This window comes from Rhinoraja longicauda, chromosome 3 (assembly GCF_053455715.1).
Source record: "Rhinoraja longicauda isolate Sanriku21f chromosome 3, sRhiLon1.1, whole genome shotgun sequence".
NCBI lineage: Eukaryota > Metazoa > Chordata > Chondrichthyes > Rajiformes > Arhynchobatidae > Rhinoraja > Rhinoraja longicauda.
The window spans coordinates 70,106,219-70,602,513 of NC_135955.1; the positions used below are offsets into that span (position 1 = coordinate 70,106,219).

General features: G+C 42.5%; 3 protein-coding genes, 1 long non-coding RNA gene and 2 pseudogenes across 16 annotated transcripts; 4 read left to right on the forward strand and 2 right to left on the reverse strand.

Annotated features, from left to right (window-relative positions):
• Window positions 1–22,690: 22,690 nt before the first annotated feature.
• epb41l4a (erythrocyte membrane protein band 4.1 like 4A) lies at window positions 22,691–161,693 on the forward strand. Of its 4 annotated transcripts, none has more exons than XM_078396358.1 (25): window positions 22,691–22,903; window positions 23,359–23,779; window positions 23,904–23,948; window positions 71,022–71,126; window positions 73,186–73,237; window positions 88,305–88,383; window positions 95,548–95,645; window positions 99,865–99,985; window positions 102,525–102,612; window positions 104,666–104,754; window positions 104,842–104,905; window positions 113,750–113,841; window positions 121,484–121,567; window positions 123,612–123,733; window positions 131,625–131,715; window positions 133,016–133,096; window positions 135,076–135,189; window positions 139,583–139,633; window positions 141,001–141,078; window positions 141,873–141,992; window positions 142,685–142,732; window positions 151,514–151,582; window positions 156,315–156,425; window positions 160,193–160,280; window positions 161,028–161,693. In XM_078396358.1, exons 4-25 carry the CDS (start codon window positions 71,076–71,078, stop codon window positions 161,154–161,156), a joined length of 1,920 nt encoding a protein of 639 aa, XP_078252484.1. In that variant the 5' UTR covers window positions 22,691–22,903; window positions 23,359–23,779; window positions 23,904–23,948; window positions 71,022–71,075; the 3' UTR covers window positions 161,157–161,693. The 4 variants fall into 4 exon arrangements, with proteins under 4 accessions (XP_078252484.1, XP_078252481.1, XP_078252482.1 ...); XM_078396355.1 differs by lacking the exon at window positions 23,904–23,948 and adding an exon at window positions 26,709–26,753; XM_078396356.1 differs by lacking the exon at window positions 23,904–23,948.
• Window positions 161,694–182,141: 20,448 nt separating this feature from the next.
• LOC144592078 (uncharacterized) lies at window positions 182,142–201,382 on the forward strand. Of its 2 annotated transcripts, none has more exons than XR_013547065.1 (4): window positions 182,142–182,494; window positions 182,883–182,953; window positions 195,227–195,307; window positions 199,221–201,382. It is a non-coding gene; the product is annotated as an uncharacterized LOC144592078 (long non-coding RNA). The 2 variants fall into 2 exon arrangements; XR_013547064.1 differs by having other exon boundaries at window positions 182,149–182,494; window positions 195,227–195,316.
• Window positions 201,383–217,992: 16,610 nt separating this feature from the next.
• stard4 (StAR related lipid transfer domain containing 4) lies at window positions 217,993–247,927 on the forward strand. Of its 8 annotated transcripts, none has more exons than XM_078396360.1 (6): window positions 217,993–218,490; window positions 224,144–224,258; window positions 226,055–226,104; window positions 229,878–230,004; window positions 242,336–242,453; window positions 245,028–247,927. In XM_078396360.1, the coding sequence occupies exons 2-6, from the start codon at window positions 224,148–224,150 to the stop codon at window positions 245,252–245,254; spliced, it is 633 nt and encodes a 210-aa protein (XP_078252486.1). In that variant the 5' UTR covers window positions 217,993–218,490; window positions 224,144–224,147; the 3' UTR covers window positions 245,255–247,927. The 8 variants fall into 8 exon arrangements, with proteins under 8 accessions (XP_078252486.1, XP_078252488.1, XP_078252487.1 ...); XM_078396362.1 differs by having other exon boundaries at window positions 242,339–242,453; XM_078396361.1 differs by having other exon boundaries at window positions 217,993–218,133.
• On the reverse strand, window positions 247,831–318,724 carry LOC144592079 (calcium/calmodulin-dependent protein kinase type IV-like; annotated as a pseudogene). The gene is made up of 11 exons (XR_013547066.1): window positions 318,281–318,724; window positions 310,964–311,042; window positions 303,292–303,354; window positions 300,068–300,150; window positions 281,611–281,683; window positions 280,265–280,355; window positions 278,556–278,630; window positions 265,110–265,185; window positions 257,689–257,815; window positions 256,030–256,182; window positions 247,831–249,121 (listed from the first exon to the last, which is right to left on the reverse strand). The product of XR_013547066.1 is annotated as a calcium/calmodulin-dependent protein kinase type IV-like (transcript).
• Window positions 318,725–322,574: 3,850 nt separating this feature from the next.
• Window positions 322,575–420,292, reverse strand: wdr36 (WD repeat domain 36). The gene is made up of 23 exons (XM_078397027.1): window positions 420,040–420,292; window positions 407,588–407,615; window positions 404,632–404,732; window positions 403,081–403,198; window positions 402,358–402,490; window positions 400,623–400,677; window positions 393,847–393,979; window positions 384,350–384,525; window positions 383,257–383,377; window positions 382,951–383,016; window positions 371,376–371,459; window positions 370,911–371,065; window positions 361,410–361,524; window positions 360,057–360,222; window positions 356,066–356,174; window positions 352,566–352,645; window positions 352,193–352,300; window positions 337,074–337,168; window positions 336,661–336,806; window positions 333,480–333,599; window positions 332,848–332,929; window positions 324,838–325,025; window positions 322,575–323,056 (listed from the first exon to the last, which is right to left on the reverse strand). Exons 1-23 carry the CDS (start codon window positions 420,187–420,189, stop codon window positions 322,907–322,909), a joined length of 2,679 nt encoding a protein of 892 aa, XP_078253153.1. The 5' UTR covers window positions 420,190–420,292; the 3' UTR covers window positions 322,575–322,906.
• Window positions 420,293–473,208: 52,916 nt separating this feature from the next.
• LOC144592261 (uncharacterized) lies at window positions 473,209–475,726 on the forward strand (annotated as a pseudogene).
• Window positions 475,727–496,295: the final 20,569 nt, after the last annotated feature.

Here is a 496,295-nt window from a genome sequence, read left to right on the forward strand (position 1 = left end):
GTTAGCGCTCCGTAACCCAGCGGTGCTGCCTCAGGAGAGACCCGACATCCCCTGTGAGCTGAGGAGGAGAAGAGGGTGCCGTGCTGGAATTCAGCGCCGAGTCGGGAGGAGACGTTACAGACCAGTGCTCCCATCCATCGTTATGGGAAATGTAAGATCTCTCCCCAACAAGATGGACGAGTTGGCGGCGTTGACCCGGCACCAGAGGGAATATTGGGAGTGCAGCATCATGCTGCTTACAGAGAGATCTGGCTGACCACGTTAACTCCGGACACGAACGCCTCAATGGACGGTTTTCACCCGAGGCTGGTGGACAGAACAGTGGAGAGTGGTAAGAGAAAAGGAGGAAGGCTGGCTGTGTTTGTAAATGATAGATGGTGTAACCCTGGGCACATCACTGCTAAAGAGCAGCTCTGCTGCAGGGACATCGAGCTGTTAGCTGTTAGCATGAGGCCTTACTATCTACCAAGGAAATTCTCACATGTTGTTGTGATAGCAACATATATTCCCCCCTCTGCTAATGGCGACACGGCCTGTGATGTACTGCACTCAGCTGTGAGCAGGTTGCAAATACAGCACCCACATGCCCTCTTTCTAATCTCCAGGGACTTCAACCATGAACCCCCATCATCCACTCTGCCCACGTTCACCCAGTACGTCACCTGCCGCACCAGAGACAACAAAATACTGGACCTTTTTTTATGCCAACACCAAGGAAGCATATAACTCAGCACCCCTCCCCCCCCCCCCAGAGAGATCTGACCACAACATGATCCATCTCCAGCCTGTGTACACACCTCTCGTGCACAGGCAACCAGCGGTGACCCGCACAGTTAGAGGATGGTCTGAGGAGACGGAGGAGGCTCTGAGAGACAGTTTCGAAACAAGTGTGTGGAGGGAACTCTGTGATCCCCATGGGGAGGACATTGACGGTCTAACCCAGTACATCATGGACTATATTTACATCTGTGTGAACTTCTGTGTACCCACCAGGACTGTACGGTGTTTCTCCAACAACAAACCCTGGGTCAACCCTGACATAAAGGATCTCCTTAAGGAGAAAAAGAGGGCCTTTAAGTCGGGAAATAAGGTGGAGCTGAAGGCTGTGCAAAAGGAGCTGAGAAGGAAAATCAGAGAGGGGAAGAACAGCTACAGGAAGCAGATGGAGAACCAGCTGCAGAGGAACAACATCAGTGGAGTCTGGAGAGGCCTCAAAATCATCTCTGGGTACAAGGAACCAGACTCCCGGGCCGTGGGGGACCAGAGGTGGGTGAATGATCTGAACCTTTTCTTCAACAGGTTCGATCAGTCACCTACCCCTTCCCTGGTCCAGTCACCCCAGCTGCAGCCCCCCTTGTCTGCACGTCCAGTACGCTGCCCCACCTCCCCTTCAACAGCACTTGGGTCACAGTCACTGCACACTGCTTCTGCTTCTCTTGCCCCAACCCCACCACCCCCACCACCCCCACCTCCTCCCCCCACACCCACTTCTCCTCTCATACTCCCAGCCCCTGTGCTCCAATCTGTCTTTCTCCACAGACCAGGTGAGAAATGCGCTCAGGAAGATCAATGCAAGGAATGCGGCTGGTCCGGACGGCATCAGCTCGAGGCTCCTCAAGTCCTGTGCAGACCAGCTGTGCGGATAGTGGAGCATGTCTTCAATCTGAGCCTGAAACTGGGGAGAGTTCCACAGCTGTGGAAAACATCCTGCGTGGTACCAGTACCAAAGACGCAGCACCCGAAGGAACTCAACAGCTACAGGTAAGTGGCACTGACATCACACCTGATGAAGACACTGGAGCGCCTGGTCCTCACCCATCTCCGCCCCCTGGTGAGACCATCAATGGATCCGCTGCAGTTCGCCTACCAGACTCGCATCGGGGAGCAGACTTTATCTGCTAAGGAGACTCAGGTCCTTTGGAGTGCAGGGGGCACTACTAAGGACCTTCTACAACACGGTGGTTGCATCGGCCATTGTCTATGGAGTGGTCTGCTGGAGCAGCAGCATCTCAGCGGTGGAAAGGAAGAGACTCGACAAGCTGGTCAGGAAGGCCAGCTCTGTCCTGGGTTGCCCCCTTGACTCAGTGCAGGCGGTGGGAGAGAGGAGGATGATGGCAAAGCTAACATCGCTGCTGGACAACGACTCCCACCCCATGCAGGGCACTGCCACTGGACTGAGTAGCTCCTTCAGTGACAGACTCCTTCACCCCTAGTGCGTGAAGGAGAGATATAGGAGGTCCTTCAGTCCCGTTGCTGTGAGGCTGCACAACCAGCACTGCTCCCAGCAGATGAGTCAACGATAACAGCTAAGAACACACGGAAAACTGATGACAATTTATGTATCTTCTATTTATAATGAATGATCTCTTGCTCTCTTGCTATCCACTTTGCTGCTGTAACACTGTAAATTTCCCCGGTGTGGGACGAATAAAGGAATATATAATAATTATTATTATAGGTTCAAGCTGAAGGGGAAAAGATTTAATAGGAATCCAAGGGGTAACTTTTTCACACAAAGGGTGGTGGGTGTATGGAACAAGCTGCCAGAGGAGGTAGTTGAGGCTGGGACTATCCCATCGTTTAAGAAACAGTTAGACAGGTACATGGATATGACAGGTTTGGAGGGATATGGACCAAGCGCAGGCAAGTGGGATGAGTGTAGCTGGGACATTGTTGGCTGGTGTGGGCAGGTTGCGTCGAAGGGCCTGTTTCCGCACTATGACTCTATGACTCTATGATCCAAATGCCCCAAATCTAAAACCCTTCCACTTGCACCATCTGTCCCGAAATGTTATTGTACTACCCTTACTACAAGATACCTTATAACTATTGTTGTCTTGACCTTTCTCCTCACTCCTTGTACAGCTGTGCCATTTGTGGTATTGTGGCCATGACTTTGACTGCACTCTCCAGGATAAACCTTTTATCTATCAATATTCAGAGCTGAGAACTGACTAGAGACCTGATTGACCTGAACTTCTGTATTTGGCACTCACTCGGTTGCTCCCTGCCTGCACTGGCTCTCTTGAGCTGCAGAGTGAAACTTGCTATTTATGAAACACTTGGCCTCACAAATGGGCCACACTCATGTCATTTTTCACTCCAGCTCCAAAACTTGATAATGCATTTTAATAATAATAATGCATTTTATTTATATAGCGCTTTTCATATACTCAAAGACGCTTTACAGAGATTTAGAGAACATAGGGAAATGAATAAATAGATAAATAAGTAAATATGTAAACGAACAGAGAAAGGAGACAGAAGGTGAGGTGACCTTCAGTGGTTGAAGGCAGTACTGAACAGGTGAGACTTCAGCGATGTTTTGAATGTGGTGAGTGTGGAGGAGTCTCTAACGGTTTGGGGTAGTGAGTTCCATAGGGTGGGAGCAGCGATCGAGAAAGCCCTGTCCCCCCAGGATCTGAGTTTGGTCCGGATGTGGGGGGATAGGAGATTGGCAGCAGCAGAGCGGAGGGTGCAGGTGGGAGTGTGCCTGTGGAGGAGGTCGGTCAGGTAGGATGGGGCCAGGTTATGGAGTGCTTTGTAAGTTATGAGGAGGATTTTGTACTGGATTCTCTGGGGGATGGGGAGCCAGTGGAGTTTGTAAAGGACGGGGGTGATATGGTTGATAATACTTCCTGATAATACTTCCTGCATCTTTGCCAGTTCTGGGCATAGGGAGTATCATGAGATTCCCTCACAACACTTGATGTATATTCCCATGCGTCTAAGATGGTCCGCTATGTCTCCATTTATTAAATTAGGTTGCGAAGCAGATAAAAGTATCAGTACAACACCACTTCTTCTCACTGTACCAAATTTTCTCTACTAATCAAAATCCTGTAATTTTTATTTCTCTGTAGAAGTGGTACTGCGTGGCGACTATCCATGTCATTTTGCCTTTGAGGCAGAGAACTCTGAATGCAGCCCTGCGTAGGATTTTTCCGAGATCTTCGGTTTCCTCCCACATTCCAAAAATGTACAGGTTTGTAGGTTAATTGGCTTGGTGAATAAAAAATGTAAAAATTGTCCCTAGGGTGTGTTGGATGGTGTTAGTGTACGACGATCGCTGGTCATAAGGTCATAAGGAACAGGAGTAGACTTAGGCCATTCGGCCCATCAATCATGGTTGATCTACTTCACCCTCCTAACCGTATTCTCCTGCCTTTTTCCCATAACCTCTGACATCTGTCGGTTCGCACTCGGTGGGCTGAGGGGCTTGTTTCCGCAATGTATCCCTAAACTAAACTAAATTAAACAGACTTAATAGCACATTCACACAGAGTTTTGGACTTTAGGGAAATGAAGGATTATGGGGATCAGACAGGAAAGTAGAATTGAGGCCAAAGATCAGATTAGTTACATTGAATTGCCAAACAGGCTCAAGGGATTGTATGGCTGCTCCTACTCCCATTTCTTAATTTCTTCTGTTCTTAAATGATTTATTTATGCCTTAGGTGCAAGATCTGATCATAATCTTGGAGGTGCAGTCTAACCAATGCAGTATATAGTTTCATTATTTCAGCTTTTCATTGTCGGAGCATGATAAATTTAATGATTCTGTTTGTGATGTTGATTACAATTTTTCAGTGACTGGACATGTTAAATCTTGAGTCTCTTTTCTTTTGAGCTCCTCCCAGCTCTGCCCCAGCTAGTTTCAAGCTATTATGTCAAAGTCAAAGTCAGCTGCGGTGAGTTCTATCTGCTGTTGGACTCATAGTTATTGCTAACTTAGAGAAGTTAAAGTTCGAAGTATATTAATTTTGGATCTCTGCCAAGCATATAAATTTGAGAGATTTTCACTGGGCAAATAAGTAGTGCAAAGGAAAATTGAGGTGAAGTCTGAATACAATGCGTTTAGTATTTCATTCAGGAGCTGGAGGAAATTCAGGGTGAGCAGTATTTGATCTCAGACAGGTGCTCAAGTATCAAAGAGGTTGTCAAAGGATTATCTGAGATGTTAAAGAAGTAGAGCTCGTTTCATTAGCGTACACGTTCAAGCAGATTCTTGCATGTTCATCATACTGCTGAGATACAGCAAGTGGAAGAGAAAATGGAGACATTGAATATAGACCCTTGGGGAACGCGGGAGGTGAAAGTATAACAAGGGGAAGAACGTTTCTGGCTGTGTACAGAAAGTAGGAGTGGAATCTTACATTATCATAAAGCTAAACTATGAAAGAGTGGCATTAAAAGGATTGTATTGAATGTTGTGTGTGATTATATTGAATGCTGTGTGCAATTTGTGGACATTGTGGATATCCCACATGACGATTGAACCTATTTCGATGCTTTAAGGGAATTGCTTTAAAAAAGACCAAAGAGATTAAAATACGCATTTTGAGAAAAAATGATTATTAACTTAATGATGTATTTGAGGACCTTAGAAAAATAGTTGTTCTTGGTTGACGTGAACAGGGAGCCTTGGGTGTTCCTGAATGGTTATTTTTAAATATGTACCAGGGAAGTGGTTGGTGCCAATGGAGAGGAAACTATTGATTATACCCATTCATACCGAGGCCAGGGAGCACAAAAGAGAATCAAGAGAATCAAATGAACAAGATTTTGGGCTTATTGGTAAGGTGATCTAGAAATTTGCAATGATCGAGAAAGAAAGACGATAGACTACACAGACACCAAATCAAAGGAAGAGGAATGATGGATTGAGAGAGTGTTGGAAACAGGTTTAGTGTTGAATAATATTAATAAGAATTTTGTTTTTGTGAAGAGAGGATACTTAGCTTGCAGTCAATTATAATATTACAGTTGGAAACAGCCATGTCCAACCCTCGGTTGTTCTTGAAGAGAGGGATGAAATTAATTGTAGGCTGAAGTTTGTGCTGGAATCCAAAGGTAATGGTGTCAGTTTTACAACATTTAGTAATGAAAACTTCACCTCTTTCAAGTCAGAAATGTCAAGTGATGAAATGGTGAGATAGAGCTGGTTATGATCAGTATATGCATGGAAGCCATCCCAATGTTTCCTGATACAGTCACCTTAATGTAAAAGGAAAATAAAATGAACTAAAGATAAATTCTTAAGGATCTCCTTTAGTTAGGTGTGAGTTATCTTTTTTGACATCTCTAACTCATCTTGGACAATAGACAATAGGTGCAGGAGTAGGCCATTCGGCACCTGATGGCTGATCATGCACAATCAGTACCCCGTTCCTGCCTTCTCCCCATATCCCCTGACTCCGCTATCATTAAGAGCTCTATCTAACTCTCTCTTGAAAGCATCCAGAGAATTGGCCTCCACTGTCTTCTGAGGCAGAGAATTCCACAGCTTCACAACTCTGAGTGAAAAAGTTCTTCCTCATCTCCTTTCTAAATGCCCTACCCCTTATTCTTAAACTGATTTTTAAATCCATTGGGCATGCTAAATATATATAGTATTTAAAATTTCTAATTGGTATGATTCTTCTATTTCCTATGGAACTTTTCTCAATTTTTATTTATTTTCTTTGCTTACTTTGTACTGCAGGCCAGCTCAACCGGTGAAGTGGATTTACTTATTATACCAAGGCACCTATTTCTGATAACTAAATTCACCTCATATTTTGTCTGGTCAGTTCTTTGGGAGCATTTTGAATTTTGCACACTATAATTACCTCCATTATTGAGGGTTAACAATATTTCTGACATTCTTATTACTTTAGCATTTCCAATTGCCTTAACAAGCTCAAGCTCGGTCATCATGTTACAAATGCTCCTGGCATTCATGCAGATGCATCTGATGTAGTTAAGGTAATCCTTCTTAACATTCCATTCTTAATTGATCTTTATGCTTCAGATGCCAAGTCTAATTTCCTTTCAATTTGGTGTTCTTTGTTTGCTGTCACCAATCTATCCCACACCCAAAAGCAGGTGATTTAGAGGGAGCCTCATTTTACATGCACTTGCATTCCAGCAGGAACACTGGCTATTCTTCCGGATCTGAGGACATTTTGGCCTATCGAAGCTTTCCTAGTGTGATCATTCCAATGATTGAGCATGTAAGTTCAGACTTGCATGGATCAACTATCCAGTGCTTTAAATTCTGTACCCAACAGGGCATTCTTATATCAAACTCTTGATTCAATAGCTAATCCTAAATAAAGATTTGGCATTTTGACTTGCAAGGAATTTCTCATTAAATAAAAAGACAGGTTGAGTCCCAATGAGTCAAAAGAACATCTTCTGACTCTAGGGCTACCAAACTCAGGAAAATCCCAGAATTTAATCATTTTCTGGCCATGAGCTAATCCCTGATGAAAGAGGCAATAGACATCACATCAAACCTTGCAACCTCCAAGTTAGGGAAGAGGTAACACACCAAGATCCCATAATTGAATACAATACAGTATCTGAAATTGTTCATTTGAGCCACTTAGGTGAAGACTTGGCAAAAGAAGACACCAAGTGCTGTTTCTGACATCATGTCCATTTATTGCCCGACCCACTGATTTCTTCCAGTGCTTTGTTTTATTGCTTTTGAATGGAATCACTGCTAGTCAAATTGTACATCACGATGTACGTTAGAAATTCATATCTGTGTGGAAGATGAAAGTAAAGCAAAGGAGCAAGGGCAGTAGAAAGTCACTGTTTAAGTGGATGGACTTGTGTCATTACAATATCAAAATAATGCTAAACAGGATTAAATAAATAGGATGTGCAGGGTAAAAAACTGCAGATTCTGGTTTAAATCGAAGATAGACACAAAATGTTGGAGTAACTCAACGGGTCATGCAGCATCTCAGGAGAGAATGAATGGCTGACATTTTGGGTCGAGACCCTTCTTCAGACTCAATGGGTGACGTTTCGGGTTGAGACCCTTCTGAAATAAATCATTAATTTCAGTTTCTGATAATTTTCATAGTTGAACATAGCAACTAGATTATAACTAGGTTCTGAACATATTTGCAACTAATAAATATATATATATATATGACTCACTGTTATAACCTGTGTTTTGCATGCTTTTTAATGAAATTTAGAATATATGCTATATAACCCTTTCAAAAGCATATGAATAGGTCTTTGTACTGACTGCTGTTAAAGTCCAAGCGTCACATTATTCAGAGTTAGATGTTCACCAGCATATAATTTAAGCATGGAATGTTGAAATTATTAACTAGTGTTTTATAGCAGTGGTTCCACCTTTAGAAAGTTTTGTTATTGAGTATAGCCAATGATGTCACTGGTGTAGTGAAAGAGGTAAAATGCTTTTAGATGGTTGCTAGGGTTTGTGTTTCAATAAACACCTGAAAGCATTGGGGTATAAAAGCAGAGTTCGGCGCTTAACAAGTTAAGATGTTGCAGTGTGATTGTGAAGCCTGCAGCTTTGTCAGGATTTTGTGCCGAGGGCTAAGGCATTTAGAAGTAAAATATACTTTGCCATAGACACCAGGAGATTTAACAAAATATGTTACATACAGAGAAAAGATGCTGGAGTAGTTAGGATTGGGAAGGTCAGAGAGTCCAGAGGTTGTATTGGGTTTTGTCTAAAAGGTCAAGGTAATCATAAAGTAAGGTGTAATAAATTCTAACATAAAATTTCATTGCAAGCAATTTTTATTACAATCATTTTTAATAAATATTTAAAGATTTTGTTTTTCATCAATTTCATTTTAAATAACAATTTCCACACATTTTTAAGCCCATTAGGGAAGATATTGCAGATTAAATCTATTCATGAAACTGGATCACACTTTTATTTGGATGAATGTCACTCATCAATACCTTGTTCAAATTGCAGCTGCAAATTAGCATTTAAGCAGAATTTATTGATGATTTGCAATTAAATTGTCTGTTTGGAATTGAATTTCTTGTTTCTTAATGGATGTGAAAAGGCAGCTGTGAAATTATGTGATTTGAACCTCCATGGCATAAATCACCTCCTTCCTCTCTGCCTTCTTTTCCATTTTAGACGCACCACAGCTTTTTCCCAGGATGGTATACTGAACTGAAATGCAAATGAAATTTATAAAGAGGCAAAAGATTAGCGTAACTTTTAATTATTTTGATGTTATCGAATTAACATTACATTTCTTTCAGCATACAGGGGTGTTGTGCTATGTCTGACGAGACCAACGCCAAAACAGATGCTTCTTCAGAGGTCAGGTGAATGCACCAGGAAACCAAAGTTGATGCCAGAACATATGAGTTAGAGCATTAGATCAACATTTTGAATGGTGGCACATCGTGCAATTCTCATTTTCATGTGAAATAAATTGATGATAAGTTTAGGAATTTCACAGTTGTTACTTTGAAAGTGAAGCACGAATAGTAGAAACAGTTAAAAACTATATACTGTATAAAATATAAAATAAATTGGTTTTTTTTGTGATCAGGTATATAAAAATTCTGAAAAAAATCAACCTAATATATTCTCTGACATTTTAACCTTTGCCACAACTCTGATATTGAAACAAATTAAATATATTTCCCTGCTCTGGAGGCACTTTAAACACAAAACATGCCAGCATGATAAATAAACTGATGACAAAAACATAAGAAAACATCAAGATGAAATCAGAGGACACCTCTGCCTTCTAAATATAATTAAAGGCTTGAAATCCAGTTTAATCATGTAGCATATGAAAAATATGATTTGTTTCCAACTTACTTCCAGGGATTTTGTTTTGCTTTTACACTGCATGAGAAAGTCATGGGTCAAGTTCCACTCCAGGGACTTAAGCACATAAATTGGATGGCCACTTCAGTGTATTGCTGAGAGAGTAATGATTTGTTGAAGATGCCATTTATCAGCCGAGATGTTAAACAGAAGGCTAGTTTATCCATTGAGACATACATAAAAGATCCCAGGGCATAATTTGAGAGAAATAGGAATACTTCCAGTATTGTAGCCAACAAATTTCTTTCAAAACAGATAAATTGTGAATGAATCAAATTTGCCTTTGGTGCTTTGCTGCATTAGATTTGGTTACTATGTCAATAAAATAACAGTGACTACATTTCAGATCTTTTAATGAATGGTGAAATATTTGAGATGTTTTCTGGGACTAAAAGGAACTATATAAATGGTAACTCTTTATTTTCTATCTAATATCAGGACTGGATGTCACAGAGCAAAATGTCAATAGGCTTTCTGATTTATAGCATACAATTGGAACAAAATCCACCTTATCCATGCCCACCAAGTTAGCATTCTAAGCTGGTCCTATTTGCCTGAATTTGGCCCATATCCTTTCAGAATTTGTAGGAAGGAACTGCAGATGCTGGTTTACACGGAAGATGGACACAAAATGCTGGAGTAACTCAGCGGGACAGGCAGCATCTCTGGAGAGAAGGAATGGGTGATGTTTCGGGTTGAGACTGTTCTTCAGACGTCTGCGTTACTCCAGCATTTTGTGTCTATCTTCCCTTTCAACCATTCCTGTTCATATATCTGCCCAAATGTCTTTGAAAAGTCTTAATTGTACCCGATTCTATAGCTTCCTCTTGCAGTTCCTTCCAGCTGCAGACTATCCTCTGAGTGAAAAGCTTGCCCCTACATCCCTCATAAATCTCTCCCCTCTCAATTTAAGCTTATATCTAATTTTAGAATCCTCTCGCTATCCAATAACTTTTACCACGCCTCTCATGATCGCGTACACCTCAATAAGGACATCCCTCGGTCTCCTACGATCTAAAAACAAGACTGTCCATACTCTCATGCCAGCAAGCCCACATAACATCCTGGTGAATCTCTTCTGCAGCCTTTCCAAAATTATAACTTTGTTCCTCCAACTGGATGACCAGAACTGCACACAGTACTCCAAGGGTGGTCTCACCAATGACTTGTACAGCTGTATCATGATGTCCCAACCTTTGCATCAACACCCTTTCCAATGAAGGCAAGCTTGCCAAACACTTTCTTCAATACATTGTCCACCTGACTCGCCACTTTATTGGATCCATGCACCTGTATTCCCCGATCTCTCTTCAACACCCTCCAGGGCTCTACTAATGTGTATGCTGCCCTTTCAAGTATACCAGAGGTCTTCTTAGGCCCCCTCGGTCATGGCTGAACATGGATGATGCATCCTAGGTGGCTGCTTGCTCTACACCTCGGCTAGAGCAGCGTCGCTTGTGGCCGAAGAGACCAATGCGGGAGTAACAGTCTCTATCACAAAGGTCACATTGTGTGGTCTCTGGTTTGTTGAAGTTGCTGCGCTCCTTCCTGCATGCCCACTTTTCTGCCGCTGCATTCATCAGTTTCTCTTCCCCCGTTTTGAGATGTTGGTTCAGGGTACCTCTCCACCTCGTACATCAGCTGCAAGGCTCTCCCAGGACTCCACATCAATGTCAAGCGCCTTCAAATCTCTCTTGCAGGCATCCTTGTAATGTAGCTGGGGGCGGCCGATGGTTCTCCTCCCAGATGTTAGCTCTCCATAAAGGATGTCTTTTGGAATATGGCCATCCTCCATGCGGTGGACATGGCCCAGCCACCACAGCCTGCGCTGCCTGAGTAGAGTGTACATACTCGGAAGGCCAGCACGAGACAGAATCTCGGCGTTGGACACTCTGTCTTGCCAGGATATGCCCAGGATACAGCAGATGCTTCTAAGGTGGAAGGTGTTGAGTCTTCTCTCCAGTCTGGCATATGTAGTCCATGTCTCACTGCCATACAGCAGCGTGCTGTTGACACAGGCGTTGTAGACTGCTATCTTTGTCTTCACAGTCAGCTTTGAATTGGTCCACACTCGAGTTGTGAGGCGAGCGAGAGTTGTAGCTGCCTTCCCGATCCTCTTGTCAATCTCTGTGTCCAAGGAGAGGTTGTCGGTGATGATGGAGCCGAGGTACGTGAACTGATGGACGGCATCGGGTTTGTAGTTGTCGATGGTGATGACAGGCGGTGCCTCTGTATCCTGTCCCAGGACGTTCGTCTTCTTCAGGCTGATGGTCAGCCCAAAGTCCTTGCAAGCCCAATAGAAGCGGTCCATCAGTGACTGTAGTTCCTGCTGGGTGTGGGACACAACTGCTGTGTCATCGGCGAACAACATGTCTCTGATGAGAGCTTCACGTACTTTTGTCTTGGCTCTGAGGCAGGTTAGATTGAAGAGCCTGCCGTCTGATCTAGTACGCAGGTAGATCCCCTCTGTTGCGGTGCCGAAGGCATGTTTCAGGAGCAGAGCAAAGAAAATCCCAAAGAGTGTGGGAGCGAGGACGCAGCCTTGTTTGACGTCACTGCGGATGTCGAAGGGCTCAGAGAAACTGCCATTGAACTGCACTGTCCCCTTCGTGTTGATGTGGAAGGATTCTATCATGCTCTGCAGTTTTGGTGGGCAGCTGATCCTTCGGAGAGCCATGAATAGGCCATCTCTGCTGACGAAGTCGAACGCCTTGGTGAGGTCAATGAAAGCAATATACAGGGGCATCCGCTGTTCTCTGCACTTCTCCTGGAGCTGGCGAAGGGAGAAGACCATGTCTACTGTTGACCTTCCAGCTCGGAAACCGCACTGTGACTCTGGGTAGACACGTTCTGCCAGTTTCTGCAGGCGGATCAAGATGACCTGAGCAAAGACCTTGGCGACGATTATGAGGAGGGAGGTGCCTCCGTAGTTGTTGCAGTTGCTTCTCTCGCCCTTGTTCTTGTAGAGGGAAATGATCGTGGCATCCCTCATGTCCTGCGGTACAGCTCCTTCTTGCCAGTACTGGCAGAGGACTTCATGCAAAGGAAGCAGTAAGGTAGTCTTGCAGTGCTTGATCAGGTCAGGGGGAATCCCGTCGCTGCTTGGGGCCTTGCCTGAGGCCAGGCTGTCAATGGCCTTGCTGAGCTCTTCTACCGTCGGCTCTCCATCTAACTCATCCATGGTCGGCTAGCACTCAATGGCGTCAAGGGCTGAGGAGGACACAGTGTTCTCTCTCGAGTAGAGGTCGGAGTAGTGTTCCACCCATCTCTCCATCTGCTGCCATTTGTCTGTGATTACTTCTCCAGTGGAGGATTTGAGGGGGGCTGACTTGCTCTGGACTGGTCCTAGTGCCTTCTTAATGCCATTGTACATTCCCCTGATGTTCCCTGTTATGGCGGCCATCTGGATGTCCTCACTAAGCTGTGTCCAGTACTCATTGGTGCAATGCCTGGCAGTCTGCTGAGCCTTGCTCCTGGCAGCCCTGAGGATCTATAGGTTCTTCTCGTTGGCTGACCGCTTGTACTCTGCTAGGGCGGCGCGCTTAGCTTCGATGACGGGAGTCATCTCAGTCGACTTGTCCTCAAACCAGTCGTGTGTCTTTGAGATCTTCTTCCCAAAGCCAGCCAAGGCTGTGCGGTGCATGGTGTCCCACAGTTTCCCACTTCTCTGTTGCAGAGTCTCCAGGACGCGAGGTGCCAAGTTTTCTCTCAAAAGCCTCTGAAAACTGTTGCACGAGGTCTGGATGGGGCATCGTGCTGACATCGATGCGGGGTTTCCCCTGCTTCTTGGTACAGTAGAACCTCTTTGGTTGCAGCCTGATCTTGCAACACACCAAGGAGTGGTCTGTGTCGCAGTCCGTACTGTGGTAGGAGCGTGTGTGGAGAACGTTCTTGAGGGCGGCACGTCTTACTAGGGTCAGATCCAGTTGATGCCAGTGCTTCGAGCATGGGTGCCTCCAGGAAACCTTGTGCTGGAGCTTTATCTGGAAGTACGAGTTGGCAATGCACAGCTCATGGTAAGTGCACAGCTCGAGCAGTCGCTGTCCGTTCTCATTCATTTTGCCCACACCAAACTGCCCAAGGCAGGAAGACCATGATTCGTGGTCTGCACCCACTCTAGCGTTGAAGTCGCCGAAGAGAACAAGTTCTTCCTTGCTGGGGATGCTGCTGATGATGGATGGGAGGTTCTCGTAGAACTCGTCCTTTGTGTCTGATGTGGAGGACAGTGTCGGGGCATACACGCTGACAAGGGTGACTGGGCCTGCGGTGGTATTGAGGTGGAGAGTCAAGAGTCTCAAGTATACCAGAGGTATAACATCTATAAATATAGGTGTTGGAATGGGCATGTATTCCATGCACTGGTTCAATGGTATTTCATGATTTTCTTATAATGCATAACAGTAACAGACAGCAATTATCAAAAGTTCAGGAAAGTTGCCTCAAACATAGGGGAGATTAGCCTACAACAAATTATATTTCAAAATTTGCAATGCCTTGTTGCTTGCCTCTTGTAAACATTGAACAGAAAAAGGACTTAAAAGACATCCAACTTTTGAAAAACATTGAATGGTTGGGAGTTTGCCAGAACAAAGGTTTCCAAGATCAGTAAACCCATTTAAAGATTTGATTTGAAATGTGTTTATATTATTATGGCATAAACCTGGTGAACATAGATACATGGGTTATTTCATTTTACAAGGCTTTGATTAATTTCAATGAGAGAGATAAAGGTTTTTGTTACATATACACGTTGGGAGAATAAAACATTTTCTTTCAGAACTGACTCAGTTGTACAACTGAGAGATCTCACTTCAGAAGCAGTATCACCAAGCAGAAATTTGGCAAAAGGTCCCTAGTTTTCACCCCAACATGTTTTAGCCTCTATAGAGAAAAAACAATGACACTTTAGAATTAGCAGGATCATTTTCAGCGCTATGTATGTTTTGCAGATACAAAATAGAGTCGCTTCAGCTCGAATGGATGTTTAAATAAATCCCAGCCTTAATGATGAAATTCATTATCCCTTTAAAGCAAACATAATTAGTTGTTAGTCTTTATCATTGTGCCAGGCAAGTGGCATAGTACATGAATTAACCTAAATTCAGAGCAAGTCAAATCATGGAACCAATTTCTGATTGTGACATCTATACTGTAACAGAAGTTGACAGCTTGAGATTTTAATTTATGTTCAAGGTATTACAAAATTTCTCTGAAACCTTGCAGGTGATTTTCTTCTGGAAACGACTGAAATGACAATTCTCCAGTATTTACAAACAAGTGCAGACTTTCTTTAAATTACTGGCAATATATTTTCATTTTGGGTTTTGCTTCATTTCTGCTTTAAAAATGAGTCTTTTGGCTTTTCACCCCCAATTTATGATGGTCAGGTCAATTCAAAACATATCCTGCAAACAAATGGGATTTCTCAGAATTTCATTTGCACAATATCTATATTTTGAAAGTCATGTGATGCACACTTCATATACAGTGCATTCAGAAAGTATTCAGACCCCTTCACTTTTTCCACATTTTACCTTATTTTAAAATGGATTTAAAAAAAAAATCATCAACCTACACACAATACCCCATAATAAAAAAGCGAAAACAGGTGTTTGAAATTTTTTGCAAAGTAATTCAAAAGAAATAACTGAAATATCACATTTACATAAGTATTCAGACCCTTTACTCAGTACTTTGTTGAGGCACCTTTGGCAGCAATTACAGCCTCAAGTCTTCTTAGGGTGCTTAGTGTCATTGTTCTGTTGGAAGGTGAACCTCTGCCCCAGTCTGAGATCCAGAAAGCTCTGGAGCAGGTTTTCATCAAGGATCTCTCTGTACTTTGCTCCGTTCATCTTTCCCTCGATCCTGACTAGTCTCCCAGTTCCTGCCGCTGAAAAACATTTCCACAACATGATGCTGCCACCACCATGCTTCACCGTATTTATGGTATTGGCCAGGTGATGAGCGGTGCCTGGTTTCCTCCAGACGTGACACTTGGCATCAGGCCAAAGAGTTCAATCTTGGTTTCATCCGACCTGAGAATCTTGTTTCTCATGGTCTGAGAGTCCTTTAGGTGCCTTTTGACAAACTCCAAGCAGGCTGTCATGTGCCTTTTACTGAGGAGTGGCTTCCGTCTGGCCACTCTACCATAAAGGCCTGATTGGTGGAGTGCTGCAGATATTGTTGTCCTTCTGGAAGGTTCTCCCATCTTCACAGAGGAACTCTGGAGCTCTGTCAGAGTGACCATCGGGTTCTTGGTCACCTCCCTGACCAAGGCCAATCTCCCCCGAGCTCAGTTTGACCAGGCGACCAGTTCTATGAAGAGTCCTAGTGGTTCCAAAGTTCTTCCACTTGAGAATGACGGAGGCCACTGTGCTTTTCGGGACCTGCAATACTGCAGAAATTGTTTTATACCCTTCCCCAGATCTGTGTCTCAACACAATCCTGTCTTAGAGGTCTACCGACAATTCCTTCGCCTTCCTGGCTTGGTTTTTGCTTTGACATGCACTGTCAATTGTGGGACCTTATATAAACAGGTGTGTGCCTTTCCAAATCAAGTCCAATCAATTTAATTTACCACTGGTGGACTCCAATCAAGTTGTAGAAACATCTCAAGAATAATCAATGGAAACAGGATGGACCTAAGCTCAATTTTGAGTGTCATAGCAAAGAGTCTGAATACTTATGTAAATGTGATATTTCAGTTATTTCTTTTTAATTACTTTGCAAAAATTTCTACACACCTGTTTTTGCTTCTTCATTCTGGGGTATTGTGTGTAGATTGATAATAATAATAATAATAATTCATTTATTTTATATAGCGTCTTATCGCATGCTCAAAGCGCTTTACAAATACAATTAACATAGAAACAAACAGACAAACTATCCTGACGGAAAAGCGGCGAATACTCAACGCCAGCGTCCTCTCACGTCAGGGTCCGGCAGTAGACATTAAAAAGCACAAGACACACAGATATAATTTTTTACACAAAACAGCCATCACAGTGATTGCTCTAGGCATACCCTCACTGTGATGGAAGGCAAAGTCTTATCTCCTCCTCATTCTTCTCCCGTGGTGCCATGAGGTGATCGAGGCTCCCAACTTTTTGAAGCCCCCACCGGGCGATGGAAAGTCCCAGGGCCGAGCCGAGCAGGCCGATGAAAGTCCTGAGCCCCCACCGGGCGATGGAAAGTCCCAGGGCCGAGCCGAGCAGGCAGATGAAAGTCCTGAGCCTCCACCGGGCGATGGAAAGTGCTGCGGCCGAGCCACGCAGGGCAATGAAGGGCCTGCGAGCGGGTCGATCGTACCTCGCACTTCGGGGCGGTCGAAGCTGCTACGGCTGGAGCTCCGAAAGCCGGTCGCCAGCCAGGGACCTGCGAACTCCCGATGTTGCGGTCTGCAGGGCCCACGGCCGAAGCCTCCGAGATGGTAAGTCCAGGCCCTGCGACCGGAGTCTTTGAGGTCGATCCCAGCTGGAGGCCGCCGACTCCACGATGTTAGGCCGTAGCGCAAACGGTTCTTTGGGCTGAACTTTTACTTTCCATTGTTTATAATTGGAAAAATTCAAGCTTTAAATATATTAGAAATGGACTCAGGCTGTGCCTCAAAACCAGCTGTGGCCCTAGTTGAGCTGTTCCAGTACAGATAAAATATTGGCACCTGCCCAACAAATTGAAAGATTCCCTGATCATCGTGTCTCCACAAAAAGGATGCAGAGCAGAACAGTTACTGGCGGCAGTCACCACACCACATACTCATTCTTTGGCAAAATAATGGGCAAGATCTTTAAGAGTGCTAACATGTAACACTTACCAATAACCAATGTTAAATTTGGGCTCCATTAGTAACAGCTGTCTCCAGACATCATTATATCCTTGCAACAAAGAAAGATAAAAGAGCCATATTCCAGAGCAAAAAAAAAAAAAACTACTGGAGGAAGCATCTTTGGAGGCAAAAGGATGGCCGGATGTTTCAGGTCGGGACCAAGAGTGTATACTAGTATTCTACACTAATCCTGCGCAGTGCAAGATGAACTACAGGTTTGGAGATTTGGTCTATATGCTTAGCTGAGATGCCAAAGGTGAAAAGATACCATTCCCGGGATTATGACAGTGTGCCTAAGTCAGAAGCCTGCTGAATCCTGCTGAAACATAACCATGTATCTACACTTTCAGTCCTGAAGCAGGGTCTTGACCTAAAACATTGACCATCCCTTTTACTCCATTAATAAAGCTTGATCCATTGACCTGCTCCAGCAGTCTCTTTTTTAGTTCAGATTCCAGCATCTAGTCTCCTTTGTCCTCAGCCACATTCAAAAGAATGGTTGAGAATGACTGGCTCCATTTTATGATCCACCAGTCAATGGCAAATGTCATCTTCCTGACTATACACTGATTCTCCAGATTCTTGAACAGATTCTTCCCCTCTGTGATCAGAGTCTTGAAAGATTCTCTCCAACGCTAAGACTGAATTTGAAATCTTCCCATCTACCTCGTTGCAGCCCTTGCACTTTTTTTGTTCTTCACTTTCTCTGTAGTTGTATTCTGTACTCTGTTCATTTTCTCTCTCGCACTGCCTAATGTACTTGTGTTTAGTAGTATAAGAAAATAACTGCAGATGCTGGTACAAATCGATTTATTCACAAAATGCTGGAGTAACTCAGCAGGTCAGGCAGCATCTCGGGAGAGAAGGAATGGGTGACGTTTCGGGTCGAGACCCTTCTTCAGACTGATGTCGGGGGTGGGACAAAGGAAGGATATAGGTGGAGACAGGAAGATAGAGGGAGCTCTGGGAAGGAGGAGGGGAAGGGAGGGACAGAGGAGCTATCTGAAGTTGGAGAAGTCGACGTTCATACCACCGGGCTGCAAACTGCCCAGGCGAAATATGAGGTGCTGCTCCTCCAATTGTAGTAATTGCCTGGATAGAATGTAAAACAAAGCTTTTCACTGTATCTCGGTACTTATGACAATATTAAACCAATATCAATGTCGATTAACGCAGGATTTGTCTGAATATGACAGCAAGAATGCTACCAAACATTTTTGGTAAAGTTGACATTAATGGGAAAATCGCCAATGGCAGGGTTGTACGTAAAACAAAGAAAGATAGATAGCCTTGCTTTTTGTTCAGTTCATTTCAGTTTAGTTTATTGTCACGTGGACCGAGGTACAGTGAAAAGCTTTTGTTGCGTACTATCCAGTCAGCAGATCGAGCCATTTACAATTACAATCGAGCCATTTACAGCATATAGATACATGATAAGGGAATAATGTTTAGTGCAAGGTAAACCGAGCAATATCCGATCAAGGATAGTCCAAGGGTCATCATAGATGTAGATAGTAGTTCAGCACTGCTCTCTGGTTGTGGTAGGATAATTGTATTGGAATCACTGTCAATCCTGGGGCTTTGTTGCAGGAGTTTCTCAGATGTTTGTCTTAATCCAATTATCTTCTGCTGAACTTCCCTCTAGCACAAAAACTTGTGATGCTCTCTGATATTATCTTATTCTGATATCCCCAAGCCTTTCAATCATCTATAAATTAGGGGTGTAATTGAGTTCTCTCTAAGTGGTTAGAAGGGTGCAGTTCCAAAAACTCATCACCATCCAGGACAAAATAGATCTCTTGATAGATCCCCTATCCATTAAATTTTCATTTCCTCCGCTATTGCTACATTATGGAAACAATGTGTTCAAGCTAGACGACTTGACAATACTTCCAACACCTGCAAACTCTACCATTCAAGAAGGACAGAGATTTTAGGTACTTATGTATACCACTAACCTCAGATTCTTACTGGATCCTGATTTGCTCATTCTAAATCATGGATCTCAGTACTCAACAACCCTATAGGAATACCTTAATCGGGAGTCAAGCAGCAGTTCAAGAAAGAGTCCCACAACTATTTTATCAATGCCAATTCGGATGAGCAATACATACTGCACTTGCCAGCCTTGCCCAGATCTCAAACATCGAAGACAAATTGGTAAACAATTCAAAAGTCACGAATTACATTCCTGCTGAATATCTGCCAGCGAGTCGTCATCTCCAACTGAAGAAACGTTAATTGCCTTCCTTGACATTCAGCACATGATTGGTGAATCTTACCCATCCCCATTGACCAGCGTGCAACCAGCCAGCACATAAATACTGGGGCTACGAAAACTGGCTGGAGGCTGGAAATTCTGTAAGGAGTAACTCTGGTCTTTTGACTTCCCATTTCATTTCCATCTTTATACAAGTCAAGAATTTAAGAGAATATTTGTCCCTTGACTGGATAATTGAAACTCCAAGACCCTTGCAACAGCACGAGAAATTTGACACTCTCCAGGACAAAGCAACCTGCTTAATTGCCACCATCTCCCATTACCTTAAGTGTTATTTCCTTCCTTTGCAGCCCACCATGTTTGCAGTTTATAATATTTACAAGCCACCTTGCAGTAACTCACCAGGCTTCAACAACACTTCACAAATCCATGACTTGCCACCAACAAGAGACAAGGGTAACAGATTATGGGTCTACTACCTCCTCTAAATTCCCTCACAAGTCACACACAAAGTTTTAAGGCCAGTGCAATTATCCTTGTGAATGTATAAATAACATTATAAAATAAATTAAATGGGATAAATTATTTTTAAATTGCTGTCTTAGAAGGCAGCTGTGTGAAACAATAATATGAGAAAAGATTTATAAGTAGTTCTACTTCATAAATTACATTTTATAACATTACTTAGGGTTTTACTGAAGTAAATCGTCTGGTATAACTCGATGACACCTTTCTCTATGCTCCACACTAGCTTGCACTTATCGTACATCATTTAATAGAATCATGGAAATTTATGGCACAGAAAGAGGCCATTTGCCCCATTAACTCTGCAATTTCTTGCAGTCTTGGGCAGAACAATAGCGAAACCAAGTTGTGATGCATCCGGATAGGATGCTTTCTATGGTGCATCTATAGGAGTTGATAAGAATCATTTAAGGTTTCTGAGGAAATAGAGGCATTGGTGTGCTTTTTTGGCTGTAGCACCATTGTGTTTGGACCAGGATAGATTGCTGCTAACATTTACACCTAGGAACTTGATGCTCTTAACTGTCTCCACTTCAGCACCATTGATGCACACTGTCAATTTAACTAATTGAGTCTTTGATGTAGAATAAACAATTCAGTTTATTGAGATGTTTTTGTGTTTCAATTGTTTCAGGTCTCATTGTTTCAAATCCAGTCTTGGGTGAGCTATAATTCCTTCCAGATAAGCACCAAAGTCATCATCACCCTTCAGTCACAATATATCTTCATTGTGGATTCCATTATCGCCCCCTTTGGATGAACCAGACCATTTGTAATGTTGTCACACTTTTCTAAGTCAGCATCATATTGCCTGTATCTCAAAGATGATATATTTCTTCTTATTCAGCTCTGCCCATTTGATGCTGAAACCCTAATTTGTAATATTTTCTCCTGAGACATGATAATCCCTAAGATCTCTTGGTCAGCCTCTCATTGCTCCTCTACAAACCATCCAAGCCTTTGCTGCTTGCAAATTAGACCAAGTTCTAATTTGCAGACTTAAGTGGGATTCAAGTGACACAACAGCTCATCAATTAAAATAATTTATTCTATTGGTTGCATCCCTCCATGGTCTTGTCCTTACTTTCTGCAACTTTCACTAACCCTATAATTGTACATCGCTCTCTACCCTACCAAATCTGGCCAGTTATGCAATTTCCAGTCTCTGTCATATGGCTGGTGATTGTGTACTCAAGTGCCCAAGTCACTGGATTTCCCACTGGTCCTCACTGGCCCTCCGTAGATTCTTCATGTCTCCAAAACATTGAAAGCCTTCCTTAGATTTTAACTTAATAAACTCACCTAAAATGCTCCTTGAATTATGTGTGAGTGCAGAATGAATACTCATGTAACTTGTTTTTGAATGGTAAAACTGTCATATATATGTTTTTGGTATCAGTTGTTGCCACCAATAAAATGTTCACAGGTGTAATATTCTCTCCACCTTCCCCATGGGATTTCAAACACGTAATACACTTCTTGTGTGTTTTATTTCTCATGATAATCATCAGAGTTTTGAGGCAGCTTTTTGGGGGTACAGTGAATATCTCTCTCCTCCCTGATAAACTATCAATGCGAATCAGGCTAGTTTCCCATCAGTACATCAGCATTTAAGGGATATTTAGATAGATACATGGATAGGAAAAATTTAGAGAGATGTGGGTCACACGCAGGCAAATGAGACCAACTTAGATGGGGCATCATGGCGTGGACGAGTTAGCCGGAAGGGCCTGTTCCCGCTCTGTATTACTCTATGACTACATCACCTTGAGAGTGTTGCTGTTTAAGAAGCACCAGTTCCTACCTGCAGTAAGTGCTTTTCCATTTTTGATTTGCTTCCCATGTCTTGCTTTCCTCCTTCAAATGTTAACATATGTACTTATATATAATACTCATCAATATTAATGAAGCAAAACTGGCCATTGAAGAGCCAGCTGCAACAGTAGCTTTTAGTCACTTGTTCTTCAGCTGTCAACATTTTCGAAGCAGTTGGTTATTTTTGTTACTTTTCTTGGTTGAAAAGAACGAAGGACACAAAGTCTAAACGTTAAGAAAATAGCGTCTCACACCAATCAGAAAATAATTAATGTTCGTTGAGGGGGAACCGTGAAGATTGCAAGCTGCACGTCAGAAGCACATAACCTTAAATGGCCAACTATTCTTTGTGATTGTTTTGTAGTTGTTACATCTGCAAAATTTGCTGTCATGTCCGCCAACAGTGTCTTTTGCGTGCAACATATAAAACTATTCTAGTGGAAGTGATTGATTACTGTTGATAAGCAGTACGCTTTGTCTGACACAGACTGCAAACTCCAGGCTGCAGAGCGGTGCTGGGGAGCGCGCTCGCGCTGGCAGGCTGGTGCCGGGATCGCGCTCCGCTGCTGCGGGTGAAGGGTGAAGGGTGGCGGCATCTCCTCGGTTACCGGGGCAGCGCCGGGGTCAGGCCCAGTGCGGGGCTGGGCGGGGCGGGGGCGGGGATGGGGCGGGCAGCCCAGCGCCAGAGGCGAAGCGAGGGGAGGAGGCAGTGATCTTGCACAGCCAGCTGAAGGAGGGGACCCAGTGCAGCTCCTGAAACATGTGGAAAGTGGGAGAAAGCGCCAGGGAAACGTAGTTCGGCCGCCCGGCTCCAGCACCAGTGCGGGCGGGTGGGTGTTGGCTGCCTGGGCGTCAGTCAGCCCCCGGGAGGTTGCCGGCTTGTGCCTGAGGGAGGTGGAAGGTGAGCTCCTGTGGGCCGGTGCTGAGCTGACGGGCAGAAACAGGCGAGACATTCCCCGCCGTTCACCATCTGTTGTCTCAGGGACAGCGACGGTCGCAGGGCAAGTTAACGTCCCATAATAATGGTGTTTAAAAACAAGATCGGCGATTTTAAATAGCGCGTTAGCCACTGAAATTTGTGGTTGCTGTGTTTACAAACGTGTTTGCTTTTTTTTTAACGAGCGCATATTAAATTTCCCCCTTGCTGTTGTGAAGAGGGGCGTCTGCGGATCGTTACCCAGTCGTAAATCCAGACAATCGAACCATTTATATAAAACGATCAATACGTAAGCACCTAGGAAAGGATCGTGATTTGTTTTTGGTCCTTGTAATTTTCACGAAGTCCCTTTCGAGTACTCTTCTTGCGCTGTGTAAACTGTGGAAATGTTTAATTAAAAGCTGCTTTTGTTCTTTCAGATCATCGTTCCACTTCCAAGAACCAGCTCGCCGAACTTATCAGTTGCCGGGCTTACTTTCACAGCATTCATTTTAAAGGATACGACAGTCCGTATTGTATTGCGGGTTTTTTTCATCCGAAGAGAGAAAATATATGCTGCACCTGACGTTTCATGTTACCAGTTGGTACATTTTGTCTCGTTGAGATATGAGAAAGCGGCACCGTGTCATTGTATCCGTCTCGATGCGTCCTTAACTGGACATTCAAATCGATTTTTAAAAAATCACGGATAATTAGTGGACTTTATCAGGATTTGTCCCCACTTCTGGTTTCAATGCAGCAATGGGTTGTTTCTGCACTACACAGGAAGAATTTTATTGCGAAGTATTACTTTTAGATGAGACCAAGCTTACTCTAACCACTCAACAACAAGGAATAAAAGTAAGTTGATCGCAATAGTCTTCAAGGCACGTGCCGATTTACTCTGGAAGCTTAATTAATTAATTTAGTTAAATTTTTTCATAATGTGATGTTAGTTACAATATTCATGCTCATTTTATTATAGATCCAGGAATATGGTAGAAAATGATTAACGGTCTTTTTATGTGTTGTAAGTATATTAAAAGACTTTTGCACGGTTGTTGCATTTTGTGAACGAGGATATAAACTTGGAGTTATCTTGCCTCTACCACGCAGGGAATGTATGTTTATGAATGAAATATTTATTTACTCATGACAATGTTGATACAAAGAACCTGAAACCAACGAATGATTTGTTGGCCATTAATCTTGATTAGTGAGAAGAATGGCCCCGACTCGAAACTCACCTATCCTTTTTCTCCAGAGATGCTGCTTGATTCGCTGAGTTACTCCAGTACTTTATGTCTATCTTAGGTATAAATCAGCATCTCTAGTTCCGTTCTACACAACCTTAACACTGTGTCTGCGGCCATACAGTAAATCGTTTTACCTATTGCTCCTATACATATAATTTCAACAATGTTTTGTAGGCAGTGACATCCCAATGTTAAAGTGATTATTTCTAACAATGTAGCAAGAGGGTGACTGCTATATTTAACTGAATTGATTAACCAACACAATCCATGTATTCAAATTACTCCCAAGCTGATGTCAGGTTCGTAGTTCCAGGATTTTGACGCAACATTCGTGGAAGAATGGCAAAGTATTTCAGGATGTTATGTTTCATGGAGAAAAATATGTCTGAAATTTCTAGGTGCAAGGTTCATTGTCCTTCCAGGTGATAGAGGTTGAATTGTTGTGATGTGCTCCAGAAAGAAAGCCTTGGTTTTACATCTTGTCCACAGTATGGTTTAGTAGTAGTGTACAGAGTAAACGCCGATGGAGTGCCAATATTGCAAGTTGCATTTTCCCGGAAGCTATTGAGCTCTTTTCATGTTTTTGGAGTAGAATGTGTTTGGAGAATATTGTTAGAGATGATCATGGATAAGTCTCGATGTTATCCAGATCTTACTGCACGCAAATGTGGACAATTCCATTGTTGGAAAACCTGTAATGGAATCTGTCTAATTTGGCTAATCATCGTGGAACACCCCTACTTCTGACCAAGGTTGTCAATGAAATGCTGAAGATGCTTGTCCAGGGATTGAGATGGCATCCAACAACCAAAAGCAGCTTCCTTTGAAGAAAGTATGATTGGGAATTTTCTCATTGATTATTGTGGACTTTGATTTCATTTGACATACGCCAGGAACTAATTTTGAAAACATTTCAGGGCAATAAAAAGGAAATGATATGAAAATGCCCATCAATTCTAATCACTGTGAAGATGGTGTTCTTTTCACCTTCTATGGTTATTTGCATGCTTGGACCATGTTGTGCTGTTCCTAATTTTGCATTGCTGCGTTCTGCGACAATAATATTGTTTGTATATTACATTGTATGTATTATGTTAAAGACTGAAAGTGCATCTTAAATTTGGTATAAGTTCACTTGACAATTAAGTTGTTTAAAAATAAAGTTAGTTAGTTTGGGAATGTCAATTATATTGATATGGCATGTAGTTAGTGTGTTGCCTGGTTGAACATGGAAAATCGTGCAATATTTTTAAGACAAGGAAACATTTAATTTATGGTGGCAATTTTAGATTAAACAACATATATTTTGAGAAACTAAAATAGGTATAAATTACTGTTGCCAATATTATCATACCATGCTTCATGGATGGTATCAAAGAGTAATTTTATGTTTGTAAGGGGATTTGCTCAGCTAGACCATGGACCAAGTAATGGACCAATGGACCAATACAGGGTTGTGTATTTACAAACATAGATACATAGAAACATATAAAAATAGGTGCAGGAGGAGGCCATTTGGCCCTTTGAGCCAGCACCACCATTCATTGTGATCATGGCTGATCATCCACAATCAGTAACCCGTGCCTGCCTTCTCCCCATATCTCTTGATTCCGCTAGCCCCATGAGCTCTATCTAATTCTCTATCTAACAGAGTTTGAATACTCACAACTCAAGGTTCAAGGACAGTTGCTTCCCAGCTGTTATCAGGCAACTGAACTGGCCTCTCACCAGCTAGAGTGTGGTCCTGATTTCCCATCTATCTCATTGGAGACCTTTGAACTATCTTTAATTGGACTTTATCGGACTTCAGTGTTATACCTTTGCACTAAATGTTGTACCCTTTATCCTTTATCTGTGAACTGTGGATGAGTGGATTATATTTATGTATGTCTTTTCTTTGGATAGCACACAAACAAGAGCTTTTCACTGTACCTTGGTACACATGACAATAATAAAGTAAACTAATTTAGTTCTTTAATTAGTATTTTTGTCAAATAAGTTTCCATTCTTGAGGATAAATTTCTTGAATTTAGCCTTAAATTCCTCTCTATTTGTTGAACAGATGAACGATTGTATTCTAAGAATTTGCTGTGAGTGTAATTAATGTGTCTAGGCACAATGTGGTTGCAAATTTACATCCTATTATGCAATGACTGAATTCATCATGAGGATGGGTTTTATGCACTATGTGCAGTATAGATAATGCAGATCCATATGAAAAGATTAATTTTTATTCTACCCAGTTCAAATGTCATAGAATTTGCAAACCATTGTAATAGCTCATTACTGTTCAAAAGAAAACTATGCTAACTATTGTTTTAACATGATCCCAATGCTGTTTTATCTCATTCAATCATTTCAATACATCTTGGATCCATTTATGTTCCCAGTAGATGTAATGGTCTGAATCTTTATATTAGTGGATCTCCTGAGCGGGTGGTTATAGTAAGGCAGAGAAATATTGTCACATCAAAGCTGGAATTTGGTTAGTACTCTGCGGTATGCATTGTTTAACATGGTTCAATGTTTTACAGGCTCTCACTGACAGACAGTTCTATTGGAGAATCAAGGCCATGGAGGTGAAGTACTTTTAAATTCAGTGAAGCAGGAGTTACCCATTGGGAATGTGGGAGATCGAATTACCCCAACAAATTTTTCATTCAGATTCTTTGTATGCACTGGATTTAAAGAGATCCTGGTGGCATTTCATTAGACAAATAATTGCATAAATACAGGGATTTACACAGCTGTAAGGTGAGAATGGAACAAACATAATAAGAATGTATATAGCTCTAGCCAAGAATTAAAATGGCAGTGAAATATATATCGGTGTCTGACAGAGAAACTAACAAAAAGGGCATTATATAATTCTCAGTTGTTGATGTTAAGATGAAAGAACAGCTGATGTTAGGTGAAGCTTGCAGAAAGAGAGTGGTTAGGCATTTAATAGACAATTGCTCCACTGTTTCAAAGGGAGGTACAATCTCAAGTATTATCATTCAGGAAAGTGCAGTTTTACAGTAATCTGGTTCTGCTGATGACTAAGTTTCAGTCTGTTTTCTATTTGACTTCTATTTCATTGAGACATCAGGGTGATTTCCATTGGCATGGAATGTTATTTTTTTTCTCCAAAATTTGTGTTGTCTCATAAAATAAAACTCTGGCATTGGATATACTGAGAGAATTAGTTGCATCTTCTGAGGATTGATTGTTCATTGGTGTCAGTTCACCAATCATTGCAACATTTCTGCTGTTGCTGACTATGGAGGTGAAATAATGGTGCTTACAGCAGAGGTCAAAATGTTTTCCTGAAAGCATTACTGAGAAATTAATAGAGAGTAGAGACCATATTTCAAATGTATGTTCTCCTTAAAACTCGGACTTACCGAAGATTTTATAGATTTAAAATCATGAAGAGTTTTAAATGTTTTTCTTTATTTACCCAACGTCCAGTAACTAAACTCTCTGGTAGTATAATTTGCCATATATCCAGTGGGATGTAAGGAAATATATTTCCACATCTGTTTAGGATTTGAAATGCATTACTTTATGAGGCAAGAGATTAATACCCTATAGAAGTTAATAGGTGGGAACCGAAATCAACCCCCCCCCCCCCCCCCCCCGTTAATTATTTACTACCATCTGATGGTCGCTGTAGAATATTTATATTCTGCACTATGAGGCAATACATTCCAAAGGGGATTGGTTCAATTGTGCTTTATTGTCACGTGTGAAGTACAAACGCACAGTGAAATTCTTGTCTTGCAAACAGTCCAGTAGCTTGGTATGTGCATATGGAAAGGGAATGATAAAAACAGAAATTTGAAAGGCTAAAAAAAGTTAGTGAAACTTAAGAATAAAACAATCAAAACAAGTGCTTTTTGTAATCGTTGTTGATATCAATGAGGAAAGCAAACTGATTTATATTTCTTGGCGACTGTTTCACCAAACATTTGTGCTCTGTCCGCTCAGGCCTGCTGGTCCTCTCGGCTAATCGTTTTAATTCTCATTCCTGTTCCCATACCCGACCTTTGTCATTGGCCTCCTCTATTGCCAAAGTGACATCACAGTAAACTAGTGGAACAGCACCCCTTATTCCATTTGGATAGTTTATAACCCAATGGTATGAATATTGAATTCTCTAATTTCAAGGAATACCTCCTTCTCTGTTCCTTGCCATTTCCACCCCAGCGTTCACACGTTCATCCTACCACCCCAATCACCCTGTCCTTTCCACTCCTTCATATGCTTCAATCCATTCCTGTCCCAAATTTCCCTTTTTAACCTTCTTTCCCCCCCTGACCTTTTCATTGCATATCCATCCCCCCTCCCGCTTTGCATTTCACCCCTCCTCTTTCCTTATTTGCCATCCATTTATTTCCTTTTCAACCTCTGGCATTTATCATATCCACCCATCTGCTTATCACCTCCCCCCTCACCTGTATCCACCAATCACTTGCCAGGCTTTATCCCGCTCCCTCCTCTCTTTCCAGCTTTCTCCTCGCTCCTCCACTCAGACTGGAGAAGCAACCCAATCTGAAACATTGTCTGTCTATTCCCCCATGGATGTTGCCAGACCGACTGAGTTTCTCCAGCACTTTGTTTTAGGTTCATATGCCATATCTGAGCTAAATCTCTCTTAACAATTTTCCGTTACAAACATTTTGGAAAAGTATAGTCTGAGTGTCTTTTATTTATTTTGTCAAAACTCTTAATTGTATGATTTACATTGACAAATTAGTTTCTGACATGTAATTTAGTTTGCTGGTCTTGTGATTTAGTGGTCTATTTGTATTATCACAATTGGTGACCTTAGCACACTGACAATGAGGGAAAGGTCAAAATACTAAATAAGTACGCTGTTCCAATTTGCAGAGGAGATGGATCGTTAAAAACAAAGGAAATGTGTGTAAAATGGATATTGGTATAACTGTTAGAAAGGAAATTGTATTTAACCTTAAAGCAGATAAACCAGAGGGACAATGTGATGTACAACTGAGAATAATGAGGGAAGAAAAGGAAGGAATTAAGTTGGATTACCAGTTCAGGGAATGAGATGAACACGCAGAAATAACTGCTAAAATTATTGGAAGTATAAACTTGGTTGAAATATATAATAGATAATCTATTGAAACTATCCCCATTGCAGTTGCAGATTAGCTTCCATTAATTCTACAGGCATAATAAATAGCAATGTGTCAGGCCATTTTGTTTGCATATTTTCCCATTTGGCACAGCATGTTATTATTTTTTATTCTTTCGTTCAATTTCATTATCTTAATTTATTAAAAACATGATGTTTTACTATCTGTCATGATAGCCCAGGTTATCTGGGTTGGCTATTTGGGTTGAAGTGAAATATGGGATAAAGATGGATAATTCCACAACATATTTCAAAACATTCTACAAGTTAATGTTGAGTTATTGTTACTCATGTACTTTAGAATAAAACAAAGTTCTATCGATTCAGGATCAGTTCCTGTGGATTGGAGGGTAGCTAATGTTATCCCACTTTTCAAGAAAGGAGCGACAGAGAAAACGGGGAATTATAGACCAGTTAGCCTGGCATCGGTGGTGGGGAAGATGCTGGCGTCAATTATTAAAGAAGTAATAATGGCGCATTTGGATAGCAGTAAAAGGATTGGTCCAAGTCAGCATGGATTTATGATGGGGAAATCCTGCTTGACTAATCTTCTAGAATTTTTTGAGGATGTGACAAGTAAAATGGATGAAGGAGGCCTAGTGGATGTAGTGTATCTGGACTTTCAGAAAGCCTTTGATAAGGTCCCACACAGGAGATTAGGGGGCAAAATTAGAGCACATGGTATTGGGGGTAGGGTATTGACATGGACAGAGAATTGGTTGGCAGATAGGAAACAAAGAGTAGGAATAAACGGGTCCCTGTCAGAATGGCAGGTAGTGGCGAGTGGAGTGCCGCAAGGCTCGGTGCTGGAGCCGCAACTATTTACAATATATATTAATGATTCAGCTGATGGAATTAAAAGGAACATTAGCAAATTTGCAGATGACACAAAGCTGGGTGGCAGTGTGAACTGCAAAGAGGATGTTAGGAAGTTGCAGGGTGACTTGGACAGGCTGAGTGAGTGGGCAGATGCATGGCAGATGCAGTATAATGAGGATAAATGTGAGGTTATCCATTTTGGCGGCAAGAACAAGGAGGCAGATTATTTCAATGGTGTCAGATTAGGAAAAAGGGAAGTGCAACGAGACCTGGGTGTCCTTGTACACGTGTCACAGAAAGTAAACATGCAGGTGCAGCAGGCAGTGAAGAAAGCTAATGGCATGTTGGCCTTTATAACAAGAGGATTTGAGTGTAGGAGTAAAGAGATCCTTCTGCAGTTGTACAGGGCCCTGGTGAGACCACATCTGGAGTATTGTGTTCAGTTTTGGTCTCCTAATTTGGCGGAAGGACATCCTTGCTATTGAGGCAGTGCAGCGTAGGTTCACGAGGTTAATCCCTAGGATGGCGGGACTGTCATATGTGGAAAGACTGGGCTTGGATTCACTGGAATTTAGAAGGATGAGAGGGCATCTTCTCGAAACATATAAAATTATAAAAGGACTGGACAAGCTAGATGCAGGAAAAATGTTCCCAATGTTGGGGGAGTCCAGAACCAGGGGCCACAGTCTAAGAATAAAGGGGAGGCCATTTAAAACTCAGATGAGAAATAACCTTTTCACCGAGAGAATTGTGAATTTGTGGAATTCTCTGCCACAGAAGGCAGTAGAGGCCAATTCACTGGATTAATTTAAAAGAGAGTTAGAGCTCTAGGGGCTAGTGGAATCCAGGGATACGGGGAGAAGGCAGGCACAGGTTACTGATTGTGGACGATCACAATGAATGACGGTGCTGGCTCGAAGGGCCAAATGCACCTATTTTCTGTGTTTCTATGAAAAAGCTTTCTTACCACTTGATATTTGATTGTGCAATAAGTAATTAATTGGTATGAATTTAACATTCTAATTTGAAATGTGGCTTAGTTTGTGTGATTTAAATATTGAAAGTAGAATGGGTCAGCTTCGTTTTTGTATTACTTGCTGTAATCTAGTTGTTTTATGCTTAGGAAGTTGGTGATAGCAGTCCATTTAATTACATGTGGCATCTCAGATGAATTTGCTTGTCTTATCCAATTTGCTCAATATCCATAAACCAGGTTTCTGCCCTGGACCTTCTCCACTGTCAGAGTGAGGCCAAATGCAAATTGGAGGAACAGCACCTCATATTTTGCTTGGGCAGTTTACAACTCAGCGGTATGAATATTGATTTCACTAACTTCAAGTAACCTTTGCTTTCCCTCTTTCTTCATCCCTTCTCACCCCAGTACTCTGACTAGTTTCTGACAGTACTGATTAATTTTACTGTTTGTATGCCTTGTATCACCATTCCCTCATCCAACAATGAACCATTCTACATTTATTTGATCATTGTCTGCTTCGATCTGTTCTTTTTGCACCTTACATGTTCTTTGTACCCTTCCATATCTTGTTTCCATCTCCCCTGACTAGGTCAGAAGATGGGTCTCGACCAGAAATATCACCCATTTGTTCTCTCCAGAGATGCTGCCTGTCCTACTCCAGCAATTTCACAAGTTCATGTTAATAGGATTAGAATTAGGCCATTTGGCCAATCGAGTCTACTCTGCCATTCAATCATGGCTGATCTCTGGCTTCTAATCACATTTACCTGCCTTCTCCCCATAACCTTGAGGTAGGGGTGGTGGAAAGAATTCTAGTAACATTCTAAGCCTTGAAACCAATCAGTTTTATTTTCATAGTAGTAATGAGGAACAGTATTCAGCATCCCAGCTAATTTCAAATGTAGTGAAACCAATGTAAGTTGAGCTTTCTTTTGTGCACAGAATTTGTTGCACAGACTGACATTATAATCCAGTGATCTTTGTTTTATTCCCCTTCCCACATGTAAAACAAACATTTCTGACATTCAATTTAATTCTATGCTAACATAACATGCATTTCTATTATACTATTAATGATAGGTATAATATTATGATAAATATCTTCAGACTTTAAACAAACAGCGCGGAAACAGGCCCTTTGGCCCAGCGATCACTCTGTACACTGACACTATCATAGACACTGGGGACAATTTACAATTTTACCAAAGCCAATTAACCTACAAACCTGTACGTCTTTGGAGTGTGGGAGGAAACGAGCACACGGAGAAAACCAATTTGAACAGGGAGAATGCACAAACTCCGTATATCGTAACACATTTTCTTTTGATACGTCTGTCTTCACCGGGTGGCGCCGTCAGCGATGGCAGCTTCGCCAACGGTCTGCCTTTTCATCTTTTTTTGTTATTTTTAGTGTGTTTTCAAAGTTTGTGTTAATGTTCTCTGGTTTGTTTCATGTGGGTGGTGGGGGGGGGGTTTGGGGGAAACTTTTTTTCAATCTCTTACCTTACCGGAAATGCGATTGTTTTCCGGATCGTATTTCTGGTCGCTCTGTGGCCTAACATCATGGAGCTGGCGGCCTTGTTCGGGACTGACTTTGAGCCCCACAGTGGGGACGTGGACTTACCATCGGAGCCTGCGATCCCTTGCCTGGGATCGACACTTCACCATCGAGGAGCTCGCAGTCTCGGAAAGCTCCGAGCCGCAGAAGGGTTCGATTAGCCCTGACCCAGGGTCAGATTGCCCGCTCGGAGGAGCTGAGATTCCCCCCCACCCTGATGCAGGAGCTCGATCGCCCCGACACGGAGGGCCCAACCGCCGGCTACGGGAGTCAAGATCGTCCCGTCAAGGGAAGGTAAGAGGCCCCTGACCGCGGGAGAACAAAGAAGGGAAGAAGATTGAACTTTTTTTCGCCTTCCATCACTGTGAGGAATGTGGAGGAGTCGCTGTGGTGGATGTTCATGTTAAAATGGATTTTGTGTGTTCTGTTGCTTTTTATTGGTAAGACTGTATGGCAAATGACATTCTTCGTAAAACATACTTGGCTAATAAAGTATGATTATGATGATTATGGTTCAGTAAAATGTTGCTGCTGGACATCTCTAGTGGTAATGATGGTCTTTAGTGGTGGTTCTCTATTTTCAGAACTTCTTTCTTCAACATGGTAGTCGATTTAGAAGACTGGTTCTAAATTTATTTTGGCTTGCTTTTCTTATCCTGTTCTAAGATCCAAGCATTTTACAAAGTTTAGGGCTAATGCTTAAAGAACTCATTTATTTCAAAGTTGCTTGTTTCAAGGATTTGAATATGATACTTTTTGTTGCTGTAATTTTTCTGCAGTTAAATTATTTGATACAACTGTTTTGGATTAGGTAATCATTGAAAATTTGCTAGATGACATTAGAATTTCAGACTATGGCTTCAGACAATGATGTGTGTATATCCGATGGTAGACACAAAATGCTGGAGTAACTCAGCGGGTCAGGCAGCATCTCTGGAGAGAAGGAATGGGTGACGTTTCGGGTCGAGACCCTTCTTCAGACTGATGTCGGGAGAGGGCGGGACAAAGATAGGATGCAGTAGGAGACAGTAAGAGAGTGGGAGAACTGGGAAGGGGGAGAGGAAAGAGAGGGACAGAGGAACTATCTGAAGTTGGAGAAATCAATGTTCATACCGCTCGGGTGTAAACTGCCCAAGTGAAATATGAGATGCTGTTCCTCCAATTTGTGCTGGGCCTCACTGTGACAATGGAGGAGGCCCAGGACAGAAAGGTCAGATTGGGAGTGGGAGAGGGAGTTGAAGTGCTGAGCCACCGGGAGCTCAGGTTGGTTAAGGCAGACTGAGCGAAGGTGTTGAGCGAAAAGATCGCCGAACCTGCGTTTGGTCTCGCCGATATAGAGAAGTTGACTTCTGGAACAGTGGATACAATGGATGAGGTTGGAGGAGGTGCAGGTGGAAAGACTGTTTGGGTCCCTGGATGGAGTCAAGGGGGGAGGTAAAGGGACAGGTGTTGCATCTCCTGCGGTTGCAGGGGAAAGTACCTGGGGAGGGGGTGGTTTGGATGGGAAGGAACGAGTGGACCAGGGAGTTATGGAGGGAACGGTCACTGCGGAAAGCAAAAAGGGGTGGAGATGGGAAGATTTGGCCAGTAGTGGGATCCCGTTGGAGGTGACGGAAATGTTGGAGGATAATTTGGTGTATACGACAGGTGATGGGGTGGAAGGTGAGGACAGTGGGGACTCTATCCTTGTTACGAATGGGGAGAGGGGGAGCAAGAACGGCGCTGCTGGGATATAGAGGAGACCGTAGTGAGAGCCTCATCTATAATGGAAGCGGGGAGCCCTCGTTTCCTAAAGAACGAAGACATCTCTGATGCCCGAGTATGAAACGACTCATCCTGGACGCAGATACAATAGACAATAGACAATAGGTGCAGGAGTAGGCCATTCAGCCCTTCGAGCCAGCACCGCCATTCAATGCGATCATGGCTGATCACTCTCAATCAGTACCCCGTTCCTGCCTTCTCCCCATACCCCCTCACTCCGCTATCCTTAAGAGCTCTATCCAGCTCTCTCTTGAAAGCATCCAACGAACTGGCCTCCACTGCCTTCTGAGGCAGAGAATTCCACACCTTCACCACTCTCTGACTGAAAAAGTTCTTCCTCATCTCCGTTCCAAATGGCCTACCCCTTATTCTTAAACTGTGGCCCCTTGTTCTGGACTCCCCCAACATTGGGAACATGTTTCCTGCCTCTAATGTGTCCAATCCCCTAATTATCTTATATGTTTCAATAAGATCCCCCCTCATCCTTCTAAATTCCAGTGTATACAAGCCCAATCGCTCCAGCCTTTCAACATACGACAGTCCCGCCATTCCGGGAATTAACCTAGTGAACCTACGCTGCACGCCCTCCATAGCAAGAATATCCTTCCTCAAATTTGGAGACCAAAACTGCACACAGTACTCCAGGTGCGGTCTCACCAGGGCCCGGTACAACTGTAGAAGGACCTCTTTGCTCCTATACCCAACTCCTCTTGTTATGAAGGCCAACATTCCATTGGCTTTCTTCACTGCCTGCTGTACCTGCATGCTTCCTTTCATTGACTGATGCACTAGGACACCCAGATCTCGTTGAACTCCCCCTCCTCCTAACTTGACACCATTCAGATAGAGTTTTTACAGGAAATAGGGTGGGAAGAAATGTAGTCAAGATAGCTGTGGGAGTCGGTAGGTTTGTAGTAGATGTCGGTCACTAGTCTGTCTCCTGTGATGGAGATGGTGAAATCCATAAACGGTAGGGAGATGTCGGAGATGGTCCAAGTATATTTAAGAGCAGGATACAAATTGGTGGTGAAATTTATGAAGTTAGTGAGTTCTGCATGGGTACAAGAGGTAGCACCAATGCAGTCGTCAATGTAATCCGATATATCCGATAATCCTTATAGAGGTTCATCTATATGTGAAATGTTAAACCACTTTTTTTAGTATAATTCTTCATTTGATTTGCGAATTTTAGAATCCATCATTCTTCATGCCACTGAGAATTGCCACCAGTTTAATGTCTACAATATTTGTATGGAGTGTATCAGTTTTAATTTATGCTTCATTTGTTTAGGAAATCACTTAAAATTGTAATAACTTACAAACGTTGCTCCCATGCAACAGAGTATAAATCAATCCATCTAATGGTATACATTTTATCAATCCATTTATTACTCCAGTTAATATTGTTTTGTGGACTATCAGAGGCCAGAGTGATTTGAATTTTGTTAACATCCATTACTGGTGCAACAAAGAAATGTCTTTACAGATTTAATTAGAAAGTGATTTGCCTAGCAAGTGGTCTTGATGTTAATACTAAGGCGACTTCCAAAACATGAAATAGGATGGAATTGCACAGTGAAAGCCAGATGTCAACTGAGTATGTGAGAGTTTGGTTTTTAAACTCAGTTATACAAATTAATTTTAACATCAATTTTCTGTACATAAGAATACCCAACCAAATCATCCAGGCCTTTCACTATTCAGTAAGTTTCAATGAGGTCCCCCCTCATCCTTCTAAACTCCAGCGAGTAGAGGCCCAATGCCTTCAAACACCCGTCATATGTTAACCCACTCATTCCTGAGATCATTCTCTTAAACCTCCTCTGGACCCTCTCCAGCGCCAGCACATCCTTCATGGTCAGCTCCAGTCATCTGACAGACTACGAATAGTTTAATTGTATAAGGTATATTTGAAGAACTGACACTCTTAACCCTGACCGCTTCATGAACTGAGCTACCAATTGCAAAAAAATAAGATTTTATTCAGAAAGGACATTGAAGAGTTAAATTACTATAATAAATGTTGTTCAAACTTGCCTCTGTTTCATGGTCAGTTTTCAACCTCAGGAAATCCTTGCAACATTGTAAAGTTTGAAACCAAGTTAAAACAATAATTTAAGAAGCATTTTAAATTCTCCTGAGAACATTAAATGCACATGTAAGTATTGGTCTACATTCGACTATTCTAGTTTAGTTTAGCTTTAGTTTGTTTCCCAAATTAAGCAGGGTGTGTGTACCCACTCCAAAAATCCCATACATTCACCTGGTCTCAATCCCCCAATTCTAGAGGATTGGAAGTCCCACCTATACTACCTGAATTTTCAATTCATAGAATCATGCAGCACAGTAGGATACCATACATGCTTGTTTTCAAAATTATGTAAAGGTCCCTATTTTATAAGGCGATAAGAATTAGGCCATTCAGCCCATCACGTCTACTCCCCGATTCAACCATGGCTGATGTACTCCCCCTCCTAACCCCATTCTCCTGCCTTCTCCCCATAACCCCTGACACTCGTAGTCAAATATCCATTGATTTGGCCTCCACAGCCTTCTGTGGCAAAGAATTCCACAGATTCACCACCCTCTGACTCCTCCTCCCCCCCCCCCCCCCCATATAATCAGTCTGATGAAGGTCCCGACCCAAAGTGTCTCCTATCCATGATCCCCAGAGGTGCTACATGACCCGCTGAGTTATTCCGGTGCTTTTGTCTTTTTGTTAGACTTGTTCCTATGTCTTTTTTTTTTGCTGTTTCTCCCTGGTCTGCAATTCTCTTATTTTCAATTGGCTTTTTGAGTTATTTTCTTCAGGCCTCTGCAACAAATGATTTGAAATTGTAGCAACTCATTCCATTTTTAAAGAAAACTCCTTTGGTTGTAATTAATTTTCTATCCTTTTATTTATTGACTTTCTCATCTCTTTCTCTACTCTGAAAAAAGCCACGTCTCCAGCATTTTCTGTTTTTATGTCAATATTATTGTGCTTTGTTGTGATATTGTAAATAAAATGTAGTTTGAATTCACTGAACTGAAACGTAGAATTTTTTTAGAACTGCTGATATCCATTAGTAAGTAGTTCAACAATGATGAAAGCATAAGTCAATATATATGAACTCTTGATCAATGCAAAATGCACAAAACAAAACCATACTGTTGCAAAATATTTAGTCAGTAACTTGATATCACATAAAACAAGTGTATTTACAATTCCAGAATTTGTTTTTGTGGTATCAAATGCTGCTTCATCTAGTAAGAGGAAATAACATAGAAAGATAGGGATTTGGAATGTAATATGAGCACAATCCCAAATAGAACAAATACTTTATTTGTTTTGTGAATTTAAGAATTAAAGACATTAGATTGTTATCTTACTGGATGTTCATTTATCTTTCGTCTTGAGGCAGGTAATTTTCAGGTTTTGTGGATAAGTGATATTAGTTATGGGACAGACGCACATAAGTTCTACCTTTGTTTCACCAACAACATTTTGTTTTTTTATTCTAAATTTCTATTACTTTAAAAAAATAATAGTTGCAGGAGTAGGCACCTATTCCTGCTTCCTTCGAGCCAGCACCGCAATTCAATGTGATCATGGCTGAACATTCACAATCAGTACTCCGTTCCTGCCCTCTCCCCATACCCCCTGACTCTGCTATCATTAAGAGCTCTATCTAACTCTCTCTTGAAAGCATCCAGAGAATTGGCCTCCACTGCCTTCTGAGGCAGAAAATTCCACTGATTTACAACTCTCTGAGTGAAAATGTTTTTCCTCATCTCTGTTCTAAATGGCCTACCCCTTATTCTTAAACAGTGGCCCCCTGGTTCTGGACTCCCCCAACATTGGGAACATGTTTCCTGCCTCTAGTGTGTCCAATCCCTTAATAATCTTATATGTTTCAATAAGATCCCCTCTCATCCTTCTAAATTCCACTGTATACAAGCTTAGTCGCGCCAGTCTTTCAACATATGACAGTCCCGCCATTCTGGGAATTAACCTAGTGAACCTATGCTGCCCTCCCTCAATAACAAGAATGTCCTTCCTCAAATTTGGAGACCAAAACTGCACACAGAAGGAATGGGTGACGTTTCGGGTTGAGGCTTCTTCAGACGTTCCGACTTGAAATATCACCCATTCCTTCTCTCCAGAGATGCTGCCTGCCCTGCTGAGTTACTCCAGCATTTTGTGTCTGTCGGTGTAAACCACCATCTGCAGTTCCTTCCTACTCAGCTAACTTAATCTCTCCTGTATGACAGATCTCTTGCTTTATAAATGCAAGCATGTCTGTCATTTAACAGTGAATTGCCACATTTGCTTAATTCATTTAAAGATTTGACAGTACAATGGCTACATTGCAAGCAATATGTCCTTCAAAGATATTTTATTTGACGTGGAAGTTGATGTAATTTAATTCATCCTCCAAGCCAATCGCAGGTCTTTGGAAAGCACAACAAGATGAATAGAGCAAACTTTATATATGAGATTTTAAAAAAAGTTTAACATGGACGTCAATGCATTCTGCATTTAATGGAAATTGCAGCAGAGTGTATAACCATGCAGTTGTAAAGACAAGAACAAATGAGAATAATATACAGTATATTGCAGACGAATTAGATTTTGTTAGATTTAGATTTTTTTTTAGATTTAGAGATACAGCGCAGAAACAGGCTCTTCGGCCCACCGGGTCTGCGCCGCCCAGCGATCCCCGCACACGAACATTATCCTACACCCACTAGGGACAATTTTTACATTTGCCCAGCCAATTAACCTACATACCTGTACGTCTTAGAAGAATACTGCAAGAGACTGTGAGGGATGAAGTAGAAAAATTCTTTCAGTGTTAAATGTCAAAAGGAGAAATATTGTGAAGGCTTTAAAAGTTACCAGTTGTCTGCCTAAAAATTCCAAGTTACACTTGGAATAATTTCACATATACTTCTGGTAATTTGGAAAGGATTATTCATCAAGAGAATATAAATCAGTGGTTGACAACACAATGAGCAAAGAACAATGCTATCTTCATAACTAAAGATTTCAGATTGCACCTAAACCAGATAACAATGACAAAATATACATTACGGTAGGAATCAAGGATAATATAAGAGGCAGATACTAGTCTCTCGAGCCGCCCCGCTAGCCAGACCTTCTGTCGCCATTAGTTTCATTTAGTTCGGGATTACAGAGAGGAAATGGGCCCTTAGGCCCACCGGGTCCACATCACCCATACACTAGTTTCATCCTACACACTATGAACACGTTACAGAAGCCAACTAACCTACAACCTGCACGTCTTTGGAATGTGAGAGGAAACCGGAGCACCTGGAGAAAACCCACGCAGTAATATGGGGAACGTACAAACTCAGTACAGACAGCACCCAGTGGTCAGGATCGAACCCTGGTCTTTGGTGCTTTTTGCTGGGCCACATGGCTTCCTTGGCTGCTTCTAGGCTGTGCCTGCCACTGATACCTCCACCGCCGTCCCTTAGCTGCACTCCGGCCACCCGCGGGCCACAACCATTGACTGCTGAATTTCGCCTCTCCTCCACCAGTAGTCCAGGGCTGGCAACTCATCTGGATTCCAGGCTCAAGTCTAAAGAAGGATCTTGACCTGAAACATTACCTATCGCTGTTTTCCAGAGATGCTGCCTGACCTGTACTTCTATCTGGTCTCCTCTCAGTGTCTGATGCTCCAGAGAAAACAATCCCAGTTTGTCCAACCTTGTAGCTAAAGTCTATAATCCAGGCAGCATTCTGGTAAGCCACTTCTGCACCCTCTCCAAAGCCCTTACATTTTTTTCTGTAATGGGCTGACCAGAAATGCATATAATATAAGGCAATCTGTCCACATATTATGATTTGCATAGTTGAATGCTAAAGCATTAGAAACAAGATTTGACAACTTGATGCTTTTTGGCAGAAGAGAATACTGATTTAAAAGGAAAAATAGAAAGATGCCTGAATTGAGAGGATGGGAAATAATTTAATAGTCAAAAAGTTAACAATTCAAGGGCATATATTTTTCAGAAAATTGAGCTATTACAAAAGAAGGTTGTGTAATGATATGTGTTAGGTGCTGTGAATGTGAATGAGTTGCATGGTGACTGGAGTAGTAGATGGAAAAGGTCTTCATTTAGCGCAAGCAGGAGGAGGTTCTTTCCTGGGAGAAACTCGGTAGAATTTCTCTTAACTGAAAGTATATTCAATTTTTATATAGAACACAAAGTACTGGAATAATTCGGCAGGTAAGGAGGCATCTCTGGAGGACATGGATAGGCGACTTTTCAGGTCGGGATTCTTCTTTAAGCACCGAAGAACAAAAATAACAAGTGATGGAATATCATTTCAGTAGTTGGAGTTGCATTGAATTGCATAATTCATGTATCTCCCAGTATCCACCTCCCCTCACATCCGGAATCTTGGAATCATCTTTGATCAAACCCTCTCCTTCGACAAACACATCAAACACATCACAAAGACAGCCTTCTTCCACCTCAAAAACATTGCCCGTCTCCGTCCATCCCTCTCCTTCACAGCTGCAGAAACCCTCATCCACGCCTTCATCACCTCCCGTCTGGACTACTGCAACAGCCTCCTCTATGGCTCACCCTCAAAAATCATCAGTAAACTTCAATACATTCAAAACTCCGCTGCCCGTCTACTCACCCACTCCCCGATCCGTGACCATATCACCCCTGTCCTTTACAAACTCCACTGGCTCCCCATCCCCCAGAGAATCCAATACAAAATCCTCCTCATGACCTACAAAGCCCTCCATAACCTGGCCCCATCCTACCTGACTGACCTCCTCCACAGGCACATTCCCACCTGCACCCTCCGCTCTGCTGCTACCAATCTCCTGTCCCCCCCCATCCGGACCAAACTCAGATCCTGGGGGGACAGGGCTTTCTCCATCGCTGCTCCCACCCTATGGAACTCACTACCCCAAACCGTCAGAGACACCTCACTCACCACATTCAAAACATCACTGAAGTCTCACCTCTTCAGCACTGCCTTCAACCACTGAAGGTCACCTCACCTTCTGTCTCCTTTCTCTGTTCGTTTACTTATTTATCTATTTATTCACTTCTCTATGTTCTAGAAATCCCTGTAAAGCGTCTTTGAGTGTTTGAAAAGCGCTATATAAATGTAATGCATTATTATTATTATTATTATTATTATAACCCCAAGACAAGACACTTCTGAATAAAGGAATTTGCATGGGTAGTCTAAACACCAGGCACTCAAAATTAGTGTTATGGGGGCTGATTTGCTGGGAGTACAAATGTCCCCAATTATTGATTGATGGATCAAAATTCCTGTTACCAGGTTTTGATGTGATAAATGGCAATTACAGCTCTCCTTGATCTCTGTCGCAATGAAGATATCTGATGCCTAATTTGATGTAGGCCAATTAACATCACCCCTTTTTTTAAGCATGCATTTTAGAATGCCTTATTGTCATGTCAGTTCACAAACCATATTTCTTAAGCAGCCTCCTACTGTAAGCCAGTTCTCATAAGATGACTGTACTTATTCATGTAGTGGTGCTTTTAATTTCAAAACTGACTACCTTTTGTAATTTAGATTTTGAAAATGTTTATGAAGATTGGTTGTCATTTCTATGAATGGCTACAATATTTTATAATTTAACTGACAGCTTTGCACTAACATCATGGATATGTGGGAGAGAAATGAAGTTGATTCTATGAGAAGAAGAGCACAACAAACTACTTTGATGAGCTGCTTCATTAAAAAAAATCCAGATTTGCACAATGGATGCACTTGACTATCTGTCAGTATCAGTTATGGCTTGTCCTGCAAAACAATAAATGCAAAATCAAGTAGATTTTGCTGAATGTTTTGGGCTTTAGCAGAACTGCATTTTCTGCAATTTTCTCATTTGTCAATTTTTGGGTTTACAAACTTAATCTTGGATAGATGTGTCATTTTTGAAACAAGAAAATAAAGATGTATTTTCATGCAGCCTGCTTTTGGGACTTTTAAATAGGATGATTGTTTCTTGCTTCCCTGTTTTCAATGTTCCCAGCTTGTACATTTTGTTCTCACGCCTCAGTGTAAAAGTTAACTGATCAGTTATTATTAAACAGCAGTAACCAAAGAGACCAGAGTTAAGTTCCCTTAACCCTTCCTCCTTTTAAATTAGAACCATTAAATGTTGAAAATTACTAATTAGACTCACTGGATTCCATTTCGAAGTTTCCTGCAGTTGGTATTTGAAATAACCTAGAGTTTTGTCGGTTTGTTTAATTTGTTTGTTCTTTGTACTGACCTTAGAATTTCAGAATGTGCAGAATAAACATTGATCACCCAGCTCCCCACAACGTAGCTGGGTAGGCATACTTTGCATGCCTTTGCTGGCTCCTTGTTAATAATTTACTATGATGAGGTATCTTTTCAAACAATGGAATCTCAATTTCTTCCTTAACAATAAAATATAAAGTGACATTATATTTTTCCTCCCAAAAGGATGATGAGATGTTAAAATCTGAGTTCATTATTTGTGTCCTACTGTATTTTTGTAAACATTTCATCGTATTGAAATATAATGTGTGTTTAGTCATACTGGTTAGAAAAAGCAAATGACAAGTAGAGGTACAAACAAAACATCCTTTGTTGAAGATAATTAGCAAGCATGGCTGGTTTAACAATGAGTCGAGTCATACCACATGGTGCACACAGTTCTTAAGCATACACTAATCATAATGTATGTTCAAAAAAAGACAAAGTACTGGAGTAACTCAGCGGGTCAGGTAGCATCTCTGGGGATCATGGATAGATGACATTTCGTGTCTGGACCCTTCTTCAGACTGATTGTGGTGGGGGGTGGAGTGGAGAGAGCTGGAAGGAGGAGGGGGCAGGACAAAGCATGGGGTGATGGGTGGATAAGGATGAGGTGGGGGGGGGGGGGGAGGGGGTGAGGTTGGGGGGTTGATAAACTGATGGTTGGACAAAGGCCAGAGGTGAAAAGACAAAAAGGCTGAGATAAAAATAGAAGAGGTGTGAATTGTGAAGCCATTGAAAGGAATATAAGTGGAGGGGGGAAGGACAGAACTTGTAAATTGTCCCGAGCATGTAAGATACTGCCCGTGTACGGGAGTGATTGCTGGTCGGCACGGACTCAGTGGGCCAAAGGGCCTGTTTCCACATTGTATCTCTAAACTGCCAAATTAAAAAGATAAATAATGTACCTCAGTGATGTGCATATTTATCTTTTAACAATTGGATTATATTCTACTGCATTTATTCAATAATACATTTAAGGACTCCTACCCCAATAAAATCAAATCATTGATTGCATTGACAAAAATAGAAAGTAATTAGGATGGTGGTTTTAATGGCATGATGTTTAGAATTGAAAAAGCTCAATAATATAATGCAAATTTGGATGAAATTTGGAACAGAAATGTTTTTTTGAGAATACAGTTGAAACAAATATACTGTTCTTTGAGAAAGTCCATGCTGTTTATAATCATAACACTTTTTCAGTCAAAGGCATGTGAGGGCTGTGAAACTTGGTAAATTAGGTTTATATTGTAAAAAAATTGTAAATTGTATTTAAAAGCAAGACACAACATATGAGATCCTTTGTTTTACACTTGTAGTTTAGTGTTATCTAATATATTGATGTATGTTACACCAGCTGGAACTGTTTTTGTCTACTACACAAGTTGTGCCTGACATTTCTGTATCTCTGTATTCGCTTTTGTTTCATGTAATTAAAATTTTATATATATAAAATATTTAATGTAGTCTTAGTATTGACAAAGCATAGCATTCCAACTCATGAGGTGAGATGAGGAGTTATAAATGGAATCTCTGGGAATCCAAACTTCCTGATTGTTTTACAATTTAAAAAATAATGTTCCTCTCTTTGCAGCCTGACAGCCAATTTAATTAACATGTTAATTTCTCTTGGGCGATGGGATCTTTGGCAGTGCTGGGTCAATAGAGTCAATAGTTAGTTTATTGCAGGGTGGAATTAAATGAGGGAGAATTGGTTTAAAATGCATAGATCAATACAATTTACAGAAGAAAATCAATATTGCACATTGCATTATTTAAAATGTGAAGAGATTACTTCAGAAAGTCAGGTACACAGGTTATTTATTTTGGCACAAAGTCAATCCTCATCACAAAGTTATAGTTCAAGAATTCCAAGTTCTGAAAGTGCTGACTCAAGTTTTCAGTTTAGTGCTATTGTATACAGTACCCTCCATAATGTTTGGGACAAAGACCCATCATTTATTTATTTGCCTCTGTACTCCACAATTTGAGATTTGTAATAGAAAAAAAATCACATGTGGTTAAAGTACACATTGTCAGATTTTAACAAAGGCCATTTTTATAACTTCAAGAGAGAGCTAGATAGAGCTCTTAAGGAAGCGGAGTCAGGGGGTGTGGGGAGAAGGCAGGAACAGGGTACTGATTGAGAATGATCAGCCATGATCACATTGAATTGTGGTGCTGGCTCGAAGGGCCGAACGGCCTACTCCTGCACTTATTGTCTATACATTTTAGTTTCACCATGTAGAAATTACAGCAGTGTTTTTACATAGTCCCCCCATTTCAGGGCACCATAATGTTTGGGACACAGCAATGTCATGTAAAAGAAAGTAGTCATGTTTAGTATTTTGTTGCATATTCCTTGTATGCAATGACTGCTTGAAGTCTGCGATTCATGGACGTCACCAGTTGCTGGGTGACTTCTCTGGTGATGCTCTTGCAGCCATCGTTAGCTTATGCTTGTTTTGGGGGCTAGTCCCCTTCAGTTTTCCCTTCAGCATATAAAAGGCATGCTCAATTGGGTTCAGATCAGGTGACTGACTTGGCCACTCAAGAATTGGCCATTTTTTAGCTTTGAAAAACTCCTTTGTTGCTTTAGCAATATGTTTGGGATCATTGTCTTGCTGTAGAATGAACCGCCGGCCAATGAGTTTTGAGGCATTTGTTTGAACTTGAGCAGACCGGATGTGTATATACACTTCAGAATTAATTATGTTGCTACCATCAGCAGTTGTATCATCAATGAAGATAAGTGAGCCAGTACCTTCAGCAGCCATACATGCCAGGCCACAACACCCCCACCACCGTGTTTCACAGATGAGGTGGTATGTTTTGGATCTTGGGCAGTTTCTTCATACTTTGCTCTTGCCATCACTCTGATATAAGTTAATCTTCGTCTCATCTGTCCACAAGACCTATTTCCAGAACTGTTATTGCTCTTTTAAGTACTTCTTGGCAAACTGAAACCTGGCCATCCTATTTTTGCAGCTAACCAGTGGTTTGCATCTTGCAGTGTAGCCTCTGTATTTCTGTTCATGAAGTCTGCTGCAGATGGTGGTCATTGACAAATCCACGCCTGACTCCCGAAGAGTGTTTCTGATCTGTCGGACAGGTGTTTGAGGATTTTTCTTTATTATAGAGAGAATTCTTCTGTCATCAGCTGTGGAGGTCTTCCTTGGCCTGCTAGTCCCTTTGCGATTAGTAAGCTCGCCAGTGCTCTCTTTCTTCTGAATGATGTTCCAAACAGTTGATTTTGGTACGCCTACAGTTTGGTTGATATCTCTAACAGTTTTATTCTTATTTCTCAGTCTCATAATGCACAAATGTGGTCCTCATGTTGATAAACAGCAATGAAAGTTTCCACAGGCGATGGAAAGACTGGAGGAAAGACTAGGTGCTGAGAGCTCTCTTATCCTGCATTAAGGAGGCAATTAAAAACACCTGAGCACTTACAAATGCCTGTGAAGCCATGTGTCCCAAACATTATGGTGCCCTGAAATTGGGGGATTATGTATATACACAGCTGTGATTTCTACATGGTGAAACCAAAATGTATAAAAATGGCCTTTAATAAAATCTGACAATGTGCACTTTAACCACAGACTTTTAAAAATCAGCAGTCAGTTAACGAGACTCATTCAGTTTTGCAGCTTAAAGGACTCCATCAAATCGATAACAGGCAGTCTTGGAAGTCTATCCTGCCTAGTCAAACCGCATGTCAAAAACCTTGGCATGATATTTGACTCTGCATTAAAATTTGATAAGCAAGTCAACGCTGTGGTAAAAGCCAGCTTCTTCCAACTTCGAACCATAGCTAAAATCAAACCTTTCCTCCAATTCGACGACACAGAAAAAATCATTCACGCTTTCATTTCCTCCCGCCTAGACTACTGCAACTCCCTATACACTGGGATCAGCCAATCTTCCCTGTCCCGCCTGCAACTGGTCCAAAACGCCGCAGCGAGACTCCTGACGGGTACCCATAAAAGGGACCACATCACCCCGATTCTGGCCTCTCTCCACTGGCTCCCTGTACGGTACAGAATCAACTTCAAGCTCCTCCTATTCACGTATAAAGCCCTAAATGGACATTCCCCCCCCCCCCCTACATCAAAAATCTTCTAACCCCCCTCTCTAACTCCAGGTCCCTCAGGTTGGCCGACTTGGGGCTACTCACTATCCCGCGGTCTAGGCTTAAGCTCAGGGGTGACCGCGCTTTTGCGGTTGCAGCTCCTAGACTGTGGAACAGCATCCCTCTCCCCATCAGAACTGCCCCCTCCATCGACTCCTTTAAGTCCAGGCTCAAAACCTATTTCTACTCCCTAGCGTTTGAGGCTCATTGAGGAGGCGCTGTGAACTGTTTGCGTGCTACTGTATGTTTCATTTTTTTTCCTTAGTACCTAATCAGATGTACAGCACTTTGGTCAACGTGGGTTGTTTTTAAATGTGCTATACAAATAAAATTGACTTGACTTGACTTGACTTAAAGCAGGCACAGACTTCATGAACAGAAATACAGAGGTCTTGGCACACCTCAAAGGCTGCCTACCTCCCACACTGGACCCCTATCAGTTCGCCTACCGCCAGAACAGGAATACGGAGGATGCCATCTCCACGGCACTTCACTCCGCCCTCTCCCACCTTGACAACAGAGACACCTACGTGAGAATGCTGTTTATCGATTTCAGATCAGCATTCAACACCATCATCCCTTCCAAACTGATTGCCAAACTCAACGACCTGAGCATCAACCCCTCCCTCTGCAATTGGATATTGGACTTTCTAACCAACAGACCCCAGACTGTTAGATTAGACAACGACACCTCCTCAACCATCACCCTGAACACCGGCGTTCCACAGGGCTGTGTGCTGAGCCCTCTCCTCTACTCCCTTTTCACCTACAACTGCACACCTGTACATGGTTCTAACACCATTATTAAGTTTGCAGATGATACAACGGTGATTGGCCTCATCAGCGACAACGATGAGTCGGCCTATAGGGAGGAGGTCCAGCTACTTGCAACGTGGTGCGCTGACAACAACCTGGTCCTTAACACCAAGAAGACCAAGGAGCTCATTGTGGACTACAGAAGGACTAGGGGTGGTACGCACACCCCCATCCATATTAACGGGACGGAGGTGGAGCGTGTTTCCAGTTTCAGGTTCTTGGGTGTCAACATTTCTGATGACCTCTCTTGGACCCACAATACCTCAACACTGATCAAGAAGGCTCACCAGTGTCTCTTCTTCCTGAGGAGACTAAAGAAGGTCCATCTGTCTCCTCAGATTCTGGTGAACTTCTACCGCTGCACTATCGAGAGCATCCTTACTAACTGTATCACAGTATGGTATGGCAACTGCTCTGTCTCCGACCGGAAAGCACTGCAGAGGGTGGTGAAAACTGCCCAACGCATCACCGGTTCCTCACTCCCCTCCATTGAGTCTATCCAGAGTAGGCGATGTCTGCGAAGGGCGCGCTGCATCGTCAAGGACAGCTCTCACCCCAACCACAGATTGTTTACCCTCCTCCCATCTGGGAGGCGCTACAGGTCTCTCCGTTCCCGGACCTGCAGGTTCAGGAACAGCTTCTTTCCTGCGGTCGTTACCTTACTTAACTCTGCGCTTCGGTGATTGCTGCCAACGTTATCAACATTACAAAAAAACCTAGCTAAGGGAGGGCCAGGACTGGCACCTTGATGTTCAAGAGTACAGGTGTTACAGATGAGACAGAGGTGGGGGTAAAAGAGGTGGGGGGTTGCTTTGCTGATGAAAGAGAATGTCATGGCAGAAGTCTGATATGACATTACTGATAGTTTATCTAGTGAGGTTATATGGCTAGAGCTGAGAAATATAAAATGGATGATTGATCACATCAGTGGGAGTGTACCAGTGGCCCCCAAATAATCAACGGAAATTAGAAGAGCAAATATGAGCCGGGAGGTTGCAGGTAGCTGCAAAACTAATTGGGTTGTCATAGTAGGGGATTTTAACTTTCCCAATATAGACTGGGACTGTTGTAGTTCTAAGGGCTTAGATGAGGTGGAATTTGTCAAATGTGCTCAGGAAAGTTTCCTTAGTATGCAGAGGGCTCTTCAAGGTAGAGGGCAAAGCTTGACCTAGGAAATTGGGAAAGGCAAGTGACTGGTGTGTCGTTAGGCAAACCTTTTGGAACCAGCAACCACAGTTCTATTAGTTTTAAAATAGTTTTGTATTGGGACAGGGCTGGCCCAAAAGTTAAATTTCTGAATGGGTAAGGCCAACTTTGATGGTATTAGACAGGAATTTGTTACAATTGATTGGAGTAGGATGTTTGTGGGCAAAGGGATGTCTGGAAAATTGAATGCTTTTAAAAGAGTCATGGTGAGAGTTCAAGGTATGCATGTACCTTGAAGGGCAAGGCAGCATGGAGTAAGGAACCCTGGATGATGAAAGGCTCTGGTCCAAATGCAGACAAATGGGACTAGATTAGATGGGACAACTTGGTCAGTGTAGACGAGTTGGATAGATGGGCCTGTTTCTATGCTGTATAACTCTACGACTTTATTTGACTCAAAACATCCCAGCTGCATTTTGTACCCATTTGTGATATTAGGTCAGACAGGAACGTTGATTAAGTTGGTCATTAAACGAGAAAGAAGCATAAACACATTTCCCATTAAAAGATAATCATCTGTTTTTTTAATTAACAATATCCAAGACAAAAGGATATATTGAGTCTAATGGTGATGTTGATTTTACTTAAGTCTATACAGAATAGACAATGTCCACTGCCCTCATCAATCCTCTTGGTGACCTCTTCAGCTAAATTCTATCAGATTTGTGAGACATGATTTCACACAGACAAAGCCATGTTGAAGTCCCCAATTATTCTGAACATATCTAAATACTGATAGATCCTGTGCTTCAGAATCTCCTTCAACAACTTACCCGCCACTGTTGCCAGGCTCACGGGCCTGTAGCTACCTGACTTGTCCTTTCTATCCTTCTTAAGTAATGGTACAACATGAGCCATGCTCTAGTCTTCCAGGACAGGTACAGGGACATGCATACACCTCCTACGGTTTCAGGGTAAAAATGTCAGCAGATGAAAATGGGTGGAAGGGAAAGAATGAGTGAACCAGGGGTTCACGGACTGAGTGGTCCCTACGGAAAGCAGAAAAGGCTGGGGAAGGATAAGCTCTTGCCTGCTTGCAGAATACGTGCAGTTTGTCTGCAGTGGATATCTTGAGCTTCCAGATGCATGCCATTTCAGTTCCTCTTCCCATTCCTATGGCCACATCAACCTAAGGAATAGCCCAAACTGCAAACACCACAACTTCAACTTGCCTGGAAGCCCTGACTTATCCTTTCTAACCCGTCATTAACATCTTTTCTAAGTTGTTGAACCTGTTCAGTGTTATCGCAGTTTGGGCTATTTCAGGCTGATGTGGCAAATGACAGGATATGAGGTGCCAATTTCTAAGGCGGAAAGGGAAGATAGATTGGTTAGTTCATATATTAGGAAATGGTTAGGAGTTCCACAGTGTCTTAGCAACGTGGCTTTATATGGGAAAGGTATTCTCCATTTACCATTGTCTAGCCTAACAGAGGAGTTTAAGTGTGCTAAGGTGAGGTTAAAGTTGCAATTATTAGGAAGCAAGGATACCTTAGTTAGTATCTGATGCTAGGTGTAACTAGAGGGAGGAAGTGGAACTCAAAATTGGCAATACAAGAAGCACAAGCAGCTCTGAGGCATACAGACATTGTTGATAGTGTGCAACAAGGGAAAGGAGGCTCAGGACAGCACAGGGAAACCGGTGTGGAGTAAAACAGGTCCAACAGAGAGGAGGAAATTGGTTGTAGAACAGGTATTTCGTCAGGAGGAAGCAGTGAGATGTATAAGGGCGGTAGATGAAATGGGAAAGTGTAGAAAAGAGGAGGGACCTGTGGTGCATGGCGGCAGGTCATGTAAGTTAACTTATAAGAGCTATTTATGATGTGTTGCCATCACTACAGAACCTCAAACAATGGGTAGGTGGGGACCCGGTATGTCCCCCGTGTGCAGATGAAGCATATTTTGTTAGAATATAGGACTAGTCTTTCTTAGGGTCGGTATACTTGGCAACATAACCAGGTCTTGAAATGCATAGCTGCAGCAATTGCAGCTGCACAAGTGAATTCAGTAGGCATCAGGACTGAGAGTGTGGCGATTCATTTTGTCCATGAAGGAAAGAAAGATAGAGGAGGGAATGGGATGCCAGAGCTAACTGTTGAGCTTTCCCGAGGTGTCGTGGGCCAAATTAAACGAAACACCAGTGAAGGGAGGTGCCCACTTGATAACCCCAATGATATACTTGCATCTACATGATCAGGTTTTTTTTAATGAGCTTGTTAACATGTAGATAGCTGTTTAAATAAGTATATGGATTTGGTGATTGTCCTTAGCATAAATTGGTATATTCAGTTTAGATAGTACTTTGGCTTTGGGCTTGGTTTTCTTAGTTGAGCGCTTATTCTGGTGTGAAAGCACAAGTACTTTGTGTTTTAATAGTAATCTAGCCTCTACATGATCCCTTCCAACGGTGACACTTGAGGCTAGGAAGTGTGAGTGATCATACGCATCAGTTAATATGCTACTAATTTCTACCTTTAGTGTGAGGCTTTTGTTGATTAAGATGAAGGCTGAGAAAGATTCATTATGGTCACCCACTGTTAAGCTCAATAGTGGACTGTTCATTCTAGAGTAAACCCTCCTTGATCCAGCCCAGGAATGTAATTATCTGTGTTTTTTTTCTCACATCTAGAATAATATCGTGCCGGAATTTGCTAATTCAGTGCTTGGTATTTTTATATCATGCCCCAAGGCTTTATAAAAACATGTCTTGTTATTCTTTGATAGAATGTGTCGGTTCTTGCTGATACGGTAGAAATTGATCAAATAATACCACATATCATGAACTGAGCTTTTTCTTTCTAAAACATATCGAGTTGAATTAATACTTTACAGTTTAATACTACATCTGGAATGTACTCGACACTGAGCAAAAAACGAATTTAATATTAAGAATTTAAGAATAATTATTTTTGTCTTGGTTTTCATGGATACTTTTATTGAGGAATGACTAAGATAACTGAACATCTCCAGAAAATGTCTCCACTTCTTGCCCTGACATTACTACTTCAAGAATGTATCCTCAGCTTATGTAGAATAAATGTTAGTTATGACTTAATTAGCTCAAGCCCGAATATTGTTCGGCTCTTGATACATGTGAATATTAAGCACTTCATTGTCTATGAAAATTGCAGGTTAAACTGAATTTTATGCATTCATCAGCGACTGTTGCTGTTTCTGACATGCTGGAATTCCATTGAACTGAACGTCAGGAAGTGAGCATAGCTGATAGCCAATACTTTTAACCACCCGAGCAACTAAATACGAACTTCACCTTGTTTGTTATTATTGATTGTTTCATTGCATGCCTTGGAATCTTGTGATCTTTTTAAAGCCTAACTTAAAAGTTCCAAATAGTCTACATAAATTTGAAACTGTTTTTTATATTAATTCCTGAGTCTGCTCATGATAATTTATTCACTAACAGGATAAAAATATAACATTACGTAAACTTCCAGGCCCAAAATATTAAACCAGATAAAACAGTGTTATAAAATAAAAGAATAAATGAAATTCAGTTGCCACCTTCATGTACATCAGCAGTCAGATTAATAGCGTACCTGTATTCTTCACTAATTTATTTACTATCTTAATCATCTGTGGGACTACTTTGCATTGTCATGTTTCAAGTTGCTTTCACTTATTGATATATGAGGAGCACGTATATGAGGAGTAAGGATCAAGGCCAGAGTTGTGAAGAACTTACATCCGAGGGACTTCACTTGGATAGGAAAGGTTAAGAGGGATATGTGCCAAATGCAGGCGACTAGGACTTGCTTAGATGGGGTATCTTGGTTGGCATGGGCGAGTTGGGCCGAAGGACCTCTGCACTGTATAAGTCTGAGGATCGGTGACGTGGCTTGAGGCAGCCAATGAGGCGACTGTACTCTGTATTATGGGCGTCAGTGGCCCTGCTTCATCTGGTGGCAGTGGCACTGCAGGTCCTGTCCTGGAGGCAGTCAGCGGTGGCGTGATTTGGAAGTGAGGACTCCGGTCTGGGGGCATCAGAAATGTGGTTGGCCGTAGATAATCGTGGAAGTAGGCATGGGAAAGAGGGTCTGGATGGGGAGTATTACTTGAAATTGGCAAATTCAATGCTCATACAGTTGGATTCTAAGCAAATTATGAGATACTGTTCCTCGAGTGTATGTGTGGTCTCACTCTGACCATGGATGAGGTCAAGGATAGAAAGATAAATGTGGGAATGGGAAGGGGAGGGAGATAAAATGGTTAGCAACGGGGAGATTCAGCAGGCCTTGGCAAACAAAGCTCGTTTTTGGTGAAATGGTTGACGATTCTATGCTTGGTCTCACTGATATAAAGGAAACAGTCTACGCTTGGACTAATTAGTCAATAGTCAATAGTCGTTTATTTGTCACACATAAATGTGTAGTGAAATGAAAAATTACCCGCAGTTCAACAATAAGACCAATAAGAATAATCAATAAAAATGCAATAACACATACAATCATAAACTAACACCAAACAAAAGAAACATCCATCACAGTGAGTGTCCTCCAGTCCCTCCTCACTGTGATGGAAGACCAGAATGTCTTTTTCTCTTCCCCTGCCATCTTCTCCCGCGGTCAGGCTGTTGGAGTTGCCACGTCGGGGCGGTTGTGGCTCCCGACATTGAAGCCTCCGTCGGGCGGAGAAAATCCCGCGGCCTATTCCAGGCCGCGCCGGACGGTGAAAGGTCCGTGGCGGGCTGACCCAAGCCCCGCGATTCGGGGCGGGCGAAGCCGCTGCCGGAGCTCCTGATGTCGGCCCCCACCCAGGGGCCTGCGGGCTTCCGACGTCCACGCGGCCCTCGCCGGAGCCTCCAGAGACGGGCCGCAGCCGCTCCCGCAGCCTCCGGAGGCAGCCAGCGCCGCAGGTGGTGAGTCCGGGCTGCGGGCTCTGCGAACCAGAGCCCCAGGTGGTCCCAGGTGCATGGCCGATGGTAGGCCGCAGCGGGAACGGAGACAAAGGTCGCGTCTCCGTTCGGGAGAGAGAATTTTACAGTTCCCGTTCCCTCCTCCCCCCCCCCCTCCCCACATAACACACAAACACTACACCATATTAAACTACAATTCACAATACGAAAACAACAAAAAACACAAAAGACAGACGGACTGCAGGCAAGCCGCAGCTGCGACGGCAGCGCTGGCTCCTCTCCCCTCTCCTCAACTCCTCTTGGTACCTTTTACTCAGACTCAATGCTTTTCGCTAATTTATCAAAGAACAGGGACCAAATTAACCTTCCAGGTCTGCATGACTATGTATTTGTTAAGCTCATCAAAAGCCTCTTTTTAATTCTTTCATTTTTTAGCCCTTTGGAGTTAAAACCTACCTTTGTGAAAGCTTTATTGAATGATAAGATGCTGATATATGTTCAAAGAGTTCAATTCTTTGTCTTTAAGATATTAAAATGGATGTAATTACAGATTATACATTTTTGCTTACTGTTACGCCAACATTGATTTTTTTTTAAAAAGCCCTCAAGGATTAAGACAAAATCAACCAAGATTCAACGAAACTCAACATATTTCTGGCAACACAATAGCATGAGGGATTACAGGTCTAGGAGCGGCAGACTCTTGATGCTCCTTCTCTGAAAGTGGTATAATGTATCAAGCCCAGTGGTTAGCTACATGCTTGTAAACTGATGTCTCCAAAATAAAAAAAATGTTATTATTTTAAGATCATATAAAGTTTCAAAGAAATTGATAAAATTTTCTAATGGATGCATTTGGCACACATCTACTGTCTTTGACTCCTGTATTTTTGAACATCTGAAGAATTGCATCAGATTGAGATCTAAGCAGAATAATTTCATTGTTGCATTCATGTTCATATTAAAGAATCATTGCAACATTTATCTTTAATATCAGCAATGTCTTTTTACAATGTCAGATGTTTACTTTTGGATTAGTCTTTGAGTAAGTTAAATGGACATTTAAAAAATGAAAATAAATAAAAGAAATTACAAATTTCAAGAAACCGATTAGGTGAAAACTGTTTAAAAGCATCTGAGTTTAATGAAAAAGAAAACCAAGTTGAATAACCATGGCAAATGTATATTGAGAATGTACTCCATGAAATAAATAAATAGAACATAGAACAGCACAGGAACAGGCCATTCAGACCATGATGTTTGTGCCAAAGTAAACTAATCCCTCAACTCGCTGATTATTCATATGTCTATCTAAAAAGCCTCTTAAATGCCACTATCTTATCTGCTTCACCACCACCCCTGACAGCGCATTCCAGGCACCTACCATTCTGTGTAAATATCTGGCCCTACTCATCTCCTTTTTACTTTAAGTTTTGCCCTCTAGTATTTGATATTTCCACCCTGGGGTAAAGATTTAGTCTACCCTATGCCTTTCATAATTTTGTAAACTTCTTTTAGGTCTCCCCTTCGCCTCCGCCGCTCTGCGGGAAACAATCCAAGTTTGTTCAAACTCTACTAGAACCAATACCATCGAACCTAGGCAGCATCCTGGTAAATCTCTTCTGCACTCTCTCCAAAGACACGACATCCTTCCGGTAAAGGGGCAACTAAACTGCACACAGTACTCTAAATATGGCCTAATCAAAGTTTTATAAAGTTGTAATGTGACTTTTCGACTTGGGTTCAATGCTCTGAGTATACGCCACCTTTACTATTCTATCTGTTGCTTCTTTCAGGGAGTTATGGATCTGGACCCCAATGTCCCTCTGTACATCAATGCTTTTAAAAGACCTGCTTTTAACTGTTTTCTCCCTTATATTTGTCCTCCTAAAAAGCAAAACTTCACACTTGCCCAGATCAAACTCTCCACCATTTCTCCGCCCATATCTGCAACTGATCTAAATCCCACTGTATCTGTTGAAAGCACTCTTTACTGTCCACAACTTTACACATTTTTGTGTCTGCAGACTTACTAACCAACCCACATACATTTTTGTCCAAGTCATTTATATACATCGCAAACAATGAGTAAATTAGAAAATGGAAACAGATAGGGCAAGCAAACTATATTTTATTGTGAAGAAAAAAGGTTTAGAAAATTGCAAAACAGATTATAATTGATATTGGAGTTCAAAAGAGGATCGAATAATTAAAGTAGATCAGTAATAATCTTCTATTGTCAATCTTGCACAAGACAAGTTGGAATGGAAATTGAAATTTATAAGTTTAAGGCAGGGAAATTCAGAACATAAGATAGCTCAATTATTAGTTGAACATTTTTAGTTTTCTTTGTGAAAGGGTAATTTTAAATGTTCTTTAGTTTATGTAACGTGTACAATTCTTAACAGATTTTAAAGTCAGTCATTACATTTGATACATTTCATTGTATCATGAGGCAACAAAGATACAAGAAACCTAAGGGTATTGGATTTGTCTCATACACAACAATGACCTGAAATTGGATGCATATATTCTTTGCTTTACAAATGGGTATTTAAATCAAATAGAAAGTGACTTCCCATGTAGCCTGTACATTGAGATGTGCCATTCAGATATCTGTACAGTTGTGTGGAAAGGGGAATATTAAAGTGGATGTCCTGCATACAATATTAGAAATTAGTTTGAAGAAGGGTCCCGACCCAAAACATCTGTCCATTTCCTTTGCAGATGCTGCCTGTCCCATTGAGTTCCTTCAGCACTTTGTATTTTGTGTGAAGTATTTGTATCTGTTAAATGGTCTGCTTAGTCATTAAAATGCAATTTAAACAAAGAAGTCAGAGCATGTCATGCCCTGTGTATCTTGGCAACTGGTTAGATTTTTCAGTGAATCGTGACTAAATTGCATCTCTATGAAAAGCTGATATTGTGTAACAGATTACAAAATTGGATCAAATTTGCAGAAGCATGTTGATGATACGGCTTGAAGGCAGCTAGTCACAAAGGAAGTTATTCCAATGGGTTACTACAAGATTTCAAATTCCGACAAGCAACGTATAGCTTCAATATAATTAATACCTCTTTCTTTGTAGCATACAGAGCTTCTCTTCTGATTCACAAACCAAATTATGAGTCATAGATGAATCACTGAATAGATGCTTGTGTCAAGTTTTTGAAATATAAACCATACCAATTAAGACTCTTGGACATAACCATTTGACGACTTCCTCCTGCAGAAACTGATTTACCATTTATATTCTTTCCAGCAACTCAACTGTGAAAATAATGTCTGGAATCTTAAACTTAGTGCATTTCTAGGCAATTTGAATGACAACTGTCTAATGTTAGTTATGGCTTCTGTATTTGAAATAATACTGGGGAACTTTTAACTTTTTCTTGAATCAGATTATGAATTATTTCCAGATCTTGTAACCTTTGTTTAAGATATGGAATCAGATTTTTAAAATTAGATTATTATTAGGATGAGATTTATTTTTAGGTTTGATTTTTATTAGAATTCTCGTATTGAATAATGATGGCTTTGATTGAAATATGTTAGAAAATAAAATTAAGCAATGTAGCTCTTCAACAGTAATCAGCAAAACAACATGAACAGATAAAATTCACATGGAATTTTGAATAAAACTGCACAGTAATTGCAAATCTTGGCCAATTTTCCAAATAATTTGATTTGCAGATTTTGTCCAGTTTATTCAATTTTATAGTTGTAGTGGAAAGTTAAATAGGCAGAAAGAAAGCTTATGACATTTGAACGGGTAAAATAGATAAGGGGGTTATTAATGAGCCATACTGAAAAAGCATCCTGAAATTCTGAGAATCTTTGGTTTGTGGCTGGACTAAATCTTTCTGTACCAGGTAAGGAGATTTGGTGCATTGCAGACTGTCAAGGGAATTGTCAGAAGGGAATAAAAAATGCCAACTGCAATCCCAACTGTTGAAATTGATTCTGGTTTAAAATATAAGGTGAAATGTGCCATTTTTATAATACCTGGTTTACTTAAAATCTAACTTAATATCATAAGCACTTAAATAATTGCATTACAATACAATGCATAAAACATTACAGCTCAAAACTTGTAGTCTCAGCAGTTTACTGCACAATAAATCTGCATTTATTTGATATGGAGGTTTCAGTCAAGTATTAAACTATTTTCTGAAGTAAGTAACTTCCTTTAAGTTAATTTTTGCTTGAGGTTTCATCCACATTTTTAAGGTTCTAAATGAGACAATATTAAGACCATTAGTGTTCTGCATGAGCAGAACAAGTAATAGCCCATGGAAGATATCTGGATGTATGTGTTAAAAGAACCATCAGCATAAGACCTACATTTGTATATATTTTAGTTTGTTTTATATCTGTAAAAATCTACCAGTAAATGAATATGTATCCAAAATTTCTCTCTTTTGCTGCAATAAATTTTGTGCTTACGCTTTAAGTGCTAGGCACATATTGGATGTTATCAATTTTTTACCAAGATTTGACCATGGCAATGAAAAGAAGATGAAAGGTGAAGTAAAATTAAATCAATAGTTTTTTTCCTTGCAATATATAAATGGAAGGTGGGCTATAGCAGAGTCGTCATCTTGGAGCAGCCATTTGGAGCAGTGGTTGTGAGAGTGGCTGTTGTGCGTTGCAAGTGCTGAGGCTTTCCTTGAGAGGCATTGGTGAGAAATCTGAGCAATGGTAGGATAATATAATTAAGGTCTATTACTTTCCTCTTTAGTCTTGGTGGTTTTGAAATGGTAATCAGGCCAGTCATATTCTCCTGAATGATGTGGAGGATCAGGGAATCTTCCAGTATCCCTGGGAACCATACCTGTGGGAAGTGGGTTCATCTGCAGTTCCTGACTGACCGCATTGAGCAGCTGGAGCTGCAGTCATGCTTGCACATTTTATCATAAACTCTTCATTTGGGTTGCTGCTTGTTATGGTGCGTGGGTTCATGCTTATTAGCTCAAATGGATATGCTGCCTACCTATCCTATTCAATTAACTTTAAAATGCAAAAATAGTACTTGCTGTCCCACCAAAATCTTGAGTTTCATGCTCTGAAGCGATAGGCCTCCGTAGCATTGGATTCTATGCTATTTATTTCTCTGTATTCTTTCTAAAATTCCAAAGCTCTGAGTCAGTCCATGCCGACAATCATTATCTCTGCAATTTGCCTTGTACAAAAAAAATGTCAAGCCTACAGAATGTTAAATGTGATAAATGGTTGCAGCCTGGAAATTATAGTCTGTTAACTTCATGGGAGCTTTTCTTACTCAACGTTTTAAAGTATTTTAAAGCAATTCTTTTCCCTTTTGGAGCTCAGGATAGGGTTTAGCCTTGAATGATTCAAGTCAAGTCGAAACTAGTCACCTGCAGAATGAACTAACTATCCACAAGTTATTTGATCATTTCATTTCATTTGTATATTTACCTAGCTTTCCACATAATTTGGATTCATACACAGTGCTATCTTAACAGGATAGGCCAGCAATTCACCTTAAAAAAAGCTTGAACTCACCATATTGTGGTGGTATGAGAGTGGGGAATAGGAGTTCTTAGCCGTCGTGCACAGAAATAAAACACTCTAAATCATTTGGTGAGTTTTGCTTCAGGTTGGCGGGATTAGGACAGAGGAACAGGGTAAGGGTGCCCATTTAAACAATTAGGTGAAAATAAACTTTTTTGCATTATCAAACCCACTGTTCTCTCACTTTGAAGTGGAGGGTCTTGGGGAGATAGTCATAAAGAATATACTTGGATATGTTGGGATTCATTAGAGATTCATAGCATGGCTTTAGAAAAAATTGGCTCTCCCTAACTGGCTTGAAGGGCCAAATGGCCTCCTCCTGCACATATTTTCTATGTTTCTATGAAATATCTGATAATATTAGAATATTTCCTGGAAATCCAATTGATAAATTACACCTCAAGAAATTCAGATGTTTGATAAATTACCTAATCGATTCCATGTATTTGAACCATAACCTAGCTCCTGATAACCTGGAACATTTGCTTCCCTGCCTCTATGATAGCCAGCTGAGTAGCAAAAATTTATCAGCATTTAGTCCTTAAGTACTATGCCCTCCATAATGTTTGGGACAAAGACCCATCATTTATTTATTTGCCTCTGTACTCCACAATTTGAGATTTGTAATAGAAAAAAAATCACATGTGGTTAAAGTGCATATTGTCAGATTTTAATAAAGGCCATTTTTATACACTTTGGTTTCACCATGTAGAAATTACAGCAGTGTTTATAAATAGTCCCCCCATTTCAGGGACACAGCAATGTCATGTAAATGAAAGTAGTCATGTTTAGTATTTTGTTGCATATCCTTTGTATGCAATGATTGCTTGAAGTCTGCGATTCATGAACATCACCAGTTGCTGGGTGTCTTCTCTGGTGATGCTCTGCCAGGCCTGTATTGCAGTCATCTTTAGCCTATGCTTGTTTTGGGGGCTAGTCCCCTTCAGTTTTCTCTTCAGCATATAAAAAGCATGCTCAATTGGGTTCAGATCGGGTGATTAACTTGGCCACTCAAGAATTTACCATTTTTTAGCTTTGAAAAACTCTTTTGTTGCTTTAGCAGTATGTTTGGGATCATTATCTTGCTGTAGAATGAACCGCCGGCCAATGAGTTTTGAGGCATTTGTTTGAACTTGAGCAGATAGGATGTGTCTATACACTTCAGAATTCATTATGCTACTACCATCAGCAGTTGTATCATCAATGAAGATAAGTGAGCCAGTACCTTCAGCAGCCATACATGCCCAGGCCATAACACCCCCACCACTGTGTTTCACAGATGAGGTGGTATGCTTTGGATCATGGCAGTTCCTTCTCTCCTCCATACTTTGCTCTTGCCATCACTCTGATAGAAGTTAATCTTCGTCTCATCTGTCCACAAGACCTTTTTCCAGAACTGTGGTTGCTCTTTTAAGTACTTCTTGGCAAACTGTAACCTTGCCATCCTATTTTTGTGGCTAACCAGTTGTTTGCATCCTGCAGTGTAGCCTCTATTTTTGTTCATGAAGTCTTCTGTAGGCAGTGGTCATTGACAAATCCACACCTGACTCCTGAAGAGTGTTTCTGATCTGTCGGACAGGTGTTTGGGGATTTTTCTTTATTATAGAGAGAATTTTTCTGTCATCAGCTGTGGAGGTCTTCCTTGGCCTGCCAGTCTCTTTGCGATTAGGAAGCTTACCAGTGCTCTCTTTCTTCTTAATGATGTTCCAAACAATTGATTTTGCCAAGCCTAAGGTTTGGCTGATGTCTCTAACAGTTTTATTCTTGTTTCTCAGTCTCATAATGGCTTCTTTGACTTTCATTGGCAAAACTTTGGTCCTCATGTTGATAAACAGCAATAAAAGTTTGGAAAGGTGATGGAAAGACTGTAGGAGAGACTAGGTGCTGCAAGCTCTCTTATACCCGCATTAAGGAGGCATTTAAACACACCTGAGCAATTACAAACACCTGTGAAGCCATGTGACCCAAACATCATGGTGCCCTGAAATGGGGGGACTATGTATAAACATAGCTGTAATTTTGACATGGTGAAACCAAAATATATAAAAATACCCTTTAATAAAATCTGACAATGTGCACTTTAACCATATCTGATTTTTTCTATTACAAATCTCAAATTGTGGAGTACAGAGACAAATAAATAAATGATGGGTCTTTGTCCCAAACATTATGGAGGGCACTGTAGGTAAGCCTTGAGATGCAGAGGGTTTTAGGTTCAGAGTGCATGATTTGTACAACCCAGGTTTTGTAGGTGCAGCATTTTCCAAGAACATGTGGAGCTGAGAAGAGAAACTCGAGATTAAAAAAGCATCCATTAAAGCAATTTTAAGAATAAGGGGTAAGCCATTTAGGACTGAGATGAGGAAAAACTTGTTCACCCAGAGAGTTGTGATTCTGTGGAATTCTCTGCCACAGAAGGCAGTGGACGCCAATTTACTGGATGTTAATTCACTGGATGTTTTCAAGAGAGAGTTAGATTTAGCTCTGAGGGCTAAAGGAATCAATGGATATGGTGAAAAAGCAGGAACGGGGTACTGATTTTAGATGATCAGCCATGATCATATTGAATGGTGGTGCTGGCTCAAAGGACTGAATGGCCTATTCCTGCATTTATTTTTCTACTTTTCTATGTTTTTTAAAGCAAGAGCTTGAGTTTCCAAGAGATTGCGGAGTGAGAAAAAGAGATATGCTGGAAATGTATAAAACAAGCCAAGAAGAGGTTATTGTCATAAGTGGACCTGTTGGGCCCAAACCTCTCCAGCATTGATGCAGCACCCTCTCCTCCCCCCCCCCCCCCCCTTCCCCCTCCCCTCTCCAAAGATATCAGTGCAAAGCACAATTAGAAAATAAATTCATTGTAGTGCAAAAGGTGGTCCATTGTGTTCTTTTGGTGAGGTAAGATTAGGGTCGTGCAGGTCAATTCAAGAAACTGACAGTTGCTTTTGAAACTGGCAGTGTGGCTCTTTCGGCCTTTGTACCTACTATCAGCCTGTAGCAGTGAGAAGCGGGCATGGCCCAGATGGTGGGAATCCTTACTGGTAGATGCCACCTTCTTGAGGCAGATGCTTTCAGTGGTCGGGAGGGGGCTATGCCTGTGATGTACTGGGCTGAATCCCCACTCTGCGGCCTCTTGTATTCCTGTGCATTGACCTTCCAAGTAGCCATTAAATTAAGAGTGACAAATAGTTTCCCAAGATGCAGTGAAGCCGAGGAAGAGCATAGGAAAAAAACCTGCAGATGCTGGTTTAAATCGAAGGTAGACACAAAATGCTGGAGTAACTCAGCGGGTCAGGCAGCATCTCGGGAGAGAAGGAATGGGTGACGTTTCAGGTCGAGATCCTTCTTCAGACTGAAGAAAGGTCTCGACCCGAAATGTCACCCATTCCTTCTCTCCCGAGATGCTGCCTGACCCGCTGAGTTACTCCAGCATTTTGTGTCTACCTCCAAGGAAGAGCACGGGAGATTTAAAAATAGGAGTAGGCCATTCGGACCTTTGAGCCAGCACCACAGATTAGGTGTGGGAGATTAGGGAAACTTCAGTTATCCCTGGTGACTACACCCAGCTGCAGCTCGTGACTAACCACGTCAAGGATCTGGAGCTCGGGTTGGATGCACCCAGGATCATTCAAAGCTATACTGCGGTGGTCACACACCTAAGGTGCCAGCTACAGGTAGTTTGGTGACCATCAGGAAAGGTACAGGAAATAGATAGTGCAAGGTTCCCTGTGGCCATTCCTCTCAGTAACGGGGCTTTGCATACGGTTGAAGGGGGTTATATTTTAAATAACAGCAGCAGCAGACTCATCAAAGAGTGGCGTCAGACAGTGATAGTAATAGGAGACTCAGTTAGTGTAAGAAAATAACTACAGATGCTGGTACAAATCGAAGGTATTTATTCACAAAATGCTGGAGTAACTCAGCAGGTCAGGCAGCATCTCAGGAGAGAAGGAATGGGTGACGTTTCGGGTCGAGACCCTTCTTCAGACTCAGTAGTTAGGGAACAATCCAGGAGATTTTACGGCTGTAAATAAGACTCCAGGACGGTGTGTTGTGGCCTGGGTACTAGAGGCAAAGATGCCTCTGAGCAGCCAACGGTTGTTGTGCAGAGGTTGTTGTGTACCAACGATATAGGTAAAAGAGGGGCAAGGTCCTGCAAAGTGAATGTAGGAAATTAGGAAAGCTATGTTAAGGACTTTAAGAATAATAATTTGTAGATTAATCACCACATGTTATTGAGAGCAAGAATGGAATGATAAGCTTGGGGGGGGGGGGGGGGGGAATTAGGAGGGCAGAACAAAAGAGATGTGAAGTTGAGGGCAAGGAGTAGGTAAGGTGATTTAAACTAATTTTATTTCAATGGAAGGAGCTTAATAGGTGGACAGTTACACACCATGGATTGAGTCGTGGGACTGGGATATTGTTGCAGAGAGAAAGACAATTCAATGTTCCAGGGTACAAATGTTACAGGTGTGATATAGGTAAGAGAATGGGGGGATGGCTGCCTTTTAAAGAGGGAGAACATAATAACCGTGTTTGTAGAGGATATTCTTGGGGGATCCACCAGGGAAGCCTTGTGAGGAGAGCTCAGGAACAAGAAGGGGATGATCTCTTTGAAGGCACTGTATTATAGCCCCACAATAGTCAGTGGGAATTATCGGAGCAGATGTGCAGGGAGATCACAGGTAGACGTAAGAATAATTGAACAGTATTAGTTGGAAATTTTCACTTGTATTGACTGGTCACCAAAACAACACACAAGGTGTGGTCCCACCAAGACTCAGTATGTGCAATGGGATATTTCTGCTCCTGGTCAACATACAATCCGCCTTTTTAGCCGCCTGCTGAACTTGCACAGTGCTTTTAGCATCAGGTCCATGAGGATCTGGACTAGGTTTTTGAGACAAATTCCTGGAACGGTTTCATATGAGAAAAGGTTGGACTGGCTTGCCTTTTCTGCTGGTTTAGAGGAATGTGAGGAGATTTGATTGAAATATAAGATCCTGAAGGTCTTGACGGCATGTTTGAAAAAGGATGCTTTGTCTCGAGGGAGAATCTGGAACTAGGGGTCACTGTTTAAGAATGAAGGGGGTCATCCATTTAACACTGAGACAAGGTGAATTTTTTTCCCTCTGAGGATTGTAAATCTTTGAAGTTTCTTTTTCAAAACGTGGTGGAAGCTATCTTTGAATATTTTTAAGGCAGACATAGATATATGTTTGATAAGCAAGAATTTGATAAGACTACTTTCTGCTTTTATTTTAGATTTCCAATTATTTTATTTCTTAAGATTTCTATTTGATTTTCATGCACAGGAAGTTGATGGATGGAGGTCGCAAATAAACCTATTTGTCAATCCATTAACATCTATGATGCTTTCAAAAAATAGAAAGGCATTTCCTGTTGTCACATATCTGTTAATTGACCTTGAAAATAAAAGGCTAGTGTCTTTGGAAAATGTAGGACCATGGGGAGTCATCTAAAAATTGGAGCTAGGTTTTCAAGAGTGAAACCAGGAGAAACTTCCATGTGCAAAGGCAAGTAAAAATCTTGATTATGTTGTAACCAGTGCATGAAAATCAAATTGTAGATTTTAATAACTTTTCATTAACTTAAAGGATCTGGGCCAAATGTGGGTAAATGAAGTGGCTACTAGATCAGACATGAGCTGAAATGGTAAAACAAATTCAAAATTCTAAGTGGCCTCCTATATTCCTCTATATTTTGAAGGAAAGAATTTATCAAAAATAGTCATAAAGGATATGAATTACCTGAATTTAGGATTTATCAGAGATTCACAGCTTGGCTTTAGGATATGTTGGACTTCCCTTATTAATCAGAACGAAATGTAAGATGTGATCAGATTGTTCGGTGAAAGTCGTCCAATAGGGGTACATTTCATGAACTTCAAAAGGCATCAGAACAGAAATGCATTGTGTGGATGATAGGGATGTTGTTAAGTTGAATATGTGAACTGATTGAAATGAAATAAACATTGGCATGTTATTTGTGAGCTTGGGACAAAAGTTTGGTATCATAATGTGGAGATGAGGAACGCAGAGCCAGATCTGTCCTTTTTGTTTGCTTCGGCCACTGGACTCCGCATGGGCTTTGCAGCATTGTGTGCTAGGTTAAAGCTTTATACATTGTGTTTTTCTCCTCTGAAGACGAGCTGGAACATTCTGCGGTTTGGGCTACTGATTACTACTAGCTTTAGCAAGTTCAGCATTTTTGTGATTACGTAGCCTCAAGCAGGTGAAAGAGAGAGAGAGATAGCCTCAAGCATGTGCTTTAACCTAGCACACAATGCTGCAAAGCCCATGCGGAGTCCAGTGGCCGAAGCAAACAAAAAGGACAGATCTGGCTCTGCGTTCCTCATCTCCACAATATAATCAATATTGAAACTAATAATGTACAGAAGAGTTTAAATAGATTCATTCCTAGTAACATTTGTACCAAAAAAGTGTTAGACAATACCCATCACCACCAAGAGAGAGTATAATTATCAATGGCATTCAATGGCATTTCCATTGTTGAAGCCCATAACCTCTTGACCCTTGATCAAAAACTCGACAAGCCAAATAAATATTGTGGCTACAACAGCAGGGCAGAGGCTAGGTATCCAGTGGTAAGTGAGTCGCCTCCTGACACCCCAAAGCAGTTCTACCAAGAAAACCAGGTGGAAGAATGATTGAACACTTGTTTGTCTAGATGAGTGCAGCTCTCAGAATTCTTAAAAGGCTTGAAATCGTCTGGGAGAAATTAGCCATCTTGTTTGGGGAAAAATGTACAATTAAAGGCAAGACCCTTAACAGCAGAGGAGGTTTACCATAATGATGCCTGGCTTAGGGGGTATTGGCTACAGAGTAATGACAGAAAGGATTGTTTTCTCTGGAGCGCCAGAGGTTGCAGGGAGACCTGATAGAAGTATATAAAATTATGGGAGACATAGATAGGGTAAACAGTCAGAATTTTTTTCTCAGGATGGAAAAATCAAGTTCTAGAAGGCCATTCCTCTCAGTAACGGGGCTTTGCATACGGTGGTGCTGCACAGGACAAAGGGAGATGTTTTGTACATAGTTATCTTGGCTGTACACAGTGTGAAGTCCTTGCAGTGGTCGGCTATATCAGCCTCGATATTCGGCCACCACACATGCATGCGGGCAAGCGCCTTCATTCGCACAATTCCAATGTGTGTCTTGTGCAACATTTTCAGAATTGTCGATCGCAGTTCTGTCGGAATGATCACTCGACAGTCGCGGAGCAGAATGCCATCCTTTGAGGAGATTTCCGTTTGCGCATTCTCGAATGAGCGGAATTCCTTGTCCAGCTTGGGACTGTTCGGCCACCCCTGAGTGACAAAATGTCGTACCTTCGACAAAATGGAGTCTGTGCTCGTATAGTTGGCGACCGTCCTTGCGGAGAAGGGGAAATCGGCAGTGTGTCAATCCGTAGGAAAGCGGAGAAAGGGCAAGAAAGCGTAAAACACAGTCGACCAAATCGTAAAGACCATTTCTATTGAAGTGCTCGGTGTGTCCACGATCACCAAAAAGGCGAGAATTTCGCTGCGGGTCTCGAACGTTGATCTACAGTTCCAGGTGGACACTGGTGGACACTGGTGTGGCTGTGTCGCTAGTGGGTCAGGATACCTGGGAGAGGATCGGATCGCCGAAACTGAAACCGGCCAACATCTGCCTTTTCGGATACGGACGACAGGCCATTCCCACGAAAGGCAAATGCACTGTCGCCGTTTCCTGTAATGGTATGACACAGATGTTGCCGCTGATCGTCGTTGGCAAAGAAGGTACATCCCTGGGCGCCATCGACTGGATCCGTGCTTTCAAGCTTGACATGAACGCCTTGATCTACGATGGATCAACTATGGCATTGTCATCTACCACGGACTGCAACATGGTCAGCAAGTGCGAGAACAACCTGCTATATAGTAAACATCACACTCCCCCTTTCCAGTTTGAACGTCTCTATTCCTGAATGAGTCGCCTTGGGGTATTGTCAAAACTGTAATGCATTTTTGCTGTGTCTAGCATTGCCATTCTGAAACAAGTTCTCAGTCTTTCTGTAAGACATAATCTGTACTCCGCTTGCAGTGGTTCTGTAATGCACTGTTTTCGTAGCTACGATTTTCTTGTTATCCCCAGAGCATGCTTTCCATCTCTAGCCATTGAACCCCGCTTTTGCTTCTGAAGAGTATTATTAGTCCGTTTCCGTCTCCCCTTGGCTGCAGTTTTTCTCAGCGGTCGTCAGCATTTTGGATGCGAACGCGATTGGTTCTTCCTTGCCGTTTTGCGCCGTTTGTGAGATTACAGCTCCAAGACCGTACGGCAATGCATCGGCGGCCAGCGAGATCGGCTTCGATGGAACATAGTGGACCAAACGCGTCTTCTGGGCCAGCATCTCCTTCAACCTGGTGAATGCATGGTCACACTCTTTAGACCAGTGCCATTCGACATCCTGTTTTCGTAGGTTGTTCAATGGTGCGCACAAGGTCGAAAGTGCCGCTGTCTTGTGTTCATCAATGTCTCCAGAAACTTTTGCACTACTTCAAAATTTACTTACAGAAGAAGTAACTGAAGTTTCATATGCTGAAATCACAATGGCTTTGCAGCTGCGTTACGAAGAAAGTTGAAATTTCCTCGCAGCTCGCCTCGATTTCTACCGGATGGTGCAACAGGAAGGGCAATCTATCACCGAATTTCTTGTTGAACTTCGCACCAAGGCAAAGGCATGTGATTTTAAAGCTCAATGCTGCAAGAAGTGCCAAGACAATGCATTGCGGGATAGACTGATCATGGGCTGCAGGCACGCATTCATACAGCAGGTGATTCTCAAGGAATCGGACGCCTCATTGAAGAATGTGCTGCATTGTGCTAAAATGGCCGAGCTGCTAAGTAAAGAACTGCACAAAATGGCCGGCGATACAGCATCGAAGCTCCCTCAAGAGGTGCATACAGTTTGTCAGACTCGTCCGCAATGCCAGAAACCATTTGATCGACCCAGAGCAAATCCGGAGAATAAGGGCAGTTTCAGAAGAGCCGTTCCCCTGTGGGGGGAGGATCGAAACCCTGCTACCGGTGCGGCTCGACTGCTCATCATCACCGTGAGTGACCGTATATCGAGTCCGTTTGTTACGCCTGTAACCGAAAAAGTCATCTCTAGACAGTGTGGAGTGTGCAGTCAGATTGTGTAGTTGCAGCCATTTTAGTTGTCTTGCTGCCAGCATTGAGTTAATGGAATAAAGACTTCTGTTGTACCTTGAAGACTCGCAAAGTTTCATACAGCCATAGAACAAGAACACGAAAGAAACTTACCTGGTTGTGTCATGTACTTCTTTAAAGTTTACTGGCTTCATTGGAATGTTACTGTATAAGAAAAAAAGTGATATAAAGGTATATTTGAGTATGAGAGTCGTGGATTTGTACAAAACAAAAGGAACCCCTTCAACCCACCACATCCACAGAGATCTTTATGCCCATCTACACTAATCCTATTTGTCCACAATATGTCTCTCCTTCCATACCTTGACTGTTCATGAGCCTAAATAAATGAAGAATTGAATTGAATTGAATACTTTATTGCCACTTGTGACAAGTCACAGTGAAATTCTTTGCTTGCATACCCAAGATATGCAAATAGTCACCCTTAAAGGGGGCTTACAAAGTTACAAATTCCCCCCTAACCACCCCCCACTGCGCCAGTTCCTCGTTGCTCTTTCCCTCTCCCCACGTCAGGTCCTCCTTTGTTCCTTCCCTCAGCAGCGGTGTCCTCACTTCCACGTGACCATCCTCGTCCGCTGGTTGGCGCCATCATTGACCGCCGCACCGACCTCTTCATTAACGCTGCCTTGTCCTGTCTGGATGCCTCGGTGGCGCCGACCCAACCGCTGGCTCTGTCGACCCAGGCACCAATAGCCGTGGGCTTCGTCGACTTGTAAGGCTCTACCTCCGACTCGCAAAGCTCCAGCCTTGGCTTCTCAGCGGCACCTCCCTTTATATATAACTAGAAAAGGGTGGACCCGTTGGGCCCAAACCTCTTCTCCATTGGTCTAACACCCTCCCCTCCCCACCTCTCCCCCTTCCCCTCCCCCCCACTCCACCCTTCCCCCCTTCTCCTCCCCCCTCACCCACTCCATCCTCCTCAACCCCCCTTATCCTCCCATCACCCACTCCATCCCCCCTCAACCCCGCTTAAAACTCCCCAAAACCTCTCCTGCATTGGTCTAGCACTGTCTCCTCCCCCACTCCCCCCCCCCTTCCCCACCCTCCACTCACCCACTCCATTCCCCCTCAACCCCCCATCTCCCCCCCTCCTTCCGTCCCCCCCACCCACTCACTCACCCACTCCATTCCCCCACTCCATCTCCCCTCCCCCCTGGGTCGCTGCCGTTTGCACCATCGCAAGTCGAAATATCGTAAGTCGAAGCATCGTAAGTCGGAGAGCATCTGTATTAGATCAACAGTTCCTAACTGCATAGGCGTGGACACGTTGGGTTCCCACTGTGACGTCGAACACGGAGGAATTACAGTGGCAGGCGCCGCTGACAGGCAGGGAAAGTGGAAAAGGGATTTATTAAAGTTTAAAAAGTGATTTTTAAAGTTTAAAAAGTGAATAACTTAAAAAATATAACAACCATTTGAACCGCAGGCCAATGGTGAGTAAGGTAGGCCTAAAATTGTTGCCATATCGTGTACCGTTTTGGCTGTATTTCGGGTATAAATATATTTACGAACGAACAAATATACAAACAAATAAGATGAGAGTTATAGTAATAATAATATAGTAATATATAGAAGATGCCTCTTAAATATAATGATGTATCTGATTCCACCACCTCTGGAGCATGTTCCAGATATCAACCACTGACATTCCTTCAAATCTGGTAGTCCAGCTCAAAATCTCGTGCCGGATTAATAGTTTTGCTGCACTGAGTTAATCGAGGCAGCTATTTCACTGGACAGAAAAGCACAAAATACTTTATGGTGCAATCTTGATTAATCTCTGTGATGTCATTAGGAGGAGCTACACATTCAGATACAATTTACGAGTATTTGAACTTTACTAACTCAAACAATATTTTCAGTGATATATTTGAGCAAAATTTAATTATTATGCCTTTGTGTGCAGAAATATTCAATCCATTTTCAAAATATACAAAGCATTTGGATTAAAGACACACTTAACATTTGAACAGAATGTAAACTCACACTTCAGAGAAATATTCAGTGGAATGTTCGATTTTCAGAACGGCTGACTTTCAATTGAAGATTCTATGCCACATCTGAACACAATAATAGATCTAAAAGATCCTATGGTGTTAATTAAGTAAGAGAAAAATGTTGTTCTGGTTTCTTTCCCCAATATTTGCCAGTCAACAACAAAATAGATTTTGATACTAGATGTACAATCATATAGTTGTTTTACCATATGATTGCAAGTCCCTAAAAGCATGTTGCAACCTGTCAAATATTTTCAAAGTGTGGTCACTAATATAATGTTTCTCAGCACTACTTGTTTTCAATGTATTGTACATTTTATTAGCCAGTTGACAAAGAATATATTTTACCACATTTATATTACATTTTTACTCATAATTGTTTTGTCAATGTCACTATTTTCTCACAGTTAAAAACTCTGTAATAAAAGTGTAATGGTTTGTACATGCAGTGATTATTTTTCTGAAATGGTGCTTTTGAATTATTTTCCACAGAAATCTACTAAGGGGTCTATTGTCCTGGATTATGTCTTTCGAAACGTTAACCTAATGGAAACAGAATATTTTGGTTTGCGATATTGTGACAGAAGTCATCAAACTGTAAGTGATACGAAACGGTTAAATGGGGCCAAATGTTTGGCAAATAAGGCTGCAATCATTTACCTTAAAAAGTGTTATTTATTAGAAATAGATATTTTTTTATCTTCAGTTTTTAACTTTGTATACCAACATTTTCTTTAGCACATGACACAAGTACATGCTGGAAGATTCTAGCATCTCTACATGCTGGAAGATTCTAGCAATTCAAAAATGTTACAAATCAATCAAATAAACTATTAAAACAATAAGACATTAACAACAGAGTGGTTAATAGGGAATCAGTACTTGTCATGCAGATTGCTGGTTTTAAAAAGTTGTGCATGTCTGTAATAATGCAAATAGGATTCGGATCAATGATGAAGAAAGAACACTTTAACCATGTAACATTACAAATGAAACATTAAATCAACAATAAAAGTGCAATAAAATAATGAGTGCCTGAAAACCTGAGAGTCCTGGCACTCTTCCAGTTCTCAGCCCGAGGAGAACGTGGAACATAGAACAGTACAGCAAAGGAACAAGCTCTTTTACCTAACCATGCCAATCAGGTTGCCAAGTTAAAGCATTCTTCTTGGCCTGCTCATTATTCATATCCTTCCATATCTAATGTCTCTTAAACACCACAATCGTATCTACCTCCACCACGACTCCAGGTAGCAGGTTCCAGGCACCCACCACTCACTGTGGGGAAAAAAAAACTTGCCCCTCACATGTCCTTTAAATTTTTCCCGTCCTGCCTTAAAGCTATGCTCTCGGGTCTTTGATATTTCCATCCTGCGGAAAGATATTGTGACTATTTACCCTATCTATGATTCTTAATTTTATATATCAGGTCTCCCTCCACCGCTGATGTTCAGTGAGCTGACAAGCAGCATGCAATTATATATTCACTAGACCAAGTGGACCTGTTGGGCCCAAACCTCTCTGGCATTGGTGCAGCACCCTCTCCTCTCCCCCTCCCCTCCACCTGGTTAGGGATAAGGAAAACGAGAGATCTAGACGTTGATGTGGAGAGATAAAGAACAATGGATGAAAGATGTGCAAAAAAGTAGGAATGGAAGGATGTCACCCTTGACTGTCAAAGTTTTACGTCAAAAGATATGTTGTATTTATTTTGTTCTGCCTATGAAATGTTTTGAAGTTAAACTTTAAAAAATGTATTTATAACATCTTTAAAAAAATTATTATTTCATATTTCATTATGATTGCCTATTTGAAACATGAAAACTGATATACCAGCTGGTGCAAATTTTACTGAAAAGTGTTGCAAGGTTCAAGGCTGAATATCAGGACTATTTGGTCTCAATAGATGCAGGAATGGTATCCTGTTCTCCTGTTCTTTGCACCTCTGCCTTCCACCCATACCTCAAACCACCCACTCTTATGAATTCTTGAACAGGAATTTTGCTGCCATTTATAAAAATAGATTGCAAGGATACCATGAAGGGTAGAAGGAAATAAAATGTTAATTCTTTAACGCCCGATAAAGATATTGAATGTATTTACAAGAGAATGGTTCAAATCTAAACAAATCAGAGTATTTGATAATTCTAAAGATGTACAGATCCAACACCATTTTTTTCTTCTTCCTTGGTTCCAGCATTGCTGGATTATCCATTTTGTCGGACCAACAGAGGTCACAGCCTCTGAGAGGTGTTGAACGGTCCGCCCAGGCAGTTGGGGAACAGAGCAACTGGCCTGAAAAGTCGGCTTCAGACGTTGGCGATGGGAACGGATCTGACTGCTCCGGCTGGGCCAGAGTTCCAGAACCCTAGTCACCAGGGGCAAATTCCTCATCCAGCCTTGGCGCCATATTTTCAGGGGGACATTTGGGGGAGATTTCAAGTGCGCTCTTGTAATTTTGTCTGGTTTGAAGGAGGTGCCAGGCCACTAGTTGCTTGAAAATCAGTGGTGGACCTGTACTTGCTAAAAGGCTTTCAGGTGTTCTTGCTCTAAAACATATTTGATTTACTTCCGAATATATTACTGAAGTTGTGTAATATTCCACATAAAAGAAACTTAGTAATTTGTTCTAATATTAACCATTTATTTTAAACAGTACTGGCTGGATCCCATGAAAACACTTGCTGAACACAAGGATCTCATGAATAGTGAGTAATATTTTCAATTAACTCTCAAAACATGCATTTAATGCTTTATAGGCCCAATAAAACTAGATGGGTAGTTCAGAATGTGCAGTTTTGTGTATCATTGAGCTTCATTCAGTACACGGTTAAAGCAATGCAGATTACATTTTCTTTCACACAGATAGGTGATCTGAAATGAAAGAATTCAATGAGTTGTGAAAAATGATATCTCGTTATTCTGATATTCTGAGACTGGAAAGACTGGGTTTGTTTCCTGTAAGTCAATTTTGTTTTATAAATCCAAGCTATTCTGAGGAAAGACATTCTAGCAGGAATTTGCAGATTCCTGCTCAAGAATCTGCTCAAGCTCTAGCAGATTCCTGCTCAAGAATCTGAGGAAAGACATTCTAGCCTTAGAGGGAGTACAGGGAAGGTTCACCAGATTGATCCCTGGGATGGCAGGACTTTCATATGAAGAAAGACTGGATAGACTAGGCTTATACCCGCTGGAATTTAGAAGACTGAGGGGGGATCTTATTGAAACATATAAAATTCTTAAGGGGTTGGAGAGGCTAGATGCGGGAAGATTGTTCCCGATGTTGGGGAAGTCCAGAACCAGGGGTCACAGCTTAAGGATAAGGGGGAAGTCTTTTAGGACCGAGATGAGAAAACATTTCTTCATACAGAGAGTGGTAATTCTGTGGAATTCTCTGCCACAGAAGGTAGTTGAGGCCAGTTCATTGGCTATATTTAAGAGGGAGTTAGATGTGGCCCTTGTGGCTAAAGGGATCAGGGGGTATGGAGAGAAGGCAGGTACAGGTTACTGAGCTGGATGATCAGCCAGGATCATATTGAATGGCGGTGCAGGCTCGAAGGGCCGAATGGCCGACTCCTGCACCTATTTTCTATGGTTTCTATGTTTCTATTTTAATTATTTTGGCTTGAGTTTACAGACTTTGGCATACTATATGTAGGCCTACTCAGAATCAGTTACATCAATTTTTGCCCAAACCATTTTGGCTATCATTTGTGGGAGTAGTTAGAATCTGCTCTATCTCTACTTGTCCTTTTGATGTGACATTAAGTATTTCTGAAAGTGGACCAACTGATACTCAAACGAGAGTAACACATGTGGAGGGTTGCTGTTCTGATTGGAGTCTATGAACAAGGATCATTGCTGGGACCCCTGAGGTATGTAATATGCATCAATGACTTGGATGTGAATGTGAGAGGCATGATTAGTAACACAAAAATTGATCAGATGGAAATTTGGGCAGAGCAATGGTAGATCAAAGTTATGTATTTAATGTATAAGAAAATAACTGCAGATGCTGGTACAAATCGATTTATTCACCAAATGCTGGAGTAACTCAGCAGGTCAGGCAGCATCTCGGGAGAGAAGGAATGGGTGACGTTTCGGGTCGAGACCCTTCTTCAGACTGGTGTATTTGATCTATGTTAAACCTATGTTAAATAATGTATTTTGAAAGGTCAAATAAGAGCAGGACATAAACAGTAAACATAAACTTTAGGGCCCAAGGGAGTGTTGTTGAACGGTGACCTTCAGATACATCTCCATAAATCCATGCAAATAGCAGCAGTGGAAGATATGGTAGTGAAGAAGACATATGGGATACTTGCCTTCACTAGCCATGGCATAGAATATAAAAGCAGGGATGTTATGTTACAATTTATAAAATACTGGTTTAGTCACAGGTGAAGTATTGTGTGCAACTCTCTTAACCAAACTGCAGAAAGGATGTGATTGTGCTGGAAAGGGTGCAGACTGATCTCACCAGGATGTTGCCTTGGATTAGGGCAGTCAGTTATAAAGAGAGACTGGAAAGACTGGGTTTGTTTCCTGTGGAGCAGAGGAGGCTGCGGACTGACCCAAAGAGGCATACAAAATTGAGGGGTTAGATAGTAAGAATCTATTTTGGATGGTGGGATGTCTATGTGTGAGGTGAGAGGTAAGAGGTTTAAAGGGGATCTGTGGGTTAATTTATTCGCGCAGAGTGGTTAGAATCTGAAGGTGGTTGAGGAAGGATTGAGGCTCACGGCATTTAAAAAGCATCCAAGTCAAGTCAAGTCAAGTCAATTTATTTGTATAGCACATTTAAAAACAACCCACGTTGACCAAAGTGCTGCACATCTGACTAGGAAAAAAAGAAACATACAGTGGCAGACATCCAGACAAGTATTTGAATTGCCAAAGCATAGAAAGCTACAGAATAAATGTGGGTGAGTGGTGATTAGTAGAGATATGCACAATGGACATCACGGGCCAAAGGGCCTGTTTGTGTTCCTCATAACACTAAGACTTTAAAAAGAGATAATACTGGACATTCTCAGTAGGTCAGCCTGTGTCTTAATAAAGTATTATTAACCTGTTATTAACCTGAAACGTTGACTTTGTTTCTCTTTACACAGATACAGTCTGACTTACTGAGTGTTTATCACATTTTCTTTGCTTCATATTACCAGCATCTACATTTCTTTATTTCAACCTTTTGATACAATACAATACAATACAATATATCTTTATTGTCATTGTACAGGGGTACAACGAGATTGGGAATGCGCCTTCCATACGATGCAATAAATTAATTAGCTAATCAGTATAAATTTATACAACCCAGTGACACAAAATTAGAAACAGTTTTAAAACAGTATAAAGTTCAAGTAGGTCTGTGCCGGTTCACTGTGCGATGTGACCATCTGGCTCAGCAGGACCGGTTCATAGCAGCTATGGCCCTGGGGATGAAGCTGTTCCTGAGTCTGGAGGTGCGGGCGTAGAAGGCCTTGTAGCGTCTGCCCGATGGTAGAATTTCGAACAGACACTATAGCAGGGGTGTGAGGAGTCTTTGTGAATGCTGGTGGCTTTTCTGAGGCATCGTGTGTTGTAGATGTCCTCCAAGGCTGGTAATATAATGGTGCAGGAGGATGCAGGGTGATCTTATAGAGGTGTATAAAATTATGAGAGGAATAGATCGGGTCTCTTGCCCAGAGTAGGGGAATCGAGGACTAGAGGACATAGGTTTAAGGTGAAGGGGGAAAGATTTCATAGGAATCTGAGGGGTAACTTTTTCACACAAAGGGTGGTGGGCGTATGGAATGCACTGCCAGAGGCGGTAGTTGTGGCACGTTTAAAAAACAGACAGGTGCATGGATATGACTGGTTTGGAGGGGTGTGGGCCAAACGCAGGCAGGTGGGACTGTAGCTGGGACGTGTTGGTCGATGTGGGCAAGTTGGGCCAAAGGGCCTGTTTTTACACTGTATCTATGACTCTATGACCAGCACCTTACCCCCAGGGTAAGATCTGCAGACCCTTCTTCTATAAGTATACAGAATATCATGTTCTTATCTGCAGCTGATAAAAACTAGTTTCATTGATAATAACCATGAAACAAGCAGATGTGCATAAAAACCTACATGGTTCATTAATATCCTTAAGGGAAGGAAATCATCACACTTTCCCAGGCTGGCCTCTATGTGAGTCTTGACCACCAACATGTTTGATTCTTTGTGTAAGAAAGAACTACAGATGCTGGTTTAAATCGAAGGTAGATACAAAATGCTGGAGTAACTCAGCGGAACAGGCAGCATCTCTGGAGAGAAGGAATGGGTGACGTTTCGGGTCGAGACCATTCTTCAGACTGAGTTACTCCAGCATTTTGTGTCTATGTTTGATTCTTTATTGCCTCCTTAGTTCAGAGCAATTAGAGGTAGACAATAAATGCCTCATTGCTAGTGAGACTATGAAAATGCAGTTGACATGGCACCAATTTGTTACTTTGACAAACATTTTAAGCATTATTAAACCACACCGTTTTACTGGAGAGAAATGGGTGACGTTTCGGGTTGTGACCATTCTTCAGAAGGGTCTGAAGAAGGGTTTCATCCCGAAATGTCACCCTTTCCTTCTCTCCAGAGATGCTGCCTGTCCCGCTGAGTTACTCCAGCTTTTTGGGTCTATCTTCGGTTTAAACCAGCATCTGCAGTTCCTTCTTGCACATACTCAGTGCAATAAATCTCTCACTGGTCAGGAAGCTCTCGTAGCCTTCGCCTTCTGCGAAGACAAGCTTTCTGAACTTTCCAAAAAGTCAATTCCAATAAATCGTTCCAGCTTAGGCAGATTTCACGATGAATCACTCCAGTTCAGATAAGACCTCACATTTCGTCTCTAGTGAAGGCAAGTTCTCTGAACTTTCCGAAGGAGTGGATTCAAGCTGATCGCTTCAGCTAAGAAGGAATTTTACGCGATGTAGCGGCCAGCTTCTCGTCTATCTCAATTAGCTCCCAAGCTGCCACTTGCATAGACCGGGTCAGCGATAAGCGTAATAACTCGAACAACTAATAACAGAGATCCTCCCAGACGTTTAATAGTTAGTCTTCTTTATTTGAAGGTGCAATAAACATATTGGCATATCTCTTGTCATCAACTGGTTATTAATTGCTAGGTAAAATTCCATATCTTACCACAGTCTATGCGATCGCTACGAATTGCCAGATATAACTTCGACACAGTTTGTATTAATCTTCTAGTTAATAAAACTTACAGGCGATTACATCATGGCTGATAAATCTTTTGGCGGAGCTTCTAGCTGACCCTCTGTCAGCACCTCCCAGCTCACCCACTATGCCCGCAAGTACCCAACTGCCCGTACTCTGGCTCCGCCCAGCCCCTACGTAAGCATTGCATAAACTCTATAGTGCCCAAACTACAGCAGAATACAAGGTAGTGATATTAATAAGCAAAAATAACTAATAACTGCAAAATGGCTCCTACACTCAGTTTTACTGATGATTCTGAGCTATGCAATCTATAAGGGGGTAGTGTTATCAAGGTCACCTTCTCATGAAGGCCAGATCAATAGTCAATAGTCGCATTCACAATAGAATCAATGAGAGGATCGTAACTTACCTCATTAAGGGACTTCCTACATTTAAGAGAAGGTAAGAATGAAGTTTAAAAATCTACTATGGACTGCTATTTACACTTTAGGCTCTCATCACAAAAAGTAACAACAGGAAAAGTGGTCTCGCCACATCTATCAAAGTTAATGCTGTCAAAAGGCTGCAATGGGAACATTTCAGAACTCAGTAAAGGAGAACCAAAACACTGGAGAGTGTATTCCAGACAGGCTAGCAAGAAATACTCCAGATTGGAAGAAAAATGAAACAATTAACAATAATTTGAATGGGTCTCTTAACTGACTAAGAGGGCATAGTATTAGGGAGTAAGTAAATGTCAGAAAAATGTGACAAATATTTTGTTTGTAATTAGCTGTGGGGCTGAAGTAATGAGGAAAGATTATGGAGGGATTTTATTGATTGATTAAAGGATACATCTTGGAAACAGACCAGCTCTGCTAGGAGAAGGGGAGTATTGATAGACGGAAATTGGCTGGTTCTGTGGTCGAGGAAGAAACAGAGGGCTTTAGGACCTTCCTGGTGGGGGATGGAGGTGTGAGGTGTCTTAGACATAGGTAGGGAGGGATTGGACCAGGGGGGAATAGGATGGAGTCGAGGTATGTGGAAATTAATTCGGTGGGACATGAACAAGCAGAAACAATGGGTCTGCCAGGACAGTTCTGTTTGTGGATTTTGGGGAGAAGATAAAATTGGGTCATGTGGGGCTGGGGAACGATAAGGTTGGGATGCAGAGAGCCGGAAGTAATAAAATCAGAAATGGTGTGTGATATTAAGGTCTGGTGCTCGTTTGTGGGGTCATGGTCCAAGGATAAGTAGGAGGAGGTGTCTGAGAGTTGTCGCCTGGCCTCAGCCAGGTCAGCGCGCCAGACTACCACAGCACCTCCCTTGTCGGCGGGTTTGATTATCAAGTTGAGGTTGTTGCAGAATGAGCGGAGGGCTGTACATTCAGGGGAGGAGAGGTTAGAATAAGTCAGGGGAGTGGAGGCGGTTGATGAAAAGGTCTAAAGAAGGTAGAGGACCATCCGGGGGAGTCCAAGAAGAAGCGGTCCGGTGGAGACGGTAGAAGGGATCATCACTGGGTGGTGAGGACTCCTTCCCATCGAAAAAGTTTAATTGCTTAACTGGAAATTCAGTCAGCGAGCACATTCTGTTGGGTGAATGGGAAGGATGCAAATTGATACACAGACACGAAGAGTTTTATATTACTTTGTTTGCAGAGCAATACAGAAAACACCAGTCAGAACTAGCCTGAAAAATCATTAAATGGGAACAAAAGTATGGATTCCTAAGGAAAAAATTAAGTTGATCTGTGAATTTTTAGTCTCTATTTAAACTTTCTTTTAACAAGTTCACACAAATCCTTGTGTTGAGAATATACATGAAAAGAAATATTTTCATACTAAAGATACTTGCAAGATTAATTGCAAAAGTAGTGTATAAAGTCCTGTTTGAAACTGTAACATCTGAAACTATAATGTTTCGAACAAATCATTCTCTATGCTAGGGCAAATACTTTGAAATTAAAGGATTACTGTAACTTCACAAAAATAAATCCTTTGTTAACAGTAATTTTACACTTTTCAGTTTCGAAGTCTGAATCCAATGTACATGATGTTGGGAGACAGTCTCAATCTCCATCCAATTAAGGATTACGGAATATAAGAGCTCAGTACAGTAGCTAAATTAAAAATTAACATGTATGTTAAATATTTTCATTGTGCTTCTTCGAGCTCACATATTGTAGTCTATCTTGAATCAGAAGGGAGAGGAGCGGGAGCCCAAGAATAATACTGGTAGACAGTCTATAGTGAGTGGAATAGAGAGGCACTTCTGCGGCTGTAGACCTGAATCTGAGACAGTGTGCTGGCTCCTGTTGCCAAGTCCAACAATGTTACAAAATGGTCACAGGCATTCCGTTGGGGAGTGGGGAATAGAAGGTAAGAAGTGTACCATGGATTTAGCAAGATGGGTAACATATTAAAGAGCAGGACCTCTAAGATTGTAATCTCTTGGTCATAGGAATTGGACAATTAGATGAATGTGTTGCTATAGAGATGGTGTAGGAAGGAGTGCATTAGATTTCTAGGTCACCGGGACCATTTACAGCAGTGGGACTTAAAGAAGCTGAATCAGTTGCACCTGAATTGGAACAGATCCAAAATCCTTCTGAGGAAATTTGCTGGCATTGTTGGGGAGGGATTAAACAAATTTTGAAGGGTGAATGGGATATACCATTGATGTATGATTGGGGAGGGGGGAGGGGAAAGGTGCAGTCAAATATAGAAAGGAAACTGAGTCCATTAAGCAGAAAATATATAGTTCTTAATATGCAAAGCTAAGTTGCATCTAATTTAATGAAAGGTGTGTAAATAGCAAACCAAACAAACTGATAGTGTTCTTTGGCAAATGAGAAAATTGCTGTTGTTACAGAGATAGTAGTGAAAGAAGGTCTGAAATGTCAACTCAGTATTTTAGGGTACAATATCTTCAGGCATAGCAGGGGAGATGTAAAACGTCTTTGGCATTGCAGTGTTAACTAAGGAGAACATTACTGCAGGCTCTTTAAATTAGGCCATATGAGTAAAGCTTTGACACAGAAAGTGGGTTAACACTTTGCTAGAGGTGTACTACAGGCCTCCTAACAATTAGTAAGAGGTAGTGGAGCAGATTGGAGGTAAATCCAAGAGAGTTGTTAGAATAATAGGATATAATATGGGATTTCATCCACCGAATATTAACTGGGATCAGGTGCTTAGTGTGAAAGGCTTTGAGGGAGTAGAATTTTTAGTGTGAGTTGTGAGCCAATGTGGAGATAATCCTGTCGGAGAATCTTGCCAAATATTGGCAAACAGGTCATCATTTTGAAGAAAGGAACCCTAATGCTAAAGTCTCATAGTATATGAAATGGATAAGGATGGATTGGAAATGAAGGTGCTGAATTGCAGGAAGGGCAATTTCAATGTCAGGATAGTACCTGTCAAAAGCAGACTGGCTATGTGCAGTCAGTCTACATTCAATAATTGATGGTTATATGTGGAGTTTAGGCCTAATGTGTTCCTAAGAGGTGAGGAGCCCAGAGATGAGATACAAAATAGCATTGGTGGATAAGAATAAGGAAAATCCTGAAGTATTTTGTGTAAATTGAAGTCAATAATCCCCTCCCCCCTCCCCAACCAGGGACCTAATGGGCAATCCATGCATGTGACCAGAAGACTGAGATGAACTATTGAATAAATACCTCCCATCCATATTCATGAAGTAGGAATATTAATACTTCAAGGAGCAGGATGGTGATATTTTAAAGCACGTTACCATTAAACAATTGGAGGCATTAGATAGTTTAGCAATCTTAATGATGGATAAGGACCTGCAGATGAATGGAAGGGCCCAAGTGAGTATTGGGGAACAAAGGAACTTAGGTGTTCAAGTCAAAGGATCCTTGAAGGTGACAGCACAGGTAGATGAAGTAGTGAATAAGACATTGGGTATATTAGTTTTTGTTAGCCTTGGAATAAAATGTAATGGCAGGAATGTTATGGGATCACTTTATAAAACATTGGGTAGGCCACATCAGTGTATAGTGAGCATTTCTGACTGTCGTACTTTAGGAAGGACAAGATTACATAGAACAAATGCAGAGGAAATTCATACAGTTACAAAGAGGTATAGCACGGAATCAGACCCTTTGACTCACCAAGTCAATATTCACTATCGGCCACCTATTAACACTATTCCTATATTAATCCCACTTCATTTATACTCCCCACATCACATTCTCTCAACTCCCCTACCATTCACCTACACAGTAGGGGCAATTTTCTATGGCCAATTAACCTACCAACCTGCATGTGTGGAATGTAGGAGGAAATCCGATCACGTAGAGGAAATTCATGGTCAGAGGGAGATCGTGCAAACTCCACACACAGCATACTGGAGGGTCAGATGGAACCCAGGTCTCTGGCCTCCATCCCAGCTGCATCACCACACTGTCCACAAGCTCACATGGTTGTTGCTGGAGATGGAGTGTTTTAATTATGTGGAAAGACTGGGTAGGCTGAGTTTGTTTTCTTTGGAGTGGAGAAAACTAACTGATGGAGGTATTCAAAATTATGAGGAGCATAGTTAGGAAACATTGTTTAAAAAAAGAATGGGAAAATATATTAATTAAATCTGGAATCTTTTCTCCATAAGTCTAAACCCAGAGGGCACAGGTTTAAGTTAGGATATAGAAGGTTTAGTGGTGATCCAAGGAAGATTTATTTTACCCAGAGGGTGTTTGGAATGTGGAATACGCTGCCTGAGAGGAGATTGAAGGCAGAGATTCTCACAAAATGTAAGAAGTATCCCATTGAGCGCTTGACTCACCAAAGCACAGAAGTCTGTAGTCCAAATGCTGAAAATATGATTAATATTAGATGAATGTTTGATGGTTGGCACAGAAATGGTGCAATGAAGAGCTTGTTTCTCTGATCAATGGCTCTGTAATTAATTTATGCGCAAGTTTTAATTGCACATGGTCTCTGATTCCTGATATAACTGACACATTTTCTGAGGCATTTTTTATTTTTCCAACAGTTTTTCTTAACTTGAAGAACTTTGATCTTGATCACTTCCAGGCAATATTTTTCTGGTATGAATATCTTTGTGGCTTAATGATTCACTCAAAGATGAATTCTATAGCCTGTACATTTTTGTTGATCTTTTAATCTTTTAAGCATTTCATGCAGTGACTTTTTAATTTTAATTTCTCATTGATGTCTACTACACAATATTAATGGTTTGAACTTTCAATGTGATTGGAGTTTCTCTGTTTGGAGTTGGTGTTAAAAAATGACAGGCCTTTTTATCTAACATCCCAGATACTTCAGCAGTGCCTCTTATGAAACTGGGGTCCTTCTTTGAGGAATAATAAAAAGGTTAATATATTGGGCTTAAAGGTATTTCTGATTTCTATATTAACTTTATAATTGAATTGCACATGACGTATGAATACATTCAGCTTCCTTAAACATCAGGTTTGAACTGTATAGCAGCACCCTGCCTGCTTCTTAAAGAGGTCCTTGCATACACTGGATATTAATAAAAAATACTTTACTGAGCTGTTTCTTTAATTACATATTACCTGATTAGAAATAAATAAAATTATATGGTCCAGACTTCCAACCTACAACTTTCAGGTCATGATTTAAAACAACAATATTTATGTTGTTATGAAATCAATATTTAATATTGAACCCCATGAAAAATATTAGTGGTCTTGTTTAAACTATAACTCCATGTTTATTCGTCATGTGAAATTAATTTTCTATTTAACTGTAGGATTTGAACTGATAGCTAACGAGAATTGGGACAAATGGAAATTCACACCATTAATTTAAGGCTGACACAATATGTAGGTAAATTGCCATAGAGGACTAATTGTATATATTCTTTGTGCTGCATATTGTCAAGAACCGTTCGATAGTTGTGAAATTTCAGCATGAGTTTGGATACTTCTGCTACGTGAGAAGAATTTGAATCATTTTAGGTCACACATGGAGATCAGCTAATAAATATTAAAAACAAGCCTCAGCCAGTCTCATCATTTACAATGGGGAAATGTGGCAATCAACCAATAACAAAACTGTAAAGAGGGAAAAGATATATGTAATAGAGAGTCATAGAGAGTCATACAGTGTGGAAACAGGGCTAAGTTGCCCATGCCGACAACATCCCCATCTACATGCCTCATCTACATTAGTCCCACCTGCTCGCATTCGGCCCAAACCTATCCAAACCTATCCTACCAATGTACCTGTTTAAATGCTTAAATTTTGCGATAGTACCTGTCTCAACAACCTCATTCCATACACCCACCAACTTTGTGTAAAAAAGGTTACCGCTCAGATTCCTATTAAATCTTTCCCCCTCACCTTAAGCCTATGTCTTCTGTTTCTCAATTCCCCATCTCTGGGCAATAGACTCTGCTTTTACCCAATCTATCCCTCTCATGATTTTGTATCATTTGATTGTGTACAATGTGATGGTACTGATGAGGAGAGAGATTCAAAGAAGTTGTAAGGAAGAACTTTGAAAGTTTATGGCACATTTGCAGTCTTTATATCTCATCAAGATTATTTTAACAAAAATATGGATTTGAGTGCAGTGGAATTTAAAAACAATATCCATCAGATACATCATAAGGATTCTCATTTTCAAAATCTATATTCGTGATTGGGATTATTATTGTTTCATCAATATAGTTAGTAATATTTTTGAGTCACAGTTAAACACGGTGGAAACAGGCCCTTCAGCCTAACTTGTCCATGCCTACCTAAGCTAGTTCCATTGTCCTGTATTTGGCCATTTCCCTCTAAATATTTTCTATACATGTTCCTGTCCAAATGTTTTTTAAACAATGTAATTGTAACTGCTGCTATAACTTGAAATTTATTTTACTTCTGATGCCATACTGAGAATACTTGGCTTAACTATTTCTATTCCTCATCATGGAGTTTTTTGCATTTGATATTCTCACAAAGGTCTTTCCAATGCCTGTGTGATTTGATATTTCATTGATTCCGTGCAATCTAAATATTTTCTTTTCTTTTATCCTTGACCTTCTAAACATGTTTGTAGTGAGGGGCACCATCTTGTGGTCAATGTTGTTAACCACATTTGCTGCTCTGGTAGCAGTATTACGGTGGTTAGACACAAAACGCTGGAGTAACTCAACGGGACAGGCAGCATCTCTGGAGAGAAGGAATGGGTGACATTTCGGGTCGAGATCTTTCTTCAGACTGCGAATCAGGGGAGAGGGAGACATAGTTGTATGGAAGGGTAAGGTGTGCAAACACAGATCCAAGGGGACGATGATCAAGGAAATGTAAAATGGTACATTGTTAGCTGAGGGGAAGGTGACACAGTGAGAGAGGGAAAGCAAGGGTTAATTGAAGTTAAATAAATCAATATTCGTACCACTGGGTTGTAAGCTGCCCAAGCAAAATATGAGGTGTTGTTGCTCCAATTTGCTTTGGGCCTCACTCTGACAGTGGAGGAGGCCCAGGACAGAAAGGTCAGTATGCCATTGCCCCCTTTGATCTGTGTTTTCACACCCTACCCTTCCATATCTCTGTCTCCCTCTCCCCTGACAATCAGTTCGAAGAAGGGTCTCGACCCGAAACATCACCCATTCCTTCTCTCCAGAGATGCTACCTGTCCTGCTGAGTTACTCCAGCATTTTGTGTCTATGGTGTAATCCAGCATCCGCAGTTCCTTCCTGCACAGTATTGGTGTGGTGATTCTTCGGTCTTGTAAGGATGTATAGGGATGATCTGTTTTTTTTACATCCAGGTTCCACTAATGAGGGCATACCTATGTGTTTCTGTAATGGAATGATATATGGGGTATACTGTATAACCACATGGTATGCCAGCTGCTCAGAAAAGGACAGGAAGGCCCTTCAGAGGGTCATCACGACGGCCCAGAAGATCATCGGCTGCTCACTGCCCTCCCTGGAGCACCTGTTCAGCCTACGCTGCCTCAGTAGAGCAGGCAAAATAATAAAAGATCCATCCCACCCCGGCCACCGTCTGTTTGTTCATCTGCCCTCTGGTCGACGTTTCAGGTCGATCAAATCCCGAACAAACAGACTTAAGAACAGTTTTTACCCCAGGGCCATACGAGAACTGAACACTACCTTTGCACTAGGCAACACCGTTAAAAAATCTTGTACTTAATATAATTGTATTTATGTATTTATTTGTTTTTGCATTTATTGCATATATGTTTGTACGCACCGTCAGGATTGGCTATTTTTTAATTTCGTTGTACTCGTTGCAATGACAATAAATGAATATTATTATTATTATTATATGAAGGTTGTGCTGAGCACAAGTTTCTGGTACTCTTTCTCCATTATTTTTTCCATCATGTCATCATATCTGTTCCTCACACTGTCTTCAATCTTGTGTCTATCTTCAGTGTAAACCAGCATCTGCAGTTCCTTCCTACACATTCAATCTGTCCCAGATTTTCCATTAAAAACTTCCATAACAAAAATCTTATCAAAACGAATACCTTTCGGTTGGTTGTTCTTTGTTGAGTCTGTCAAAATATTTTTCCTTGTGCTAGAAAATGCATCATTATATGGAGCTTAGGCACATATCTCTGCCTCACCTTCCTTTCCCATTCTGAGTGTCTAGTTCTTTCACAGGTGCCACTCACTTCTAAAAAAACTGATGATCAACTCTGTTTATAATGAAACTCAATCTGTATAATCTTCCTGCACCTCCTTTTTCTTGTTCAATCTTGTCAGCCCAGTAAAACACCTATACTCCAGCACCCTTATGACTTTGCTCGTGCTGGACTAGTAAATTTTTCAGACTATTCATTGTTATTTCTGTTAATACCCGAACACGTTTTACATGTTACAGTAATATTCAGTGAATCCGGTGAGTTTAAAGGGAGAACAAAATATACAAGAACTCTGGACCTGGCACTGATGCGAACCTGCTCTCATAAATCATCAACATCTTGACCCTATCTACGGCTGCACAGCCAGCCCACTGTCCTGACCTCAGCCTTGGCTGCACTCGGGATTTCTGCCATTCATTCCAGACAAATGAGTGAATCAGATGCCAAACTATCAGGATTTCCAGATGATCAGATGCTGAATTACTGGGGTTTTACTGTTCATTAATTTTATGTGAGTCATTAAGCTGCAAAGCACGGAAACAGGCCCTTTGGTCCATCTTGACCAAGCTGGCCTTGTAGGCTAGTCCAATTTGCCTACATTTGGTCTATAACCTTAAATGCTTACTGTCTCAATGTCTTTTAAAATTCATAATTATATGTGTTTCATAGCTTTTTCTGGCAACATATTCCAGATATGGACTACCCTCTGAGGGAAAAGGTTGTCCCTGAGGTCCCTCTTAAATCTCTCTCCTCTCACCTTAAGCCTATGCCCTCAAATTTTAGAATCTTTTGCTCTGGGGAAAAAAAAGTATGAATGTTCACTTATACCATGCTCCTCATGATCTTATACACCTTAATAAGGTAATCCTTCAGCCTCCTAATCTCCAAAGAAAGATGTGCCAGTCTATAACTCAAATCCACAAGCCCAGGTAACATCCTAGTGAATCTCTTCTGCACTCTTTCCAACACTCACCAGAGCTCCACCATTTAGTACGTAAATCCTGCCCTGATTTGATACAACCTTAATACGGCCATTAATACGACCTCATTATTTTTACAGCTATCTTCCCATCTGTTCCTCGAATTCATGCTGACTATTGAGAGACCTGTAATACATTTCTGTTAAAGTGATCATGACCTTCCTATTTCTAAGTTCTATCCTCACTGGATGATCCCCCAAGAATGTTCTCTCTGAGCACAGTAATTATGTCTTCATACCTACATGAAGACCCACTCATGTAGGTGGTTCCCACTCATATATGCCAATAGTATGTATACCCTGGAATATTGAACTGCCAGTTCTGCCCTTCTCTCTGCCATGTTTATGTTAAGACTATATTATCCCAGTCTTTTGAACCAATCCAAACCCTGAGTTCATCTGCCTTATCTGTTAACACTGAAATAAATATAGTTCAAACCACAGGTATTTCCTCTCTTTACTATGCACCTGCTTGTCCTATCTGCTAATCTTGCTCTCCTTGACTATAATATTTGCCCCAGTCCTTTGCCACCTTTCAGCTCTGCGTTCTGGAACCCTGCACAGGGAGGTAACACGCCAAATTTTGGGGTTCTGATCATTTTAAGTTGAGAGAATGATTAGGTCCTGTAATGCTCATTCATAAACAGTGGTGAATGCGAATTTGTTTTTCAAGGATAAAAAAATAAAGAAAATTTAAAGAATCTGGCAAAGGTTAGGGGGAAATTAGGGTAAAATATTCATAGCTGGAAAGATGAGATAACTTGCCTTCTCTGTTATAAAACTCCATGATTTTATATCTTGGTATAATTTTAAATGCTATAATTCAATGATTTATCAATTTGTCTACACATCTGATGTGGGATTTTCCATTGAAAACTGTCTTTTACAGGAAATCTGAATATTAGTAATTGGTTAATTAAACTGTGTATGTATATCTTAAAACTGTTGATAAACTTTCAATATATAGATTGTATTTTATGTTAATGTTTCTTCTTTTATAGCCGGTCCACCCTATACATTATATTTTGGTGTAAAATTCTATGCAGAAGATCCTTGTAAACTTAAAGAAGAAATAACAAGGTAACAGAGCGTAATTATTAACTTTACTACCTAAGTCAAATATAATAGAATATTGTCTTTTCCTGGTCTGTCAGCTTTATTGAATCCTGTAAGGACAGATTGATGATATTCATATCACATTTTCCTTGCAAATAATTTCAAATGAATGGAGTGTGCAAAATAAAAATATTTAATATGTAATATTTGTGAAAGGTAGCATTTTGCAAAATAAATATGTTTTTGCTGATGGCAGAGTATTAAATAACCAATCTAATAATTAAGTGGTCTTGATCAAGCAATTCTGAGATGTAATTCAAATTCCTGCATGGCTGTCACTGAATTTTAATTGAAGTTAAACTTTTTTTGGAATATTAAAACAATCCGGTCTTAGTAAAAGGCACCATGGAATTATTGGATTCGTGTACAGATCCAACAGGTTCACCAATGTCTTTCCGGAAGGAGATCTGCTGCCTTTACCTCGGAACCCACAGAAACAGGGCTGACTTTTAAGAGTAGTCTGAAATGGCCACAAGCCACTCAGTTGTATCATACCATCTATCTTAAAACACAAAATAGATGAAACTGAATGAATCACCTGGCATTGACTTAGCAAATAAATTCAGATATGACGAAGTGAACCCAGACCAGTTAACCTTCCTAAGGCATTCTCATGAATACCGAGTGTCTAATGCGAGATTAGACGTGCTGTCCCTGGAGTAGTGTCGCCATCACCTGACACAAAATCTTATCTCTCAGTCTACCTCCCAGAATTCTCCTTCTCAATCTCTGGATCTTTGGGACAGACCCACCAAAAGTGGTAGTAGTATGTTAGAGAAGCACAAGTGAGTGGTTAGGGAGTCATGAGGGGGACAGCTGCTAGTGAGGTATTGAGTGCATTCTTGTTAATCACCCTGTGGACATCTGTCTCTGACTCCGATTTCCATGACAGCTTTGGTAGGAGTGATCAATACAGATTACGCATGGAAACAAAATCCTCTTTTCATATTGAGGGCATTTTTCAAAGCATTGTGTCTTACTGCCAACATATTAAATAAGAACAAATCTGGTACCTCAAAACTGAGCACCCATGAAGTAGCAGAAGAGGAGACCACCACATGGCTTGGCATATCCTTTCATTCTTCCATTTCAAACAATTAGGGGATCTACCCTGGTTTAGTGAGGAATGTAAAAGGACATGCTGCAACAACAGTTAAGTTATCTTAAAAAAAAAGCAATGCTAACATGTAGAAGATGTAACACAGGTCTACATGTGTGCTAAACAGCAAAATCAGCAGGCAATAGAAATTGCTATGCAATCCATATCAATAGATTGGATTGAACCTCTACAGACCTACCACATCTAGTTGTGATTGGTAGTGCACAATTAACCAACAAATGGGACAAGAAAGGGGCTCCAAGAAATATCTCAATCCTCAACAGTGGCGATGAGCAATGTGCGAATGCTAAGAACAAGGCTGAAAACTTTGCAACTATGTTTAGCTATACTTGCCCCATACATCTCCTTTAAACTTTCCTTCAGTCATTTTAAAGTTATATCCTCAAGTATTTCCATCAGAACTGCACACAATACTCCAAAAACATAATAATATAAGTATCTTATATTTGATACACTAACCCAACGAATGCAAGCATACCATATGCTTTATTTAACTCGCTCTTGTGTTGCTACTTTCAGGGAGCTGTGGACTTGGACCCCCAGATCTTGTTTCGCACCAGTGCTTTTAAGGATCCTGCCTTTAACTGTCTACTTTCCCTTTACATTTGACCTCCCAAAGTGCAACACTTCACACTTGCCAGATTAAACTCCATCTGCCATATTTCTGCCCATGTCTAAATCCTGTTGCATTTTTTGCCAGCTTTCACAATCTGCAACTCCAGCAATGTTGGTGTGATCTGCAAACTTTCTAACCAACCAATCTACATTTTTGTCCAAGTCATTTACATGCAGTATAAACAAAGTAGGTTCAAGCACTGATCCATGCAGAACTCTACTAGTCACAAACCTCCAATAGGAATAACATCCTTCCACTGCTACCCTCTGGATTCCATTGGATAACTTAGTTCCGAATCAAACTATGAAGTCCCTGTGGATCCCATGCATCTTAATTTTCTGGATCAACCTATCATGAAGAAGATTGTCAAAAGCATTTCTAGGAGGCAAGATAGAAGCCAGTCTTCAGCTAATTTATTTCATTTCTCAAAAGTAAAATAGATATGACATACGATTTAGAAATCAGGCAACAAGTACTTCAGAACAGCCAGGTTATTCCAAAATAATTACAAATACTCAACAAAGTGGAAAATTGTGCACAAAATCAGGCCCAATAATATCCAAGTAATTCATGGTCAATCAGTAACTCTCAGTCATCAGTGATGGACAGCATTGCTTATAGTATTATCAATTAGCCAACTCCATGCTTTTGGATGCCTACTTTTAGTTTCGCAGTGCATTCAGCTCCAAACCTTGGTTCAAATATGAATTAAAGAGCTGAATTCCAGAGTTGAGGTAAAAGTTATTACATTTGGCATTCAGTTGGCATCTGACTGACTCTGGTATCAAAGACTATTAGTGAAACTTATTTAGTGGGATTCTAGGGGAAAATTATTATTTGGAGTCACCCATTACGCAGAAAAAGATGCTTGTAGTTCTTGGGCATATATCTTGATAACCCCAATATGTCAGTCTGTGAGTTACTCCAGGCACTTTCCTAAGCCCAATCTAGTGGCAAACAACATCTATGCCACAGAAGGGGTAGACAATGATTGTTTCCATACAAGAGAGCCTAACAGTTATCATTGATAATTCAGTAGCATCATCAGTGACTGGCTTCCCATTGTTAACATACTGGGGGCCATCACTGACTAGAAATTCGTCTGGAACATCCTTATAAATATTGTTGAGGCAAGAGCTAATTAGATGCTGAGTAACCTGTTGTGAGTGATTCCCTGCTGACAAATCAAATCTTTTCATCCTCTGTAAGACCCAAGTCAGGGCCACAATGAAATACTGCCACTAGTTGCAACCACAACAATACATAGGAAGCATAATTGCAGTTGTGTGCCTTAAACAAAATGCAGTCATTTTTAGGAATTCTTAAACTCTAAACATCTGTCATTAATAAATTCAAGAGCAGTAATGCATGGGAACATTACCGTCTGAAGATTGAACTCCAGTTAGAGCACCATCCTGACTTGACAATAGATCAGGGTTCATTGGTCATTGCTTTGGCTAAATTATGGAACTATTGTGCCAATAAATTGTGGAACCATGGAATAGCAATCTGGAACTCGCTTCACCAGGATTACTGTGGTTCAAAAAGGTAGCTCACTGTCACCTTCTTGAGGGTAATAAAGGACGGTCAATAAATTATGGCTTTTCAGCGATGCCTGCATCTTGAGAAATGATAAATAAAAAGGGATAAATATCTGAATTTTAAATGGCTGAAGAACATTTATCCATTTTTGTCCTTTATATTTTATTTTTCTGGCAGTAAGCCATTTATGAAATCTTAAATAACTACCTAGGCTTTATGAAGAGAGTAATATTAATTTAGCTAGAGTAGTTCACTTAGCAACAAATTTATTTTAATCTCAGTTTCTATTCATCAATCTGTCAGTTAAATTTCACAGAGGTCTGCCTTACTAAGGAAGTGAATGTAACTATTTGTGACAAGAGTGGGGGTGAGGAAGAAAAGTTGAGCAGAAATATTCTTGATCTAAACATTCCCTCATGCTAGACTAAAGAAAAGTAAGTTAAGTAACATAATTTCAATATTGTTGCACCACAAAGGATTGAATGAGAAATTTGGTCCATTAACATCTATTTTTGGGGTGCTGCAACTCCCACAGTGCATGTGTCCACACATGCGAGGTGATGGTGTGGACTTGTCTGTGAGCAGTGAACATCTGGCAAGTGAACGAAGGTAGCCAGACAGCCAGATCAAGACATCTGTCAGTGTGCAATAGTGATTTACTAATAGCAGTGTTATTTGAGAACTTAGTGCCTTAGCTTTGTCTTAAACTTGCGTGACTGGAGGTACATGCAGCTGTAGGAAAGACCTGTCCATCAGCACTATTTAAAGGATTATCAATTTCAGGTTTGCTGGTTGATTCTTCAGGCTACTTCTCCATTGTATTTGGTGCTTTCTAAAGTTACACTACGTCTGAAGGGAGAGTTCAGGGAGAAGGTCTTTTTGCTTTCTTTGATCACCCTGAATCTTCCATTGAAATCGTTCAACACATAAAACTTAATCTGTGAACCAACTTGATTGTTCATTGTTGAGTTCTATAAAGTAGTTATCTTTCTCTTTGGCATTAAATGGGACATCAGTTTACATCATGGGTTCTGTCTCATCCCTTTTCTCTTTGTGCACTGAGTGATGGGATTCTTTCAGAGTTCTTTATGGCTTGCATCAAATATTGATGATTTTCCATGCTTATAGTGAAAACAAGTCTGATTTTTGTTCTTTCGGTGGCTTTGCTCTTGAGTAGATCATCATGTTAACATCATACACTTTTTTTGCTTGGGCTTCTTTCAGACTAGGATCACTACGATTCTTATTTTATATATTCAACCTCTTCATGCTAGTTTTTCCATTTTTGTTTCCTAACTCAGTATATAAATCGAGCTGGCTGCACATGATCCTAACTGGTACATCCAGCCAATAAACACGATGAACTCAGAATTTATTCCGATAAGCAAATAGACGCTTCCTACATACATTAAACTAGCATAGATTACTTGATATTACAATCAGCTCACTTTTTGAGCATGAGAGGGAGCTATCCAATTTAGCCCCCTACACATTCATTGTTTGCTTCTTTCCATGTCTGCTCCAGTGGTGGAGGTTGTGAGAGTCATCCTTTAGCCTCTGGATTTTCAACAGTGAGATTTGATTTTTTTGGTCTGAGGTGGACTGTATCCAACATTTCTTCCCTAGTTTTTATTTAGTAGTTGGCAGCTCTTGATTGGTGACCAGTGCTGGGTTCTAGTAAAGAAATTGAATCACTCCCATGTGACAGTCATGGAGATCAAACGCTGCAGCAGGTCACTGTAAATATTGCTATAGAACCATTTTGGCCTAGCCGTTCATTCCATCAAATCCATGTCAACTCTTTGAGAAGCAATCAATTCAATCTTATTTTTGCTCTCAACCTCGTAGCCACATGTGCCTTAGATGACAGAATTCCAGATCATAACCACCGTGTAAAAGTTTCCTTGCACATGTATCTGAATCTTTTGCCCAACAACTGGAATCTATATCTCTAGATGTCACACCAATCTATTTCTCCCTACTGACCCTGTCTAAACCCACCATGACCTTGCACACATTCATCAAATTCTTCCTCAATCTCCCATGCTCCCAACTTGTCCCTAATAACCTGCAGCTAAAATCTCCGTTCTGGAACTATTCTGATAAATCTTATCAAGGACCATCGCAATTTTACTCGACATAATATACCAGAGTATGATCCAATCAGAATTTTATGGTTTGACATAACCTTACTCATTTTTTCTCTTGCCTTTATTTATGAAGATAAACTAAATTGTTCCTTTTTTCAAGTAAATATGTGCATATGCACCTAGATTCCATTACTGTACACAATTTGGAACTGTGGCATTTATCCTATATAGTTTCCTCTGTTATTTCTGCCAAGATGTATGTCTTCATATTTCATTGAGCATTTGATTGCCAAATTTAATGGTCTATCCATTGCCATTTAATATCATCCTCCTTACAGTTTGCTCACATCCAAGTGTGGTGTCAACTGTAGATCTCATAATTCTATTCTATGCACCCATTCCCAAGTACAGATACAAGAAACAGATACAAAGAATTTATTAGCCAAGTATGTAAGAACATACAAAAAAACAGCAAGACACACAACTACATACAAATGAACATAAACCTCCACCACAGTGCACTGCGATGGAAGGCAATAACGTATTATCTTTTTCCTTCCTTTTCTCCCGCGGTCGGGGCAGTTGAACCGTCTGCACTCAGGGCGATCGAAGCTCCCGCAGCCGGCGATCGAAGCCCCCACGTTGGGGCGATTGAAGCTCCCGCAATCGGGGTGGTCGAAGCTCCTGCAGTTGGAGCTCCCGAAGTCGATCCCTAACCAAAGGATCACAAGCTCCATGATGTTAGGCCGCAGTGCGGACGGAGATACGATATGGAAAAAGTCGCATTTACGTCGAGGAAAGAGATTTTAAAATGTTTCCCCCCCCCCCCCCCCATAATACAAAACTAAAGATACACTAAAACATACATTTAACAACAAACTATAGACAAGAAAAGAAGAAAAGGACAAGACAGACTGTTGGCGAGTGCCGTCGTGCGATGCCACCCGGTTATATATATAATATATATATATATATATATATCTGTATTATATATCTAATGTGGCGAATATGATGCCAAGTCCATCACTTATCCACTTGCATATAATATATATCCCATATCCTTTCATTCCCTGCCTATCCCTATGCCCAACCAAAAGACTTTTAAATGCCACTAACATATCTGCTTCAACCACCACCCCAGGCGCACATTCCAGGCACTCACCACCTTCTGGGTAAAAAAACTTGCCCCACACATCTCTTTAAACCTTTATCCTCTTATCGTAAAGCTATGTCCTCTAGTATTTGATTTTTCCTTTCTAGTAAAAAGATTCTGACTGATTACCCTATCCATGCTTTTCATAATTCTATATACTCCTATCAGGTCTCCACACAGCCTCTGTCATTTCAGAAAAAAATAATCTTGGTCTGTCCAACTTCTTCCCTAGCTAATACTCCCTAATCCAGGCATCACTCTGGTAAACTCTAGTAAGATATGACCTGCCGTGTATAAAGCCACACTGATTGTTCCTTACTAACCCATTCTCTTCCAAATGGGAGCAAATCCTATCTTGAAGAATCTTCTCCAATAGTTTGAGGCTCACTTGCCTACAATTCCTGTTAGGGTTGGGACTCCATTAATTCGCCATTTGGAAATAAAAATAGTTCTAACATCCTTGTCTTTATAAAGATCAACATGGATATCTTAAAGTGAAAAGAACATTGAAATATGCATAAATAAGCCAATTTCATCAAAAAAAATAATGCACTGAATAGGACCAGCAGCATATTATTCTAAATGCTAATATCTTTTCTTATTGTAGGTACCAGTTTTTTCTACAGGTCAAACAGGATGTCCTTCAAGGTAGATTGCCATGCCCTTTAAACATTGCCGCGCAATTAGGTGCATATGCTATACAGTGTAAGTGAATTTGTCCTTTTCCAACTGCTTAATGAATTGATGAGATGTGATATATTACCTGTACTTACTGTAATTGCTACTGTTGAAATGACCAGATATGATAGTTTTTAAAAAAAACATGGAGATCCAAGTAACCGTCTGATGCTGGAGCAAAGCACAAGGTGCTGGAGTAACTCAGTGGGTCAGGTAGCATCTCTGGCGGGAACAGATAGGCGACATTTCAAGTTGGGACCTTTATTCCAATCCTCCTTTTTTTTGTGCAATTTAATTGAATCACGAGCTGACTGTTATTTTTTCATATGATGAGTTTCTACGTCCACCATTTATTTTATTTTTCTGTAACTATATAAATCGCTCTGAAAAAGTTCTTCTGGTCATTTTTCATTCTCCGGGTATTAATTTCCAGGGCCTAGAATAGCACAGTGAAAAATAATAAGTGTCATAAAGCAACAAATCAGAACATAGGGAATGAAGGAATACCTCATTGAAGTCAGTGGTATAGGCAGAAGCCATGTGTAAAAAAAACTTGGTAACTTCTGTAATAAAGAAGAACCGATATCAGTGGGCCTTAAAATATAATGATTGGGCAGGTGAGGACTGGAGAAAGGTGTGATCTTGAGACGAAAGCCTTTTCCTGTGTCAGGCCCATGTAGCCAGCATGTTCAGAGGTCAGATGGAGAGCCAGTGAGAAAATACCACTTTGCCTAGTTCGTCAAACATCCTGAAAAGAAAATGTTTTTGGGTTGTTGCAGCTACTACGGTGATGGTCCACTGCACTCCAGTTGACGGAATGATGAATTTGCTGCAATACATCAATGTATTGCAGAGAAGAGTGTGTCAAAGGTGGCTAAATAACTCCTCGATATCCCGCAACTCCGCTCTTGCTTTCCCCCCACTCCCATTTGTAACAAGGACAGAGTCCCCCTTGTCCTCGTACAGCATAAAGCACATAATCCTCTGACATTTTTGCCACCTCCAATGGGATCCCACTACTAGCCACATCTTCCCATCTCCACCACTTTCCGCAGAAACAGTTCCCTCCGCAACTTCCCGGGCGGCACGGTAGCGCAGCGGTAGAGTTGCTGCTTTACAGCAAAAATGCAGCGCCGGAGACTCAGGTTCGATCCTGACTACGGGTGCTGCACTGTAAGGAGTTTGTACGTTCTCCCCGTGACCTGCGTGGGTTTTCTCCGAGATCTTCGGTTTCCTCCCACACTCCAAAGACGTACAGGTATGTAGGTTAATTGGCTAGGTAAATGTAAAAATTGTCCCTAGTGGGTGTAGGATAGTGTTAATGTACGGGGATCGCTGGGCGGCACGGACTTGGTGGGCCGAAAAGGCCTGTTTCCGGCTGTATATATATGATATGATATGATATGATAACTCCATGGGCAACTCGTCCCTTCCCACCCAAACCACCCATCCCAGGTACTTTCCTCTGCAACTGCAGGAGATGCTCACCTGTCCCTATACGCCCCCCCCCCCTCAACTCCGTCCAAGGACCCCGACAGTTTTTCAGGTGAGGCAGAGGTTCACTTGCACATCTTCCAACCTCAGCAGAAGGGGCTAGATGTCTTGGATTGCCCTGGTAACTAGCCTGGCCTGATTCCGATTGAGAATTTGCGGTCAATTATCAAGGAGAGATTGAAAGGAAAGGATTGTACCACAAGATAGAAGCCCATCGAGGCCATAATTCAGCTGTGGTATTTCAATGAAGAGATCCTCGGAACTTGTCAGAATCTGGTAAATTTGCTTCTGGCCAAATTATGTCAAACACTTCATAAAAACCCATGGTGGACGTATAATGTACTAAAGACGTATTGGTGCAATTTGCAGAAGGATGTTAAGGTCTGAAGAAGGGCCCTAAACGGACCCCTCCACAGATGCTGCCTGACCCACTGAGTTTCTCTAGCACTTTGTGATTTCCTCACGATTCCAGCATCTGCAGATCCCAGTGACTCCATTTTAGAGTACCACTGCAAAATTTCCTCAAAGTATGGCCACTTTGAAGCAGTTCTCTCTTCAATGGGAGTTCCATGAGACCCTTGCTCCACCTCTGGGATTTCTGCTGCTCTCCTGCTCTGACCATAATTCTAACCCAAATTCTGAAGAAGAGCCCAAACTCAAAACTTTGCCTATCCATTTCCTCTAGTGAGACTGCCTGACCTGCTAAATTTAAAAATACATCATGGAAACAGACCCTTCGGTCCACTGAGTCCACGTCAACCATCAAGCACCAGTCCACATTGGTTGTATGTTATCCCACTTTTGCATCCACTCCCAACACACTGGGGGCAAAAATTGGCTTTTATGTTCTTGATGCACTCCTGATTTTTAATCTCAGTATTTTTACATATTCTGTGCCATTTTCCCCTTGCCATCAACTCCCCACTCTTTCAAATAATCATTTACCTCTACCATAACTATTATCAATAATCTATCCTCCATAACCCTCAGGTGTAGAGAATGCATCACAGTGATTATATTTGAAACTATTTATGAAAAAAGATACACACTGGAAACAATTCAGATTAACAAGGTAAATGTGAATTTAAAATTAGATGAATTGGCTCATTTTTGAAAAAGTCTTTAAAATTCTGCAAAAATGGGAAACCTCTACAACTTTTTATCTTTTCCATCCTTATACAACTGCATAGTAGATCAAGAGAGTTACGTCTCCAATTTATTATTGCACATTGAGATAGGTTTCCTTGCTGAGTGAGAAATGATTTGAATAATTGTGTGGCCTAATTAAACTTAGGAACATAAGAATAGAAGCAGAAGTTTGCCAAACTCAAGCATGCTTCCCAGTTTAGTAAGATCTTGGCTGAACTTGAGGCTCAGTCATTATGTTGGCCAGTCATATATCCTTTGATGCCCTTAATGTCCAAAAATATATTGATCACTTATTTGAATATATCCAATGACTGAATTTCCACAGGCCTTTGGGTATTCCAAAAACTTACCGCCCTCCGCATAAAGAGATTTTCTTAAACTGGGAGATGGCTTCAGTTTCAGATTCTCCAATTAGATGAAACAGCCTCTGGCACTGAACCTATTATCCCCTTTAAAACATTGTATGTGATCACCTCTCATTCTTTTAAACTTCAGTGAGTTTAGGCCAATTTTACTCGATCTCTCTTTATAGGACAAATCCCCTCATCCCAGGAATCTAGTGAAACAATGCTGCACTGACTCCAAGGCAAGTATGTAATTCCTGAGGTGTGGAGACCAATGTTGCACACAGTACTACCATAAATGTTATCCAAGCAATGCAGAATCTCAACAAAGGACTCCGTTCTCCTTCCATAAGGGCAGCAAACAATTTGTGTTCCTGATTGCTTACTGAACATGCATATTTTATTTTTGCATTCGTTGATTGGCACATCAAGATCCCTTTGTCTGTCAATATTTATTAGTTTGGAAAGTTTTCTGTTTTTCTGCTGTTCCTATCCAAATGAATAACCTCACATTTTTCTACATGACACTCCGACTACCTTCTTGCCCCTTCATTTAAACCGTATGTTTTAAAATTTGCAGACACTTGCTTCTTCCTCAGAGCTCGAGTTACCACACAACCATCAGCAATCTTGGATGTGTTACTCTGACTTATTATCAAAGTCATTACTTCAAACCTTTTATTCAACTTGCACCTAGTGCTACAGGCATTGCTGAAGATTGTCATGCTTTGCCCGTATTTTCCAATGGTCATCGGAACTTCTATCAAGCTTGTATTTGATTTGAAACTGGCTGCACAAGTCCATTTTAAGATTTGATGCTACCTAATATATTTTGTGCTGGCATTTTCAATGTATCAACCTATACATTTTTCACAGTTTATTCAAATGCAATGGAAAATTGTTACCAGAAGCAAGCCACAATTCATTCTTTTGAGCACAAGATAAGATCTTTTTCATTGTACTATTAAAAAGCAAGTTACATTTTTTTCCCATTTGGCTAAAGAATATTTTGCAGATACAGTATGTTTATAGAATAAAACTCTTGTTCATTCCCGGTGGAAAGGATAACAATTTCCATAGAATTTCTGTGTTGCCTGTTTTCCTACCCTAAATTACAGCATCGTCAAAATTAATATGATAGCATGAGCTGATAAATATTGGTGACCATAATTTACATACTTATGCTTATAAAAATGAGTCAGGCCTATTGATTGAATTATAAATATGGTGGTGATATTATGTGTTTTCTCTCTTTTCAGCTGAGCTCGGAGACTATGATCCTTTTAAGCACACAGCCAACTATGTATCTGAATACCGCTTTGTTCCGGATCAGAAGGAGGATCTCGAAGAAGCAATAGAACAGTTGCATAAAGCTTTAATGTAAGGACTTCTTGTTTTTATCAGTAAACAGAAAATGCTACCAAAAGTGTTCACTAAATTTATAATTTAAATGTGATACACCTGAAAAGAGCAAAAATAAAAATGTATATATTTTGTCATGTTCTTGAGTGGGATAGCTTATATTGATGATGCAAATAATTTAAATGATAGAAATTCATGTTCTGATAGCCAAGCTGAAATCCATAAAGCTTCTAACACACAGTTTATTCAAAAAAAGACATGTCACGGTTCATCATCTGCTCTCCATTGACATAACATAACATAACATAACAGAACTTTATTGTCATTCGGTATAAATACCGAACGAAATTTCAGCAGTCACAAAACACAGCAAAAAAAGAAAAGAACACAGGACACACGACCCCAACACAAACATCCATCATAGTGACTCCAAACACCCCCTCACTGTGATGGAAGGCAACAAAACTTCCACTCTCTTCCCCCCGCACCCACGGACAGGCAGCTCGACCCCTGCCGAGGCGACCGACACGCACAGCCCCCGCAAGGGGATGGAATTGATTGATTGCAGATCATAATGAGCATGTTCTTTGATGTTTGCATTAAATTTGGCATGGAGGTTAGATTCAGGAAAGCAGGTTCCATGAAACTAGAATCTGTCCCATCCTAAACATATGTCAGTAATAAAGTTCTGGACAACACTTAAAAAATCAATTTGCTTCAACTGACAACTTGATTTATATATTGATGAGCCTCAGACACTTATGCACGTAAACACCCAGTAAATGCTGAAGCAAATATTGCTTACAACATTCATCAAAACAAATCTATTAGATGAGTTATTGCCCATCATGTCCAAATGATGGGTAATAACTTGCCTTTCCTCTCTTTCTGGTATATTTCTGAAAACTGCAACTGGATAAGCAACACTTTTCAAATTAAGTACTTTTTTCTTCATTCTAGGGAATGAATGCCTCGGCTTTTTGGTGCAATTGGTGCTAAACCTCCCTTCTGACAGCACTATTTTTGCCTCATTTATATCTCTGTGACAACAGCCTGTGGCTGCTGTCACTGGTACATCTGCAAAGTAAATAGGATATAGGGTATATTTCCTGATGTTTAATCTGGAAGTGACCCTGCAGTGTTCTGAATAGAAAGTTTGTTGACCATAATTACTTGTAACATGATAGGTATGTCATGCATTATCAGACATGTTAATTATAATAGGTCAAACATCCATGTTTTGTGGTGCAATACTATCTTTCAACTTGCTCTATTAAAAATGATCATTTGTTCACATTTTGTACAAGTGGTAGTTTTTCCACCTGATCCAGCAAGCAAAATCACGTTTGATTAAACTGCTGTGAATGTATTAAACAGCTTTTAAGAGATTGGTACAATACAAAAAAAGTTTTTTAAAATTTACCAAGTATCAATAAAATAAGAATATGTACAATTGTCCTGTAAATGTCTACCTCATTGGAGACCCTCAGACTATGTTTGAACAGACTTTACTGGACTTTATCTTGCACAAAATGTTATTCCCTTTATCTTGTATATGTACACTGTGTGTGGATGGCTTGATTGTATTCATATATAGTCTTTCCGCTGACTAGATAGTACGCACAAAAAAAGCTTTTCATTGCACCTTGGTACATGTGAGAATAAATTAAACTAAACAAAACTTAACAAAAGAAGGGTTTCAGGAAGGAAATTGGGAAATGAGGGGGATGAGTGAAGGAGTAAGAGCTGAAAAGGCAAGAGGAATAGGAAGGGAGGGTGACTGAAAGAAGAACATGAGGATTTAAGAATGAGGAAATTAAAGGCTCGGGACATGGAAAGGAAAGGTTTAGAAGGACATGGGCCAAATGCAGGCACGTGGGACATATAGATGGGACGTTGTTTGGCATGGGCAAGTTGTGCTGAAGGGTGTGTTTCCCGCTGTATGATTCTGTGCCTTTATGATTAGATTAGGATAGGGAGGGAGAGGAAACAGGGTGAAGGAAGCATTGAAGGCAATAGTGGGAATGTTTTTTGTGCATGTGGTCAAAATTTGGTTGCCCATGGCTTGTGTATACATGTTTGTGCTAAGTTCATCCAGCAGACCTGGTTTCGAGTTACATCAGATCTCCTTACTATTGAACAATGTCCTCACTCTGTCAAGATTATTTCATAGCTGTTGTGCAATGGCCAGATCTCATGGGAACCATGAACCATGAACAGGCACATTCAATTCCTGAGTGTTCTGGAGAGGAAGCTAATTATCCTCTGCCTTGAGTAATTGATTAAGAAGATCTCTCAAACAATGTTATAAAAGTAAATAATATTATACATGATCACTTTGATGTTAGTGAACCTTACCAGCATAAATTAAGTATGAGCTTTCCTTGCATTTCAACAACTGTCGCACTTCAAATATTTTATCAGCTGTGAAGAGTTTTGTGAATTTGTGAAACCTATTTGATAAGTATCAGTCCGTTCCTTAATTAGCTGTGACAAATGGTGGTAAGAGCAGTACAGACTTAATCTATTAAATTCCCTTTTTATGATTTCTCCTTAGGGGTCAAGTTCCTGCTGAGACAGAACTCAATTATTTGCAAGTTGCCAAACTGTTAGAGATGTATGGAGTTGATCTCCATCCTGTTTTTGTAAGTGAATAATGATGTTTAATGTTTTACTTTTCCATTTACTCTTTTATCGCTGAGTTGGATTAAAAATCTTTGGTTTGAGAGGTTATATCAATCCATTCTGAACACTCAAATTTTAAACCATTACAATTAAAACACAAAGTATTTGTGCTGTAACTCCAGAATAAGCGATCAACTAAGAAAACCAAGCCCAAAACCAAAGTATTATCTAACTATCTAACTGAATATGCCAACTTATGCCAAGGACAATAAATAATTCTATACAAAAAAACAGCTGCCAACATATTAACTAGTTCTTTAAAAAAAATTAATCATATAGATGCAGGGGAGTTGGAGGTACATAGATAAGGAAGTGTAAGGTGTGAAAACAGGGCAAAGGGAATGTTGATCAAGGAAAATGTAGAATAGATCATTGTTAGTTGGGAGAAGGTAACAACAAAGCAAACAGAAATAAAATGTAGTCGGAGACAGTAGGACTGGTCAGAGAACTGGGAAGGGAGAGGAGAAGGAAAGAGAGGGAGAGCAAGTTAGAGAAATCAATGTTCTTACCGCTGGGGTGTAAGCTGCCTAAGCGAAATATGAGGTGCTGTTCCTCCAATTTGCGCTCGGTCTCACTCTGACAATGGAGAAGGCCCAGGACAGAAAAATCAATATGGGAATGGGAGGGGGTGTTACCAGTTCATGTACCTTTACAAAAGGACCCATCTGTGTCGGGATGTGTCATTGTGCTACCACCACTTTGTCAGTTAAGTTAAAGTAATACATCAATAATTTAATAAGGAATTTTAAAAAACATTTTATACCCAGAGATTAATCAAAATATTTATATTTAAGATATCAAATACCTATTTTTGGGTGTCACAGGCAAGACCAGCAATTCATATCCTTGGGAAGGTGCTGGAGAGCTGCCTTCTAGAACTAGAAACTCTCCATGCTCTGCTGAGGGTATTCCCACAGTGCTGTGAGGGAGGAATTTCCATAAATTAAACCCAGCGATGATGGCGGATGTGATATATTTATGTCAGAACTATGTGCCACTTTGCGGAGAACTTACACATGGTACTGTTTCCATGGGCCTGCTATTGTTGTTTTTCTTCATGTTTGAAGCTGAGGATTTAAGAGGCGATGTCAAGATTTATGGATGTACTGTAGTGCGCTTTATAGATGTTGCACTTTGTAGCTATGATGCCTTAGTATTAAAGGGAATAAATATTCAGGATGGTGGATGGGCCACCAGTCAAATGAGGACATTTGTCCTGGATAGTGCTAAGTCTCTTGAGTTTTCAAAGTGCTCTTATCCAGACATGTGGATAATATTTCATCATGTTCCTGACCTGTACCTTCTAGATGATGGATAGCTTTTGGAAGTCAGAAGGTGAGTCAGTATAATCATCACTGATCTTCTATCTCAATACTGTATGTCCACTCTGTTCATATACTCTTTATGCCTTTTGTGCTTTGAAAATAGTCTATCACCCTCTATTCAATCTATTCCGTGCCTTGGTCTTCACAGTCTTCTTTGGAGGAGAATTCCACATGTTCACTCCACTTTGAAATAAGAAATGTCTGCTCATCATGTCTTATGTTCAAAAGTGATTGGAGCAGAATTAGGCCATTTGGCCCATCAAGGCTACTCCGCCATTCAATCATGGCTGATCCATCTTCCAAACTCAACCCCATTCTCCTGCCTTCTCCTGAACACATGACCAGTACTAATCAAGAATCTATCTATGCCTTAAAAATATCCATTGACTTGGCCTTGAGAACATTACTCCTGGATCTCGACCTGTGCCAGAGGAAACATGCTCTCTGCATTCTGCCTTTCAAACCCTGTGAGAATTTTGTGTTTCAAGGAGATTCCTTTCATTCTTTGAAATTTTTAACTTGGACAGGTGTGGTTATATATAAATACATAAATATATAAATACTGATTACTGAAAAAGTGCATAAGTAAGAAAGTAACAGAAATAAAATATCTAACAAAAACAAAATCACAGCTAATATGAATATTTTTCAGTAACACCTGCAAATGAAATCTCTAATTGAATTTCAGGGGGAAAACCAAACTGAATATTTTTTAGGTTTAACACCAGTCGGAGTTGTTGTCTACAAGAATAAAATTCAAGTTGGAAAGTATTTCTGGTAGGTGACTTATATTGTAAATCCGTTGTTGTTTTCTTATATCCTTCCTTTTCATTTTAAGTTAAAAGACTTTCTGTTTGATAACAGGCCAAGAATTACCAAGGTGAACTTCAGAGAAACCCAGTTTGAGCTAAAGGTTCTGGGCAAAGATGTAAGTTTAACACCACAATCATTTTCACACTTCCCTTGACATCAGTCCTTAACATCTCTATAAATGTATTATTTATCGTTTAAATTAAATGTTATGCCATTGAGTAGGAACTGTTAATAATTTCTACATATATCACAGAAAGAGGCCATTTAATCTAACAAGTCCAGATCGATGTATATGGATCATCTGAGTCTCCACCTGTCATTGATCATCTAAATCCATAATCTTGGAGTCATTTCTTCCTTGTATTTTGGTTAACATCGAAAAAGCTCTCTTTTATGTCTTGAATGTGTTCAATGTGAAACCAAAATTCATGATGTAACAATGTTTATCTGCTCCCAATATAACATTTAATTTGAATAGCACAATTAGTCACTTTACCATGCTAAAAGTCAATTTTCAAAATTGATCATACAATCTCACAATAGGACATAATTCCATAGTATTTCATTCCTGGCCACAAAAACAAACAGATGTGGTAGTAGAGCCAGTAGAGATATGATATTTTGAGCTCCCTATATGCACTATTCCTGGTTCGCAACACTTGATTGGAGAATAATAATATAATAATAAACATTTATTTTATATAGCGCTTTTCCAAATGCTCAAAGACGCTTTACAAAAACAGTCAAGACATAAAAACAAACAAACGAACTGTCCTGACGGAGAAGCGGCGAACAAATAGCGCCAGCGTCCTCTCACGTCAGGGTCCGGCAGTAGACAATAAAGAATACAAGACACACAATTACAATTTTTAACACAAACAGCCATCACAGTGATTGCTCCAGGCACACCCTCACTGTGATGGAAGGCAAAGAAAAGTCTTATCTCCTCCTCATTCTTCTCCCGTGGTGCCACGAGGCGATCGAGGCTCCCGACTTTTGAAGCCCCCACCGGGCGATGGAAAGTCCCAGGGCCGAAATCATAACTCCTTTAAGTGCATATATTAGCCCATGTTTAGTCCGAGAGAGTCAAGAGTGTTTTATTATCATAGTACTCAATAGATAACACGATAAACAAACATAAAAATAGTTCAATAATTGTTTTTTAAAAAACCCAATATAGTGCAAAAAACAAAACAAAGTTCAAAGTCCCTAGTACTACCAAAGCCGTTCGTAGTTCGGAATTTATTTGGTGTTTGTAGTGGTCGTTGGGAAGTAATGAGATCGTTGCCAGGGTGGTGTGGGTCGTTGATGATGTTGGCAGCTTTTGTGAGACTGTGCCTCTTATAGATCCTTTTGATGGTGGGGAGGTTAGTACCCGTGATGGGCTGGGCAATGTTCACCACTTTTTGTAATCTTGTTTGTTCATGGACCTTCGAGTTGCCGAACCAGGCCATGATGCAACCAGTCAATAAGTTGTCTGTCATACACGTCGAAGTTCAAGAGAGCATTTGTCGACATATGGAATCGTTTCAATCTTCTCAGAAAATAGAGGCTTTGAAGGGCTTTCTTTATGATGCATCAATGTGCTGGGTCTAGGACAGATCTTCAGACATATGCCTGCCCAATTTTATTGATGCCGTTGTTCTGGCACCATTCAATCAGACAATCAATCTCCCTCCGAGACTCTGACTCTTCATTATTTGTAATTCATCCAACAACAGTGGTGATTTTAAAGATGGAGTTGGGAACTGCGTCTGGCTACAACGTCATGGGTGTGGAGTGAGTAGAACAGGCGACTGAGCACACAGCCTAGAGGCGCCCCAATGCCAATGGTTATCAAGGAGGAAGTGTTGTTGTCAATTCATATCAATTGTGTTCTGTTGATGAGAAGGTCACGGATCCAGTTGCAAAGGGATGCACAGAGACCCAGTTTCCTGAACTTGATAATATGTTTGGAGGGAATGATGGTGTTGAATGCTGAGCTGTAATCTATGCTGATGTATGTGTTTTTATTGTCCAAGTGGTCCAGTACAGTGTGGAAAGCTAACAAGATTGCATCCCCCATTTATCTTTTGTGGCTATAGTGGGTCCAGGTTCTTGCAGTAGTAGGAGTTGATATGCGCCATAACCAACTTAGTAGCTAATTGAGCAGGCAATTTTGAGGCTTATGATGAGGTGTACTCCTTCCACTGATTTTGCTTGACTGCACTATGTTCTGATCCATTTCCTCAATATTTTCAAAACCATCCTGAATGTTTCTTTTCCACTTTGAGTGAATGAGCAATTTGTTCTCAGGAGTCACTGAGGACATTGGATTTCTTCTTAGCGTATCTGGGAGAGGACTCTGATATTGATTTTCTCATCCATCCAGTGATTTTGCAGCACTAGAATGGGAAGACATAAAATTTAGCCTTTAGTCTTGTTTCAATCTTGTAGGCTTGCAGTCAACAGTCAACTAACATAGTGTCAACCAAGAATGGACCACTGCCAGATTCAGGTTAGTGAAGAAATATGTTTGTGAGTTAGGAAACAAGGATTTGGTGAGTGGGTAAGGAGAGCTATAAACAATGTGAAACATGAGACCGACAAATAACGATAAAGCCAAAAAGGGGGATTGCAGTGAATCAAGGCTGGGAATTGGAAATTAGAGAACAGGAGAGGGGATATAAGCAAGACCTAGGAAGTCAATTATCAGAAAGTAAGAAAAGATGGCAATGAAGTGAGTAATTAGTGGCCTTTGATCTACTGAATTCATTATCAGGAAGTAAATTTCAACAATGTGCATTTTTTAATAAGGTGCAGTCCGAGAGTGCCGCTCCAAGACATTTTTTGACTTTCAGCCAGAGAATTTTTGAATGGAAATTAGCTTGGGCTTCCTATCTGCCTTGTCTGAAAAATGTGGTCATGTTTGCAAACCACTGTATTTCAAATATGTTCATGCACCTAGATTTTATTCTGGATTAAAGAGACGTAGGATTGAACTTTAAATTGTGGAAATCACATATTTATTACTGTTAACAAATCTTCATACTAAATAACAAAAGTGAAATATGTAACATTTGTTGTTTTCAGTTACCTCTTAAATTTATTTTCCATTAAAATGCTACAAAATTCTTAAAGGAGATTATTGTAAAGGAGTGTTCATGATAAACGATGAGATAAAGATGCATTAAACAGCATTAAATATGAAGAATTGGCAACAGGTTTTCAATTCTTGATTATTTTAGGTTGTGGTTGACTTCCCCAGTAAGTTTTACAATTAAATATTTGCAGCAAAATCCTGTATCTACTTCCTCATTGTGAACCACAATTGTTTATTAAAGTTTGGCAAGTTCAATTTTCAACAAAATAAAATAATTTGTTCCCTGCCCAAAGACGTTGAAATGGAAAAAGGAGCTCTTATTCGGGATGAAAATGGTGAGATTTAGACATTCCCAGTCGAAAACCAGCAAGGTCATTTCAAAGGTGACTTCAGTTCCGTTGAACCGCTAAATTATGTACATTTTTGTTTTCATATGTGTTATGTGCAATAAGCTAGATGTTGTTGATACAATATTTCTGCTGGGAATCTCTGCCTGTGGTTCCCCTCCCATGCTTATCATATAAGACAATAGTTAAGCCACATTTGGAATGCAATGTGTAGTTATGGTTGTCACACTGTAAGAAAATGTGATTGCACTGGATAGATTGCAGAGGAGATTCATCAGTGCCTGGGATGTAGCCTTTCAGCTATGATGGGAGACTGGTTAAGCCCAGTTTGTTTTCCTTGAACAGAGATGGGTGAGAGAGGGTGCCAATTAGATGCACAAAAATATAAAGGCCATGAAGTAGATTGAAGGAAACCATTCCCCATTGCAGAGGTATCTAAAACCAGAAGTCATCTGTTTAACTTCAGGCATAAGAGGCTTTGAGGGCAACTGAGGAAGAACTTTTTCACCCAAAGGGTGTTAGTAATCTAAAAAGCACTGCCTGAGTGGATGGTGAAGGAATAGTGGATCAGCCAGGAGTAGTGTCAGGGGAGAGGGAGACACAGAGATAAGGAAAGGAAGGTGTGAAAATGAGACATCAAAGGAGATGTGGATCAAGGAAAATGTAGAATTTTGTTAGCTCGGAGAAGGTGACAACAAAGCATACAGAGATAAAATTTAATCAGGGGGACAGTCAGACAGGTCAGAGAACTAGAAAGGGTGAGGGATAGAGAGAGAGGGATAGCATGGGTGACTTGAAGTTAGAGAAGTCAGTATTCATACCGCTGGGGTGTAAGCTGCCCAAGCAAAATATGAGGTGCTGTTTCTCCAATTTGTGCTGGGCCTCACTCTGACAGTAGAGGAGGCCCAGGACAGAAAGGTCATTATGGGGAAATAGGAGTGGGAGTTAAAGTGTTTAGCAACCAGGAGATCAGGCAGGTTTAGGCAGACTGAGCGGAGGCGAGACCAACTGCAGGCTCAGCGATCGTTTCGCTGATCACCTCCGTAAGCTGATGTATGTGTACAATGAAATGATTGGTATTTATGAAAGCTGACCAGAACGTTTGTGCCTAGTGCTAAAGACTATGGAGGAATCCAACACCATTGTGGGATAGGGCTTTGCAGAGAGTTTGAAACCTGTTTGTTCTAGATACATTGCCAATATCATATGAACATGCAGGGATTGAAAGAATATCAATCAGGTGCAGACAGATAGGGTTAGATGAGCCAAAACATCACCTATCCATGTGCAGTTACTCCAACACCTTGTGTCCTTGGGGTTAGTTTAATTTGATATCATGGTTGGCACAAACATCATGTTCCTGTGCTGTTCTGTGTTCTCTGTTTTATCACTTATGAATCTAGCGAGGAAACAAAAAGCTGATAGACGTAAGCTTCAATTGCAGCATTATCAGCTTCTATTAGTATGGAGACTGCATCGAGAGCTCAGACTACTGTCACCTAAGGCCAGTTTGCTCTCTTGTAGGGTCTGCAAGATATTACTGGTCTTGTGAAATCGTGTTCTATGGAGAATTAATGTTTTATCCACTCTTATGCTGATAGCATTTCTGTTTCCATCTCTATGACTCTGCTGGTGCATTAATAAACAGGTTATTGGTATTACAGTGATGATAGTCACTATTTGCCTGCAATTGATGTAGAGCCATATAGCACGGAAACAGGCCCATCAGCCCAACTTGTCCCTGCTGACCACCTTGCCCCATTTAGGCTGCTGCTTTTTGGAAAAGTCCAAATTTTAAATGTCGTTATTGTACCTGCCTCAATTACATCCTCTGGCAGCTCAATCCCTCAGGTTCCTATTATATCTTTCCCTCCTCACTTTAAACCTATGCCCTCTAGTTTTTAATTCCACTACCCTGGGAAAAAACTATGTTCATTCACTCTATCTATTCCTTTCATGATTTTATACACCACTCTAAGATCACCCCTTAGCTTTCTGCACGCAAAGGAATAAAGTCCCAGCCTGCCCAATCTCTCCCTAGAGCTTATGCCCTCGAGTGCTGGCAACATTCTCGTAAATCTTCTATTATCCTAGAAATTTTGTTATTTTCATTTTGCACCAAGTATTTCAAACCCAGTACTTCCTTGTTATTATGACACATTAGCACAACTAACCACAACTGTATTACAAAGGTTTTTTATTGAAATCCCAGAATTTATTAATTAGGGAAAATAATGTGTGCACTATTAACTTAGAAAGTGGCATGCTGGGAAAGCGTAAACCTAGCCCTAGATGAGGAAAAAAAGCTGTATTGTTCCTCATGTTTCTCCTGTCAGACAAAAATGTTAATTCAAAGCTCTGATTTATAGTACAGAGCTCAAATGTATCCTGGGGCCACCGACTCCATTGCATTGTTCTTTGACTTTGAATAGTAAACGCAGCCATTTGACTGGAAAGATAAAACAACGTTAATTAATTTTATCTTGAACTCATAAAACATCACAAGACAGATAACGACCTAGTTATGAAGCCACTGTGTGTGAATGGGTGATCAATCAATCTGCTAATAGTATTCAACATAGAAAACCTAGAGCCATTTTGGGTTATTTTTGGGATAGGCTTTCAGTGAACTTTGCTTTTCATGCATTTGATAAACCAGAGAGACCTGGGGATAAAAAACGTATCAATCAAATACATTGTTGTGGGAATGTGTTTATTATATTTTATAATTCTGAAATACTTCAGAGAACATGTAACATTATGCAATAATTTCACAGGAGAAATAATAAAGTAAGTCCAAACAGAAAGGATGAATGTTCAAAGCAAATTCTTTATCAGTTTAAAAAAAATCATTTTACCCAGTAAAATGACTAACATATGATGAGTTAAAAAACCCCATTTATGAATATCTGAATGATTGTCTGTGAGAATTACATTTGTCTTGCATGTGCAAAGTCTTTGTAATGACCCTGGCAAAAACTGCCTTCTATCTAGCAGCATGATTACCCAGACCCATTTCAGTATAGCACTGGAGCAAAACATTAATTGTACCAAATTAGTTTTTATTCAAAGTTGGCAGAATACAACTACTTATGTTGTGTTGGAACAGCTCTGGGCTTAAAGGCCAAATTCAGAACTACATATTCTCAACATGAATGGCAGCAATCTGGATTAGCTGGCAATAAGGCGTTTTTGCTCTGCTGCTGGGAGGAGCTCGGGTACTGTCATTCTGAGAGGGCTGCACATTTTTGGTTGATGCATTGGAATAGTTTTGTTTGAATGTAAGATGCAGTCGTGCATCACAGGCAGCACAGTCCTGCATCGTATACCTGTGCAGTACGGTTGTCAGAGGTTATGGGGGAAGGAATGAAATGGGGTTAGGAGGGAGAGATAGTTCAGCCATGATTGAATGGCGGAATAAACTTGATGGGCCGAATGCCCTAATTCTAGTCCTATTCCTTATGACCTAATGATCAGTACACTGACATGAAACTTTGTGGAATTGATTCTTGCTCCTTGGGGATTACGGCTGGCATAGAATGCCTCTTCCTAATGTCACCTCAGCAGAATGTGGGTAATTCTTTTGTACCAGAACATTCCTTCTTCTTTCGAAATTGTCTACCAGGATGTAACGATTATTTATGTTCATTCTGTTTTCATTTTTATGTACCTTGCTGCCAATTCTTTTCAAATCAGTTAAAATGACTTTGGTTTCAGATGATCTTTAATAATCACGTGTGCAGTATAGATTTACTGACAAGTGCTTACCCCATAACCTCTGGGAAAACTAAATGCCAGAAATGTGGAGTGCAATTCAAAACTAGGCACGAGTGGCATTGTGATGAATAGGTGCAGTTAACCAATTCACTACAAACTTAGTGCATCTAATTAAGAGCAGAAGAACTTCTTGGCTATTTTGAAGTAAAATAAAGATAGCTGAAAACATACAGTGAATCTATAATCATCAGAAACTATAACATTTAAGTATTTTGGTAGAAATTTGTGCGCCTTGAAGCATGACCAAATTTGAAGGCTTAAGGTTAAATTTTGTCCTTAAACTAAGTCCAGAAAAACAAAGTTATGGAAAGTCCAAAGGAAGATCTTGACACAAACATCCACTGACCACTTCCCTCCACAAATGCTGCCATACATTGAGTTCCTCCAGGTACATTGGCCCCCAAAAATTAAGTCTCATCCTTGTCTTTTTTATTTGTTATTCCCTTTTTCAATCCCGAAAATTACATTGTATTTGATTTTTCGTGATTTACTTAATTCTTTGTGATGTGGGGATGGTCTGTGTGCCCAACATTTATTGCCCATCCCCAATGCCCTTGAAATGATAGCTACCCTTTTGAGCTACTGCAGGAGCATTGTTTGTAGGTAGTTCCAGGATTTAGACAAAGCACCACAAAGGAATGGTGATATTTACGTAAAATAAGCAAAACCAGATTCTGTTTATCCTTCAGTGTTTTGGATATAAAATCTCAACAAAACTGGAGAATGAAGAAGGGTTCCAACCCGAAGCGGGGCCTTGAGTCTAAAGAAGAGTCCCAACTCTAAACGTTACCTATTCATGTCCTCCAGAGTTGCTGGCTGGCCCACTTGTAATTGTAATTGTAATTAATTTATTAGCCAAGTATGTAAAAACATACAAATAATTTTATTTGCCATACAGTCATACCAAAAATGCAACAAAACACACAACTACATAAAAATTAACATAAACATCCACCACAGCGCACTGTGATGGAAGGCAATAATGTATTATCTCTTTCCTCCTTTTCTCCCGCAGTCAGGGCAGTCCAACCATCCGCAGTCGGGGCGATCGAAGCCCCCACATCAGGGCATTCGAAGCTCCCGTGATTGAGGCGGTCGTAGCTCCTGCGGTTGGAGCTCCCGAAGTCGATCATTGACAGGGATCGCAAGCTCTACGATGTTGTCCGCAGGCTCCCGCGGTTGGAGCTCCCGAAGTTGATCCCCAGCAAGGGGACCGCCGGCTCCACAATGTTAGGCCGCAGTGCGGACGGAGATACGATACAGAATACGATATTGTCGAGGAAAGAGATTTTAAAAAGTTTACCCCACCCCCTACATGCACTAAAACATACATTTAACAACAGACTAAAAACAACAAAAGAAGAAAAGGATGAGACAGACTGTTGGCGAGGCTGCCATCGTATAGGCGCCACCTGGTGGTAGTGCAGCACTTGTTACTGCAGCACTTTGGGTCTTTGAATAAGAGATGAATAGTCTTTGCCTATGATTCATAAAGAAGGGAAGCGAAGAAAATGTCAGCAACGTAAGAGAAAAAATAAGGATCAGATAATTTGTGATGTTCTTTGAGGAATGCATGATCAGAATCGTTGTCTACATAAGATGGGAGAAAGAAACGTACAAGAAAGGACTTAAAAGTTTTCCATTGGGAGTCACTTTAACAGTGGGGATCTGCTTATCTCTCATTACCATATGTATGATACATATGAAACATCACAAATCTGAATTTCACTTTATAATTTTTTTCTATTTGTAGTGCTCTGAAACGTCATACTTCTTTGAGGTACCCAATAAAGCAGCCTGTAAGCATCTATGGAAGTGTTGTGTTGAATATCATACATTTTTCAGGTATGTATCATTATATTCCATTGCTCCTGATCTGAAATGCACATGTCTTAATTTCTGTGAGAAAATGTATGTAGTGACCAAGTGTTACAACATTGGCATTAGCTAATTTGTGTTCAGATTATAATTGATGAAAAGTAACAAAAAGAAAATGTACACTGTAAATTCATGCAAGTTAATGCAAGGGGTCTCATTTTGCAAAATGTTAAAATGGACATTATACACCGATCAGCCAAAACATTATGACCACTGACAGGCGAAATGAATAACATTGATTATCTTGTTACAATGGCACTTGTCAAGGTGTGGGATATATTAGACAGCAAGTGAATAGTCAGTTCTTGAAGTTGATGTGTTGGATGCAGGAGAAATGGGCAGGAGTAAAGACCTGAGCAACTTTGACAAGGGCCAAATTGTTATGGCCAGACGACTGGATCAGAGCATCTCTGAAACAGTAAGGCTTGTGGGGTGCTCCCGCTCAGCAGTGGTGAGTACCTACCGACAGTGGTCCGAGGAGGAACAAACCACAAACCGGCGACAGGGTGTTGGATGCCCAAGGTTCATCGATGCGCGAGGACAATGAAGGATATCCCCTCTGGTCCGAACCGACTGGGAAGACGACAAGCCGGTGGAGGGAGTGTGATGCTCTGGGCAACGTTCTGTTGGGAAACCCTGGGTCCGGCCATTCATGTGGACGTCAATTTGGCACATGTCACCTACCTAACCATCGTCGCAGACCAGGTACCCCCCTTCATGGCAATGGTATTCGATGATGGCAGTGGCCTCTTTCAGCAGGATAATGCGCCCTGCCACACTGCACACATTTTTCGGGAATGGTTTGAGGAACATGATGAAGTGTTCACGGTGTTGCCCTGGCGTCCAAATTCTCCAGATCTCAATCTGATTGAGCAAATGTGGGATGTGCTGGATCGACAAGTCCAATCTACGGTGGCTCCACCTTGCAACTCACAGGACTTGAAGGATCTGCTGCTAATGTTTTGGTGCCAAATACCACATGACACCTTCAGGGGTCTTGTAGAGTCCATGCCTCGGTGGGTCGGCGCTGTTTTGGCGGCACATGGAGGACCAACAGCATATTAGGCAGGTGGTCATAATGTTTTGACTGATCGGTGTACTTTCTGGTGGCCGTGTACTGTCCAAAGACTCTGGATAACTTTTCATGGTTGAAAGTAGACTTAAAGATTTACACAGTATCCCCTCCAGTATTTTGTGATTTGGAAAATATCTATGCACAATTGTTTTTTATGGAGTTTCTGTTGTACACAAAATGGTCCTAATAGGGCAAAGAATGGCTAACACTAACTGCACTAATTGTAGTTGTAGTTTTAGTTGTTTCTTCTTCTTTCCTGCACTCTTTTAACCTTTTATATATTGATTTTTTTTTTAGATTTAACTTTTATTACTATGTCATTTTTCAGAATTTATATACTTTTGGGAGATATTTCCGGGAAACACTCTACGTAGTACAAAAGATCATCCACCCTTCATTCAAGAAAAATGTTGTAGTTCGGGTGCCAGACCATTTGCTTTATTATAGACTATCGGTTAAGATGCAAGATTCTATTAGGAAAACAGGGGGTAAAGGTATTACATTTTGTAGTTGGAATGTCAAGGGTGTTAATGAACCAATTAAAAGAGGTAAAGTACTTTCACATTTAAAATCTATTGATGCAGATATAATGTTCCTTCAGGAAACTCATCTAAAAAATGTAGCACATAATAGACTGAAAGGTAAATGGATTGATAAAGTATTTCACTCATCGTTTCCCTTTAAATCAAGAGGTGTTGCCATTTTAATTCGTAAGGGTATACCATTTATACATACTTCCTCTATAGTCGACACTGAAGGTAGATATGTTATATTAGTGGGAGAACTATATTCTACAAAATTGATATTGGTGAATGTCTATGCACCAAATTTTGATAATCCGTTATTTTTTTTAAAAATATTTAATACCATTCCAGAATTTGGACAATATAACTTGATAATTGGAGGAGATTTAAATTGTACATTAGATCCTTATTTGGATAGATCTTCAACTCAAAGGAAAACAAAATCCAAGTCGTGTGAATTATTAAACTCTTATATAAATAGTGCAAATATAAAAGATGTTTGGAGGATTGATAATCCTTCAGGCCGAGAGTATTCATTTTATTCACCAGTGCATAAAACTTATTCAAGAATTGACTATTTCTTGGTGGACTCCAAACTTATTCCTTATACGTATAATTCAAAATATCATAATATTATTATATCCGATCATGCCCCTTTAACATTTAGGGTAAAACTCCAAGGAGTAACGGGGAAACAGACTAATTGGAGATTTAATCCGCAAATCTTAAATGAAAAAGCATGTTATGACTATCTTAAATCGCAATTTGAAACTTTTTTTTACGCAAATGACCTTCCTGAAACACCTGCGTCTCTGCTTTGGGAAACATTTAAAGCGTTTGTGAGAGGATGTATTATTGCTTTTCAAGCGTCTCAAAATAAGAAGAAGCGGACTGAACAACATGACCTAGAAAGTCAGATAAAACAGTTAGACATAACAAATGCCATCGCTCCCTCTATTGAAATACATAATAAAATTGCAGCTCTCAAATATAAGTTAAATTATATTCTCTCAGCTCATATTTTAAGGCTTTTTCAATATACTAAACAAAAACATTTTGAATTTGGAGATAAACCACAGAAATTGCTAGCACGTCAACTCCGTAAATTAAAAGATGATTCTACAATTCATAAAATTAGATCAGAAAATGGAGATTTGCTTAAATTACCTAAGGATATTAATCAGAGATTTTTGCAATTTTATCAATCATTATATTCATCAAAAATAACAGATAGTTCTGCGCAGATGCAAAACTTTTTGCAGGAATGTAACCTTCCTGGTTTGAATGTGAGTGATAGAAATTTACTGGGCGCAGAAATAACTATGAAAGACGTTGAAGAGACTATTAAATCCATGAAAAATGGGAAGACTCCTGGCCCTGATGGCTTAAATAATGAATTTTATAAAAAATTCAGTGATTTGATCTCTCCACGTTTGCAAACTGTACATAGTCACGCCTTTGAACAACAGAGATTACCACAAACTCTGACTGAATCAACAATAATCCTTATTCCTAAAAAAGATAAGGATTCTGAAGACCCTGGTTCGTATAGGGCGATAGCTCTTTTAAATACTGATCAGAAGATATTAGCTAAAATCTTAGCTCAGAGATTAAGTCTAGTTATAGATAAATTGATACACCCCGATCAATCAGGCTTTATAGCCAAACGATATTCATTTTTCAACTTGAGATGCTTGTTCAATATAATTTATTCAAATAGACTATTAAATGAAGATTTAGCAATCATTTCGCTAGATGCTGAAAAAGCATTTGACCAAGTAGAATGGCCCTACCTTTTCTCAGTGATGGAAAAATTTCAACTAGGTGAAAATTTTTGTTCATGGGTGAAACTTTTATATACATCCCCAACAGCTAGAATATTAACTAATCAATGCTGTCATCTAAATTTCATTTATCTAGGGGTTGTAGACAAGGATGTCCACTATCACCGCTTCTATTTGCCCTTATTATAGAACCACTTGCTGAGAGTATTAGATCAAATTCAGATATTCATGGCTATAACACTAAACATACAACCAATAAAATTTCTTTATATGCGGATGATGTATTAATATATATTACAAAGCCAGAAATTAGCATTCCGAATTTATTAAATCTCATAACTCAATTTGGTTCATTTTCAGGTTATAGAATTAACTGGTACAAAAGTGAAATTATGCCAATAATGGAGCATAATCCGGCCATACTTCAACAATTTCCTTTTAAAATTGCCTATGAAAAGTTTAAATATCTTGGAATTTACGTGACTAGGAAATATACTTCTTTATTTAAATTAAATTTTCCTCCTTTACTCACTAAATTACACAGAAATATCCAATTTTGGAAAACACTTCCTATATCATTAGTTGGTCGTAGTAATGCTATAAAGATGATCTTTCTTCCACAGCTACTATATTTATTTCAAGCAATTCCGATCTATCTTCCAAAAAAGTTTTTTTTTTAAATTGATTCAATTGTTACTAATTTTATTTGGGACTATAAGACTCATAGAATAAATAAAAGACATCTATGTAAGTCTAAAATTAATGGAGGAATTGCTTTACCTAATTTTTTATTTTATTATTGGGCGGTTAATATTAAAAATATAACCTGCTGGTTGGATGATTCTGATCAACAACCGGATTGGTTAAAGATGGAGAAAGAGGATTGTTTACCATTTGATATTGGTGCGATCCTCTTAGCTCCAATAAATTTAAATAAAAAAACATATGGAGGTAATCCCATTATACATAGTGTTATCCGTACCTGGAAACAATTAAAGCTTACGTTAAAATTGAGTAAATTATCTGTTTTCCTTCCTATTGCGAATAATCCTTCTTTTAAACCGTCTGTCTTAGATAGAGGCTTTGCTCAATGGAAAAGTTATGGAATTAAAAGGGTGGGAGATCTTTATCATAAGGGAACTTTTCTTTCTTTTCAGGATTTACAGCAGAAGTACGGATTACATGTTAATAATTATTTTAGATATTTACAACTTAGAGATTATGTAAAATCACACATGCAAGAATATAAGTTTAGAGGTCCAGAAACACTTGATGTATGCCTGAATCGACATTATAATTCAAATAAATTAATATCCTTTATTTACAATACTCTCCTTGACACTGACATTCCGTCATCAGAATCTTATAGACGAGCATGGGAGGACGAATTGAATCAATTTATAAGGCAAGATATATGGGATGAAAGTTTACAACATATACATCAATGTTCATTGAATACTAGACATTCCTTAATACAATTTAAAATAATACATAGATTACATTATTCGAAGACGAAATTAAATAGGATTTTTCCTAGTATCTCTCCTATTTGTGATAAATGTCAATTTCAAGAAGCTAATTTAACTCATATTTTCGTAACTTGTATAAAAATGCAAAACTTCTGGTTGGAGATTTTTTAAATAGTTTCTAAAGTTATTAATAAAAAATTAGATATGGATCCAAAATTAATTATATTAGGATTATCAGAATATACTACAAATTTTACAGCAAGTCAGGTACATTTTCTTGATTACAGTCTAATAACTGCGAAAAAATTAATACTTAAATTTTGGAAAAAAACAACAACCCCCACAATTAAAATGTGGACTACGGAAATGACAGAGACCCTGCATTTGGAAAAAATAAGGTTTGCCTTAATCGACAAACCTGAGTTATTTTTTAAAATATGGTCTCCATTTATTGAATTTTTAGAAAAGTAAATGGGTTTGGCACAGGACTAAAATAAAAAATTTATATTAAAAGTTGAAACTTGAGTTAGGGGTTGGATGTACAACTGTGGTTATTGTCTCCCGGATCTACTCCCTTTAATTTTTATTGTTAGATCTTTTTTTTTTTTAACCCTCTTATTCTCTCTCCCCAAGTTTATAGTTTTTTTTAATTTTTACTTTCTCTCTTCAAAAATTTAAAAATTGAAGCTATGTAAGAACTTTGTAACAAATGTGTTTTTTAATTTCTATTTGTACATATGCTTTTCAAAAAAAAAAAAAAAAAAAAAAAAGAATGGCACTGTGACAAGGAAATCCAAAATGATCAAAGATCAAGTTTTGCTGGACTTTCTTAGCACACACATGTATATGGGCAGCACTCACACTCATATAGACAGTTCATGCTTCCTTAAGCCACTCGCTCATTGTCCCTACCCCAATCCCGTCTCTCTTTCAATTTCCTCGGCACCTAATCCGTCCTCACGCAGGCATATTTTCTCCCTCACTGTTCCATCCCCCTTCGTTCCCCAAAGATCATGGCCATTGATGACATTTAATGTCCATGAAATTATTTGCTTGGCCATTTCATGCAGTTAAAAGCCAAAAGTAAAAGTCATGGTGCAACTGAAGTGTTGCAAACACCCCATACAGAGTATTAATGAGTTAATTGACGTTTTCATGAGAATTCAGTGATACCATAGTGAACGTTACATGAAGGGTAATCCTTCATAGTTATCCTCTATAAATATGCTCTATTTTGTTTTCTTTCAATATATTCCTATTTTTCTTTATTGATTGAATTTAAAGTCCCTATCTGCCATGATCATATTTGAACACAAGTCTGTGGATTGGCAGTACATGCCGCTGAATTAATGGTCCATAATTTCTCCAATAAACACAATTAATGGCCGTATAGACTTCCTGTGTCACCTGATAAGGGCTCTACAAAAGAATGTTGGCACTTGGTGTTCGCTAGTTCAAGAGTAATCTAGATTCTCTAAATGCAGGCGACGGTGGTTATGGGGAGAAGGCAGGAGAATGGGGTTAGGAGGGAGAGATAAATCAGCCATGATTGAATGGCGGAGTAGCCGAATGGCCCATTTCATAAGTCATATGATCGTATGACCTATGAAATGCTCTTAATGTGACAAATTGGAATAGGAATAATTCCTTTTCCTGCAATCAGAATGAGGGGTACATGTACAGAATGAAGTGTACATGTAGTGTATCTGGACTTTCAGAAAGCCTTTGATAAGGTCCCACGAAGGAGATTAGTGCACAAAATTAGAGCACATGGTATTGGGGGTAGGGTATTGACATGAATAGAGAATTGGTTGGCAGACAGGAAACAAAGAGTAGTAATAAATGGGTCCCTATCAGAATGGGAGGCAGTGGCGAGTGGAGTGCTGCAAGGCTCGATGCTGGGGCCGCAACTATATACAATATATATTAATGATTTAGATGATGGTATTAAAAGTAACACCAGCAAATTTGCAGATGACACAAAGCTGGGTGGCAGTGTGAACTGCGAAGAGGATGCTAGGAGGTTGCAGAAAGACTTGGACATGTTAAGTGAGTGGGCAGATGCATGGCAGATGCAGTATAATGTAGATAAATGTGAGGTTATCCACTGGCGGCAAGAACAAGGAGACAGATTATTATCTCAATGGTGTCAGATTAGGAAAAAGGGAAGTGCAACGAGACCTGGGTGTCCTTGTACACCAGTCACTGAAAGTAAACATGCAGGTTCAGCAGGCAATGAAGAAAGCTAATGGCACATTGGCCTTCATAACGAGAGGATTTTAGTACAATTGAGGGCGTTAAGAGGTCCTTCTGCAGTTATATAGGGCCCTGGTGAGACTACATCTGGAGTATTGTGTGCAGTTTTGGTCTCCTAATTTGAAGAAGGACATCCTTGCTATTGAGGCAGTGCAGCGTAGGTTCACGAGGTTAATCCCCGGCATGGCGGACTACATATGAGGAAAGTTTGGAAAGACTGGGCTTGTATTTACTGAAATTTAGGATGAGAGGGGATCTTATAGAAACATATATATTTGCAATGACAAGGGTCTTAACCCCAAAGAATTCTAGATAGTGACTGTTTAAGATTGCAAAATTGCTGTTCATTGTCAAGTCTGAACTTGACCTTGCTTCATGACTTTTCAAGGTGTGCAGCACATGCAAAATATTCATTTCAGACATCACCTCACAATGTAGTATTGACATTATATGTCATCTGCTAATGTCTTAATCATATATTCTTCCAATTTATTTAATTAGATTGCCTGAAACTGATGAGTATTCAAATTCCATGTCCCGAAAACTTAGCAAGTTGGGATCTCTAGGGTACAGACACCGATACAGGTAATTATATTTTACTGAATAATTGTTTTTGCTTAAGGAAAGAAAAGTTCTTCAGAGAAATCCCTTCATTGAATCAATCTTTGTTTTTATTTTTAAATGATGCTTTGGTGGATGTTAATGATTGTGGGGTTTTTTCCTGACTGTAATGTATGTTTTATTATATATATATATTATATAAATTTTGAAATAATTAAATACAGAACGTTATTGTTCCTAAACTATTTTTCCTCATTCATAATTAATCAATTCATTTCTTTTTGAAGAAATGTGTAAGAAGGAACTGCAGGTACTGGTTTAAAGCGAAAATTGACACAAAAAGCTGAAGTAACTCAGCGGGACAGGCAGCATCTCTGGAGAGAAGGAATGGGTGATGTTTCGGGTCGAGTCTGAAGAAGGGTCTCAACCCGAAATGTCACCCATTCCTTCTCTCCAGAGATGCTGCCTGTCCCGCTGAGTTACTCCAGCTTTTTGTGTCTATCTTCTTTTTAAAGAATACTGATTCTGGTAATGGAATTGTAGGTCTTGCTATTTGATCTCATGCTGTTGAATATACATAGAATTCTTCTGCCTTCACTTTAGAGAAGTTGTAGTTTCATAATCCTTTATTATATATTCCTAAACTTTAATAACATGTCTCGAAAATTATATTTTTATGGAGTAGAGCAATCTCATTGGGCCTGAAGAAGTCGCAACTTAAATCAATACCCCTCTGAATTTTAAAACCACAATAGTAATTATAATAGATCCCCTTTACATCGTCAAAGGGAATTATGTGATATCATTAAATATTTTATAGTAACTGATTTTTGGGATTTATTTGTTTTATTTTTAAGTGAAATTATTTTGTCAACATTTTTTTCAGTCCCAAAACAGAGATCCAAACTATTTTTGATAATCGCACAATCTCTGCCTCAGATAATTTGAATCATTAAGGATGCTGTGTTTGTACTGGTAGAGTTATCTTTTTTCCATATTTTTTACATTGTTTAAATAATCTTTCATTGACCCAACAGGGTGAAAATGATTGTGCTTGTCAATATCATTACAAAATATTTGAAACCAGTGAAGAGAGAATTTGCAATATTTAGTTATCTTTCAATTTAACATTTGTATTACAATTTTAGTTGGGGATTTGAGGTAGGTTTAAAAAGATTGAGGTGCAATGCTGCAGCACCTCACTTTGAGGTTGGTTACAGTTCACCAATTCTTCTAAGAGACCTTCAGACCAGTACTTGCTAGCATAAGTAATTGTTGTGCAGTTATTCCCCACATATTCTTACCTGGGGTAAAGGGCCTACCTTGCTTGCTCAAAACATGACAAGTAAGATGAGTGGTGGCATGGACTCAAAGGGTGGGCTGAAGAAATGCCATTCCTGGAACGTCCCTAAACTCTTGATAACCTTAAAAGGTACTGGTCGATTAAATATTCCAGTTAGCCAAATGTTACCCAAGGCTCTCTGTAAATTCAGTAATCAATCAATTATCATGCCTGTCTATTATATCAATATATCTGCCTTCACCAGTATTCTGACATGCAGCAGTAAATAACTTTTAAAATTAGTCTATGAAATATTTTTCATACCAGTATTGTTTTCAACCTGGGGGTTCCCTCAGTGCTGCAACATGTGCTGCTGCTGCAAGTAAGAATTTAATTGTTCCATTTGGGGTTATATAGCAATAAAACACTCTTGCCTCTCTTGAGTAATGCACAAGTTTGGCACTGAATTTACTGCTATACCAGTTGATTACAAAAGACTAGAATTGTGCAGAGTAATTTATTGGACCATTACTAGAATTAGACTTCTTCGTTGATTTCAGTCCAACATGCATATATTGACATGTTGGGGAAGTGATGTTTCATGTTAGCGAATAAAAGTGAGTAATCCACGTTAGTTCATAGTATGAATACATATGGACATTCTAACATTTTGTAAAAAAATATTTATCTATAATAAATAGTCCAATGTACAAATATAATAATTTCACATGCTCATATATGCAGACATGTGAAAAAATTAAAATAAAATAATTTGTTTTTGAGCAGCGGTAAGACTGCATTTCAACTAAACAGAGACCAGTCCATTGAGCTTCCACGCCCTGATCAGAATGTGCAGAGAACCCGCAGTAAAACGTACCCGAAGAGGATGCTTCACTCTCAGCAACCAGGTAGGCAATGAACCACATCTTGGACACACTAGGTGCTTATGGTAATAAGCTTGGGATGGTTTAAATTATCTTGATCTTTCCCTGTGATGTGATTAAAAAATATATATATGCCAGTATATCAAGTGTCATTTAAATAAAAATTATAGTCATGTTAAATTTTGAAGAACCAACATCGTATAAGATAGCATGATTCTTTAAATGAGCTACTAGCATACAGAGTATCACAATAGGTGCATGTAAGTTTAGTTCTATTTCATTTTATATAACAATGCAAATTTTAAATTGTTTCTGCATACCCAACTGAGAAACAGACACTTATCAAAATCAAAACAGACACTTATCAAATTCTGAAATGTTCAACCATGAAATGTTAAGAGAATATGAAAGTACATTGCCAAGCATTTCAATGTTGATAAACTGTTAATTTGAAAAACATTTTAATGGCAATTCAAATTCTGATAGGTTTTTGTTCCTCAGTTGGGTATGCAGAAACAATTTTCAAAAATTTGCATTGTTATGTAAAATGAAGTTGAACTAAACTTACATGCACCTTGTGCCATACTCTGCATGCTACCAGCCATTTTAAAAATCTTGCTACCTTATATGACGTTGTTTCCTCAAAATTTAATGAACATTATATTTTATATGGATATAGCTGACTTGATAATTTAAAGCTTTTTTATGCTGAAGGCCGATCCAAAGAATGATTAAATGGGAATTTTAATCCCAGCAGAGATGAAGGAATGCTATAATATATGGATGCTATAATCACTGGATGTTTTCAAGAGAGAGTTAGATTTTGCTCTTAGGGCTAAATGAATCAAGGGATATGGGGAAAAAGCAGGAACAGCATACTGATTTTAGATGATCAGCCATGATCATATTGAATGACGGTACTGGCTCGAAGGGCCGAATGGCCTACTTCTGCACCTATTTTTGTATGTTTCTATATTCAAGAGGAACTCCATGTGGACTCCATGTCCTTGCTAACCTTTTTCTGTTGGTAATAGGGTTGTGGATATGGGAGATGTTATCAAAGAAGCTTCAGTGAAGTGCTGAAGTGCACTCTAGATGATAAACATTGCAGACACCATCAGTGATTGGTAATGGACCAGGTGCCTGTCAAGCAAGTAACATTATCCTGGTGGGTTCCAACTGTGGTTAGAGCTGCACTCATCTAGGCACCTGGAAACTATTCCATCACATTCATTCCATCAATCCATCATGATTTGTATCTTGCAGAAATGATTTGAGTCAGGAGATTAATTATGTGTGGCAGATTCATCTTGTAGCTTTTTATGTGACTGGGTCACTTAGCTTTCTGGTCAGTGGTGCCCAGAATGATAGTGACCATGATGATTTGTAATAATAGTGTCCTTGAAACACAAGTGGAGATGGTAGCCTCTTTATTGTTGGAGATAGGGATTTTCCAACAAATATAATGTGCCTGAACATTGTCCTGGTTTGGCATTGTGTGCAGATTTGAACTGCTGCATTATTTGAAGAGTTATGCAAATTGAATAGAATACTGTGTAAACATCTCTCGTAACCTTATACTGCACAGAACGTTATTGATGGAACAGGTACAGATTTTTTTGCCTTGGTTCCTGCTTGGACCATGAAGTTCAGAGTTTTTGTCCATAGCCCAGACCATCACACAAACTAACCTCCCTTTCATTGGCTCCATTTTTACTTCATGCTGCCTCTTCAAGGCCACCAGCATAATCAAGCACGAGTCTCACCCTGGCCACTCTGTCTTCTCCCCTCTCCCATTAGGCACGAGGTGTGAAAATGCACACCTCCAGATTCAGGGACAGTTTCTCCCCAGCTGTTATCAGGCAACTGATCCTATCAACAACTAGCAAGTGGTTCTGAGCTGCTATCTATCTCACTGGAGATCCTCGGACTATCTTTATTCAGACTTTTCTGGACTTTATCTTGCTCTAAACGTTATTCCCTTTATCATGTATCAGTACACTATGGATGGCTCAATTATAATCACGTGTAGTCTTTCCACTGAGTGGTTAGCACGCACCAAAAGCTTATCACTGTGCTTCGGTACATGTGACAATAAACTAAACTAAACCAAATGTTTGGATGATGGCCGCAATGAAGTCTCGCGCACATGGGCCTGACAAAAACGAAACTGATCATCAGTCTGAAGAAGGGTCTCGACCCGAAACATCACCCATTCCTTCTCTCCTGAGATGCTGCCTGACCAGCTGAGTTACTCCAGCATTTTGTGATACCTTCCTGCTGATTGAGAATTGATTGATGGTCCAACTATTGGCTGGATCAGATCATCTAAGGCCTTGTGGAAAATGATGAGAGCTATGTGTCCGCCCTGTTGTCATACAATAATTTCAGGTAAACTTTGTATGGCGGAGCGAATAGGTTGTAGAGAAACAGTCACAGGGAGAACATACAAACTCCACCCAGATAGCACCCGTAGTCAAGATCGAACCCGGGTCTCTGGAGCTGTAAGGCAGCAACTCTACCGCTCATATGTGCCGCCCATAACAGCTTTAATTATTGTAAAATGTTGATAGCCTCATGATAATTCTGATATCCACAAACATCATATATTCATTGCAGTTATAATTCATTTTGAATACTTTATTTTTAAATTTGTCCCCCATAAAATATTACCTAGCTGTCATCGCTGTGCAACATTTGTTCAGAGCACATATTAGTAATCTGCTCTTTCTACAATTACAACAGCTATTTGGAAATATCTACAGGTAGCTTTTCCCTCTACTGTGAAGAAACTGCCGCTGTTTCATGTTTGATATGAATAGCATGACATAGCAAATACTGGCAATGCCTTGTGTGAAAATGTCTGGGAATAAACCTACACCTTTACACTCTGTGAAGCAGTAAATTTGAATTAATTACTGGAAATAATTCAGTTTGAATATTTATTCCATGATTGCATGGGCTAGGTCATTTATTGAGGATTTCTGCCTCAGATCAGTGCCTTTTTCCCTATCTAATGAGATTTTCCTCTGTTGTAACTTAATCAATATAATTCTGCTATTTTTTTATGTTGTCAGTAGTTTTACTCTAATTTCCATTCAACCAAATGAAACTCTTGATTGCAGGTCTACATTTCTGTGCCACTTCACATCATTAAATCTCATTATTCTGCAGAAACCCCTACTAAAATTACTAAAATATGGTGTATGTTTTTGTTTTACTTTTATGCTGAAAAGATGAAGCCATTGCAAATGTTGCACAAAATATAAGCCAGAATAAAATGTTGGACATGTAATGAATTGAGATGTCCTGATAGTTTTAAAACAGAAAACACTGGAAACATTCAGCATGAATTTTGCATTCAGCAAAACTCCCCGTGACCGCGTGGGTTTTCTCTGAGATGTTCGGTTTCCTCCCACACTCCAAAGACGTACAGGTATGTACAGGTATTGGCTTGGTACAAGTGTAAATTGTCCCCAGTGTGTAGTAGGGTAGTGTTAATGTGCGGGGATCACTGGTCGGTCGGTGCGGGCTCGGTGGGCCGAAGGGCCTGTTTCTGCGCTGTATCTCTAAACTAAACTAAACTAATGCCACTTCCCCATTTCACATCAGTGGTATCGAAGTTACCAGAGCTAACTAATTTCCATTCAACTTAATTATAGTTATATAAACTTGAAACTCAGCAAATGAAATGCTTTGACACAACTTTAAGTAAGTGACTCAACTGTGTGTGAAAGTTTGAATATTCGGAAGAATGGTAGCATTGGAGGACAGCAATAAACAGCAAGGACATAAATAAGCTGACAGAATGAGCAATAAATGGGAGCTGAAGTTTAATACTGCGGAGTGTGAAGTGATTCATTTTGGCATGAAGAATGAAGAGTGCCAATATAGTTCTGAAAGTTATGAAGGAGCCTGGGAATATATGTGCATAAATCACTGGAAGTGAAAATATACTTTGATGGGGTCATTCACCTTAGAGTAAAGAGGTTTGGAATGAGATTTAGTAGAGAAATATTCCCATTGGTGAACTAGTGGACATAGATTTAATGAGATGGTGAAAAGAAACAGGACAATTGTGAAAAATAGATTTTTATTTTACTGACAGAGTGATTGTGATTTCTACTTTTCCTGTAAATCAGGGGTTTCCAAACTGAATTCAAAGAATCTTAAAGTGTGCAGTTCAAAAATGGGCCCTTTTATCCATGTCAACCAAGATATACCTATCTATCCTAATCCCATCTACCCACATTAGGCTCATATCTCAGCTTAAACCTAGGTTCAGACTTGGCTTCGCTGGGAAAAAAGGTTCTGACCATCTATCCTATCTATGCACCAAGGTAGACTCAAAATGCTGGAGTAACTTAACGGGTCAGGCAGCATCTCTGGAGAGAAGGAATGGGTGACACTTCGGGTCGAGACCCTTCTTCAGAGTCCCGCTGAGTTACTCCAGAATTTTGTGTCCACCTTCGATTTAAAGCAGCATCTGCAGTTCTTTCCTACACTATCTATGCACCTCATCATTTTGCAAACTTTTATAAAGTCACTCCTCAGGTTCTTCCAGTGAGAATAAACCCAGCCTATCCAATTGTTCTTCATAACTACAGCCCTCCATTCCAGGCATACTGGTGAAGATAGATAGAAAATGCTGGAGTATCTCAGCGGGACAGGCAGCATCTCTGGATAGAAGGAATGGGTGATGTTTCAGGTCAAGACGTCATCCATTCCTTCTATCCAGAGATGCTGCCTGTGCAACTGAGTTACTGCAGCATTTTCTGTCTATCTTCGGTGTAAACCAGCATCTGCAGTTCCTTTCTACACCATTCTTCTGTACTTCAAGAAGCACATCTGTGCCCTCCTTCCTCGCAACATGGACCCACTGCAGTTCGCGTACCGTCCGAACAGGTCCACGGATGATGCGGTCTCCCAGGTTCTGCACACCGCTCTCTCTCATCTGGACAGCCAGGGGGGCTATGTGAGGATGCTGTTCATTGACTTTAGTTCAGCATTCAACACAATAGTCCCCAGCAGACTGGTTGAGAAGCTGCTGGAACTGGGGCTTAGTACCCCTCTGTGTGCCTGGGTCCTGGACTTTCTCACTGCCAGGCCCCAAGTGGTCAGGATGGGGGAACACACATCTAGCTCCCTCACCCTGAACATAGGATTACCCCAGGGTTGCGTCCTTAGCCCCCTACTGTACTCCCTGTACACACATGACTGTGGGGCCAGGTTCAGCTCAAACTCCATCATCAAGTTTGCTGATGACACTGTGGTGGTGGGCCGGACCTCCAAAAACGATGAGAAGGCCTACCGGGAGGAGGTGGCTGATCTGGCACTCTGGTGTCAGGACAATAGCCTCCTCTTGAATGTCACAAAAACGAAGGAGCTGATTGTGGACTTTAGAAGGGCTAAACATCCAAGGACGTACACGCCACTGGAGATAAATGGGTCTACTGTGGATAGGGTGAGCAATTTTAAATACTTGGGAGTCCGCATCACAGAGGATCTGACATGGGCAACGCACATTGCCGCACTGGTGGGTAAGGCAAAGCAGCGCCTTTACCACCTTAGACAGCTGAGGAAATTCAGAGTGTCTCTGAGGATCCTTCATTGCTTCTACTCTGGGGCTGTAGAGAGCATCCTGTCCGGCAACATTACAGTCTGGTTTTGGAACAGCTCTGCCCAGGACAGGATGGCTCTGCAGAGAGTAGTGCGTTCGGCAGAAGGCACCATGGGAACTACACTCGTCCCCCTGCAGGACCTATACATCAGGAGGTGCAGATCCAGAGCAAGCAAGATTATGAGGGACCCCTGCCACCCCAGTAACGGACGTTTCCAGATGCTACGGTCAGGCAAACGCCTCCGCTGTCACGCTGTGAAAACGGAGAGGATGAGACGGAGTTTCTTCCCACAGGCCATCAGGACTGTCAACTTTTATAACTCCAGAGACTAAATTTCTGTCTACGCTATAGTAAGTTATTAACGTTATTTATATGCTGTAACTGTAATTCTTTTTTGTGCACAATCGCAGGCATTGCCACTTTCATTTCACTGCACATCGTGTATGTGTATGTGACAAATAAACTTGACTTGACTTGACATTCTGGTGAATCTCTTCTGCACTTCCTCTATTGCTTCCCATAGTTTGATGCCTAGAACTGTATACAATATTAAGTGGGGTCTGACCAATGTTTTGAACAACTTAAACATTCCTTCTCAACTTTATACTCAGCACTTTGTGTCTATCTTCGGTTTATACTCAATGACTCACCCTATGAATGCAAGCATACCATATGCCTTTATCAGTCCTTATATGCCTTTACCTGTTATGCCAGTTTTAGGGAGCTACTAGACCAAGTGGACCCATTGGGCCCAAATCTCTCCTGCATTGGTGCAGCACCCTCTCCTCCCCCCACCCCTCTCCCACCCTTCCCCCCTCCCCTCCTCCTCCCTCCCCTCCTCCCCCTCCCCTCCCCCCCTCCTCCCTCCCATGATACATTGAAAGATGTGCATCTACCTGATTTATTCCTCTCATGATATACACCTTTATAAGATCACCCCTCATCCTCATGTGCCCCAAGGAATAGAGACCCAGCCTACTCAACCTCTCCCTCTCGCTCAGACCCTCTAGTCCTGGCCACATCCTCGTAACTCTTCTCTGAACCCTTTCTAGCTTGACAATATCTTTCCAATAACATGGTGCCCAGAACTTAATACAATACTCTAAATGCGGGTCTCACCAACGTCTTAAACAACTGCAACATGACCTCATGCAACATGTTGGGAGGTGGCACTGAGCTTCGATGGAGAATGTATAATTGAGAACTTCAGATTATGCACAAAAACAATGAGATTAATTCATAGAAATGGAGCTGTGCTTACACTCCTGGCTAAGGTATGTTCAAATGGGTGTCTTAACAAAGGGAATGGGTCTGATTCTACGAAACAAATCGCAAGTATTTAAATCCACAATGGGGATAAACTGAATTTACTTTGCCAACAGCAGCAAATGATGGGCATTGCTCACATCTCAGAAACTACAGGCAGTCAACTAACTTAACATTTTGGTGATTGTTCACATAAACTAGGTTTTTTAAATTGTTTTAATGTTCATATTAATTTCTTGAGGTCATTTAGGATTATTTTTGGAACAAAGGAAATAATCCAAAGAATAGTTGGTTTCCTGTGCTTATTAAATTGGGAGTCCAGCAAAGAGGAAAGGATAATTCTCTTCAGATTGTAGCCTCAGCCAAAACCTATATCATGAGAAAGAAAAAAGAAGTTCCCACTTGGCCTTCTCTCTTTTTAGGAACTGGGGGCTTTTGTGCCACCTTCTGGGGTCTGCTGCTAGAAGGCATACAGGAGGGGAATCCATGAGGATGTGTGCATTGCCTCTGTTCCCATTTGCAGTCAATAGCTGGGAGGTGAATATCCTGGGTGGGATAGTGATGTGGTGGTGAGATTGGCAACTCAAATTTCTTGTCATTTTCCTTCACAATTCTTGTCTGATTTTAAACATAATCATCAAGTGGAATTCCTCCAAAATATTTTTTTGATTGACAAGATGAATGAATTTTGTTTTTCCCAGTTAGAGTCATGGTGGACAAATGTTTGAGATGTTATGCCTTAATTTCCATTTGGGGAGAACATAAGGGCATATTAGCCAGGGGATGTAGTCATGATATTTTTCAGGTGGGTTAAGGTTTGGTGGAAAATAGGATGAATTTATACAATAATTTGTTGCTTTTTTTGTTTTCTCATCCCTTTTAACTTTATGTGAGAACATTTGCTTAACAAACCAAATATATTGACAATAAATTAATTGCCTATCTAATAAGTTCATGGTCAGTTGTATTCTTTATTTATCAGTTAACATCTGTATAATCCTTATTTGCGACTTCAATTGTTATCATAGGACCAAACAGTATTAGTCACAGTGTTATGAAAACAGATCAAGTGGAATATGATGGTCCCACCAAAATTATCGCACCGTCACCAGTGAAAAGGTAAAGTTATATTATCTTTACCTATGTTAGAATGTTAGAAACATTAGTAACGTAACATTTATTTCAAAACACCAGTGTTAGAACATCAGAATTGTAATTTCTGATTTGAATTGAAACTCTTATGACTGGGAATCAGAGGAGAGGCTTACCTTCCATATCTCCAGTCTCTCTCTCCCCTGACTGTCTGAAGAAGGGTCTCAACCTGAAACATCACAAATTCCTTCTCTTCAGAGATGCTGCCTGTCCTGCTGAATTACTCCAGCATTTTGTGTCTATCTTTGCTACATAATTTATTACTTAATGATAAATAGTATTAAATGTTGCATATAAAATATAATAGAAATATAGGTAGAATCTCTCACTTATTTGACATTGGTCAAATTATTTCCTTCTCTCTGATCTGCTTCAGGTAAATATTTCTAGACTTCCCATATACAATATTATCAGATTGATGAAAGTACAATGAAATATGTAAAATTGTTGAGAAATACAGTAAAATATTTTCAAAAAATAAAACAATCTAAAAAATTAATTGGATTATTTTGGTATATCCTATAAATATTAATCTGCACCTTAATGCATTTTGATCCAATTGTAAAGACGATTCACCAAACAACTGTGTTTTAAGATGCACGTTAGAATTTACTCATGCTTGAAATTGGGAATAATAGTAGAAAAAAATCAGTTTATTCCAGATTTGCAAATAGTACCTAGCTGGCAAACCGAAGTAAATGAATAACGTCTAGAGTAAATGAATAACGGCTAGAGTAAATGAATAACGTCTAACCAAACTGAGCATCGATAAGCAGCTTATTGACAAGCAGGTACTCCTTAATAGCTCTGTCAACAAAACATTCCATCACTTTGACTGACTGAGTGGTAATTTGTCAGATTGGATTGTCCTGCTTGCTGTGAACAGAATCTATCACGGCAGCTTTCCACATTGTTGGATAAATGCCAGTGCCATAACCGTAGTGGAATAATTTGATTTGAGATAACTAGAGAGGGATGAAAGCTGTGGAAAAATGTAGAGTTTGTTTTATATGGTTTGAAGATAGGACAGAAGTGGGAAAAGTAAATGAGGCCATACATTATCAAGAAATCCAGTAGAATGAATTTCTATTGGCCATATCTCTCACAATATCTGCATGTTTGCGACAATTTCATTTCTATTCATGCAGATCACGCAACACTGCACCGCAAGGTGAAGTACTGAGGACACTGCTGTATTTTTGTGTGGAGCTCACACTTGCAGATGTGTATTTATCTTGATAGTTGAGCCTTTTTACCTTCTTCTTAGCTCCACAGTAACCAAACTGGATGGTAGTTCAACCACACAGAATAGAACCAGCGCACCATGGGAGGAAAATGGTCCCCAGAGGTAAGAAACCATTAATTATCTTTTAAACCTAAATCTATTTTCCCAGAGAGAAAACCTTCATTATCCTATTCCAACAACAACTGAAAGTGTTAAATGTTGTCCAAAGCTACATTTCTGAAAAGTTAGGTCTTTTATTTGCATTTTCTGCTTCATTGAGATCATGATTTTACTTACTCTTGGCACTGCAGCAGTGTCTGGTATACAGTCTGGTATCCAGATAAATTATTTTTTCAGAGAAAAGAAATTCCAATTCCTTTATGCATACTTTGCAAAAGAAAACATTTTATGATTTACTGAATGATCTTGAATTTGCAAAGCTATTTCAGATCCTTGCCAAATGGGTGATGATCTGTGGAAGAAACATTATATTGATCTAGAAATCTAGTCAACGTAAAAATTGTTGTTGAAGTATTCACAAAATGCTGGAGTAACTCAGCAGGTCAGGCAGCATCTCGGGAGAGAAGGAATGGGGGACGTTTCGGGTCGAGACCCTTCTTCAGACTGATGTCAGGGGGGCGGGACAAAGGAAGGATATAGGTGCAGACAGGAAGATAGAGGGAGATCTGTGGAGGAGGAGGGGAAGGGAGGGACAGAGGAGCTATCTGAAGTTGGAGAAGTCGACGTTCATACCACCGGGCTGCAAACTGCCCAGGCGAAATATGAGGTGCTGCTCCTCCAATTTCCGGCAGGCCTCACTATGGCTGTTGAAGTGACTGGGGATTGAATTGTGTTAAATCGATCTGCAGATATAATTGATGCTCTTCATTGCATGTAGCACACAATGAAATTTTCAAGCTGGTAACTTCATAAGTGTGAAACAGTGCACATATAATTCTGATGCCGCATTTGTTTGCATAATTGCAACCATGTGCAACAGTCTGGACCATGCATAGAAATTCAGGTCTTAACAGATAGAAGAAGACACTGCTAGTGCAATATCTGAAGGGCTACATTAATACCAATCTTTGCTGGGAAATCTGTTCGAGCAGAAATCAATGAGATCTTATCGAAACGTATAAGATTATTAAGGGGTTGGACACGTTAGAGGCAGGAAACATGTTCCCAATGTTGGGGGAGTCCAGAACAAGGGGCCACAGTTTAAGAAAAAGGGGTAGGCCATTTAGAACTGAGATGAGGAAAAACTTTTTCAGTCAGAGAGTTGTGAATCTGTGGAATTCTCTGCCTCAGAAGGCAGTGGAGGCCAATTCTCTGAATGCATTCAAGAGAGAACTAGATAGAGCTCTTAAGGATAGCGGAGTCAGGGGGTATGGGGAGAAGGCAAGAACGGGGTACTGATTGAGAATGATCAGCCATGATCACATTGAATGGCGATGCTGGCTCGAAGGGCCGAATGGCCTCCTCCTGCACCTATTGTCTATCTGCTGAACCGAAACAGTAGAGCGTATTTTCTGTTCGTTATTCAGGTGCAGCCTTCTATATCATTTGTGGGCAAATTGATCCTTCTGGACATCCTTTGCTCCTATGAGCTCCAGATAATCGGCAGAGAATGGCTGCCTGCTCCTATGTCTGCCTCTTCACGTTTCCAAACACTTTAATCCAAGCCATGATTAATGGCAGCTATTGGGGTTGACAATTTAACAAATTCAAGGAAGGTATCAAATAACATAAATTTACACAACTTCCAAAACTAAACAAGGTTAATTGCACAGCCACAGGAAGAATCACTAATTGCAGTGCCCATGCACAGAAAGTCTTGCATGGAAAGCAGCAGTGAATAGTTTTCTCCAATGATCCCATGGCAGATTGGTTCAGATCCCCATACCAGTGCCATTTTACTTCAGGTTTCTGTGCACAACAGCCCAAGCTTCCTTTCTTTTTCTTTCCTTTGCATATCTTGTGCAAGAATATTAGCTACGAATTTTGTCAATGTATATCTATGAAATTCCTTTGTTACAGAACTATTAAATGCAGTTTGTAATATTATCCTTAATCTAGTCATCTGGATTATTTCTTTTCAGTGGATTATATATTTCTCCAAATGAACGCAACAAATCACCTAAGTTTCCCCATCCTAAACGGCGGACTGCTTCTGGTGGGAGTGACAATGAGTCAGCTCAGCCAGGGAGACGATGGTAAGAATAATTTCCCTTGATGTAATTGATTCTGGTGCTGTTTCAACAATGCCTGTCATTCCTAAAGCATGCTTGATATGAGTTTGATATATTGTTGCTCTTAATTTGGGGGTATACTGTCTTCAAAAAAGGATTTTCCAATGATTTTCCACTTCTGATACTTGCCTTTGCAAGCAGCAGCACTAAAAAATCTAGACACTGCAATAGCAGCAAAGATGGGATATTGTTGCTTGTGAGAGTAGCAAGACAGTGACAACGGGTAAAGGAAATAGTGAACAGAGTTTGCTAAGTAAAGCATTGATGCTAGCAGGATATGAAATGGTAAATATACTGGCAAACTTGCAAGGTACCAGTGAAATGTCTGTGGAATGAGTGGAAATGTTCTTCAGGCTGAACAATATTGACGAGGATAGACACAAAGTGCAGGTATAACTCAGGCAACACAAGGTTATAAGGTCATAAGTGATAGGAATAGAATGAAACCCATTCAGCCCATCAAGTCTTCTCCGGCATTCATGGTTGATCTATCTATCCCCCCTAACTCCATTCTCCTGCCTTCTCTCCATAATTTCTGACACCTGTACTAAGAATCAATCTCTGTCTTAAAAATATCCACTGACTTGGCCTCCACAGCCTTTTGTGGCACAGATTCCACAGATTCACCACCCTCTGACTAAATAAATTTCTCCTCATCTCCTTCCTAAAAGAACGTCTGCGTTTGCTTTCTTTACTACCGATTCGACTTGCAGATTAACTTGTTGGGAATCCTGCACCAGCACTCACAAGTCCCTTTGCACCTCCAATTTCTGGATTCTCTCCCCATTTAGAAAAATAGTCTATGCCTTTATTCCTACTACCAGAATGCATGACTCCAAACTTTACAACACTATATTCCTTCTACCACTTCTCTGCCCATTCTCCCAACCAGTCCAAGTCCTTCTGCAGAGTCCCTGCTTTTTCTACACTTCCTGCCCTTCCACCTATTTTTGTATCATCCGCAAACTTGGCCACAAAGCCTTCAATTCCCTCATCCAAATCATTAATGTACTACGTGAAGAGTAGCAGCCCCAGCACCAACCCCTGCTGAACTCCACTAGTCAGTGGCAGCAAACCAGAAAATGCTGCCTTTATTGCCATTCTGTCTTCTGCCATCCAGCCAACCTGCTAACCATGCTAGTATCTGCCCTTTCAACACAGAACATAGGAAAATAGGTGCAGGAGTAGGCCATTCGGCCCTTCGAGCCAGCACCACATTCAACATGATCATGATAATCTAAAATCAGTACCCCGTTCCTGCTTTTTCCCTATATCCCTTGATTTCTTTAACCCTAAGAGTTAAATGTAACTCTCTCTTGAAAACATCAACTTTGATACCGTGGGCTCTCATCTTCCTTAGCAGCCTCACGTTTTGCACCTCATCAAAGGCTTTCTGAAAATGTAAGTAAACAACATTTACTGACTCTCCTTTGTCTGTCCTTCTACTTCTTCAAAGTATTTCAGCAAATTTGTCAAGCAAGACCTCCCCTTCACAAATCCATGCTGACTTTGGCCTATTTTATCATGAACCTCTAAAAACTCCGTAACCCCTTACAATGGACTTATAAAGTCAGACTAACCGGCCTATAGTTCCCACTATTCTGCTTTGCTCCATCTCTGGAGAAAAAGGATTGGTGATGTTCCGGGTCAAGACCCATCTTCAGACTTGACTTCTTCTTCAGTCCCGACCCAAAATGTTATCCAACTTTTTTCTCCAGCCCGCAGCTCGCTGAGTTATTCCAGAACTTCATGTCTATCTTTGGTATAAACCAGTATCTGCAGTTCCTTGTTTCTAAATATTGACAAGGACACAGACAGTGCCAAAAATATGAGTTATTTTTCAGTCTATTGTGCTCTGGATGCAGAAGACATGAGGGTATAGTGTAAATCTTGAAGGGACATAATCCTATCTCAATGGTGAGTTTTGAGAGCTATAAACTTGGCACTTACAACCAAAGAGAAATGGTTGGGGAACTCCTAGTCAGACTGAAGACACTGGTGGTGGTGCAATGTCTGGATCTTTTTAGATAGGACAATGTAGGCATTGCTGATAGTAAACAGAAAATGCTGGAAGCACTCAGCAACTGTGAAAGGAGATATAGAGTTTGCATTCCACTCCCATAGAAAGCTTGCTGGAGCCATGGCAGGCACTGTCAAAGGCCATCTATGCCATCCAAATACTAGCGGGAAGAACCATTACACAGACCTCCTCAACTGTGACACTGTCCTGGACTACTTTCCACCGTTACTTATTCAGACCAACTCTTTTTAGTTTAGTTTAGAGATACAGTGCGGAAACAGGCCTTTTCGGCCCACTGGGTCCGCGCCGACCAGCGATCCCCGCACATTAACACACTATCCTATACACTAGGGATATTATTTTTACATTTAGCAAGCTAATTAACCTACATACCTGTACGTCTTTGGAGTGTGTGAGGAAACTGAAGATCTCGGGGAAAACCCACACAGGTCATGGGGAGAATGTACAAACTCTGTACTGACAGCACCCGTAGTCGGGATCGAACCCAGGTCTCCGGTGTTACATTCGCTATAAGGCAGCAACTCTACCGCTGCGCCACCGTACCGTCCAAACTGGTCCTCTTGACCAACAGTAGTTCAAAAAGACCATATCCCAATTAAAAAAGTTAACAAGATAGATACAAAATGCTGGAGTAACTCAGCGGGACAGGCAGCATCTTTGGAGAGAAGGAATGGGTGACATTTTGGGTTGAGACCTTTCTTCAGACTGATCACCCGAAACGTCACCCATTCCTTCTCTCCAGAGATGCTGCATGTCCCGCTGAGTTACTCCAACATTTTGTGCCTATCTTCGGTTTAAACCAGCGTCTGCAGTTCCTTCCAATACAAAGTTAACAAGATCTCAGCAGTGAATGATATTCCCACCCAGTGGTGAAGAGGTTATGACCATTTCCATTAAGGCTAAAGCTCTCCTCAATTACTTCCTGCCAATGGCTGGAGCTGCTAACTGAACTGAATTGCAGTGTTGATTTTGCAGACTTGGTCATGAAACAACTCCAGGAAAAGTGCAGGGAGCAGCACCAACCATTACTCATGACATTTTTCCTACTCACTAAAGCCTGTGAATTAAATTAGGAAGGCCTGGAATACCTTCCTCAAATTACAGAAACTTGCCACCAATTTACATTTGCTACATGAGAGCATGCAAGCCATATTCCTAACCAGTGAGTCTACAAAAGAGCCAAGGTTGAAGACCAGAACGGAACAAGAACGCATTATTGTCCCAATGGTTTTCTCAATCTGCTTTGCTGCACTGTGTCACCTCATATGTTATTATTTAAAGGAAAGTCCTGCAGCTGCTGATATGAGGAGCAATGGAGGGCATATATAGGCTACATAAAACAAAACTTAGTAAATAATCTATTCTGGTCCTTCATGGACTGGGGGAACAATTCTGACTGTCATGACAGTCTCATCTCCTGTGAGAAAAACTGTGCAGATTGAAAAACAGAATTTGGTGATGAGTTTTCTTGACTTAAGAAATTACAGGTTGCAGGCATTTCATTCTGGTCATGGATCAAAAAAATTGGAGTCAATTATACCACCAATCGCAGCTGCATGATTACAGAAATTAGATACTTGTTTGTCTCATCTTAAGTACTCAAATCAGTCCTGCACATTGAAGTAGAATACTCCAGCAGATGCACTGTCACACCCTATAGTTTGGAATAGATTACTTTTAAAATGCAAATTGTTGATGATGTCTTCTGATAGTTCTATCTCTGTTATTAGACAATAGACAATAGACAATAGGTGCAGGAGTAGGCCATTCGGCCCTTCGAGCCAGCACCGCCATTCAATGTGATCATGGCTGATCATTCTCAATCAGTACCCCGTTCCTGCCTTCTCCCCATACCCCCTGACTATCCTTAAGAGCTCTATCTAGCTCTCTCTTGAATGCATTCAGAGAATTGGCCTCCACTGCCTTCTGAGGCAGAGAATTCCACAGATTCACAACTCTCTGACTGAAAAAGTTTTTCCTCATCTCCGTTCTAAATGGCCTACCCCTTATTCTTAAACTGTGGCCCCTTGTTCTGGACCCCCAACATTGGGAACATGTTTCCTGCCTCTAACGTGCCCAACCCCTTAATAATCTTATACGTTTCGATAAGATCCCCTCTCATCCTTCTAAATTTGCCTACACAAGCAGAAGCTCTGCAATGTAGGTGCCCTAGAAACTCCAAAAGCAAACACATTGCTGTATGTTGAAGCTCATTTTAAAATGAAATTGTGCAGTTCCCTTAATGATAAATCTTTGTTTGTGGCACATGCTTAATAAATAAAGACATTTTTGATTTAACTTGTTCAATCCAAACAGGAAAAGCCAAAATAATGGCGAAGATATGGATGCAAAGCAACATAGGAGAAGGTATGCTTTTTTCTAAAAATGCCGATATAGACATAATTGGTAGAAAATAAACACAAAAAAGTGATTTAATTACTTTTAAAAAATTTATTGGCTAATCTTTCTCTAAGACAAAAAAATTTGAGAAAAATATGGTAAGTGTCTTTGTGGGCTGAGTCAATTACCTGAATCATACCAGAACTCTGACTGTAATTTCTCTTTGTAAAGTAACACAAACCGCGATCATTCTTTGGAATTTAGAAGTTTAAGAAATGGTTTGATCATATTTTTCATATATTTGGAGGATCATAAAACAGATGGGCAGAAACTCTGCTGATAATGGCACCTGAAACTAATACCGTTGTCAATAAATTGGGAAAAGGCCCATAGGTAGAGAATCTGGGAAACGCTACTGCGTATACATTTTGAATTCTCCTCTGCAAATTGCAACCTATGCAAAAGGAAGGTCTGATATAATTTTTACAGGCAGTTAAAACTGGCATTCTATTTCTGAATAAAACCATAAAATGTTGGAAGCACTCAGCAGGTCAGGCAGTTATCAGAAGATGGCAGATTAAACATTTATTGCCATCAGGACAGAAAAATTGAGAAGACAAGTGAGGTTTTAGTTGCAGAGAATGGAAGGACTGGAGCGAACAGTGGAATTTATTTCAGATAGGATGTGGATTAGAGTTGTCACGGTAACAATTACTTTAAAAAATGGCAGTTCAAGTCAAGTTTATTGTCATGTACTCAAATACAGGGGGGTACAGGTCCAATGAAAATCTTGCTGGCAGCAGCAATACAGGCACATAGACTCAGACAACACATAAATTATACAAGACAGTGAAAAGAATAAGGAGACATTTGTAAAAACAAGACATTAATGCAAAACAAAATTAGAAAACAAAGGGAACTTGTTAAAGGATTGAGTTCTTCTGGTCCTCACCTTTCACCCCTCCAGCTTCCACATTCAATACATCATCCTCCAGCATTTCCGTCATGTCCAACATGATCTCACCAGTCACATCTTCCCATCTCTGTCCCTTTCTGCCTTCTGCAGAGACAGCTCCCTCCACAACTCCTTGGTTCATTCATTCCTTCCCACCCAACCACTGCCCTTCCCAGGTACTTTCTCCTGCAACATCATGAACAAGAGGTACTTTTATAGTACCACCTGTGACAGAGGAAGTGAAGTTGAACAGTAATTTCCACGATTGACTGCAAATGTTTAAATTCCAGATTTTGCTGAACGATTTACTCAATAATGGTGAATCCTTATAATCTTATTAATATTTAAAATGCAAAAGCTGAGCCATTATTCCTGCAATGTAGATTTTCACTGATAATCCAGGTAGTTACTAAAAAATAATGCTTCTTTTCTGGTATAGGTCCCGATCCCATGGAAATACCAGTGGCAGTGGCAGCGAGTCTGAAAACTCAGGCAGGGAACGTAAACGACGAAACAGGTATATTTATTGGGTAATTATGCATGTCCACTCTATGCTATTCCTTGGCAACATATAAAAGTAGAAAAAGGGTAGAGGATGGGCAAAAGCATGTAATTGAGTCTGCAACCTTAACACTAGAAATTCATCCCTGGTCTATGGTACCAAGTGTGCTGTGCAACAGTGAGAAAAATCTGTGAAGAAAAATGTATCCCTTAGATAGAGTCATAGAGTTATACAGCATGTAACAAGCCCTTTAGCCCAAGATGTGCATGCTGCCCTACATGCCTATCTGAGTTAGTCCTATTTGCCTTTGTTTGGCCCTTCTCCTTTTCAACCTTTCTTGTCCATAAATAGGATAGGAGAGTCTCCAAATCTCACTCTTGGAAAGGCTGACTCTCGTACTTTCCCCCTTACAATATATTGCAGTAGTAATAGTTTCACGCTACCTACCTTACCTAATATTTGAACTGGCAATAAAATCTTCCCGTATTCTTTTAAATATTAGGGGAGAACATTTTGTTTTGTAAACTGTTGTAGTTTGACCTTTGAAGCTCCAGGGATTATGTCAGTATATTTACACTGCATTCTCTCCAAGGCACTATCTCCTTCTTTAAAGTCTGATACATGGAATTGCATGGACTACTTACGATGTCGTCCCACCCTTCTCTTGCTTTATTATTTGTGTATAAAGATAATCAGTAGGTGGCCACATTGAATACAAAATGACAATGATTTTGTCAGATAATGATTGTTTTTGTTTGCTGCTAACTTCACATATTCTACCACTTTTCATTTTTGTTTTTACCGTTCAGATCACGTCAGGAGAATGAGATGGTGGACTCTGCTCCTCAATGGGAACAAGTGCAACGACGGCAAAAGGAAAGATCGTTAACTGACCACAACACCAGACGTTCAAAGCACAGATCACGATCGTATGTGTTCAACTACCTGTAATTTAAAAAATAATAATTTGAGGAACCCAAATTATTTGGGTTATAATTTGTAGTAATAAATGATTTATGGTTTACTTTATATTGATGCATCAAAAGTGCAACAAACTTTCCCAGCTTAAATATTTTCAAGCCACATGTTAAATAATGATAATTTTATTCTATCCAGAATAGTATGCCTTATCATTTCTCTTCAGCAAACAGAACATTTTTCATCAGTGAACTTTCACAAATTCCTGCATTGATCATCATTTTTTTTCTACATTATTGCTGATGGAATTCTAATGTGTACTACAGAATGATGCCCACTAGGAACTGAATGAATTTTATCATTTAGTATTATTCTGGACAGCAGGAAAAGTGTTCTTGGCTAGAAATAAACAGGTTGCCTACTAAATCTTAAATCTCCTTTTATGTGCTTACACTTTTCCTCATTACCTTTGAGTGCATCAGTATTTTATAACACAGCAGCAGTTAGTGTGAACCACTGCAATTATTTAAGTACTCTTAGTGTAAGATAGGCCACCGTGATCTTATATTAACTCAGGGAGAATATGTGATAGATAGAAAGAGAGAGAGACTGCACCTTGAGATGTGACGCTTTCATAGCTGTTCCCTTTTGGGATATAAATTGTATCTAAATTTTATAATTGTTTGAATGATTGCTTTTGCAGGAGGAGCCCAGATGTACAAGCAAAAGAAGAATTGTGGAAACACATTCAGTGAGTCTGAAGTTGTTTGTATTAATTAAGATGTGAATAATTTTTAGATGGATTTTCACTATCCCTTTCAGGTCGGTATACTGTAAAGAGATAAGGGGACTCATGATGTCCATAGAACATATATCCCAAAGATGAATATTTATTTTTTAATGATTTGTCTAATGTTATTCATTGGCAACATAGCACAACTTTCCAAGAGCCTTCTGGACCCCTTTTTTAAGACACCCAAAGTATGGGTATTAAATGGCATTAAATGAAAACAAAAAAACTGCAGATGCTGCAGTTCAGAAAATAACCCAGAAAATACGGGAAACACTGAGCGGGTCAGGCAACATCTATGGAACGAGAAACTAATTTTACGTGTGTTGTCTGAACCTTTGTCAGAAGTCTATCAGTACTTGACTGACTTATACCAAAAAGTCCTCATGTACTTTGCTATAGTCAGCACTGGAGATTATTGTGCGTGTTTCTCAACACATAATGAAGAATGGTCATAAACTCTATTCTTAGTTTCCACACTTCTTCCAGATAGACTTCCTGCAATACAGCTACAGGCAGAATAGTGTCTTCTTCTTATGAAATCTCTTGAGATGAGGTGATTTTGTTCCATTCCCAATCTCTAGGTTTTCAAGTGACAGTTGAAGACATGGAGAACAGTGAGATAAATGTGGGGTATGCTAATATGTGAGCGGATTTTGACATCAAGAAGGATTTGGTATTGGGTCTCTTGAAGAGTATTATGGTGGACAAGTCTCCAAGGATTGATAGGACTATCTCAGGTTATTGAGAGAAGCAAGAGAGGAGATTACTGGGGCCTTGACAATGATCATTGCAATCCCTAGCCACAGGCGAGACCCCTGAGGACTGGAGAGTAGCCAGTGTTGTTCCTTTGTTGAAGAAGGGAATTTGGGATAATCCAGGAAATTATAGGCGGTGTGCCTCTCATCAGTGGTAAGAAAACTATTGGAAAGGATCCTTAGAGATAGGATTGACTTGCATTTGGAAGAGATTGGGGTAATTAGGGATAGTCAGCATAGCTTTGTGCAGAACAGGTCATGTATTGCAAACTTGATTCAGTTTTTGAGAAGGTGACGAATGTCATTGATGAGGGTAGGGCAATGTATATTGTCTACGGACTTCATTAAGTTATTTATCAAGGTCCCTCATGTTAGGCTGATCCGGAAGGTCATGATGCATAGAATCCACGATAATGTGGTAGTTTGGATTCAGAACTGGTTTACCCAGAGAAGACAGAGAGTAATGGTGGAGGAATTTCATTTTGGCTGAAGGAATGTGATGAGTGGTGTACTACAGGGACCTCTGTTTGTAAAACGTATATAAATGTTTTGGATGCAAATGTAGATGGGTTAGTTAGTAACTTTGCAGACGAAATAAAAATTGGTGGAATTATAGACAATGAAAAAGGCTGTAAAGTGTGGCGGTCCCTGGGGGGTTAGGCCACTCCTTGGCTCATCCCCCTCGGCACAGTAATGGACTGGTCCGGGGGCGGTTCCCAACTATGGAGATAGGTAGCTGGGATTTTGGCGCGAGAGGATTGTTCAGTTTCCCGCTGAAGAGAATGATAGTAGTTTTGAATCTATTAAAAAAACCTTGTGGATCAACCTGGCTCCTTGCCTTATTCCGGGTTCGCACCCACTATACTGGTGACCCCGACATTTCATCACGCGTCGTGATGGACCAGGACGACGACCTCCTCACCGTCGCGCTGAAGCTCCCGACTCTGTGGACCGGAGAGCCTGATGTCTGGTTCCAATAGGCAGAGGCGCAGTTTGCTCTGCGGGGCGTGGCGGTGGACGAAACGAAGTACTTCTACGTCCTCAGTGCTCTCGACCAGGCGACCGTAAGGCGAATAAAACCTTACCTCCGCGCCCCCCTGGCAGCTAACAAATATGAAGGCCTCAAGGCGCTGCTCCTAAGGAGGTTTGGCCTTAACGAGTCCGAGTGCGCAACTCGGATCCTGTGCATGGAGGGCCTCGGCGACCGCCGGCCATCGGCCCTCCTGGAGGACATGCTCGCTCTTCTGGGCGGTGACGAGCCCTGTTTCTTGTTTAGACATGCCCACCTGCAGCAGCTCCCAGCTGACATCCGCCTGCAGCTTGCCAGAGATCCATTCACTGACATGCAGGTGCTGGGTGTGCGCGCCGATCATCTGTGGTCATCCCGTCAGCAGGACCTGGATGCGCTGGCCGTCCTCCCCGCGGCGTCGGTAAGCGCGCAGCAGCTCAGGCCCTCCATCGATCACGTCTCGGCTGCCCCTGGACGACCTTCGCGGCGAGCTCCGGCCACCATCGAGCACCCCGGCGCAGGCACATTGTTCCAGCACGGCCCGCCGGCAGTTCCCTCCGACGCCAGAAGAGGTCGCTGGTGGTCCGCCCAGCAAGCATCATCTCCTATACCAGCGGGCGCCAGCAGAGGGGGCTGGTGCTATTATCATCGCCGCTGGGGACCTACAGCCCGCCAATGCCTGAGAATGATCAGCCATGATCACATTGAATAGCTGAGAAGGATCAGCCATGATCACATTGAATGGCGGTGCTGGCTCTAAGGGCCGAATGGCCACCTCCTGCACCTATTGTCTAATGCCGCCCGCCCTGTTTGTTCCCGGGAAACGCAGGGGCCGGCCGTCAGTGATTCCTTCGGCGGCCGGCCAAATTCATCACGTGTTCGCCTGGGATCGCCGCACCGGGAGTCGGTTCCTCGTGGACACCGGGGCGGTGAGTGTGTTGCCTCCTTCCATCGCCAACATCCGTGCGGGCAAACACGGCCCCCTCCTCACTGCAGCGAACGGCAGCCCTATTCAAACTTACGGGGTCCTCACGCTCTCCCTCAACTTCGGCCATGGCCGCTTTACGTGAATTTTCGTCCTCGACAATGTTTCCCAGCCGCTGCTGGGCGCCGACTTCCTGCGAATGCAGTCACTCCTCGTGGATGGTGCACTGCATCATGCTGGAGCTGATCTTCCTCCGCGTGGGTGACCCGGTTGCACACCCTGAGGGACCCCTATCCTCCGTGGACACTGCTTACTTGCGCATCCTGGCGGATTTTCCCGATATCCTCGAGCCTCATTTCCGCTCCTCCGCCCCGAAGCACATCCCTACTACTGGCCCGCCCGTGCACGTCGTATCACGCCGGACAAGCTCTGTCTAGCTCGGGAGGAGTTCCGCCTGATGGATTTGATGGGCATCGTGCGTCCTTCCAATAGCTCATGGGGGTCTCCGCTCCATATGGTCCCCAAGGCGGACGGGGGCTAGCGCCCCTGTGAGGACTACCGTCGCCTGAATGATGCGACCGTCGCCGACAGATACCCAGTCCCACACATCCAGGACTTCAATGCTCACCTGGCCAGAGCAACGGTGTTCTCCAAGGTGGACCTGGTGCATGGGTACAACCAGATTCTGGTCCACCCCGACGACATCCCTGACAGCGATTATTACACCATTTGGGCTGTTCGAATTCCTACGGATGCCGTTTGGGTTAAAGAACACTGCACAAGCCTTCCAGCGCCTTCTGGATTGTGTGTGCCGTGGCCTGGACTTCGTATTTGTCTACTTGGACGACATCCTCATGGCCAGCCGCTCGCGGCAGGAGCATTGCACCCACCTCCGTCAATTGTGCCAACGCCTCAGGGACCACGGGTTGGCCATCAACTCGTCCAAGTGCCCTTTCGGGGTGACGGCCATCGACTTCCTCGGCCACCGCGTGACTCCACAAGGGGTTGTACCTCTACCAGTCAGGATGGACGCTGTCCACCGGTTCCCCCGTCCGACCACCATGAAGGGCCGCAGGAATTCGTGGGGATGGACGCATTTTATCACCGCAGCCAAAATCTTTCGCCCGCTCTTCCACCTCATGGCTGGTAAACGCAAGGAGGTTGAGTGATCCGAGGAAGCGGTGGCGGCGTTTGAGCACGCCTAGGAGGCCCTGGCTGGGGCCACGATGCTCGTCCACCCAAGAGGACGCCCCAACCACCCTGACAGTGGACGTTTCCGAGGTGGCGATCGGGGCGGTGCTGGAGCAGCTCGTTGACGGGTGCTGGCGGCCGCTCGCCTTCTTCAGCAGACCTTCTTAAGCAGCGCCCAACGGCGTTACAGCGCTTTCGACCATGAGCTCCTCGCCATGTACCTCGCTGTGCGCCACTTTCGCTACTTCCTGGAGGGGAGGCCCTTCACTGCTTTCACAGATCACAAGCCGCTTACCTTTGCATTTGCCAAGGTTTCGGATCTGTGGTCGGCGCGGCAGCGTTTCGACCACATTCACGTGGACATCGTGGGGCCGCTGCCGCCGTCTCGGGGCATGACCCACCTGTTCACCGTGGTGGACTGCTTCAAGCGGTGGCCTGATGCCATTCCACTGGCGGACACTTCGACGGCCATCTGCGCTCGGGTCTTAGCGGCGCACTGGTTTGCCCAGTTCGGGGTGCCGTTGGACATAACATTCGACCGGGGGCCTCAGTTCATGTCGGCACAGTGGTCGGCCATGAAACGCCTCCTAGGAGTGCACCTACACCACACTACGGCGTATCATCCGCAGGTGAACGGCCTGGTAGAACGCTTCCACCGCCAACTCAAGGCGGCCCGGAAGGCACGACTCACTGACCCGGACTGCGTGGACGCCCTGCCTTGGGTATTGCAGGGAATCCGCACCGCACCCAAAGAGGACTTGGTCTCCTCCTCCACCGTTGGTGTATGGGGCCCCGTTGACCAGGCCCGGGGAGTTCATCGCACCGGCCCAGGGCCAGTTGCAGCAGCCTTCGGCCGCCCTGCAACATCTTCGGCAGACGGTGGGCAAGCTGGCACCGGTGCCCACGTCCCGTCACTGTTCGTTCCTTCTGCTCTGGGGGACTGCCAGTTCGTCTTCCTGCGCAGGGATGCTCATCGGACACCTCTCCAGCAGCCGTACGAGGGTCCCTTCAGGGTCCTCGAGCATGGCTCGTCCACATTCATCCTGGACATGGAGGGTTGGCGTGAGAACGTTTCTGTTGCGTGGTTGAAGCCAGCGCATGTCGATATTGATCAGCCGGTGCTGATTGCGCGGCCCCACCCGCGGGGTTCGCACTCCGTCTCGGGTATCCCCTCCGGTGTCTGCTCCATCCCCTCCGCCTGTCGGCCGGTCGAGGAGCTGGTTGCCTCATGCACCTCCCTGTCCATTTCGTGCCTCCGGTTCTTGGGGGGGGGGGAAACCTGTGGCAGTCCCTGGGGGTTAGGCCACTCCTTGGGTCATCCCCCTCGGCACGGTAATGGACTGGTCCGGGGGTGGCTCCCAACGCCGGGGAGATAGGTAGCTGGGATTTTGGCGCGAGAGGGTTGTTCAGTCTCCCGCTGCAGTGAATGATAGTAGTTTTGAATCTATTAAAGAACCCTTGTGGAATCCACCTGGCTCCTCGACTTATTCCGGTTCACACCCACTACAATAACAAGGTCTAGATCAGTTACAGATATAGGTGAATGAATTGGTAGATGGAGTTTAATCTGGTCAAGTGTGAGGTTTTGCACTTTGGGAGGTCAAATATTAGGGAAAATAGACAATTAATGGGCTGTACTCTTAACAGCATTGATGTACAGAGGGATCTAGACGTTCAAGTCCATAACTCCTTGAAAGTGGCAACACAAGTAGATAGAATGGTAAAGAAGGCTTATGGTAATCCATGCCTTCATCATTCGAGGCATTTTAGTTAGGCTGCAATTGGCGTATCATGAGAAGTGCTGACTGCTCCATTGTAGGAAGAAAGTGGACGCTTTGGAGAGAGCACAGAAGAGAGTTATCAGGAGGCTCAGATTAGAGGGTATTAAATATGAGGAGAGGTTGGACAAACCTGACTTGTTTTCTCTGGAGGAGAGAGTGATATAAGTTTGTAAAATGATGGGACACAGTGATAGATGGTGAGAAGCTTTTTTCCTAGGGTGGAAATGTCATATAATTGCAGGCATAAATTTAAGGTTAGGGGGAGAAAGTTTAAAGCAGAAGCATGGGGCAAGTTTGTTACACAGAGAATGGTAGGCACTTGGAAGGTGCTGCCAGGGGTGGTGATGAAAACAGATACATTAATGGCATTTAAGAGGCTTTCAGATAAGTACTTGAATATGCGAGGAATGAAGAGATATGGATCAGGCAGACGGGATTAAGTCAATCTAGCATCATATCCGGAAAACATTGTTGTCCGAAGGGCCTGACCTGTGTTCCATAACAATATATAAACTTCAAATTCTTCCACAGATGGGGCAGGAGTTGCTGATACGGTGGGTGGACAGACAATTTGTGAAGTGATGCATTCCTTCTGCTGTGAAGCTGGGCTCCCGTGTGTTCTGAATCAAGGACCCGAGGTTCACGATATCATTTGAATTGCGTCTTATCTACTTCGAGTGTTCATGAACCATGGTTAGTTAGGTTGTTGCAATTCTGCAAGGAGAAATTTAGCGCGACTTGGATCTCTGTCCACCTGGTAATATCCTCTCATGATAGAGCATATGTAACACATCCTGCCCAATGGAACCAGCTGAGTGTATTTCGAGCTTCAGTGCTTGGGGATATTGATCCAATACTGGTGCTGCACAAAGGCACTATGGATATAATTACTGCCTTACAAAGCTAATGATTCAAGTTCAGCTCAGTCAGTGTACATTTTGTACCTTTTCCTCATCACCATAGAAACTTAGAAAATAGGTGCAGGAGGCCGTTTGGCCCTTCGAGTCGGCACCGCCATTCATTGTGATCATGGCTGATCATCCACAATCAGTAACCCGTGCCTGCCTTCTCCCCATACCCCTTGATTCCGCTAGCCCATAGAGCTCTATCTAACTGTCTTTTAAATTCATCCAGTGAACTGGCCTCATCTGACTTCTGTGGCAGAGAATTCCACAAATTCACAACTCTGGGTGAAAACGTTTTTTCTCATCTCAGTTTTAAATGGCCTCCCCTTTATTCTTAGACTGTGGCCCCTGCTTCTGGACTCCCCCAACATTGGGAACATTTTTCCTGTATCTAGCATGTCCAGTCCTTTTATAATTGTATATGTTTCTATAAGATCCCCTCTCATCCTTCTAAATTCCAGTGAATACAAGCCCAGTCTTTCCAATCTTTCCTCGTATGACAGTCCCACCATCCCGGGGATTAACCTTGTGAACCCACGCTGCACTGCCTCAATAGCAAGGATGTCCTTCCTCAAATTAGGAGACCAAAACTGAACACAATATTCCAAATGTGGTCTCACCAGGGCCCAGTACAACTGCAGAAGGACTTCTTTACTCCTATACTCAAATCCTCTCGTTATGAAGGCCAACATGCTATTAGTTTCCTTCACTGCGTGCTGTACCTGCATGTTTACTTTCGGTGACTGGTGTACAAGAACACCCAGGTCTCGTTGCACTTCCCTTTTTCCTAATCTGACACCATTAAGATAATAATCTGCCTCCTCGTTCTTGCCGCCAAAGTGGATAACCTAACATTTATCTACATTATACTGCATCTGCCATGCATCTGCCCACTCATTCAACCTGTCCAAGTCACCCTGCAACCTCCTAGCACCCCCTTCGCAGTTCACATTGCCACCCAGCTTTGTGTCATCTGCAAATTTGCTAGTGTTACTTTTAATTCCGTCATCTAAATCTTTAAGATATATTGTAAATAGTTGCGGCCCCAGCACTGAGCCTTGCGGCACTTCACTCGCCACTGCCTGCCATTCTGACAAGGACCCGTTTATTCCAACTCTTTGTTTCCTGTCTGCCAACCAATTCTCTATTGTGTGTTTATACTGGGTACACTTGTTTCCGTTACATCCAAAGCAGATTGGGACAGTTAATTGGCTACTCTAAATTGCTTTAGTGTATAGATAAGTGGTAGAATCTGGGGTAGCTGATGGTAAACAAAAAAATTAGGTTACACGCATAATTAATGAAGGAACAGGATTGCTCTGTGAAATGGCATAAACTTAATGGGTTGAAGGCCCCTTTCTTATGTTATATATTTGGTTTGCTTAAAGTTCAAATGTTTGACTGATTTTCTCAAAACCGCATTGGTGGTATCTTTCAGGTGCCTGTTGACAGTAGTCCAGAACTCAAAGACGTATGGGAGAGCTGAGGTCACAGTGGCCCCATAAACAATTATATCTGTTGTCAGATCTAAGATGCTATTTTCAAAAATATTTTTCCTTAATCAACCAAAGGCTATCCTATTGCATTGAAGGTAATGGTGAATTTTCATCATCAATGTTTGCTTTTACAGAGTGGAGACTCTCACGATATGGAAAACGATCCAGATTTTCCAGGGTTTCGATCTGTATCGTCAGATGGTAGTGTTGTGCAGCAGGGCAGGATGGTAATGGATATTGAGTGTCAGGCCCATCCTCTCATATGCTTCAACAAATGTATATGTGAAAATGCAAATGTCATGAGCATATTGCAGCTTAACCACAGATGTTTGCGTGATCTTTCAGATTTCCAGCGTTTGCAGGTTGTTTTTTTTTACTTTCAGGTACTTTAGTTTAGTTTATAGATACAGTGCGGAAACAGGCCCTTCAATCCACCAAGTCCGCACCGACCAGCAATCCCTGTATATTAACACTAACTTTTTGCAATGCTGAGCAATTTTTTTTTTCCCTTGCCTCATTCAAATGACTTTAGACGGGAAAACTATTTAGGGATGCGATTTAAAAAGATACGGAAAAAAGTAGAGTGTAGCAACAACTAATCTTTTTCTATACAGCTTCCGGATATTGAAGTGAAATTTCATTTGCATTATGATTATAATACCTTATTTTCTTCCCAGACGGGAGCTGGTTGATCCAAGTGGTTTAACACAAGACGAGCTGAAAGAAATACCATATACCAAAGTGGAGTGAGTTTATTTGTTTAATACACTCTAATATACTTGCTGTTCATTTCAGGTACCATATCATACAGTGCGAAGGTAGACACAAAATGCTGGAGTAACTCAGCGGGTCAGACAGCATCTCAGGAGCATCTTCCCTCTGAAGAAGGGTCTCGACCCGAAACGTCACCCATCCCTTCTCTCCTGAGATGCTGCCTGACCCGCTGAGTTACTCCAGCATTTTGTGCCTACCTTCAATTTGAACCAGCATCTGCAGTTATTGTCCTACATATTATACAGTGCCCTCCACAATGTTTGGGACAAAGACCCATCATTTATTCATTTGCCTCTGTACTCCACAATTTGAGATTTGTAACAGAAAAAATCACTTGTGGTTAAAGTGCACATTGTCAGGTTTTATTAAAGGCCATTTGTATACATTTTGGTTTCAGCATGTAGAAATTACAGCAGTGTTTATACATAGTCCCCCCATTTCAGGGCACCATAATGTTTGGGACACATGGCTTCACAAGCATTTGTAATTGCTCAGGTGTGTTTAATTGCCTCCTTAATGCAGGTACAAGAGAGCTCTCAGCACCTCGTCTTTCCTCCAGTCTTTCCAACACCTTCGGAAGCTTTTATTGCTGATTATCAACATGAGGACCAAAGTTGTGTCAATGAAAGTCAAAGAAGCCATTATGAGACTTGAGAAACAAGAATAAAACTGTTAGAGACATCAGCCAACCCTTTAGCTTACCAAAATCAACTGTTTGGAACATCATTAAGAAGAAAGAGAGCACTGGTAAGCTTACTAATCGTAAAGGGACTGGCAGGCCAAGGAAGACCTCCACAGCTGATGACAGAAGAATTCTCTCTATAATAAAGAAAATACCCAAACACCTGTCTGACAGATCAGAAACACTCTTCAGGAGTTAGGTGTGGATTTGTCAATGACCACAGTCTGCAGAATACTTCATGAACAGAAATACAGAGGCTACACTGCAAGATGCAAACCACTGGTTGGCCGCAAAAATAGGATGGCCAGGTTACAGTTTGCCAAGAAGTACTTAAAAGAGCAACCACAGTTCTGGAAAAAGGTCTTGTGGACAGATGAGACGAAGATTAACTTATATCAGAGTAGTGGCAAGAGCAAAGTATGGAGGAGAGACAGAACTGCCTAAGATCCAAAGCATACCACCTCATCTGTGAAACACGGTGGTGGGGGTGTTATGGCCTGGGCATGTATGGCTGCTGAAGGTACTGGCTCACTTATCTTCATTGATGATACAACTGCTGATGGTAGTAGCATAAATGAATTCTGAAGTGTATAGACACATCCTATCTGCTCAAGTTCAAACAAATGCCTCAAAACTCATTGGCCGGCGGTTCATTCTACAGCAAGACAATGATCCCGAACATACTGCTAAAGCAACAAAGGAGTTTTTCAAAGCTAAAAAATGTAATTTCTTGAGTGGCCAAGTCAATCATCCGATCTGAACCCAATTGAGCATGCTGTGCTGGAGAAAAACTGAAGGGAACTAGCCCCCAAAACAAGCATAAGCTAAAGATGGCTGCAATACAGGCCTGGCAGAGCATCACCAGAGAAGACACCCAGCAACTGGTGATGTCCATGAATCGCAGACTTCAAGCAAAGTATTATATGCAACAAAATACTAAACATGACTACTTTCATTTACATGACATTGCTGTGTGTCCCAAACATTATGGTGCCCTGAAATGGGGGGACTATGTATAAACACAGCTGTAATTTCTACATGGTGAAACCAAAATGGAAATAAATGGCCTTTATTAAAATCTGACAATGTGCACTTTAACCACATGTGATTTTTTTTTTTCTATTACAAATCTCAAATTGTGGAGGCAAATAAATAAATGATGGGTCTTTGTCCCAAACATTATGGAGGGCACTGTATGTCATGGATTATTTAAAAAAATCATAGTATTGCCAATAATAGAGTGAGCTCAAGTATTGAGTTTTACTCAAAATTCTACATCTGCATTTTCTTGTGCATCAGAAAATGTTAACTGATGTTTGCATTGGTCTACATATGAAGAAATGATCAAAAACATTTAATGTTTTTGCAGTCCATCTGATGGTAATGGGAAAGTAATCCTCAATTAACTGAAAGTCTCCGTTCCCGTTGCGGCCTACCAGCGGCCATGCACCTGGGACCACCTGGGGCTCTGGTTCGCAGAGCCCACGGCCCGGACTCACCACCTGCGACGCTGGCTGCCTGCGGATGCTGCAGGAGCGGCTGCGACTCGTCTCCGGAGGCTCCGGCGCGGGCCGCGTGGATGTCGGAAGCCCGCAGGCCCCTGGATGGGGGCCGACATCGGGAGCTCCAGCAGCGGCAGAGGCAGCGTGTTCGCCCGCCCCGAATCGCGGGGCTTGGGTCGGCCCGCCGCGGACCTTTCACCGTCCGGCGTGGCCTGGAATAGGCCGCGGGATTTTCACCGCCCAGCGGGGGCTTCAATGTCGGGAGCCCCGACCGCCTCGACGTGGCAACTCCAACAGCCTGACCGCGGGACAAGACGGCAGGGGAAGAGAGAAAGACATTGTGGCCTTCCATCACAGTGAGGAGGGACTGGAGGAGACTCACTGTGATGGATGTTTCTTTTTGTTTGGTGTTAGTTTGTGATTGTATGTGTTATTGCATTTTTATTGATTATTCTTATTGGTCTTATTGTTCAACTGCGGGTAATGTTTCATTTCACTACACATTTATGTGTATGTGACAAATAAACGACTATTGACTATTGACTTTATTGATACCTGAATATAATGTGGAAAAATGTTAGGTCTTCCACTTAGCAGAAAAGCAAAGCATTTTTTAAAGCAGCAAGAGATTGGATAATTTCATTGGTCAAAGGGACCAAGGTTTACTAATACACATGTAACTGAAAGCCAACATTCAAGTGCAACAATCAATTGAGAATGCAAATTTGAGAATATACGATAATTCGAATGCAAGAATAAGAGTATTATTGCAGTTATAGAGGGCCTTGATAAGATCACACCTGGAGTTTTACATACAGTTTCGGTCTCCTTATTGAAGATACTTTTCACAGAGGGAGTATCAAGTAGAATCACGATAGATCTGAAGAAGGGTCTCGACCCGAAATGTCACCCATTCCTTCTCTCCAGAGATGCTGCCTGTTCCACTTAGTTACTCCAGCATTTTGTGCCTACAGTAGGTTCACATGACTGATTTGATGATTCTGCTGAAAATGGCAGTTTTGTCATTTTAGAAGAGATTGGGAGAGTTAGGTCTGTATTCTCTAAAGGTTAAAACATTCTTAAAGGGGCTTGTCTGGTGAGATGCAGGGAGGATGCTTGCGTTGACTGAGGAATCTAGAACTAGAGTTATAGCACCAGAATAAGGAACAAGTTGTTTACTGCGAGGAAGTGCAATATCATCTTTCAAATTCTCCAGCAGGGAGGGATGCGAACATTCTTTGAGTTCATTCAAAATAGTTCAATGGTATTCTGGAAACTTGAGGAATCGAGGGAAATAGATTAGTGCAGGAAGATGACGTACAATATAGTTTGTGATCTTGCGGAATGGTGGAATAGGTGCGAAAGGCCAGATAGCCAATATGTGCTCCTTGTTTCAGAAGTAAAGTAACTAATGTGGGTGCAAGTCACCATGTGGAGTGGGAGAGGCAAAGAAAAATCACCTAAAAACAAGGGTAAATTAAAGACTGCCATTTTTTTGGATTCTCAATCACTGAGTGTGTTCAAGAAGGTGATTAATTGATCTTGAGATATTGTGGGAATCAATGGATAATGGGGTAATTAGTGCTGAGGGAGAAGATCACCCATGATGGTAATGAATGGTGGAGCAGGCATGAAGGAGCAGATAGCGTGCTCCTGCATCCAATTCTTATGTTCATGACCTCAGAGCATTCCAAACACTTGACACTGATTGAGAATGATCAGCCATGATCACATTGAATGGCGGTGCTGGCTCGAAGGCCCAAATGGCCTACTCCTGCACCTATTGTCTATTGTGTATTGTCTATTGACAAGCAAGGAACTGCTTTTGAGGAGTGGTTATTATTGTTATGTATGGAACAGGACAGCCAACCTTAGACAAGATCCCACAATCACTAATATTATAACGATTAGATCATTTGCTTTCTTATGATTGGCGGATAAATGTTGGCCAGGATACTGGAGAGAATTAATTTGCTTTCTTACATTTAATCCAAAGGTATATTTTGCAACCATTTGGGAGGACCACTGAGGCCTTAGTTTTAAGATCTCACGTCCGTCACACACTGCCTTAGTATATTGCTGGAGTTTTACGTCTCATGCTCAAGTTTGTTAAAGAGAGGTTAAAGCCAGGCACTTTTTGCTTGAGAGACAAAAGTGTGATTGATGTACTGAACCAAAGCTAATATTTGTGAGATTCATGATTTCAGGTGAAGTATCAACTTTGCCATGGAACTTATGAAATTGAATATCTAGCTCAGAGTAGGCTTACACTTACAGATTTGTCCATAGGGAGATGCACTGGAGAGCTGTTAATGTCCTCTGGGGCTATTCCTGCAAGAATCACCTCTATGAGGAAATAAATCTAAAGAAAATAGAGAAATGTTTCACATGAATCTGTTATAACAAATATATGACCAGTAATTAAACATATGCATTCTTTAGCAGAAGAATACGATCATGCATGTTTTCATTTGTGTCGATTTTCTGTTTTCTGGTAATTTAAAAATGTTCTGTCTCCAGGACTCAAGGTAACCCGGTACGAATCCGGCATTCACATTCACCTCGAAGCTTCCGACAGTACCGCCGCTCCCAGTGTTCCGATGGTGAACGATCTGTTCTGTCAGAAGTAAAGTATGTATTTTTTTAATCCATAATTGTATCTCTTGGCTCAAACAATTTTAATGCTGGGGGGGAATATTGGAAATAAACCACTTTTATTTGGCCCTATCATCTGCAGTAGAATTCAGAGCAGCCCTCCACAAAGCAACATACTTGCAGTCAACAATACTTTGTATCAGATAGAAGCAACATGCTTGTTCTAATCCTTCTCTCCAGAGATGCTGCTAGTCAAGCATTTTGTATCGACCTTCGATTTAAACGAGCATCTGCAGTTCTTTCCTACACACAATGCTTGTTCTAACTGCAGTTCCACGTCTGGTGTTTTGAATTGAGAATATTGATGATCTATCTTCCATTTGCAATGGTGAATGGTAAACTGTTGATTGTTGCAAATACAGTGCATTCAGAAAGTATTCAGACCCGTTCACCTTTTCCACATTTTGCTACAGCCTTATTTTTAAATGGATTAAAAAAATTTTTTTTAACATTAATCTACACACAATATCCTATAATAAAAAAGTGAAAACAGGTGTTTAGAAATGTTTGTAAAAGAATTAAAAAGAAATAACAGAAATATAACATTTACATAAGTATTCAGACCCTTTGCTATGACACTCAAAATTGAGCTTATGTTCATCCTGTTTCCATTGAATATCCTCGAGCTGTTTCTACAACTTGATTGGAGTCCACCAGTGGTACATTACATTGATTGGACATGATTTGGAAAGGCACACACCTGTCTATATAAGGTCCCACAGTTGACAGTGCATGTCAGAACAAAAACCAAGCCATGAAGACAAAGGAATTGTCCGTAGACTTCCGAGACAGGTCTGGGGAAGGGTATAAAACAATTTCTGCAGCTTTGCAGGTCCCAAAGAGCACAGTTGCCTCTGTCATCCTTAAATGGAAGAACTTTGGAACCACCAGGACTCTTCATAGAGCTGGCCACCTGGCCAAACAGAGCAATCGGGGGAGAAGGGCCTTGGTCAGGGAGGTGACCTAGAACCCAATGGTCACTCTGACAAAGTTCCTCTGTGAAGATGGGAGAACCTTCCAGAAGGACAACTATATCTGCAGCACTCCACCAATCAGGCCTTTATGGTGGAGTAGCCAGACAGAAGCCACTCCTCAGTAAAAGACACATGACAGGAGTTTGCCAAAAGGCACCCAAAGGACTCTCAGACCATGAGAAACAAAATTCTCTGGTCTGATGAAACCAAGATTGAACTCTTTGGCCTGAATGCCAAGCGGCACCGCTCATCACCTGGCCAATACCATACCTACAGTGAAGCATGGTGGTGGCAGCATCATGCTGTGGGGATGTTTTTCAGTGGCAGGAACTGGGAGACTAGTCAGGATTGAGGGAAAGATGAACGGAGCAAAGTACAGAGAGATCCTTGATGAAAACCTGCTCCAGAAACGCAGAAATGGCTTTGTGACAAGTCTGTGAGTGTCCTTGAGTGGCCCAGCCAGAGCCCGGACTTGAACCCGATCGAACATCTCTGGAGGGACCTGAAAATAGCTGTGCATCGACGCTCCCCGTCCAACCTGACAGCTTGAGTGGATCTGCAGAGAAGAATCGGAGAAATTACCCACATACAGGCCAAGCTTGTAGTGTCGTACCCAAGATGACTTGAGGCTGTAATCGCTGCCAAAGGTGCCAAAGCAAGGGATCTCAATAAGGGAGTAAAGGGTCTGAATACTTATGTAAATGTGACATTTCAGTTATTTATTTTTAATTACTTTGCAACAATTTCTAAACACCTGTTTTTGCTTTTTTATTATGGGGCATTGTGTGTAGATTGATGATTAAAATTTTTTTTTTAATCCATTCTAAAATAAGGCTATAACGTAGTAAAATGTGGAAAAAGTGAAGGGGTCTGAATACTTTCTGAATGCACTGTATGTCCTGGTGCAAACTGGTAGATTCTAAAGCATAGACGTTCATTACTATTTTCACCTTGAGGGCATTGTCAATGTGACTCTTCGTTTGCTGTGAGCTTGCATTTGTGGCTTCAGCAAGTGGAAGATTTCAGTAAAGTAATTTGCTGCTGAGAATCTGTCTCCAACTCCACCTTACCCTCTTTGAGTTATCTTTGTCAGGTTACTTTACAAGATGGATGTTGGGATGCAATATAGTTTACAGGTAGAAGCAAAGTCCATCAGCAGATGCCATATCACTCCCTGCAGACCTACTCCTGCTTCTAATTTGTCTGTTTGTACATTGATTGATGTGATTTGCCTATTCTGCATTCTGCAGTGGAGCCTGACTACCTAGCTCAAGTTTAGCAGGACAAAAATACATGAAATGCAAAAAACTGCTAATATTGAAAATTTGAAATAAAAACAAAAATGCGCTATATACTCAGCAAGCCAGATGGCATTTTCAGGAAGGTAAATGGAGTTAATGCTTTTCATCAGAATTTAAGGTGTTGAATTCAGGTTGGATCAGTTTTGTCAAAGATTATAAAATATTTCCCATAAATTTAATTGATTCCATTATAAAGGTACAATTCGGACAGGAACTGGAAAACGATTCAATTCCAACAGGTTTGTGTTCTGCGGCTTGTTTCGAGTGGAACCAGGAAATCTCCAGCTGGCTAAAGTTTGGTTTGAAAGTTTGGGCATTCTGTGTTGGAATTGGAATCCCATATTTGACTGCCAACAATTGTCAGTCGGCTCTATCCCAAAATTTTGTCTTTTGGAACTCGTGTGCTAGTTGGCAGAAAGCATATCTACAGAGGACATGATAAAGTTCTTGTTATTTTGCCTTTGCAATGTCATTTGATTTAATTTTCAAAGTGTACTTCTTAAAGCGGGGCTTGAGATATTTCCATTTTGAAACCCAATCTTTTCTGAATGATTGCTAAATTACTGCTAAATTATGGCTAATTTAATATTGAGTCCTTGCACATGAGGAATTGTAATTCAACTGCCCAATTTTATTTTAGCCTAATGGGTCCTAGACTCGAGACTCTTTTCCTTACTTATTTCATCTGATGATTTTGAATATAGATCCCAGTGAATACCACACAACCTTCAAAAATTATAGTCCAGAAATAATAAAGTGGATTCTAATGACATCCCTCTATTCATTTCAAGCATATTTTGAACTAACCTTTTATATCAATAAAGATAGCCGAAAGATCAATATATTCAATGTCAATATACTTATATTCCCAGAGTAATTTTCAATCCTGTTTTACAAAAAGATTGTCATATTTGTGGAATAGTTTTCTCATGTTTAGTCATCATGAATTTTAGTGGTCAGTGGGCGGCACAGTGGCGCAGCGGTAGAGTTGCTGCTTTACAGCGAATGCAGCGCCGGAGACTCAGGTTCGATCCTGACTACGGGTGCTGCACTGTAAGGAGTTTGTACGTTCTCCCCGTGACCTGCGTGGGTTTTCTCCGAGATCTTCGGTTTCCTCCCACACTCCAAAGACGTACAGGTATGTAGGTTAATTGACTGGGTAAATGTAAAAATTGTCCCTAGTGTGTGTAGGATAGTGTTAATAGTGTTAGTGTGCGGGGATCGCTGGGCGGCGCGGACTTGGTGGGCCGAAAAGGCCTGTTTCCGCACTGTATATATGAAATATGAAATGAAATGAAATGAAAAAAATTAATTACAAATGTACATGATGCCTTTATACCTATTGCATTACTGAATTTTTGGCTGAGTAAATTAAAATTTGTTTTAATTACTGATTAATAAAAATGTTAGTACTTCAAATTATGATGCCTCATATTATAATGTAGCAGATGTATCCATCTGTTTATAGCTCGAGAGCTGATCTTGTGCCACCACTGTCAGTGACCCGTGCCTCAGATGTTCAGGGCCCTCATGGATCATCTGCACCATTGAATCAAGTAAGTTTTAAACAAACCATTCATAAAGTATTTTTCGAGCCACATGATGTTCTGGGGCTTGTGTAATTATGAAGAAAATACTATCAACCCTGGAGAATGTACCATAAAGTAGACACAAAATGCTGGAGTAACTCAGCGGGTCAGGCAGCATCTCGGGAGAGAAGGAATGGGTGACGTTTCGGGTTGAGACCCTTCTTCAGACTGAATGTACCAGAAGTTGATTATCTGATTGGAAGAACAGGGTCTTACCTAATGGGTATACAAATTGAGAAATATGGCATTCTATAATTCTCCATGGAGTTAAAGAATATTAAAAAATCTATGGAAAACTTATTTGTGAAAATAAGCACATTTCCTAAACAAAATCGTAAACTTAAATATGAAGAATATGTTTATGCTTTACTAACTTATATCTGCATGAATATTTATGCACATTTTTTCCCTCCTACTAAGTAAAAGATTAATTAATAAAGAGTGGGCATTGTGAATCAAAAATTTGTAAATGAAATGATGGAACACATGAGTAAAATAGCAATTATACTTTGTTACTCTGCTTCAATTTTTATTTTTTTTGAAGTAGAACCTATTTTAAGATATGGTATGTAATCTCTTAATTTTGAAAAGATGGAATACAATTATTATCTTACAAACAACATTACTAATTTTCATTTTGGTGGTATAAAAATTGCATGTTAGTTAATAAGTAGATGAGCATGACATATAATTTTGTTATTCCTCTGTAATCAGAAGCAAAATAAATCTGAAGGATGTACAACAGAAAGAAAGGCGCAAACTCCAAGTGATAACTGGGATTCAAAATACAATGTTAAAACTTCCAGAACTATACAGACAATGAGGATAAAGAATGAGACCTGATTATCTTTAACTTGTCAGCTGAAGGAATTGTTGCGCATGTCATGATGTACCGAGGATTCCATTAGCCACCGTTGCTTTTGCCTTGAGAGAGAACTTGGTTTGAAACTGGTTTAATATAATACATCCTGTTTCTGGATTTTATACTGATCTCATATATATTAACAACTGATTTTGGGTACCTCCTTTTTTAAATATATTTTCTAAAAACAGTTATGGAAAACTTTTTTATGCTTTTTGTACTGAAATATTCATTATTGACCCTTGATACACTTGAACAATGTTAAGCATACAAATTTATTTAACATATCTAAGGTTTATCTATTGCATTCAATGCTTTCCACACAGTGCTCTCATGACATTATTCTCAATTGAATGCACCAGGTTAAAAATTGTATTTCCTCTTCTAAATGAATGATTTGTGTATTACTTGTATGTCTCAATACATCTTATTAGTATTATTTGTTTAGCATTTCTAGTCGGCAGGAAAATTTACTTAGATGTTTTGCATTCCATTCCCTAGTGTACTGTCAATAAATAAGTGAAACCATTTGTGTGATATCCTTTTTATATGGAGTATAAATTGATCATACTTTATGCTTCACCAAAATAAAAATATAATACCTGAATATTGAAGAGACCAATGTGGGAATGACAGTCTCTGTCGCAAAGATCACATTTGTGTGTGGTCTCTGGTTTGTTGAAGTTGCTGCGCTCCTTTCTGCGTGCCCGCTTTTCTGCCGCTGCATTCATCAGTTTCTCTTCCCCCGTTTTGAGATGTTGGTTTAGGGTACCTCTCCACTTCGTACGGTCAGCAGACCTCCCAACCCATCCGAATTTGGCGGAAAGTTTCCGCTTTCATATTTCATTTCCGCGATTCCGATTTCACCTTACATTTTTCTGCAAAACACATACCTCGCCGCTCGCCCTGCCTCTTACCCTGGCCTCGCCCGGCCTCGCTGCTGGCCCGGTCTCGACTCGACGCTGGCCCGGTCTCGCCTCGCCGCTGGCCCGGTCTCGCCTCGCCGCTGGCCCCTCCTCGCCGCTGGCCCGGGCTCGCCTCGCCGCTGGCCCCGAATCGTTTCACCGCTGGGCTCGCCTCGCTGCATAGCGCGAGGCCCGTTGATGTTGGGAGAGGATGGGGAGGGGGGCAGGGGAGGGAGGAGTGGGAATCGGGGGGGCAGAGGAAGGGAGGGGGGAATGGGGGTGGGACGGGAGTGGGTGTGGGAGGGGAGTGGGGGTGGATGGGAGTGGGGAGATGGGGAGGGGGGTTGAGGAAGGGAGGGGGGATTGGGGGTGGAAGGGGGGTGGGTAGGATGGGGGAGGAGGGGATGGGAGGGGGTTAAGGGGGAGTGGTGGTGGGGGGAAAGGGAAGAGGAGTGGGGGATAGGCGGGAGTGGGGGGGTCGGGAGTCAGGCGGGAGTGGGAGGGCGGGAGTCGGGGGGAAAGGGTGGAGGGGAATAGGGGGAGGGCGGGAGTCGAGGGGAAAGTGGGGAGGGGAATAGGGGAGGGGAATAGGGGGGAGTGGGGGTAGAGGGGGGAGGGGAATAGGGGGGAGTGGGGGTAGAGGGGGATGGGGTGGGGTAGTGTGGGGGACATGGACTGTTGTGATTTGCTGTTGAAGTCCACTGGAGCACGTATGTCTTCAATGAAATTATGTATGTGCATTTTTAAATGAAACTCTTTTTTCATAACTTAGTCATACATTTTGTGTAAGGAAAAAGCAAAATAGAGAAAACAAAAAAACAAATTTTCTTTGTGTTATAAAACGTATTTCTGTTCAATAACCTTTCTATAAATAGCACAATATACTCATGATAGGCCTGACTTTGTACATGTAGACAATAATAGACAATAGGTGCAGGAGGAGGCCATTCGGCCCTTCGAGCCAGCACCGCCATTCAATGTGATCATGGCTGATCATTCTCAATCAGTACCCCGTTCCTGCCTTCTCCCCATACCCCCTGACTCCGCTATCCTTAAGAGCTCTATCTAGTTCTCTCTTGAATGCATTCAGAGAATTGGCCTCCACTGCCTTCTGAGGCAGAGAATTCCACAGATTCACAACTCTCTGACTGAAAAAGTTTTTCCTCATCTCAGTTCTAAATGGCCTACCCCTTTTTCTTAAACTGTGGCCCCTTGTTCTGGACTCCCCCAACATTGGGAACATGTTTCCTGCCTCTAACGTGTCCAACCCCTTAATAATCTTATACGTTTCGATAAGATCTCCTCTCATCCTTCTAAAATTGCCTACACAAGCAGAAGCCTAGTCGCTCCAGTCTTTCAACATATGATAGTCCCTCCATTCCGGGAATTAACCTAGTAAACCTACGCTGCACGCCCTCAATAGCAAGAATATCCTTCCTCAAATTTGGAGACCAAAACTGCACACAGTACTCCAGGTGCGGTCTCACTAGGGCCCTGTACAACTGCAGAAGGACCTCTTTGCTCCTATACTCAACTCCTCTTGTTATGAAGGCCAACATTCCATCGGCTTTCTTCACTGCCTGCTGTACCTGCATGCAGAACTACAGACTGTTCAAGAACTACAGACTGTTAGAAATAATAGTCGTTTTTCACACATGAATGTAGCGCAACACGTACGCGCATTTGGCGTGCATACTTTTTTTCCTGAAAAGTTGCATTTCGCGCCATATTATGAATTTTGATGTAAAATTCCGAATTTTGGACATCAAAATTCCGAATTTGTAAAATCAAATGTTGGGCGGTCTGGGTCAGCTGCAAGAATTATAAATCTTTACCACCTCTGAATGCCCCTATGCTGAAATGTGACCCCTGGTTCTGAACTCCTCAGTCAGAGGAAACATGCTCCTTGCAACACTAAGAATTTTGTAAGTTTCATTGAGATCACTTCTCTTTTTTTTTTATTACTTGGGAATACAGACTTAGTCTATTCAATCTCTCCTCAGACAGCAAACACTTTAGTTCCACAAACCTTTCTTGTGAATCTCTGTACAACAACTATATTTTAAAAGAAAGGAGACCAAAACTACACAGTCCTCCAGGTGGGGCCTCACAAAGGCTTTACATAATTGCAGAAAGACTTATTTAACCTTGTACTCACTGTCTTGCACTTAAAACCAACATCCCATCAGCCCATTTAATTGCTTGCCATACCTGCATGTCAGCTTTCAGTGAGTTGTGTACAAAACATATGGAACCCTTTGAACATCAACATTTTGCAAACATCAACTATTATAAAAACGTGCTTTCTGGCTATATCTCTATTGTTGATCTAGATCATGTTTAGTCCAAATACCGATCTGTGATATCCCTACTAATCACAGTCTGAGAAAGATTTATTTTTCCCTTTCTTTGTTTTCTCTCTGTTAACTATTTCCCAGTTCATGTCAGTCATTGCTCTCCTACCCACCCTATTTCATGCACATTAATCTTTAACCTCATGTGTGGAACCTGTTGAAAGCCTGCTGAAAATCTAAATACATCACATTTGCTGATTTCCCCTTATCTATTATACTAATTACAACTTCAACGAACATCAATATATTAGTCAAACAATTCCCTTTTCATAAATCCGTGATAACTCTGCTGAATCTAATCTTTGTGTAGGTGTTCTGTTATGATGTCTTTAATTTAAACTTCCAGCATTTTCCCTCCAACATTGGTTAACTTAATACAGTTCCCTGTATTTTCTCTCCTTCCTATCTTCATTTGGTGTGTCATATTTGCTGCCCTCTAACCTGTGGTAACCATTCCAGAGTGCAAAGAATATTTAAAGATTATGACCACTGTATCATTGCCAGTTCTTTCAAAACTCTGGTGTTTCAGATTTCAAGAATCAGCAGTATTTTGCTTTTGTTTGGCTGAGAGAGATTTAAAAGGACACCCATTGCCATTTACTGCAGTAAAGTTCATTTTTAGTCAGACTGTAGTCAGAGGGCCTGAAGCCAGCAGTTATCACTGTTCCTGCCAGTTCCCGAAGCCTGAATGTTTTGTCGTGTTGATGCAAAAGGAAATTGTGCCGATCATTATAATGAGATAAACTGATGTTCAGGTCATTTTGGGTAAAGTACACAGCAAGAATGCAACTGGATAAGTTCCAAAAGTGGAGGACGAGAGTGAATCAAGTTAAGAACTGCTAATGTACCACAGTCAGCAAAACATTTGTAATAACAAAATATGACTATAGCTTGATTGAACATTTACCCTGTGTAAGGATAATTGATTTTTACTGCTAACTGGTACTTTGCAATGACAAATGAGATTATTAGACATGGATCATTAAAAAAATCTTTGTGACTTGTAGATTTAATTCCTTCCAGCTCTAGTACTTTAATACAAAGGAATCATTTGACGCTGGAGTTTAACTCTGCCATTCTGGCCAGGATGACTGACCAAGACTTTTTTGGATTTATTACCAAAGAATTTGCCGTTTCATCATATTTAATCAAATAATCCAATAATCCTGGATTTGTTATTGCACAGAAGCAGGCTATTCAGGTCATTGCCCATCTCCTTGTCGAATGCTACTATTTCTGGATAGCACTGCAGTTACTTTCCATTAAGCATCTATCACATTCCCTTTTGATTAAATATTTGCACCATCCTTGTAGGACATAAATTCTAAATCATAAACAAATTCCTCTTAAAAACTTTCTGCCGACATCCCTCCCACTGGCTTTACATTTCACTTTTCTTTCACTCCTCTCACCTCACCATTTAGTCTCCTTATCCTTTTGTCTCTTTTTCATAAGTTCTAGGAGCAGAATTAGGCCATTCAGCCCATCAAGTCTACTCCGCCATTCAATCATGGCTGATCTATCTTTCCCTCTCAACCCCATAACTCCTGACACCCATACTAATCAAGAATCTGTCAATCTCCACCTTAAAAATATCCATTGACTTGGCCTCCACTCATTGTTTATGATTTGGTCAATTCCACAGATTCCCCACCCTCTGACTAAAGAAACTCCTGCTTCGTCGTCGTCGTGGCTATCCCTCAAGATCGAGGCTGATGGTCTACGTTCCGTTGCTTTTATGATCTCTCAGGTGGCTTATGTGTCCAATCCTGGCTTTGAAAGTTCTTCGGCGTTCAGGACAGGTAATTCCAGAGAAAATTCAGAAATCGGAGATGCAAAGGAACTTGGGAGTGCTAGTGCAGGATTCCCAAAAAGGTCATTTATAAGGCACAGGTTGGACCGCATTTGGAATATTGTGAGCAGTTTTGGGCCCCTTATCTGAGGAAGGATGTACTGGCATTGAAGAGGATCCAAAGGAGGTTTACGAGAATGATCTCAGGAATGATTTGGTCAACATATGATGAGTGCTTGACAGCACTGGGCAGTCTATAGGTCACATATCTATGGCAATGAATTCCACAGATTCACCACCCCCTGGCTAAAAAAATTCCTCCACATCTTTCGAAAGATACGTCCTTTTATTATGACACTGTGCCCTCTGGTCCTAGACTCTCCAAATAGTGGAAACATTCTCTCCACATCCATTCTATCCAGGCCTTTCACTACTTGGTAAGTTTCAATGAGGTTCCCCCTCATTCTTCTAAACTCCAGCTCAGAGGTGTCAAACGCTCACCATCCGTTAACCCAATCATCCCCTGGAACTTCTTGTAAACCTCCTCTGGACCCTCTCCAACGCCAATACATCCCTCCTCAGATATTGGGTCCAAAGCTGTTCCCAATACTCCAAATGTGGTTTGACCAGTGCCTTGTAAAGCCCCAGCATTACATCCCTGTTTTTTAATTCTAGTCCTCTCGAAATAAATGCTAACATTGTATTTGACTTCCTTACTACTGATTCAACTTGCAGATTAACTTTTTGGGAATCCTGCACCCGCTCTCCCAAGTCCCTTTGCACCTCTGATTTCTGAATCCTCTCCCCATTTATAAAAATAGCCTACATCTTTATTCCTACTACCAAAGTGCATGAACGCACACTTTGCTATGCTGTATTCCATCTTCTTTGCCCACTCTCCCAACCTGTCCTTCTACAGACTCCCTGCTTCCTCTACAGTACCTGCCCCTCCACCTATCTTTGTATGATCCACAAATGACCACGAAGCCTTCAATTCCATCATCCAAATCATTCATATACAATGGGAAGAATTGCAGCCCCAACACCGACCCCTGTGGAACACCACTAGTCACTGCAACCAGGAAAATCCCCCTTTATTGCCAATCTTTGCCTTCTGCCATTCAGCCAACCTTCTATCCATGCTCGTATCTTTCCTCTAAATACCATAGTTTAACAGCCTCAGGTGCAGCACCTTATCAATGGTCTTCTGAAAAAACATGTAAACAACATCCGCTGACTCTCCTTTGTCTATCCTGCTATTTACTGCTTCAAAGGATTCCAACAGATTTGTCTCCTTTACAAAACCACGTTGACTTCAGCCTATTTTATCATGTGCTTCTAAGTACTCGGAAATCTTATCCTCAGGAATGAACTCTACAAACTTACCAACCACTCAAGTCAGGCTAACTGGCCTAGAGTTTCCCCTCTTCTTGAACAGCAGAGTAACATATGCAATTTTCCAATCCTCTCAGACCACTCCTGACTGGTGATTCTTGGAATCACTACTAATGCCTCCATAATTTCTAAAATTTACTCTTTCAGAACCCTGTGGTATCATCCATCTGGTTCAGGAGAATTAGCAACCTTCAGACCTTTTAGCTTACTAAGCAAGTTCTCCTTAGTAATAGCCACTCCACTAACCTCTGCCCCCTGACTCTCTTGAATTTCAAGCACATGGTAGGTGTCTTTCGCTGTGACGACTGACACAGTAAATGTATTCAATCAATCTGCCATATCTTTATCCCCCATTACTACTTCCTGAAATCAACAATCTGCTCCTTGGTCTTGATAATGTTGAGAGATAGATTGATGTTCTGGTACCATTCAACTAAATCATCAATATCCCTACTGTACTCTGACTCATTGTTTCCCATTAATTGTTCAACAATAGTGGTATTGTTAGTGAATTTAAAGATGCCATTGGAGCTGGATCTGGCTACACAACAGCAGTATAGAGAGAGTAGAGCAGGGGATTGAGCACATAGTCCTGAGGTGCCCATACACTGAGGAGGAGGAGGAGGAGGAGGAGCTGTTGCAAATCCTATCCTACCAGAGAGAGGGCAATTCTGGATTTAGTGTCCAATGAACCAGATTTAAGAAGGGACCTCAAGGTAAAGGAACCGCTTGGAGGTAGTGACCATAATATGATTAGTTTTAATCTGCAATTTGAGAGGGAGAAGGTTAAACCAGGAATGTCAGTGTAGCAGTTGAACAAAGGGGACTATGAAGGCATGAGAGAGGAGCTGGCCAAGGTCGAATGGAAAAGGATCCTAGTAAGAATGATGGTGGAACAGCAATGGCAGGAATTCCTGGGCATAATCCAGAAGATGCAGGATCATTTCATTCCAAAGGGGAAGAAAGATTCTAAGGGGAGTAAGAGGCAACCGTGGCTGACAAAGGAAGTTAGAGATGGAATAAAACCAAAAGAAAAGATGTATAAGATAGCAAAGAGTAGCAGGAAGCCAGAAGAGTGGGAAACTTTCAAAGGACAACAGAAGATAGCAAAAAGGGCAATACGGGCTGAAAAGATGAGGTACGAAGCAAAGCTGGCCAAGAATATAAAGAAGGACAGTAAAAGTTTCTTTAGGTATGTTAAGAGAAAAAGATTAGTAAAAGTAAATGTGGGTCCCTTGAAGGCAGAAACGGGTGAAATTATTATGGGTAACAAGGAAATGGCGGAAGAGTTGAACAGGTACTTCGGATCTGTCTTCACTAAGGAAGACACTACCAATCTCCCAGATGTACGTGTGGACAGAGGATCAAGGGAGACAGAGGAACTGAAAGAAATTTGCATTGGGCAAGAAATAGTATTGGGTAGACTGATGGGACTGAAGGTTGATAAATCCACAGGGCCTGATGGTCTGCATCCCAGGGTAGTTTAGTTTAGTTTAGAGATACAGCGCGGAAACAGGCCCTTCAGCCCACCGGGTCCGCGCCGACCAGCGATCCCCGCACATTAACACTATCATACACCCACTAGGGTCAATGTTTACATTTAACCAAGCCAATTAACCTAAAAAACCTGTACATCTTTGGAATGTGGGAGGAAACTGAAGATCACGGAGAAAACCCACGCAGATCACGGGGAGAACGTACAAGCTCCGTACAGACAGCACCCGTAGTCAGGATAGAACCACCTTGCCAAGGTATGCAATAGTCGCCCATGAAGGGCGCTCTCAAAGTTACAAATCCACCCCCCCCCCCCCCGTGCCAGTTCCCCTTTTGTTCTTCTCTCCCTCACGGCGGTCCCCCCATGCCAGGTCCTCCTTCGTTCCTCCCCTCAGTGGCGATGTCCTTACTTCACTTATCCGTCGGTCGGCGCCATCATCGGCCGCCACACTGGCCTCTCCACTAACGCTGCTGGGTCCACACCTGAGGTCTCTGTGGTGCCAACCCGGGCCCCTGCCACGGGCTCCATCGCCTGCTACGTCAGCCGCTCCGCCTACCCGGGCTCCGACCCGTGACGCGAGGCTCCTCCAACCGACAAGGCCCCGGCCAGCCTCCGACCAGTGCTTCTCCGCGGCCATCCGGGATGCATCATTACTGAGCCGCCTTGATAAAGGCCTCCGGCCACATTCCCAGTCCACAGCCGTAGCCTGGGGGTAAGCCTTCTGTCCACACTGCCCGGTGGGAAGCCTATCACTAGTTGTGGGAATGATATCCCCCAAATTCCAGGACTCTTAACTGAACTCATGGGACAGATAAAATGAGTCATAAAACTGCAATTATTGTATATCCTTGCAAGAGACAACAAAACCATTAAAATATGATCTACCCACCATCTGGGATGACTTATTCTGGTTGGTCATACAACTGAACACATAAATTCCCATATAATCTCTTGATAATTTCCCACAAACTTGTAATTGTTCACTTATGGATAATTACATATCTTCTTTATATTTCCTGCACTTTAAGGCAATTTAGAATAGTACAGAACACAGTAACAGCACATCAGATACTAACATTGGTGCTTGCCCTTATTCTGTACAGTCATGGAATTATAGAGCTATGTGGCATGAAAACAATGAACATGCCACTTCAGCCCAACTCATCCTAACCAAACTAATCCTTATGCTGGCCCATATCCCTAAAACCTTTCCTATCCGTGTTCCTATCCAAGTGTCTTTTTAAATGTTGTAATTGTGCCAGCCTCTATCATTCCATGTACGCACCAACATCATTGTGAAAAAAACTGCTCCTCAGGTCCCTTTTAAATGTTTTCCCTCTCATTATAAACCTACGCCCTCTTGTTTGCGGAAAAGACTGTGGCTATTCACCTCATCTATGATCCTCATGATTTTAGATTCCCAAGGTCACTCCTTAGCCTCCTACACTCCAGTGAAAAGAGATTATACGGCCTCTCCATATAACTCAATCCTTCAATAACCTCCGCGTAAATCTTTTTGCACCATTTCCATTTTAAAGACATCGTATAGCAGGGTGAACAAAACTGTCCTCAATGCCCAAATGTAACACGACATTCCAACTCCTGTACTCAATACCCTGACTGATGAAGGCAAGTGTGTTAAACACTTTCTTCACCATCCTGTCCACCTGCATTGCCACCTTCCAGGAACTACACCCTTGGGAGTCTCGCTTCTACAATACTCCCCAGTGCCTTACCATTTACTGCATGTACTACCCTAGTTTGTCTCACCAAAATGTAAAACTTCACATTTATCTGAATTAAACTCCATCTACTATTCCTCTTCCCATTGGCCCAGTTAACATAGAACCATACAGCACAAGAACAGTCTCTCTGGCCCACAATGTCTGCACCGAATATGATGCCAAGACCAACTCTTATCTGACTGCATATAACCCATATCCCTCCATTCCCTGCATATTCATATGCCTATCCAAAAGTCTCTTAAATGCCACAATCGTATCTGCCTCCAACACCATTGCCAGCAGTGCTTTCCAGGCCACCATGTTTAAAATACTTGCCCTGCACGTTTCCTTTAAACTTTGCCCTCTCACCACAAATCTATGCCTCTAGTATTTGATTTTTCCATCCTGACAAAAAGGTTTTGACAAAAAGGTTCTACCCTATCTATGCCTCTCATAATTTTAGATGATTCTATCTGGTTTCTTCGCAACCTCTGGCATTCCAGAGAAAACGATCCAAGTCTGTCCATCCTTTACCTGTAGCTAATAACCACTAATCCAGGCTTCATTCTGCTAAATCTCCTCTAGAGAGGCGAGAGGCAGGTTTTCCAAATCCTCCATATCCTTCCTGTAATGGAGCAATCAGAACTGCAAGCAATACTACAAATGCCGCCTAACCAAAGTCATAGGTTCATAAGTCATTGAATTGATTGAATAGAATAAATTTTATGTATACATTCAAGGAATTTGCCTTGGTGCTTTGCTTACAAGGATAACAATACGATATACAGTACACAATTAAAAATAAAACATTTTGATTTAAACATGTGAAGAATAAAATAAAATACCAGAGCACAAGGAGACTTTTGGCTGTTGAGTAGAGCTACTGCTCGTGGAAAAAAAGCTGTTTTTATCTCTGGCTGTGGCGGTTTTCACAGACAGTCTGGACTCGCTTTCCAGAGTGAAGTGCTTCAAAGAGTTTGTGGCCAGGGTGAAAGGGGTCAGAGATGATCTTACCCGCTCTCTTCCTGGTCCTTGCAGTATACAGTTTGTCGATGGGAGGAAGGTTGCGGCCAACAACCTTCCCAGCTGATCGAACGATGCGCTGCAGCCTCCGGATGTAATGCTTGGTGGCTGAGTCAAATCAGACCATGATGGAGAAGGTGAGGACAGACTCTATAATGGCAGTGTGGCAGATTGTATTTTCTCAGTTGCCGCAGGAAGAACATCCTCTATTAGGCCTTTCGGGAGAACCAGTCGATGTGTTATATCTGGACTTTCAGAAGGCCTTCGACAAGGTCCCACATAGGAGATTGGGGTACAAACTTAAAGCACACGCTACGCTATTGGGGGTTCAGTGTTGAGGTGGATAGAGAATTGGTTGGCGGACAGGAAGCAAAGAGTAGGAATAAACGGGTCCTTTTCGGAATGGCAGGCAGTGACTAGTGGGGTACCGCAAGGCTCAGTGCTGGGACCCCAGTTATTTACAATATATATTAATGATTTGGACGAGGGAATTGAATGCAATATCTCTAAGTTTGCGGATGACACGAAGCTGGGTGGCAGTGTTAGCTGCGAGGAGGATGCTAGGAGGCTGCAGAGTGACTTGGATAGATTAGGAGAGTGGGCAAATGCATGGCAGATGCAATATAATGTGGATAAATGTGAGGTTATCCACTTTGGCGGCAAGAACAGGAAAGCAGAGTATTACCTGAATGGTGGCCAATTAGGAAAAGGGAAGATGCAACGTGACCTGGGTGTCATGGTGCACCAGTCATTGAAAGCAAGCTTGCAGGTGCAGCAGGCAGTGAAGAAAGCGAATGGTATGTTAGCATTCATAGCAAGAGGATTTGAGTATAGGAGCAGGGAGGTTCTGCTGCAGTTGTACAGGGCCTTGGTGAGACCGCACCTGGAGTATTGTGTACAGTTTTGGTCTCCTAATCTGAGGAAAGACATTCTAGCCTTAGAGGGAGTACAGAGAAGGTTCACCAGATTGATCCCTGGGATGGCAGGACTTTCATATGAAGAAAGACTGGATAGACTAGGCTTATACTCGCTGGAATTTAGAAGACTGAGGGGGGATCTTATTGAAACATATAAAATTCTTAAGGGGTTGGAGAGGCTAGATGCGGGAAGATTGTTCCCGATGTTGGGGAAGTCCAGAACCAGGGGTCACAGCTTAAGGATAAGGGGGAAGTCTTTTAGGACCAAGATGAGAAAACATTTCTTCACACAGAGAGTGGTGAGTCTGTGGAATTCTCTGCCACAGAAGGTAGTTGAGGCCAGTTCATTGGCTATATTTAAGAGGGTGTTAGATGTGGCCCTTGTGGCTAAAGGGATCAGGGGGTATGGAGAGAAGGCAGGTACGGGTTACTGAGCTGGATGATCAGCCATGATCATATTGAATGGCGGTGCAGGCTCGAAGGGCCGAATGGCCTACTCCTGCACCTATTTTCTATGTTTCTATGCTTTTGACTGTGGAGTCAATGGTGGCCTCCCATTTTTTAAATTTTTTTAAATTTTATTTAAATTTTAACAAAACAAATACATGTATGAACTCATAGTACGCGATGGTACCTACATTATAAATTCGATTATACATTTTAAATTCGATTATACTTGTATTGTTCTGTAGTATCTCCCCACCCACAACCCCCCTCCCCCTCCACCCCCCAGTTAGAAAAAAAGAGGAAAAAGGAGAAGAAGAAAGATTTTTTTAAAAATAAAAAAATAAAAATAAAAATAAATTAATAAGTAGAGAAAGAAAGAAAGAAGAAAGAAGGAAACCTGGAGACAAGAAGGAAACACTTCCGGCTAATTTCTTATTAAATTCTTTTTAGGGGTATCAAAACAATCCTGAAATTAAATATTTCCTATTCTTAATCCTAGTTTTAAAGTGAATGGGTTCCAAAGTTTAAAAAAGAAATCATATTTATTTCTCAGATTATAAGTAGCTTTTTCTAATGGGATACAACTACGCATTTCTGTATACCATCTTGCAATTCTTATTTCATTGTGATCTTTCCAAGTGACCGCCACACATTTTTTTGCTATTGCTATTGCTATTTAAGGTCCCTGGAGATGATGGTTCCAAGGAACTTAAATGACTCCACAGATGTGACTGTGGTGTTGTTGATGGTGAGTGGGGGAGGGGGAGCTCTCCTAAAGTCTACAATCAATTCCACTGTGTTAAGAGCATTGAGGTCCAGGTTGTTGCGATGGCACCAGGATGCCAGCTGTGTCACTTCCTGCCAATAGGCAGATTCCTCCCCATCCTGGATCAGTCCAATCAGGGTTGTGTCATCCGCAAACTTGGGATAGGAGCAGAAGTAGGCCATTCAGCCCATCGAGTCTACTCAATGGCTACTAGTCATGGCTGATCTATCTTTCCCTCTCAACCACATTTTCCTGCCTTCCCCCCATAACCCTTGACACTCTTATCAATCAAGTATCTGTCAAACTTAAAAATACAAAATGACTTTGCTTCCACAGCCATCTGTGGCAATAAATTCCACAGATTCACCACCCTCTGACTGAAGAAATCCATCCTTATCTTTCTAAAGGAACGTCCTTTTATTCTGAGGCTATGCCCTCTGGTTCTAGGCTCTCCCATTAGTGGAAACATCCTCTCCTCATCCACTCTATTTCAGGCCTTCACAATTTGGTAAGTTTCAATTAGATCCCCCTCATCATTCTAAACTCCATCGAGCACAGGTCCAGTGCTGTTAAAGGCCCATCATATGTTATTCTAATCATCCCCAGGGTCAGTCTCGTAAACTTCCTCTGTATCCTCTCCAATTTCAACACATCCTTCTTCAGAAATTGGGCCCAAGTCCCATAAAGCTGCATTATAACTTCCTGACTCTTTTATTCAGGAATGACAGCAAGCCTATCAAATGCCTTCTTTATCTACTTGTGTTGCCACTTTGAGGGAGTTATGGACTTGGACCCCAAGATCTTCATCTATGCTGTTAAGGGTCATGCCATTAATTGTACATTTTCCCCTTACATTTGACCTCCCAAAGTCTAACACCTCACACTTGCTCAGCTCAATCTCCATCTGCCATTTGTCCACCCACTTCTGCAACTGATCCATATCGTGCTCTATACTTTGACCGCCTACCTCACAGTCCGCAACCACAGCAATCTTAGTGTCATCTGCAAATTACTAACCAACCCAACTTTGTTTATGTCCAAGTTATTTATATATATCAAACATCAGAACAAACATCAGAACACCCAACACAGATCCATGCAAAATTCCAATAATCACAGATCTCCAGCCTGGATATGTAAGAAAATAACTGCAGATGCTGGTACAAATCGAAGGTATTTATTTACAAAATGCTGGAGTAACTCAGCAGGGCAGGCAGCATTTCAGGAGAGAAGGAATGGGTGACGTTTCGGGTCGAGACCCTTCTTCAGACTTCGGGTCGAGACCCTTCTTTCATCTGTAATCCAGCCTGGATATTGTCCATTCACCACAACCCTTAGTCTTCTAACAGGACGACAGCAGTGAATCCAATCTTCTTGGTCACCTTTTCAAAAAACATAATCATATTCATGAAATAATTTCCCATGCATAAGCCATGCTGACTATTCATAATACCTATTATCATGTATACCTTCCATCATGCTGACTATCCCAACTAAACCCTTTCCGAATGTTTGTAGGTCTTATCGCTCAAAATCCCCTTGAATAATTTAACCAACTCCAATGCTAGTTTCATCTGTAATCCGCTGGCTTTTCATTGCAGCCTTTGTTATATCAAAACACAACATCAGCCACCCTCCAAACTTCCAACAGCTCACCCATGGTTATTAATGATTCAACAATCTCTGCCAGAGATCATGCATCATGTTCCCTAACTTCCCACAATGTCCAAGGATACATTAAACCAGATCCTGAGAATTCATCTACCATACAATGTTTTAATAATAATAATAATAATGTATTTTATTTATATAGCGCTTTTCATATACTCAAAGACGCTTTACAGAGATTTAGAGAACATAGGGAAATGAATAAATAGATAAATAAGTAAATAAATAAACGAACAGAGAAAGGAGACAGAAGGTGAGGTGACCTTCAGTGGTTGATGGCAGTACTGAACAGGTGAGACTTCAGCGATGTTTTGAATGTGGTGAGTGTGGAGGAGTCTCTAACGGTTTGGGGTAGTGAGTTCCATAGGGTGGGAGCAGCGATGGAGAAAGCCCTGTCCCCCCAGGATCTGAGTTTGGTCCGGATGTGGGGGGATAGGAGATTGGCAGCAGCAGAGCGGAGGGTGCAGGTGGGAGTGTGCCTGTGGAGGAGGTCGGTCAGGTAGGATGGGGCCAGGTTATGGAGGGCTTTGTAGGTTATGAGGAGGATTTTGTACTGGATTCTCTGGGGGATGGGGAGCCAGTGGAGTTTATAAAGGACGGGGGTGATATGGTCACGGATCGGGGTGTGGGTGAGTAGATGGGCAGCGGAGTTTTGAATGTATTGAAGTTTACTGATGATTTTTGAGGGTGCGCCATAGAGGAGGCTGTTGCAGTAGTCCAGACGGGAGGTGATGAAGGCGTAGATGAGGGTTTCTGCAGCTGTGGAGGAGAGGGATGGACGGAGACGGGCAATGTTTTTGAGGTGGAAGAAGGCTGTCTTTGTGATGTGTTTGTCGAAGGAGAGGCTTGATCAAAGATGATACCAAGATTCCGGATGTGAGGTGAGACTTCTTGCACCTAGTCTTGTGTAATGTGAACGCTCTTCAATACATTACTTCACATTCCCAAGTTCTCTAGCGTCCATGCCTTTCTCCACAGTAAATACAGATAAGAAATATTAATTTTATTTCTCGGCCATCTCCACACATAGATGATCTTGTTGATATTTATGAGGCCCTATTGTCTCCCTAGCTATTTGGTGATCATTTTCCAATGTTCTATAGATCCAGGATCAGTTCCTGTTGATTGGAGGGTAGCTAATGTTATCCCACTTTTTAAGAAAGGAGGGAGAGAGAAAACGGGAAATTATAGACCAGTTAGCCTGACATCAGTGGTGGGGAAGATGTTGGAGTCAATTATAAAAGAAGAAATGGCGGAACATTTGGACAGCAGTAACAGGATCGTTCCGAGTCAGCATGGATTTACAAAGGGGAAATCATGCTTGACTAATCTTCTGGAATTTTTTGAGGGTGTAACTAGGAAAATGGACAAGGGAGAGCCAGTGGATGTAGTATACCTGGACTTTCAGAAAGCCTTTGATAAGGTCCCACATAGGAGATTAGTGGGAAAAATTAGAGCACATGGTATTGGTGGTAGGGTACTGACATGGATAGAAAATTGGTTGGCAGATAGGTAACAAAGAGTAGGGATTAACGGGTCCCTTTCAGAATGGCAGGCAGTGACTAGTGGGGTACCGCAAGGCTAGGTGCTGGGACTACAGCTATTTACAATATACATTAAAGACTTAGATGAAGGGATTAAAAGTAACTTTAGCAAATTTGCGGATGACACAAAGCTGGGTGGCAGTGTGAACTGTGAGGAGGATGCTATAAGGATGCAGGGTGACTTGGACAGGTTGTGTGAGTGGGCAGATGCATGGCAGATGCTGTTTAATGTGGATAAATGTGAGGTTATCCACTTTGGTGGTAAGAACAGGAAGGCAGAGTATTATCTGAATGGTGTTAAGTTAGGAAATGGGGAAGTACAAAGAGATCTTGGTGTCTTTGTTCATCAGTCACTTAAAGTTAGCATGCAGCTACAGCAGGCAGTGAAGAAAGCTAATGGCTTGTTGGCCTTTATGACAAGAGGAGTTGAGTATAGGAGTAAAGAGGTCCTTCTGCAGTTGTACAGGGCCCTAGTGAGACCGCACCTGGAGTACTGTGTGCAGTTTTGCTCTCCAAATTTGAAAAAGGACATTCTTGCTATTGAGGGAGTGCAGCGTAGGTTCACTGGGTTAATTCACGGAATGGCGGGACTGTCGTATGTTGAAAGACTGGAGTGACTAGGCTTGTATACACTAGAATTTAGAAGGATGAGAGGGGATCTTATTGAAACATATAAGATTATTAAGGGATTGAACATGCTAGAGGCAGGAGACAATTTCCCAATGTTGGGGGAGTCCAGAACCAGGGGTCACAGTTTAAGAATAAGGGGTAGGCCATTTAGATCGTCGATGAGGAAAAACTTTTTCAGTCAGAGAGTTGTAAATCTGTGGAATTCTCTGCCTCAGAAGCCAATGGAAGCCAATTCTCTGGATGCTTTCAAGAGAGAGCTAGATAGAGCTCTTAACTATAGCGGAGTCAGGGGGTATGGGGAGAAGGCAGGAACGGGGTATTGATTGTGGCTCGAAGGGCCTAATGGCCTACTCCTGCACCTATTGTCTATTGTCTATTGTAAACAACCTTCCCCAATCAACTTTTGTGAGATCCTGTCTCACCATCAAAATTGTCCTTGTTCCAATTTAGAATTTCAACTTTTGGACGAGACTTATTCTTTCCTATAACTATTGAAAAACAACTAGAATTATGGGCACTGGTCCCATAATTCTAGCGCACTAACAATAGACAATAGACAATAGGTGCAGGAGTAGGCCATTCAGCCCTTCGAGCCAGCACCGCCATTCAATGCGATCATGGCTGATCACTCTCAATCACTAACATTTCCGTCACCTGCCCTGTCCTATTTCTAAAGTGGAGATCAAGTCACATTCCCGAGAGTGGAAATTCTTCCTTATCTCTGTTTTAACGTTATCCATGCTTTCTCCCACTGAACTAATTTTAGATTCACTTTCCCCTGAATCCTTGAAGCTCTTGAGTTTTAGTTCAAACTCCTACATGGGACTTACTTATTTCAACAAAGAGCCATTCCGTACCTGACAGTTCCCAGCAGAACAATCCCATCAGTTCCATTTCCCTTCTCCTGTCTTCCCCTGCAGCCTATTCTCTCTCACATATCCATAAACTCCGCTTTGATTGATTTGCCTCTTACTTATATTAAGGGGAAATTTACCACTGCAGTTGAACCTATCACCAATTCTTTGGGATAAAGCAGAGAACCAGAGATGAAGCAGAAACACACATAGTCATGAATATTTAAACTGAGCTGTAAGGCTTGAACCCATACATCTGGAGCAATGAGTTAGCGGCACTGTGTCAATGTGACACAAATGTCTTGCAAAAATCCATGCAAGCTATATCAAATGTAATACCCTAAATTATAATGAATATTATTTCAATAGCTATTGGCCCTGCATGTTAACTTTCTAGGGTATATGTACGAGTCTCCTCAAACACCTGATTACCAATATTTGCCAGTCTTCTACCTTTAAAAATATTACAGTTGTTGCTGCTCAAGCCTGAGTGGGTGTGATTCTGCAGATACTAATTTTCCTTCCTCTCCTTCTACAGGCTTGACTATTGGTTTGTCTCCCATCTGTTTCTTCAATATGTTTCATAAAAAGTCTATCACAGGACTTACCAACAGCGTGTCCTGGCATGCTCTTTGAACAGCAGTTTTGCTGCAGATTCTGTAACATTATAAGTTGTAGACAGAAATATATGTTAAACAATTTCTTCAACTAACAGTGAACTTGGAATTGGAACATAGAAACATAGAAAATAGGTGCAGGAGTAGGCCATTCTGCCCTTCGAGCCAGCACCACCATTCAATCTGATCATAGCTGATCATCCAGAATCAGTACCCTGCTCCTGCTTTCTCCCCATATCCCATGAGTCCATTAGCCCTAAGAGCCACATCCAACTTTCTCTTGAATACATCCAGTGAATTGGCCTCCATTGCCTTCTATGGCAGAGAATTCCACAGATTCACAACTCTCTGTGTGAAAAAGTTTTTCCTCATCTCAGTCCTCAATAGCCTACCCCTTATTTTTAAACTGTGATCCCTGGTTCTGGGCTCCCCCAACATCCGGAACATTTTTCCTGCATCTAGCCTGTCCAATCACTTAATAATTTTATATGTTTCCATAAGATCCCCCCTCATCCTTCTAAATTCCAGTGAATATAAGCCCAGTCAATCCATTCTTTCGTCATATGTCAGCCCTGCCATCCCAGGAAATAAACTGGTGAACCTATGCTGAATTCACCCAGAGTTGTGAATTTGTGGAATTCTCTGCCACAGAAGGCAGTAGAAGCCAATTCACTGGATGAATTTTAAGAGTTAGATAGAGCTCTAGGGGCTAGTGGAATCAAGGGATGTGGGGAGAAGGCAGGCACAGGTTAATGATTGTGGATGATCAGCCATGATCACAATGAATGGCAGTGCTGGCTCGAAGAGCCAAATGGCCTCCTCCTGCACCTATTTTCTATGTTTCTATGTCTCTAATAGCAAGAATGTCCTTTCTCAAACTAGGAGATCAAAACTGCACACAATACTCCAGATGCGATCTCACCAGGGCCCTGTACAACTGCAGAAGGACCTCCTTGCTCCTATAGTCAAATCCTCTCATTATGAAGGCCAACATGCCATTTTCTTTCTTCACCGCCTGCTGTACCTACATTTACTTGAGAATCTCGGTTCTTTCAAAGACCCAAATGTTCAAGCTTATTATTGATGGCACATTGCTCCTCGCATAAAGTGCAGTAGCTTCTTTCTCATTCGAAATTTTCAAAATCAGGTCATTTACATTTTTGGAATAATATCCAAGTGCAAGGAAGCAGGTGCAGGCAGAGAAGATTAGCTTGGACATTATGTTCAACACAGACATTGTGGGCCAAAGGGACTGCAGATGCTGGTCTGCACCGAAGATAGACACAAAATGCTGGAGTAACTCAGCAGGACAGGCAGCATCTCTGGATAGAAGGAATGGATGACGTTTCAGTCGAGACCCTTCGGACCATTGCTTCTATCCAGAGATGCTGCCAGTCGCGCAGTTACTCCAGCATTTTGTGTCTATCTGTACTGTTCTATGTACTTATCCACAAATAATTCCATTTGATTTCCATTTTTAATACTGCCCGGCAGTAGTAATTACACTTACTTTGTTGTGACAAATCAACTTCGCTTGCGTTCATTTCTAATTCGCTTGGCTGCTACAATTCAGTTATTAGTGTAAATTATTTGGTGAAGAACCCGTCGTGAAGTTTTATTCTGATGAAAATTAATGATTTGAATCGCTAAGTTTTATTTTACTTTTCCCATTGATACCCTGGGCGTTTCCATCAAATCCCGTTCTTTTTTTCCGGTATTGACCATCCGCACAATTTTACTTTGATTGTTGCATTACATTTCTAAGGAAGCAGTCTCAGCAAACGAGTGCACCAGACTTGAGACGGGAATTGCTGTATCGTTTTACAGGATGGAGATCTGAAAAGATGCCTGACTAATATGATTAAATCATAGAACGATGAAAAAAATGTTTAACAAAATTGATTATTGTAGTACGATGCCGGCGTTTTACGCGGGATTACATCATAACGACGCTAGTCTTTAGCTGGTTACGTGAATAATTACTTGGTTGGATTTAAGGAATTTCTGTCATTTTTACAACCATCGTGGATTTTGGGGTGTCTGGCTTTGTCTTTAAAACACTGTTCAGATGAAATTTCGGAGTGCATTGCAACTCTATTGTCAATACATACCATCGATCAAAGGGTATGCTGTCTCCGGACTTTTTTTTTAAGATGGAATATGTTAATTGTTCTGTTGAATGCTAAATAGTCTTGGAAGCAAATGCAGAAAAAAAATAATGAGGTACTGCATTGAGAGTGATAAAGTACAAGACACTGTAATTTATTTAAAAAATATTAGATATGGAAGATATAGAGATATCCATCTCTGGTCTCCCTTTCTCCCCCGACTCTCAGTCTGAAGAAGGGTCTCGCCACGAAACGTCACACATTCCTTCTCCCCAGAGATGCTGCCTGTCCCGCTGAGTTCCTCCAGCATTTTCTGTCTATCTTCGATATAAACCAGCATCTGCAGTTCCTTCCTACACAATTTATTTTAAGACATCTCTTAATTTGCAAAAGATCGGGAATAATGTGTCCCAGCCTGACAACAATTGCTGGAGACGTCCTGCATGTATGCAAATACATGCTGGGGTTTTTTTGTGTGTCGGTGTCTCAAATTGTGCCCCGGCACTTTATGTATCGTGGGCTCCAGGAGCCTCACGGCTCGCAGTCTGGCTGTTGCCGGGCAATGAGTCCAGACAGCGCTCCGCAACCTACCCTGGTGGAACCTCGCGCCGCCCGATTGACAGCGCGCGCCGCGCCCTTCAAGGGTAGCAACATTCCAAAATAGAACCCGAGTGACGTCGGCTGGCCAATGGAAGGCGGGGATAGGCTGGGCCGAGGAGTCAAGTTAGGTTACGCGGCGGCGATTGGCTACTTTGGGCCAGACTGAGTTGGTTGTTAATGCAGAGTAAGCAGTCTGGCTTTGCAGCAGCAGCACTACCGCCGCCGCCACCACCGACTCTCTGGATTAAAGCCAGCAACGTACAGAATTAGCTCATTGTTCAATGCACTCCAACTACGGGCACTAGGGTAGATAGTAAACCAGATTTTCTTTTTGGTAGCTTTTCAAAAAGCTGACTGTACTTCGTCTTTGGAGTTCAGTGATTATTGGATATTTGAAAAACGAAATGCTCCCTAATTGGGAGCAGCATGCAAAGCTGCATGTAGATCGAAAGAGGTGCGGGCAGAGGGGGGGCTTTGTCTGTAAGTATTGTATCGTGAAGCAATCTGTTTCGCAGTCCCGTCTTTAAAAAATAACGATATTTAAAAATAACGATGTAGTTTTTGTTGACCAGTACTGAATGGGTAGTGTGGGAGGCATTGTGCTATATAATGAATACAGACATTCTTTTGGGGTTTTTTCAGTCTTGCAGACCGATTTTGAACGGAATATTACGATTTTCTTTTAGCATCTGCACATTAAAAAAAAAAAGTGTTTTATACCGGGTAAACTATACGCTGAGTTAGTCTGAAATTAGTTTTTTGGTATTGCAGATGTTAAAGTGGTGAGGTTGACGATGTACTTGACAGCATTGATCCGTACGTTACACAATTCTAACTAAAAAAAATGATTGTTTCTTTTTTTCGATAGTTTTCTCCACCTTGGGAACTGGGGAGATTTGTCTGAGGTCCCACCTCTGCCAGAAAAGCATGCAGATAAAGGTAAGATTTGACCGTTTCTGGCAAAAAAATGTGCAGTAGGTATGTGGTTAATAAATCGAACAAAATGCTTATTTGCACAATGGTGTAAACAAATGTTTTTCCCTCGTTCGCCTCCGTGGAAAAAAAATGTATGGTTAATCATGACATCAATAAGCAGATGTTTTATTTTAATTGTCCAACCTCGTTAAGAAAGTAAATGTGAACAAAGAGCTGAAGCAAAACCTAGTTTTAATTTCTCATAGAATTTTCAGATGCCTTTCAATTCTCTTTGAAAATATACTTTTTTTCAAGAGTTTGGCCACTTTCCAAACAAACCTCTCCCATTAACTATTTTTTCAATGTATTTAGTGCCTCCATATGATTAGAGAAGTAGTATAGTTCTCGAGTATGTGAATTCCTTGTGTAGTATCTACAGTAAAATCCTGTGTGGAGCTAACTACTTGCATTTTTTTTTTTAATGTGCTGAAATATCCCATTATACTTAACAGGAGCTGTCTCAAATTGAGTTTGACACTGGGTCAACATAGGAGATATTAGGGCGGATAGCCAAAAGATTGGTCAAAGAGATAGGTTGTAATACGTGCCATGAAAGAGGCAGAGAGATTTAATAAGGGGAATTCCAGGGCTTAGTGGTTGAGCAGTGGGGACACTCCAGATGAGAATTGACTCTCATGAGTTAAATTACATAACATACACACAAGAAACAGGTCAGTTGTCCCAACTAATCTGTACTGGTGTTTTGTTTCCACAGGAAATCACCTTCTATTCTACTTTTATCTTCTCTTTGTAGCATGTATTCTCTGAAAATGTCTGTTCTTTGCTTTTATTTGCATTTGTACTTTAAAAACATGCAACCAGAATAATTTTGTTTCGATTACTTTTCCTATGTTTTTACTAATGTGATTGCAATACAAGGTTCTTTAATCCCCTGTGAATAATCAGGGAATTATATAGTATAACATTTTTAAACTTTTGACTCCAATCTGAAAGAAATAAAATATTGAAATAATTTCATTGTAACTATAATTTTTCAGTGTCCTTTCACAAATTCTGAATTCGACATGCACACTTTTTCCATCAGCTACTTCACTAATATTGCCAAAAAGCTAATGGCATTTCCCAACAAAATCAAAAGTCGTATGAATTTGCAACTTGCAACTTGGAGTAAAAAGTGCTTCATGGGAGGAAAATTACATTTAATTGAAATAATATAGGAAACCTTTTGGAAAGTGACAATCTTTTCAAGAAATGTTTTAAAGGAGGGAAGAATATGTAGGAATTGAGAAATTTGGGGAAAACAAATGGAAATTAGTCTTGATAACTGAAAAACAGCAGCCACTATAATTTTACTGGGAAAGGAAAGTATGGGATGTTTTGATTTTTGAGACTAGATGGATTTAGGATCAGAAATATTATTTGTGCTATAAGTGTTGGTGTGATGGAAGTTAATTTATAACCTGCTGACTGCCATGGGGTCAGCTTTCCTGGGGGTGGGAGGGATTGACTGCTCATTAAGAGCCATATTATGAGGAGTGTGGAACTTTTAACTTAATACACATGCATTACTGAAACTTGGCAGAGAAACTAATATGGGAGTACAACTCTGGAGAGGAGATGAAGAATTGCCAGGCAAATCTGGCAATAAGCATTGCAGCTTCACAGCTGCTTTCTTGAGTTGCACTGAAAGGCATTTGTAATGGATGTTGTATTGGCAGATTGTGGAAAACCTTCAGAAGTTTACAGAAACTGGAGTAACTTTGTAGAGTTCACAGATCACTTTCAAATTTTGGAGGTGCTCACCTGTTCATTACACTTGGCTCTCTGCAGATACATAACCACGCCATAGATATATCACAGATACATGCTGCCTAAACATTGATAGGTTTAATACAATGAACAATAGCTGGAGACTTGGGAATAGCAGTAGTGTGCTCCTCATGTACCCACAACTGCACAAAAAATAACACCGGTGAAGGCTGGACCTGCCACATTGATGATATGCCACATAGTTCCTGTGTCATAGAGCAACATGTCACAATGCCCAGTCAGGCCCTAGTAACATAGAAACATAGAAAATAGGTGCAGGAGTAGGCCATTCGGCCCTTCAAGGCCTGCACCGCCATTCAATATGATCATGGCTGATCATCCAGCTCAGTAACCTGTACATGCCTTCTCTCCATACCCCCTGATACCTTTAGCCACAAGGGCCACATCTAACTCCCTCTTAAATATAGCCAATGAACTGGCCTCAACTACCTTCTGTGGCAGAGAATTCCACAGACTCACCACTCTCTGTGTGAAGAAATGTTTTCTCATCTCGGTCCTAAAAGACTTCCCCCTTATCCTTAAGCTGTGACCCCTAGTTCTGGACTTCCCCAACATCGGGAACAATCTTTCCGCATCTAGCCTCTCCAACTCCTTAAGAATTTTATATGTTTCCATAAGATCCCCCTCAGTCTTCTAAATTCCAGCGAGTATAAGCCTAGTCTATCCAGTCTTTCTTCATATGAAAGTCCTGCCATCCCAGGGATCAATCTGGTGAACCTTCCCTCTAAGGCTAGAATGTCTTTCCTCAGATTAGGAGACCAAAACTGTACACAATACTCCAGGTGCGGTCTCACCAAGGCCCTGTACAACTGCAGCAGAACCTCCCTGCTCCTATACTCAAATCCTCTTGCTATGAATGCTAACATACCATTCGCTTTCTTCACTGCCTGCTGCACCTGCACGCTTGCTTTCAATGACTGGTGCACCATGACACCCAGGTCACGTTGCATCTCCCCTTTTCCTAATTGGCCACCATTCAGGTAATACTCTGCTTTCCTGTTCTTGCCGTCAAAGTGGATAACCTCACATTTATCCACATTATATTGCATCTGCCATGCATTTGCCCACTCTCCTAATCTATCCAAGTCACTCTGCAGCCTCCTAGCATCCTCCTCGCAGCTAACACTGCCACCCAGCTTCGTGTCATCCGCAAACTTAGAGATGTTGCATTCAATTCCCTCGTCCAAATCATTAATCTGTCAGATGGCTGCAAATAATCAAAACTGTTTGCAAGACCTAATTTTTTGCAGATGATTAATAACCGTCAGGTTAACTGCAAAGATCAACCTCTGACTCAGAATCATTCCAAGACTTTGCTGGAGAAAATATGCAAGATCGCTTGGTTAGCTGCACAAAAATACATTAGATATAGAGAATGATGATTTGCTTTCTAAGACTGACACCTTTGCCACGAAAAGGGTTTATCAGAATGAACAGGAGCTTGGTTTACTGGCTAGTGTACAGATGCAGTTGTCATTGACTGCTTGCACATGTCAATCAAGGTGCCCCTGGATCATTAAAAAATGCTTGTCAAAAGTAAGGGCTTGTGTTTCATCAATGTACACTTGTCCACAACCACAAGAACATCTTTCTGTAGCTGCGTAAACAGTATTTATTCTATGGCAATCCATTCTTCCTGATATTTCCACACCTCCAACTAGACTTACCAGCTGGCAAGAGAGGATTGAGGTACCTTTTTAAAAAAAAAAAGGAAAAGTGGCATTCAAAAGCAATTTAGTACAAGTGATGTAGGCAAAGTAGCCTTCACAGGCAAAGTAGTGTAAGTTAGATGACTGCTCGGGAGCCATCTTTCAACATGCACTAAACAGTAAAGTGAACATCTCAGAAGCCTGTTATAACATTACCCAATGTGAAAGGTTGCACAAACTCATTGCAGAACACATTGCTTCCTTGGATGCCCAGATTTCTGTCATCATCACTCACAATCATTCTGCAAAAATACCCACCATGCACAGTTTCTCAGTGTCAGTGGATGCCTCCCCATTCCACAAAAGTTAAAGACCACTTGCCAGCCTTTGCTAAATAAGAATGTGAACATATAATTTTGTGCAAGTCCAAAGAAGTGAAACGAATCAATTTTGTTACATAAACAATCTCTGCAAATATTATTGTATGATTACAAATTTTTACTATCCTCCGTTCAAGAACACAAACATTTCAAACATTTGTAGCTTTGCTCGTGATTGATGTTGCAGATATTTTTGTACATCTTTTCTCTGACTGTTGAGGACCCTTGGCCTGGGAACCACTATTACTAGATTTTAATTGCATTAAAAGAGTGTAGTATATCATTCTAAAGTTACTTGAGCTGTTGAGATTGTAATCATCGATTTATGAGAATCATGGAACAGCACTGAGGCTTTCTATCAGTGGCATTGTTATTTAACTATAAGAATCTAGCCTCACGGCTGCAACCTCAGCAGCCAACTCTTTACAAGACTGGGAGGATGCTCCCAGGGGATTGGAGAGTTCTGTGAAGATATGGAGACCTTCCAAAGCTGTGACAGAGGTTTATTCAGGATTTCTCTTCTGAATACGGTGAAGCGCAATCTCTAAATATCTGCAGTTCAGGGAAAATCCTCAAGTCTGCTCCCTTGGGAGAAAGTAGATGAAGTTTTCACTGCTCAAAGATGAAACCTTGGTGTCCTTTCTAATGTAACAGTGAGCAGCAACTCGTGAGTTCTGGTAGAGATTAATAGCTGCAGCTTGAAATGATGCTGAGTGCCGAATGTGGACCTCCAGAGGCAAAGTACAAGTAAGCCTGTATTTGAGGTTGCGAGAGGTGCCAAATGCAATGATTTTTAATAGCAGTTTCAGGAGACTGGTTGTCATGTCGGTTGTCTTTAGACCTGCCTCCTCCACGTGTTAGTTGTAAGCTGTCTTAATAGCAAGAGTAATTTTTATGGTTCATTTCATCTTGTTGGTTTTTTTGAGTGATGGAGAATATTTTTTTGACGATAAATGTGAAGGAGAGAACTGATTATTTATAAAGCTGTGGAAAATGTTGGCAAGTAGTGGAATTATTGAGAGAAAGGGGATATGTGTTTCTACAAAAAAAGTTGCAGTAAGGAGTGATGTAAGATTGCAGAGTTTGAGGGAGTTTAGAATATACTCTCAGAAGACAGATGATAATGCCATGGGTCATCTTTTCTGATGAGATCTAATCCTTTTGTGGCCCTTAATTCAGGAGTAGTTTAATTTAGAGCTACAATGCTGAACCCGGCCCATCGGCCCACCGAGTCCGTACCGACCAGCGATCCCTGCACACTTACATTATCCTACACACACTAGGGACAAATTCCAATTATACCAAGCCAATTAACCTACAAACCTGTACTTCTTTGGAGTGTGGGAGAAAACTGGAAATCCCATAGAAAACCCATGCAGGTCACGGGGAGAACGTGCAAACTCTGTGCCTTTTTCCTGTCTACACAACACATGCCATCAACTGGCTCTGTATCAATGTAGATCAGCATGATTTTCTTTTTGGGGCATGGATAGATGTTCTTGGCAAGCTTCTCCTTACAACACCAAGGTTTGCCAAATTGGGTTCCCCCATTGTCATTATACAGAATGTGAACTGAACATGCATTTTTTTTTAAATTGGACTCTAAACGATCAATAATTTCTGATAACTTTAAACTTTCAGGTTGAAAACTTTGAAGTATAAGTGCTGCATTACTATTTCCATTTCAGCATTGCTAATTTTGTCCACTTCTCTAGCTTCCTCTGGCAGCTCATTCCAGATACATATTACCTTTAGTGAAAATGTTGCCCATGAAGTCACTTGTAAATCTCCCACCTTAAGGCTATGCCCTCTGGGTGGGGGGGGGGGGGGGGGGTGATAGGCAGATGGTTGGACAAAGGCAAGAAATGAAAAGTCAGAAGGTGTAAAACAACAGGATGGTGAATTGTGAAGCTTGGGGAAGAAATGTTGCTGGATGGGGTGGCGAGAAATAGGTGCGAGTCCAGTTTGGGGAAGGGGGGCTGGTGAAGGAGCAGGATGGGTTAGGAGAAAATTGGAGAATTCAATGTTCACACCGTTGGGTTGCAAGCTACCCAAGCGGAATATAAGGGGGTTTTCCTCCAGTTTGTCTGTGACTTCGCTCTGGCAATGGAGGAGGTCCAGGACAGAATGGTCAGCATGGGAAGGGAGTTAAAATGGTTAGCAGCCGGGAGATCAAATAGGCCTTGGCAGACCAAGCACAAGTGTGCAACAAAACCTTTGCTGATTCTCCGCTTGGTCTCGCTAATGTACAGGAGGCCACATCGAGAATACCAGATGCAGTAGATGAGGTTAGTTACGGTGCATGTGAACCCATGTTTCACCTGGAAGGATTGCTGGGGTCCCTGAATGGAGGTGCAATAGGTAGGGTTGGAGGAAGTGTTGTCCAGATGACTGTAGGAGTCGATTTATTCACAAAATGCTGGAGTAACTCAGCAGGTCAGGCAGCATCTCGGGAGAGAAGGAATGGGTGACGTTTCGGGTCGAGACCCTTCTAGTCGGTGGGTTTGCAGTCAATGTCAGTCGATAGTCTGCCCCCTGTGATGGAGACAGAGATCAAGAAAGGGGAGATTGGTGTGAGAGATGGTCCAAATGAATTTGAGAGCAGTTACAGGTAAAGTTAATGAAATCAAAGAGGCCTGCGCTGGAGCAAGTGGCAGTCATCGATGTAGCAGAGAAAGAGGTTGGAGATGATGCCAGTGCATATTTGGAACAAGGACTGTTTGTTGCATCCAACAAAAAGGTAGGCATAGCTGGAGTCCATGATAGTGCCCATGGCTATACTTTTAGCTTGGAGAAGATAAGAAGTCGAAGAGAAGTTCTTGAGGATGAGGATAGATTCTGCAGGCAGAGGAGCGTTAGTAGAGAGTAATTGATGGGTCTGTGTTCAAGGAAGAACTGGAGGGGCTTGAGACCTTCCTGGTCGGGATGGAGGAGTAAAGGATCTGGATGTCCATGGTAAAGAGGAGGCAAAGGGTGGCCTAGAAATTGAAATTTGTTGAAGGGTGTGTGAGGTGTCTCTGATGTAGGTTGGATGGAACTGGTGGTGGGGGGGGGGGGGGGGGGGTGGGGATAGGATCGAATCAAGATATTTGGAGATGAGTCCTGTGGGGCAGGAGCAGGCAAAAACAATGGGTCTGTCAGGGTAATCCTGTTTGTGTCAATAGAAGTGGGCAGTGCGGAGTTGGCGCACGATAAGTTTGGAAGCCGTGAGAGGAGATCACCAGAGGTGATGAGATCAGAAACAAAGGGAGATGATGATGGCATGAGCTTCAACTGTGGGGGTCATGATGTGGTGGTCTGAGAGCTGGTGCCTGGCCTCGCCACGATAGAGGTCAGCTTGCCAGACTACAACTGCACCTCCTTTGTCAGCAGGTTTGATAATAATGTTGGAATTGTTGCTGAGTTAGCAGAGGGATGTGCATTCATAGGGGGTGAGATTGAAGTGGGTAAGAGGAATGGAGAATCAATGATTCAATGATACTTTACCAGGCAAGACAGTTGATGTTACACCGGCAGTTGGAAATAATGACATTGTTTTCCTTAGAGCAGCTTGCAGTTTAAAGGCAAAGTTGTTGAGCAGTGATGATTTGGTCCATTAAGACGTTATGCAAGGGGCCAACATCCGTTTGGGGAAAAAAAGGAACTGCAAGATCATCAGTTTCACCAGAAAAATGAATCAACTGTTTGATGCTGTTTGGGTTCAAAGGGCCAACTGGTCCCTGATATAATGGTGCTATGTGACTTGAACTTATAATCTATGCTAAAACCAAAGTGCTGGTGGGACTCATTGGGTCAGGCAGCAGCTGCAGAGGAAATGGATAAACTTCTCTTCGGGGCCTTCTTCAGTTCTTGTTTTCTCTCTCTCTCACTCATTCTCAGGCATACATCCATGCTTATGTCTGTTCCTCCCATTTTTGTTCCTTTTTGCATACCGCCCCGTAGACCCGCATTGCCCATTTTTGTCCCACTTCCATCTACTGCCCAAACCCTTCACCCACTGGATTTGTTCCCCCCATCCCGTTCCATCTTCACTTCATTTCTCCCTTAATGGTTTCCATTATCATCGTATTGACTTGTCAAATTCCAGCAGTGGTAGCCTTTGTGTCCTCATTCATCACCCTCCAAGCAGCTGTCTCCTCCATTTCCCTCCTCTCTCCCCCCCCCCCCCCCCCCCCCAATCTGGTTTCATTTTCATATTTTTTTCTCTGCTTGTCTTCTTATACCTAACACCCACCTCCCTTTATCTCCCCCCTCTCAATTCTCCTTCCTCCATTCACCTACTGGTATCTGTCTCACCCTTTCTCCTCTACTCTTTATATTAGCTATCTTCCCTCTGCACTCTCAGTCCTGATGCAGAGCCTCATGAAAGATGGGCAATCCCTCCAACACCCAGCCCCCAAGTTGCTCGATCTGCTGAGTTCCTCCAGCTGTTTGTTTTTGCTCCAGATTCCAGCATCTGCAGTTTCCTTGTCTCCCTTAAAGGACATGCCTCTTATAATCAGACTTGCATTGAAAATAAAGGTGACTGAATCTAATGGTACTTCATTAATAAAACAATAATTGATGTAAATTCAAGAAATGCTTCTTGATTTCTCATCTTGAAAATATGAAAGGCACTTTAAATACTGGCACTGCAAAGAATATCATTGTATAGACTTGGAGGATTATCCCTTAATCATGAAACATACTCGCATTTATTTTTTCTGAAATGAGAGAAGCCTATTTCTAATCTAAACCAAGATTTTTGTTTTTATTTCCAAATTGAAAGCAATGTTCACAATCTTGGCACCAGACCAGATTGAAGAGCTGCATATAAATATTATTTTCCACCTGCAGCCTGCAAACCATTACCCAGGATGCTCCTTATTGGCAGGAATCACGTCCTTTCTTGTTCATGTCCTTGTTTGACCTCAGAAGCTGACTAAATGGAGTGCTTTGAAAAAAAAAATTTGGCCGTCATTAGGAATGAGAGTGGTCCAAATAAAATACTGTGCAATTTCTTGCACAATATTATGAAGATTTGCATGGAAAATTATATCCTTTTATAGGTTTAGATTATCTAAAGAAATGGGATTTTGGTGAGATCTGAGAATCCTATTTTTACTGCACATCAAGATTTTTGCTTTTTTAAAAAAAAACTGAAAGTAAGGCACAGTAAATAATCATTTAAATATTCTTAAAAGCCAAGCTGCTAAACAGCACACTCTGAATAAAATAAAATGTAGAAAGTTGGCCTCACCTGAAAATTTGCACATTGTTGGCCCACCATACACAATCCCCATACATTTTCATTTGTGGGTCAGTCACTGTGAAATGTAATAGTTTGAGAGGTGCCATGTGCCTTTAAAGCATACCATTTAAAATCTTCATGTTCAAATCTTATTTGCATTTAGCCCTGCAACAACCTCCAGACTAAGGTCCTTTTAATTCTTCTATTAGTCCAAATATGGTCACACCAATGCTCTTTGTATCTGACGTAGTAGGTCCCCTCTTTTGAATTCCTTTCCCCTTTTCATCTAACTGGAATCGGTGCATATGTGTAATGGTGTACCTTCAGAATATCTGTAGATGCACCTCTATTTCTGCCCAGACCCTCGTTGCCTAATTATTGCACTTGATATGCTTTACATTGTCTACAATATAGGATAAGCTTCTACATGTGCGGTACCTCCCCACCATCTCTCAAATTACTCCTTGGTCACTCCTGGATGAAGTACACAGACAAGGCAAAAGCCATTGTTTCATCCCTAATTGCACATTATTCTCTGTTCCCTCACCAACATCCACCATCTCTGGCTGATCAGTATTCTACAAATCTGACACAATATTTGAACCCAGGTTAATTTTCAGTATCTGTGACTGTATCTGTCATTGAGCAAGACATTTTTGAGGAAGATGGTTAGAAATGAAAAAGCGCTGGATACATAACTTCAACAACCAACTATTTTTATACGAGTATGCTCTGTGGAGAGAAATAATCACCTCAGAGTGTCCTCTTTAACTTCAATGTATTGATTGGTACCTTAATTTCAAATTAAGTTAGTTCACAGTATTATAGCCAGTGATGTTAAATCAACCAAGGTTCAACTGCTCTAACATTCACTTACAGCTGCAGTTGTCTTTACTATGCACTCCCTATACGTCATTCAGCAAAATACTCTTTTAAGTATTTTTACTTCCTCAGGCCTAGAGGTACTGGCTGGACTGCTTTGGTAATATTACGGAATGAACTTTACTGACACGATGATGTTTTGTTCTTGTCACGAATAACCAGCATTGATTGCTTAATGATCTATGCAGATACTGATAAGGCAGCTTGATGGCTAATTTAAACAGTAAAGTTGGCTGTTTTTAATTCATTCACAGGATGTGGCTGTTGAAGGCTGCGCCAACATTTTTCTATCCTTAATTGACCCTGAATAGGAAGCTTGCCATTTCAAAGGCCAGTTTAGAGTAAACTACGTGGATGTCGTCTTTATCCCCGGTGGGAGAGTTCAGCTGAATTCTGCCCTGATGGATACAAGTAAACAGTTAGGATTTAACAACAAATTGCAAGTTTCATGATCACCACTATAGGGCCCTTAATTTCAACTGGAATTTAAACGGGGCTTCCCCTCTTCCGTTATAGATGAGGCTCTCTCTAGGGTCTCTTCTACATTCCACAGCTCCGCTCTTGCTCCCCCTCCCCCATTCGTAACAAGGACAGAATCCCCCTCGTTCTCACCTTCCACCCCACCAGCCAGCGTATCCAACAAATCATCCGCCAACATTTCCGTCACCTATAACGGGACCCCACCACTGGCCACATCTTCCCATCCCCTCCCCTTCTGCGCTCCACAGAGACCACTCCCTCCATAACTCCCTGGTCCACTCGTCTCTTCCTACCCAAACCACCCCATCTCCGGGCACTTTCCCTTGCAACTGCAGGAGATGCAACACCTGTCCCTTTACCTCCCCCCCTCAACTCCATCCAAGGACTCAAACAGTCTTTCCAGGTGAGACAGAGGTTCACCTGCACCTCCTCCAACCTCATCTATTGCATCCGCTGCTCTAGATGTCAACTTCTTTACATCGGCGAAACCAAACGCAGACTCGGCGATTGTTTCGCTTAACAGCTTCACTCAGTCCGCCTTAACCAACCTGATCTCCCAGTGGCTGAGCACTTCAACTCCCACTCCCAGTCTGACCTTTCTGTCATGGGCCTCCTCCAGTGCCATAGTGAGGCCCACTGGAAATTGGAGGAACAGCACCTCGTATTTCGCTTGGGCAGCTTGCAGCCAGTGGTATGAACATTGACTTCTCCAACTTTAGATAGTTCCTCTGTCCCTCTCTTCCCCTCCCCCTTCCCAGTTCTCCTATCTTCCTGTCTCCACCTATATCCTTCCTTTGTCCCGCCCCCCCTGACATCAGTCTGAAGAAGGGTCTCGACCCGAAACGTCACCCATTCCTTCTCTCCTGAGATGCTGCGTGACCTGCTGAGTTACTCCAGCATTTTGTGAATAAATACCGGAATTTAAAATCCGACTACTGGCGAGATTCAAACCGGGGTCTAAATACTGCGCACTGTGCAAATTCCTCGGGTGCAACATATTTTCCATATGCTAACTTAGCACTACTCCACTGAGCTGGGTAATTGATCTTATCACTGTTTGTTTGCATTTGTAGCAAATATTTTATGGAATGTCCTTTATTAGAAGTGCAGGCGCCTCCTTGCTTTTTCAGCTAAATAAGCGTCAAAGGGTATTTCCTAATGACATTTTATTTGGCATTACTATATCTTGGAACTGAGGTTGTTCCATTTGTTAATTTTTAACCACACATCGTGAGACAACCAAATATAAACAAAGTACTATAATAGTGCATTAACGAGTTAATGCGAGGTGATTTCCTCAAACATAAAAATATCTTAAGGTATTGCATTAGGCGTCACTAGGCGAACGTAAGATTTTTAAATTCATATTTTCTCCAATACAGGTATCTGATTAGAACTCTTGAAAAACAGAGAGATTGGTAACTGCATAGAAACGTGATGGTGTCATAAGACATAGATGATGGTGTCATAAGACATAATACAGACTGAAGTGTACAGTGTTTAATGGAATTCTTTCCTTGAAACAGAAGGAGTTGCATCTCCTCCAAACAATGAGTATTTCAATTTGGCTTATGACTTTTTCAATCATCTTAGGTTTGTAACATTGTTATTTCATGTTATTCTATTCTTACATCTGAATGTTTGAACCAAATAAAATCTCAATTTGAATGAAACGTTTGTAAGATCTGTGTGCTTGGGCAGTGGCTACAATTTGCATAGTGTAAATTGCATCCATGTGTTTTATCTGCTCTTTTCAGTTGTGTAAAATGTCAGTTTGCCTTTTACTACTATTTTAATACTTTAAAAAAGTCTTTTTTTTGCTCAGGCTTGGCAAAGTTTTGCAGGGTGTTGGCCATCTCAACTGGAGACTGCTGAAGAGAGATACAAGGATGGAAGTGTTCTTTTGGTAAGAAATGTAAGTGTAAACATTGAAACTATTGCAGGTAGCATTTATTGAATGCACCACTGGTCATCTCATTATTATTAATAATCAGATTAATTGTATTAAACCAATTCATTTGGCAAAAAAATTACAAGTCTTGACATTTCAGCGAACTGATTTAAATTAGTTGTGGTTAAATTCAATTTTATGAACGAAGTAATTGAATATATTAGATGGCAGCACGATGCATTATTGTACAGTTGCATGTATTTCTTGCCTGGTAGGTTAACAGTTCTGTTTATTTACTGGGTTTTAATTTAGATTTTTGGTGCTATAAAACAGTAGTTCAAATTTGTCACTAGTCAAGCACCTCTTATTTTCACTTACATTTATGGCTAAGTGTTATAATCAACATCTAAAATATGAAATAGTTTTTATCATATGCTATTTTAACTGACCAAAGGGGAACTCAATTATCAAATTTCTCTAAATGAAAGACCAAGTTATTTTGAGCTTCTTGATGACTCCACTTGCGTGACATTTCACAGATATTCTTGTGCGTGCATTTCAGTGGATCATAAGCATCATTTCAGTGTCCTCATAGAATAATACTTATTCTATTTTCTGGAACTGCATACAATACTCCAAATGCGGCCTAACCAAATTCCTATAAAGCCACATTATGACTTCTTGTCTCTTCTACACAATCCCCTGACCTATGAAAGCAAGCACATCACATGCTTCCTTTATTACCCTAAAGTTGCCACTTTCAGGGAGTTATGGATTTGAAACCAACCAGATTATGAAAGGCTTGGATAAAGTGGACGTGGAAAGGATGTATCTAACGATGGGAGAGTCTAAAACCTAATGGCACAGACTTAGAATAAAAGGATGTTCCCTCAGAATGGAGATGAGGACGAATTGCTTTAGCTAGAGGTGATGAATCTGTAGCATTCATTGCCATAGACGGCAGTGGAGGCCAAGACATTGGGTATTTTTAAAGCGGAGATTGATAAGTTCTTGATTAGCAAAGGGGAATCAAAGGTTACGGGGAGATGGCTGGAGAATGGGGTTGAAAGGGAAAAATAGATCACCCAGATTGAATGGCAGAGTAGACTCGATGGGACTAGTTGTCTAATTCGCTTCCTATGTCTTATGGACCCCTCTATACATCAATGCTGTTAAGTGCCATGCCATTAATTATATATATTTCCCCTTGCATTTGACCTTCCAAACTACAATACCTCACACTTGCTTGGGTTGAACTTCATCTGCCTTTTTCTCCACCTATTTCTGTAGCTGATCTATATCCCGCTGTACACTTTGACATCCTTTCAGTCCAAGACCCCAGCAATCTTGCATCTGCAAACTTACTAACCAACTTGTCAATGTTTTCCTCCAAATCATATATATATATATATCAATCACATCAACAACAGAGGTCCCAGCACAGACACCTGCAGACCACTGGTATCAAACCTCCATCCTAAATATTGTGCTTCCATTGAGCAGATGAATACCCTGTATATTCATTGCCAGAGGCTTTAATTTTAAAAAAATGATTGCATAAAAATTGCAATGGCATGAAGGGTTAATATTAATGCAAACCAAAGGGAACAAATTATGTAGGTTATCAAAATTAACTTCATAATTAGCATGAAGGTAAACACAAAATGCTGGAGTAACTCAGCGGGTCAGGCAGCATCTGGGGAGAGAAGGAATGGGTGATGTGTCGGGTCGAGACCTTTCTTCAAACTGATGGGCATGGAAGGAGAATTGTTGGGAAAAGCGGTAGATCGACTATTGGAACCTGTAAGTCCGGGTTGGGTCCGAACTGGGAGGTCTGGAACCGGAGCTGGAAACTATGAGGTAATAGATGGAGGCACAGGCAAGTCCCGAGAAAACAGGTGGCTGTGGTGGCGAGTCTGGGTTAAAACGTGTTCGTAGGGTTGGGGGGCAGGAGGGGGAGCAGTGAGAGAGCATGTTGCTAAACTCTGGTTAAAGAACGAAGGAGAACCTTGAGGAGAATTCGCATTGGAGCGGCAAGATATGTAGGAAAAAAAACGCAGATGCTGGTTTAAATCTGAAGATGGGTCTCAACCCGAAACGTCACCCATTCCTTCTCTCCCAAGGCATTGCCTGACCCGCTGAATTACTCCAGCATTTTGTGTCTACCTTCGATTTAAACCAGCATCTGCAGTTTTTTTCCTACATAATCAGCATAATTTGTAACCTTTTATGTGACAGAAACTTGTTTTGTTTAGGGGAGAAATTTTTGTGTATGTATATTAATGATTTTTAATTAGCATAAAGTTCACCAAAAAAACATTATTTTTACAAATAGATTTTGTATGATATTACACACTTTTAGTCATCATGTCATGATGCTAAGATACAATTTATTCATTAAAATTCTGACACTATGCCATGTGAAATATTTGCTATTGAGGGCAAAGGTTCTTCAGGTACAATTTCTTAAATAAATTGATGTTTGTTTTTCTGGCATTGAGGCACTGTACTGTACCAGTGTAACAAGCTACGGTTTCATTCCATTTGATGAATTCATTGTGTAGTGGACCATATGGGGATTTAAGTCCTTTTTGTGAGGATCTGTTCAAGAAAAAAAAAATTGCAGCTGGAAAGAACTGCACAATTCCCCTTGGATGTTAGCCAGGACTTTACCCTGCCTCTCACAACATCATTTGATTATTCAGTTGTAAGTTAGCTCCAAAACTAAAACTCCTTTTTCCTAGATTATTATTGAATTAAGTATATTTTCACCGCCCTCTTTGTACTTTTCATGCAGAATTTGCCAGAAGATTGTCAGTGGATAGTTTTTGCCAGGGAATAGAATAATTCTGTTCCATTAAGATTTCAATGGCATTTTTAGAAAAACATGAAATATTTGGAAAGCATTCCAGGAAATAGTTTCCCATTTTGTACACAGCTTTTTCCATACCCTCCAACAAATTTCTCTTTTTCACTCAACAGTGCCAAAGAGTGAAGCTCAGGTTTTCAATTTATGTCCCGGTAAAGGTTTGGACTTGCTTCTGAAAATTCTTTGATAAAGCAATAACCAAAGGTGCAAGAAGAGCAGTAAATACATTTAGAACTGTTAACTGTTTGAAACAACATGAAGATTCAGCAGTTTCAGAATTTCCCATGATCAAGAAATTACAAGTTGAGTTTTTTAATTAACATGTGGCGTTCCCTCACATTGATGTCTTTCTCCAGTGTAAGTACGAATGAGAAATATTAACTGAATACCTCGTCCATCTCCTGTGCCACCATACATAAATTAATTTGTGATCTCTAAGGATCCTATTCTCTCCCTAGTTACTCTTTTACCCTTAATATACTAGTAAAATCTCTGGATCTTCCTTTATCTTACCTGTCATGGCTGCCTTGTTTCCTCTTTGCCCTCTTGATTTTCCTCTTTTGTACTCCTTTGTCCTCTATACTCAATGGACTTGCAGCCAACTGACCCTGCACAGCACAGAGCAGGTGATTTTATCACCAAAATTTCAAGAGCTGAACCACACAGAATATAGCACACTACATCAGATTTTGTGTGAATGAATGTTTCTGCTTCTCAGCAACTGTTTGGGAATATTTGTAATCGAAAGATGGTCAATGATGGAATAGGCAGGAGGCTTGACTAGGTTAGTGCTTTTTAAAAAAACAGTTTCTTATGTTATTATGGCAGGTGAAAACAGATTTTTCATTTGTTAAGGTCTCCAAATAAAGTGTTCTCAGAGATAAGAATAGTTACTGGCACAGACCATGTATTGGATGGTTTCATTTTCAACGTTGCAATGACTGAAAGTAAAGGTTTATCTTTAATTAATGCTGTAATTGCTTTCCTTCCCAATGGATATTTTTGGTGTTGCTTAAGGAATTATGCTATACATTATGTAATGTTACATTTTCATTAAAGGGAATACTTCCGACCATCCACCAGGAAAAAAGATGGCTTCAAGATGGGGAACAGTAAAACTGAAGTCTTGCTCGTGACTCCTTCAATGGATGCAGATTTATATTTTGCTGAAAGAAGATGGAGTCCCTCTTCTTTCAATCATTTTTCTTCCATGGGTTTTGAGGTGGCACGGCTTACAAATATGTTTTTGTTCATTTTTTAATTTTTTTAGATAAAAACTAATTGAGGGGACTCTGAACCTGGCTGATTTTAAATCATGGATAATAACACAATAAACAATAGTTTTACAAAACTGGAAACACTAAACTATACAAACTGAACAACCATGCTTGCAACCAATACAGGTGGGCCTTCAGGCCTTGTCGTACCATGCAACATATTGTCTTCCATTACTACATTGGAAGTGCATAACCAAAGAGTTAACTTCACATGTCACTTTCTCAACATTAAACAATAGCATACAAAGGCTGAGAGCCCCTTACATATTATTTCAATACATTAAGCTTGTTAGTTCATAATGTATGTCCAAAATCTTCAATTGCCTATGTAACTTCATATTTTAGCTCTGTAAATTTTATGTATAGAAATACTGTAATAGTATGTAATGCATTGTTTCCTAGTGGTAACTGATAGTGGTGCTGCTACGGGATATGAGACACTGATGAATGGTGCTATTTTGGATTTTAAAACATGCTCCTTGGCAAGGTAGCTCTGATGGATTTTTATTATTTTTTTATCGTTCTGAGAGCATATTGATGCTTTTCTGATTGCTTTCAATTTTTTTGGACTCGAGTGACTGGTGGCTTTCATTTTGGATTTATTAGGCTAGGAGCAGTACCTATTGACTGAAGAGTTGAATTGCAGCAAAATGGATGCATGACAGTGCCTGAGAGAAAAAGGGGACAATTACAGCATTGCAATCTTGTCTTTTTTAAATTGCTTTCTCCCTTTCAGCACTTTAATAGTTCTAAGAAATCTTTAAAAAGCGTTTCTTTTAAATACTCAACTGCAGGTTGAGATAGTCATTTGTTGTTTTGAATGATGTTCTTAGTAGGCAAAGTCTATAAACATGATTATAATTATGAGCTGCAGTATTCTGCACATTTCAGAAAAATAAAAATAAGGTAGTTAGAAATAATGAAATGTTTGAAACAGAAAACTGGGACATATCCATAGAATATAATACACTCCTATGACAAAGTACAGTATGTGCTTTTGGAAGACCCTTTATTTGACAGAAAATGGAACGTAGAATATATTGCCAAAAATGGGAGACACAGAACCCTAATCTCTTTATTCCGGGAGGCTGATCCCTTTTGGCACAATTCAATAAATTGGAGATAGGATTTTTAATATTATCACTAAGTACCAAGTCAAACTTGGTACTATTTTGTGTTTTAGTAGAATTCTAAGGAAACATGATGATGTTAATTTTTGATACTCTTTATGCTTTTACAGGTAAGCAATTATAGATGCAAAGGGCATGTAAAAATGAATTTAATGGAAACCTTTTGACTTGGTATCAGTTATGACGTTGATCAATCCATAGATATCCAATCGATTAGATTTAACAATTGACCTGTGAAGCTGATCGAATCTAGTTGACTGCCTATCTAATTGTGGAATAAATGTTAGTGTTCTTTTGCAAATTTTATTTTTACAAAGAAGCCTGTCTTCATTTTTGATAAAGAACAAAAATAACACAAATACTCATTGTGAACAAAGGGACAAAGTAGAATGAAAAGGATGCTTGCTGTTTTGTGTTTGCTCCCTTTCAAACTATACCATATAGTACCACCAAGTATGAGATGCTGCTGTGCTAGATATGGTCTGAAAGCCCACCTTAAAAAATATTTTAATGTCTCTTTAGCTGTTCCTTCCATTCAAGCTTTCCTGCTTGTTCTGAACTAATCCAGTTTCTGACTGTTTAATGCTGATGCATGTAATCATTATTTACTGTGTTTAAACATTACGGTTGAAGTTGTGTAACTAGCAAAGTAGGCCATTAGTAGCATTTAGCATATGTACAGTTATACTTTATGATAAAAGTACATGTTTTCATGAAAATGTGATCTTCAAATGTTTTACTGTTGTACGACATATACCCAGTATATCACTATTTTGTGTTTTAGTAGAATTCAATAAATATTCATCGCAATTGAGATTACTTTACAAAGTGAATTTATTTATATTATTGTTACAAATGTGCCTTATACATCAGATAATTTCAAATTGCTTGCATAAATTAATCTTCCACAATTCTTGGGGATCAAATGCACTATACGGACAGCTAAATATTGAACGTTTGAGATTTTATATCTGATTAATACTACCAACTAATCTTTGTCATTTCCAATAGGCATGCTACCATTCAAATTCATAGTTATACAGCAAGGAAATGGGCCCAATTTATTAATGCCACCAAGGTGCCTTCCTGAGAGAATCCCATTCGACTGCATTTTTTTAGTTTAGAGATGCAGCGCGGAAACAGGCCCTTCGGCCCACCGAGTCTGCACGGATTAACGCTCCCTGCACACCTGCACTATTCTACACACTAGGGACAATTTACATTTATACCAAGCCAATTATCCTGCATTACCACGTCCTATTTGATCCATAAACCTCTAACCCTTTCCTATCCATGAATCCATCCAAATGCATTTTAAATGTATTTCTAACATCACATTCTGACAGCTCATTCCATAAACCATCACCCTCCATGTGGGGAAATCTCGCTCCTCTGGTCACCTTTAAATCTTTCCTCTCGCACCCTATTCTGACTGCGTAAGTTGCCAGAAACTGCTCAAGAATCCGTGTATTTTTATGCCTGTTTTCACTCCTTTTTCTGTTTGTTAAGACTTGCAGTACTGGGTTGCGGGGTAGGGAGGGTGGTGTTCCTAGAAAATGCCATGTCACAATCTTCAATAATATGAAGCCATTCATCTGCACACGCTTCCTAAATTGTCAGTAAAAAAAAAATTGCTTTCACAAATTCCGTGAGAGCAAAATTAAACCTGTATCTCAATTTTTGGGTAGAGATTTGTGATTTCTGTGGCAGCAAATTTCCATAATCTAAAAGGCCTTTATTCATTTTTATTCTGAGACAGTCTTGCAATGTATGGAATGGAATACGTGATTGTCACATGTGACGAGGCACTGTGAAATTCTTTGCTTGCATACTCAAGGTATGCAAATAGTTGCCACATACAAAGCGCTGACAAAGTTACAAAGTACCCCTGCCGGCTCCTCCTTTGTTCTCCCTCCTCCCGGTGGACCGCCACCTGGGTCCTCCATTGTTCTTCCCCCTTCACCCCCCTCCCCCCCACGCCCTCATCGACTGCCGACCGTGGGTCGACCTGCGAGGCTGTGAAGCCCCACCGAACGTATATGTTGCATGATCAGGTCAAACAGTTGTCTGCCAGAAAGGAGCAATCAGGTTACCATCATTTAAATACACAACATTAACAATACTTTACAATGATTATTTCTATTCGGGGATTTCTTTTATACCACATTCAAGCTTCTGCAGTTGTTTTGCACCAATGTGATAATGATCAGGCAACCCAAGATTCAGTGATTGTGAATTAGCTGTTATTCGGAAGCAATGAATGAAGGAGGATTTGGACATCTATGGTGAAAATGAGATTGGATCTTTTAAACTGAAAATATTAAAAGCTGTAGAGTTTACAGACTTATACACTTGGATACAAGAAAACTGGAGCTGGAGCAGGCAACCTGAGGCTTTAAGTTTGCCACATAATTTAACTTGATCATGGCTGTTCTGCCCTAGGCATCAATTCCTCTTCTGTGGTAATTGCACATAACCCTCAATTACCTTTGTTTCAAATGTTTATCGACCTCTTCTTTAAATATCTCCAGTGTTCAAGTTCTATAACCTTCTGGGATAGAGAATATCAGAAATTCACTCACCTTCTGCTGTGAGATGAATACACACCTCAGTTCTACCTCCTTTGTTTATAATTACACTTCCTTAGGATCTTCAGTAGATCACCCTTCATTTTCATAAAACAAAGAAATGCAGATCTAACTTTTTTCCTATTCAATGGTACTTTATTGAAACATGCACTAGGTACAGTGAAATTCCATTGTTGCATACAGTTTTGTACAAATCTTACTATACATAGACACAAATGTACTAAAGTACAAGAGTGTAAGAATAGTAGATTACACTGTGACAGTACACAAGAGTCGCCATGTTTCAGTGCCAAGTTGTGTCCTTCATGTTCAAAAATCTAATGGTTTTATCCTCGTCATAAAGAACCCTAGTTCTGGCAGCGACACTAGGTTAAGGTTGTTGGGGTCAGTCAGCCTGGCCTGGTGATGTTGTCGATGTCCTCCAATGCTGCTCTGCTGCGGCAGGCCGCATCTGATCCGCACGTTCGACCTCTGTGGGGCCTCGTTTATTCATTGCAGGTCAACCACCTCATCTCAGGAATTGACTTTATGAATTGTCTTCAGGTATTTTTGCATTCAGATGCATTTATATTCAAAATAGTTTCATCTCATGTTTCCTTTTTTATCTATAAAATTATTATTTTTTTCTCAGTTTCAGTGGTAATTTCATTCTGTTTGAAATTGTGAATTGTTTTCTTCCACTTAGAACTGTGATTTATGTAAGCGTACTGTTTTATTAACTCTGACATTACTCAATGCCAAATCATTTGGCCTATCCATCTGGCTCAAGGAAGATTCATTCCTATTTCTGACTCTTTTGTATCACCCACTGATGCCCCATGCCTTCATGTTTCTCTAAGCGGGAGCACATGTTCTGCAGACTGTGCTGCAGCTGTTATCAAAGCACTCCACAAATGTGCTCCAAAATACTTCAAGCATGTTTGCGCAGAGGTAATCACCCTAATAGATCTTTCTTTAAATTTTAAATAAAGTGATTGGGCTGCATAAAATGTCTTCTGTTTTTTGCTATTTTGCAATGAGTATTCATATACCTTTTACAACAGGGTGCTATTTCAGGGGATAAGTATAACAAGGTTCAAAGTTATATAGTTACAGCCCTGAAATTAAAAGATGTAGAGAATATAACACATATTTTTTATTGGATTGAATTAAAAAGAACAAAAGAGGAGATATTAGATGACTGCGCATTATGTAGCCACCATATATTGAAAGCCAGGTAGAGGAGCAAATTTGCATGCAAATTTCAGAAAGTGGATAAGGTGGCAAAGAAGAACTATACGATATTTCCCTTCATTAGATAGGGCTTGGAATATAAGAGTAGACAGGTTATGGTACAACTTTATAACCATTGGTTAGGTCAGAGTTGGAGACTGGGAGACTCAGTCGTCACATTTTGTTAACAACATGACTGCACTGGGGAGGATGTAGAGAAGTTTCCCCTAGATGTTGCCAGGGATTTGTTATGAGGATAGGCTGGGATAAGCTGGGTTTGCTTTCCTCGGAGTGGAGTGATCGAGGTATATAAAATTACAAAAGGCATGATTGAGTAGATGGTTATAAACCTTTTCCTATAGCAGATTTAGCTAAATCTTGAAGACATAGGAATGTCTTTTCTCTTCCCCTGCCGTCTTCTCCCGCGGTCAGGCTGTTGAAGTTGCCACGTTCCAGGCCGCGCCGGACGGTGAAAGGTCCGCAGTGGGCCGACCCAAGCCCCGCGACTCGGGGTGGGCAAAGACGCTGCTGCTGCACGTCGGGGTGGTCGGGACTCCCAACATTGAAGCCCCCGCCGGGCAGAGAAAATCCGGCGGCCTATTCCAGGCTGCACCGGACGGTGAAAGGTCCGTGGCGGGCCGACCCAAGCCCCGCGATTCGGGCGGGCGAAGACACTGCCGGAGCTCTCGATGTCGGCCCCAACGCAGGGGCCTACGAGCTTCCGATATCCACGCGGCCCATGGTCCGCGGCCGAAGAAGCCTCTGAAGGCGAGTCGCAACCGCTCCCGCAGTACCACCACAGCCTCCGAAGGCAGCCAGCTCCGCAGATGGTAAGTCCGGTCTGCGGGCTCTACGAACCAGAGCCCAGGTGGTCCCAGGTGGAGGCCGCCAGCTCCAGGTGTTTGGCCGATGGTAGGCCACAGCGTGAACGGAGAAACGACCCAGAAAACAAAGGTCGGGTCTCCGTTCGGAAGAGACAATTTTACAGTTTCCCCCCCCCACCCACACATAGTAAACAACCACAAAAAACACTACATCATATCTAAACACTACAATTAAGACAAAAAACAACAACAAACACAAAAGACAAACGGACTATAGGCAAGCCGCAGCTGCTAGGGCAGCTAATCACCTAATGATTGCTGCCTCAGGAGATCCATTACTTTAAGATCTTTATTTTTATTGTGCATGACCAGATTGAAAATAGCCTGTTCCCTGGTTGATTGCAAAATGTTGTTAGAAATTATCCCTATTCCCTCAAATAATAATCTCAAGGCTACCTTTGCCTGTTTAATTTGTCCGGTCTATAGTTGCTCTTGATTATTGCAGTATCATTTTTTAAGCCTCCATTATTTCATGATTTGTATTCCACTGTAGTTTTAGCGGGTTTATATACCACTCCTAACGATGACTTTGTTCCTTTGTTATTCCTTGCTTGCATTCAAACTGATTCTACAACTTGATCTGAGTCACGATGATAGCTTATATCTTTATTAACAGAGCAAACCCTCCTCCTTTTTCCTTTCATCCAAGATGAACAGCAAGCCAGAAACATTTATTTCAAATTATCTTGAGGAATCCAATTATTTGGCATCATTGATCAGAAGATTACTATAATCAAAGATGATTAACCGTTCTGCTGATGGCATTTTTAAGGCAAAATAGAAACAGTCACCAATCAGAGATTGAAACCAAGTGTTTTTATTGAAAAGTATCTGAACCTTAAATATTTTAAAGGCTTCTTCTTGAGCGGACTGCAAATTGAAAAGGATAGAAACATAGAAAAATAGATGCAGAAGTAGGCCATTCGCCATTCAATATGATCATGGCTGATCATCTAAAATCCTGCTTTTTCCTCATATCCCTTGATCCCAAAAACCAAGTTTGCATCAGACCATATTGTAACAGTGCAGGAGGGCAAAGACCTATAGGTTAGAGAAGGTGTGAAATGATGAATTGAAGTGGCAGGCAGCTGGAAACTCGGGGTCACTCCTGCAGATTGAGTGCGGATTATCCTCAGAATGATCAGCCAATTTGCATTTGGTTTATCTTCCATGTGGTCATGTTGCAGTTTTCTGGACTCAATATTGAATTCTCTAACTACAGGTAATTTATCCTTTCTGCCAGTATCAAAATTTGCCATTTCTGCCTGAGAACACTTGGCCCCATTTATCTTTTTTTATATTAGTATACAGGCATTCTTAGGCATGACCCACAGCCTCACTCACAACAACATATTACACAGACAAAAAAAGATAATGCGCTTGTAACTGCTACTCTAAATGTCCCCATACCCCTACTCTTTGTTCTACCCATTCATTCTGCACTTTCTGTTTATTGAAAACAAACTTGTTTTTGATCTCTTTTCCAGTTCTCATGCAAATCCTAGACCTAAAATGATAACTGTTTCTCTTTGCACAGATAATGCTTGACCTCCAGCGTATTTTCTGCTATTATTTCAGACTTCCAGCTTCTGAAGTATGTTTTATTTTCATTTATTTTTGATGCAGAGGTTATTTTTGATGCATAAGGACAATAGACAATAGGTGCAGGAGTAGGTCATTCGGCCCTTCGAGCCAGCACCACCATTCAATGTGATCATGGCTGATCATTCCCAATCAGTACACCGTTCCTGGCTTCTCCCCATACCCCCTGACTCCGCTATCCTTAAGAGCTCTATCTAGCTCTCTCTTGAAAGCACTCGGAGAATTGGCCCCCACCGCCCTCTGAGGCAGAGAATTCCACAGATTTACAACTCTCTGACTAAAAAGGTTTTTCATCTTCATTCTAAATAGCCTACCCCTTATTCTTAAACTGTGGCCCCTGGTTCTGGACTCCCCCAACATTGGGAACATGTTTCCTGCCTCTAACATGTCCAACCCCTTAATAATCTTATATGTTTCAATAAGATCCCCTCTCATCCTTCTAAATTCCAGTGTATACATAAGTAAAAGAAACAAATAATTTGGATTCATTTCCAATGGGAAAGGATTGTAACAGAGAGGTAATTAAACTTGTGGAGAAGTATGGTTAGACACCACTTGAAGAAATGTGTAGGGTACACATACCATTTAATGTGGATGACATCACACATGAAAGGATGTACTTACCAGAAAAGATTGAGTAGGTTGAACTTCTTCTCTCAAAAAGATGGTGCTAATGAATGACCCGATGATAGAGATCTTTAGGAATACAAAAGGATTTGATAGGTTAAACATAGAGAAAATATTTCCACTTGTAAAGAATTCAAAACTGGAGACCATAAGAAAATAGATACAAATAATTCTGCTTGGAAATTTGGTGGAAACTTCATCACCCAAAGAGCAGTAGGAATATTGATGCAGATTGTCCATTTTCAACACAGTAAGGTGCTTCACAGGAGAGTTACTACAATGAACTGTTGAAATGAGAGAAAACATTTCAGACAAATGGCACTTTACTTCAGACAAATTACTTTCTTCCTAGATAGTTGAAGGAAAGAAGCAGTGAATACACAGATAGTCTGAGATAAAGAAAGATGGGAGGATGTTAGAATGGTAGTTTGTTCGAGTGTGCTGGCGAACAGTCTATTTCTGTGCTGGAGTTTTTTTAATTCTTTCAAATGTATTTGTATTTCGCAATCAGAAGCCATCCCAATGTGCCTCATAACCATAGAAATGCACAAGCATAGTTACTATTGTAATATGAATTTAAATGTAAGATATACACAAAATGCTGGAGTAACTCAGCAGGAAAGGTAGCATCTATGGATAGAAAAAATAGGTGATGTTTCGGGTCGAGACCCTTCTTCAGTATCAGGGTTCCGAAAATAACCATTTTGGTTAATGTTTGTTGTCTACTTGTTGTCCAACATGTTGACAGAATTGGTTGCCCGAAGTGTCACAGAGTGCATCGTGTTGTCTTTTCCGGGGGATCGCCACGAGGAAGCTTCTGTCATGATTCCCCATTTATTAATCTTACTTATAACTATTAATTATTTATCTTATTACTCTTATTATTTGTATTTTCCTACCTTTTCTCCTTGTTCTGTATTTTTTATGCTCTGTGTAAAGCACTTTGAATTGCCATTGCTGTATGAAATGTGCTATATAAATAAACTTGTCTTGCCTTGCCTTGCCTTACTTAACATTGATCACAATGAGCTGCCACACAGAAGACTTACCAAACAAAATTTGATGCCAAACCACATGATTAATTTTGGAATCTGGTTTCATAAAGGTTTGCTGACAGTACTGTCGATTAGGCAGTTCCAGGATTTAGACCAAGCAGCAATAGCAATTGTGTGCATCTTAAATGGGAATCTGCAGGTGGTAGTGCTATCAAGCAACTGCTGTCCCTCAGAATAATTGCAGAACATTTCATTGATGGTATACACTGCAGCCACTGTATATCAATGATAGAGGGAACATGTTTAGGGTGGTTGATGGGATAGCAATCAAGCAGGCTGCTTTGTCCTGGATGGTGTTGGACTACTTAAGAGTTGAAGCGGCACTCATCCAGCCAAGTATGGACTATTCTATCACACTCCTGCAAGTGTATTTTCGATGTGAAAATGCCAGGGTTATCAGGATATGTCTTGCCACCGAGTGAAGTCCTGGTCTTATGGGAGATAATACGATATTATTTTATACATTAGACTTTGTTACGGTACTATTTTATACATTGTTACTACTTGGGCATTAGGCGCCTTTCTGTAACTAATTAAGGCGCTCTAGATAAGGTTTGCAACTACTTGGGCATTTGCGCTCTCTGTAACTAATTAAGGCGCTCTAGACATTCCTTACCCTTGACACGTGTCTGTAACTGCTCAGGCGGCGAGATTCCTTTACTTTTAGCCTTTACCTACCCCTTAGCCTTTACCTACCCCTGCCCCCTTTCAAACGATAAGTAATGGTGGAACGAGGAGAGCGGCACTCGACAAGATTCCTTTGCTTTTAGCCTTTACCTACCCCTTAGCCTTTACCTACCCCTGCTCCCTGTCAAAAGTAATGGTGGAGCGAGGAGAAGAAACATACGAGTTGGAATGAGTGGGGTGGTATGGGGTGGTACTTGGGAGTTTAATGGTGGCGGGGTAAAAGGTGAAATGTGAAGGGATACAGACATTCATCAATGAGTGGGGTGGTACGGGGTGGTACTTGGGAGTTTAATGGTGGCCAGGTAGACAGGGTGACTGCAAAAAGATGAATTACTGTAAAAAAGGAGTATGAGTAGGAGATAAGGTAACGAAGATAAGGCTGGAAGAATCCTATAAAAAGAGGCTGCCCGATGTACTAAGTGGGCAGTCAGATGGTTGACATCCTGACTGTTCCAGCCGTTGTTTGCAAATAAAGGCTTTTAACTTCTTGAAGAATTCTCCGTGTCATCTGCTTCATTTTAAACACAGGTAACCACGACAGTCTCCGACCTTTCATAACCTTGGTATTTTTGTTGCTGCTCCTGTTGAGTTTCTGCTCAACGATGCCCACTCAGATGATGATGAGCAGCTCAGCCGTGGTACTGCCATTGAATATCAAGGGTGAGTGGTTAGACTCCAACTAATGTGTTTTCCCTCTGATTCCCGTTGACCATTTTTTATTTGGGTTTCGTGTTGCCATCTTAAAGAAATGCTCTTGTGATGTCACCTTACCTTACCTTTGCAATTTGCTCAAGTCCGTGTTTGAGAGCAGTGGTGAGCAGATCATCAGTGAGCACGCGGTGCTTGATATCAATGTTGATGATTTCTTCCATCACATTGTTGATAATTAAGGGTTAACTTTGTGAAGAAACAGATTGCATGTTTCATTTTCAGGAAGAGGACACAGCTGGGCAATTATTGCACTATTGGAAAAATGCCAGTGTTTTACTGCAATGGAACTGCTTGGCTAGAAGCACTAGATTTGGAGCACAGGGCTTTAACGATACAGTTGAGATGTTGTCTGGTCCATTAGCCTTGGGTGGATCCAGTGTGCTCAGCTATATCTTACTGTCAAGTGGAGTGAATTGAATTGGCCCGAGCCTGATTTCTGTGATGGCGGACATTTCCTTCCTCCTGATGGACGAAGCCACGATCGGTCACTTACCTGGCTGAACATGGTGCAGTTGCATGAGCCTTGGCTTTAGAAACAACATGCAGTTCCTTCCTATCATTGTAGGTGGGAATATTTTTGGAAATGCTTTCTCCTGTTCATTAGTTCCCCATGAACAATTGTGGCAGAAACACAGTTTAGTACACACATGTTGCAGCTTCACTCGCTGGCAACTCATTTTTATGTATGCTCGGTGTGCCTCCAACATGCCCTCGTTTATTCATTGAACCAGAATTGATCTCCTAGTTTGATACGGACAGTGGAGTGAGATATTCATGAAATCACAAGGTTACTGATTTTGGTACACTTCTGATGATCCTCCAATGCCCAGTTTTGAGCTGCCATATTTATTCATTCTGTCCCATTTAGCACTTTGTAAGGCCACGAAAGTGCTAACAATTTGTGACATTACGAAATATTATGGAAATGTAACATCACCATTACATTAATGTTGTAACGGTGTTACAATATTAATATATATTGTATATAACTACACAGTGCATTCAGACCCCTTCACTTTTTCCACATTTTGCTACGATACAGCCTTATTTTAAAATGGATTAAATTATTTTATTTAAATCATCAATCTACACACAATATGCCAGAATGAAGAAGCGAATACATTTTTCTGGGTCTGGAAGAACAGATTGCCAACACAGCTGGTGTCCCAAGATAAATCATCAGATCGAAGCATCATGAATCACTCTTGCCACCTGTCATATTACTGGATTTTTACCATTTTTCTATGGAATGGATTTGGATATGAATTATTTTAAGGATTGCATGGTAGTGAATCTATATACTAAAACTCTTGTTTGTTTGTTTGTTCGAGAACTACAGCCAAAACAGTACATGATAGTGTGACAATTTTAGACCCACCTTACTCAGTGTCATCCCTTTGTAGCTAATAGAAGAAGTTTCATTGAAATCGTTGTTATATTTTTAAAGTTATTCACATTTTAAAGTTTAAATCTCTCTCCTAGGGAGGGAGGGAGGGGGAGGCTGGAGGATAAGGGGGATGGAGTGGGGGGGAGGGGAGTGGGAGAGGTGAGGGGGGGAGGAGGGGAGGGGGAGGAGGGAGGTAGGGGAGGGGGAGGGGGGGGAAGGGTAAGGGGGGAGTGGAAAGGAGGAGAGGGGAAACTGGAGATTTAAAAATAATTAATTCAGATAAAATCAGAGCAATTTGAGAAATTTCTAAATCCAGTTCACCGAATCAAGAGAAACATAATCCTATTTCTCATATTAGAGACTTTCAAATTGTATTTGGTAGACAGAGTCCCACAATGGACACATTAAATAGATAAATACCAAATGTTGGTACAATGAAAGAAGGATTTGCTGTGGGGAGTATCTTCAGTACACTGATTTATCAATTTACATGCTTAAAAATAACAATGCAGGAGAAATCCATCATTTGCACTCTGATTTTGATTTGTATTTCAGAATTTCCTTCACAATTATTTTCTGGTACAATTTGCATTTTTTAATTTTGAAGATTAGTATAAGGTCTGGTTTTAAATGCTAATCAGAGTTTGGCAGAGACATGAATATCCATTGCTGGTCAGGCACATCGATAACATATAATTGATAAGAATTCAAATACTGCGTCACTACTCTGCAGGACTGCTTGAAGTACTGACTTTACTGGAATGGAAGTATTATTTGGCTTTACGTTATTACTGAGGAGAATGTTCATAAGTTTTTTAGGATATTACAGGTTGACTGTGGCCAGTGGGCATCTAAAACTAATAGCACTCAGCCATTCAAAGGGAAGTAAATCTCAGATTTACATGCTTCCCCAGAGTCTGAAGCACCATGACATTTCTAAATTTGAAATTTGAAGGATGTGGTAGTTGGCATTAGAACGATATTGAGTGATGCTCTAAGGCCTATTGCTATAACCAGAAAAAGGTTAATGATCCAATGTGATCAAGATTAATAAACATCAAATTTCATTGATATCTCACTTGACAGTCTCAATGCAATTTTATAATGCAGGATGTAAGATATGGTAAATATTAAGCAGTGGTATATGGTAAATATCTGGAGTGATCCACAGAGTTATTATCTCCATAAGCTGAGCAGTTCTGATAAGAACCCTAACCTGCAGCAGATGGAAGATCTCAGTGGGCACTTGTTTTGAAATATTAGTCTTTGGCTGCTTTGCTCCTTGATTATGTGGAAATGTGACCATTGGTCCAAGTGTCCTTTAGACTAGGCACTCTTGATTCCTCATCCTTGGAACTCCTCTGTCAAGGCGTTTGCATCATTGGGCCAAAATGGTTGTATCTTCCTACTCCTACTGGAAGCCTGGCAGGTCAACGTCCAAGGCCAAAAGTTTTGCTTCATAAAAATTATAGCAACCTTTATTACTAATGCATTATATTTGTCAACAATGAATGAAGTGTACATTTTAACATATGAAACTTTGAATTTTTCTGATGATGAGTTGTGTATCAATTGAAGAACATTGACAGAACTCCATGTTTGTTATTGTTAAGGATCAGTTATAAGAAGAACAAAATGTAAAATATTGTTTCTCTGTATTGGACAACAATTTTTCTGCAAATAAACAATTGAAATGTATTTCAAAATAGAAAGGCAGGTCTGTTAGAAGAATGAAAATGATTTAGATTTTTGTTGAAGATATGAAGTGAATGTGTGTGAATCTTGTCCAATGTGGACTTTATATCTTACTAGTTAACTCATGGTTTTCAATGGAATAAAAGGATAATGATAATTAAGTCTCTCACTAATCTATTGTCTTTAAACTTGCTGTCCTATTACTGCACGAGTGCATGTGTTCGCTGAAATGGTCGCCGAGTCTATGCCTTTCACCCCACCAACCTCCACATCTAATATATTCTCTGACATTTCCATCACCTCCAACGTGATCCCACCACCAGTCACGTCTTTCCACTTTTCGCAGACACTGCTCCCTACACAATTTCTTGATTCACTCATCCCTTCTCATGCAAACAACACCTCCCCTGCAACCACAGGATACGTAACACCTGTCTCTATACTTCCTCCCTCACCTACATCCAGGGACCCCAGCAGTCCTTCCAGGTGAGACAGAGGTTCACATGCATCTCGCATAACCTAATCTACTGTATCCGGTGTTCCCATTGTGGCCTCCTGTACATCGGTGAGATCAACAGTACACTTGCGCTCAGTTTGCCAAGGTTGCTGGATATCCTAGTAGCTAACCATTTTAACTAGTCTTTCCATTCCTATGTTGACCTTTCTGACCTGGGCTTCCTCCATTGCCTGATTCAAGCCACACGTAAACAAGAGGAACAAAACCTCAAACATTGAATTCTCCAATTTTGGGTAACTACATAACCTCCTCCTCTCCCATATTTTCCTAGGGGAGGAGGGGGAGGGGAAGGGAGGGAGGGGGGAGGGGTAGAGAAGGGGAGGGGGTGGGAAGGGGTGGGAGAGAGGGAGGGGGAGGAGGGGAGGGGGGAGAGGGGAGGATGGGAGAGGGGAGGAGGGGAGAGGGGAGTGGGGGAGGAGAGGGCGCTGCACCAATGCAGGAGAGGTTTGGGCCCAACGGGTTCACTTGGTCTATTCTTAATAAACTGTTTTCCTGGTGTTAAGTATTGGACCAGCTAAGTTAATGTGAAATACTATTTGTAGTAATTGACATTGGAAAGTATTAACAAATAGGGGAAAGTGTAAGTAAGAAAGTTATAACCAAAACATTTTCAAATTAATGTCTAAAATCAGTCATCTTAACCCATTTCTCATAAGAAAACTTTAGCAAGAACAACCAATCTCCCAGAGCCTTGCCAGCAGGTTCATGTCAGTACAGATCACTGCAGGAACTGCTCATTACTTTCCTCGTCCCCTGCTATTAAAACTATTCTAAATTTACCTTCACAGCTAAGTATGTGCTTGCCAGAATTCAATGCTTACTTGCCTTGAAACCCTACCATTCACTGCAGTTTTTATGTGTTTTAATTACGGGTGAATTTAAATTAAGAATATTTACCAAAGCATGTACACCACGTGAATTTCTAATTGCGGGGCACTTTATTTTCATTATAGATAGTAGGAAGTTAAATTTGTCCACTTTAAAAAAAATCTTCTGCTTGTACTTTAGCCATTTTTAATTTGTCATGGTAACCACAGTTTGTAAGGCTTTTCATGTGACTTTAAATTAGCACACCTTGGTGGCAGAAGTTAACCTAAATAAGTCTTTGTACTTCAGTTAAAGAGAAACATAAAATAAAGGTATACTGTAGTTTAATTCAAAGGTGGATAAATATTTTTAGATTTTATATATATATAATTATTTTGTTACATATAGAAAAGGGCATGGGCTGAAGCTAGTTTTTGTATAACAGCTGCAAGTTAGATTTTGTGTGTTCATTTTAAACAGCAAGTTTTCATTAAAAATACTGGCAGGACTTTTTTTGTTGCATGAAGCCAAAAATGCTGTCACATTTTTTTTAGAATGAGAATGATCCATTTTACATAGTATGAATCTCCCAGACAGAAATTAATTATTTAATAAGTGACATTAACAGCTGTTATCCTGCTTGGGATCAAGAGTCAAGAGTGTTTTATTGTTATATGTGCCGACATGGACACCCGGACAACTGGACCCCGCCATGGGTTCCCGCGGCTCCGGCCCCGCGAAGCCGCCCGACACCAGCCTCGCCCAGGTCGCCCAGGGGGGGGGGGGTGCTGGCTGAGGGTGAAGGTGGGGGGATGGGGTCAGGAGGAGAGGTTAATCCCTGGGATGGCGGGACAGTCATATGAGGAAAGATTGGAAAGACTGGGCTTGTATTCACTGGAGTTTAGAAGGATGAGAGGGTATCTTGTAGAGACGTATAAAATTATAAAAGGATTGGGCGATACGGTGACGCAGCGGTAGAGTTGCTGCCTCACAGCGCCGGAGACCCGGGTTTGATCCTGACTACGGGTGCTATCTGTATGAAGTTTGTACGTTCTCCCCGTGACCTGCGTGGGTTTTCTCCGAGATCTTCTGTTTCCTCCCACACTCCAAAGACGTGCCCGTTTGTAGGTTAATTGGCTTGGTAAATGTAAAAATTGTCCCTAGTGTGTGTTAGTGTGCAGGGATCGCTGGTCGGCGCGGATTAGGTGGGCCGAAGGGCCTGCTTCCGCGCTGTATCTCTAAACTAAACAAAACTAAACTAAACCAAACTAAACTAAACTAGACTGGACAAGCAAGATGCAGGACAAAATTCCCAATGTTGGGGGAGTCCAGAACTAGGGGCCAAACAGTCTAAGAATAAAAGGGAGGCCATTTAAAACTGAGGTGAGAAGAAACCTTTTCACCCAGAGAGTTGTGAATTTGTGGAATCCTCTGCCACAGAAGGCAGTGGAGGTCAATTCACTGGATGAATTTAAAAGAGAGTTAGCGGAATCAAGGCATATGGGGAGAAGGCAGGCACAGGTTATAAAGTATAAAAGTATAAAGTACCTTTATTGTCATCCAAAAACATGTTTTTGGATGGAATTAGGTTACCCACAATCAACAATGAGAGACAATAAAAAGCAATAAAACACACAATCACAAAAATCAACATAAAACAAAAAAACATCCATCACAGTGTCTCCTCCAGTCACCTCCTCACTGTGAGGCCAGAATGTCTCCCAGAATAGGCCAGAATGTCTTCTCTCTTCCCTGCCGTCTTCTCTCGCGGTCAGACTGTTGAAATCGCCACACCGGGGCGGTCGGGGCTCCCGACATTGAAGCCCCCGCGGTTGAAAATCCCGCGGCCTATTCCAGGCCGCGCCGGAAGGTGAAAGGTCCACAGCGGGCCAACCTAAACCTCGCGATTCGGGGCGGACAAAGACGCTGCTGTGCCGGAGCTCCCGAAGTCGTCCCCCACCCAGGGATCTGCGAGCTTCAGATGTCCACAGGTGATTTACTCCACCACTCTGTCTATTTGAATTGGATTCATGCTTCTGTACTACATCAGGCAGCAATGGTCATTTTAGTGGCTGTCAAGGGTTTTTAACTAATCAATTCACTAATTCAAATTTTCTTGGTTCTAAGTATAAAGTTAAATGTATTTTCAATTATATTGTGGATACAGTAGAGTTCTATTGTTTGCAAATACCTAACTCCGTGGGGTTTTAAAATAAAACAAAGAGATACAGTTCATGGAGGTGAAATTAAAATTAACAGAGAAAGCAAAGAACAGTTCATTAAATCTGATCAATTGGCCTGATGCAGAGTGGATCTCTAGTGCAAATATTCAAACAGTAACATCCAAAGTTTAAAGATCACGAAGCAGCAACTCTTCAAGAAATAGTTAAACAGTCAACTGTCAACATATCCATTTGCTTTCTCTGTTAATTTTAATTTCACCTCCACGAACTGTATCTCTTTGTTTTATTTTAAAACCCCACGGAGTTAGGTATTTGCAAACAAGTCAGGAAGAGGGGATGTTCAACGAGATCTGGGTGTCCTAGTGCATCAGTCACTGAAAGGAAGCATGCAGGTACAGCAGGCAGTGAAGAAAGCCAATGGAATGTTGGCCTTCGTAACAAGAGGAGTTGAGTATAGGAGCAAAGAGGTCCTTCTACAGTTGTACCGGGCCCTGGTGAGACCGCACCTGGAGTACTGTGTGCAGTTTTGGTCTCCAAATTTGAGGAAGGATATTCTTGCTATTGAGGGCGTGCAGCGTAGGTTCACTAGGTTGATTCCCGGAATGGCGGGACTGTCGTATGTTGAAAGGCTGGAGCAATTAGGCTTGTATACACTGGAATTTAGAAGGATGAGGGGGGATCTTATTGAAACATATAAGATAATTAGGGGATTGGACACATTAGAGGCAGGAAACATGTTCCCAATGTTGGGGGAGTCCAGAACAAGGGGCCACAGTTTAAGAATAAGGGGTAGGCCATTTAGAACGGAGATGAGGAAGAACTTTTTCAGTCAGAGAGTGGTGAAGGTGTGGAATTCTCTGCCTCAGAAGGCAGTGGAGGCCAGTTCGTTGGATGCTTTCAAGAGAGAGCTGGATAGAGCTCTTAAGGATAGCGGAGTGAGGGGGTATGGGGAGAAGGCAGGAACGGGGTACTGATTGAGAGTGATCAGCCATGATCGCATTGAATGGCGGTGCTGGCTCGAAGGGCTGAATGGCCTACTCCTGCACCTATTGTCTATTGTCTATTGAACGAAAATAATTGTTTGCAAACATTTTATATAAGAAGAAATCGCAGAGTTGTGAACACTGCCCTGTCTAGCACACAAAATCTACTTACTAAAGCGGCGCCGAAATGTACCCATGACCTATTACGGGTTTTTGGGTAGAGTGGTCTACCTTGCTCCTCTATAATCTTTGCCCCTCCCCCTCCCCCTCACACTCTCTCTCTCCCCCCCCGCCCCCGCGGCAAACGGGTTCCGACCTGGCCACTGTGGGCCGACCAATCCGATGGTCGGGTGAGTTGACGTCACGGTGCCAGTCCAACCGCCCGCTCTCGAGGCGATGACGCGCTCAACGGTAACATCGGGCCCCGCCCATCTCCGGTTACGTCATGTGGCGTGCGCGCTGTCGCCCCGCCCCCCTTCGCGGGCCGCCCTCAACCGTCAGCCGGAGGCTGCGGCGGGCCCGCCCCTCCACGCCTCTGCAACACGTCGAGCCGGCAACCACACGAAGGAAGGGCAGGTGAAAGAAGCATTCGGGCAAGAGTATTGACAACGGTACCCAGCGAGGAATGTGAGTACATGCAGCACTGCCCTTTCAACAAAAATACACACGAATTAAAAACAACTGGAAGTTTTTAAAAAGTCTCGAATGGTTCAAACTGTCAGTTCTGAGAAAAGGTGCCACTCGCAGGGAAACAAGTCTGGAGAGTGTTGGCAATCCTGAGTTACGGTATCAATCCCAATTGAAGGTTTAAGTCCTCGGTCTTGGGTGAAGATCAAGATCCAGGTGAAGATTTTGGTTCCAGGATAAAGTGCCAGTCCGGCGAAACATCTGCAAAGTGCCTGCCCTGGATTAAGGTGTCAATCTTAGCGGCTGACGGTGTCTGATCAAGGTGGTTTCAGATTCTGTCAACTGAATCATCTTGAGGTAAGGATATTCTGGAAAAACTTTCAAAGAGGAGGATTGATAATGGTTTGTTTTTATTTGTTTTTGTCAATTCTAACATGACTGTTGATTTCTGCTTCATGGCTCACAGGAGTTAGGGGGGAAACATCTAGATGACCCTCTTCGAGGGCAATGGAACATTAGCAAGTGTGACAAGAAGTATCCCATTCTGTAGCTCTGTAGGAATTACAGAATCTTTCAAATATGGGGCAGGAGGTGCTGATGGGATGGATCGGTGGGTAGTTTGTTTGGTCGTGAGATTCTTCCTCCCCTATGACCATATAGATTTGCTTTGGTTTCTTCAGTTTCCTCCTAAGTCCCAAAGACATACAAGTGTCTCACAAATCTGAGAGTATTTTGAAAAAATCACCAGGCAGACTAATGTTGTCCAGGCAGTGGATGTTGTATATATGGTCATTAGCATGGTCTGTCACAAGGTCACAAATGTTAGGCGAGTCTAGAAGGGTAAATTGCATGGAGTCCATGGTGAGCTACCCAATTGGATTCAAAATTGGTTTGGAGAAAGAAGTCGAAGGGCAGTTGTGGAGGGTTGTTTTTCTGATTGGAGGCCTGTGATGAATGGGGTGCTGAAGGGGTCAGTGTTGAGTCCATTGTGGTTACAATAGACAATAGGTGCAGGAGTAGGCCATTCGGCCCTTCGAGCCAGCACCACCATTCAATGTGATCATGGCTGATCATTCTCAATCAGTACCCCGTTCCTGCCTTCTCCCCATACCCCCTGACTCCGCTATCCTTAAGAGCTCTATCTAGCTCTCTCTTGAATGCATTCAGAGAACTGGCCCCCACTGCCTTCTGAGGCAGAGAATTCCACAGATTTACAACTCTCTGACTGAAAAAGTTTTTCCTCATCGCCATTCTAAATGGCCTACCCCTTATTCTTAAACTGTGGCCCCTGGTTCTGGACTCCCCCAACATTGGGAACATGTTTCCTGCCTCTAACGTGTCCAACCCCTTAATAATCTTATATGTTTTGATAAGATCCCCGCTCATCCTTCTAAATTCCAGTGTATACAAGCCTAGTCGCTCCAGTCTTTCAACATATGACAGTCCCGCCATTAACAATTTGAATGACAATTGTTAGTAAATGTGCACATAACACCAAAGTTGGTGATATCACGGATAGTGATAAATGATGTCTGTTTATAATAGGACCTACACCAGTTGGGAAGATGTGCCAAAGAAAAGCAAATTGAATTTAACTCTGACAAGTATCAGTTTTGTGAGGTGTCAAGTGTGCGGTATGTCTAACAAGGGTTGGGCTTATTCAGTAAATGGCAGAGCCCTTGAGAGTATTGCAGAACAGAATCTGGGAATGCAGGTGCAAGGTTCCTGAAAGTGGTGATTCAGGTGGACATTGTAGTGAACAAGGCATTTGGCACATGTGCCTTCATTGGAAAGGGTATTGAGTACAAAGGTTGGGATGACTTGTTGCAGCTGTATATGTTGTTGGTGAGACCACACTTGGCTTACTGTCTGGAGTTCTAGTCGCCAGGTTACCTGAACTTAAGGGCTTGAATTATAGGGAGTTGGAGAGGCTGGGACTTTTTGTTTGGAGCCCAGGAAGCTGAGGGAGACCTTATTGAGGTGTACATTTTCACTCCGATGGTAGTCCATATCCAGGAATATAAATATGAAGATATCAAAAACTAGCACAGACAAGGTTGGCCGAAGGGCTTGTTTCTATGCTATACAGCTCTATGATTCTTTTGGTAGGTTAATTGGCCATTATGAATTTCCCCTGTGTGAGTGGAGGAATCTGGGAGGTAAAGTGAAGAGCTGGGGAGAGGGGTGGTTTGTATTCCAGCTGAACACTTTCAATGTACCAAAGTTAATGTACTGTTCTCTATTTTGAGCGACCATAGGCCTGAGATTCCCAGGTGGCTTCATGGAGGCATGTAATATCATGAGAGGTGCAATCAGAATCTTTATCTCATGGTATGTGCATCAAAAATAAGAGGGCATATGGTTACGGTGAGAGGAAGGGCATTTGAGGGGAAAGTTGTGGTGGTGGAATAAGATAAAATGACCATATTTAACAGACACTTAGAGAGGCACTTATGTTCTTTGCTTCAGTTTAGTTTATTGTCATGTGTACCGAGGCACAGTGAAAAGCTTTTGTTGCGTGCTATCCAGTCAGCAGAAATACAATACATGGTTACAATTGAGCTATTACAGTGTATAGATACATGATGCGGGAATAATGTTTAGTGCTTATTTCAGGATATGGATCTAATGGGGCAATTGAGATTACTGTAGATGGGAAAACCAGTTGGCTTGGATGTGGAGGGCTCAAGAGCCTGTTTCTGTTTTATACAGCTTGATGACTGCCAGTGGGGATGTTGCATTTTTCTTCAATGAGGCTTTGAACATTTGTTTTATACATTCAGGGGATATGAACCTCACAAGCTGATCCAGCATTTAATTACCCATCACGTGCCCTTGGGCAGATGGTGGTTAACTGTCTTCTTGATCTGCTGTGGTCCATGGGGTGTGGGTATACCTGCATTGCTGTTAAGCCAAATGTTCCAAGATTTTGACCCAGCAACTGTGAAGGAATGGCAGTACATTTCAAAGTCAGGATGGCAACTGTGAAAGAATGGCAATACATTTCCAAGTCAGGGTGGTGTATGTCGGAGGACTGCTTTGAGGCGGTGGTATTCCCATGCTTTTGCTGCATATCCTTCCAGCTTATTCTTTGGAAGGTGCTGTCTAAGAAGTCTTGGTGAGTTGCTGCTGTGCACCCTGTAGATGGTACAATACCAACCCAGCTTGTAGCGCTACTGAACCTTTCTCTTCTGGAAAGCTTTCCTCAAGTAAGAAAGACCAAAACTAGTTTATTTTACTCCTACCAAGCAATGGGCCGATTTGCACACATTCCTTATTCTAGTCTTTCCACACTCTGGGCATTTAAGCTGCTTTTAACCTTGGCCTTCATGTGTAACACTGAAGGGAATTTTAGCCTCCAAATGCAAGAGCACAAGCTTCCAAATGTACAGTAATGCTCATCCTGCCATGACATCATATGTTTGAACCTGAAATATCACCTATCCATGTTCTCCTGAGATGCTGCCTGACCCATTGAGCTACTCCAGCACTCTGTCTTCTTTTGTAAACCAGCATCTGCAGTTCCTTGTTTCTACATTACCTCATCATTGTTGTCCCAGCCAACATCACTTCATTACCTCAAGGTTCTTGTTGATTGGCTCTCAAACACCTTATTCCCAAATTCCCTTTGGGGCAACACGGCGGCACAGCAGCTGCTGCCTCTAAGCTCCAGCTACTTGGGTTCAGTCTTGACCTGCGGTGCGGACTGTGTGAAGTTTACACATTCTCCCAGTAACTGAATACTTTTCCTCCGAGTTCTCCGGTTTTCACCTACATTCCAAAGACAAGCAAGTTGGTAAGTTAATTGTCCTTTGTAAATTACTCCTCGTGTATGGGTGAGTAGTAGATTCAGGAAGATAGAAATAGGATTTGTGTAGGTTTAGTGAAAACTAGTGCTTGGTAGTCGGTTCAGATTCAGATTAAGCCTATTTGATTAATAAGATCATATGACATTGTTTTGACTACATTTATCATTTATCACGGGCCATTTTGCAGTACCACATAGAAATGTTTACTGTGCGCTTGTCCACTTTTCTCACAGTCTGCTCTCCTTGCACATGGAAAAGGCTATAACATTTCTTGGGTACATGGAGCATTTTAAAAGTGGAAAGTAGATGTTGGATGAATGCTGGTAATGTGCAACGACTCTGGAGAAACATGGGTCATATATCATTGGGAACTGGATGAAGAAGCATTGAGCTACAGTATCTTGGCCGTTCATTTTGGCTACCCTTTAACATTGAATAACTATTATTTCAATTGGAACTTCATCTCCCATATCACTTTCCAGTGCCAGTCAGTTAGTGCTCAGCCAAATTTAGAATTGGGTGGAGAATAAAATTTCTGGATAAACATTTCAATTTTGTGTCTCAGTTTGAATTACACAAGGATTTTGAACTGCTCTAGTCAGGTATCTTGTGTTATACAATATTTATAGCAATCACTGTTCTTTTGTTTAGAGTAAGTATGCACTTTCCCGAAGCTTGTTTACCCAATTTTTTTCATTGTATTATCTTTATCAGATCATGGTAGCTATTTCTGTAAAAATAGTTGCTGAAATATTTGTTAAACCATCTTAACTGTCTTTTTTAAAATAAGTTGTTTGGAATGTGTTTCCTTTTGAATTCCTGGTAAACTTCCTGTATTTTGGAAAATCACAGATTCTCATGAGAGAAACACCAGAATCTTTCCTAACTACTGAAACAATTTGGTTTAATAACAATTTCATAACTGCCACCTGTGTGCTTAATCTCTCATGATGTGATCTTTGCTTCACAAAGCACTTGTACTGGAATATTATACCTGTATATGGTAACTGGGTGATAATTTTCTTGAATAATATCAATATAATTCTGCAAATCCTGTGAGTTAAATTCAAAAAGAAAACTATTCATTTTTTCTACAAAGGAATGCCATGGGAATCCTTTATATTGCATTGACGTACATGTGAACGTAGAAATTAAGAGCAGAAGCTCCACCATTTACTGATCAGACTGAAATCTGAGCTCTGTATTCCTGCTGACTTGAGAAAACCTTTCACCCCTGTGCTAATCCAGAATTTATGTATGACTGCCTTAAAAATATTCAAAACCTTTCACCCATTTAAGGAAGAGGGTTCTAAAGATTTATGATCCTCTCAGAAGAAACAAAATGCTGTCTTAAACAAGCAACCCCTTGTTTTCAACTAGTGATCCCTCTTTGTATATTCTCGCATGAGATCAAAAATTGTCTCAATTTTTATACTGTCGAGATCCCCAGAATTTGTATGTTTCAATATAGTCTCATTTCTGATGGACACAACCCTAGCCGGTTCCATTTTTCCTCAAGGCTATTCCAAGCATCAGTCCAGTAAACTCAACGATGCCCTTTTTTCACTAAAGAATAACTTCTATTCCATTCTCGTTACAATAAACCATACCGTTCAGTTAGCTTGCTTAGGTACTTAATGCACCTACATACTAGCCTCTTCTAAATTGTGCAGGGGGAAACCAAGAACACTATTTTTCTTACCGAAATGCCACATTTTACCATGTTATGCTCCATTTGCCAGTTCTTTGCGCATGGACATAATCTACCTGTATCTCTTTGTACCCCCTCCTCATCATCTTCACAAATTCCTTCCAACCTATCTTTGTGTCATCAGCAAGTTTAGCAATCATACCTTTTGGTGTCTTTGTCCAAATTATTGATAGAAACTGCAGGAAGTCAGAGAGTCATGTGGCATGGAAAACAGGCCCTTTTGCCCATTTGGTCCACACTAACCATCATGTACTACTATTCAGCTGCTCTACTACCTGTTTCAACAAAATTGCTTGGTAATAATTGTCAACAATTATGTTCCATGAATGGAGAATTAATTTTATTTCAAGGAGAATTCATTTAGAGCATATTTTTAATCTGTAGTTCTGTCTCAAGCTCTTACTTTGGTTAATTAATGCCATCTAAGATTGAAATTAAAGAATTAACTTTCCTGGAGGAATTATTTGATGTCTATCTTTTAATATTGCAGTTTAATGGAAGTGGAAACTTTACCTAATTCACAAAAACTAGCCACAGAAGTTGAAAGTATTCTTATTAATTACTATAGCATTGGAAAGGATGAATGGAGAGTTGCAAAGAAAACAGTAAGTATCTATGACATTGTTTGTGGCATGCAGGAGTGACCTGGGAATTGTATTTGGTTGGCAGACAGAATAAATAAAATTGGTTGGCAGACAGAAAGCAAAGAGTGGGGATAAATGGGTCCCTTTCAGAATGGCAGGCAGTGACTAGTGGGGTACCGCAAGGCTCGGTGCTGGGACCGCAGCTATTTACAATATACATTAATGACTTGGATGAAGGGATTAAAAGTACCATTAGCAAATTTGCAGATGATACAAAGCAGATGATACAATAGGTAGTGTGAACTGTGAGGAAGATGCTATGAGGTTGCAGGGTGACTGGGACAGGTTGTGTGAGTGGGCGGATGCGTGGCACATGCAGTTTAATGGAAGTGGAAACTTTATTAATGCAGTTTAATGTGGATGTGTGAGGTTATCCACTTTGGTGGTAAGAATAGGAAGGCAGATTATTATCTGAATGGTGTCAAGTTAGGAAAAGGGGACGTACAACGAGATCTGGGTGTCCTAGTGCATCAGTCACTGAAAGGAAGAATGCAGGTACAGCAGGCAGTGAAGAAAGCCAATGGAATGTTGGCCTTCATAACAAGAGGAGTTGAGTATAGGAGCAAAGAGGTCCTTCTGCAGTTGTACAGGACCTAGTGAGACCGCACCTGGAGTACTGTGTGCAGTTTTGATCTCCAAATTTGAGGAAATATATTCTTGCTATTGAGGGCGTGCAGCGTAAGTTTACTAGGTTGATTCCTGGAATGGCGGGACAGTCCTATGTTGAAAGACTAGAGCGACTAGGCTTGTATGCAATGGAATTTAGAAGGATGAGAGGGGATCTTATTGAAACATATAAGATTATTAAGGGGTTGGACACGTTAGAGGCAGAAACATGTTCCCAATGTTGGGGGAGTCCAGAACCAGGGGCCACAGTTTAAGAGTAAGGGGTAGGCCATTTAGAATGGAGATGAGGAAAAACTTTTTCATCAGAGAGTTGTAAATCAAGAGAGAGCTTGATAGAGCTCTTTAGGATAGCGGAGTCGGGGTATGGGGAGAAGGCAGGAACGGGGTACTGATTGAGAATGATCAGCCATGATCACATTGAATGGTGGTGCTGGCTCAAAGGGCCGAATGGCCTACTCCTGCACCTATTGTCTAGTGTATTTAAGGGGTACTCTTGCTGGTGTTGGGATAGAAAACCACATATCCAAGTTTACCATCTTTCTTACTACTCAAGGATCAGAAATAATCAGAGTAAAGTAAACTGCAGATGTTGGAAAGTTGCAAAAAAACAATGCTGGAAACATTCAGTGTGTCATGCAGAATCCATTGAAAGAGAAACCGAGCCAGAAGTTTTGGTCAAAGCCCTTTGTCAGAACCCAACGGTCTTTGTTTGACCTGAAACATTGGGGCTGTTTCTCTTTCCACAAATGCTGCTTGACTCACCAAGTTTCTTTGCAGAATTTTCTGGTTATATTTTGGGAATAATCAATGCATATGCAGGACAGATGCACTGTAGATTTCCATATTCTTCAAGATGATTTACAATTTCTCGCTGTTTGATATTTAAAAACAAAATAGATTCAACCTAGATAATTGATAATTTAATTATGTTTGTAAAAATCCTCTACAGTTGCATGTGATAAATTAGAATGCATGATCTTGTTCTGTCTGCCTTCATTGTCTTTTTGAGTTTATAAATAGATGTTTTTTACAATTTAGCATTAAAAAATCAGCTGTGTTGGGAAAATGTTAGTATAACTGTATTTTGCACTTCCTTACACTTTATGACCTATTTAATCCTGGTTTTGCAGAATGACGTAACTGTTTGGCGGAAGCCCTCGGAGGAATTTGTGGGATTTCTGTAAGTATTAATTGAAATTTAATCTTTGGAAAGTTGGAGGAAACTGCAGCACCCTGGGAAAACCCACGTGGTCACAGAGAGAATGTACAAACTATACAGACAGCGCCCGTAGTCAGGATGGAACCTGGGTATCTGGCACTGTAAAGCAGCATCCCTACCGCTGCGCCACTGTGCTGCCCTAGAAGTACTTTGATAGTAGGTCATTGGAATTAAAGGGAATTTTAAAAAAGGGAGATAGTGATGAAAGATGATAATTTGAGAAGTATTAGCAAGGTTTGAATAGTATCAAATAGTAACAAATATTTTATCATCATTTTCACCTTTATCGACAATGGTGCAAGTGAGACATGTCGGCTGAGGAAGAGATACAATGGAAATAAGTATTCAAATAGTTATTTATTCTTTTAAACCAATTAATAGCAAAAATACCAAGGACAGGTACTCGTACAAACCATGATTTGATTAAAAAAAAAGGTAGACATATACACAAATCATTATTTTGATATAAAAATTCTGAAAAGGGAATTGGACAGAGGAGAGCTGTAGATATTGTATATATGGACTTCAGCAAAGCATTCGACAAGGTAGGCTGCTCTGGAACGTTAGATCGCATGGGAGAGATGGCTGAATGGATAGAAAATTTGCTTCATGGAAAGAAGCAGAGGGTGATGGTGGAAGGTTGCTTCTCGGACTGGAGGCCTGTGTCTAGTGGTGTGCCTCGGGGTTCGGTGCTGGGCCCGTTACTGTTTGTCATCTATATCAATTATTTGGATGAGAACATACATGGCAAGATTAGCAAGTTTGCAGATGATACAAAAGTGGGGGTTTTGCAGATAGTGAAGAGGGTTGTGAAAAATTGCAGCAGGATCTTGATTGATTGACCAGGTAGGCTGAGGGTTGATTGGTGGAACTTAATACAGAGAAATGTGAGGTGTTGCATTTTGGGAAGTTTATACAGTGAATGGTAGGGCTCTGAGGAGTGTTGTAGAGCAGAGGAATCTAGGAGTGCAGGTGCATGGATCCTTGAAGGTGGAGTCGCAGGGAGAACGGGTGGTCAATAAGGCTTTTGGCACATTGGCCTTCATCAGTCAGTATTGAGTATAGAAGTTGGGAGGCTATGTTGAAGTTGTATAAGACGTGGGTGAGGCCGCATTTAGAGTATTGTGTTCAGTTCTTGGCACCATGTTATGAGAAAGATGTTAAGCTGGAAAGGGTACAGAGAAGATTTACGAGGATGTTGCCAGGACTAGAGGATCTGAGCTATAGGGAGAGTTTGAGTAGGCTGGGACTCTATTCCTTAGAGAGCAGGAGGATGAAGAATTATCTTATCAAGGTGTATAAAATCATGAGGAATAGATCGGGTAGATGCACAGAGTCTCTTGCCCAGAGTAGGGTGAATCGAGGTCCAGAGTACATAGGTTTAAGGTGAAGGGGAAAAGATTTAATAGGAATTTGAGGGGTAACTTTTTCACACAAAGGGTGATGGGTGTATGGAACAAGTTGCCAGAGGAGGTAGTTGAGGCTGGGACTGTCCCAACATTTAAGAAACAGTTAGACAGATACATGGATAGGACAGGTTTGAGGGAATATGGAACAGACACGGGCAGGCTGGGACATGTGAGATGGTGGGGGCATGTTGGGCCGACGGTCTGTTTCCACACTGTATCACTCTATGACTGAAAATTGGGAAATGTTGTATCTCTGTTTCTTCAGTCCTTCGGTGTTCTTTCGATTTCTAAAAGATTCCATCTTTACAGTGGCAGGAAATTACAGGTCTATATAGATAGTAAGATTCAACTCCACGTTCTTCTTAACCCATTTTCTGTTGACATCTGATCCATTCTTCTGTTATCTTCAGATTAGACTATTTAATCTATATCTATATATCTATATACTAAAACTCTCGTTTGTTATCTTGTTTGTGACTAAACTTCAGCCAAAACGGTACACGATAGTGCAACAATTTTAGGCCCACCTTACTCACCGTTGTCACTTTAGTGATAATGCAAGTATTTTTATTGAAATCGGTGTTATATTTTTTAAGTTATTCACATTTTAACGTTTAAAAGGAGGGGAGGGGGAGGGGAGGAGGGAGGGGAAGGGGGGAGTGGGGGAGAAGGGTGAGAGGAGGGGGGGTTAAGGAGAGGGGAGTGGGGGGGGGGGGGGGAAGGACAGGGTGCTGCACCAATGCAGGAGAGGTTTGGGCCCAACGGATCCACTTTGTCTAGTATATTACTAAAACTCTCTCCATGTGTATGTGTGTTTGTGCACACCATAAATTTGCTGCTTCGCACAGCCAAAACGGTACACCAGAGCGCCACAATTTTTGCACCACGTTACTCACCATCATCCTGGGCATAATGTCTAACAACTCTCATTGAAATTGAAGCTACATTTTTAAAGCTACAGACATTTTAAAGTTTGCCCGTTTCCTGAAAGTCCTCAGCGTATGACGTCACAATGCTCCACGTTCGACTTCATTTGCTCCTCACTCGCCAAAACAAGATGGCCGCCGGCAGCTCAGTCGTTCCGTCTCCCCTCTCCCCTTGCACCCCCCCTCTCGCCTCGCCCGACCCCGCCCCGGCAGAGACTCACACGTCGGCAGTCAGCGTTGAACGCACGGGCACTGGTAAGTGCCTTTCGCAGCCAACGGCTCCATGGAGAGGAGTGGGCGTGGCGGCCAAGTGGGTGGAGGGGAGGGTAGGGGGAGAGTGGGGGTGGGGGGAGAGTGGGGGGAGGAGGGGGAGAGTGGGGTGGGGGTAGGAGGGGGAGAGTGGGGTGGGGGTAGGAGGGGGAGAGTGGGGGTAGGGGGTCGGGGAGAGTGGGTGTGGGGAAGGGGGTGAGGGGAAACAGTGGGGGTGGGGGGAAGGGGGGCAGTGGGTGGCAGGAGAGAGTGGAGGAGGGGGGTGGGGGTCGGGGGTCAGGGAGGGTGGGGTGGGGAGGAGGGGGTGGGGGAGGGGAAGAGTGGGGGTGGGGGGGAAGGTGATAGTGGGGGGCAGGAGAGGGTGGGGAGGAGGGGAGAGTGGGGGTGGGGAGGGGAGGGGGAACAGTGGGGGTGGGGGGAAGGGGGACAGTGGGGGGCAAGAGATAGTGGGTGTGAAGGAGGGGAGAGTGGGGGTGTGGGAGGGGAGGGAGGTGGGATCAGGGGAGGGGCAAGAGGGGTGGGGAAAGAGGGGTGGGGAGGGGGCAATGGGGGTGGAGGCAGGGCTATGGGGGTGGGGGCAGGGGAGGGATGTGGGGACAGTGGGGATGGAGTGGGTCAGTGGGGGGAGGAGGGGGGGTTAAGGGGGATTGAGTGGGGGGGGGGGGGGTTAAGGGTGCTACACCATTACAGGAGAGGCTTTGAGTCCTGGGCTCACTCAGTGACGACACCCTATCTCCCCTTCCCTGTTCCCTCTCTACGAGGAATGGGCCCAACGGGTCCACGGTCTAGTATACTCCAATAATTGGTATTTTACCTATATTTTATTAAAAATCAGCTCATCCAAATTCATACTGGGACCTTTTCATTTTTCATTTATAATTAATAGTTTATACATATGTTCAAAAGCAAGTAACAATAGTTTATTACTGAGAGAGGAGGAGTCAATGCAATTTGTGTTGAAGAGTATGAGTTTACAAGTGGAAATGGATAGATTTATTTAGAGAGCATAGAACAACTTTTTTTTAAAACAACTGATGTGGGGATTAAATGCCCACTTATTTGTAATTAGTTTGTTTGGATAGGAGAACATTAGCAGAGATTTTTAATAAGGCATGTATGTAATCCACAGCTACAAAACTCAAGGAATTGTGAAAGAGACTCCCAACAGAATAGTAGATTTCATTCGGCCTGGCCCATGTAGATTAGCCTGGGACAGCCTGATGACTTCCATGGACATTGTTGGGGAATTTGAACAGGTATGATACACTTCTTGACTTCTTTATTTTTTATTTGTTTGTCCCTTGCATTTACAAGGATTATTCCTCTGGAATCTTTTGTTGTAGTTTTTTGTCTTATGCTTTTTTAGAAATCTTGGCATAACTATCACTTTGTAGCGGTGCGCAAAATGGGCCCGGAATGAAGGCGAGGAGCCAGGCAAATTCCGTAAAGGCTTTTATTTCTAGTGGCACACTACTCTCCGCTTCAGTGAGAGACTGAAGACTGCTCTCTCACCAAAACCCCTGCTACTTATACCCGTAGCTGGGGGCCGTCCTCAGACCTGTCCATCACCGTGCCGAAGGGTTTGATTTGGGAGTGGCCTGACCCGTTGGAGCCGCCATGGGACAATAGACCATAGACAATAGGTGCAGGAGGAGGCCATTCGGCCCTTCGAGCCAGCACCGCCATTCAATGTGATCATGGCTGATCATTCTCAATCAGTACCCCGTTCCTGCCTTCTCCCCATACCCCCTGACACCGCTACCCTTAAGAGCTCTATCTAGCGCTCTCTTGAATGCATTCAGAGAATTGGCTTCCACTGCCTTCTGAGGCAGAGAATTCCACAGATTCACAACTCTCTGACTGAAAAAGTTTTTCCTCATCTCAGTTCTAAATGGCCTACCCCTTATTCAAACTGTGGCCCCTTGTTCTGGACTCCCCCAACATTGGGAACATGTTTCCTGCCTCTAAAGCGTCCAACCCCTTAATAATCTTAAACGTTTCGATAAGATCTCCTCTCATCCTTCTAAATTCCAGTGTATACAAGCCTAGTCACTCCAGTCTTTCAACATATGACAGTCCCGCCATTCCGGGAATTAACCTAGTAAACCTACGCTGCACGCCCTCAATAGCAAGAATATCCTTCCTCAAATTTGGAGACCAAAACTGCACACAGTACTCCAGGTGAGGTCTCACTATGGCCCTGTACAACAGCAGAAGGACCTCTTTGTTCCTATACTCAACTCCTCTTGTTATGAAGGCTAACATTCCATTGGCTTTCTTCACTGCCTGCTGTACCTGCATGCTTCCTTTCAGTGACTGATGCACTAGGACACCCAGATCTCGTTGTACGTCCCCTTTTCCTAACTTGACACCATTCAGATAATACTCTGCCTTCCTATTCTTACCACCAAAGTGGATAACCTCACACTTATCCACATTAAACTGCATCTGTCATGCATCTGCCATGCATCCGCCCATTCACACAACCTGTGCAAGTCACCCTGCAACCTCATAGCATCTTCCTCACAGTTCACACTACCACCCAGACTCCCCCCCCCCCCCCCCCACCAGAACCGCAGGGACGAAACGGAGCGGTGGGCGCACAAGCCGACCGGATCGCGTACGCAGGTCAGCCGACGCAGGGGCCGGCAAAGGCAGAGGTGGAGGGGGCCGAGAAGGAGGACGTCCCCATGGCCGAGGCTGGGTAACTTGCTGATCGATGTCCAGATGTGCCGGCTTTAACCGGTCGACCAACATAGTCTCCCGCCGGCCCCCTATGTCCAGCACAAAGGTGGTAGGACTGGCCCTCGTGCTGGAAACGGGCCCTCGTATGGCCTCTGGAGCGGCGTCCGGTGTGCATCACGGCGCAGGAAGACAGAGAGCCGATGGCACGTGCAGGTGGAAAGCCCCGTGCCGAGATGTCGGCACGGGCGTGAGCTTGCCTACTCACTCGCGGAGGCGCTGTAGGGTGGATGAAGGTTGCTCCTGTTGCTTGGGGGCGCCGATAGCACGAACTCACCGGGCATCATGAGCGGTGATCCGTTTGGGCCCAATGGATCCACTTTGTCTAGTATATTACTAAAACTCTCTGTATGTGTGTTTGTGCACACCATAACTTTGCTGCTTCGCACAGCCAAAACGGTACACCATAGCGCCACAACAGGTGGGCCATCGAGGATCAGAGCTCCTTTTGTTGTTAAGCCGCCGGTAGTCACCACATGGCCGCCAAACGCCGCTCGCCTTGGGGACCATGTGGAGCGGGAAAGCCCACGGGCTGTCGGAACGTCGGACGATCCCCAGGGACTCCATGGTGCGAATCTCCTTCCGGGCGATGTGGAGTCTGTCGGGCGGGAGACGGCGAGCATGGACATGGAGCGGGAGGCCGGTGGTCTGGATATTGTGGCTCATTCCGTGCTTCGGATTCGTGGTGCGGAACTGGGGAGTCAGAATACCAGGGAAGTCTGCCAGCACCTGTGCATATTGATTGTCGACTGCCGACACCGGGTCCCGAGGCGGCGCTGCTGTTACTACCGACGAACAACGGTTGGGAGATGTCCACGATGGTAAAGGGCCAGGTGAAATGGCAGGCCCCGAAGATGAGCGGGACTGTGCGAAGCCCGTAGGTCTTAATGACGCTGCCGTTCGCCACCATGAGCGTGGCCCACCGCCTACCGGAGCAGATGCCCAATGCTGCAGGGGGTAGGACACTCAGCTCCGCCCCGGTGTTGACAAGGAAGCGATTCCCGGATCGCCGATCCCAGGCGAAGAGGCAGTGAATCTGGCCGGCCGCCGCAGCGACTAATGGCAGCCGGGCCCGGTGTTTCTGGGATACGTGCAGGGCTGGCGGCACTGACGGGCTGCAGCACCCCAGCGCTGGTGGAAAAAGCACCAGCGCCCCCTGCCAGGGGTGTCCGGAGCCTGCTGGGGCGGGGCTGCAGAGGGCGAACGCGCGGCAGGCGCGAAGGGCGGTCGCCCGGGCCTTCGGGGCGCGGCCGTAACTCCATCCACGGCTCCCCCACACTCATGAACGAACTCAGGCGGCGCAGGGCTACCGGCCAGCGCATTCACGCCCCTCCGTCGTGCCATCTATAGCATGTCGGCGCTCCTGACAAGCGCTCGGGGTTCGACAAAGAGGCCTCGGCGAGCTGCGGGCGGATGTCATTCGGCAGCTGCTGCAGGAAAGTGTATTCGAACAGGATGCACGGCATTTCGTTCAGCAGCACAAGCAATTCGTTCAGCAGGGCTGACTGTCCATCCTGAGGATCCTGGCCGTGCGCTCCATTCGGGTAAGCCCGTAGGTATGGAGCAGGAGCCCCTTAAGGCCGCGGTACTTGTCATCGGCTGGGGCGCGCAGGTAAGAGACAACGCAGCCGGCAGTTTCCTGGTCAAGGACGCCGACCACATAATAATACCTGGTGGCGTCCACGGTAATGCCCCGCAGCTCGAATTGGGCTGCCGCCTGTTGAAACCAGACGTGAGGCTGTCCAGAAGGTGGGAAATTTCAATGCGACCGCGTTGAGCTGGGCCTGGTCGGCTGGTGAGGTGGGTGGCACGGTGGGCTGTGCATTGGACGGTCCGGCGAGCGTCTTGTTCGGCTCCATCATACGGTAACGGAGCGTCGAGGGTCACCAGTGTAGAGGTGCGCGAAATGGGCCCAGAATGAAGGCGAGGAGCCAGGCAAATTCTGTAAAGGCTTCTATTTCTAGCTGCACACTACTCTCCGCTTCAGTGAGAGACTGTAGATTGCTCTCGCGCCAAAACCCCTGCTACTTATACCTGTAGCTGGGGGCCGTCCTCGGGCCTGTCCATCACCGTGCCGAAGGGTTTGATGTGGGAGTGGCCTGACCCTTGGGAGCCGCCACAACATTATGAAAGCATGATGCAGTAATAATTGCCAGTTTTATTTAATTAACTTTTTAAAGATCTAGGACAAGATTCACCATTTGTTCCTTCTTGTTGATGCAGCAGTGCAGTTGTTATTCAGTTATAAGGAACTCAGTTAGGATGTTGTCATCAGAAGGGAACACTGAGCGCATAGTTAGCAGATTTAATAACCTGCACACTGTCTGGTGCAGAGATTTTTGCTGTGTCCAGGCAACACCCCAGCCAACTCCTTTCACGTTTACCCACGTGATCCTACTGCGGGGGCTGTGCGTGTCGGTCGCCTCGGTAGGGGTCGAGCTGCCTGTCCGTGGGCGTGGGGGGGAAGAGAGTGGAAGTTTTGTTGCCTTCCATCACAGTGAGAGGGTGTTTGGACTCACTGTGATGGATGTTTGTCTTGGGGTCGTGTGTCCTGTGTACTTTTTTCTTTTTTTTGTTGTGTTTTGTGACTGCTGTAATTTCGTTCGGTATTTGTACCGAATGACAGTAAAGTTATTCAAATTCAAATTCAAACCTATGATCTGTCTTGGACCAATCACATTGAAGCAACAGCCATGAAGGGACACCAACGCCTTCACATCCTCAGAAGACTGAGGAAATTCGGCATATCCCCAATGACTCTTACAAACTATAGATGCACCATAGAAAGCATGCTGTCGGGTTGCATCACAGTTTGGTTTGAGAAAAGCTCTGCCCAAGACTGCAAGAAATTGCAGAGAGTTGTGGAGTCCTAGTCCAGACTCCCCACCATCGACTCCATCTACACCTCATGCTGTTTTGGGAAAGCAGCCAACGTAATCAAATACATGTCCCACCCATTTCCCCTTCCCGTCGCTTCTGTGGGAGCGGACGGGACGGGAGAGAGGGGAAGGACGGGTGCCCAGTGGATTCTGCAGAAGATACAGAAGCTTGAAAACACACACCACGAGACTCAGCAACGGCTTCTTCCCCTCTGTTATCAGGCTTTTGAATGGTCCTTCCATAAGCTAAGGTACTGTCCGTTTCACCTCTCTCCCATGGTGGACATTGGACTTTGTCTTCGGGAACTAATGCGCTACAATGCTGAGAACTATATATAGCACTCTGTATCTTACCCTTTGCTCCACCTATTATACTTGAGTTTGTCGTGGCTGCATTTAACGTACAGTATTGTCTGATCGGGATGACAGCATGCAAACCAAAGCACTGTGCATATTACTATAATAAACCTTAATCGCATTGTGTATATTGAGACGTTCTCTTGTGTTTCCTATAGGCTCCCTTTGCTGACCTTTGCTGCCATTAGACATATTGCTATCAGTGTATATTGAAGGGTGTATCTGTGTAATAGTGTCTGTAGATTCCCCCAAATTAAATTTAGTGATTTAAAAATCAACATCGTTCCCACTTTACCACACTCCCAAAGATGTTTTGAGGCACTTTCACAATATTTTGGGGGGAGAATCTAATGCAGCTTGTACAGCTCTTCTGTGGCACATCAAAATGGCCTAAAATCCATTTCAAGATAAATGAAATGCTTTTTCATCCGGTTGACATAAATGGATGCATTCAATGCCAATATTAAGTGCTTGTGGAAAATATCACAATTCATTGCTTAAGAGCAATTATATTCTGGTTGAATTGGCTTTTAGATATTAGTAAAGACATTGCTAACTTGACAGTCATGGGATTGAGAATGCTGTCACACTGAAAGTAATGAAGAGACAAATCTCCCAATATCCTGTTCAACAGGCAGTAACTAGTGGGGTACCGCAAGGCTCGGTGCTGGGACCGCAGCTATTTACAATATACATTAATGACTTGGATGAAGGGATTAAAAGCACCATTAGCAAATTTGCCGATGATACAAAGCTGGGTGGTATTGTGAACTGTGAGGAAGATGCAATGAGGTTGCAGGGTGACTTGGACAGGTTGTGTGAGTGGGCGGATGCATGGCAGATGCAGTTTAATGTGGATAAGTGTGAGGTTATCCACTTTGGTGGTAAGAATAGGAAGGCAGAGTATTATCTGAATGGTGTCAAGTTAGGAAAAGGGGACGTACAACGGGATCTGGGTGTCCTAGTGCATCAGTCACTGAAAGGAAGCGTGCAGGCACAGCAGGCAGTGAAGAAAGCCAATGGAATGTTGGCCTTCATAACAAGAGGAGTTGAGTATAGGAGCAAAGACGTCCTTCTGCAGTTGTATAGGGCCCTAGTGAAACCGCACCTGGAGTACTGTGTGCAGTTTTGGTCTCCAAATTTGAGGAAGGATATTCTTGCTATTGAGGGCGTGCAGCATAGGTTTACTAGGTCAATTCCCAGAATGGCGGGACTGTCATATGTTGAAAGACTGGAGCGACTAGGCTTGTATACACTGGAATTTAGAAGGATGAGCGGGGATCTTATCGAAACATATAAGATTATTAAGGGGTTGGACACGTTAGAGGCAGGAAACATGTTCCCAATGTTGGGGGAGTCCAGAACAAGGGGCCACAGTTTAAGAATAAGGGGTGGGCCATTTAGAACTGAGATGACGAAAAACTTTTTCAGTCAGTGTTGTGAATCTGTGGAATTCTCTGCCTCAGAAGGCAGTGGAGGCCAATTCTCTGAATGCATTCAAGAGAGAGCTAGATAGCGGAGTCAGGGGGTATGGGGAGAAGGCAGGAACGGGGTACTGATTGAGAATGATCAGCCATGATCACATTGAATGGTGGTGCTGGCTCGAAGGGCCGAATGGCCTCCTCCTGCACCTATTGTCTATTACTCAACAGCTGTCACAACAGTGGGAGTCTTGTGAAAGCTCCTATAGATAATGGAGGAATAACAACATATAACATAAAAGACTGAAATATTTTTTCTTTGGCTTGAATCGCAATCCATGTCTAAGTATAGATTTGATATCCACTGGTATTTGGGGATGTTTCTTAAATTTTCCCTTGCAAGTTGTGACGTTTCAGTGCCCGGTGCGGCTCGGCCGCTGGACTTAACATCGCCGGCGCGGCTTGGCCGCGGGACGTTTCAGTGCCCGGTGCGGCTCGGCCGCTGGACTTAACATCGCCGGCGCGGCTCGGCCGCGGGACGTTTCAGTGCCCGGTGCGGCTCGGCCGCGGGGCCTTCCATCCCCTTGCGGGGGCTGTGCGTGTCGGTTGCCTCGGTAGGGGTCGAGCTGCCTGTCCGTGGGCGCGGGGGGGGAAGAGAGGGGAAGTTTTGTTGCCTTCCATCACAGTGAGGGGGTGTTTGGAGTCACTGTGATGGACGTTGGTGTTGGGGTCGTGTGTCCTGTGTTCTTTTCTTTTTTTGCTGTGTCTTGTGACTGCTGAAATTTCGTTCGGTATTTATACCGAATGACAATAAAGTTCTGTTATATGTTATACTCTTTCATCCTGTAAACAGAACCCTCCTTGCAATATGTTCTTTGACACTGGCAGATGTGGCTTCTGTTCCATCATAGTGATACAAGGTGTTTCGCCCAATTTGTATTTTTGACTGAGAACATATTACCAAAGCAGCCATATCTCCTTTCCTGTGCACTTGTTTTTTTTTTACTATGGATCCATGGCATCTCTAAATTGGAGAGTCCCAAAAATGGGCTTGAATAGTACTATACATCCCAGTCCCTTGCAGGACTTGATACATAATTGCAAGCAGCAACAGCCAACACATCAGGCACCACTGCATAATTCTCCATGTGGAAAACTCTGCTTGTCATAATTGTCACTAACCTATTTCAGAATTCAGAATTACCTTTATTTGTCATCCAAAAAACAAGTCTTTTGGACGAGATTTCGTCACCCACAGTCCAACGATAAGAGCAATAAAATACGCAATTATACAACCACAACCAACACAAAACAAAAAAAAAAGAAACATCCATCACAGTGAGTCTTCTCCAGTCACCTCCTCACTGTGATGGAAGGCCAGAATGTATTTTCTCTTCCCCTGCCGTCTTCTCCCGCGGTCAGGCTGTTGAATTTGCCACGTTCCAGGCCGCGCCGGACGGTGAAAGGTCCGCAGCGGGCCAACCCAAGCCCCGTGATCCGGAGCGGGCGATGACGCTGCTGCTGCACGTTGTGGCGGTCGTGGCTCCCGACATTGAAGCCCCCACCGAACAGAGAAAAATCCCACGGCCTATTCCAGGCCGCGCCGGACGGTAAAATGTCCGCGGCACGCCGACCCCTGCCCCGTGATCCGGTGCGGGCAAACACGCTGCCGCTGCCGGAGCTCCTGATGTCGGCATCCATGCGGCCCGAGCCGAAGCCTCCGAAGGCGAGTCGCAGCCGCTCCCGCAGCCTCCGAAGACAGCCGGCTCCGCAGGTGGTAAGTCCGGTCCGCGGGCTCTGCAAACCAGAGCCCAGGTGGTCCTGGGTGGAGGCCGCCAGCTCCAGGTGTTTGGCGGAAAGGAGTGGGAACAGGCCGCAGTGGGAACGGAGACACCACCCAGAAAACAAAGGTCGGGTCTCCGTTCGGAAGGGACAAATTTACAATTTTACAGTCCCCCCCCCCCCCCCCCCCCCCACACACTTAGTACACAACCACAAAAAACACGACATCACATCTACAATTAAAACAAAAATCAACAAAAAACACACAGACAAACGGACCGCAGGCAAAGCCGCAGCTGCTAGGGCAGCGCCGCCATTTTGGGTATTGGTTTTCCCTCTTATAATCCAAAACTACTTTGTGGTGCCTGCTTGATTAATGTGGACAGCTGGAACAACCATGCTAACCTTGGCAGCACCCGTCAAAGGGAGGCTTAATAATGAGAGTGACCAGCATTTGGTAAAGCTAAACCGTAGTATATAAAACCAACCTGCACTTTTAAGAGGGGAGATGCACTTTGGCTGCAGCAGATGCTAGTACTGCCATTGCATCCTATTTTTATCAGTATGCTCCATCAACCAGGAATTGTACCTGTTGTTTCTATACTTTAGCATACCCTTCACATACAGCATTTCAAAAGTTCAAAAGACTTACACATAGCCATTCAGTTGTGACTGGCCGTATCCTTGTATTTCTGTCATCCCTTGGTCAAGTTAGAGAAAGCTACACCAGTAGAGACAAGTTGAACTGTACCACACTTCCTTTTCTCATGCAGGACTTGTTGGTACATAATTGCAAGCAGCAACAGCCAACATTAGATACCACTGCACTGCACCCAGTGTTCAACATAATTGTATTTGTCACTACTGAGATTGCCAGGAACAGCATTGAAACTATAGATGATACCCTTGCACCATGTCTACCTCCTCATTTCTCCATTAACTTTCATTTTTTTAAATGTTGGTTCTGTTCATTGTGCAAACATGCACCTTGTGCTTTCCTCAGTTCCATGCCTTCAACTTTATCACAACCTGACCAGTTTTTGGTAGAAATACAAGAGGGTGAAGATGAAAATATAGTATCATTCAATTTAACATATCACCCCAGACACTGACAATGTCATTTAGAGGCTCACTTATATATGTTCTGTGTAACTTTAATCTCAGGGGAGCTGACAAGTACATTTATTGAGCTAATTTCCTGACGAGGACTTGAAGAGAATTGAGTGGAGTAGACTACAGAAGAAAACCCCGGCAGGAACGGGGTACTGATTGTGGATGATCAGCCATGATAACATTGAATGGCGGTGCTGGCTCGAAGGGCCGAATGGCCTACTCCTGCACCAATTGTCTATGTATTTATGAACTGACGTAAAGTGATTAACATATTGCCTGGCCTGCAAAAATGCCAGAGTGCACAGTCATGGAACGTGAAACTCTGCACTAACCTTGCAGAAGGTATTGATTAGAGCATGAAGCCTATTATTTTGAACATGGAAGTAGTGAGCAACTCTGGAACAGACCTGAAGAACCAACCATAACACGAAGTCTGATGGCTATGACTCAACTTGTACAACAGCATAAGCAGAATCTAACCCGGTATCTAGGTTCTGCAGTGGAACCCAGTTTATGAGCTCAGTTACCATTGTTGAAAAGGGCTCCCAGGGTGTCATCACAGTCCTAAATCTACGCGCCAACAGGTTACTGGAAATGATTGAGGTACAATCCCTGGGGAATGACAATGACTTCATAACAGGTTACTGGGAATGATTGAGGTATAATCCCAGGGGAATGACAATGACTCCATAACAGGTTACTGGGAATGATTGAGGTATAATCCTAGGCGAATGTCAATTACTCCAGAAACAATAACATCTGTTGACTACTTTCAATATGACAGATTCTCATTCCCATGACTGTCAGTTGGCAATGTCCTCCCTGTTGCCCGAAGGCTAGTTCAGCCAGCTCTTGATTGCTCTTAACAGAAGGGTGTGGTCTGAATTTGTGGCTTCTAGCCCTAGAGCTGCTGAAATCATTCTCCAAGGTCATTTACAGTCTCTTCCATTTGAATTCTGCAGTCTTCCACCGCCCAGGCTGCACAAATGGGATCACATTATGTAGGAACACTAGGATGGGCAAAGGCATGCTGAAGAATGGTGCTGAGGAAGTGCAAAAGGATATTTCAATGGCATTTAGTATTTTTTGATTTACAAATTTGGTCCCCCTTTGGCTTTTGAATTGTGATTAAAATGGGAGATCTGATAGTCAACAACAGAAGGAAACTAAAGCATGGGACTGTCAATGAATGGGAAATGGAATTATTTCATGTATCGTGGCTATGAGTAATTCCTGGTCAGATAGGGACTGACTAGCTTCTCTTCTGAACTCTTTTTCTTACTCACTTTCTCTTCCTGCTGTACAGCTCTTTCCAAAAAGACCTAGCTTTCAGCAACATGATGAAGCCCTCAGCAGACCTGTTCTGAGACATGTTCTGCTGAGTACTTCATGACTACTGTGGAATAGTACAGGCAATTATATTGTTTTCATATCAATGGTCTGCTCTATTTTGTGAGATGATAGGAAGGAAAAAATAATGAATTTAGATGGATTAAGTATACCATTTTTAAAATCTGTGGTGGAAAGGTTATTGGAGGGGATTCTTATGGACAAGATTTACCAGTATTTGAATAGGCACAGACTAATTAGAAATAGTCAGCATAGCTTTGTCCATATGAAATTGTGTCCCACAGATCTGATAGGATTTGAAGAGACCACCAAGAGGATTGATGAGAGGAGAACAATGGACGTCTCTGTGCAAGGCCTTTTCCAAGGTCTGGAAGGTTAGATCACATGGAATCCAAGGTGAGCTAGTGAGCTTGATTCAAAATTGGCTTGGAGGAAGAAGGCAAAGGGTAGTTGTGGAGAGTTGCTTTTCTGATTGTAAACCAGTGACCAATGCAGTGCTGCAGGGGTCAGTGCTGGGTTCACTGCTGTCTGTTATCTACATTAACAATTTGGATGACAATGTAGTTAACATTGTTGGTAAATTTGCAGATGGCACGAAAATTGATGGCAGAGTGGTTAGTGAAGAAGGATATCTAAGTTTACAACTGGATATAAATCAATTGACAAAGTGGGCCAAATATAGAGGACAAAATACAGAGGCATAGGCTCAAGGTGAGAGGGGAGAGATTTAAGCACCAAATGAAGCACCAATAATAGAACACTAAAACAGGTTTAGGTTTATTATTGTCACGTGTACCAAGGTACAGTGAAAAAAACTTTGTTTTGCATGCTGTCCAAACAGGTCAGATATATCTTAAGTAAATACAATCAAGTCAAACTCAAGTACAATAGATAAGGCAAAGGGTGCAGAATACAGTTCTCAGCATTGAAGCACAATCTTTGGACTTTGTCCGTTCCTAGCTTATGGAAGAACAGTTCGAAAGCGTGATAACACTTAATAGCATTGTTGTACAGAGTGATCTTGAGGTCCCAAGTGTATAGCTCCCTGAAAGTGGCCACGCAAATAGATAGAATGGTATGCTGCCGTTATCAGTCGGGGCATTGAGTATACGAGTCACGAGGTCATGTTGCAGCTTTACAGGACTTTGGTTAGGTGCATTTGGAGTATTGTGTGCAGTTCTGTCTGCCCCTTTACAGGAAGAATATGGAGGCATTGGAGAGGGTACAGAAGAGGTTTACAGAATGCTGTCTGGATTAGAAGGTATCAGCTATAAGAGATTAGACAAACTTAGACTATTTTCTCTGGAACATGAAAGGTGAAGGGGAAACCTGTTAGAAGTTTGTATAAAGCACGGCAGAGATTGGGGAGACTGCACTTTAATTTATCATCATATTCAACACAGACATCATGGGCCAAAGGGCATGTTCCTGTGTTGTATTGTTCTAAGTGGCTAAGGCATTAGTTATCCTTTCTAATGGCTCCTTGTATGACATGGTACTAAATATTGGTGGAACATTAATGTGAATGGTAGCAGTGGTGCAATTTTGTAGAGCTTTTGCTTCCAAGCACCATAGGCCCAAGTACAATCCTCAATTTGGCTGCTGTCTGTAAGTTTTTGGGTTCCCTACGACTGTGTCGGTTTCCTCCCGCATCAGAAAGATGTGTGGGTTGGTAGGTTAATAGGCTACTATAAATTGCCCTGGGGTGTAGATGAGTAATAAAAATACAAGAATGAAAATATGGATTAATGTAGGATAAAAGTAAAAGGTGGTTTGATAGTTCATATAGAGTGGGTGGGCTGAAAGGCCTGTTTCATTATGATGACTCTCTGACTGAACTAACTTGATGTTTAATTCTGCAGAAGATGTTAAGTAAATATTTTGTTGTTTATCCCATAAAATAATGAAGAAAATTATATTTAATACCCTACAAATTTATTCAGCAGGGTTGTTGTTTGATGCAATACACCACAGCAGGACAATTGTGGAATGTGGTTGCCCCAAGAGAATTCATTGACTTCTCCAACACCACAGATTACCAGGATGGGTTGCTAACTTGTGGTAAGCATATGCAGTGAGGTTTACAGTCTTTTCTCTATTCCTGGCCGAGACCACTCCCTCCGCAACTCAACCATTCCTTCCCACCCAAACCACCCCCTGCCCAGATACTTTTTCTGCAACAGTAAGAGATGTAACAACTGTCCCTATACCTTTTTCTTGCCTCCATCCAGGGACCCCAGTTATCTTTCCAGGTGAGACAGAGGTTTATGTGCACCTCACCTAACCTCATCTACTGCATCCGGTATTCCCGTTGTGGGCTACATCGGCGAAAGCAAGCTTAGACTCTCCTGGTTGCTAACCATTTTAACTCCCCTTCCCATTCCCATACTGACCTTTCTGTCCTGTGGCACCATCATTTACAGAGTGAGGCCATATGCAAACTGGAGGAACACCATCTCAAACTTTGCTTGAGTAGCTTACAACTGAACGGTATAAAGATTAAATTCTCTAATTTTAGGTGACCTCTAACAACCCCCCTACCCTTTCTCTCCCACCTATCCTCTCCTGTACCCCAACTGTATTCGCATCTACTTCTCCCCTTCCCCAACACCTACATTCCTTTCTCCAGCTTCACAATTTGCAACTCTTCAATCCTTTTGCCATCTGCCTATCAATACCCCTCCTCTCCTGTGTTCACCCATTACCTGCCCTTCTCCTTCCAACATTATTCTTCAACCCCCTCCCCCCCAATCAGCCTGAAGAAAGGTACTGACCTAAAATGTCACCTATCCCTGTTCTCTAGGGATGCTGCCTGACCCATCGTGTTACTCCATGACATTGTGTTTGTTTTTTGCATACCTTTTTTGCAATTCCTTGTTTCTACATTTCTAGTTAATTTCTGAGAGGAGTTTGGAGGCATCTGTAAAAGATAACAAAACACTGTCTTGATAATGCATTATCAAAATTCTCAAACACAAGGAATACAGTAAACCCTTGTTATTAGGGACCTCTTCGAAACAGATTTCGGTCATAACGAATGAAGCGTCCCCACAACAATCAGACACCACTGTCTCTTTAAGAACAGACTGTTCGCCACCCTGTGGGAGCCCAAGGAATTGCTTTGAACAATACGTGCAATGATGAAGGACAGTGTGCTGGAATAACTGAAGTCAGGGAGCACCTCTGGAGAGTATGGATTGGGGACATTAGGGTTGAGACCTACTGTTGGATCGTGTCTCACACCTGATCGCCACGAGGACGAAACCCGCAGCGGTGCCGGGAGATGCAGCACCAATGTTTACCTCCTCCCTGGTCTCTTTGAGGCTGGGACCACCAAAGCTGCCGCCGAGCCACACCATCACCCCACCCGCTTCCAGACCAGTCCTTCTAACCATCAGTGCCAGGCCAGGATGCCGACACCAGCCCACACTGCCACCATGGCTGCTTCCAGGCCAAACATACTGCTGCCACCACTGGCCCACACGGCTACCTTGGCCACTTCTAGGCTGTGCCTGCTGCCACCGCCACTGCTGAACCTTACCTGCACTTCAGCTGCCTGCAGGCCATAACCAATGACTCCACCAATCCTCACCACTCTCCCGGCTGTCAACTCACCTGGATTCCAAGCCCGGTTCCAGACCAAGACTCTGAACGATACGATGCGATACGATAAAACTGTTGTATTCATCTCCAGTGGGAAACTGGTCTGCCGACAGTCACAACACACAAGGTACATAAAAAACTTGAAATTAAAAGTGAAAACAAAAAGAAAATGACAAGCGACTGTTGGCAGGCTGCCGTGGGCACAGCGCCTTCACTGGAACAAATGAACAAACAAACACAGCCTTATCCCCTGGGCAGAGGATTCTAAACTATAGTGCCCCTACTCCCCCAGACCGGGTCCCCCTTTGTTCTCCCACCGTCCCTCACGGTGGTCCCCCCGCGCCGGGTCCCCATTGTCTTCCCCTCCCCCCTCACGCTCATCCACCGCGAACCCCATGCTGCCGCCACTGAGTCCCCACTGCCGCTGCCAAGGCCCCACTGCCACTGAGGCACCTGCTGCCCACTGCCGCCGAGGAACCCGAAGAAGGGTTTTGACCCGAAACGTCACCTATCCATGTTCTCCAGAGAATCTGCCTGTCCTGCTGATTTACTCCAGTACTTTGTGTCCTTTTGTGTATTAACCATTATCATACAGTTCTTTGTTTCTACTACTTGTGTAACGACACTATTACTCGCTAATCCCTTACTTTTTTTATAGCAGACACCATTACCCTTGTGGTGTCTTAAACGTTAAGAGGGTTTATTGTATTATCAACATCAAATTGATTAATTATCTTTATTGGCGATTGCTGCAGGGGTCATGATTCTTGTGTCCAGTAGGCATAGCCTTGTGCTTATGTTGCAAATTCAGAGAATTTACTGTATAATAAATTATTCCCATTAAACAGGATCTAATTAATTCTATTCAATTTAAAGCCATACATGCAGCCACGTTGTAAAGATGATTTTGTTCCATTTCTAATTTAATTTTCATAGTACATATAGTGCTGTACTGTAAAGGGTTTAATTATTTGGGGGATTTGAATTATCTAATTCTGTTAAAGAACAACCTTTTTTCTTAACCCAATACAGGAGTCAGTGTTGAATATGGGGAGAAACAAGAAAGTTTTGTTCGTGGATTTAATCACCCGTGTGGATGGTTTTGCATTCCTTTGAAGAGTGACCCCGACCACAGCCTCTTGACTGGTTTTATTCAGACTGACTTAAGAGGAATGTTGCCACAAACATTAGTGAACACTGCAATGGGAAATACATTAGTCAATTTCTATAATGACCTACGGAATGCTTTAAAAACTTAAGTCAGAGTTAAAATAATAACCACAGATGACCCATTTTAAAAGATACTTATCTTGTAACTCCTTAATATGTTGCTATTCCATTCTATTGTGTTAGAGCTCAGGTTGGCATTAAGTGTAACACTTGTAGGCAGTGGCCAGGCTTATTGTATATCCTCTTTTGATGTAAGTTTAGTAAGTTTTAAGTTTAAATACAATATGACAACTTCAAAGTAAAGCTATCAGTAACAATCAGCTAATGGATTTTAATTTTAATCTTGATGTACAGCCTTATAATTCCATAATCAATCCATCCTGAGGTTTGTGTTCAAATAATGAACTATAGTGGTTTTAATAAATCAGAAAGATGGGTTTATATTCAAGTTGATGACAGAATGCTCAAACTGTATCTCTTGAAAATGTGCATTAAAATGGCACTAATTTCATTTGGTGCCGTGGGAGAAAGACATTTTTGTGAATGGACAATGTTTTGAAAATTGATGTATGAACAACATAATTCCTGTGCCTTTAGTTCAGATGCACATAAAAACTGTGCACAATTTCAAGAATTGTATATAAAGCATGGACTTACCTGGTTACTATCCCTTAATGGCTTTAAGCTTTTATATCAGATTCAATTGTTCATTATTGGAGAGGATACCGAAGGAAAAGATTGCATCGCTTGCAGACCTCACCTCCCTCAAATACTTAGCCAGAAAAATACCTCATCTGCAAAATGCTGAGAAATGCAGTCCATTGCTGCATCAATGTTGATTTTTTTTTTTTAATGCTTGGCAGTCTCTGCATCAGCAGTAAAGGTAACATCGGCCTCTTTAAAGGAATGCATGAATGGACCTTGTTCGGGATAGTTAGGGCCATAAAAGCTATTTTAAAATGTTTCGGTTTCACACACCAGTGGTGTAATGGTGAGATCAAATCTGTGTTATATTGCTGAGTATCTTCCTTGCCATCTGTAGGACATGTCAGTGTAGTAGGCAATTGAATTAATCTGTGATTAGTGTAATGCATTAAACATATGTATCGTGTGAATGAATTTCCAAGCCTGATATAATTTTCAACAGCTCATGCAGTTTGGAGCAGCAGAAATACTTTAAACTATTGTGCAATAGATTTTGCCAGATTACCCTAGGTTATCTTTGAGGAAGCAGTTGGATAATAATTGTCTTTGATCAACTCTCTCGGTCCAAGTGTCTTTTAAATGTTGCGAAAGCAAGCACCATTTTGCCCAGTGTTGCTTACTACAAAGTCTCAGCTACCTCCATGTGAGAAAAAGTGAGAAGCTCTGTGTGGAAAAAGTTGCCTCTCTGAAAAGAGTTACCATTAAATTTCCACTCTCACCTTAAACCTATGTCTTCTGGTTCTTGATTTCCCCTAATTTGGGCAAAAGAGCTTGTGCATTCACCTTATCTATTCCCCTCATGTTTTAAATGACTTCTATAAGATCATCCCTCAATTCAAGGAATAAAGTCCTAGGCTGGAAGTTTACAGATTTCTTTCTTCCCATATTTGTGATTTTGGAATTTTATATGCAAATATTTTGTATAGTGGGTACTTCAGTATGGAATATCTTTTGTGGCCTTTTCTATTTCCAGGTTAGGGTGAATTGGAAGGAAAATTGCAATGCCTGAAAACAGGTAAAGAACAAAAGGCTGATAAATTTCAAAAATAGAAGACAGACTCTGCATCTCTGTGCTTGTTTTCATAGCAGAAATTATTGACCATATTTGTCAACCATAATGTAAATACACTGGCCTAGAAATTCTTCTGTGTGACAATGTTTTTGTGCTCTGGCCAATAGAATTTAATCAATAACCCAAATCTGAAAACATAAGTGGTTCACAACTCTGTAGTCCTTGTAGGATGGTAATTTGCTTCTAGGTCCATCATGGCTTTACATATGCAGGCTAACATTTATTGGCTCCACATTTGAAAGATTTAAATGGAAAATGTTGTATGAGATATTTGATTGTATAACTAGCTTTCTGATATGCTATCTATTTTATTCCATGGGACAATCCACAGTCTAGTATGTGCTTTCTATATGAACTTTTTGTACTGACTTTTTCCACAAGTACATGCCCTTCCCTATCAAAAGAGCCATCATCTCCTTTATACCTAAATACCACCTCCCGCTTTTCTTGCAAGTCTTTTCCTCATCTTATCTTTATCAAGTTATCTTTGTCGTAACTGTTTCAATCCTTCCAATCTGGTTTCTTCCCCTACCAAAGAAAGCTAAAATAGTTCCAATCAAAGGCAAAAGTGATGGTATGCACTTTCCAACTTTTTTCAATGAACTCAATACATCCACAATACTTAAAAAAAACGATTCGACTGAACCAGCAAGTTGCCTACCAGTTTTCGTCTTGAATGTCTTGCTTGGTACTGTTCTGTAATGCTATGACAAACTATGACTTGCTCTTTGAGATAGCTGCAACATTTATTTAAGTAAATGTTCATTTAATGTCTGGATACATAGTATATTTAATTATTTTAATGCTTGAATGAAGGTTTCTGATTATCAGTATGAATACAATGTAACTCCATTTGAATTAAATATAAAAACAGTATGATTAGTTAACTGCTTTTATTGACATGGTAGTTTAAAAAAAAAGTTCCATTACATTGTTCCACATAACGTGCAATGGTGTTCCAAAAATACTAATAAAGATCATTTGCAGAAGAATTTATGACATTTCCAGTTGCAACAAATTTTATCAACACATTTGCCAGTAATACATTACAAAATGTTGAACATTTAAGAACACTTTAGAATATTAACAATCATATTTAGGCAAACCCATTAAAATAAATAACAACGTTTTAAAAAATAAATGTTAAAATGCATTTTGCTGTGTTCATTGTTTCAAATGTTCTTAAGCTATATTTGATCATTTATAGCCTGTGGAAGTAACATTTAAAGCAATGAGAAAATGGCATTGCCCATATTAACATTACAGTTTTTATGGCTAAACTTATTTTACTGAAGTGATTTAGGATATGGAGTATTCTCTAACTAGATATGAACAGGGCAAAAACATGAATCTAAACTACAAGACAAATGAATGGATTTTAAATCTTATTAATAAAAGTACAGAAAACATCATAGAACTGAATCCGAAAAACATTTATATACTCACTTCAACTCGAGTTTATATGTTAATAACTAAACAGACAAATTAGGCTCAACCTTTAACGCTAACATTGACTGAAATACTGCCGAGAGCCTGCGTAATACAACCATCCTCCATTTTTAACATTCTGCATTGTCCAAGCCATTCAGGATTCTGCTGTTGTTTTAATGAATAAGCTGCATGCAAGGAAATGTAGTGGAACTTTCAATATTATGAACTTGCACATCAGTATGCGGCCACAATTAACCAACATAAAATTAAGCCACATTATTAGCTTCATGCACAGCATAAATTTCAAATTAGCAGTGTAGAAGAGTTGGGTTTCATGTTGTTCACAATACATTTCCTGTGATGAATTTTGCATTACCACCAACCAACTTTTTTAGCGCTGGCTTCATGTAACATTTCTTATGTGATATAGACCTTTTGCTCAACTTCACCAATACTCATTTCACTGGAATCAGTTTTGTCAAATTCATTATCATTGACAGCACTGAGCCCAGCAGAACTAGTTACTGCACCAGTTCCAACATCACTAATAGTAGTTAAATCACCAGGAGTTATATCAGTTTTACTCCTATTTTTTTTTTTTATTACCTTTAATTTCTTCTTGCGAACTTTGCTTGCTTTCACTTTGTTCTGTTTCACTCTGCTGGGTAGATGTATTACCGCTTCTGGCACTGCTATCCTGAGCGTTGATTCCAAGGCGACTGGATGCCACTACTGCTTTTACTACACCCTGTTGAGTGCAAAACCAAACACAATTTCTGAGTTACTGCAAGGGAGCAGCTTGAACTTGTAAATTACAGAGTATGAGAATGTTATTGAACAATTAAAATAATTGATATTGACATTTCAAGGCAACCAGTTAGAGGGATTCATTCCCTCTGGAAGAAAAACTGAACATTTCTAACTTGCAATCATATCATACTTTTAACATGTTTTCCAAATCATAGCCAAAAGCAATGTAACAAATTACCAATCTTGATTTTGAGTGAATACCTGCCAGAAATGCCTTCTTTTGCACATTTCAGTGCGTATGTATGGGGCAGGGAAACTTACCTCGGCAAGGCCACCAGCCTAATCAAGGATGAGTCTCACTGTCTGCACTCCCTCTTCTATCAGGCAAGAGGTACAGAAGTGTGAAAACATACACCTCCAGATTCAAGGACAGATTCTTCCCAGCTGTTATCAGGCAACAGAACCATCATATCACTAACTAGTGAGCAGTCCTGACCTCCCATCTACCTCATTGGAAATCCTCAGACTATCTTTAATTGGATTTTACTCAACGGGTAGTTAAGACTTTATGAGTAGATGCAAAGCCTCTACAGCACTCTCCAGAGGCCTACCATTCATTCTGTAGGTCCTGCCCATGTTAGTCTTCCCAAAATGCTGCTCACATTTCTATATTAAATTCCATCATCCATTCCTCGGCCCTCCTGCCCAACTGATCAAGATTGAATCAGTTGAAATGTTAAATTGGGATAAGGCCAACTTTGAAGGTATGAGAGAGGGACTCGCTCAGGTAGATTGAATTAGGCTGTTTGAAGGAAAAGAAACATTAGGAAAGTAGGATGTTTTTAAATTTGTACTGACAAGAGCTCTGAACATGCACGTACGTCCCTGTTAGAGTGAAGGGCAAGACAGGCAAACAAGGAAGTTTGGATGATGAGGGAAATTGAAGCTTTGGTCAAGAATAGGGAGGAGGCAAGGGACAGGTGTAGGCAGCTGGGATCAAGTGTATCCCTGGAGTAGTTTTGGGAACTAAGGAGCAAACTTAAAAAGGAAATCAGAAGAACAAAAAGGGGACAGGCGATAGTTCTGACAGAAAGGATAATCCCAAGAGATTTTATGTACATAAAGGGTAACTGGAGAGAGAGTGGGATCTCTCAGGAATCAAAACAGACAACTCTTTGGAGCCACAGGAGATGGGCAAGGTCCTCAATGAGTATATCTGTTTTTACTGTGGACAATAGACAATAGGTGCAGGAGGAGGCCATTCGGCCCTTCGAGCCAGCACCGCCATTCAATGTGATCATGGCAGATCATTCTCAATCAGTACCCCGTTCCTGCCTTCTCCCCATACCCCCTGACTCCGCTATCTTTAAGAGCTCTATCCAGCTCTCTCTTGAATGCATTCAGAGAATTGGCCTCCACTGCCTTCTGAGGCAGAGAATTCCACAGATTCACAACTCTCTGACTGAAAAAGTTTTTCCTCATCTCAGTTCTAAATGGCCTACCCCTTATTCTTAAACTGTGGCCCCTTGTTCTGGACTCCCCCAACATTGGGAACATGTTTCCTGCCTCTAACGTGTCCAACCCCTTAATAATCTTATACGTTATCTTATACGTTTCGATGGAGAAAGCCAAGAGGACTGAGGAATGATTCAGATGAGAATGTACACGGCATGATTAGCGTTTGCAGATGATACAAAAGTGGGTGGTATTGCAGATAGTGAATATGGTTGTCAAAAATTGCAACAGGATCTTAATTGGTTGACCAGGTGTGCTGAGGAATGGTTGATGGAATTTAATACAGAGAAATGTGAGGTGTTGCATTTTGGAAAGTCTACCATGGACAGGACCTATACAGTGCATGGTAGCGATCTGGGAAGTGTTGTAAAGCAGAGGGATCTAGGAATGCAGGTACATAGTTCCTCGAAAGTGGCATCACAGGTAGATGGGTTGGTCAAAAAGGCTTTTGGTACATTGGCCTTCATCAGTCAGCGTATTGAGTATAGAAGTTGCAAGGTCATGTTGCAGTTACGTAAGACATTGGTGAGGACGCATTTAGAATATTGTGTTCAGTTCTAGGCACCATGTTATAGGAAAGATGTTAAGTTAGAAAGTGCAGAGAAGATTTACAAAGATATCAGGGCTCGAGGGTCTGAGCTATAGGGAGAGGTTGAGCAAGCTGGGACTATCCCCTGGAGCGCAGGAGGACAAGGGGTGATATTATAGAGATGTATAAAATCATGAGAAGAATAAACGGGGTAGAATCACAGAGTCTCTTGCCCAAAGTAGGGGAATCAAGAACCAGAAGGCATAGGTTTAAGGTGAAGGTGGAAAAATGTTATAGGAATCTGAGGGGTAACCTTTTCACAAAAAGGGTGGTGGGTGTATGGAACGAGCTGCCGGAGGTGGTAGTTGAGGCAGGGACTATTGCAACGATTAAGAATTAAACAGGTACATGGATAGGACAGGTTTAGAGGGATATGGGTCAAACATCGGCAAGTGGGACTGATGCAGATAGGTTGGTGGTGTGGGAAAGTTGGGCCAAAGGGCCTGTTTCCACATTCTATGACTCCAGGATCCTTCTGCAATTTTTGACAACTATCTTCTCCATTTACATTACCACCTAGCTTTGTCTCATCCAAATAATTGATATACACATCAGCCAAAACATTATGACCACTGACAGGCAAAGTGAATAACATTGATTACCTTGTTACAATGGCACCCGTCAAGGGGTGGGATATATTAGGCAGCAAGTGAACAGTCAGTTCTTGAAGTTGATGTGTTGGATGCAGGAGAAATGGTCAGGAGTAAAGACCTGAGTGACTTTGACAAGGGCCAAATTGTTATGGCCAGACGACTGGGTCAGAGCATCTCTAAAACGGCAATGCTTGTGGGGTGCTCCCGGTCAACAGTGGTAAGTACCTACCGACAGTGGTCCGAGGAGGGACAAACCACAAACCGGCGACAGGGTGTTGGGTGCCCAAGGCTCATCGATGCACGAGGGCAACGAAAGCTATCCTGTCTGATCCGTACCAACAGAAGGTCTACTGTGGCACAAGTCACAGAAAATTTTAATGGTAGTCAAGGGAAGAATGTATCACAATACACAGTGCATCGCACCCTGCTGCGTATGGGGCTGCACACGGAGGACCAACAGCATATTAGACAGGTGTCATAATGTTTTGGCTCATCAGGTCATAATGTTTTGGCTGATCGGTGTAGATGACAAACAGCAATGGGTCCAACACCAAACTCTGAGGCACATCACTAGTCACAGGACTCCAGTATGAAAAGCAACCTTCCACCATCACCCTCTGCTTCCTTCCATGAAGCCAATTTTCTATTCATTCAGCTATCTCTATGGATCCCATGCAATCTAACCTTCCAGTGCAGCCGACCATGCAGAACCTTGTTGAATGCCTTGCTGAACTCCATATGTAGAAACAAAGAAAACAGGTGCAGGGGTAGGCCCTGCGGCTCTTCGGCCATTCAATACGATTATGGCTGATCATCCAAAATCAGTACCCCGTTCCGGCTTTTTCCCCATATCCCTTGATTCTCAGCCCTAAGAGCTAAATCTACCTCTCTCGTGAAAACATCCAGTGAATTGGCCTCCACTGCCTTCTATGGCAGAGAATTCCACAGATTCACAACTCTCTGGATGAAAAGGTTTTTCCTTATCTCAGTCCTAAATGGCCTACCCCTTATTCTTAAACTGTGTCCCCTGGTTCTGGATTCCCCCAACATCGGGAACATTTTTCCTACATCTACCCTGTCCAATCCTCTAAGAATTTTATATGTTTCTATAAGATCCCCTCTCATCTTTCTAAATTCCAGCGAATACAAGCCCAGTCGACCCATTCTTTCATCATATGTCAATCCCGCCATCCCGGGAATTAACCTGGTGATCCTACGCTGCACTCCCTCCCTCCTCTAATTAGGAGACCAACATTGCACACAATACTCCAGGTGGCACACAATTCTCCAGGTGAGACCCGATACTCCAAGAGCTCCAACACATACCACTCTGTCTTAAGCTTTTTAGTCACATCATAGAAAAAAACTCAGATTTGTGAGACACTACCTTCCACATACAAAACCATGCTGACTATCCCAAATCAGCACTTGTCCTTCTGATGCACATGTATATCCTATCCTTCAGAATTCTCTCTAATAATTTTCCAACCACAGATAAGCTCACTGGCCTGTAGCTCCCATCCTTTTCCATGCTGCCCTTCTTGAATAGAGGCACAACACTTGCCACCCTCCAGTCTTCCGGCACCTCATCTGAATTTAATGACGACTATTTAATCTCAGCTAAGGCTCCTGCAATTTCCTGGGTAGACACAAAATGCTGGAGTAACTCAGCGGGTCAGGCAGCATCTCAGGAGAGAAGGAATGGATGATGTTTAGGGTCGAGACCCTTCTTCAGACTGCTTTTATTCTGAGGCTGTGCTCTCTGGTCCTAGACTCTCCCACTAGTAAAAACATCATCTCCGCATCCACTCTATACAGGCCTTTCATGATTCGGTAATTTCAATGTAGTCCCCCCTCATCCTTCCAAACTCTAGCGAGTACAGGCCCAGAGCTGTCAAATGCTTATCATACATTAACCCAATCATCCCCGGGATCATTCTCAGAAACCTCGTCTGGACCCTCTCCAATGCCAGCACATCTCTCCTCAGATAAGGGGTTCAAAACTGCTCACATACGCCAAATGCGGTCTGGCCAGGCATATAAAGCCTCAGCATTACATCCCTGTCCTCTCGAAAGAAATGCTAATATTGCATTTGCCTTCCTTACTACAGATTCAACTTGCAAATTAACCTTTTGGGAACCCTGTACCAGTACTCCAAAGTCTCTTTGCACTTACGATTTCTGAATCCACTCATTTAGAAAATAACCTATTCCTTTATTCCTACTGCCAATGTGCATGACCGCACACCTTGCTACGCTGTATTCCACCTGTCACTTCTTTGACCACTCTCCCAATCTGTCCAAGTCCTTATGCAGACTCACTGCATCCTCTACATGACCTGCCCCTCCATCTATCTTCATAACAACCGGAAACCTGTCCACAACGCCATCAATTCCATCAATTCCATCATCCAAATCATTGATAATCAACATGAAGAGTAGCGGCTCCAACACCGAGCCCTGTGGAACACCACTAGTCACTGGCACATTGGAAGGTCAAATGTGCTTACCATTGCAACCAACCCCAAATATGTTTCACCTTGAATATCTACATTCTATAAACTCATCTGACTACCCCACTTCTCAACTGCAAACACATCCATTGAGTTTTAACTAGATCTGTTCTGTTGCACTGTGCAACTTATATTGTTGCAAAACATGTTTTTATTGTGTAGACACTACATTTAAACAATTAGTTATTGCAAATGTGGCCATTGCTGATACTGTTCGACAAAGTGAGGTTAGGTCTGAAGAAGTTTTTTCATTTCTGCATGACATGACTTGGGTACAGAATATTACATTATTCAGGAACCTGGTTATTGCTTTTAATTCCCTGTGTGAAATGCTACAAAGTGATGCTGTTCATGACCGATACAGGCTAGCTTGGATGAACTTAACTAGGTTTTATAATTAGCATAGTCTTTGTAGAATTCCTGATCAGAAGTGTTGGAAGGGCAACGTGAATCATCAATCTATTACATTGGAAAATTGAGTGTATTTGGATTCCAAATGTACAATCACATGTGAATGTTCCTTGAGGGGAATTCTTATTGGGAATGTGGGAAACCCAGGGGTACATTGAAGGCATAAACCTGTAAAATTGAGTGCAAATTGCATATAAAAGCCAACATGTGCATGTTTTAACATAGCACACATTTCCAGTAAGAGTCTAGCCCATCAGGTAATTAGACCAGGTATTTTCAGGCACTATTTATCTTTGGCTGCCTCGCCAAAAGTCTGTCTGTCCTTTCTTCTTTTTGTTATTTTTAGTATGTGTTAAAAAGTAGGTTCCTTGGTTTGTTTTATGTGAGGGGTGGGGGGGGTTGGGGGAAACTTTTTTTCAATCTCACCTCGACGGAGATGCTATTTTTTCCCGTATAGTATCTCCGTCCCCACTGCGGCATAACATCGTGGAGTTGGCGGCCTTTTCTGGAGACCGACGGGCGCTCCAAGCCACAGGAGTCTGTGGGACTTTAACATCGCAGAGCTTGCGATCCCTTTGCCGGGGATCGAAGCTCCAATCGCGGGGCCTGTGGACTTTAACATCGTGAAGCCCACGGTCTCTGGTAAGAAGAGGCCGACTCAGGAGCTCCATGCCGTGGAGAGTTTCAACCGCCCCGGAGCGGGAGTTTCGATCACCCCAGCGGGGCTTCAATTGTCGGCTGCGGAGGCTTTGATCATCCCGACCGTGGATGGTTTGACTGTTCCGACCGCGGGAGAACAAAGAGGAAGAAGGTTGAACTTTATTGTCTTTCATCACAGTGAGGAATGTGGAATCCACTGTGATGGATGTTTATGTTAACTTTTATGTGGTTGTGTGCCTTTGTTGCTTTCCATTTAGTATGACTATATGGTAACTCAAATTTCACTGTACCTTAATTGGTACATGTGACAATAAACTGACCCTTGATTTAGCTAAAATATCAGATCAAGCTTACTGATGCACTCAGAACCCAGTCTCATTGCCTCACAAGGGATCTCACTCACTAGAATATTTTGCAGTTTTGAAGATAAATTCTGAAAACTGATTGCTAAAGTACATTAATATTTTTAGATTTTTTGCATATTGCAGAGATATACATGACTGGAGCAAATTTTGTTTTTGTCACATTCATTCAGAAACCTGAAATCTAAAACAGCAACAATTTACAGTTTATAACACATAACTAAAAGTCTAAATTTATTTTTTCAGAATTTATTGAATCTTACTTTTAGTTTGCGGCGAGCATTGAATTCCAGAAGTTTCCTTTGTGCATTGTTCATGTGCACAGAATTTGCAGCTTTTCCTGTTACCCATGTATGCTGTAGTCCTTGATAAGTAGTTAAACGGTCCTTAGGGTCCAAAAGGATCAACCTTCTAACCTGCAAAATAATGCTTTGCATGTAATGAAAAAAATCCTTAATGGATGCAATACAATTTTTATAGTAAATATAAAATCTGCTGAATTCATTAGCTCCATCCATCTTTCTTTGGGGACTTAAATTTCAGGAAATTCTGAAAATTTATATCTTGAAAATTTCCCTTCCCTGTTGCAGTCTGGTTGCTGTCATTTGACTTATAATGTAAAGTTATATAAGAAAATAACTGCAGATGCTGGTACAAATCGAAGGTATTTATTCACAAAATGCTGGAGTAACTCAGCAGGTCAGGCAGCATCTTGGGAGAGAAGGAATGGGCGACGTTTCGGGTCGAGACCCTTCTTCAGACTGATGTCGGGGGGCGGGACAAAGGAAGGATATAGGTGGAGACAGGAAGATAGAGAGAGATCTGGGAAGGGGGAGGGGAAGAGAGGGACAGAGGAACTATCTAAAGTTGGAGAAGTCAATGTTCATACCACTGGGCTGCAAGCTGCCCAGGCGAAATATGAGGTGCTGTTCCTCCAATTTCCGGTGGGCCTCACTATGGCACTGGAGGTGGCCCATGACAGAAAGGTCAGACTGGGAATGGGAGGGGGAGTTGAAGTGCTCGGCCACCGGCCAATCAACAATGTAAAGTTATGTTAGTGTCTGAAATGCATTCTCTGAATGCATTCAAGAGAGAGCTGGATAGAGCTCTTAAGGATAGCGGAGTCAATAGACAATAGACAATAGGTGCAGGAGTAGGCCATTCAGCCCTTCGAGCCAGCACCGCCATTCAATGCGATCATGGCTGATCACTCTCAATCAGTACCCCGTTCCTGCCTTCTCCCCATACCCCCTAACTCCGCTATCCTTAAGAGCTCTATCCAGCTCTCTCTTGAAAGCATCCAACGAACTGGCCTCCACTGCCTTCTGAGGCAGAGAATTCCACACCTTCACCACCCTCTGACTGAAAAAGTTCTTCCTCATCTCCGTTCTAAATGGCCTACCCCTTATTCTTAAACTGTGGCCCCTTGTTCTGGACTCCCCCAACATTGGGAACATGTTATCTGCTTCTAATGTGTCCAATCCCCTAATTATCTTATATGTTTCAATAAGATCCCCCCTCATCCTTCTAAATTCCAGTGTATACAAGCCCAATCGCTCCAGCCTTTCAACATACGACAGTCCCGCCATTCCGGGAATTATCCTAGTGAACCTACGCTGCACGCCCTCCATAGCAAGAATATCCTTCCTCAAATTTGGAGACCAAAACTGCACACAGTACTCTCAGGGGGGTATGGGGAGAAGGCAGGAACGGGGTACTGATTGAGAATGATCAGCCATGATCACATTGAATGGCAGTGCTGGCTCGAAGGGCCGAATGGCCTCCTCCTGCACCTATTGTCTATTGTCTATAAATCATTTTGAGAAATAATGTGTAATAATAGACGTAATAAATACATCAAGAACTGTTGTAAATTGTTTGTCATTAGTTTTCTGCAAAGATATTTTTGTTTTGGTACTTACCAGATCTTTTGCATTAAGTGAGACTTCATCCCACCAGGGGGAGACAAAGTCATAGTCACACTTAAGAATCTTCCTATACATGTATTGATCACCCCTCTCATCGTAGAAAGGTTCAAACCCACATAACCTGTCAAAAGAAGAGAGCCAGATGACTGTTCTTCTGAATATTGCAAGCCTACACTAACCAGAGGACCATGATATTTTGATGCAGTTATATTCCATCATGTGCACTTTCACCTTTTGAGAAGGTCATTTGAGTATTAATTTGGGTCAAATCCATCTACACAAGTCCCACCAGGCTACGTCTGGCCCATATCCCTCTAATTTTTTCATGTCCATGTACCTGCCCAAATGTCTTTTAAATATAATTAGAGCATAATTAGAGTAACTGTCTCAACTACCTTCTCTGTCAGTTTGGTCCATATACCCACCACCCTTCGTGTGAAAAGGTTGTCCTTCACTCTAACAGGAACATGCATGCTGTGAACTCGTCATCACAATTTTTAAAGCACTTTTCAGACATTCCTTTGTCCATAAACAACCTTCTCCAATCAACTTTAGCACATTCCTTTTCAATACCATCAAAGTTGGCCTTGCATTCATTTAGAATTTTTCCTTGTGGGCCTGCCCTGTCTATATCCATAACAATTCTAAAGTTAATAAACCAGTGATAAGTGTGAGGTGCTGCATTTTGGTAGGACAAATCAAAATAGGACGTACAGGGTAAATGGTAGGGAATTGAGGAATGCAGTGGAACAGAGGGATCTGGGAATAACTGCATTGTTCCCTGAAGGTGGAATCTCATGTGGATAGGGTGGTGAAGAAGGCGTTTGGTATGCTTGCCTTTATAAATCAGAGCATCGAATATAGAAGTTGGGATGTAATGTTGAAATTGTACAGGGCATTGGTGAGGCCGAATCTGGAGTGTGGTGTGCAGTTCTGGTCGCCAAATTATAGGAAGGATGTCGACAAAATGGAGGGGGTACAGAGGAGATTTACTAGAATGTTGCCTGGGTTTCAGCACTTAAGCTACAGAGAGAGGTTGAACAGGTTGGGTCTTTATTCTTTGGAGCGTAGAAGGTTGAGGGGGGACTTGATAGAGGTTTTTAAAATTTTAAGAGGGACGGACAGAGTTGACGTGGGTAGGCTTTTCCCTTTGAGAGTGGGGAAGATTCCAACAAGGGGACATAACTTCAGAATTAAGGGACAAAAGTTTAGGGGTAACATGAGGGGTAACTTCTTTACTCAGAGGGTGGTGGCTGTGTGGAATGAGCTTCCGGTGGAAGTGGTGGAGGCAGGCTCGATTTTATTATTTAAGAGTAAATTGGATAGGTATATGGATGGGAGGGGATTGGAGGGTTATGGTCTGAGAGCAGGTAGATGAGACTAGGTCAGAGAAAGTGATCGGCGTGGACTGGTAGTGCCGAACGGGCCTGTTTCCGTGCTGTAATTGTTATATGGTTATATGGTGATCACTGGTTCCAAAGTGCTCACCCACGGACACTTCATCAACTTGCCCTTTCCAATTCAAGCTTTGCCCCCTCGTTTACAGCACCCTCTACATATTGCCTGAGGAAACTTTCCTGAACGTAACTGACAAATTCTACCCCATCTAAATCTTGTGCACTATGATAGTCCCAATTTATACTGGGAAAGATAAAATCCCCTACCATGGCAACCTTATCATCTTGCAGCTGGTTGCAATCAATCTGCTGGCATATTTGTCCTTCTAATTCCAGTTGACTACTTGGGGGCCTAGAGTAAACTCCCAACAAAGTGATCATCCCCTTTCTATTTCTCAGCTTCCTCATATTGCCTGAGGAAACTTTCCTGAACGTAACTGACAAATTCTACCCCATCAAAATCTTGTGCACTATGATAGTCCCAATTTATACTGGGAAAGATAAAATCCCCTACCATGGCAACCTTATCATCTTGCAGCTGCTGGCATATTTGTCCTTCTAATTCCAATTGACTACTTGGGGGCCTAGAGTAAACTCCTAACAAAGAGATCATCCCCTTTCTATTTCTCAGCTCCACCCATCAGAAATGTAATCTCAGACTACTGCTGTGACATTCTCCTTAATCAATAAAGCAACTCCCCCACTTCTATTTCTCCTGTAGCACCTGGAACATTATGCTGCCAGTCCTGTCCCTCTCTTAAACAGGTTTTTGTAATAGCTGCCACGTCCCAATCACACGTACCCGTTAGACCTCAAGTATTAAAATAAATACAATTCAACCCAGCAGTCCGTCCTCACTCCCTGCCTTTTCTGTCCACTGAACCTTCTTTCATCGCCTTCCATTCCAGCTTCTCACCTGCCTCAGACCTGCATTGGATCTAGCCCCCCAGCGAATCTAATTTAAACCCATGTTTAATGTTAATGGTGGATGTTCATGTTAAAGATTTATTTGGGTGTCTTGTTGCTCTTTAATGGTATGGCTGTATGGCAAATCAAATTCCTCGTATGTTGCAAAACATACTTGGCTAATAAATTACTATTATGATTTGTGTAGCACTAGCAGTTCTGAGTTTTTAGGGAGCAGCTGTTCTATATTTACTTGACTGATGTATAATTTCTTAAACACATTTGCCGTGTGTTGCAACCAATGCATTGCCACTAGGATCAAATTCCCCAAAAGTTGCCTATTCAGCATTAGTTAAAGGATATCACAATCACAATAAAACTTTATTAGCCAAGTATGTTTTGCAACATACGAGGAACTTCATTTGCCATACAGTCATAACAATAAAAAGCAACAGGACACACAAAATACATTTTAACATGAACATCCATCACAGTGACTCCTCCACATTCCTCACTGTGATGGAAGATGAAAAAAAGTTCAATCTCTCCCTTCTTTGTCCTCCTGGTAATTTACTATATTTACAAAAAGGAGAGACAAAATAATTGTTTTCAAGAGAGTTAGATTTAGCTCGTAGAGCTAAGGGAATCAAGGGATATGGGGAAAAAGCCAGAACTGGATACTGATTTTGGATGATCAGCCATGAACATATTGATTGGCGGTGCTGGCTCGATGGGCCGAATGGCCGACTCCTGCACCTATTTTCTATGTCTCTCTGTAATTGCACAAAAAATGTGCATGCGTCTTTTTAAATGGCAAACAGATTTGAATCCTCATTTTCTAGTCCCGGTTCTATTTCTTATGTTAAGTGCTGGCCAATGTCAATTCTCAATAAGTGAGAAGAAAATGAAAAAAAATGGATGTTGAAAATCTGAAATAATAATCATAATCATACTTTATTAGCCAAGTATGTTTTGCAATATACGAGGAAATAGAACAACATTCTATGTTTTCATTTGTAAATAGCGAGCATCCCTTGACATTCACCAATATCTTTGCAAATTCCACCTGGAAACTAGCCATTTATGTACTGTGTGAGTGTACTAATACTTATGTACTATTACAAAACGGGACGGCTATATTGCGGTAGATGATCCAGCTCCTCAGTCTCCAAGCTTTTCCAGCATTCACAAAGCACAAGCCAGAAGTGTGAAGGAATACACTCCTCTAATATTAAACTAGCCATGCCAGAAATACCCAACAGTCTATTGGTGAAAAGATGAAAAATATTCTCTCTTGCAGCAAAAAATCAATTTCAACAAATTTGATCACTACAAATACACATCCTCAATCATTTAAAAATATATAAAATGGTGAAATGAACCAGTACAGATATTGACTGATCACATTATTTTCAGCCCTCGTTGCCTGTCCTAATGCTCTTACATTTTGTTTCCACCAGTGGTTGCAGTGTGGCCGATTTCCAATGATATATGCTGCAGATGAAGATTGAAGCGAACTCGTTTAGAGGAATTTCTTTAGTTGGAGGCTGGTGAATCTGTGGAATTCATTGCCACTGATGACCGTGGAGGCCATCATTGAGTATTTTTAAAGCAGTTCTTGATTAGTAAGGGTATCAAAAGTATGGGAAGAAGGTAGGTGAATGGGGTTGAAGGGGAAAGATAGATTAACTGTAATTGAAGGAGTAGACTTGATGGGCCAAATGGCCTAATTCTGCTCCTACAACATTTGAGGTAATACCTTAAGACTTGATTTTGAACTGCACTGAATTGCAGGGTAGAAATTTGGCTGACAAGGGCACTGGAAGAAAGGCAGAAGAAAGGAGGAAGCATGCTATCTGCTTGAAACAGTAAAATTGATTCTTGGAGGCACTCACTGGAGTTTATGCCTCAGCATTGTTCATAATTTGTTTTAGGATAGCTGATGTGCCTTAATATTCTCATAGCACTCTGAAATCTGATAGCCAAAGCCATGATCTTGATAGACTAAGTTTGCGTGGCTGCAAGCTGAATTTACACGAGAACAATCTGAGCTTACATGACAGTAATCTGATTAATATTAATTTCTCAAGTTTTGAAAGGGAACTGGCGACCACTTCCATGCTGGAATGTATGACTCGAGGTCCTGCAAATGTGCACGGTTGGAGCTGGACCGCAGCTCATCCTACCTGGTTCCTTGTTATTTCATGTATTTTTTGGGGTGGTCCTGGCAAAGCACCAAACACTTTCATGTAAATGCCCATGTCCTCTTCTGCACACTGCCCCATTAAAGTCTTTGTCGGTCCTCTGTAAAATAATGCATGGATGAACTTGATCTCCTGGGAGTTGGCTTCTTGGTTACATTTACCCAGATTTACCTGAGGCTCTTCATGCTTAACATAAAGGCATAATAATTATGCCTTGCCTAGTCTGTCTGTCTTTTTTTTGTTCTTTTTAGTGTATTTAAAAAGTATGTGTTAATGTTCCCTGGTTTGTTTTATGTGGGGGGTGGGCAGGAGAATCGGGGGAAACTTTTTTTCAATCTCTTACCTTGCCGGAGATGCGATTGTTTTCTGGATCGTATCTCCGGTCGCTCTGTGGCCTAACATCATAGAGCTGGCGGCCTTGCTCAGGACTGACTTTGAGCCCCACTGCGGGGCCCTGGACTTGCCATCAGAGCGTGTAATCCCTTACCTGGGATCGACGCTCCAACCGCGACATGTGGACTTCAACATTGAGGAGCTCGCAGGCTCAGGTAGAGACCGATGTCGGGAAGCTCCAAAGAAAGCAGAAAGGTCCGACTAGCCCCGACCCGGGTCCGATCGCTCGGCGTAGGGGAGCTGAGATTTCTCCCCGATGCAGGAGCTTGATCGCCCCGATGAGGAAGACCTGACCACTGGCTATGGGAGTTAAGATCATCCCGTCAACGTAAGGCTCGAGGCCTCCGACCGCTGGAGGACAAAGAAGGGAAGAGATTGAACTTTTTTTCGCCTTCCGTCACAATGAGGACTGTGGTGGATGTTTATGTTAAAATGTATTATGTGTGTTCTGTTGCTTTTTATTGGTATGACTGTTTGGCAAATGAAATTCTTCGTATGTTGCAAAACATACTTGGCTAATTAATAAAGTATGATTATGATCATGATTATGTAATTAAAAGCAGGAATAGCCACCTAGCCTCTCAAAACTATTTAGCCATTTATTAAGATGATGGATTACCTTCTCCCACCACTGCTATTTTCCTGTATCCTTAGATTCCTTAAACATCTATAAATGTATTTATCTCAATCTCCCCACAGAGCTCCAGGTTAGAGAATCCCAAACATTCACTGTCCTCATAGACCTAAATAGCCTGCTCTTTATTCCGAGACAGGAACTCTGATTCTAGGTTTCTCAGCATAAACAGCCTCCCTGTCTCCAACCGGTCAAGCCTTGAAAAACATTTTGTAAGTTTAAATGGAATCACCTCTCATTCTTCTAAAATCTAGAGAATTAAGGCTCTAGTTTAATCAATCTCACTTACTGTCGCAAATTCATTGGAACAGGAACGAGCAGCAAACCTTCATTACACTCCCTCAATGGCAAGTGTATTCTTTTTTAGGAAGGAGAGCAAAAGTGTATACAAGATTTCATCTTTATTCCTGTTATTTAAATTCTCTTGTAGTAAAGGCCAGTGTACCACTTGCCTTCTTGCTTACTTGCTGTGCTCTATTTTAGCTTTCAGCAACTTTAGACACCTTGGTGCCTTTCAACACTCACATTTCTCAATGTTTCACTAAAAAAACACATTGTTTTCCTCTTTTGTGGATCATATGTTACCCCACATTTGCCATGTTGTTATACTCTCACTTAGTTTTTTCATATCACCTCGAAGGCTCTTTAAAGCTTCTGCCCTACTCACAATCCAACCTAGTTTTGTGTCCTTAACAAACTTGGAAATTTGACATTTGGTTTGGTCAAATCATTGATATCGATTATGAATAGCAGGAGCCTAAGTATTGATGCCTCTGATGTTTCACTAATCTCAGCCTGTAAAATTGAGAGAGCCCATTTTTCCCCAACAAATTTCTGTACATTAAGTACAAACACAGGATCAGTTTCTCTAGTCTCTGCATCATTCTATTGAATGAATTGTTGGGAGTCGCAACTCTTTTCATTTGGTGCTACTGGTGAAAATTATATGCCATCCTTTCCTGCAGGAGACAGTTTAATTTAATCTTTTGTCACGTGTACTGAGGTACAATAGCTTTTGTTGTGTACAAACCAGTCAGCGGAAAGACAATACATACACAGAAACATGTTTTTAAGTATCTTGCAAAATATATGAGATATGTGCAGCATGTTGAAGCTACGAAATGCACGTGGTGATCCGCTCTCCGGTGAACCTTCACCGGCAGCTTCTGCCTCCAGTCCCCACCGCCTAAGAGCATGCTGCGGGCTGGATAAAATCTCGTGGTCCGGATGTGGCCCGCGGGCCATAGCTTGGAGATCCCTGGCTTAGGCTAATGATGCGTTAAGGAGACTGCATTGCGTAAAGCAGTTTGCAGTTACTGTAAATTGGGGTTTGATTTTGTATACACTGATCATGACCACATGTACAAAGTCTTCTTATCACAGCCACATCACAAGATTAGATATTGTTCAGCCAGAGCTGAATACACTTCGGCATCTTCATTGAGGGCAGCGAGATCGGCAACTGTGCATTGGTTTGAACCAAAGCTATTGAACCACTTGCATATTTGCAATCACATCATGTGGTTTGATTGTTTGGATTAGTTTCAATGGCATCTCCTCCCATTGTTTCTATGACCCTGATGGAAAAGGGACCTCTTTGATTCTCGCTATCTCCTCTACCAACACCACCAGGCCCTCATTGGATCATATCTATGCACATGATTAATCAAAACTTTGATTCAAAGATCTGTAAAATTTGTTAAATTAAGGAGGAGATTTAATCAAACTAAATTCTCCTTTTGTTTGATTTAGGTCCCAGAGTTCTTTATTTTCCTGAACTTCAATAGTGGATGAATTTCAGGTTATTTCCATATTCAATTAGCAGAATAAAGGAAAGAATGGAAAAACAAAAGCCCTATTACTATATTTCTGGAATCTTACAATATGTAGGCGATGACTCCCACTGACCATATGTCCACCTCTGGTCCATAGGCATTGCCTTGTAAGATTTCTGGGGCTGGGACAAAAAGAAAGAAAGGTTAGGTACTTTAAAAAAAGTCAACTACAGAGTATATCATCTTAAACTTTGCAAAAACTTTGAAAGGGTGATACAAGATTGTAAGAACACTGGCATCTCTATGTGCTCATCCAATTTTCCCAGTTTGGAAACATTATCATGTTCATTCTTTGTCATTCTGTTGGAATTGTACATTTCTCTCAGCGGCAGAAGGGAAGAGACTTGACAAGCTGGTCAGGAAGGCCAGCTCTGTCCTGGGTTGCCCCTCGACTCAGTGCAGGCGGTGGGAGAGAGGAGGATGATGGCAACATCGCTGCTGGACAACGACTCCCACCCCGTGCAGGACACTGTCACTGCACTGAGTAGCTCCTTCAGTGACAGACTCCTTCACCCCAAGTGCGTGAAGGAGAGATATAGGAGGTCCTTCCCACTGCTGTGAGACTGCACAACCAGCACTGCTCCCAGCAGACGAGTCAACAGTAACAGCTAAGGAATACAATTTATCCTTGTCTTTACTTTTATTGATAACTAGACCGTTGGGCCCGTCCTCGTAGGGTTTCCATTGTAACCTGGGGAAATCGCGTTTTTCCTTTAAAATAAATTGTGTTAAAAAAAAAAGAATCTCAATGGGGGGGGTGGTGAGGATGGGGGGTGGTGAGGATGGGGGGTGGTGAGGGGAGGGGGTGGTGAGGAGGGGGGAATGGGGTGGGGGAGGGGAAAGGGGAGAGGGAGCCACTGACACCATCCTGCCAGCGGCCATCTTCTTTCTCCTTCACTGTGGTGCCGTGCTCCTCCAGGGGAGGGGGAGTGCAATTAAAGGCGGTACAGGGAAGGGGAGACGGTGTGACCGAGGAGCCTTGCACCCAAAGCCTCTCCTGTATTGGTGTAGCACCCTCAACCCCCTACTCAATCCCCATTATCCCCCCCTCCCTACCCCCAACTGTCACATCTTCCATGCCCCCCACTTTTCCCCTTCTCCCCCACCCCACTCTCTCATCCCCCCACCACCATTCTCACTGTCCCCACCCCCACTGTCCCCCTTCCCCCCTACCCCCAATCTCTTCCCACCACCACCACCCTTCCCACCACACCCCCTCTCCTCCCCCTCCTTTCACTCTCACTGTCCCCTTCCCCCACCCACCTTTCCCCCCTTCCCACCCCCCCACTTCCCTGACCCCCTTCCCTCCCACCCCCACTCTTCCCCCCACCACAACCCCCTCCCCTGCTGTCCCCCTCCCCAGTCCCACTCTCCCTCCCACCCCTACTCTCTGCTCCTCCCAACCTCCCCCGACCCCTACACTCCCCTCTTCCCTGGCCCCCCTTCCCCCCACCACCACTCTCTCATCCCCCCACTACCACCCCCCCTGCTGTCCCCTTCCACCCCTCCCTGCTGTCCCCTTTCCCCCACCCCTCCCCCTCCCCACCCGCACTCTGCCCTCCTCTCCAGTTCCACTCTCCCTCCCACCCCCACTCTCTCCCACCCCCCATTCCCCACCACCCCCCTTTCCCCCACTCTCTCCTCTCCCCACCCCCACATTCTCTCCTCCCTTTCCCCCACTCTCCCTCTCCCCCACCCCCCTTTCTCCCACTCTCCCTCTCCCCCACCCCCCTTTCACCCACTCTCCCCCCACCCCCACATTCTCTCCTCCCCAGCCCCACTGTCACTGTACTCCACCCCCTCTCTCCTTCACCCCTCCTCACCCACCCCCCGCCTCCTCCTCTCTTTCAACCCCCCACCCCCTCTCTCTTCCCCCCACTACCAGCCCCCTCCCCGGCTGTCCGCCTCCCCAGTCCGACTCCCTCCCACCCCCACTCTCTGCTCTTCCCAACCTCCCCCTCCCCCCACTCTCCCCCTTCCCTGACCCCCACTGTCCCCCTTCCCCCAACACCACTCACCCCCCTACCACCACCCGTCCCCCCACCACCACCCCCCTCCCCTCATCCATGCTGTCCCTTTCTCCCCACACATGCTGTCCCCTTCTGCCCACCCACTCTGCCCTCCTCCCAAGTCCCACTTTCTTCCCCCACCCCCCTTTCCCCACAACCCCCCTTTCCCCCATTCTCTCCTCCCCCAGCCCCTCACTCTCCCCCACCCCCCCTTTCCCAACCACCCCCTTTTCCACCACTCTCTCCTCCCCGAGCCCCACTCTCACTCTCCTCCACCCCCGCTCCTCTCCTCCCACCACCTTCACACCCCCTCCTACTCCCACGCTCCCTCCACCAACCCCCACTCTCACTGTCCCCCTCCCGCGCTCTCCCCTCTTACCATCTTCCCCACCCCCACTGTCCCCCTTCCCCCCACCACGAACCCCTTCGACCCACACACCCTCTCTCCTCCTCCCCCTCCCCCTTTCACTAATACTGTCCTCTTCCCCCACCCACATTCCCCCTTTCCCTCCCTCCCCCACTCTTCCCTGACCCCACTGACCCCCTTCCCCCACCACCACCCCCCTCCCCCGCTGTCCCCCTCCCCAGCTTCACTCTCCCTCCCACCCCCACTCTCTACTCCTCCCACCCTCCCCACTTCCCTGACCCCCACTGTCCCCTTCCCACCCACCCCCACTCTCTCTTACCCCCACCACCAGCCCCCCTGTCCCCCTCCCTCCTCCACCCCTCCCCCGCACCTCTCCTCCCCACCCTCACCCCCCTCCTACCCGCACCCTTCCCTCCACACTCGCCCCAACCCCATTCTCACTGTCCCCCTCCCCCCACTCTCCCCTCTTCCCCACACCCATGGTCCCCTCTTCCCCACCCCCACTCAGACGCACAGCACTTGGAAAAAATATGTTTAGAAATTAAAGTTTTAAACTTTAAAATGTCTCTAACTTAAAAAATATACGACTAATTTAAATAAAAGTTGTTATAAACAGTCGCCAGGACAGTGGTGATTAAGGTGGCGCTGAAATTGTGGCGCTGGGGTTGGCCGTTTTGGCTGCAGGTCCACTTGTCTCTCAGAGAGATATACATACATACCAATATATTTATATATATCTGCATGAGTTGTGGGGGGAGGGGGGGCAGCGCGAGCTCATCTCACAGGGGCATTGTGACGTCACACGCTGAAGGCCTTCAATAAATCGGTTAGAATTTAAATGTTTTAACTTTAAAACCTCTGTAACTTAAAAAATATACGACCAAATTAAATGAAAATATCATTTCTCACCAGCCGGGAGAGTGGTGATTAAGGCGCTGTAAAAATTGTAGCGCCACGGTTTACCGTTTTGGCGTATCACATTGTGCATACATACGTACATATATACGAATTTATATATATATATATATATATATATATATATATATATATATATATATATTCACAAGATCTGAGTTTTAGTAGTATAATAATAGATGAATGATCTCTTGCTATCCACTTTGCAGCTGTATCACTGTAAATTTCCCCGGTGTGGGACGAATAAAGGAATATATTATTAATAACATCATCATGTCTTCATTACAACTGCATAAATTGAAAACTAAAGCTAACACTTTTGCTGGGCAGCGAGAAATAAATGAAGTATTTCTAGTGGCCCTAGAAAAATTGGGGAAATAAATGAAGCTTATCAGCACCACTCACATCTTATTTTATCTTAGAATTTTATTTTTTCTTTATTTGCTCATGCAGTGTGCCATCACCTGCTAAACCTAACTGCTCCAAAACAGAGTGGCTTGCTAGGCTATTTCAAAGGGCAATTATGCATCAAGTAAGAACTCAAATGGGCAATTAGAAGGGCCAAAAGGGGCCACAAACTGGCTTGTGCGAGTCAGATTAAAGAAATTCTCAAAGCTTTTTATGGTACATTAAAAACAATAGAAGGTAGGACTGCTCAAGGATAAAGGAGAGAATTTGTGCTTTGGAGACAGAGGATGTAGGAAAGCTACTAAACAAGTTCATTACATTGTTTTTCACCTCAGGGAAAGACATGGAGGGCAGCGAGATCAGCGTGGGGCATACAAATATGCAAGTGCAATTTGAAATCAAGACAGAGGAGGTGTTGAAGCACTTGACGAGCATTAAGGTGGATCATTCCCTAAGGCCTGATGGAATATATCCTAGGTTATTAAGAGAGGCAAGAGGGGAAATTGCAGGAGCCTTAGCCAAGATCTTTGCATCTTCTCTAGCCAGAGATAGAAACATAGAAACAGAGAAAATAGACAATAGGTGCAGGAGTAGGCCATTCGGCCCTTCGAGCCAGCACCGCCATTCACCGTGATCATGGCTGATCATGCACAATCAGTACCCCGTTCCTGCCTTCTCCCCATATCCCTTGACTCTGCTATCATTAAGAGCTCTATCTAACTATCTCTTGAAAGCATCCAGAGAATTGGCCTCCACTGCCTTCTGAGGCAGAGAATTCCACAGCTTCACAACTCTGAGTGAAAAGATTTTCCTCATCTCCGTTCTAAATGGCCTACCCCTTATTCTTAAACTGTAGCCCCTGGTTCGGGACTCCCCCAACATCGGGAACATGTTTCCTGCCTCTAGCGTGTCCAATCCCTACATAATCTTATATGTTTCAACTTCCTCACAGTCCACACTGCCACCCAGCTTTGTGTCATCTGCAAATTTGCTAATGTTACTTTTAATCCCTTTATCCAAGTCATTAATGTATATTGTAAATAGCTGCAGTCCCAGCACCGAGCCTTGCCCACTAGTCACTGCCTGCCATTCTGAAAGGGACCCATTTATCCCTATTCTTTGTTTCCTGTCTGCCAACCAATTTTCTATCCATGTCAGTACCCTACCCGCAATACCATGTGCTCTAATTTTGCCCACTAATCTCCTATGTGGGACTACATCCACTGGCTCTCCACTGTCCATTTTCCTAGTTACATCCTCAAAAAATTCCAGAAGATTAGTCAAGCATGATTTCCCCTTCGTAAATCCATGCTGACTCGGAACGATCCTGTTACTGCTATCCAAATGCTCCGCAATATCTTCATTTATAATTGACTCCAGCATCTTCCCCACCACCGATGTCACACTAACTGGTCTATAATTTCCTGTTTTCTCTCTCCCTCCTATCTTAAAAAGTGGGATAACATTAGGTACCCTCCAATCCACAAACATTGGAAAATGATCACCAATGCGTCCACGATTTCAAGAGCCACCTCCTTAAGTACCCTGGGATGCAGACCATCATGCCCTTGGGATTTATCATCCTTCAGTCCCATCAGTCTACCCAACACCATTTCCTTCAGTTAGATAATAGACAATAGGTTCAGGATTAGGCCATTCGGCCCTTCGAGCCAGCACCGCCATTCAATGTGATGATGGCTGATCATTCCCAATCAGTACCCCGTTCCTGCCTTCGCCCCATACCCCCTGACTGGATAGCACGCAATAAAAAAGCTTTTCACTGTACCTCGGAACACGTGACAATAAACTAAACTATTCCTGGGCTTAAGTAGACCCTTTAACCCTGAGTTCAAGGATTATTCTGATCACTTACAGACTTACAGAACTTCTTGCCAACTAACAACACGCCAATTTAAAACACAAACCTCTGGCACCTTCTATTGCTGCATGAGTATATTTGTTCTGTATAACAGATGTAATGCATGTGTAACAGTTTCAGCTATGATCTCATGAGCAGGAATAAAGTCTTCCAATTCTCTGCCTTGATCCAACAAACATCTGTTAGACAAGTTGGAAAAGCAGACAGATGCAATGAATTACACAAATCAAAATGCTGCAAAAGTTTCAAATTCAATTTATGCTGACTTTTTGTTTCCTGTTAGTCAGCAATCTTTCATCCAGGCCAATATGTCATCTCCCATATCATGACCTTTATTTCTGCAATAACTTTAACGTGACCTTTTATGAAATGCCTTGGGGAAAAGTAATCTAGTTCAATCATTTCCTCACAAAAAATTCCAAAACATTAATCAAGCATGAGCTCCTATCCAAAAACAATGTTGATTTTGCTTTATCACCATGAATTTTTCAGTGTCATGCTATGATGTCTCAAAAAATATCTCATAACGTTTTCTCTTTGACATGTCAAGTTAACCAGCTTTCTGTCTTCCTCCATTTTTGCAGGAAGCAGCTGCATTCACTATTGTCCAATCTAATGGTACTTCCCCCAATCCTATGAATATTGAAAATGAAAATTAAAGATGACAAAGGTAATGGGAAAGTTTACAGTTAATGGCAAGACACATAGCAGCATTAATATACAGAGGGAACTTGGGGTCCAAATCCATAGAACATAGAACCGTACAGCACAGGAGCGGGCCTACAATGTCCGTCTGAACATGATGCCAAGGCCAAGCCTTATTTACCTGCACTTAATCTATAATCCTCCATTCCCTACTTATCCATGTGCCTATTCAAAAGTTTCTTAAATGCCGCTATTATATCTGCCCCCACCACTGCCACCTGGCAGCACATTCCAAGTGCCCACCACCCTGTTTAAAAAAAAACTTCCCCAGTACATCTCCTTTAAACTTTGCCCTTCTCACCTCAAAGCTATGCCCGACAGTGTTTGTTTTTTTCCCATCCTACGAAAAAGGTTCTGGCTGTCTACACTATCTATGCTTCTCATTATTTTATATACTTCTATCAGTTCTCTCCTCCACCTCCAGAATTTCAAAGAAAATAATCCAAGTCTGTCTGACTTCTCCCTGAGTCATTACCCCTTAATCCAGGCATCGTTTTACCCAGATGCTGTCTGTCCCACTGAGTTACTCCAGCATTTTGTCTCTATCATTTTAGTAAACCTCCTCTGAACCCTTTCCAAAGCCATGTGGTATTGTTGCAACTAGAACTGGTTGCAATACACCAAGTGCAACCTAACCAAAATCCTATAAAGCTGCATCATGACTTCCTGATTTTTATATTCAATGCCCCAATTTATGAAGGCAAGCATACCATATTCCTTCTTTTCCACTCTCTCTACTTGTGTTGCCACCTTAGCGGAGTCATGAACTTGGACCCTATTACCCCTCTGTACATCAACACTGTTAAGGATCTTTGTATATTTTAATTGTATATTTTCCCTTTACATTCAACCTTCCAAAGTACAACACCTCACTCTTGATCCAATTAAACTCCATCTGCCATTTTTCCGGCCATTTCTGTAGCTGATCTATATCGCACCGTATAATTTGATAGCTTTCCTCACAGTTCACGACCCCAGCATTTTGGTATCATCCTACTAACCAACCGGTTACATTTCAATTCATTTTTATATATCGCAAACAAAGGTCCGAGCATAGATCCGTGCAGATCGCCATTGGTCACAGACCTCCATCTTGAATTTTGTCTTTCATCAAAACCCTCTGCTATCAGTAAGCTCTGAAAGTGGCAACACTAGTAGATAGAGTTTACTCTTCTACTTTACTGGTAGAAGACGTTTACCGGTACAATGTCTGGATTTTGGCATCAAGGTATTAGAAATAAGGAGCGATTGAACAGATTTGATTGTTTTCTCTGGAATGCTGGAGGTTGAGGAGAGACTCAACAAGGGATACTACAGCCATAACAGAAACATGCCTGAGAGAAGTGCATGGCTGGCAGCTTAATGTTCCACAGCATAGATGAAGATGGAGAGATCATGGAAGCTAAGAAACTGAAGCATTCGAATTGTGATGTCTTGGACCATATACAAATTACCAAAGAAAAGTTACTGGTGGTTTTAAAGCACATCAAGGTGGATAAATCGCCAGAGCCTGAGCAAGTACTTCCTCAAACTTTGTGAGACATTCGGGAAGAAATTGCAGAGATATTTGGCAGAATATTAGTCCAACAATAGCAATAATTTCTCCCTGCCCTTTATGTGTTAGTGGTTCTAACTTGCAGTCCAGCTCAATGATTCCATTGGTGTGAATAATTGGGATAGTCTCGCAATCCACAAGTTCCCACATACTGTAAACCAGACATATAATCTTCATTGCAAGAATTCAGATTGGCCTATTAGAGTCCTACAGCACAGCAATAGGCCCTTCGGCCTAACTTGTCCATGCCGTATAAGGTGCCCCATCTACACCCAGACCCCCTGCCGCATTTGGCGGATATTTTTTATTTATTTATTTTTTATTTATTTATTTTTTTAAATTTTATTTCGAACATGTTAAAAGACATCAATTAAAAAACAAAATAAACAAAAAAACAGAAGAAATACAAGGAATTTCATCCATTACTTAACATGTGCGAAAAGGAGTAGGAAGAAGTGTGAACTTATTTAATCCTACCCCCATTCCCTAATCAATATTTATCAAGTATCAGATATTAATACAAAAATACTCATACACCCTTATATGTTCATATAGATATACTTATTTAAATAATGATGTGTTATTATATGTAGACCCCTGGTGACTGTTAATCCCCCTCCTCACTGTACCTAGAAAAAATCATGTGTTTATATTTGTTTTTAAACTGGATCATGTTTGAACATTGTTTTAATTCCGCATTCATTCTGTTCCATAGCTTTACTCCACTGATTGATATAGAAAATCTTTTCATTGTTGTTCGAGTATTGCGAATCTTGAAATTTAATGTTCCCCTTAAATTATACCCCCCCTCTCTTTCATAAAACATTTCCTGTAAGTTACTTGGTAGCAAATTGTTTCTCACTTTGTACATGAATTGAGCTGTTTGATATTCCACAATGTCATAAAATTTGATTATTTTAGACTTTATAAATAATGAGTTGGTGTGTTCACAAAAAAAGACATTATGAATTATTCTAATGGCTCTTTTTTGCAGTATGAATAGTGGTTGTAGTGAACTTATATATGTACTTCCCCACACCTCTATACAGTAACTTAAATATGGTGAAATTAGTGAACAGAACAGAATGCGAAGTGATTTGTTATCTAAGAAATGTTTTGCTTTGGCCAGAACTGAAATGCTTCTAGATACTTTACTGTGGATATGTTTAATGTGAGATTTCCAGCAAATTTTTTCATCTATTATCACCCCAAGGAATTTAGTTTCATTTACTCTTTCTATGTTAACACCCTCTATCTGTACCTGTGCTTGATTGTTTATTTTACTGTTCCCAAATATCATAATTTTTGTTTTGCTCAAGTTTAGTGATAATTTGTTAATGTCAAACCATTTTTTAATTTTGCAAAATTCTGAGGTGATACTGTCCAAAAGTTGCTGTAAATTTTCACCAGAACCAAGAATGTTAGTGTCATCAGCAAATAGGATGAATTTCAATATTTTTGATAATTTACATATATCATTGATGTAGATGATGAAGAGTTTAGGACCCAACACTGACCCCTGGGGGACTCCACACACAATGTCCAAACATCCAGACTGATATTCTCCCATCTTCACGAATTGTTTCCTGTTCTTTAAATAACTTCTAACCCACTCTAAAGCCAACCCCCTAATCCCATATAGTTCCAATTTATTGATTAATATTTCATGATTTATTGTATCGAATGCTTTTTTTAGATCAATGAATACCCCAACAGCATATTTCTTTTTATCTATAGAATTTGTGATTTGTTCAATGAGTTCAGTTAAAGCTAGTGATGTTGACCGGTTACTTCTGAATCCATATTGACTATTAGAGAGTAAATTGTGCTTATCTATGAAATTGTCTAATCTGCTGACGAAAAGTTTTTCCAGAATTTTAGAGAACTGTGGGAGAAGAGAAACAGGTCTGTAATTTGTGAAGTGGTGTTTATCCCCAGTTTTATACAGCGGAATAACTTTAGCTATTTTCATATTATTGGGAAATTGACCGGTTTGTAATGATAAGTTAAAAATGTGTGTTAGTGGTTTAGAAATCCCATCAATTACCTTTTTTACTATTTTCATATCTGTCTCATTATAATCAGTGGATGTTTTATTCTTGCATTTATTAACAATATCTACAATCTCCATTTCTTCTACCGGTTTAAGAAACATTGTACTTGGATTCGTTTCTATAAGATTATCATTAGATGTCACCGGATCTGGGATTTTTTCTGCTAAATTAGGTCCAACACTTACAAAAAAATTATTAAATTTATTAACCACGTCATCCATGTTATTTATTGTCTTATCATTTTCTATAAAATACTGCGGGTAATTAATCTGTTTAGAGTTATTTCTAATTATGCTGTTTAATATATTCCATATACCCTTAATGTTGTGTTTATTGTTTTCTAATAGTTTATTATAATATTCTTTCTTACAATTTCTCATGATATTAGTTAACTTGTTTTTATATTTCTTATATTTATTTTCTGCTTCTATAGTTCTATGTTTAATGAATTCTCTGTATAGTGTGTTTTTCTTTTTGCAGGCATTTAGCAATCCTTTTGACATCCAATGATTATCTTTATACTTTATTTCTCTACAATATTGTTTCATTGGACAATTTTTATCATATAGTATTTGAAATATTCTTAAAAATTCATCATAAGCTTTATCAATATCATTTTCTTTATATATTAATTCCCAGTTTTGTGCAAGTAAATCATTTTTAAGTGCAACCATGGACTCTTCTGTCCTAACCCTTCGGTATTCTTGTTTATTGTCCTGCTTATTTTTTCCGTAGTTGCTGTTATAAACTGTAAAAACTGGAAGGTGGTCACTGATGTCATTTACTAATAATCCTCCTACTGTATTGTTATCTATATCATTAGTAAATATATTATCAATTAATGTAGCACAATGGGAAGTAATCCGACTGGGTCTGGTGATTTTGGGATATAGGCTGATACTGTACAATGTATTGATAAATTCCTCAGTCATTTTATGATTATTTGGATTTAGCAAATCAATATTGAAGTCGCCGCAGATAAACATAACTTTATGATTTGTTTTTGTAAAATGTTCCTCCATCCAGTCTTTAAATGTGTCTATATTAGACCCTGATGTTCTATATATACAACTTACAATTACATTTTTTTTCTTTCCCATACATATTTCTATTGTAACACATTCAAGTACATTATCTACCACAGTTGAGATTTCTTCCACCACCTTATAATTATAATTCATGTCTACATAAAGAGCAAACCACCACCATTTTTGTTTTTTCTGTTCATACAAATTAGTTCATATCCTTCAAGTTCAAAATCCATGCCCCTTACACTGTTGATCCAAGTTTCTGATATTGCAATTATGTTAAAGGGCTGTGCAAATTGATTTAAATAATCCTTGATGTCATGGAAATTAGCATACAGGCTTCTACTGTTGAAGTGGATTATTGAAATATTGTTTTTGGTTTTGAATGTGCTATTGTACTGTTCATCAGTATAATAGTGACAGTCGTTGTTAATGTTCAAGAAAAAATTGTTTTCTGGATCAATGTCATTTTCGATATCCTGTGGCTTATGATTAGTGTATAGATGAGTAGTTAACTCCAGATCATCCAGTTCAGCAATCCGTGTTAGCATGTGATTAGCTTCAGGATATGGGTGAGTTGTGTTTGTAGTCATATGCGAGTTTTGTGGTTCAGCATACCTGTTGTGGATTAGATGTCTCATGGTAGTTTTGGTGTGCTGGTACGTGGATGAATAATCAGTTTGTCATGGCGTAGAAAAGCGATATCCCCCCTCCCTCTGGCAGCTCTCAGCTTCGGCATCAGTTCTTTCCTCCTTCGTCTGACAGCGTCCGTGAAGTCCTCGTTAATGTATATTTTAGATCCTTTGAGAGACTTGGTGCGTTGTAGTATGGTTTCTCTGTCCTTATACCTTAGGAGTTTCACCATTATGGACCTCTAAACTTTCCTATCCATGTCCTTGTCTAAATGTCTTTAAAATGTTGTTATAGTACCAACCTCAACTATCTCCTCTGCAGCTCATTTCATATACCCACCACTCTTCGTGTGGAAAAAGTTGCCCTTTAGGTTCCTGTCCTATTTGTTTTTTACGATAGTCTTTCCTCAAGTCTTTGTTGCTTTTCAATTACTTTATTCAAAGAATATTTAATCACACTTAACGATCTGAAATAGTTAAACCATAAATTTTACATGACACGTTATAGTTTACCAATCCTAGTTTTAACTACTACTATTGTTTACCACTTCCATCCTAAAATATAAACACAGCAGCATTTGTTCCAATCTCAGAAATCCCCAGCTCACCAAAATCCTATGTTTCACAAACCGTGGAAGCAATATTTATTGATTTTTGGACTCCACTACTTATTCAAATCAATACTTTGCTACAATCAAATTACTACCCGACAGCTTGAATATGAAATTGGCTAAGAAAGAGGAGGGAAGAAAGCAGACGTCATGGCAGTTAGTCAAGCTGAGGAAAACATACTGTGGCTTTCTTGGAATTGATGCTGAAATAACTGATTTTCTTGAAAGACATTAACAATTTAGGCATGGGAACATTTGAATAGTTTGGAGTTAATGCTAAACTTTTAAGTGTGATGAATGAAAGATTTATCAAGATGGATTTGATGGACAAGATCAACAAGCTGTCGGAAAGGACCACCACATACCATATGAAAATTATTGCAGAGAAATGTGGTGATACTGTTTGGAAGGAGAAACAAAAAGTCAAAATACAAATGTTACAATTCTAAAGGGGGTAAAGGAAAGGAGACATCCCAGAGCAGCAGGACAGGTTAGAATGCAGTTAAAACCGTGTATAGAATACTGACCTTTATAAATAGTATCTTAAGAGAATAGAAAAACAGACATCATTTCGGTCTTCTACGAAACACTGCTTTGGTCATAACTGGAAAGTTTTGTCTAATTCCAAGGAATGCATTTTGGAAAGATGTAAAGATTTATGAGGGAACAGAAACAGTTTGTTCGAATGATACAAGGGTTTATTATGGATAGACAAAAATGCCTGCTTTGCCAGTGGGATCCATGTTTTGTCACTGAGTTTTATAGAAATATTTAAAATTAGAAAGGTTTGGTCAAGATGAAAATGTACAGCTTTCATTGTTTAAAACTCCCATCTGTAGAGGTTATACAAATGTTTCTCTGTGAACATATAGGTGGTCTATAAATTTTTACTTGCACATGGCAATGGAAATGGTAGTATAGTAACTGAGTTACTGGACTATTAGCTAGGGATCTGAACTACTGATGCACTGAACTTAAATTTCGCCATAGTAGCTGGGATTTAGCAAATTAAAAAGTAACAATAATCCTGTAATCATGACTCCCTGGATTGTCATTAAAAACCTAGCTAGCTCACCAATGTCCTTCAGGAAAGGTAATTTGTTGTCTGATCTCTATACGACGCTAAAATTACTGCCTGCTAAGTTAAGAGCTAATCAGGAATACAACATAAATGCTGCATAAATTTCTGTAAAATTGATTAAATTCTCATGTATTATAATTTGGTGTTGCAGGCCAAAAATCTTTGTTGGAGTTGAATTAATATAAATGCTTCTATTCACTGGATAGACAAAGAATTTCTCAAAATGTATATTAAATATTAAAACCTACCACAGTATCCTGGTGTCCCACAAAGAGTCTTCATGGACACCTGTCCATCAACGATTTTAGAAAGTCCAAAGTCAGCTTGAATAAAAAGTATGCATTATTCAGATGATGTTTATTGAGATATTAATAATGCACTTTCGAAATTAGTAACTTTATGAAAAATATTATTTTGAAAAATTATCAAGTAGTGGCTGCCAGTGCTTAAAACATTTGTCATTTCTACAGAGTATTTAAGATATTGCAAGCAGCCGCTGAAATGTAAAGCTGCTGACTTTAGAACATCGACAAACATCATGTTCCTTTAGGTACATCGTCAAATATTTTAATGAGAGTAGCTCTTCGAATAAGTCTTGTCTCTTAAGTAAAACATGGCACAAATTAATTGAAAAGAGCTATCAGATATTCACTATTACATCCATGATTTAAATTTAACACAACTGCAAGTCAATGGTTCAATTTTTATGAAAGCATCAATAGGAAACTGGAAAGATTTCAAAATAGCTTCAGCCCAGCACATGACCTTGAATTTTAGGCACCTCAAATTCAATCAGGCACCCTTGTTATCACCCTGCCAGTAGATTGGGGGGAGGGGGGGGGGGGGGTGGAGAGATAGTGGGGAAATTGATTGGGAGAGTGGAAGAGAGTATGTTAGACAATAGACAATAGATGCAGGAGTAGGCCATTCGGCCCTTCGAGCCAGCACCGCCATTCAATGTGAGAAAGGATGCGAGAGTGAGAGCATACTGTATATGAGCCCAGCTCAGAACTAAGTGAAATACTTTCCCCTCCATTCCTGCCCTCTGTGTGCTCACATCTCTTAATCTCTTCTACCGATTAAATCTCCCTTTCAACCCCTCTCCATCCACCATCTCTCCTCTCTCTCCCTCACATACAATCTCAGATCTGACACGGCTCATTTATTTGACACTGCTCTTCTCTTTGCGTTGCACACTTATTTTTCCTTGCAGTATCTCACCCAGAACAACTATTCTTATTGTGCAAACATTGCAATGAGTGTAACCAGGTTATTTGATAATGTACCAGATTGTTAATCACAGAGTTCCCAAAACTGATAATTAGAGTAAATAAATATATAAAATTAAATTTGCAGACATCATTGTATCAATTTATCAACATACAAAAACTCAATCTTCAGATTACAATGTAATCTACAAAAATTGACATTCTTAATCATGTTAATCATTTACTTGAACCGCACAACTGTGAATGTTCCCTTTCATTGTATAGCAAAGGAGATTGTCTTTATGCTTTGGGCTACCAAAACATTTAGTTGGTTCTATGATTATTTCCATTTGAAGTTGTTTCTTTTTCTGTAATTATTTAATCAAATTGTTTCAACTAGTGTTGATTCAGAACTACACAATCACTTCCAGTTAATGGAAATACCAATTTAAAAAAAATCCAAATGGAGGTTGTGAAGTCCTCAATTTCCTTGCCTTTTTTAAAATCTAAATTGGTTCCACTTATAGATCTGAGAAACATTTAACAATTTAAAAGTGTGATGAATATTTCACATTTTTTTGAAGGGCTATTCAAAGTGTTCCTCAAGCAAGCATTGTATTTTGCCATGTAGGTCCTTTGAAGCTTCGAAAGTAAATTATTTGCAAGTAGGAAAAGTAGCAAAACATTGTTGATATAAAAATATCTTGATGTTAAACATCATCTATAGAAGACGCATTTATAGAACACACCTATTTTTAATAATGCATTTGGAGTTCGAGAAGCGTAGAGAAGGTTTTCAGGTTTGAGATCACGATGAACAATTCCATTTTCGTGCAGATACTTGACAATAAAATTAGAACAAAAATTTAAAAACTGCAGTTGTTATGAAGTCAAGATATGAAGTCAGCTACAATTAAATTGTTTTATATTTAATCGACTAATTGACATGATGCAGAATAAATTATGTGCAATGCCTTTACATAGGTAAACAAGGATGATCAACAACATGCAATTATCATTCCAATCTACTTTTATGAAATTGTATGAAAATCTTTCCAAATATATTAATTTTATGAGAATGTTTTGCAAAAATACAAGATCACTAATATACTGTAAATACTAACTTCAGAACTACATTCTTTTAGATTCACAAAGTAGATTTAGGGATCTTTTTGGGAACAGTGGATAGTGGGTGCATGTATAGAGAAAAACTGGAATAAATTAGTTATACACCATAGAGCCACTATAAAAACAGAGTAATAATTCTCGTGAAGGTCTTTCTTCCTCTATTTGACCTGTAAAGGATTAATATTCTGACAAGAATGGGAAAATGCTCATCCTACTGTTACAATTATGGACAGCAAGACAACAGTTGATCACATTCATGATAGGTGGTGGGTATATAAAATGAGCTGTCAGAGAAAGTGGCAGAACCTTCTTTTACAAACTTTGACTTTTACAACATTTAAAAACCTTTTGGCAGATACATTGTACAAGGTTTAGAGAAATATGGGCCAAATGAAATGAGTGTTGATAGATATCTTGGTTGGCATGGATGAGTTGGGCCAAAGGGCCAGTTTCTGTTCTGTATATCTCCGTGAATCTATGAGCTCTCGATCGCCTCCCTACCCCACTACCCTCCAACTCAGCATAGCTCTGATGCTTCTCTCACCTTGAAACAGAAGGCTCAAATGCCCCCCCCCCCCTCCCCCAATTACCACAACGCAAGTACACATGTTCTGATGTCTTGACCTAAACCACTGGACAAGCCTTATTGGAATTACAATCACAGCATCCTGGTCCTGCTTCTCCAGATCATAGGCTCGGGATCATATGGGATTTTCCCCAATGGAACATGCAACTGAAGTTTGCAGCAAATGTCTAATGAACAAATAATGTGTGTCTCACTGAACCATCCACCTTTTTGGTTCACTGGAATTTCTGGGTCACATCTGCATTAGAAAGTACTTTAATTGTTATTTGAAAATTGAAATATAGTTACGAAACAATAACTCGTCAAAATCAGAATGTTCAAGATCTATGAATGTTCATGGCTTTATAGAGAATAACATGAATAACAAGAAATAAAACTTACAGCAACTGCTCCCAGAATTTGTCTGACAACATCGGCAGCATCTTTCTCACTGTAATACCCTCTATCAACAATCCTATAAAATGCAATGCTTATTATTGAAGGCAACATGTGTATTTTATGTCAGTCTGTATTCATAAAACATTAATAAATTACAAATTAAGAATGTCATTTGATTCAGGAAGCGAAGCAGTATGCACATCCCAGTCTACATTGATGGGGTCGAAGCAGAGATGTGACAAGTAGACAAACATCACCAGGAATTTGTCCTGGAACAACCACATCGAACCTATGGCCAAGAAAGCACATCAACACCTCTACTTTCTTAGAAAGATTAGGAAGTTCAGAATGCCCCAATAACCCTCACCAACTTCTATAGATGTGCAATAAAAAGCATCTAATCGGGATGCATACAGCCTGGTTTGGAAACAGCTCCATCTAAGACCACAAGAAATTGCGGAGAATTGTGAGCATGCCCAGACTATCACATAAACCAGCCCCGACATGCAGCGGCAGCGTCTTCGCCCGCCCCGAATCGCGGGGCTTGGGTCCTGCCGCGGACCTTTCACCGTCCGGCGCGGCCTAGCAACTTTAACAGCCTGACCGCGGGAGAAGACGGCAGGGGAAGAGAAAAGACATTCTGGCCTTCCATCACAGTGAGGAGGTGACTGGAGGAGACTCACTGTGATGGATGTTTCTTTTTTTTTTCTTCTTTTTTTTGTTTTGTGTTGGTTTGTGGTTGTCTGTGTAATTGCTTATTTTATTGCTCTTACTGTTGGACTGTGGGTGACGAAATCTCGTCCAAAAGACTTGTTTATTTTGGATGACAATAAAGGTAATTCTGATTCTGATGCCTTCGATTGACTCCATCTACAGCATGCTGCTTCGGCTAGGCCGCCAGCATAATCAAGGAACAGTCTCACCCAGGTCACTCCCTCTTTTGTCCCCTCCCCTCAGGCAAGAGATGCAGAAGTTTGAAAATGCATACCTCCAGATTCAGCAACGGTTTCTTCCCAGCTGTTAGCAGGTAACTGAACGGTCTTCTCACCAGCTAGAGAGTGGTCCTGACCACCAATCTACCTTATTGGAAACCTTTAACCTATCTTTAATCAGACTTTATCAGGATTTTAATGTTATATTTTTACACCAAACATTGTACCCTTTATCCTTTATCTGTGCACGGTGAACGTTTTCATTGTATTCATGTATAATCTTTTCTTTGACTGAATAGCACGCAAACAAAAGCTTTACACTGTACCTCAGTACACGTGACAATAATAAACAAAGCTAAACATAGACTTTGTATTTGGAGAATTCATAGGTTTTGGTGAAAGTCTAGGTTTCATAAACAAAGGTACCTTGAGCTTAAAGGTGGATAAAACCCCAGGATTGGATGAGATTTATCCCAAGCTGTCATGGAAGGCAAGGAAAGAGATTCTTAGGCTCTGGCTGAGATTTTTAGATCCTTACCCTGCACAAGTGAGGTATTACTTGACTGAGGATAGCTAACTAACATCAATCCCTTTGCAAGAAAGGCAGCAGGGAAAAGCCTGGTAACTATAAACCTGCGATAGACTTGGGTATAAATTTTGAGGGAGACGATTACTTGGAAAGGCAGAGAATAATCACAGACAACCAACATGGCTTTGTCAAGGGCAGATTGTGTCTGATTGAATTCTTTAAAGAGGTAACAAAGTGTATCAATGAGGGCAGGGCAGTAGATGTAATCTATATGATTTCACTCAGGCCTTTGACAAGGTCCCAGCAAATTATAATCCCTGTGAACGAGGATGTGGGAAGCATAATCAGTAGGGTCATGAATGACACAAAAATGGGTTAAGTTGGGGATAGTATGCAACGTAGTCTTAAGGTGTAATAGAGATGAAATGAGCTGGAAAATGGTACATGGAGTTTAATCCAAATAAATGTGAGGTGATGCATTTTGGGAGTACTGATGAACTCTGACATACACCATGGGTCTTGGGGAGTATTAAGGAATAGAGGGATCTTGGTGAACAAGTCCACCAATCCTTGAAGGTGGTAACACAGATAGAACATGTAGTTAGGAAGGCTTATGGAATATTGACCTTCATTAGTCAGGGCATTAAAATTGTAGGGAGGTTATGCTCCAAACCTTGGTCAGATTTAGACAATAGGTGCAGGAGTAGGTCATTCGGCCCTTTGAGCCAGCACCGCCATTCAATGTGATCATGGCTGATCATTCTCAATCAGTCCCCGTTCCTGAGCTACCTGCAGTTTTGGTTTTCATGAGCAGTGACAATAGGTGCAGCAGTAGGCCATTCGGCCCTTTGAGCCAGCACCGCCATTCAATGTGATCATGGCTGATCATTCTCAATCAGTACCCCGTTCCTACCTTCTCCTCATACCCCCTGACTCTGCTATCCTTAAGAGCTCTATCTAGCTCTCTCTTGAATGCATTCAGAGAATTGGCCTCCACTGCCTTCTGAGGCAGAGAATTCCACAGATTCACAACTCTCTGACTGAAGAGAGTTTTCCTCATCTCCGTTCTAAATGGCCTACCCCTTATTCTTAAACTATGGCCCCTGGTTCTGGACTCCCCCAACATTGGGAACATGTTTCCAGCCTCTATTGTGTCCAACCCCTTAATAATCTTATACGTTTCGATAAGATCCCCTCTCATCCTTCTAAATTCCAGTGTATACAAGCCTAGTCGCTCCAGTCTTTCAACACATGACAGTCCCGACATTCCGGGAATTAACCTAGTAAACCTACGCTGCATGCCCTCAATAGCAAGAATATCCTTCCTCAAATTTGGAGACCAAAACTGCATACAGTACTCCAGGTGCGGTCTCATTTGGGCCCTGTACAACATTCCATTGGCTTTCTTTACTGCCTGCTGTACCTGCATGCTTCCTTTCAGTGACTGATGCACTGGGACACCCAGATCTCGATGTACGTCCCCTTATCCTAACTTGACACCATTCAGATAATAATCTGCCTTCCTATTCTTACCACCAAAGTGGATAACCTCACACTTATCCACATTAAACTGCATCTGCCATGCATCCGCCCACTCACACAAACTGTCCAAGTCACCCTGCAACCTCATAGCATCTTCCTCACAGTTCACACTGCCACCCAGCTTTGTATCATCTGCAAATTTGCTAATGGTGCTTTTAATCCCATCATCCAAGTCATTGATGTATATTGTAAATAGCTGCGGTCCCAGCACCGAGCCTTGCGGTATCCCACTAGTCACTGCCTGCCATTCTGAAAGGGACCCATTTATCCCCACTCTTTGCTTTCTGTCTGTCAACCAATTTTCTAGCCATGTCAGTACCCTACCTCCAATACAATGCGCTCTAATTTTGCCCACCAATCTCCTATGTGGGACCTTGTCGAAGGCTTTCTGAAAGTCGAGGTACACCACATCCACCGGCTCTCCCCTGTCAATTTTCCTAGTTACATCCTCAAAAAATTCCTGTAGATTAGTCAAGCATGATTTCCCCTTCATAAATCCATGCTGACTCGGAACGATCCTGTTACTGCTATCCAAATGCTCCGCAATTTCGTCTTTTATAATTGACTCCAGCATCTTCCCCACCAGATGTCAAACTAACTGGTCTATAATTACCCGTTTTCTCTCTCCCTCCTTTCTTAAAAAGTGGGATAACATTAGCTACCCTCCAATCCACAGGAACTGACCCTGAATCTATAGAACATTGGAAAATGATCACCAATGTATCCACAATTTCTAGAGCCACCTCCATAAGTACCCTGGAATGCAAACCATCAGGCCCTGGGGATTTATCAGCCTTCAGTCCCATCAGTCTACCCAAAACTTTTTCCTGCCTAATGTGGATTTCCTCCAGTTCCTCCGTCACCCTAGGATCTCTGGCCACTAGAACATCTGGGAGATTGTTTGTATCCTCCTTAGTGAAGACAGATCCAAAGTACCAGTTCAACTCGTCTGCCATTTCCTTGTTCCCCATAATAAATTCCCCTGCTTCTGTCTTCAAGGGACCCACATTTGCCGTGACTATTTTTTTCCTCTTCACATACCTAAAAAAGCTTTTACTATCCTCCTTTATATTATTGGCTAGTTTACCCTCATACCTCATCTTTTCTCCCCGTATTGCCTTGTTAGTTATCTTCTGTTGCTCTTTAAAAGAGTCCCAATCCTCTGGCTTCCCACTCTTCTTTGCTATGTTATACTTTTATTTTTATGCTGTCCTTGACTTCCCTTGTCAGCCACGGGTGCCTCTTACTCCCCTTAGAATCTTTCCTCCTCTTTGGGATAAATTGATCCTGCAACTTCTGCATTATTCCCAGGAATACCTGCCATTGCTGTTCCACCGTCTTCCGTACTAGGGCCTCCTTCCAGTCAATTTCGGCCAGCTCCTGCCTCATGCCTCTGTAATCCCCTTTGCCATACTGTAATACTGACACTTCCAATTTTCTCTTCTCCCTCTCAATTTGTAGAGTAAAACTTATCATATTGTGGCCACTGCCTCCTAATGGTTATTTTACCTCGAGTCCCAGTGATTCAGGGACCAACCATTGAAGAAGGTGACCCCGAGTCAGGGGGATAGAAGAACCAATGAAGATTCATTAAGAGTGTGTAATATCTAAATACAGGTTGTGGGTTTTGGAAGTTGTGAAAATGAACTAAGAAGATGGATAACTGAAGGAATTGTGAAACTAAAGAGTTAAGTAATCTACACTTCACGCTGCCTCGACAAGGCCAATCAAGGAGTCTCACCCTGATCACTCCCTCTTCTGCCCTCTCCCATTCAGGTAAGAGGCACAGAAGTTTGAAAATGTGTACCTCCAGATTCAGGAACAATTTCTTTCCAGCTGTTATCAGGCAACTGAACCATCCTATCACAAACTAAAGAGCAGTCCTGTCCTCCCATCTGCCTCATTAGAGACCTTTGAACTATCTTTAATCAGACTTTATCTTGCATTAAACATTATTCTCTTTATCCTGTATCTCTTCACTGTGGACGGCATGATAGTAATCATGTATAGTCTTTAGCTGACTGGATAGCACACTACAAAAAAGCTTTTTAATATGCCTCAGTACACATGACAATAATAAACTAAGCCAAAACTGTGGAAGCTACAGTAGGACAAAGGTTAAGATAGATGTACAGCACAAGGAGCATCCTTTGAGCATCCTTTGACATGCAGCCATCTTAACCTTTGTCATACTGCAGCACAGAGATGCCTCGCTTTTGCAATTGATGGATAATTGCCCTTCTGTAGGCAAGTGTGAGTGAAAACCAAATGCTGTTCATTCACTATTGATTGTAAAGTCCAAGATAAGAATTTTTAAAATGTAAACTGGGTAAATTCTAAAGAGAAAAAGGAATGGTAATTGGAAAGAATTGGAGGGGAAGACTAATTCGATAGATCTTTTAAAAAGCAAGGACAAACATAAAATGCCCTGTGACATTCAGGAATATAGTTTAGTTTAGCTTATTGTCACATGTACCAACGCACAGTGAAAAGCTTTTTGTTGCGTGCTATACAGTTAGCAGTAAGACAATACGTGATTACAATCGAGCCATTTACAGAGTATAGATACATGATAAGGGATAGTGCAGGTAGAATGCAAGGTAAAGCGAGCAAAGTCCGATCAAGGATAGTCCAAGTTGTGTAGGAAAATAACTGCAGAAGCTGGTACAAATCAAAGGTATCACAAAATGCTGGAGTTACTCAGCAGGTCAACAGCATCTCTGGAGAGAAGGAATGGGTGACGTTTTGGGTCGAGACAGTTCTTCAGACTGAAGGTCACCCATTCCTTCTCTCCAGAGATGCTGCCTGACCTGCTGAGTTACTCCAGCATTTTGTGATACCAATGATAGTCCAAGAGTCACCAAAGAGGTAGATAGTAGTTCAGCACTGCTCTCTGGTTGTGGTAGTGTGGCGGCTCCCAAGGGTCGGGCCATACCACTACCGACCCCTCGGCACGGGAATGGACCAGTCCAGGGGGGCGGTCCGGTACTACATATATAAGGACAAGGTTTTGGGCGCAAATCCATTCCGGCAGACTCGACCCGTCTGATAACCGAGTAATAAACCATAACGCCCCAAAATACCCGGCTCCTTGCCTTAATTTCGGGCCTCTCTCGACGCCCCACATTGGTGACCTCGACGGTCCATTCACAGTAGGATGGACACAAGATCGAAAGCCGACCGTCCGTCCAGCTCGCAGGCCGACCAGGCCGCAGCTGTCGAGGCGGTAGCCATCAAGCTCCCGACTTTCTGGACCACCCGGGCTCGCGTTTGGTTTTACCAAGCGGAGGCCCAGTTCCAGCTGCAGGGCAACACATCGGATGACACCCGTTTCTTCCACCTGGTGGGAGCCCTTGACCAGGACACGGCCGAAGAGGTCACGGAGTTCCTCCAGGACCCACCGGCCCACGATAAGTATAAATCCCTTAAGGAGCTGCTGCTCCAAACCTACGGGCTAACCTGAATGGAGCGGGCCGAACGGGAGGATGCCCCGACAGCCCTTACGATGACGCCTCAGAGTCGGCGATTGGTGCCGTACTGGAGCAACTGACGGACGGGGGTTGGCGCCCCCTGGCCTTCTTCAGCCGGCACCTCAACAACGCCCAGAGGAAGTACAGCGCTTTTGACCGCGAGCTCCTAGCTCTGTACCTGGCCGTGCGCCACTTCCGTTATTTCCTGGAGGGCCGCCCGTTCACCGCGTACACGGACCACAAGCCGCTCACGTTCGCCCTGGTAAAGGTCTCCGACCCGTGGTCCGCCCGACAGCAGCGCCATTTGTACATCTCGGAGTTCACCACCTCCATCCGCTTCATCGAGGGTAAGGAAAACCGGGTGGCCGACGCGTTGTCTCGCCCCGCCATCAATGCCGTTTTAGAAGTGGCGCCCGGCATTGATTATTCTGCCCTGGCGGAGGCCCAGCTAACGGACGGGGAGATGCCCGCCTACCAGACTGCCATCTCTGGCCTGCGCCTTGAGGATGTCCCCCTCGGCCCCGGAGGAGCGACGATACTATGCGATGTGTCGGCAGGTCAGCCGCGCCCCATCGTTCCGGCCACGTGGCGCCGGAGGGTGTTCGACGTGGTCCAGGGGCTGGCTCATCCATCCATCCGGGCGACGACCGCACTGGTAGCTGCGCCAGCAGGTTGGCCACTGGGCCCGCACCTGCATTCCGTGCCAGACGGCAAAGATTCAACGCCACGTCCGGGCGCCACTCCAGGAGATCGGTCTACCCTGCCGGCGTTTCGACCACCTGCACGTGGACATTGTGGGCCCTCTCCCACCGTCCCGGGGCATCACACACCTCCTCACGGTGGTGGACCGCTTCACGCGGTGGCCGGAGGACATACCGCTGGCCGACACAGCCACATCTACATGCGCTCGTGCGTTGGCCGCGCACTGGATCGTTCGCTTTGGGGTGCCGGTGGTCATCTCATCGGACCGGGGGCCACAGTTCACCTCTGAGCTATGGTTGGCCATGGCCCACCTGTTGGGCGTGCGGCTGCACCACACCACGGCCTATCACCCGCAGGCAAACGGCCTGGTGGAGAGGTTCCACCGGCAGCTGAAGACAGCGCTGAAGGCGCGACTCTCCAGCCCCGACTGGATGGACGAGCTACCATGGGTCTTGCTGGGCATCCGGACTGCGCCCAAGGAGGACCTGGCTTCATCATCAGCGGAGCTCGTATACGGGTCCCCGCTCACGGTGCCCGGGGAGTTCGTGCCCTCGTTGCCGGGGCGAGAGGAACCGCCCTCATCCACCCTACAGCGCCTCCGAGAGCGAGTTGGCAAGCTCGCACCCGTGCCGACGTCCCGCCATGGGACATTCCGCTCTTACGTGCTATCGGCCCTCCGGGACTGCGCCTTTGTGTTCCTGTGCCGTGACGCCCACCGGACGCCACTCCAGAGGCTGTATGAGGGCCCATACCGGGTGCTGGAGCATGGACAGACAACCTTTGTCTTGGACATGGGGGGCCGGCCGGAGGCCGTGTCAATTGACCGCCTGAAGCTGGCCCACTTAGACATTGCCCAGCCTCGGCCACGAGGTCGCCCACCTTTGCGGGTCCCACCACCTGTCCCTCCAACTGCGCCTCCGCCGGCCCCTCTGTCGACCGATTACCGTACGCGGTCCGGTCGGGTTGTGCGACCACCAGTGCGCTTCGTGCCTCCGGTTCTGGGGGGGGTCCTGTGGCGGCTCCCAAGGGTCGGGCCATACCCTTCGGTACCGACCCCTTGACACGGGAATGGACCAGTCCAGGGGGGCGGTCCGGTACTACATATATAAGGACAAGGTTTTGGGCGCGAAGCCATTCCGGCAGACTCGACCCGTCTGATAACCGAGTAATAAACCATAATGCCCCAAAATACCCGGCTCCTTGCCTTTATCTCTCGACGCGCCACAGTAGGATCATTAATTTGCCTGATAACAGCTGAGCAGTAACTGTCCCTGAATCTGGAGGTGTGTGTTTTTTTACTTTTATACCTTTTGGCTGATGGGAGAGGGGAGAAGAAGGAGTGGCCAGGGTGCGACTCGTCCTTGATTATGCTGTTGGCCTTGCCGAGATAGTGAGGTATAAATTAAGTCAATAGAAGGAAGGTTGGTTTGTGTGATGGTCTGGGCTGCTTCCACAATTTGCTGCAATTTCCTGCGGTGTTGTTCCCAAACAAAGCTGTGATGCATCCTGATAAAATGTTTTCTATGGTGCATCTGTAGAAGTTGGTAATAGTTGTAGGGGGGCATGCCGAACTTCCTAATCCTTCTATGGAAGTAAAGGCATTGGTGTGCTTTCTTGGTCATTGCTTCATTATGGGTGGTTCAGGAGAAGTTGTTGGTGATATTGACTCCGAGGAATTTGAGGTTTTCAACCATCTCTACACCATCAATCCAAACTGGGGTATGTGTATCGTTTTGCTTCCTGAAGTCGCTCACTCTCTCCCTTGTCTTGCTGACATTGAGAGAAATGTTGTTGACTCGACACCAGGACATGAGGTTCTTGATCTCCTTCCTGTACTCTGTCTCATTATTTAATATCCGGCCCACAATGGTGATGTCGTCTGCGAATTTGAAAATTGAATTAGATTTGTACATGACTGCACAGTTGTGGGTATACAAGGAGTAAAGAAGAGGGCTGAGAACACTGAGAATATATCATTCCACAACTCTTTAATATATCAATGAGTATCCACTTTTCTCAATTTCTGTATGTATACAACCCCTTACTTAAATAAGAATTTAAAACATTGCAAATGCTGGAAGTTGAAAATAAAAGCGGAACATTTTTCAGACACTCATCAGACAGCATCCGTATGAGGAGACACAGAATTAATATTTCAGGTCACAAATGTTTCAAGGGAATCTTCCTTATAAAGGGTCTTCAATCTGAAACATTAACTCAGTTTCTCTTTTTCCATCCCCTTGCGGGGACTGTGCGGGTCGGTCGGGGACGAGCTGTCTGTCCGTGGGCGTGGGGAAGAGAGTGGAAGTTTTGTTGCCTCCATCACAGTGAGGGGGTGTTTGGAGTCACTGTGATGGACGTTTGTGTTGGGGTTATGTGTCTTGTGTTCTTTTTTGTATGTGACTGCTATGTAGTTTCGTTCGGTACGCTTCCAGTCCGAGGGGCGGACAGGTCTATGACTCGAAACCTGCCACTGAGGCTCGACCGGCGAGACTGACATCAGGCAGAGCCATAGTGGTGGGTGACTCCATTGTCAGAGGTGTGGACAGGAGATTCTGTGGCGACTGGCGACACTCGAGGAAGGTGTGTTGCCTCCCTGGTGCCAGGGTCCAAGATGTCTCAGACCGACTTAAGAACATCCTCGTGAGGGAAGGTGAACAGCTGGAAGTAGTTGTGCATGAAGGCACAAATGAGGTGGGAAAGAAGAGGAAGGAGGTTCTGCAACGTGAGTATAGAAAATGAGGAGGAGGCTGAAAAGCAGGACTTCTAGGGTGGTTATCTCTAAGTTGCTTTCAGTATCTCGTGCTAGTGAGGGTAGGAACAGGGAGATAGGGGATCTGAGATTGTGGCTGAGGAGTTAGTGCAGGGGGCAGGGATTTAGATTTCTAGATCATTGGGATCTCTTCTGGGGCAGGGGTGATCTGTACAAAAGGGAAAGGTTGCACCTTAATTGGAGGGGGGACCAACATTCTGGCAGGCAGGTTTGCTAGTGCTACATGAGTGGGTTTAAAATAAACAGTGCGGGGGTGGAGTCAACAACATGGAAGTGTATGCGTGCAGTTAACAGGAAAGAGAGTGTAGGAAAGGTCATTTAAACTAATAGGAACCAATGCAAAGAGACAGAGGGACATAAAAGGAGGACAGAAGCAAAAGGTAGAAGGGAGATAAGAAAAACATACCCGAAAGCTTTGTGCCTTAATGCAAGAAGCATTTGTAAGAAGGTGGATGAATTGAATGTGCAGTTGGCAGTTAAAGAATATGACATAGTTGGAATTACGAAGACATGGCTCCAGGGTGACCAAGGCTGGGAGCTAAACATGCAGGGGTATACGATATTCAGGAAGGATAGACAGAAAGGAAGAGGAGGTGGGGTGGTATTGCTGGTTAAAGAGATTAATGCAATAGCAAGGAGAGGCATCAGCTTGGATGCTGTAGACTCAATATGGGTAGAACTGCAAAATAGCCAAGGGCAGAAAACGCTTGTTGGTATTGTATACAGTCCACCAAGCAGCAGTAGGGAGGTTGGGGACAGCATCAAGCAGGAAATTAGGGATGCGTGTAGCAAAGATATGGCAGTTATCACGAGTGACTTTAATCTACATGTAGATCGGGCCAACCAAATTGGTAGCAGCGCTGAGGAGGAGAATTTCCTGGAATGTATACGGGATCATTTTTTAAACCAATATGTAGAAGAACCGACTAGAGGACAGGCCATCCTAAACTGGTTATGTGTAATGAAGAAGGATTAGTTCACAATCTTGTTGTGCAAAGCCCCTTGGGCAATAATGACCATTATAGGGTGGAATTCTGTATTAGGATGGAGAGTGACACGGTTAATTCAGAAACTAGGATCCTGAACTTAAAGAAGGGAGACTTTGAAGGTATGAGACAGGAATTGGCTAGGATAGACTGGCAAATTATACTTAAAGGGTTGACGGTGGAGATGCAATGGCAAAGATTTAAAGACTGCATGGATGAACTCGAAAAATTGTTCATCCCTGTCTGGCAAAAAAAAAACAGGGCAGGCAGCTCAACCGTGGCTAACAAGGGAAATCAAGGATAATATTAAATCCAAGGAAAAGGCATATAAATTGGCCAGAGGAAACAGCAAACCGGAGGACTGGGAGAAATTTAGGACTCAACAGAGGAGGACAAAGGTGTTAATTAAGAGGGGGGGAAAAAGAGCACGAAAGAAAGCTTGAGGGGAATATAAAAACTGACTCTAAAAGCTTCTTTAGATATGTAAAAAGGAAAAGATGAGTGAAGACAAATGTAGGTCCTTTACAATCAGAGACAGGTGAATTTATAATGGGAAACAAGGAAATGGCAGAACAGTTAAACAAATACTTTGGTTATGTCTTCACTAAGGAAGACACAAACAATCTCCCAGAAATACTAGGGGACCGAGGATCTAGTGGGAGGGAGGAACTGAAGGGAATCCACATTAGACAGGAAATGGTGTTAGGTAAACTGTTGGGACTGAAGGCAGATAAATCCCCAGGGCCTGATGGTCTGCATCCCAGAGTACTCCAGGAGATGCCCCTAGAAATCATGGATGCATTGGTGAACATTTTCCAATGTTCTCTCGACTCTGGATCAGTTCCAGTTGACTGAAGGGTAGCCTTCAGTAACTCAATATAACTCCACTTTTTTGAAAGGAGGGAGAGAGAAAACAGGGAATTATATACCAGTTAACCTTACATTGGTAGTGGGGAAGATGCTTGAGTCGATTGTTAAAGATGTTATAGCAGCACATTTGGAAAGCAGTGACAGGATCGGCCAAAGGCAGCATGGATTTATGAAGGGGAAATCATGGTTGGCTAATCTTCTGGAATTTTTTAAGCATGTAACAAGTAGAATGGATTAGGGAGAGCCAGTGGATGTGGTGCATCTGGACTTTCAAAAAGCCTTTGACAAGATCCAAAACAAGAGATTAGTATGCAAAATTAGAGCACATGGTATTGGGGATAGGGTATTGAACTGGTTGGCAGACAGGAAGCAAAGAGTAGGAATTAACGGGCTCTTTTCAGATTGGCAGGTAGTGACTAGTGGGGTGCCGTAAGGCTTGATGCTGGGACCCCAGTTGATTACAATATATATTAACGATTTAGATGAGGGAATTAAATGTGACATCTCCAAGTTTGCGGATGACACAAAGCTGGGTGGCAATGTGAGCTGCGATGAAAATGCTATGAGGCTGACTTGGACAGGTTGGGTGAGTGGGCAGATACATGGCAGATGCAGTATAATGTGGATAAATGTGAGGTTATCCACTTTGGTGGCGAGAACAGGAAGGCAGATTATTATCTGAATGGTGTCAGGTTTGGAGAAGGGGAGGTGCAACGAGACCTGGGTGCGCTTGTACATCAGTCACTGAATGCAAGCATGCAAGTACAGCAGGGAGTGAAGAAAGCTAACGACATGTTGACCTTCATTGCGAGAGGATTTGAGTTTAGGAGCAAGGAGGTTCTACTGCAGTTGTATAGGGCCCTGCTGAGACTGCACCTGGAATATTGTGTGCAATGTTCGTCTCCTAATTTGAGGAAGGACATTATTGCTATTGAGGGGGTGCAGCATAGGTTCACCAGGTTAATTCCCGGGATGGCAGAACTGACATATGATGAAAGAAAGGGAGGACTGGGCTTGTATTCACTGGGATTTAGATGGATGAGAGGGAATCTTATAGAAACATATAAAATTCTTGAAGGATTGGACAGGCTAGATGCAGGAAAAAAGGTCCCGATGTTGGGGGAATTCAGAACTAGGTCACAGTTTAATAATAAGGGGCATTTAGGACTGAGATGAGGAAAGCTTCCTCACCCAGAGAGTTGTGAATCTGTGGAATTCTCTGTCACAGAAGGCAGTGGAGGCCAATTCACTGGAAGTTTTCGAGAGAGTAGGATTTAGCTCTTAGGACTAAAAGAATCAAGGGTTATGGGGAAAAAGCAGGAACAGGGTACTGAATTTAAATGATCAGCCATGATCATATTGAATGATGGTGCTGACTCGAAGGGCCAAATGGCTTCCTCCTGCACCTATTTTTCCACGTTTTGCGCATATCATGCTGTTTCTATTATTGTGCAACCATCATCCTTTGTCTTACATCATCATTTAATTGCACCTGCAGTCCTTCAATAGTGTTAGATTATTTGCAGAAGTGGGATGGAGCTGGGGATGGAGTAGTTTTGATAATATAGCAACATTGCAACTCTGGACAGCTCTTAGAAATATCATAAATTACTACCCGATTGTCCTGCAGGGTAGATTATGTCTTTGTCATAAAGTGGAAGGCAGAGCACTCCAACTTTTAAAAATGCGGCGCCATGCTTCCATGTCTCTGCATCACTCTGTACTGTTCCTCTGTCTTCCAGTCCATCTCTGACATTTTCCTTTCTTCTTTCCCTTACCCACGTACCCCAAATTTTCTCAGGCTCTTCATATCTTTCAACATCCAATTCTGATAAAGTCACTGCTTTGAAACTTTAACTTTATTTTATTCTCCAGAGAAGCGGTCTCAAATTTTGATTTATTTAATTGCATAGCCATTTCTGAGATTTGATCAGGGATGAATGTTGGGCCAGGGAGATAGCATTGTCCGTGGACCTGTTATGATGGTAGACGAACTGCAGTGGGTCAAGGCTGCTTGGTAGACTGGATTTAATGCATTCCATAACTAGACTCTTAAAGCATTTCATGCATCTTCACCAAAGTATTACTCATAACCTCAAAATGTAATTGAAAAGGATCCTGAATAAATAAGCTCCATTAATTTATTGCCCCATTTTGTTACATTCACATCTAGCGACAGGTCATATGGTTTCTTCCCAGCTGTTAACAGGCAACTGAACCATCAACATCTAGAGAGTGGTCCTGAGCTACTATCTACCTCACTGGAGACCCTCGGACTGTCTTTAATTGGACTTTACTCTTGTACTAAACACTATTCCCTTTATCATGTATACTGTGAATGGCTCGACTGCAATCATGTATAGCCTTTCCACTAACTGGTTAGCACACAACAAAAGCTTTTCACTGTAGCTTATTTTTCACTGTTTCACACGTGAGAATAAACTAAGCCAAACTATTAATTTGGAAACTGTCTTGAAAAGTCATTCGTTTTTCTCGGACAACTCATTGAAATCAATTAACGTGCTCATTCTCCCTTGTTCCAGTAGCTATTAGGGTATCACCAGGTTTGCATACTTAACCAAAAATTTATTAATTGTATCTTAAATGTTCTTGCTTTCGTTTCCTTTTCAATCCTTAAATTTTGGTGAAAACTATACCTAGAGGACAAGTATACTGTTTTATTGACAATTCACCTTATAGGACATTATCTATATACTAAAACTCTGTTTGTTTGTTTGTTCCTGAACTACAGCCCAAACGGTACACGATAGCGCGGCAATTTTAGGCCCACCTTACTCACCGTCGTCCCTTTGGTGCTAATGGAAGAAGTTTAATTGAAATTGGTGTTATTTTTTTTAAGTTATTCACATTTTAAAGTTTAAATCTATCTCCTAGGGAGGGAGGGGGGAGGGAGGAAGGGGGAGAGGGAGGGAGGAAGGGGGAGAGGGAGGGAGGAGGATAAGTGGGGTTGAGGGGAATGGAGTGGAGGGGAGGGGGGAGGAAAGGGGGAGGGGGGATGAGAGGAGAGGGTGCTGCACCAATGCAGGAGAGGTTTAGACCCAACGGGTCCACTTGGTCTAGTCTATATACTAAAACTCACATTTGTTTGTTTGTTCCTGAACTACAGCCAAAACGGCGCATGATAGCGCGACGATTTTAGGCCCACCTTACTCACCATCATCCCTTTGGTGCTAATGGAAGAAATTCCATTGAAATCGGTGTTATATTTTATTATACCGGTGTTATAAGTTATTCACATCTTAAAGTTTAAATCTATCTCCTCAGGAGGGAGGGGGGAGGGAGGGAGGGGGTGAGAGAGGGAGTGGTGAGGTGGGAGGATAAGGGGGTTGGAGTGGGGGGGGAGGGGAAGGGGTAGGGGAGGGGTGGGGAGGGTGGAGTGGGGAGGAAGAGAGGGTGCTGCACCAATGCAGGAGAGGTTTGGGCCTAACGGGTCTACTTGGTCTAGTTATCTTAATACTTTGCTGGCGGAGAATGCAGAGAAACAAGCAAATTTACATATAAACTGTTAAGCTTTTTTTTTTAAACAACAGGTATCCAAAATCCTAGATCCAGGCTCTCAGCTGAAAGTTTTAATGAGGTTTGGCTTTTATAAATTATTAGACCAAGTGGACCCGTTGGGCCCATTCCTCGTAGAGGGGGGACAGGGACGGGGAGAGGGTGTGATTGAGTGAGCCCTGGACCCAAAGCCTCTCCTGTATTGTTGCACCCTCTACCCCCCACTCAATCCCCCTTATACCCCTTTCTTCCCCCCACTGACCCACTCCATCCCCCCACCCACCCCCACTTGCCCCTCCCTTGCCCCCACCCCCACTTTCCCCTCCCCCCACTTCCCCCAGCCCTGCCTCCACACCTATTTCCCCCTCCCCACCCCTATTCCCCCCTCTCCCCTACTCGCCCCCTCCTCCCTCCCCTATTCCCACTCTCCCTGCCCGCACCCCACTCTCCCCACACCCCAATCTTCCCTCCTCCCCACCCCCACTCTCCCCCACCCCCACTCTTCCCTCCTCCCCAACCCCACTCTCTTTGCCCGCACCCCACTCTCCCCCCACCCCCAATCTTCCCTTCTCCCCACCCCCACTCTCCCCCACTCTTCCCTTCTCCCCACCCCCACCCTCCTCCCCACCCCCACTCTCCTCCACCCCCACGTGTAGCACTATGGTGTGCCGTTTTGGCTGTGCGAAAGACAAAAGTTATGCTGCACACAAACACACGGACACAGAGTTTTAGTAATATACTAGACCGAGTGGGCCCTCGTAGGGTTTCCATTGTGACCTGTGGAAATCGCGTTTTTTCTTTAAAATAAATTGTTTCTTAAAAAAAAAAAAAAGAATCTCAATGGGGTGGGGGAGAGGTTGGGGGGGGGGTGGTGGAGAGGGGAGAATGGGGTGGGGAAATGGAGCCACTGACACCGTCCTGTCAGCGGCCATCTTCTTTCTCCTTCACTGTGGTGCCGTGCTCCTCCAGGGGAGGGGGAGCGCAATTAAAGGCGGTACAGGGAAGGGGAGAGGGTGTGACCGAGGAGCCCTGGACCCAAAGCCTCTCCTGTATTGGTGTAGCACCCTCAACCCTCCACTCAATCCCCCTTATTCCCCCCCTCCCTACCCCCCACTCTCCTATATTCCCTGCCCCCCACCCCCTCTCTCATCCCCCCACCACCACCCCCCCACCCCCACTCTCCCCCCCTTTCCCCACCACCCCCTCTCTCTCCCCACCCCTTTCCCCACCACCCCCTCTCTCGCTCCCCACTCTCGCTCTCCCCAACCCCCTTTCCCCACTACCCCCTCTCTCTCCTGCCCCATCCCCCGCCTCCCCCACTCTCTCCTCCCCCCACCCTCACCCCCCTCCTACCTCCACCCTTCCCTCCACCCACTCGACCCCACGTCCACTCCCCTCCGTGGAGCTGTTGGTGGCGAAAGGCGCTTACCGAGCATGCAGGGAGGAGGAGGGAGCGCCGGACTACTCGAGTCGGGCAGCGGAGGTGGAACTACTCGAGTCGGGCAGCGGAGGTGCGACTACTCGAGTCTGGCAGCGGAGGTGGGACTACTCAGGTCGGGCGGCAGAGGTGAGACTACTCGAGTCGAGCAGTGGAGGTGCGACTACTCGAGGCGGGCAGCGGAGGTGGGACTACTCAAAGCGGGCGGCGGCGGGTCTGGGAGAGTGGGGAGGGGAGAGAAGCAAGAGGAGAGAGAGGCGCGGCGGGAGGCGTGCACAAGATGGCGGAGCGTGAGGAGGCCGCCATCTTTCTGATGTCGCGACAGGGCCGTCTGTGGCAGCGGCCCTGGTCGACGCTGCCATCGGTGGAAGCGGCCGCTGAAGGAGGAGAAGAAGCTGCCCGCTGCGCTGCGGCCTATGTGCGGTAACGGTGCGGGGCGCTGGGCCCGGGCGGGAGGGGGGACTCGAGGACGCCCTGGCGTGGGTTGAAGGGACGGAAGGGAAGGATGAGTGGACCATCAGTCCGACCATCTCCCTCCTGCTCGGAGACGTGTCCCCCGGGTGTGGGAGAGTGAGGGGAGAGGAGAGGGAGCCCCTGATTGCGGGCGGGCGGCTCCGCTAACGCCGTCCATCTTGTTTGTGCGAGTGAGGAGAGGCCGTGCCTGGTGACGTCAGACGCTCAGCATGACCTTCAAGAAATCGGTTAGAAATGAAATGTTTTAACTTTAAAACCTCTCTAACTTAAAAAATATACAACCAATTTAAATAAAAATGTTATAGGCACTGGCGGCGAGAGTGGTGAACAAAAGATCAATTTTGGAAAAGGCTGCAACAGAAATATCATAGATATCAACTGCCTGAAAAAAGATTGCAAGCAGTGATTATGATCTTCGATTGCTGAAATCACTGTTGATTCCAGAAAATCGCAATGTGCTCAATCAAAAGTCAAGATGCTGTTCCTCAAATTACCACTGGGCTTCACTGGAACCACACAGTACTCTGAGATTAGACGGCTAGTGGGACAGGGATATCAAAGAACAAGAAATTGAAAACCGGAAAGGAAAAGTTAAGAGAGAACCTGGGTGGATCAGAAGCAGAGAGAAAGGAACACATGGAGTGCAGGTTACCAGGAAATGGAAACTCCATTGTATATTCAATTAGGTCATAGACTACCTCTAGCAGAATACGAGTTGCTGTACTTTACATTCGCAACTTCCCTGAGCCTGCATTCCAACTTTTAGATCTGACTGCATTTGTGTATAGAAAACTCTGGACGTGTGCCCTCAGTTTCAACAAAACTCCATTGCATAACTCACAAAATTGTACTACGCCACTGAATTTCTAGGTCAAGATTTTGACTTTCACAGGAAATTAACAAGTACACAGTAAACATTTTTTGTTGAATATGTACGACATGCCTACTTCCTATAATATTCTCTCAAAACATATTTCAATTACTGTTAGTATTTCTACTGATATAAACACCACATCCTCAGATTCACTACAAGTAACATGGATTTCTATGTATTTATTGCATTAATGTACATTTACATGCAGATAGATAAACTATAAACTGTATCATTATGAAGTTGGTAAGTGTAAAAGAGATCAATTTCATGAAAAGTAAACCAAATCGTGAGAGATAAAAGTGAAAGGAGACTCAAACTGCAGTTTTTCAATTCCAAAACACACCAATCACAGACCTGTCAAATAGTTCTCCTCCTGTGACCAGCTCGAGGACCAAGCTAATCTCCAATGGAGTCTCAAAGATCTCTTTCAGTCTAATCTATAAAAATAATTAATTTGTGTCAAAAATATTATTTATTATAATTATTATTGGAATTTTTTTACTACTTCATTAATAAGCAATTCAAATCGGATTACATAGGATACATGGCATAGAAAAGATCATTCAACCCAGCTAGTCCATAACAATGTTTATGTTCCACTTGAAGCTCCACTCATCTCTCTTCAACTGAATCTACCAATGTAACCTTCTGTTTCATTCTCCCCCATATGTTTGTCTCCTTAAATATCTGTGCCATTTGTTTCAACCAGTCCCTGAGGTAGAGAATTGTACAATTTTTTTAGATAACAGATATGAATTAAACTGATAACAGGTTCAGTATTTATTTTCAATTATAACAATAGAACCCAAAATACTGCATATAATGAATGGCTTTGTACTTGAAATTCTTTGCACATGGGAATATAATGGGTAGCCTTCATAAACGCCATAAAGACTTGGAATTCGCCGGTCAGCTTCGGCGACGACCTACGTCACCTGGTGACAACCTAGCGACAACCTACGTCACCTGGCAACAACCTGGCAACAACCTACCACAGCGCCCACTTCAGGAGACGTCAAGCTACGCTCATTGGCGTCAAACCAACAGTCGCCGAAAATTTTTAAGCCTTCGCAAAATCCAGCGGCGACCATAAAAATGCTACGACTCTTTGGAGACTACTCATGACCATGCACGTGACACCCCGGCGACCGTGTGGCAACAGCCTAGTCGCCTGTAGTCGCCTAAAAAATCGCCGAACTGGGACAGGGGTTTAAGACCCATGGGATCCATGGTGTCTTGGTAGACTGGATTCGAAACTGATTTGGTCATAGTGGTGGAGGGTCATTTCTCTGACTGGTCATTTGTGACTAGTGGTGTTTCACATGAATAAGAACTTTGGAGTCGTAGACAGTGAAGACAGTTGTCGAAGATATAGCAGGATACAGAGCAGTTGGAGAAATAACAATTGGTGTCCAATTCGAACAAGTATGAGGCGTTTCACTTTGGGAGGTCAAATACAGGGTGGAAAATATATGATTAATGACAGGACTCTTAACAGCATTGACAGCGTGGTCTTGGGATGCAAATCTGTAGCTCTACCCAAGAGACAACCCATCTGGGAAAATGTACAAACTTCATTCTGACAGCACCCATAATCATGATTGAAACCAGGTCTCCGGCACTGTAAGGCAGCAACTCTATCACAGTGCCACCAGAATTGTGAGATATGGATAAATGCAGGCAGGTGGGATTACTTTGAGTTAGCGCTTTATTTGTCACAGACATCTTGGGCCAAAATGCCTGTTCCTCTGCTGTTCTGTTCTATGTTCTTAACATACGGAGCAAAATAAGACAAAAAAGAGAACCTTAGGACATACAGTGACAGCTTAACATAACAGAAATTTAACGTGGGTCGAAAGGGTACAGAATAAAATTAAAATTAAATTAATAAAGCACAGAGGGCACTTTAAATCCCAAAGACCAGTAATAAATATGGGTAAGAAGATAAAAAGAAATGTAGTCTATGTTAGGGACTAAAAGGTAAAAGCTTTTAATGAGTACTTTGCAGCTACATTTTTGCAAGAGGAGGACGATATATATCAAGGCAAAAGAGTGTGAACTATTGGAATGTGACTTTGAAAAAAAACCAGAACCTTTAAAGGCATTTAGCACCTTTACTGTGGATCCAAGAAAAAGTGGTAGATTAAAATCTGGTTAAATTGCAGAAAACAGAGTAATTGTCAGCACGAGTTATAATGATCGAAAGGTTGTGTGCAGTTTGTTCCACATGATGTGGATCACTTGCCTTTTATATTATACACTAAATCCTCGTTTTAAGACCCCTTTATAACGGATTTTGGATATAGCGGAGAGACCTGCTGACCCACGTCTCCCCAGCCGTTTAGAGCCCAGGCGTCCGACGCCTCCCTCCACTCTCAAGGTGCAGCAGCGAGCACTTCTTCACCCACGGAACGGTCCCATGACACGGCTGTTGTTACAGCTAAAGTTGTTGCCCTTGGAGACAGTGCTTTCCTCAAGACAGCGCCACCAACAAGACGCGCTCGGTCACTGTAGGGCTCACTCCCCTTTATCCACTGCCGGTTCCACCGCTACTGCCTCCTCCTTCTCCCATTGCTCTGTCCTCTCAGCCCCTCTCCAACCACCCACCCCGCCCCCCCTCCTCCCCCACTTCCCGCCACTGCCTCCTCCTTCACCCCAGAATGTTATGAGAGGCAATAGTTAGGGTAGACAGTCAAAGTATGTTTCCAATGAAAGGGATATCAAAAAACCAGAAGGCATAGCTTTTAGGTGAGAGCAAGATGTTTTAAAGGGAATTGAGGACAAGTTTTTTTTAGACAGAGCAGTTGATTTCTGAATTTTACTGCCAAAGGCGGTAACATTATTACAACATTTTGGGTAATAAATGCATTTCCTTTCGTATCAACGAAAGACGTGTTAATCTAGTTTTCAGTGAAGATCAAAGGTCTAACAAAATGATTTTCTTCTCAAAAGGAAAAATAAGAAAATATTAGGCAGTGACTTCTAATATACTAATAAAGTGGAAAACCCTGTTTCTCCCTGTTCTTCTATTTGGAATGGTGCAGTAATAAGTCCCAATGTTTATAAGTATGAGTTTGTACCAAAGTGACACTAAATAGAAGGGTCTCAACCTGAAACAGCACCTATTCCTTCTCTCCAGAGATGCTGCCTGTTCCGCTGGGTTACTCCAGCTTTTTTATGTCTATCTTTGGTTTAAACCAGCATCTGCAGTTCCTTCTTACACACTAAATATATTTAATTGGATAGTGAGCACTCAACTTAAGTCCAGCATTTCAGAGCATACAATACTTATAACTGATACTTTAAATTATTAATGTTAAATCAATCAATAAAACGGCATTACTAAAAAAAGATTACCCAAATGCTGTCCTTTGTGTGTGCAAATTTGCAGCCACAGTTCTAATATTAAAATGCTTTAAAAGTATTTTGTTGGGTATATCTTGCTTTGGGACATCACAAGATGGAGAAAGGCACTATATAAATACAAATCATTTATGTACATTAAAGAAAAAGATGGACAATTGCATTAATAAATGAGAAAGTTGGATATTATGGTGAATATAGTTAATCATACTTACAATATTGGGATGGGAGAGTCGAAGTAGAATTCCTATTTCAGTTCGAACTACTTTTTTATCTACCTGTGAAACAGTAGAAAGTAAAATATAACTTAGCTTTTCCATAATATAAATGTTATAATAATTTTTTTTAATGTTTTCTAGCTCAAAATTATTCTACACCTGTTTTAGTTTTAATTTATTTAATTGTAGGTTGTGGTAACTCTAAAGCAATTGAGAAAATGGAAAACCCAAATCCTATAAATGCTGGAAATCTGGAATAAAATCAGAACATTTTAGAGATATTTATGGTTAGGTAAGACCCAGTTTCTCTCTTTCCAAATGCTTCTTGATCTGCTGAGCATATCCAGCTGTTTCTGGTTTTACTGAACAGTCTACAACTTCTCACCGGCTACCTTTGAAATATTAGCATTAAACTGGAAAGGGTGCAAAAAAGATTTACAAGGATGTAACCAAGTCTGGAGCGTTTGAGTTATAAGGAGAGGCTAAAGAGGCTGGGTCTAATTTCCCTCGAGTATAGGAAGCCGATGATCAACCTTATGGAGGTAAATGATATAATGAGAGGCATAGATAAGATGAATAACCACAGTACAGGTGTCAGAGATTATGGGGAGAAGGCAGGTGAATAGGGTTAGGAGGGAGAGATAGATCAGCCATGATTGAATGGCAGAGTAGACTTAATGGGCCGAATGGCCTAATTCTACTCCTATCACTTATGATCTTATGAGTCTTTGCCCCAGGGTGGAGGAGTCAAAAACTAGAGGGCAGAGGTTTAAGGGGAGAAGAGAAGGATTCAACAGGAAACTGAGGGGCAATTCTTTTTAGCATACATGGAACGAGTTGCCAGAGGAAGTGGGTGAGTTGGGTACAATCTCAACATTTAAAAGACACAGATGGATAGGAAAGATTTGGAGGGATACGGGCCAGACACAGGCAAGTCTGGCTAGCTCAGTTAAGCAATTTGTGTAGCATGGACCGGTTGGGCCATAAGTCCTGTTTCCGTGCTGTATAACTCTGACTCCAAAGCAACTGGATGCATTAGTGATAATTTTTCAAAACTCTTTAGATTAGAGGGTAGCTAATGTAACCCCACTTTTCAAAAAGGGAGGGAGAGAGAAAACGGGGAATTACAGACCAGTTAGTCTAACATCGGTAGTGGGGAAAATGCTAGAGTCAGTTATTAAAGATGGGATAGCAGCACATTTGGAAAGTGGTGAAAACATTGGACAAAGTCAGCATGGATTTATGAAAGGTAAATCATGTCTGACGAATCTTATTGAATTTTTCGAGGATGTAACTGGTAGAGTGGATAAGGGAGAACCAGTGGATGTGTTATATCTGGACTTCCAGAAGGCTTTCGACAAGGTCCCACATAAGCGATTAGTATGCAAACTTAAAGCACACGGTATTGTGGGTTCAGTATTGATGTGGATAGAGAACTGGCTGGCAGACAGAAAGCAAAGAGTAGGAATAAACGGGTCCTTTTCAGAATAGCAGGCATGGACTAGTGGGGTACCGCAAGGCTCAGTGCTGGGACCCCAGCTATTTACAATATATATTAATGATTTGGATGAGGGAATTGAATGCAACATCTCCAAGTTTGCAGATGACACGAAGCTGGGGGGCAGTGTTAGCTGTGAGGAGGATGCTAGGAGGCTGCAAGGTGACTTGGATAGGTTAGGTGAGTGGGCAAATGCATGGCAGATGCAGTATAATGTGGATAAATGTGAGGTTATCCACTTTGGTGGCAAGAACAGGAAAGCAGACTATTATCTGAATGGTGGTCGATTAGGAAAAGGGGAGATGCAACGAGACCTGGGTGTCATGGTACATCAGTCATTGAAAGTAGGCATGCAGGTGCAGCAGGCAGTGAAGAAAGCGAATGGTATGTTAGCATTCATAGCAAAAGGATTTGAGTATAGGAGCAGGGAGGTTCTACTACAGTTGTACAGGGTATTGGTGAGACCACACCTGGAGTATTGCGTACAGTTTTGGTCTCCTAATCTGAGGAGAGACATTCTTGCCATAGAGGGAGTACAGAGAAGGTTCACCAGATTAATTCCTGGGATGGCAGGACTTTCATATGAAGAAAGACTGGATAGACTCAGCTTGTACTCACTGGAATTTAGAAGATTGAGGGGGGATCTTATAAAAACGTACAAAATTCTTAAGAGGTTGGACAGGCTAGATGCAGGAAGATTGTTCCCGATGTTGGGGAAGTCCAGAACAAGGGGTCACAGTTTAAGGATAAGGGGGAAGTCTTTTAGGACCGAGATGAGAGTGGTGAATCTGTGGAATTCTCTGCCACAGAAGGTAGTTGAGGCCAGTTCATTGACTATATTTAAGAGGGAGTTAGATGTGGCCCTTGTGGCTAAAGGGATCAGGGGGTATGGAGAGAAGGCAGGTACAGGATACTGAGTTGGATGATCAGCCAGGATCATATTGAATGGCGGTGCAGGCTCGAAGGGCCGAATGGCCTACTCCTGCACCTACTTTCTATGTTTCTAACTGATATTGGCATCCGTCATTCCATAGTATAATCACTTTTTTTACTGCCATTTGGCGATTTAAATGAGGAAAGACGGGAAGGTTTGACTGAAGCAAATAGCCTGTCCATTTGCCATATATTCCAGGTCATTCTGGAAATGGAATCCAAGTCCTCAGTGTGCATGATTTACATATGCATGAAGGCTGACGGCTACAGTAAGTGCAATCATGTTAATATATCAAGCACAACCAACATTACCCTCCAAGATTTTACTGTAAAATCTGTAGTTTGTATAAAAAACAAGGGCCATGACAACAGGAGTAGACCTTACCCGGAGGATTAAAAGACCTGCAGAAATAAGAAACTCTGGATGCTGGTTTACAAGAAAACACAAAGTGCCAAAATAACTCAATGGGTCAGGCAGCATCTCTGGAGAACATGGGTTGATGACATTTTAAATCGGGACGCTTCCTCAGACTTCTAAAGACTTGCTTCGGCATTATTCACAGGACAGAAAACCAACTGAAAACCAACCACAGCCATTGACACTGGGTCTAACTGGGTCCTCTAGTTTCTTCATTAAATAAGTACTGATTTCCAAATTCTGAATTTAACTTGCTAGGTTTTCTCCCCTGCTCTCTCTCCCCTGCTCTCTCTCCCCTGCTCTCACTCCCCTGCTCTCACTCCCCTGCTCTCACTCCCCTGCTCTCACTCCCCTGCTCTCTCTCCCCTGCTCTCTCTCCCCTGCTCTCTCCCCTGCTCTCTCTCCCCTGTTCTCTCTCTCCTGCTCTCTCTCCCCTGCTCGCTCTTTCCCCTGCTCTCTCTCCCCTGCTCTCTGCTCTCTCTCTCTCTCTCTCTCTCTCTCTCTCTCTCTCTCTCTCTCTCTCTCTCTCTCTCTCTCTCTCTCTCTCTCTATCTCTCTCTCTATCTCTCTCTCTATCTCACTCTCTATCTTCTCCCTTTATTTGCAAGCATACTCTTTTTCCCCAGCAGTCCAACCCAGTCTTTTACCCAAAAATAGACACAAAGTGCTGAAGTACCTCACAAAATCAGACAGCATCTCTGGAGAACATGGATAGCTGATGTTTTGGGTCAGGGCCTTTCTTTAGACTGATTGTAGTAGGGGGGGAAGAAAGCTGGAAGAGATGTGTGGGCAGGACAAAGCCATGCAAGTGATAGGTGGATACATATGGGGGGAGGGTTTGATTGGCAAATGATTGGACAAAGGCGAGAGAAGGAGATAAGGATAGAAGAGGCATGAAATGTGCAGCCAGAGGAAGGAATATAGGTGGAAGAGGACAGGGGGAAGAGAAATGGGTGAGCTTCCAAGTAGGACGCAGGGAAGAGAGAGGGAAGAAAGGGTGCATGGGGGGGAAGAGTTTAATCCAAGTGAATTTACTAGTGGTAAAGTTAATGAAATCAACACCTTCTCCATGGGTGCAGGAGGCAGCTCCAATACAGTCGTCAATGTAGCAGAGAAAGAGTTGGGGAATGGTGTCACCGTACATTTGGAACATGGACTCTTCGATGTAACCAACAAAAAGGCAGGCATAGCTGAGGCTCAAGCGAGTGCTCGTTGCCTGTGCCCCAAATGGATGCACATCATTTCTCCCTTTCCCCTTCTGCCCGTACTCTTCACACTTTTTCTATCCTTATCTTCCACTTTGCCTTTTCATTTCAGGACTTTATCCAACCATTTGCAAATCAAAAACCCCCTTCACCTGTGTCCACCGATCACTTGCCAGGCTATATCCTCCCCCAGCTTCCCTTCTAGCTTTTCCCCTCCCCCCCACTACAATCAGTTTGAAGAAGAGTGACTAAACATGTTCTCCAGAGATTCTTACTGACCCTCTAAGTTACTTAAGCAGTATGTGCCTTTTTTGTAAATCAGTATCTGCAGTTCCTTGTTGCTAGTCTTCACAGACCTCTTTGAATGGAAAGAAGCATTAATGGTATAATGGTTTCTGTTTCACATACCTTTGTTAACATGTCCCATCAATATGCTATAGTTTTACCCATTGATCAATTTACCCAGTTAAATTTACCGTCAGAGTAATACAGCAAAGAAACAGGCCCTTCAGTTCAACTTGTCTGTGCCAACCAAGATGCCCATCTAAAATAGCGCATACGTTTGCATTCGGCCCATATCTCTCTAAACTTTAACTATCTATGTATTTGTCCAAATATATCCTTTAAATCTTATTTTCTACCTGCCTTGATCAGCTTACCAAATTCTATGTGAAGACATTGCCCCTTAAGTTTCTTAAATGTTTCCCTTCTCACCTTAAACCTAGGCCCTGTAGATTTTGAGTCACTTTCCCTGTGAAAATGACTTTGCATTCACTTTATCCATGCTGCCCATGGTTTTATACACCTCTCCGAGGTCACCCATCAGCCTCTTGTGCTCCAAGGATTAAAGTCTCAGCTTGCCTAATCTCTCTCCATCACTCAGGTCCTCAAGTCCTGGCAATATTCTTTTAAATCTTCTTTGCACTCTTTCCAGCTTAATGACAATTTTCCTACAGCAGGATTACCAAAAATGTACACAATATTCCAAGTGTTGCCTTACCAATGTCTTCTACAGTTGCAACATACCGACCCAATTCTTATGCTGGGTATCAAATGCCGCCTTTACTCCCTGTGACGTCACTTTCTGCAAACTGTGTGTTTGTACTCCTAGGATGTTGCTCTGTGCACTCTGCTGGATGTGCCTTCTCGGACCTCCACAGCCCTCGATAATAGTAATCTCAGTGAGGCTGAGGTCAGAAGATCTTTCACAATTAGTGTCCGGTCCCAATGGTATACTTGGCTGCATTCTTAATATCTGCACGGACCAACTGACTGAAGTTTTTGCAAACATTTTCAATCTCTCATTACAAAGGTCTGAGATTCCCACCAGCTTTTAAAAGGACATCACTAAAGCCGGTGCCCAAGAAGAGCAAAGTGACATGCATCAATGAGTACAGACTAGTGGCAGTAACATCCATGGTGAAGAACTGCTTTGAGAGGTTGGTTATGGTGCAACTCCTGCCTTAATAAGGACCTGAACCCACTTTAATTTGCCACAATCGCATGGGACCCAAGGAGAGATAGCTGGATGGATAGAAAATTGGCTTCATGGAAGGAAGCAGTGGGTGATTGTGGAAGATTGCTTCTCGGACTGGAGGCCTGTGCCTAGTTGTGTGCCTCAGGATTCAGTGCTGGGCCCGTTACTGTTTATCATCTATATCAATGATTTGGATGAGAACATTCATGGCAAAATTAGCAAGTTGGCAGATAATACAAAAGTGGGTTGTTTTGCAGCTAGTGAAGATGGTTATGAAAATTTGCAGCAGGATCTTGATTGACTGACCAGGTGGGCTGAGGAATGGTTGATAGAATTTAATACAGAGAAATGTGAGATGTTGGATTTTAGGAAGTTTAACATGGGCAGGGCCTACACAGTGAATGGTAGGGCTTTGGGGAATGTTGTAGAGCAGAGGGATCTAGGAGTGTAGGTGCATGGTTCCTTGAAAGTGGTCGCAGTTAGATAGGGTGGTTAAAAAGGCTTTAGGCACATTGGCCTTCATTAGTCAGAGTATTGCGTATAAAAGTTGAGAGGTCATGTTGCAGTTGTATAAGACGTTACTGCATTTGGAGTATTGTGTTCAGTTCTGGGCACCATGTTATAGGAAAGATGTTGTCAAGCTAGAAAGGATACAGACAATATTTACGTTGCCAGGACTAGAGGGTCTGAGCTATAGGGAGAGGTTGAGTAGGCTGTGACTCTATTCCTTGGAACGCGGGAGAATGAGGGGTAATCTTATAGAGGAATATCAAATCATGAGAGGAATAGATCGGGTAGATGCACAGAGTCTCTTGCCCAGAGTAGGTGAATCGAGGACCAGAGAACATTGGATTAAAGTGAAGGGGAAAAGATTTAATAGGAATCTGAGCGGCAACTTTTTCACACAAAGGGTGGTGGGTGTGTGGAACAAGCTGCCAGAGAAAGTAGTTGACGCAGGGACTATCCCAACATTTAAGAAACAGTTAGGCAGGTACATGGATAGGACAGGTTTGGAGGGATATGGGTCAAACGTGGGCAGGTGGGAATAGTACTGCTGGGGCATGTTGGCCGGTCTGGCAAGTTGGGCCGAAGAGCTGTATCTATGACTAATAGATCAACAGCGGATGCGATCTTGCTAGCTCTCCATGCTGCACTGGACGTATAATAGGAACACCTACACAGGCTACTTGTTCATTGACTACAACTCAGAGTTCAATACCATCATCTCCTCCAAACATCTTCAAACTCAAAGAACTGGGTCTCTATTCATCCCCTATACACCGGCAGACGACAATCAGTATGAATTAATAAGAGGGCTGAAAATCATAACCAACAGGTTCAAAAACAGCTTTTTTCCAGCAACCATTAAGTTCTTGAACACTGCACAACACTAACCACAATCCTATCTCGGCATTTGGGTCATGTCTCTGGTTGCACTACGGACTTCATTTTGTTTGGACTATTACAGATATCTAGACCTACCGTTATTAATTTGTTGTATTATTATTTATTATATTTTGTTTGTGTTATGGTGCTAACTTGCCAGTTAAGCTGGAGCAAGTAAGAGTTTAATTTTGTTGCCAGTACATATGACAATTAAACGCTCTACCATACCCCTCAGGGCACTTTTTACTGCAAAGATCCTACCCTGGTGTGATGCCCCAAAATGCAATACTTCACACTTATGTCAATTGAACACTTTTGGTCATTCTTCAGACCATGTGCCGAGCTGATCAGAATCCCACTGTAATTTGTGACAACCTTCTTCACTGTTAACAATTCCTCCTATTTTAGTGTAATCGACAAAAGTATATGCCTGGTATATTTTCATACCTAAGGATACCTCGATAATGGGAACAAGAGACTGCAGATGCTGGAATCTGCAGCAAAATAAAACAGCTGGATGATCTTAGCGGGTCAGGCAGCATCTAGTGTCAGTCCATTTCCCTGCACAGTTGTTGCCTGACCGGCTGAGTTCCTCCAGTAGTTTGTTTTCTGATCAAGATACCAGCATCTGCAGTCTTGTGTGCCCCCATTTTTCTCTTTTGCACTGTACTTGCTTCTGCTTCTCATAAAAAAATCCTGCCCTATTAGCACAATGCAAAATATTGATTCTTGTCTAAACAGTGAAGACTTACTGTTTTCTTTAGCACTTTCACAGCATAAGGTTTTTGAGTGCCCTTCTGTTTGCATTGAAACACCACTGATGTAGCACCCCTAAGTAAACAGAAAATCAGTTTTAATTATCTTCACACAACAAATCTATTAATCTTTAAATGGATACATAACAGAGCTGCTGCTTCACAGCATCAGAGATACTGTTCAATCCTGAGCTCTGATGCTCGCTGTGTGGAGTTTGCATATTCCCTTCGGGAATTTCCTCAGGCATTTCCTCCGGGTTTTCTGTTTTCCTCCCACACCCCAAAATGTGTGGATTTGTAGGTTAAATGGTCTGTAAAATTGTCCCTAATGTGTACAGGATGGATGAGAAAGTGGTTTAACATAGAACTAGTGTGGATGTGAGATCAATGGTCAGAGTGTGGGCTGAAGAGCCATTTTCCATGCTGTATTTCTAAACTGAACTAAATATTAATTTGAATTAACTTGTTATATTTCAGTCCATTTATGTTTATAGATAATTATTTTTTTACAGAAAATTGTTTCCTTTAAATTTTCTTTTGACATTATTGAAATGAGCAATGGGCTATGTGAAGCTTTATTTGTCAATTATCTGGAGAACTCAAATTTGTATATTTAACTTGCAACTGATAAACTGATAATTTGGCATTAATAATTGAAAATATTTGAACATGATGTTCTGCAGCATTTTAGAGGAAACTGCAAAACATTTACAAAACCAAATATTTAACAATTAATAAGCAAAAATCATGGTTTAATTTATGGGAAAAAACTGAACTAAATATTTCAGTCTCACCATACTGATTCAGTTCATCAGAGAGAAACTGAATGCATCAAAATATTTTTTAAACATTTATTAAAAGTAAACTATTAATTCTTTGGTATTTTTCTTGCCTTGCATTGAAAGAATAATGGCATACATTTGTAAACAAATCATATCATCACTACATGCAAGACTTACAAGAGGTCTTTTTAATTGCCTTTCCACCACATGACTACTTATTTCAGTAAAGCAGTGGCCTGTTGGGAAATCTTACTACTTCTTGACTGAAATAAGCAATGTTAACAACATCCTGAGAATTAATATTAAAATGCCATGGGAGCAAACTCTCAAAGCTGCCATTGGTTATAATATTTTTACATTAATACATTTATTTTTACCAGGTGGTGCTGTACAACAGCAGCCTCGCCAACAGTCAGTCTCGTCTTTTTTTTGTTTTGTTGTTTTTAATCTGTTGTTAAAGGTATGTTTTAATGTATCTTTTGTTTTGTATTATTTGGGGGGTGGAGGAAACTTTTAAAATCTTTTTCCTCAATGGAGATGTGACTTTTCTGTATCGTATCTCCATCCGCACTGCGGCCTAACATCGTGGAGCTGGTGGTCCCTTTACTGGGGATCGACTTCGGGAGCCCCAACTGTGGGAGCCTGCAGACTTAATATCGTGGAGCTCGCAGTCCATTGGTTAGGGACAGACTTCGGGAGCTCCAAGCCGCAGGAGCTTCGATCACCCCGATCGCGGGCGCTTCGGTTGCCCCGACGTGGGAGCTTCGATCGCCCTGACTGCGGATGGTTCAACTGCCCCAACCGCGGGAGAAGAGGGGAGAAGATAATACGCTATTGCCTTCCATCACAATGCGCTGTGGTGGATGTTTATGTTAATTTTTATGTAGTTGTGTGTCTTGTTGCTTTTTTGGTATGACTGTATGGCAAAATCAAATTCCTTGTATGTTTTTACATACTTAGCAAATAAATTAATTACAACTACAATTATAATATTAATACATTTGCAGAAATACAAAGTGGTCTTGGTATTAGTTTGTTATTGTTACATGTACAATGACAACCTAATGTGGCGTGCTACCCAGGCAAATCATACCATACACAAGAACATCAGGTGGTGCAAAACAGAAAATAAATAGAGAATGCAGAAAATCGTAATACAGCTCTAATGTGGAGATGAAAATTGCAAAAATTGCCGCACGGTAGATTGGATGGTCAGGAATTCATACTTAGCATACAGGAGGTCCATTCAGGGCCCTGACAACAGCAGGGAAGAAGCTGGTCTTAAATCTGGTAGTACTTTCAAGCGTTTGTATCTTCTGCCCAACAGGAGAAAAGAGAATGACCCTTATGTGCTTCACACATATTCTTATGATAGAAGCTCAGATAGATCTGAAGTGCAAGTTTTGGTAATCAACCAGGATGCTTTTTCATAGCCTTTGCTGTTCACAGAACTCCCACTCTCTTTTTGATAATGTGGAGCAAATCAAAGTGGCTTAAAACAGACTTCTGTGATGCTAGTGTCTCTCAGAGTGGCCAAATGTCAACAGATCAGTACTTCTGGCCGAACGCGGTAGGAAATGCTTCAGACTTGACTGCGACACTCAAATGTGAAGTCTTGTTATTTCATTGAGGAAAGAGACTCATGAAGCTTATTTCTCCTAATTGTTTCATTGTCCAGCACTATTTAGGACAAGATGTAGCAGTGGTGTAGAGCTTTCTTCTGATGTGTTGGTTGTAAAGATGTTGGCCCAAAATTATTTGCAGCGGGCTATACACGAAACAAGTTAAAGGATGTTGGCGTTACTTTGAACGTCTAGTGACAGAATAATGATTTGAAAGAGCAAGTGAATAAGAAGCCCCATTTGGAGTGCAAACTTTATTTTAGCCTGTACTTCCTTATACAAAAAAACCTAATACACAGCATTGTGTCAAATTAAAAAATTAATGACTGTACTACAGAATTTCTGGTTAACAAAGCAGGTCTCCATCTGCATTATTTTTGTAAATTATAGTCTTGTTGCTATACCAACATTTAACTAATGAACCGTATAAAGAGACACATCTACTATATTGTGAAAATTGATAATTTTGTGGTACTCAAGGGCATACGAGTATCCTTCACTTGCAATGGAATATTTGAACACTTACAATCAAACACTTTTGGGCAAATGTCGTGCTTGGTATACAGATTAGCTGATTTGTGTGGAGACACTGTTTTCATTTTCCCAAAATCAATTAAACACAGCCATCAATCAATAAACGTTTAAATTGATGATGTACATTCTCTTATTTTTATAATAATCAGCTCCGCTTTTGTATTTCAAATAAATTGAAAGACATTCAAGTACTGCTTTGCCTGCATTTCCTTCAGTTTCCCTGCAATCTATAAAATATATCATGCAGTCAATCATTCTACCCTTGGTTTAATTTGTCACAATTTATTTAAATTTGCAAAAGAAAAATTAATCCTCTACCGTATCCTAAATTTCCCAAACTGCATATTTCTTTGGATCAGCCTGATATTGGAATCAGATATAAATGCAGCAAGCTCTCAGTATTAGTTTAATTCCTATCAGATTTCACAAAACAGATGGAAATTGAGTGGAGCTGAGTAATTATGGGGGAAATGGACAAATGGTGTACGCTGAGAGCCGGTGGTAGACTAGAGGGGCCAAATCTGGGTTAAAAATAAGAACACTTCATAAAAGAAGGATACTACTCACCACACCAACCGCCGTTAAAATCGACAACAACCCTCGCTGGATACACCTGACCGATTGCAAGCGTATTGGAAAATTGAAAGATAAAATATGAGACTGTTGATTCTTCTTGCTCTTCTGGGACTGGCCCAGAAGGGCTGGATTAAGAAAAAAATGTATTTTTATCCTTGAGTTACGGGTTTGCTCTCCATAGCAATATCAGTTCGTGCTGGGTGTGTACCCAAGTTCCCCATACCAGTGGGGAAGGGATACCTCTCTTACCCATTCCCTTTAATCTTAGAGGTCCGAGCTGCTTACTGTTTTCATAACGTCATCCAGGGTAATGGCTGTGTAGGTGGAGGCCAATATCGTATAGGTCCCGATAACACAAAGGTGTTTGTCCCTCTATCGAGAGTAGGAAACTAATCAATTTTTGCAGGATGGTATACACCACCATTTGGACCACGCAGGATGGTAAATGAGGCTAGAGTGGGGAACATACCATGATTTAAATTGGCCATTCACCCTCACCGACTAGTCGATGCCATTTGTCATTGTCAAATGGAGGGTAGCGGGTGTTTTTGGGAAGCAGCAATTGCACCTCAATTTGGCATACGGGACCATCCCGACCGCTGAACAGTACTTATTATGTATGTGGATCATGGGCATACCCCTGGCTGCCTGGGCTGCTACCTGGAGATGATCAAGGATGGGACAGGCTGAAGGGCTCCACCCATTGGAGGGGCCTCTGCTACCTAGCGTATATTGTCCCTCATCTGAGAGCCGTGCAGCATTTGGCTGAAATATACATTCCCTTAAGGTCCAAACGAGGTATCTCAGAGTCTGAACGATTCTGGAAGATTGCCTTTCCCTTTTATGGTACAGCCCGCATCTCAAGCGAACTGATTAACATGGCCTCTGCAATGGAAATGTTGGCAAATGCCACTGCTGATGCATTTGCGGATACTCAGAAAGCCATCTCCTCTTTGACAGCTGAGGTAGTAGCCCTCCGTACCGTGGCATTGCAGAACCGTATGGCATTAGATTTCATTTTAGCAGCACAAGGGGGGGGCCTGTGCAGTAGTAGGACAGGAGTTCTACCTACATCCCTGATGAATCCTCTAACATTACTGACCTAGCTGCCCACATTTCTCAAGAAGTAAATAAGATCAAGAAGGTCAGGGAAGAAATGCACCATGACAAGGGTGCCCCCTGAGGTGCATGGCCAATCAGTTTCTTTGGAAACTTTAAAATCTCTCCAGCTTTAAAAATGTAGCTTCAATTTGAATGAAAGTTGTTTCAAACGTTCCCCAGGTTAATGGTGAGTAAGGTGGGTCAAAGATTGTGGTGCTATCGTGTACCGTTTTGGCTGTGCAGAAGAACAACGGCATGGTGCACACATACGCACAAACAAACCGAGTGTTTTAGTAATATATACTAGACCAAGTGGACCCGTTGGGCCCAAACCTCTCCTGCATTGGTGCTGCACCCTCTCCCCCATTCTCCACCCCCTTTCCCCCACCCCTCCCCTCCCCCCTACTCCATCCCCCTCAACCCCCCTTATCCCCCCCCTTCCCTCCCTCCCTAGGAGATAGATTTAAACTTTAAAATGTGAATAACGTAAAAAATATAACACTGATTTCAATGAAACTTCTTCCATTAGCGCCAAAGGGACGACGGTGAGGACAGACAGACAGATCCATCCATCCATCCGGACCCGTTGGGCCCAAAGCACTCCTGCATTGGTGCAACACCATCTCCTCCCCCACTCCCTCCTCCCCCACTCCCCAACCCCTCCCTTGGATCACCAATGCGTCCACAATTTCTAGTGCCACCTCCTTAAGTACTCTGGGATGCAGGCCATCAGGCCCTGGGGATTTATCAGCCTTCAGTCCCATCAGTCTACCTAACACCATTTCCTGCCTAATGTGGATATCGTTCAGTTCCTCCGTCACCCAAGGATCTCTGGCCACTAGAACATCTGGGAGATTGCTTATATCTTCCTTAGTGAAGACAGATCCAAAGTACCGGTTCAACTCGTCTGCCATTTCCTTGTTCCCCATAATAAATTCCCCCGCTTCTGTCTTCAAGGGACCCACATTTGCCTTGACTATTTTTTTCCTCTTTACATACCTAAAAAAGCTTTTACTATCCTCCTTTATAATATTGGCTAGTTTACCCTCGTACCTCATCTTTTCTCCCCGTATTGCCTTCTTAGTCATCTTCTGTTGCTCTTTAAAAGTCCCAATCCTCTGGCTTCCCACTCTTCTTTGCTTTGTTGTACTTCTTCTCTTTTATTTTTATGCTGTCCTTGACTTCCCTTGTCAGCTACGGGTGCCTCTTACTCCCCTTGGAATCTTTCCTCCTCTTTGGGATAAATTGATCCTGCAACTTCTGCATTATTCCCAGGAATATCTGCCATTGCTGTTCCACCGTCTTCCCTGATAGGGCCTCCTTCCAGTCAATTCTGGCCAGCTCCTGCCTCATGCCTCTGTAATCCCCTTTGCTATACTGTAATACTGACACTTCCGATTTCCCCTTCTCCCTCTCAATTTGTAGAGTAAAACTTATCATATTGTGATCACTGCATCCTAATGGTTCTTTTACCTCGAGTCCCCTTATCAGATCAGGTTCATTACACAACACTAAATCCAGAATTGCCTTCTCCCTAGTAGGCTCCAGTACAAGCTGTTCTAAGAATCCATCTCGGAGACACTCCACAAACTCTCTTTCCTGGGGTCCATTACCAGCCTGATTTTCCCAGTCTACCTGCATGTTGAAATCTCCCATAATCACCGTATTATTACATTTGCATTACATTACATTTTCAGAGACAAAGTCCAATTTCTTCCATCAGGTAGAGGAAAATCAGACAGTACCTTAGCTAATGGAAACACCATTCAGATGTCTGGTAACAGAGGGACAGAAGCTGTTTCTGAGTCTGGTGGAGCACGCTTTCAAGCTTCTGTACCAGCTGTCCAATGGGAAGAGGAAGAAGAATGATTCGGCTGAGAAAGCCTTTGAACATGTTGGCTGCTCATGAAGACAGTGGGGAGATGCAGTCAATGATGGGGACAGTATGCCAACTCTTATCTGCCTACACATTTCATGTCCAACCATTTCCACATGCCTAACCAACAGTCTCTTAAATGCCACCATCATATCTGCCTCCACTACAATCCCAGCTATTCCTTCTAGTATTTGATATTTTCATCCTAGAAAAAAGGTTGACTGTATATCCTATCTATGCCTCTTCATTTTACATCCTTCTATCAGGTCTCCCCTCAACCTTCGGCGTTTCAGTGAAAAAAAATCCAAGTTTCCAACCTATTCAATGTGGTCCATACCCTCTAATTTAAGCATCGTTCTGGTAAACCTCCTCTGCACCCTTTCCAACCCGTCCACATTCTTCCTGGATTTTACGAAGTTTTAGGACATACGGTTTTATAAATCCATTATCCTCGTGTAGTATAGGCAAGGCAATGCGGTATTTACCTGTGAATTGAACGCCATTCGTTACGTAATTATGAAAGCCAACAGATAACATGAAAATAAACTTGGGACTGCTTCGTCCCAATGAATTTTCGTGTTAATATTATTTATACATATTTACTTCTATGCATCAATCTTGTTCTTTTTGCCTTGGACCTCAGACAATAAATAGGGAAACGGGCAGGATTAAAAAATATATTTGTTTGGAAGTTTAACGAAGAAAGAATAGTGATATCCTGCCCCCAACATTACCCTAATCAAACCTGCAACAACAAAACGGTATTTAGAAATATTTTGAGCAGCTGATGAAATGTCCGAAATGGAATCAGTTGCTGACCTACCGTCCCAGTTCTGCTTCTATATCGTAGTAATCTTGCAGGATGTGCTCTTTGTTGGACCCATCAACCCAGTAACTCGACGCTGCACTGGTAACATTCTTGCCATTGGCAAGTTTCATCGTTGCTACGGGCGGCTGAACTCCACTGCCTTAACTTCACGGTGGACGCGAACAGCTGCACTCACAGCGCCCCGCGACCAACGGGCTCGTTGAGAGCCGGTGTGGGCGCGTGGGCGCGGGCGCGTGTGATTTGCTCAGGATTCCAGCATCTGCAGTCTCTCGTGTCTCCAACAACGTATGATTCCTTCCCTTGATTTCAGCGAAATCACCGAGCTAACCCCTATGTTCAAAACGACAACGGCGAAGTTTGGGGGGCGAGAGCCACGGGTGTGCATAACCTCTCCTTGTTTTTAGCAGAAGGACCCATTCACTCCAATGACCTGAATGTTCCAAACATGCACAGCTCTCGGCTTGCACGGGTCCTAGCACCCGCCTATTACCACTCCCATGTGCAACTTGCAGCGACTTGCATTTCAATTCTTAAATAACGCATTTACTGTTGTCATAGTTTGCGCTGTCAAACTTCGCCGTTATCACTGTACTAAATCCAACTAGTGTTGTCTATGGATCAGCAGGTTTAAGTTTTATAGATCCTTTTATATGACAAAATTACCGGTTCCAGTGAAGGGTACGGTGTGTGCAGTGACTGGGAGTTTGAAATGGGCACGTGCGTGTGGGAGTAACGGTCGCCGTTCCCGACGCGGTGGCGGCTGAGGCTAGACCACAGATTGACGTGAATAACCCAAAGTGAAACATTGCAGACCCTGGAAATATGCAAAAGAAAAACACTGGGGGGAAAAACTCCACAGCTCAGGTAGCATCAATGAAGAAAAACCACAAACCCGTTGCAAAGGATTTCACAGCGTGCTATTAGGAATGTGCTATTCCTTCCAATTCTTTAAGCAATCAAGAGAATTGTTCAGTTTACTAGCATTAGCTCTTTGAAAAAAATATCACTACTACTTTTGCCAGTGGAAACAGTTTCAACCTCCGATCAAACGTCCCAGTAATGTTCCAAACGAAGCAACCAAATATCTATAGAGAGAAAGGGCCGTCCTACTGAGTTACTCCTGTCTATCTTCGGTTTAAACCAGTATCTGCAGCTCCTTCTTACACAACCAAATATCTTTACTCTACATAAAAACATTAATGGGAACAATTTAGTTTTTCCAAGTCTGTACAGAAGTGACTTTATCCTGAAAAGGATAGTCTTAACGTACATGTGAAAGAAATAATAAACCGTGTCAAAGGTGAGGTTTACATTGACAATAATTGAGGGATAAATATTGGCCAATATGTAGGAAAGTTACCCAGTCAATCAATAGGACCTTGGTTTCACATTCCATCTAACTGTACTTTTAACATAAAAGTGGCACTCTTGCTTGCTATCTACCAAATGGTTTGTTATCACAGTTTATGTCTCTGCAGGTTTATAGGCAGTGGTAAATAACCTGTAAAGGAAAAAAGTAAAACACACTACAAATACATGACCATTATAAGTCTAGAATCTTTCCAAATCTGAGACAACTTTTGGGCAAACCATCTTTTTCAAGGCTACAGATAACAAATTTCAAGGAAAGAATATATTTGAATAGGAACTAACATGATTTAGTACAATGAAAGTAAATATAAATCTCACGATTTATATTACGAGAGAAAAGGGATAGGACAACTCTCAAGAAGCTTAAAACCATCCAAGCCAAATACGGCAGTAAAACAGTAAAGAGTGTTATCCCATTTACTTGCTGGTTCTGAGGTTACACCTACCAATCTCAAGCACACCGATTTAGAAATATCAACACTCCATCTTCATTGGGTCTAAAATTTGAAACTCCCTCCTCAAAACCATTGCCCAGATTACAAAAGAAAGTCTTGAGAGTTAAGTGTGTTTAATTGTTATATGCACCGGGAACAGAATAATGAGATTCTTACTTGTTGCAGCTGCACAGGCACATCCTAGGTTATTGAGACAAGGGGGGAGAATTCAGAGGCCTTGACAAAGATTTAATATCCTCTCTAGCGTCTGGCAGTCCTGGAGAATGGCCAATGTTGTTCCTGTTCTGTTTAACTTCTGTTTAAGAAGGGAAGGTAAAATAATCCAGGAAGTCAAAGGTCGGTGAAACTCACGTCTGCGGTATGAAAGCTACCGGTATGGATACTTCAGGATAGCATTTGGAAGAGGATGGAATAAATACAGGCACTCAGCATGGTTTTGTCCATAGCAGGTCATGTCTTACTAATTTTTGTTTTTTTGCGAGATTACAAAGGTGATTGATGAGGGTATGGCAGTGGATGTTTACTACATGGAATTTGGTAAGGTATTTGATAAATTCTCTCGTCGTAGGCTGATCTAGAAGATTAAAATGCATGAGATCCACAGTGGATTGGGAATTGATTTACCCATATTATAAATAAGATAGTAGTGGAAGGATGTTATTCTGGTTGCAGGTTTGTTACAAGTGATGTTCTGCAGGGATGTGTGTTAGGACAGACATTATGGGCTGAAGAGCATGTACCTGAATTATTCTATGTAATCGTACAAAGCGAAGTATGAAATACAACCTAAACAAAGTCTATTGCACATCGTTGCTGAGGTAGGGTAAAGCAGTGTGATTCAACAGCCAGATGGTTGATGGGGAGGTGGTGTTTTTGAACTGGAAGGTTAGTTTTTGGGCATCAGTCTGGTTTGGGAACAGCTATGCGCAGGACAGGAAGGCCCGGCAGAGAGTAGTGCATTCGGCAGAACGTACCATGGGAACTACACTCGCCCCCCTGCAGGACCTATACATCAGGAGGTGCAGATCAAGAGCAAGCAAGATTATGAGGGACCCCTACCACCCCAGCAACGGGCTATTCCAGCTGCTACGGTCAGGCAAACGCCTCCGCTGTCATGCTGTGAAAACGGAGAGGATGAGACGGAGTATCTTTCCACAGGCCATCAGGACTGTTAACTATTATAACTCCAAATTTATAACTATAAATTTTCTTTTCTGTATTAATTTTAATTTATATGCTGTAATTGTAATTTTTTTTGCACAATCCGCAGGCATTGCCACTTTCATTTCACTGCACATCGTGTATGTGTATGTGACAAATAAACTTGACTTCTGTACCCTTCTTCCCGATGGTAGTAGCGAGATGGGAGCATGGCCAGGATGGTGTGGGTCTTTCATATTAGCTGCTTTTGAGGCAGCACTTCATGTAGACCCCTTCAATGGTGAGGAGGTCAATACCTGTGATTGACTGGGAAATGTTCATTACTTTCTGGAGCCTTCATTATTCTTGGGCATTAATTATTAATCCAGGCTGCGTTACAACCAGTCAGCATCTGTCAACTGTACATCCATGGAAGTTCAACAGAATATTTAGCAACATACCGAATCTCCTCAAACTTCAGAGGAAGTAGAGGCCTGATGAGCTTTCCCTGTAATTGCAATAATATGCTGGGCCAGGACAGATCTTTAGTTATGCACTTTTCCCTATTACTGCTAGTTCTACAGCTTCACTACTTATGTGCTAATTACATATTTAATATTCACCATTCTTGCATCCTACGCAAGTTCTCTCATGTCAAATTAACTGCATGCTTTAATTGGTTTACTCCTTTCCTATTCCTCACCATGACCTTATTCTGTCTTTCTTATTTCTTAGCCTGTTAAGCTATAATTCCCAATATTTTTGTGCATATTGGCATTGATCCTCCTTTCTAAATGAGTATTGTTTATATAATTCAATAACATTAATAGATCTATGTAATAATTCTTCTGATTATTACTTTGCAGAGGTATAACTATATATATATATATATATATATATATAAAACTGTTTGTTTGTGTGTACATTAATATATTTGTGCCTGTACACGACAGCGCAACAATGGGGGGGAGTGGGGGTGGGGGGAGTGGGGGGGGATGGAATGGGTGAATGGGGGGGAGGAGGGGGGATAAGGGGGAGTGAGTGGGTGAGGTGAGGGTGCTAGACCAATACAGGAGAGGCTTTGGGTCCATGGGGCCGAGGTGAGTGGCACCCTCTCCCCTTCCCTGTCCCCCTTCTACAAGGAATGGGCCCAAAGGGTCCACATGGTCTAGTAACTAATAAAATAGCCAGGTTTAATTTAGGACCATATAAAATATACAAAACAATAGATAATGCGAGTACATAAAATGGTTAATTCTATAAAACATTATTTTTAATTCAATGTAGAACCTTGCAAAAATACAGATGACAATTCCATAATAAAATTTATTTACATATTACCAATAATGATAAATAACTGGAGCATATAAAGAAAATAGATGATCCACAAAATGCATACTTTGGTAAGGTTTGGACAATTTTCTCCTCTATATAAACTTATTTTAGGTCTATATTAAAATAAGCCATCAGTACCACAAGTTTGCGAAATCATAGTCAACAGAATACTTAAAACCTTAAATGGAGAAATTGTATCTAAAATGCAATTTCTATCCATGACAACGCACAGTATATAACAAAACAAAAAGTGGCATAATAACGTGTGGGTGTGATAAAGTAGAATAGGCACTAAATCACTGAAGTGCTAATTTTCAGTCTACAACAGAGCACTTTTCATGTAGCCTAGGAGACACATGCTCTTATTGAATAGAGTTTGCAAATGCATCCATGTTTCTTCCAACAGCACTGAGACTTTAGACATTTCTTCCAATAGAACTGGCTCAGCAGCAATAACCTTGAGATGGAGCTGCAATGGCAGGAGAGAAAAAGAAGAACATTAACATATTTGTAAATGAGGACAGATATGATCCAGCATAATGAATGATGCAATGTGGACTCTGAATGATATTTTAAAATGTATGAGTTCAGTAACCACATAACTTAAAGTTAATAAACTATAACTTCAGTGAAATCATTTTATACATTTATCAGGTCACACCTTAGCCTCTGAAACTCCAAGTTTCCTCTGAACTGCCTGAAGTGACCTAGTTTAGATAATTAATACATATGTTAACGAGTCAGAATCTTTTTACCCCAAGATGGAAATGTCAAATACTAGAGGGAATAGTTTTGAGGTCAAGGGGGAAAGGTTTCCAGGAGATGTGCAAGAGTGTTAACACCAAGAGTGGAACATGCTGCCAGGGTGGTGGTGGAAGCAGATTCAATAGTGGCGTTTAAGAGGCTTTTAGATAGGCACATGAAAATTTGGGGAAATGGAGGAATATGGAGCATGTGCAGGTCGAAAGAATTAATTTGCAATATTCGACATAGATATTGTGCGTCGAAATGGCTGTTCCTAGGTTGTACTGATCTAAAACAATACTGATGTATTTCACAAGGATCTTATCCTTCTTTCCAAACATGGCAGTTAACATATCATTTTCTTATGAATATCATAAATTTAAAAAAGATTCCAATTTAAAAGAATGGATTTAAAGATTTGTGGTAGAGATGATGTCTCAAGCGCCAGAGACCCAGGTTCGATCGTGACAGCCTGTGTTGAGTTTGCACATTCTCCCTGGTTTCCTCCTGGTCCTCTCTCTCCCCACCTGCATCCCAAAGACATATGGGTTTATAGGTTAATTGATCTCTATAAACATCCACTGGTAAGATGGGAGAGGATGCAAAAGTGGGATTATATAGAACTAATGTGAATGGGTGATTAATGGTCGACATGGACTCGGTGACCAAAGGACCTGGCTCCATGCTGCATATTTCAATCAATTTCAATATTTGAAAAATCATCATGCCAGTAGTTAAACACCAAATACTTAGGTTTCCCCTAATGATTGAAAAAACTGTCATGAGATTTCATTCATGCAATGAATATAATCATAATCGCTACTTTGTGTGAACGTGCACTAAAATAGAACTGCCAATTGAAAACAGCCCATTCTGATTTACCATCATTTATCACTTGTTTCATGATCTTGTGCAACACCTTATGAAAAGCCTTCTGAAAGACCACAGACATTACACTCAAGTTCATGCTTAATTATTCAATTATTTACTTTAAAACAAATTAGACTTCAGATATAATTTCCTTTTCATAAATAGGCTGCTCAATTGTCAAATCTCATTCAATTATTTCAAAGCCTACAATGTTCTTAAATGTATTTTGGCTCACCACAAATAAAAAATGATGACTGAGTATACATGGAAGTTTATATATATTAATTGAGGTCACATTTAGTTTTGTACAACATTTGATGAATCATTTCATAATCACAAGATTTTGTTTTTCACAAATGGTTGCTGAATTAATTTTTACAACAATAATTAAACTTTGAGCTTCAACATTTTATATCAACCAATTTTTAAAAAATGCAATCATGTGGTCATTCATGGTCATGAGAGCTCTCTTAAAAATATATTTTGAGGCAGCCAACCAGTGTTGACAAGGATGGGATGCTATGTCATTGATTTCATCTCGCAATATTTGATTGAAAGATAAACATGGAATTGTGTCTTTCACCCTCCTACAGTGAAATGAAGCTGCAAAATGAAATGATCGGTTTCCAAATTTACCTTTAAGTACAGTGCCAGGTAGGCCTGAGCCAATTCAAAATCACGCTTTGTACAAAGCATGTAGCTGATCATTTGAAGAAAGCTCTGCATCACATTCAAAGAACCTCCTCCTTCTGGGGCCAAGCTCCTCAATTCAATGTCGATATTCGACGGTCCCATTCCTTTCAAAAGTTTAATTACATGGTCATCTGCAGAAAACAAATTAATCAAATTAATTTTCAATTCCTTTGAAACTATTTATTTGAATGTTCATTTGGTTACAATTATTTATAACAACCAAGATTTTAAAACAATTGCAACTAAATGAGAAATCACCCACACAAGGGAAAAATATGCAAATTTATCCCATTTCTTTTGGTGTGGAATATAATTTATGACAATGAACAAAATTCTGCACACCACCCCCCTCAAAGATATAAATGCTTCAGAACAGAATCCGAATATTTTTCCACAGCCGCACTCAAAATTGTCAAGAACTATTAAATTTTAAACTATACTATAGTTTACATATCACTGCAAGACCAGCTTTATATTGCTACCTCTTGTTATTCTTCAGAAGGTACCTACACACCTTCAATTGCAATATTCAGGCAGTGAATGTACACCCACAAGTGGAGAATGTATATCCTCTGTGGAAGATATTCCAAGACCATGACACAGCAAAAATGAAGGAGCCCTGTGAATGTGATTGAATTGTGATGAGAAAGATCAGGAACACACGGTCTTTTAACATTGCTGCTGTGTCACTTACTTCAACCATATACATTAAAAATTCTGTGTTGCAATTTCTGGCCTCATTTCTGTAATCAGAATTTTGTCATCCTTCCTTGCTAACGGATCTTTTCAACTGTATATTGAAAATAACAGAATGATATTCCACATTTCTTTGAACTATCAATGGAGCTGCTGTGATCTAAATCACAGAGTTCTAGTCATCTTTTTCATTTTACATTTAAATAATTAAATGATCGCTCTTTAAGGAACTATTCAACCCAGTTTTCATTTACCCACTGCGATGTTATGAACCAATTTTCAAGGGAAGGGCAGAAAAGGGACTATGCTAGTGACAAACTGAAAATCTCGATTACTGAAAAAAACACAGAAGGAAAACAACTTGTAATAATTACTTCAATTAAGTCTCACAGACCAAAGTTACGTGGAGAAATATTTTAATTTGTCCTACATCAATAAACCACGCTCGGAAGGCCGAGGTGGTGGGATTGCCGTAATTCACCGACAGGACTTCAAGATCAACCTCATCTCCATCTTATCTGCTCCGTCATTTGAACACCTGGCTTTCAAACTCTCTGGCCACACAAAATTAGCCATGGCAGTTGTCTACCGCCCTCCCAAACCACACCCATCATTCCTTTCTGACTTCTCTGACTTTCTGACCCAGTTCTGTTCTCTCTCCCCCTCAATCCTCCTCCTCGGTGATTTCAACATCCACATGGACTCCACTGACTCCACAATAACCGCTGACTTCACTGAAATACTCAACTGCTTTAACCTCACTCAACACGTAAATTTTCCCACCCATAACCGTGGGCACATTCTGGACCTTGTCTGCTCCACTGGACTAAATCTACATCACCTCTCTGGCTCCGACCCCACCCTCTCTGATCACTTAGCCATCACCATGTCCGTCAACATTCCCACCCCAGCTCCAAAGCAAAAACGCAAAATAAACTTCCGCAAGCTGAACTCTGTTTCACCTACCTCGCTCTCATCCTCCCTCTCTGAAATAATGTCCGCCTCTCCCTTCGTTGACCTCCACAGCCCCTCTGACCTCACTGACTACTACAACCGCACTCTCTCCTCCTGCCTCGACCAGCTTGCACCTATAAAAACCAAAACAGTTTCCTTCACCCACTCTGCTCCCTGGTTTACCCCTGAACTCCGCGTGATGAAAACTCATGCCCGTCAACTTGAAAGACTCCGCAACAAAACAGGTCTCACAATTCACTCCCAAGCCTACAAAGACCACATACAGCACTATAAAGATGCCCTCTCCCATGCCCACTCCACCTACTACTCTCAAATAATTCACTCTGGCTCCGGAAACCCCAAAACACTCTTCTCTACAATAAACAAACTCCTCAGCCCCCTGGACACCATCTCCCAATCATTCACAGTTGACAAATGCACCACTTTCCTTTCATTCTTCCAAAGCAAAATAGACAACATCTACAGCACCTTAACCACCAACGCACCTGCTCCCCCTCAAACCACCTGCCCCCCCTTATCCTGTCAGCCCCTGCCTCAGTTCTCCCCAATCTCCACCACCGACCTCTCTGACCTCTTCACAGGAATAAAAACTGCCACCTGCTCTCTGGACCCCATCCCCTCCAGCTTTGTCAAGGCCTGCCTTCCTGCTCTCTCTCCACTTATCACTGCAACAATAAACTCCTCCCTGTCCACTGGCATCGTCCCGCCATCCCTCAAAATCGCTGCTGTCACCCCCATTCTGAAAAAACCTGGTCTAAACCCTGACACACCAAACAACTTCAGACCAATCTCCAACCTACCCTTTCTGTCCAAAGTTTTGGAACGTGCTGTAGCTTCCCAACTAAAATACCACCTCTCTACCAATAACCTGTATGAAACTTTCCAATCTGGATTCCGCTCAAACCACTGTACTGAAACTGCGCTCCTCAAAATCACAAACGACATTCTCCTCTCCTCCGACGCTGGCAACCTCAACATCCTCATCCTACTTGACCTCAGCGCCGCCTTTGACACCATAAATCACTCCATTCTCCTCACCCGACTTGAAACCTCCCTTAACATCACCGGCACAGCCCTATCCTGGTTTAAATCTTACCTCTCTGACAGACACCAGTTCATCTCCATTAACAACTGTAAATCCCCCACCGCTCCCCTCCCCCAAGGTGTCCCCCAAGGCTCAGTCCTTGGCCCCCTCCTCTTCATCCTCTACCTGTTCCCCCTTGGTCAATTAATCCGCCGTCATGGTCTCAACTTCCACTGCTTCGCCGATGATATCCAGCTCCTCATCTCCACCAAGTCAATCTCCTCCACCACACACTCTACACTGACAAACTGCATTACTGAAATAAAATCTTGGCTTCAATCAAACTTCCTCAAACTCAATTGCAACAAATCTGAAATCATCATCATTGGTCCAAAAATGCTCACCAAATCCACCCAAAACTTCATCCTCAACATTGATGGTCTCCCAGTATCCACCTCACCTCACATCCGGAATCTTGGAATCATCCTTGATCAAACCCTCTCCTTCGACAAACACATCAAACACATCACAAAGACAGCCTTCTTCCACCTCAAAAACATTGCCCGTCTCCGTCCATCCCTCTCCTCCACAGCTGCAGAAACCCTCATCCACGCCTTCATCACCTCCCGTCTGGACTACTGCAACAGCCTCCTCTATGGCGCACCCTCAAAAATCATCAATAAACTTCAATACATTCAAAACTCCGCTGCCCGTCTACTCACACACACCTCGATCCGTGACCATATCACCCCCGTCGTTTATAAACTCCACTGGCTCCCCATCCCCCAGAGAATCCAGTACAAAATCCTCCTCATAACCTACAAAGCCCTCCATAACCTGGCCCCATCCTACCTGACCGACCTCCTCCACAGGCACACTCCCACCTGCACCCTCCGCTCTGCCGCTGCCAATCTCCTATCCCCCCACATCCGGACTAAACTCAGATCCTGGGGGGACAGGGCTTTCTCCATCGCTGCTCCCACCCTATGGAACTCACTACCCCAAACCGTTAGAGACTCCCCCACACTCACCACATTCAAAACATCGCTGAAGTCTCACCTGTTCAGTACTGCCTTCAACCACTGAAGGTCACCTCACCTACTGTCTCCTTTCTCTGTTCATTTATTTATTTACTTATTTATCTATTTATTAATTTCCCTATGTTCTCAAAATCTCTGTAAAGCGTCTTTGAGTATATGAAAAGCGCTATATAAATAAAATGTATTATTATTATTATTAAGTGTAATCAAGGGAAAAGTATTCAGGATTGATTGATTCTGAATCAGGAACTGCTTTAAGAAATCACCTGTGGCAATTAAGACACTGACATAAATATGACTGCAGGGTGGAACAGAATCTCGGGTAAGATACAATCCCCCTTTATAAAATTCAGTTTCATGAGCTTGCAGCAATAAATTTGGCACACAGAATGTCCAGTTGGTTGTAATGAAATAAGAAACAATGGGTTGACTCCATGTCTAACAACAGCCACAGTTTCAATGAAAGGCAGAGAAAGTTTTTATTTCCATGGCAATGGAAATAACAGGAGCCTACCTTAAGACAGAAATAATTACCACCCATGGTCAAGACTCTACCACATCTTGGAATCTACCCCGGCACGCCCTTTTCGATCAGACCACCCCTCAATTCTTCCGAATTCCAAAGAATACAGAGCCAATTTATTTTAGCCATTTGTTATAGGACAACGCTTTCATCCAAGCAACAGATTATCAAAAACCTTTTGAACTACCTGCAAAGCCAGCCAATCCTTTCTTAAAGGAACCAAAACTATAGGCAGTTTTCCAACTGTGGTTTCACCAACAGTATGTACAATTGGAACAATATATCTGCTTTTAAAATCTAAATCCCCTCGTAACAAAGGCCAATATGTCATTTGCCCTCTTAATAATTTCTGTATGTATATGCTAAGGTTATGTCTTATGCAAAAGAATAACTGATTCTCTCCAAATAATTCTATTTTTTGATTCTTCCTTCAGAACTGCATGACCTCGCACCTTCTTCTTCTTAAGCCATTTGCTCCCATAGGCCATTGACAAATGTCCTCTACCTCACTCGGTTGTTGGCGGTTCTTTCGAGATCTCCCCAGTTGAGCCCACTCCCAGATATTTCTGCCTGGACACCTCTTCCCCAACTGTTCCTGAGGCAACCTCTTTTCCTTTTTCCTTGGGGGTTCCATTTCAGGGCTTGCCGGGTGATGTTTGTGGCAGGTTTTCTGAGGGTGTGTCCAATCCAACTCCATTTTCTCTTTCGAATTTGTAAGTCAATGGGATCCTGGCTTGTTCTTTTCCACAGGTCCACATTGCTTACTTTGTCTCTCCTCCAGATGTTTAGTATTCTCCTGAGGCAGGTGTTAATGAATGTTTGCAGCATGTTTGTTGTGTGTTTTGTTGTTTTCCATGTCTCTGATCCATACAGCATTACCTGCTTCACATTTGAATTAAAGATGTGTATTTTGGTGTTGATTGAGATGTATTTTGAGCTCCAGATCTTCCTGAGCATGTTAAACACCACCCTAGCCTTATTGATTCTGCTTTTTATGTCTGCATCTGCCCCTCCGGTGGTGTCCACAACACTGCCTAGATATGTGAATGTTTCTACCTCCTCCAGGGCAGTGCTGTGCATGAGGATAGGGTTGCTGGTTTTGGAGTGGATCTTCATCACTTGTGTCTTTGCTGTATTGGGTGTAAGATTTATTTTAGCCATTTGTTATAGGACAACGCTTTCATCCAAGCAATAGATTATCAAAAACCATTTGAACTACCTGCAATGCTAGCCAATCCTTTCTTAGAACCAAAACTATAGGCAGTTTTCCAACTGTGGTTTCACCAACAGTAAGTACAATTATAACAATATTTCTGATTTTAAAATCTATATCCCCTCGTAACAAAGGCCAATATGTCATTTGCCCTCTTAATAATTTCTGTATGTATATGCTAAGGGTATGTCTTATGTAAAAGAAAAACTAATTCCCTCCAAATAATTCTATTTTTTTATTCTTCCTTCAGAAGTGCATGACCTCGCACCTTCCTACATTAAATTCCATTTGCCAAGTTTTCACCCTCCTACTCAGCTTATCTTGTCACAGAGTCCAAATGTTCTCATCACTGCATGCCTTCCCACTTATTTTTGCATCATCAACTAACTTTGGATATCATGCACTCAATTTATCGTTTAGCCACTTTCCAATGATATTTTGGGGTATTTTGGATCTGCTCTTTATCTGGCTCTTTTAGATAGTAAGGATTTGGTCAATGGTATTTTCATCAATCAAAAGCATGCAATTATTGTTTATTTGCAACAGGGGAAATCAATTCGCAAATAAATACATTAGCAAAATGTTCCATTCTTAAACCCAACTAATTTAACCAGTTGAAAATCTAGTGACTTCTTAATTAGGTTCACAACAGATAATACAGCATCATAAAAGAGCCTTTCAAATGTAGAACCGTAAATCAGCTCAACAGTGCTGATCCTAACTTTTGCAGATGAAATGTAAAAACATCTGCAATATTTTCCTGCACATGTTCTCTGCACTTGATTTTCCCAGAATTATAAATATATTTTCTAATCCTGTAGATTGAAACAAAAAAGAATTTGATTGAATATCTGATACATCTTCACAAAGGCCTCATGGGGCATTCACAGCTTTTTGTCGGCTTTTCACCTCTGGCCTTTTTGTCCACCAATCTACCAAACAGCCCTACCCCCAACTGCATTCACTTGTCACTTATCCGGCTTTGTCCCACCCCCACTTCTCTTCCAGCCTTTTCCCCCTCAAAGCACAATTATTCTGAAGAAGGGTCTTGATCCAAAATGTCATCTGTCCATATCCTCCAGAGTTGCTGGTAAGAGCTAACTAGGATAGTTAGCTTCTAATAGACCATACATAACATTATTTAACTGGGCCCTATATAATGCCAGTAAGAGATCTTTACTCTTGTACTCAACTTCTCTTTTTCGAGGCTAACACACTGTTTGCCTTCCTAATTGCTTCCTGTATCCGTACTTCAGCTTTATGATTCAGAGAACTAGGCTCATCTGAAAAGCAATACCATAAAAAAATTACTTTCTCTATCTCTCATGTTTCTGCCTTATATCTCTTCCTGCAACATCCTAACCCATTCATAATGGTCATCTAGATCCCCCCATAAGTCTATGCATCCTCCTCAGAGCTACATTACCATACATTTTTGTGCCATCAGCAAATTTGAACAATTACACTTGAACAACACATCCAAATCATTGATAAAGATTGCCAACTAGAACCTTAGTTCTGAACCCTGCAATGCCCAATTAAGATCACAATTCCCCAACTCAAAAATACCCATTCACTTCTACTTTCTCTTTACTGCCAATGAACCAATCCTCAATCCATGCAGATGTGCTCTAATTTTAATAAATAACCCAGAGTGGCAACTGAACAAAGGTCTTCTGAAAGTTCAAATCTCCCATTTCCCCTGGTTCTCCGTTGCCTATTTGGTGATATGCAATCGCAAATATAGATTCCAAACAAATTTTCTTTTCATAAATTTCACAAGTCTACTGTTCAATCCTATTGTTATTATTTATGTGTCCCATTACCACTTGTTCAAGAATAGATTCCAGCAATTTCCCACTATTGATGGCAGGTTATTATATCTTCAGCCCCTTCAGCTGTCATCTTTCACCATTGCATTACATCTCTGAGATTGAAAGTTGGCAAAGTAATTCCACTATTTAAGAAAGAAAAAGTGTGTTTTTTTTCTCTTTTTCTTTCTTAAATAGTGGAATTACTTTGCCAACTTTCAATCAGAGATGTAATGCAATGGTGAAAGATGACAGCCAGTACATCAACCGTCTTAAAAAGAAAACCCTTTCAAAATCATGGGATGCAGGTCATATGGTCCTGGCTATGTATCAGCTTTCAGTTCCATTAAATTTCCCTATACATGTTTATTTAAACTAACGCTAATTTCTTTCAGCTCTTCGTCCACTCTGGACCTTTTTCTGGATCACTCCACTTTTTCCTTTATAATCTTCAATTGAAGACAGACTGAAAATATTCTTTATTTGAGCCAAAACATGGGAGGCTTGTGCAGGGAAGGAGAAATTATAAACATTTGATTATTGTTTTAGAATTATTTATCTTTAATTACAATTCATGATGAATAGGTAATTATCAATATCAGGAGTAGTGTAATTTAAATCAATGCAATAAATACCAAGCATATCCAAGAAAATAATGACAAGTCACTCACAATTGTTGGTGTTCAGAGCACCTTCCAGCTGCATGTACAATTCTGTTTTTTGTGCCAATACTCCCAGGTTTACCACTTTGGACTGAGAATAATACCAAAATATTTTTGAGAATTAAAAATAAATCTCAGCACACTTATCAAATTCAAATGTACAAATTATCCTGAGTGTTGACGAAACAGAATGCATCTGTGTGAAACCTATCACAGTAGCCCAGATAGTTAATATCTGAATCCATATGGAGAATTCTATAATCTAGGTTATATTAATTCTTAATAACCCTCCATATTGCTTCAGATATATTAAATGTCTGTATTATTGTTGATAGTACAGATTGCATTTTTACTGTAACTTTCAAAGCAATAAATCTAATTCTCCATTTACAGTGGAGTAAAGATGATTCTAATGACAAAACAGAGCTTTAAATTTTGATACTAAGATTTTAAGTACTCCTTGAGAATGTTATCACTTTCACTGCTGTAACATTCTCCAAAGCAGGAAAATTAAAGTGATTAAAAAAAATTATGACTAACAAAATATTTAAAAGCCCTACACACAGGCCTTTGATCAAACGCAAATAATGTTAACACCACCAAGTGTATAAAAATATGATTGTTTTTTTTTCTCCTCATACCTGATGCTCAGCACCTTGTTGTTCTGCAGCAGCAAAGTGAGGCACAAGGCCAGAAATTGTTGGAATAAAGAAAGGAACAGATTTGGGCACTTTAGGTGGTTCCTTGGGTTTGTTCCTTTTCTGTAGATCAGCCAAACAAAAACCAGATAAGCAATAAGAATGCAACAGATGCACATAGTATGATTTAAAATATGTTATTTAAATGTTTTATTAAATATATCAAACTAAAACTGTTATACATCATTCTAACTAATTAAAAGATCCCCAGTTTTCAATAAAGCTGAAGGTAATGAAAGTAGGCCTTAAGACAGTTATTATTTGACAAAGATTCAAAGATGGCATTCATCTAAAACGGTAGACGATAGCACCACAATTTGTGGCCCGCCTTACTCACCATTATCCTGGGCACCATTTGAAACAACGTTCATTCAAATTGAAGCTACATTTTTAAAGCTAGAGAGATTTTAAAGTTTAAATAATTCCTTTTAAACCCATTTCATTATGATCTTCAGCGTGTGATGTCACAATGGGACCCGCACGCCCGATTGGTCCACGTGACCTTCCTCCCATACTGCAGTGCGCCGCAGAGGCTCTGGCAGAGGGTCCAACAAGATGGCCGTCGCCCGCCGCTCACAGCAGGAGAAATGCCATCGAGGTCAGTGCCTTCTCCCTGTCCACTATCCCCCACCCACGGCCCCGGGAGACGCTCCCCGTCCGGCAACGGGTCCATGCCGTCTCCCCCGTTCCCCGCCGCAGATTGCAGCCGAGCTGCAGGAGATGCTTCGGCACCGCAGGAGAAACAGGGCTGACATCACTGCTTTTCCCCTCTCCCCCCTTGCTGGCACATGGCCACGGGAACATTTCCCACCCGGCAACGGCTGGGGGGGGGAGAGGGGGAGAGGGAGGGGTGAAGGGGAGGGGGTAGGGAGAGGGGGAGAGGTAAAGGGGAGGGGAGGGGGTAAGGAGGAGTGAAGGGGATGGAAGTGAGGAGGAGGGAGGGAGAGAGGGGAGGGAGGGGGAGGGGTGAAGGGGAGGAGTGGGTGCTGCACCAATGCAGGAGAGGTTTGGACTTAACGGGTCCACTTGGGAGGGAGGGAGACGGGAGGGAGGAAGGGGATGGGGGTGAGGGAGAGGGTAGGGAGGGGGGTCGGGGGATGGGGAAGGTGTGAAGGGGAAGGTGTGAAGGGGAGGGGTGAAGGGGAGGGGTGAAGGGGAGGGGTGGAGGAGGGGGTGCTGCACCACTGCAGGAGAGGTTTGGACTCAACGGGTCCACTTGGTCTAATCTTGAATAAAACCGACCAGATATTGTGAATCATCAAATAAAATGTCCACAAGCAACCTGTGTGCACAAAATTAAACACAATTGACTAAATAATCTTCAAGTAACACCACTATAAAACACAGTGCTGGAGACACTCAGCGAGTCAGGCAGTATCCATGGAAGGTATGGACAGACGCAAAGGGTTAGGACCTGTCTTCAGACTGATTGAAGTAGGGGGGGGGGGGGGAGAAAGCTGGAAATAAGATTGGGGTGGGACAAAGCCTGGCAAGTGATAGGAAGATACTGGTGGTGGGGGTGATGGTGATTGGCAGATGCTTGGTCTCACCAATGTAAAGGAGGCCACATTGGAATCCCTGGATGGAAGTAAGAGAGGAAGTGCAGGGACTGGTGACATCTCTTGCAGTTGCAGACAAAACACCTGAGGAGAGGGCAAGTTGGGCGGGAGGGATGATCGAATCAAGGAAATTCATCCAGGGACCCCAGCTGTCCTTGCAGCTGAGACAGAGACAGACACGTGCACGTCCTCAGACCTCATCTACTGCATTTGGTGCAACTGATGTGGCCTTTTACATTGGCAAAACCAAGCATGAACTAAGCTACCATTTCACTGGACACTTGCGTTCTATCAGCCAAGTCCTGGACTTTCAACTCCCAGCCACTCATCTTTCAACTCCCAGCCACTCATCCCCCATCCTCGGGTTGTCTTTTTCATTTTTAGTTCCCCTTTTTTCTCTCCCCTTTCATCCATATCCCAGACCTCCCAACATTTGATTTTACAAATTCAGAATTTTGATATCCAAAATTCAGAATTTTACATCAAAATCCATAATACGGCGCGTAATGCAACTTTTCAGCAAAAAAACGTATGCACCACAAATGCGCGTACGCGTTGCGCTACATTCACGTGTGAAAAACGACTATTATTTCCAACAGTCTGTAGTTCTTGGACTACATGTACAATGTCAGGCCAATCATGAGTATATTCTGCTATTTATAGAAAGGTTATTGAACAGAAATACTTTTTACAATACAAAGAAAAATTGTTTGGTTTTGTTTTCTCTATTTTGCTTTTTCCTTACACAAAATGTATGACTAAGTTATGAAGAAAGAGTTTCATTTAAAACTGCACATACCTAATTTCATTGAAGATATACTTGCTCCAGTGGTCTTCAACAGCAAATCACAACAGTCCATGTCCCCCCCCACCCACTACCCTCCCCACCACCCTCCCCCCCCACCCACACCCCCACTCCCCCACTCCCGACTGTCCCCTTTCCCCTCCACTCCCACCCTCCCCACCCCATCTCTTCCCCCCACCTCCACTCCCCCACCTTGGCGAGGTCAGCGGCAAGGTGAGGCCGGGCGAGGCCAGCGGCGTGAGGCGAGCGGCGGGGCGGGCCAAGAGGCAGGCTGATCGGCGAGGCATGTTTTTTTGCGGAAAAATGTGAGGTGAAATCGGAATGGCGGAAATTAAAGAAAGCGGAAACTTTCCGCCAAATTCAGAAGGGTTGGGAGGTCTGATATCCCTCCCTCCAGCTTAACATTTCACTCCTCCACTTTTCTCCTTATCTGACACCCACTCTGTATCCTTTTCACTTCTAGTCTCCTTCACTCATCTGCCAGTCAACCTGCTCTCAAATCCACAATGCTTGCCAGGCCTTGTAACTCCATTACCTCTCTTTTTCCAACTTTCTTCCCTCCACCCCAATAGTCTGAAGAAGTGTCCTAACCCGAAACGGTGTCAATCCATTCCCTCCACAGGTGCTACCTGACCCAGAGTTCCTCCAGCACTTTGTTTTGCTCAAGATTCCAGCATCTGCAGTTCCCTGTGTCACTATAAATATATTTTAAAATATTACTTCAAAAATGTTTTGATCACGAAAGCAAATTATTTGCTACCTTAATAACATCAAGATTGAGAAGATTTTTCCAACGTGATTCCGGAAGCAAGGAGAGTGTCACTAACTGCTCTCCGAGCTGTTCAGATGATTCATATTCTATCATCTGACCTTCCACTTCTGTTTCAATGTCCGATGTCTTCAAGTCTAAACCAAAAGTGTTTATTATGTTATTGATAAAATGTTAAATGCCAATGACTTGTTATAAACATAACAGGAAGTATTTAGGCCATGAAAAAATTAAACTGGCATATCCATTACATGTTCTCCTTAAATAAAATCTAAAAAAGCAAAATAATTAATATTAGAAATTCTTGAAAATGTTGTTTTAGTCATTTGAAGTAGCAGCATGTACATATTAAACAAAACTGGAATTTAAATGCAATTTCTAGAAAAAAACATTTAAATAAAAACCTTGTTGACACGCTCCAGGAAGCACAGTAACAACAGGTTGATAATCAGCAGGAAGTGGACGAAGGGCAATAATATTATATAGCGTTTTGTTAGACCTAAGAAAAAGAAGGAGAAACAGACATTCACTGTATATCACAATCATCAGAGCTGCATTTCATAGCCAACTCCCCTTAACATGTGTATTTATCCTTTGAAAGGATATTAACTGCCCATTAATTTAGGATTATTAGAATATCTTCCCACGTGTGAAAAACACAGTGCTTTAGAGATTCCCAAAATACTTCACAGGAAATGTAATTATGCTTTAACAGAGCAACTGATTTTCATGCTTGTCAACAAACTTTTATCAATATCAAAAGACAACCAATCATTTTCAAAATCTTTGGAGGCGTTGACTGAAGTATAAACACTGGCCAAGACTTTGATGAAATGTCCTTGCTTGTTTATGAGTACTTCAGTGGAAACCTTTACATCCATCTATACACACCATGATGTTTATATTATATTTAAATATAACCTCAAACTCACCGAAAAGTGTATATAAATATCTTAAGGTAAAATATGAGAAATAATTACTTTTCCTTGTCACTTTAATCAAGAATCTTTTTCCAGTCTCAACCAGTTTCAGTCTCAGCTGAATGAGAAAAGACAAACATTTGAGCAACAATCCAGAGTCATAAAGTGATAGTGTGGAAACAGGCCCTTCAGCCCAACTTACCCACACCGGCCAACCATGTCCCAGCTACTTGTCTGCACTTGGTCCATATCCCACCAAACCTGTCCTATCCATGTACCTGTCTAATTGTTTCTTAAATGATGGGATAGTCCCAGCCTCAACGACCTCTTCTGACAGCTTGTTCCATACATCCACCACCCTTTGTGTGAAAAAGTTACCCCTCGGATTCCTATTAAATCTTTTTCCCTTCACCTTGAACCTATGTCCTCTGGTCCTCGATTCCCCTACTCTGGGCAAAAGACTGTCTACCCAATTTATTCCTCTCATGATTTTGTACACCTCTATAAGATCTCTCCACATCCTCCTGCACTCCATGGAATAGAGACCCAGCCTACTCAACCTCTCCCTATTGCTCACACTCTCTCTAGTCCTGGCAACATTCTTGTAAATCATTTCTGAACCCTTTCAAGCTTGACAATATCTTTCCTATAACATGGTGCCCAGAATTGAATGCAATACTCTAAATGCGGTCTCACCAACATCTTATACAACTACAACATGACCTTCCAACTTCTATACTCAATCTGACTGATGAAGGACAAAGTGCCAAAAGCCTTTTTGACCACCTTATCTATCTGCGACTCGACCTTCAAGGAACCATGCACCTGTACTCCTTGATTCCGCTGCTCTACAACACTATCCAGAGGCTTACCATTTACTGTGTAGGTCCTGCCCTTGTTCGACGTCCCAAAATGCAACACCTCACACTTCTCTGTATAAAAATTCCATCAACCATTCTTCCGCCCACCTGGCCAATCGATCCAGATCCTGCTGCAATCATTCACAACCATCTTCACTATCTGCTCATTTTTGTATCATCAGCAAACTTGCTAATCTTGCCCTGTATGTTCTCATCCAAATCATTGATGTAGATGACAAACAGTAATGGGCCCAGCACCGAACCCCAAAGCACACCACTCGTCACAGGCCTCCAGTCCAAGAAGCAACCTTCCACCATCACCCTCTGCTTCTGTCCATAGAGCCAATTTGCTATCCATTCGGCTATCTCTCCTTGGATCCCATGCGATCTAACCTTCCAGAGCAGCCTACAATGTGGAACCTTGTAGAATGCCTTACTGAAATCCACGTACACATCTACAGCTCTGCCCTCATCGAACATTTTGGTTACGTCTTCAAAAAAATCAATCAGATTTGTGAGACACGACCTACCATGTACAAAACCATGCTGACAATCCCTAATCAGCTCTTACCCATCCCAATGCCTGTATAACCTATCCTTCAGAATACTCTCGAGTAACTTTCCAACTCCAGATGTTAAGCTCACCGGCCTATAGTTCCCAACATTTTCCCCGCAGCCTTTCTTGAAAAGTGGCACAACATTTGTCACCTCCAGTCTTCTCCTGTATTTAAGGACGACTCGTACATTTCAACCAGGGCCCCCGCAATTTCCTCTCGTTTCCCGCATTGTCCTCGGATATATCTAATCAGGCCCTGGAGATTTGTCTACCTTCATACACGACAGTACTTTTTGTGCTTCTTCGACAGTAACAATGACTGCTCTCAAGACACTTCCATTGACTGCCCCAAGTTCCTCCGTCCTACTGTCTTTCACCTTGGTAAATACAGAGGAGAAATACTCATTGAGGACCTTGCCCATCTCCTTGGACTCCACACAGAGGTGACCGCTTTGATTCCTGAGAGGTCCCGCTCTCTCTCTAGTTACCCTTTTCCCCCTTATGTATTTATAAAATCTTTTGGAATTGTCCTTAATGCTACCCAACAGAGCTATCTCCTGGCCCCTTTTTGCCCTTCTTATCTCCTTTTTCAGTTTACACCTTAGCTCCCGAACCTCTTCCAGGGATGCACTTGATCCCAGCTGCCCATACCTGTCCCATGCATCCTTCTTGTTTTTGACCAATGCCTCAATTTCCCTTGTCAACCAAGCTTCCTTACGTTTGCCTGCTTTGCCATTCACTAACGGGAACGTACATATCCTGAGCTTTCATCAGCACACTTTTAAAAACAGTGTTGAATAACCTGACCTCTGGGCCAGATAGAGGTTTTCCCAAAAAGAAACCAAATAAAGACACCGACATTTGGTCATACAGGAGACATGTTATGTCTGAGACAGCATCCAAAGAAATTATAAAGTGCTTGGAATACATAGCAGGTCAGGTAGCATCTGTGATGAAACAGAGTTCATGTTTCAGGTTAATGACCCACCATCTTTGCACCATACAAGAGTTGTTCTTTTAAAGTGACCCAGCAGAGAGACCGGATATGCCCATTCCCGAGTCTAGACACAAATAAAGGTTTGCACTGAGACAACTGATAAACTGACTGGTATCTCCAAAATTTCCGCCATCTCCAACGGGATCCCACCACTAACCAAATGTTCCCACCTCCACCTCTTTCTGCCCTCCTCAGAGATCGTTCCCTCTGCAACTCCCTGGTTAACTCATCCCTTTCCACCCAAATCACCCCCTCCCCAGGTACCTTCCCCTGCAACCGCAGAAGATGCAACAACACCCGTCGCTATACCTCCTCCCTCGACTCTGTCCAGGGACCTCAACGGTCCTGTCAGGTTAGGCAGAGGTTCACTTGCACCTCCTCCAACCTTATCGACAGTATCCGTTGTTCAAGATGTGGACTCTTATACATCGGTAAGACCAAACGCAGACTGGGCGATCGTTTCGCGGAACACTTTCGCTCAGCCTGCATGAACCAACCTGATCTCCCGTTTGCTGGACACTTTAATTCTCCTTCCCATTCCTACACAGACCTTTTTGTCCTCAGTCTCCTCCATTGTCAGAGTAAGGCTAAAAGCAAATTGGCGGAACAGCATCTCATATTTCGCTTGGGCAGCTTACAGCCCAGTGGTATGAATATTGATTTCTCTCACATCAGCTTCTCATTTTCACCCTACAAACAGCTTACAATGGCCTGTTTCCTTTATTATCATTACTTTTTTGCATATCTTTCATTCATTGTTCTTTATCTCTCCACATCACCGTTAATATCTTTAATTTCCCTTATCCCTAACCAGTCTGAAGAAGGGTCTCAACCCGAAACATCACCCATTCCTCTCTCCAGAGAAGCTGCATGTCCCGCTGAGTTACTCCAGCTTTTTGTGTCTATCTTTGATAATAATTGAATCTGGTTTCAGAGATTGACACTTCACACATGAAACTCAGATTACGATGGTGGTTCATTGTATCCTGGATACAAACACTGGAAAATATGCAAAAGTACTTCTTTAAAATACAGGCATTCAGGCCATTTTAAGGCACTTACATATCATATTGATATAATGGAGTCCACCGATTTAACCTCTTTTAGGAAATGGCATCTGTGCGCAATAATTGTACTCTGAGGTAAAACATTTTGTAGGGACATAATTCATATTTGAGATTAATCAAATTGATGACATAGAAAATAGGTGCAGGAGGAGGCCATTTGGCCCTTTGTGCCAGCACCGCTGTTATTTACTGTTTTACAGGAGAGTCAGATCGACCGACCCCACACCGCTTTGGCGACCGCTCGTACCGACTCAGCCTGGAGTGCGCCTCGACCCACTCCCGCTCCCCTCAGGCCCGACATTACTCCCCCCACCACACCGGTGCAGCCACCCATCAGCCCCGAGATCGTAGTGCTGCGGCGGCAGGACTTTATGACCTTTACATAAGAATAGCAACACCAATCTAGTTAATTGTTTCTCAACATTTTTACCCTTGCGGAACCCTTGAAATAATTTTCATGTCTCAGGTAACCCCTACATAAAAATTCGTCACGTACAGCTCCTGTCCACTGACCACTAAAGGCCGTTTCACACTGGCGCCGTATAGACGTCGCTAAATATATTCCCTATGATTATTATACTTTTAAATGACATAACAGGTTGAAGACTTTATTATAATACCCAAGAATTTTCCAGGAATATGCCGTATGTGTATAATAAAATTACGAATATGAAATTAAACACAAAAATGACTCAAAAATGCATTTACATATGATTAGCAAGGATGTGCATTTCTGCCCCACATTGGTTCTAGTCCTGGGGAAAACAAACCCACATATGACCACTAATTGCAAAAATTTAGAGTATAATGTCATCTTGCTTATTGAAGTACATATTGAAGTACTTATTGAAGTAAATTTGCACATAAATTGATAATCAGCCCAAAAAGGTGGCAATTGGCTTTTCAGCTGTGTTTTATATTTTAACCACGTCTTAATTAATTAATATAGTTATATAATCTTGCACTAAAATTTAATAATTACTCATTACAGTTCCAACGCTGATTTTCTGGCACTCTTGGTTCCAGAAAATCAGAAAATGGTTTATCCATTTTACCTGACCAAAGGACCTGAACGGTCCACCTAGGTTGATGGGGCTACCGGCCCCATAGTGAAATACCGGCCTGCAAAGCCGGCCATGGAAGTCGGCTCTGGGGATACATGTGCTGGCTCCAGCTGGGCTGGAATTCCAGAGCCCCGGCCGCAGGTTGCAAATTCAACCCACCGATCGGCCATGGAAGTCCCGATGAGGTCGAGATTGGGTGCCTAGGTGCTACATTTTCCGGGAGACTTCCAGGGTGGGGGGATTTCTCGCGGAACCCTAGGGTTCCGGGACCCCGGTTGAGAAACGCTGATCTAGTTAGTCTGTTCAAAGATGGCCTCTTTTGCAACTGATGTCCAGCTTACAGTTTCTGCCTTGTAACAGAAACTTTTTCACATATTGCTAAGAGATATAGAGGACTTGTGAGTGGGTATTTCACACAACTAGACTTATTACATTAGAGGAGCTGGTTTCCAGGAACGGAAATATCAAGACTAATATCAAGATCAAGACCAATATCAAGACCAATATTCTGAGAATTTAGCTTGAGTAAACTCTGAAACTACAGCAGTGGCTCTATGTTGTGTTCCTGAAAAAATATTAGTGTGAACAAATTTATCTTTCACTTCAAGAAACTAGTTTATTGATTACCTTCAGCTTCCAAGGTTCTAAATTTTACTCACCTCTCAACCTCTATTTTCCTCTTAAAAAATATTTTTCACCAGGTCTGTGGTTAGCTATCACCATGTTGCTTTACAAAAAGTTGTCAAATTTTGTTTAATAACGCTCCCATGAAGCTTCTCCTCCTGTGTCAGGCTGCTATATAACTACAATCTATTGTTGCAATTGCATCATGAATAATTGTGTGAGAAAACTTTAGGGAAGTCCAGACCCTAGAAAAGCACTTTAAATCACAAACAACATCATGACTAGAAATGTGGTAATTTACTTATACTATCCTCAATCTGTCTGCAATCAACTGGCTTCATTTCCATCTACCTAGTCACACGCAATCTTCTGCAATGGTATATTCCTGCCGCATTCATTCTGAATTTCTGATCTCAGTACCCCTCACGTCATATCGATATAATTCATCTCAGTAGCATCCGAAAGCATATTAGAATCAGTGTACCACAACACAAGATGGGTTGCACCATCATCTTACTAGATCCTCTACCATCACAAATTTACTCACTGCTTGCCCGACATCTAATCGGCACATTTAAAAAAAAATCACTTTCCTAAATACAGAGTAACCCGGGCCACAAATTTCAATTCCTAGTCATTATGACTTGGATGAAGGGATTAAAAGTACCATTAGCAAATTTGCAGATGATACAAAGCTGGGTGGTAGTGTGAGCTGTGAGGAAGATGCTATGAGGTTGCAGGGTGACTTGGACAGGTTGTGTAAGTGGGCGGATGCATGGCAGATGCAGTTTAATGTGGATAAGTGTGAGGTTATCCACTTTGGTGGTAAGAATAAGGTAGATTATTATCTGAATGGTGTCAAGTTAGGAAAAGGGGACGTACAACGAGATCTGGGTGTCCTAGTGCATCAGTCACTGAAAGGAAGCATGCAGGTACAGCAGGCAGTGAAGAAAGCCAATGGAATAACCATATAACCATATAACAATTACAGCACGGAAACAGGCCCGTTCGGCCCTACCAGTCCACGCCGACCACTTCCTCTGACCTAGTCTCATCTACCTGCTCTCAGACCATCACCCTCTAATCCCCTCTCATCCATATACCTATCCAATCTACTCTTAAATAATAAAATCGAGCCTGCCTCCACCACTTCCACCGGAAGCTCATTCCATACAGCCACCATCCTCAGAGTAAAGAAGTTACCCCTCATGTTACCCCTAAACTTTTGTCCCTCAATTCTGAAGTTATGTCCTCTTGTTGGAATCTTCCCCACTCTCAAGGGGAAAAGCCTACCCACGTCAACTCTGTCCGTCCCTCTTAAAATTTTAAAAACCTCTATCAAGTCCCCCCTCAACCTTCTACGCTCCAAAGAATAGACCCAACCTGTTCAACCTCTCTCTGTAGCTTAAGTGCTGAAACCCAGGCAACATTCTAGTAAATCTCCTCTGTACCCTCTCCATTTTGTCGACATCCTTCCTATAATTTGGCGACCAGAACTGCACACCATACTCCAGATTCGGCCTCACCAATGCCCTGTACAATTTTAACATTACATCCCAACTTCTATATTCGATGCTTTGATTTATAAAGGTAAGCATACCAAACGCCTTCTTCACCACCCTATCCACATGAGATTCCACCTTCAGGGAACAATGCACAGTTATTCCCAGATCCCTCTGTTCCACTGCATTCCTCAATTCCCTACCATTTACCCAGTACGTCCTATTTTGATTTGTCCTACCAAAATGCAGCACCTCACACTTATCAGCATTAAACTCCATCTGCCATCTTTCAGCCCACCCTTCCAAAAGGCCCAAGTCTCTCTGTAGACTTTGAAAATCTACTTCATTATTAACTACACCACCTATCTTAGTATCATCTGCATATTTACTAATCCAATTTGCCACACCATCATCCAGATCATTAATGTAAATGACAAACAACAGTGGACCCAACACAGATCCCTGGGGTACTCCATTAGACACTGGCCTCCAACCTGACATACAGTTGTCAACCATTACCCTCTGGTATCTCCCATTCAGCCATTGTTGAATCCATCTTGCAACCTCACTATTAATACCCAACGATTTAACCTTCTTAATCAACCTTCCATGTGGAACCTTGTCAAATGCCTTACTGAAGTCCATATAGACAACATCCACAGCCTTGCCCTTATCAATTTCCCTGGTAACCTCTTCAAAAAATTCAAGAAGATTAGTCAAACATGACCTTCCAGGCACAAATCCATGTTGACTGTTTCTAATCAGGCCTTGTTTATCCATATAATTATATATATTGTCCCTAAGTATCTTTTCCATTAATTTTCCCACCACAGACGTCAAACTAACAGGTCTATAATTGCTAGGTTTACTTTTAGAACCTTTTTTAAACAAAGGCACAACATGCGCAATGCGCCAATCTTCCGGCACCATCCCCGTTTCTAATGACATTTGAAATATTTGGCCAAAGGAATGTTGGCCTTCATAACAAGAGAAGTTGAGTATAGGAGCAAAGAGGTCCTTCTGCAGTTGTATAGGGCCTTAGTGAGACCGCACCTGGAGTACTGTGTGCAGTTTTGGTCTCCAAATTTGAGGAAGGATATTCTTGCTATTGAGGGCGTGCAGCGTAGGTTTACTAGGTTAATTCCCGGAATGGCGGGACTGTCATATCTTGAAAGACTGGAGCGTTTAGGCTTGTATACACTGGAATTGAGGAAAAACCTTTTCAGTCAGAGAGTTGTAAATCTGTGGAATTCGCTGCCTCAGAAGGCAGTGGAGGCCAATTCTCTGAATGCATTCAAAAGAGAGCTAGATAGAGCTCTTAAGGATAGCGGAGTCAGGGAGTATGGGGAGAAGGCAGGAACGGGGTATTGATTGAGAATGATCAGCCATGATCACATTGAATGGTGGTGCTGGCTCAAAGGGCCGAATGGCCTACTCCTGCACCTATTGTCTATTAATTTTATCTACTTTGCTGGCAATTAGCACAGGCTAAACTGGTCCTTTCACCTCAGCATCGTGATTTACTGCTCAGCCACCGGGAGATCAGGTTGGTTAAGGCAGACTGAGCGAAGGTGTTGAGCGAAACGATCGCCAAGCCTGCGTTTGGTTTCGCCGATGTAAAGAAGTTGACATCTAGAGCAGCGGATGCAATAGATGAGGTTGGAGGAGGTGCAGGTGAACCTCTGTCTCACCTGGAAAGACTGTTCGGGTCCTTGGATGGAGTTGAAGGGGGAGGTAAAGGGACAGGTGTTGCATCTCCTGCGGTTGCAGGGGAAAGTGCCCGGGGATGGGGTGGTTTGGGTAGGAAGGGACGAGTGGACCAGGGAGTTACGGAGGAAGCGGTCTCTGCGGAACGCAGAAAGGGATGGGAAGGCGTGGCCAGTGGTGGGGTCCCGTTGTAGGTGACGGAAATGTTGGCGGATGATTTGTTGGGTACGCTGGCTGGTGGGGTGGAAGGTGAGAACGAGGGGGATTCTGTCCTTGTTACGAATGGGGGGAGGGGGAGCAAGAGCGGAGCTGCGGGATGTAGAAGAGACCCTAGTGAGAGCCTCATCTATAATGGAAGAGGGGAAGCCCCGTTTCCTGAAGAATGAAGACATCTCTGATGCCCTAGTGTGAAACACCTCATCCCGGGCGCAGATGCGGCATAGACGGAGGAATTGGGAGTAGGGGATAGACTTTTTGCAGGAGTCAGGGTGGGAAGAAGTGTAGTCCAGATAGCTGTGCGAGTCAGTGGGTTTATAGTAGATGTCAGTCACTAGTCTGTCTCCTGTGATGGAGATGGTGAGGTCCAAAAACGGGAGGGAGATGTCAGAGATAGTCCAAGTATATTTAAGGGCAGGATGGAAATTGGAAGTAAAGTGTATGAAGTCAGTGAGTTTTGCATGGGTACAAGAGGTAGCACCAATGCAGTCGTCGATGTAGCGCAGATAGAGTTCGGGGATGGGGCCAGTGTACGTCCGGAACAGGGATTGTTCGACGTTGACAGTTGGAGATGAGCTCAGCTCGAACCCACGAGTGGACAGACGTGTGGTGCTCCTCTTAACAGCAACAAGCACCTAATTGTTCTCCTAACTAAGCACGCGTGTGTTTAACCACTGTTTTGTTAATAAAACCCGTTTGTTCACAACGCTTGGTTTACTACATTGGTGACCCTCGACCATCTAAAACGGCTTCTTTTAGATTTCGACAATGAACGCAGTCGATAACTCGGCCCAGCAGAACATAGTCGCTCTCAAACTGCCCGTTTTCTGGACTGCACAGCCACACGTGTGGTTCCAACAGACCGAGGCACAGTTCAATATTCGGCGCATTACCGCCAATGCGACCAAGTATTTCTACGTGGTCGGCGCACTGGACCAAGACACCGCCGGGCGCCTCATACATTACCTTTGCCAACCGCTCGATGAAGGCAAGTACAAGGGCCTCAAAGCACTCCTGATGACATCCGCCTGCTCCTCGCCGGTAGCGATTTCGCCGACCCCCAGGAGCTGGCTGAATGAGCGGACGAGCTGTGGCTGGCCAAACAGCAGGATGTTGTTTCCATCGGTCGGGTGTCGGCAGCTTCGCGGCAGTCATTTCCAGCCCCCGCTGCCAGCACAGCGTCAAAGCCGGTCTCGGGCTACACGGGCAGAGGTACATGGTGCTACTACCTCCAACACTGGGGTTCCAATGCCCGTTGATGCCGTTCTCTCTGCACGCATCCGGGAAAAGCTGCGGCCAGCCGTCAATAGTGGCTGTCGCGGTCAGCCAGAAACATCGCCTCTACATCTGGAATCGCCACTCTGGGCATCGTTTCCTCGTCGACACGGGAGTGGAGGTCAGCATATTGCCCCCATCGGGAGTCGACACCCATTCCGGTAGGCGAGAGCCTCCCCTGACTGCCGTTAACGGCAGCCCCATCCGGACGTACGGTGTCTGCACAGATCCCCTTATTGTTGCTCCTGCCACTTCACTTGGCCTTTCATTTTCGTGGACTTCTCCCAACCGTTGTTGGGCGCCGATTTCCTCCGGGCACATTCTAAACTGGTCTATATGAAGGAACAACGCCTCGTCCACTCTGAGACTTTCCAACCCATCGCTTTGCGCCCCGCTGTTCCCACTACCCCACACCTCGACCCGGTATTTTCCGCTAAAAACGTGTATGCTCAGACACTAGTAGATTTCCCCGACATCCTGACTCCTCAGTTCCAATTCGCCCACCCCAAACACAGCATGCTGCACCATATCCCCACCACCGGGCCATCGCTCCACGCACGGGCAAGCAGGCTTCCCCCCGATAAACTGCAGCTTGCCAAGGATGAGTTCCAACAAATGGAAGACATGGACATTGTGCGTCGGTCCGACAGTCTGTGGGCTTCTCCCCTTCACATGGTCCCTAAAGCGTCCGGGGGCTGGAGGCCTTGTGGGGACTACCACCATCTTAATAACGCCACAACAGCCGATCGGTATCCTGTTCCCCACATTCAAGATTTCACGGCCCAATTGGAAGGCACAAAATTATTTTCAAAAACTGACCTTGTCCGCGGTTACCATCATATTCCTGTGCACTCGGATGACATGCCCAAGACTGCAATCATCACAGCTTTTGGCCTGTTTGAGTTCCTCAGGATGCCTTTCGGCCTCAAGAACGCTGTTCAGGCTTTCCAACGCCTTATGGACATGTTAGGCCGTGGGTTGGACTTTCTGTTCATTTACCTAGATGACATTCTCGTTGCCAGTCGCTGTCGTCAAGAACACTGCGCATCTCCGGCTCCTTTACCAGCAGCTCAGCGAACACGGCCTGGCCATTAATCTGGCTAAGTGCCAGTTTGGCCTTAATTCAATTAATTTCCTTGGCCATCACGTCACCCAACATGGTGCAGTCCCTCTCCCGGCCAAGGTGGAGGCCATTTGGCAGTTTCCTCGGCCTTCCAAGGTGAAAGGTCTTCAGGAGTTCGTTGGTATGATAAACTTCTACTATCGGTCCGTGCCAGCGGCTGCCAGGATTATGCGGCCGCTGTTCAAGTCCCTGAACAGCAAGCAGCGGGATCTAGAGTGGGATGCTGAGGCCACAGCCACTTTCAACGGCACCAAGGAGGCGCTAGCACAGGCAATGATGCTAGTCCCCTGACTGTGGACGCATCTGACACTGCTAACACTCGAACAGCTGATCGATGACCGTTGGCAACCACTCGCTTTTTTCAGCCGTCACCTAGGCCCTCCGGAACAGAAATACAGCGCTTTCGACCGTAAGCTCCTGGCACTCTACCTGGCCGTTCGCCACTTCCGTTATTTCCTTGAGGGCAGACCTTTCACGGCCTTTACCAACCACAAGCCCCTCACATTTGCTTTTGCGAAGGTCTCCATTCCCTGGTCTGCACGGCAGCAGCGTCACTTGACTTACATCTCCAAGTACACGACCTGTGTCCAGCACTTTGCAGTTAAAAGCAACCAGGTCGCCGACGCGTTGTCCCGCACTACCATCAATGCCGTCCTCACTTTAGCCCAGGGCATCGACTATTCGACCCTAGCAGCTGTGCAGCAGGACGATGAGATGCATGCCTACCGCACGGCCATTTCCGGCCTGTCCTAGGAGGATGTACTGCTGGGACCCGCTGGCACCACAGTCCTTTGTGACGTCTCTACCGGCCAGCCTCTCAGCCCATCGTCCCAGCAGATTGGTGTCGCCGGATCTTCGATTCCGTCCATGGTTTGGCCCACCCTTCCATCCGGGCAACGACGGCGCTGGTAGAGGCAAAGTTTGTGGCACGGGTTGCGGAAGCAGGTTGTCAACTGGGCCAAGGTTTAGCGTCACATCAAGGCGCCCCTGCAGGATTTCGCTTTGCCACGCCGTCGCTTTGTCCATATCCACGTTGATCTCGTGGGCCCGCTACCACCATCCAGGGGTGTCACCAACCTTCTCACCATTGTAGACCGGTTCACGCGATGGTCAGAGGCTGTCCCGCTCACCGATACCGCTGCCGCAACATGTGCTCGTGCCCTCGCTGCTCACTGGATTGCCCGTTTTGGTGTGCCGGTGGACATCTCGTCAGACCATGGCACACAGTTCACCTCTGCGTTGTGGTCCACCAAGGCCCAGCTGCTGGGCATGCAGCTGCATCACACCACGTGCTTACCATTCAGAATCCAATGGATTGGTGGAACGTTTCCATTGGCACCTGAAGTCCTCCATGAAGGTGCGGCTCACAGGCCCAGACTGGTTAGATGAGTTGCCTTGGGTTTTGTTGGGGATCCGTACCACCCCGAAAGATGATTTAGCTATTTCATCCGCTGTTGGTGTATGGTGCCCCACTTACGGTCCCAGGGAACTTCATCTCAGCAGCACGTGGGCAGGTTTGCTGGTGCGTCTCCGCGAGCAGGTGGGCCAGCTGGCCCCTGTACCGAAGTCTCGTCATGGACTTACTACTTCACACGTCCCACCTTACCTCAAGGACTGTCAGTACGTTTTCCTTCGCAGGGACTCTCATCGGACCCCGCTACAACGGTCTTACGAAGGTCCTTTCCGGGTGCTGCAACACGGTACGACGACTTTTGTGCTGGACATGGGGGGCAGACGGGAGATTGTTTCGGTGTCCCGCCTTAAGCCTGCTCGTGTCGACATTGATCAGCCGGTGTGGGAAGCACAGTCCCATCGTAGGGGTCGGCCATCCGCACCCACCCTCGCCTCTGTTGGTGGTGCCTCCGAGCACGGACCATGCGTACACGTGGTCTGGACCCTTACTCGGGCCCCTGCTCGTTTTCATTCCTCCGGTTCTGGGGGGGGGGGAGGGGTCATGTGGTGCCACCTGGGGGTCAAGCCACTTACTGATCGAATCTTCGTCATCAGAACTGGAACGTTCACGTGACAGGGAGATGACAGTTGATGATGGAGTAGACAGTTGGGGATGACAGTTGACAGTTGGAGATGAGAAGCTCAGCTCGAACCCACGAGTGGACATATGTGTGGTGCTCCTCTCAACAGCAACAAGCACCTAACTGTTCTCCTAACTAAGCACGCTTGTGTTCAACCACTGTTTCATTAAGAAAACCCGTTTGATTCACAACACTTGGTTTACTACAATGTCTCTCTTCCCCAGTTCTGACAACGGGTCTTTGACCTGAAATTTTATTTTTTTATTTTTTTATTTTAACCACAAATGCCACCCAACTTGTTAAGTATTTCTAGCATTCTGCTTTTATTTAATCCTTTCACAATCTCTGTTTTATATTTAATCTAGAAATAAACCTTGGACCACTGTTATCTATCTCAACCTACTTTCACTTCCCTCATAAACCCCAATTCTAAAACCATGCTACCTCACCCCAGTGCTTCAGCTCAAGTGCAGTTGAAACCCCCATTCTTGCCTTTGTAATGAAAGATAATTCCAATAATCTAATCAAACTTTCAATTTCCACCATCAATAAACATGGTTGAGCTGGAAATCCCACCATCAATATCCTAAAAACATCCAGTCCAGCTCAACCTTTAGCACTGTCCATGATGACTTGCAACAACAGTTTTTTAAAAAGACATCCTTATTTTCAAATCCCTCCAAAACCTCACCCTTCTCAATATCTGATCTTCTTCAGCCCTACAATCTTTGAGATCTTGCTGGTCTCCAATTAGTGGTAATGCATTCAGGATGTCTTCTTCGCTGAACTTCTCCACATCCCATCTGCTTTCCTTGCTCATTAAAACTAAGATTTAGAATCATAAAAACGTTACTGCAATGAAGGAGGTACATCAAGCCCAAGCGAGCTGTCAAGGGAACCAAGTCTATTCTATTCTAGTTGCTGTTTCAGGTCAAGACCCTGCGTATCCAAATTTTAGCATCTCCAGTCTCTTGCATCTCCTAAGCCATTCTCGACTTTGCTCACAACTCTAATTTTTGTTTCTCTCCTTTCAAGTCTCTATGCAATCCCTTGCCCCAAGTCTTGATAAATTCTAGATCATTACTACTCGTTGCATTGCTTCTTTATCCAGCTGCCTTCAATTTATGAACAGTGTTTCTCAATTCATAAGCCAACAGTAAACCTCGCTTCATATACTTTGTTTGCACTCTTGTTGCCTCACCAACAGTCTATCTGTCCTTTCCTACTTTGTGTTTAAATAGTATGTTAAATGTATGTTTTTAGTGTTCTTTAGCTTGTTTTATGTGGGGAGTGGGGGTTGGGGGAATCTTTTTCTAATCTCTTACCTCGACGGAGATGCGATATTTTTCCGTATCATATCTCCGTCCGCACTGCTTAAGCAGCACCTAGTAATTACGCAAAACAGAAAACTAATATTATCTTCACATAGGAGAATATCAATTGCAAGGAGAATCTCATTTAACCTTTTAACCAACAATTACTGGAAAACCAGAAACATTTCAATCTGCTGAAAGTAGGTATGGAGAAACATAAGCAACTGATTATTACTGTATATTTGTTCTGTAAAAACTATACATACCAGAGGTATATTCCCAAGTTATCAACATGAGCAGTAGCAAGAAAATCTCCAGTGGGAGACATGGTAATACTGATAGCTGCCGAATCTAGCAAAAAGCAATCTATTAGGCTGTGAAGAGATTAAAAAAAATTAAAAATCAGATAACTTTCAAAATAGCACTTATTTAATTCTAAAACATTTTAAATTCATGTTGTGCCCCAAAGTGCATTGAAAGAGGGTTAAAAAAAAAATTTCAAACAGTAAATCATATTTTTTTCCAAATGAGAAATTACAAAACAGCTTACAAAATTACAAAACAGTTTCAGTTCAATAGAATACGCAAACAAAAATTCCATACAATATTATTTGTATGTGATCTTTTATTGCAACGTACCAGCCTGATGGGAGATCCCAGGTCCTTATTGTGCAGTCCATTGATGCTGTAATTAACCACCGACCATCTGGACTAAAAGCCTGGAAAAAAATGGGACAGGTGATACTATTATGATGTATTAACCTAATGTTAGTTTAAGTTCAATTGGAAAACTCCTGCAAATTATCACCTAGCTATTTAGAATTAAAATGCTAAATTATTTCAAATGTTTTGAAATGGCAGTCAGAGAGACAAACAGCACAAAAACTGGCCCTCTGGCCCAACTCATCCATATTAACCAAGATCCCTCATCTAAGCTAATGTCATTTGTCTGTACCTGGCCATTTCCCTCTAAACCTTTCCTATCCATATCATATACCTTTGAAATGTCTTTTAAAAAGTAATTATTATGCCTGCCTCAACTACTTCCTCTGGCAGCTTGTTGCATATATTCAACACCCTTTGTGTAAGAAAGTTGCCCTCAGGTTAAATTTTGTTCCCCTCTCAACTTAAACCTATGCCACCTAGTTCTTGACTCCCTACACTGGGGGAAAAGACTGTGCATCCACCTTATCTAGTCACCTTATGATTTTATACATAGTGTAGATGGGACATGTTGGTTGGTGTGGGCAAATTGGGCTGAAAGACCCAGTTCCATGCTCTAACTCACACTTTTTGTCTTCATCTTTGGCCAATGTCTAACTATCTGCCTATCAAACAGCTGTATCCACCTGTCATTCGCCAGGCTTTGTCCTGCTCCACTTCTCTTCCAGCTTTTCCCTCACCACAATCAGTCTGAAGAAGGGTCACAACCTCAAACATCACCCATCCATATTCTCCAGCACTTTGTCTTTTTATCCTATACAGGTGCTCCCTGGCTTACGATGCTTCGACTTACCATATGTCGACTTTGCGATGGTGCAAACGGCAGCGACCCGTAGCTTGCTTCCGGGCACGTGATCAGGTGTATTAAATGCATTTCGACTTACGATATTTTCGGTTTCTCGGAACATAACCCCATCATAAGTTGAGGAGCACCTATACTCAGTTCTCTGACTGCTAAAGGCCAGGTGCCAAATGCTACCTTCACAATCCCATCTACGTGTGTCACCATTTTCAGGTAAATATACACTAGCGCTCCTCGATCCTTCTGCTCTACAAACTCCCCAGGGTCCTACTGCACACTGTGAAGGTGCTGCCCTGGTTTTACTTCCCAAAATGCAATACCTCACTTATCTGAATTAAACTCCATTCGCCATTCATCGGCCTATTTACCCGGCTGATCAAGATTCCACTGTCATACTTTGATCATCAGAGACGTTTACAGACCATGAAAAGGGCATTCTGTCAGCAGGTTACTGCAAGGCAGCTACCATTGCTGCCTGGGGACAGGTCCTCAAGTTTGAGCTGCCTTAGATCAAGTCACCACCTGTTGATCACCTCATCTCATGAAATGGCATGAAAGAAAGTCAGTTGCAGGTATTCCAGTGGAAGCAAAGGTCATGCCAGATTGATCCAATCCAAACATCATTTTACAGAATCCAAATTCTGTAAAATTAATCAGCATTCCAATTAGTTAGTAATGAGTATTTTGGACACCATACACAGAACATAGAAGAGTACGGCACAGGAACAGACCCTTCGGCCTACAATGTTTGCGTTGAACATGATGCCGAGCTGAACTGACCTAATCTGCCTGCATATAATCCATATTCCTCTATTCCCTGCACTTCCATGTGCCTATCTAAAAGCGTCTTAAACACCACAATTGAATCTGCTTCCACAACCACTGGGCAAGGCGTTCTAAGCCCCAACCCCACTCTCTGCAAAAGACTTGCCCCACACATCTCCATTAAACTATCCCCCTCTCACCTTATAGCTACGGCATCTATTGTTGGACATTTCCATCCTGGGAAAAAGGTTCTGACTGTCTACCCTATCTACGCATCTCATAATTGTATATACCTGTCAAGTCTCCTCTCAACCTCCAACGGTGCAGAGAAAACAATGCAAGTCTATCCAACCTCTCCCTGCAGTTGAAATTCTCCACTCCAAGCAGTATTCTAGTAAACCTTCTCTGCACCCCCTCCAAAGATTCCACATTTTTCCTGTAATGGAGTGACCAGAACTGCAAGCAATATCAGCCTTTTTCAGAAAATGCTCCAGTTTATCGCAAAAAATATGACAGAAGCATGCCATTCGACCCTTGGTTATGCTCTACCTTTCAATAAGATCGTGGCAATGATGAATTTCTGTCTTGAATACGCTCCAAATGAGTCTTGACAGTCCCCTTGGGTAAAGGCATTTCCTTCTTATCTCCGTCCTGAATGACCAACCACCATTTTGAGAATATAACGCTTGGCCTTGGTCACCCTAGCCAATGGAAATCTACACTGTCAACCTCCTTAAGAATTTGGTGTGCTTCAATGAGATCACCTCTCATTCATCCAGATTCAATACCGTAAAAAGTCAGTCACTTAATCTAATTTTAGGAGGGGATCCCCACCATCTGGGGAAATCAATATAGTGAACCTTTGTTTCAGCCCCTCAATTTGAAGAATACCCTTCATCGGGCAATATACACAATATTCCACTTGCAGTCTCACCAAGGCTCTGTATAGTTTGTGCTCAAATTTCCTTGCAATGAAGGCCAAAATATTGTTTGCTTTTTCACCGGCTTGCTCAACCTGCAAGCAGACCTTTAAGTGAGAGGGGAACATTTTAAAGGGGATGCGTAGTGCAAGTTTGTTTTTTTATACACACACAGAAGGTGGTCAGTGCCTGGAATGAACCTTTAGGTAGACTAGGGGGTGGTGGTGGTGGAGGCAGATATGATAGTTGCATTTAAGACTTTTGGATAAGCACATGGAAATGCAGGGAATGAAGGGATATGGATTAGGCGCAGGCAGATAAGAGTTAGTCTTGTCATCATGTTCAGTCCAGACGTTGTGGGCCAAAGGCCCTGTTCCTGTGCAATACTGCACCATGTTACCAAGCTCTTCTGAACACCAACAGCTGTCCATCTCTCTCCATTTGAAATACATTTTCCCACTTTCTATTCTTCCAAGAATGTTGCAGACCTCACATTTTTCCACATCATCCTTGTCCATTTACTCAGCTTGAACACAGTCACATCCTTCTCACAGCCCATACTGGCACCAGGCGACACATCATCAGCAAACAAAGTGCACTCGATCTGCTCATTCATATCTCTGCTGCAGTGAACATCTCATACCCCAGGCACAGATTCTTGCAACATGCCACTGGTCAGTCATCCAACCTGAAGAGGACCCATTTATTCCCACTTGATGCAGATGAATTAATTCACGAATGAATTGTGACTGAAAAAATACTTGTCATTAGTCTGCCCAGTCTCTAAAGTGACATGAATTAAAGTCCAAGGTAACATTTAATGACTATAATGGAGCAAAATAATTTCAAGCTATGAATACTTTGTTAACAATGCTAGAAAATATTTCTACAAAATCTACAAGCATACTTTGTATGCAAAAAAATCATACCATATCATTTATTTGATTCTGATGTCCAGTGAATCTTCTCACAATTTTTCTTGTTTCACTGTCCAGAACAGTTATCCTGAAATCATCCATAGCAACAGCCAACATGCCACTAATAAAAAGGATATACAAAGAGTAATTTGTGAAATAATAATAATAATAATAATAATAATATATTTATTTTATATAGCGCCTTATCACATGCTCAAAGCGCTTTACAAATACATTTAACATAGAGACAAACAGACAAACTATCCTGACGGAAAAGCGGCGAATACTCAACGCCAGCGTCCTCTCACGTCAGGAAATGTGTGATATTTTGTGCTACCCTGAAATCATGAAATCTTAAACATAGAATGCAATGAATAATTGAAACAACTCTAATTGGAGCTGTCCAAAGTCCTCCAAACAGAGGTGATAAGGTAGATAATGACATCAAATGAGAAATTTGAGATGCATGGATCACAGTTAGCAAAAGAGTATTACATAAACAGTTGGAGGAACTTGGGGGGACAGATGACATACATGATCAACATTTCAGGTTAGGACCCCGCATCTGCAGTTTCTGGATGACTTAAATCTACACAATCTGGGTAAACCAAATTTGCAAATAATACTGTGGAGGTTGAATTCTTGGATTGCATGTATAATGATTTTTAGGTTAGTACTTTGAAAAGACAATTATGAAACAGACAGGAGGAGGTGGTTAAACAATGGCGAACATTTCAGGAACAAAAGCAGGAACTGCACTAATTATATATTCCTTCTGAACCAAAAACATTATCAAGGCTTACAAAAAAAGGATAGCATTAGTCTCAAGGACTCAAGTATATAAAGATGTTAAAAATATCAAAACTGAGGATTGGGAATAGTTCAGAATTCAGCAAAGAAGTTTTCATCATTTTGAATGGGAAAGGTAAAATAGAGTATGAAAATAAACTCCAAGAAATACAAAAGTGGAAGAGAAAAGTTTCTACAACAATAGAAAAAATAGATTAGTCACAAGTGTAGGTACCTTACATTCAAAAATGAGAGATTTTTTTTTAAAGGACAGGAAATTAAACAAATGCTCTGGTTCTATCTTCACAGAATACACATATCACTTCAGAAATGTAAGGGAACGAAGAATTAAGAAAAAGAGAAATTAAAGGAAATTTAGAAAAAAATGCTCATGATATTAACAGCAGTGAAGAATGATAGATGTCTATGCCCAAACCCTAATAATCTGCATCACATAGTGCTAAAAGCAGCAAAAGTAGAAGTCATTTTTCAAAATTCTATATATAATGTAACAATTCCTGCCAAATGGAGAATGGCAAAAATAACTTCATAATTTAGAGAGGGAAGGTAGCTGGAAACCTTAGACCTGTCGACCTAAAATTGGAAATTACAATAGTCCACAATAAAGCATATCATGACAGAACATCTCCGAATTGTCATCAGGATTAGACAAAGTCAACATTAATTCATGAAATGAAAATTATGTTTGACAAACCAACAGTGTTTGAAGAAGTAACTGGTAGAAGAGCTAAAGGAGAATCGGTGTATGTAGTATGTTTGGATTTCCCCAAATTCTTTGACAAGACACACGTGTACAAAATTAAACCACATGGCATTGGGGGTAATATACTGGCATGGATTGAAAATTAGTCATCGGTTGGCAAACCAAAGCAATAGGTCTTAGAGTCAGTCATACAGCACAGAAAATGGCCCTTTGCTACAACTCATCAACCGACCACGATGCCCTATCTACATCTGAGACACTTCATACAACTCATTTCAAATGTAACCCTGCACCATTCCCCAACTCTTTCTCTGCTACATCGATGACGGCATCGGGGCTACCTCCTCCACCCATACAGAATGCATGATAATAAATTTGAAAAACTCAGAACATTTAAGTACAGAGTAAATTAGAGGGCAATTTGACATGTGTAATATGATATGACATGATAAGTCAGCAGAGAGCAGTTTCTCTTATTTGAATCTATAGTAACAAATTAGAGTCAAGAAACATACATGATATTAAAATAAGGGCTGTAAACCAGTGAATGAGGTACAGAATATAGCAACATACAACAATGGTTGAAAAAGAGAGATTAAGAAATGGATGGAAAGATAACTAGCCATTTAACTTTGGATTATGTTATTTATTTAATTGTGGTGTTTGTGTAGTTTTCCACCATAGCATCAAATAGCCCAGTAGAGTGGCTGGTTGCACTCACACAAAGGTTTTGACAGCTGATGAGGAGGAGGCCCAGGACTACACTATCATCCATTCAGTCCAATTTACGAGCTATCAAGTTTTAACTGAAGTTGAATATTTGTTATGTCTTTGATATTCAAACTTACAGAAACTATTACATTTAGTTTAGAGATACAGCGCGGAAACAGGCCCTTTGGCCCACCGAGTCCGCACCGACCAGCGATCCCCGCACACTAACACTATCCTACACACGAGGGACAATTTTACACATTTCTCCATGCCAATTAACCTAAATACCTGTATATCTTTGGAGTGTGGGAGGAAACCAAAGATCTCGGTGAAAAACCTCGCAGTCACGGGGAAAACGTACAACTCCGTACAGACAGCACCCGTAGTCAGGATCGAACCCGGGTCTCCGGCGCTGCAAGCGCTGTAAGGCAGCAACTCTACCGCTGCGCCATCGTGCCGCCATCCTTCATTCATAAATGAAGTATTGTAAATTCATACTTCATTCAGAAATGAAATACTATAAGTTGAAACTACATGATAAATAGTCAAACACTTAAGAACAATTAAATAAAAATGTCTTGAAAACAGAAACAAAGAAAATATGAGCAAGAGTGGAACATTCAGCTCTTTGAGCCTGCTTGTCATTTAATCATCCAAATTCAGCACCTGGCTCCTGTTTTCACTCTTTGATCTCTTCAGCACAAAAAACCTTTGCTATCGGCCACCCAGCAGAAGCTCCCGGATGGTCTCGTGGCAGCTGGCAATCCCCAATAGACAGCAGACCTGGCTCGCCTGCAGTGGAACCGGAGGAGCTCACCTCGAGTGTGTCTGAGGCACGTCTTCTGCTTGCTCTGAAGACCGGGAATCGGAGGGCACAGAGAGTGGGCAACGGACGTTGGAACAAAGGGCCAGTAAGAGAACTGGGAGTCAGTTCTGCACCCTCAAGGTCGGCTGCGGCAGGCACCATCCAGGTGCAGGAAGGCTGAAGGCCGGGAGAGATCAGAACGACAGTTCGCTGGCGACTGCTGCAACGGGCCATTATGACCAGCTGCAGCTGGGACTGTGAAAATGGCGCCAAACCTAGTGACATTTGCATAAGGACTCGGTGGGCTGTTTCTATACATTTGGTACTTTGTTGGTGACTGTCCTTATGTACAGCAATAATCTTACTGATCTGTATACAAAAAATTAATTTCACTGTACCTGGTAAACGTGATAATAAAAAGAACCATTAAATCTTTGAACCATTAAACCTGTTAGTCTTTTCACTGTTACCTAGGCAACTATATTATCCTCTCGATTTCAATGGAGCCAGAGACCTGGGAAGGTCTATAGAGGTTTGCGCTGGCCCAAGACCAGATTGAATCCACCTTGAGCTCAACGCTAATGATGGACTTTGCGACATGTACAATGAAAAACAACAAGCTTGATGGAAGCACCGGGACACCATGGAGATACAACTACAGACTTACGATGCTTCGACTTATGATATTTCGACTTTGCGATGGTGCAAATGGCAGCGACCCGTAGCGAGCTGCAGCTCGCTTCCGGCCACATGATCACGTGTATTCAATGCATTTCGACTTACGATATTTTCGGTTTCCGATGGGTTTCTCGGAACGTAACCCTATCGTAAGTTGAGGAGTACCTGTACAGGATAGGCTGCCCAGACTATTTTAATCTTGGCATTTCATTGCCATTTTGTACGAGACCACAAAAACGCGTAATAAAATTCCACGCAGAATTCAAGAAAATAATTGGAAAAAAAGTATTGCCCACCTGTCTCTATGTAGCAAAATGGTGGCTGGTGATGAATCTAGTATTATTGTATAAACCAACTCCTTCGATTTAAACTTCCAAAACTTGACTAGTTTATCTCCACCAGCTGTAATAGTGAGCTGATTCAGTCCATCAACAGCGACTCCTCGTATTTGGCCATGATGAGCTGAAGAGATGAAACGGAATTGGAATTAATATTTTTGCAAGATCAATGGGTCTAATTCGATTGGGGAACACCATCTGCATTGTGCGAGCCACATTAGTTAGAGTGCGGTTGCCATCGGGAAATCCACCAAATCTGTGCTTTGAAGACAAATACAGTTTATTCTTCTGAAACACGGCTTTCAATAATGCAACGTTTCTTAGGAATTCAACTATCGCATTATAGCAGAACTACCTCTACAACACACATCAAAATAATAAAACCAATTAATATGCTATTAATTCAAAGAGGACATATCTATTCAATTTAATAAATAGAAAAGCAATTCGAAGAACCTGCTTCAAAATCTCATTTAACATCTGTCAAGATCAGGCAAAATCTCTGGTTTTATAATGAGACAAGAGAATTCCATTACATAGGTACACAATGGCATCTATGCAAACGCAGCATCGAAACTCCAATTCAGTAACTTAGGTTTGGTTCACAGTCTGACCTACAGGTTAATCTTGAGAAATACACTAATTGAGATGGAACACTGGCCTGGTCTCAGTACAGGTAACTACACATTGAACTCTCACCTTACACCTAATTTCCTTCTTATAGCCTCACAATTTGCAACTCCAATTTTTTTCTCTCACTCCTTTTGCCTTTTCACGTCTGGCCTTTGTGCAACTATCTGACTATAAAAATAATCCTCCTTACCTGCACTAACCTATTACATGCCAAGCTTTGTCATGCCCCACCTCTCTTCCAGCTTTCTCCCACCCCCTCCTGAAATCAGTCTGGAATCTGGAAAAGAGTCCCAACCCAAAACTTTACTTATCCATGTACTCCAGAGATGCTGCCTGATCTACTGAGTTACTACAGCACTTAGTCTTCTTTTGTAAACCACCATCTGCAGTTCCTTGTTTCTACTACTCAATACAGTTGTATTTTCCAGTCCTCAACTGGTCATCTGTGAGCACACTTAGGTGGAAGAATGAAAAGAACAAGATCATGGTTTCTCCATAGACATTATCTACTATTCCATCATTTAGGTCCAGGCAAATCAAGATTTGGGAAAGGTACAGGTGGATTACCAGCATCTATACAACAGGAGGAGGATCAAGAAGCACTGTGCTTCAGAAAGAACTTTAAAAAGTTGACCAAAAAATCCAGTTTAAATAAAAACTCCTCTACTTCATACTTACTCTCGCTTTTACCATACCGTCCTCTGTGGATGCCCGATTGCATATTATACACATCCACATGGCCTGAAGAAAGGCCAACAAGAGCAAAATTTCCACAAGATGTGATCTCCACAGCCTAAACAAAAAAATCAACAAAATTCTTTCATTGAATGGTCAGTATTGCTTTGAAATACATTCATGCAACAGCAAACTGCACAATAGATTTCTGAAAACAAATACAGGTTGCACACTTCCATCATTACATCCTTGCTCCCTTGGGTTAGTTAAGCTTCTTCGAAGAGTTCAGCAACTGTGATTTATACTTTGTCAGACCTCCCAACATTTGATTTTACAAATTCATAATTTTGATGTACAAAATTCAGAATTTTAGATCAAAATTCATAATATGGCACATAATGCAACTTTTCAGCAAAAAAAGTATGCACGCCAAATGCGCGTACATGTCGCGCTACATTCATGTGTGAAAAATGACTTATTTCCAACAGTCTGTAGTTCTTGGACTACATATACAATGTCGGGCCTATCATAAGTATATTCTGCTATTTATAGAAAGGTTATTGAACAGAAATACTTTTCACAACACAAAAAAAACAACTTTCTTTTTCTATTTTGCTTTTTCCTTACACATCCCAATTATCTTGGTATTGAATAAAAAAAACAATGGTCATAAAATGTATGACTACGTTATGAAGAATTTCATTTAAAACTGCACATACCTAATTTCATTGAAGACATACTTGCTGCAGTGGTCAACAGCAAATCACAATGGTCCATGTCCCCCCCAGCCCCCCTCTTCCCAACCCTCCTCCACCCCACCCCTCCCCCTCCCCCCCTTGTCCCCCTTTCCCACCTCCACCCCCCCATTCCCCCCACCCCTCCCCCCCCTCGTCCCCCTTTCCCACCTCCCATCCCCCCACTCCCCCCCCCACCCCTCCCCCTCTTGTCCCCCTTTCCCACCTCCACCCCACATCCCCCCCACTCCCTCTCCCCCCCACCCCTCCTCCCCAATCCCCTCCCACACCACCGCCACTCCTCCCTCCCCCTCCCTTCCTCTGCCCCCCCACTCCCCCCTCCCCCTGCCCCACCCCTCCTCCCCCAATCCCACACCACCGCCACTCCCCCCTCCCCCTCCCTTCCTCTGCCCCCCCCACTCCCCCTCCCCCACACCCCAACCCACCCCCATCACCTCTCAACATCAACACGCCTCACTCTAAGCAGCAATGCCAGGCCAACGGCGAGGCCGGGCAGCTACGGAGTGGGTCGAGGGGCAGAGCGAGTGGCGAGGCATGCTTTTTGCGGAAAAATGTGAGGCGAAATCGGAATGGCGGAAATGAAATAAGAAGGCGGAAACTTTCCACCAAATTCGGAAGGGTTGGGAGGTCTGCTTTGTAATTTTATCTCTGTTTAATTACATTTTTGAACATAAATTAAACACAGATGTCCATTTTCTGTTGCCCCAAACATTGTTGGGGCAACATCGTCTCCTACGCATGCCTTATTCTTTATTCCAGTTGTTCCCCAGCCCTCAACAAGGAGATGGTCGTCAGCACTTCAGTGTGGACAACTATCGTCCAAATGCATACAACCACCTTCACACTCAATGAGACCTAGGGTCATCAATGCATTGTGAACGTCTCACATAAAAAAAGTAATTTGATAGTATAAACAATGTTTTCTTATAAATACATAAAAAATTATTGTGTTTAACAGGATTAAAAGAAATTATATCTTGTGTTTCGCCCGACTTCTTGTGATTGGATGTACAGACACTCCCTGTCTCCCTGATTTATGTTCCGTAAATTCTTATGCAAGTTACATAGAAACATAGAAAATAGGTGCAGGAGTAGGCCATTCGGCCAGTTGAGCCATTGCTGATCATCCAAAATCAGTACCCCATTCCAGCTTTACCCCCATATCCCTTGATTCCCTTAGCCCTAAGAGTTAAATCTAACTCTCTCTTGAAAACATCCAGTGAATTGGCCTCCACTGCCTTCTGTGGCAGAGAATTCCACTGATCAGGCATGTGAGTGAGGTTAAAAAAAGAGGAAAACAGCGGTGCACAGCGAGGGTCAAAAAATTTGATTTAAAAAAAAAATGTACACACAAAATTACCAGTTTCAAGCCTCTTTTAGTGCATTTCCAAGTAAAAAGAAACATTACAAAGTAATGTGAATATGTCACTGTATACTAATAACATTTTTATTATTTTAATTAATTTAGTTATATAATCTTGCACTTAAATTTAATATTTACTCGTTACAGTTCCACCACTGATTTTCTGGCACTCTTGGTTCCAGAGCTTTGCTGGGTTATCCAGCCGGCCAAGGAAGTCGGCTATGAGGATAGATATGCTGGGTCCAGCTGGGCTGCAGTTCCAGAACCCCAGCCGCAGGTTGCAAATTCAACCCACCGATCGGCCATGGAAGTCCCGATGAGGTCGAGATTGGCTGCCTTGCGCAGCCTAGGAGAAAAATACATTCTGGCCTTCCATCACAGTGAGGAGGGACTGGAGGAGACTCACTGTGATGGATGTTTCTTTTGTTTGGTGTTAGTTTATGATTGTATGTGTTATTGCATTTTTATTGATTATTCTTATTGGTCTTATTGTTGAACTGCGGGTAATTTTTCATTTCACTACACATTTATGTGTATGTGACAAATAAATGACTATTGACTATATTATTGAGGTGCAACATTTTCGGGGAGACTTCCAGGGCGGGGAGATTTCAAGTGAGCTCTCGTAATTTTGTCCAGATTACAATGATTAGCGGCTATTTCTCACGGAACCCCAAGCGAACACTAGTGTTCAGGGGAACCCCGGTTGAGTAACGCTGCTATACATCGTTTATTTTCTATTTTTTCTCTTTTTTTTCTTCAATCCGATTTCTCCATTGGTAAATCTGATTTTGGCAAAGTGAAAAACGCAGATATCATGCAAAAAGCGCGGAAATAGATTTAAAAAACGCAGAAAATTCACATGCCTGACTGATTCACAACTCTCTGGGTGAAAAGGGTTTTCCTCATCTCAGTCCTAAATGGCCTACCCCTTATTCTTAAACTGTGACCCCTGGTTCTGGACTCTCCCAACATCGGGAACAGTTTTCCTACATCTACCCTGTCCAATCCTCTAAGAATTCTATGTTTCTGTAAGATCCCCTCTCATCTTTCTAAATTCCAGCGAATAAAAGCCCAGTCGACCCATTCTTTGATCATAAGTTAGTCCTGCCATCCTGGGAATTAACCTGGTGAACTGACGCTACGCTCCCTCAATAGCAATAATGTCCTTCCTCAAATTAGGAGACCAAAAGTGCACACAATACTCCAGGTGCGGTCTCACCAGGGCCCTGTACAACTGCAGTAGGACCTCCTTGCTCCTAAACTCAAATCCCCTCACAATGAAGGCCAACATGCCATTGGCTTTCTTCACTGCCTGCTGTACCTGCATGCTTAGATTTTACACGAGTCAGATACACCATAAAACTTTGTAGAAACAAAGAACTGCAAACACTAGCTAATACACAAAGCGACACAAAGTAAATCAGCCAGTCGGGCAGCTTCACTGGACCACATGGATAGATGACATTTTGGATCGAATCCCTTCACACTGATCAGCCTGCTGAATTCATGATCATGAGATAGTAGAATTAGGCCATTCGGCCCACCAAGTCTATTCCACCATTCAATCATGGCTGATCGATCTCTCCCTTCTAATTCCATTCTCCTGCCTTCTCCCCATAAACTCTGACACCCGTACTAATCAAAAATCTATCTATCCCTGCCATAAATATATCCACTGCCTTTGCCTCCGTCGACTTCTGTGGCAAAGAATTCCACAGATTCAACAACCTCTGACTAAAGAAATTCCTCATCTTCTTCCTAAAAGGATGTCCTTTAATTCTGAGGCTATGACCTCTAGTCCTAGACTCTCCCATTAGTGGAAACATTCTCTCCACATCTACTCTATCCAAGCCTTTCACTATTCTCTTTCTTCCAGCCTCCCCCTCATTCTTCTAAACTCCAGCGAGTAGAGGCCTGGTGCCGTCAAGCTCACATGCTCCAGCACTTTGTGTCATTTCACCATAAAACTAGGCGCCATTGCCACGGTCTGCACCAGAGTGCTTCTTTACCATGTTCCAAACAGTCAGTGGTTGACGTAACCACTGGCCAAAAACGCTTTCTTCAGGTTGCCGCCACCGACAGGACAAGCTAGGTCACTATGGGGTTCCTCCCCTCTCACCTGCTGCCGCTTCTTCCTGTCCGCCATCACTTTGTCAGCTCCCCCTACACCGGCACCGCCTCCTCCTTCTACCCCGCAGTCGCCGACATCTTCCACAAGGTGGAAGGTGGAGGCGGCGGTAGAGAGGGAAGGGCAGAGCAGACAAAGCGGCAGAGCAGACAAAGTGATGGCTGACAGGAAAACGTCAACCGGACAGTGCAGCAGCTAGAGAAGAAGGGCTTGCTGGTGCACCTTGTGGAAGATGTCAGAGGCTCAGCCAGGAGTTGCTCTTAACCGCCTCACTCATTCCCACTCGCCTTCCCAGTGTCACATTGACAGTGGCTGAAACTGAATATAAAAACCTGGACGACGTTTTTATATCTATGAAGCGGATGGGAAGCCCTTGCCATCCACCATTGCAATTACACATGTCATTCAGGAAACGGGACGACCTATTGTGAACTGTTTACGTAAGCACGTTTCTTAGAGCAGCTTGTAATGGAGCCTACCAGAGAAAAGGCAATTCTGGATTTAGTGTTGTCCAATGAACCAGATTTGATAAAGAGAACTCGAGGTAAAGGAACCGCTTGGAGGTAGTGATCATAATATGATTAGTTTTAATCTGCAATTTGAGAAGGACAAGGTTAAATCGGAAGTGTCAGTGTTGCAGTGGAACAAAGGGGACTATGAAGGCATGGGAGAGGAGCTGGCCATGGTCAACTGGAAAGGGATCCTAGCAGGAATGACGTTGGAACAGCAATGGCAGGAATTTCTGGGCATAATCCGGAAGACACAGGATCATTTCATTCCAAAGAGGAAGAAAGATTCTAAGGGGAGTAGGAGGCAACCGTGGCTGACAAGGGAAGTTAGGGATGGAATAAAACTAAAAGAAAAGATGTATAACACAGCAAAGAGTACCGGGAAGCCAGAGGATTGGGAAACTTTCAAAGGATAACAGAAGGTAACAAAACGGGCAATACGGGCTGAAAAGATGAAGTACGAGGGGAAGCTGGCCAAGAATATAAAGGGCAGTAAAAGCTTCTTTAGATATGTTAAGAGAAAAAGAGTAGAAAAGTCAAATGTGGGTCCCTTGAAGGCAGACACGGGTGAAATTATTATGGGTAACAAGGAAATGGCAGAAGAGTTGAACAGGTACTTCGGATCTGTCTTCACTAAGGAAGACACAAACAATCTCCCAGATGTACTAGAGGACAGAGGATCTAGGGGGGTAGAGGAACTGAAAGAAATTTTCATTAGGCGAGAAATAGTATTGGATAGATTAATGGGACTGAAGGATGATAAATCCCCTGGGTCTCCCTGATGGTGTGCATCCCAAGATCCTCAGGGAGGTGGCTCTAGAAATAGTGGACGCATTGGTGATCATTTTCCAATGTTCAATAGATTCAGGATCAGTTCCTGTGGATTGGAGGATAGCTAATGTTATCCCACTTTTCAAGAAAGGAGCGAGAGAGAAAACGGGGAATTACAGACCAGTTAGCCTGACTTCGGTGGTGGGAAAGATGCTGGAGTCAATTATTAAAGAGGTAATAACGGTGCATTTGGATAGCGGTAAAAGGATAAGTCCAAGTCAGCATGGATTTATGAAAGGGAAATCATGCTTGACTAATCTGGATTTTTTTGAGGATGTGACAAGCAAAATGGATGAAGGGGAGCCAGTGGATGTAGTGTATCTAGACTTTCAGAAAGCCTTTGACACACGGGAGATTGGCGAGTAAAATTAGAGCACAAGGTATTGGGGGTAGGGTGTTGACATGGATAGAGAATTGGTTGGCAGACAGGAAGCAAAGAGTAGGAGTAAACGGGTCCTTTTCAGAATGGCAGGCAGTGGCGAGTGGAGTGCCGCAAGGCTCGGTGTTGGGGCCGCAACTGTTTGCCATATATATTAATGATTTGGAAGAGGGAATTAGAAGCAATACTAGCAAGTTTGCGGATGACACAAAGCTGGGTGGCAGTGTGAACTGTGAAGAGGATGTTAGAAGGTTGCAGGGTGACCTGGACAGGTTGAGTGAGTGGGCAGATACGTGGCAAATGCAGTATAATATAGATAAATGTGAGGTTATCCACTTTGGTGGCAAAAACAAAGAGGCAGATTATTATCTCAAAGGTGTTATATTAGGTAAGGGGGAGGTGCAGCGAGACCTGGGTGTCCTTGTACACCAGTCACTGAAAGTTGTCGTGCAGGTACAGTAGGCAAAGAAAGCTAATGGCATGTTGGCCTTCATAACGAGATGATTTCAGTATAGGAGTAAAAAGGTTCTTCTGTAGTTGTATAGGCCCTGGTAAGACCACAGCTGGAGTATTGTGTACAGTTTTGGTCTCCTAATTTGAGGAAGGACATCCTTGTAATTGAGGCAGTGCAGCGTAGGTTCACGAGATTGATCCCTGGGATGGCGGAACTGTCACACAAGGAAAGATTGAAAAGACTAGGCTTGTATTCACTGGAGTTTAGAAGGATGAGAGGGGATCTTATAGAAACATATAAAATTATAAAAGGACTGGACAAGCTAGACGCAGGAAAAATGTTCCCAATGTTGGGCAAGTCCAGAACCAGGGGCCGCAATCTTAGAATAAAGGGGAGGCCATTTAAAACTGAGGTGAGAAGGAACTTTTTCACCCAGAGAGTTGAGAATTTGTGGAATTCTCTGCCACAGAGGGTAGTGAAAACCAAATCACTAGATGGATTTAAGAGAGAGTTAGATAGAGCTCTAGAAACTAGTGGAATCAAGGGATATGGGGAGAAGGCAGGCACGGGTTATTGATTGTGGACGATCAGCCATGATCACAATGAATGGCGGTGCTGGCTTGAAGGGCCGAATGGCCTCCTCCTGCACCTATTTTCTATGCTTCTATGTTTACATAATTCGTCTATTATGCAGGTCAGGGAGTGCCTGGATATGCATTTCCACTCTTTGGGTAATGACAGAAAAAGATTTACAGAACCAATGGTAGAATGAATAATTCATATACAACCTGAGATGCTGTAGAATTAACAATATCATTCACAACTGAACAAGAAAACATTGAAATAGCTTGAGAGAAAAATTTCACAGTTCATAAGTCATAGGAGCAAAATTAGGCTATTTGGCCCATCGAGTCGATTCTGTCATTCCGTCATTGCTAATTCATCTTTCTCTCTATATGCCATTCTCCTGCTTTCTCCCTGTAACCTTTGACGCCCTTATTAATCAAGAACCTGTCAATCTCCACTTTAAAAATACCCAATGTTTTTAACTCCACCGCAACAAATTCCATCGATTCATGAGCTAATTCCATCAATTTACCCTGGCTAAAGAAATTCCTCCTCATCTCCATCCTGGAATTCATCTCTGGTCCTACGTGTTCCTAATAGTGGAAAAATCCTCCATTCTATCCAGGTCTTTCGATAGGTTTCAATGAGATCCCCTCTCATCCTAAACTACAGTAAATACAGGCCCAGAGCCAATAACAGCTCATCATACATTAACCCAATCACCTCCAAGATCATTCCCATAAAACTGTTCCAGACCCTCTCCAGAGCCAGCACATCACTCCTCAGATATGGGGCCCAGAACTCTGACCAGTGCCTTATAAAACCTCAGCATTACATCCCTGCTTTTATATTTTGTCCTCTCGAAATGAATACTAACATTGCATTTGCCTTCTTTACTATCAATTCATCCTGAAATCAACCTTTTGGGAATCCTGCACCAGCACTCCCAAGTTGCTTTGGACCTCTGATTTCCAAATCTTCTCCCCATTTAGAAAATAGTGTATGTCTTTATTCCTACTACCAAAGTGCACGACCGCACACTTTGCAATGCTATATTCCATCTGTCACATCTTTGCCCATTCTCCCAACCTGTCAAAGTCCTTCTGCAGGCTCCCTGCTTCCTCTACATTACCTGCCCCTTCACCTACCTTTGTATTATCCACAAACAAAGCCATCAATACCATCACCTAAATCATTAATATACAACATGAAAAGTAGCAGACCCAACATTGACCCTGCGAAACACCATTAGTCACCAGCAGCCAACTAGAAAAAGCCCCCTTCATTCCCACTCTTTGCCTTCTGCCATTCAGCCAATCGTCTATCCATGCTACTATCTTCCCTCTAATATCTAATCACTACTAATGCCTCCACAATTTCTAAAGCTACCTCTTTCAGAATCCTAGTCCATCTGGTCCAGGCGACTTATCCACCTTGAGACCTTTCAGCTTTCCAAGCACCGTCACCTTAGTAATAGCGACTCCACTAACTTCTGCCCTCTGACTCTCTTGAATTTCTGGTAAGCTGCTGGTGTCTTCCGCTGTGAAGTCTGACGCAAAAAATATTCAATTCATTCGCCATTTCTTTATTCCCCGTTACTACTTCTCCAGCAGTCCAATGTCCACTCCTGCCTATATTTTAATCTTTATATATCTGAAGAAATAGTTGATTATATTAAAATGCTGCACTGGTCCATGCTATAGTACTGGGCCCGAGTCCGAATGAGAAATGGCAAACACTGCGCCAAATACAGTCTTTAATCACTATACAACAATATTGTAGAAGATAAAGATAGAAAAAGGATTGTGCATGGTTTCCAGCTAAAATACGTGCACAAATCCTGTCCCTTTACCTCCTCCCTCGACTCCACCCAAGGACCCAAACAGTCTTTCCAGGTGAGGCAGAGGTTCACCTACACCTCCTCCAACCTCATCTATTGTATCCGCTGTTCCAGATGTCAACTTCTCTACATCGGTGAGACCAAACGCAGGCCTGGCAATCGTTTCGCTCCACACCTTCGCTCAGTCTGCCTTAACCAACCTGATCTCCCGGTGGCTCAGCACTTCAACTACCCCTCCCACTCCCAGTCTGACCTTTCTGTCATGGGCCTCCTCCATTGTCATAGTGAGGCCCACTGCAAATTGGAGGAACAGCGCCTCATATTTCGTTCTGGCAGCTTATATCCCAGCGGTATGAACATTGATTTCTCCAACTTTAGATAGCTCCTCTGTCCCTCTCTTTCCCCTCCCCTTCCTTCCCAGTTCTCCCACTGTCTTTCTGTCTCTAACTACATCCTTTCTTTGTCCCGCCCCCTCCCCTGACATCAGTCTGAAGAAGGGTCTTGACCCGAAACGTCACCCATCCCTTCTTTCCTAAGATGCTGCCTGACCCGCTGAGTTGCTCCAGCATTTTGTGATACCTTCGATTTGTACCAGCATCTGTAGTTATTTTCCTGCACAAATCTATCTGTACAGAGTATCAGGTGAACTGGAATAAATATTGGAAAAATACATACTGTGGCATAAACATTCTGGTTGTGCCCTTTCTTACATCTCCGAGGCTTAAATTTGAGTGCTCCCATTGAACCTTTCTGGTAGTTCCATGTTGTACTGAATCGACATCCTTGATGACATGCAACAATTCCATCCCAATAGCTCTGACGTGCGGTTTCTACCATGTGAATCCAAAACAAATTCATTAATCACATCAGAAATGTATTCAAAGACAAAATTATATTTATGTACAAAATTGATAAGTTTAATTGTAAAAACATCACCAAAACATTTAAACACCGTTATTGATATTGATTTATTATTATTTGCACCAGGATGCGGTGAAAAACCTTACTATAGACATACATTGCTTGTTATACCTATTTGTCAACCAAATTAAATCCGGGAAAGGTGCAAGTTTAATATTCAAAGCCAATCACCCCATCCCAAGAAAAAGAAAAAGAGTATTTGCATTGTTGCACGGTTACCTGATGCAAAGCTAGTAATAGGAGGTAGTTTCATAAAAATGTAATTCACCCCTTTCTTTTTAGATTTCTTTTTGTTCTTGCAACCTTGAAGCAGAGGGAAAGAACAAATGTTATTACAAAAACTCTTAGCTACACTTTTAAGTATATGTATTCACTCAGCTGCTATTTTCACCCATTCTTCCTTTCACACTCATCCATTATTTGACCAGGAGGCTTTATAATTAACGATTTATAATTACAAATAAGTAAAGCCTTTCAGCCCATCAAAGAGGACCACCAATGGCTTGTACTAAATTTAGCTCTACCACCTCCTCAAAGGTCCATTCTAAATATTGATCACTGTCTGAAGAATATTTCCAACATCAAGATGGAAGAAGGGCCTTCGACCTGAAACATCAACTGGCGCTCTTTTCAAAATTTCTGCTTGATCTACTGAGTTTTTCCTGCGTTTTTGGTTTTAATTTCCAATTCCAGTGACTGCAGTTGCTTTTTACTTTTTGTTTGCTCTGAAATGTTTGCTTCTTTGCCTTAGACACTGTTTAAACCTGAAATACTTTCAGATTGAATTCATTATTCTGTGTACCTCAACATTATTCCACAGTCTATTACTTTTATGATCGAAAGCAAAATTGTTGCACTGTGTACAAAACATAGGTCTACTGCAACTAGAAACAGTCTTATGGATTTTCTCTACATTTAAGCTTTGATCATTTGTTGGTTTATGGTTACCAGAACAAGTACAGTGCTCGAGATGTATGACCAAAGCTCAGTACATATAACAGCAGCTTTCTCTAAATTATTCAGGCATAGTCTGTTAAGCTCTTAAATCAATTTATCTTGTCAGTTCAGGTAGATACATTTATGCAGAAGTTAGATATTTCCATTCAATAGACCGGGTCGGTCGCCTCGGTAGGGGTCGAGCTGTCTGTCCGTGGGCATGGGGGAAAAGAGGGGAAGTTTTGTTGCCTTCCATCACAGTGAGGGGGTGTTTGGAGTCACTGTGATGGATGTTTGTGTTGGGGTCGTGTGTCTTGTGCTCTTTTTTTTTGTGTTCTGTGACTGTTGGAAATGTAATTTCGTTCGGTATCTCGGTATCGAATGACAATAAAGCTCTGTATTCTGTATTTTCAGCATGATCTCTGCTGCAATTCCAATACATATGCAACCCACTCAAAAATTGTATCACTTTACATTTCACCTCTGAAATTTGATTAGAATTTTTTCACTCCTTGTACTGCCCAATTACTTATTTCAAGAAATACTCGGTCACAAATTTGCATTTTCGAAACGGTAAGTTTTTAGAAATTCATACAGATAGTCATCGGACCCCCTTGAATAAAATTGATTTATTTTAATGTGCAGATATCCAGAACAGTGAATGGAAAACATGTGGGAAGAATTGCCGAAACTACTAGTTTCAGCAACAAGATTCCTGCACAAGTGAAGACAGGCAAGTTTGAACATCTTCTGCCTATAATTACTTTGAAATAAACAATACACTGGAACCCCGCTCACTTTCCCTGGTATTCAAATTTTTAAAAAACACCACTTTGTGGCATTTCCAACTTCCGTTACTGGCAGGTTTTAATTTAGCTGGAATTCCCTCCCAAAAGCTTATTTTAGCTGAGAGATACAACATGGATACAGGCCCTTCCGCCCACTGAGACAACCAACTGTAGATCACCCATTCAAACTAGTTTTTATGTTTTATGAGAGTTGCTTCCCAGCTGGTTGACACATGGGATGTCACAATGCAGGGGACTCTGTAAATCCCATATTTACGATCTACATTAATGACTTTATGGAAAGGAATGAGTGTTGTATATTCAATTTTACATCTATGGAGGGTGTTTTTTTAAACTAAAACGAGTTAAGAAAGCAAAATGTGAGGAGGATGTAAAAAATCTGCAAAGAGATACAAACAAGTTAAACGAGTAGGCAGAGGGTATATTTTACTTGAAAGATTAAATTAATTATTTTAGTAAAAAACAGAAGCCCAAACGGGCAGCTTCTTCTCCTCCTCCTTCAGCGGCCACTTCCACCGTTGGCGTCGTCGACGAGGGTCGCTTCCATCGAGTGGGTGGAGGGGAGGATGGGGGCAGGAGGGGAGAGGAGAGAGTGGGGAAGGAGGGGGTGGGGGGAGGAGAGAGTGGGAGGGGGAAAGGGGGGATGGTGGGGAAAGGGGGGGTGGGGTAGAGTGAGAGCAGGGGTGGGGGAGGAGTGGGTGGGGGAGGAGAGAGTGAGGGGAAGGGGGTGGGGGGAGAGAGTGGGGGTGGGGGGGGATAGTGGGGCTGGGGAGGGCAGGCTGGGGTAGGGAGGAGGGGTGTGGATGGGGAAGAGTGTGGTTGGGAAGAAGGTGCGGGGGGGAAGGGGTACATTGGGGGTGGGGGCGGGGGAGGGGGTGGAGAAGAGAGTGGGGGTGGGGGAGGACAGTGGGAGTGGGGAACAGGGAAAAGTGGGGGGTGAGGGGGTGGGGTAGGAGAGAGTGGGGGTGGGGGGAAAAGGGGGATGGGGAGGAGAGAGTGGGGGGGTGGGGGAGGAGAGAGTGGGGGGGTGGGGGAGGAGAGAGTGGGGGGTGGGGGAGGAGGGTGGGGATGGAGAGAGTGGGGGGTGGGGGAAGAGTAGGGCTGAGGAGGAGGGCAGGGTGGGGAGGAGGGGAGAGTGGGGGTGGGGAGGAGAGGAGGTTGGGGTGGGAGGGAGAGTGGGGTGCGTGCAGGGAGTGGGGGTGGGGAGAGGGGAGGGTGGAGGTGAGAGGAGAGGGAGGGGGGAATAGGGGAGGGGGTGGAGGCAGGGCTGGGGGGGTGGGGTAGGGGGGATGGAGTGGGTCAGTGGGGGGAAGGGGGGGGTAAGGGGGCTTGAGTGAAGGGTTCAAGGTGCTACACCAATACAGGAGAGGCTTTGGTTCAAGGGCTCACTCACTGACACCCTCTCCCCTTCCCTCTGCCCCCTCTACGAGGAATGGGCCCAACGGGTCCACTTTGTCTAGTCTATTACTAAAACTCAGATCTTGTCTCTCGTCTCTCCCCACTCCCCCACACCCGGGGGACACCGAGCAGGAGGGAGATGGTCGGACTGACAGTCCACTGATCCTTCCCTTCCGTCCCTTCAACCCACGGCGTCCTCGAGTCCCCGATCCCACCCATTACCGCAACAGAAGCCCCAGCGGGCAGCTTCTTTTCTTCTTCCTTCAGCGGCCGCTTCCACCGATGGCGTCGTCGACTAGGGCCGCTTCCACCGACGGCCCCGTCGCGACTTCAGAAAGAAGGCGGCCGTTCTCCTCCTCGTCCTCACGCTCGGCCATGTTGCAAGATGGCGCCTCCCTGTGCAGCAGCCTTTGCAGCAGCTCCTGCTCACTGGTGAGCGTTTTTTTCTCTTTCTTAGTAGTTAGTTAAGTTATTTCTCTCACTATTCTTGTGTATTAGTTTTGTGTATTAGTTTTGTGTAACTTTAGCATGGTAGGGAGACAAAGCCGTTTTTGCATTATTTGTTTTACCTACCGTGTCCGGAGATCCCGCGCGCAGCCAGGGCCCTATTGTTCACACGAGGGAGCAGCTGTTAGCGCTCCGTAACCCAGCGGTGCTGCCTCAGGAGAGACCCGACATCCCCTGTGAGCTGAGGAGGAGAAGAGGGTGCCGTGCTGGAATTCAGCGCCGAGTCGGGAGGAGACGTTACAGACCAGTGCTCCCATCCATCGTTATGGGAAATGTAAGATCTCTCCCCAACAAGATGGACGAGTTGGCGGCGTTGATCCGGCACCAGAGGGAATATCGGGAGTGCAGCATCATGCTGCTTACAGAGACCTGGCTGAACACGTTAACTCCGGACACGAATGCCTCAATGGACGGTTTTCACCCGAGGCGGGTGGACAGAACAGTGGAGAGTGGTAAGAGAAAAGGAGGAAGGCTGGCTGTGTTTGTAAATGATAGATGGTGTAACCCTGGGCACATCACTGCTAAAGAGCAGCTCTGCTGCTGCAGGGTCATCGAGCTGTTAGCTGTTAGCATGAGGCCTTACTATCTACCAGGTGCAGCAGGCAGTGAAGAAAGCGAATGGTATGTTGGCATTCATAGCAAGAGGATTTGAGTTTAGGAGCAGGGAGGTTCTGCTGCAGTTGTACAGGGCCTTGGTGAGACCGCACCTGGAGTATTGTGTGCAGTTTTGGTCTCCTAACCTGAGGAAAGACGTTCTTGCCTTAGAGGGAGTACAGAGAAGGTCCACCAGATTGATCCCTGGGATGGCGGGACTTACATATGAGGAAAGACTAGATAGACTGGGCTTGTACTCGCTGGAATTTAGAAGACTGAGGGGGGATCTTATAGAAACATATAAAATTCTTAAGGGGTTGGAGAGGCTAGATGCGGGAAGATTGTTCCCGATGTTGGGGGAGTCCAGAACCAGGGGTCACAGCTTAAGGATAAGGGGGAAGTCTTTTAGGACCGAGATGAGAAAACATTTCTTCACACAGAGTGGTGAGTCTGTGGAATTCTCTGCCACAGAAGGTAGTTGAGGCCAGTTCATTGGCTATATTTAAGAGGGAGTTAGATGTGGCCCTTTTTGCTAAAGGGATCAGGGGGTATGGAGAGAAGGCAGGTACAGGCTACTGAGCTGAATGATCAGCCATGATCATATTGAATCAGGCTCGAAGGGCCGAATGGCCTACTCCTGCACCTATTTTCTATGTTTCTATGTCTATGTTTCTATGTTACCAAGGGAATTCTCACATGTTGTTGTGATAGCAACATATATTCCCCCCTCTGCTAATGGCGACACGGCCTGTGATGTACTGCACTCAGCTGTGAGCAGGTTGCAAACACAGCACCCACATGCCCTCTTTCTAATCTCCGGGGACTTCAACCACGAACCCCCATCATCCACTCTGCCCACGTTCACCCAGTACGTCACCTGCCGCACCAGAGACAACAAAATACTGGACTTATTTTATGCCAACACAAGGAGGCATATAACTCAGCACCCCTCCCCCCCCCCCCCGGGGAGATCTGACCACAACATGATCCATCTCCAGCCTGTGTACAAACCTCTCGCGCACAGGCAACCAGCGGTGACCCGCACAGTTAGAGGATGGTCTGAGGAGATGGAGGAGGCTCTGAGAGACTGTTTCGAAACAAGTGTGTGGAGGGAACTCTGTGATCCCCATGGGGAGGACATTGACGGTCTAACCCAGTGCATCATGAACTGTATTTACATCTGTGTGGAGAACTTCTGTGTACCCACCAGGACTGTACGGTGTTTCTCCAACAACAAACCCTGGGTCAACCCTGACATAAAGGATCTCCTTAAGAAGAAAAAGAGGGCCTTTAAGTCAGGAAATGAGGAGCTGAAGACTGTGCAAAAGGAGCTGAAGAGGGAGATCAGAGAGGGGAAGAACAGCTACAGGAAGAATATGGAGGACCAGCTGCAGAGGAACAACATCAGTGGAGTCTGGAGAGGCCTCAAAACCATCTCTGGGTACAAGGAACCAGACTCCCGGGCCGTGGAGGGCCAGAAGTGGGTGAACGATCTGAACCTTTTCTTCAACAGGTTCGATCAGTCACCTACCCCTCCCCCGGTCCAGTCACCCCTGCTGCAGCCCCCCTTGTCTGCACGTCCAGTACGTTGCCCCACCTCCCCTCCCACAGCACTTGGGTCACAGTCACTACCCACTGCTTCTGCTTCTCCTGCCCCAACCCCACCACCAAATAAAGGAATATATTATTATTAATAAAGAGATTATTGCGTTTTCTGCTTGGAAAAGATCTTCAGGACATAAACATTGTCCGCAGAGTGTTGCTTTGTGGACTTGCATCACCCTTTCAACCCTTTCCCTTAGTTTGCCAGGATTCTTTTCAAAGGTACTCGCAGCAGTCTGAATCTCCTTTCTCCTTCGAGTCAGCTGCAAGCGTGTTGTCTTTACTTTAAGAAACCAAGCTACAGCAGTCTTCAGATTCCTCCATGATGAGAAATAGGTGATCAGAGAGTTTGTGGGTTTCAATAGATTTTTGACAATGACGTTCAGTGATGTTTTGCTTGATTTCTAGATCATTAACAGAGATTGCAGATTCCAAATGAAGTTTTGGCCATTCTCTGTCTGGCTTACAGATAAACTCTGGTCCGTTGATCCATCTTTTACAGCTTAAGAAGCAATTTGCTGTTTGTCCTCTAGAGGCTTCATCTACAGGATTTTCCTTTGTGCTAACATATCTGCATTGTGATACCTCAGTAGCATCCCTTACAAAAGAGATCCTGTTTGCTACAGATGTTTGAAAGCATTTGGTTTTGTTGTTGATGTACTTAAGCACTGTTGTGCTATCGGTCCAGAAGATGGATTTGTCCAGTTGAAGCTGTAATTCTCTTCCCAGCATTGTGTCAACTCTGACAGCTAGGACTGCAGCTGTAAGCTCCATTCTGGGAATTATCATTTGTTTTAATGGTGCACTCTGGATTTTCCCATTATGATTGCAACATGCACTTGTTTGCTATCGTTTTCCAGTCTTAGATATGAAACAGTACCATAGCCACTTTTGCTGGCGTCTGAGGCTTGGTGGTAGATACATCTCTTTTCATTCCATTTGTTGTCAGATTTTCTTGCACCTGTGCCTCTACAGGTATTCCAGTTGTTGCAAAACTGTTTCCTCTTAGTTGCTGCCTTTCTCTTGCCTGAGCAAAAGTAGAGCTTTGACAGTTGCAACTGGCTTAGCATCCTGGATATTTCCAAAAAGTTGCTTCTCCATGGTCTACCAGGTCAGAAAATCTAGCTCAATTCAAGCTGCCCCTGTAGCTCACATGCCTTATCCCTCCACCTGTCTCTGAGCTTGTAAGGCAGTTTTAGGATAGTCTTCATATTAGAAGCGACATTCATTTCCTCCATATAGGAGAGATCTTCCATTGCATTGATACAACCTCTAAGGAACAGTGAGAATGCTTGCAATGCTTTCACATCTTCTGATCTGATCACTGACCAGGCAAATGCTTTGACCATAAATGCAGTGGCAATCTTATGTTCATTACCAAAATGCTCTTTAAGCAGATTTTTTGCTCTTTGATAGCCCCGGGGTGAAGTGTTGGCAGCTGTGGACTAAGTCTTTTGCTTGACATATATTGCTCTAGAAAATGTAAGCGGTCACTGTTATCATTAGTCTTTCTTTCCACTCCTTTCTCAAATGCCGTGATGAAAACTTCATACTGCAATGGATCACCATCATAAACAGGAATGTCTCTTGGTGGTCGGGTAGAAGAAAGATTTTATTGAGCCAGAAGAACAGTGATATCATTTTGCTTCTGTATTAGGTTACGGATATCGACTTAGTTTCCATCATTCGGTACGGGGGGGGGGGGGGGGTAGTGCGAACATGCCCCTGCACACCCTTTTGCTCATGAGTCTTTACATTTTGCCTTTGAAGAGAGTGTTGAGTTAGATGGGTCCTATCATGAGCTTTAGCAGATGGTCCCGAAGTTGATGGTTTTGGTCTAATAGCTTGTTGCTGGGAGGACAATTCAGTTCCCATCAATACATTCTTTCTTCATTGCACTTGATCAGGCAAGTATTCTGCTACAATGTGGATCTAATTTAGCTGATGTTTCCTTTTGAGCAGTTATTTTTCTCAAATAAGAGTTTATCCCATCAGATACTCCAGAGCTGCTTCTTGATCTCATGGCCTCAAGTAGATTCTTGCATTGGTTGCTGCCTGTTCAGCATCTAGTTCCGTTCTTTCTTTCTTCTCAGTTGTTCTTTAATTTTCAATTGCCTTCTCTTCTGTTCTTCCTCTCTTTTCAATTGTCTTCTCTTCTGTTCCACCTCTATTTTCAATTGTCTTCTGTTCTTCTGCTCTTTTCAATTGTTCTTCTTCTTCCAATTGTTCTTCTTGTGCCTCAATCTCATGGTTGCCTTTCAGGGCGGCAACCCGTTCTATGAGAGCAGCCATATCTGCCCGAGCTTTCATGCGAGCAAAGAACGTTGAAGACGCACATGATGAAGAACTAGATTTGTGACTCTACTTGAGGCCATGAGATCCAAAATGGCGGCGCTGCCATAGCAGCTGCGGCTTACCTGCGGTCCATTTGTCTTTGTGTTTTTGTTGTTTTTTTGTCTTAATTGTAGTTGTGATGTCGTGTTTTTGTGTTTGTGTACTGTGTGTGTATGTGGGGGGGAGGGGGGAACTGTAAAAATTGTAAATATGTGTCCCTTCCGAACGGAGACCCGACCTTTGTTTTCTGGGTGGTGTCTCCGTTCCTGCTGCGGCCTACCATCGGCCCAACTCCTGGAGCTGGCGGCCTCCAGGGCTCTGGTTCGCAGAGCCCATGGATCGGACTTACCATCACTGGAGCCGGCCGTCCTCGGAGGCTGCGGGAGCGGCTGCGACTCGTCTTAGGCTCGGGCCGCGTGGATGCCGACATCGGGAGCTCCGGCAGCGGCAGCGTGTTCGCCCGCCCCGGATCGCGGGGCTTGGGGCGCGGACATTTCACCGTCCGGCGCGGCCCAAAATATGCCGCGGGATGTTTCTCTGCTGGGCGGGGGCTTCAATGTCGGGAGCCACGACCGCCCCGACGTGCAGCAACAGCGGCAGCAGCAGCGTGTTCGCCCGCCCCGGATCGGACTTATCATCGGCGGAGCCGGCCGTCTTCGGAGGCTGCAGGAGCGGCTGCGACTCGCCTTAGGCTCGGCCCGCTGCGGACCGTCCGGCGCGGCCTCCAACCACAACAACCTGGCCGCGGGAGAGGACAGCAGGAGAAGGGAAAGACATTGTGGCCTTCCATCACAGTGAGGAGAGGACTGGAGGAGACTCACTGTGATGGATGTTTCTTTGATGGATGTTTCTTTTTTGTGTGTTTTTGGGGTTGTGTAATTTTAATGCCTATTTAATGCTTTTATTGTTGGACTGTGGGTGACTGAATTTCGTCCAATATTGGATGACAAATAAAGCTATCTTGAATCTTGAATCTTGAAAAACATTTGAAACACTGTCATCAATTCCAATGTCATCTTAGTTTTCAACATTCTGTTGTATGGCACTCCCAGCAATGGAGTGCGTAGTTTGCTGAGCAACCTCAGATAACCTTAAATTTGCAGATGACACAAAGCTGGGTGGCAGTGTGACTGTGAGGAAGATGCTAGGAGGTTGCAGGGTGACTTGGACAGGTTGTGTGAGTGGGCGGATGCATGGCAGTTTAATGTGGATAAGTGTGAGGTTATCCACTTTGGTGGGAAGAATAGGAAGGCAGATTATTATCTGAATGGTGTCAAGTTAGGAAAAGGGGACGTACAATGAGATCTGGGTGTCCTAGTGCATCAGTCACTGAAAGGAAGCATGTAGGTACAGCAGGCAGTGAAGAAAGCCAGTGGGATGCTGGCCTTCATAACAAGAGTCTTCGAGTGTAGGAGCAAAGATGTCCTTCTACAGTTGTACAGGGCCCTAATGAGACCGCATCTGGAGTACTGTGTGCAGTTTTGGTCTCTAAATTTGAGGAAGGATATTCTTGCTATTGAGGGCGTGCAGCGTAGGTTTACTAGGTTAATTCCCGGAATGGCAGGATTGTCGTATGTTGAAAGACTGGAGCGACTAGGCTTGTATACATTGGAATTTAGAAGGATGAGAGGGGATCTTATTGAAACATATAAGATTATTAAGGGGTTGGACACATTAGAGGTAGGAAACATGTTCCCAATGTTGGGGGAGTCCAGAACCAGGGGCCACAGTTTAAGAATAAGGGGTAGGCCATTTAGAACAGAGATGAGGAAAAACTTTTTCAGTCAGAGAGCTGTAAATCTGTGGAATTCTCTGCCTCAGAAGGCAGTGGAGGCCAGTTCTCTGAATGCTTTCAAGAGAGAGCTAAATAGAGCTCTTAAGGATAGCGGAGTCAGGGGGTATGGGGAGAAGGCAGGAACGGGGTACTGATTGAGAATGATCAGCCATGATCACATTGAATGGCGGTGCTGGCACGAAGGGCCGAATGGCCTACTCCTGCACCTATTGTCTACCACACCTTTACATCTTGAATAAAACCGATAAAAGCTTCCAATGTTTGTGAACCCACTGATTTTGCTTTTTGTGTTCATCTTCAGGGAGTGGTAACTTCACCAATGCCTCATAATTTTTGTTGACTTCATCAAAGCTTGATTAATTGAATCATGTTAGATTGTACTTAATTTATATTTTCCCTTGATTCCATGAGCTCTTTCAGCATTACCATTAACTTGATAGCTTGGTTACATCTTGCGTTTTTCCTTTTCAGGTAGTTTTCAATGAGCGATTCCAACCCCTTGGCAGTGTGTTTAATAACCCCCTTTTCCTTTTCAACATCACCATCTTGTGACTGAGCATCAGATCTGACCACAGACATACTTGTACACTATCCGTTTAAGACGCGTTGACATAAAAGTCGTAGCTGCGCAAATATTCAAAACTACTGATATCGTGCGATTCTCAAGGTCACTTCTTTGTTCTCAATTCTCCATTACAGCAGCCGTTTTCCAATACAGCTTATCACATATAGCTTCTCCAATAAAGCTTAATGCTGTACGTACTCACTTTCCCTGCGTGTTGGCTTTTTCAATCTCCGTTAGTCACATTAGCACAATCGGCGACCTTGTCCAGTCTGTGGGATTCGGCATCAGGCTTGTGAAATAAAACAATCCTTGTTCCGTCCAGTTCATACACAAGCTCCAGTCTCACTCATAGAGCCAGTACTTACTTAAAATGTAATAGCAACTTCCAAACTTTTCCGATGAATTCTTTTCCAATTGCCATTACTACACAGGGAGTCGGAGTGATCTTACGCAAACCCAACAGAACAGATCTTCCGGTCGTTTTTTCCAGTTTAATTAGTTGTTTATTGAAACAGTTGTATAAACAAGGAGATGAACATACCAGGCCATACTTATTTCGCATACGAGTCGTAGCTGACTGCTCTGTCCCTGGGTCTGGTCTCAGGTCTTTCCAGTCGATGATCTGTCCAGGTCTGGTAATAATTGTATACTCGCCCTCTCTGTATCTGGCCACTCCCAGTCATATATATATAAAGAATATATATGTGTGCGTGTGCGTGTGTGTATGTATACATGTATATATATACCACCCTGTACATCCAGTGACCGCCCCCAAGTGTCCAAAATAATACAGCAAGATATATCTAGACAAAATAATATAATATGCCAACAGTAGCTAGCCTAAACATAAATGGCTCCTACACTTACTAAACTCCATTTGCCATTCCTACACCCAATTATCTAGCTAATCAAGATCCCATTGTAATTCTTAATATTTTTCTTCACTATCTAAAATGCCCCCTATTTTAGTAACATCTGCAAGTTTACTAACATCCAAATCAGCGATAGAAATAACACAACAATGTAGCCAGCACCAACTCCTGAAGCGGACCACTAGTCACAGGCCGTCAGTCGATAAACAACCTTTCTGCTACTGCTACTTACCATTAAGCCAATTATGTAACCAATTACCTAACTCTCCCTGGGTCCCATGTGACCTAAACTTCCAGAGCAGACTACCATGCAAAACCTTAAAGACTTATTCATATGAAAGATACCCATAATATATTCATTGCATTTTACAACTATACTCACCATGACCCAAACTCTTATTAAAACTTTCATGAATTGTGGAAAATGACTGCAAAGTTCCATCTTGTCCTATATTTAAAAACAAATGGGTGATATTTGTGAAACTATGCAAAACTTTAAAAAGCAATGAGCACAAACATTAATCAAACGTTTGCAAAAACTACTATCTACTGATAGACTACCACACAACAGAACAAGCACCATACACTTGAAGATTAGTGTGATTTTATTCTAATGAAATGATTAGTTCTACAAAATGAAGACTCCAAATAATCTAGCAATTACACATGCTAAAATATATATTCTTACCTGCGCTAAGAATGTTTTGTCCGTCAGATCCATGATATTTTATTTTGGTTGGTGGTGCACCATGTCCCATACGACATCGTAAAAGGCGACCTCCACCTCCTGGAGCATCAAAAATCCAGACCTAAACACAAACCAAAAAGCATTTATTGTATTTATTTTTATATAAAAAGGTAAATTGTCTCCGTTACGGTTTTCACAACAATAGTGTAATCCCGCCTTATCCGGTTCTCCTGTTCAGCTGGCTATTAAAGATTGAATAGTGCATTCATAGATAGGTAGAAACACAGAACTACAAATGCTGCTTTACAAAGACAAAGTGCAGGAGTAATTGAGTGGGTCAGGCAGCATCGATGGAGAACATAGATACTGCATCGGGGATGGCTCTTGCATCCATGCAGAACTCGTGATTTCATTAACTTTACCACTAATATCCACTCAAATTCACTCGGACTATCTCTGACGTCGTGAAATCAATTAAATGTTTCTTTCTTACATCCCTTTCCAAAACTTTGGTTGTCACAGCTTATTCTGTACAAACTTAAGTAGATAATGTTGCAGCAATCACAACTGATCATTGGCAGAACCATCAGTAAGTCAGTCAGGAGCAGATAAACAGATTGCAAAATTATACTTCAAACATGAGATGTTTACACAGAAAGAGGATGAGAGCTTTGTGATCCACAATAGTGAAGTGTCATTTTAACCTCAGCCATTCCATTCAGTTAGATCATTGTTTAATGTAGTTAGAGAGTCTTACTTTTTTTCTATGAAAACACTTTGCCGGAGACTCAGGTTCGATCCTGACTACGGGTGCTGCACTGTAAGGAGTTTGTACGTTCTCCCCGTGACCTGCGTGGGTTTTCTCCGAGATCTTCGGTTTCCTCCCACACTCCAAAGACGTACAGGTATGTAGGTTAATTGGCTGGGTAAATGTAAAAATTGTCCCTAGTGGGTGTAGGATAGTGTTAATGTGCGGGGATCACTGGGCGGCACGGACTTGGTGGGCCGAAAAAGGCCTGTTTCCGGCTGTATATATATGATATGATATGATATAGGGAATAATCAGATGACAATAACAGCACATGAACTTTACCCGAATTGCATTGTCTTCACCAGTAGTAATGAGAAGTGGTTCTCCATGAACAAATGTTAATCCTGCAACACCTGTTGTATGAGTTTCTCGCATCTGGGTAATCAGCTTCTTCTCCTCCAAATCCCAAAGGCCAATGTGACCCACATGACTGCCAACTGCCATCACCGGAAATCCATCTGTAAAAGTGAAATGTAAAACATTGTGATGTACAAAGATAGTTTTAATGGCTGACATGTGCAAAGTAACCTACAAGAACCCTTAGCTATTATATACAGGCATTCCATGATTTATAAAGGAGTTGTATTCGGAGGGAACATTTCATTAGGTGATGATAAATTGAAATCATGTAGTAGGAAGGAACTGCAAATGCTGGTTTAATTCGTATTAGTTTCAAGTATCTGTTCAAAAACATATGAATACAACTATCTTAAATAACAGTAAATCATTTAGTTGACAATTGATGTTTAAACCAAGATAATAAAACCATGCATTCTTTACCCTTTCAGATGACTCACCAAGAGAAAATTAAAGATCCTTTGGAGCTTCCTCTTGTGGGGAGAATCTAAAACTAGGGAATCATTCTCTGAAATTGAATTTGTCCATTTAGGGCAGAGCGAGGCAAAATATTTTCTCTCAAAGGGTGGTTAGTCTTTGGAGTTCTCGTCTTCAAAGGCAATTGGAACAGAATCTTCTTTGAGACAGATTCTTGATAAGGAAAACGATTACCTCAGGTAGGTAGGAATGCAGAGGCAAGACCATGATGTGATCAGCCCTGCTCATAAAATGGCTTGCTAAATAACCTCAAGATTCGTCAGGGAGACAGAGTCATAGTTAAGAGCTACAGTGAAGCAGTCATTTCCAAAGTGCAGACAGAAAGTAGATTGGTGACCACCAGGAAGGGTAAAGGGAGTAAGCAACAAATGTCAGAATCTCCTGTCGACAATTTGCCTCCAAAACACATACCCTTTTGGAGATTATTGCCGGGATGGGGGGTTGGGGGAACCATGCAGCAGCAGCAGCAGCCAAGTCCATGGCACTGGATCTGATAAACAGCAGGAAAGGGCTATAGTGAATAGGAGACTCTATAGTTAGGGGGACAGATAGGAGGTTCTGTGGTCACAGATATTGCAAGATATTGTGCTGCCTTCCTAGTACCAGAGTTCAGGATGTCTCAAAGCTGTTCCAGAACATTCTCTTGAAGAAAGAAGCGGGGGAATTTATTATGGGAAACAAGGAAATGGCAGACGAGTTGAACCGGTACTTTGGATCTGTCTTCACTAAGGAAGATACAAGCAATCTCCCAGATGTTCTAGTGGCCAGAGATCCTAGGGTGATGGAGAAACTGAAGGAAATCCACATTAGACAGGAAATGGTGTTGGGTAGCCTGATGGGACTGAAGGCTGATAAATCCCCAGGGCCTGATGGTCTGCATCCCAGAGTACTTAAGGAGGCGGCGCTAGAAAATATGGACGCATTGGTGATCATTTTCCAATGTTCTATAGATTCAGGATCAGTTCTTGTGGATTGGAGGGTAGCTAATGTTGTCCCACTTTTTAAGAAAGGAGGGAGAGAGAAAACAGGAAATTATAGACCAGTTAGTCTGATATCAGTGGTGGGGAAGATGCTGGAGTCAATCATAAAAGACGAAATTGCGGAGCATTTGGATAGTAGTAACAGGATTGTTCCAGGTCAGCATGGATTTACGAAGGGGAAATCATGCTTGACTAATCTTCTGGAATTCTTTGAGGATGTAACCAGGAAAATTGACAGGGGAGAGCCAGTGGATGTGGTGTACCTTGACTTTCAGAAAGCCTTTGACAAGGTTCCACATAGGAGATTAGTGGGCAAAATTAGAGCACATGGTATTGGAGGTAGGGTACTGACATGGATAGAAAATTGGTTGACAGACAGAAAACAAAGAGTGGGGATAAATGGGTCCCTTTCAGAATGGCAGGCAGTAACTAGTGGGGTACCGCAAGGCACGGTGCTGGGACCGCAGCTATTTACAATATACATTAATGACTTGGATGAAGGGATTAAAAGTACCATTAGCAAATTTGCAGATGATACAAAGCTGGGTGGTAGTGTGAACTGTGAAGAAGCTGCTATGAGGTTGCAGGGTGACTTGGACAGGTTGTGTGAGTGGGCGGATGCATGGCAGATGCAGTTTAATGTGGATAAATGTGAGGTTATCCACTTTGGTGGAAAGAATAGGAAGGCAGAGTATTATCTGAATGGTGTCAAGTTAGGAACAGGGGACGTACAACGAGATCTGGGTGTCCTAGTGCATCAGTCACTGAAAGGAAGCATGCAGGTACAGCAGGCAGTGAAGAAAGCCAATGGAATGTTGGCCTTCATAACAAGAGGAGTTGAGTATAGGAGCAAAGAGGTCCTTCTGCAGTTGTACAGGGCCCTAGTGAGACCGCATCTGGAGTACTGTGTGCAGTTATGGTCCCCAAATTTGAGGAAGGATATTCTTGCTATTGAGGGCGTGCAGCGTAGGTTTACTAGGTTAATTCCCGGAATGGCGGGACTATCATATGATGAAAGACTGGAGCGAGTAGGCTTGTAAACACTGGAATTTAGAAGGATGAGAGGAGATCTTATCGAAACGCATAAGATTATTAAGGGGTTGGACACGTTAGAGGCAGGAAACATGTTCCCAATGTTGGGGGAGTCCGGAACAAGGGGCCACAATTTAAGAATAAGGGGTAGGCCATTTAGAACTGCGATGAGCAAAAACTTTTTCAGTCAGGGAGTTGTGAATCTGTGGAATTCTCTGCCTCAGAAGGCAGTGGAGGCCAATTCTCTGAATGCATTCAAGAGAGAGCTGGATAGAGCTCTTAAGGATAGCGGAGTCAGGGGGTATGGGGAGAAGGCAGGAACGAGGTACTGATTGAGAATGATCAGCCATGATCACATTGAATGGCAGTGCTGGCTCGAAGTGCCGAATGGCCTCCTCCTGCACCTATTGTCTATTGTCAAAAGCGATGGTAAGCAGCCAGAGGTTTTTATGTACATCATACAAACAACATAGGCAGTCCAAGAAATGAGGCCCTGCACAGTAAATATAGAGAGTTAGGAAATTTAAAACGCAGGACCGCAAAGGTGGTAATCTCTGGATTACTTCAGTGCAGGATTTATACTGTAAATGGTAGAGCCCTAGAGAATGAGTAGCAAAGAAAGTGTTCGCATACTTGCCTTCATTGGGAAAAGTAAGGGAGGGTAAAAGTTGAGGCATCATGATGCAGTTGTACAAGTCGTTGGTGAGACCACACTTTTGTTTACAAAATTAAGTTCATTGATAGGTACTACTGAAGAGATGTCAATCTAAAAGAAATATCTATATACTAAAACAATTGTTTGTTTGTGATTGAACTACAGCCGAAACGGTACACGATAGCGCGAGAATTTTAGGCCCACCTTACTCACCGTCGTCGCTTTAATGGTAATCCAAGTAGTCTTATTGAAATCGGTGTTATATTATTAAAGTTATTCACATTTTAAAGTTTAAATCTATCTCCTAGGGAGGGAGGGGGGGAGGAGGGAGGATAAGGGGGTTGGAGTGGGGGGGAGGGGAAGGGGGAAAGGGGGCAGGGGAGGGGAGGAGGTGGGTGGAAGGAGGGGGTGGAGGGGGGAGGCGAGAGGGGAGGCGAGAGGGGAGGAGACGAGGAGAGGGAGCTGCACCAATGCAGGAGAGGTTTGGGCCCAACGGGTCCACTTGGTCTAGTACCTACTACTGTCAAAGCAGAACATCATTACTCTCATCCATGAAGCAGAAGCAGCAGGCAGACGAAGAGTCCCTAAACGGATGCAAAAAGCAGTTGCACGGTTAGCAACATTCTTCACCTTTGGTCCCCGATGTAAAACTCCCATGTTCTGGTAGCGCCACTTGGGAATTCGCCATGGGATGACAAAATGGACATCCACGCGTGTTGGGTACAGGCTCGGCCGAGGAAGTGAAGAGTGTGCAAGAGCAGTTTGTACAAAAAATAACATTTCCGCGCAGTGTGGGTCCAGTATCCGATAAAGATCACAATGCTTGGGACCGATGAGCAATTCTGGCCGAGCTGGGGAAAGCCTGGTCGGAATCACTCCGCCCTCACGAGGGTCTCTGACATCCACTGTAACTAGGTGGGGACTGGTACTCCCACAGCACCGGTACTCTGACTGAAGGTGACCAAATTCCAAACTCTCAGTAAGTCCATGTAAAGACCAAAAACACCCACTAAGCAACGTAACAGATGCCCGCTGCTGAGACTTGTGTGCCCTTCTGAACATAATGACTTGGCAAAGAAAGTACTTTGCCAGAGCATACCAGCAAGGAGGATTCAAAGGTAATCTCTGCAGGGTCTTGAAGTGGAGAGCCACCACCTGGGTGCAGAACACCCTCGCAATTGGGAGATACCGGACCGTTGCAGCGACTGTGTTTCCCATTGCCCCAGAAGAAACGTTCCAACTTCCTCTGGGTCCTGGCAACAAAGGCAGAGGGCAGGACCAAGTCGACCAACCGGTATCACAATAGAGGCCACCAGTTGGTTTATGGCCAGTGCTCTGCCTCTGTAGGAAAGTACTCAGAGACAAAAGTAATTGCCCGGCTATGGCACTGTCAGGCCTTCTTAGAGCCCTGCCAGTTTGCTGGCCAGGTCTTGAACGGGATTCGGGTGGACTTCCAGAGAGAGGAGGTGCGTGATACTCTGCAAAATATCTCATTTTCTCCAGCAACCATTGATGCTTGCAGAGGACACAGCCGAGAAAGCTTGCTGGCACAAGCCTCCTCCACAGGTCAACTCCTTCTTTGATATACAGGAACAACTACATGCAGATGGAATATAACTGGCAGGACGAGGGGCATCGCTGGCCAATTCTACCCCCAAAGCGGGATGCCATTAAAAATCTATTCATCAACACAGGGCACTCCACAGCTGCACACAAAAGCCAAACCCAAGCCACAAAATGTAGCCCGAGTCTCAAAAAGAGAATACGTGATCCAACCTGTCGAACATCTTCTGATTAAGGGAGGAAAAAAGTGACCGACAGACCAGCCCTCTGGAACAGGTGGATATGGTCCAAAAAGAGTAAAACGGTACCAGAATGGTCCACTTAGGCCGCTGGGGAGCTCTTTTAGAAACATATAAAATTCTTAAGGAATTGGACAGGCTAGATGCGAGAAAAATGTTCCCCATGTTGGGGGAGTCCAGAACCAGGGGTCACAGTTTAAGAATAAGGGGTAGGCCATTTAGGACTGAGATGAGGAAAAACTTTTTCACCCAGAGTTATGAATCTGTGGAATTCTCTGCCACAGAAAGCAGTGGAGGCCAATTCACTGGATGTTTTCAAGAGTTAGATATAGCTCTCGAGACTAGCGGAATCAAGGGATTTGGGGAGAAAGCAGGAACGGGGTACAGATTTTGGATGATCAGCCATACTCATATTGAATGGCGGTGCTGGCTCGAAGGGCCGAATGGCCTACTCCGGCACCTATTTTCTTTGTTTCTATGAGATACTGGCCCGGAAAGTCAACTTTGGAAGTTGGCTGTTGGAACCTCCCAACATTTGATTTTACAAATTCAGAATTTTGATGTCCAAAATTCAGAATTTTACATCAAAATTCATAATATGTCGCGTAGTGCAACTTTTCAGCAAAAAAAGTATGCACGCCAAATACGCGTACGCATTGCGCGAAAAACGACTATTATTTCCAACAGTCTGTAGTTCTTGGACTACATATACAATGTCAGGCCTATCATGAGTATATTCTGCTATTTATAGAAAGGTTATTGAACAGAAAGAAATACTTTTTACAACACAAAAAAAATAAATTGTTTTGTTTTCTCCATTTTGCTTTTTCCTTACACAAAATGTATGACTAAGTTATGAAGAAAGAGTTTCATTTAAAAATGCACATACATAATTTCATTGAAGACATACTTGCTCCAGTGGTCTTCAACAGCAAATCACAACAGTCCATGTCACTAATGCGCTCCCGAGGGGGGGGGGGGGGGGCGAGAGCGAGCTGATCTGTTGAAGACGTGCGGGTCGCATTGCATTGTGACGTCACACGTTGAACACCGGCGGGGGGGGGGGGGGGGAGCGAATTAGTGAAAGGTCCGGGGGGGGGGGGGGGGGGGGGGCATTAGTGAAAGGTCCCAGACAATGTCCTCTAACTGCAGGCCCGAAACGGCCGTGCAATAGGCGGCCATCTCCTCGTCCCCCAGCTGTGCAGCTGCTAGGGCGGAATAGTCGATACCCCCGGCCATTTGAAGAACGGCGTGGACCGCGGGTCTAGACAGGGCGTCGGCCACCCTGTTGTTTTTGCCCTCCACGAAACGGATTGAGGTGGTGTACTCAGACACGTACGCCAACTGCCTCTGTTGCCGCGCAGACCACGGATCCGAAACCTTGGCGAACGCAAAGATGAGTGGCTTGTGGTCCGTAAATGCGGTGAAGGGTCTCCCCTCCAGGAAGTACCGAAAGTGGCATACGGCGAGGTAGAGGGCGAGGAGCTCACAGTCGAACGCGCTGTAACGCCATTGGGCCCCGCTGAGGTGCCTGCTAAAGAAGGCGAGTGGCCGCCAACACCCGTCGATGAGTTGCTCCAGCACCGCACCGACCGCCACCTCAGAAGCGTTCACGGTCAGGGCGGTTGGGGCATCCTCCCTGGGATGAACGAGCATCGTGGCCCTGGCCAGGGCCTCCTTAGCATGCTCAAACGCCGCTCCTGCTTCGTCGTCCCACTCGACCTCCTTGCGACGACTAGCCATGAGGTGGAAGAGTGAGCGCATAGTTCCGGTTACCGCCGGCAGGAAGCGGTGATAAAAGGAAATCATCCCTACAAATTCCTGCAGGCCCTTGACAGTGGTCGGTCGGGGGGAACCGGCGGACAGCGTCCACCCTGTCCGCACACAAGGTCCACCTTGGAGAACACAGATGTTCCGGCCAGGTGGGCATTAAAGTCCTGGATGTGCGGGACCGGATACCTGTCGGCGACGGTCGCGTCATTCAAGCGCCGATAGTCCCCACATGGGCGCCAGCCCCCATCCGCCTTAGGGACCAGGTGGAGTGGTGACGCCCACGGGCTATCAGAGGAGCGCACGATGCCCATTGACTCCATCCGACGGAACTGCTCCCGAGCTAGACGGAGCTTGGCTGGAGCGAGACGCCCCGCTCGGGCGCGCACGGTTGGCCCGGTGGTGGGGACTTGATGCTGCACCCCGTGCTTGGGAGCGGAAGTGGGTTTCGACAATGTCCGGGAAATCCGCCAGGATGCGCGCGTAAGTCGCATTCACGGACGACAGGGGTCCGACGTTGGGGGAGACCGGCCCCAGCGTGCTGGAGTGCACCAGGCGCATCCACGAGCATCGAATGTGCCCGCAGGAAGTCGGCACCCAGCAGCGGCTGGGAAACATCGGCGATGACGAACCCCCATGTAAACCAGCTATTGCCGAAGTTAAGGGCGAGCTTGCGGACCCCGTAAGTGCTGATGGGGCTCCCGTTCGCCGCAGTGAGGAGGGGGCCACGTTTGCCCGCATGGATATCGGCGGTGGAAGGAGGTAGAATGCTCACCTCTGCTCCAGTGTCCACGAGGAACCGACCCCTGGTGCGGCGATCCCGAGCGAACACGCGATGGATCTGGCCGGCTGCCGAAGGAATCACTGACGGCCGGCCCCTGCATTTCCCGGAAAGGTACAAGGTAGGCGACATTGCTTCGCATTCGGTCCCCACGACGGCGATAATAGCACCAGCCCCCTCTGCTGGTGGTGCAGACTGGGATGCCCACCAGCGACCTCCGGTGGCCTCCAGCGGTATGGGAGGTGGTGCTGCCTGGGCTGACCACCAGCGACCTCTGGTGGCGTCTGAATGAACTGCAGGCGGGCCGTGCGAGATGGCGGCCGGATTTCGCCGCGGAGGTCGCCCTGAGACGCGGTCGACAGAGGCCCCGGCTTGCTGTGCGCCTCTCGACGCCGTGGAAAAGATGGACAGCGCGTCCAGGTCCTCCCGACGGGACATCCAAAGCTGGTCAGCGCGCTCGCCCAGCGCCTGCGTGTCGGTGAACGGATCCCCGGCGAGCTGCACGCGTAGGTCGACTGGGAGCTGCCGAAAGTAGGCATGCTTAAATAGAAACAGGGCTCGTGGCTGCCCATAAGGGCGAGCATGTCCTCCAGAAGGGCTGACGGCCGTCGGTCCCCGAGGCCCTCCTTGCTCATAACTCGAGTTGCCCGCTCGACCTCGCTGAGGCCGAACCTCCTGATAAGCAGGTCCTTGCGGCCCGCATATTTGTTAGCCGCCGGGGGGGGGGGGGGCGTTCAGGTAGGGCTTTACTCGCCTTGCTGTCTCCTGGTTCAGGGCGCCGACGACGTAGAAATACTTCGTCTCTTCCATGGTCACGCCTCGCACAGCAAACTGTGCATCTGCCTGCTGGAACCAGACCTGAGGCTCTTCGGTCCACAGGGTCGGTAGTTTGAGCGCGACGGCATCGAGGACGGCAGGACCAGGTTGCGCATTATTGCGATTCATCACGACGCGTGATGAATGTCGAGGTCATCAATGTAGTGGCCTGGCGGAGGCCAGAGAAAAGGCAGGACGCCAGGCAGGTTTAGCAAAAGGTCTTTATTTGCCTGTGTGCTCCTACTCACAGCGAAGTCCACCTAGGGATAAACCACACCTCCCAACGGGCTGACCTTTAACCCCTTAAGCCTGTCCGTCAAGTGACGAGGGGAATGACCCAAAGAGTGGTCTGATCCACAATAGTTATGTTTCTAAGGTAACTTAGAAATGAAAAATAATTGTGTTATAAGGACAATTGTGTCAATAGGGTTAGGGTCCAATAGGGTTAAGGTAAGGTTTCAGACTCGCAATATGTCTATTTTTGTGGTAGCAAGCAAAAAAAATACTAGTGGCGAGAGGTTTATAACATGCTATAAAGTATTGTTGCACGTGTCAATTTCAATGGCCTCCCATGGTTAAAGTGGCAGCTACGTCCTTATGAGACAATTATGTCAGATTACTGTGGGAAAGTTACCTTTAAGGTTACCAGGAAAGGTTACCTGGAAATACGTCCACCCCAAAACTGTTAAAGTCTGAATGGTTTTTCTCCCTTTGTCAATTTCCAAAGTAATTATTAAAAGGTTCTATAATTGTAGCTGAAATTGATTTATATCCAATTTGGCTCACATAAGCCAAATAACGTTCTGATTCACTCATGTTATAGAAACACGTTTTACAGTAGAACTGCCTGTATTTTAAGTCAGACATTACACATTGTAAGGTAAAATAAAACCAAATATCAATTTAAAGAGGCTGGACATTTTAAAAATCATGAACATCATACAACAATCAATCAAATTAATCCAGCCAAAGTTGTACAAAATTGATTGGTGTGATACAGTTTGATTCAACCGATATTACAACTCTACTTTATTCTGAGCCTACAGCTTTCATTTTTATTTTCTTCCTAAATTCTTCTTAAATAAATAGCATTGATATAATCTCATTACCTGTGCGAAATGATATTGCTGTGACTGGTCCCCAATCTTGCTGAAATTTCATTAACATTTCATCATATTTCAGATTATGAATAACTATCATGCCAGACGTTAGGCCTACAGCAACTACATCCACTGCTGGGGCCTAGAAAAAAGAAAACACAAAAAGAAAATTATGTGAAGAAAGCGAATGGTATGTTGGTCAGTGAAGAAAGCGAATGGTATGTTGGCATTCATAGCAAGAGGATTTGAGTTTAGGAGCAGGGAGGTTCTGCTGCAGTTGTACAGGGCCTTGGTGAGACCGCACCTGGAGTATTGTGTGCAGTTTTGGTCTCCTAATCTGAGGAAAGACGTTCTTGCCTTAGAGGGAGTACAGAGAAGGTTCACCAGATTGATCCCTGGGATGACGGGACTTACATATGAGGAAAGACTGGATAGACTGGGCTTGTACTCGCTGGAATTTAGAAGACTGAGGGGGGATCTTATAGAAACATATAAAATTCTTAAGGGGTTGGAGAGGCTAGATGCGGGAAGATTGTTCCCGATGTTGGGGGAGTCCAGAACCAGGGGTCACAGCTTAAGGATAAGGGGGGAAGTCTTTTAGGACCGAGATGAGAAAACATTTCTTCACACAGAGAGTGGTGAGTCTGTGGAATTCTCTGCCACAGAAGGAGGCCAGTTCATTGGCTATATTTAAGAGGGAGTTAGATGTGGCCCTTTTTGCTAAAGGGATCAGGGGGTATGGAGAGAAGGCAGGTACAGGCTACTGAGCTGGATGATCAGCCATGATCATATTGAATGGCGGTGCAGGCTCGAAGGGCCGAATGGCCTACTCCTGCACCTATTTTCTATGTTTCTATGTTTCTACCAAGTTGGGCCCATTCCTTGTCGAGGGGGAACAGGGAAGAGGAAAGGGTGACACTGACGTGGGCCCCATAGCGCCAACGCTGCAGCCAGAGCGAGCCGTGGACCCTCACCCCCCACTCAATCCCCCTATTCCCCCACACCTCCCCCCACTCACCCGCTCCATGCCATCCTACCCAACCCGCCCCCCCCCCCCCCCCCAATCGGGCGTCAAGTATGTGGTCGGAGCTGAACACAAAATGGCAACCCTCCCCAACTGCACAATTGCTGGAGCTGAAAGCAACATGGCAACCCTCCCCCAATTGAGCACACTCCGGAGTTCACCCACTCCATCTCTCCCTCACTCCACGCCCCCCTCCCTCCCTCCGCCTCCCCCTCACCCACTTCATCCCCCCTCCTCCCCCACCCCCTGCCTGACGCTCTCGTCATCCCCTCCCCCCCACTCACCCACTCCTCCCCCCCACTTCATTCCCCTCCCACACCATACCCCCCTCCCTCACCCACTCCACCTCCCTCCCACTCCACCACGCCCACTCTCCCGCACACACACACACTCCATGCCCCCTCCATCCCCCCACTCCACGACCACGCCCCCTCCCTCCCCTCCCTCCACCCCCCCTCCCTCACCCACTCCATGCCCCCTCCCCCCCCACGGACCCACTCCATCCCCCCCCACGGACCCACTCCATCCCCCCTCCCTCACCCCTCTCCCTCCGTCTCACCCACTCTATCCCCCCAACCCCCACCCACCCCAGCCCCCCTTCTCCTCCACCCACTCCATCCCCCTTCCTCCTCCCTCCCACCCCCACCTCATCCACTCCATACCCCTCCTCCTCCCCCACCCACTCCATCCCCCCCTCCCCCCCTCTCACCCACTCTATCCACCCTCCTCCTCCTCCTCCCCAACCCCTATCCCCCCACATCCACCACCCCTCCTCATCCACTCCATCCCCCTCACCCACCATCTCCTCCTCCTCCCCCCCCCTCAACCACTCCATCCCCCCTCCCCCATCCTCCCTCCCTCTTCTGATGCTCTCGTCACCCCTTCCATTGACCACTGCCGTCACTCAGGCGGGTTCCGCCCCCCTCCCCCAAACTGCGCGTGAGCCTTTTCAACGGTTTTTGTTTAAATGGAAATGTCTCCGAGTTGCGCATGGGTCTTTTGAACTTTTTTAAAATGGAAATGTCTTCTTCGGGTTTGTTAACTTTTTTTTTTAAGGGTTTTTTTGTTCAGTCTAGTCTGTGAAGTAAGAGGGTTTTTTTAAAACTTTTTTTTAAAATTGGAAATTGTTCTCCCCACTCACACACCCCATCCCCTCTCAACAACTGCAGAGGGGTGGACCCGTTGTCGATCTGCCGGCTGGGAGCCATAAATCCTACCGATGCGTGCACTTGTTTGCAGGCGGGGAGCGCCCCCCCGGGTCATCCCCTACTCCCAATTCCTCCGTCTATGCCGCATCTGCGCCCGGGATGAGGTGTTTCACACTAGGGCTTCAGAGATGTCCCCGTTCTTCAGGAAACGGGGCTTCCCCTCCTCCATTATAGATGAGGCTCTCACTAGGGTCTCTTCTACATCCCGCAGCTCCGCTCTTGCTCCCCTCCCCCCACTCGCAACAAGGACAGAATCCCCCTCGTTCTCACCTTCCCATTTGGGGTTAGCAATGGTGTCAGACAAGGGGGAATCTTGTCCCCAGTTCTCTTCAATCTCTATATTGATGATCTGTCCAAGCAATTGAAAGCCTGTAATACTGGGTGCATGATTGGTAACACTTTAGTGAACCATATTATGTATGCCGATGATCTTGTGGTCCTTAGGCCATCTAGCGCTGGGCTACTGCAGCTCCTTGCTACATGTTCTGTGTTTGGTGTGGAACATTATATCAAATATAATGCCAGTAAGAGTGTTATGATCCGTAGAACCTCTCAGCCAGCACCACCATTGAATGTGATCATGGCTGATCATTCTCAATCAGTACCCCGTTTCTGCCTTCTCCCCATACCCCCTGACTCCGCTATCCTTAAGTGCTCTATCTAGTAGTATAAGAAAATAACTGCAGATGCTGGTACAAATCGATTTATTCACAAAATGCTGGAGTAACTCAGCAGGTCAGGCAGCATCTCGGGAGAGAAGAAGCAGCATTTCAGTCTGAAGAAGGATCTCAACCCTAAACGTCACCCATTCCTTCTCTCCCGAAATGCTGCCTGACCTGCTGAGTTACTCCAGCATTTTGTGAATAAATCGAGCTCTATCTAAATTAGTTATCTCTTGAATGCATTCAGAGACTTGGCCTCCACTGCCTTGAGGCAGTGAATTCCACAGATTTACAACTCTCTGACTGAAAACGTTTTCCCTCATCTCCGTTCTAAATAGCCTACCCCTTATTCTTAAACTGTGGCCCCTGGTTCTGGACTCCCCCAACATTGGGAACATGTTTCCTGCCTCTAACATGTCCAACCCCTTAATAATCTTATATGTTTCGATAAGATCCCCGCTCATCCTTCTAAATTCCAGTGTATACAAGCCTAGCCGCTCCAGTCTTTCAACATACGACAGTCCTGCCATTCCGGGAATTAACCTAGTAAACCTATGCTGCACACCCTCAATAGCAAGACTATCCTTCCTCAAATTTGGAGACCAAAACTGCACACAGTACTCCAGATGCGGTCTCACTAGGGCCCTATACAACTGCAGAAGGACCTCTTTGCTCCTATACTCAATTCCTCTTGTTATGAAGGCCAACATTCCATTGGCTTTCTTCACTGCCTGCTGTACCTGCATGCTTCCTTTCAGTGACTGATGCAGTAGGACACCCAGATCTCGTTGTACGTCCCCTTTTCATAGAAACATAGAAACATAGAAAATAGGTGCAGGAGTAGGCCATTCGGCCCTTCGAGCCTGCACCGCCATTCAATATGATCATGGCTGATCATTCAGCTCAGTAGCCTGTACCTGCCTTCTCTCCATACCCCCTGATCCCTTTAGCAAAAAGGGCCACATCTAACTCCCTCTTAAATATAGCCAATGAACTGGCCTCAACTACCTTCTGTGGCAGAGAATTCCACAGACTCACCACTCTCTGTGTGAAGAAATGTTTTCTCATCTCGGTCCTAAAAGACGTCCCCCTTATCCTTAAGCTGTGACCCCTGGTTCTGGACTCCCCCAACATCGGGAACAATCTTCCCGCATCTAGCCTCTCCAACCCCTTAAGAATTTTATATGTTTCTATAAGATCCCCCCTCAGTCTTCTAAATTCCAGCGAGTACAAGCCCAGTCTATCTAGTCTTTCCTCATATGTAAGTCCCGCCATCCCAGGGATCATTCTGGTGAACCTTCTCTGTACTCCCTCTAAGGCAAGAACGTCTTTCTTCAGGTTAGGAGACCAAAACTGCACACAGTACTCCAGGTGCGGTCTCACCAAGGCCCTGTACAACTGCAGCAGAACCTCCCTGCTCCTAAACTCAAATCCTCTTGCTATGAATGCCAACATACCATTCGCTTTCTTCACTGCCTGCTACACCTGCATGCTTGCTTTCAATGACTGGTGCACCATGACACCCAGGTCACGTTGCATCTCCCCTTCTCCCAATCGGTCACCATTCAGGTAATACTCTGCTTTCCTGTTCTTGCCGCCAAAGTGGATAACCTCACATTTATCCACATTATATTGCATCTGCCATACTCGCCTAATCTATCCAAGTCACTCTGCAGCCTCCTAGCATCCTCCTCGCAGCTAACACTGCCACCCAGCTTCGTGTCATCCGCAAACTTAGAGATGTTGCATTCAATTCCCTCGTCCAAATCATTAATATACACTGTAAATAACTGGGGTCCCAGCACTGAGCCTTGCGGTACCCCACTAGTCACTGCCTGCCATTCCGAAAAGGACCCGTTTATTCCTACTCTTTGCTTCCTGTCCGCCAACCAATTTTCTATCCACCTCAACACTGAACCCTCAATGCGGTGTGCTTTAAGTTTGTACACCAATCTCCTAACTTGACACCATTCAGATAATAATCTGCCTTCTTATTCTTACCACCAAAGTGGATAACCTCACACTTATCCACATTAAACTGCATCTGCCATGCATCCGCCCACTCACACAACCTGTCCAAGTCACCCTGCAACCTCATAGCATCTTCCTCACAGCTCACACTACCACCCAGCTTTGTATCATCTGCAAATTTGCTAATGTTACTTTTAATCCCTTCATCCGTCATTAATGTTTATTGTAAATAGCTGCGGTCCCAGCACAGAGCCTTGCGGTACCCCACTAGTCACTGCCTGCCATTCTGAAAGGGACCCATTTAACCCCACTCTTTGCTTTCTGTCTGTCAACCAATTTTCTATCCATGTCAGTACCCTACCCCCAATACCATGTGCTCTAATTTTGCCCACTAATCTACTATGTGGGACCTTGTCGAAGGCTTTCTGAAAGTCGAGGTACACCACATCCACCGGCTCTCCCCTGTCAATTTTCCTAGTTACATCCTCAAAAAATTCCAGTAGGTTAGTCAAGCATGATTTCCCCTTCGTAAATCCATGCTGGCTTGGAATGATCCTGTTACTGCTATCCAAATACTCCGCAATTTTGTCTTTTATAATTGACTCCAGCATCTTCCCCACCACTGATTTCAGACTAACTGGTCTATAATTTCCCGTTTTCTCTCTCCCTCCTTTCTTAAAAAATGGGATAACATTAGCTACCCTCCAATCCACAGGAACTGATCCTGAATCTATAGAACATTGGAAAATGATCACCAATGCGTCCACAATTTCTAGAGCCACCTCCTTAAGTACGCTGGGATGCAGACCATCAGGCCCTGGGGATTTATCAGCCTTCAGTCCCATCAGTCTACCCAACACCATTTCCTGCCGAATGTGAATCTCCTTCAGTTCCTCTGTCACCCTAGGATCTCTGGCCACTAGAATATCTGGGGGATTGTTTGTATCTTCCTTAGTGAAGACAAATCCAAAGTACCGGTTCAACTCGTCTGCCATTTCCTTGTTCCCCATAATAAATTCCCCTGCTTCTGACTTCAAGGGACCCACATTTGCCTTGACTATTTTTTTTCTCTTCACATACCTAAAAAAGCTTTTACTATCCTCCTTTATATTATTGGCTAGCTTACCCTCATAACTCATCTTTTCTCCCCGTATTGCCTTTTTAGTTATTTTCTGTTGCTCTTTAAAAGATTCCCAATCCTCTGGCTTCCCACTCTTCTTTGCTATGATATACTTCTTCTCTTTTATTTTTATGCTGTCCTTGACTGCCCTTGTCAGCCAGGTTGCCTCTTACTCCCCTTAGAATCTTTCCTCCTCTTTGGGATAAATTGATCCTGCAACTTCTGCATTGTTCCCAGGAATACCTGCCATTGCTGTTCCACCGTCTTCCCTGCTAGGGCCTCTTCCAGTCAAATCTGGCCAGCTCCTGCCTCATGCCTCTGTATGACCTTTTATTTTGACGCTGTGACCTCTGGTCCTCGACTCTATTTCTGGAAACATTATTTCCACATCCACTCAAACTAGGGCCTACATACCAATCATAAAAGTAATGTTTTCTAGGCAATCTTCTTTATAAGAAATGAAATTTGTAAAGTGAAACACTTTGCAGTTATAGCAGAGACTAGGACACATGAGAGCAGGTTGAAAAATCGAAGGCAACGAAAGCTGTGGGAGCACATGCGCGCGTGTTCGGACGGAACCAGTATTATCACTAAATACTATCATTTTATACTGCATTACTCTTGCGGGATAATTCTAAAATTTATACTGCCGACTTTTCCAAAGAATTCTCCCAAAGATTTTCATTCAAATGCCATGGACCGTTTGACCGCAAGTACTGTTATCATCATCAAGAAACAGAAACTTCCAAATATGAGTTTGTGCTTGAACTCAACACCAATTATAACAGAAAAATACTGACCTGTTGAAGAACAGACACACTCGAGTCCCAACCTTGAAAGGTGTACAAAAGTTTGCTACATTTGGATCAGAAAAGAAAAAAATCGTAAATGTTGGGGATTTTTTCTTAAATTATGTGAACCACTGAACTAATGTCACCCTATTGTTCAGTAAAGAAAATTATTTAGCTCTTTTAAGACTTGACCATCGCAACTTAATGATTCGCATTTCAAAGACAAATATTTTAAAAAACAATACAAACAGATTTACAAAGTCGGATAAAAATAATCGGACATCCTGAAAACCTCACCCATCTCAATAAAATAGTCAAAGTAGCTAGTTCAAGTCCAACAAAAAATATCCAATAAAACTTTGGTCTAGCTGCTACATGTTTTGTACATTGTGGTCAAGGTCAGCTCTATTGCTGCTCTCACTCAGCTTATGAATCATTACTCCTCCAGGTTGGTATTTGTTTTCGAATGGTGCTAAAAAGCTAACAAGGTTACAAGGTCAACTGCATTTCACAACATTTATATAACTTCTGTTTTTCCCTCTCTTTTCTCATTAAATCAACGAGCTTGCTTCATATGCAGTTTATCACCACCACCACTTCCCCCAATCATAGAAGGTCCTTTGTTCTTTCCATATATTATGGATACACGGATAGAACCTTCCACACCCTCTCTACAATTTGTATTCTCACTTTTTCTGTGCCTTTGTCCAACTTGCTATTTTACTGATTCTGTGAGACGCTGTGTTTCAAAAATGGTTCTGCTTTAAGCTGTAAGTTTTAACAGAAAAGGCTGGTGCCTCAGTAATGCAAAATTTCTGTTACATCTTACATCAAGTATAAAGCATCACCAACAGTCAACAGATCATTAGAATTGCAAAGAAACGGTCTAGGTCAAATTGAGATGTCATGGAGTAAGTGGCATAGAAGCAAAGTGGAAAGGGGACAGCGGGCATGAAAACAACAATTTCATAGTATGATGTTGGGCTGCAGAAATGTTTTCAACGTCTAAAAATGGAGCAATGGAGACAAGTCAGTAGCTATCCGTGATCATGATTTGGTATCATGTTTGTGTAAAATGTTGCCAAATGAATTTGGTCACAGCACCATAAAGATTATAATAGATTAAACAGATGATGCATTACCATTTTTGTTGGGCAAATAGAGGATGGGCAACATTACCGCTGCCGAGAACAAATAGGAAATGTATCAAATTGAAAAGTTGTTGTACCATTCTAATTTTCAATTTATCGGTAGTGGGAATAGAGTGACCTTGACATACAAGCAGATTTCCAGCTTCAAACCTAGATTATATCACAAAATATGTGCAAAAAGCTAACAAAAGCTCAGTAATATAATTTTCAATGTATCCTTTCCATTGGAAAAATGATTGGTAAATAATGTAGCATGTTACCCTAGTGAAAGCTATTGGCATGGATAATACACAATCAAACACAGTTAAACTACACCACTCCACAATTTCAAAATATCTATTTTATGTAATATCTAAGTATAAGTTTAGAAATGTATCCTTCAAGTAAGACATGAACCAAATTTTAAAGGCTAATGTCATGATCCTACTTTTCACCAGATGTCAGGTCTGAAAAGGAAAGGTTGAAGATCATTTTTGGTTTTAAGTGGACTTTAGGTTTATCTAAATTTTAAAAAACTTCTAGGAAAAACAACTAAGTAGAAGTGTTTAATAATTATAACATTTTATTTTTTTAAAAATAGAAGCTGGACTAACTTGGACTTAATATTCCAAAGCTGAAGACTTCCTTGCTGGCTGCCAAGTAACAATTTGTTGATATAGGTACTTGGATGCAGAAGGGCAGAAACTGTAAATGTGATTTTATCAAAGTTCAGTTGGAGGTATTCTTCTGCAAATAAAAACAATAAGGTTAAATAAAGCATTATACATCATTAAGGAATATTTTCATTCTTATCATTTTACAATGGCAAAAGTAATCAAAACTGCAGGGGATCTTGCACAAGCTCGCTTAGAATTAGTGTAACCATGCAACGGGTTAGGTTTCGTCTTTATTAGAAAGTCCCTGGTTTAAACATTTACTAGGCTTAATCCAGCTGTCAGTGCCTACATTTACAATGGTTTCAGTATACTTGTTATATATATATCAGTAATATTAGTAATGGAAAATATCAGCCGGCTTTGTAGCTTCCACTTGGCATCAATGCAGAACAAGCTTAACAACAATGTTCTATAATTGACCGGGGTACAAAAATGTCCTTCCATACACAAAGAATGCTCAAATGATTGAAGGAAAGACATGTAATCCAAAATGGCTCACAAAATTCAGAAGAGGCAATGCAAGGAATAAATAATGAACACAAATTGGTGTTGCATGTTTTTTTACTAACTTGGAGGTCTCAATGCTTCCAAATACAATTCCAGGAAGTATAGGAACTAGTAGCTACAATAATCAAAAACAATTCAATCTTTTAAACTCACCCTCAGATTGCACATCCCAAACTATAAGCGTGTTATCACGATCCACTGAGATCACATGATCACCAAAAGGCAACAAAAGATGGACCTCTGCATTATGGCCTTCATATGTATATACAATCTGAAGTTAACGGAAAAATCAGTCAGATCATTGGAAACATAAACAATTGTTAAATACGTCTTTTTTAAATCAAGTATTAACAAATTAAATTAATGCAAAAGAGAAAACTGAGCGCTCGTAATCAATGGCAAACAGCAAAAAACACAATTTACCCCAAATCATTATTTGTACTGACAAAAATGCTGTTGATTTTACTTACCAAATTCTAATAGAAAAACGTATTTATCATCAATTGAAAAATTAATATCTTTTTTGGATAGGAAGATGTAACTTTTCTCACTCTGCTTCTCCATTTTCAACATTGCCATTTTGTAATTAATCTCCTGATTACCTAATCCACTATTCAGCTATACCCAGCTGCTGCTCATATTGTTATACTAGCTTCAATACAAATCAGACATGGCTTAACATTTGTTGTCAGGAACATATGAATAACAAGTATTTGGCCAAGGCATCAGGACAATCTGCACTCATGGAATCAAGATGTCAATAATGGTACTTGAAAAGCAAAACAATCACAAATGTTGGAATGGAAAACACTGGAGATGCTCAGCTGGTCAGGCAGCATTAAAGGACAGAGAAATAAGGTTAACGTCACAAGTCGGATGACTCTTCAGCATAGATAACAGTTATCAACATGAAACATTACATGTTTCCCAATTCACCTATGCTCCCTGTCCTGCTGACTATCCCCAGCATTTTATTTCTGTCAGCAACAGTATTGTAACAGACTATGAACTTCATTGAGGAGACAAGGACTACAGAGGTGAAGACAAAGTTAAATCATACGTCACAAAAATTATGAAAAGAGATTAGTTTTACTTGGCTTCATATTCCGTACAAACATTGTGGACCAATGGGCCTGTTCCTGTGCTATACTGTTCTATAAATCTATACGGATGTTCAACTGTAGTTGTCACTTAGAAATATTTTAATTTCCTTGACAACAAATGACAAGTTTTTCTGCTTTCATACTTTTATCAATTGTGTTACATTATTTGCAGGATGACAAGCAGCATCAGGAACCATTAACCATTGAACCAGCATCGGCAGTTTATGATTCTCCTCCAACACATCTTTTGCCAATTAAGAATCTCAACGTACAGTTGTTTCCAGAATATTTCCTATCACTAACATTACAGCAAGTGCTGTTACGACAGAGGTCATACTTTGCAAATCCTAGCTTCCTTCAATAATCACATTTGTAAGGAGCGAGTTTATAATCTTGATGGTGGTAACCTTTCAGCACTCCTTTCTATTTCTTTATCCTCATTACAAGAAATCACAGCTATTTTACATTAGATTAATATTTCATTAAATAAAATTAAAAAATAATGCAGTTATTTTAATTTGATATTTCAAACCCAAAAAGATTTCTTGTGCCCTGGCATTTTTTAAAGGTGTCGTTCAACTCAAATAAAATTTTAACTCACATCTTTGTTTTTGGCAAATGCTTTAACATAGTTGCCATGAGCTGCAAACACAAGCATTCGGTCTGCTGCCAGACAGGTGATGTCCTCAGGAAGTGGATTACCTAGAAGAAGAAATAATATTTACACTGGAACTTCATCATATTAGTTTTTATAGGGAGCCAGGATACATTTTATTTAACAGGACGTTACAGGATGTCGTAAATTTCTGCAAGTTGCTTCCCTCAAAAAGTAAAACAGATTGAGAATAGCAAACGTTATCTGCACTTATACAATGTTCATATACAAGCCAAAACACATCAGCATGCCTAACTGCATGGTAGTTAAAAGGATTTAGCAGGAATGAAATGACACACCCATGCACAACTTGTTGCTCAATTCCTCTTTGCCCCTGAACAGATGAGGCAGTTCAGCATCAATCATATTGACACATTAAGGAAAGATGATCCAGTTTGGGATAAAGTTACTGAAGAGGGAAAATATAATTTCTCTTAAAATTATTTTTCTAATTACATTTATTATAACTTTTATGAAAAAAGTTCAACCTAAACAATAGGTCACCTGACAGGTGATTATATTTATTTTCCAGTGTGCAATTGCTTTACCTCCTCCCTTTTTTAATTGAGCCTTTTAAAATCTTCAGAAACATCCCGAATATAATAAAACATTTTTCCTCAGGCACTGCCTCATCTGTGACATTTCCCATATCTTCATCTTTGTATCAGGCTTCTTTGCTGGCTATAAAACTGCAATATTCTCTACACTACAATATTATTTAGCAGAAAATATTATGGCAAATTACAAAAGTAAGAAAGTCATGAGAAGCATGTGCTCGTTCTTGTTCCTATCCAGCAATTAGAACCATTCTGAATCAGAGCTTTACTGATTTGATTTGACAAATGGGATTTACGTCTGTGGACAAAGCACATTGATTCCGTTTTCAAACCATACAGGATACAAGTTCACGAGCATGTAGTCTGTAAACCAATGCTGGCACATGCAGAATTAAATTAACCAAACAGATGAAAAATGGAGATCAGTAATGAAGAATGGCAAAGGCAAACGTGCTCTCGGTACTATAATGATTCCACAAAAGCTCTGTACATTAATTAACTTTATATATTTGCAGAAAGTTCCCCAGAATACAATACAATACAATATATCTTTATTGTCATTGTACAGGGGTACAACGAGATTGGGAATGCGCCTCCCATACGATGCAATAATTTAATTAGCTAGTCAGTATTAATTTAAACAACAACAACCCAACGAAACAAATTGTAACAGTTTTAAGACAGAATAAAGTGCAAGTAGATCTGTGCCGGATCACTGTGCGTTTTGACCATCCGGCTCAGCAGGACCGGTTCATAGCAGCTATGGCCCATGGGATGAAGCTGTTCCTGAGTCTGGAGGTGCGGGCGTAGAAGGCCTTGTATCGTCTGCCCAATGGAAAGAGTTCGAACAGACTGTTGCAGGGGTGTGAAGAGTCTTTGTGGATGCTGGTGGCTTTTCTGAGGCATCGTGTGATGTAGATGCCCTCCAAAGCTGGTAGCTGTGTTCCGATGGTCCTCTGAGCTCTATGGACTACCCCCTGAAGAGCTTTCCTTTCTGCCTCCGTGCAGCTGAGGTACCACACAGGGATGCCATGTGTTAGGATGCTCTCTATAGTGCAGCGGTAGAATGTCGTCAGCAGCTGTTGGGGTAGACCAAACTTCTTCAGTGTTCTTAGGTAGAACAGTCGTTGCTGTGCCTTCTTGACCAGCGCAGCAGTGTTATTGGACCATGTTAGGTCCTCCGAAATGTGAGTGCCCAAAAACTTGAAGCTGGACACTCTCTCCACACTGTCCCCGTTGATAAAGATCGGGGCATATTCCCCGTTGTGTGACCTACAGAAGTTGATGATTAGCTCCTTGGTCTTGGTGGTATTTAGGGACATGTTGTTATCAGAGCACCAGTCCGCCAGGTTCTGCACTTCTGCTCTGTATTTTGTTTCATCACCGTTGGTGATCAGCCCAATCACCGTTGTGTGGTCTGCAAACTTGACAATGGTGTTGGTGTCGAATGCAGGAACACAGTCGTGTGTGAAGAGGGAGTAGAGCATGGGGCTCAGAACACAGCCCTGTGGTGTGCCGGTACTCAGGGTGATAGTGGAGGACAGGTGCAGGCCCATTCTCACTGCCTGCGGTCGCTCCAGCAGGAAGTCCAGTATCCAGTCGCGTAATGACGAGCTGAGGCCTAGCTGGTGGAGTTTGGTGATGAGCTTGGTGGTGACGACCGTGTTGAAGGCAGAGCTATAGTCAATGAATAGCATCCTCACGTAGGTGCCCTGTTTCTCCAGGTGAGTCAGGACAGTGTGAAGAGCCAGAGAGATGGTGTCCTCTGTGGATCTATTTGCCCTGTATGCAAATTGATGTGGGTCCAGTGAGCCAGGGATGCTGGATTTGATGTGTGAGAGGACCAGCCTTTCAAAGCACTTCATGACTATTGGTGTTAGGGCAACCGGACGGTAGTCGTTCGGGTTGGTGATCTTTGCACAAATTGACTCACTGCTAATCAAGAAGAAATTAACTATCACCTTGTGGAAGTACATTTGTGACAGTGGTGGTAGACCTTCAGCTACTAATCATTTCTTATCATGGGCTATCATGTCTTTTGCCCCTGCCATCTTAAATCTTTCTGGCATTCCAAGTTCTTCACATAGACGTAATTATTTCTGAAGGGCAATCTATTGAACATGCACATATTTCAGAAACACACAACGAATAACCAGTAGTCATTTTGATTACTTTTTTTTTTTTTTAAGGTCTACATTTCTTGTGCTAATTATTTAAAATATACATGACTTTAATGTTGTTAAATAATAGGGTTACATCTCATCTTTCAAATGAATTTACAATACTACAAATGAAGGCAAAGTTTCAAAAATAGTACAAGCACAAATAAAAATTTGCATACTTACTAACTGCAACTATTCCAAGTTTTTTCACCTGTTAAGACAAATATATTTTACATTAAATGAAAATCAAAAAACTATAGATGGTGGAAGAAAAATGTAACTACTGAATGTTTTCAGCATTTTCTATTCTTATTCTATATTATTTATGTAACATGATTAGCCTGCTGATAATTGCATTGGGGCATATTTTAAAGGCAACTGCAATGCACCACATATAACATGGAAACAAGCCCTTTGGCCCAACTCATCTGTGCCGAGCAAGATGCCTACCGAGTCAATCCCATGTGCCTGCATTTGGCCCATATCATTCTGATCTTTCCCCATCCAAGTGTCTTTTAAACATTGCAACTACACTTTCTGCAATCATTTCCTCTGGCAACTTGTTCCATATAGCCACCACCTGCTGTGTGTAAAAAAAAACTTGCCCCTCAGATCTCCTTCAAACTTCCCCCTGTCACCTTAAACCTACGACTCCCTTATCCTGGAAAAAAAGACTTGCCTTATCTATGCTTCCCTTCCCCATTTACTGCTAATATATAAAAATAGTAAATTAAAATATTGAATATTCTAGAATTCCCTCGTGGGGGAATGCTTGGGGGTGGGTAGGACAAAAGGGGGAGCCGGCGTGCTTTGTAACTTTGTCAGCGCTGTAGGTGGCTGCTATTTGTACACATTGTGTATGCAACCAAAACATTTCACTGTGCCTAATCAATGTGACAATAAAGTATTCCTATTTATCATCTTCATGTCCTCCTGATTTCCTTAAATTTACCCGAAAGAATTTGCTTGATCCTACCCGCCTGTACCTGACATATGCCTCCTTTTTCCTGACCAAAGCCTCGATATCAATTATCAACCAGGATTCCCAAATCGTCCCAGCCTTACCCTTCACTCCTAACCAGAACATGTTGGCAATTAACTCACCTAAGGTATCACAAAAAGCTGGAGTAACTCAGCAGGTCAGGCAGCATCTCAGGAGAGAAGGAATGGGTGATGTTTCGGGTCAAGACCCTTCTTCAGACTGATGTCAGGGGATGGGGCGGGACAAAGAAAGGATGTAGTTGGAGAAAGGAACACAGTGGGAGAACTGGGAAGGGGGAGGGCAAGAGAGGGGTAGAGGAGCTATCTAAAGTTAGAGAAGTCGATGTTCATACCGCTGGGGTGTAAGCTGCCCAAGCGAAATATGAGGTGCTGTTCCTCCAAATTGCAGTGGGCCTCAATATGACAATGGAGGAGGCCCATGACAGAAACGTCAGACTGGGAGTGGGAGGGGGAGTTGAACTGCTGAGCCACCGGGAGATCAGGTTGGTTAAGGCGGACTGAGCGAAGGTGTTGAGCGAAATGATCGCCGCGAGTGCATTGGTCTCGCCGATGTATCACTTTTAAAAGCCTTTTACTTGCTATTCATCCCTTTACCTGCAAACAGCATCTCCCAATCAGCCTTTGCACGTTCCTGTCTAGAGTCCTCAATTACAAAAAAAATGCATATTCATATCCAAGGATTAGTTCTCATGAGTCAGTTTCTGCAGTTATGATTTGGACCTATGCAAACACCGTTCATTAGAATTGAAAAGAACTCAAAGACACTTTGTGACTGATAGCCTTCATGCACCAACAGAATCTTTCGAGGGAGTGCAGCGAAGGTTCGCGAGGCTAATTCCCGGGATGGCGGGACTGTCATATGATGAAAGAATGGAGCGACTGGGCTTGTATTCACTGGAATTTAGAAGGATGAGAGGGGATCTGATAGAAACATATAAAATTGTTAAGGGATTGGACACACTAGATGCAGGAAACATGTTCCCGATGTTGTGGGAGTCCAGAACCAGGGGCCACAGTTTAAGAATAAGGGGTAGGCTATTTAGAACTGAGATGAAGAAAAACTTTTTCACATAGAGAGTTGTGAATTTGTGCTATTCTCTGCCTCAGAAGGTAGTGGTGGCTGATTCACTGGATGCATTCAAAAGAGAGTTAGATAGAGCTCTCAGGGCGAGCGGAATCAAGGGTTATGGGGAGAAGGCAGGAACGGGGTACTGATTGTGGATGATCAGCCATGATCACATTGAATGGCGGTGGTGGCTCAAAGGGCAAAATGGCCTCCTCCTGCACCTATGGTCCATGTATCTATGTACAGTGCCCTCCATAATGTTTGGGTCAAAGACCCATCATTTATTTATTTGCCTCTGTACTCCACAATTTATGATTTGTAATAGAAATATATCACATGTGGTTAAAGTGCACATTGTCAGATTTTATTAAAGGGTATTTTTATACATTTTGGTTTCACCATGTAGAAATTACAGCTGTGTTTATACATAGTCCCCCCCATTTCAGGGCAACATAATGTTTGGGACACATGGCTTCACAGATGTTTGTAATTGCTCCGGTGTGTTTAATTGCCTCCTTAATGCAGGTATAAGTGAGCTCTCAGCACCAAGTCTTTCCTCCAGTCTTTCCATCACCGTTGGAAACTTTTATTGCTGTTTATTAACATAAGGACCAAAGTTGTGCCAATGAAAGTCAAATAAGTCATTATGAGACTGAGAAACAAGAATAAAACTGTTAGAGACATCAGCCAAACCTTCGGCTTACCAAAATCAACTGTTTGGAATATCATTAAGAAGAAATAAAGTGCTGTGAGAGGACGCTGGCGTTGTTTGTTCGCCGCTTCTCACCACTTCTCTGTTTATATTAATTTTGCTTATTTTGGAAAGATTTTCTCTGTTTGCATAAATCCTTCTGCTTGGACTAATCCTTCTGCTTGACCCTCCTGCTATCATCTGCCCAGCTCTTCCACCGCTGCCTCCGCACCCTTGGACTTCTCACTCCTGTCTGTGCTCCTGTCTCTGCTGGCTTGGACTGCTCCCCTGTGGGTTACCTGGACAGCTAGCTAGCTCCCTGCTAGCCACCGCTGCAGTCATCGAGCTGCAGGTTACTCGCTAGTTGCTAACGCTAACAGCTGCCCGGCTACCTCCTCTGCCTGCACGTCCTCAGCTCCCTATTAATCCTATTAACCCTCAGGCTGCTCAGCTTCCTCGGTCCTCCTCATAGGCCTTGCTCTGGATCAGCTTGTTGTGACGTTTTGATCTGCTAGCCCGCGGTAGCCGGCTAACTTCTCCGGGCTCTATGCTCCTTCGCTCCTGCCTGGCATGGCACTGAAGTACTTCTCTGCGAGGCTGCTCCAGCTCAACAACCACTCCACTCCGCCATGCATCTCTGTCATCATCAACCACGGACTTCTACGACGACCCAGATACATCCACAGAGGCTCCGGTCACAAGTTTGTTTACTCCCAGACCGGTCACTCCATCCCTGCACTCTGGTCAGCTGAGCGGACTTCCACTCGTCCATTACGTCATCACAATAACGCACACGAGCGTGCCCCCTGTCTACAAGCCCTGGCTAAATCACCCGTGTCCATCCACACCACAAAAAGCAACATGAAGCTCACTCTGTTCAATATCCGGTCCCTCAACAATAAAAGCCACATTCTGAATGACTTCATCCTGGAAAATAAACTGGACTTCCTCTGTCTGACAGAAACCTGGCAACAACCTCTGGACTACCTCCCACTCAACCTCACTACACCCAACGGATACTCCTACATCAATAAACCACGCTCGGAGGGCCGAGGTGGTGGGATTGCCGTAATTCACCGACAGGACTTCAAGATCAGCCTCATCTCCATCTCATCTGCTCCTTCATTTGAACACCTGGCTTTCAAACTCTCTGGCCACACACAATTAGTCATGGCAGTTGTCTACCGCCCTCCCAAACCACACCCATCATTCCTTTCTGACTTCTCTGACTTTCTGACCCAGTTCTGTCCTCTCTCCCCCTCAATCCTCCTCCTCGGTGATTTCAACATCCATATGGACTCCACTGACTCCACAATAACCGTTGACTTCACTGAAATACTCAACTGCTTTAACCTCACTCAACACGTCAATTTTCCCACCCATAACCGTGGGCACATTCTGGACCTTGTCTGCTCCACTGGACTAAATCTACATCACCTCTCTGGCTCCGACCCCACCCTCTCTGATCACTTAGCCATCACCATGTCTGTCAACATTCCCACCCCAGCTCCAAGGCAAAAACGCAAAATCAACTTCCGTAAGCTGAACTCTGTTTCACCAACCTCGCTCTCATCCTCGCTCTCATCCTCCCTCTCTGAAATAATGTCCGCCTCTCCCTTCGTTGACCTCCACAGCCCCTCTGACCTCACTGACTACTGCAACCACACTCTCTCCTCCTGCCTCGACCAGCTTGCACCTACAAAAACCAAAACAGTTTCCTTCACCCACTCTGCTCCCTGGTTTACCCCCGAACTCCGCATGATGAAAACTCATGCCCGCCAACTTGAAAGACTCCGCAACAAAACAGGTCTCACAATTCACTCCCAAGCCTACAAAGACCACCTGCAGCACTATAAAGATGCCCTCTCCCGTGCCCACTCCACCTACTACTCTCAAATAATTCACTCTGGCTCCGGAAACCCAAAAACACTCTTCTCTACAATAAACAAACTCCTCAGCCCCCTGGACACCATCTCCCAATCATTCACAGTTGACAAATGCACCACTTTCCTTTCATTCTTCCAAAGCAAAATAGACAGCATCTACAGCACCTTAACCACCAACGCACCTGCTGCCCCTCAAACCACCTGCCCCCCCCTTATCCTGTCAACCCCTGCCTCAGTTCTCCCCAGTCTCCACCACCGACCTCTCTGACCTCTTCACAGGAATAAAAACAGCCACCTGCTCTCTGGACCCCATCCCCTCCAGCTTTGTCAAGGCCTGCCTTCCTGCTCTCTCTCCACTTATCACTGCAACAATAAACTCCTCCCTGTCCACTGGCATCGTCACGCCATCCCTCAAAATCGCTGCTGTCACCCCCATTCTGAAAAAACCTGGTCTCAACCCTGACACCCCAAACAACTTCAGACCAATCTCCAACCTACCCTTTCTGTCCAAAGTTTTGGAACGTGCTGTAGCTTCCCAACTCAAATACCACCTCTCTACCAATAACCTGTATGAAACTTTCCAATCCGGATTCCGCTCCAACCACTGTACTGAAACTGCGCTCCTCAAAATCACAAACGACCTTTTCCTCTCCTCCGACGCTGGCAACCTCAACATCCTCATCCTACTTGACTTCAGCGCCGCCTTTGACACCATAAATCACTCCATTCTCCTCACCCGACTCTCTGGCCACACACAATTAGTCATGGCAGTTGTCTACCGCCCTCCCAAACCACACCCATCATTCCTTTCTGACTTCTCTGACTTTCTGACCCAGTTCTGTCCTCTCTCCCCCTCAATCCTCCTCCTCGGTGATTTCAACATCCATATGGACTCCACTGACTCCACAATAACCGCTGACTTCACTGAAATACTCAACTGCTTTAACCTCACTCAACACGTCAATTTTCCCACCCATAACCGTGGGCACATTCTGGACCTTGTCTGCTCCACTGGACTAAATCTACATCACCTCTCTGGCTCCGACCCCACCCTCTCTGATCACTTAGCCATCACCATGTCTGTCAACATTCCCACCCCAGCTCCAAGGCAAAAACGCAAAATCAACTTCCGTAAGCTGAACTCTGTTTCACCAACCTCGCTCTCATCCTCGCTCTCATCCTCCCTCTCTGAAATAATGTCCGCCTCTCCCTTCGTTGACCTCCACAGCCCCTCTGACCTCACTGACTACTGCAACCACACTCTCTCCTCCTGCCTCGACCAGCTTGCACCTACAAAAACCAAAACAGTTTCCTTCACCCACTCTGCTCCCTGGTTTAGCCCCGAACTCCGCATGATGAAAACTCATGCCCGCCAACTTGAAAGACTCCGCAACAAAACAGGTCTCACAATTCACTCCCAAGCCTACAAAGACCACCTGCAGCACTATAAAGATGCCCTCTCCCGTGCCCACTCCACGTACTACTCTCAAATAATTCACTCTGGCTCCGGAAACCCAAAAACACTCTTCTCTACAATAAACAAACTCCTCAGCCCCCTGGACACCATCTCCCAATCATTCACAGTTGACAAATGCACCACTTTCCTTTCATTCTTCCAAAGCAAAATAGACAGCATCTACAGCACCTTAACCACCAACGCACCTGCTGCCCCTCAAACCACCTGCCCCCCCTTATCCTGTCAACCCCTGCCTCAGTTCTCCCCAGTCTCCACCACCGACCTCTCTGACCTCTTCACAGGAATAAAAACAGCCACCTGCTCTCTGGACCCCATCCCCTCCAGCTTTGTCAAGGCCTGCCTTCCTGCTCTCTCTCCACTTATCACTGCAACAATAAACTCCTCCCTGTCCACTGGCATCGTCCCGCCATCCCTCAAAATCGCTGCTGTCACCCCCATTCTGAAAAAACCTGGTCTCAACCCTGACACCCCAAACAACTTCAGACCAATCTCCAACCTACCCTTTCTGTCCAAAGTTTTGGAACGTGCTGTAGCTTCCCAACTCAAATACCACCTCTCTACCAATAACCTGTATGAAACTTTCCAATCCGGATTCCGCTCCAACCACTGTACTGAAACTGCGCTCCTCAAAATCACAAACGACCTTTTCCTCTCCTCCGACGCTGGCAACCTCAACATCCTCATCCTACTTGACCTCAGCGCCGCCTTTGACACCATAAATCACTCCATTCTCCTCACCCGACTTGAAACCTCCTTTAACATCACCGGCACAGCCCTATCCTGGTTCAAATCTTACCTCTCTGACAGGCACCAGTTCATCTCCATTAACAACTGTAAATCCCCCACCGCTCCCCTCCCCCAAGGTGTCCCCCAAGGCTCAGTCCTTGGCCCCCTCCTCTTCATCCTCTACCTGTTCCCCCTTGGTCAATTAATCCGCCGTCATGGTCTCAACTTCCACTGCTTCGCCGATGATATCCAGCTCCTCATCTCCACCAAGTCAATCTCCACCACCACACACTCCACACTGACAAACTGCATCACTGAAATAAAATCTTGGCTTCAATCAAATTTCCTCAAACTCAACTGCAACAAATCTGAAATCATCATCATTGGTCCAAAAACGCTCACCAAATCCACCCAAAACTTCATCCTCAATATTGATGGTCTCCCAGTATCCACCTCCCCTCACATCCGGAATCTTGGAATCATCTGTGATCAAACCCTCTCCTTCGACAAACACATCAAACACATCACAAAGACAGCCTTCTTCCACCTCAAAAACATTGCCCGTCTCCGTCCATCCCTCTCCTCCACAGCTGCAGAAACCCTCATCCACGCCTTCATCACCTCCCGTCTGGACTACTGCAACAGCCTCCTTTATGGCACACCCTCAAAAATCATCAGTAAACTTCAATACATTCAAAACTCCGCTGCCCATCTACTCACCCACACCCCAATCCGTGACCATATCACCCCCGTCCTTTACAAACTCCACTGGCTCCCCATCCCCCAGAGAATCCAGTACAAAATCCTCCTCATGACCTACAAAGCCCTCCATAACCTGGCCCCATCCTACCTGACTGACCTCCTCCACAGGCACACTCCCACCTGCACCCTCCGCTCTGCTGCTGCCAATCTCTTATCCCCCCCCCCATCCGGACCAAACTCAGATCCTGGGGGGACAGGGCTTTCTCCATCGCTGCTCCCACCCCAAACCGTCAGAGACTCCTCCTCACTCACCACATTCAAAACATCACTGAAGTCTTACCTGTTCAGTACTGCCTTCAACCACTGAAGGTCACCTCACCTTCTGTCTCCTTTCTCTGTTCGTTTACTTATTTATCTATTTATTCACTTCCCTATGTTCTTTAAATCCCTGTAAAGCGTCTTTGAGTGTATGAAAAGCGCTATATAAATGTAATGCATTATTATTATTATTACTAATCACAAAGGGACCGGCAGGCCAAGGAAGACCTCCACAGGTGATGACATAAGAATTCTCTCATTAATAAAGAAAAATCCCCAAACACTTCTCCGACAGACCAGAAACACTCTTCAGGAGTGGATTTGTCAATGGCCACTGTCCACAGAAAACTTCATGAACAGAAATACAGAGGCTGGCTACACTGCAAGATGTAAACCACTGGTTAACCGCAAAAATAGGATGGCCAGGTTACAGTTTGCCAAGAAGTACTTAAAAGAGCAACCACAGTTCTGGAAAAAGGTCTTGTGGACAGATGAGACGAAGATTAACATATCAGAGTGACGGCAAGAGCAAAATATAGAGGAGAGAACTGCCCAAGATCCAAAGCATACCACCTCATCGGTGTTATGGCCTGGGCATGTACAGTTGCTGAAGGTACTGGCTCACTTATCTTCATTGATGATACAACTGCCGATGGTAGTAGCATAATGAATTCTGAAGTGTATAGACACATCCTATCTGCTCAAGTTCAAACAAATGCCTCAAAACTCATTGGCCGGCAGTTCATTCTACAGCAAGACAATGATCCTAAACATACGACTAAAGCAACAATGGAGTTTTTCAAAGCTAAAAAAATGGTCAATTCCTGGTTGACCAAGTCAATCGCCCAATCTGAACCCAATTGAGCATGCCTTTGGTGGTGTCCATGAATCGCACAGTTCAAGCAGTCATTGCATGCAAAGGGTATGCAACAAAATACTAAACATGATTAATTTCATTTACATGACATTGCTGTGTCCCAAACATTATGGTGCCCTGAAATGAGGGGACTATGTATAAACACTGCTATAATTTCTACATGGCGAAACCAAGATGTATAAAAATGGCCTTTATTAAAATCCAACAATATGCACTTTAACCACATGTAATTTTTTTCTATTTCAAATCTCAAATTGTGGAGTAGAGAGGCAAATAAATAGATGAGTCTTTGTCCCAAACATTATAAGGGCACTGTAACTATGTGAGGAAAGGAGTCCTGAAAGATCTAAATCTTAAACTACCACAAGACTTTGCAGCCATATTCCCTGCAGCCCCTCCCACCAACAAAAAATGCTTCTGAGACATGGCTTATCTTTAGAAAGCAACTACACACGCTGGAAAGGTACCACCAATGCTGTCTCCTCAGAACCTTCCACATCCACTAGTAGGATAAGCAAAGGACCACCTCATTCTCTTCCAGGCTAATATGTGCATTGCTGTAACTACAATTACACTTAGTGAGCTAACGTAGAAATATAGAAAAATGGTGCAGGAGTAGGCCATTCAGCCCTTAGAGCCAGCACCACCATTTAATATGATCATGGCTGATCATCTAAAATCAGTAACCCGTTCCTGCTTTTTCCCAATATCCCTCGATTCCTTTAGCTCTCAGAGCTAATTCTAATTCTCTCTTGAAATAATCCAGTGAATTGGCCTCCACTGCCTTCTGTGGCAGAGAATTCCACAGATTCACAACTCTCTGGGTGAAAAGGTTTTTCCTCATCTCAGTCCGAAATGACCTACCCATTATTCTTAAACCCCTGGTTCTGGATTCCCCCAACATCGGGAACATTTTTCTTGTATCTAGCCTATAAGAATCCTTAAAGAATTTTATATGTTTCTATAATATCCCCTCTCATCCTTCTAAATTCAAGTGAATACAAATCCAGTCGACCCATTCTTTCATCATATGTCAGTCCCGCCATTCCGGGAATTAAGCTGGTGAACCTACGCTGCACTCCCTCAATAGTAAGAATGTCCTTCCTCAAATTAGGAAACCAAAATTGCACACAATACTCAAGGTGCGGTCTCACCAGGGCACTGTACAACAGCAGTAGGACCTCCTTTCTCCTAAACTCAAATCCTGTCGCAATGAAGGCCAACATGCCATTAGCTTTCTTCACTGCCTGCTGTACCTTTAGCTGTCTTCACTGTCTGCTGTATCTTGGGCAAGTCACTTCGTTCACACTTAATCCAACTATTCAAACTCTTTTCTGAGTTTGGTCACAAATCAACAAAGTGGCATAGCGAGTAGAGGTACTGCTTTTTAGCTCCACCAAACTACATTTGATCTGCCCTTCAGTGCTGCCTTTGTGAATTTCGCACATTCTCCGTGATCAAGTTGATTTTCTTCAGGTGTTCCAGTTTCTACCCATTCCCAAAGATGTGAATGTTGTTGGCAAACTGACCACTCAAAATGGCCCTTCATATTTAGGCAAATTGTAGAACTGAAGAGTTAATACCCCAGTCTAAGACACAAACCAGTTCCTCTTCACCCCCACCCCCTCCCCCCAACAACTACATCTACATTTCACGCTATCTCAGGAAAGCAGCCAACATTATCAAGGACTGCTCACACCCCAATCATTCCCTCTCTCCCCTCTCCTCCTGGGCAGAAAACACAAAAGCTTGAAAGTTCATATCACCAGATTCAACAACAGTTTCCCCTCCACTTATCAAACTCATGAACTGACCTTTCTCGTGCCAAAGGCATTCTCCTGATCTTCCAACCTACCTCATTAAAGCCTTTGGCCTTTTTTTAGTACAATTTTTTGCAAGACCTTTGTCAGCACTGATGTACAAAAGGATCTTGGAGCCCCAAGTCTATAGGTTCCAGAAAGTAGCAAAGCAAAAGCAGTGGTAAAGAAGGCTTCTGGTATGCTTGTCGTCATTGGTCAGGATGCAACTTTATAGGACATTGGCTAGGCCATATTTGGATTATTGCACACAGTTCTGGTCGCCCCATTACAGGAAGGATGTTGAGGCTTTGAAAGGGTGTAGAGAGGTTTTAACCAGAATGATGCCTGGATTAGGGGGCATTAGCTACAGGGAGAGATTGAACAGACTTGGCCTGTATTCTCGGGAAACCTGACAGAAGTACAAAAAAATTAAAAGAGGCATAGATAAGGTAGTTAGAACTGTAGGGGAAGTCTTTTTTTTTTTTAACTCAGAGGGTGGGGAGTGCCTGGAACATAGAAACATAGAAAATAGGTGCAGGAGTAGGCCATTCGGCCCTTCGAGCCTGCACCGCCATTCAATATGATCATGGCTGATCATCCAGCTCAGTAACCTGTACCTGCCTTCTCTCCATACCCCCTGGTCCCTTTAGCCACAAGGGCCACATCTAACTCCCTCTTAAATATAGCCAATGAACTGGCCTCAACTACCTTCTGTGGCAAAGAATTCCACAGACTCACCATTCTCTGTGTGAAGAAATGTTTTCTCATCTCGGTCCTAAAAGACTTCCCCCTTATCCTTAAACTGTGAACGCACTGATGGGGGAGATGGTTGAGCCAGATACGATAATGGCATTTAAGAGACGTTTGGATAGGCAAGAAATGGAGGGATGTTGATTATGTGCAGACAAATGTTGGTTTGGCATAATGTTCAGTACAGACATTGTGGACCAAAGGGCCTAATTTTATGGGTAGGAAGGAACTGCAGAGGCTGGTTTACACCAGATAGACACAAAATACCTGCGCGAGATAACCACTTATGAGGAGTTTGCGCAGTAATCAACCAGAACCAGAAATACTGGAGTAATTCAACATCTCTGGATAAAAGGAATTGGTGGCGTTTCAGGTCAAGGCCTTTCTTCAGACTGAAGATGGATCTCGACCCAAAACATATTCATTTTTCTCCAGAGGTGATGCCTGGCCCGCTGAGTTTCTCCAACATTTTGTGTCTATCTTGGGCCTATTCTTATGATGTATTGTTCTAAGTTCTAGGTACGTGTCATTGGTCAGCACAGATTCAATGACCAAAGAGTCCATTATTGTGTTGTACGACTGACTTTACGAGACAGAGGTAAATATTCAAGAATGTTCTCAAAGCCATCTTTAGAAAAAACAATGCAATGTCCCTCCTGACTCCTCAGAAACATTGGACCCTAATGATTCAAAAGGTGCACTCATCGATGTAAACAGAGGTGAACTCCCCACTTATCTAACAAAGCATTTCATGCCCCATCAATGGAAAAGCGTATGGCTCCCACTATTGGCCTCATTAGCCACTTCAGAATCCACGAACCCAGTGGAACTAAATCTTCGTCCACTCCCACACCACGGGTGGGGTGGGGTGTGGAACAAGTTGCCAGAGGAGGTAATTGAGGGAGGGACTATCCCAACGTTTAAGAAACAATTGAACAGGCACATGGGTAGGACAGTTTGGAGGGAATATGGACTAAACGTGGGCAGGTGCGACTAGTATAGCTGGGACATGTTGGCCCGTGTGGGCAAGTTGGGCCGAAGGGCCTGTTTCCACACAATACAATATATCTTTATTGTCATTGTACAGGGGTACAACGAGATTGGGAATGCACCTCCCATACGATGCAATAAATTAATTAGCTAGTCAGTATTAATTTAAACAACCCAATGAAACAAATTGTAACAGTTTTAAAACAGAATAAAGTGCAAGTAGATCTGTGTCGGTTCACTGTGCGATGTGACCACTGTATCACTCCCGAAGGTGGATAATGCAGAGGGAACAAAGGTGGTCGGTCACGTTGTGCATGTAGTTGAGGTGCAGGCAAGAGCAACATAACTCACGTTGTAGATGTGGAAACTCGCCCCCACGGCCGTCACCAGGTAAAACTCGCGGTGCCGCTGGTGGAAGCGCACCACGTGCGGGACATGGTTACAGTTGAGCGCGAGCGCCCGGTAGCTGTTGAAAATGCGGCTGCCGTTACCGGGAGACATCCTGCGGCCCGACAAAAAAAAAACGGGGAAGGGAATATTCCGAGGGTTTAAAAACGCAGACCCGACTCTCCAAATGCCAATTTATTTTCCACCTCCAACCACCTTAAGAGTGCGTGCAGCGCAATAAACCTTCCTCCCCACAGCGCAGTTCCGTCCCCCACGTTGTGGTGTCGCACTTTTCACCTTCCTCCCCTCATTCACTCTTCAGCAGCTGTTGGAGGTGGGAATCTCCAGCACAGTAAAAACTTGCGTTTGTTCACGATGCTTTTTTTTTTAAAAAAGCAAACCAGCGTCGACTGAAATATATAATTACCACTGCAAGAACAGCTGTACAAACAAGTTACATATTGGTTTTGCAACTTTCACCACAAATGGAGAAGGAAGCCCAAAAGTCTTTATTCCGAGTTAGCAGCTTGAAGACAACCTATAGTTAGTGAAGATGGACACAAAATGCTGGAGTAACTCAGCGGGTCAGGCAGTATCTCTGGAGAAAAGGAATAGGTGATATTTCGAGTCAAGACCCTTCTTCAGTCAGTTCAGTTGGTTGGCAGTGTTGGATTCGGCAATTAAAAAGAGAGATTTACATGGTTAAACTGAACTTGGACACCTGAGGGGGCGAAAAAGCAAAACTGCAACTTGCAAAAACTTGCGAAGGATATCTGACAGGTAGAAGAGACAAACTTAGAAATGTGAGGCGGAACCTGATTGAAACATATAAGATGTACCTGGAAAGAATGGTACTTCCTGTGGGAGGATCTAAAACGAGGAGACTATGTCTTAGAGTCACATAGTGATACAGTGCCAGCTATCCTAGTTCCACTTGCCTGCGCTTGATCCATATCCCTCCAAACCTGTCCTATCCATGTACCTGTCTAGCTTTCTTAAACGATGGGATAGTCCCAGCTTCAACTACCTCCTCTGGCAGCTTGTTCCATACACCCACCACCCATTTGTGTGAAAAAGTTACCCCTCGGATTCCTATTAAATCTTTTCCACTTCACCTTGAACCTATTTACAATATAAAAATGATTTGGAAGATGGAATTAGAAGTAACACTAGCAAGTTTGCGGATGACACAAAGCTGGATGGTAGTGTGAACTGCGAAGAGGATGTTAGGAGGTTGCAGGGTGACTTGGACAGGTTGAGTGAGTGGGCAGATGCATGGCAGATGCAATATAATGTAGATAGATGAGATAATATCCACTTTGACAGCAATAATAAGGAGGCAGATCATTATCTCAATCGTATCAGATTAAGTAAAGGGGAAGTGCAATGAGACCTTGGTGTCCTTGTACACCAGTCATTTAAAGTAAGCGTGCAGGTACAGCAGTCAGTGAAGAAAGCTAATGGCATGCTGGCCTTCATGACGAGAGGATGTGAGTACAGGAGCATAGATATCCTGCAGTTGTATAGGGCCTTGGTGAGACAACATGTGGAGTATTGTGTGCAGTTTTGGTCTCCTAATTTGAGGAAGGACATCCTTGCTATTGAGGCAGTGCAGTGTAGGTTCACGAGGTTAATCCCTGGGATAGAGGGACTCATATGAGGAAAGATTGGAAAGACTAGGCTTGTATTCACTGGAGTTTAGAAGGACGAGAGGGGATCTGATAGAGACATATAAAATCATAAAAGGACTAGACAAGCAGGAAAAATGTTCCTAATGTTGGGGGAGTCCAGAACCAGGGGACTCAGTCTAAGAATAAAGGGGAGGCCATTTAAAACTGAGGTGAGAAGAAACCTTTTTACCCAGAGAGTTGAGAATTTGTGGAATTCTCTGCCACAGAAGGCAGTGGAGGCCAATTCACTGGATTAATTTAAAAGAGAAGTTAGATAGAGCTCTAGGGGCTAGTGGAATCAAGGGATACGGGGAGAAGGCAGGCACAGGTTACTGATTGTAGATGATCAGCCATGATCACAATGAATTTATCATTGGTTCGAAGGGCCAAATGTCCTCTTCCTGCACCTATTTTCTATGTTTCTATGTCCTCAGGTCCTCGATTCCCCTACTCTGGGCAAAAGACTCTGTGCATCTACCCGATCTATTCCTCTCGTGATTTTTTACACCTCTATAAGATCCCTCATCCTCCTGCGCTCCATGGAATAGAGACCCAGCCTACTCAACCTCCCCCAATAGCTCACACTCTCTAGTCCTGGCAACATCCTTGTAAATTTTTTCTGAACCCTATCAAGCTTGACAATATATTTCCTATAAGATGATGCCCGGAACTGAACACAATATTCTAAATGCGGTCTCACCAACGTCTTATATAACTGCAACATGACCTCTCAACTTCTATACTCAATACTCTGACTGATGCCCCTCCACCTATCTTCGTATCATCCGCAAACTTGTCCACATATCATTGATATACAACGTGAAGCGTAGTGGCCCCAACAACAACCACAGCAGAACACCGCTTGTCACCGGCAGCCAATCAGAAAAAGCCCACTTATTCCCACTCTCTGCCTTCTAGCATTCAGTGAACCATCTATCCATGCTGGTATCTGTCCTCTAATGCCATGGGCTCTCATCTTGTTTTGCAGCTTCATGAGCAGCACCTTATTGAAGGCCTTCTGAAAATCAGAGGTTGTGACTGCTTTTTCTTAAGCAGCTTAGGGTAGGAATCTGGAAATCATTGGCTGCCATTGTGGCCCTCAAGAGGGATTAGATGAATATATGACGAGGAACAAAATTGCCAGGTTATAGAGAAGAGGACAGTATGTGGAAATAGAGAGTTGCTCTAGTGGAGACCTTATGGACCAAATTGTGTCCTGTATTGTAACCATTCTATATGATTCAATGATAAATTGTTCAAATTGATATGATTGAAATGATAGAACCTCCTTGAAAAAGATCATGTGTCTGCAAAGTTAATCTGAATTCTACTATATGTTCTATGATGGCGCATAATTCCACATGCTTTATCTTAATTCATTTTAAATGGCTCTTCATCAAGAACTCAAATTGTTCACACTTTTCTCACTGTAGTCTATTAGTGATTCAATGGTCCTTCATTATCACATGTACCCAAGCACAGTGAAATTCTCATTTTGCATACAGTTCATTGCCAATCCTACTATATGTTTGGCATAATCATAATAATTATAAGAGTGTAAGATAGTAGATCATACAGTATCAGTACACAAGAGTCGCCACGTTTCAGGCGCCATCTTGCACCCTTTAAGTCTGAAGTTTAAAAAAAAATGTAGAGTCTAAACTTGATCTAAAAGGCCCGTGTCCTGGTGGCATCACTGGGCCAGTGTTGCAGGGGTCGATATCCTCTGCCATTGCTTTGCCACTCCGTGCCCCAGCAGGCTGTGTCCATACTGCTCGCTCAAATAACAGAGCGGCACCCGATCCAATGGAGCCCCAGACGGCTTCAGGGTCTGCAGTGACCCAATCGACCACTCCAATGGCTCTTCAATATCAACCCTTGGACGCGGCACCCCTCACCTCCAACAGTCATCGCCCAGCCTCTATGCTCCTATTCTGTGCTCTGAGTCTTCTGGTGTGACCTTTTGAACTGAATATCTTGGAGGCTGAAGCTGGTTGATCTAAAGTTCATATAAATGCACACAGTTGAATTGCCACCGTCATGTGGACCTCTTGATAGCTATGATCTGCAGTTGTTGCAGACTTAACACTTTCTAGTTAGCCCATCCAGAACTTTATCAATGCCAGGCCTAGACAAAGTTACAAACGACTGTTTTCATATTAACAATATCAAAATACTCAAAAGTAAAGTTCTTCCATCATTGTACTTAATGATTTTTGAATATATCTGGTCTATATATCTTTTAATGCAGCCTAGATTTGTGAACACATTTTTATGTTTGATGGAAAGATTTTTTATCCTCATCGAATCATATGGTTGGAAAAAAAACTGCAGATGCTGGTTTAAATCGAAGATAGGCACAAAATGCTGGAGTAACTCAGCAGGTCAGGCAGCATCTCGGGAGAGAAGGAATGGGTGACGTTTCGGGTCGAGACCCTTCTTCAGTCTGAAGAAGGGTCTCGACCCGAAAGGGCACACATTCCTTCTCTCCAGAGATGCTGCCTGACCCGCTGAGTTACTCCAGCATTTTGTGTCTACCTTCAAATCATATGGTTGAATCAGTCTGACTACTTGAATATTTTAATGTCTCCGAAGAGTTATTAATATTTTCAGGATAACTGATTAACTGATGATGACATTTAAAGATATCCATGTAGGTTTGCCACCACCCTTTTTCAGATAAGAACTTAAGGGAACTCTGGGGAAACACAGCAACCAAAAACTTTAACTGCAAAAGCTCGTTAGACATGTTAGACCCATCCCAACTCCCAACGTGAAAGAGACTTAACACCTCAGTTTGACAATCAGTTTTGTGCTTGTTTTTTAAAAAATCCTTAGGAGGAGGAGATTGAGCTTATAAAATGTCTCTTTGGTGCTTCTTTTGCCTCTCGGTCTGTTAGTGACAACCAACATCAGCAACAGCAAATATTAATACTCTTTATTGTGCCTTAACGAACAGCTGGGTTGGTTCTCAATGTTTGTTTATCTTAATACCTCCAGTTGTAGGGGAAACTCCAGCCTGATTAATAGCACCATTCTTATTGAAAGCATGGAACAGTATAAATTACCTGTTTTTAGCTATCAAAGGAACTGGGTTAGGCTGGGTCGAAGAAACAAAAGAGAAAAAAATAACAAACAAGCTGAGCTAATTTCACAGATGGATGACTGATACAAACAGAAACTAAATTACCCGAAGTTGTAAAGTTCAATATTAGGTCCAGAAGGCTGCAATATGCCCAGACAGAAGTCGACGCAGCGGATCACAGCTCTCCCTTTCGGTGCTTTTTATGTGTGTATCTGTGTTATGTCTGTTAGTCAATTTTAGTCATGCAAATCAGGCAAATCCTACTTACAACCGCAAGGATCTTCTGATCATAGGATTCCAGTGCAATCGGGACCTTACGAGCGAATTGCTACACCCACGAAATATACCGGAGGAGATAGCCAGGACACCGGGCTCTCCGTGGACAGTTGTCGGCGCGAACAGGCGTCGCAGGCGGAGGAGAGACAGGAAGCAAAAGCGAGGATGCCGGTCCGGTATACTTGCCAAGCTAAAGAGACAGCCACACAAACCACCGCTACCCAGCATGTTTCTCACCAACGCCAGATCCATCATCAACAAAATGGACGAATTAAAACTACAGATATCAGCAAACAAACTCGTTGAGGACTGTTGTATTCTCTTAGTAACAGAGACATGGCTTCATCCACTTATCCCAGACGGAGCCATTGAGCTAGCCGGGCGTACAGCGTTTTGCTGGGACAGAAACATTGACTCCGGTAAGAGCAAGGGGGGGGGGGGGGGGGGGGTTATGCATTTACGTACACAACAACTGGTGCACTAACACCAAAATTATGGTTAGCCACTGTTCTCCTGATCTGGAGTTCCTGACAGTTAAATGCAGGCCTTTTTACCTTCCTCGTGAATTTACAGTGGTTATAGTAACAGCAGTCTACATCCCACCGAATGCTAACGCTAGCACAGCTTTAGGCTACCTGCTCGGTGCAATAAACTCACAACAGAGCACATATCCAGAAGCAGCCCACATCATAGCCGGGGACTTCAATCATGCAGACCTAAAGTCAGTTCTCCCGAAATTTGAACATAAGATGTGCTACCAGGGGAAAAAACACACTAGACAAGGTTTATTCAAATATTAAGAAGGGTTTCAGGTCAGCACCACTACCACACCTGGGACAGTCAGATCACCTGTCCATATTCTTAACTCCTGCATACACCCCACTCAGGAGGAAAGCTCCAGTCACCATAAAGACTGTTAAGACATGGCCTGAAGGAGCTTCCTCGCAGCTGCAGGATTGCTTCGAAAGGACCAACTGGGATATTTTTGAGGATCAGGACTTGGAGGAGTACACATCAACTGTACTCTGCTACATTCAAAACTGTGTTGACAATGTCACCGTCGACAAACGCATCCGGTTGTATCCAAATCAGAAGCCCTGGATGACAAAGGATGTCAGGTCTCTCCTCAAGGACCGTAACACCGCCTTCAGGTCTAGTGATAGAGCTCTATACAGTGCTGCGAGAACCAACCTGAAGAGAGGCATCAAGGATGCCAAAGCGTCCTACAAGAGGAAGATTGAGGACCACTTTACCAACAATGACCTACGGCGGGTGTGGCAAGGCATCCAGCACATCACCAACTACAAGACCAGCAACCGCACTACTGCCGACGGCGACGCCTCGCTGGCAGAGGAACTTAACTGTTTCTTTGCTCGTTTCGAGGTGAAAGCTGCAGTGGCAGACATAACACCCTCTCCAGCACCTGACAGCAACACCTTCACTGTGCAGGAGTATGATGTTAAGCGCGTGCTCAGAGCAGTGAATCCCAGGAAAGCTGCAGGCCCCGATTGTGTGACGGGAAGAGTGCTGAGGGAATGTGCAGACCAATTATCTGAGGTCTTCACAAAAATCTTCAACCTGTCCCTTTTAAAATCCACCATCCCTCCCTGCCTGAAGTCCGCCACAATCATCCCACTGCCGAAAAAGTCTGTCATCAGCGGCCTTAATGACTACCGTCCGGTAGCACTCACACCGGTCATCACAAAGTGCTTCGAGAGGCTGGTCCTGCAGCACATCAAAGCCAACCTCCCACCCACCTTCGACCCATACCAGTTTGCCTACAGAGCAAATAGGTCTACAGGGGATGCCATCGCCACTGCTCTTCACACTGCACTGACCCACCTTGAACACCAGGGGAGGCTATGTGAGGATGCTTTTCCTAGACTTCAGCTCTGCCTTTAACACAGTCATCCCGAGCAGACTGGTCACCAAACTTTCTGACCTTGGATTTTCCCAAACCATCTGCCAATGGATCAAGGACTTCCTGACCAACCGCCCCCAGACCGTCAAAATAGGCCCTCACCTCTCCTCCACCATTACACTGAGCACCGGCTCACCACAGGGCTGTGTGTTGAGCCCCATCCTTTACTCCCTCTACACTCACGACTGCGCCCCCACCCATCCCACCAACACCATCATCAAGTTCGCGGATGACACGACTGTGGTTGGACTCATCTCAGGAGGAGATGAGACAGCCTACAGGGATGAAATCCAAAGGCTGGCAGCATGGTGTTCAGTGAACAATCTTGTCCTGAACTCCTCCAAAACAAAGGAACTTATAATAGACTACAGGAAAACCAGTGCAGAACACGACCCACTCTACATCAATGGGGTCTGTGTGGAAAGGGTACCCGCTTTCAGGTTCCTGGGTACGCACATCGCAGAGGATCTTACCTGGTCTACCAACACCATCACCACAGTGAAGAAGGCACAGCAGAGACTCCACTTCCTGAGGATCCTCAGGAAGACCAACCTGCAGGAGAAGCTCATGATGTCCTTCTATCGCTGCTCCATCGAGAGTGTGCTGGCATACTGTATAACCACATGGTATGCCAGCTGCTCAGATAAGGACAGGAAGGCCCTTCAGAGGGTCATCACGACGGCCCAGAAGATCATCGGCTGCTCACTGCCCTCCCTGGAGCACCTGTTCAGCCTACGCTGCCTCAGCAGAGCAGGCAAAATAATAAAAGACCCATCCCACCCCGGCCACCGTCTGTTTGTTCTTCTGCCCTCTGTTCGACGTTTCAGGTCGATCAAATCCCGAACAAACAGACTTAAGAACAGTTTTTACCCCAGGGCCATACGAGAACTGAACACTACTTTCTGCACTAGGTCACACTTAAAACTTTTGTATTTAATATATTTGTATTTATTTGTTTTGCATTTATTGCATATATGTTTTTACGCATCGTCAGGATTGCTATTTTTTAATTTCGTTGTACTCGTTGCAACGACAATAAATGAATATTATTATTATTATTATTATTATTATTATTGTTACTATTATTATTATTATTATTATGAGGTGTTATTCTATAACATTGTGTTGGGCCTCATTGTAACAGCATAGGAAGCCACAGATCAGTATGTTGGAGTGGGAGTAGGATGGAGAATTAATGTGGCAAGCAACGGGAAGTTCAGATTCGTTGCTGTAAACTGAACTCTTGCGATTTATTGAGATTTTCGACATTAGCTCTATTCCTCTTCCAATTGATGTCACTGAAATTACCTACGAATATGTTTTAGACAAGATTAGCCATCAACTGCACGTGGTTAAGTTATGGCAATGAATGAAAACTATTCAGTGCATCCTACATCAGGAAAACATGAGTAGGCAAAGTAGGCAGTGTAAATCATGGCCCTATGAATCATCTTTAAACTTTTACTGGAAAATAGATGAGTCAAATTAAAGCCAAAAAAAAAGATTAATCATGCAAAATAAAATTTAAAAAATGAAAGTGAATATTGGAGTTACCCTAGGCATCATAGTTTACAATATGCTCGTCATCAGCATGTAGTGAATGCCACTAGGCACAGGGGGAAGCACATAAAGGCAGACAGCTCATATTACAGTTATCCTGCTGCAAATACCAAGAAAATGCTTGCATGGAAATAACTGGTTGCTGACCAAGTTTTCTCTGGAGCCTTGGTTTGCAGAATTTACTGGAATGGGCTGTGATGGGAGCATTGCATAGATTTGTTTGTCATTTCTCGTGACAGCATGACTTCTAATGTACCTGAGTCCATACCTCTTGACTAAATTCAAAATTTATAATTAGAAGTGATTGCCTTGTTATCTGATGTCCATTCCGCAACTTAATAGTCTGCTGAAATAAAAATACCTCTGAGGAATGGTATCACGTGAAAAAGTAATGCCGACTGCCTGGACATCCAATACAAGCTTGCATGATGAACTGCTCCTAGTTGAAAAGGAACTAGATGGAATCCTGTTTAATTGATAATACCACTAGACATTTTATGGACACCGCGCAGGGCAATGAAGTGTAACACAAACATGTAAGATGTTTTGAACCTACAGGTTCAAGAACAACTTTCTTTCATCAACCGCCAGGCTCTTTAGCCTGCACAACCCTTACCACAACCCTTTCTCAGCAGTAAACCACAACAGACTTTTCCCGGTTTGCTAAACACTTTAACCCACGCTCCCATTCCCACACTGACCTTTCTGTCCTAGGCCTCCTCCATTTCAGAGTGAGGCACAGCGCAAATTGGAGGAACAGCAGCTCATATATATCAATAATATAGCCAATAATATAAAGGAGAATAGTAAAAGCTTTTTTAGGTATGTAAAGAGGAAAAAAATAGTCAAGGCAAATGTGGGTCCCTTGAAGACAGAAGCAGGGGAATTTATTATGGGGAACAAGGAAATGGCAGACGAGTTGAACCGGTACTTTGGATCTGTCTTCACTAAGGAAGATACAAGCAATCTCCCAGATGTTCTAGTGGCAAGAGATCCTAGGGTGACGGAGGAACTGCAGGAAATCCACATTAGGCAGGAAATGGTGTTGGGTAGACTGATGGGACTGAAGGCTGATATATCCCCAGGGCCTGATGGTCTGCATCCCAGAGTACTTAAGGAGGTGGCGCTAGAAATTGTGGACTCATTGGTGATCATTTTCCAATGTTCTATAGATTCAGGATCAGTTCCTGTGGATTGGAGGGTAGCTAAAGTTGTCCCACTTTTTAAGAAAGGAGGGAGAGAGAAAACGGGAAATTATAGACCAGTTAGTCTGACATCAGTGGTGGGGAAGATGCTGGAGTCAATTATAAAAGACTAAATTGCATTTGGATAGTAGTAACAGGATCGTTCCGAGTCAGCAAGGATTTACGAAGGGTAAATCATGCTTGACTAATCTTCTGGAATTCTTTGAGGATGTAACTAGGAAAATTGACGGGGGAGAGTCGGTGGATGTGGTGTACCTTGACTTTCAGAAAGCCTTCGACAAGGTTCCACATAGGAGATTAGTGGGCAAAATTATCACATGGATAGAAAATTGATTGACAGACAGAAAGCAAAGAGTGGGGATAAATGGGTCCCTTTCAGAATGGCAGGCAGTAACTAGCGGGGTACCGCAAGGTTCGGTGCTGGGACCACAGCTATTGACAATATACATTAAGGACTTGGATGAAGGGATTAAAAGTACCATTAGCAAATTTGCAGATGATACAAAGCTGGGTGGTAGTGTGAACTGTGAGGAAGATGCTATGAGGTTGCAGGGTGACTTGGACAGGTTGTGTGAGTGGGCGGATGCATGGCAGATGCAGTTTAATGTGGATGTGTGAGGTTATCCACTTTGGTGGTAAGAATAGGAAGGCAGAGTATTATCTGAATGGTGTCAAGTTAGGAAAAGGGGACGTACAACGAGATGTGGGTGTCCTAGTGCATCAGTCACTGAAAGGAAGCATGCAGGTACAGCAGGCAGTGAAGAAAGCCAATGGAATGTTGGCCTTCATAACAAGAGGAGTTGAGTATAGGAGCAAAGAGGTCCTTCTGCAGTTGTACAGGGCCCTAGTGAGACCGCACCTGGAGTACTGTGCAGTTTTGGTCTCCAAATTTGAGGAAGGATATTCTTGCTATTGAGAGCGTGCAGCGTAGATTTACTAGGTTAATTCCCGGAATGGCGGGACTGTCGTATGTTGAAAGACTGGATCGACTAGGCTTGTATACACTGGAATTTAGAAGGATGAGAGGAGATCTTATCGAAACGTATAAGATTATTAAGGGGTTGGACACGTTAGAGGCAGGAAACATGTTCCTTTCTTTTTTTAGGTCTCTTCCTAGGGGTGAGGCTCGGCCGTGGGACTTAACAGCGCCCGGTGTGGCTCGGCCGCGGGGCCTTCCATCGCCCGGTGCGGCTCGGCCGCGGGGCCTTCCATCGCCCGGCGCGGCTCGGCCGCGGGATTTTCCATCGCCCGGTACGGCCATAGGACTTTCCAGCGCGGCGCGGCTCAGCCGCGGGACTTTCCAGCGCCGGTGCGGCTCGACCGCGGGACTTTCCATCGCTGGTGCGGCTCGGCCACGGGGCCTTCCATCGCCCGGTGCGGCTCGGCCGCGGGGCCTTCCATCGCCCGGTGCGGCTCGGCCACGGGACTTTGTAGCGCCCGGTGCGGCTCGGCCGCGGGGCCTTCCATCGCCCGGTGTGACTCGGCCGTGGGACCTTCCATTGCTCGGTACGGCCGCGGGACTTTCCAGCGCCCGGTGCGGCTCGGCCGCGGGGACTTTCCATCTCCTTGCGGGGGCTGTGCGGGTCGGTCGCCTCGGTAGGGGTCGAGCTGTCTGTCCGTGGGAGGGGCATGGGGGAAGAGAGAGGACGTTTTTTTGCCTCCATCACAGTAAGGGGGTGTTTGGAGTCACTGTGATGGATGTTTGTGTTGGGGTTGTGTGTCTAGTGTTTATTTTGTACTGCTGGCAAATTAATTTTGTTCGGTAAAACGAATGACAATAAAAGGTATTGACAGACAGACAGACAGACAGACAGACAGACAGACAGACAGACAGACAGACAGACAGACAGACAGACAGACAGACAGACAGACAGACAGACAGACAGACAGACAGACAGACAGACAGACAGACAGACAGACAGACAGACAGACAGACAGACAGACAGACAGACAGACAGACAGACAGACAGACAGACAGACAGACAGACAGACAGACAGAGTTCCATTCTATTCCATTTGTTCAATAAGAATGATTCTCCTAAGACTGATTTAACGAACAAGTACTGTACCAATCTTTGCACTCATAACTTTATGCATTTTCACTTTTATTCATATAAATCAAAATTAACTCACAGGTTGCCACACATAATCCTATATGCTGAATCTCACAGACCATTCAAACACCATTCAATTTTCACACAAAAATCCAGATCAACCCAGACTCTCAGCTTCCAATTTTCTTTGACATTTAAAAATTGTGAGATATCCTAGTCCCTTCCTTGATTGCTGTCAGGATGACCTATATTCCTTAGTGATTTGGTTTCCCACAATGAAAATACATGCGCTCTGCTTTCTCTTCCTTCATTGTTCCCTTATTTCTTCACACTGCTGCTGACAACTGAACCTCCCTTTACCTCTACTAACATATCCCAAAGTACCTGATTCCTGTCATTCCTTTTAAAGTCCAGCACTTCATTTAAAATCATCTGTTTCTCTGGTGCTGTCAAAGGTTCCTCGCAGTCTGTCTGTGTAGTTCATCCCCTGTCGTACTGACTACTGCCCAAATTGGAGCTGCTGGGATTGTGGCTAATTTCTGTTCCGTCCTTTTCATTGGGTCAGGGTGGCTCATCGTACCCATGCCAAATTGCCTAAGCCTTCTGGGTTAATGTCATTTCTGTCCACTAGAGGGGCGATAGGCAACTCAGCCACCACCATTCTCCTGCACGGCTTCTTACGCTCCTCATCCTGTGCACACTCCACTGCTGCTATTTTTACCTTTTCTTGTTAGTACTTTGCCATGGCTGCAAGTATAATTACTGCTTTTTATATATTTAAGTGACAGGGGAATCGAGGACCAGAGAACGTAGGTTCAAGGTGAAGGGGAAAAGATTTAATAGAAATCTGAGGGATAACTTCTTCACACATTGGGTGGTGGGTGTATGGAACAAGCTGCCAGAGGAGGTAGTTGAGGCTGGGACTATCCCAATGTTTAAGAAACAGTTACACAGGTATATGGATAGGACAGGTTTGAAGGGATATGGACCAAGTGCAGGCAAGTGGGACTAGTGTAGCTGTGACATGTTGGTTGGTGTGGGCGAGTTGGGCCGAAGGGCCTGTTTCCACACTGTATCACTCTATGACTCTATTTACTTTTTCCTTGTCCCTGCTACAAAACATTTTGTTCAGCAAGGGGTACATCCGGATCTTATCCTTTCCCTATTATTTTTTGACTTTTTAAAAATTATAATGCATTGTAGTTTGTCCTTTGGATCCCTTGGGTTCTCATTTGATGTTAGCACTTTTTTTATTGGTAACCAGCACATCGTGAGCCCTACCGATACTTCGTATTATATTAAACTGCCTTCCAGCTTCTCCCAAACACAAGCTGCCCTTGTGGCTCATTTCACTGCCCCGCACCTGTCCGTTGTCTGAAGAAGGGTCTCGACCTGAAACGACACCTATTCCTTTTCTCCAGATATGCCGTCTGTCTCGTTGGGTTAGTCCAACGTTTTGTGCCTATCTTCGGTTTAAACCAGCATCTGCAGTTCTTTCCTACAGATCTTATATATATATATATTTATATTGTGACAGTACCTGGCGTCTTATAACATTTCACCATTTTATTTTATCGTCTTACATAAATATCAAATAAATATATGTTAGCCTTTTCCCATCATGTTTCCCCAGTGTGTATGCTCTTGGGGTATGTATATTATAAATCTACAAATGTTCTTATAATTTCCAGCATTTCTCACCCATCTGCCAATCAACCCACCCCACCCCCAACTGTATTCACTTGTCATTTGCCAGACTTTGTCCCATCCCACCTCTTACAGTTTCCTCTCCCCTACTACAATGTCTGAAGAAGGGTCCCAAAATGTTGCCTATCCATGTTCTCCAGTGCTGCCTGGCCTGTTGCGTTACTCTAGCATTTTGTGTCTTTTTTTGTAAAGCAGCATCTGCAAATCCTTGTGTCTACATGATATATATTGTATCTGTGCAAGAGTGATTCAAACTAATCTTCATAACTATGTCTCACATTATAACTTTTTACTCAACATTAAATACTTAATGAATCTCATTAAGCTTGAAAAGGACCTACCTGGAAATCTAATCACATTCGGATTGTGCAACAAACCACTTTTGGCATGCAAAATTTACAGCTAGTGCTTTTTGCACTATTTATAAGTTACGTGAAGCAGAACACACAGGCCTAGGGTCTTCCCGATACCGGATAAAATAGTTGATGAGTGATATGCCATAGGGCCTGTCACCTGAGTCCCAGATGCATTAATGATTTGGATAAGGAGATTGAGAATAATATATCTAAATTTGCTGATCATGCAATGATTGGTCGGCAGTAAAGAGAATGCAGAAGGTTTTTGGGGAAATAGGTTGGTTAAATGGGCAAGGATAAAATATACAAAACAACTAATTATGACAAAAATATGAAGGATGTGGAGATTTTCCATACACGGAAACAATCAGTTCAAACTGAAGTACAAAAGGGAAATACAGAGTGCACCATAGAAAGCATCCTATTGGGATTCATCACAGCTTGGGTTGGCAGCTGTTTGGGCCAAGAAATTGGAGAGAGTTATGGATGCAAAAAAGTACAATGGTCCAATGAGTCAGTCCCATAGAGTTCCACATCCTTTGTCATAAAGTCATACACTCATACAGCGTGGAAACAGGCCCTTCGACCCAACTTGCCCACGCCAACCAACATGCCCCATCTACACTAATCCCACCTGACCACACTTGGCCCATAACCTTGTATACCTTTCTTATCCATGTACCTGTCCAAATGTTTCTTAAACGTTACGATAGTACCTGGCTTAACTACCTCCTCCTGCAGCTCATTCCATATAGCCACCCATCTTTGTGTAAAAAAGATACCCCTCAGGGTAAATTTTTATCATATGTTAGGTTGAAAATCAATGAGGTATCAAACAAGGACTGTTTGATACCAAAAATAATCCAGATTCACATCTGTTTAATGTTTTTAATGTTTTTAATAATAAATACACATAAATATTTAAAGACTCCAGAGTCATAGATATTAAATGTTAATATTCCACCTGGATTTACATTTAATACAGAAAATACTGAAGCTAGAATATAGCAGATTATATTTATAAATTAACTGGATTAAATAAATTAAAAACAGTGAGTTGGTAACATTGACAACAATTCCTATTGCTTTGCTGAGCTGATTAAATCAATATGTATGTATTAACATTCCTTATAGTTTGTGCTGCATTTTTAAGTAAGACAAAAATAATTGATTTATCTGCCTAAAATAAGTGCATATTTTAATATAAAATATAAAAGCTTAATTTACAACTCTCAAGATTTCAAACAGCAATGTTGTATAAATTACACATTTTTAAATTAATATATCCTGTAGAATATCTCCCATATGATACATTACTAGGCATTTAGCCATGTACAATATAAAATGTTCTGGAAAATCATTATGGTGTCTTTTCTCAAATTTAATTGCAAAATTGAGAAAAACGATAGACTATTTTCTTCCCAACAAAGCAAGTTAACCATTCCTTAATTAAAATGATCGGTTATTACATTTTAACAAATGCTTTACTTAAAAATAAAACTTTTAAAGTTATACAGTTCATACAAAGTAAAGTTCATACAAAATAGTTTTTAAAAATAGCTATTTTAAATTTTGAAAAATGCAGTTTCTTTGGCTCAATTTGCCTGAATGATAATCTGTTGATTTATATTTAGGAGGCTCAGATGTGCTCTCTCAGTAACCAAATAGCAAGCAACTATTACACCTTAAGTTGTGTCAGAAAGAGATGTCACAAGATGTAAATCTACTGTATATATTTGCTGCTTCTAGCTCTCTTATTGTAATTTACTATAAAACTGCAGCATAATATCAACAAATATAAAAACATGTTCTAAGTAATTTATATCAACCAATTTGGAAATCAATGAAATGAAATGGTGATTTAATGACAATGTAATTCTTTTTATAAAGTAATGTTGGAGGAATTATCATTAATACATGAAACTGCTATAACTGGGATTTTTGCATGTGTAGCTTAGCATGGATTTTCCAAAGTTGCAGTCTGCAATCTACTGCAGCCTTGTAGACTTTTCTAAAACAAGAAAGTTAAAACTATTTGAACTGGTGTAAACTTGAGCTTTTTTTACAAAATAATGCTGTTAAAAATCTTTACAGCTTTATGTTTAGTGATATAATTACTCCTTAGCATATTATTAAGCCCTAAAATATAATTGATTGTATTTTCTTCCTCTGAATATTTCAACATACAAGCAACTTTTAAACTTTTCTCACTTTGTTTTAAAAAACTTTCGTTTTGCAGTTTTGGGCCCCATATCTGAGGAAGGTTGTGCTAACATTGGAGAGGGTCCAGAGGAGGTTTAGGAGAATGATCCCAGGAATGGTTGGTTTAACATACAATGAGCGTTTGACAGCCCTGGACCCGTACTCGCTGGAGTTTAGAAGGATGAGGAGGGACCTCATTGAAACTTTGAATACTCCCTATCCTAGATGTTCTTGGGAAGCAAAAATATTTCCTCTACAGTATGTTAGTTCGTGAACATCTTAAACATCAATCAAATCATCCTCAAATACCAGGAAATGCAACTCTACAATTTTTAAACCTCTCCTCTAATTTAGAATTTAAAATTGGAGTTTAGTTAACTTTCCCCTAAATAAATACTGCTCTCTCTCCAAGACTAAAACATAATTACCAAGGTTGGTATCTAGAACTAATCATGATATAAGGATCATGTAAGCAGTGTCTGCCAAACATCTCCCTTTAATATGCTGGAAATACCATCAGCTGCATGCCAAACTATTATATATCTCAGCAATAGCAACATCAAGTTCAGAATCAGTGCATTTTTGTAATGGTATTACAAGGATGTCCTTCCTAATTTGAGGAAGGACATCCTTGTAATTGAGGCAGTGCAGCGTAGGTCCTCGAGATTGATCCCTGGGATGGCGGGACTGTCATATGAGGAAAGATTGAAAAGACTAGGCTTGTATTCACTGGAGTTTAGAAGGATGAGAGGGGATCTTATAGAAACATATAAAATTATAAAAGGACTGGACAAGCTAGATGCAGGAAAAATATTCCCAATGTTGGGCGAGTCCAGAACCAGGGGACTTAGTCATAGAATAAAGGGGAGGCCATTTAAAACTGGGGTGAGAAGAAACTTTTTTTACCCAGAGAGTTGAGAATTTGTGGAATTCTCTGCCACAGAAGGCAGTGGAGGCCATTTCACTGGATTAATTTAAAAGAGAGTTAGATAGAGCTCTAGGGGCTAGTGGAATCAAGGGATATGGGGAGAAGGCAGGCACGAGGTATTGATTGGGGATGTTCAGCCATGATCACAATGAATGGCGGTGCTGGCTCGAAGGGCCGAATGGCCTCCTCTTGCACCTATTTTCTATGTTTTTATGTTTTCTAAATTAAATTTACACCAGTATATTCCGATTGTAGAAATAATATATTTGAAAGTTGTAGTCATCACAAATTCAGCCTTGCCATTATTTTTTATGGTGTGGTCCTACTTATAATGTGTTGTAAGTAATGGCATTAAAAAATCAAAACATAATTTCCTGACATTCCTCCATCAAATTAATGATGATACACGTTTTCAGAAAACTTGTTACGCAAGTGGATCATTGTAGTTTCATGATTTTATGATTGATTACATTTTTGATTCTAGATGAAGCCAATTGCTATACAGGATCTTTATTATCTTCTGTGATAATTTACCAATGTTCTTCGAAGTGGATTTATGTTTAATTTTTGAACATAATGTCGCTGTGTCCTTTAAAATAGAAAAGCAATAATAGGTACATTTTGAAAAGAATAAATCACAGTGAAACAATAACATTGATTTACTTTCATGATGAAATTCACATCATTTAATATTTGGACCAGTTGGATTAATAAAAAACTTAATTCTTAGAGAGACTCAAGAAACTGTAGATGCTGGAATCTTGAGTAAAAGAAGGATACTTCAGTTGAAGGTGCTGAAGTAACTCAACAGATCAGGCATCAACTCTGGTAGACATGGATAAGTAATGTTTTGGGTTGAGACACTTCTTCAGACTGATGGAGTAGAAGGAAGATAGCTGGCAGAAAGAGGGAAGAAGAAAGTAAGTGTGCAGGTACAGCAGGCAGCAAAGAAAGCTAATGGCATGTTGGCCTTCATAACGAGCGGATTTGAGTATAGGAGTAGAGAGGTCCTTCTCATATCATATCATATCATCTATATACAGCCGGAAACAGGCCTTTTCGGCCCTCCAAGTCCGTGCCGCCCAGCGATCCCCATACATTAACACTATCCTACACCCACTAGGGACAATTTTCACATTTACCCAGCCAATTAACCTACATACCTGTACGTCTTTGGAGTGTGGGAGGAAACCGAAGATCTCGGAGAAAACCCACGCAGGTCACGGGGAGAACGTACAAACTCCTTACAATGCAGCACCCGTAGTCAGGATCGAACCTGAGTCTCCGGCGCTGCATTCGCTGTAAAGCAGCAACTCTACCGCTGCGCTACCGTGCCGCCCTATACAACTCTGTAGTTGTATAGAGCCCTGGTGAGACCACATCTGGAATATTGTACACTTTTGGTCTCCTAATTTGAGGAAGGACGTCCTTGCTATTGAGGCAGTGCAGGGTAGGTTCACAAGGTTAATCCCTGGGATAGTGGGACTGTCATATGAGGAAAGATTGAAAAGACTGGGCTTGTATTCACTGGAGTTTAGAAGGATGAGGGGATCTTATAGAGACGCATAAAATTATGAAAGGACTGGACAAGCTAAATGCAGGGAAAATGTTCCCAATGTTGGGGGAGTCCAGAACCAGGGGCCACAGTCTAAGAATAAAGGGGAGGCCATTTAAAACTGAGGTGAGAAAAAACTTTTTCACCCAGAGAGTTGTGAATTTGTGGAATTCTCTGCCACCGAAGGCAGTGGAGGCCAATTCACTGGATGAATTAAAAAAAAGAGTTAGATAGAGCTCCAGGGGCTAGTGGAATTAAGGGATATGGGGAGAAGGCATGCACAGTTTACTGATTGTGGGTGATCAGCCATGATCATAATGAATGGCTGTGGTGGCTTGAAGAGCCAAATGGCCTCCTCCTGCACCTATTTTCTATGTTTCTATGAAGGGGTGGGGCAAGGCCTGACAAGTGTTAAGTGAATCCAGGCAAGGAGGAGAGGTTTTGTTGGGGGGTTTTTGAGATACAGCGCAGAAACAGGCCCTTCGGCCCACCGAGTCCACGCCGCCCAGTGATCCCCGCACATTAACACCAGGGACATTTGTTTTTAACATTTACCCAGTCAATTAACCTACATACCTGTACGTCTTTGATTAGCAGATGAAGGTCGAATGGGTGGAGTGATAGAGTTAGAAACCGTGACTGGAGGTGATAGGCGGAGAAGACAAAAGGGTGCAAATGATGGGGAGTAGGAAGGTCGGGAGTGAAATGTAGAACCACAGGGAGAAATGGTGAGTGGAAATCAGGTTGGGGAGAGAAAATTGGGGACCCTGAATAGGGAGAGGTGGATGATGAGTGAAAAGTTGTCAGTCCATTTCCCTCGACATATGCTGCCTGGCCCATTGAGCATTTCCCAGCAGTTTATTTTTACTTAAGGTTCCAGCATCTGCAATCTTTTATGTCTTCATTAAATGATAAATACAGATTTAGTTAAAAACAATGGACAATCACACTGTGAGGTGTTTACTGTAAGGTACAAAGGTGGAGATTATATACCGAAGTCAGACCAATGTTGCTGTTAATAATGTTAACAAAATTTGACAATTATGTAAAGATATATCAGTTTCAAAGCCATGTGAGAACCAAAAGACTACGGGTAAACATATTCCCAAAAAGGGAACGAAGGTTGGGATTATCAAATCTGGATAATAAGAAGTATGTTCAAAGAAGTGTGAGGTAATGCACTTGGGCTTTGTAACCAAAACAAAGGAAAGTAAAATAAATGGAAGATATTGAGAAATTCGGGGACATTGTGTGTATGTTCTCGGATCTTTAGGGGATAATAGTTCAACTCAATGACATGGTTAAAAAAGCACATGAATGCATTTCTGTAGTATCCAAAGCAGAGAATGGTGATTTTATGCCAGAAGTATACACCGATCAGCCAAAACATTATGGCCACTGACAGGTGAAGTGAATAACATTGGTTATCTTGTTACAATGACACCTGTCAAGGGGTGGGATATTTTAGGCAGCACGTGAACAGTCTGTTCTTGAAGTTGATGTGTTGGATGCAGGAGAAATGGGCAGGAGTAAAGACCTGAGCGACTTTGACAAGGGCCAAATTGTTATGGCCAGACGACTGGGTCAGAGCATCGTTGAAATGGCAAGGCTTGTGGGGTGCTCCCGGTCAGCAGTGGTGAGTACCTACCGACAGTGGTCCGAGGAGGGACAAACCAGAAAACGGCGACAGGGTGTTGGGAACCCGGCTCCTCGATGCGCAAGGGCAACGAAGGCTATCCCTTCTGGTCTGAACCGACAGAAGGTCTACTGTGGCACAAGTCATAGAAAATGTTAATGGTGGTCTCAGGAGGAATGTGTCACAATACACAGTGCATCGCACCCTGCTGCGTATGGGGCTGCACACGGAGGACCAACAGCATATTAGGCAGGTGGTCATAATGTTTTGGCTCATCAGGTCATAATGTTTAGGCTGATCGGTGTATATGACTGATGAGATCTGCATTAGTTTGCACAGGAAATTTGCAGAGCCAAGTTCAGAGCCAAGTTACAAAGCTAAGTTGTTGCCAAGACTGGAAAATTGGAGCTGTGTGGAGAGACTATGTAAGTTGGGGTTTTTTTTTTAAGAACAGAGGAGGATAAATTTAGCTGCATGAAATTATGAAGGACCAAGATAGAATAATGACAAATGACCTTTTCCTCTTCACAGATGGATTGAAATGCTGGGGGGAAAGATTTAATGTATTTGATAAAAAGATTGAGGAGGAACTAAGAAAAATATATTAATCCAGGAGTTGGTAGAGGTCTGGTATTCACTACCAACATAACTTGGATGCAGGTTTGAAAAAAAAAAGTCACATGCAGAGCTATACACCTGGTAACAAAAAGAGGGACTGGGTTGCATAGCTCTTCATTGACCAGCACAGATATGATGGGCCAAACAACCTCATGTGTCATAAATATTCAGATTCCATCGTCATAACTTGATTACAAAATATGATCTCAAAATTACAAAAAAATATTCCAGAAGTTTTGATGATTATTCAACATCTATAACTGGTATCAACATCTTCACTGAATACTGTAATATGTGTTTTAAAAGTGAGAAAAATAAACAACATTTAAAACTTACCATACAAATGTTCAAGCCACAAGCTTTGAAGACAGACTTTAATGCACTACGGATGGTTTTATTGCTGTATTCATCCGGTAGCTTGCAGGTGACGCATACAATTTTCTGGAGTGGGTTCTAAAATCAAATTGATTATATTCTGTCATTTTTTAAATTGGCGATCCATGTTTCACTCATAAAATGACAATATCATGCTAAATGAAATGAAAAACAATTGATTCAAGTGATTTGATAGCACATATTAGACATTAAAGTTAAAACATGTTTCTGGTAGTCATATATATATATATTAATATAATTCATCAGGCTAGCAAAAGCAGAGGGCCAGAATTAGAACTTGGTCATTGTATTTTACCAGAAGGTAAGTCGGGAATTTATTTTGATCAAAATCCCACATATTTGAAATCACTATTTTGCTCACAATTCTAAGCCTTAATGTTCTGCAAATGTTCCTCCAATGGCCCATACCCTTTCACCTATACCCCTCCCTCCAGCTTCACATCTCACGCCTCTTCTCTCCTTATCTTACACCCTTTGTTTTCATTTGTCCATCCATCAGCTTGGGAAGGCATAAACCACTGGATTTGTCCCACATAAAACCATTGCCAAATAATTTTCAAAAATTTCAACAAAGAAATGTTTTATTGAAAGAAAAGAAAACTCTACAAAATTTTCTGGACTCTCACTAATCTTCTCAATATTTTATTGCTTTTCTTTGGATTTGAATCATGAACTTTGAATTGGAATTTTATTTTCTTTGAATCCATGACTTCCTTAGTTAGTGATGGATGGAGTAACTTAGTAATTGTTCTTGAATAACTCCAGTAGCATCTCTGGAGGATATGGTTAGGTGATATTTCGGGTCGGGACCCTTCTTCAGATTGATTGTGTAGCAGGGAAGAAAGATAGAAAAGAGGTGGATGCGGGAACAAAGCCTAGTAAGTGATAGGCGGATACAGGTGTGAATACTGGTGAAGGTATTCCTGTTGTGGTGGTGATGGTTGTGGTTGGGTGCAGGATTATGCGATATGCAGGTAGCATTAACATGCATCTGAAGTCCCTGGTGGCAAGAGGCGCGGGCTTGGGAAGTGTTTTAGATTTGCATGACAGTTACCTGCTAGTCATTTTATTGTATACATTACAGCCACATTTTGTTGGTGGTAGAAGAAATAAATGTTTAAGGTGATGCCAATTACACACCTTGTTTTGTTCTACATGGTGTTGTTGGAAATGCACTCATCCAGGCAAGTGGAACAAATTATACTACACTTGCAATTTGTGCCTGATAGGCAGTGGAAAGGTGTAGGAAGTGAATCACTTGTTGCTCCGGCTGGAATTTAAGTAACTGGTCCAGTTGAATGGCTAGTCAGCGGTGGTTTCCCGGACAAACCAATGGTAATGCCATTGGATGTCAAATGTAGTTGGTTAGAATCTCTCATGATCATTGCTTATAGCACATGTTACATTCCCCAGATTCTGAAAAAATCCTAAAACTCAATTTCTAATACTGCTAAACAATGATGGAAAGAGAAGGAAAGCAGGGAACTATAGGCAGGTTTGTCTAACGTCTAAAATTCTGAAATTGATGGGTTGCAAGGTATTTAGAAAGTTATTATGTAATTAAATAGAGGCACATGGTTTTACGAAAGGGAAATATTGTTTGACAAATTTATTTGGGGTGTTTGGATACAATGGATGGGTAGATAAAAGGAAATTAGTGGATTTATTGTACATAGATTTCTAAAAGACATTCAATAAGATGCTACACAAAGGTTAATGCAAAAGACTAAAGTTCATAATACGGGGGTAAATGATTAGCATGGAGAGAGTATTGGTTCAATACCAGAAAACAGAAAGTCATGTTCTGCTTCGCAAACTGTAATTATCAGGGTGTTAAAGGAATGAGCTGGGGCTCAACTGCTTACAGTCCATGGTTTGGATGAAGGGACTCTGCATTAAAACCACATTTGATGATGACACAATATTGATGGGAAAGTGTGTTGTGAAATTGATACAAAGAGTCTGCAAAAGGATTTTAAGCAAGTGAGAAGGCAAAATTCCAACAGTTCATGTTTTATATGAAGAAATGAGTGGTTATCCAATTTTGGTAGAATAAAAATGCAAAATATTGTTTAAATCACTGCAAAATGCTGTGACAGATGTTTTGGGCTAACCCAGCACATGAAAGTTACAACATCTGATCGAGACATAAAATCGAGAGGTCTTGACAGGAAAGATCGTGAGATGGAGTTTCCCATCATCTGGGAAATTTGGTAATGGGGAGTGTGGTTTCAGAATAAGGGGTCCACATTTAGGAATGTGTTGAGGAGTTAACCTGTAACTTTCTTACCTCAGAGAGCTATAGAGGCTGAAGTAAACAGATTATTGGGCTCTCGCAGAATGAAAGATATTGGAGAACAGGCAGGGAAGTGGAATTGGGGTCAAGATTAGATCAGCGATTATTTTATCGAATGGTGGGTAGCTTTGTGAATCCATAACAGTTCTTATTTCGACATTTCATGTTACTTGTTCTCTAATCACAGATTGTATCCTTCTCCTTGCCAAATATTTTAGCTACATGCCACCATGTCTAACCATGACCCTGATGGGGTCAGCCTACATTTGACTTCAAGCTGAGTATCCAAACCCACTGTCCTTCCAGTACCAAATCTGTTGATGAAACTCCCTCCTTTATGATTTTGTTTCCATAAAAACATAGAAACATAGAAAATAGGTGCAGGAGGAGGCCATTCGGCCCTTCGAGCCAGCACCTTCATTCATTGTGATCATGGCTGATCATCCACAATCAGTAACCCGTGCCTGCCTTCTCCCCATATCCCTTGATTCCACTAGCCCCTAGAGCTCTATCTAACTCTCTTTTAAATTCATCCAGTGAATTGGCCTCCACTGCCTTCTGTGGCAGAGAATTCCACAAATTCACAACACTCAATCCAGTGCAAGCAAGGCTGTCAAACCAATTTAGTCTTACTATCAATAATTTACTGCACACATCTTAATTTGCATCGTTTCATTCCCCCATCTCCTCCTAGTTGGCTAACCTTCATTAAAAAGTTCTCATCTCCCCTCATCTTCTCAAACCATCAACCAACTGCAAACACTCCGAGTCTCCAATGTTGGCCTCATATGCTTCTTCACCCCCCTCTTTCGCCTCTTCATTGATGGCTTTACTTCACTTCATCCAAACCTTATATTCTGGAATATCTTGTACCTTTCTGTTTTCCTCAACCTGAGAAAGTCTTAAACCGCCACGTAAATGCAAGTTAGATTGTTGTAAGAAACGTATTTATTTACTTTGTTTGACAAAATTACTTTTCTCACAATGATCTGATAAATGAGAGGCATTATATTAACGCATGAAAATGTACCTTGTTAGGAGGAAGGTCTCTTTTGATGTTCTGAATAAACAAAGAAAACAATCAGTTAATTATCATTTCTTTTACCGTATTTGATGTATTTGCATTAATCAGGTTTTAATGGTACCAACTATGACATATTGTCATAGAATTATACAGCATGGAAACAGGCTCTGTGGCTCAATTTGTCCATCTGACTAAGTTGCCTAACCTAACCGAGCTAGTCCCAAGTCTGCCCTGGCCATAACCCTCTAAACCTTTCCTAAGTCTCTTTTAAATGGTATGGTCATACCCACCTCTACCATTTCCTCTGACAGATCTTTCCATGTATGCACCACCCTCTATGTGGAAAAAAGTTGTCTCTCAGGACCCCCTTTAAACCTTTCCCCTCTCACCTTAAACCTATGCCCTCTACTTTTAGATTCCCACACCCTTGGAAAAAGGCTGTGGCTCTTCACCTGATCTTTGTCCCTCATAATTTTACAAACTTCTTGTTGGTCACCCCTCAGTGTTTTCCAGGGAAAAAGGTCGCAGCCTATCCAGCAGCCTGTCCTTATAACTCAAACTCTGCAACCTGGTAACATCCTCGTAAATCTTTTTTTGGACCTTTTCCAGTTTAATAACATCTTTCCTACAGCAGGGTGACCAGAACTGTAAACAGAACTCCCAATGTGGCCTTAACAACATCTTGTATAGCTGACACACAGCTCCTGTACTCAATAGCCATGATCGATAAAGCCAAATGTACCAAACATATTCTGCACCACCTTGTCTACATGTGTCCCCACTTTCATGGTACAATGTACCTGCAACCCTTGACCTCTCAGTTCTACAACATTCCCCAGGGTCCTACCATTTACTGTGTAAGTCCTGCTTTGGTTTTTCTTACCACAATGTAATACCTCGCCTTTATCTGAATTAAACTTCAGCTACAATTCCTTAGCCCAGTTGATCAAGATCCCTTTGTAATCTTAGATAATCTTCTTCACTGTCCATTGTACCTCCAATTTTGGTGTCATTGGCTAACTCACTAACCAAGCCATTTATATTCACGTCCAAATCATTAATCTAAATAACAACCAACAGTGAACTCAGCTGGGATGTCGTCCATTATTAACTGGATGTCAAGTCCAGTATTACCAGCTTCATGGAGGAAGCAGTTGTTCATTGTTGATTGTGGCAGCAAGATATTGGCAGTATTTTGTGGTTTCACTCAATTTCATTCTCCATGTGGTTGTTAAAGGCCTCCAGTCTGAAAAAAACTACCCTCTGTCACCACCCTTTGTCTGTTACCTTCAAATCAATTTTGTATCCAATTGGTCAGCTCTGCCTGAATCGCATGTGATCTAATGTTTCATATCAGCCTATCATTTTGTACCTTGTCACAAGTTCATAAGTTATAGGAGCAAAAATAGGCTATTCAGTTCATCGAGTCTACTCCGCGATTCAATCATGGCTGTTCTATCTTTCCCTCTTAACCCCATTCTCCTGCCTTCTCCCCGTAACCCAAGTACTAATCAAGTATCTGTTAACCTCTGCCTTAGAAATACCCAATGACTTGGCCTCTATCTGTGGCAATGAATTCCACAGATTCACCACTCCGTGACTAAAGAAATTCTAAAGGTATGTGCTTTCTAAAGGTATGTGCATCCTTTCTAAAGGTATGTGCTTTTATCCTGAGTCTCTGCCTACTGATACCAGACTCTCCCACTAGTGGAAACATTCTCTCCTCATCCACTCTATCCAGCTCTTTCAATATTCGATAAGTTTCAATGAGGTCCTCCCTCATCCTTCTAAAATCCAGCGCATACATACATGCCCAGTGCGGTCAACCGCTCATCATACGTTCATCCAATCATTCCTGGGATCATTCTCGTAAATTTCCTCTGGACCCTCTCCAATACCAGCATATACTTCCTCAGATATGGGGCTCATAATTGCTTACAATAGCCCAAATGCGGTTTGACCTGTGCCTGATAAAGCTCAGGTTGATGTTAGGCTCACTGGTCTCTAGTTCCCAGGCTTTTATTACTGCTCAACTAGAGGCACAATATTAGCCACCCTGCAGTCCAGCACATCGTCCTTAGCTGTGGGTGATACCACTGACCCCGCAATTTTGTCCCTAGGTTCCCACAATGTGGTCGGATTGCATTTACATAACGGGGCATTCGGAAGTACTCATGTCGAAAGGCATGCAGTAGCTCCCAAACAAATCCTACCTGAACGGACACCGTTAACCTGGAGACCAAAAATCTATTTTTAAAAAACTGCCGATTCTTTAAATCTTTAATTTTAAAAAACCTAAAAATGTTGGAAACACGCAGCAGGGCAAGCAGCACGCTAAAGAACTTGTCATTGATCTGAAGCGTTGACTCTTGTCTCCCTATCTGTAGCTGCTGCCCGACCTGTTGACTGTGTCCAGCATTTTGCTTTTGTCTCAGTATCCAGAGAACAGCTCTATAAGATGCTCGACGGAGGACGTTTAACATTTAATATTCACGCAGAATTCAATGTTCACGTATCCTATAAATCAAAATTAAATATAATCCTATTTAGAATGAAATAACTTACCAATGTATTGAAAATTATTTGTTGGTCTTGTTTCAGTGCTGTTTCGTTACATACTTCAAATACGCTGGCATTCTTCTCATCCGCAAACGCAAATAAAACTTGGAACAAGATAATGCACCTAAAAGAGACTGTGAAATAAAAAGACGTATCATACGTACTAGAAAGTTCTCGTTACAGTGCAGTGCTATTATTTTAGACCTTACAGTGCTGAACGTCAAAACATCACACGTATTCATTCATCTGCAAATACTGTATTCAAGAATGACTTACTCATTTTGAAGCCAGTAATGGACCGTTTGCTGATTGGAGAGATATAGACTGCTGTTCTAGTTACACCTATTTATACTAACGATTGGACGCCCCCACGGAACAACTAAAACAGGTGCCTTTAATATTCTTTGCTCATTCTTCCTGAGTAAAATTCAAAGGTCCCAATCATACTTTACGATTAGGGAAGAATAACCATTATCACCCTGTTCCCCCACATCCTGACAAGCAAGATATCAAATTATTATTCAACAATGAAGAGGTGTTTTGATGCATTGAATCATTTATCCCATGACAAGCCTGTTGTTTTTCCTTCAAATCATTTTTAACATGTAAATCGAGTTAATCAGGAATGTCCTTGCATCATCCTCATCCTCTGTTTTATGTGTGGGCTTATGACAATTATGCAAGTTTCCAGACTTTGTCTTTAGGACTAATAGTGAATAAGAAATTAGTTTCCAAAAGATACATTTCTGCATCATAAGCATTTTATGTGTGAATATAATAATTATGTTATTTTTTTTGTAATTTAATTTTGTTTGCATAGGCATTGTAATACCTGTGAACAATCCAACTTCGTAATAATTGACAGGCTTTGTATAATTGCTTCATTTATTTACAAAACTTATGATCCTTGTGTAAAATGTCACAGATTTACAAGTTAATTCCCCTTGTGATCCACCTCCCATTCTTAACACATATAACTAAACATGAAATAAAAATCTATTGATGCCAGCCTTCAGTTATAGTGATCCCTTGTTTCAAAGCTAAGTTCTAAAATGATCAATTGAACTTTCCTGTAGAGATAGTCTTTCAATCCTAGATTTGCAGACATTTCTTAATGGCATTTAGAATTAGTTGGATGTGTTTTTTTCTCTTTTCTTTCCGCTTTCCATTTTTCAGAGTAAATCAAGCTTCAGCTTGTTGGAAGTTTTGGGACTATTGGGGTTTAAATTCATGGTACCTTTATGATCTCTTTCCAAATAGTACTTCATTGAACTGTCATGGGATCATTGCTCATAACTGAGCTGAGGGCATGAAGCTTGTCTAGGCCGTTTGGAGAATGAGGTTTCTGCCAGTTCAGTCTGATGATGTTTAAGAATCAGTCGGTCAATACCTGTGTTAATGGCTTTGATAGGAATGCTCCAGAGAAAATAATCCAACTTCTCCAAATGGCTGATACAATCCAGGCAACATTCTGGTGAACCTCTTCTGCACCCTCTTAAGCCTCCATATTATTCATATGATGTGATGACCTGAACTGAATACTGCACTCCAGATGTGGCAGAATTAAATTTTTATATAACTGCAACATAGCTCCCCAACTTTTATACACAATGCCCCGACCAGTGGAAGCAAGCATGCCATATGCCTTCTTTACCATCCTTTCCACTTGTGTTGCCACTGTCTGACAGCAACAGAAATGGAAAGGTCGGTAAAGAAGGTGAACAACATACTGCAGATGTTTGGGAATACCAATACCATGTTTGGGAGTCCCAATAGATTCTCCAAGTTGCAGATTTTTCTAAGTTGGAAATATAGTAGAGCTCCCCAATCACTGCAGGTTCAAAAACCATGGATACTCTGTCTATCAGCATTGTAGGAGCACTATCTCTATGTGGACTGTTCAAAAAGACTTGCCACCCGTTTCTGAAGAAAAGCAAGGAATGGGCAATGAATTTCAATGCAAATGATGTATTCAAAATAGTCAATTCTAATGCTAATTATTGCTAACTGCAAACTAAAATAAAGAGCACATCTTAATTAGTCTGAAAATTGTCCTTTCCACATGAGCAATAAATATATAGATTGAATATAAGGAAAAGGATCTTGCAGGATGGATTGGAATTTTCTCTGCAGTTCAAACAATGCAGAAGAAATCCATTCAAGGGGCTGTGATCCTTCAGATCAGATTTTCCTTTCTGCATTAATTGCAGGCATTGGCCATTATGTCCAGGTGATGAAGTTAAATCTATCCTTATATACAGATAGTAGAATATACATTGCTTAAATAAAATTAAAACTTAGGATTTTTCTAACAACCGCTCTGTCCCAGTAAACCTATTTTTTTCTGGTCTCATTTTTACAGAATAAATATAATTTCAAAATTAAATATAGAAATGGTGTTTAGCCTATTTGATAAGATGATCTTAATTATATGACAGATATGTGAAAATTGAGTCTAAGATAAAACTAATGTTCTGAAAAATAAAATTCATATCACTAAGATTCCTAAACATTTGTGTTCATCTGCCTTCAAGATCTTTACCTCACGACTGACCACAAAATCTGTACAATCATCTTTCAGTTTTTCTCACAAGATTTATACATATTTCGAATTAATATCAAACTTACCATATGACTCGTTATATCTTTAGAACTTCAATTTGCAGTATCAGTATTTGAGTATCACTGATAAATAAGGGGATAGATAGCGATGACAACTACAATTCAGTAACCCCATGGCCCATGACTATAGTGAAAAGCCCAGGGTAACAGGCACTTAATGAAAGCCATCAAGTCACAAGAAAACTGATATAGCTGATCATCAATTCTGTTGCTTAAGCTTCTCACCAGCAACTCTGTAGTAATCAACAGAGAAAGTCTTGCTGATGGGCTTCCGTATGCTACACAACCTTGCAACCATCAAGCCACAATCCTGGCCACCACCTATGTGGTAAATAGGTCTGGAGCAGTAGTAGGAGACCGAGAGGAGGAATTAGATAGCCCCTTCTGGCAGAGTGTATGTGACAAATTAATCTGGCTCCCATGCCAATAAACATAACCCAGCCAGCTTGAAACCACTGTTCTTATCTCCTCTTCCCATTATTGCGAAGAGGCTGTGCATTTGAACATAACATTGGAATAAAAGCTCACATAAAATCAATGTTCCAAATTATTCATAATTCAAATATATAATTCAAGTCATTCCAAAGATCATCCAATTGCCAACAGCTCATTGATGAATACTTGAAATCTCCTTGTCCTACTGCTTCTGCACTGTTCTACCCCCTAGTGGCTGTTGCACCGCTGACAGAAGATTCCTGACAAGTGACTGCAGAAAGTCATGCAGGACAACTTTGGGCAGCTCTCTGTCTAGTTGGCATAATGGCTTTTCTCTGCATAAGTGGGTACATTCAGAGTTAGCTAACTAAGAGTCATTGTAGTAATGGGATCATGCTTGAAAGGTCTATGAGCAGAAAAGCTCTATCAAACTCACCTCAATACCAAAATATAATATTTATACTTTATACAATCGTACTGAATTCTAAAGGTCCCTGGTGACTATTTTGATACTGCACACTTTGTTAAATTGATGATAGTTAAATACCAAATAGTTAACTTATAAAAATTCAGACCTCACCCTTCATTTTACTAGTGCAGCTCCAGTACAATTCTGCTCAAAGTGCAGTTAAATATATTCAATATTGTTCTTTTCACTAGACCTGAAATGGAGATGTATTAGATGCTTTTCAGTGAAAAGCAGTTGAGCTGCAAAACCATGTAGTTCTTGATCATTTCAGTATTCCAGGGGATTTGTTAAAATTTTGCCCACAATTTCAGTCCAGTAGACCATGTGTGATTTTCATTAAAATTATTTAACTTTTAAAAATATATAATTTTGTATTTTGCCTTTTAACCACATTGTCATATGACCACTCTCTCCAAATGAGAAGCTCGTGTAAGATATTGAGAATTTAATACTGCAGAAAGACGAGAACAAATCTACAAAATGTAATAATAAAATTAAAGAAAATCAATATCAGTTTAGTTTATTGTCACGTGTCACCGAGGTACAGTGAAAAACTTTTGTAGCGTGCTATCCAGTCAGCAGAGAGACAATACATTGAGCTATTGTCAGTGTATAGATACATGATATGGGAATAACATTTAGTGCAAGGTAAAGCCAGCAAATTCCAATCAAGGATAGTCTGAGGGTCACCTAAGAGGTAGATAGTAGTTCAGCACTGCTCTTTATATATTTTCTAAATATATTTTCTAAGGCCATAAAGATCAAAGAATACAGCTCAGGAGATGTGGGCCTAGAAGCAATCATAAAGGTAATCAATGAGGAAAACATGTGAGTGGGTTCTTAATAAGCACCTCACAAAAGAAGGGAACAAGGTTAATGTTGATGTTGCAGTTTAGGAGGCAGAAAGTGAAATATTAGATTGCAAAAGCAGAGTGAAGGAGGAAGTATTAAAATGTCTAGCACTTTTGAAAATGGATGAATGGCCTTAGATGTAATATATCCTAAGCTGTTAAACAAAGCAAAAGAGGACATTGCATAGCCTCCGACCATCGTTTATCTATCATGGAAGACAGCTTACCATTGTTTAAAATGGGAGGATGCGGTAAATGAAATAATTATGGGGCAACTAGTTTGAGTGGTGGTAAAAAATATTAAAATCAATTCAAAGGGACAGTATAAATCTTCATTTAGTAAAGCACAGTTTAATCATTGTGGATTTCTTAAGAGAAGTCAAAACTAGAAACAGAAAATGTTTGAAACAGGCTGCAGATCAAGTAACAAATAAGAGAGACATGCAGACATTCAGGAATTCTAAAGATGGGAGAAGGGGGAAGTTGTTCTTTGTGAGAACATGTTCAGTTAGATGAAGGAGAACAGTGAGTCTGGTATATTGATTACTGAGATAGAAATAGGTGCAGAGGAAAAGGAAGAAGTACTCAACACCTTGACAGGCTCAAAAGCCATTGAGGTAGGGACAGAAGGCTTTGAAGTTGAACCTCTGCATGGCACTGCAAGTGAAAAACAAGGCAAGGGCCAAGATTGTGAGGAGAGATGGTTTAACGGGAAAATGAAGGGAAAAACGAATATAGAAACATATGAGACTGCAGATGCTGGAGTCAGGAGAAAGATCAAGAAGAATGTTAAAATTCTTGAGCTGCTGGAAGTTACAATCCCTTGACCCTCAAAGAGAAGGAAAGTTGTACTTTGTTAAGGCATGAGTTATGGCAAAGAATGAAACAAAACTGAACTTTGAAATAGAAAGATGTAGTGCCGCTGGTCAAAACCAGACATGTTCTGACATGCATGAATCTCAATGCATTAAAAAACATTTAATATTGTGAACAAATGTGTAATCATGGAATGGTAGGTAACGAAAGGAATTAAATTTTACTTGGAATCATTGTGGAATAAATTAAATCCAAAGCTATTTACTAAGGAAACAGAAGTGGGCGTGAAAGCAAGTTTTGGCTAACACTTTGAAAAGGAGAAATGAAATGAGAAATTAGTCATAAATGACTAACGATTGATATGTTTGAGGCAGCAAAAAGGACAGTGAAGGAAGTGAAATCTCTTTTTGACAAGTGAAATCAAAAAAGTGGAGATGCTGGAAATCTGAAATGAAAATAGATGTACTGGCACATCTGTTTCTGACAAGGTTCCATGGTATAGGCTGCAAAGGTGCAAGGGACCTCAGGAAGACTGGCAATTTGGATTTAAAATTGGCTCAACGACAGGAAGCAAAGTTCATGATGGACAGATCCTTTTTGTTACCGAACGGCTGTACCAGAGTGGTTCCACAACGCTCAGTATTCTGTCTCCTGCCTTTTTTGGTACTTATTAACGAATGACACTTAAATGTAGGGGACATAGTAAAATACATTTGCAGGTGATTAAAACAATTATGTGTTGTTGACAGGCAAGAGAACAACTTTCAACTTCAGTTGAATATAAGTGGTCTGGTTATCTGACCCGAAATGTGATAAATGAAATTTAACACAGAGAAATGAGAAAAGCCACAGAGAGGCTTTAAAGTGTATGTCCATAGCTGCATAAAATAGCTGGAGGTAGGTAAGAAGGCTAAAAAGGTATGTTCATAAGTCATAGAAGCAGAATTAAGCCATTTGATCCATTGAGTCTACTCCGCCATTCAATCATGGCTGATCTATCTTTCCCTCTCAACCCCATTCTCCTGCCTTTTCCCCATAACCTCTGACACCCTTATTGATCAAGAATATGTTAACCCTGCCTTAAAAATATCCAAATGACGGCCTCCACAGCAGTCTGTGGCCATGAATTCCACAGATTCACTACCCTCTGACTAAAGAAATACCTACTTTCTCAAGATACATCCTTACTCGGAGACTTTATAATGGACTCTAAAATCTTACCAACCACTGAAGTCATGCTAACCACCCTCTTTTGCTTCGCTCCCTTCTTGAACAGTGGAGTAACATATGCAATTTTCCAATCCTCTAGAACCACCCATGACTATGGTGATTCTTGAAAGATCACTATTAATGCCTCCACAATGCCGAAAGCCACCTTTCAGATCCCAGGGCTGTTGTCCATCTGAATAAGGGGACTTATCCACCTTCCCACCTTTCAGCTTCCGAAGCACCTTCTCCTTAATAATAGCCACTCCACTAACCCCTGCCCTCTGACTCTATTGAATTTGAGGCTTGTTGCTGGTGTCCTCTGCTGTGAAGAATGTTGTGAAAAACTATTCAATTCATCTGCCATTTGTTTATTCCCCATTATCACTTATTCAACATCATTTTCTAATGGTCCAATGTCCACTCTTGCCTCTCTCTTACCCATCATATATCTGAACAAACCTTTGCTATTATATTATTTGCTAGCTTACCTTTTATATTATTGGCCAGCTTACTTTCATATTTAATCTTTTCTCCCTGTATTGCCTTTTTAATTACATTTTGTTTTTAAGAGTTCCCAACCCACTAGCTTCTCACCAATCTTTGCCTTCTCTTTTAGATTTATGCTGTCTTTGACCTCCCTTGTGGTCGCCTCATTCGCCCCTTAGAATATTTCTTCCTCTTTGAGTTGAAAATATCCTGCATCTTCCGAATTATTCCCAGAAATTCCTGCTGTTGCTGTTCCATCGTCATTCTTGCTATGGTTCTTTTCCAATCTACTTTGGGCGGTACAGTGGCACAGTGGTAGAATTACTGTGTTACGGAACCAGAGACCCGGGTTTGACTCAGACTATATCAAATCCAGAATTGCCTTTTCCCTAGTAGTCTCAACTACTAACTGCTCTGAGAAATTATCTTTTAGGCACTTAACAAATTCCTTCTCTAGGGATCCAGTACCAACCTAATTTTCCCAGTTTACCTGCATATTGAAATGCCCCATGACCTTGCCTTTCTTACATTTCAATTGTGCCTCCTGGTGTAATTAGTTCCCTGCATCCTGGCTACTGTTCGGAGGACTGTAAATATCTCCCATCAGGGTCTTTTTACCCTTGCAGTTTCTTAGCTCTACTCACAAGGATTCTACATCTAAGGTAGACACAAAACGCTGGACTAACTCAACGGGTCAGGCAGCATCTCTGGAGAGAAGGAATGGGTGACGTTTTGGGTCGAGACCCTTCTTCAGACTGATGTCAAGGGAGGCGGTGGGACAAAGATAGAATGTGGTCCGAGACAGTAAGACTAGTGGGAAAACTGGGAAGGGGGAGGGGATGGAGAGAGAAAGCAAGGGCTATCTGAAGTTAGAGAAGTCAATGTTGATACCGCTGGGGTGTAAACTACCCAAGCAAAATATGAGGTGTGTTCTTCCAATTTGTGCTGGGCCTCACTCTGACAATGGAGGAGGCCCAGGACAGAAAGGTCAGATTGGGAATGGGAGGGGGAGTTGAAGTGCTGAGCCACCGGGAGATCATGTAGGTTAAGATGGATTGAGCGGAGGTATTCAGCAAAACGATCGCCAAGCCTGTGCTTGGACTCGCCGATGTAGAGAAGTTGAATAGTGGAACAGCGGATACAGTAGATGAGGTTGGAGGAGGTGCAAGTGAGGATTCTACATCTTCTGATTCTATGTCACCCCTTGCTAAGGACTGAATTTCATTCTTTACCAGCAGCACTATTCCACACCCTCTGCCCACCTGCCTGTCTTTTCAATAGGACGATAACCTTGGATATTCACTCCAAACTCCGATCCTCTTTCAGCCACATCTCCATGATGCCCACAATGTTTTACCTACCAATTTCTATTAGCTCATCTACTTTGTTCTGTATACTGCGTGCATTCAAATATAACACCTTTAGTTCAGTATTCACCCCTCCTATTCTCACATTGGTCCCAATTTTACCTGACCTTAGATTCTTATCCTTTCATAAACTTTCTGCCCATTACTTCTGTTGACTTTGGTAATCTCTCCTGCATTTTCCTTCCTTTTAACTTCATCGATACATTTTTTATTTGTTGACCCTCATCCCCCACTATTTAGTTTAATGCCTATCTGCAGCCCTGGTTATACAAGGGTTTCCTTTATTAGCTGAGGTATACACCTAAGAGAAGGGAGATCTTGCTTAAATTGTACGTAATGCTAAATCACCCACAAATTTGAATAATATGTATAGTTTTAGTTACCAGTTTGCAGGAAAGAGCATTCAAAGTGGATTTACAAGGACATTATCAGTATTGAAGAATTCACACTGAGAGGAACAGCAATGAGCACTGGTGCTGGAAATCTGAAATAACAACAGCAAATGCTGGAAAAATTCAGCAAGTTTATTGGGGTGGCACAGTGGCACAGCAGTAGAGTGGCTGCCTTATAGCACCAGAGACCTGGGTTTGATCCTGACTACCAGCATTCTTGATTGTTCAAGTAATTTTTCGTAGATACAAAATTTAGCAAGATAACTGGAGAGCACAATACTACACTGTCTCTTCTGAAATGCTATTTGTTTTAGAATAAAATATTAACTTGTCAAAATATAAAATATAAAAAATAATGTAACCATTAGTTAACAAACGAGTCTTCATTAGAAACCTGTCGCTTACTCATACAAAATTGATGTATCATTGAAAGTTTTTTTAAATGTCAATCCTCCGTATAGTTTTTGAATTATAAAAATGACTAATGGTTTTTTTCTGAATAAAAATGATATCATTTGTGTTGCCAATCTCTACTTGCCAACGAATGATAGGTATCTGAGCTGTTAATTCCCAATAACAATCAGGCTGTACAAATAATTATTTCTTTAGTTTCAACCCATAACAAGGTTGGGCTGGAAAAATGGTTTGAACAAGGGTGAGACTAAATTCCCTTTTTTATATTGGTGACTTTCATTTACTCTCACATGCTTTATTTGATGAGTAATGATATTGACATTAGGGAAGGCTTATTCATGGACTTCTAAAAATATTCTCAATATTCTCATTGATTTTTCAGCTTTAAAAGCAAAAATATAATTTCTGTATTTATAAATAAATAAGGAGTTTGAGAAACTGATTTGTAGGAACATACATATTTACACCAATACAGGTATTGCAAAAGATAGGCATAAAAATATTTGTTTCACAGGCATTCACATTGTTATTTTTTTAATACTTGTTTTTGCTGTTCAGGCTTTGGGCGATGCAGGTAAGCCTATAATTTATTGTCCAAGCCTAACTGTGCATAAAAATGTGGTGGTGAGCCACTTTCTTGAACTGCTGTTTTTGGTGAAGGCACAGACCCATAATGCTGTAGGATAGGGATTTGCAAAATGTAATCCAGTGAGAAGGAATAGAACAGCAATGTATTTCCAAATCAAAATGGTTTGCAACTTAGGAGAGAGTATCATGGGATTTCCGTATGTTCGCTACATTTATCTTTCCTTTGGGTGGTAGAGGTTGTGGGCTGGGAGGTGCTGTTCGAGTATATTTTAGTGAGCGACGAAAATGTATTCTGTAGATAGTGTACACAGCAGCCACAGTGCACCAGTGGTGTAGGCAATGGATGTTGAGAACGACGGATGCAAAGGCAATCAAACCAGTTGCCTTGTCCTGTGAGGAATCAAGCTTGTTAAATGTCACTGAAACTGAACATATCGTGAAAAGTAGAGAGCATTTCATCTGGTTTCAGGCTTAAAATTTTAAAAGCTGAAGTAGGCTAGAAAATACACACCAGTTAACAGTGTGGCCTTCAGTTGTTCAAAGATTTACAACAGATTGAATTTGTCATTGGTTTTCTATCTGTACATTCATCCAGATTTTCTGTTAGTGGAACTCATCTTCATCAGGCTTTGGCGATATGATTGTGGCTGACCTGATTGAAACCTCAGCTCCATATTCCCATGCATCAGCGATAAAGTTTTCTGAAGCAAGTAAATATTTACTTCTGCCTAGAAAATATTCAGACTTCTTTTTGTGCGGGGATCGCTGGGCAGCACGGATTCGGTGGGCCGAAGGGCCTGTTTCCGCGCTGTATCTCAAAATCTAAAAAAATCTAAAAAAAAATTCCATCACCCTTTGAGGAAGGAAGTTCAACACAAAAAAATTTTTTTTAATTTTAAATAGATATTACCTCATTTTTCCACAGCAATCCATAACTAGATTTCTCTCAATAGGAAACGTGCTCTGAATTTACCCTGTCTAGGCCTCTCGGCATCTTCGATGCCTTAATTAAAATTCTTAAGGGGTTGGAGAGGCTAGATGCGGGAAGATTGTTCCCGATGTTGTGGGAGTCCAGAACCAGGGGTCACAGGTTAAGGATAAGGGGGAAGTCTTTTAGGACCGAGATGAGAAAACATTTCTTCACACAGAGAGTGGTGAGTCTGTGGAATTCTCTGCCACAGATGGTAGTTGAGGCCAGTTCATTGGCTATATTTAAGAGGGAGTTAGATGTGGCCCTTTTTGCTAAAGGGATCAGGGGGTATGGAGAGAAGGCAGGTACAGGCTACTGAGCTGGATGATCAGCCATGATCATATTGAATGGCGGTGCAGGCTCGAAGGGCCGAATGGCCTACTCCTGCACCTATTTTCTATGTTTCTATGTTTCTATGTTAATTCATCAAAACTCCAGTATTCACAAGCTTAGAGTATTAATGTAGTAAATATTCCCTCATCTGCTTCCAATCCACTTCCATCCTTCCTTAAATACGTAGACCAATATTGTACAATACTACTTGTGGCCTTACCAATGTTGTATATAACTGGAATATAACCTATTATACCTGCACGGTAGCCAATCCATATTCTACAAAGATGCTGCCCGACCCACTGAGTTAATCCAGCACTTTACGTCTTTTTGTTTTCTCTCTGCATGGTAGTCAGTTGTGAATCAAGTGTTAGAGCATCCAGGATCTCAGTTGGTCAGGCAGCATAGATTCGTAGCATCATACAGCACTGAGACAGGCCCTTCTTCCCAACTTGTCCATGCCAATCAAGGTGCTGGTCTCCATTGTCTGCATTTGTACCATATCCCTCTCAACCTTTCCTATCCATGCACCTGTCCAAATATTTTTTAAAAGTTGTTATTCAATCTGCTTCAACTACCTACTCTAGTAACTTCTCTTTGTGTGAAAAGTTGCCCCTCAGGTTCCTTCCGCTCTCATCTTAAACCTATACCCTCTAGGTCTTCAGTCCCCTATCTTGGAGAAAAGGCTGCCATTCGTTCTATCTATTCTACTCATGCTTTTATACACCTTAATAAGATCACCCTTCTGCGGCCTGCACTCTGAGGAATAAAGTTGTATTCTTCCAACAACAACATTATGAACATTGATGGAAGAATAGCAGCTCATATTTCACATGGGTAGCTCGCAACCCATAGCATACAACTCGTAGCTATCACCTGCCTGGCTTTGTCTTACCACCACTTCTCTTTTTTAAGCTTTCTCCTCCCCTATTCCAATCAGTCCAAAGAAGGGTCCCAACCTAAAACATTGTCTATCCATTCCTCCAAGGATGTTGACTGAGCTGCTGAGTTTCTCTAGCACTTTATTTTTTACTCAAGATTCTAGCATCTTCAGTTTCTTGAGTCTTCACTAAAGCATCCAAATTGCTCTCTTGCTCAGAACTGAGTAATATCTCATGATTTAGATAATTTGCTTCTTGTATTTTTGTCCTGCTAAAAATGATCAATTTCACATTATCCCACATTATACTGTGGCCAGTCATTTATTCATAACCCTTTGTTGCCTCCTCATTTTCTCTTCGCAACTTACTTTCCAATCTATCATCAGCAAATTAAGCAACCACAGCTTAGGTGTCTTCAGTCATTTATATCAACTGTAAAAGTTGAAATCTCAGTATTAATCCCTTCAGTGCACCACTCATTACATTTTACCAAACAGAAATATCTTACTCTCTGCTTCTTGGTATCCAGCCAGTCTGCTATTTGTCCCAATATGTTATCCCCTAAACCACAATCCTTTGTTTTCTGTTAAACCGTTGATGCAGCTCCATATCAAATGCCTTTGGAAAATGTTAATATTTTATTTTATATTCATAATTTCCCCTTTATCCATGGTGGCACGGTGATGCAGCTTGTAGAACTCTAGCAAATTGGGTTCATTCCTGACCTCTGTTTAAATGCAGTTTGCACATTCTCTCTGTGACCACATACGTTTCCCCAGGTGCTCCAGACTCCTCCCACATCCCAAAGACAAGTTGGTAGGTTAATTAGCCTCCACAAATTGACACTGGTGTGTAGGTAAATGGCATTGTCAGGTGGAGGTTAATGGGAATTTGGGGAGAATCAAATGGGATTAAATGTGATAAATAAATGGGAGAATAAAAAGAAATAAACTATAGATGGATGTTTAATGGTCAATATAGATTCAATGGATTCAAGGGCCAGTTTCTTTGCTGCATGCCTTCGTGGCTTGTTCTTCCTCGTAACAACACCAATAAATTGGTCAAATGTGATTTCTCTTTCACAAAACCAAATTAACTTTGCCTGATTATCTTGACTTTTGCTAAGTGCCCTATGTCTTTACAATGTTGCTACAATGTCTCTAACCTTTTTCCTACAATAGATTTTAACTGCCCTCTTTCCTCCTTTTTGCATTCTCCATTTTCAATAAAGAGGTTAATTTTTCCAATCTAAAGGAGCCTTCCCATATGTAGGGAATGTCAGAAAATTAAAACTAATACATCATCCTCATTAACCACATTTGTCAAGATACAAGGATGAAGTGAATCAATCCCAGAGACCTAGAGACTTAGTAAAATGAGTATCACCCATTTGCAAATTCATTGTGGATTAATTTCCGCCAGGTGCTGAAATGATCCCACAAGTAGCTGGTCCTTCAAAGAGTTGATAAATGTTGCTGAAGCTTACCTAGGTGATTTGGAATAACATATGGGCTGTCAGCTCCCCTTGCAAGCAACAGTGAACTCTTCATAGAACCCACAGTAATGTTTTAAATGATTTAAAATGTCATTAAGGGCTTTAAAGTGAAATTTTCTTTGCATTTTATAAAACAACTCACAATTTTTGTAATAGTTTATGATCTTTTTAATAGTTTTTGAATTCCAACCACTTGTTAGCTTTTAGGCAGAAGTGGAGATTAGCCCTTGTTGTTTTTCAAATATTTTCTCAGCAATTTTGTGGATGGGGATTTTTCTCATCTGCCAACATGATTCTATTATGTTACTCAAAGCATTTTAATAACACAGGTGGCAGGAAGTAAATAGATATTCAGATATTTGAGAGGCTAAGTGTACATTCTTTCAAACATCAGAGCTACAAAACAAGCTAAATGTATAGATGAGTCACTGATCTACAGATATTGCAGATATCAATCTCCGATAAATATGTCAAGAACTTATGAGAAAAGTATGAGAAAGGTGTAGCCTGAAGATAACGATCAGATCGCATATAAGAATGTATTTCATTTCAACCTCCTATTTATTTTCCTATCCAATCTCCATATTCCTTGGATTCTTCTGGGGTAGAGAATTCCAAAAGATGCATGAGTGAAGAAATATTTCCTCTTTTCAGTCCCTAATGCACACCTGCTTATCCTGAAACTGTGGCTATTATTTCCAGTCTCACCTACTGAAAGAAACAACACTTTAATATCTATATGTCAGTCTCTATCACAATATAATTTATCTCATTGTGATAACGTCTCCAACATTTTAACTCCAAACAATTTAGGCAGAGATAGATCTATCAATAGGACTTCCTTTTTCTATTTTTATAAAGCAATGACTGCTACCACATTAACATTGAGGTCATACCTTGCGATATGAAGTGCAATATTTATGTCTGTTTACTTTAATTTCCTTTCCTTTTAAAAAATAGTAATAAACCTGTAAAAATCACTAACTCAGTTAATGATTTAAAATCAGTTAATTAACGCCATCATTAATTTGTGACTATAAATTCATTCAATCTCCTACTCCTTTCTTTAAAGCAGTATAAAATCTTTTCAACATCCAGCATGGGTGATAGTAATAGTATTACTTAACAAGAGAGGGTCTTATGCACCTGGTCTCACTTTTTCTGCAATTATTATTCCAATGAAATTATCTTGATAATTGTGAAAAAACAATACTCCATATTCAATGCTCCAACTTTGGTATGCAGTACAGTGGTGTAGCAGTTAAACTTACTGAACCAGCGGTCATAGTTCTGAGGCACTGAGAGATGTGGGTTTAAATCCCAGCATGCTAGATGACAAATTAAAATTCTGTTAATTAAATAATTCTGAAAACTGAAGACAAGATAGACTGTTGCTGCTGGAATCTGAAGTAAAAAAACAAACTGCTGGAAAAAATCCATGGGTTTGAAAGCTAGTCTCGGCAATGGTGAAAACATTAAATTAGTTCATTAAAGTTCTTTGGAAAGGAAACATCCTTACCTGGCCTGTTACTCCTGAACCACTATAGTGGTTGCCCCTTCCTTGCCTCCACAATAAACTTTAGAGGGATATGGGTGCAGGCAGGTGGGAATAGTGTAGTTTGGACATGTTGGTTGGTGTGGGCAAATTGACCCAGTGGGCCTGCATCCACAATGTGCATGTCTATGACTCCCGAGAAATGGTGCTGGCTTTCAACCCAAAATGTCAACAATTCCTTTTCCTTCCACAAATGTTGCTCAATCTGCTGAGTTCCTTCAACATATTGATTGTTGCTCCAGATTCCAGCATTTGCAGTCTTTTGTGTCTCCACAATTATTCCTCACACATAATGAATTCAGAATCTAGGAAAAGATGATTTAAAAAAATCAATATGGAAGTAAATAAACTCTGATAGCAAACAAGTGAGAAATATAAAGGAAATATAAATAGCTTCTCTAAAAAGTAAGAGAGAAGTTAAAGTGAACATAGGATTCTTAGAAAGGGCCAAGGAAATAATTATGAAGATCATGGCAAATGAGTTAAAAGATGTTCTATATCAGTCTTTACGGTAGAAAATACTATGAATGTCCTATAAATATATATTTTTAAATTGTTCAATAAAGAACTAGCATTAGGCAAATCAATGGGGCTTAAAGCTGATATGTCTACCGGACTAATGGTGTGCATCCTAGGCTCCTAAAAGTGGTATAAACGGGTCATTTTCAGAATGGCAGGCAGTGACTAGTGGGGTACCGCAAGGCTCAGTGCTGGGACCCCAGCTATTTACAATATATATTATTGATTTGGACGAGGGAATTGAATGCAACATCTCCAAGTTTGCGGATGACACAAAGCTGGGGGGCAGTGTTAGCTGTGAGGAGGATGCTAGGAGGCTGCAACATGACTTGGATAGGTTAGGTGAGTGGGCAAATGCAAGGCAGATGCAGTATAATGTGGATAAATGTGAGGTTATCCACTTTGGTGGCAAGAACAGGAAAGCAGACTATTACCTGAATGGTGGCCGATTAGGAGAAGGGGAGATGCAACGAAACCTGGGTGTCGTGGTACACCAGTCATTGAAAGTAGGCATGCAGGTGCAGCAGGCAGTGAAGAAAGCGAATGGTATGTTGGCATTCATAGCGAGGGGATTTGAGTATAGGAGCAGGGAGGTTCTGCTGCAGTTGTACAGGGCATTGGTGAGACCACACCTGGAGTATTGCGTACAGTTTTGGTCCCCTAATCTGAGGAAAGACATTCTTGCCATAGAGGGAGTACAGAGAAGGTTCACCAGATTGATTCCTGGGATGGCAGAACTTTCATATGAAGAAAGACTGGATAGACTCGGCTTGTACTCGTTGGAATTTAGAAGATTGAGGGGGGATCTTATAGAAACGTACAAAATTCTTAAGGGGTTGGATAGGCTAGATGCAGGAAGATTGTTCCCGATGTTGGGGAAGTCCAGAACAAGGGGTCACAATTTAAGGATAAGGGTGAAGTCTTTTAGGACCGAGATGAGAAAGTTTTTTTTCACACAGAGAGTGGTGAATCTGTGGAATTCTCTGCCACAGAAGGTAGTTGAGGCCAGTTTATTGGCTATATTTAAGAGGGAGTTAGATGTGGCCCTTGTGGCTAAAGGGATCAGGGGGTATGGAGAGAAGGCAGGTACGGGATACTAATTCAGATGATCAGCCATGATCATATTGAATGGCGGTGTAGGCTCGAAGGGCCGAATGGCCTACTCCTGCACCTATTTTCTATGTTTCTATGGTGGTTCCAAAGAGATTGGATATATTGGTTGTAATCTTTCAAATATATTTATATTCTAGGGAGGTACCAAAAGATGAAAAGAAACTGCAAATGTATTAGGTTTATTCAAAAATGATGGAAGCCAAGAAGAGGTTAATTGTAGGCCCATTAAACATACACCTATAATGGTAGAAATGTTGGAATCAATTATTAAGATGACAGCAAGACATTTAGAAATTATAATCTGATCCATCAGAGTCAACATAGTTTAATGAGATGAAATCATGTCTGATAAATGAATTAGAGATATTTGAGGATCTTGATCAGCTGGGGAAGTGGGCTGAAGAATAGCTAATGGAGTTCAATACATAAGTGTGAGGTGTTGCATTTTCAGAAGTCAAACCAGGGCAGGACCATCACAGTGAATGGTAGGGCCCTGGGGAATGTGGTAGAGCAGATGGATTTAGCAAGTGTACAGAAGGAGGTGAAGGTGGTGTCATGGGTAGATAAGGTGGTAAAGAAAGCTTTTGTTCCATTGTGCTGCTTCAGTCAGGATATTGAGTGTGCAAGTTGGGATGTTATATTACAGTTGTAGAAAATGTTGGTGCGGCCACATTTGGAGTATTGTGTTCAGTTTTGGTCACCCTGCAATAGGAAGGATGTCATTCACCTGGAAAGATTGCAGAGAAGATTTACAAGGATGTTGCCAGGACTCGAGGGCCTGAGCTAGAGGAAAAGATTTGACTTTATTCCTTGGAGCACAGGAGGCCAAGGGGTGATCTGATAAAATAATGAGGGGAATTAATGGGATGAATGCATAGAATCTTTTACATGGAGGGGAATCAAGAACCAGAAGACAGGTTTAAGGTTAGAGGGGAAAGATTTAATAGGAACCCGAAGGGCACATTTTTCACTGCGAGGGTGAAGGGATATGAAATGAGCTGCCAGAGGAGATAGTTGAGGCCGCTACAATAAACAACATTTAAAAAACACTTGAACAGGTACATTGATAGGAAAGGTTTAGAGGGATATGGGCCAAATGTGGGCAAGTGAGACCAACATAGATAGGATATCTGGTTGGTATGGTCAAGTCGGGCCGAAGAGCCAGATTCGATGCTGTATAACTCTAAGTAATAGCCAGAGTACTTAGAGGGGAACAGGTAGATGTAATATATTTGGATTTTATAAAGGTATTCAACAAGGTGGCACACAAAATGTTATTTTGCAAGATATGAGCTCATAGTGTTGGAGTTAATATATTAGCATGGAATGGGTTATTTTCAACTTCACAAAGACTGGGATGCCACACAAATCAGAACATGGAACTAATTTGTTTAAAATATACTGTATATCAATGAAGACTAACATGCTGTAGCCAAATTTACACAGAGCCCTGTTTGCTTCTAATACTTGGGCTGAGGTTCTCAATACCATCCCAAATGCTCCTCTCCTCTTTGAGTGGTCATGGGTTGGAGGTTCCCACAACAGTGTAAACGTTGCAATTCTTCAAATGTTAAGTACATCCCTGAATATTTTCTCTGTCAGGCTGGTATTTTCTTTCCACACAGAGTTTGGGATAGAATGTATATTTCAGGAGTACAGGGTCAAGCATGCAAACAGTATGACCTGGCCAATGTATAAGAAAATAACTGCAGATGCTGGTACAAATCGATTTATTCACAAAATGCTGGAGTAACTCAGCAGGTCAGGCAGCATCTCGGGAGAGAAGGAATGGGTGACGTTTCGGGTCGAGACCCTTCTTCAGACTGATGTCGGGGGTGGGACAAAGGAAGGATATAGGTGGAGACAGGAAGATAGAGGGAGATCTGGGAAGGAGGAGGGGAAGGGAGGGACAGAGGAGCTATCTGAAGTTGGAGAAGTTGACGTTCATTCCACCGGGCCGCAAACTGCCCAGGCGAAATATGAGGTGCTGCTCCTCCAATTTCCGGCGGGCCTCACTATGGCACTGGAGGAGGCCCATGACAGAGAGGTCAGACTGGGAATGGGAGGGGGAGTTAAAGTGCTGGGCCACCGGGAGATCAGTTGCGTTAATGCGGACCGAGCGCAGGTGTTCAGCGAAGCGATCGCCGAGCCTGCGCTTGGTTTCGCCGATATAGATGAGTTGACATCTAGAGCAGCGGATGCAATAGATGAGGTTGGAGGAGGTACAGGTGAACCTCTGTCTCACCTGGAAAGAATGTTTGGGTCCTTTGATGGAGTTGAGGGGGGAGGTAAAGGGACAGGTGTTGCATCTCGTGCGGTTGCAAGGGAAAGTGCCCGGGGTTAGGGTGGTTTGGGTAGGAAGGGACGAGTGGACCAGGGAGTTGCGGAGGGAACGGTCTCTGCGGAATGCAGAGAGGGGAGGGGATGGGAAGATATGGCCAGTGGTGGGGTCCTGTTGTAGGTGACGGAAATGTTGGTGGATGATATGACCTGGCATATGTAGTAGACTGAGAATAGCTAAGATTTACATGCGAGGGACGGTGGCCTTGGGAAGAAAGTCAATATGAATATGGACATAATGGACAGATTAAAACCCACAAATTAAAAAGGACAATTGATTTCCTGACAAAATCCTAGTGGAAATGCTTTTGTTATCTCTAGATTTGAATATTCCAATCTAATCTTGGCCAGTCTCCCAGTCCTACCTTCAGTAAATCTGTCCTAACTTGCATGAATTGCATGAAGTGCAAACAACAAAACCGACGACGTTTTCTCTTTTCAGTTCTTTACCATGGATAATTCCAAGATATTTAATTAAAATATATTTGGTGATATCTTTTATTGTTAGGGGAGAGTTATAAACTTTATTGCTTCATTGTTCTGTGCATGCTTGTTGTACATTCAGGAAGGACTTTGTAAATAGCTGATGTAGAGGTAGTCCAAAGGTTAGAAGAGTCAAATTCAAAGGGAAAACAAGAGTTACTTTGATCAAAACTTTAGGATGTTGTGGAGCATTTATCTTTTATATGTGATAGATCATGTGGTCAAAAGATATAGTGATATCATCAGATGTAAACATCACGTGTAGGAAGCTCCACAGTTTCAATAAAGTAAGCTCACTTTTCCCCTCACAACTTAAAACTATGCCTTCTAGTCTTTGATATTTCCACCCTGAGAAAAAGATTCTGACTGTCTACTCTACCAATGGCTCTCATAATTTTATATATTTCCATCATGTCACCCTTTAACCTCTGGTGTTCCAGAGAAAACTTTGGCTTTGTGGCCAGGTTCGGACTATGCGGAGATAGGTGGACGGACAGGTTGTGTTGAGGAAGCAGGCGGCTGCAGTGGGAGTTAGACAGGTTGGGACTGTGGACAAAGAAGAGACAAACGGAATACAACATAGCAAAGTGTATGGTCATGCACTTTGTTAGAAGGAATAAAGGCATAGACTACTTAATAAATGGGGAGAGGATTCAGAAATCAGAGGTGCAAAGTGATTGCTGGTGCAGGAAGCCTAAAAGGTTAATTTGCAGGTTGAGTCAGTGGTAAGGAGGGCAAATAAATGCAATTTCAAGGGGATTCGAATATAACAATAGACAATAGACAATAGGTGCAGGAGTAGGCCATTCGGCCCTTCGAGCCAGCACTGCCATTCAATGTGATTATGGCCTCTCAGCCTCCTGTGCTCCAAGGAATAAACTCCTGGCTTGTCTAACCTCTCCCTATATCTCACCCCTTTTAGACCTGGCAACATCCTTATAAATCTTCTCTGCGTTTTTCCAGCTTAATGACACCCTTCCTATTGCAGGATGACCAAGACTGAACACAGTACTCAACTCAAACATAACATCCCAACTTCTATACTCAGTACCCTGACTGATGAAGGCCAACATGTCAAAAGCCTTCTATACTATCCTATTTATCTGTGACCCCACATTCAGGGAAATGTGTGCCTGTACTCCTAGAAACGTCTGCTCTGCAACTCTCCCCAAGGTCCTACCATTCACTGTGAAGTTCCTGTCCTGGGTCAAATTCCCAAAATGTAACACCTCGCACTTATGTGCAGCCCACTTGCCCAGCTGATCAAGAGCCTGCTGTAATTTTTGATGGCCATTCTCACTATCGACAATACCAACTATTTTTGTATCATCTGCAGACTTACTAATCAGAAGATGGGGCTGTCCAGCATTTGAATCCCGGGATTTGAATGATAGGAGATACAATCAGCAGGTAAGAAAGGCAATGCTACGGTGGTCATGGGAGATTTCAATAAGCAGGTAGACTGGGAAATCAGGTTGGTACTGGACCCCAAGAAAGGGAATTTGTAGAGTGCCTCTGATATGGTTTGTTAGAGCAGCTTGTAGTGGAGTCTACCAGGAAAATGGCAATTCTGGATTTAGTATTCAAAGGTTCAAAGGTCTTTTTTTGTCACCTGTACCAATTAAGGTATGCAAATTACCATACAGCCATACTAAAAAAGCAACAAGACACACAACTACATAAAAGTTAACATAAACACCCACCACAGTGGATTCCCACATTCCTCACTGTGATGGAAGGCAATACATTTCTAATCTTCTTCCCTCATTTTTCTCCCGCGGTCGGGGCAGACGAACCATCCGTCGGGGTGCTCAAAGCTCCTGCAGCTAATGGAAGAAGCATCTGGGTAATCGAACCTCCCGTGTTGGGGAGATAGAACCTTCCGCGTCGGAGCGGTCGATGTTCGATGTTCCTGCGGCTTGGAGTTCCCGAAGTCAGTCTCTGACCAGAGACCACAAGCTCCATGATGTTAAAGTTCGCAGGCTCCCGCGGTAGAGCTCAGAGATCGATCCCTGGCAAAGGGATCGTAAGCTCCACAATGTTAAAGTCCCGCAGGCACCCGCGGTGGAGCTCTCAAAATTGGTCTCCTGCAAAGGCCGCCAACTCCTCGATGTTAGGCCACAGTGCGGACGGAGATACGATACAGAAAAAAAATTGCATCTCCGTCGACGTAAGAGATTAAAAAAAGGTTCCCCCAACCCCTTCCCCCACTCCCCAAATAAAACAAGCTAAAGAACACTAAAAACAGACATTTAACACATACTAAAAAAACAACGAAGAAGAAAGGGACAGACTGTGGTGAGCCAAGCATTGCTGATGCCACCTGGTGCTGTGTAATGAACCGGATTTGATAAGGGAACTCAAGGTTAAGGAACCACTAGGAGGTAGCAACCACAATATGATAAGATTTAACCTGCAATTTGAGAGGGAGGTGAAATCGGATGTGTCGATAGTACTGCTGAGCAAAGGGGACTACAGAGGCATGAGGGAGGAGCTGACCAAAGTTGACTGGAAAAGGACCCTAGCATGAATGACAGTGTGCACCAATGGCAGGAATTTCTGAGAATAATTTGAAAGATGCAGGATCTTTTCATTCTGAAGAGGAACAAAGATTCTAGGGGGAGAATGAAGCGACCGTGGCTGACGAAGGAAGTCAAAGACAGTATAAAACTAAACGAGAAGGCATAGAACATTGCAAAGATTAGTGGAAAGCCAGAGGATTGGGAAGCATTTAAAGAACACAGAAGGTAACTAAAAAGGCAATACGGGTGGCAAGTTCAACAGCCTAACCGCGGGAGAAGACGGCAGGGAAGAGAAAAGACATTCTGGCCTTCCATCACAGTGAGAAGGGACTGGAGGAGACTCACTGTGATGGATGTTTCTTTTGTTTGGTGTTAGTGTATGATTGTATGTGTTATTGCATTTTTATTGATTATTCTTATTGGTCTTAGTGTTTCAACTGCGGGTAATGTTTCATTTCACTACACATTTATGTGTATGTGACAAATAAACGACTTTTGACTATTGACTATTGACTATTGAAAAGATGAAATACGACGATAAGCTAGCTAATAATATAAAAGAGGATACAACAGTTTCTTCAGTTATATAAAGAGTAAGACCGAGGCAAGAGTGGACGTTGGACCGCTGGAAAACATTGCAGAAGTGATCGTGTGGAATAAAGAAATGGCGGAGGAGTTGAATAATTTTTTAATCAGTCTTCACAGTGGAAGACACTAGACAACAGCGTTTAAAAGAGACTTGGACAGATATGTGGATAAGAAAGGTTTAGAGGGATATGCACCAAATGCGGGTAGGTGGGACTAGTGCAGATGGGATATTGTGGTTGGCAAGGGTCAGTTTCTGTGTTGTATGACTGACTCTAAGGACACCCATCTGCCTCTGATGCTCTGAAGAAAAGGGTCTGAGTTTATTAAACTTCTCCCGATAACTCAATCCCAGGCAATGTCATGGTGAATTTTGTTATGCAGGTCCACCACCGATTTTCCGGCAACTGGTGGTCCGGCACCTCCTTTAATCCGGACAAAATTACGAGAGCGCACTTGAAATCATCCCTGGAAATCCGCCCAAAATTGTGGCGCCTAGGCCGGGTGAGGCCAGCATTCAATATATTACAAAGGATGAGGTTACGGAGTACTTAGCAGTTCACGATAAAATAGGCCGAGGTCAACATGGTTTTGTGAAGGGGAGGTCTTGATTGACGAATTTGCTGGAATTCTTTGAAGAAGTAAATAGCAGGACAAAGGAGAGTCAGTAGATGTTGTTTACTTAGATTTTCAGAAAGCCTTTAATAAGGTGCCACGCATTAGGCTGCTAAGGAAGATGAGAGCCCACGGTATCAAAGGGCAGATACTAGCATGGATAGCAGGTTGGCTGGATGGCAGAAGACAAAGAATGGCAATAAAGGGGACTTTTCTTGGTTTGCTGCCAGTGACAAGTGGAGTTCTGCAAGGGTCGGTGATGGGGCCGCTACTCTTCACATTGTACATTGATGATTTGGAAGAGGGGTTTGAAGGCTTTGTGGCCAAGTTTACGGATGATACGAAAATAGGTGGAACGGCAGGTAGTGTAGAGAAAGCAGGGACTCTGCAGAAGGACTTGGACTGGTTGGGAGAGTGGGCAGAGAAGTGGCAGATGGAATATAGTGTAGCAAAGTGTGGAGTCATGCATTTTGGTAGTAGAATAAAGGCGTAGACTATTTTCTAAATGGGGAGAGAATCCAAACATTGGAGGTGCAAAGGGACTTGGGGATGCTGGTGCAAAAGGTTATCTGCAAGTCGAAACAGTAGTAAAGAAAGCAAACTCAATGCTTTATTTCAAGAGGGCTTGTATACACAAAACAGGGATGGAATGCTGAGGCTCTTTCAGGTGCTGGTCAGGCCGCATTTGGGGTTTAGTGAGCAATTTTGGGCACCATACCTGAGGAAAGATGTGCTGGCTATGGAGAGGGTCCAGAGGATGTTTACAAGAATGATCCCAGGAATTAGTAGGTTAACCTATGATGAGTGTTTGTCAGCACTGGGCCTGTACTCACTGGAGTTTAGAAGAATGAAACATAAAGAATCACAAAAGTTTTGGATAGAGTGGATGTGGAGAGGATGTTTCTACTCGTGGGAAAGTCCAGGTCTAGAGGTCATAGCTTAGAATTAAAGAATGTTCTTTTAGATGTGGAGACATTTCTTTAGTCAGAGGATGGCGAATCTGTGAAATTCTTTGCCACAGAAGGCTGTGGAGGCTACATCAGTGAATATTTTAAAACGGGTGGAGATAGATAGATTCTTGATTAGTACAGGTTTCAGAGGTTATGGGGAAAAGGCAGGAGGATGGGGTTAGGAGGGAGAGATAGATCAGCCATGATTGAATAGCGGAGTAGACTCGATGGGCCGAATGGCCTAATTCTACTCATATCACTTTTGACCTTATGACCTCAAGAGAGTCAGGGGGTGGAAGTTAATTGGGTGGCTATTACTACGGAGAAGTTGCTTGGGAAGCTGAAAGGACTGAAGGTGCATAAGTCATCTGGACCAGATGGACTGCTCCCTCAGGTTCTGAAAGAGGTAGCTTTAGAAATTGTGGAGGGATTAAAAATGATATTTCACGAATCACTAGAGTCATTAGTAGTTCCAGATGATTGGAAAATTGCCAATATTACCCGACTGTAGCAGAAAGAAGAGCTAGTCTGACTTCAGTGGTTGATAAGATTTTAGAGTTCATTATAAGTTACGGTGTTACGGAAGTTACGGAAAGGGTCCTGAGGAGGTTTACAAGAATGAGCCCAGGAATGAGTGGGTTAACATATGATGAGCATTTGACGTCACTGGGCCTACACTCACTGGAGTTTAGAAGAACGATGGGGGACCTCATTGAAAATTACCGAATAGTGAAAGGCTTGGATAGAGCGGATGTGGAGAGGATGTTTCCACTGGTGTGAGAGTCTAGGTCTAGATGTCATAGCCTCAGAATTAAATAATGTTTTTTTAGGAAGGAGATGTGGAAACATTTCTTTAGTCAGAGGGTGGTGTATCTGTGGAATTCTTTGCCACAGAAGGCTGTGGAGGCCAAGTCAATGGATATTTTTAAGGCAGAGATAGATAGATTCTTGATTAGTACAGAGGTTATGGGGAGAAGGCAGGAGAATTGGGTTAGGATGGAAGATCTCGAATGCTCAGCATTTTAAACTTCAAATGAAAATCATGCACCTCGACCAATAATCCCACTAGGAAGAGTGAGAAAGTTGCCCCTCGGATTCTACTTAAATCTAGCCTCTTTCACCTTAAACCTTTGTGTTCTGGATTGTGATCCTCTTACCATGGGTAAAAGACTGCGCATTAACCCTATCTGTTGTTTTAACCCTCATTGTTTTCTATTCTGCTCTATTCCCCTCACTGCTCAAAGTTTACAATATAATGTCCAATTTATAATTCTAACATTGAGAAGCAATGCAAGTAAATTGTATTTCTTGTTGATCTATTATTACAATTTAACGGGAAAACATATTGTTAAAGACCTGACAATTGACAAGAATAAACAACTCCATTCAAATATTTTAAAAGAGGACTGGTTGGCAAATTCCAGTCATGCCTTTCAACTCACCTACGACACATGAAAGGTTTCAAGCAGCAGAACTGAAAGTAAAATGTTAATCGCTGCTGATCATTTTATTCATCCAATAGTTTAATGTATAGGATAGGATGCGTCCCAGTGCATCCAGAAGATGTATCTTGCACATTGAAGTCTGGCTCAGCCAGTGGCACCTGGGAATAGACTGGGTGACAACCAAGAATAGTTTGGTGACTACTGGAGAGACAGTTGACGGCATGGAAAGACGGCACCCGGGACAGGGTGGGTTAGCACCCCAGTCTGTGTCTTTCATGAGCAAGAAACCCAATAAAGTTACGGAAAAGCCTTATGAAACATACCCCCAGGAGATCCCGAGAGGGGGGGAGGATGAGATCTCCAATAGGACGGACCAAAGGTTATTGACCCACGCAAACGACCTGACTACGAGTATAAGATGCATTTGCGGAAAGCTGTGGCCTTCCGTGGCCTTAAAATCCATCAGGCCAGAATGAAATGCTTGGAGAAGGAGAAAGAGGTGCAGCGCACAGGCCTTGAACCTGGTGAGACGCAGGAGGAGCCCGGCCAGGACTCACCCCACAGAGCCCAGTCCCTCCAGGCACCAGAGTCTCCCAACCCCTGGAGAGTAGTTCCACAGCAACAAATTAAATGGAACTTGAACCCAACAAAGCTCTCATCAGCCCAGCCCCCCCAACAACAGAGGGAGCCGAGTCTGAAGGAGGTTGAGGAGGTCATCAAGGCGGCACACTCAGCCTCTGCACCAGGCCCTAGTGGCATACCATACATAGTGTACAAGCGCTGCCCAGAGCTCCTTCGACACCTATGGGAGATCTCGAAGGTGGTATGTTGAAAGGGGAGAGTTGCTGACCAGTGGAGGTGCGCAAGGGAGTTTGGATCCCAAAAGAGGAAAACTCAAAGAACATCAATCAGTTTCGGTCAATCTCGCTGCTGAGCGTGGAAGGAAAGGTGTTTTTCAGCATTGTCTCCCGAAGATTAACGGAGTTTCTCTTCAAAAACAGCTACATCGACCCGTCAGTGCAGAAGGGTGGGATTCCTGGAGTTCCCGGCTGTTTGGAGTACACTGGAGTAGTCACGCAGCTCATCAGAGAAGCCCATGAAAACAGAGGCGACCTAGTTGTTCTGTGGTTGGACCTGGCCAATGCCTATGGGTCCATGCCACACAGACTGGTTGAGCTTGCACTACATCGCCACCATGTTCCCAGTAAGATCAAGGTCCTGATCCTGGATTATTGCCATAATTTCAGGCTGAGGGTGACTTCTGGGTCAGAAACATCAGACTGGCATGGGCTTGAAAAAGGAATAATAACGGGCTGCACCATTTCTGTTATTCTTTTTGCTCTTGCCATGAACATGGTGGCCAAGTCAGCCGAGGTGGAATGCAGAGGCCCCCTAACCAAGTCTGGTGTATGACAGCCCTTAATAAGAGCTTTTATGGATGACCTTACCATCACCACAACATCGGTCCCAGAGAGTAGGTGGATCCTACAGGGTCTTGAGAAACTTATCACTTGGGCAAGGATGAGTTTCAAGCCAACCAAGTCAAGGTCCATGGTGCTGAAGAAGGGGAAGGTGACCGACAAATTCCACTTCTTATTATCCGGAACTGCCATACCCTCCATCACTGAGAAACCTGTCAAGAGTTTGGGGAAGCTTTTTGACGCAACTCTGAAAGACTCTGCCGCCATTCAAAAGTCCATCGAAGACCTTGAAGCCTGGCTCACCAAAGTCGACAAGTCAGGCCTACCTGGCAGATTCAAGGCCTGGATCTATCAGCATTCCATCCTGCCCCGTGTCCTGTGGCCTCTCCTGGTTTACGCTGTTCCATTGACCACAGTTGAGTCCCTCGAAAGGAAGATCAGTGGCTTTCTTCGCAGGTGGCTTGGCCTTCCCCGCAGCCTCAACAGTGCAGCACTGTACGGGACCAGTAATATCTTGCAGCTCCCATTCAGTGGTCTCAGTGAAGAGTTTATGGTGGCACGGACAAGAGAAGCCCTACAGTACAGGGACTCCAGGGACCAAAAGGTGTAATCGGCTGGCATCGAGGTGAGAACAGGGAGAAAATGGAGGGCGGAGAAAGCAGTGGAGGTGGCAGAGTCATGCCTAAGACAAAAGGCATTGGTGGGAGTCATAGCAACTGGCAGAGCGGGCTTGGGATACTTCCCCAAGACCCATGTTGGCAAGGCCCAGGGCAAGGAGAGACACTATCTCATCCAGGAAGAGGTCCGAGCAGGTGTGGAGGAAGAGTGTGTGAGCAGGACGGTGGGGCTCAGGCAGCAGGGAGCGTGGACAAGGTGGGAGAGCATACCGCAGCGCAGGATTACCAGGTCAAACATCATGCAGGCAGATTTACAGCGCGACCGGTTCCTTGTCCAAGCTGTCTACGATGCCCTACCAAGCCCAGCAAACCTCCACGTCTGGGGCAAGAGCGTGACACCTTCCTGCCCACTTTGCACGGGAAGGGGATCATTAGAACATCTCCTCAGCAGCTGCCCAAAGTCCCTTGGTGAAGGTCGCTATCAGTGGCGCCACGACCAGGTGCTTAAGGTGGTTGCTGAGAGCATAGCCACTGCTATCAGTAGCAGCAAACACCACCATGCCCCGAAGAAATCAATAACTTTTGTCAAAGCTGGAGAGAAGCCTCGTCAACAACCAAATACAAGGGCAGGCCTCCTCTACACGGCCACTGACTGGCAGCAGCACGGCGATCTGGGCAAACAGCTGAAATTTCCGCAGCACATCACAGCAACATCACTCCGGCCAGACATGATCATCACCTCCAAAGTGACAAAACAGCTGATCATTTTGGAGCTGACAGTGTCCTGGGAAGAGCGTATGGAAGAAGCAAATGAAAGGAAACGCGCAAAGTACCAGGAGCTGGTGGAGATGTGACGGGACAGAGGCTGGAAGTCACGCTATGAACCCACAGAGGTGGGCTGTAGAGGCTGTGCAGGACGCTCACTCTGCAAAGTCCTCAATTGGGCATTACAGGGCTGGCAAAGAAGAGGGACATTCAATCCGCAAGCGAAGCCGCAGAGAAAGCCAGTAGATGGCTTTGGATTAAGAGGGCTGATCCGTGGGCGGTTGCTGCTGGGACGCGTCGGGGCCTGATCAACCCCGGCTGGGTCGCCTGGGCGAGGGTGTCTGATGTTGTGAGACCCGAAACACCCAATGATCCCAGTTCACATCACTGAGGATGCGTCCCAGTGCATCCAGAAGATGTATCTTGCACATTGCACACAATGTACAGTCATCGCTTTTCTTAATAAATAAAGGAAAAGTGACTAAATGCTGACGCATAAAGGATACGATCAAATGGATATATAAATAACTGTGTATTTGTCACGAAGAAGCATTAATTCTGAATTGAGGAACAAGGATTGGTAGAAAGGAAGGGGACAAGCCACAACAAGCCAACAAATTTAAAATATTTGAAATGGAAAAGGAGATATAAATAGTATTTAGTAATTTTAGTACATACTTGAGCCTAAGAAAAACATGCAAAATACCTGTAATTTGTATTTCTCAACTAATAGGAATTTCCAAACGTGAAAGAAAATTATTTTGAATCTGGGAAGCCAATCTCCTTTGCTATGAGTACTGAAGAACAAAGGTCAGTGTCAATTACCTCACCTTGTGGTGCCAGACAGATCACCTGAAGCAGTATCTGTGGCATTAAAGCTGCTGTCTGAGACATTCTTCACATTGTACCCATTACAGCTGATCTTTAACTCATCTGAAATTTTTGATGAGCTGAACAAAGAAAGATGGTATAAGACGATAACTGCAGATGCTGGTACAAATCGAAGGTTTTTATTCACAAAATGCTGGAGTAACTCAGCAGGTCAGGCAGCATCTCGGGAGAGAAGGAATGGGTGACGTTTCGGGCCGAGACCCTTCTTCAGACTGATGTCAGGGGGGCGGGACAAAGGAAGGATATAGGTGGAGACAGGAAGATAGAGGGAGATCTGGGAAGGAGGAGGGGACGGGATGGACAGAGGAACTTTCTAAAGTTGGCTGCAAACTGCCCAGGCGAAATATGAGGTGCTGTTCCTCCAATTTCCGGTGGGCCTCACTATGGCACTGGAGGAGGCCCATGACAGAAAGGTCAGACTGGGAATTGGAGGGGGAGTTGAAGTGCTCACCCTCCCTCACCTCTCTTCCCCCCCCCCCCAATACAATGAACCATCCCAACCTGAAACGGCGCCTATCCATGTCCTCCAGAGATGCTGTCTGACCCACTGGGTTAGTATATACCACTTTGTATTCTGTCCTGGATGTGGTTGAGCATGTTAAACGTCAAAGAGCTCCTCTTATCTAGGTGAATTGTATTGCACCATACTCTTAACTGGTGCCTCATAGAATGTGGAAAGGCTTTGAGATGTCAGGAGGTTGATATTATTGCAATTTAAAAAGAAATTAGTTCTATAATAAGACCATGGGAACAAAATTAGGCCACTCAGTCCATCGAGTCCCCTCCGCCATTTAATTATGGCTAATCTACTTTCCCTCTGAACCCCATTCTCCTGCCTTCTCCCTGTAACCTTTGACGTCCTTCCTAATCAAGATCCTATCACTCTCTATTTTAAAAATACCCATTGACTTGGCCATCACAGTTGTCGGTGGCATTGAATTCCACAGATTCACCACCCTCTGGCTAAAACTCTTTAGATTCTGGAGTAGTTCCTGAGGACTGGAGGGTAGCTAATGTAACCCCACTTTTTAAAAAGGGAGGGAGAGAGAAAACGGGGAATTATAGACCAGTTAGCCTAACATCGGTAGTGGGGAAAATGCTAGAGTCAGTTATTAAAGATGTGATAGCATTACATTTGGAAAGTGGTGAACTCATCGGACAAAGTCAGCATGGATTTACCAAAGGCAAATCATGTCTGACGAATCTTATAGAATTTTTCGAGGATGTAACTAGTAGAGTGGATAAGGGAGAACCAGTCGATGTATTATATCTGGACTTTCAGAAGGCCTTCGACAAGGTCCCACATAGGAGATTGGTGTACAAACTTAAAGCACACGGTATTGAGGGTTCAGTGTTGAGGTGGATAGAAAATTGGTTGGCGGACAGGAAGCAAAGAGTAGGAATAAACGGGTCCTTTTCGGAATGGCAGGCAGTGACTAGTGGGGTACCGCAAGGCTCAGTGCTGGGACCCCAGTTATTTACAGTGTATATTAATAATATGGACGAGGGAATTGAATGCAACATCTCTAAGTTTGCGGATGACACGAAGCTGGGTGGCAGTGTTAGCTGCGAGGAGGATGCTAGAAGGCTGCAGAGTGACTTGGATAGATTAGGCGAGTGGGCAAATGCATGGCAGATGCAATATAATGTGGATAAATGTGAGGTTATCCACTTTGGCGGCAAGAACAGGAAAGCAGAGTATTACCTGAATGGTGACCAATTGGGAGAAGGGGAGATGCAACGTGACCTGGGTGTCATGGTGCACCAGTCATTGAAAGCAAGCATGCAGGTGCAGCAGGCAGTGAAGAAAGCGAATGGTATGTTGTCATTCATAGCAAGAGGATTTGAGTTTAGGAGCAGGGAGGTTCTGCTGCAGTTGTACAGGGCCTTGGTGAGACCGCACCTGGAGTATTGTGTGCAGTTTTGGTCTCCTAACCTGAGGAAAGACGTTCTTGCCTTAGAGGGAGTACAGAGAAGGTTCACCAGATTGATCCCTGGGATGGCGGGACTTACATATGAGGAAAGACTAGATAGACTGGGCTTGTACTTGCTGGAATTTAGAAGACTGAGGGGGGATCTTATAGAAACATATAAAATTCTTAAGGGGTTGGAGAGGCTAGATGCGGGAAGATTGTTCCCGATGTTGGGGGAGTCCAGAACAAGGGGTCACAGCTTAAGGATAAGGGGGAAGTCTTTTAGAACCGAGATGAGAAAACATTTCTTCACACAGAGAGTGGTGAGTCTGTGGAATTCTCTGCCACAGAAGGTAGTTGAGGCCAGTTCATTGGCTATATTTAAGAGGGAGTTAGATGTGGCCCTTTTTGCTAAAGGGATCAGGGGGTATGGAGAGAAGGCAGGTACAGGCTACTGAGCTGAATGATCAGCCATGATCATTTTGAATGGCAGTGCAGGCTCGAAGGGCCGAATGGCCTACTCCTGCACCTATTTTCTATGTTTCTATGTTTCTAAAGAAATTCCTCCTCATCTCCATTGTGAACGTTATTATGAGGCTGTGCCCTCTGGTTCAGAACTCTCCCATTACTATAAACATTCTTTCCACGTCCACTCTATCTAGGCCTTACATTATCCGTTATATAATTAAAGGCAGTTTATACAATCTATTAATCCATTAAAGTTTTCTATAATCAGTTATATAATTAAAGTTACATTATATTAATAAAATTAAAGGCAGCTGGTTAACTCTTTTTCTTAATTCCTGATTCATGGAAATATACAGAACCAAAATATGTGCATTATTGTCTATTGATGCTAATGGGTGGACACTGATCCGAGGTGCAATGTGATCTCTTCTTCTACTTCCATCAGATGCAGATGGATATTTAACACTAAAAATCCATTCCCGTCATGAACAGAAGTGAAAAAAAACAGAGTGATTATTTTAAAGGGTCTTTGCCAACCCATGTGCACCATTTTTCATGTTTAATGCCATTCGTATCTTTGAGTCAATATGTTTGGATTAATTAAGAAGAATAATTGATAAGAATAATTTATAAGAATAAGAATCTTGCAGCTGGTAATTTGAAAGTAACTTAGTCAGCAGTAGACTACAGTGTAAGCTAGCAATGCAATCCTAAGGAAATTGCAGAAAGACTTAAAAGCAATGGAGTTATAGTTATGAGCGATTTTAACTGAACCTAGTATTGAGTGAGTGTACCTTGGTTGGTGAAACGTTTACGAGGTTTTTGAAACAATATGTAGAGTCTTACGGAGAAGGGACTGTACTTCACCTCATCTTGGTTGGTTAAAAGTGTTGGTTGGGGAACTCTTTAGAACCAGTTGGTACATGGTGGCTATGAAAAGGGATAAGGTTGGTCCCCCATAGTAAGGTCTTAAATTGGGGGAATGCCGATTTAGATAGCGCAAAAGAGGACCTTCATCAGCTGAAGTATTGAGTATTAGAGTTGGGGCGTTGTATATAAATCATAGACTGGGCTGCACTTCCAGTAGTTTGTGCAGTCTGGTTCGACAAGAATGTGATTAAGCTGGAGAAGAAGTGATTCACAAGCATGGATTGTAGAGCTTGAATTTCTAAGGAGAAATTAGAAAGTTTGGATTTGATTTCCCTGTTGTGGAGGAGGCTGAGAAGTGACATTATAAAGGTATGGGAAATTACCAGAGGCATAGATGAGGTAGTTAGTCAGTGTCTGTTTTACATGGTCGGTGTCTCTAAAACTAAAGGGCAATGGTTTTTTTAAGGCGAGAGAGAGGTTTGAAGGAGCACTGACAGGTAAACTTTTCACAAAGAGTAATTTGTGCCACAAATGAGTTGCCAGAGGAAGTGGTGGTGGCAGGAACAGTCACAACATTTAAGAGACATCTGGATAGGAAGTTGAATAAGCAAGGCATGAAGAGATACGATACCAATGCAGGCAAGTGGGATTAATATAGATAGACATAAGGATTTACATTCACATGGCCTGTTCTATGCTGTACGACTCTTGGAGCCGATGCTTTCAGGTAAACCCACAAAAGAGTTAGCAGGAGTTCAGGGAAAGAAATTAAGTTAACGGTGTAAGGAAAAGATGGCAACTCTCAGATGACAAAAGTTATTGAAGATTTGATCAGGAAAAAAGGAGGAATATTGAGGGTGTAAGGGGAATAGTTAACAAAGAAATTCCAAAATTAAGAAGGAAAAGAGTCCATGAAATATTCTTGGCAGGTGAGATTAAAAAGAATCCGAAGTCATTCTATAGATACATTAGGAGCAAGAAGCAGGCTAGGGCAAGAGTGGGTCATAAGATCATAAATGATAGGAGCAGAATTAGGCCATTCAGCCCATCAAGACAGTTTTCAGTCAGAGAGTTGTGAATCTGTGGTTTTCAGTCAGAGAGTTGTGAATCTGTGGAATTCTCTGCCTCAGAAGGCAGTGGAGGCCAATTCTCTGAATACATTCAAGAGAGAGCTAGATAGAGCTCTTAAGGATAGCGGAGTCAGGGGGTATGGAGAGAAAGCAGGAATGGGGTACTGATTGAGAAAGATCAGCCATGATCACATTGAATGGCGGTGCTGGCTCGAAGGGCCGAATGGCCTACTCCTGCACCTATTGTCTATTGTCTAAGTCTACTCCACTATTCAATCATGACCGATCTATTTCTCCCTCCTAACCCCATTCTCCTGCCGTCTCCCCATTAAATCTGACACCCGTACCCGAAGGGATAATCTATGATAGAAATCAAGGGACATGGGAGGGGTCCTAAATGAATACTGTATTCACAAGGAAAAGGACGTTGAGGTTAGAGGGGTCAGGGATGGATACATTAATAGTCTGGAGCACATATGCATTAAGAAAGTGGAGGTATTAGATAACTTAAGTGGATAAATCCTCAGGACTGGATGAGGGGATGTTCAACGAGATCTGGGTGTCCTAGTGCATCAGTCACTGAAAGGAAGCATGCAGGTACAGCAGGCAGTGAAGAAAGCCAATGGAATGTTGGCCTTCATAACAAGAGGAGTTGAGTATAGGAGCAAAGAGGTCCTTCTACAGTTGTACCGGGCCCTGGTGAGACCGCACCTGGAGTACTGTGTGCAGTTTTGGTCTCCAAATTTGAGGAAGGATATTCTTGCTATTGAGGGCGTGCAGCGTAGGTTCACTAGGTTAATTCCCGGAATGGCGGGACTGTCGTATGTTGAAAGGCTGGAGCAATTAGGCTTGTATACACTGGAATTTAGAAGGATGAGGGGGGATCTTATTGAAACATATAAGATAATTAGGGGATTGGACACATTAGAGGCAGGAAACATGTTCCCAATGTTGGGGGAGTCCAGAACAAGGGGCCACAGTTTAAGAATAAGGGGTAGGCCATTTAGAACGGAGATGAGGAAGAACTTTTTCAGTCAGAGAGTGGTGAAGGTGTGGAATTCTCTGCCTCAGAAGGCAGTGGAGGCCAGTTCGTTGGATGCTTTCAAGAGAGAGCTGGATAGAGCTCTTAAGGATAGCGGAGTGAGGGGGTATGGGGAGAAGGCAGGAACGGGGTACTGATTGAGAGTGATCAGCCATGATCGCATTGAATGGCGGTGCTGGCTCGAAGGGCTGAATGGCCTACTCCTGCACCTATTGTCTATTGTCTATTGTCTAAATTTATCCTACTTTACTATAGGATACAAAGAACATGATTGGTGGGGTTCAAACAGAGATTTTTGCACCTTTATTAGTCACTGGAAAGTTACCATAAGACTGGACAGTATCTAATGTTATTTGATATTTAAGAAGGGCAGCAGAGATAAGCCAGGTAATTACAGGCCAGTGGCATCTGTTGTTTGTGACTGCTGGTGCACTTCAGAGATCAATGCTGGGACCTTCACTGTTCATGATATATATTAATGACACGGAAGTGAATGTAGAAAGTATAATTAATACATTTATGGCTGATATGAAAATGGTGTGGACAGCATGGAAGGCTTTCTGAAATTGCAGCAAGACATAGAACAAATGGAAAGTTGAGTAGAGCAGATGGAATCTGCACAGTGCACAGCTGGTAGAGCTGAAGCCTCACAGTGCCAAAGATATGAGTTTGATCCTGACCTCCGGTGCAGTCTGCGCAGAATTTGCTCATTCTCCCTGTGACCACATGGTTTTCGTCCAGGTGTTCCGGCACATTCCAAAAAGGTGTGGGTTTTTACGTTAATTGGCCACTGTAAATTGCCCCAAGTGCTTAGGAAGTGGATGTGACAGTCGGATAACATAGAACTAGTGTAAACGGGTGATCGATGGTTGGACTTGGTGAGTTCAAGGGCCAGTTTCCATGCTGTACCAACAGAGAACCTAAAGGTCCAAGTTCTTAGTAGTATGAAAGTGATGACAAAGGTGGATAGGGTATTGAAGAATACATATAGCATGCTTCCTAAAGTCAGAGTAAAGGATACCATATCCCTTCCTTACCTCTCTATCAACCTATGTTGCCATTTTCAAGGAAACACGTGTTTTGACCACAGGATTTCACTGTACATCAATGCTGTTAATATATTTGAATTACACCTGCCTACAATAGGGAGCAATCTTTTGTTCCTTGCCCATATTTAAGGGCAGGGAGTTTCATCTGTAAATGGGGCAGTGTAAATGTTTCAACTTCTATTTCTGGGTGCCTTAAAACATAAAAATTCAGAGCAAATTATATAACTGACGCTGCTGGTATTAGTGGAGATGACATTTATAATCAACCGTAATACTGCCACATCTCTGTGACCAGAGAGGAAAATTAAATATTTAATGTTCACAAATCAGTACTGATTTCCTGAACAAATATTGTATGCTTTCTATTATTGGCCCTACAATAATAACTAATATAGAAAGGTCATCTTTGCCAGAGTTGGAATTACCCAGTTGGATTGTGATTAAATATCTTCAAAATACCCTTATCTCTATACATTAGATTTGAATATTTACTCCAAAAAAATCATTTTAAAGCTTTGTTCAATCAAGATGCAGATATGTGACATTAAGATTAACATCATAGAGACAAAATAGTGTCGTTTTCTGGAGCTAATTGTGATTCATTTATTCCGGGCAATGCAGAATTCAGAATTAGAGTTCAGAATGACTTCTATTTGTCATCCAAAAAACAGGTCTTTTGGACGAGATTTCGTCACCCACAGTCCAACAATAGAGAAATAAAATAAGCAAATTACACAACCCCAACCAACACAAAACACAAAACAAAAAGAAACATCCATCACAGTGAGTCTCCTCCAGTCCCCTCCTCACTGTGATGGAAGGCCAGAATGTCATTTCTCTTCCTCTGCCGTCTTCTCCCGCGGTCAGGCTTTTGAACTTGCCACGTTCCAGGCCGCGCCGGACGATGAAAGGTACACAGCAGGCCGACCCAAGCCCCGCAATCCGGTGCGGGCGAAGACGCTGCCACTGCATGACGGGGCGGTCGTGGCGGTCGTGGCTCCCGACATTGAAGCCCCCGACGAGCAGAGAAAAATTCCGCGGCCTATTTCAGGCCGCAACGGGCCGACCCAAGCCCCGCAATCCGGGGCGGGCGAACACGCTGCCGCTGCTGGAGCTCCCGATGTCGGCATCCACGCGGCCCGAGCCGAAGCCTCCGAGGCGAGTCGCAGCCGCTCCCGCAGCCTCCGAAGGCAGCCGGCTCCGCTGATGGTGAGTCCGGTCCGCGGGCTCTGCGAACCAGAGCCCCAGGTGGTCCCGGGTAGGGGCCGCCAGCTCCAGGAGTTTGGCCGATGGTAGACCGCAGCAGGAACGGAGACACGACCCAGAAAAAACTACAACAAGTGTTCATCCCAGTTTGGCAAAAGAACAAACCAGGAAAGGTAGTGCATCCGTGGCTAACAAGGGAAATCAAGGATAGTATTAAAACAAAAGATGAAGCATACAGATTAGCCAGAACAAGTAGCATACCAGAGGACTGGGAGAAATTCAGAGTCCAGCAGAGGAGGATAAAGGGCTTAATTAGGAAAGGGAAAATAGATTATGAGGGAAAACTGGCAAGGAACATAAAAACTGACTGCAAAAGCTTTTATAGATATGTCAGGAGAAAAAGATTAGTTAAGACAAATGTAGGTCCCTTGCAGTCGGAAACAGGTGAATTGATCATAGGGAACAAGGAGATGGCAGACTAATTGAACAAATACTTTGGTTCTGTCTTCACTAAGGAAGACATAAACCGTCTGCCGTAAATAGCGGGGGACCGGGGGTCTAAAGAGATGGAGGAACTGAGGGAAATCCAGGTTAGTCGGGAAGTGGTGTTAGGTAAATTAAATGGATTAAAGGCAGATAAATCCCCAGGGCCAGATAGGCTGCATCCCAGAGTGCTTAAGGAAGTAGCCTCAGAAATAGTGGCTGCATTAGTGATAATTTTTCAAAACTAGATTCTGGCGTAGGAGGCTGCAGAGTGACTTGGATAGATTAGGCGAGTGGGCAAATGCATGGCAGATGCAATATAATGTGGATAAATGTGAGGTTATCCACTTTGGCGGCAAGAACAGGAAAGCAGAGTATTACCTGAATGGTGACCGATTGGGAGAAGGGGAGATGCAACGTGACCTGGGTGTCATGGTGCACCAGTCATTGAAAGCAAGCATGCAGGTGCAGCAGGCAGTGAAGAAAGCGAATGGTATGTTGGCATTCATAGCAAGAGGATTTATGTTTAGGAGCAGGAAGGTTCTGCTGCAGTTGTACAGGGCCTTGGTGAGACCGCACCTGGAGTATTGTGTGCAGTTTTGGTCTCCTAACCTGAGGAAAGACGTTCTTGCCTTAGAGGGAGTACAGAGAAGGTTCACCAGATTGATCCCTGGGATGGCGGGACTTTCATATGAGGAAAGACTGGATAGACTGGGCTTGTACTTGCTGGAATTTAGAAGACTGAGGGGGGATCTTATAGAAACATATAAAATTCTTAAGGGGTTGGAGAGGCTAGATGCGGGAAGATTGTTCCCGATGTTGGGGCAGTCCAGAACCAGGGGTCACAGCTTAAGGATAATGGGGAAGTCTTTAGGACCGAGATGAGAAAACATTTCTTCACACAGTTCATTGGCTATATTTAAGAGGGAGTTAGATGTGGCCCTTTTTGCTAAAGGGATCAGGGGGTATGGAGAAGGCAGGTACAGGCTACTGAGCTGGATGATCAGCCATGATCATATTGAATGGCGGTGCAGGCTCCATTTTATTTTATTAATATAATGTAACTTTAATTATATAACTGATTATAGAAAACTTTAATGGATTAATAGATTGTATAAACTGCCTTTAATTATATAACGGATAATGTAAGGCCTAGATAGAGTGGACGTGGAAAGAATGTTTATAGTAATGGGAGAGTTCTGAACCAGAGGGCACAGCCTCATAATAACGTTCACAATGGAGATGAGGAGGAATTTCTTTAGAAACATAGAAACATAGAAAATAGGTGCAGGAGTAGGCCATTCGGCCCTTCGAGCCTGCACCGCCATTCAATATGATCATGGCTGATCATTCAGCTCAGTAGCCTGTACCTGCCTTCTCTCCATACCCCCTGATCTCTTTAGCAAAAAGGGCCACATCTAACTGCCTCTTAAATATAGCCAATGAACTGGCCTCAACTACCTTCTGTGGCAGAGAATTCCACAGACTCACCACTCTCTGTGTGAAGAAATGATTTCTCATCTCGGTCCTAAAAGACTTCCCCCTTATCCTTAAGCTGTGACCCCTGGTTCTGGACTCCCCCAACATCAGGAACAATCTTCCCGCATCTAGCCTCTCCAACCCCTTAAGAATTTTATATGTTTCTATAAGATCCCCCCTCAGTCTTCTAAATTCCAGCGAGTACAAGCCCAGTCTATCCAGTCTTTCCTCATATGAAAGTCCCGCCATCCCAGGGATCAATCTGGTGAACCTTCTCTGTACTCCCTCTAAGGCAAGAATGTCTTTCCTCAGGTTAGGAGACCAAAACTGCACACAATACTCCAGGTGCGGTCTCACCAAGGCCCTGTACAACTGCAGCAGAACCTCCCTGCTCCTAAACTCAAATCCTCTTGCTATGAATGCCAACATACCATTCGCTTTCTTCACTGCCTGCTACACCTGCATGCTTGCTTTCAATGACTGATGCACCATGACATCCAGGTCACTTTGCATCTCCCCTTCTCCCAATCGGTCACCATTCAGGTAATACACTGCTTTCCTGTTCTTGCCGCCAAAGTGGATAACCTCACATTTATCCACATTATATTGCATCTGCCATGCATTTGCCCACTCGCCTAATCTATCTAAGTCACTCTGCAGCCTCCTAGCATCTTCCTCGCAGCTAACACTGCCACCCAGCTTCGTGTCATCCGCAAACTTAGAGATGTTGCATTCAATTCCCTCGTCCAAATTATTAATATACACTGTAAATAACTGGGGTCCCAGCACTGAGCCTTGCGGTACCCCACTAGTCACTGCCTGCCATTCCGAAAAGGACCCGTTTATTCCTACTCTTTGCTTCCTGTCCGCCAACCAATTTTCTATCCACCTCAACACTGAACCCTCAATACCGTGTGCTTTAAGTTTGTACACCAATCTCCTATGTGGGACCTTGTCGAAGGCCTTCTGAAAGTCCAGATATAACACATCGACTGGTTCTCCCTTATCCACTCTACTAGTTACATCCTCGAAAAATTCTATAAGATTCGTCAGACATGATTTGCCTTTGGTAAATCCATGCTGACTTTGTCCGATGATTTCACCACTTTCCAAATGTAATGCTATCACATCTTTAATAACTGACTCTAGCATTTTCCCCACTACCGATGTTAGGCTAACTGGTCTATAATTCCCCGTTTTCTCTCTCCCTCCCTTTTTAAAAAGTGGGATTACATTAGCTACCCTCCAGTCCTCAGGAACTACTCCAGAATCTAAAGAGTTTTGAAAAATTATCACTAATGCATCCACTATTTCTGAGGTTACTTCCTTAAGCACTCTGGGATGCAGCCTATCTGGCCCTGGGGATTTATCTGCCTTTAATCAGACAAAAACAAATATGGGGCCAAGCTGACCCTGGATATCTGCATGTCTGCAACAATGGTTCTGTTTGTAGTTCCTATGACAATTGCCAATGATGGGCAAAATATGGGAGACAAGAGACAGAAGGCAATAGCACGATAAGGTGTTAAATTAATTCATTACTTTCATGAGTGAGATTGCAATTTTATTTAATTATTTTCTGGGCTTCGTAGAGCATTTTAGTAAGAGCATTTGTAGGTCACTGAACACCAGTCCGAAGTCCATAGAATATTTTGTTATTAGCAAGCATTTGCAGCAAATTTGGACCATGTCAGGCAAGATAGGAGATTGCAGGTTCTTGATGAAAATCTTCTATCTTCTCTAGCCACTGGCTTGATGGACTGGAGAGCAGCCAGTGTTGTTCCTTTGTTTAAAAAATAACCTAGAGATAATCCAGGAAATAATAGGCCGTTGAATATCACATTAGCAGTAGAGAAATTATTGGAGAGGATTTACTTGTGTTTAGGAGAGAATGGGCCAATTGGTGACAGTCAGCATGGCTTGGCGCATAGCAAGTCATGTCTTACATGTTTGATTACATTTTTTGGGGTGACGACAAAAGTAATTGATGAGGGGAGAGCAGTGGATATTGTCTTCATTAGTTTTAGTAAGGCATTCTATAAAATCCTCATGGTAGGCGGTTGGAGGCGGTTGGAGCAGCGTCCGGGCGGTAGGTTTAAAAACCCAGCGCGGGGCTTTGTTCACCCAGAGGCCCAGGAGCGGTTGGAGGCGGTTGGAGCGGTGTAAAAACGTTCCCACACACTTTAAAAGAAGTGGTCTGGAGGAAGCCGCTGATTGGTGGAAGCGGACTAGAGGAAGCAGCTGATTGGGCGTAACCCCGGGGTTGTATTTCTGCTTTTTGTTCGTACTTTTAGTTAAGGGTTCAGTGAGTTAAGGGTTCAGTGAGTTAAGGGTTCAGTGATTTAAGGGTTCAGTGAGTTAAGGGTTCAGTGAGTTAAGGGTTCAGTGAGTTAAGGGTTCAGTGAGTTAAGGGTTTAGTGCTTTTTAGTAAAGGTACAGTTTAAAGGATTAAGAGGGATTTGATTTAATTTGGGGGTAAGACATGTCAGGTGAGATCGGCCCCGTGGATTGCTCATCCTGCAACATGTGGGAGATCAGGGATATTGTCGGTGTCCCTGATGACTACATAAGCAGGAAGTGTGTCCAGCTGCAGCTCCTGGCAAACCGCATTGAACGGTTGGAGCTGTGGTTGGACTTATTCTGGAGCATCCACGATGCTGAGAAGGTCGTGGATAGCACGTATAGTGAGTTGGCCACACCACAGGTAAAAGATAAGCGGACAGAAAGGAAACGAGTAGCCACTAGCCAGCGTAGCAGTAGGCAGGTAGTGCAGGAGTCCCCTGCGGTCATCTCTCTCCTAAACAGATATGCCATTTTGGATACTGTTGGGGGAGATGGCTCATCAGGGGAAGGCAGCAGCAGCCAAGTTCATGGCACTGTGGGTGGCTCTGCGGCAAAAGAGGGGAGGAAAAAGAGTGGAAGGGCTATAGTGATAGGGGATTCAATTGTAAGGGGAATAGACAGGCGTTTCTGCGGCCGCAAACGAGACTCCAGGATGGTATGTTGCCTCCCTGGTGCAAGGGTCAGGGATATCTCTGAGCGGCTGCAGGACATTCTGAAGGGGGAGGGTGAGCAGCCAGTTGTCGTGGTGCACATTGGCACCAACGATTTAGGTAAAAAACGGGATGAGGTCCTACAAGGTGAATTTAGAGAGCTAGGAGATAAACTTAAAAGTAGGACCTCAAAGGTAATAATCTCTGGATTACTACCAGTACCACGTGCTAGTCAGAGTAGGAATTGGAGGATATTTCAGATGAATACGTGGCTTGAAAAATGGTGCAAGGGGGAGGGATTCAAATTTTTAGGACATTGGAACCAGTTCTGGGAGGTGGGACCAGTACAAACAGGACGGTCTGCACCTGAGCTGGAATAGAACCAATGTCCTAGGGGGAGTGTTTGCTAGTGCTGTCGGGGAGGATTTAAACTAGTGTGGCAGGGAGTTGGGAGCAGGAGCAGAAAGACAGAGGGGTGTAAAATGAGGGTAGAAGCAACAGGTAGCAAGGTGAAAAGTAAAAGTGGCAGTCAGACAAATCCAGGGCAAAAATCAAAAAGGGCCGCTTTTCAACATAATTGTATAAGGCGTAAGAGAGTTGTAAAAACAAACCTGAAGGCTTTGTGTCTCAATGCAAGGAGTATACGTAATAAGGTGGATGAATTAAATGTGGAGATAGTTATTAATGATTATGATATAGTTGGGATTACGGAGACATGGCTCCAGGGTGACCAAGGCTGGGAGCTCAACATCCAGGGATATTCTATATTCAGGCGGGATAGACAGAAAGGAAAAGGAGGTGGGGTAGCGTTACTGGTTAGAGAGGAGATTAAAGCAGTGGAAAGGAAGGACATTAGCTTGGAGGAAGTGGAATCGATATGGGTAGAGCTACGAAACACTAAGGGGCAGAAAACACTAGTGGGAGTTGTGTACAGGCCACCTAACAGCAGTAGTGAGGTTGGGGATGGCATCAAGCAGGAAATTAGAAATGCGTGCACTAAAGGTGCAGCAGTTATAATGGGTGACTTCAATCTACATATAGATTGGGTGAACCAAACTGGCAGGGGTGCTGAGGAAGAGGATTTCTTGGAATGTTTGAGAGATAGTTTTCTAGACCAACAAGGCGAGGAACAAACGAGAGAACAGGCCATTCTCGACTGGGTATTGAGTAATGAGGAAGGGTTAATTAGCAGTCTTGTTGTGCGAGGCCCCTTGGGCAAGAGTGATCATAATATGGTAGAGTTCTTCATTAGGATGGAGAGTGACAAATTCAATACAGAAACAAGTGTTCTGAACTTAAAGAAAGGTAACTTTGAGGGTATTGAGGCGTGAATTGTCCAAGATAGACTGGCGATTGATGCTGAAAGGGTTGACGGTGGACATGCAATGGAAGGCATTTAAAGGTCGCATGGATGAATTACAACAAGTGTTCATCCCAGTTTGGCAAAAGAACAAACCAGGAAAGGTAGTGCATCCGTGGCTAACAAGGGAAATCAAGGATAGTATTAAAACAAAAGATGAAGCATACAGATTAGCCAGAAAAAGTAGCATACCAGAGGACTGGGAGAAATTCAGAGTCCAGCAGAGGAGGACAAAGGGCTTAATTAGGAAAGGGAAAATAGATTATGAGGGAAAACTGGCAAGGAACATAAAAACTGACTGCAAAAGCTTTTATAGATATGTCAAGAGAAAAAGATTAGTTAAGACAAATGTAGGTCCCTTGCAGTCGGAAACAGGTGAATTGATCATAGAAAACAAGGAGATGGCAGACCAATTGAACAAATACTTTGGTTCTGTCTTCACTGAGGAAGACATAAACCGTCTGCCGGAAATAGCGGGGGACCGGGGTTCTAAAGAGATGGAGGAACTGAGGGAAATCTAGGTTAGTCGGGAAGTGGTGTTAGGTAAATTAAATGGATTAAAGGCAGATAAATCCCCAGGGCCAGATAGGCTGCATCCCAGAGTGCTTAAGGAAGTAGCCTCAGAAATAGTGGATGCATTAGTGATAATTTTTCAAAACTCTTTAGATTCTGGAGTAGTTCCTGAGGACTGGAGGGTAGCTAATGTAACCCCACTTTTTAAAAAGGGAGGGAAGAGAGAAAACGGGGAATTATAGACCAGTTAGCCTAACATCGGTAGTGGGGAAAATGCTAGAGTCGGTTATTAAAGATGTGATAGCATTACATTTGGAAAGTGGTGAAATCATCGGACAAAGTCAGCATGGATTTACCAAAGGCAAATCATGTCTGACGAATCTTATAGAATTTTTCGAGGATGTAACTAGTAGAGTGGATAAGGGAGAACCAGTCGATGTGTTATATCTGGACTTTCAGAAGGCCTTCGACAAGGTCCCACATAGGAGATTGGTGTACAAACTTAAAGCACACGGTATTGAGGGTTCAGTGTTGAGGTGGATAGAAAATTGGTTGGCGGACAGGAAGCAAAGAGTAGGAATAAACGGGTCCTTTTCGGAATGGCAGGCAGTGACTAGTGGGGTACCGCAAGGCTCAGTGCTGGGACCCCAGTTATTTACAGTGTATATTAATGATTTGGACGAGGGAATTGAATGCAACATCTCTAAGTTTGCGGATGACACGAAGCTGGGTGGCAGTGTTAGCTGCGAGGTGGATGCTAGGAGGCTGCAGAGTGACTTGGATAGATTAGGCGAGTGGGCAAATGCATGGCAGATGCAATATAATGTGGATAAATGTGAGGTTATCCACTTTGGCGGCAAGAACAGGAAAGCAGTGTATTACCTGAATGGTGACCGATTGGGAGAAGGGGAGATGCAAAGTGACCTGGATGTCATGGTGCACCAGTCATTGAAAGCAAGCATGCAGGTGTAGCAGGCAGTGAAGAAAGCGAATGGTATGTTGGCATTCATAGCAAGAGGATATGAGTTTAGGAGCAGGGAGGTTCTGCTGCAGTTGTACAGGGCCTTGGTGAGACCGCACCTGGAGTATTGTGTGCAGTTTTGGTCTCCTAACCTGAGGAAAGACGTTCTTGCCTTAGAGGGAGTACAGAGAAGGTTCACCAGATTGATCCCTGGGATGGTGGGACTTTCATATGAGGAAAGACTGGATAGACTGGGCTTGCACTCGCTGGAATTTAGAAGACTGAGGGGGGATCTTATAGAAACATATAAAATTCTTAAGGGGTTGGAGAGGCTAGATGCGGGAAGATTGTTCCCGATGTTGGGGGAGTCCAGAACCAGGGGTCACAGCTTAAGGATAAGGGGGAAGTCTTTTAGGACCGAGATGAGAAATCATTTCTTCACACAGAGTGGTGAGTCTGTGGAATTCTCTGCCACAGAAGGTAGTTGAGGCCAGTTCATTGGCTATATTTAAGAGGCAGTTAGATGTGGCCCTTTTTGCTAAAGAGATCAGGGGGTATGGAGAGAAAGCAGGTACAGGCTACTGAGCTGGATGATCAGCCATGATCATATTGAATGGCAGTGCAGGCTCGAAGGGCCGAATGGCCTACTCCTGCACCTATTTTCTATGTTTCTATGTTTCTAGGCTGATCCAGAAGATTAACATGCATGGGGTGCATGGTGACTTGGTCGTTTAGATTCAGAACTGGCTAACCATAGAAGAGAGGGTAATGCTGTAAGGGTGGTATTCTGGCCAGGGATCTGTGAACAGCAGTGTTCCACAGGGATCAGTGCTGGAACCTCCATTGTTTGTTACGTATAAATTACAAGGACAAAAACGTAGATGAGTTAGTAAGCTTGCAGATGATACAAAATATTGGTGGAATTGCACACAATGAAAAAGATTGTCAAAGTATATAGGGGGATACAGATCAGCTACAGAATTGGCAAATGGACTTTAATTGAGCGTGTGAGGTATTGGACTTTGGGAGGTTAAATGCAAGTGGAAAGTATACAGATGGCAAGACACTGAACAGCGTTAATAATGCAGTGGGATTTGGGGGTTCAAGTCCGTGGCTTCCTGAAAGTGGCAACACGAGTAGATAGAGTGGTAACGGAGGAATATGGTCTGCTTGCCTTCCTCAGCCAGGGCATTGAGTATTAGAGTCAGGAAGTCATGTTGCAGCTTCATAAGACTTTGGTTAGGCAGCATTTGGAGTATTGTGTGCAGTTTTGACTGCCCATTACAGGAAGGATGTGGAAGCTTCGGAGAGGGTGCAGAAACATTTATCAAGATGCTGCCTGGATTGGAGGGTATTAGTGGTAAGGAGTGGTTGGACAAATTTGGATTGTATTCTTTAGAGTGCCAAAAGCTGAGGAACGACCTGACAGAAATATAAAATTATGAAAGACATAGGGTAGACGGTGAGAAACATCTTCCCAGGATGGAAATATTAAAGTCTAGAGGGCAAAGCTTTAAGGTCAGAGTGAGAAAGTTCAAAGGAGATGTGCAGGATGTTTTTTCAGAGAGCTGTCGGTGCCTGGAATGCGTCGACAGGGGGATTGTGGAAACAGATACAATAGTGACATTTACAAAGTTTTGACAGGCATGTGAAGATGGAGAGAATGGAGGGACGTGGTTGCCATGCAGACACAGCTCAGTTTATCTTCGCTTTATGTTCAGCTGCACATTGTGAGCTGAATGGTTTGATCCTTTGCTGCACTTTTCATTGTACTATGTTCGATGCTCTGTGTTCTTGTGGACAGGTTCATGGTGATCTTTGCAATTCTAAAGCCAATAGCTCCCTATTTTTTCATGCCACAACTTGAAGGAATTTCTTTTATATATGTGTGGAGATCAGCACAGAAACAAGCCCTTCTGTCCATGCTGACCATTGATCACCAGTTTTCAACTACATTTACAAACATACATAAGATCACGTCATAAGTGATAGTACAATTAGGCCATTTGGCGTATCAAGTCTACTCCGCCATTCAATCATGGCTGATCTATCTCTCCCTCCTAACCCCATTCTCCTGCCTTCTCCCCATAACCTCTAACACTCATACTAATCAAGAATCTAGCTATACCTTAAATATATTCATCGACTTTGCCTCCACAGCCTTCTGTGGCAAAGTATTTCAGATTCACCACCCTCTGACTAAATACATTTCTCCTCATCTCCTTCCTAAAAGAACGTCCTTTAATTCTGAGCCTATGATCTCAAGTCCTAGATTCTCACAATAGTGGAAACATCCTCTCCCCATCCACTCTATCCAAGCCTTTCACTATTCTGTACATTGTCAATGTCCCCCCTCATTCTTGTCAACCTCCTCTGGGCCCTCTTCAGAGGCAGCACATCCTTGCTCAGATATGGTGCCCAAAATTGCTCACAATATTCCAAATGTGGCCTGACCAGCGCCTTATAGAGCCTCAGCATTACATCCCTGTTTTTACGTCCGAGTTAAACTCCACCTATCATTCCTCAGCCCATTGATCAAGATCCCATTGCAACAGCAAGTAATTGGTCATAGATTAACTTGAGTGATCACAGGGTGGAGTAAGGACTCTATTCATTGAAGCATCTGATTTGCATCCAGATGCAAATTAGTCCCAACAATTACCAGGTATCGTTCACCCCCAATTCTGGACTTGATCAGAAATAAAGATTTTACGAGTTTTCAATTTTATAATAAACAGCTTGAATTCTCTATTTAAAACAGGATTCCCCAAGAAACAATGGATCTGAGATAAGCTATTTAAGACTTTGCTGCCAATGTCTTTGTTCATTGCACCCAGTGGAGAGTGCCAAATTAAAGTTTACATTGCATATGATATGGTCATCTGGAGGAGTACTATGATAAAAATGTTCTGCATTTACTGAAGTTTGTACTTTTAATGTACTGCCATTAAACCCAATACCTACTAAAGCATTGATTAGCTAAGAAAATCTGTAACTGAGAAGAGGAAACTGAGCCAAATCAGTTACAGCTAGTCATTTACTGAAGGCAGCAGAATACAATTTACAATTTGAAGTAAAATGCTTTCCTTTAAAACTTGGAAAAAGATTCATATTTTAAATCTTTACCTTACAAATACTATCATTCCTTTGGGAAAGACAAATATCAGCTCACAATCACTCTCCTAAATGGGTGCTCCCATACTCAAATCAGCACTTTATGTTTTTTGTCAGCTTGATGCCCACCTTAGATGAGACTGAAGTTTAATACACTCTCTTGCCATAAGCATTGGGAAGACACAAGGTATTGCCCCTTTTTTAGGTCATATCTTTTCCTCCACTGTATCCAAGCATTTTTGTTGAAGTCAATCTCTACAATTATTCTTAGATGATTTGGATACCATTTTACTTCCGGTGGAGGCAAGGTCTGCAGATAATGAGTTACTCCAGCATTTTGTGAATAAATACCTTCGATACGTATTCCATCTGTACTTTTCTAATAATTTCAGATAAGAGACAATGTAGCATACTTTGAGATATGCCTGTATATTTCAGCATCTTTCCCATGAAATTGCTTGGAATCAATAACAGGATAGGTATTACACCAATCACAATCTACAAAGAATTACCTTATTTCTCATTCTTGAAACAGGGAATTGTAAGGTCATTTATGAAACAGAGTAGTGATATACATTGGATATTGATCAATGTATAATTTCCATTGAATGAAAGTTGCTGTGAATTAAACCCGAACCACAGAATTTCCTTCCCATCATTTGCCAATCTATAAGCTACTTGGATTACTACAATTAAATTCTCTCTATTGAGACTTAACAATTCAGTTTGAACATTTCAATCCTATTATGGAAATTATGCTCTGGCATCTTTCGGGCAGTCGTGAATTAATAGTATTTGCTTTCTACTTTTCTTATCCTATCCCGCCTGAACGTTATCTCTATTCCCCCCCCCCAACCAAAATAAAATCCAAAAGAACCATTACATAGAAACATAGAAAATAGGTGCAGGAGGTGGCCATTCGAGCCAACACCGCCATTCATTGTGATCATGGCTGATCATCCACAATCAGTAACCTGTGCCCAACTTCTCGCCATATCCCTTGATTCCACTAGCCCCCAGAGCTCTATCTAACTCTCTCTTAAATTCATCCAATGATTTGGGGCCTCCACTGCCCTCTGTAGCAGAGAATTCCACAAATTCACAACTCTCTGAGTGAAAAAGTTCCTTCTCACCTCAGTTTCATATGGTCTCCCCTTTATTCTAAGACTGTGGCCCCTGGTTCTGGACCTCCCCAACACTGTGAACATTTTTCCTGCATCTAGCTTGTCCAGTCCTTTTATATGTCTCTACAAGATCCCCTCTCATCCTTCTAAACTCCAGTGAATACAAGCCTAGTCTTTTCAATCTTTCCTCATATGACAGTCCCACCACCCCAGGGATCAATCTCGTGAACCCACGCTGCACTGCCTCAATTACAAGGATGTCCTACCTCAAAGTAGGAGACCAAAATTGTACACAATACTCAAGATGTGGTCTTACCAGGCCCCGATACAACTGCAGAAGAATCTCTTTACCCCTATACTCAAATCCTCTCGTTATGA

Bases quoted from the DNA above. Each gene is read 5' to 3' on its own strand.
- epb41l4a (XM_078396355.1), top strand. From the start codon at position 23,681: ATGGGTTGTTTCTGCACTACACAGGAAGAATTTTATTGCGAAGTATTA. The intron at 95,646-99,864 runs GTAAGTGAATTT...CTCTCTTTTCAG, and splicing joins AGGTGCATATGCTATACAGT to CTGAGCTCGGAGACTATGAT. The intron at 142,733-151,513 runs GTGAGTCTGAAG...TTTTCTTCCCAG, and splicing joins GAATTGTGGAAACACATTCA to ACGGGAGCTGGTTGATCCAA.
- stard4 (XM_078396360.1), top strand. From the start codon at position 224,148: ATGGAAGTGGAAACTTTACCTAATTCACAAAAACTAGCCACAGAAGTT. The intron at 224,259-226,054 runs GTAAGTATCTAT...CTGGTTTTGCAG, and splicing joins GGAGAGTTGCAAAGAAAACA to AATGACGTAACTGTTTGGCG. The intron at 230,005-242,335 runs GTATGATACACT...AAATTTATTCAG, and splicing joins TTGTTGGGGAATTTGAACAG to CAGGGTTGTTGTTTGATGCA.
- wdr36 (XM_078397027.1), bottom strand. From the start codon at position 420,189: ATGTCTCCCGGTAACGGCAGCCGCATTTTCAACAGCTACCGGGCGCTC. The intron at 333,600-336,660 runs GTAGCAAATAAT...GCTGATCTACAG, and splicing joins TCAATCTTGATGTTATTAAG to AAAAGGAACAAACCCAAGGA. The intron at 323,057-324,837 runs GTAAATTTGGAA...CTGCCATTGCAG, and splicing joins ACCTGGCACTGTACTTAAAG to CTCCATCTCAAGGTTATTGC.